This window comes from Acinonyx jubatus, chromosome B4 (genome assembly GCF_027475565.1).
Source record: "Acinonyx jubatus isolate Ajub_Pintada_27869175 chromosome B4, VMU_Ajub_asm_v1.0, whole genome shotgun sequence".
Lineage (NCBI taxonomy): Eukaryota > Metazoa > Chordata > Mammalia > Carnivora > Felidae > Acinonyx > Acinonyx jubatus.
Window position 1 is genome coordinate 87,375,381 of NC_069387.1, and position 452,169 is coordinate 87,827,549.

General features: G+C 40.2%; 3 protein-coding genes and 8 pseudogenes across 10 annotated transcripts; 6 read left to right on the forward strand and 5 right to left on the reverse strand.

Moving 5' to 3' along the window:
- Positions 1–24,600: 24,600 nt before the first annotated feature.
- On the reverse strand, positions 24,601–25,293 carry LOC113597891 (60S ribosomal protein L23a-like; annotated as a pseudogene).
- A 20,505-nt stretch (positions 25,294–45,798) lies between these two features.
- Positions 45,799–46,863, forward strand: LOC106981336 (protein FAM136A-like; annotated as a pseudogene).
- Positions 46,864–78,365: 31,502 nt separating this feature from the next.
- LOC106981342 (protein mago nashi homolog) lies at positions 78,366–78,862 on the forward strand (annotated as a pseudogene).
- Positions 78,863–90,888: 12,026 nt separating this feature from the next.
- Positions 90,889–117,284, forward strand: RXYLT1 (ribitol xylosyltransferase 1). 3 transcript variants are annotated; one of them, XM_027071348.2, is made up of 6 exons: positions 90,894–91,202; positions 91,998–92,153; positions 96,511–96,613; positions 110,947–111,261; positions 113,729–113,899; positions 116,855–117,284. In XM_027071348.2, exons 1-6 carry the CDS (start codon positions 91,034–91,036, stop codon positions 117,270–117,272), a joined length of 1,332 nt encoding a protein of 443 aa, XP_026927149.1. In that variant the 5' UTR covers positions 90,894–91,033; the 3' UTR covers positions 117,273–117,284. The 3 variants fall into 3 exon arrangements, with proteins under 3 accessions (XP_026927150.1, XP_026927149.1, XP_026927151.2); XM_027071350.2 differs by lacking the exon at positions 90,894–91,202 and adding an exon at positions 108,364–108,483 and having other exon boundaries at positions 92,135–92,153; XM_027071349.2 differs by lacking the exon at positions 113,729–113,899 and having other exon boundaries at positions 90,889–91,202.
- A 6,065-nt stretch (positions 117,285–123,349) lies between these two features.
- Positions 123,350–128,130, forward strand: LOC128311025 (transcription elongation factor 1 homolog; annotated as a pseudogene).
- A 16,279-nt stretch (positions 128,131–144,409) lies between these two features.
- On the forward strand, positions 144,410–423,660 carry SRGAP1 (SLIT-ROBO Rho GTPase activating protein 1). Of its 6 annotated transcripts, none has more exons than XM_027071346.2 (22): positions 144,410–145,268; positions 280,930–281,125; positions 285,749–285,911; positions 308,326–308,388; positions 332,457–332,639; positions 333,098–333,226; positions 349,601–349,822; positions 352,078–352,179; positions 363,543–363,740; positions 364,472–364,556; positions 371,613–371,640; positions 378,070–378,103; positions 381,201–381,261; positions 381,542–381,619; positions 383,612–383,746; positions 395,886–395,991; positions 399,883–400,107; positions 402,068–402,147; positions 412,163–412,343; positions 413,798–413,932; positions 414,070–414,409; positions 418,373–423,660. In XM_027071346.2, exons 1-22 carry the CDS (start codon positions 145,202–145,204, stop codon positions 418,748–418,750), a joined length of 3,189 nt encoding a protein of 1,062 aa, XP_026927147.1. In that variant the 5' UTR covers positions 144,410–145,201; the 3' UTR covers positions 418,751–423,660. The 6 variants fall into 6 exon arrangements, 5 of the variants coding, with proteins under 5 accessions (XP_026927147.1, XP_026927146.1, XP_053082426.1 ...); XM_027071345.2 differs by lacking the exon at positions 378,070–378,103 and adding an exon at positions 377,394–377,496 and having other exon boundaries at positions 144,411–145,268; XM_053226451.1 differs by lacking the exons at positions 144,410–145,268; positions 378,070–378,103 and adding exons at positions 187,954–191,478; positions 377,394–377,496.
- On the reverse strand, positions 195,940–211,349 carry LOC106981322 (40S ribosomal protein S15a-like). Its single transcript, XM_053199607.1, has 2 exons — positions 211,215–211,349; positions 195,940–196,550 (listed from the first exon to the last, which is right to left on the reverse strand). Exons 1-2 carry the CDS (start codon positions 211,347–211,349, stop codon positions 196,113–196,115), a joined length of 573 nt encoding a protein of 190 aa, XP_053055582.1. The 3' UTR covers positions 195,940–196,112.
- Positions 210,258–210,373, reverse strand: LOC113602929 (uncharacterized; annotated as a pseudogene).
- Positions 309,513–310,047, reverse strand: LOC106981351 (actin-related protein 2/3 complex subunit 3-like; annotated as a pseudogene).
- LOC113602842 (COMM domain-containing protein 1-like) lies at positions 396,220–399,811 on the forward strand (annotated as a pseudogene).
- Positions 405,367–405,792, reverse strand: LOC106981353 (60S ribosomal protein L26-like; annotated as a pseudogene).
- Positions 423,661–452,169: the final 28,509 nt, after the last annotated feature.

The following is a 452,169-nucleotide window of genomic DNA, read 5'->3' on the forward strand; positions in this document are numbered from 1 at the left end:
ATAACTTCTCCCTGTAGAGGCGGTCAACCGTTTCTGGAGTTTCCATTTCTAAGTAAAAAACCTGCTCAGTGGAACAGAGGAAACAAAAAACTAAACTATCAATATTTTAAATCTCATCTAGTAATAGAAACTATTAAATGATAATGGTTTAAATCCCATCTAGTAATAGAAGTTATACATAGTTTATCAGGAGTAACCCATGTAAGTAAACAGGACCACTCCACTTTGGTAAGTAAATATTACCAAAGAAAACCCTAGAGGGCAGAACACTTCTCAACCTGAGGAGTTGGAATAGGGAGAAAATTTTCAGAACATTGGCTACACAACCATGGATATGAAATACGAAAAGCATATATGAATAAATTCATATTTAGACAATAAAAGAAGGACATGTGATAGGCAGTAATTCTCAGCAAATTCTTAACTGATGTTGAATGATTGGAGAAAAGAACTGGGAATCAGAGATGAGTCAGTGTGTGGAGATGTTCCAGAAACATATGCACATTTTTAACAGAGAAATATGTTGCCATCTGAAAACTGAAGTACAGCCTTAAAGAGGAAACAGGGTGAGAGATGGAAACCACAGATTAAATTACTATTTGCCAATCGTGTGTCAAATGTTGGGATTTTGTCCTGCCAACTTCACCGAATGTTGAGCTGTTCCCTTTATCCAGACAGATGCCCACCAAGCCCTGCTCCTGTATCTATACACTGTCAGTTCCCCAGAGATGTGATATAAGGACTGCTCCAGCCACATGCACACTCTTTACTCCTGGCTAAGGCATCTCTTGAGCATTCATCTGGCTATTCTGATGAGCCAGATTTCACAGCACAGTAACCTCAAGAATATCTTTAACCTTTCTGCCTTAATACCGGATCCTCTGTTTTCTTTCTAGTGGGTTCCAACACAGTTGCACTTAGCCCTCCGAAGCAAATTTTGTATCTGTTCCCACTGCCTAGGATGCTCTTTCCCAAAGACCAGGTGGCTTCTAGTACTTGTCCCTCTCTTCATCCAGCCTCTGCTCCGTGGAGAGGACTACCCTGACCATCTCACTTGAAATTCTTTTTAATTCCCACTCCTAGGCCAGGCCACCGTCTTCCCTCTCCTCTTTCCAGAGACCAGAAAAGGGCTCCCTGCAAATCACACCTGTGCCTTCATCCACACAAACCCCAGTCCCTGCCACCCTGTCCTGCCCAATGCCTAGCATGGCCCAGGAAGGTCGTTCATCCCAGCCCTTCCTTCTCTAGACCCATAACTCTCCAGGACCCAGAGGTGCTGGGTATATGTCAGTCCTGGTGCTTTAGGGAAAGGCTCCCTGCAGCTCTATCTCTACACTCCATAGAGAGGACCTGGTTTGAGGTGAATCAAGGGACTGGGCAGGAATGCCTTGAGGATCTGAGGGGTTTCCTTGCCTGAAATTAACACCACTTTACTCTGTGCAGTCACTCCTCCAATATGGCTTCAATCACCCCATCGTATTTCTCTTCGTAGCATCTATCACCAACCATACCATCCCGTCTATTACCAACAAATATATTTTGTTATATTGTTATGTTAGAGGGTGTGTGTGTGTGTGTGTGTGTTTATTCAGTCTATCTTAATTAAAATGCTAAGTCCACAAAGGCAGGGACCTTATGCTGATCATTATTATGTCCCCAACACTTCTAGGCACATAGCAGACATTAAATGAATACCATATCGGTTGACGGGATGAAGGAATAACCTTGTTTTACCAGGTAAATAGCAAGATATCAAAGAGAAAGGGCACAATTTTTCTCCCACCTCTAAAATCACTAGTCCTAAGAGGATGGCCCTATTATATGTCCTTGACACCTTATGCTTTATTTTATGGGGAAGGGAACTACATCCACTGAAATGGATGTAGTTCCTGAATCATCAGGAATGTTTATCAGAGCAATCAAAATATGAAGAACTCTCTAAAAGATAGGGTCAGATAAATGATATCTGAAATGTGTTTTAATATCAATTTTTAGTTGATGAAACTGACTCTCAAAAACATTGATAATGGGTCGATTTTTTGGTAATATAAGATCAGGAAAAAATATGATCTGACCTATAAATAAAAGGGTACATTAGTGCCAATTTCATGGGGCATAAAAGTAAGGAATCAAGTTTTTCTTTCACTCACTAAAGAGAAACATGGAATTGCCATCATAACAGCAAGAGTCAAATGCAACATTCATTTCTTGGTATTTTTCCTTTTTCATCCCCCATGGTAATCAAAGCAGTGACTTGTGTTACACAGAGTCAGATTACACCCAACGCTTTGTCATTCAGTATCTGTACCTTCCTTAGATGATAGAAGGAATTTGAGCAGTTTTCAGTAATGCACTGAATTCTGCATTATTTACTACCATATGCGAGGATCCTGACAACACAATTTATTATTGTTCAGACCAAGAGAACTTACCAACGTTCACATTCCATTCCACTTTGTTCTTCATTTAAATAAGTACCACCATAATTCCTCTGATGAGCTTTTATCTCCAGAAAGTAGAGGTCCCTGAAATTCTGGGCAAACTGTTTTGGATGTCTGTGATGCTTTTTGTGTATGCTCCTTGTTACCTTTGACTATATGCTATACATTATCCCTGAAAAGTACTATTTGTAGGAATAGTTTGAAGCCTCCAATGAAAGTATATTTCTCCAGGGAAGATCTGGAAGTCTTCTGGGCAGGAGGTACATTAGTCTAGTATCGCTTTGTAATTGTGGCTTGACTTATTTTGGACCTCCCAGGTGATGTAATTTGGTGGCTGCAAAGTTTCTTGAGTTCTGATATACAACTAGTCCCTTCTACTCTGAGAGTATAGTTCTTTGGGCTCCCAATTTATTGTGGGGAGAGCCACTTGTTAGACTTCCTACTTAGAACAATCACTGGGCTTTTATTTGTGTCCACTTTACCTGGGAAGCTGTGAAAGGCAACATCCAAATAGACAAGAATGGACACAAGCCCTCAGGACAGCTTCCCTTCAGTCTTGGTCTGACATCTTTTTACTGTCTTGACAGATTTTTAGTACTTTGTAAGAATGCGGTTTATCTATTTCATCCAGCATTTTTAATCATTTAAAGCAAGAAAGTTTGGCCAACTAAACTAATCTCCATGGAAAAGGAAGTCCCATTATGTACTTTATGTTCTCCTCCATATGTTTTTCATTTCTTAATCTTTAAAGTGCATTCCAAAGTTTGCCTCAGTTATTAGTGTCTAACAGAGCCAGTCTTGGTTGTGTTGCTGCATTTATTTTTTATTTTATTTTGTTAATCTCTTCTTTATGATTATTTCCTTCTAATGTAATTACTTTTCTCGATTTTAATTAGATGCTTAGCTATTTTATTTCCCATTTTTCTTGTTTTCTGGTAATTGCATATGAGGTTATAGACATTTCCCTGAATACATTTAGATTTGAACTCTTACTGTTGTGTTTTCTAGAGGTTCATAATATCAACTTTGATATCCTCTTTAAACAACTAATTTAGAAAAATGTTTTGATTTTTTTTCCAACTGGGATGGATTTTATTCCATCTTTTTCTTATTAATTTCTGTTTTCATGGTTATGTGTTCAGAGAATGTGAACGTCTATTACTTCTGTTGGGAACCCCATACAGGGTCATATACATGTGTGTTTGCAAATAATGTTCATTCTTTGTTCAAGTCCAATTTCTATATTATATTTTAAATCAAACTTTTAAATATTTATTTAAATCCCCTATACTTTTTTTTACTTGATTATTTCTGAGAACAGAATTGTGGTAGGCAAAATACTGGTTCTTCAAAGATGTCTGCATCTTAATCCCACCTCTTAATCCTGCCTCTTAATCCCTGTGAATATGTTGTTACCTGGCAAAGGAATTAAATTACACTTGGAATTAAGGTTTCTAATCAGCTAAACTCAAAAGCAGTGGATTATCCTGGATTATTTTGGTGGGCTCAGAATAATCACAAGGGCCCTTAAAAGCAGAAAGTGGAGGAAGAGGGCCATAATCCAAGAAGTATGGGAGACTCTAAAAGCCAGAAAAGGCAAGGAAATTGGTTCTCCCCTAGAACTGCTAAAAAAAGGAATGCAACCTTGCTAATACCTTGATTTTAGCCCAATAAGACATAATTTAGACTTCTAAACTAGAGAACCTTTATGATAATAAATGCGTGGAGCTCTAAACCCATTAAGCTTTTGGTAATTTGTTACAACAGCCATAGAAAATTAATGCAAGAGTGTTTTTCTTATCTCCTTATATTTCTAACAGCTACGCTCTACAATTTTGAAGCTGTGCTATAAAATGCAAAAATGCTCACGGTGTATTATAATTACTATGATGGCATCATGCCATGTAACTCCTTCACCTCACATGTTTCTTCAAGGGGTGCTTGGCTGGCTCCGTTGGTAGAGCATGCGAGTCCTAATCTCGGAGTCATGAGTTCCAGCCCTATGTGGAGTGTAGAGATTACTAAAAGAAAAAAAAATGTTTCTTCTAATTTTAGTATTGCTAAAATATTCTTTTTATTATCACTGTGCTCCTGCTTCTTTACCTATCTCTTTTCGTCTCCAAGCTTCTTGGGTAACTTAATTACAGCTGTGTTGCATTTTTAAAATTTACTTTACACAGTTTCTATGATTTAATGCTTGTTATCCATTGTAATCCTGTAAGGTTTATCTTTGTCCTATCATTCTGTTTTTTGCTTGGATTGTTTAGACTTTCTTTTTCCTTTTTATTTAATACCAGCTTAATCACTGACTTTAATCAAAGTGAATAATAAGCCATCAGCAGGTTCTGAGGAAGAATTGTTAGTGTTTTGTCTTCTTGTTCCCTGTCATCTCCTTGCCATGTTTTCACAACCACTAAACGAATACCACTTGTCAATAAAACCATGCAAAAGCTCCTGTTACAGGTGCTCCAAGCAGATCCCCTGCCCATCAGACAAAGAAAATCTCTCCCTGGGTCGTTCTTACCCTTGAATTTATACAAAACTGTTTCACCTCTAAGGATTACAATATGAGGGGTGCCTGGGTAGCTCAGTCAGTTAAGTGTCCAACTTCAGCTCAGGTCATGATCTCACAGTTCATGGGTTTGAGCTCCACTTCAGGCTCTGCACTGACAGCTCAGAGCCTGCTTAGGATTCTCTCTCTCCCTCTATCTCTGCCCCTTCGCCGTTTATGCGCTCTCTCCCCCGCCCCCCACTCAAAACAAATAAAAAAATATTTATTTAATTACAATATAAGAATAAACACCAATACAAGAAGTAATCAGCATCTATAACAGCAGTCTAAAAGAGAAAAAGAATCAATCAGGCTTTTCCTTTTCTCTACACTGCCATTTCATGTTTTGCTACGGTAATCTGGATATTTTTGTCTTAAATGTTCTCTCTTTTTGTTTGACACTATATTTTTTGCCTTTTAGAAATTTTCTTAATTTCTGTAAGGTTAAAAGGGAACTTTGGTACAAATTTGAGAGTAAATATTTATACTTAGCTATATATTTTATTGGGTTTTGGTTTTTTGGTTTGTGACTCAACTGTTGTTTGTTTTTTTTTTTTTTTCCAGTGGGTAAGTTGCTTTTTCTTTCTCGAAGATCTTTAAATCTCTTTGTCTTTGGTTTCCAGACATTTTGCCTTACTGTTTCTAGACATGGATGTGTTATTTCCCCACCCTACTTGTACCCAGTATTCAGAGGATCCCTTCAATTTGAGGACCAGAGTCATTATTCTATTTGTTCACTTATTTGTTCACTTTTTCCACATTGTTCTTTCGTATCATCTCCTCATACAAGCATAAGGTCCTCCGGGTCTATCCTCAATGACACTCCTTTGCTCTGGCTTTTTGCATTCAGCTCTGGATATAGCCCTCTGAGCCATCATCTGGTTTAATAATTCAGCCTTCAGTGGTGTCCACCCTCTTCAACTAGCCTGTTCCTCTCTTCTTTTTATCAGAAAGTTTTTAATTTCCATAAAAGTTTCTTCTTTCTCATAACAGCCTTTATAGTGGACAAAATATGCTTCAAATCTCTAAAGATGTTTATCTTATTTATTTTAGGTGTTTTCCCCCCTTTGTTGACTGTGTTTCCTATGGGCATTTTTTTTTCTTTTTATTGAGTCTGAACTTCTCTTTCCTTAAACTACTGGGTTTTTTTTTTTAAGTTTATTTATTTTGAATGAGAGAGAGCAAGCAGGAAGGAACAGAGAGAGAAGGAGAGAGAGAATCCCAAGTAGGCTCCATGTTGTAGCACGGAGCACAACACAGGGCTCCATCTCACAAACCATAAGACCATGACCTGAGCTGAAACCAAGAGTCCCACACTTAACTGACTATGCCACCCGGGTGTCCCAAGTTACTACTATTTTGAAACTGTCTATTCACATGTCTGTGTTTGTAGATAGACATTTAAATGGTATAATATGGTAGGGCACCTGGGCAGCTCAGTCAGTTAAGCAACTGAGTCTGGGTTTCATCTCAGGTGATGATCTCGTGGTTTGTGGGATCGAGTCCCACATCTGGCTCTGTGCTGCAGCACAGAGTCTGCTTGGGATTCTCTCTCTCCCTCTCTCTGCCCCTCTTCTGCATGTGTGTGTACACGCTCTCTCTCTCTCTTTCTCTCTCTCTCTCTCTTGAAATAAATAAACATTTATTTAAAAATAAATAGTACAGTGTGGCTCAAACACTTTTTCTGGAATCTATGGAATCAAAACTCTCACTGTAGAGAAATTTATTAGTGGGCTTTGACCTGAGGGTAGGGGGTAAACATGGCTATTCCCCACTCTTCAGTTAAAATGCTGACTGCCTGTGGCCCACACCTTTATACACACTCAGCTAGAGCTGGAAGTATTCTGGAATTCATCTGGGAAAGTTCACATTTTCCTTTCTTTCATGTGGGTGGGATAATATTTTTCTCTTCTATTCTAGACCTTCCAGAAATTCACTATTGTTGTATTCTGTTGATACTCTTCTTTTCTACTCTTTTAATAGTAGAACAGGTTTGGATCCAATCAGGTAGAACCGTGCTTATATGGTTGATAAAGTAAGCAAATAAAATCAACATTTATTAAGTGTTTCTTATGTGGCCCTCAGTAAGCTAGCTATTTTATGTGGTTTTCTTTTTAATTCCCATGATAACTTAATGAAGTAAGTACATTATTATGCCCACTTTAAAAAGAAGGAAACTAAGAACTGGGAAGTTTAAGGAACCAATCTTCTGACCACACAATAAGAGTGAGATGTAAATATGTGGTTTTTGCTCACTACTATTCAAATATTTCATTCTCTGAAATCAGTTCCAGACAGCATAGTCTTGACAACTTTCACCTACCATTCAGAGTAGGGTTAAAAAAGCTGTATGAGGAGGGCACCTGTTGGGATGAGCACTGGGTGTTGTATGGAAACCAATCTGACAATAAATTTCATATTAAAAAAAGAAAAAGAAAAAAGAAAAGAAAAGCTGTATGCTATTAGGGAACATTGTTGGGAAACTTAAAGTGACCTATAGTCCACAAAGTTCAGGGCAGCTGACCTTTGTTTAGAAATCCAGGAAAAATAAACATCCCAAGTGTCCACCAGGATATGAACTTACGTAACACACAAATATATGTATAGGTTTTTTTCCAAGACTTGAACTAAAAGTGGATAGACTATATTTATAGCTTGAAAAAAAAGCAAGAATTTCTTTCTAGTGGTTTTTAAATATCTATGAATTTGCTAATTTGTTTTCAGTGGGAGTTCTGAAAGTCACTTATGCCATACTTGTGACAAAAGCCAAAAATGTACGGAAATTGATGGTCAGCCTTCTCATGAGAAATTTCAAAGATAGCTTTTGTAATGAATGGACTTCAAAATTAATACGCTCAAAAAAATGCAAACATTTAACAAACCTCTAATCTTTTTCAGTATCATTTTTCTTATATGTATACATTTAATGCTCTTCCTACCAAACATAGTTTTGTATTCTCTATCCTCTCATGTGTCCTTTTCAAGTGGAAATATGGTTTTGTCTAATTATGTCACATATTTGCTTATATCGTATAATGTAATGATTACATAATGTTTTTAATATGGAAATGGCACAATTAGCTGTAAACATAGCAGCCAAAGGCAGTCACTTTTAATATTTATTGGATATTCTGCCAAATGGCTTTCAGTACATGGATGGATGATAGATGAAGCGCAGACAGACAAAACAGCTAGATTTTAAAAAATAATGAACAAGCAGAACAGCACTGTACGTATTGTTTTTGCCAACCATTTCTCGGCTTACGGCATATTTTTAGTGTTTTTCTATGGCATAAATAACAACCCATTTAGCAGTGATTGTACACTATTCCATTTAAAATTATATACTACTATTTAATTAAAATATGACCTCCTAATAATCACTTAGAACAGTTCTAATTTTTTATAATTTTTAAAACAGTGCACTTAACTTTACATATTTATCATAGTTTTTCTGATATATACTTAGAGTAAATGCCTGGCTTGAAGAGGGTGCTTTATTTCAATTAGCTTAAATACTAGAAAAGTTAGTCCAATTTAACTCCCCCCCAAAAAAAGGTATAGAGGACTCTTTCCCTTTCCACTGTACCAAAACAAATGTAATTATTCTTTTTATCCTTTCCCATGTAATGTTATTTCTTTGAAATGAATCTCTCTGTTATATAATTTCTGGTCTGGTTGAGCATCTCTTGATTTATGCACAGATTCTATATCTATTTACATAAAATTCATCTATTGACCTGTACCTATTGTTACGGTTGAATGCTAGCATTTTTATTTGTTGAATATTAAAATTTTCTTTTTATCGCGATTATCAGCCATCTCTCTGTTGCATATTTAACAAGATTTTTTTTCTCAGTCATCTGGCTTTGAATGTTATTCTGATTTGATAATAACATTTATCTACTAAAGGGTTTAGATTTTAGCGAGGCTATCTTACCAATCTTTTCATTTAAAATAACTGTCTTTGGCGTCATTTTTGGAAAAATTATGTCCAATTTTTTTCTAACACTTTTAGCGTATCACTACTTAACTCTTTACTCCATGTGGAATTTGTTCAAGCATAAATTTTAAGGAAGGAACTGAAGTTTAATTTTATTTTGTTTTCTTCCAAATGGCATGGCATTTCATTCATTTGTTTGACAAATAGTTATGGAGCATTACTAAGTGCCAACCAAAATGAAATATGATCATGAATTAGACACGCATAGTCTTGACCCTTGTGGTACTTATTCAACAGCTTTCCTGGACTTTTATCGCCCCAACCCTTCCCATGCAGGGTAATTCCCTCTTTCAAATTCACTCCTGCTTGAAAGACCTCAAGATGTTGCTGTTTTTCTGGCCAAACCATGACTTAACACAATGCCATATTTCACAACTTTTAAAAAGTAAATAAAAAATGAGGGGCAGGGGAAAGAAAAAAAAAGTAAATAAGAAATGAGTTTCCGTGATCTAGTTTAACCTACCAATTATTTAAAGTGGGGAAATTCATTGTTTCTGTAAATGACTTCATGGATAATAATGTTGATTTGCATAATAATTGACAATTTTCAAGATGCCTTCTTTTTTTAACTTAATTCTTTTTTAAATTTTTTTGTTTAAATTTACATCCAAATTAGTTAGCATATAGTGCAACAATGATTTCAGTAGATTCCTTAGTGCCCCTCACTCATTTAGCCCATCCCCCCTCCCACAACCCCTCCAGTAACTCTCAGTTTGTTCTCCATATCTATGATTCTCTTTTGTTTTGTCCCCCTCCCTGTTTTTATATTATTTTTGTTTCCCTTCCTTATGTTCATCTGTTTTGTCTCTTAAAATTCTCATATGAGTTAAATCATATGATTTTTGTCTTTCTCTGACTGACTGATTTCACTTAGCATAATACCCTCCAGTTCCATTCATGTAGTTGCAAATAGCAAGATTTCATTCTTTTTCATTGCTGAGTAATACTGCATTGTATATATATACCACCTCTTCTTTATCCATTCATCCATCGATAGACATTTGGGCTCTTTCCATACTTTGGCTATTGTTGATAGTGCTGCTATAGACATGGGGGTGCATGTGTCCCTTCGAAACAGCACACCTGTATCTCGTGGATAAATGCCTAGTAGTGCAATTGCTGGGTCGTAGGGTAGTTCTATTTTTAGTTTTTTGAGGAACCTCCTCACTGTTTTCCAGAGTGGCTGCACCAGCTTGCATTCCCACCAATAATGCAAAAGAGATCCTCTTTCTCTGCATCCTCGCCAACATCTGTTGTTGCCTGAGTTGTTAATGTTAGCCATTCTGACAGGTATAAGGTGGTATCTCATTGTGGTTTTGATTTGTATTTCCCTGATGATGAGTGATGTGGAGCATTTTTTCATGTGTTGGTTGGCCATCTGGATGTCTTCTTTGGAGAAGTGTCTATTCATGTCTTTTTCCCATTTCTTCACTGGATTCTTTGTTTTTTGGGTGTTGTGTTTGATAAGTTCTTTATAGATTTTGGATACTAACCCTTTATCTGATATGTCATTTGCAAATATCTTCTCCCATTCTGTCGGTTGCCTTTTAGTTTTGTTGATTGTTTCCTTTGCTGTGCAGAAGTTTTTTATTTTGATGAGTTCCCAGTAGGTCATTTTTGCTTTTGTTTCCCTTGCCTCCAGAGACATGTTGAGTAAGAAGTTGCTGCGGCCAAGATCAAAGAGGTTTTTGGCTGCTTTCTCCTCGAGGATTTTGATGGCTTCTTGTTTTACATGTAGGTCTTTCATCCACTTTGAGTTTATTTTTGTGTATGGTGTAAGAAAGTGGTCCAGGTTCATTCTTCTGCGTGTCGCTGTCCAATTTCCCCAGCACCACTTACTGAAGAGACTGCCTTTATTCCATTGGATATTCTTTCCTGCTTTGTCAGAGATTAGTTGGGTATACGTTTGTGGGTCCATTTCTGGGTTCTCTATCCTGTTCCATTGATCTGAGTGTCTGTTCTTGTGCCAGTACCATACTGTCTTGATGATTACAGCTTTGTAATACAGCTTGAAGACTGTGATTGTGATGCCTCCTGCTTTGGTTTTCTTTTTCAAGATTGCTTTGGCTATTCGGGGTCTTTTCTGGTTCCTTACACATTTTAAGATTATTTGTTCTAGCTCTGTGAAGAATGCTGCTGTTATTTTGATAAGGATTGCATTGAATATGTAGATTTCTTTGGGTAGTATCGACATTTTAACAATATTTGTTCTTCCTATCCAGGAGCATGGAATCTTTTTCCATTTTTGTGTGTTTTCTTCAATTTCTTTCATAAGCTTTCTATAGTTTTCAGCGTATATATCTTTCACACTTTGGTTAGATTTATTCCTAGGTATTTTATGGTTTTTTGTGCAACTATAAATGGGATCGATTCCTTGATTTCTCTTTCTGTTGCTTCATTGTTCGTGTATAGGTATGCAACCGATTTCTGTGCATTGATTTTATATCCTGCAACTTTGCTGAATTCATGGATCAGTTCTAGCAGTTTTTTGGTGGAATCTTTTGGGTTTTCCATATACAGTCATATCATGTCATCTGTGAAGAGTGAAAGTTTGACCTCCTCCTTGCTCGTTTGGATGCCTTTTATTTCTTTGTGTTGTCTGATTGCAGAGGGTAAGACTTCCAATACTATGTTGAATAACAGTGGCAAGAGTGGACATCCTGTCTTGTTCCTGCCCTTAGGGGGAAAGCTGTCAGTTTTCCCCATTGAGGATGATATTAGTGTTGGGTTGTTCATTTATGGCTTTTGTGATCTCAAGGTATCCTCCTTCTATCCCTACTTTGTTGAGGGTTTTTATCAAGAAAGGATGCTGTATTTTGTCAAATGCTTTCTCTGCATCTATTGAGAGGATCATATGGTTCTTGTCCTTTCTTTTATTGATGTGATGAATCACGTTAATTGTTTTGCGGATATTGAACCAGCCCTGCATCCCAGGTATAAATCCCACTTAGTCGTGGTGAATAATTTTTTTAATGTATTGTTTGAGCCAGTTGGCTAATAGCTTATTGAGGATTTTTGCATCCATGTTCATCAGGGAAATTGGTCTATAGTTCTCCTTTTCAGTGGGGTCTCTGTCTGGTTTTGGAATCAAGGTAATGCTGGCTTCATAGAAAGAGTTGGAAGTTTTCCTTCTGTTTCTATTTTTTGGAACAGTTTCAAGAGATAGGTGCTAACTCTTCCTTAATTGTTTGGTAGAATTCCCCTGGAAAGCCATCTGGCCCTGGACTCTTGTTTTTCGGCAGATTTTTTATTACTAATTCAATTTCCTTATTGGTTATGGGTCTGTTCAAATTTTCTATTTCTTCCTGTTTCAGTTTTGGTAGTGTATGTGTTTCTAGGAATTTGTCCATTTCTTCCAGATTGCCCATTTTATTGGCATATAATTGTTCATAATATTCTCTTATTATTGTTTTTATTTCTGTTGTGTTGGTTGTAATCTTTACTCTTTCATTCTTGATTTTATTTATTTGGGTCCTCTCCTATTTCTGCTCTACTCTTTATTATTTCCTGTCTTCTGCTGGTTTGGCGTTTTATTTGCTGTTCTTTTTCCAGCTCCTTCAGGCATAAGGTTAGGTTGTATATCTGAGATCTTTCTTCCTTCTTAGGAAGGCCTGGATTGCTATATACTTTCCTTTTATGACCGCCTTTGCTGCGTCCCAGAGGTTTCAGGTTGTGGTGTTATCATTTTCATTGACTTCCATATACTTTTTAATTTCCTCTTTAACTGCTTAGTTAGCCCATTCATCCTTTAGTAGGATGTTCTTCAGTCTCCAAGTATTTGTTACCTTTCCAAATTTTTTCTTGTGGTTGATTTCGAGTTTCATAGCGTTGTGTCTGAAAATATGCACGGTATGATCTCGATCTTTTTGTACTTACTTAGGGATGATTTGTGTCCCAGTATATGGTCTATTCTAGAGAACATTCTGTGTGCACTGGAGAAGAATATATATTCTGCTGCTTTAGGATGAAATGTTCTGAATATATCTGTTAAGTCCATCTGGTCCAGTGTGTCATTCAAAGCCATTGTTTTCTTGTTGATTTTTTGATTAGATTATCTGTCCATTGCTGTGAGTGGGGTGTTGAAGTCTCCTACTATTATGGTATTAGTATTGATGAGTTTCTTTTTGTTTTGTGATTAATTGATTTATATATTTAGGTGCTGTCACATTTGGCACATAAATATTTACAATTGTTAGGTCTTCTTGGTGGATAGACCCCTTGATTATGATATAATGCCCTTCTGCAGCTGTTGATACAGTATTTTCAAGTCTAGATTGTCTGATATAAGTATGGCTACTCCAGCTTTCTTTTGTTGACCATTAGCATGATAGATGGTTCTCCATCCCCTTATTTTCAGTCTGAAGGTGTCTTTAGGTCTAAAGTGGGTCTCTAAAGTCTCTTGTAAACAACATATAGATGGATCTTGTTTTCTTATCCACTCTATTGCCCTGTCTTTTGATTGGAGCATTGTGTTCATTGACATTTAGAGTACTGAAAAATATGAATTTATTGCCATTATGATGCTTGCAGAGTTGGAGTTTCTGGTGGTGTTCTCTGGTCCTTTCTAATCTTTGTTGCTTTTGGTATTAGTGTGTGTGTGTGTGTGTGTGTGTGTGTGTAATTTCAGGAGGTCCCCCTTAAAATTTCTTGCAGGGCTGGTTTAATGGTCACAAACTCCTTTAATTTTTGTTTGTCTGGGAAACTTTTATCTCCCCTTCTATTTGAATGACAGCCTTGCTGGGTAAAGAATTCTTGGCTGCATATTCTTCTGATTCAGCACATGAAACATATCCTGCCACTCCTTTCTGGCTCTGTTTTTCCCTTGCTGCTTTCATGATTCTCTCCTTGCCTGAGTATTTTGTGAATTTGACTATGCTATGCCTTCTTGATGGTCGGTTTTTGTTGAATCTCATGGGGGGTCCTCTCTGCTTCCTGGATTTTGATGTCTGTGTCTTTCCCCAGGTTAGGAAAGTTTTCTGCTATGATTTGCTCATATAACCCTTCTACCCCTATTTCTCTCTCATCCTCTTCTGGGACCCCTGTGATTCTGATGTTGTTCCTTTTTAATGAGTCACTGATTTCACTAATTCTTAAATCATGCTCTTTTGCCTTAATCTCCCTCTTTTTTTCTGCTTCATTATTCTCTATAAGTTTGTCCTCTATATCGCTGATTCTCTGTTCTGCCTCGTCCATCCTTGCCGCCACTGCATCCATCCATGATTGCAGCTCAGTTATAGCATTTTTAATTTCATTCTGGCTGTTTTTTACTTCTTTTATCTCTGCAGAAAGGGATTCTAATCTATTTTCAACTCCAGCTAGTATTCTTATTATGGTGATTCTAAATTCTGATTCAGACATCTTGCTTGTATCTGTGCTGGTTAAATCCCTGGCTGTCATTTCTTCATGTTCTTTCTTTTGGGGTGAATTCCTGCTGAATTCTATGGTTCAGGTTGTGCAGATTGTGTTGTTAATCCTCCAGTCAGTTTTCTAGGTGGGTAGGATGGTTTAGTGTTGGTCTGGCTTTATTTCCTGGATGCAAGACACACAAAAAACTTCCATGCTATTCTGCCATCTTGGCTCCTCCCCACTCAAGATGCTTTCTTATTCATTGCCTCACTGAGGCAGATTTCTTGTTTTTCACAATAATCTTATTTCTAAAAAATGATTGAACCACCCAGGCACCCCAAGCCACTTCCAATTTTTGAAGTGGGATACTTTAAATTTGTTTATTCCAAATTCATTATTCTGGGCCAGTGACAACATTTACAAAAGTATGACTCATCTTTTTTTTAATCTTTATTTATGTGAGAAAGAGAGAGAGAGAGAGAGAGAGAGAGAGAGAGTGCAAGCCAGGGAGGAACAGAGGGAGAGGGAGACACAGAATTCAAAGCAAGCTCCAGGCTCCAAGCTGTCAGCACAGAGCCTGATGTGGGGCTTGAAATCACAGACTGGGAGATCATGACCTGAGTCGAAGTTGGGTGCTCAACCAACTGAGCTACCCAGGCACCCCAAAAGTATAACTCATCTTAATTAATACTAATTAAATCCATCTACATTAATAGGGGGAGAGAGAATAAAAAAAACAAGGGGGGGGAAAGGGTACTTCAGCAGAGAGAAGAATGGTCTGGTATTCATTTTGATATATTATTTGCACATGGATCTCTGTGGTTCTACTGTCAGTTTCTATGCATGAGTCAGATTTTCAGTGCTGGCATGTTGCAAATATAAATGATGACAATGATAAAAGGAACGTAATGATAAAACTGAACACATTCCATTCTAGGTGCTATTCTAAGGATTGTTAAGTCAATCACTTACTATAACCACATGGTGAGGGTTTACTGGGCCCATTTTTACCAATAAAGACGTTGGAACTCATTGAGTTTAAATAAACTTCTCTAGAAAACGGCAGAGCCAGGAGACAAAATCAGGTGGGTTGCACTCCACAGCTAGGAGCTGTTTCTCTGCTACCCCACAGCCTGCCCATTACCATTAAGTGATTTACTTATTGTGTTAGTTACCTGTAGCTGCTGTAACAAATGACTACAAACTACATGACCTTAAACAACAGAAATTTATTCTCTTCCGTTTCTGGAGATCAAAGTCGAAAACTCAGGATTACTGGTTAAATCAAGGTGTCGCTAGGGTGGCACTCCCTCTGGGCACTCTGGGGAAAAATGTATTCCTTACCTTCCCTGCTACTAACTTCCAGATTCTGGTGGTTGCTGGAATTCTTTGATTTGTGGCCTCATCACTCCAATCTCTGTCTCTGTCTTCATATCATCTTCTCGTCAGCATGAGTGTGAGAGTGTGTGTGTGTGTGTGTGTGTGTGTGTGTTTGCGCGCATGTGTGCGCAAATCTCCTTTTATCTCTCTTTTATTAGAGATACATGTGGTGCCACTTAGTGCCCACCTGGATGATCCAGGATAATCTCCCCATCTCAAAACCACTAATTTAATCACATCTGCAAAGAACTTTCTTCAAAATAAAGTCACTTTTACACATCCCAAGAGTAGGACCTGTTATCTCTGGAGGCCATTATTCAGCCTACTGTACCTACTAATGTTCCATCCATTCAAGGAAAAGAGAGACAAGAGTAAAGGTAGAAGCAAATCTTTAAGTCACTTTCATTTTAAATATGAAGAGAGAGACCCCAACCCACGAAAATGTGAGACCAGAGAATTATACAGTCACCAAAAACTCCCAGATGTCAAATATAGGTTTTTGTGCACTAATGATAATAAGTCCCCAGTATTTACCTTAGTACCTTGCATATAGTAGATATTCAAGAAATATTTGTTGAATTAAAATTTGGTGAAACATAAAAATTTTTAAATATAATTGTTGTGCTACTTATTTTCTATTTTTTTATTTTATTCCAATATTGTTAACATATATGTTATATTAGCTGCAGGTATACAATATGCTGATTCATGGGACGCCTGGGTGGCTCAGTCGGTTAAGCGTCCAACTTCGGCTTAGGTCATGATCTCGCAGTCTGTGAGTTCGAGCCCCGCGTCAGGCTCTGTGCTGACAGCTCAGAGCCTGGAGCCTGTTTCAGATTCTGTGTCTCCCTCTCTCTGACCCTCCCCCTTTCATGCTTTGTCTCTGTCTCAAACATAAATGAACGTTAAAAAAAATTAAAAAAAAAAATTCCACATAGGAGTGAAATCATATGGTATTTCTCTTTCTCTGACTTATTTCATTTAGCATTATACTCTCTAGCTCCATCCATGTTATTTAGTTGCACCATTTATTGATAGAAAACATTAATTTTTAAAAAAGGAAAAGAATATTAAGAAATAGGCTAAGTAATAACAAAGGCTTAGGAAGTTAATGACATAAAACTATAAGCATGGTTAAGGTATCCTTGGCAAAAAAAAGTAATAATTTATTTTTAGTAAACAAATTGTTTTTTTAATATTTGAAGAATAAAAGGCCGTAGAATTTTTCTTCTGCAGTGAATACTCAGTAGAGAAACCTTTATATGTCTAAGTTAAATGAGTGTCTTTAAACACCTGATTCATTTTAAAAATTGTTTAAATTGATATGTATAATAGCATAGCTTTGTGCAAATAAAATAGAAACCCAAATAAAAGGTAAATTATCCGGCAAGTATGTAGATTAGATTATAAGGGCTCTTAACAATGAGAAAATATTTATTTTCCTTTATGTGTCATTACTTATCTCTGAGGAAAATTTAAAAGCATATTAATTATAAGAACAAAAACAAAAGGCCACAAAGAAACTTGAGTAGGTGTTTGTATGTCTGAGCTGATAGTTGAGCTCTGTATCACAGATGCTTGCATACATCCAAACTCATCATAATATAAAATATGTGTTGCTTTATGTGTATCAGTTACACCTCAATAAAGTTGTCAAAATTTTTTAAATAATTTTTAAAAGCATATTCATTATGTTGACAGAAGAGTCTATCTTGGGAGATGATGCTTTGTATTAATTAAAGCAAAAACACCACTGTTTTGTCCTAAGAAAACAATAAATACGGAGTGTGATTCAAATAAGGAATGTATGTTAATGTATAATCTCTATTAGCCTGGCAGCAAGATAATATTAGCCAAATAATATGAAAGTTTTAAAAATCATGTTTTCCAATGTGGTGTTGCTTTGAAGACATTATCTCTTTGTACCTTATCAGTATAAATGCAGTAAGAAAAAGAACTACCTACTCTAAATGGCTCTAATGAAGCTTCACAGTAATATTAAATTAAGGTTTGGAAAAATAAGAGGCATCAAAGCCCTGAAAAAAAAATAGCAATTCACAAGCAAGCCTGATCTGAACTTTTCTCCACTACACATTCACAGTTATAAGCAAAACTGTCCATCACCGACTGGTAACTGTAGGAAATCTGGGAGTTAGAATCATTCTGAATGGATTCAGGTAAGAAGAGTAACTACCTCTCAGGTTGTTGTGAATGTTAAGATTTGATTATACCCCAGAAACACTACGCTCATTGTCTCAACATCAGAGAGTGGCAATAAATGTTAACTATTGTAGGAAAGACGTTTTGACTCTTCATTCCTCCTCATTTCCAGGAACTTGATATCCTTGAAAGAGTTCTGCTTGACCAGAAAGCTGAACGTGCAGTCCTGCTGGTTGGCTTCTCGCTTTGGGTAAGTCTGTCACTCTCTTGGGGCTTGAATGGGAGTTACAATAATTTAACAGTGGACTAAACAAGCATTATTAAGGTATCCTCAGCAAATAATTTAACGAATCCTTTCCAGCTGTGATATCTGTAAATCTATACCACAAGGTAGAACTTGAATCATTACCATAACAGTGGTGACAAGTTAGTAGACTACACTTCAATTTCAAAAGAGATGTAATTCAGGATATTATGAAAATGATTACAGAGGCACCTGGGTGGGTCAGTCAGTTAAGTGTCTGACTAGATTTCAGCTCAGGTCATGATCTCATGGTTCATGGGCTCGAGACCCATGTGGGGCTCTGTGCTGAGCAAGAAGCCTGCTAAAGATTCTTTCTCTTTCTGGGTCACCTGGGTGGCTCAGTCGGTTAAGCACTGACTTCAGCTCAGGTCATGATCTTGCGGTCAGTGAGTTTGAGCCCCGCATCAGGCCCTGTGCTGTCAGCTCAGAGCCTGGAGCCTGCTTTGGATTCTATGTCTCCACCTCCCTCTCTACCCCTCCCCACCTCTCATGCTCTGTCTCTCTTAAAAATAAACATTAAAACAAAAAGATTCTCTCTCTCTCTCTCTCTCTCTCTTCCTCCACCCCTCCCCTGCTTGTGCGTGCTCTCTCTCAAAATAAATAACTAAACATTAAAAAAGAAAGAAAGAAAGAAAATAATTATAGAACAAAGTGATGGAGAGATCACTTTTACTCGAGTCGTTTAGAACATTAAGAGCAAGAGGTAGTCTTTAACCATGGGTAGGCTTTCGAAGGAAGAAGATATAACATAGTTGAGAGGAATAGTGTAAGCTGAGAATGGAGACTCATAATTTTAATGGTTTGGATTTTTTTAATTGTTTTTAATTTAATTTTATTTTATTGTGGAAAGAATACCTAATGTGATATCTGCTCTCTTCTTAAATGCTTAAGTGCACAGTGCGTTATTGTTGGCTACAAGTACCGTATTGTATAGCAGATATCTAGAGCTTATTTATCCTGCTTAACTGAAACTTTATGCCCACTGATGAGCAACTTTCCATTTCCCCACTTCCCCGGTCCCTACAACCACCATTACGTGCTTTGATTCCAAAAATTTGACCACTTTAGATACCCCATATAAGTCAAGTCATGTAGTATTTGTCTATGACTAGCTCGTTTTACTTAGCATAATGTCCTCAAGGTTCATCCAGATTGTCACACAGTACAAAATTTCCTTCTTTTTTAAGGCTATATAGTATTCCATTGTGTGTATGTACCCCATTTTCTTTACCCATTCATCTGTCAGTGAGCATTTAGGTTGTTTCCACATTTTTGCTATCGTGAACATTTTTGCTCTGCTGAACAAGAGAGTATTAATATCTCCTCAAGACCCTGATTTCAATTCTTTAAATAAATACCCAGAAATAAGGTTACTAGATTGTATGATAGTTCTATTTTTTAATTTTAGTGTTCCATATGGCTGCACCATTTACATTTCCCCCAGCAGTGTGCAAGGATTCCCTTTTCCCCATGGCTTTACCAACACTTGTTGTCTTTTTTTTTTTTAATAGCCATCCTAACAGATGTGAGATGATAATATTGTGGTTTTGATTTCGATTTCCCTGATGATTAGTGATAGTAAGCAGTTTTTCATATACCTATTGAGCATTTATATAATCTTCTTTGAAGAAATACCCAAGTTCTTAGCCCATTTTTAATCAGGTACAAGGGTTTTTTTATTGAAGTGTAGGGATATCTTATATATTTTGGAGATTAACCCCTTATCATATATATGGTTTATATATTTTTTTCTCCCATTCCATATGTTGGCATTTTTACTCCATTGATTACTTCTTTGCTGTGCAGAAACTTTTTAGTTTGATGTAGTCCCACTTGTTGATTTATGCTTTTGTTGCCTGTGCTTTTGGTATCATATCTATGTAATCATTGCCAAGACCAACGTATGAAGCTTTTCCCCTGTGTTTTCTTCCAGGAGTTTTACAGTTTGAAGTCTTATATTTAACTCTTAAATCCATTTTGAGTTGATTTTTATATATGATGCACGATAAGGATCTAATGTCATTCTTTGCATGTGGATATCCTCTTTTAATCAAGGTAGTTTTACATGGCCCAACAAAAATATTTCTTTGAGAAAATTTTTAGAGAATACGACACCCCCAAAAAAGTATGATCAAATATTTATTGGGGCACTTGGCTTACTATTTGGCAGAGCATGCAATTCTTGGTCTCTGGGTCTTGAGTTCGAGCCCTATGTTGGGCATGGAGCCTACTAAAACAAATAAAATAAATAAAATGTCTTTTCTAAATATATATATTAAATATATATGTATATGTATAAATCTATATGTTTGTATATATATTTATCAATTCACAGACCTCTCTTCAAATAAGTACTGGTCCATACAGAAAGCAATACCTTTGTCCTCATCTAAAGAGAGTACATCCCAAATTTGTGAATTCCTTCAACTTGAGAATGCATTCAGTGACTCTAGTGATCAGAGTCTATTCCACTACTAAAATTTAAACATCACTCGGGGAACCTAGCTGGCTGAGTCAGAAGAGCATGCAACCCTTGATCTTGGAGTTGTGAGTTCGAACCCTACATTAGGTGTAGAGATTATGTAAAAATGAAATGTTCAAAAAAATAAACAACATCACCTAAGATGATCCCATGATCAACACAAAACCAAACATGAAAACTGAAATTGCCACATTTAGTTATAAGGTAGTCATGCAAACAACTCTGAATATGTTTTTTTTAAGATTTTCATCAAAAGAAAATATAAATTTTTTAAAACTCTTATAGAGAATATATCTGCAGATCACAGTGGTCTGGGATTCTAGTTTGAGAAATACTGTAGCAGGCCATGCCAGGAAAGAACTAATCTTAAAATACTTCTGACATCCATAAGCGACACTCTTGCAACCTAACCAAAGCCAAAATGTGAAGAATACTTGAAATAGACTTTGTGGGAATGCTTGTAGGTGCCAGCAGTGTTGGGATGGTGATGTTGAGAGCTAAGTGCTGATTTACCATGGCAATATGAAATCATCCACTCACCAATTTGTTACTCTTTAACATTTAAGAAAAAACATTTCACAAAGATATTAATAACTCTATTTGGGCTCTGTCCATTCCAGACTAAAACAAATATGAAAACTATTGGCACATATAAAAACACAGCGCCTAATGGAGCAGGACCTTTCAAGTAAATTTCCCAAGGGTACTATAATGCAGAATGGAACTGAAATCCATGTAGATATCTTCTTTTGTAAATAAACTTAGTGAAACTGGGTATTACTCCTCCCCCCAAATATTGACCTGCATTGTCTTTTTCTCATTGAACTGAATTTTTATAAGTTAGAGAACAAGAAAACCAAAATGAAGTGATATATTAAAGTTAGGTCTTTACCAGTGGAGTTGCAAATATGTATGATGAGATAAGGAGACGATTAACTTGCCCTCCAGAGCATTTTGTAAATACTGTATATTAAATCAGCTATTTATGGGGCGCCTGGGTGGCTCAGTCGGTTAAGCATCTGACTTAGGCTCAGGTCATGGTCTTATGGTTTGTGGGTTCGAGCCCTGCATCTGGCTCTGTGCCACCAGCTTGGAGCCTGCTTTGGATTCTGTGGCTCCCTCTCTCTCTGCCCCTCCCCTGCTCGTTCTCCCTCTCTCTCTCTCTCTCTCTCTCAAAAATAAATAAAGATTAAAATATTTTCTTAATAATAAAAATAAAAATCAACTATTTATTAAAAACACATGTATATTAGAATAGGTTGAAGTATTATACTGCACATGGTCAGAAATAACTACGGAAGTCCCACTCAAAAAAACATTGAGAGAAGGGGCACCTGGGTGGCTCAGTTGGTTAAGTGTCTGATTCTGGATTTCCATTCAGGCCATGATGTCACAGTTTGTGAGTTTGAGTGCAGAGCCTGCTTGGGATTCGGTCTCTCTCTCTCTCTCTCTGCCTCTCCCCTGCTCATGCACTCTCTCTCAAAATAAATAAATAAACTTTAAAAAAAGAGAAATTGAGAGAAGAATTACAAGAGTTGTGCCAAGACATCTGAAAATTGAACGCATTCTTGCCTTATTCTTTTCCTCTAGCTACCAGATGAGTAAATGTCAGGAGGAGATTGAAAATTATGAAATGCTCACTTTGAAAGAAACCATTTCCACTAAAGAGTGTAAATTTCTCTTTTCCCTTTGATTTTGGGAACGGGACAGAAATAACTATAGTATTCCGACTTTGAAGAGATGAAGAAACAGATACCCAAATGCTTGCATAGGATTATTTGCTTTTCAATGACATGGGACTCAAGGCCTACCTTGGCACCAAAACGTGCAACACCATGAACCAGTTTGTGAACAAGTTCAATGTCCTATTGATCAGCAAGGCATCGGCAGGAGGATGTGGGGGCTCCTTTTCTGAGAGGGTAGTTGAAGGGACGATGCATGGATTGGACAGTGGTCCCACAGGGGAGGAATGTCACCCTCCATTTAGAGAAACTTCTGTCACTAATAAAAGGGGAGCAGCCCCACAGCATCCATTCCAATGAAAAAAACTTCTAACCCTATGTAACCCAGAATGAGGATCAGTATATTTTACTGGAAGACTGTAAGGCTCTCTTTTCTTCCTTCTCCCTCTATTAATAGCTGTAAGAGTGGAAACAAGCAATTTTACTACTCTGGGCCTCAGTTCCTTTAGAAACAAAATAGGAGTAATGGCATCTGTCTAGAGGCTTAGGACAGGAGCAGATGAGATTTTAAGAATGCTCTCAAGGTATTAAATTTTTATTTATAGACTTCCCTAATGAAGTTGGGGTTACTTGCGCCTGTGTAAACACTCTTAAGAAATTGAACTGTTCCACACCCACGTTATCATTGTAACAGGTAATATAGCTTGATTGTTTCAAATTATTTAGAGATTAATTCATGAAGTTCATACAGAATGCTTGCTGTAACAAACCATAGTCTGGATCTAATAGTAATATCTGGAAGATTTCAGAGTGGTAATATGAACATAAGTTAGAAATAGTATAGACACAGTGTTATTGGTTTTTAGTTGCTTGAAAAGACTGAGTGCTTAAGTCTAAAGGTTTCATTTTAGTGTTGTGGTTTGTTTTTCTCTTCTTTCCTTGCATATATTATAACCCAGAGTCAGTGTAGGATTAATTGACTTTGAATATATTCTGCAATTCATAGAGTATATTTGGATAGCACATAAGTGAATTGCTGAATAACTTGCACTTCAAATTGACATTATCAATTTTGTTCTCAAATGTTAGTATCACCATTAAGATATATTTTAAAATGTATCTTTAATTAAAATACAAACTAATAGAAGAGAAACAATGGATTGACAAAGAGTAATAAATCTAGATGAAGGCAGGAAAGGAGACAAGAAAGAAACTAGAATGGGATGGTACACAAAAGAAAGGACAAAAAATATCTGATTTTGAACCCAAATATATCAATATTTACCAAAAATTTTCATTAAAATTTCTTTCTTTGGGTCCCCCCCACTTATCAATGGACCTTTCATTCTGAGGTACAAGCGAGCTTCTAAACTATTTATGGCACCATTTTTTTTTCCGTTTCAGTGTTTAGGTTCATTGCACTTTATTATTTATTCTTCTATTTGCTGACCTTTTCATTCTAGAGATCTTTGGCAATGAGTCCTTTCCAAAATAATAAATCTGTATTGGATTTTATATCTCATTAGTTTTATCCGCAATATCTTAATGGACTTCTTATAACTTTGCTCTGTATCCTTTTTGTAATCTCTTGAATTCCATTTTCGTCAAAATCAAAATGTAATCTACTAACTTGAAGAATATAAAATTGCAGCTTCTCTACAAATGATTTTGCTGAAACACAGATCTTTGGAGTATTAATTCCATGTCAGTAATAGTATGCTTGAAACTGGGTTTCTATTAGGGCACATGAGTGGCTCAGTCTTTTGAGCATCTGACTGTTGATTTCAGCTGAGGTCATTATCCTAAGGTTGTGGGATCAAGCGCCATATCAAGCTCAGCGCTGAGTGTGGAGTCTGCTCAAGATTCTCTCTCACCCTTCGCCCCTCTCCCCTGCTCGTTCTCTCTCTCTCTCTCTCTCTCTCTCTCTCTCTCTCTCTCTCTCCCTCCCTTCCCTCTCTCAAGAATAAATACATAAATAAATAAGTAAATAAGTAAATAAATAAATAAATATAAAAAGAACTGGATTTCTGTTAAACTGAAAAGCAAAAATCTTCATTCTAATCTTATTTCTTCCATCTGTTTGGAGATTTATGATCATTTGCTTCTTTCCTTTATCCTCATGTCCCTTTGTAAAGCGAAGTTAGTAGGTTGCCCTTTGATACATTTACTTTTTAAAAACCTGTTTCAGAGACTTATTCTTTTTTTTTATGGTGGAAAAATGTATACTGATATGTAGCCAACTGGACTTCGTTTAGATGATCCCGATTTTGTTAGCAGCATCCCAAGCATCACAATCAGGAGTCAGTAGAACATACACCTCCTTCTCCCCACGGGGCCTAATCAGGGTGTTGACCTTGGCCACATCCATGTCATAAAGCTTCTTCACAGCCTGTTTGATCTGGTGCTTGTTGGCCTTGACATCCACAGTGAACTCAAGTGTGTTGTTGTCATCTAATTTCTTTACACCTGACTCTGGAGTCAGGGGAATCTGGATGACAGCATGGTGGTCAAGCTTGTTTCGCCTGGGGGCACTCTTTCTCGGATATTTGGGCTGCCTTTGGAGATACAGTGTTGTGGGCCATGGCAAGGTAGGTGACAGGCAGATCTTCTTTTCTTTGTGACTCTGGGACCCCTTTCAGCATTGCTTTCTTGGCCTTCAAAGCCTCTGCTTTTGCTGTGGCTTTGGGAGGGGCAGGGGCTTCCTTCTTTGCTTTTGGCACCGTCTTCTTGAAAGGACTCAGAGACTAATTCCTATAGTTCCTTTATATTCCTCTCTGTTATATCTTTGAAAATAGCTTCCCATTATATAGACAATAGAATAATATCAAAGATATATGTTTTATTTTCAAAACTAGTTACAAATGTTTCATAGGTGTACATGGTTTTCAAAAATCAAATACTACCAAAAGATACATCCGGAAAAAACAGTTCTGCTTACTGCCATTTTCAACTCTTGAGCCGTTTCTTTTTTTTTTTTTTCCTTCTGCATTCCTAAATATGTGTATATATTGCCACCTGAAATTTATCAGTTTTATCATGATTTTTGGATTCTTTGATATGGGCTATCTCACTTTATTCCCCTTCCCCCATCACACCAATGGGGTCATAGTCAGGGCTAACATGGTCACTAGCTATAAATGTTGTTGGGATAAGTAGTGTACTACAACTTTTTTCTTACTCCTAGAACTTCAGTAGAACAGATGTATAGAGATACAGACACAGAGGTAAAAAAAATAATAAAAGAAAAGAAAGAGCAAGAAAAATACCATGAATTCAACTTTTTAACAAAAGGCAGAAGCTGAGATAACTGTTTTGCTTTGTTTGTTGTTTAATTTTTAAATAATCTAAGATTCATTTGTCCTTCTGATGGAACACATATTCTAGCAATTCTTGTAACTGGTTCTTTGAATTACTTAGAATGTCAAAAAGGTTTTGAGGCTAGAAAGTGGGTACAGATCTAGTAACTCACTTAGCAGAGAAAAGGAAGCTACAAATAAGGTCCGCCAAAGGAAACATGTCCTTTTGCTCTCTGGAATGATCGATCATCCCTACATTTATTCTTGAAGATCACTTGTGAGAAAGGCACGGGGGAGAATTTCTCTTAACATTAGCAACTCCTTCCTATTGTTACAGATTTGGGGACTCTGGGTAGAGTCTTATAAAAAAAATGGGTTTTTGGGCTCTAGGGTCTATCAGCCCCAACATGGTAATCCTATAGGCAGATACCCAACGCCAAGAAGCATATGATACCGTGAACCTTAGATCTTCTCTCCAGTCTAGGAATTTGTATTACAGCAGTAGACTTCAGTATTCTGCCATCGCCCTAACTCAACTCTTCCAGTTCCATCTTGACTGCTCATTCAGTACAAGTCTGAAGCGCTGAGTTGAAAACAATATTCCCTTTTCCTCTATCTGTATCCCAGTATTCGTGCATATATTTTTCTTTGCATTAACATGCTTAGAAATGCATCCAGTGAAAATATTAGCTTTATAGATATAGATATAGTGTGAGTGTGTGTATGTATATATGTTCATAGATACAGATATAGATATAGATATATTATATACTTCTGAACATCTTGGCAAAGGAACAGTCCAGAGAGTTTTTATCTACAGAGTGTTTAAAAGAAAAGCAATCACATTTCTATTATACTTATCAAGGGTTCTACCATATTTAGGATGGAACAATATCTTCCAAGTGGCAAAGACACCTGTTTTGTCAGTCATCTACTGACACAAAAATGCCACTCCAAAACAGAGTCTTGAAACAATACTGATTTATTTAGCTCATCAGCCTGCAAATTAGCCAATGAGGCTCAACTCTGTTCAGTGATTTTTCTGGTCTCAGGCAGGCTCATCCTTATGTATGGCTAATCTAGGGTGGCTTCATATGGGATAACTGGGCGAGGTTGGTTCCAGACAATGGCTGCATACAAGAGCACTAAAACAAGGGCCTTTTAATATTCTGCTTGTGTTGTATTCACTAACATCCCATTTGCTGAAGCAAGTCGTGTGACCAAGCCCAGACTCAAGCCATAGATTCAGGGATGAGTAAAGAATCAGGGCCATTTTTGCAGTCTACCATACCTATAAACTCAGAGATCTATATTTTATTCAAAATAAAATACATTTTCAAGCATTGAAGTACTATTTAATACTCATCATTTATCCTTAGGAAAGTTACTAGAAAATGTTTTATGACAAGAAAAATCCCTCTAAGAAGAATAGAATACAACAACCAATGAAGAGGAAAAAATGAGTAAAACATTATTGAGTATCAAAATTCATTGATCTTTTTTAAAAAATCTGTATCTAAAAGTCCAAGTTGTATCAAAATGTAAGTTTGAAGACAGAAAGGAAGTGGAAGTGAAGTACAAAAGGAAGTAAAACATGTTAAACTTTTACTTTGTGATAAGGGTTTTATTCTAAATATTTTGAGAACAAAATGTATGTTTAGTATAATATATATCCAGCAGAGGAAAAAGGAGAACAAGGAAAACTTAATTATCCCATTTAAAGTCAGGATAGAAAAATAGGAAAAGTATACAGTGTAAAACATAAAATAAAATGATTTAAATAGCTAGAAACATAGCAGGAATGAAAATAAATATAAATAGATAAACTTTCTTATTATAACACTGACTATTAGGTAACATTTTTAAAAATCAAGGCAAGTTCTCTTTATAAATAAGAAACCAAATTGGTATAGAAAAGTTAAAAAATAAAAGGACAGGAAAAGAAAGAACATAAAAACGTTAATGTAAAGAAGAATGGCAAAGAATTTTAAAATCAAGTAAGACAGAATCAAAGAAAAAGTACTGGAAATTTACAGTAATAAAATTTTCAAACCTAAGATTAATATATATCATGAATATTTGTACACCTAATAACACAACTTCAATCTAAGCATAGCAAATTGATAGAACTTACAGGAGAATTTGAGAAGTTTACTATTAGTAGAACAGAGCTTAACTTCTCAAAATATCAAGCAGACAAAAACAGAGTTACTATAGAGAAAATTATTAACAACCAATAAACTTGATTTAACAGTCATCCTTTCTTAAACACCAATGAAAGGAACATTTACAACAATTGATAAAATACTAGACCACAAATGAAATCTCAACAACTTCCAACAATTACTATTATTCAGTTTATATTAACCATGGTATGGAAAAAATGAGAAATCAGCCATTTGAAAGACACCATTCATTTGAAAGGACTAACATAATTAAGAAATCTATATACTTTTTAAAACTCCAACGTTTTGATATAAGAAAAAAATTACAAAACACATATTGAATTTTTATGTCAATAACTATTGAAGTACTATTTAAAAATACATTGTTTTTAAAACAGTTGATATATTACGCAAAGTTCACATAGAAGGCAAGTATTTAACAATTAATGTTCAAGTTTTTAAAGTTGATAAAGTTTTAAAGTTGATCAAGTTTATAAAGTCTTAAATAAATCCTCTGAACTCTATTAAATTCTTATAAACATTTACTATGCTCATGCAGACTGTCAGTTATCAACATTTCCAAATTAATGCACACCTCAGTGTTCCCTTCCTGCATCATGTTCCCAGAAATATTATAAAAGATACCATAATATGATAATAAATATATAGCCATGCTCTAAAATGAAAAAAACTCTCAGCAGAACAGAAAATGTATGTGAGGAATTAACAAAATACCTGAAGCATTGAAGAGAGGGCTTGCATACTAGGTGCACAAAATTAGGTACATCTCTGGGACATATGAGCCATATCAAAGGTGCTATATGACTGGAAGTGATGGAAATAGGAAACTGATCCAGGATGTGGACTGGAAGTATTGCTCATTGGCCAAAAAAAAAAAAAAAGCGGGGGGGGGGGGCAATTTTCTAACTTGATAAAGCATGTTTTTTTTTCAAAATGCCTTAATGAAAATCATGCTTAATAATGAGATGTTAGAAGCATTTCAATTAAATGTTCAAGTAAATAAGACAAGTTTGGCTGCTCTTTGCACTACAATACATCACTGTATTAGAGATGCTGGCCCATGACATAAGAGAGAAGAAATAAAAATGAAAGAGATGAAACTATTATTATTTGAAGTGATAATATCAATTTAGAAAATCAACTGAGAAATTTCAGTCTGGCAGAGGTGGTTAGACACAAGATCAACACAGAAGCTTCCATAGTTTTCAAAACACTATCAGTGTCTCGTTGAAAAACTTAATTTTTTTGAGGCGCTTAGGTGGCTCAGTGGGTAAGTGGCCAGTTTCGGCTCAGGTCATGGTCTCACGCTTTGTAAGTCTGAGCCCCACATGGGCTCTCTGCTGTCAGCACATAGCCCACTTCAGATCATCTGTCCTATCTCTGCCCCTCCCCTGCTTGGTGCCTCTCTCTCTCTCTCTCTCTCTCTCTCTCTTAAAAATAAATAAACATTAAAGAAAGAAAAGGGGCACCTGGGTGGCTCAGTCGTTAAGCATCCAACTTCAGCTCAGGTCATGATCTCATGCTTCATGAGTTTGAGCCCTGCTCAGGCTCTGTGCCAACAGCTCAGAGCCTGGACCCTGCTTCAAATTCTGTGTTTCCCTCTCTCTCTGCCCTTCCCCTGCTTTGTCTCTGTCTCTCTCTCTCTCTTAAAAACATATAAACATTTAAAAAACATTTTTGAAAGAAAAAAAGATTTTTTTCAAAAATTTAACTCATAATAGTAATAAAAGGTATAACATACTTAGGCATAAACCCAACAATAAATTTCCAAGACCAGTACAGATAAAATTATAAGTTTACTAGAGACATTAAAGAACGCTTGAATGGGGCGCCTGGGTGGCTCAGTCGGTTAAGCGTCCGACTTCAGCGCAGGTCACGATCTCATGGTCCGTGAGTTCGAGCCCCGCGTCGGGCTCTGGGCTGCTGGCTCAGAGCCTGGAGCCTGCTTCTGATTCTGTGTCTCCCTCTCTTTCTCTGCCCCTCCCCTGTTCATGCTCTGTCTCTCTCTGTCTCAAAAATAAATAAACGTTAGAAAAAAATTGTTTTAAATAAAAAAAATAAATAAAAAAAAGAAGGCTTGAATAAATGGAAATACAGGTTTATGTTAAAGAACGAAAAAACTCAATACATCTTACTAAATGTCTGTATCTTAGTCCTTATAACATGCTTGATTGTCTTTTTACTCTACATAATCCCCATTAGGGAGAGTTATTCTTCAACCCCTGATTCTGTGTCTCCCTCTCTTTCTCTGCCCCTCCCCTGTTCATGCTCTGTCTCTCTCTGTCTCAAAAATAAATAAACGTTAGAAAAAAATTGTTTTAAATAAAAAAAATAAATAAAAAAAAGAAGGCTTGAATAAATGGAAATACAGGTTTATGTTAAAGAATGAGAAAACTCAATACATCTTACTAAATGTCTGTATCTTAGTCCTTATAACATGCTTGATTGTCTTTTTACTCTACATAATCCCCATTAGGGAGAGTTATTCTTCAACCACCACACACTGGCCAATCGTTCAAAAACTTCTTACCTCCAGACCTCTCTCTTCAGCTCATTAAATAAATATTTTTTGAGCACCCACTGTGTCTTGGCACTTGAAGAACCTACCAAGCATGTGTTGACTATACACTTGATATCTACATCTGGGTGTCCTCATATTTAATTTGTTCAAAGGGAAATGCATGAACGAATCCTAAATCAATTAGGATTAGGTTTGGTGGCAAAGAGAAATTTCTAAACAAAATGGAGGTTTACATTTCTTTCACATCAAAGATATCAGGAAGCAAATATGTAGGACACCTCACATACTTTCATCTTTCTGGTCCACCATCATCAGTGAATGGTTTCCATCCTTGTAGTGGCTTTTTTGCCCAAGATGGCTGCTAGACATATAGTCATCACATCCACGTTCCAGGCCAACTAGAAATGAAGGAGAAAGGGAAGAAGGGCAAAAGCTGTTTGAAATAACTTCCTCATAAATCCAATTCAATAGCTTCTACTTAATGTCATTGATCAGAATTTCATCACATAGTCACTTCTATTTGAAAGGAAGTCTAGAAAAATATAATGTTTATGGAGACCTCCAAAAAAATTAAGATTCCATTGATAAGAAAGAGAAAATTGGTGTATGATAAGTAACTGGGATCATAAAAAGTGATGATAGTGGTTGATTGTGGGGAGGGAAATTAAGGCCCTGGAGGCCAAGTATGGAATTGAAACTTACTTTTCACTGTATATTCTTCTATTATGCTTTTAAATTTTTTTCCAGAATTATAGGCTGTTTACTAAAAATAAATATTTTAATTGAATTCATTCTTTCTTCATGATGAGCCCACCTATTCCACCTTATAAAATTTTTCTTTTAGTAAAAGTTATCACTGGGGCACCTGGTTGGCTCAGTCACTTAAGCATCCAACTTCATCTCAGCTCATGACCTCTCTGTCTGTGAGTTTGAACCCCATGCCAGGCTCTGTGCTGACAGCTCAGAGCCTGGAGCCTGCTTCAGATTCTGTGTCTCCCTCTCTCTCTGCCCCTCCCCTGCTTGCGCGCTCGCTCTCTCTCTCTCCCTCTCTCTCTCAAAAATGAATAAACATTAAAACAATTTTTTAATCTGGAAAATAGTAGTATTGTAAAAACACCTTGATCAGTGGAAAAGTGAGTGACCAAATAAACCTCAGCAACCTGCATATGTTACTTTCCTAGACACATAACAAGAATGATAAGTACACTCTAGTTTTCCCGTTGCCGTAGAAGCTATTGGGAAAATATAATTAAAAAAACAAATCTTCTGTCTTCTATCCTCTCTGCAAAGATAATAGAGAAAGAAAGCATTTTTATGGCATTAAACCAGAATGTGATACACATCACAAGCATTCAATTAAGAGATTGCAAACGGGAAGAAATCTCACTCTTTCACAGAGCTAAGCAGATAGAACTCATCATGTACATGTTTTCAAAATAATAACGAGCCCTCAAGTGAGAGAACTTGACAGCACAGTTTTTCATACATAGTTCATCCTAAACTTGCTTGGTAATTGAGGTGACCATCTGTGTTAGCTAATTGGCTTTCTCCAAAGGAGAAACTACTTCTCATATATTTATGACAGGAGGTCATAAATGTTGCAACTTTGAGCCGGACACCCAAAGTTAAGCACCTATCTCCACAGAAACTATAAGAGAGGAGTGATATCTCTCTTGACGTGACATTTCAAAGTTATGGCTCCTTTTCCTAGATCCTTGAAAAAGATCTTCTTGGTTCACAAGGCTGACAAAAGTCCTACCTCGTCCTCCAAAGGATTTATATACATCTCAAAGAGAGGAGAAGGTACTTAATGTTACAATTTTCTAGTCAATACTCTAAGGAAAAGGAACCAAGGGAAATCTCTTCCTTTGTTTTCAACAAGGAGAACTAAGCTTCTTGTTTTTAATTTTCACTTGTCTTCATAGAACCTAGGATCTTTCAAGATTTTTCAACGAAATGCTGCTGGCATTTTGAGTGGAATGATTCTAGCTAACATAGATCTGCCAGATATAACGCAGAATAGGTCTTAGGCAATAAATACTTGGAGACCCCAAGTTATTGAAATAGCATGAGATTTCTCCCAACACCTAGCCAGATGCTTCCATCATGTAAAGTGCCACCCGGTTAGGAACCACTGTTAGGTCCCTTCCCTTCTCTGCCTCTGAGGTCATGTAATATCACTCTTTGGCAAGTATACACAAGCCATCCATCTCGGAGGTACCAGGGACTCTCCCATCAGATTCATCAATGCAAAATTGCTAAATATCCTGAATCCTCAGGAAGACACATTCTATAAATGATGTGTTTAAAACACCCAAAGTGTCTTTTAAAGGAAGTGCTCTTCGACAACGGAGTTGTTCTCAAAAGTACACTAAAGACTCCTTCCCAGGGGAAGTCTATTTTACTAAAAGAAACTCCTCCATAGCCCAGAGCCCAAACCTTAACTCCATTAACTGGAAATAGACCAAAAGGGAGTAACTCTTCCCTGACTGATTGCTAAAGCCAGAGGGCAGAGAATTGTTTGTCTTAGGAGGAAAGACTCCTTTTGGAGCATAAGGTGATGTATAGAAATGGACACTTACATGTGTATAAACAATTCTTGCACGTTGTTAGATAATCTCTCATTTTTGCAGAGTAAATCATATATTCCCCCACAAAAGTCCTTGAGCTCTGTGATTCACCCTGACATATTACAAGTTTATTCAACTAGGCACTTTGTTCACAGGTCTCAGGGTCTCAAGAACATTGGCCTGTTTGGAAAAGCATCCCCCAAACAAACAACTTTTAAAAGATTTAACTGAGGGGCGCCTGGGTGGCGCAGTCGGTTAAGCGTCCGACTTCAGCCAGGTCACGATCTCGCGGTCCGTGAGTTCGAGCCCCGCGTCGGGCTCTGGGCTGATGGCTCAGAGCCTGGAGCCTGTTTCCGATTCTGTGTCTCCCTCTCTCTCTGCCCCTCCCCCGTTCATGCTTTGTCTCTCTCTGTCCCAAAAATAAATAAAAACATTGAAAAAAAAAATTTTTTTTTAAAAAGATTTAACTGAAAACATAAAAGATTTGTGGATAAACATGTAAAAAAATGTTCAAATTGACAGTTTTTTGTGTGTATGAATTACATGAGAGGGTTTTTTGTGTGTGAAAAGTATTTACTGACATGAAAAGATATGTGAGACACACGGTTGACCCATATTACAAAGTCGAATGCATATCATGATGCTTTTTTTTACAATATGTAGAAGTCCAAAAGTCTGAAAGTGTATGTGCTAAAATGAACTTGTCTCCTACCTCCAGTCCCTAAATGTTGTGTGAACTTAAGACAGTCACTTGACTGCCCTAAACTTGTTTTTTCATCTAAAATAGAAGCAAAGAAAGGATAAAATCAGAAAATGTCATAAGGTCATTAGCTTTGAAACCAATTTGTATGCAAGCATGTTGTAACCTTCCACTCCCCTTTTGGTGACCAGCACAGGCCTATTAGGGGAGGCTCAGTGAATGTTGCATTACAGTTAACTACTTTGGATGGAATGAATGCAAGTTGTGTAGGCTATTTTACATTAAACAAGATACTACAGTCAAAGCCCACTGTACAGTACTTGCCACATAGAAAGTAGTCCAAAAACTTTAGTTATTATTGTCATCATTATTATTGATCTTATGATTACATGACCCATAAAAATCAGTAAGATGGAAATTATCACAGAATTTTAATATTGGAAACCATACTGAAAGCAAGATGTCTTAGAATAATCCTTAAAATAAAAGGTAGCTTAGGGGCACCTAGGTGGCTCAGGTAGTTAAGCATCTGACGTCGACTCAGGTCATAATCTCTCATTTCCTTAGTTCATGTCCCCCGTCAGACTCTGTGCTGACAGCTCAGAGCCTGGAGCCTGTTTCAGATTTTGTGTCTCCCTCTCTCTCTGCCCCTCCCCTGCTCATGCTCTGTCTCTTTCTCTCTTTCTCAAAAATGAATAAACATTTAAAAAATAATAAAATAAAAAGCAGCTTAATTAAAATCTAGTAGCTGATGATCTAAAAAGAACAATAACAACAAAAAATTAAACACATTATCTAATGTCATTCTTCCTGAACTCAAGACTTAAATGACTTGACTTGGAGTCAAAGATTTTAATAAGAATTAAAATCTATAATCCTATATATAAGATTTTTTAAGTCACAAAAATAAAAGCAACTAAAATCTATAATCAGAAATAATTCCTGGGCAGGGGTGCTTGGGTGGCTCAGTCAGTTGAGCGTTAAGACTCATGATTTTGGCTCAGGTCATGATCTCGTGATTTGTGAGTTCGAGCCCCATATCTACACTGTTAGTGCAGAGCCTGCTTGGGATTCTCTCTCCCTCTCTCTCTGCCTCTCTCTCTCTCTCTCTCTCTCTCTCTCTCTCTCTCTCTTTCTCTTTAAAAATAAATAAATAAAGTTTAATAAAGAAACGAAGAAATAATTCCTGGGTAAGTACCCCAAGACTGCCATATCCACAGGCCTACCTTCCACACAGCGTTCCTTGGAACAATGAACAGCTTCCCCACAGGCTTTGGAATGATGTGTTTCCAAGATACAGAAGGCACGAGCAATCTGCTAATGAGATTCAGCAGGTTGAATTTTGCTTCCCCTATTTGGACTCTGCTGACGTTCTTAGCTGTTGATCAGTTTCCAGAAGAGGGAAAAAAAAAAAAGTATGATGGATAAATTCGGACAAAATAAAATAATCATAGAATTCAGTAACCCCAGTGAGCAGTGTTCATCTAACAGAACAAGGTAAAAAGTTGAATCTCTAGGCAGAATAAGAAAAGAAGACATAAGCCCAGTGTACCCCAAACAATTGTTAGTAAATGTTGTAAAAAGTGGTCTTTCTCTGTAACTGCCCTAGGGCTTTAATACCACTGCAAATGGAGTCACTGAATTAAGTTTCCAAGGAGAATTAATGCATCATTTTGTGACCCATAAAACCATACCAAAACTCACTTAGAGATTCTATTAAGAAAGAAATAATTACTTGCAGGATATGGAGTTATTTGAAGAATCAAATCACTGTAGCCATCACAAAAATCTCCACTGGCTTTGTCAATAGAGAACCCTTCAAATCCTTTAAAAACCTTATGAATACTGTAACAGCTCTAATGAACAAAAAAGAGGTTTTCCGATTCTGCCAAAAGTGTCACTATGAACAATAGAGAGAGAAGAATGCATTTTTCCAGGGAAGAGGAAAGAATTATAATAAAATGATAAAGATGACAGTGATAATATCTACTGAACGACAGTGATAATAGCTACTGAATAACTACCATATGCAAGGCATTGTGTTCACATTATTTTAATTCCCACAAAAGCCCTAATGTGATAAACATTATTTGTCCCCATTTTTTCTGAAGGAAATGCCAACTCATATATAGCAACCATTTTAGTTAGACTAAGTAATACTATCTGTTTTGATAAATAACCCCCAAATCCCTGTAGCTTAACACAATAAAAGTGATTATCAAACTCATGAGCCAGGAGATCATGACCTGAGCGGAAGTCGGACGCTTAACTGACTGAGCCCCCCGGGCACCCCACATCTTTATCTTTTAAATATCAGGTTAGGTTCCCTTTCTCTCATTCCCCTTCCTCTTTTTATGTAAGAATTTAACATTTTTTATTTCCCTTACATGTAGAAAGTTCATGGAGATCCAAACACATTTTCTGAGTTTACTTAAGAAACAACATTGCATTGTTTGCATCTTAATGTTCTACACACTTAAAATGGAACAGTTTTGTGAATGGAAAATTGGATGGGTGGAAAATTTCTCTAATTTTGTTGTGATTACTGAAAATAAACTTATCGCATGACATGTCTGCCTAAATAAATGCCCTGAAGAACAACATTTTTGTCTTGTCTTAAGAGTGGACATACATTAGTCATTCAGCTCATGGCCATGTGATTCGGAAGTGATCCATATTTTGTTGTACTTTGATATGAACACCCAAACTGCCTAATGATTTTTTATTTTCTAATTATTATTTTTCCCTTTACAAAAGTAATATATGCTTATTAGAGAAAATGTAGAAATGATGAGAAAAAATGGAGAAAATGTATGGTGATGGTCCATGTCGTTTATTTCTAACTTTTGCTTTGATAAACGATGTTGAGACGAGTATCTGTGGAGATAAATATTTGTGTTGCTTCATTGATTAATTTCTTAGATTTCAAGTGATAGAATGATTACATGAGAATCTTTTTATATACTCTCAAATTGCCATCCAGAAAATGTGTGCCAATGTATGTAATAGCGGCAGTATAGAAGAATGGCCCACACTAAAAAGAACTGAATATGGCTTTTGCTTGGTGTCTGCCAATTTGAAACATGAAGAGTGTTATATTTCATTGTTTAAATTTTTATTTCTTTGAGCGCTAATAAATGTTCTCTCTCTATTTGCTCTTTCTTCATGCCACACTAACCTGGAGATTTTTTCTACATTTGTTTGTTTGTTTAAGTAATCTTTACACCCAACATGGGGCTCCAACTCAACAACCCCAAGATCAAGAGTTGGCATGTTCCACTAGCTGAGCCAGGCAGGCTCCCCTAGCCTGGACGTTTTAAATGGGGATCGTATTACTAGTTTGTGTGCCCATTTGCTATTGTGGGACCATTGATCTTTTAAATGGCTCCCAGGGATGTCTCCTGTAGAAGGGATACAGCCTGCTGACTGTCATTGGTCATCTGCCATTCTCTTTTTTTCTCTGACCTGACTTCCTTCAGAAATATCTGCAGCTAAGGTCTCTACTGCTGAGAGACACAGGGCATAAGCCACCAACTCAGGTGTCCACAAACAAGCTTCCTTATGCTAAGCAGTAGCACTACGAATGACTCCACTCAATCCAGGGAAGCGTCTGCCTCCCTAATTACTGCTGGTGATGCTGAAGTACTTCTCCTCTGATCACCAAACATGCCTGAGGGCTTTATCCCCTCACAAAGGCTGCCTGACCTAAAGGGGAAGGGCCAGAATTCAAGGTCAACTTTTCAAAGACCCACAGTCAAGCGTTGGTTCCTCTCTGATTCTTTTTGTTTAAATCTCAGACCAGGAAAAGTCATTATTTCTCATCCTATATCAAAGGAGCAAAAAATATAAACAGACAAGAATTTTTCCAAACTCGTTATTCCTACTAAGAACTTGTGTGGAACTTGCTAAGAACTTAGCAAGGATAAGGGAGTAGTTGAGTAAAATAAGGAATTGAAGGGACCAAAAAAAGCCGACATTTCATAAAACCATCTCTTCTTTACAATAAGGACTTAGATACATTTCTTTATGCATGAATTAAAAACCGGAAGTCCACATACCAAAATACTGACTGTAGTATTTCTGGAGCCATAGGATTTGGGGGGAACAAAGGGAGAGACTTCCATTATTTATACTATACACCTCAAAAAGGGAGAAAAAGGCATATTGAGATTATAGATCATTTTTACAATTTTTTGGTATTTTATGTATTTGCCAAATTTGCCTGCATAAAAAATTATGTACCAAAAATACAATAACCAAAGTTAAGGAACAAAATAAAATCAGTTAAATAAATGCTAATATGCATTATATATATATATGTATATATATATATATATGTATATATATATATATATATATATACACACACACACACATACACACATATATATATGTGTGTGTGTGTATATATGTATATATACATATATATATAATACCTTTTATAATTTATTCACAAACTAGGAACACACACACACAATTTAGTGGTGTAGCAAATTTGACAGCAAATCCAAATGGACAACAGATATATAATAAAAGGCTCAAATTGATAGTAATCAGGGAAATAAAAACTAAAGTGACAATGAGATACCATATTTCACCCATAAGCCCAGGGGGAAAAAGGAGTAGAGCTACAGAACTTTTTACTGGTGGAAATGTGAGAAAAGGTGTGCTTTCATGTATTGCTAGACGTTTGAAATAGTTCAGCCTTTAAGGGGAGCAGTGTAGAGATCTGTTAAAATTAAAAGTACATATACCCTTTAACACAGAAATCTCACTCTTGGAAATCTATCTCATAGACATAAAAACCAGTTGGTGAGAACATGCCTATAGCCATGATTATTGCAAAATTTATCAGAACTTAAGCACAGAAACAAAATGAATGCCCATCAATATATGAATTGCTGGGGCGCCTGGGTGGCGCAGTCGGTTAAGCGTCCGACTTCAGCCAGGTCACGATCTCGCGGTCCATGAGTTCGAGCCCCGCGTCGGGCTCTGGGCTGATGGCTCAGAGCCTGGAGCCTGTTTCTGATTCTGTGTCTCCCTCTCTCTCTGCCCCTCCCCCGTTCATGCTCTGTCTCTCTCTGTCCCAAAAATAAATAAACGTTGAAAAAAAAATTTTTTTTAATTAAAAAAATATATATATATGAATTGCTGAGCGACACATCACAGAACAGAATATTATGGAGCCATCGTAAATAACAAAGTGCTATGTCAGGTGATTTAGACAGATTCCCAAGGGATACTATTGAGTGAGAAAGCAAGAAGCAGAAAAATATACATAAAATCATACTTTTGGAGAAAGAAAGAGAAATCCTGGTATTTAGAAATCCTGTATATGTATACATGTCAGTGTAGTATTCCATGAATGCAAGGCAAAGTGCAGGTTAATTTATTAGAGTGGTTTACACTAAGTTATTATATTGCGGTATCCTGGAGGAAGGTGAAGGAGCTGATATAATGGGTGCAGAGAAAAGAATGATAGGGAAATCTAATCCCAGACAGAAAAGAAAGGAAAAAGAATACTGGCTTTTTAAAAAAATCTATGTAATAATCATATTTATATTTTTAAGCAAAATTATATGAATGTAGGTAACTTTTTACTTTTTAATGTATATCTTATAGATAAGGAAATATACTCCTAAAAATTGAGATATATACATTATAAAAATAGTTAGCTATAAAAATCATATAAAAATATAGACCATAGTCAAGGGGAAATTATACTTTGCTTGATATCAAGGTCAAGAAGTTCAAGTTTCAAAAGTAGTCAATCATAATTTATCATGATGTCAGCTAATACTCTGTTTATGTTAAACATCAGTACAAATTATCCAAAAAATTTTTGATAGTTTTGAAAAAATGGTATACAAAAAAGTTTCCAAAAATAGGTCAAACCTGTGAAATTAAAAATCATTAATAAGTGAGCTTTTACAGCATAAATGGAATGGCATTGATAGTACTAATTCAAGAAATGATTTATAAACTGTTCATAATGATGGGGCGCCTGGGTGGCACAGTCGGTTAAGCGTCCGACTTCAGCCAGGTCACGATCTTACGGTCCATGAGTTCGAGCCCCGCGTCGGGCTCTGGGCTGATGGCTCAGAGCCTGGAGCCTGTTTCCGATTCTGTGTCTCCCTCTCTCTCTGCCCCTCCCCCGTTCATGCTCTGTCTCTCTCTGTCCCAAAAATAAATAAACGTTGAAAAAAAATTTTTTAAATAAATAAATAAACTGTTCATAATGATAAAACTGAAATGGTAACTAGGAATTTCAATAATAAGCTTTAGGATAAACCAGGTTTGGGGTTAACCCCAAATTTCTTGGACAATCAAAAACAAGATGGTTGGTTTGTTTTTTTGGTTTTTTTTAAAGATATAGGGGCACGTGGGTGGCTCATTCAGTTAAGCATCCAACTCTTGATTTCAGCTTAGATCATGATCCCAGGGCAGTGGGATCAAGTCCCACATCAGGCTTTGCACTGAACATGGAGGATGCTTAAGATTCTCATTCTCCCTCTCTCTCTTCTTCTCCCCAGTTTGCACTCTCTCATTCTCTCTCCCTAAAAAAATAAATAAATAAAAATTTAAAAAATTAAAAAATTTAGACTATGTCTGAGTTGTCTGGTAGTTTCAATAAAGATACCATTTGTCAAATAAGGTATGAGAGTAATAAACCTGTGGACAAAACTTGAGCCATAGAATTATTTACCTTTGAATTATCTGTCCCAGTTTAGTGAAAATAACTTTAAAACAAAATGGTACTAAGAACATCAGCAGAGCCTTTTGAAGAGTACAATAGCATGTTCTGGGTGAAGAGAAAGGCAAGATTATTGAGATACAAAGCTAGACTATAATCAAAGGGATGGGATTTAAAAGAATGTAGAACATGTTCAGAAATATCTCATCTCGGGGTGTCTGGGTGGTTCAATCAGTAGAGCATCTGGCTTTGGTTCAGGTCATGATCTCATGGTTTGTGAGTTGGAGCCCCGCATCAGGCTCTCTGCTGTCAGCAGAGTCCTTCAGATCCTCTCTCTCCCTCTCTCCCTGCCCCTCCCTGGCTCATGTCTCTCTCCCTCTCTCAGAAAAAATAAATAAATAAACATTAAAAAAAAAGAAACATCTCATCTCTTAAACTGAAAAAAATTAAAGTTCCATTTCTAAAGTTTGTATTCAACTCTCCTATATTAAATAGTCCCTCTTTTTTGCTATCCCTGCCTCCAGGACTGTATTCAGTTAGCAGTAGTCTGTATAAAGTATGATAGGAGAGTGAAAAACACCACCATGTCTCTATCATGGGACTGCTGTTTTTTCCTGTCTGACGTGAAAGTCTCAAAATTGGAGTCATCAGTGCCACCTCAGAGTCTAGATGCCATATTTATGATGTGATCAAGATCATTTTCTCATATCTGACACTTTCCTAAATTTGCTCACTGTCACCTTGAAATAAAAAGAGAAGATTATTTTAAATTTTTTATTTATTCATTTATTTACTGACAGAGATCTCGAGCAGGGTAGGGGCAGAGAGAGGGAGAGTGAGAGAATCCCAAGCAGGCTCCGTATGGCCAGCACAGAGCTTGATGCTGGGCTTGAACCCACAAACCGTGAGATCGTGACCCGAACCAAAACCAAGAGTTGGATGTTTAACCAACTGAGCCACCAAGGCACCCCAGTATTTTAAATGAACATTCCGGCTTGTATGTTAAGAAAAAGGGAATCGAAATATAGCGGCTACTGTTCACAAATATAGGATGCAATGGGCATGCTCAATTTTGTTCTTTGAAACATAAGTTTGCAGGGGTGCCTTGGTGGCTCAGTCAGTTAAGCGTCTGACTTTGGATCAGGTCATGATCTCAGTTCGTGAGTTGAAGCCCCCTGTTGGGCTCTGTGCTGACAGCTCGGAGCCTGGATCCTGCTTAGGATTCTGTGTCTCCCTCTCTCTCTGCCCCTCCCCTGCTGGCGCTCCGTCTCTCTCTTTCTCTCAAAAATAAACATTAAAAAAAAATTTTTAAGGAAACATAAGTTTGCAAAACTCATTTAGAAACAGCTTGGTGTTAGATTTTAATATTTTCACCAGGACTACCATTTTGGGGACCGTATTCTAAGAAAACAATTCTAAATCTAAGGAAAAAAATACATACACATAGCTCCTCCCACTATTATCTATAATAGAAAAACCAAAAAGAAAGAACAGTTTAAATTTCCATAGAATAATATTAACAATGGTATATCCACCTTCCCAGTATTATGCAGTCACTAAAAATAATGTTTAAAAAGACTATGTCAAGGCAACAAAAGCAGATATAAACAAGTGGGACTATATCAAACTAAAAAGCTTCTATATAGCGGGAAAGCCATCAACAAAATGAGAAGGCAACCTACCAAATGGAAGAAAATATTTGCAAATCATATATCTGATAAGAGGTTAATATCCAAAATATAAAGAACTCATACAAGTCAATAGCTAAAAAGCAAGCAATTCACTTAAAAATAGGCAGAGGATCTGAATAGACATTTTTCCAAAGAAGACATACAGATGGCCAACAGGTATATGAAAAGATGCTCAACATTACTGAACATCAAAGAAATGCAAATCAAACCACAGTGATATATCACCTTACACCTGTTAGAATGGTTATTACCAAAAAGATAAGAAATAACAAGTGTTAGTAAGGACGTAGAGAAAAAGGAAGCCACGTGCACTGTTAGTGGGAATGTAAATTAGGCAGCCACTATGGAAAGCAATATGGCAGTTCCTCACAAAATTAAAAAGGGAACTACCATATGATCCAGCAATTTTACTTCTGGGTATTTATCCAAAGGAAACAAAAGCAATAACTCAAAAAGACATGTGTACCCCCCTGTTCATCGCAGCATTATTTACAGTAGCCAAGACATGGAAATGATCCAAGTTCCATCACTGGATGAATGGATTAAAAAAAAACTGTAGTATCCACACAATCTCACACACATACACACACACACACACACACACACACACACACACACTCACACACACACAGCAGAATATTATTCAGCCATAAAAAAAGAAGGAAACCTTGCCATTTGTGACAACATGAATGGACCTTGAGGATATTATGCTATTATGCTAAGTGAAAAAAGTAAGAAAAAGTTAAATACTATATAATCTCATTTGAAAAAATATTTGAACTCATAAATAGAGAGTAGATTGGTGATTGCCAGGGGTAGAATGGAGGGTGGGCAAAGTGGATTAAGGTGGTTGAAAGGTACAAACTTCCAGTTATAAAGTAAGTCATGGGGATGTAATGTACAGCATGGTGACTGTATTGTGTATTTGAAAGTTGCTAAAAGAGTAGATCTTAAAAGTTCTCGACATCAGGGGAAAAAATTGTAACTATGTGTGGTGATGGATGATAACTAGGCTTGTTATGGCGATCATTTCACAGTGCATACAAATATCAAATCAGTATATTGTATGCCTGAAACCAATGCAATCGTTATATGTCGATTATATCTCAATAAAAATAAATCAGTGACAAATAAATAAGAGACTATACCATACAATGGAACATTTTGAAACCATAAGAAGGAATGAAGTACTGATTCATACTACAACATGATGAATTTTGAAAACGTTATGCTAAGTAAAATAAGGCAGACACATAAGGCCGTATGTTGTATGATTACTTACATGAAGTGTCCAGAACAGGCAAATCCGCAGAGAGAGAACATACATTTGAGGCTTCCAGGAGTTGCAGAGAGAGGGAAAAATGGGGAAAGAAGAGGTAGGAGATTTATTTGGGCGGATAAAACTTCCAGAATTAAACAGTGATGGTTGTACTACCTTTTAAATATGCTAAAAACTGCTGAATCATACCTTTTAATAGGGTATATTTTTTAGTATGTGAATTACAGCTCAATAACTTATTTTTAAAAGACTATACCAATATAGTAAATGTTTACAACATGATGTTGAAAAGTAAGGAATAAAATTATATATGCAATATAGGCTGCTTAAATAGATCTCAGAGAGGATAGCTGACATCATAAAGCTTACTTGTTTTATTCATACCATATCCATGCTCATTTCAGAGGAAAAAAAGAAACTTCTGCTAATTTCTGCCTGTTAGTAGAAAATTAGTTCTTCATCAGAGTAATAATATTCCTAAACTTGCCTAATTTCTAGAGATATTGATACTACCTAAAATTAAAAAACCATGTGTCTGAGGCTTGAGTTTTATTTTAGTCAATAAAACATCTTCAGGGCACTTGGGTCGCTCAGTCGGTTCAGCTCTGGACTCTTGATCTCACGATTCATGAGATCAAGCCTTACATGGGGGCTCAGAGCTGACAGCCTAGGGCCTGCATGGGATTCTGTCTCCCCCTCCCTCTGCCCCTCTCCTGCTAGTGCTCCCTCCCTCTCTGAAAATAAATATATAAACTTAAAAAAACAGAAATTCTAAGGGCACCTGAGTGTCTCAGTCAGTTAAGTGTGCCACTCTTGATTTCCACTCAGGTCATGACCTCACAGTTTGTGGGATCAAGCCTCACATCGGACTCTGTGCTGACAGTACAGAGCCTGCTTAGGATGCTTTCTCTCCCTCTCTCTCTCTGCCCTTCCCCCGTACATGCTCTCTCTCTCTCTCTCTCTCTCTCTCTCTCTTTCAAAATAGATAAACATTAAAGAAAAATTCCTATGTAGACGATCATGTCATTAAATAAATAAAAGCTCTTCATTTTATCTTTTTTAAGTTTTATTTATTTATTTTTGAGAGAGAGACAGAGTGAGTGGGGGAAGGGCAGAGAGAGAGGGAGAGAGAGAGAATCCCAAGCAGGCTCTGCGCTGTCAGCACGGAGCCTAACACAAGTCTGGAACTCACATATCGTGAGATCATGACCTGAGCCGAAACCAAGAGTCGGACTCTTAACCAACTGAGACACCAAGGCACCCCTTCATTTATTTTTTTTTAATTGAAGTGGTAGTCAAAGACTGCTTCTCTTTTTAAAATTATTTACTTATTTTTTATTAAGTAAACTCTACCCACAACATGGGTTTCAAACTCACGATGCTGAGATCAAGAGTTGGATGCTCTGCTGACTGAGCCATCCAGGTGCCAAATACCTTCATTTTAAAAGAACATTTCCATTGAAACAGTTCTTTCAGAAGCTTTCCAATGCATCATAGTTGGTAGCTGCCGACGGAAGAAATATTTGAACAGAGATTTCCAGGAATCACAGAGCAAAACCATTCATGCAGTGACATGAAGAACTGACAAATGAACCAACAGCACGGTTCACGTTACTTCATCAGAGTTTGTTGAGACGTCATTAAACTCCCAGATAGGCTTCAGACTTATCCCCAAGCACTCATTTCCTGGGAGTGAGTTGATAGGTTTAATTTTTCTGTGTGATTTTAAGAATTCAAGATATATCCCAATGGATAAGAAAATGAATTTTAAGTACAAAATGTAAATTTCTCTAGGAACTGTTTTTTCTATGTATTACTCTTTATGTGTGTTTCATTTACTACTTGGTTAGTAAATAAACTTTCATTGTTTAAATCAGTAAGGATAATATTCTTCATCAGAGATGCGCTCTATCTGGATTCAGATCCCAAATTCATCCTTGTGTAGCTGCACTTTGATCATGTACTTAACTTCAAGTTCTCAAGTTTCCTGATCCATAAAATGGGCAGTTATTCCTTTGAAGAATGCACATACACACATAAATATACTCTGTGTGTGTGTGCAGTTTCTTTGCATGGTGTGTATTCTTTTCCTTTGGGGGAGATAGATGTATATATTCACTTCTTTAAACCATTTAAAACTATGACAGGGAAAAGCACTAGTCGAAAAAGGAGACAAAAAATAGACTCTTAAATACAGAGAACAAACTGGTGGTTGTTGGGAGTGGGGGGTGGAGGCAGGGAGGACAATGAGTGAAATAGACAAAGGAGATTAAGAGTACATTTATTTATCTTGAACACTAAGAAATGTATAGAATCGAATCATTCTATTGCCCACTTGAAAGTAATATAACACTGTATGATAACTGTACTTGAATAAAAAAAGGAACAAAACGTTAGTTATAGGTTGGGGGTAAGAGAGTCCCTAGAGAAAATAAGAAGTATATGCAATGCTGAATGAGAACATCTGTCAAGGCAGAAGGCCTAGAGTACGTAGCGAATGAATACAGTAGAGATGTCCTGTGGAGAGAAGAAAAAGAACCTCCAGGTAGAGTAGAACCTCCAGCTAGGAGGACCCAGAGCCCAGTGTTCTGACTATTCCTCTACTTACCAGACACATACAAATAAGAATATTCAAAAACTTGACTCAAACCAGCCCCAAGGTCAAATGTCTTCATGAATACACCCTGAAGTCCTAGGGCTTGTCTCTCTTTCCTTTGGCATCACTAAACCATCCAAGAACCAGTAAAGAGTTTCATAAGGGCTCTTGGGTGGCTCAGTCTGCTAAGCCTCTGACTTCAGCTCAGGTCATGATCTCACGATTTGTAAGTTCAAGCCCCAGTCCAGCTCTATGCTGACAAATCAGAGCCTGGAGCCTGCTTCAGATTCTGAGTCTCCCTCTCTCTCTGCCCCTCCCCAACTCATGCTGTCTCTCTCTCTCTCTCTCTCTCTCTCAAAAATAAAAATAAACGTTAAAAAATTTTTTAAAAGTTTCATAAACTTCCTCTTTTCTCTCCTCTCTCCTTTTGTTTTCCTCTAAATGTGTAGAATATAATGAAACACCTTTTAAGGAAACTCAGAGTCTCTGCCTTTGCATTCTCAATGGTCTTTGTACAGAACTGCCTTTCGAGGTGGAAACAAAAAGGAATCTTAACTAAAGTTTAGTTTTAAAACTTCAAACCCGGTAGCACAGGGTCGCCACTGCACAGCTACAGCAGCTGCGGGTGCAGGAGGTGGTGAACTCCACAGTGCAGGGTCTGGAGAGACAGAACTTCCAGAAGGTGCAGTGTCCACGGTTGTGAGGACTGCCAGGCGGCCATGCAGCAGGTGCACCAGTGCAGTGAGTGCTGCCATATGCCTCCGGCTCAAGCCCAGGCCCTGGTGACCAGTGAGTTGGAGAAGTTCTAGGACTGCCTGGCCTGGTGCACCATGCATTGCATCAACAAAGCCAAAGATTCAATAGATGCGGGAAGTAAAGAGCTTCAGGTGAAGTGGCAGCTGGAGAGTTATGTGGTCAAGTGTGTGGATGACCACATGCACTGAGAAGATGAAGGAGTTTCTCCTGTCCATTTGGAAATAGAAGTCTTTGCAATGGCCATTGGAGTGGACAGCAGGAATCTATTTAAAAAGAGAAATGGCGGGGGGGGGGGGGGCGGTGCGCCTGGGTTGCTCAGTGGGTTGAGCATTGGACTTCAGCTCAAGTCATGATCTTGAGGTTCGTGGGTTTGAGCCCCACGCCAGGCTCTGTGCTGACAGCTCACAGTCTGGATCCTGCTTCAGATTCTGTGTCTCCCTCTCTCTCTGTGCCCCTCCCGCACTCATGCTGTCTCTCTAAACAAACAAACAAACATTAAAAAGAGAAATGGGAGCTTTGGTCCTTCAAGTGAGTTTATGAGGAAATTAGTGATGGCAGCAAGTTTGAGGCATGTGTCACTTTCCTCCAGACACTGGTTCCTTTATGTTTCAACCCTAGAAAGTGAAATGAGAAACACTGGTGCTAACATTTGGGACAAAGATAGCATAGAGAGTTTTTGGTAGCCTAAATTTCACATGCTTGTCCTGAAACTAGGGATCTCAGTCGTGCCAAGCCAGAGCCCTCCAAGGTTCCAGATCTTTCTTAGTATACAGGTACCAACAGGCTGGTGGGTCCCTCTAACCTTCCTATGATCTGGTGGTCTGAGCAGAAGTGCTTCTGTTTGTTGCCAGCCTCCTGTTTATCAGAAGGATCTCTAAATCATTTTCCATAAGCTGATAAAATTCATGGGGTCACTAATGTAGAAGGGAAAAAAGGTTTCTGGGTCTTTGCTTTGCTGGGTTTTGTTTTATATACAAGGACTTGAAGTTGATTTAAGATACAGAGTTGGGAGAGGCAGTTTGGATAAGAACTTTGAACCATTCTTGTGGATATCTGTTTCTGACCATCAACTGTGGATATGCATTTCTTAACATACACATTACACCTTTCAGCTAGGAGACCCTGCAAAACCAAGAGAGGCGATATTACACTGGGTATGGGAAGTCACCTTCCCTCTCTCTGGCTGCCATGGTGGGCCGTGAGGCTATCTACAGCAGAGCGACAGGACAATCTTGCCGTGACACTCCCCCTTAAAGGGAAAGGGGATTTTGGCTGCACTATATACCAGTATCCAAGAACGATCATTGAAGGAGGAACTGTTGCCTTCTTAAGAGAATTATTAAGTACCGGATTTGGGAAAACCTGGTTTTTATAGAACAGAATGGAATGAAAGCCTACACTCAGTATTGCTTATTTTGCCCCCTGAAATAACAAAACCCTGATGAAACAATCTCTTGGCAACAGGAAGGTCAAAGGAGAAACAGTAGGCAACTCAGGGGTGAGCTGTGATTCCTTTAAAGCAAAAGGGGGCAACTCCCCCCTCCATTACCAAATACCACTTTTGCCTGGGGCCTTTGCAGCAAGCAGTGTTCCTGCCCCAGCTCTAGCACCTTTTCATTTTGATAAGCACCTTATTGTCTTTTTACCAACTTATTACTTGAAATGGTAATATAGCCTGTGTTTGGTGATTCAAGGCCTTGATATATTTTCCTAGTGGTTCAGTTTTTAAAAAATGAATAAAGTTTACTTTTTCCTCCAAAAAAAACCAATTCAAAACCAATGCAGTTGTCATGAGTATTGAATGCGATGATTTATTTGAAGTACTTAGCAGGATGTATAAACATCCAACTAATGCTAGTTGTTGTTGTTAGTTTTTGTACTATGCTCAGGGTATTAACTGACCTCCTGGTTCCCTGAAAAAAATAAGTCCCCCATCATACGGAAGTCACTTACTCTCTTTGCATTAGATATATGAGAAAGTGTTTTTCTTTTCCTGTTCAAAACCCTAGGGAAATTAACTCCTTTAGGTGGGTTATGGAAGTCTAGAGTCTCAGATACAAAGACTCCTTCTAGTAGAGATTTAAGGCGTTAATTACCTCTATTGAAAACTTTGTTAGTAATGTAAAATCCATTTATACAAATGCAATTCTTTTGCCTGGACACAGGATGGAAAAAAAATGTCATATTATTATTATGTATTATAAATACGCAAATCTATTTTACTAGCTTTGTGGTTTCTTTGAAGTGATTTTTAAATATACTGAGAAAACTTTTTCCTTTCTATAGACTCATAAATATATAACACTCATGTACTCATATGATGTATTATTTATGGTTAAATTTATGATAGGATTATCCTTTCATTGCTTCCTTGTGAATTAATTTCCATATACTACTGAATAGTATTCTTTTCTATTACAGTCATTTGCTTTAGGCTATGAAATGTATTTTGTAAGGAACAAGATGGTGAAATATGCTTCAAACATACCATACTGTATTTTTCAATTCATAGTTAAGTTATAACATAAAGTCCCTGGTATTAAGACACCAAATGATTTAGTGAGAAAAATCCGAGATTCCTAGTCTGGATTTGAATTTGAACTGAATTACTTAACTTCTGAGTGGCCTAAATCAAATTCCTTGGTCTTGTTTTGCCTCTGTTTTCTCATTCCTTTTTCCTGGATCCGTGCAAAATTGAAAATAATTAACAAGGCGTTTAAAAACAATTCAATTAATCAATTGTAGTGGACTCTGTATGATTTTGAGGGCTGAAAGATTCGCTTCCCAACACCTATTTCTCCTTTCTAACAGCACCCAAATTTCATTCTGAGGAGCTCTAGCCCATTGTACATGGCCTGGTGGGGCTCTATTTAGATTCCCTAGCTTCCCCTAGACAAGGGACATACCGACGCCCCACGATGGGCCAGAGATTCTCTCCCTGAGTGGGTGAAATAGAAACTGGATACGTTTACCATTTGATTTTTCCCCAAGGAACAGGGTCCTGAACACATTTGTTGTGCAATAAGCCCCATGTTGTGCTTTCCACCTCGAGAGGAGCCCTGGATGAACCTGCTTCCTGCTTAGTTTCTCAGCTTCCCATAAATTACGTGAGCATGCGAGAATCTCCGTAGATTCCTTCCTGCTTAGGTTGGCCAGAATCACCTATTTCTGTTGTTTACAACAAAAGAGCCCCCATGAATAGGTCAGTCTAATTCTATTGAAGGTTTTCTCAGAGCAGGCACTAAGCAGGGCATTGTGAGGGCTACAGCAATTCTTCAAGCATAGTGACTATTTCTAACTCACTGGGGAAACAGGTCCACAAAAAGAAAGTACTGTGTAAGGCAATGGATAATAAGCACCAAATGAGTAGGAAAAACAATCCTTGAGAGGTGGTGCTTTATTGTGGTAAAAATATCCTGCTGGAACCAGATATTGTGCATCTGAGCCCCAACTCTGCCACTTTTTACCTGTGATGGGCACATTTCGCAGACTCATCCCTTCTCTCCTGCTGCAGTTAATAAGAAAGCAGATTTTGGGGGGCATCTGGGTGGCTCAGTCAGTTAAGCATCCAACTTCAGCTCAGGTCATGATCTCACAGTTGGTGAGTTGAAGCCCCGCGTCAGGCTCTGTGGTGACAGTTCAGAGCCTGGAGCCTGCTTCAGATTCTGTGTCTCCCTCTCTCTGCCCCTTCCCCACTCTTGCTCTGTCTCTCTCTCTCTGTCTCTCTCTCTCTCTCTGTCTCTCTCTCTCTCTCTCAAATATGAATAAGCATTAAAAATTTTTTAATTAAATTTCAAAACTCTAAGGTTCTTAATAGTTTCCTTTAAAGCAGGTAGTAGACTGGGAATTAAGAACAAAATTCAGAAACACTCCTTTACCAAGAGAATGCTTTATTTCTTCATCTGCCTCCATGTACCGAGAAAAATTTTAAAGAGAGTCAAAGGGAAAGGACAAAGGATCTTTACTTCAGGGTCGTGGCGTGAGAGACAGAACCCCCTCCCCAACCAACAACCCTCCTCAAACACACTCTCCATGCTTCTTCCTGGCTCTCCCAAGCAGCAGCGCAGGTAAGTGAGATGCTCTCAGGATCCAGAATGGAAGGATTGATGAAGCTGCTCCACCTTGAGACAGTTCACACACTGCTTTTGTCCCCTGAAGCTGTTGCAGAGGGACTCCTTTCAAGCTTCATGGGAATGCTTTGCCATAGAGACTGCATCTGCTTTCCTGTGGCCTGGAATACTCTTACCTCAGATTTCCAGATAGCTCAGTCCCTCAGCTCCTCCAAGTCCTTACTTGAATGTCACCATCTTGTCAAGGCCTTTTCTGATCACCCTATTTAAAAATGTCAGTCCCCTATCTATCTATCTATCTATCCATCCATCCATCCACCCACCCATCCATCTATCCATCCTGTTTCTTCCTTATCCCCTTTTCCTGTTTTATTTTTCTCCATAGTACCATCGCCATCTGCTCTGTCATCCAGACCATTCTCCACAGCCACCCCCCAACCTTCTCAGCCCTGCTTTGTCACAAGAAGGCTGACCAGTGGACTCTATCTGCAACTTCCCTTGTCCTCTGGCTTCCTTTGTTGGATTTGACCAATGGGAGACAGCAGGAGGAGGTCTGGGGGAAGAAGAGGTTGGGGATTTATGGTCCCGGCTCCATTCCTGCTAAGTCCCTGTGCATGGGCTGCCTTCCTTAATGAAGATCACAGCTCCTGTCAGGTGGCCCTCTCCATTCAGCTTTCCTCTCTGGGTTCTGGTGTATTCTCCATCACCTTACCTTACAGGTCTCAGGGTGTTAGGACCTCCCCACCGCTGCTAACTCCAAGGCACAATGCATCCTTTGCTCTTGTAACCCTGCTTCATTTTGTTAATTATTAACCTTTACTAAACTCTTTATTAATTATCTATTAATTATATTAATTATTGATTTTTGTTGCACACTTCTGACATCGCCCATTTTGACTGACTTTTTTACTTTCCTAACTGCTGCATCATCTGACATCCTATACATTTTACTTAATTTTTACTGTTTCTCTCCCACTAGAACATAGGATCCATGAGGTCAAGAATATTTGTCTCTTATAGAACAAACCAAGGGTTGTGGGAGGGGAGGTGGGTGGAGGATGGGCTAAATAGGTGATGGGGATCAAGGAGGGCACTTGTTGTGATGAGCACTGGGTGTTGTATGTAAGTGATGAATCGCTAAATCCTACACCTGAAACTAATATGTATGTAAACTGCAGGTTAACTAACTGGAATTTAAATCAAAACTTGGAAGAAAAAAAAAAGAATATTTGCCTCTTTTATATACTTCTATATTCCCAGAACTTACAACAGAACATGGCACATAATCAGAGCAGAATAAATAATTGTTAGGTATGTGATTGAATAATGACTGAATGTATGACCTAGGAAGAGACATGTAAAGTCAAGTCTGTAGATCTTTATCTTCTCTATGTACAGGGTTCCTGCCTTTACAGATGGTGTTCCCTTCCTTCCTTCCTTCCTTCCTTCCTTCCTTCCTTCCTTCCTTCTTTTCGTTCTTTCGTTCTTTATTTCTTTTGGTGTCAAAAGCAAATGTTTTCTCTAGGTGGGTGGGCATTATTTCAGCTCCCAATTTATACTTAACATTTTTACATAACATCATCTAGGAACATCTTAGAGAATACACATAAGCAAACCCATATATTTATAATCTGACATAGCTTTTTTACTTCATAATGTTCATAAACAACATGGCTAAGCCAGAGGTAAAATCATATAAAAACATTTTTTTTAATCTTTACTTATTTTTGAGAGAGAGAGAGAGACAGAGCATGAATCTGAAGCAGGCTCCAGGCTCTGAGCTGTCAACACAGAGCCCAACGCAGGGCTCAAACTCACGGACCACAAGATCCTGACCTGAACCGAAATCAGACACTTAACTAACTGAACCACCCAGGTGCCCCAGAGGTAAAATCATTTGAAAACAAAGAAAAGAATTGGGCTCTGGGCTGTCAGCGTGGAGCCTGCTTGGGATTCTCTCTCTCCCTCTTTGCCCTTTCCCATCTCTTGCTCTCTCTGTCTCTCAAAATAAATAAATAAATAAACTTTTTAAAGAACAAATAAAAATAAAACAAGACAAAGAGCAGTCCAGCAATGAGGAGAAAATTGCCAACCAAACCTGACATCTGGATGGGCAATAACATATAACCCTGAAGCATAGATTCCAGTATTTCGTTTCATTTATTTACTATTTATTTATTTATTTATTTATTTATTTATTTATTTATTTTAGAGAGAAAGAGAGTGTGCAAGAGTGGAGGAGAGGGGGAAAGGGGGAGAGAGAGGATCTTAAGCAGGCTCCCCACTCCATGCAGAACCTGACACAGGCTCAATCCTGCGACCCTGGGATCATGACCAGAGGCAAAATCAAGAGTGGGATGCTCAACTAACTGAGCCACCCAGGTGTCCCTCATTTTAAAAATATTAACTATAATATAAGCCTCATGAGAAAAACACTTACAGCTAGCACATATTAGATGCTCAGTAAGTATTTGCTAATGTCATAAATGATAGTCACTCTGTACTAAGGAAATATTTGGAAATAACAGAAATATTTGTGATTGGATAATTGTTGCAACACTTTGCTCCCTCCTCGTAATGGAATATTATGCCCCCACTCATTGTCATGTGAAGTATATCCTATGGAAGAAACAGTCCTCATCTCATTGATTCTGAGGATAGCGATGTGGTGTTAACATACTTTGGCCTATGAGATGTGAGCAGAAGCAGCATTGTGCAAGTTCTGAATACAACCTTTAAGTGTGATTTCTCGTTTCAGCATGGTTTGCTGTTGCTGTATTCTGCCATGAAAAAAACAGCATGTGCAGGGGCACCTGGCTGACTGAGTCAGGAGAACATGAGACTCTTGATCTCGGGGTTGTGGGTTCAAGCCCTGTGTTGGGTGTAAAGGTTACTTAAAAGTAAAATTTTAAGGGGTGCCTGCGTGGCTCAGTCAGTTGAGCGTCCGACTTCAGCTCAGGTCGTTATCTCGCGGTCCGTGAGTTCGAGCCCCGTGTCAGGCTCTGTGCTGACAGCTCAGAGCCTGGAGCCTGCTTTGGATTCTGTGTCCTCCTCTCTCTCCACCCCAGCCCTGCTTGTGTTCTGTCTCTCTGTCTTTCCAAAATGAATAAACAATTTTAAAAAATCTTTTTAAGTAAAATCTTAAAAGGAAGGAACGAAGGGAGGGAGGGAGGGAGGGAGGGAGGGAGGATGGGAGGAAGGAAGGAAGGAAGGCAGGAAGGAAATTAGAACATGTGCAGATAGAAGAGGCTCACTCAGACTAGTCCCAAACCAAGAAGACACATAGTGCCAATCCTCAGTCTCCTGGCAGCCTAGAACCACAGAGCCACAGCGGATCAAAAGCAACATGTATATGGACAACAGATACATGTAGGATGTTTGTTATGCAGGATTACCACTGCAAATACAGAAACCGGTACCCAGAAATGGGGTGTTGATGGGATAAAACCCTAAACTATATGGATGGAGGAGGGGTAAGGACACAGTTACAGGAAACAGAAAAATGACAACCCATATTATTTAATGACACAGCATTTCATAAAATTATCATGCATATTAGCTTTCTATCCTGAGATGAGCTTTCAAGACAAGTTTGTTGTTGCCATTTTTACACCAGTGAGCCAGCCCTTCCTGACACCATTTCGTAGCAAATTGATTTCCTGTCTCTTAAAGTATTTTCATTTTACTGGTATATACAGAATGGTGATAGTACTGTGTGTTATTTAGGAATCAATCTGTCATTGAGACTGAAAGTGGATATATAATAATTGCCCATCCCATGAAGGCATTTTTAATGTTCACCAAAAAATCCATTTCTGTGCAATATTCTAGAAGTAATGCTGTGTAGTGGGTGTTTCCATCCATTTGAAGATGCTGAATATATAATTGCCTCTTTTTTTTAACTTTAGAGAGACAGTGAGCAGAGGAGAGGGACAGAAGGAGACAGAGAGAATCTTAAGCAGGCTCAACGCTCAGCACAGAGCCCGACATGGGGCTCAATCCCATGAATCCTGGGGTCGTGACCTGAGCCAAAATCCAGTCAGATGCTCAACTGACTGAGCTACACAGGTTCCCCCGTGCATTAATTCATTTAATCCTACACTGAAGTAGAAGGTATTTATTATCTCCATTTCATAGCTGAGAAAACTGAGGCAGAAAAAGATTAAGTTCAGAGAAACAGCAATGGTTGGATCTGGATTTGAACCCAGCCAGACTGGCTTCTGAGCCTGCATCTTACTCACTCATTCCCCACCCTACTGCCTCTGAGGATGAATGAGGCCCCGCTCCTGTCCTCCAGGAGCCTACAGTTCAGTAGTGAATACAGACAACAACTACAGTATAGTGTGATGTGTGCCATATTAGCTATACAAGGAACAGGATTAGAAAGGAGAAATTAAATTTCTAGAATAGTAGGGAAGACTCCGCAAAGAAAGTGACACCAACTTGATTATCATAAATAAAATTCATATTTGAAATTCTGTTTAGGGGCGCCTGGGTGGCTCAGTCGATTAAGCAACCAACTTCGGCTCAGGTCATGATCTCACAGTCTGTGAGTTCGAGTCCCACGTTGGGCTCTGTGCTGACAGCTCAGAGCCTGGGTCCTCCTTTGGATTCTGTGTCTCCCTCTCTCTCTCTCTCTCTGTCCCTTCCCTGCTCACACTCTGTCTCTCTCTCTCTCAAAAATAACATTTAAAAAAATTTTTTTTCATTCTATTTAAACTCATTTCATGTACCTAACTTAATTGGCTTTGGTCACCAAGCAATAATTTATAACACTAAACTATGTATTACTTGATCCCAGGGCACAAAATTCAACTAGTTAAGTAATTATGTTTTCAAAAATACAACAGAAATTAGAAGAATAAACTAAGTCTTTTAAAAATGCATTAACACTCCACCATTCCCATGAACAAAACAGGAATGATGTGAAAATGAGAGACTACAACACAGAGGTTTATGTACCTGAACAAGGTAATAATCCAAATCTGATGCAAAATTGAAATGGGACTGGGTTTTGTTACCTTGATATAATTCTCCATTTGGTGTTGTATATATTCTAACCCAGACTTGGTCACTGTAGATGAAAATGATGTTGAACAAAGTATCTCTGATAGTTATAGAAATAGAAACCTTGGCTTCTAGGCTAAGGAATTCACTTTACACTGAACCTTATGCTACAATAAGCAAATTCAGACATTTTTCTCTAAACGGAGCAAGGAGTGAGCTCCATTTCTTCATAACTGAAGTGACAGGTGAAATAAAGTTAATTTAATAAGAAATAAGTATGATGGGAGAAGAACATAAATAGGGCTCATTAAGGAAAGTATTACCATGCAATTAATTTTAATGGACTTATTCACACTCCAAGGAGTTTATGATTTTTTTTTTCAACGTTTATTTATTTTTGGGACAGAGAGAGACAGAGCACGAACGGGGGAGGGGCAGAGAGAGAGGGAGACACAGAATCGGAAACAGGCTCCAGGCTCCGAGCCATCAGCCCAGAGCCTGACGAGGGGCTCGAACTCCCGGACCGTGAAATCGTGACCTGGCTGAAGTCGGATGCTTAACCGACTGCGCCACCCAGGCGCCCCCACGCTCCAAGGAGTTTAAAGCACTATATTATTTCCTATGAAAAGTTCTGAGAATAGTAAATCAGGTTGAGAATTTAATTTTGGGGCACCTGGCTGGCTCAGTCAGTGGAGCATGCTACTCTTGATCTCAGGGTTGTGAGTTCAAGCCCCACGTTGGGTGTGGAGATTACTTTAAACAATAAAATCCTTTAAAAAAAAAAAAACAAAAGGAAGAGAAAATTTAATTTTTGAAACTACATTGAGCAAAGACCAAATATCCATGTTAATCAATTACAGTGAATTGTATTTGGCTCAGTGGTCAGGCAATAAATTGCTTTGTTTACAACACTAATTCATTTGTGAGAAGATGGCATTAAGTGCAAAGTAATTGATGAAAGCAAATGCAGAAGAAGGAACCAAAAAAAAAAAAAAAGTGGGAAAAGACCCAACTGAATTAGAACAGAAAACATTCTTCCCCAAAAGACACTACTATGGTTCTCTGTCCTGCGGATTGCCCTTACCCCAGATCCACCCAAACAATCCTACTCGTTCACATCCAGCTCCAAAGCCACGAATCTAGTAATTATTTTCTCATGCCTTCCTTCTTCTTTGTGCTCCTTCAGCTACAGATAACATTGTTACCTTGCATTCTCATTAATTTTGTTTGTATTTATCAGCCCAACCTAAAGCACAATGTGATATGCCTTTAGGATATTATCATGCAATCAAGAGCTAGATGGAACCTTAAATATTCGTTGGTCTAATACTTTCGCAACAGGGTTCAGCAGATCCCAGACTAGAAATCAGGATTAGTGTAGGATTATTGGACTCTTGGCACTCAATGGAAAGAGGGTTGTTCTGTAGAGTGAATTAAAAAGAACTGAAACTTTCTTTTTATTATTTTATTTATTTATTTTAAGAAATCTCTACATCCAGTGTGGGGCTGAACTCATGATCCCGAGATCAAGAATCATACACTCTTCAGATTGAGCCAGCCAGGTGCCCCAAGAATTAAAACCTCCAAAATGTGTATTTCTCAGTGACTAGATACAAATTTACATCTATATTGACATGGGGCTATGTCAAGAATCTCTTGTGGGGTGTCTGGGTGGTTCAGTTGGTTAAGTACCAACTTTTTATTTTGGCTCAGGTCATGATCTCCAGGTTTGTGGGTTTGAGCCCCTCTTTGGGCTCTATGCTTGCTATGTGGAGCCTGCTTGGGATTCTCTCTCTCTCTCTCTCTCTCTCCCTCTCTCTGCCCTTCCCACGCTCGCTCTCTCTCTCAAAATAAATAAACTTAAAAAAATTCCCCATTTTCTTGGGGAAATGAAGAAGTAGTATCATTGGTAGCTATTTTAGTTATTGATGGTGAACGTTTTAAAGGTCTGGGATGACTTAGCTTACAGGATTGTTGGGTGCTTTATGATATGACACACATATGACATGAGAGCCCCATAGTGGACTAAAGATAACAGCAATCTTTTATTCTCTTACATATCATAGAAATAACTAGATACGACAAATAAAAATCATTCCTTTACAAACCAGTGTTGACTACATATAGAACCTTGTTACTGAGGAGAGTGTTCGAAATGATCAATTCTTTTTGAATCATCTGTGTTTCCATGAGTTGCTACACAAGAGTTTGGTTTTTGTCTTGAGTGTGGGAGGGTATGGAAGAAGGATGAAAGTTCTGGGGAGAGGTGAGACATGGATGGTGGAAAAGGATGGGATGAGAGCAACTGCCAGTGGCTTGGAGAGCTGAATTTGATCCTTTGTGGGGGTAGATTCTTAAGAAGATAATTTAATGAATGGCTTCATGAATCTCTGAGAGGAAGGAGAGAAGGTTTGGTGATGTGTTGACAAAATGTTGAACAGCACTTATAGAAGGCCATGCCTGATCCTCACTCTACCACGGGCTTCGTGCAGTTTGGGGTACCCTGAGACTCAGACGCTACCGATGGATGATCTGGAAATCACCCTTCTCGAAAAGGCACTGGCAAAAAGAACTGGTGTTGAAGCACGTTGGCAAGAAGAGACCATGGAAAACTGGAGCAGACTCATTGAAGAGAACACCTGAGATGTCTCCCCACTTCACCACTGGGGGATATCAGAAATAATAGGCAGAATAATTATCAGAAATAATAAAAATCAGAGATTTTGCAGGGTTGTGGGTAGGATTCATGGTGAGCAAGGAATAAGAGCCATCGTAATTGGAGCACTTGTGTGGCCTTGTTTGTGCTCATAGGCTGGTAAGAGCATTTGGGTCATGTTCTCATTCAATGGGTAATAAAACTGGTCAAAAGACCTTAAGTGACCTGCCCAGGATTTCATAGCAAGCTAATGACAGTTAGAACCAGCTTCTCCCCTGATCTCCTGGAAAACCATAGCATTCATATGGGGTTGCCAGCTAGAATACAATGATTTTTTTTCCTCTAAAATTGTATATTCATGTAAATCACTAGAGGCTGATAAGTGCTTTGTTTTTCTACTGTGAATAACTAGAAGCCTTTGCTTCAAATGGGTTATTAAAATTAACATAACACTTTATACTTGAGATTCAGAAAACTAAATAGAATTCCCGACCTTACTATCGATACAAATATTTAAATAAACCTACTAATATTTATTGATTCTAATGATGACTCACTAACACACCACTAGGAAAACGAATTTCTTTACCTTAATTTTATATGATATGGCCTCAGTCTTGTGCTTTTGTGTCCTTTGATCTGAATTTACAGTCTTTCCCTCTCCTTTGGCACTTGAGCCATCAGTTACTTGCAGTTTCCAGTGTACCTCCATCTGGTAGCTTTCCTTGAACTGCATTCAAATTTTCCACTTCCTATTTGATAAGAGTTAGGAAATCAGTCGAGAAAGTAGTTGAATTGCACATAAATGGAAAATGAACGGGAAGGCACTCTATCAGAAGAAGGATACAGTTTCTTTAGTGCTTAGATTGAATGGTATCCTCTTTGGCAGCTCAGAAATTTTTATGGAGGCATTCCTACCACTGGGTTGCCTCCAACAAGGTTGAGCTGCCAAGATAAGTGATTTTCACCTAAGAAAAGTACTGGCACATAGACAGAATACTCTAGACAGAGGATAAGAGCCCCGCTGCTAAACATTATACCAATTCTAGGTTAGGAAGCTTGATTATACAAATAGGCCATTATGATGTTATTTAGAACAAAATAAAATTTGGAAATCACTTAAATATCAAAAAATGAGGAACAGTCAGGGTGCCTGGGTGGCTCAGTCCGTTAAGCGTTCGACTTCGGCTCAGGTCCTGATCTCATGGTTCATGAGTTCAAGCCCTGCGACAGGCTCTGTGCTGACAACTCGGAGTGTGGAGCCTGCCTCAGATTCTGTGTCTCCCCATCTCTCTGCCCATCCCCCACTCACTCTCTGTCCCTCTCTCTCTGTCTCTCAAACATAAATAAACATTTAAAAAATTTTAATAAATAAGGAATGGTTAAATAAATTGTTACATCCATGCAACGGATAGCGATAGCTTAAAATCCATTTATAAGGCATTAGTTATAACTTGAGAAAATATTTTTGTTATCAAATAAAGTTAAGAGAATTTAAAATACCATATGACAATAATAATAGCTAACCATTACTGAATGTCTACTACGTATCAAGCACTGTTCCAAGAGCTTTACATGTAGAAGTGTTTCAACTATGGGGGGTAAATGGGACCAGAAATTCACCAAAAGCGTTAAAAAGTGATTGTTTCCAGGTGATACAGTTATGACTAATCTTATTTCTTCTTTTTGCTTTTTAGAATTTTCAAATTCTTCCTAATAGCTTTATTTAATGACCATGCATTACTATATCAATGAGGGAAATATTTGTATTTTAAAGTTCATCATCATGGGGCGCCTGGGTGGCGCAGTCGGTTGGGCGTCCGACTTCAGCCAGGTCACGATCTTGCCAGTCCGTGAGTTCGAGCCCCGCGTCAGGCTCTGGGCTGATGGCTCGGAGCCTGGAGCCTGTTTCCGATTCTGTGTCTCCCTCTCTCTCTCTGCCCCTCCCCCGTTCATGCTCTGTCTCTCTCTGTCCCAAAAATAAATAAACGTTGGGAAAAAAAAATTTTTTTTTTAAATAAAAAAAAAAAGTTCATTATCATTCCAAAAAAACTGGAGTCACACAAACCACAGCAGAACAGATTCTTATCTCATCTCCCCTTAATATAAGGCCAAAAAAACCCAAAGTACACAAGTTTTCAATTACTTACATATATTTTGGTACTCCCAGGGCAGGTAATCAACAAGAGTATGTCCCTATACTGTTTTATTTCCTCTGTAAAACCTGATATAGTAGTAACTCAAAAGACCTATTTCATATTATGACAAACTATATGCCAACAGATTGGGCAATCTAGAAGAAATGGATAAACTCCTGGAAACATATGACCTCCCAAAAGTGGCACTGGTAAATAGAAAATTTGAACAGACCAGCAATGAAACTGAATCAGTAATCAAAAACTCCCAACAAACAAGAGTCCAGGACCAGATGGCTTCATAAATGAATTCTACCAAAGATTTAAAGAGGAATTAATACCTATCCTTCTCAAACTGTTCCAAAAAATTAGAGAGGAAGGAAACCTTCCTAATTCATTCTATGAAGCCAACATTACACTGATGCCAAAACCAGATAAAGACACCATAAATAGAGGAGAACTACAGGGCAATATCTCTGATGAACTTAGAGGAAAAAATCCTCAACAAAATATTGGCAAAAACTATTACTCAGCCATAGACAAGAATGAAATCTTGCCATTTAAGATGATGTGGATGGAGCTAGAGAGTCTTATGCCAAGCCGGAGGAAGACAAGGACCATATGATTTCACTCATATGTGGAATTTAAGAAACAAAACAAGTGAGCAAAGGGAAAAAGAAGAGAGATAGAGGCAAACCAAAAAACAGTCTTAACTATAGAGAACAAACTGATGGTTACCACAGGGGAGGTTGGGGGGGGGGGGTCGTTAAATAGGTGATGGGGATTAAGGAGTGCAATTGTTGTGAGGACACCAAATGTTGTACCAAAAGTGTTAAATCACTGCATCATACACCTGAAACTAATATTACACTGTATGTTAACTAACCGGAATTTAAATAAAAACTTTTAAAAAAGTCATTCACCATGATCAAGTGGGATTTATTCTGGGATGCAAGCATGGCTCAATATGTGTAAATCAATCGACATGATACATTGCATCAACAAAAGAAAGGATAAAAACCATATAATCATTTTAATATGTGCAGAAAAGGCATTGCACAAAATACAACCTCCATTCGTGATAAAAATCCTTAACCAAGTAAGTTTAGAGGGAACATACCTTAAAACAATAAGGGCTATATATGAAAAACCCACAGCTAACGTTATACTCAATGGTGGGAAAACTAAGAACTTTTCTCCTAAGCTCAGGAACAAGACAAGGATATCCACTCTCACAACTTTTATTCAACATAGTGCTGAAAGTCCTAGCTACAGCAATCAGACAAGAGAAAGAAATAAAAGGCATCCAACTTGATAAGGAAGAAGTAAAATTTCCATTATTTGCAGATGACCTGATACTATATATCGAAACCCTAAAGACTCCACTAAAAACTACTAGAATTCATAAATGAATTTAGTAAGGTCACAGGATACAATATCAATATACAGAAATCCCTTGCATTTCTATACACTAATACTGAAGTAACAGAAGGAGAAATTAAGAAAACAGTCCCATTTACAGTTGCATCCAAAATAGTAAAATACCTAAGAATAAACTTAAACAAGGAGGTGAAATACCTATACTCTGAAAACTATAAAACATTGATGAAAGAAATTGAAGATGGCACAAACAAATAGGAAAATATTCCATGTTCATGGATTGGGAGAACAAATATTGTTAAAATGTCCATCTTACCCAAAGCAATCTACAGATGTAATGCAATTTCTGTCAAAAATACCAATAGCATTTTTCACAGAAGTAGAACAAACAGTCCTAAAATTTGTATAGAACCACAAAAGACTCTGAATAGCCAAAGCAATCCTGAAAAAGAAGAACAGAACTGGAGGTAGGTATCACAATCCCAGGTTTCACAATATATTATAAAGCTGTAGTAATCAAAACAGTATGGCACTTGCACAAAAATAGACACATGGATCAATAGAACAGAATAGAAAGCCCAGAAATAAACCCATGATTATGTGGTCAATTAATCTTTGACAAAGGCAGCAAGAATATGCAATGGGAAAAAGACAGTCTCTTGAACAAACGGTGCTGGGAAAACTGGACAGCCACATGCAAAAGAATAAAACTAGACCACTTTGTTACACTATACAGAAAAATAAACTCAAAATGGATTAAAGACCTAGATGTGAGACCTGAAACTATAAAAATCCTAGAAGAGAGCACAGGCAATAATTTCTCTGCCCTGGGCCATAGAAATGTTTTTCTAGATTATGTCTCCTGAGACAAGGGAAACAAAAGCTAAAATAAACTGCTGGGACCAAATTAAAAAGCTTCTGCAAAGCAAAGGAAACAATCAACAAGACTAAAAACCTACTGAGTGGGAGGAGACATTTGCAAATGACACACCTCGCCTGTATCAGAATGGCTAAAATCAAAAACGCAAGAAACAACAAGTGTTGGTATGGAAGTGGAGGAAAAAGGAGCCCTCTTGCACTTTTGGTGGGAATGCCAACTGGTGCACTCACTGTATGGAGGCTCCTCAAAATGTTAAAAATAGAAGTACCATATGATACAGTAATCACACTACTGGGTATTGACCCGAAGAATCCCAAAGCATTAATTTAAAAAGATACATGCACCTATGTTTATTGCAACGTTATTTACTTTTTTTTAGAGAAAAAGCACAAGCAGGGGAGAGGGACAGAGGAGGAGAGAGAGAGTATCTTAGCAGTCTCCACGTTCAGCGTGAAGCACAACACAGGGCTCGATCCCACAACCCTGGGACTGTGACCCGAGCCAATGAGTCAGGAGCTCAACTGACTGAACCACCCAGGTGCCCCTATTGTATCATTATCTACAATAGCCAAACTATGGAAGCAGCCCAAGTGTGCATCGATTGATGAATGGATAAAGAGTGATATATACGCACAAGGTAATATCACTCAACCATAAAAAAAAAGAATGAAATCTAGCCATTTGAAATAACAAGGGTGGATCTAGAGAGTAAAATGCTTTCTTAGCAACTTAAAGTATATAATACAGTATTGTCAACTATAAATTTCTAAGGCAGCTCGCTCATTCTGACATTTGAAGGAAGAGTCACTTACCACAAAGGAAGGGCCACAAGTTCTGAAGCCAAAGAGATGAAGGGAATTGTCTCAGAAAAAAAAAAAAATAATGAACAGACATGAGTCAGTCCCATAAATCCACCCTAGGGTAGCCTTAATTTCCTATTCATGCCATGCCAATATCTAACGCCAACAACGCTACCAGGAGAAAAGCGTCTCGGAACCTCACTCCAGACGGACCAGGCTGATAACACCTGAACCCACTTGATCGATCATGACAGTACAAAAAGAGAAACGTCCCATCATTTTATGCCTCCTGACTTGCTGCGATCAGAAGTACCACCTATATTCTCGCCAAAAATCAAATCGGAATCAGATCTCTCCTTCTGTGTGTTTGAAATTTTCCACAATGAAACATTTGTAAGGAGTATTGGCAAGTTGACTGAAACTTTTAAGAGGACTTGAAGTGAGCCTCAGTGGCTCAGGCGGTTGAGCATCCAACCCTTGATTTCAGTTCTGGTCCTGATCTCACAGTTGTGAGATCAAGCCTGACGTCGGGCTCCATGCTGGACGCGGAGCCTGCTTAAGAGTCTCTCGTTCCCTCTCCTTCTGCCCCACTCCCGCTCTTGTGCACGGGCATGGGAGCGCTCTCTCTCTCAAAAAAAGATTTTTTTTTAATAAAAAAAAAAATGAGAAGACTTGAAGCAAAGCTGCCGACAGCAATGCACAACTTCCACAGAGCTATCTGAGCAGGAACCAGTGCTGCCACCCTGACCCCAAACTGCTACCGTCACACCACTCCAGCCTCTGCACCGGGAGCTCCTTGGCTCTTGGTCCACTGCCACTGCCATTTCTTACAGGTTTGCTGCTGCTCCTGCCGGATGAGAAGGAGCTTCTGACCTTTTCTCTGGCACTGGTTTCTGAGACAAAGCTTCGTGTGGTGTGGTGGAGTCTGGGTCACATAACAGCCTGCACTGTAAGAGAGAAGGAAAAGGCAAATATTTATCACTTGTATGGACTCTAAGTCTTTGCCCTTCCCCAGACCCGTAAGGAAGAGAATTCCCCAGAGGGTAAAGGGTCCAAGTACTAGGCCCAAAATGAAAGACAGTTGCCTGTTACAACTTTTTTTTGTTTTAATTACAACTTGTCAGATTATGTACAAACTCCTCAGTCTTATTCAAGTTCCTCCAAAATGTGAATCCATCAAGTTTTCAAGACTTGCTTCTCCTCTTCCTCCACCCATGCTCTGCAGTTCAACCAAGCTGGCTGATCATGGTTGATTTTAAAAACCCTTTCTCGGGGTGCCTGGGTGGCTCAGTCGGTTAAGCGGCCGACTTCAGCTCAGGTCATGATCTCGCGGTGTGTGAGTTCAAGCCCCGTGTCGGGCTCTGTGCTGACAGCTCAGAGCCTGGAGCCTGTTTCAGATTCTGTGTCTCCCTCTCTCTGACCCTCCCCCGTTCATGCTCTGTCTCTCTCTGTCTCAAAAATAAATAAACGTTAAAAAAAAAATTTTTTTAAATAAAAACCCTTTCTCTCTCCCTCTCTCTCTCTCTCTCTCTCTCCCTCTCCCCTCATGCTTACACTAGATCATTTTCTGCAACATTATACCCCTGGAAATATGGCTCATTCTTGACAGTCTATCTCATTTATTACATCCTCCATAAAAATTTCATGATCTCTGAAATGTGAAGTCCTTTCCTATTGCAAACCCATGTTACTTTATTTGGACTTTCTCCTAATGATCATTACTTTCTATCAGGTATTACATTACATACTTGCTCAAACTTCTCTATTACACTCTAAGCGTCTTTAAAAAGTATTGCATTTTATGATCTCTGTTGCTCTTGTGGTGTTTAGAAGAGAATCTTGGATATAATTATAGTTTTATTAAATGGAATTGAACCATGCTTATGCATAAGAGGTTATTATTATTTTTCATTATTTCAAATATAAGGTCTTGGTAGAATGGATTAAGAATGGCCTGTGGAAGGAAGGAAGGAAGGAAGGAAGGAAGGAAGGAAGGAAGGAAGGAAGAGGGAGGGAGGGAAGGAGGGAGGAAGGAAAGAAAGAATGCCCAGTATACATACATTTTTGTACGTCAGTTATACCTCAACAAAGTAGTTTAAAAACAGGAGAATGTCGGGGTGCCTGGGTGGCCCAGTCAGTTAAGCAACCAACTCTTGATTTGGCTCAGGTCATGATCTCAAGGTTCGGAGGATCAAGCCCCGAGTCAGACTCTGGGCTGACAGCTTGAGATTCTCTCTCCCCTTCTCTCTCTGCCCCTCCCCTGTTCATGTTCTCTCTCTCTCTCTCTCTCTCTCTCTCTCTCTCTCTCTCTCTCTCTCTCAAAATGAATAAACATTTAAAAAATAATGTTAAAAAAATACAAGAGAATACCCAGATGGCATTAAAAATATATCAGACTGGCAGGTTTCAGCCACATAAGCCACACCCGTTCCCATTCTCTTAGCAGCCAGAGTCCTACACCCCAAATGATAAACCTTACTCTGCATCCATACCTCATTTCATTTCCATCTGTTCCACATCTAACCCCATGCCTTCTCCATCCAGCTTTCTACTGGTGGCAGCTTTAGCTTTAAGCTTAGGCATTATTGTTATCTTAGGCATTATCTCTATTATAAAATCCCAGAAGAGAAAACAATTCTATGTATGGAGATAAGGAAGGTTTTCCAGGAAAGATGATATTTTGACTGTTTTCTAGAACTTAACTAGGCATTCACTAAATGGAAAATTGGCAGAGGGAATTTTAGACTGAGAGAGAACTGAACATATATGCCATAATCAAAATGCATTGTTTTCTGTGCTGAGTCATTGGCATATAAGGTGGGACAGGAGAGAATATTTTGGATCCAAGTAGGCTTATGCAGTTGCTTAGACTTTATGTTCTAGCACAGTAGTTCTTACCCTTTCAGCATGCACTGATGGTTTTAAGAATCTGAGGAACCTTGTGGACTCCCTCCCTAGAAAATTATTTGCTATAGACAGATATTTTCACAAAGTTCCAAGAGTTTCAAAAGACGCATTAAGCCCATTTGCGGACATGTGTCCACAGACTGTTGGGTTAATAACGTAATTTTTAGTCACAAAGGAGTTATCAAATAAAAGAAAATTATTGTTTATTTTTTGTTCCAAATTTACATTTCTTGTTTTCTCAGTCTTTCTCAATCTCTGATTTATCAATGCCTAACTGCAAGGACCATCGATCCTTGGGATCATTCTGTGGCAGAGGCTTTTCTTTCTCACAGAAGAGGCTTTTCTTCTTCTGGAAGAAAGCCATGTCCTAATGTGATTTGAAAACGGTCAAAGAAAGTGGGTCCTTGACAACTACATAAAGCTGCCTCACCAGCACTTGAATAACAGTTTCTGGACTTTTTTATACGAAAGAAGAAATACTCATGTGTTTACATCACTATAGTCAGATCTCTATTACCAGAAGCTAAATGCAAATTCTTTCTAGTTCTTACCGTGGTCAACAAAACACTAGGTACTTACCTCCTTAATCCTATTTTATGGCAATGGAGGTGAGTGGGGAGAAATTGTCTTCTTTTAGAAAACCTTATGAGTGACAGACTTAGGATGGCTGTCCAGGTCCGTTACTAGAGGATAGTTCTCAGTCAAGCAAACCAAGAGCATAGAGAAAAGTTCCCCAAGAATTTAAGGCACACGTCCCTCATCAGCTAAAAACTAATGACTTCATAGTCTTCATAGCTCTCAGGGGGGAATGCTGAATATCTCTCTTTGTCCATAACGAGAAAAGGTGTCTGAGGGATGCCTAACAACACTAATCTAATAACCTCTCAAGCCACTGATGATTTGGATATTTATTTTCCTCTCGGGGCTGTCCAGAGCAGAGGCTTTTACAGTCAGAATGTTTCTGGTTCTACTTTTCATCTTCAGTGGCTGGAATCAGGGGTCTACCAACCATTTCCATTCATATCCCACAGGTACTTCCATTGCAATATGTCCAAAAGGCAACCTACCTCCCCTCCCCTCCATGACCGAATGAATGGTACTAGATCCAGAAATCGGGGGATAATCTCACACTCTTTCCTCCACCTCCTTGGTCGCTATGTAGCTGTGAGCCTACGACCTGCATTTTCCTTGTGTCCTCTTACTGTTCCACCCTCTCTTCCTTTCTCATCCAGACAGTATCAGTTCCTAAGCCACTACTGTCTTGCTTGACTCATGTTCCGTGATGTAATTATAAAATGAAATTCCGATCGTTTTTTTTTTCTTTTTGTGATGTTTATTTATTTTTTAGGGCAGTTTATTTACTTATTTTGAGAGGGAAGGGTAGGAGCAGGAAAAGAATCCCAAGCAGTCTCCACAATTCTGTGAGGGAGCCACAACTCTGTCAGTGTGGAGCCGGACGTGGGGCTCAAACACACAAACCGTGATATCATGACCTGAGTCAAAGTCAGACGCTCAACAATCAGAGGCCCATTAGGACCTATTCCACACTTGCCTCAGTAATGCCGTCTTTCACTACTTTATCCCATGCCATACACGGCAGCTGAACCAAACCACCAATAATTCACTGAATGAGTCAGACTCTATAGCTTTCCCTAAAAAGTTTTTTCCTCTCACCTGGAAAATCACCATTCATGCTCAATACTTAACTGAGGCATTACCACCTCCAGGTATCCTACCTTGACTCTGTCTTCAAGAAGCAATAGAACATGGTATCGAAGAACATCACTCATGAATTCAAGCTACTGGTTCTGTGACCCTTGTCTAGTAATTTAAATTCTCTGTGCCTCAGTGTCCTCATCTGTAAATAGGGGATAATTTCTCACAGCGTTATTGAGAAAATTGAACAAGCTACTATATATAAAAGTGGTTTGAAGTATTCATGGAAGATGGTAAGCGCTCCATATATGTGAGCTATTTTTCTAAGATTGAGTTAGATTCCTTGGTTTTGGTCCCAGCCTTCCATGAAGTTGAGAAATGTGTGGAAGTTATGGACCTGCTGACAAAGTCTTATCCACTTGTCTTGTAGTTAGGGAAACCAGAAGGCTAAAACTATTAGTTGGCCTCCCTTAGACTTAAGGCTTGGAGTACAAGCTATGCCAGTGGGCAAGATTTGAAGGGTAGAAACCACCCAGGGTCATCGTCCAATCAATTCTAAGCAGCCTGCTAGCAAATATTACCTTGGAAATGACTGTTCTAGATTGCTGGGTATTGAAAGGCAATTTGGCAGAAGCAGCAACATCTTGAGCTGGATCCCTAAAGGTAGAAGCTACACACAGCTACAAGCATCCATTTTTTGGTTTCGTAGATGTCCAGAGGCGAAAGCACAGTGGCAGTAGAGCTGACAATCTTGACTTCAGCATAGCCTTTTTATGTGGCCTCAGGGCCGTAGCTCCCCTGTAGGTCAGTTCTCTACTATTCTGAAGGCGTTCCTGGAGACCCAGCCTAGTATCTGCTCTTCCTCCCTTCTCAAAAGTTTGTAAGTACCTAACTCCCTGTATTAAATTCCTTACCGCTTCAATTATCTAGGGTGGTTTCTGTTTCCTGCACTGACCCTAACTAACAATCTAACTGCCCCACTATTAGCTTTCATGTCTTTCAACATAAGCTTTGCAACACAGTCAAGGTGCTCCCTACTTCTCCATGTTCTCTTATGCACCTCTACCCTCTTCCCCTCTTCCCTGGAATCATCCCCCAGTAATCCCAAGTCTCCTACTTGAAACTACATTTTTAGAAAGCACCTTAGTCCATATAAACAACTTTTATTTTGCAATTTTTGGCAAAAGCAATCTACAACAGTACAATAAGGATTAGGAAAGTTTACATACATAAACTCATAACCTAGCCAAGATTTTATGAATCATTTCCAGATTTCCATAGAAGTCATAATGTAACTTGGAGATCTTTTTCTCAGGACTTTGTAGGGCTTTTCAATATCTACTTAATGCCTCTTACTTCTGGTGAAAGAAATTTCTATAGCCCCAAGTTCAACATATAAATAGCATTAAGCTAAGTTATATTACCCTTGGGGAATACAAGATTTGGAATCAAAATAAGCCCTTTTAGACCAAAATATGTAATTGCTTCAATATTTAAAAATTTTTAAGTAATGCTGAATTCCAACACCTTTTAATGTAAGTTAGGGCATGGACCCCAATCTATATTCAGGTTATACATTTTAAGGTTTAGAGATATAGATCTTGAAATCATCTTCTTCGCTAACTTTATCTGAGAAAATTATACAACTGAAGTAAAAATCAGCAACACAAAAATACTATAATTCTAAAGCTATTAAGAACTCCGTGGATTCAATGGGAAGTCTAGAAACACGTTCCTCCATTAAGTCTTCTCTGAAGTAGCTTTTTCATCGCCCAGGCCACTGGGTATATGGACACTGGGCATCAGCACGCTTCAGTAGAAACCTTCCTGTAAGGAATATAACCTCAACTCAGTTTTGCTAAATACTGATACCTGTGCTATAAAAACAAAACAGGGGTGCCTGGGTGGCTCAGTCGGTTGAGCTGCCGACTTCAGCTCAGGTCACAATTTCACAGCTTGTGGGTTCAAGCCCCGAGTCGGGCTCTGTGCTGACAGCTCGGAGCCTGGAGCCTGCTTTGGATTCTGTGTCTCCATCTCTCTCTGCCCCTCTCTCACTCATGCTCTGTCTCTGTCTCAAAAATAAATGAACATTAAAAAAAATTTTAAAACAAAACAAAAACACAGCATGTATGACTTCAGTGTCTTATGCAAATTTTTATGAAAAAGCTCAAGTTTTTTTTTTCTTTATGAAAAATTAAGGCTTAAGCATGACTCCAAGGATCTGAACCAGCCAGCGATTTGAGAGTAGATACACAAAGCTGTATGCTCAGAATGTCTCGATCTTCTGACACTGACACACTGCCAAAAGAAAACCCCAAGTATCCCACTCTCTCTTCTCTTAAACCCAGTTCATTCTTAGGGGGCAACTTTGTCATGACCTCTCCAGTGGCCATCTTTCCAACTTCCACACGTGACCAGTGTGTTTGTTTCCCGTTGCTGCTGTAACAAATTGCCACAAGTTTAGTGAACTACAACGCTACCCTTTTATTATCTCACAGTTATGGAGGTCAGAATTCCAGGAGGGCTCAGATGGGTCCCTGGGTTAAAGTCTCACCAAGAGGCTGGCTGGCCTAGACTCTTTTCCGGACACTCTGAGGGATATTCCACGTCCGGGCTCATTCAGGTTGCTGACGCACTTGTCCCCATTTCCTTCCCGGCTGCCAGCTCCTGGAAGGTGCCCACTGTCTTTGGCTTGTGCCTCCTCCTTCAAAGTCATCAGCAGTGCTCCAAATCCTTCCAGAGTTTCAAATCCATCTGACTTCTCTTGCGTCGCTCTAACTTCCTCCTCTGCCTTCTTCTGGATTAAGGGCTCATGTGCTTACATTGGATCTACTAGAAACTCCAAGGATCTCTGTTTCAACATCAAATGATTAGTAACCTTAATTATACCTGCAAAGTTCCCTTTTTACCATATAAGGTAACATATTCATAGTCCTAGGGTTTAGGGACTATGAATCTTCTTAGGGGCCATAATTCTGTCGACCACAATCAGACATGTTTGAAACTGAGTTTTTCCAACTGGAGTACCTACTTCTTATAGCATTCAAAGACCAACGGGAAAAATCTCTTTATTCACAAGTGTCTACTTCAAATCCCTGAAAGACAACACTTATTTGTTAAATCTTATAATCGTTGCCTCGGCCAAATGTATTTATACTCTCCTATCCAATGCCTTTCTTTCATCAAAATGTGTGTAAGCTAGTTTGGTCATATGCAAACTATAATTACAAGGTCATTATTCTGGAGAAAGCATTATGTGTGTTTGACATTGTGTGACTATGCATGACAATCAGAATAATGTGAATTTTTGTGTCTGTGTATGTATGTATGTATATATGTGTGTGTATACATTTTTTTTCCTTTATCCATTTATCTGTTAATGGATGCTTAGGGGTTTTTTTTTCCATGTCTTTACAAATGTAAGTAACGCTACAGCGAACATGGGGATGCAGATATCTCTTTGAGTTAGTGATTTTGTTTCCATAAGTGGAGTTGCTAAGTCATATGGTAGTTCAATTTTTAATTTTTTGAGAGGCCTCCATACTGTTTTCTTTTTTTTTTTTTAACGTTTATTTATTTTTGAGACAGAGAGAGACAGACCATGAACGGGGGAGGGTCAGAGAGAGGGAGACACAGAATCTGAAACAGGCTCCAGGCTCTGAGCTGTCAGCACAGAGCCCAACGCGGGGATCGAACTCACGGACCGCGAGATCATGACCTGAGCTGAAGTCGGCCGCTTAACCGACTGAGCCACCCAGACACCCCATACTGTTTTCTATAGTGGCTATTCTAACTTAAAGTCCCACCAACACTGCACAAGGGTTCTCTCATATGGGTGGTATATATGTATGTGTGTGTGTGTATGTATGTGTGTATATATATATATATATATATGTGTGTGTGTGTGTGTGTGTGTATATATATATATATATATATATATATATATATATATACAGGAATATTATTCCACCATAAAAAAGGAGGAAATCCTGCCATTTGTGACAACATAGATAGACCTTGAAGGCATTACACTAAATGAAATAAGTCAGACAGAGAAAGATAAATACTGTATGATTACTTATATGTGGAATCTCAAAAAAAAAAAAAAAAAAAAAAGGAGCTCCCCGGTATAGAGAACATATTAGTGGTTGCCAGAGACGGTGGCCAAAAGATACAAACTTCCGTTTATAAGATAAATAACACCTAGAGATGTAATGCACACCATGGTAACTATAGTTAACAATACTGTGTTGTATATTTGAAAGCTAAGAGAGTAGATCTTAAAAATTCTCATCACAGGAAAAAAAATGTGTAACCACGTGTAGTGATGAATGTTCACTAAACTGATTCAGGCAATCATTTTGCAATACATGCATATGTCAAATCATTGTGTTGTACACCTAAAACTAATACAATAGTATTTGTCAATTATATCTCAATTTTTTTAAACTTCTATGAAGTATTTTTCCTTTCTTCTTTAGAACAACCACCCATTTTGCTCCTCATGCAAATCATCTCACTGCCAACAGAAGGGAATTTACAAGTTGACAAATCTGCTCCTCAAGACACAAAATAAATTGAACTGTAAAAGCTTTCAACATCTTGGGGCGCCTCGGTGGCTCACTCGGTTGAGCCTCTGACTTCCACTCAGGTCACGATCTCACAGTTCATGGCTTCAAGCCCCGCATCGAACAGCTCAGAGCCTGGAGCCGGCTTGAGTTATGTGTCTCTGACTCTCTCTGCCCCTCCCCTGCTCACACTCTGTCTCTCTCTCCCTCTCTCTCAAAAATAAATAAACTTTAAAAAAAAATTTAAAAGAGCGTTTCTTGGTTTATCTCTCTCTTTCTTTAAAGAAAAAAAGCTTTCAATATCTTTAGATTCGCCTATATCCTCGTGCAAAACAGATGAGTATCAAAATCTCTTCCTATGAAGGCAACACAAGCAGAATAAATCCCACAGAAGAGTTTACCCTTCATTTTTTTCCGGTGAGGAGTCCTGATGCGACTCACTCATCCTCTGACATCTGCAGCGACTTCCCTTTGCTCCAGTGACAGCCTCTATTTTCCCGCACACAAGTGACTGCACAAAACATATTTTTAGTAAAACATACGCAATATGTGTTTTGGGTACAAGAGGTAATGTCAGTTATTACTCATGTACCCAAAGACCACATGATATGGATAATATTTGTTGAATATAGTTGAAAGTATTCATAGTAACAGAATCTCAGATTTTTTTTTTTCCCTGAGAGGGATCATGGCTCAAAAGCCATATAAACCATACAATCTTAAAAGCTTACATTTTCTGTTACTTGCTCTAATTTCAAACTACCTAAATGCAATTATTTTTCTTTCATTGAACTCTTATTATCAATCTCTTAAAAGGTAGTTTGTATTGGGGTGCTTGGCTAACTCAATCAGTACAGCATGTGGCTTTTGATCTTGGGGTTGTAATTTCAAGCCCCAGGTTGGGTATAGAGATTACTTAAAAAATAAAGCATTTTTTTAAAAAGTAATTTGTATTTCCCAATAACTGCTGCTGATATTCAGAGAATTTGTAACTTCATAGGTGAGGCAGAAAAGTATAGTACTTAGAACTTATACTGTCTCTTCTATTTCCATATGACATATGTGTACTATTTCTATTATGATAACTTGAGAGTATTTCAAAAGGCTGACACCATCTCTACTTCTTTTTTTTTTTTTTAATGTTTATTTATTTTTGAAGGAGAGAGAGACAGAGTGTGAGCAGGGGAGGGACAGAGAGAAAGGAAGACACAGAATGGCACGTAGGCTCCAGGCTCTGAGCTGTCAGCACAGAGCCTGATGTGGGGCTTGAACTCATGAGCCATGAGGTCATGACCTAAGCCCAAGTCAGAGGCTTACCTGACTGAGCCACCCAGGTGCTCCTCTATCTACTTCTTATATCACTGATAGCATAGTATCTGCACATGGTGGTTGCCCACTAACGATTTTTGAATAATTTATTAATAAAATTCATAGAACTCAATAGAGCAAATAACAAAGTAGAGAATAGTCCAGTTCTACTAAATACTAATGAGTTATCAACCAATGCATTGTGTTCTGTTCTTTTCCAGTCTATTCTGGGTGCCACATCTTTAAATCAATTTTATTCAGGTACAATTTACATGCAGTTAAATGCATTCATTTTAAGAGTCAATGAGTTTTGACAAATGCATATAACCAGGCATAGTCTACCAGCATAATCAAAATACATGTACCTGTGTGGGGTGGGGGTTGCAAATGGAGGCTGCACACACAGCATGTTTTCATCAAGCACAGAAACCTTTTATAACGGATGGTAAGCCTGCCTCACCTCTTTGCCCCGGATTAAATCGTTATCTCTCTGATAGTGAACAGTGAAAAATCCTGCCTTTTTTTTCCAGGAGAAGACACTGCCCCCATCTTCTAAGACTGTTTGCTATGCAAACATCCTTGAAAGTATACTCCAGAACGAAGATGGCCAATGCCTTAGCTCACAGAACATACAGAAATGTGAGAGACCCATGGACAATTATGTTTTCTTAAATTTATTATTTATGTTTGAGAGAGACAGAGAGAGTGCAAGCAGGGGAGGGGCAGAGAGAGAGGGAGAATCTGTCAGCGCAGAGCCCAGTCGGGGCTCCAACCCAAGAAACCACGAGATCATGACCTGAGCCGAAATCAAGAGTCAGACCCTTAACTGACTGAGCCACCCAGGCACCGTGAGAATTGTTTTATAAAAGAGAAAGAAAGAATTTTATATACATTCCAAAAAGCATAAATTACCTCTAGAGGTAAATGTCGCCTAAATTAAACTTTTTCATACACATCGACTAGAATTGGTCTGAGACCAGAAAACAATATGCACAACTCTGATTATATTTTAGAATGATAGATAGAATAGATAGAATTCTATTCTATTCTATTCTAGCCTATCTAGATAGATAGATAGATAGATAGATAGATAGAATTATAGATAATGGGTTATTTGAGGAATAATTGCTGGAAATATTTGTATCCTTTGCGTCCATGAACAAGTTCAGACTAGATTCTATTGTCTCAGATATACTCACCAATAGGGGCCCCCCTCCCCTACCTCTGACTCTTGCAAAGGATAACAATAAAATTATCCTAAGAGGTTTTGAGATCCAAGCTTGATTTTAAACTGCCTTTATTCTGGGTTGTAAGCAAGGCTGAGCAGATTTTGAGGCCTGATGGAAATAAGAGTAAAGGGATCATTTAGGATGAAACGAGTAGAAGATAAGTGGCATCGGTGACAGCACTTTGTACAGTCAATGGACACCATGCCAGCAGTATGGCAGTGACAAAAGGCTCTTGGCACCGATATCAGTCCACCTGTACGAGTATGGCGGGGCGGTACAGTGTAGGACCGATACCACTGGCCCTCGGCCTTATGTAGGTGCTGCACACAGAAAGCATCATCAGCAAACCAGTGAAAGAAGAAGCAAATAAACATCAGAGCATATCACATGTAAGCCACTATTTGAAGATAAGTGTCCATGCAGAGTGGATGGTGGCAAAGCCAGAGAAATCTTTCTTCTTTTAAAGTGTGATGGGGTGCCTGGGTGGCTCAGTCGGTTAAGCGGCCGACTTCGGCTCAGGTCATGATCTCGCGGTCCGTGAGTTCGAGCCCCGCGTCGGGCTCTGTGCTGACCGCTCAGAGCCTGGAGCCTGTTTCAGATTCTGTGTCTCCCTCTCTCTCTGACCCTCCTCTGACAGACATGCTCTGTCTCTGTGTCTCTAAAATAAATAACGTTAAAAAAAAATTTTTTTTAATTTAAAGTGTGATGATTATTCGATTGTGCCCCCAGATTGGTGTAACCTTGGAAACATGGTTTACTTATGAAAGAAGCGTTACTGAATGCAAATACCTTCAATCACAAACCTAGAATTAACCTTGTGGCCTTCCTTTCCCCCAAGGAAACACTGCCAGTTCACAGATACAGAAATATGTCATTTTTATGTGTAATAAAATTTTTTGAAGAGTGTGATCATTTGTATTAGTATATATCAGAAATCTCTAATATAAAAATAGTTGTGTTCGTACAGTTAAAATTCTGCCTGCAGCTCCCTCCTCTGTTGACTTTCAATAAATGCAGTTTCCCTTCTGCCTTTTATAATAATGCATCTTGACAATATTGTTTGATTCCAAAATTTTCAGGGGATTTTCTTTGGATGATTCCATTTCTATTAACTAATATTTTTTATTCTTTTTGCTAACTGAAGCAGCTACACTGTTAGAATAAGGAACACAAAATCTATTACAAATAATATTTAGGGGCACCTGGGTGGCTCAATCGGTCTAGCGTCTGACTCTTGATTTTGTCTCAGGTCATGTTCTCACAGTTCATGGGATCGAGCCCTGTGTCTGGCTCCCGGAGCCTGCTTGGGATTCTCTCTCTCTCTTCCTCTCTCTCTGCCCCTCCCCCGCTCATGTGCTCTCTCTCTCTCACTCAAAATAAACTTAAAAAAATACATATTATTTAAATTCCTTTCATCAACATTTATTTTAAGCACAAGATACATATCAAGCCTATAATATTTTTAGTTTAAAGTGGAAACTTGGCCCAAATCGTTCAGATGCTGTTTTTTTAGGCTGACTGTGTTACACATCTTGCACATAGTTCCACATGCACATAGTTCCACACATACTTATGGAATGAATGACACCACCAATAGTTGATGCAAACTTTCTCATAGTAAATTTTAAGGCAATTAAAGGACTGTCAGAGACTGTTGGGTTGGCTATGCTCGTATTACCACAGTGTCTGGAACAGAACTTGTCATCTTGCCACAAGGAAGGTCCCTTTGAGCAGGACCTCATTTTGCTCACAGCTGGTGCCATCAGTAAAAGTAGTGAGGAGCACGTAGTCATTGTCCAATACTTTTTCTTGGATAAATAAATGTGTGCTTGAGACCATCACCAGATTCCTGCTGTCTTCAGGATAAGGACAAAACTCTTCATTATTGAATACTTTGTTCTTAAAGTCCTCTCTACCTGTGTCTCTTGAGGAGACTACTAATTGCTGTCCCGATAAGCAGAACTGCTTTGCCTGAGGACGGTTCTTGGATATTCCAGCAGACATTTATTTTTTTTTTAATGTTTATTTTTTTGAGAGAGAGAGAGAGGGACAGAGCATGATCCGGGGAAGGGCAGAGAGAGAGAGGGAGACACAGAATCCAAAGAGGCAAATTCTCTTCATGCCTGATGTCTATCAACAGGCCAAGAACATATATTCTCCTCCGAGGAAGGGATACAAACATTGGTGAACAAGAATACATTCTATCACTGCCATGTACCGAAAAACAGAATGTAGAATGTCACATCAGCCATTTAATGGCATCTGCAACTCAACCCAGTTTATTCTTACAAAAACGAGGAAGCCGTTGAAGAACAAGAAGCCGGAGGCACTGTAAGAATGTCCTGAAGGAAACCCACAGAGCAGCAAGGAACTGAAAGCAGTTTCATTCCCAGGACGGAAGGCTGCCGAGACTGCTCCTTCTCTCCAGAAGGACATCATACGGGCGCCAGGCCTGGGATAAGAATGTTTTGTCTGGCGCCAGATGCATTCATGTCCCAGTATGGAATACACTGCAGGTGCAGGACCCGTCAAGATGCCAAATACTATGTTGTATGTGCGTGGTGTCATCAAGACAATTTGCAAAAATAAAAGAGGCTTGAGGCAGGGGAGCGATGCTTCGGCTCTGGAGAGTCTTAGCCCCCTGCTTTGCAATTCTCTCATCACTGCACCTTTAGGACCTGTCTCTCTACAGGAAGAAATGGAGCAAAATATATCATTTAATTTTTTTACTTGGATAATTTTAGAAATATAGGCTAAAAATTCCTTTCACTAAAAACAAAACCTACAAAAACTGTCACAAAATTAAAACAGTCACAAAATCTCTTCCAAGTCTCTGGAAAAGATAACAGCAAATTAAAGAAAATCTATAGAGCAAAGATAAGACGAAAGAAAGAGCAAGGTTGCACAAAAGATATAAAGCACGATAGCAGAAGATATACAAAGCAGTTACAACCACATGTGCAAAAGGCTTAATGTCCCATAATGAAAGGCAAATACTAGTTAAAAAGTAAAATCCAACTATGTGCTGCTTGAGAGTTAAACCTAAAGTAAATTAAAAAAAAAAAAAAGAAAGGAAAAGTCAAAACTGAGCGATTGAAATTGTAAACACAAAAAGAGGGAACAGAATGACTATGGCCAGTGATTTCTACCTGTGCTGCTGTGTAGGGCACAAGGCAAGCTTGGATATGAGTTTCTGGAGTACGAGGTTCAGCCAGAGAGAAAGCTTACATATGCCAACCACAGCAATTACAAAAATGATGCCATGATCAGAAAGGGGGCTTAAATACACAAGAATGTAAGGGGAGAACGGAAGAGAATTATTGATGGCAGTGAAATTACAAAAGAAGATGCTTTGTGGCCCCCCTCGGACAGAGTTAGCCACCTGGAGCTTAGAATTGTCAATGGAGATGAACACATTTCTTTTACCACATCAAAAATAGGTTCTCTTGTTTATTTTCAAAAAAGTTATTTGTAGACCCTGCAAGAAAAATAAAAAATAGGCTCTCTTATTGACATAAATCAGTCAAAGGATCCTGAAGGCCTTCAAGTATTTTACTATTTGTTATAGGACCTGGAATGTTTAGTTTTTAGTCTTATTGGATTACAATTCAAGATGAAACCAATCTAAGTTGTATGTTTTTAAAGCTGTTTTTATATTTAATTAAGGGATGAGTTTGTCATTTATAATACTGGGATTTTTATAAATGCGGAACTTTTTTATATGCCAATTAAAAATAAGAAAATACATAAACAGGGGCACCTGGGTGGCTCAGTCAGTTGGGCATCCAACTCTTGATTTCGGCTCAGGTCATGATCTCACCTTTCCTGAATTTGAGCCCTGCGTGGGTTCTATGTTGATGGTGGCACAGAGCCTGCTTGGGATTCTCTGTCCTCTCTCTCTACCCCTCTCCCACTCATGCTCAAGCCCTCCTGCGTGCTCTCTCTCAAAAATAAACATTTTAAAATGAATAAAATATGTAAACAGGCTTAATGTCTATTCTCATTTGGGTCCAAGTGGTTTGGACAGTCCCCACACATATTAAATTCTGTAAATAAAAGCAACCTTTTGTTGAAATTATGTTCTAATAAAACATGTCAAAGCCTGAAAAAAAACACACAAACAGACAAAAAGAAAGTGGATAAGGAAATATCAGCTCAGGTAGAGTTTAAATTTTAAAAACTTAAATGTAGGGGCACCTGGGTGGCTCAGTGGGTTAAGTGTCCAACTTTGGCTCAGGTCACGATCTTGCGGTCCGTGAGTTCAAGCCCTGAGTCGGACTCTGTGCTGACAGCTTGGAGCCCAGAGCCTGGAGCCTCTTTCGGATTCTCTGTCTCCCTCTCTCTCTCTGCCCTTCTCCCACTCCTGCTCTGTCTCTGTCTGTCTGTCTCTCAAAAATAAATAAACATTAAAAAGTAAATAAAATAATTTAAAAAATAAAAATAAAACTTAAATGTGGGGGTGCCTGGGTGGCTCAGTCAGTTGACTGTCCAACTGCGGTTCAGGTCATGACCTCACTGTTCATCGGTTCAAGCCCAGCAGCGGGCTCTCTGCTGTCAGCACAGGGCCTGCCTTGGATCGTCTGTCTCCCTCTCTCTCTGCCCCTGCCCTGCTAATGCTCTCTCTCTCCCTCTCTCAAAAATAAATAAATAAAAATTTTAAAAACTTTAAAAACTTAAACGTAATAAAGAGGATAATTTAATAGTGATAACAATTTATGTTGGAAAGAGAGTAGTTATTTATTAACATAAACCACACATGTCCCCTCAGAACAGGAGATAGGACTTCAGGCCTGTGTGAAGCAAGAGAGTAAAATTGAACCCTTGCATAAGGTCCAGAATTTCCTTCTAGCCTATTTATTTTTTAAAAGCTGGGGGGAAGGATTCTGCCCATAGTACTAGGAACTATGAATTAGTTTATTGGCTGCTCAGAAACTTGGAAGAAAAACAAAGTCGCCCGGAAGCATTAAAATCCCAAGACTGCTACACTTACATGTGTGGGATCTTAACATGCAAGACCTGCTTAGAAGAGCCAAAAGCTAACATAATATTAAAATTAGTCCAGGTAAATAAACTGTGGTATCTTCCCACATTGACACACTGTACAACAATGAGAATGATCAATACCACCACACAGAAACATGCATGAAATTCACACATGTATTGTTGAATGAAAGAAGTCATTCAGAAAACTACAGGACGTTTAAGTACAAACAGACCTAACTAACAGTGCTGAAAGGCAGGATGGTGATCACTCTTGTGCAAGATGAGAATGGCACTGTGTGAAAGGGGGCAAAAGGCTGGCTTCTAAGGTGCTTCTGCAGTAATGTTGTTTCCTGATCTTGGTGCAGGTTACAGAACGGGGTTCACTTTGTGAAAGTGCATTAAGCTGTATGCTCATGATCTTGCCCCTTCCTACATGGATTTTGTACTTCGACAAATGTCTGTTCTATGTTAGACTTTCATAAAAAGAAAGGAAAATGGGTCCTGGTCTAATGAAACTCAAAAACACAATCCAGTCTCTAGAGACCCTTTTTGGTTTTTTTACTGTTTATGTATATTTGAGAAAGGGGGGGAGGGGCAGCGACAGAGGGGGACAGAGGATCCAAAGTAGGCTCTGCGCTGACAGCAGAGAGCCTGATACAGGGTTCGAACTCACAAACTGTGAGTTCATGACCTGAGCCGAAGTCAGATGCTTAACTGACTGAGTCACCGAGGCGCCCCTAGAGACACTTTTAAAACTCAAGGTAATCTTCATTTGACCTTTACCCAGGACAGATCCAACTCCCCCCAGGGGAAACTGAGCAACCTTAATCTAAGGAACTAACACGGAAAAACTTACCAACATTCAAATATGACAAATACTGGGGCGCCTGAGTGGCTCAGTTGGTTAAGCATCTGTCTTTGGCTCAGGCCATGATCTCATGGTTCGAGGGTTTAAGCCCTGCATTGGGCTCTGTGCTGACAGCTCAGAGCCTGGAGCCTGCTTCAGATTCTGTCTCCCTCTCACTCTGCCTCTCCCCCACTTGCACTCTGTTTCTCTCTCTCTCTCTCTCTCTCTCTCTCTCTCAAATAAATAAAACATTTAAAAAAATAAGAAATTTATTAATTAAAAAATGATAAATACCAACAGTGGAGTCAACAACAGTATTTTGTAAACAAAAGTTTTCCATTCCCCAAAAGAACACCAGAAAAGCCTGTTAATCAATGAAAACCAAGTTTATTAGAGCCACTGCAGTAAGGAAGGACAGAATCTTGACAGAGTCTGAGTAAAATGTCTCAGAAGAGGAAGATAAAGACAGAGTTCTAGGGCCTGGGCTAGGTGATCGCAAGATAAATCTTGGAGGACAGAGAACTAGCTGGGATCAGAATTTAATACATTGTATCTTTGATTGGATGAACACAGTGAAACTAGGATTTTGAAGCAAGTTCTTGATAAGTAAACTCTTTGAATTGGTTTACAATCTTAACCTCCAGGAGCAAGTATTTCCTGGAGCAAGTAGCAAAGCCAGATTTGCCTGCCCCAGTATTGATTAGTTAAAAATAGGAAAAGTATGATTTGGTCCAGGATTGATCAGCCCAGGGACAAGAATGTATATTGTTTTCGGTGATGTATATTTATACTTTCAAATACAAAAATGGTATGTTTAAATATGAATTTATATGCACAAATACAAAATTATATTTTCAAATGCAAAATGACGTAGACATATATTAAAATACAAATGAACTTGGGGCGCTTGGGTGTCTCAGTCGGTTGAGCGTCCGACTTCAGCTCGGGTCATGATCTCATGCTCCCATGAGTCCGTGCCTTGCATCAGGCTCTGTGCTGACAGCTCAGAGCCTGGAGTCTGCTTCCTATTCTGTGTCTCCCTCTCTCTCTGCCCTTCTGCTGCTCATGCAGAGCAGAGAGAGACAACTCTCTCTCTCTCTCTCTCTCCCTCAAAAAAATAAATAAACATTAAAATACAAATGATCTTTTCAAATACCAAAAAATGATATAAACATTTATATTTTCAAATGCAAAAAACTATAAACATAGTAAAAATGTAAATTAATAAATGGTAAATAAACATTGTTATTAAAATATAAATTATTAACAAATAACATTAATGAAAATATAGTTCTCTAACTATTAAGTACAAATAAAACAAAACGGAGCCTGGGTGGCTCAGTTGATTAAGTGTCCGACTTCAGCTCAGGTCATGATCTCACCATTCATGAGTTCGAGCCCCGTGTCAGGCTTTGTGCTGACAGCTCAGAGCCTGGAGCCTGCTTCGGATTCAGTGTCTCCCTCTCTCTCTGCCCCTCCCCGACTCATGTTCTGTCTGTCTCTCTCTCTCTCTCTCTCAAAAATAAACATTAAAAGTTTTTTCATAAAAACTCGATTATCCCCAAATTATTCTATAAATGCCATAAAATTTCATTTACAATTCAGGAGAGGTTTTTAGTGAAACTTGGCAGGCAAATGCTAAGATGTACAGAGAAAAGCAAAGGGCCGGGAATAGCCAAGACAGTATTAAAAAGAAAAAAACAGGTTAGGGAGACTTGCCATACAAATATGAACACTTAGTATGAAGCTATAGTGACTGAGACAGTGGCATATAGTAACTGAGATGGTTATGGTTGTAGTAAATGACACAAGAAAGTCCGAAAAATCAGAACAAGACCCACATATACAAGAAACCCTGATGTTGCAGAGGAGGTCTTGCAGATCAGTCATTAAAGGATAGTCTATCAATAATTGTTACTGGGATAACTTGTAACACTAGCGGTGGGAATATGCAATATTGTAACATGTCAGCTCTACCCAAATTATTCTATAAATCCAATGCAACTTTTTAAAATTTATTTGAGAGAGAGAGGGTGCACATGCACATGAGGGTGCACAAGTTGGGGAGGAGCAGAGAGAGAGAGAGAATCCCAAGCAGGCTCTGCACTGTCAGCACAGAGCACCATGTGGGACTTGAACTCATGAACTGCTAGATCATGACCTGAGCGGAGATCAAGAGTCAGAAGTTCTACCAACTGAGCCACATACGTGTCCCCAATACAATTTTAAGCAACAGAATTATCCAGAGAACTTTTTCTTAAAGCATACACACACACACACACACACACACACCCCAAACTATAAAAGAAATGATTGATAAATTTAGCTATATTAAAATTTAGAATGTCTTTACAATAACAGACAATATAAATAAAAGTAATAGAACAGCCAAAATTCAGAAGAATACAATATATTTTGGGGATCGAGCCCCATCCATGTCAGGCTCTGTGCCTGCCCCTCTCCTACTCTCTCTCTCTCTTTCAAAATAAATAAATAAACTTAAAAAAACACACAAATGATTGCAATATAAAGTAAAGAAAGAAGCCCCACCATCAAAAGTAAAAGATAAGCAATGAATAGAAAATTGTTCAAAACATACAATTCACAGAAGAGGAAAACAGAAATTAATTAATTACATAAAAGTTACTTAAACTCACTATTAACCAGAGAAATGCTCATTAAAACAACAGAATATCATTTTAGCCACTGCATTGGTAAAATTAAAAAGCCAAATTAAATGTTTACCACTTGGTGATTAAAATACCCCACACTCTTTTATAATCACTACTAGATTTAAAAATACCCAAACAACAAAGAGTAAAAACATTGCACTTTCAGAAAATGACCAGTGTTGTAAAGGTAAATTAATAGGTTTCTATGATTTCATTATTAAGAAAGACTGATAAAAATTTTAAACTTTCCAATTGAGAAAGTTAGGGAAAAGGTCAAACAGGAAAACAGGAGGAAGAAAAAAATAATGCACAATCTAGTAATAGCAAAATAGAAAAAAATCAGAACTGATAAATAAATCTGAAGATGGTTGGAAAGGAAGGGGAAAACAAATAATAAAATAAAATAGAAAATCTGAAATTTTTAATATAAAAGAAAACCCCCCCAAAAGGAAATTAGAAATTAGATAAGGGATATATCTGAGTATTTTTCAATCCCATTGAAGTAAATTATTCTCTTGGAAAATTTAAATTGCCAAAACAGACTCATGAAGTATTACAAACACGAAGGAGCCAATTAAATGTTATTAAAGAACTGTCTCCAAAAATAGTTCTAGGGCCAGTGAATATTAGTGAAAAGTACAATGAAGCTTTCAAGGATCAAGTATTTTCTGTGCTGTATAAACAGTTCTAGGGCCGTAGAAAAACTGGAATGCTATCCAATCCAGGTAGCTAGCAGTAACCCTGGTACAAAATAAACACAACTGAGTTTATAAAAATAAAAGTAAACTTCAGTTACTGATGTGCAGTGTTAGTCTGGGGTATCTTTCTATCAGGGTGAGTTAATAGAAATACAAATGTCTGAAGATTATGGATTAAAGGAACATGTACCAGCCATCAAGACCTAGTGATGGGAAGTCAAAGTTGAGAAATATACCAAATGTGGACATTCTTATAAGCACAAAAATGAGATGAGCAAAAAAACACAGCAAGGTTTAAACAGCTCTAAAAGTGTTAAACACTTGTATCACTCCTAGGGCCCTACAGTAGACTTCTCCAAGTTATTAGAAAACCAGCAAATACCAAATTGATACTAAATTAAAAATGGAGCCACATGGGTCCAGCTGCCTTGAAACACTCTCAGTGGCTGTGACGCCTACCCAGAAAGCTTATAGTAAAATAGAGTCCATGAATATCCATAGCATTTAGGAATATAAAAGTAATAATCTTAAATAGCTTTTGACTAAAGCTAGTGGATTACGTGCAATACGTAAACAAAAACTGTGATGAGACATTAAAGCAGTGATGGAATTGTGTACAGAGCTCAGAGGCTGCTGGGGGCGGGGCATGAGTGAGAGAAAGATTGGCAAAGGAAGCGAAGTTTGCGCAGAACCTATTTCTAGTCATCTGTACCTTCCATGTCACCTTATGGTTCTGCTGTCTCTAACCCTCATATTCTAGTTGTATCTGTTTGGCTTTTATTTGCTGTTTGGTTGGTTGTTGAAAAAAACATTACAATGTGCTCACTATTTCCCAATGTCAATAAATTTCAGTAGATTTTCTTCACTTATTTGTGTCATCATCATACTTACATAGAGAAAAAATGTATCTCAGGGCGCCTGGGTGGCTCAGTCAATTGAGCCTCTGATTTCAGCTCAGGTCATGATCTCGCGGTTTGTGCGTTTGAGGCCCCCATGGGGGCATAGATCCCGCTTTGGATCCTCTGTCTCCCCCTCTCTGCCCCTCCCCTGCTGGTTCTTTCTCTCTCTGTCTCAAAATAAAGAAATAAACTTTTAAAAAATGTATCTTATTGGGATTGATTCTTGTAAATTTAATATAGCTATAGCTAATGACTTAAAGATTTGTTACATGGCCAACCCCTACTAGAAGTATCTATTAAAAACAAAAACAAAAACAAACCACTTTGTTTGAAACAAAGGGTTTTGGCCAAGATATAAAATATCTCTCAAAAGTAGTTAATGCCTTTCTTGAGTATTACTTACACCTTAATAAACTTAGGGGAGAATTTTGTCCAGGTATCACAAGAAATTTGTACTGTGGATTTCTAAGAATAAATGTGTAATATTTCTCAGGCAGTTGGCAGAAGGCATTAGGGCATTAGAACTTCTTTCTTTATATTTTGTTGATTAATAATTCTTCCTTTTGCATACAGAGATGAAAATTTCACCAAACAAAATTTTTAGACTTGCTTTAGTTTAATTTATCTCATGTTCCTTTATGTATTCCCTCCCATGTTTTATCTTCCTTGGGCTGGTTCCCTATCCCTGGAGCTCCAAACTCAGTATTTATTTAGTCCCTTCTTCCACACTGCTCCACTCCCCACCAATTCTCTTTCCCTTTCCTTCTCTCATTCACCCATCCCAGACTAGGGAGATTACAGTGATACACAGAAAGAGGCTCTCAGCCATAGCTCGCACATTAAAAACAAAGAGAAATAAAAATAAATACTGCTATATTTAGATCAATTAGAATATTCCTTCCTTTGTGGGGTGCCTGTGTGGCTCAAACAGTCAAACAATGACTCTCAATCTCAGCTCAGGTCTTGATCTCAAGGTCATGGGTTCCAGCCCCGTGTTGGACCCAGCATTGGACTCCACGTTAGGCATGAAGCCTACTAAAAAAAATAATAAAATAGAAAAGAAAAGAAGATTCCTTCCTTTGTAACCTAAACACATAACCAAAATTTATATTCAAATTATACAGACATTTGTAGTTTGAAGACAACACCTCAATTTGTATGGTCTTCTTCCCTACTTAGGACAACCTCAACCCCATACTTGTTTTATCTTGCATATTATTCTCGATAGTAAAACCATTAGATAGTAGCACTTGAGTGTACATTGATACAGTGGGTGTTTTGTGTACTTATAAAATAAATACTCCCTTTCCCTAAATAATTGTCATTCCCACAGAAAAGATAGGCCAAATAAAAATATACATAAAACAATTGCTATCTCCCCAAGAGACCACCAGAATAACCTGGTGATCAAGGAAAGCCTAATTTATTAAATCTACTACCGTAAGGGAGAACAGTGCTCTTTGACAGAGGCTTAGTAGCCTCAGAAGGAGGAAGATAGCAGGTGATACTTCATAGGCTATGGGAGTCTGAGTACAAATGGTTTAGGACAGCTCTTTTTTTTTTTTTTTTAATGTTTATTTAGTTTGTGTGTGAGAGAGAGAGAGAGAGAGAGGGAGAGAGAGAGAGAAACTGAGGGGCAGGGAGAGAGGAAGACAGAGGATCTGATGCAGGCTCTGCACTGTCATCGCAGAGCCCAATGCAGGGCTTGAACTCACAAACCATGAGATCACCAGCTGAGCTCAAGTTGGACATTTAACCAATGGAGCCATCCAGGTACCCAGGACAGCTCTTTTAAAACAAGGAATTGTTTTGGGTATTGAGCAAAGTTTTTGACATAATAGCTCAGGGCTGGTGGTATAGTGGCCACTTTGTCCTTGGTTTTCCAACACTTTCCCAGATTTAGCACTAAAAACCCTACATCTTGGGGACCCTTCAGTCCTGGACAAATCGAGACAGGTGAACATCCTAATGGGTGAGCACACCAGTACAATGATTTTGAAGCAAGTCCTGATAGCTAAGATGTTTTTTCATATGTAAAGTAATTCATAAGTTTTATACGCCAAGTATTTGCCCAGATAAACCGTGTGTTTCAGCTAAAAGAGATACTTGCCAAGAAGAGCAAGCATTTTTTTAGATCAATTAGTTTGCAGAAATTTTCCTGAAATAAACAGTGAAGTTAGTTATTAGTTTATGGCCTTATGCTCTTGGGCAAGAATTTACTAAAACTGGAGAAAAGTCATGTTAATGTAGATGGCCTGAGTTCTCAGTCCTGACACTTAAGCTACGTGGCTACAGTTGGTCTCAATTTTTTTTTAATTATTTAATGTTTATTTATTTTTAAGGGGGGGTGGTGGTGGAAGGGGCAGAGAGAGAGGGAGACAGAGAATCCAAAGTAGGCTCCAGGCTCTGAGCTGTCAGCATAGAGCCCAAACACAGGGCTCGCACCCATGAATAGTGAGATCATGACCTGAACTGAAGTCTGACACTCAACCAATTCAGACACCCAGTCATCCCCATAAATTCATTTTTTAATACTGATAAGGATTCAACAGAAAATATTTACTGAACACCTAAAATATGCCAGATCCTATACTAGGCACAAGGGACACTATCAAAAGTATATCTGTAGAGTGACCCAAGGCTGGTGATGCGTTATCATCTACAAACACATATTAAGCATCTATTAGCCTTAAGACGATGCACTAAAGATTAGTGACTGAAGACAATGTACTCTTGCTGCCCTAGTCTCATCTAATCCTGATAATAAACATTTCATTTTTGCCTCAATTACTGAGTTTCCTTTAAAATTTACTGGGCACATCGAGGAGGGCTCCTGTTGGGAGGAGCACTGGGTGTTGTAGGGAAACCAATTTGACAATAAATTATATTCAATTAAAAAAATAAAATAAAATAAAATAAAATAAAATAAAATAAAATAAAATAAAATAAAATAAAATAAAAATTTACTGGGCCAAAAACACAGTAAGGCAAATCATCCACCTCTAAAAAAAAAAAAAAATGTCTCTTAATATCATGTTTTCCTTCTATACCAGTAGTAACAGTAGGGGCACCTGGCTGACTCAGTTGGTACAGCATGCAACTCTTGATCTCAGGATCATGAGTTTGAGCCCCTTGTTGGGTGTGGAGCCTACCTAAAAAAAAAAAAAAAAAAAAAAAAAAAAAAGTAGTAACACCATCCTTCCATCTAAAAAACTATGAAGTTTTCTTTGATTCCTCACTATGGCTCAGAGCTGATACTTCCTCAGTACTGTGCCTTAACTGCTTCTAAACAATGATATCTTCAAGTTCACAGTCATTATCAGCATTTATTTCCATTTAAAAATGCTTTGTTTTCTTTTTCAAAATGTCACTCTAAAGATTCTTAACAACAACAACAAAAGCCAAATCTGAAATATTTTATTTGGGCAAAGGAAGTGAGCAGAAGCAAGAAAAGAAATTATTTCTTTTCAAAAATCATATTAACCCCACTTGACAGAAAACTGAAAGATAGCAAGTAACTTGACTTAAGGTTATATAGTTAATATATGCTAAAGCTAATATTAGGCTAAGAAGAATAGCCATAGGAAAGCAAAAAACAAAAACATATATTTTTTTAGGAGAAAAGACCAAAAATGAGAATCTGTAAGCAAAGGAATTTTCACCCCTTCGTTTGATGATAGTTATCTAGTTTTGTATAAATATATTGGTTGGATATACATAATAATTCCACTGATTGTGCTCAGAGTACTTTGAGAGCTTCTTTGGAACTGCCTTTAAAGTTTGTACTACCTTGTTTTATATTCTCAACTATGGCACAGAGTCATCCTTTGATAATGGATTTAATATGGAGGAACAATCAAACATTATGTATTCAAAGTCAAATTGGAAATTGGATCATTAAGATCTATGATTAAACTCAAGCAGCTCATCATTAGGATCTGATGTTGTTAAGCAAAACAAAACAAAACAAAACAAAAAGCAATTAAAAAAAAACAGAATGAGATGAGGGACCAGGACATAGTTACTATAATGTCAAGAACACAGAACTTAAAACAGATGCTGGCTTTTTAGTCCAGCTCGGACACCAAAAAAAGTATAAGATGTTGATCAAGTCACCTCATCCCTCTGGACCCAAATTTCCTTCCAGCCATAAAATTTTCCTTATCAAATTATCTGGATGTCACTAGGGAAGACAGAGACCAGACCCCAAGAACATAAAATTCTGGAAAGGTAAGCTTTTATTTTTGTTTTTAATGTTTATTTATTTTTGAGAGAGAGAGAGAGAGAGAGAGAGAGAGAGAGAGCAAGTAGGGGAAGGGCGGAGAGAGATGGAGACACAGATCTGAAGCAGGCTCCAGGATCTGAGCTGTTAGCGCAGAGCCAGATGCAGGGCTCAAACTCAGGGAGGGCGAGATCATGACCTGAGCCAAAGTCAAACATTTAACCCACTGAGCCACTGAGGCACTCTGAAAGGTGAGTTGTTTTTTGGGTTTTTGTGTGTGTGTGTGTTTGTTTCTTTGTTTGTTTGTTTTTTACTAATGAAGAGATGGAAACTTTATCCAGAAATATTAAGAAAACTGCATCAAGTTGGAGAGTTCAATCAGTCAGGACATAGCCAGTGAGGGCTCTGAGGTCCTATTCCACTTTTGTGTCCTCCAAGCTGTCTGGCTACCAAAGACTACCAAGTTGAACAACAAGTGTTAGACACAGGGGCGCCTAGCTGGCTCTGTTGGTAGAGCCGGTGACCCCTGATCTCAGAGTCATGAGTTCAAGTCTCACATTGGGCATGGAGCTTACTTTAAAAAATAGTGAATCCAATCGACAAAAAATTTCACAAAGGCTTGACAAAGTTTATTGACAAGGTTCAGTTTTACAGCCCCTATTTGACAAAAGACTGTACTCCTGTTTCCACTCAAGTAACAAAACTTAATTTTCTCAAATATGTTTATTACAGTGAGCCATACATAACAAGGTTTGCTATTCTGACCATTTCTAAGTGTACCATTGAGTGGCATTAATTACATTCACAATGTCCTGCCATTCATAACTGGGAGATCCAGAGGGCCGTGCTCCACCAAGCGACAGAGACAGCCAGGAGCGCCACCACTGACCTTTTGTTAATGGACATGTATGTCCCTTCATCTATAAAGTTGCAGGCCCTATACTAAGGACGGAGAACAAAAACTGGCATGGGACCGTGCTTCCACATGGACTTCGTGGATCAAGGTGGGAGCTGTTTCGGTGTTTCGTTTGTTTCCTTTACAGTCAGATAACAGGTACGTTTTTATATACGTAGGGAGGAGGACAGGGTTGAAAGAGGCCGCGGATACACTTCAGAGGTCAGGGAGCAGCTCGCAGGAAGACGTGGTCTCCCAACGCCCAATTCCAAAGACCGAGGCCAACAGGGTACCAAAGGGAAGCGGGTGAAGGTGCCAGGCCTGCGGAGGGCGGGGCGAAAGAGCCCTCGGGGAGGCTTGGGAGGGGCTGAGGGCGGGGCCTGGGCTGGGCGGGCACGGGGGCGGGGCGGAGATGCCGGGGCGGCCCCTGGGCGGGGCTTGAGCGGGGGCGAGGCCGATTCTGGTGAGTCGCTCCGCCCCGGCTTGGGCCTGCACCTGAAGCGGCCGGAGCCCGGGCGCTGAGTGCGGCTTCTTCTCCCGCCCGGCTCCCGGGTGGCGGTGGCCGACGGGAAGCCCGAGTGGGATGCGGCTGACGCGGAAGCGGCTCTGCTCGTTTCTCATCGCCCTGTACTGCCTCTTCTCCCTCTACGCCGCCTACCACGTCTTCTTCGGGCGCCGCCGCCGGGCGCCGGCCGCGTCTTCTCGGGGCCTAAGGAAGGGGGTGGCCCCGGCGCGGGAGAGGCGCGGCCGAGGTAGGACACTGGGTGGCCGCAGACCTGGCGCTCGGGTCCGGGAGTGCCCGCGGGCTCCCGGGTGCCTCTCGCCTCCTCCCGCCCTCGGTTGCCTGCCGTGAGCTCGGGCTTGAGGCGTGTGTGGGTGCCTCAGTCCTCGCCCGAATCTCGCACGCCATCCTCACTGCCCACCCCCAAAGCTGGCAGGGGCGCACTCCTGTATAGCACGTCTGGAGGACGCAAGGCGTGGCCGGTCGCCCAGTTCTTGGAGATGCAGCTGGGTTTAAGACCTCTATTTCCTCATTGAAACAAAGAGCCTTTTCTAATCATGCAGTGACTTGGGAAGGCCTGGGCGTTTTGCCTCCAAATTGTGATCTTCTGTCCTGTGTCTTGACCTATGTCAGATTCTGACTCAGATTTCTCTCTCCCTTTTTCCAGAATTTTGCACAATAGTGTCTAAAACTGTTGGACACTTTACATTCCGAAGTCAAGTTTTTATGTGTAGGGTACGTGTGTATATACAACCTATAAAGAATTGCAAAAGTTAAACTTGTAGCTTGATACGTGCTATCCAGTTATTGTAGGTTTCATTTGGGAGAGAGAAGTTTGTGTCTCCTGTTAACATTCTAAGATCTTTCAGAATAAAGATTTAATGAAAATTAAATTTTGACTTCCTTTTTTTTTTAATTGTATGTGTTTAACCAGTTCAAATTCAGTTGCTTTTAGCACTCCCTAACATCTAATTTAAATGGCTTGAATTTATCTACAAGACTGTTCTACCTTACTGATAACACTGTCACTCTTTTTAAAACACAGAACAATCTACTTTGGGAAGTGAAGAATGGAATCCTTGGGAAGGAGATGAAAAAAATGAGCAACAACACAGATTTAAAACTAGTCTTCAAATATTAAATAAATCCACAAAAGGGAAAACAGACTTCCATGTACAAATCTGGGGCAAAGCTGCCATTGGTAAGTTAATGTATAGAGCTAAGATGTGTGAAAAGAATCCTAAAATGGACTTTATTAATATTAAATTAATTTATCTTAATACATTTAGGATATGTCATCATTTGTTAATTAAGGCATCATGGTGCTTTTTTTTTTTTTTACTTAATATTCCTCCTTTCTGTTAAACAATATCTGTGTAAATATAAACACACGTACACAAATATCCTATTGTTGGTCTTTAGCAGAGTACAGATTTATTTGTGGACACAAAGTAGAATGTAAGCATTATTATGTAGAAATGCCCATGTCCTCTGAATTTTCATGAATCTATGTGTTTATGGGATACTTGATGCACAAGTATAAGATGTGGCCTCTGTACTTGATGGCCAAACAAGTTTGGGAAACACTGAACTGAACAAAGTTAAACAAGGTTCTTTATTGCAGGACAATCTCAGAGCCTTTAATATGTCTGTGTTCATTATACATATGTAAATGGGGATATGGTATATAGTTGATTAAACTTGAATGCCCACAAAAGTATTTTTGCTCTGAGTATCATAAGAGTCTAGTGTTCCAAGTTACATATTACACTCAATTAAAGAATGGGATCCTCAGAGTTACAAGAGTCAGAAAGAATTTAGTGAATTAAAAGAAACTTTACTGGACCTTTAAACATAAGTTGGATTTATGTACAGTAAGGGATATGGATAGAAAGGGCCAGATCGGAAGAAAAGTAATTGGAGAATGATGCTTTTGCCTTTAGTGTTTCATAAATTCATTCGCCCTTGCATCCAAATATACATCCTTGAAGATCACCCCTGACCTCCCAAGCTCCAATCAGATTCTAGCAATTTTTTCTTTATAAAATCTCTAATATTAATTTTTCTGTAAATTACCACTTCCCCATTCTAGTTTTTAATTAAATCTATATCTTAACAGGTTTTCATGTTTTTAGATTTTTCTCTGTTTTTTTTTTTTAAGTTTATTTATTTATTTTGAAAGAGGGAGCAAGAGAGAGAGCAGGGGAAGGGCAGAGAGAGGGAGAGACAGAATCCCAAGCAAGCTTTGTGCTGTCAGTACAGAGCCCCAGTCAGAGCTTGAACTCATGAACCATGAGTTCATGACCTGAGCTGAGATCAAGAGTCATATGCTTACCCTGCTGAGCCACCCAGGCTCACCTCTGGACTTTTCTCTTTTCAATTCAGTAAGCACAAAGTGGCCAGCTGAGTTTTTATCAAACACTACTTTTCATCAACCTATTTCCCAGGCATAAAGGATTGTAATTCCATTCCTATTCAAAAAGGAGGGGGGCACCTGGGCCCCTGGGGGCACCCAACCTGGCAGTTGGGTGTTGAGCGACCAACTTCAGCTCAGGTCATAATCTCACAGTCTGTGAGTTCAAGCCCCATGTCTGGCTGTCTGCTGACAGGTCAGAGCCTGGAGCCAGCTTCAGATTCTGTGTCTTCCTCCGTCTCTGACTGTGCCCCGCTCATACTCTATCTCTCTCACTCTCAAAAATAAGTAAACATTAAAAAAAAAAAAAAAAAAAACTGTTAAAAAAAAAAAAAAAAAGGAGGAAAATGAAGTCATGGTCCAAGCAATTCTTAAATCCAACCAGGCAAATCATTAGGTTTTAAGGCCTGAGAATAATCTGTGGCTCAAAGTTGCTTCTAGTCTTTTGGCTCAAAGTTGCTCTACCTCTGTAGTCATCCTTTCTTTTTCATGAATGGTAGTATATGCTTGCAGCTCAATGGGTTTTTTCAGCCTGCTGATAGGATTTTGGGAGTCCAACACCCTTCTTTCATTTCAACATTTCTGTGTCCCCTCTAATCCAAGCTAGCAGTGTTTCTGCTGATACAGCATTCTCAAGTCTTTGTGGGTCTCCCATGTATGTCACTCCATTACACAAGAGCTCCTCCACAGGTCTTTCCTGGGTAATCCCATCTCTATTTCTGCCTTCTACTGAGATGGCTGAGGAGATCCATAAATGACACACCTAATATCCTCAAAGAGCCCTCTATGTGACTGAATAGTGACTGAATATTTTAACCTTTTTATCCCTTCTGAGGCACTAGCAAAAAAGATATTCACCTACATCCTTGGCCTTTTTTCCAGAGCATGCCTTCCTGACAGTGAATCTCCTAGTTTTCCACCTCTTTTGCAATTGAATAGACTGAGAATTTCCCAAATCATCAAGTCCTGGCTCCTTGCTTTACAGTTTTTCTCTCAATCACTCTTTCCTCTCACATTTACTATAATCAGCGAGAAGAAACCAGGCCACAGCTTCAATACTACTTGGAAATCTTTTCAGCTAAATATCCAAGTTTATCATTTATACATTCCACTTTCCATATAATTTCTGGACACAATTCAGCTAAGCTTTCTGGTGCTAATATAACCAGGATCCCCTTTTCTTCAGTTTCTAATAGCATGTTCTTCATTTCCTTCTGAGCCCTCAGCAGCAGCACTTTTAACATGCATATTTCTACCAACAGTCTGCTCAGATATTTATAAAAACCAACATAGGGGTTCTTTTCTACTATACTTTTTCATGTGATTTCTCACTAGCTGAGTCACTAACACCCATACTTCTACCTATAACCTGTCCAAGGCAATTTTACCTAGCCATTTTTTTTTAATTTATTATTTGAGAGAGAGTGCACAGGCAGGGAAGAGGCAGAGAAAGGAGAGAGAATCCCAAGCAGGCTCCACGCTGTCAGCACAGAGCCTAACGTGGGACTTGAACTCACAAGCCATGAAATCATGACCTGAGATGAAACCAAGAGTTGGATGCTTAACTGAGCCATCCAGGCACCCTTCTCATCTAGGCATTTTTAAGTCCTGCTCCTCAAAATTCTTCCAGCCTCTCCCCATTACCCAATTCCAAACCACTTCCAGATTGTTAAGTATTTGTTATAGTAGCATTCCATTCCCAGGTATCATAATCTGTGGTTTCCTATAGCTGCCATAACCAGTTACCAAAAATTGAGTGGCTTATACAACACAAATTTCTCATTTTTTTTAAATTAAGAAATAATTGACATTTAACATTATATTAGTTTCAGGTGTACGACATAATGATTTGATATATTTACATATTGTGAAGTTATCAACATAAGTCTAGTTAGTATCCATCATCACACGTACGTGTACTTTCTTTTTCTTGCGATGAGAACTTCTAAGACCTACTCTCTTGGAAACTTTCAAATATACAAAACAGTATTATTAACTATAGTCACCGTAAACTTAAAATCTTACATTTTTGAGGGTAGAAGACTAAAATGTGTCCACAAGGCTGTATTCCTCTTAGAGGCTTTCGAGGAGGATCTGTTTCCTTGACTTTTGCAGCTTCTTGAGGTTACCCAAATTCCTTGGCTCATGGCTCCGTATCACTCTGACCTCTACTTCCATTTTCAGACCTCCTTCCCTTCCTCTGACACTCTTGCCTCCTGTTTGTGAGGACCCTTTGCTATATAGGGCCCATCCAAATAACCCGGGATGATCTCCCTGCCTCAGCATCCTTAATCTCATATAGAAAGTCTCTTTTGCCATGTAAGATAACATATTCATAGATTCTAGAGATCACATCTTAGGACATACTGGGTGGACAGGGAGGCATTATTTGGCTACCACTTTTGGAAAGCTGTATCTGATTGGCTAGGTATTGAAACACGGTTATTTTGTGTGTGTCCTCTAGTTCCCCGGGGCATACTTACACATCTGTCAGTGTAAGTAAAACAGGGCTCCCAGGTTACTTCATTGTGTCCCACCGCTTTCCTCTCCTCTCAGAGCTTCCATTCAGGTGAGATCATGGTAAAATACCAGGGGCTGCCATAAGGAGAATGGTACAATGGCATTTGTCTGCAGAGGGCATCATGTGGTGAGGGATGTGTGTTCCAGTGAGGAGGGGTTACTATCTCCTGGATGTAGTGACTGTATACATGCATACCTGAGCCTCCCTGGTTGTGTTTGGCACAAAATCGTGAATCCCCCTAGTTTGTTATGATACAGAAACTAGAAACCGTTCTAATCATATAGTAACTTATATTATAACACATTTCAGGATAAAGCAGGTAGTAAAAGTCCAGTGACAATTAGGGGTTTCTCAAATTTAGAGTAAGCAGATTATTGTCCTCATTATAACCCACATTTTGCCACATGTCACACTGTCAACCTCTGAATTCTGTCTCTCACACATTAACTGCCATATTGATGATTTGGGGCTGTTGCTTGGTAGAACTGCCTACGAAGGGACCAAAGAGGAATAAAATCTGGTTTCTTGCTCAAATTATGTAAATGAGCAGAGCATAAACTCATCTCACACACCAGACTAAACCAGACAGTAAATGGGTTTGTTTTTGTTTTTTTTAATTACCAGGTTTGTATCTCTGGGAGCATATTTTTGAAGGCTTACTTGATCCCACTGATGTGACTGCCCAGTGGAGAGAAGGAAATTCAGTTGTCGGAAGAACATATTACAGGTATTAACTGTGCAACATTAACCTTTGTTGTATTTCTGTGCAATGTTTTATGTAAATACTAGAAGAAGAATAAAATAAGAGGAAAATATATTTAGAGACAGTTTTTGCACTTCAACTTGTTGTGAAGAATAGAGAAGTAAACTCATGACTATATATTTGTAGTTACAGCTTATCTGAACGTTTTACAAAATACTTCCTTTTTAAAATTTTGTCTGTTTCATTTTTATTGAAACATTGCTGATTATATGGGAAAGCTCATGCTCCAAATTTTGTAACATTTGATTGTTGATAAGCATTTAACATTCCATATCTTGAAGGAATAATATGTAAACTTAAAAATATTCTCATTTTTCTCTTTTCATATAATAGTCATGTTCACATATTTTTATAATACTCAATTAGTGGGCGTGCCTGAGTAGCTCAGTCGGTTAAGCATCTGACTTCAGCTCAGGTCATGATCTCATGGTTTATGAGTTTGAGCCCCATGTCCGGCTCTGTGCTGACAGCTCAGAGCCTGGAGCCTGCTTTGGATTCTGTCTCTCCCTCTCTCTCTGCCCCTCCCTGCTTACCTCTGTGTGTGTGTGTGTGTGTCTCTCTCTCTCTCAAAAATAAATAAACATTAAAAAAAATTTATAATGCTCAAGTAGTATCAAAGCTGTTGTTATGAGCTTTGAAAATTTTATAAAAATGTATTTATATATGAGTTCTATCATGATTTAATTTGTATAGATTACCATTTTAATGAAATACTAAGAAATCTTTTTTTAGACTGCATAAAATTTTTATCTATGATTCCATATTCTCTAAAGATTTTTTTAAGTTTATTTATTTATTTTGAGAGAGAGAGAGTGGGAGCATGAGTGGCGGAGGGGCAGAGAGAGAAGGAGAGAGAGAGAATCTCAAACAGGCCCCATACTGTCAACGTGGAGCCCAACACAGGGTTCAAACCCATGAACTGTGAGATCATGACCTGAGCTGAAACCAAGAGTCAGACCCATAACCAATGAGCCACCCAAGCACCCCCTAAAGATTTTTAAACAGGTAGAATTAAGATTGTTTTATTTAGGAAAAATGTGATAATTTTGCTATATGAAAGAGTGCTATTTTCTATTAGATTTTGCTTTCTTATTGAAATAAAAAATAAAAATAATTATTTTTAAATGCTTATTCCATATAAAAATTGTACTATTAGGGGGAAAAATGTCAACCAAAGATTCAGGTTTGTATTAGCATTCCGTTTATTTCCCACAGAAATCAAGAAGAAAAGCTATGGTTAATCTCAATTTCATTTGCATTTTCACTGCTCCTTTCATTCTCTCTTGACTTTATACACACTTGGAAAACAATTTCATTTCATGTATCTTTTCAAAGTAGTCATTCTTGAAAAGTAAAGACGGACTATAAGTAATACCCAATTTATATGAGGGTTGTTTGATTAAATATGGAATCAAGATATGGGGTTTAACTACATGTAGTACTTCAGGTCTCTGTTTCAGAGGGAAGAAATGACTCTGTTCACCATGAATCAATAACACATGTGGTCTGTGCTCAGGATATGAATACACTTATGGTAAACTGAATTTTTGAGTCAGCCTGATGAAATGCTGCACACTGTGGGGGCGCCTGGGTCGCTCAGTCTGTTAAGCATCCGACTCTGATTTCAGTTCAGTTTGTGAGTTTGAGCAACGCCCCCCACCCCCACCCCACCGCAGTGTCCATGGGGCAGAGACTGCCTGGAATTCTGTCTCTCTTCTCTCTCTCTGCCTCACCCCCACTTGTGCACTCTCTCTCTCTCTCTCTCTGAAACAAAACAAAACAAAATGAAAGAAAAAAGAGCATGTACTGCAGCCAAAATATCTGAGTTCAAATTCCAGCTTTACCTCTTTATTTTTTAGTGTTTATTTACTTGTTTTGAGAGAGAGAGAGCATGCTAGCAGGGCAGAGGCAGATAGAGACGGAGAGGGAGAATCCCAAGCAGGCTCCGTACTATCAGCACAGAGCCTGACAAGGCTCGATCCCATGACTGGGATTATGACCTGAGCCAAAATCAAGAGTCAGCTGCTTAACTGAGCCACCCAGGTGCCCCCGCTTTATCTCTTATTAGCTGTCTGAACTTGGGTAAATCTCTTAACCTCTCTGCCTGGATTTCCATAAATTTAAAATATGGCAAATAATAGTTTCTATTTCACAGGATTATTTTGAAGCTTAAACATTAACAGGTATAGAGTGCTTAGAGCAGTATCTGGCACATAGTAATCACTAAAGAAGTCTTGTGTTGTTACTAGTTTTATTATTTTTACTATTACTTAAATAGGTACTGCAACATCTCCCTACCTTTCAGTTCCTTTTCTGTGTTTCCAGTATTGAATATTATCTCACCTTCATGTTCCTTCACAAAAACCTTATTGATACATTCTTTATATTAATACCTTCAATAGGTTACAAGCCAGCCTGGGACTCAATCTGTCTCTTGAAGAAACTTTGCCTGTCTCTACTCATAGCTATCATAGATTGATTTACAGTTTAGTTTCATGAGGCAACTTCATTTTTAATTTCTTAGGAGGAATCTTACCTCTGTTCATCATGGCCTTTGCTCATCCTTAAAAGACTGCATTCAAGACCCTATAATATCCATGTGCAGGCATTATATAAGATATATAAATGACTATCCATTTGATAAAATGAAAGTTAGATGCTAAATTACTTAATTTATTGTCATCAGGGCTCAATTATGGTATTTTCAATGAGCGTCTGCTACTTAGGAAAAAGTTGAAAAAAATGGAGTGCCTGGGTGACTCAGTTGGTTAAGCGTCCGACTCTTGATCTCAGCTCTGATCTTGACGTCAGGGTCGTGAGTTCAAGCCCCACGTTGGGGCTCTGCCCTGGACATGAAGCGTAGTTGAAAAGAAAGGAAAGGAAAGAGAAAGGAAAGGAAAAGTTGGGGAAAAAAAAGAAAAAGTTGAACTTATTTCTAAAGATCATGATAGAATAAATATGCCTGATTCTATTTTTAGAATTTCTAGATATTACTAGTATAAGAAGTTAGGGAGCTCACTACTCATCACAATGAATGAAACCTTCTTTTAAAAGAGGATTTTTAAAACTACTAAGTTTTAATTTGTATTTCATAAAATTCACCCATTTGGGGGCACCTGACTGGCTAAGTCAGAGGAGTGTGGAACTCTTGATCTCAGAGTCGAGTTTGAGTCACATGTTGAGCGTAGAGGTTTCTAAAAAAATAAATAAGATTTAGGGATGCCTGAGTGGCTCAGTCGGTTAATCATCCAACTTCAGCTCAGGTCATGATCTCACAGTTTGTGAGTTCAAGTGCTGTGTTGGGCTCTGTGCTAAGAGCTCAGAGCCTGGAGCCTGCTTCAGATTCTGTGTCTCCCTCTCTCTCTCTCTCTGCCCCTCCCCCACTTGCACTCTGTATCTCTCCCTCAAAAATAAATAAACACTAAAAAAAAATTTTTTTTTACAAAAATAAAAAATAAGATTTTTTAAAAAATCACACATTTTAAGTATATGATTCAGTTTTTTTTTTAGTATGGTCGGCACACAGTGTTACCTTAGTTTCAGGTGTACCACATTGTGATTCAACAACTCTGTATGTTTTGCTGTGCTCACCACAAGTGTAGCTACCATCTACGTAAGTGAAAGCTTTTATACGTAATATTAATGGTTACTGGGACTTACCTTTAAGTCAAACACTGGACCATAGATCAGTGAGGGTTTCAGATAACATTCTCACTGGTAAACAAAGACAATGTAGTTAATCTTTCATAATTCCCATTCTCCCACTCTAGCCATGCGAGAATGAGAGTCGGACTATTCCATCACAGATGTTGAATTGGCAAGGTATGGAGTCATGATGGTAATGCCGACCACAAAAGCAGGGTGAATTGCAGCAGCTATTCAAATGTAAAGGCCGCTCATGAATTCAGTATACCTAGTTCGTAAAACCAAAATTTTAAAAATTGTTTATTAATCAAAATTGATATAAAATTCAGTGCCTAAGAGACGTGTGGACAGTACAGCTTGTGTATTCTTTTTTTTTTTCTAAGATTTTATTTTTTAAGTAATCTCTCCACCTAGTGTGGGGCTCAAACTCACAACCAGGAGATCAAGAGTCACGTGCTCCACTGACTGAGCCAGGCACCGCATCTTGTGCACGTTTTTCTTTTTGTTTTTGTTTTTGTTTTAGAGAGAGTGGGAGTGAGGGGCAGAGGGAGAGAGAGAGAATCCCAGGCAGGCTCCAGCATGGAGCCTGACACAGGACTCAATCCCACGACCCTGGGATCATGACCTGAGCCGAAATCAAGAGTTGAAAGTTAAACCAACTGAGCCACCTAGGTGCCCCAGCACTTACTATTCTTTTAAGTTTATTTATTTATTTTGAGAGAGACAGAGTAGAAGAGAGAGAATCCCAAGCAGCCTCTACACCAGCAGCACAGAGCCTGATGGGGGACTCGAACCCACAGAACTATGAGATCATGACCTGAGGCAAAACCAAGAGGCAGACACTTAACTGACTGAGCCACACAGGCACCCCTGTTCTTTTTTTTTTGTTCTTTTTTTTTTTTTTTTTTTGGTGTTTATCTATTTTGAGAGAGAGAACAAGCAGGGGAGGAACAGAAAGAAAAGAGAGAGAATCCCAAGCAGGCTCTGCACCATCAGCACAGAGTCTGACACGGGGCTCAGGGTCACAAACCGTGAGATCATGACTTGAGCTGAAACCAACACTCAGTCACTTAGCTGACTGAACAACCCAGGGACCCCTGCACTGATTCGTATCTTATTTACTTATTTTACTTAATTTTTTACTTATTCTGGCATTTGCCAGACTCATAGCTGGCAAATTAGTAATCTTATCTATAATTCTATTAATATCATAGTGGTGTGTATATAGTGTTAGTTCAGTAGTACTTGTTGAATTTAGAAAAAATGAAACAATAATAATTACATTGGATTCTAAAAAATATATTCGGTTCATACTCAGCTTAAAACTCAAAATTTGAATGATTTCTCTAGCCTTTCTACATGTTGAAAGTACTTGCTGGGAGGAGATATTTTAACTAAGCCAAGGAGAAGAGAAAAAATATTGGAAATTATAAGTCCTGACTATTAAATATATGCTAAGAAATGCACAAGAGTAAATCACTGTTCTAAAAATTCTGTGTATGAGCTCTTTAAATATGCTTATTCTTCACTTAATGGAATTTTATGATTGTTGCTTGGCTAATAACCTTAGAAAATGAAAATGTACTTTTCATCACGCGTGAATATATGATAATATCTCGTAAATAAGACCTACTTTATATAATAAATGTATAGCTGGAAAGTTATGATTAAATTGAACTTTTGTAACTTGATTCATACTTTACATGCAGCAAGAGAATTTAAATAAATTGGTAGGGCAAATAACTCCCTGAGAGAGAATTATGCTTATTCATCCAGCATCTACCGAAGCCTATACTACTTGTTCATACTAGGCTCTAAGGATTGCAAAGTGAACAAAATACTTTTCTCTGGCCGCAGGGAGTTCACAGACTAGTGGTTGAAACAAATACATAAATAATTTCCATACCCTATATAAAGCATATTGATAAGGATGTGAATACTCTATCGTGTTAGTAGGTAGGGAAATACAGAAGAAGGCAACTAACCCAGTCTAAGTAGAGTTGTAGAGTTGGGGGTATGATGCCTATCAAGAAAGACCTCCCAGAGGAGGTGACTGCTGAGCTGAGTCTTCAGAGATTAGTAGGATTTAGCAAAGCAGTGAGAGGAGAGATTATATTCCCACAGAGGCAACATCAGAGACTAAAAACTGATAAACAGCCATTTTGGTCATGGAATTGTAGACCATTCAGAATCCCTGGGGCATCATGATGGCGTGGGGTGCCTGAGATTGGGAGTGCAGGGCAAGGGGCAGATCACGGTGGACCTCATGTGTGCCACATTAAGACTCTTGAACTTTATTCTTGGGCAGTGAAAGCAACTGAAGATGATTAGACAAGATAGTGGTATTGTCGTGTATGTTTTTGGTGTAGATTTCTCTAGTAGCCATGTGGAAAAATGATTTGAAGGAGACAACTGGGTGCAGGCAGATCAGTTAGGAGACTATAAGTATCCAACAGTCCAACAGATATATAAGGGGTGAAATAAGAATATGCTGGCGCAGTTGGAGCCAGGGACAAGTTTGAGAAATATTTTGGGGCCCAACTATCAGAATTTAGGGATTATTAGATGTGAGGATGAGAGCAAGAAGCAAATCTGACAACCCCCTCGTTTCTAGCCTGCATGACAGGATAGCTGGTTTGCGATCAAAATAGCAAATACAGGAATAGGAGCAGGTCTGTCCACTCCTCTCCAGCTCACTGCACAGCACCTCCTTGACTCCCTGTTTCTCAACAGACAACCCTGCTTCCTATTTCCTCAAGAAAATTGAGTGGATCCATGATTATATTCTCTAACGTTCACCTTCTGATCTCCATCTGACCCCTCACCTAACCTTATGTCTTTCCCTAGCTCTGAGACTTCCTGGTTCAAGGTTAATTCCCTCCGCATGTGCTTTCCTTCTGCTTCTTCCCAGACCTTGCTCTCTCCTTCATCTTTAATCTTTCACTCACTATTGCTTTCCCACCTTCTCATCCAAACTTTCAAGAGTGTCTGCATTCACTATGCCCAATTCCTCACTTCTCATTCGCTCTCAACCCACAGCAATTTGACTAACACACCTCCCAACACACACAAAACTATTTGAATCTTATAGGATTTTTCTTTTACCCCTGAAGTTTCTTTACCCAGGTCTGTGTTTCCAAGACTGTGTACTGAGGCACCCTGCGGCACCATAAAATATATATTTTTAAAGATTTTATTTTTAAATAATCTCAACACCCAACATAGGGCTCAAACTCACAACCCAGAGATCAAGAGTCACATGCTCCACCAACTGAGCCAGCCAGGCACCCCAGCACCACAAAATATTTTAAATATTTGTGGGAAATACTGTTATACTTCATATCTGTCAGACACCATGCAAACTACTGGCTCGAAGTAATTCACAGTCTCAACATTATATCCCCCTACATTTATTTCAGCGATGTCGTATCTTTGTGGAGCTGGGTTTTCCATGGTTGCTGTGCTAAAATTCAAGTACTGTGCAAAAATCACTGTGGGACAGGGAGTGATAGTGGCAGTGTCCACTCTGACTCAAAAGTTTGCAAAGGTGTGTAGTCCTCAACAGGTGCACACATCCATCTCATTATAAGGTATTTGTGGTTCGTTAAGAATGAAATAGGAGTTTTTTTCTTTCAGTGTGTGCCTGTTATTTTTCTCAGTGACTTTTGGGCAGTCAGGACAAAAATACTAAGTAGTTTGGATTTAATGACTTTTTTAAGTGTATTTATTAGAGAGAGAGAGAGAGAGAGAGAAGGGGAGGGACAGAGGGAGAGGGAGAGAGAGAATCCTAAGCAGGCTCCTCGCTGTCAGTGCAGAGCCCAATGTGGGGCTCCATCCCAGGAACCATGAAATCATGACCTGAGCCAAAATCTAAAGTCAGACGCTTAACCAGCCGAGCCACCCAGGCACCCCTGGACTTAATGACTTACCATACTGAACCATTACTCATTTCTTTTGGCTAAAAAAAATTACCGAAACACTGAAGGTGCTGGGAATGAGGAAAGTTTAGGGACCTCAAATTTATACCTCAGCTCCCCATCATTGACCCTGTGGCTCACACCATTACCTAAACATGACCTCGAGGTCTGGAAAGCCGATTAGTCAGAGCATGAGAGCCACATTCCTGCTGCTGGAACATAAGAGCACTCTGCAAAAGAGAGCTGTGGAGATTCCAAGACTAGTCCAATGAGCCCCAAGTGAATCAGACCTCATTTCATTAGTTTATGTGAGTCAATAAAATTAGAAGTATTCCTTTCACATGAAAGTGACATTTGAGCACGGCTTACTGTACTATTTTAACTTACAACTAAAACCCGGTACTAAAACACTTACCGTAAGCTCCCAAATTAATGACATATGAACAAAAGTTTTGCAATGTCCAGCTAAGTTGCTAAGTTAATACTGTACAAAGTTATCTTTTGGTTTCTTCCTATACAGATATGGCATATTTCTAGTTATTGGAGACCTTTGTGATAGAAAGGCCCAAAACATTATGAGTTACTGAAATTTTTATAAGATAGGTAAATATAGTTTACCTTTTCTGGCTAAATTATAAAATGTCTTCTATCTTTATCTGTTTCTGTTTGGCTTAAGGTTTTTAACTTATTTAAAATAGTCAGCACCCGGGGGCACCTTGCTGGCTCAGTCTAAAGAGCGTGCGACTCTTGATCTCAGGGTTCTGCGTTCGAGCCCCATGTTGGGTGTAGAGATTACTTGAAGATAAAAAAAATCAACTTGTGGCAGTGCCAGTGTCACCGCCTCTGCATTGGCTCCACACAGACAAGACAAAAGATGTCCAGCCGTACAGGGACTGAGTGGTGTATCGAGTCTCTTGTTTTCCAGAAGTATGCTAGAAAGGAGCTTATTAACAACTGCACACTCTCCAAGACAGAGTCCCTGAGCTTTCTGAATACAGAACTGGCTGCCTTCACAAAGTACTCAGAGGACCCTAGTGTCCTTGACCTCACGATGAAGAAACTGGACCTCAACTCTGATGGGCAGCTAAATCTCCGAGAATGTGTTAACCTTATTGGCAGCCTGGCCGTAGCTTGTCACGACTCCTTTGCAAGGTCCACCCATTTCTAGAAGTAAATCCAAGGGGCTCTCGGGCCTGACTTCAGACCACCCCCTTTCCTTCAAAGAAGCCTCAATCTTCACCTCCTCCTCACATCCTACACATACCCTGGTCCCAGAGCATCCACCACCCTTTTGCAGGCCAGTCCTGCTGGTAGTTAATAAAGCAACAGCGTTGGGGCGCCTGGGTGGCTCAGCCAGTTAAGCGCCCAACTTTAGCTCAGGTCATGATCTCATGGCTCATAGGTTCAAGGCCCCTGTTGGGCTCTGTGCTGACAGCTCAAAGCCTGGAGCCTGGTTTGGAGTCTGTCTCCCTCTCTCTTTAACCCACCCCCACTCACACTTTGTCTCTCTTTTTCTCTCTCAAAAGTAAATAAACATTAAAAAAAAATTTTTTTTAAGTATTATTTGCAGGTTATGGCTTTGAGGTATAAAGCATTTTTCAATTGATATATATTTATTTCTTCATATAACATTGTAATAGATAAAACACTTGCACAGTGTTTTAGAGTTCAATAAACACTAACATGAGAATACATATTAAATGCTATATTAAGTGATACAGAATAAAATTGCTATGGTAGTTTACATTAAAGGGGAATCAGAAGAGGAAGGTAAAGGTGGAAATGTGTTCCAGGAAATATAAGTAATGAACAAAGGCAGAGAGGCAGATAAGTTTGTGATTTAAGGGTGTATAGGAGAATGAGATTACACGTGGGCAGTGGAACTAATTTAGTCAGAAACAGTGGATTGTAAGGATAAAGGGTAATGGTTGTAAAGCACTTTATACAATATTGGTCATGGAGCTTTCACTCGGTGTATGTTATTAATCTGCGAAACAGCAGGAAACAGTATTATATCTGTACTTCAGTTTTAATGACATAATACTATAAATAGAAAAAAACTGGAAGTAGACATGACAAAATGCTGTCTAACCCTGTTTTTGGAATTATGGGCACAGAATTATGAGTGATGGAAACATCTTTTGAATTTTCCAAGTTATTGTAATAACCGTTTGGTTATTAATAACCAAACTAATAAATGATTTTTTAAATTATAAACCTATCTTAAAAAAGAAAGATGTAATTTTAAAAACAAATGAACTTGCAAAATTTGAATACTGAATTTACTTATTGTGCTTTTAAACAACGCAATTGCTTTTTTTTTTTAACGTTTATTTTTAAGAAAGAGAGAGACAGAGCATGAGTGAGGGAGCGGCAGAGACAGAGGGAGACACAGAATTCAAAACAGGCTCCAGGCTCTGAGCTGTCAGCACAGAGCCTGAGGGGGGCTCGAACCCATGAGTCGTGAGATCATGACCTGAGCTGAAGTTGGACATTTAATCAACTAAGCCACCCAGGCACCCCTGTAACTTATAAATAATACTTTAAAGCAGTTATATCAAGGATGAGCAATGACAGGTAAAGATATTATCTCTCAGGGCATAAAGGCTCCTGGTATTGTTAGATAATCTTATTATAAATTATCCTGACAAAAACATTTTTAGACACAGTCTTATCTAGTTAGAAATTGAAATGAAATATTATTAGATAAGTTCGATACTATCCTTAGTAAAATGTTTTATGTCTTTTTAAAAAAATAGTGCAGAAGTCTGTGTGACATTCTTTAAAATAGTTTGGGCACATGATATATATGTACTTAAATGTCAAATAACTAAGTTTGAGGCCCATCTCTACCATTGCCTATCTAGTGTTACTAGCTTTATATAAGTCATGTAACCTTTCTCAAAATTTCCTTTTCTTCCTTTGTAAAACTGACCTAGGGTAGGAAAGCAAGACTGGAAGACCTCATGTGCTCTAGGAATTAGGCCTCCCTATAAATCTAAAGGAGAAATTAATTGTTCATATACTACCAATAATAAATTTTTAACCCTGTCATAACTATTATCATGATCCCTAAAGTATTCTCTACCTCTCAGATTTTGCAGATTCTCTTAAATTGCTAAAGAATCATTGAATCATTGGCCATCCCAATGCTAGGTACTGTCCAACACAAACAAAACACAGTTCTCATTCTCGTAGGTTACTGTCATTGTGTAATAAAGTCATAGAATCCACACAGTATACATACACACAAACAAAATATATATTTAGGTCTTGGGTTTTTAATATTATCTACTAACTCTAGTATTTATTAACCATAGTGCCATGGAAACAACCTCTGAAGTAGATAGGTCTTAACTTACAACTCAGTGTTGCCATTACAAGTTGTGTAACTTAAGCCTGATTTCCCAAATGCAAAGTGGGGATTAATGTGCTGTGGAGTTGATAAAGGTTAAATGACAACCTATGCAAAATGCCTATCATCTATATAAAAGGCATTTAATAAATGTTAGGGTTTTTTTTTTCAACGTTTTTTATTTATTTTTGGGACAGAGAGAGACAGAGCATGAACGGGGGAGGGGCAGAGAGAGAGGGAGACACAGAATCGGAAACAGGCTCCAGGCTCTGAGCCATCAGCCCAGAGCCCGACGCGGGGCTTGAACTCACGGACCGCGAGATCGTGTCCTGGCTGAAGTCGGATGCTCAACCGACTGCGCCACCCAGGCGCCCCATTAAATGTTAGGTTTTTTGTCCAACAATAGTAAGCAATAAAAGCAGGATTTCAGCATATTTGTACTAAAGACTCTATCAGGTTATGGGGAGCCTGACTGGCTCAGTCAGTAGAGTATGTGACTAATGATCTCAGGGTTGTAAGTTTGAGCCCCATGTTGAGTGTAGAGATTACTTTAAAATAAAACCTTTTTAAAAATAAGATAGGGGCACCTGGATGGCTCAGTCAGTTAAGCTACCGGCTTCAACCCAGGTCATGATCTCACAGTTCGTAGGTTTGAGCTCCGCATCGGGCTCTGTGCTGGCAGCTCAGAGCCTGGAGCCTGCTTCAGATTCTGTCTCCCTCTCTCTGCCCCTTCCCCAGCTCACACTCTGTCTGTCTCTCTCTCAAAAATAAACATTTAAAATTTTTTAATAAAATAGAATAAAATAAAACAACCCAGTCAAGAAATGGGCAGAAGACATGAACAGATACTTTAACAAAGAAGACATCCAGATGGCCAACAGACACATGAAAAGATGCTCAACATCACTCATCATTAGGTAAATACAAATCAAAATCATGATGAGATATCACCTCACACCTGTCAGAATGGCTAAAGTTAGCAACATAAGAAACAACAGGTGTTGGCAAGGATACCAAGAAAGGGGAACCTTCTTAAACTGTTGGTGGGAATGCAAACTGGTGCAACCACTCTGGAGAAGAGTATGGAGGTTCCACAAAAAAACAAAAATAGAACTACCCTACAGTACAGCAATATTCAGTATTTACTCAAAGGATACAAAAAATCATATTCGAAGGGGCACTTGCACCCCAATGTTTACAGCAGCATTATCAACAATAGCCAAACTATGGAGAGAGCCCAAATGTCCATCAACTGATGAATGGATAAAGAGGATGTGGTATATATGTATATATATCATGGCCATCAAAAAAAATGAAGTCTTGCCGTTTGCAACATGGATGGAGCTAGAATGTATTATACTAAATGAAATAAGTCAAAGAAAGACAAATACCATATGATTTCACTCATGTGGAATTTAAGAAAAAAAAACCAGATGAACACATGGGAAGGGGGGAAAAAAGAGAGGGAAACAAACCACAAGAGACTCTTAATGATAGAGAACAAACTGAGGGCTGATGGAGGGAGGAAGGTGGGAGATGGGCTAGATGGGTGATGGTTATTAAGGAGGGCACTTGTGATGATCACCAGGTGTTGTATGTAAGTGATGAATCACTGAATTCTCCTGAAACCAATATTACACTGTATGTTAATTAATTAAAATTTAAATGAATTACCCCCTCAAATGGAAAAAATAAAATAAAAAATGAAATCTTTTTAAAAATAAAGACTCTAGCAGGTTATATGGTTTAGCAGGTTATAAAGAATCCAGGACCACTGTGACTAATTTTAACATAGCTTAAAGCTATTTTTTATATTTAACACTTAGGTTAAAATAATTTAGAGGCAAGGGCACATGGGTGTCTCAGTCAGTTAAGTATCTAACTCTTAATCTCAACTCACATCTTGATCTCAGGGTTGTGAATTCAAGCCCTGCATTGGGCTCCACACCTAGCATGCGGAGCTTGAAAAATAAAAACAAAAACAAAACCCACAGCAGACACATCCTTTAAAAAAATAAATACTTTAAAAGATAAAATAATTCAGTGTTGTTGGTTGTTCTAAAGGAGCACATAATATAAAAATGTAAGTTATGAAACATGTCTGTTCCTTTTATTACTTTTTTATTACGCTAAGGAGCACATTCTCATTTACCCATCACCCAGAACTAAAAAATTCCCATTTGCTTCAGATATTTAACTTCCCTCTTAAAAGAATTAAATATTCCCAGTAAAAGGGAAGCTTTCTTTGTACTGTTCCCATTTCTTTTCTCTTCCTGCTCCGAAGCAACCATTGTAATGAATTTGGTGTGTATCCTCCCATTCAGATTTTTATATTTATACTTATAAAATTTAAGCATAATTTTTGTATTATACTTTCAAATTCGCACACAATTATCATATTCTGTGGGTATTCTGCACCTTGCTTTTTCCCTTAACCTTGTGTTTTTGAGACTTAACCTCCATGGATGTTTACACCAGCATCCGTTTCTCAGTTCATCACTTACAGTTCATTCAGATAAAGGCATAATGGCAACTCACACCCTAAAGAGGATGGGAACTACTGGCCTAAACACCTTTCCAGTGTAAACTACACGGAGTTTCATGCTGTTCAACTGTGTTTCTTTGCTTAACGCCTCAAACTCTAGCCAGTGCTTGTTTTGAATGTGGTTAAAAACAACAAAGCCGCCACATTTTTTTTTCTTTTTTTGTCTTTTTTTTTAAGTAGGCTCCATTCCTGTGGGGCTTGAACTCATGACCCTGAGATCAAGAGTTGCATGTTCTACTGACTGAGCCAGGCAGGCACCCCCAAAGCCACCACATTTCTGATTATCATACGCGATTGATCTGCATACAACCAATCGACAGCCATGCTCTATCATTCAAACATGTTCAAAGAAACTTGTATTAGATAAATTATGTTTCTAGAAAGAATGTAGATTACATCTCATTGTAGATTTTATGTAAAATGATTTAAAACTTCTGATATCAGGGGCACTTGGGTGGCTCAGTTGATGGAGCAGCCAACTCTTGATTTCGGAGCAGGTCATGATCCCAGAGTCATGGTAATGAGTCCCATGTCGGGCCCCACACGGTGCATGGAGCCTGCTTTGGATATTCTCTCCCTCTCTCTCTCTCTCTCTCTCCCTCCCTCCCTCCCTCCCTCCCTCCTTCTTTCCCTCCCCCTCTGCTGCCTCCCCCACTCATGGGCACATGCACACACACAAACACACACACATGCATCTCTGTCTAAAGTAAAAACAAAAAATAGTTAAAAAAATAAAACTTCTGACATCAAATACTTTTGTTCTGTTTTGGTTTTTTTTGGTTTTTTTTTGGGTTTTTTTGTCTCTTGTTTTTGTTTTGTTGTTTGTTTTTAACAGCTTTATCACTGGCCCAGCTGTAGTCCCAGGGTATTTTCCTGTTGATGTGAATAATGTGGTACTCATCCTAAATGGAAGAGAAAAAGCGAAGGTCTTTTATGCCACCCAGTGGTTACTTTATGCACAAAATTTAGTGCAAACTCAGAAACTCCAGCATCTTGCAGTTGTGTTGCTTGGAAACGAACATTGTCATAATGAATGGATAAGCCAGTTCCTCAAAAGAAATGGAGGCTTTGTGGAGCTGCTTTTCATAATATATGACAGCCCCTGGATTAACGACATGGATATCTTTCAGTGGCCTTTAGGAGTGGCAACGTAAGTACAAATATTATTACGTATTTCTAGACCCTAAGACCTGAATTTCTGAATCAGGAAAACGGTGCTTTAAATTTGTAATAAACATAGTTCTGGAATCATCTGGGAAGCCATGTAAAATCTTTTCCATGGGAAAAAATCTGGTTTGGTCCCAGGCTTCAGTAATAATAATAATGTTTTTTAGAGTATTTTAGCATGTTACAAGGAGAGCATATAAGTTATTAGGGGTTTTTTGTGTTTAAAAACTCCAAATGTATAGGATGAATTTTCAAGTTTATCAGTAGTGCCCTAAAGAGATGTTTAACTGGGGCACCTGGGTGGCTCAGTTGGTTGAGTGTCTGACTGTTGATTTCTGCTCAGGACATGATCCCAGGGGCATGGGATCAAGCCCCATGTCGGGCTCCATGCTGTGTGTGTAGAACCTGCTTAAGATTCTCTCCCTCCCTCTCCCTGTGCTCATCTCCCCCTCTCCCCAGTTCACACGTTCTTGCTCTCTCTGAAATTAAAAAAAAAAAAAAAAAAAGAGACGGTGAATTGTTTAACAGAGAACGGCAGGCCTTCTTAAAACAACTTACAGAATCTATATAATTTATAGTAAAAACAAATAAAATTTTACTTGACAAACAATATGAAATCAGGAGCATATGGTATCTTGAGGGTTTGAGAAGATCATAATATGCTCAGATCTGCCACCGAGACTGCTTGAACTGACACAAATTTCTTCTATAATAAGAGGGGCTAATTAAGTAATAGCTAACTAAGGCTTCTGAAGATGTCTATACAGTCTTTATAAAATGGAAAGCTTATTTTTTATCTTTCTGTTAATAGAGGGCTTTTAATCAAGTTGACTTTAAGGTAAGTTAAACTTAGATCAAGCACTGCTGCATAAACTTCCTAAGAGCAGGGGATTTGTCTCTTGTTCATACTACCAGCAGAGCCTGGAACCAACCAAGGCTGCACAGAGTAGACAATAAATACTTGTCAAACGGATGAATTAGGAGAAATCTCACCAACATGCGTTTTGAATTAGATACTCATTGTTCATTACTATCACTTGTTACCAAATGTGACCTTAAACTGCTACTTGGTTGGCTACACAAATATCATCAGATAAGCATATTCACAAGACCTATTTCCTGGCCCATGCTGCAGTATTTCAACTTAGTAAGTTTGTGGTAGAACCAGACCAAAAGATTTATATTAAGTATAGCCGGGTGTAAGACCCTTTGAAAAATCTATCCCTTGAGTAGAACTCATACTTATAAAATGCTTTGAAACAAAATTACCCTTTTGCAGTAACACTACATGGGCTATTCATACGGTTCCCGTACATTGAATGGAAACTCTTTGTAATTCTGTTATTGTTGGACTAGGCCAATACTTTTTTATAGATCAGTGACTTCCAACCCGATGCACCTTTGCCCCCCAGGAAACATTTGGCAATGTCTGGAGATATTTTGACTTGTTACAAGTGGAAGGGGGAGGTGACAGTGGTATCTAGTGGACAGAGGCCAGTAATGGTGTGAAATACCTACGATGTAGAGGACAGTCTCCACAACAAAAAGTGAACTGGCCCAAAATGGCAATATGGTAAGGTTGTAGTGCAGGTGCACAATTTGGTGCCTATTCCAAATGCCCATAAGAATGGGCTGATTGCAACAGGCCTCTCCTGCATGGTTGCAAGGTTTTTTCATTTGTTTGTCTTTGTAATCTACTTTAAAAGCCTTTGGAGTTGGAGCTCTTTGCTACAGCAGTATGTGTTCTGTAATCTTTCCATCACCTGGCTAAAACAGTAATTAAGGGACACCTGGGTGGCTCAGTCAGTTAAGCGACCGACTTCGCACAGGTTGTGATCTTGCGGTTGGTGAGATTGAGCCCCACATCAGGCTCTGCACTGACAGCACAGAGCCTGCTTAGGATTTTCTCTTCCTCTCTCTCCGCCCCTACCCAGCGCTCGCTCGCTCTCTCTCTCAAAATAATAAAAATAAGACAAAAAAATATAACTAAAATAGTCATTAAATCATGATCATTATGAATGTAGATTATACTCTGAAGGTATTTCAACCTTCCTTATAACTACAAGCGTATGGAAGTTGAGGAATATAAAAAACAAAAGCACTTCATGCGCTTAATCTCTATATCAATTTTGTAAAAGGTGCCAGCGTGAGGGTATTTTCTTTTTAAATTTTTTTTAAGATTTTATTTTTAATCTTTTATACCCAATGTGGGGCTTGAACCTGCAACCCCAAGATCAAGAGTCCCACACTCCAATGTGAGGTTATTTTCTTAAGTCAGTAGATTAAGGGACTTTTCCCAAGTAAGCATGGAAAATTACAGTTTGGAGTTTAGAAAATCATATTTGAAATCTCTTCTCTCTGCACCCTCATGCTACCTAAGATGTTAGGTTATGATAATTTGCCAATCTGATCGTCATATGTTGTTAACTCCTATGTACTTATTTTTGTAGATATAGGAATTTTCCTGTTGTGGAGGCAAGCTGGTCAATGCTGCATAATGAAAGGCCCTACTTATGTAATTTCTTAGGAACCATTTATGAAAATTCATCCAGACAAGCACTAATAAACATTTTGAAACAAGATGGGAATGCTAAGCTTTGTTGGGTTTCAGCAAGAGAACAGTAAGTTCTACGTTTACTTGATTCACCCACTTTGTTCTCAAATCTGAGAGTTGCTCTATGTAATAGCACTGGTTTCCCAGGAGACTTTAACTTCATTCATACCAGTCTTTCTGCAGAAGAGATATTGGTAGTTAAAGCTGTGTAGAAACTGGGTTTCTATCATCCATCCTGAAGAGGAATACTAGTAACTGTCCTATGCAGATGTCAATTTTTAAGATTCCGCAACAGTATCTGTTAGCTAGACCTGACACACAAGACATTATGAGTGCCAGTAAGGTCTTGGGTTCATCCCTGAGATATTCAGCAGACCAGATTCAGTGTTCCAAGACTGGCATGAAGTACTCCTATCATCTTCAGAACCTGACACCACCCTGAGGACAGGAGGACAGGACATGCTATTCTTTGAATCTCCAGATCCAACATAGGATCCTACACAAAGTAGGCCAAGGATAAATGGGGAGTGGATGGATGGATGGATGGATGGATGAATTTAATAGGTTAACTTTCTTCCATCTTTTACATGGTAGTCATGAAACACATGTTCATGGAGTGAAGGAAGGAACTTTGGAATTATTCATTTTGTTTTTAAATAAATGCAGTTTTGTGTGTAGAGTAATCAGAGAAGAACTGCCTAAAAAATGTCCTTCCAGATCTAGAAATATATTAATTGTAATAGATACTCTCTTTTTGAAAGCATAACTCCCAATTCTACTGTTAGTGTAACCATGCTATATCCATTCAGTGAACAAATATTTTTCAAGCAACTGCTGTATGCCAGAAACTATCTTAGCCATGAAGGATACAGCAGTGGACAAAACAGTGAGAAGTCCATGCCCCCCTAGAACTCACATGTTTGTTGGAAGAGACAAACCAATAAAATATATTGTGTGTCAGAAGATGATAAATGCCGTGTAAAACGAGTTGAGCAGAGGGGAGATGTAGCAAGGACTGGGAATCAGGAGTAGAGCATCGGATGTTCTAGAATGGCCAAAGAAAGCTCTAGTGTGAAGATTACATGCAAACATGGACCTGAAGAAGGGCGGGGGGGGGGGGGCTCCCATGTCTATTTAGGACAAGGGTAGTGCAGGCAGAGAGAGCACAGATGTAAAGAGCCGCAAGGGACAGCATACCAGGAAAGGAATGAGTGAAGGCAGTGGAAAATATCAGTTTATTGTACGGATAGAATTCTTCTTGTAATTCCTCTCATAGCATTGAGCCAGGAGGTGGAGTGGGTGTCCTTCTTGCTTCTCATTGCTGCCTCCAGACCATTCTCCCTTTTTTCCTCCCTAAAATCTCCCATTTTAAATATCATGCCCGCAGAGAAAACCTTTCATTGCTCTTCCTCTTTGAAATCATTTTCTGATCCTGGGGTTTATCTCCTTCAGTCTCTGAAGAGTTTAGTTCTGGCACACTCCCACTCTCTCTGATGTTACTCTGACATAACTCTTGGTGATGCCCAATCTATACAGATGGCCCTTCCATCACCGTTTTCTTACCCCCTTTATCCACTGATCCGGTTCTCCGTTTGGTTTGGCCATTCGGTGTCATGGTCGTTTCTTAGACCTTGTCATAGCACATACTGTGTCTTCTCTGTGATCTCAAGTCCAAGCATCTCTCTCTGTAACCACCATTTGCTGTTATTCCCTCTCACTCCCTGTAAATATTTGACTCCAACAATTTGGCTGAGATTTATAATTCATTGTTCCTGCTACCTTTTCATTGTCCTTTGCTCACCTCATCTCTGCTTTCTTCTTTTCCCCACTTAAATTTCATAGTCAACTATGACTGGTATACATTCAACTCCCTAGTTCCCTAATGGAGCAAACCCTAACTGGTTAAATCCAGCTCTCCTATCTGCTCTATACCTGTACCAGGCAGCCAAACACACACAACATGCGTGCACACACACACACACACACACACACACACACACAGAATTGTGTCAGTAGACCTAGCTTTAAATACATGACCTTGACTCTCAAGTGCCCTGCAGTCATACATTTCCCTTGTCTGTGTATTCTCCACCTTTCCCACAAGACTGTTTCGTACCTTCTCCCTTCCCAGTCACCATTACCTTCTGACCCTATTGCTTATTTCACTGAGAAGATGGGAGCAGTCAGGAGAGAAGGTCTAGCTTTCTGACAGGTCTCTCAGCTTCTACCCTTGCCCCTGGACAGTCTGTTCTCACCACAAGGGCCGGATTAATTCTGATAAAACATGGGTCAGGTCAGCCACCCCTGATCACAACCCTGCTTGATGGGATGCTCTGACTTCATCTTCTACACCTCTCCCCCTCAGTCACTCTGCTTCAGCCGCCCTGGCCTCCTTGCTGGTCCTTGAACTTGCCAGGCACACACTGTCCCATGGCTTTTATGCTTGCGCTTCACTAGATTCACCCCTTCAACATCTGCGTGGTTTGCTGCCTCACCTCTAGCTCTGTGCTCAGAGGCCCCTGAGATGAGATGCTCCCTGATTACCCATTTAAATCTGCAACGCTGCTGGCTCAGAAACTCACTCCTCACTTCTCTGCTTTATTTTTCTTCATAGTACGTAATTAACACCTAAGTAAGATACTGACCTGACTTGATTACTATCCATTTCCACCACTAGACCTAGAATATGAGCTCCATAAAGGCAGAATTTTGGAGGGGGAGGTAAGGAAAGGAGACCTGGCACACAGAAAATATTGGCGGGATACACGTTCATTCAGAAATTTCAAATTTCTGAATTTGACTACTAGTCAAATCTAGTGACTACTAGATTTTAAACATGACCAGCTATAAACTTTTCACATTCTTAAATATTTTCAATAAATCTATTTGGGCAAGATTTTATCTATTTCTTCTGCCCGTCATCTCTAAAATGTGTTTACCATTTCTTACAACTGACGTTTGCTTTCACAAAAGACTTGCTTTAGTAAAGTGAAAACTACAGTTGCTTTTCTGATTTGTTTAGGTGGCAGCCTCAGGAAACAAATGAAAGCCTTAAGAATTATCAAGATGCTTTGCTTCAGAGTGACCTCACATTGTGCCCAGTAGGAGTAAACACAGAATGTTACAGAATATACGAGGCTTGCTCCTATGGCTCTGTTCCTGTGGTAGAAGACATAATGACAGCTGGCAGCTGTGGAAATATGTCTGTTAACCATAACGCTCCTCTGCAGCTACTCAAGTCCATGGACGCTCCCTTTATCTTTATTAAGAACTGGAACGAACTTCCTGCTATTTTAGAGAAAGAGAAAACTCTAATTTTACAAGAAAAGATTCAGAGAAGAAAAATGTTACTTCACTGGTATCAGCACTTCAAAACAGAGCTAAAAATGAGATTTACTAATATTTTAGAAAGTTCATTTTTAATGAATAATAAAGGGTAACTCTGAATTATCTTTTTGACCAAAGATCCGATTTTTTTAAATCATGTCTAGCCGGGGGGGGGGGGGGGGGGGGTGGTATTTGTGTGTGTGTGTGTGCATATAAATGTCCTTTGAGATACACTTGTAGACCACAGATTATGTCTGTAAGCGCTTCCATAGTAGGCCACTCCCGAAAATGAAATTAAATGTTACTCAAACTCGCTTTTACAAAGTCGGTGATTTAACATTTATCGGCTCTTCTTGCCCATTTAAACCCATCCTAGGGACACAGCATTGTGTGGTAGAAAGACGGCTTTGGAGTCAGACAAAATCTAGGTTAAAACCTTGACTCTGCACCTACTACCTGGGGACCTTGAGCAAGCCATCTGAGTGTTGTCAGTCTCAGTTCCTTTCAATGTAAAATGAAGATCATGGTACCTCATAGGTTAAATTTTAAATATGAGAGGCGCCTGGGTAGCATAGTCAGTTAAGCACACAACTTCAGCTCAGGTCATAATCTCGTGATTCATGAGTCCAAGCTCCGCGTCGGGGTCTGTGCTGACAGCTCAGAGCCTGGAGCCTGCTTCGGATTCTGTGACTCCCTCTCTACCCCTTGCCCACTCATTCTCTCTCTCTCTCTCTCTCTCTCTCTCTCTCTCAAAAATAAATAAACATTAAAAAAAAAGTTTAAAAAAATCTTACAGAGTTATATCTTCAGATTACTCAAGTTTTGTTGGATTGTGTCGAAGTAGGTGCCTGGATGTACAATTTGGTCATAATTCATACAAAACATATACTGGAAACAGAGCCAGAAAATTAGTGCCTAAACTGGACAGAAGTTGTCCTTGAAGTACAGAGTAAAACTAGCCCCCCAGAGGGGAGCGTTGCACGTGAAGCCTGGCTGATAGCCTGAGAGCAGTGGCTCTGTAAGGCCTGTGTGAATAGTCTTATATCTTCAGGTCCTTGGGCTCCTGAATGGATACAAGCAATCTTGAGGTCAGTCTGTTACTACACCTCGCTTTTTATTCTCTCAGGAATCGTATGGCTTAACTCCCATGAAATGAGGGGATTTACGTCATTGTTCCCTTCCAGGAGATTTTTGTCTCCTCATTATATGAATGGCCCTAGAGAGTCAACAAGTCTAAATTTCCCCCACACTTTGTTAGACCTGGAATTCCCACAGGGGTGTCCATATCACCAGGTCTGGCAGCCTGCTCGTGAAGGACCTCATCTTCACATCATCTCCTCATCTTCACGTTGGAGAATCGTGGTGCCTGCCACAACCCTATTCAATTCTAAGGAAACTCATCCACCTGTGTACTGTGTTTTACCACAAGATGGTACCATCTATCTCTTTATGTGGTACTTGGTGCTGCTTGTCAACCTTCCAAAAAATGCTTTCTGCATTGATCCGTTTGTTGCCAGCAAAGCCTTTGGAATGTCAAGACCTTGGCAACAGACAAGTGAATCATATCAAAAGAAATGTTCCAGTGTCTTCCAACATCCTTCCTTACTCTACGGAGTTTGTGAGTTACTTTAACGGGCAACTCCAAGCTGTCAGTTGACTCTAGACTTAGTTGGAAATCTGCCTACATAGTTCTGGCGATTTGCATGACAAAACTGGAGTCCCTAAAGCTTGAAGCTCCAGAACGCATCAAGGTCTGAATTCAAAGTTTCACTAAACCAGAAATACAGGCTTTGAGGCCAATGCTGGGAGGGAACTCCACTATTTCAGGTTGCTTTTCTGTCACTTATACAGAATTTTACACCTCAAGAAGGAGCCAGTCAGCTGAATGCATTCATACATTAAATATTTTGCAACATACCCTATGTACCAGGAATGTACCTATATGTAAGGAATTAAAAAACAAACGACAACAGCAACAAAAACTGTGTCCCGTCCTCAAGAGCTCACAGCCTGCTGGAAGAGAGAATTACACAAATATTACAGAGCATTCGTGCTAAGAATTCCAGTAGACATATTTACAAAGAACTATGGGAATTCAGAGAAAGACCTGTCTGTCCATGGATAAAGCATCCGAACTTGTCTAGAGTGGAATTTAAAGGGTAAATAGATTTCATGGCATCTTTTAGTACCAGCATAGGGACTTTGGGGCAGAATTTCTTCTCCTCTAGGATCAGCTGGAACCAAGACTTTCCTGATGCATTGCTTGAGGAGAAGACAGGTTCCTGTGATGATTATAAGCTACTCAGGTTAACTGCCACTAGGTCTATGGAACCACCCATCAGCGCAGGCAAAGGGTTTCAGTTATCTCCATCCATCAAGTGAATTCATCCCACAGGGCATTCATCCCACAGGGGATCACTGAAAGCTGACTCATTGAGAGGGTAGTTCCCAGAAGGAATTGCACTCCCACTTGATGCAAGTTGTCTGGCCTATTGCCATAGTGTCTTCCATGTGTCACTGGTCCTAAAGTGACTTTTTTGTTTCCATTTAGATGTCTTTCAAACATCTTAAACTACACAATTAGTTGTCTTCCTCTTCCAAAACACACACACACACACACACCCCTGTTTCCTCTCAAACCTTAACCTCAGTAAATGGTGTCACTAACCATGCTGTTTGTCAAGCTAGAATCTGCAAATTCCTATTTATTTCTCCCTAGCCTTCCAATTAATTACCAAGTTCTATACTTTTATGGCTCTTCAAATTTATATTTGGCTCAGGCACATTTTGTAATAAAATAATCTTTTTTCAGGTAGCAAGTATCTGCTTCAGAGATAATATGTTACTGAAATTAATTCCAAATTTCAGAAAACATAATGTAGAAAACCTTACATATAAGATACATTATTTGATCTATAAAATAAGTGAAAGCTATATCTGGCAAATAGAACTTCTGAACTATGAAGTTTATTTATGGTATCAATAATTTCTAATATAGACCTTATAAGAAAAAATTTTTGCAACTATGTATGGGGATGGATGTTGACTTGTTGTGGTGATCATTTACTAATATATACAAATACTGAATCATTATGTTGTACACCTAAGTGTGATGTAATGTTATATGTCAATTATACCTCAATAAAAATAATAATAATTACTTTTTTATGTTTATTTATTGTTGAGAGAGAGAAAGCAGGGGAGGGACAGAGGGGGAGACAGGATCCGAAGCAGGCTCCACACTGACAGCAAAGAGCCCAATGCAGAGCTCGAACTCACCAACCACAAGATCATGACCTGAGCCAAAGTTGGATGCTTAACCAACTGAGCCACCCAGGTGCCCCAAAACTATGTTCTTTTTTTTTTTTAATGTTTATTTATTTTTGAGAGCTGTGGGAGGGGCAGAGAGAGAGGGAGACACAGAATCCAAAGCAGGCTCCAGACTGAGCTGTGAGCAAAAAGCCTGACCCTGGGCTCGAAACCCACGAACCGTGAGATCATGACCTGAGCCAAAGTCAGACATTTAACCAACTGAGCCACCCAGGTGCCCCTGTTCTTTTTTTATTTTTTTCAACTTGCAATCTCAGTCCCTAGGGGTCCTACATTTGTACTGGACGTGAGGCGGCCACCACAGCAGTGTCACAGAGGAAGTTACACTCTGTCAGTACACACCTGTCAGGATGTACTTCTATTGAAATCATTTTATTGCAATGGTTCTTACGTGCCCTCTTTTACAGTTAAAATAACTTTTGCCAAAAGGAGTAAATAGTGCAAGTGAATATAGCATGTTTTACATTCTGATGTGGGACTGACAGTGGCAAAACTAACACAGTCAACAATAACTGTTGAATACCTACTGTGTTGCTAATCAGTGGACCGCAGATTCTGTGAATGAATCTCACTGCCGACCTTCAAATTTTGCGAAGCCAGTAATGCTAAAGAAAATAAATAAATAAAATTACAAATTAAGCACTTGGAAATATTTTCAGATGCTGCTGCATTTGTCTTTTATTTGCTTTCTAGAGCTCACACTTGCCTCTTTCAAATAATAACAGGGATTATGTTTTGTTTTATCAATCTGAATGCAAATGATAGATTCTCAGACTGTTTACTGAAAGAAGTTAGACAAACAAGCTGCACTTAGTCAGAATATCTGGATGGCTAAATCAACTTGTTTAAATTTATCTTAGGTTCAAGCATGGTTTCTACAGCCTGTCTTACTTAAAATGTATTTGAATTGTTTTAAATATATTATCTTATTTACCTTTCTGAAATGAAAATGGAAGCAATCCTTGCAACTTACCTTCCTGGATACACCTACAGTGAAGCCTTGTTTTTGAAAACCACACAGGAATCTCCTGCCAGGCCAGAAGGGGCCTTCTTAATGCAGTCTGACCTCAGTTTCTAAAGTTGGTGTTTTCTCTTTTTGATTTGTTCTTCTTTTCTAGTCTGTTGTTTGAGATACTCGTTTTAATTAAAGCCTTTTAAAACTCACTAAAAACAAAGCAAAAAATGTGATAATGGGTCAATACGTCAAAATCAGTTTTCTAATTGATGTTGACCTTTTATTCATCATGTCCTTCCGATTTTCTATTCCTTACCTGTTGCTAAACTCCAGCTGGGATTTGTTTTAGTTGCATCAAAACCTTTCTTTTTTTTTTTTTTTTTTTTTTTTTTTTTTTAACGTTTATTTATTTTTGAGACAGACAGAGACAGAGCATGAACGGGGGAGGGGCAGAGAGAGAGGGAGACACAGAATCGGAAACAGGCTCCAGGCTCTGAGCTGTCACCACAGAGCCCGATGCGGGGCTCAAACTCAACGGACCGCGAGATCGTGACCTGAGCCAAAGTCGGACGCTCAACCGACTGAGCCACCCAGGCGCCCCAAAACCTTTCTTTAAAAAAAAAAAAAAATAATTCTTGGGGCATCTGGGTGGCTCAGTCAGTTAAGCATCTGACTTCAGCTCAGGTCATGATCTCATAGTTTGTGAGTTCGAACCCCGTGTCAGGCTCTGTGCTGACAGCTCAGAGCCTGGAGCCTGCTTTGGATTCTGTGTGTGTGTGTCTCTCTCTCTGTCCCTCCCCTGCTCATGCTCTGCCTCTTTCTTAAAAATAAATAAACATTAAAATAAATAAATAATAAAATAATTCTTTAGTTCTTTGGTGAGCTTTTGCTAGGTTATACTACCCATCTTGTCTGTATTCAAACTTTTGATATTTTTGTTCATTGTGGGTTCTTTTGCATTTTGACAATTTAAAACAAATATTGAATGAAAATACTCATTTTGAGGGACATGTGGGTGAACCGAGGGACATGTGGGTGACTCAGTCGATTAAACATCCGACTCTTGGTTTTGGCTCAGGTCATGATCTCAGAGTTCATGGGTTCAAGCCCTGCATCAGGCTCTGAGCTGATAGCCCAGAGCCTGCTTCAGATTCTCTTTCTCTTTCTCTCTCTTCCCCTTTTCCTCTCTCACTCTCTCTCTCTAAGTAAATAAATAAACATCAAAAAAAAAAAAGATAGATATAGCCATGTGTGGGCACTGCAAACTCAGTCAGGAGAGCACATAACTCTTAATCTCTGGGTTGTAAGTTTGAGCCCCATGTTGGGTGTAGAGATTACCTAAAAATAAAATCTTAAAAAAAAAAAAAAAAAAAAAAGGATAGGTATATCCAGGTGGTTTACTTAGGCTGATGGAGGATAGTAGGGGTGATGTTTCACTTCCAGGCAGGAACTTTAAGTGACGATGCATAATTAACCTCATTCCCTCTTTGTACATCATCAGTTATGAAAGCCTAGGTCAAGAGGAACCTCAATCAGCCTGTGTCCTGAGTAAACAGACCCCGTAACAACTCACTATGAACATGGAGAACGACATGGATAAACTCGTTATGGTAAGCCACTGGGATATGAGGGTTGTTTGTCGTGCAGCATAACCTAGCGCACCTGACTAGCACATTCCACATCCAGGGACAATGCCCCTTCTTACTGTCTGGCATACGCATTTCTAGGAAGCAAACAATAACTGCTCTCCCCTGATAGGTTAGACCAGTGGTTCTAAAACTAGTGGGTGAAGGTCTGATAAGAAAGAGGAGATTTGCATAGTCTCAAAATATCTCCTCACAAAATACTTATTAATTACAGAGGAAAGAATAGTAAGTTTTACAGGGAAAAAACTGGGACACCTGAATGGCTCAGTCAGGTAAGTATCTGACTCTTGATTTCAGCTTGGGTCATGATCTCACCGTTCATGAGTTCTAGCCCCACACTGTCAGTGCAGAGCCTGCTTGGGACTCTCTCTCTCCTTCTCTCTCTGCCCCTCCCCCTCCCCCTGCCTCCCCCCCCCCCAAAAAAAAATAAATAAATAAACTTAAAAAAAAAAGGAAACCTACGGAGACAAACCTGATAGACACCAACTTAGCCAAATGATAGAATTTATATTATGGGATAAAGAGATAAGTAAGTATCATATGCCTCTTGACAGGATGCATTATGAAGGACATATCATTTCTGTGATATTACTGGTAAAAATGCACACCCTGAAAGTATTCCTGAAGAAACATAGAAAGGACCAAATTGAAGGACATTCTTTAAAATAACAAAGGGTCAGGAGTAGCCAAGAAGACATGAATGAGTAAGAAGGAAAAAGTATGGGGGCATCTGGGTGGCTCAGTCATTTAAGCGTCTGACTTCTGCTCAGGTCATGATCTCGAAGTCTGTGGGTTTGATCCCTGTGTTGGGCTCTGTGCTGACAGCTCAGAACCTGGAGCCTGCTTCAGATTCTGTGCCTCCCTCTCTCTCTGCCCCTCCCCAGCTCATGCTCTATCTCTGTCTCTCTCTCTCTCTCTCTCTCAAAAGTAAACACTAAAAAAAAATTGTTTAAAGAAGTAAAAGATATATGGAAAGTTATGTGACACAGGGACATTGCAGATCAGTAGAAATATGTACTTTTCAGTAAGTAGTTCTGGGCTGACTATCCATGTGGGAAAACATGAACTAAAGCCATGCCTCACAGCACACACAAAAATAAATTCCAGGTGGATTAAATATAAAAGTATGAAAAATGGGCACCTGGCTGGCTCATTTGATAGAACACGCAACTCCTGATCTCAGGGTTGTAAGTTCAAGCCCCATGTTGGGTGAAGAGCTTACTTAAAAATAAAATCTATTTAAAAAACGTATGAGGGGCACCTGGCTGGCTCAGTTGGGTAAGCATCTGACTCTTGATCTCAGATCAGGCCTTAATCTCAGGGTCATGAGTTTAAGCCCCTCACTGGGCTCCACATTGGGTGTGATGCTTACTTAAAAAAAAAAAAATGGTATGAAAAGCAAAATTACAAACTCTTTAAAAATATTTATAGGAAAAATAACTTTATAACTTTGAGATAGGAAAGGACTTTTTTTTTAAGTTACAATGAGCAGAAGCTACAAGGAAAACCGATAAACTTTACAGTAACAAAATGTATCATAAGGAAAGGGGAAAGGGATCAACATAACACTGTATGTTAACTATACTAGAATTTTAATATTTCTTTTTTAATTTTTTTCAATGTTTATTTATTTTTGAGATAGAGAGACAGAGTGTAAGCAGGGAAGGAGCAGAGAGAGAGAGACAGACAGACAGACAGAGAATCTGAAGCAGACTCCAAGCTCTGAGCTGTCAGCACAGAGCCTGACATGGGGCTCGAACTCACGAACCACAAGATCATGACCTGAGCAAAAGTAGGACGCTTAACCGACTGAGCCACCCAGGTGCCCCTGGAATGTAAATTTCTTAACAATTCAAATCATAACTAATATTTTTTTTTTTAATTTTTGAGAGAGAGAGACAGAGACAGAGCACAAGAGAGGGAGGGACAGAGAGAGAGGGAGACACAGAATTCAAAGCAGGCTCCCAGTTCTGTCAGCACAGAGCCTGACACAGGGCTCGAACCCACAAACCACGAGATCATGATCTGAGCCAAAGTTGGATGCTCAACCGACTGAGCCACCCAGGCACCCCAATTATATGGGAATTTTTTTAAATATAGTAACAATAAACGAGTAAGTAGATAAAGAAAAAACAGATCATCAACCAATAGAAGATATAGGTAGTGAATATAACACAAAATATCAGAATTCAGAACATATGAACAACTGTGATTAAAAAAACAAAACAATTAACAGAAAATGGGCAAAAGAAATAAAGGGTAGTAGCTGGGAGTGGCAGCGTGGAAAAGCAGAAAGTGCGCTGACAAAGAATTCCAAGGATATTGGCTTTGAGACCTAGCTCTGCCAATACCCCTTTACTTTTCTGGAATAAGTAACTCAATCTCTTTGAATCTAGTTTTCTTATCTGTAAAATGGGAGCAAAGGGTGGGCATCCAGCATGAAAAGGCAGAGAATGAGAAAGAAAGGTTCGAGGTGGGGTGGGGTTGGGGTTGTCTATCAGGCCAGCCCAGGTTCTTAATGCTATCTGCCCACTAAGATGACCTGAGGAGATTTTTAAACCACCCCGCCTTTGAGATTCTGTTTACTTCTCAGGGTCCTCAAACTCCAGCAAACCTCAGAATCTCCTGAAAAGCTTGTGAAACCACAGACTGTTGGGCCCACTCCCAGAGCTTCGGATTCAGTAAATCTGGGGCAGGACTGATCATTTGCATTTCTAACAGGTTCCCAGGAGATGCTGATGTTGAGGACCTACCCACTTGGAAAACTACTCAAAGTACAGTATGTGCAAAAAGGATTAGGGGGAAACGCCAGGAGGGTATTTGAGAGCATATGCTTTTTTTTCTTTTTGTGAAATGAGGAACATATCTCACCACCTGAAAACCTACTGCATTTTGTTAGCCATATGCATTTAAAATACATGCTTTTAAAATATGCTTTTTTTAAAAAAATATGCTTTCAAAATACATGTGTTAAGGAACTGACTTTAGAGATTGCTCCCAGGAGGGAAGTTGTTGAATGAAAGAGACCTCCACTATATACATTTTGGTACTGCATGAATTTTACACCACATCCATATAAACAAACAAACAAAAAACAAAAAAGAGTAAATCCAACAAAACCTTGGCTCAATTTATGAGTAACCATAGTAATAGAGAAACCCTCTGAATATATTATGTATGACTATCATCTTCCCCATATTTGGTTCCCCAATATTTCTTATGTTATAGTAAAATGCATTCAAACAGTTACAAATGATAAAAAAAAATGAGGGAAGAAAGGAGGATGGGTAAGTGGGAGGGGAGGGAGAAATGGAAAGCAAAGAAATATGGGCAGGTGTAATAAAGTTTGTGATTTCTGCTGAGTCAACTTCACTTTCTTGGAGGGCAGGGAGTTGGGGGTGGGGACAACAAATAGATGAATATCAGGATCAAAATGTACACAACAGAGTATAAGGAAAGACGTCAAGTCAAGGGCAAATTATCAATTGATAACATTTTAAAATACTTTATCGAAGGGATTTCCATATCAACAAAGACTTGGGAGAAAAGGAAGGGGGCGCCTGGGTGTCTCAGTTGGTTGAGCGTCTGACTTCTGCTCAGGTCATGATCTCGCGGTTCATGGGTTTGAGCCCCAATCAGGCTCTGTGCTGACGGCTCAGAGCCTGGAGCCTGCTTCGGATTCTGTGTGTGTGTGTCTCTCTCTCTTCTCCTTCTCTGCTCACACTCTGTCTCTCTCTCCCTCTCTCTCTCTCTCTCTCAAAAATGAATAAACAAAAAAAATTTTTTTAAAGGAAGGAAGACAAAGCAAGCTATCACCTACCTATGTATATCCACCTGTGACACATACATTAGATGCCAGATAGATAAAAGATACTCAGTTTGAATCTTTATGTATATAACATATACATATTATATATTTGGTAAACCTTGGTTACAAAGTAGAAATGCGGAAAAGGAAATTTTTAGTTATAATATGCAGTGGAAAGCTGATGGCTTTCACAGGTGCAAGTTCAGGTTTTGTCCAGAAGAGGGGGGGTGTGAAACTACAAATGTCATTATGGTTTTTTGTAACTTGTTTCTGGCATTTCCCTACTGAGCCGCCAGAGGAAAGTCCGGGTTGGGGCAAGGCGGCTATCGGCATTTGGGCAGACAAGTCTTTGCAGTGAGCCACTGTCTCCCACACCACTGCTTTGGCGCCACCCACCAGAACATCTGGCCACACTGCCAAGGCATGATATTCTGTCAGGCCCCTTTCCTTTACAACCTAGGAATCGAGATGATATTCTCAGTGTTAGTTTTCATTCTTTCCACCTGAACTGGTTAGAATCCAGAATGTGGGACGCCTGGGTGGCTCTGTTAATCTTCCGGCTCTTGGTTTCCCCTGGGCTTCTGGTCTCACGATTTGTGAGTTGGAGCCCTTAAATCGGACGCTGGGCTTGACAGTGTGGAGCCTGCCTGGAATTCTCTCTCTCTCCCTTTCTCTCTCCTCCTACCCACCCCCCCCCCCCCACTCAAAATAAATAAGTAAAACTAAAAATAAATAAAAGACTGTCTCCCAGGTGAATGTGGCAATGAGGGGAGGCAAGTGTTTGTCCTCCTACAGACACGAGGCACAGAAAATCAAAACGGAAGCCACCTCCCAAGAAGAAGATGACAAGCATTCACCTGGCCCTTCTGCAACCACGAGAAGTCTTGGGACGTGAAAATGGACCGTGCCCGCAAGACAGAAGTCATCTCTTAACACCTAGTGCCTGGAGAATTCAGATGCCCGTCTCGCATTCGTCAGAACCAGTGGGCGCGTACGGCGATTGGATAGATGCCTGCGAGACAGCCAATCACTATCGAAGCAGAAGGCCCACCCACTTGGCTGTCCGGCCTGCAGTGCACCTGCCCCACTGGGGCCCGATCCAGAGACGTTCCAGGGTCCAGGAGGGTGTGTATCCAGGGCCTTCACAGGTATATGGAGTGGGTGTGGGGGTGAGCGTGTGCGGCTGCAAGTGTGGCAGTAACAGTGTGCTTGTGGGCACGGACTGGAGTTGAGTGGGGGTTGTTGGGCCCCCTGGGGGCCTGAAGTGCTTCCCTTGGCTCTGAAAGCCTTTAACTCGCTTACTCCTCGGGGCCTGTGTCTCTCGACGACGTTCTGGTCAAGGACAAGCCCAGCAGAGGCTGCCTAGGGACTCTCCAGCCTCCTCACCCACCTTACTGACACTTTGTCCGTTTGAACTGGACCGCCCTTCCTCCCTCCCTGCCTTCCAAGGCCTGTGGCCTGAGATTCAAAGCCACAGTCCCACGGGCCCCTTGGCCGGGTCCTGGCAGAACAGCCCCTTTTCATGTTTAGCTGCTTTTGTAGAGAAGGAAGAGGCTGGGCGGAGGATAGCTGTCGGTCCAAGCCCTTAAATAAAACAGCCGAAGCAAAAAAAAAAAAAAAAAAGAGTTCGGAATGTGTTCAGCATTTAATGAAAAATGGGTTTGTGTTATTGAAGTTTGCGCGATCAGAAATATAAATGCAGGAAATTTTTGTGAAAAGAGCAGTGTTCAAGTTTGCCAGAACTTCAGTAGCTTTTAATTCTTCTTAGTGTAGAAAGACAAAATATGCTTACTCATTTCATTAAATGTAGTATGTTCATTAATTCCTCATGTACATTTCATTTGAAGTTACTTAAATAAATCCTCCTTAAATAACCATCAAGGCCTGTTGGGATACAGTTATGTTTTCATATGTGGCATGTGCTGTGCAAGTAAATCTGTCTGCTATGTTGTTTCTCGTTATGCAGACAATTCAAGGAAGAGGAGAGACAGACGCCAGTAAACACATGTAAACATCTTCCTCCTTGCTAGCAATCAGGGAGATGCAAACTGAAGTAAAAAGGAGATGGCATTTTAGACTCATCATATTGGCAAAAAATGTAAAGTCACATGTGAGTGTGTAGGAACATGGGCACCTTCATGCACGGTTGGTGGGTTTTAAATCAGTGTGGCCCCATCGAGAGCAATTTAGCACAAGTGATAACGTGAACGGTGCATACACCCTGCAATTCTGCCGCCCTTAAGTTGAAAACGGGCTGCATGTTAGGCTTGTTATCCCCGTGGGTTATCAACCCACCACCCGATGAGAGCCTCTTGCACATGTGCGTGGGGAAACAAATTCAAAAATATTCACAACAACATTACTACAGCAAAAAATTGGGAACAACGTAAAGGCTCATCGACAGATAAATAGTGAGATAAAATGTGTGTGGTAGAGTTATTCAATGGAAAACTAAGGAAACTGCAAACCACAGGTGTGTGCAGAATCATGACCACATCTCAGGTGTAAGTGTGAGAAGCAATGCTCAAAGAGCACACGCTGCAGAGAGGCATTGCACACTGCAGTTAACATGAACGATTTAAGCCTACGTGTATTAATCTTGTGTTCGTTTTCTGTGACCGGTATAAAAAAATTACTGAAGATTCCATGGCTTAAAATAGCACATGCTTATTATCTTCCATTTCTGGAAATGAGAACTCTGCAATGGGACTCAGTAGTGTCAGCAGGGCTGGCTTCCTTTCTCCAGCCAGAGGTGCCCTGCCCTCCTCCAGGATCTGGTGCATTGATGCGCCCCTAGTGCATTGGGGCCGAAAAGGGGGGCACTGGAGCACAGGTGCCAGGGCTGAGGAAGCAGATGATGCAAATGACTGGTGAGCAGCTGTTAAATTATCAAATGTCCCGCTGATCACAAAATTGTCATGCAATTTGTAAAGAATACAAAGAAAAACCCATTTCCTTCCTCTACACCTATTTACGTGAAAAAGGTTCTCAGACTTTCCATTTATCATAAACAAAAGAAAAATGGAAAGAGATTCCATGCTAACTCCTGTCTTATTTTAGAAATAAGTAAACATCATCCAAAGAAATATGAACTAATTGAGAAATTAAAGCTCCATTCATTTCCCTAAAAGGTACTTCTCCGGGGGTGCCTGGCTGGTTCAGTTGAGAGAGAGGGCAAATCTTGAGAGGTGTAGAGATTACTTAAAAAAAAAAAAAAAAGATACTTCTCCAATAAATTTTACCTTTATGTTTAATAATTACTTGGCAGGATTTGTAATTTATTGTTGGATTTATTGTGTAGTATTAATAATTTTAATAATAATTCAAGACAATTTTTTTTAGCACTTAAGAGTCCTGTGGTCAAAAGAAAGAAAATAAATTTTAATAAATTAAAACTTATTTTATATATTTTTTATCACATGGATTTATGACAAGAAAACATCTTTAAGGATAAAATATATTCTGTTAAGATAAAATTCTGTGGGGAAAGTAGAATGGGAACATGGATTCAAAGAGATAAAAGAATAATATAAAATTCCTGTGTGTTAAAAAGAGTTCATCCAAGGACACTTTTAATAAAGGTGAATACCAGGGGAGCCTGGGTGGTTCAGTTGGGTAAGCATCTGACTTTGGCTCAGGTCATGATCTTGCGTCATGAGTTTGAGCCCCGCATCAGGCTCTGTGCTGACAGCTCAGAGCCTGGAGTCCACTTCAGAGTCTGTATCTCCCTCTTTCTCTGCCCCTCTCCCACTCGTGCTCTGTCTCTGTCTCTCAAAAATGAATAAACGTTAAAAAACATTTTTTTAATAAAGAAAGGTGAGTACCAAATCACCGATAGATTTCATTGAACACATTTTCTTTCTTTTTTATTGGAGTATAGTCGACAAACAATGCTATATTAGTTTTAACTGTGCAACATAGAGATTTAATCCATTGGCTAGATTTTAAAATATGGAAATGATAGTTTAATTTTAATATGCCAAAACTTAAACTATGATGGAATTTATCTTTTGAACTGTTTACATATAGGACAAAACATTTTAGATATTAATCCAAAAATGTTCGGAGGGGTAGAGAGTTTTACGAAATTACCATAGTGGGCACAAAAGCAAAAATTCCGAAGGCTGCTGCTCTAGGGTAGCATTGCTGCGTCTTAAGGTATTGAGGGTATTGGTCTCTACGGGGATAACGTCAACTTATTTGGCAGGATGGTTGTAGCAGTTTACGCTCTCTCCAGAAATCCATTTTCTTTGCTAATGGGTCACTTGAATTTGCTAATGAATTAGCTAAATTTCCCAGGAGTAGGAAAACATTTCTTTTTGCCAGCACTTTAGCGTTCATGGAGCCCTGCTTCTTGATTAATGCCAAAGGCAAGGTCTCCGTCAATTTTAACCTTCATGTATTTCCCCGAGTGTCTCTCAACCCCCTAGCTTTGTTTTACATCATTCCCTCTCCCTGGGATGCCCCCTCCACCCAACTGCCACCAGCTTATCACCCATGCTTCTGGTCTGAGCTTAAATGTCCTTTCTTCGAAAAGTCTTTCCACAAACAGCCTACCTAAAGTTTCCTAATTCTCCATTGCAGAACCCTGTGGAGCTTATATGAGTTAGGAATGATGTATTTGCTTCTTTGCTCATATATTTGTCTATCTCTGCACTAGATTGTAAGCTCCTTGGGGACTGTATCTGTTTTATTCACCTACATATGCCCCAGCATTTATTATAGCTCCTGAATCATAGTAAAATCTCCATAAATATCTCCAGAATAAACAAATGGATGAATGAATTTTTTTCAGGATGTAACGGACATCATCCTTAATCCAATCATTGATGGATTTGAGCAGGATGTGACAGGCATTTCCTTGAATAAAAAGGTTCTTCAGGCTTTTATGCTTCATTTCCATTTTGGACTGTTGAAAAGAATTCTAAAGCACCCTTCATATGACCCTGCCTCATCCTTTTTTTATTCCTCTTCTCCCTCCTCTTTAAAAGGTCTTCCTTGGGGCGCCTGGGTGGCTCAGTCGGTTAAGCGGCCGACTTCGGCTCAGGTCATGATCTTGCAGTCCGTGAGTTCAAGCCCTGCATCGGGCTCTGTGCTGACAGCTCGGAGCCTGGAGCCTGCTTCCGATTCTGTGTCTCCCTCTCTCTGACTCTCCCCCGTTCATGCTCTGTCTCTCTCTGTCTCAAAAATAAATAAACGTTAAAAAAAATTTTTTTTTAAAAAAAGGTCTTCCTTTTCAGGGCACCTGGGTAGCTCAGTCAGTTAAGCATCTGACTTCAGCTCAGGTCGTGATCTCACGGTTCAAGCCCCATGTCGGGCTTTGTGCTGACAGTTTGGAACCTGGAGCCTGCTTCAGATTCTCTCTCTCTCTCTCTCTCTCTCTCTCTCTCTCTCTCTGTCCTTCCCTGCTCATGTTCTGTCTCTCTCTCTCAAAAATAAAATAAACATTAAGAAAATAAAAGAAAAAAAGGTCTTCCTTTTCTTTACTCAATCAGTAATATATTCAACACTAAGATGATGGATAAATTTGGTAATTTTGCAAATGAAAGAAGAAAAATGCGCTTTACTATTCCCTAGTCTTCAGCTCCAAGTTTACAGGTGAACTTGGACTGTCAGGGATTGTACATGTAACCAACGGTGATGGAGTTCAGGACGTGCTACCCCAAAATATGGCACCTTGGCATACTAAATATTTTAAGCTGAGGGAAGCTGAGAAATGGCAGGGTGCTGGAAGGATTCTCTGATCTTCCCCCTGAAGCAGGTCTTTAGATTTTCATATGAGAGATGCCCTCCCCATACCAGGAGCATCCTTATCCCCAAAGATCTCGGAGAGGAATCTGAAGGAACAGGCCTTGCTAAGTGTCTCCCAGTTTATTACACTTTATCTATCACACTTTCCCATGACTTTCCACTCTTCATCAAACCTATATAAAAATGCCCAGGTCTTATTTTCCTTCTGAAAGCTTCCATGTCACAGAAAACTTATATAAATTTGTAGGCTTTTCTCTTGTTAATCTTTTGGTACAGAACTCCAGCCAAGAACCTAAAGGGAATGGAAGGAGAAGATTCTTTTCCCCGTCCCCTTCAATAGCTAAGATAAATTGTCATCAAATCCTCTGGTACCAGACTACACTTCCCTGTCTATAATACAAGTTTCTTAAGTGTGCAGTGTCATTCTAAGACCACATTTTATTTAATTAATTACTTTAAAGATTTTACTTTTAAGTAATCTCTACATGCAATGCGGGGCTGGAACCCACAACCTTCAGATCAAGAGTTGCTTGTTACCCCAACTGAGCCTACCAGGTGCCCCACTAAGCCCACATTTTATTTTCCTATTTCTTTTTTTTTTTTTTAATTTTTGTAATGTTTATTTTTGAGAGACAGAAAGAGACAGAGCATGAGCAGGGGAGGGGCAGAGAAAGAGGGAGGCACAGAATCCGAAACAGGCTCCAGGCTCCGAGCTGTCAGCACAGAACCCAACGTGGGGCTCGAACTCGGGAACGGCGAGATCATGACCTGAGCCGAAGCCCAACGCTCAACTGACTGAGCCACCCAGGTGCCCCAATTTTCCTATTTCTTTAAAAAAAAAAAATTTAATTTTAGAGAGAGTGCAAGTGTGAAGAGGGGCAGAGAGAGAGAGAAAATCTTAAGTAGACTCCACACTCAGCACAGAGCCCAATGCAGGGTTGATCCCACAACTCTGGGATCATGATCCTAGCAGAAATCAAGAGTTGGACGCTCAACCGACTAAGCTACCCAGGCACCCCTAAGCCCACATTAAAAGAAAAATCGTTAATGAGAATGAAAGAACAAAATTTTAAGCCTGTCTAAATCTAATTTCCAATTGTATTTACATATATGTGCATATATATATATACCATATACATGTATATGTGTGTGTATATATATATATATATATATCCCTGAACCTCCCCTTTATGTTGTTGTGAATCTGTATATTCTAAGCCTTATTTGATGTTGATAGTAACAGTGACAACTTTACGAAGAGTTTCATGTTCATTATCTCATTTAATTTGATTACTCTTCAACAGATGGCTTCTAGACAGGCCCACGTAAGTCCTTGCCGGAAGAGAAGCTGACAGCAGCCTTCCCTGATACTGAGTACATGTCTTCTCTCCAGGGCTCTTGTCCTGCAGTCACCAACCAGCTGCCACCAAGCCAAGGGTCTGTCCACATCTGCTCTCACAGGCAAAGGCTTGCACCCCAGATCTATCCTGGCTGGAAGGGTAAGTTTCCTCTTCCTGTCTGAACTGGGACAACCATCTTCTCCTGTCCTCAGACATCGGTGCTCCTGGTTCTCAGGCCTTTGGGTTTGGAGTAGAACTTCACCGCCGCTGCCATGGGTCTCCAGCTTGCAGATGGCAGGTCGTGAGACTTCTCCGCCTCCATAACAACATGAGCCTTGTCCTCATAGTGTATCTCTTTCTGTATTTATACCCTGTTGGTTCTGTTTCTCTGGAGAACCGTAACTAATGCAGGAACCAAGTATTTCAGAATCCGCCAGATTGAGGGGTGCCTTCCCACACAAAGCCAGACTTTATTTTTTTTCAATTATAATTAGATAGAAATTAAGGGACACAAAAAGGCAGATACTAGCCAAAGGTTTCAGTTTTCCTTTACTTCTTGAAATAAGAGCACTAAGAACCCTGGGTATTACCTGCTCTTCTCCTGCTCTCTGCCTGCCATGGTCCAAGTGGTCCAGCATTCGGACCTGGCTACACTCACATAGTCTTTGGGGGCAGAGGAGAGAGGAGCTGTCTTCCATCTGCCTCTGAGCCACTGTATGCGCATATGGGTGATCCCTCAAAAGAAGGCATAATAGTCTTTGTGGGAAGGGACTGGGAGATTTTCTGGCCTCTTTTTTTGCTTTCTTCAGAGGAGACTGTGGGCTAAATAGTGACATCTATCACGATTCCCTGATCTTACAGGAACCGCTGAGGGGAGGGGTTATTTCCCCCCATTCTTTTTTTTTTTTTTTTTTATGTTTATTTATTTATTTTGAGAGAGAGAAGAGGGAAGGCTGCTGTCAGCTTCTCTTCCCGCAAGGACTTGCATGGGTCTACCCAGAGTCATCTGAATGGGGGAGGAGCAGAGAGAAAGAGGGAGAGAGAATGAGCACTGGGTGTCGTATGGAAACCAATTTGACAATAAATTATATTTAACATAAAAAAAAAAAAGAAGAAGAAGAAAAAAAAGAGGGAGAGAGAGAATCCCAAGCAGGCTCAGCACTGTCAGTGAAGAGCCCGAGGCCAGGCTCCATCTCACAGACCGTGAGATCATGACTTGAGCTGAGAGCATGAGTCAGGTGCTTGAGTGACTGAGCCACCCAGGCACGGCTTCCCCCTATTCTATAACAGTAACATTAAAAAAGTAACACAATTTCTTAAAGTAAAAAACAATTTGTTAATAGGGAAGTGGAAAACTATTGCATATTCTGTTCCATTGCCACAAATATATAGTCAACAGCATAGTGGTTACGTATTAGACTCTCGAACTGGACTGCCCTGGTTCTGATTCCAGCTTCGCTACTTAGTAACTATACATGCTTGGGAAAGAATTGTCACCCTCTAGATCTTGATACTCTCACTATAAAATGGGAATGACAGTGATAGTGCCAAACTCACAGGGTTGTGATGAGGATTAAATAAGTTATTTCGATAAAGTGCTTGGAACTGCACCCGTGCACCTCTGAAGTAGTGTTCCCTGTTATTATTATCATTATTTAAAGATTTCATTTTTAAGTAGTCTCTACACCCAACATGGGGTTCGGACCCACACCCTGAGATCAAGACTGGCATGTTCTACCGACTGAACCAGCCAGGTGCCCGTTATTATTATCGCTGTTGTGGTTCTGGGGAAAAAAACGACAGGAGCCTCAGTTAAGAATAACATACAGGGGCTCCTGAGCGGCTCAGTCGGTTGAGCGTCGGACTTCGGCTCAGGTCATGATCTCGCGGTCTGTGAGTTCGAGCCCCGCGTCGGGCTCTGTGCGGACAGCTCAGAGCCTGGAGCCTGTTTCCGATTCTGTGTCTCCCTCTCTCTCTGACCCTCCCCCACTCATGCTCCGTCTCTCTCCGTCTCAAAAATAAATAAACGTTAAAAAAAATATATATCATTAAAAAGAATAACATGCAGGGGCACCTGGGTGGTTCAGTGGGTTAAGCGTTCGACTTTGGCCCACGTCATGATCCCGAGCTTCATGGGTTCCAGCCCTGAGTCAGGCTCTGTGCTGACAGCTTGGAGCTCAGAGCCTGGAGCCTGCTTCGGATTCTGTGTCTCCCTCTCTTTCTGTCCCTTCCCTGCTTGCACTCTGTCTCCCAAAAATAAATAAATATTTAAAAAATTTTTTTTTAAGAATAACATACAGGAGTCCCTGGGTAGCTCAGCTGGTTAAGCATCTGACTCTTGATCTTGGTTCACGTCATGATCTCATGTTTAGTGGGATTGAGCCCCAGGTCAGACTCTGCGCTGACAGCGTGGAGCCTGCCTGGGATTCTCTCTCTCTCCCTCTCTCTCTCTCTGCCCCTCCCCTGCTTATGCTCTCTCTCTCAAAATAAACATTTTTTTAAAAAAAAGAATAACAGACAGACCTTGTCACAGTTTTATTCCAAACTGGATTCCAGGTCCCATCAAAAAGATTGACTAATGCAGGAATCCCAAGCACTGAGGAAAGAAAGGCCAGTAAGGGATCCTTTTTGGCCAAAAATGCTTCTCAGGGGCCCTTCAGTCCCACCACTTGGGCGGCGACTTGCTCTGCCTCCCTGTACCCCACTGTGATCTCTGGCACTCATCCACAGCTATGGCAGTGCCTAGAGTGGGGAAACAGATGGATCTGGAAACCCTAGTGCCTCCTAGATAGGCTGCCCTGGGTTTATGCAACTGGACTGGAACTTTCAGGAAACCAGCAATTCCAGTTTGCATTTGGTGAGTGCACACCCAGCGTGGGTGGCTGAAGGGTCTGCTGCCTCATCATATACCCTCACAGGAGATGCCCTACTGCCTGGACAGCCTGGAGCCTCTGTCGCTGACTCAGTCTGGCCCTTCCAGGCTGTCTTTCCTGATCACACTTTGTATACAGCTCTGAACCCCATGACGCCATTTCAAACGCATTATCTCTCTCTCTCTACAGCTATGAAGTCTCATATTCTTCCCCCCCCCACCTTTCCTAGCCAAGAAAACAATGGTCAAAGAGTACAGTGACAGAGACGGAACCCAAGCCCAGGTTTCTGCCTCTAAACCCAGGACTCCTTCAAATACACATCAGCTGCTTCAAACCTAACAGCTCTTACTCTCAGAGACCTCAGCTAAGGCAGCTCAGCAAAAAGGTAATCTTCCTCTCTTCTGAGTGTCTAGAGCTCTTTGTCTCTTACTTTCACTGGTCATGCATCATTTTAACAATTTCACCTCATCAAAAATAATTAAGCGAGATTCCTAAATACAAGGAATTCCCTCTGAAAGCAAAACAATTTCCAAATTATGCAATTTGTCAAAGGATGTCATGTGTTTCAACAGGCATTTATTGAGCATCTAGTTTATGTCAGGAACAGTATTAATGCGAGCATAGTCCATCAACTCACAGATAAGTGATCCCACAGGTGGGATCTGACAGATACATGAGAAAGTAGCGTAGCAAGTGCTCTGGCCAAAGGAAGCACACGATGTTAGGGTGCCATGAGAAGGGGGGTAGAGAGGCAGAATTTGTCATCCCCAAATATGTCTCTTTGGCTGGCGGATTATTTTAGATTGGTTATTTTTAAGAAACAGAAGGTTCCGGAAAAACCTTTGTTCTTCCCCCTAACTATCCCAAAAGGAATTTAGATAGAGGACCTGCTCCAGGACGGGAGTTATCCCCATAGATAACTACAGTATAATGTGAACTGGGTGGGGTAGACATGGAGGAATTTAGCTAAACCTGTTAAAATACCTCTCTCTTATTGTTTGTGTATGGCCCAGGAAATATTTGTTTGCCAGGCATTTACTCTTTTTATCTTCCTGTGAATTGTCCTTTTTCCCCTTTGAGGTCCCAGACCCTAGCTTCTCAGCTCTAGACGCATATAACCCTCAATTGCCTGACTATCTGTGGACTTCCTGTTCCCAGATGGTAATCCTTTTTCAAAAATCATCTTTGTTTTTACAAAAGACTATGTACCTTGAGACCCTTTTAAAGGTGAGTGTCTCCATTATATTTAAATAGGATTCTGTTTACCAGCCTTTGGCTTCTCTGGTACCCTCCTGAGAAGCATATATATAGACTTGTTTCTCTGTAAAAGAGGTGATGAAATTAGGCAGCCTTAAAATGTCTGCTGCTAAAGTATAATGGGAAGAAGGGGAGGGGTCTGTTATTCATTTCCTAAAATACAAGCATTAGAGATACATGTATTTCTTGGTATAACAAATCTTTTTGTTAGGGTTTGCTCTACACACGAATCCATCTCTGATTCTGATAACTGAATTGCAGCTGCCATTTCTTGTCTAACTTTGGCTGTTTTCCTCTGAGTAATAATACCATTTTTTTTTGTATAAATGATGGGATTTAATACTTTCATCAGGGTGGGCTCATTGAATATTCATATTCCGCTTACACTGTGCGGCAGCCACATGGGAAGTTGTAGTAGAATTTCAATGCAGAAAATAGTAACTCTGATGAGAAGACTGTTATGTGTGGGTGTTTGGAAGTTATGAAGATGAGATTAAACAAAGCAAATTCTATTTTAATAACGATTTGTGCAAAATGGGAACAGGTGATTTTGAGCAGATAGTTAATATTTTTCTAAGGCAATTTTATTCAAAGAAAATTGAAGGTATTTAAAAGCCCTCATGTATTTAAGCCGTAACGAGTTTTCTTGAAAATCAGAGAGGAGTGTTTTGGGTGGAGAAGAGTTAAATTGCACAACTGAACATTTTAGAAGCTTCATTCGTTTTTGTTGTTCTCTTTTGCTTTTTCTCTCCCTGTGACTTTCAGTTTCTTTCTCTTTCTCTTCTATCCTTTCGCTCCTGCTGTCTCTTTTTAGGATCTCTCGCATTGACCCTTCCAGGGCCTCATCTAAACTCACCTTTATTGGGGCGCCTGGGTGGCGCAGTGGGTTAGGCGTCCGACTTCAGCCAGGTCACGATCTCGCGGTCTGTGAGTTCGAGCCCCGCGTCGGGCTCTGGGCTGATGGCTCAGAGCCTGGAGCCTGTTTCCGATTCTGTGTCTCCCTCTCTCTCTGCCCCTCCCCCGTTCATGCTCTGTCTCTCTCTGTCCCAAAAATAAATAAACGTTGAAAAAAAAAAATTTAAACTCACCTTTATTGTTACATTCTACCCTCTTCTCTACCGGGGAAGTGCATCAGAATGAAATTGGCAAGATCTTCTGACAGCTTGTCTTTACTACTGTGTTGCCAGGGAAGGGAAAAATGGCTATTTATACAGTCCATTTCCACAAGCTGCTGCTAAATTATGGGCCAAGTTTCCTTTAAAACAATGATTAATACTTCTTGATTGAATACCCGGCAAACTCTACTGGACTCCTCCAACTTGCGAATGAGTGAGATTTCCCTAGACGTGGGTAGGGTTCAACTGAGCCTTCACTTGGATATTGGGAAGTGGGTTTTTGTTGTTGAATTTAATTTATGCCAGTTGCAGATTGTGGGGCTCATAGTCATACACGGAATCATATAACATTGCCATCTTTTATGTCAAAAATTGTCAAATATCGGCAATGTCATATGGTTCAACTTAATAGATACTCAATAAATATTTGTTGGTTAGAATTGAAGAGACTGTAGAGACCATTCTATAAAAGATTTGAGGTAATGTATAGGAAATGCAGACACACAGTAAACTAATAAATTACAAAACAATCCCATTAAAACCCAAAAAATTCTCAATTAACATAGGAGATTTAAACAAAGAGGTAAATAGACACACATAAACACACCAAAAGATCCTCCATAACTGCAGTGTTTTTGCTGTAAACTTGGGAGTTAGCTTTTGGTACCAAAATAATAAGGATGATGACGTTTATTTATCACTTATGTGCCCAGCTTGGTGCTAAGTGCTTTATACACACTTTGCATTCATTCCCTACCACAAACCTATTAAGGTAAAAATCAGCCCCATTTTATGGATGAAAAAGTTAAAACAAAATTTTTATTATCTTGGAGGAGAAAAGAGTCTAGTTTCTTAATTTTTTTAACCTTTTTTATTTTTGAGAGACAGAACATGAGTGGGGGAGGGACAGAGAGAGAAAGGGAGAAACACAAAATCCAAAGCAGGCTCTAGGCTCCGAGCTGTCAGCACAGAGACCTTTGTGGGGCTTGAATCCAAGAACTGTGAGATCATGACCTGCGCCACCCAGGTACCCCCAAAATAGTTTCTTAGAGATACATTCAATTGAAAAAACAAAACAAAACCTTGACCATGTTATCAACATTCCTTGAGTAAATGTAGCTAGTGTTTTGTAAGGATATTCTTTTAATGTCCCTTGACCTTGGGCAAAGATTCTAATGCATATGAATTACCAGGGGACTTCCTCCTCACCCAAAACTCGGACCCTATGAGACTTTGCTCTTCAAAGTGTGTCCTTTATGACAGCATTATTGGCATGACTTAGGAGCTTATTAGAAATGGAGGATCTCAAGCCTCACTCCAGAAAGTATTAGGACCTTATTTTCACAAGATTCTCAGGTGATTTGTACGCATATTGAAGTTGAGAAATATGTCTTTAAGTGCAGAATATTTGAATTCTAATAGACTCCTAAGGTGATTCTGATGAAGATGATCAATGGTAAGATCAGATCGTACTTTATAAAACACTGCCCCGGGCATGATATCAACATGTGATTCACTGAAAACACTACTGCAAGCAGTTTGAGAAGCCAAGGGGTCCCAGAGTTGAGACAACATAAGACGTGCATGTCCAACAGTTGCTGTTCTGATGCTCTGGCTGGATCCAAGCCTAAAGCCTAGGATGTTGGCATGGCTTCACCCACTTTTCCATCTCGGCAGGCAGAGGAGAAGGTATCCTTTCCATGAAGGGGAACGGTAGGATGGCCTACTTCAGACATGAAATTCTTAGACACTGAAACTATAGCTAAAAGAATTGTGTGAATTTGGCATTAACTCCTTAATGCATTTGTATTGAACTTTTAAAAATGATTTAAGTTATTTGGGATTGGGCCAAAGTGGTACTGTAGCAAGGTGCATGGTTTATTTTGTGGCTGCAAGGACCCTGTGGCTATTCCTAACTACTCCCAGGATATATGCTCAGATGGTCCATTAACTAGTACTTCAGGATATCTGGAGTGGTTCCGAAAGGCAAATACTAGATGCCAGGGCGGATTAATATGTAGCAGGGATCCTACTATCAGGCACTCTACATTTGTCCTCACGTGCCCCTACAGAAGAGTGTGGCGGGAGAGGAGTGAGCTTTGGGGCCATAGCTGTTGTGTAGCTAAGAAAACAGCTACCGCAAGGTGGAGCAAAGTCACAGAATTAGAATCACAGTTGCTGGTCTCCAAGCCTGGCTCACCCTGGCTTTCTGGATTTTAAGTCCCAGGCAGTCTCCATATCCAGCTTTGTGAACTAAGTGGGCTCTTGAGTATGGGAAAGATAAGGAGAACCTGAAAAAAGAAAACTATGAAAAGAACATTTGATTTGTCAATCACGCTGCATGGCGGGATCAGAAGACATCCACAGAGGGCAAACTGTGAATTAGTCACACGCGTTTCACTGTACGTGAACCTGCTTCATAAGTTTAAAGAACCGTCAGTTCACAGGAAGCAGAGGAAACAATTGGGAAAACCCACTTTGGAGGCAAGCTGATATGGGCTGGAATTCTGGCCCAGCCAGGCCTTCACTGGGCTTTCTAATTTCTCATCTGTAAAATGAGGACAATGGTATCTACCTTATAGGGTTCTTTTAAGAATGTATGCAAAGTGCTTTGTTTAGTGGATGGGATCCAATTTCCAACAACAGTAAGATGGTGATTTACTAATATTAGGGCATTAACACTCAAAACCATTTATTGATGGTTTATTGGACATGATGAAGTCAAAGATATTTAAGAGACTATCTCTGATTTTATTTTTTTAATCTTTTTTTTTTTTAAGTTGTATTTATTTAAATAATCTCTACACCCAACATAGGGCTTGAGCTCACCACCCAGGAATCAAGAGTCACACACTCTTCTGACCTAGCCAGCCAGGTGCCCTGCCCCCTCTGTCTCTGAGTTTTAAATACCTTTCTTTCAAAGAAGATTAAAACTGAGATAATAATCACCAAGATAACTAACAGTCACTGGGTCTGTACAATGGTCTGATGTTGCTATAAGCACTTTAAAGGATGATCTCAGTAAGTCCTTATCAAATCTCCGGGAGCTAGGTATTAACCCATTGTACAGACAGGAAAGTGAGGCCTGGAGAGGTGCAGTAATTTTTATCAGCTCACTCAGGAAAACTGCAGAGCTAGGATTCATCTCTGAGCACTCAGTCTTTGGGGCGTGTGCCTACCACAGTGGTTCAGGTCTACCTCCAGCTAATAATTCATTTCTAGGGGCTGCATTTTGTATTGCCAAGTTGTACTTCCCAAGTGCAAATATAAGATAAATCCAATAGCACCATGGATGGATGATATGAATCACATTTATATTTGCCTGCAATAATCACCAAAGTAAGCTGCTTATCTCTGGTCTCTCTCTTCCTATGCCCAATCCATCCTTCCACACTGCCAACAGTTATCTTTATAGAACACCTATGTGACCATGACACTACTCTACTTAAAAGGTTCACTGTGGTCTGCAGAACTGTGTCTAAAAGCTCAGTATAGGAGGCCTCTCCCAGTTCACCTTGACCTTCCTTCCCAGCCTCTCTGCTTTAGATATTCTGGCTTTTCACCCAACTCTTACATAAGACAGTTAGTTCCACATGAAATTAGGACAGTCAGGGGTTCTGCAGTTAACCTCTTGTTTTGGCACTGTGGAAAAAAACTTACATTTTTTTAAAGATTTTAATTTTTAAGTAATTTCTGCAACCAACTTGGGGCTTGAACCTACAACCCTGAGATCAAGAGTTGCACGCTCCACTGACTGAACCAGCTAGGTGCCTTTTAAAAATTTCTAAAAAAATAAAAACAATTTATTCCTGTATTCTGTTGTTATAGTGTAAAAAGATGTTTAAAAATTAAATTTTAAAAGTTGCACAATTAAAAACAACGTGCACAGACTATCAGTTGGAATATATAAAAATTTTCAAAATGTTTTTCACCTATCAGAGATCTGGTATTTTAGTGGAAGATATCTTGTAACTGTATTTCCAATTGCCCCAAAGTACGATGTTCCTTTTTCCCCGTGGAACGCAACCCCTTCCCTTTCTGAGGCGGCAAACTGCTTACTATTTATCCTTCAAATCCAGTGTAAATATCACTTTTTGCCAAACCTCTTGCAGCCCATTTTTCCTTTTCAGGACTCCCAAAGCCAGGAGTGTTTCTCTTACAGTATTATTATGCATACATACATACATACATACATACATACATACATACAATATACTTTGAGATCCTTTAGAGCAGGGACCTGACCTCGGAGTCCCTAGCTCTTAGCTTGATATTTGGCCCACAGTAAGAACGTGAAAGTTTATCACGGGATACATGAATGAATGATCAAAGTCTAAAAAATCCCTACTCTGTTTAGATCTTGCTGGGAAAACATTTGTATACTGGACACGCCTCTGAACACATCGCTTTGATAAACCAGACCCTCACTATGTACGAGGTGATTGGAAAGGAGAAAGGGAAGGTCCCAAGTGGTAAATGTGTCCGTGAGAAAGCTGGACCACGCCTTTTCCACCACCCTAGCTCCTAGAGCTACTCCCAGGATGGGGAGAATATTGTGTTCCAGATGAGTATTTTTCTCCATCTCCACTGAAAAGCTTCGCCCTCTTTTGATTTTCAGCAGCCAAGTCATTCACAATTCAGTGAGCCTCCAGTTTTCCTACTGGGGTGCAACGTCTTGGAGTCACATCCCCTCCCGTCGTGGAGAGCTCCAACTCTGGATTTCTCCGATGGATTCTGGAAAAAGCCCCTCCAGAACCCCCTGCCTCGACCCCAGGCGGCCCCGGGTGGGGAAGGGGCTTTCCAGCTGCTGAGGCTGCTGTCTGCCCCGCGCGCCGAGAGGAGCCGAGCCCCAGCCCGGCGAGGCGCGGGGGGCGTCGCCTACGGCCGCCAGGGCTCGGCGCGCGGGGCGGGGCCGCGGGGGGCCGAGAGAGGCATCCATCTTCCCGGACGAGCCTGCGCTTCCTTACCGAGCGGGGCGAGGGCGAAGGGCACAGGCCACGGCGCCGCCCCTCCCGCGAGCCCTGCCCCTCTTCGCCAGGCCCCGCGGGACCCGTCCGGCCGCCGCCGCCGCCCGCAGCTTGCTCTCTGGGCGCGGGGAGCCGCGGGCCGTGTGCGCGCCGGCAACTTTGCGGCCGCCGGGGGCGCGGCTCCTCCCGGTGCGCGTGCGAGTGTGCAAGGCAGCGGCGGCCTCCTGGGGGCAGCAGCGGAGAGCGGGACGGGGAGAAAGAGGTAGCGTCGGCGCCCCGCGGCCAAGGAGGCAGAGGCCCCTCGCGGCGCCGGCTGTCGAGATCTAAACTCCGCCGGTGCTGCGCCCAGGACGCGTTCAGACCGCGCAGCGGCCGCCCTCCGGCCCGGCAGCAGGGACTCGCTCTAGGATTACGTTTCCTCTCGTCCGCCCGGGCGCTAGCGGCAGCCTTTGCCGACGGGGGAACGGCGTCCGTGGCGGCAGCATCCCGGCCCGGGCGGGACCCTCGAGCGCCGGAGCCGGCGGCTGGAGCAGGAAGGGAGGGTCGCGGCGTCCGCCCTCCAGAGCCGGCCCTGCCCCCGAGCGCCCGGTGCGGGTTTGTAACAATGGTGCGGAGCGCCGGCGCGAACCCCGCGTCCGCCCAGCGGCCGTAGAGGAAGTGGCCGGCTCCGGGTGGGGTGGGCAGGGAGACGCCCCCCGCCGCTGGCTCGCGGGAGTTTGCCTGCGCGCCGGGCCTCTCCGGCCCCGAGGCCCCCCTCCCCCCCTCCCGGATCACCGACGGCAGCTCGAAGCGGAGAGTATGGTGCCGGCGCCCGGGTTAATCTAGTCCTCGGCTCGCTCCTCTTTTCCGCCTCCTCGCCTTCCTCCTCCTTTACCTCCTGTGGGTGCTGCCTCCGGGTTCCCCGTGTGTGGGAGTACAACTCTCTGCCTCTCCAAGGAGACTGGTTTGTGACGACCGAACAGAACTTGCCCATTGAAAGCGGACCCAGAACAGCTGGATAATGTCCACTCCGAGCAGATTCAAGAAGGACAAAGAGATCATAGCCGAGTATGAAAGTCAAGTCAAAGGTAAGGATGGGAGCGGCTGCCTTGCTCCTTTTGTGTGCCGTCTTGTCATTGTGCTCGAGGAGTTGCATTTCTAACTTGGTGTCTGCGTTGGAGGAAGGCGGTGAGGGACAGCCAGAGCTTCTGGTTGAGCCACCCTGGGCTTCGTGCAAGCCCATCCCCGTCCCAGTCCCGTCAAGCCCACGGGGAGCTGGAAACCGGGTGGCTTTCTCCGACTCCTAGAGCGCACCTCCAGTAGAGAGAGAACTGGCTGTAACTTAACCACCACCTTCAGCCGGGCAACTTAACACGGGAGGCAGGCGGCAGCCGTGGTTCCTGGCCAGTTACCCTCTTCTTCCTCCTCGTTACTCTTTTCAACTGGTAATCTTTGTCACGTTATTTTTAAGGAATCATTTTCCCGAAGTCTGGACACCAAGTGGTCCGGAGCTTCATTGAGTGCAGACGATTTTAGACCTTTACGCTGTTCGCTATTAATTTATTAGGGCGAGTCCGCCGTTTAGAAAACAGCTCCCTGAAAGCCTGGCTGTTAAACCAAGCGGGGACTAGTGGAATCTGACTCCTCCTTTATAATGGGCCAGAATTCAGTGCCATCTTCCACACTCACCCGGGAGTATTGCTTTATCATTTGCTGGAAGCTACTTGCATGTAAAATGAAGGTTTGGATATTTAAGTGATAGTTTCAGTCCATTTACATTGTCAACTAATGAAGGAACCTAATTAAGGTTGATTAGGCATTTTTACTTAATGTGCCTTGGGTTTTTAAAAATGGATTTTCTCTCTGGTACAAGTATTTTGTGTTGCTGTTGAAGTGTTTAATGAACATGTATCTCTGCTGTGTTTGTTTTTTTGTCTTTTTTTGTTTTTTTCATCTTCTGTGGTCTCTCCTGGGTGGATTTTCCCTATTGAGACAATGGATGGAGTGTTGAGGTTGATGCTGTGCTTTGGAATATTCACTGCAAAGTTCATAACAATTGCTATGCAGACACCTGTGTTTTTTCTGATACAGTCTTCTAAAAGGGCTGCTGAGAGAGGCACTCCTTACTTGCCTTGGGAAAGGCAGGAGCAGCCTGGGTGTTCTTTTGTGTGGTCCAGTTGTGGAAATGCCCAGAGTCCTATGCGAGGACCTGGTGGACCCTCCATGCCCTGAGGACGGATTTGGACCCACTCATCTAGGCCACCAACAAAGGCCATGTGGAAGCCCAGGGACTCCTGCTTTCCTTTAGGCTAACCCCTATAAAGGATGTAAGCTAAACACTGTTCAGGGAACCGATTTTTAACTGCTTGTAATTAAGATAATTTCTACTTACAGCAACTGGTTACATTGACATGGAAGTTAGGATAGCAGAGGAGTAATTATTTCCTTAGTGACAGGTAAACTTTTTCATAAGCAGAACCTCTCTTAATGTTACTCCAGCACGGCCTGAACAACCTTTCATTTTAAGGTGGAACTCTTGTTCCTCATCACCATTCCTTGTGCAAGGTTTTGCACATGGCTCTTTGTGGTAGATCATGGAGGGATGGTAGTCTGGCTTTCTTGCTGCCTGGAGCACCGGCTGGCAGAATGCACTTTCAAGTATTGGCTTAGTTATTTCTGTTCTAAGCTCATTTGTCCATGATCAAGTCCTTATATGAAAAATAGTTTCATGGTTAATTTCTTTCAGAGTGTGAATTCTATTGTTACATGATTACTAATGTGCTTGAGATACAGGCCCTCTACACTGATTAAAAATCAATAAAATGGGATGTGTTGCAATGTTTACAATGCGTCTGTCAAATCCAATGCAAGGAAAAATTATGAACACGGTGAAGATTATTTTTGGAACAAATTCAGCCCCATAGAAAGTGATCCCTAGTCCTTTCAACCTTCCTCATTTACACAGACCTACAGCCTGAAAGAGGCTGCTGTATGACTCTTTCTGACACCTGACCTGCCCTTCTCATCAGGACCTGCGTCCAGACTATCTGCTTTCACACATCCTATGTCTAACCCACATCATCCTACCCGTATGCAGTTATGGGAATGGGGTAATACAGTGGAGTTGGATCACGTACACATTTAAGGGCACCAGTACACCTGCACTTCTAGGCAAAATCAAGATCAAGTGGGACAAAAATGACCGTGAAATAGTGCATGAGGCCAAGCTGTCCCATGCAGTGACAGTAGGTTCCTTACTAGGGATGTGAAATGCAGGACTCTGATTTTCTGTTGTATTTCCTGAGTCCCTCTTTAAGGGTGAACATCTTACCCTGGCAGAGTGCTAGTGTGCTGTTTAAAGATACGTGGTTTTGGAACAACTACCTCTTTTAATTCCAGCCAACTATTTCATCTGATGACAAACAAAAGAAATGTGGCCTGTTTGATTGCTAACAGAAAACCAGCTGTGCTGGACCCAGAAGACATAGGTCTGTTCCCTGTGAATAAAGTCATATATATTGGACTCTCTGGGTGACTCTCTGGGTAAGGGTGATTTCAAGAGTCATTTTTTATTATGTGTGATTTTTTTTTTAACCTTCTGACTTAAAACTTAATACTCTGGAGTATTGTTCTTTCTTTCTCTCTCCCGTTTCCCTGATGCCAGTTGCACGTATCTCAGAATTTCTGAGATAATGATTTGATCTCAAGGAGTGACTCCAGATGTGGGATTTTGCCAGTGTGGCTGCCTGCACATGTTTTAGGAACAGACTTCCCGGAGCTGTTCTCAACTGTGGAAAGAACCATCATAGGTGACAGTGTGTAATTTTACGTATAAAACCATAAATACATCTAGTTAGATATGTCATGGTAAGTCACTTAGTTTCTGACTTTTGGTTGTCTTACCTATAAGATAAGGAGTTTGGATTCCCTCATTTCTAAGATGTCATGTCAATTCATATTAATAACTTAGAAAAATTTTCAAGCCTTTTGTGTTTCATTTACTACCTGGTTTGGCGGGGCGGGGGTGGGCATCACCTTTGCTTTCACTTTTTAAGAAAAATAATCAGTTTGCAAACACTGTACATTATTTGAGTTCTCAGAAAATTAAAATGTAATGCAATAGGGAATACAGAAAAATAATAAAACCGTGTTCAGAAAAGCATAGCACACACTTGTAAGAGGGGGTAGAATTGTGAATTATGCACATTATCAAAGAATAGATTGGTTTAAATCAGGGACAAAAGGCGCCGCCCCCCCCCCCCCCCCAATTTAAAAGGAGTGTGTTAGCTAGGAGAAGAAAGACTATTTCATGCATGTTAGTCAACTTCTCAAAGATTTAACATTTATTTATTTTTGAGACAGCATGAACGGGGGAGGGGCAGAGAGAGAGGGAGACACAGAATCGGAAGTAGGCTCCAGGCTCTGGGCCATCAGCCCAGAGCCTGACGCAGGGCTCGAACTCACAGACCGCAAGATCGTGACCTGAGCTGAAGTCGGACGCTCAACCGACTGAGCCACCCAGGCGCCCCAACTTCTCAAAGATTTAGAATCCAGAGAAGTTAATCTCTTGTTTGTGGGGGCTCTTAAAAAGCTACTTGTCTGGAGAAGTGTATGAAACTCCTATCAGTTGACCGTTACTTGTTAGCATCTCTGGCAAAAAGCTTAGCAGTAGAAAACATCATGACAACTGGCTAACAGAAGGTTTGGAGATTATCTGGATTTTAGTATTCTATGCAATTTTTGAATTCTGCAGCAAAAGTATTGTGGCTCACATAAAAAAACTACTAGCTCCCATATGGGAGCCAAAAGAATCAAAAGACACATTTTGTGAGGTGGAACTCATGAACAAGAGGTTGTGTTTGTTTTTAATAATGCATGTTGTTAGTTGCTAAGAATTGACAGCTATTATTTGCAGTATTTTCTCAGGGATAATCTCCTACTCATCTACATGCCATATGTGCAGGAAGTGCCAAGAAAATCTGTTCTTCGACCACTCTGCTGCCTGAACTACAAATAGTGCATTTTGGTAGCAGATGGAACACGAGGAAATGCCAATTCAATTTGATATGACCCCATGTCATGCAGTGGGTTTCAACAGGAAAAAGTGCTGCTGTCACTAATATGGAACCTGTGTCTGCATCTGATGTCCTTTCACGTAACCTGTAATAGAAAACAGCAACAACTTAAATTATGAATTAAAACTTTATAGCTGGGAGGGACATGAAACATTTCCTGTCCAACCCATTCATTTATACGATGCAAGGAAGCATAATGATAGAGTTACACAATTAACATACCTGGGGCTAAAAACCCAGGTCGTTTGTTTTCAGGAACAATGATTTACTTTTAGATTCCTCACAAAGTATAGCAGGAGATAGAACACTTCACTGTTTAGACTTTACATTCATTGAAGGAATCCTAGTTGGACCTAGAAGAGAACAGCAACGCCTCTGGTCTGTTAACAGGAGGAGTTAATTAAATTGATTAGCCATAACTAAGTTGTTTCTTTCACCAAGATCATTTCAAGAAACCACAATGTGCGGGCAGCGGCTTCACATGCTTGCCTTAAGATCAGGGGAAAAAATATGGTGAATATGTACAATTGTAACTTGCTTGAAATTTTGGTCAAACTAATGCCAGCTAGTGTAGTAAGCCCTGTTACATTGCCCGGAAACCCTGATTAGTTTCATGAACTTCAAAATCTATTAAGGAATAGTTTGGGAGATATTTTTGAGCAAAACACGTCCTTCTGAAATACAGATGCAAGTTGGCATGTGCTACAGCATGATAAATCTCAGTTCTAGCAATCGAGATTGGTTTGCTTACTCTTGTGAAGTGTTGACCAATATAGGGGGCACACATTTTCAACTCTGGTTCTGGTTTGCGAGTCTGCTTTGTAGCTTCACCAGACCCTTTTCTGATTTCATTCATGCTACCCGTTTCACTTCGGTTCAGACAATTAAAAATTAAGGTAAAGAGAGTAAACTGTATATCTCCTTGCTCTATTTTTGTTTTCATTTTTTGAGGTAAAAGGTGGGATCAGGGATCGTTATTTGAGAACACTTTTAATCATTTGAAAGTATTTGTTTGTTGGTCTGGAGTTACTTTCTACTTTGTTGACAACATATAAATGCACTCCTGTTGATATTTCACGATGGGAGGAAAGAGAACATCATGTTTAAGAGCACAGATTTTGGTGTTAGTCATCCAGCCCTGCCACTGATCACACGCGTGGTCTCTGAGAGTCCATTTCTTCATCTGTAAAATGGGGCTGATAATAGTACTTACCTTCTTGTTTTTCTAAGGTTTCAATGAGGTGATTTGTGGAAAGCTTTGTCACAGGCTTGCACATAATAAATAGGAAAAATTAGTCCTTGTCTGTTTAATTTTAGTTTTCTTTATATTTCAACTGCTTCTTTGTTACATTGTGACTTAAATGAGCTTTTTGAAATTCAAATAAGTAATCACCAGCCTGCTACCGGAATAAATCCCAAAGTGGGCGAATCTTTAATCATTCTGATAAAGTCCCATGTACTTTTGGAATGGCGTATATAAAAAGGGAAATGTGGTAGGCAAACCAGAGAGATCCCCAGCAACTTATAAGTGGATTTTTTGTTGTCATTTTTCATCCAAGTAACAGAGCCTAAAAGCCTACTTCCTGAGCTGCCGTGTGTTGGCTTGCAACTTTTGTTTTAAATTTTCTTTACCTTTGTTCAGTGACATTTTATGGGAAGTGAAAACTGTGGTCCAGTCAGCAGATTTTATTTACTGGTGGTAAAAAGGATTCTTATGACATCGGATCAAGTCACTGGTTTAATTTCATGGTCTTGAGAAAAATATATTTTTTAAATCAATATGGAAATGAAGAATTAATTTATAAGTGTGAATTTGATTCTTCATGATACAGTACTTTGTTCTTTTCCAGTTTTATTGAAGTATAATTGACATATAACAGAAAGTACTATGACAATAGAATTTATTATTTATGTATTTTTCATACCTTTTAGTACAGGGCTTTATTAAATATTTATTGAGTGGGTAGAGTGATATTTGGATTATCATTCCTTTACAGTATAAGTTAACATGGTGATCATTGAAAATTATGGAGGGTGTCCAATAAAGTATTACCACAGAACTAAACTGAATTCAAGTAGTGTGTAACTTCTTTAGAAAGTCATAAAGTTAAAACCAAACTAAATGTCCAACAGTGGGGAATGGTTAACTAAATTCCACTGGGGATGGTTAACTAACTTATACACACGGAATGTTATGCAGTCATTAACAGTAGTTTTTTTTTTTTTTTCAGTTTATTTATTTTGGGGGGGGGCAGAGAGAGAGAGAGGGAGAGAGAGAATACCAAGTGAGGGGCTCAATCCCACAGGCTGTAAGATCATGCCCTGAGCCAAAATCAAGAGTCAGATACTTAACCGACCGAGCCACCCAGGTGCCCCAACAGTAGTTTTGGAAGAACATTTTGGTATGGAGAAATATTTTATTATTTTTTTTTATTTTTTAGTTTTTGTTAAATATTTATTTTTGAGAGACAGAGAGTGCAAGTGGCGGACGGGCAGCGAGAGGGGGACAGAGGATCCAAAGCAGGCTCTGCATTGACAGCAGTGAACCCGATATGGGGCTCAAACTCACGAACTGGGAGATCATGACCTGAATTGAAGTCAGACACTCAACTGACTGAGCCACCCAGGTGCACCTGGAGAAACATAATAGTTGAAAAAAAAGACTATAAAAGGATGGTGAAATAATAAGAATGAAAAATAATCACACCAGCAGCTACCAGTTAGAGTGCTCGTGGTGTGCAGGTCACTGTTGTGGCTGCTTTGCATGAGTGGGGCTGAGCTTCACATGCACATAGTCGGCTGTAATGCATGGTGGAAGGAATTTCTGGTTCTCTTCCTTCTCGGTATATGTTGTACTTCCTGTGTTTTTGGCAGTATACCTTGGTACGTCAACTGGTTTAATGCCAGAATCTCACCTTGAGCTCCACCCTCTTTCAGGATGGGGATGGGACAAAGTAAATCCGAGCAAAACTTGATCTTTGGCTTGAACCTCTGCTGATCACATTTGTCCACAGCACAGTTTCAAACTTCTGGTTTGCTTACAACTTAGTGATATATTTTGGTTTTGCTTTGCTTTGAGTTCAGCTAGTGTGTGTGTGTGTGTGTGTGTGTGTGTGTGTGTGTGTGTGTCTGTTAGGAATAGCAACTTTTCTTTTTTTGGTGAAATGTATATACAAATAGGTATAGACAATGATTATTCACAACTAAAAAAATAAAATGAATACCTGAGCTGTTACCCATGGGGGATAAGAATTATAACATTTTCAGTGTCTTAGAAATCCCATGTTGCCCTTTTCCTGACAAATCTTCCTTCATCCCATGGACTGCCGCCCCCCAACAATTCTGATGAATTTAGTGTTAAAGTCATTCCCTTATTTTCTTTACAATTTATGACCACTTTATAGTTTCCTTTATAGTTTGTGTGTGTGTGTGTGTGTGTGTGTGTGTGTGTGTGTCAGAAAGGGGGGGAGGGGCAGGGAGAGGAGAGAGAGAATACCAAGCAGGCTCTGCACTTTCAGCTCAGAGCCTGATGTAGGGCTCAAACCCATGAACCTCGAAAAACCATAAAATACCTAGGAATAAATCTAACCAAAGACGTGAAAAATCTATACACTGAAAACTATAGAAACCTTATGAAAGAAATTGAAGAAAACACAAAAAAATGGAAAAAGATTCCATGCTCCTGGATAGGAAGTACAAATATTGTGAAAATGTCGATACTACCTAAAGCAATCTACATATTCAATGCAATCCCTATCAAAGTAACACCAGCATTCTTCACAGAGCTAGAACAAATAATCCTAAAATTTGTATGGAACCAGAAAAGACCCTGAATAGCCAAAGCGATCTTGAAAAAGAAAACCAAAGCAGGAGGCATCACAATCCCAGACTTCAAGCTATACTACAAAACTATAATCATCAAGACAGTATGGTACTGGCACAAGAACAGACACTCCGATCAATGGAACAGAGTAGAGAACCCAGAAATGGACTCACAAACATATGGCCAACTAACCTTTGACAAAGCAGGAAAGAATATCCATTGGAGTAAAGACAGTCTCTTCAGCAAGTGGTGCTGGGAAAACTGGAAAGCAACATGCAGAAGAATGAACCTGGACCACTTTCTTACACCATACACAAAAATAAACTCAAAATGGATAAAAGACCTCAATGTAAGACAGAAAGCCATCAAAATCCTCGAGGAGAAAGCAGGCAAAAACCTCTTTGATCTTGGCCACAGCAACTTCTTACTCAACATGTCTCTGGAGGCAAGGGAAACAAAAGCAAAAATGAACTACTGGGACCTTATCAAAATAAAAAGCTTCTGCACAGCGAGGGAAACAATACACAAAAGTAAAAGGCAACTGACAGAATGGGAGAAGATATTTGCAAACGACATATCAGATAAAGGGTTAGTATCCAAAATCTATAAAGAACTTACCAAACACAACACCCAAAAAACAAATAATCCAGTGATGAAATGGGCAAAAGACATGAATAGACACTTCTCCAAAGAAGACATCCAGATGGCCAACCAACACATGAAAAAATGCTCCACATCACTCATCATCAGGGAAATACAAATCAAAACCACATTGAGATACCACCTTATACCTGTCACAATGACAACTCAGGCAACAACAGATGTTGGAGAGGATGTGGAGAAAGAAGATCTCTTTTGCATTGTTGGTGGGAATGCAAGCTGGTACAGCCACTCTGGAAAACAGTATGGAGGTTCCTCAAAAAACTAAAAATAGAACTACCCTAGGACCCAGCAATTGCACTACTAGGCATTTATCCACAGGATACAGGTGTGCTGATTCGAAGGGACACATGCACCCCCATGTTTATAGCAGCACTATCAACAATAGCCAAAGTATGCAAAGAGCCCAAATGTCCACAGATGGATGAATGGATAAAGAAAATGTGGTGTGTATACACACACACACACACACACACACACACACACACACACAATGGAGTATTACTCAGCAATCAAAAAGATTGAAATCTTGCCATTTGCAACTACATGGATGGAAATGGAGGGTATTATGCTAAGTGAAATTAGTCAGAGAAAGACAAAAATCATATGACTTCACTCATATGAGGACTTTAAGAGACAAAACAGATGAACATAAGGGAAGGGAAGCAAAAATAATATAAAATCAGGGAGGGGGATAAAACAGAAGAGACTCCTAAATATGGAGAACAAACAGAGGGTTGCTGGAGGGGTTGTGGGAGGGGGGATGGGCTAAATGGGTAAGGGGCACTAAGGAATCTACTCCTGAAATCATTGTTTCACTCTATGCTAACTAATTTGGATGTAAATTTTAAAAAATAAAAAACAAAATAAAAATAAAAATAAAATAAATAAACATTAAAAAAACCCAACAAACCCATGAACCTCAAGATCATGACCTGAGCGGAAATCAAGAGTCCAATACTTAACCAAATGAGCCACCCAGGCGCCCCTCCTTTATGGTTTTGTTGTATGTTGTGTTTGTACATTAAGAATACAGAGCTGTTTAGCGGCACCAGTCTTAGTTTAGTCAGTAGAGCATACGATTCTTGATCTTGGGGTTGTGAGTTTGAGCCCCATAACGGGCATAGAGATTATGTAAAAAAAAAAAATACAGAGCAGTTTGAACATGTACCGGATGTTTTCATGGTATTGAGAAATTGATATTACTGAAAAAATTAAAATAATAGTATTTTGGCATGTATAAAAAATCTTTATCTTTTGAGTATACATGCTGATATATTTATGGGTGAAATTATGGTGTCTAGGATATGCTACAGAATAATCTGGGGGAAGGTGAAATAGGTAGGAATACAGATAAAATAAGATTGTCCATGAATTAATAATCATTGAGTATGTGGGGTTCACTATATTATTCTCTTATTTTTGAGAGTGTTTACAACTTCTCCTAATAAAAAATTTTAAGTGTTCTTATGACTTCCATTTTTCACTCAATATTATGATATTAAGATTAATCCACATGAATGTGTGCAGCTGTATTTAATTTATTTTCATTGGTGTATTTATTCCAGTGTGTAAAAATAGTAGTCTATTCACTCGGTATGACCTTTGGGTTATTTGTAGTTTTTTGCTATTATGAATAATAATATCCTATAGGTGTCTCCTGGTGTACGTTTCTCTAGGTATACTTACTGAGTCACAAGGAATGAGCATGTTCAACTTTACTAGGTAATGTGAGACTTTTCTCAAAATCCTGGGTATTTACACTCTTCCCAGGAATGGATCAGAACTCTGCATCCTGAAACACTGTGGAGCAACGGATTATTTAAGGTAAATGCTAAACTGTTATACTAAAGAGAACCCTAGAAGACAATAATGTAAAAACATAGAGATTTTTCTTTTTTCCTTCCTTTCCTTTGTTCCCTATTTCCCTTATTTCCTTTCTTTCCTTTGTCTCTTGTACCACGTTCTGAAGGTGTGTGATCCAGGCCATCAGAATTGCTTTGCTTCATTAAATTATTGGAATTTTCTCCACCTTGTTGCTCTGCTGTCACCTAGGGAACTGAACTTGTCTCCCTGGTTGAAACTGGGTCTTAAGTATATCCGTGTTCTAGCTCATGGGAAGGAAAAGGAGTCTTGAGGAGCACGTGCCCCAGTGTTTTAAAACCCAGGCCACAAGTAGCACACACAATTTTCATTCATTGAACGAGTGAGAATTTAGTCACATGGCCACATCTGCTGTAGGGGAGATTGGCAAACATAGTCTGTCTGGACAGCCTGGTTTCCTGCTATGACTCTGTGACCATGGCAGAAGGAGAGGAAGATTTTAAATAGAACTACACTATGACCCCAGCAATTGCACTACTAGGTATTTATCCAAAGGATACAAAAATACTGATTCAAAGGGACACATGCACCCCAACATTTTTTTAGTAAATCTTTTAAAAACAATTTCTTTTAAGTTTGTTTATGTTGAGAGAGAGAGAAAGAGAGAGCTCAAGTGGGGTAGGGGCGGAGAGAGAGGAGAGAGAGAATCCCAAGTAGGCTCCACACTGTCAGCACAGAGCCTGAAGCAGGGCTTGAAGTCAACTATGAGATCATGACCTGAGCTGAGATCAAGAGTTGGACATGCAACCAGCTGAGCCACCCAGGCACCCCTACGCTCCAGTGTGTATGGCAGCATTATCAATAATAGCCAGACTATGAAGAGATCCCAAATGTCCGTCAGCTGATGAAGAAAGACGATGTTATACATACATAATGGAATATTACTCAGTCATCAAAAAGAATGAAGTCTTGCCATTTGCGACAACATAGATACAACTAGAGTATATTAATCTAAGCATAATAAATCAGTCAGTGAAAGACAAATACCATATTATTTCACTCGTGGAATTTTAGAAACAAAAGAGATGAAGGGAAGGAGAAATAAAATAAGGGGCACCTTGGTGGCTCAGTTGGTTAAGTGGCTGACTTCAGCTCAGGTCATGTTCTCACAGTTTGTGAGTTTGAGCCCCACATCAGGCTCTGTGCTGATAGCTCAGAGCCTGGAGCCTGCTTCAGATTTTGTGTCTTCCTCTCTCTCTGCCCCTTCCCCACTTGTGTGCATGCTCTCTCTCTCTGTCTCTCAAAAAATAAGTAAATAAGTAAGTAAATAAATAAACATTCAAAAAAGATAAAAACAGAGAGGGAAGCATATCATAACACATTTTTAAAAAGAAGTTTATTTATTTATTTTGAGAGAGCAAGAGAGTGTGTGCCTGCAAGTGGGAAAGGGGCAGATAGAGGAAGAGAGAGTATGCCAAGTAGGTTCTGAGCTGTCAGCACAGAGTGCAACATAGGGCTCAAACCCATGAACCATAAGCTCATGACCTGAGCTGAAACCAAGAGTTGGACTGTCAACCAACCGAGCCAGCCAGGTACCCAAGAGACTCTTAATTATAGAGAACAAACTGAGAGTTGCTGGAGGGGAGGTGGGTGGGGATGGGCCAGATGGGTGATGGGCATTAGGGAGGGCACTCGTGATGAGCACTGGGTATTATATACAAGTGACAAATCACTAAATCTCCTGAAACCAATACCATATGTTAACTAGCTTGAATTTAAATACAAATTTGGAAGAAAAAAAAAGATTTTTAAAAAATTTATTTTGAAAAAGAGAGTGTCAGTGGAGGAGGGGCAGAGAGAGGGAGAGAGTGAGAATCCCAAGCAGGGACTGCGTCATCAGTGCAGAGCACGACACAGGGCTTGAATTCACAAACCATGAGATCATGATCCGAGCCAAAGTCTGAAGTTTAACCAAATGAGTTACCCAGGTGCTCCAAGGAGAGGAAGATTTTAGTGGACAATAAGCAGTTAGCAATAAAGATAGGTTTTTTGGAGAGGCAATCTATTTGGGGGCGAAATGGTATTTTGTTTTAATTTGTATGTGTTTCATTGCTAATAAGGTAGAACATCTTCCCTGAATAGCTAAGGCACTCCTGAAAAAACCAAAGCTGGAGGCATCACAGTCCTGGACTTCAAGATATGTTACAAAGCTGTAGTAATCAAGATAGTATGGTACTGGCACAAAACAGACCCTTAGATCAATGGAACAGAATAGAGAACCCAGAAATGGACTCACAAATATATGCCCAACTAAGCTTTGACAAAGCAGTTAAAAATATCCAACGGAATAAAGAAAGTCTCTTCAGCAAATGGTGTTGGGAAAACTGGACAGCAACATGCAGAAAAATGAGCCTGGACCACTTTCTTACACCATACACAAAAATGAACTCAAAATGGATGAAAGATCTAAACATAAGTTAGGAAGCCATCAAAATCGTGGAGGAGAAACCTCTTTGACCTCGGCCACAGCAACTTCTTACTCAGCATGTCTCTGGAGGCAAGGAAAACAAAACCAAAAATGAACTATTGGGACCTCATCAATATAAAAAGCTTCTGCACAGCAAAGGAAACAATCAGCAAAACTAAAATGCAGCCAATGAAATGGGAGAAGATATTTGGAAATGACATCTCAGATAAAGATTAGTGTTCAAAATCTGTAAAGAACTTACCAAACACAACACCCAAAAAAACAAATAATCCAGTGAAGAAATGGGCAAAATACATGAATCGACACTTTTCCAAACAGGGCATCCAGATGGCCAACCGACACATGAAAAAAATGCTCAACATCACTCATCATCAGGGAAATACAAATCAAGACCACAATGAGATACCACCTCATACTTGTCAGAATGGCTAACATTAACAACTCAGGCAGTAACAGATATTGGTGAGGATGTGGGAAAAGAGGAACCCTTTTGCCCTGCTGGTGGGAATGCAAACTGGTGCAGCCACTCTGGAAAACAGTATGGAGGTTCCTCAAAAAATTAGAAATAGAATTACTCTATGACCCAGCAGTTGCACTGCTAGGTGCTTATCTAAAGGATACAAGTGTGCTGTTTTGAAAGGGCATGTGCACCCCAGTGTTTATAGCTGTGCTATCAACAGTAGCCAAAGTATGGAAAGAGCCAAAATGTCCATCAATGGATGAATGGATAAAGAAGATGTGGTGTCTATGTACAATGGAGTATTACTGGGTAATCAAAAAGAATGAAATCTTGCCGTTTGCAATAACATGGATGGAACCAGAGAGTATTATGCTAAGTGAAATTAGAGAAAGACAAATATCATATGACTTCACTTATATGTGGAATTTAAGATATAAAACAGATTAACATAAGGGAAGGGAAGCAAAACTAATATAAAAACAGGGAGGGGGACAAGACAGAAGAGACTCTTAAATACAGAGAACAAACTGAGGGTTGCTGGAGGGGTTGTGGGAGGGGGGATGGACTAAGTGGGTAAGGGGCATTAAGGAAGACACTTGTAGGGATGAGCACTGGGTGTTATACATAGGGGATGAATCACTGAATGCCACTCCTGAAATCATTATTGTGCTATATGCTAATTAACTTAGATGTAAATTAAAAAAAAAAAAAGAGCATCTTTTCACATTTTGGCTGGCTATGTGTTTTTGTCACTAAAATACTTATTCATATCTTTGCCCATTTATCTGTTAGTTTGTCTTCTTGTTGATTTTTTAGTTTTTCTTTTTAGTATGTTCTCAATATTAATTTCTTATCAATTATAACTATTGCAAATATCTTCATCATGGTTGTAGCTTATACTTTCACAATTAGAAAAGATATCTTTTGATAAACAGGTTGTTTAAATTTATTAGATGTATCAATTATTAACCTATGTTTGGTGTTTAAGCAATTCTTTTCCTACTTTGAAGTCAGAAAGTTATCTGTCTACATCCTCTTCTAAATGTTTTAAAATTTTGTTTTTGACAAATTAATGGGGTTTTAATTCATCTGAAGTTTATTTTTCATACTGTGAGCTAGGGATATATTTTCAGTTCTTTTCATATGAATGGCCAAATTTATTTTTTTAGTTTTATTTGCTAAATAGTTTCTTATTTTATTTTACTTTCTTTGATTTTGTTTTGTCTTATTTTGTGTAATTTTTAAAAAAATTTTTTTAACGTTTATTTATTTTTGAAACAGAGAGAGACAGAGCATGAACAGGGGAGGGGCAGAGAGAGAGGGAGACACAGAATCTGAAACAGGCTCTAGGCTCCCAGCTGTCAGCAGAGAGCCCCACGCGGGGCTTGAACTCACGGACCGTGAGATCATGACCTGAGCCGAAGTCGGATGCTTAGCCGACCAAGCCACCCAGGTGCCCCTGTGTAATTTTTCAAGTAAGCTCTGTGCCTATTGTGGGACTTGAACTCAGGACCCTGAGATCAAGAGTTGCATGCTCTACTGACTGAACCACCCAGGTGCCCCCCAGTTCCTTCTGTCCTGATTACAGTTTCATATGTGCATGAATTTATCTCTGGGTACTGTTTTGTTTCATCGGTTAGTTATAGGTTACTGCACCAGTATTACATTCTTTTAATTACAGTAGCTTTATAATAACTCTTTATTTATATCTGATAGACCAAATCCTCCTTACTTATTTTTTCAGAACTACCTTGGGGATCTTGGTCTTTTCTCTTCCATATACATTTTAGCATCAGCTTTTCCTTCCCTGGGAAACCTACAGGCATTTTGATTGAAATTGTGTGACATTGTAAGTCAACTAGAAGGGAGTTAGCATCTATATAATATTAGTTCTTCCTATGCATTAATGTGAGTATTTCTCCATTTACTTAGTTCTTGTTAAAATGTCTTACTATAAAGTTGTATATTTTCTACGTTTTTATTAGATTTATTTCATGATATTTTTATTATTAATGTTCATGAGATCTCTTCTAAAATTGTTTTCTGTTATACAGAAATGCAGTTTATTTTTGCATATTGGTCTCATATCACACCACTTTGCTGGTCTATTACTATGTCTAATTCTTTTTTTTTCTTTTTTGTAAAAAAATTATTTGCAAAGCAAGACAGTTTTATTTCCCACTTTCCAAACTTTATGGCTTTAATTTATTTTTCTTGTATTTTTGCCCTAGACAGAATTTGGAATACAAAGTTAATAAAAGTGGTGACTTTGGCATTCTTTTCTTGTTCTCGATTTAAAGGGATTGGTTTTAAGCTTGTCCTCCCTTAAAGGATGATGATTGTTTTCGGTTTATTATAGGCATTTTTCATCAGGTTAAGTATAATCTCTTATATTTCTTGTTTACTTGAGATTTTAATCATTAATAGGTGGTTGAATGTTATCTTTTTTTCTTTTTGTGTCTATTAATACTTTTGCTTTAATCTGTTAATGTGTTGAGTAATGTTTATAGGTTGCCTAATATTAAACCATCTTTGCATTCTAGAATTAAACTGTCTTCACTGTTGTATTTTATGTATATAAAAACAGTTGGAGGGGCACCTGGGTGGCTCAGTTGGTTAAGCATCAGGCTCTTGATTTCAGCTCATGTCATTATCTTGTGGTTCATGAGATCAAGCCATGTCTTGCTCCGTGCTGACAGCTCAGAGCCTGTTTGAAAGTCTATCTCTTCTTTCTCTCTGCCCCTCCCCCTGCGCTCTCTCTCTCAAAACAAATAAATAAATAAACTTTGAAAACAAAAACAATTGGATTCAGTTGGCCAGTATTAAGGGTTTTTTGCCTCTCAATGCCTGAATGAAACCAGCCCGTGGTTTTCCTTTATGATAATATCCTTGATTGATATTGATATTGATATCCTTGGGTTGATATCTAAGTTATACTAGCCTCACATAATGTGTTGGAGAGTATTACTTCTCTTTGTATTTTGTGGAGGAGTTTGACATTTTGGAATATTCCTTTCCTTGAAAGTTTGGAAGAACTATTATCTGAGTCTAGTTATTTACTTTGAAGAACTTTTTTTAAGTTTATTTATGTATTTAATTTTGAGAGAGAGAGAGAGAGAGCATGAGCAGGGGAGAGCAGCAGAGTGAGAGGAGAGAGATAATCCCAAAGCAGGTTCCATGTCAGCATGGAGCCTGATGCAGGGCTGGGTTCCACGACCTTGGGAATCATGGCCCAAATGGAAATCAAGAGTTGGTTGCCCAACTGACTGAGCCACCCAGGAACCCCATGTGAAGAACTTTTTAACCGCTCATTGGTAGTTAGTCATTTCCTTTATTAGTTATAGGATTATTTATTATCTCTATTTCTTCTGGCATCAGTTCTGATAAGTTATATTTTTCCAGAAATTTGTCTATTTTATGTTTTCAAATATGTTGGTATGTTACTGATAGTATTTTGTTATTTTTTTAAAAAGTGGCTGATCTGTATTGAATATAAAATATCATTGGGGTGTCTGGGTGGCTCAGTCAGTTGAGCGTCCAGCTCTTGATTTCAGCTCAGGTCATGATCTCATGGTTCTTGAGTTCAAGCCCCGCATTGGGCTCTGCACTATCAGTGCACTATCAGCCCACTTGGGATTCTCTCTCACTCCCTCTCTCTCTCTCTGTTCCTCCCCTGCTTGTGTGCACGCTCTCTCTCTCTCAAAATAAATAAACTTAAAAAAATTTTTTTCTCTTCTCTGTTTCTTGCCGAATGTTAAAGGGGGCTTGTCTATTTTTGCTGGTTTTTCTTTTTTATTTTATTGATCATTGCTCTTATCTTTACTATGACCTTTGTGATTTTATTTGGGTTTATTCTGTTCTTTATTGTCTTAAGTTGGATGCTTATTCATTTTTATCCTTTTCTGCTACTGTAAGCATTTAAGACAATAAATTTCTTTTCTAATATAAATGTTATTTCTAACAAGTGTGTTACTCCTAACAAAGGTGTCTGTTCTTCATTCTAATAATTATTTATGATAATTCCCCTTGAAGTATCACCTGTGCTGCATCTCACAAGATTTTATATGTAAAGTTCATTAGAATTAAGTTCTAAGTATTTTCAGTTTCTCAAATTGGTTTCTTTTTAAAATTTTTTTATTTTTATTTTTTTAAAATTTACATCCAAATTAGTTAGCATATAGTGCAACAATGATTTCAGGAGTAGATTCTTTAATGCCTCTTACCCATTTAGCCCATCCCCCCTCCCACAACCCCTCCAGCAACCCTCTGTTTGTTCTCCATATTTAGGAGTCTCTTCTGTTTTGTCCCCCTCCCTGTTTTTATATTATTTTTGCTTCCCTTTCCTTATGTTCATCTGTTTTGTCTCTTAAAGTCCTCAGATGAGTGAAGTCATATGATTTTTGTCTCGCTAATTTCACTTAGCTTAATACCCTCCATTTCCATCCAATCTTGCAAATGGCAAGATTTCATTCTTTTTGATTGACGAGTAATACTCCATTGTATATATATACCACATTTTCTTTATCCATTCATCCATCGGTGGACGTTTGGGCTCTTTCCATACTTTGGCTATTGTTGATAGTGCTGCTATAAACATGGGGGTGCATGTGTCCCTTCCAATCAGCACACCTCTTCCCCATGGATAAATGCCTAGTAGTGCAATTGCTGGGTTGGAGGGTAGTTCTATTTTTAGTTTTTTGAGGAACCTCCATACTGTTTTCCAGAGTGGCTGCTTCAGCTTGCATTGCCACCAACAATGTAAAAGAGATCCTCTCTCTCCCCATCCTCTCCAACATCTGTTGGCCTGAGTTGTTAATGTTAGCCATTCTGACAGGTGTAAGGTGGTATCTCATTGTGGTTTTGATTTGTATCAAATTGGTTTCTTCTTTGACCCATGAGGCATATAGGAATACACTTTCAAATTAAAACAAAAATGGGAATACTTAATTTCTCTTTTTTTTAAAAAATACAATTACATTGTGATCTGAAAGTAATAGCGTTTGAAATTAGGTGAGGATTGTTTCCTGTTTTACTATTCTCTGGAGGATTTCATGTAAGATTGGAATTACCTGACTCTTAAATGTTTAGTAGAACTCATCACTACAGTTATCTAGATGTAGTGCTTTCATCAAGAAAAAGTATCTGTCATTGCTTGCACATTTACATATTTTTTGATTGACTGGCATAACATTGGCTATAATATTCTCATATCTTCTTAATCCCACAGCATCTGCAGTGATGCCTCTTTTCTATGAACAACAATTGTCTGTGTGCCTTTTCCCCTTTTTTCCTTGATTGACTTCACCAGAGTTATTAGTTTTTTAAAAGAGCAATATTTTTGCTTTCTTGATTTATTATATATTTTCTGTTTCACTGGTTTATTCTTCCTATTATTCTCTTCCTTTTTTTTTTTTTTTGGTGAGCATTGTTTTGCCAATTTTTAAAAGTTCTTTCTTACTTATTTTCCAAGTTCTTATTTTTCTTCTTTTCTAATGTAAATATGTAAGCTAATAAAATTTCCTCTAAACACTGCACATCTGCATTCTACACATTTTTATAGGTAGTATTTTTGTCATCTTCCAGTTATCACGTTTTCTAATTTCTATTATGATTTTTGCCTGCCACCCGTGATATGTTTAAAAATGTGTTTAAAATTTTCCAGATATGTAGAGTTATTTCAGTTATCATTTTGTAACTGATTTCTTACTTTAACTGCACAGTTTTCTTTGTTATAAATCTTTTACACTATTGAAGATTATAAGCCACAATCTCTCCTGGCACTTTGCATCTCCCTTCCCCTGCTTTATATCTCTCCATAGCACTTATTATCATTGGTCTATTTTATACTGACTTTATCTTCTTTGGGGGCTTTTTAAATTCCTTACTTATGTCAAAGCTGATGATGTGATTAAAATCATATTTTAAAAATACTTTAGCCTGCATTCTAGTTTCAACTAGATAGCTCATGCAGTGGTATCTCTCTAACTTTACTATGGTATAGGAAATAAAGTCTAATATACATTTTTTTTGAGCCTATCAATATAATTTTTAGTAATGAGATTTAATTGACGTAATATTAGTTTCACGTGTACAACATAATGATTTAATATTTGTAAATATTGCAGAATGTTCACCACTGTAAGTCTAATTAACATCCATCACCATACAATTACAATTTTTTTTCTTGTAATGAGAACTTTTTTTTTTATTTTATTTTTTTAAAGTAAACTCTTTCACATCCTGGGGCTCAAACTCATGACCCTGAGATCAAGAGTCACATGCTCTTCTGACTGAGCCAGCCAGGTGCCCTGTGATGAGAACTTTTAATATCTACTCTCTTAATCCCTTTCAGACAGTTATTTTAGATTTTTCCATTATTGATTTCTATTTTAGTATGACAGTTCTATAGATTATAGAATTGAAGACACTATGAGAAGAATTTAGTCTTGTGTTTTTTCCTAAAAAGTATTACAGGGTCTGGTCCTTACCATCTAGAATAATGTTTATAACCTAAGTTCAGCACCCTGGGGAGGATATACATATAAGAGAGCAAATAATATTACACTAACAGTTATAAATTCTTCTTTTTTTGTTTTTAATGCTTCACCCTCTGGATAACGGCACTTTTTTTTTTTTTAATGTTTCATTTACTTACTTTTAAGTAATCTCTACACCCATCGTGGGGCTCAAACTTAAAACCCCACATCGAGAGTTGTATGCTCCTCTGACTGAGCCAGCCAAGCGCCTTAGTTTTAAATTCTTCATATGTAGGTTTGCATTTGCACCTAGAAAAATCCAGGATGTATGGGTTTCAGGGATGAAAATGTGAACTGAGGTCTCCTATAGTGGGCAGAGCGTGACAGCATCCACATTTTATTGATAATCTGAGATGCTGTTGGAAAGGCTCTGGGGTTTTGCTGTTTCTGATCGTCCAGACTCTGCTTTCATTCTTGCAGTTTGCAGGTGGTAATGTCTCTTTTCTTGTGGAACTGCTTCATTTTATCCTTTGGAGTTCCACTCTAAAGCTGGCTGCAGAGACCTTTATAATTCAGGGCCCCGTGTCAGAGATAGCACCCGCCAGCCTTCCTGGCACCACAGCGGAGTAGCTGACCCGGCATAACCAGAGCATTTACAAAGATTCCAGCATTTCTCAAAGTGCTTGATGTGCTAGTTTCTGATCTGTCATTTCTAACTCCTTTCTCAGTTGGTCTGTGGAAGACCTCTGGACTTTTGCCCTTTGCTTTTATTATTTTGAAGGTGCAGCTTACAAAAACAGCTCTCTCCCTTAGACCTCCCGCAATTAAGATAGAACAATAGGTGTCTGCTTATCTTACTTAAGTCAGCCGATTTTCCCTTCTGAGGAAGTCCACATTTTAGTCTGGCTGTGAAATTAGCATGTTTGAAAAATGGAATTAAGCCTCCAGACATTATTTACCATAGAGAGCACGTGGGAAGAAGTCAGTCTGCTCATCTTGTTTTACATAGGTCATGACAGTATGGCATATTTTGATGTCTTGTCAGTGTAGTTCATGAAAGTTATGTGAGGATTAGGCTCACAAGGCTTTTCCTTGTGCCTAATTTGTTTTTCTTTCTCTTTTCTTTCTTTCTTTTTTTTTTTTGAGAGAGCACGAGTGGGAGAGGGCAGAGGGGGAGAGAGAGAGAGAGAGAGAGAGACTATCTTAAGCAGGTTCCAAACTCAGTGCAGAACTTGACGTGGGGCTCTATCCTATGATCCTGGGATCATGACCTGAGCCAAATCCAAGAGTCAGATGCTCAACTGACTAAGCCACCCAGGTGCCTCTTCTTGTGCCTCATATTAATATTCTACAGTTTGAGCACAGTGCATTCACGTTGTAATCTCCAAGCGTCAAGAGAAAGTTTGGAACTCAAGGCCAAAGGTGTGACCATTGTTGTAGGACTTCTGTTGCCTGTTGCCTGTCCTTCACTGAGGGGAAGGTAAAGAGAGCTAGGTCAGAAGAGCCTCCTTTTTTGGAAGGCACAGGTTGAGCACAAAAGTGGAGGGCTGTTCTCAGGCTGACCTTTGAGCTCCAGTAATTTGCTCTCATTTCTTCCTTGCGCCCACGTTTCCTTTTTCTCTTCATCACTGCAGACAGTTGATGCACTCCTTACTAATAATGGCACAGAAAGCCAGCAAGTTTTGGAACTTTAAAAAAAGGAATTTGTTAGATTTTGTGTCCCTTAGAAAAGAGAGTTTTCCAAGTACACTACTACAAAAAGAGGAGCTGATGAGTGCCTTTTCAAATGACCACAACTTTTTTAAATTGAAATTCTATTGCAGTTGTATTAATAATGTTTACAGGAATTCATACACGTGTCACCGAAAGTCTATGTTGGGAAGATTTCCACACTATTTTTCTAGTGTTTAGGGTTTTAATTATACTCATTTTCCTGCATTCTCCAAATACCTATCTATAAATAGGTATCTCTTGTTTGAAGCTGGGGCCTCGCAGCTTCATACCAGAGTTAAGTTAGACTACAATACTAACTTAACTCTTTTCTGTCAGGCATTGCAATTCCTCAGCGGTCTTGGAATTAAACTGTGCAATAATGTACAAATAGCTCTGTGCACTATGAAATACAATGAAAGTTACTTTTATTGTCTTTGTGGTCAGTCATCTCTCGGGTGTTTCTGACACCCTCATATGGCCATGTTCCCCGTTTTCATTATTTTTCTTTTTAAGTTTATTTATTTTGAGAGAGTGTGCGAGCAAGAGAGGGGCAGAGAGAGAGAGAGGGTGAGAGAGAACCCCAAGCAGGCGCCACACTGTTAGCGCAGAGCCCGACTAGGGGCTTGATCCCATGAAAGCCCATGAACCGGGAGATGATGACCCGAGCCAAAATCAAGAGTTGGACGCTTAACCAGCTGAGCCACCCGGACATCCCTGTTACGTCCCTTTTTCCATTACCACATAATACTCTGAAATGTGCTTGCTTGAATAGATTGATATGTTTCATGTAGCATAGTAGTTTATAGCTTATGGCCTCGGGAATCAGATTGCCAGAGTCTGAATCCTGGCCGGGCCACTCTCCAGCTCTTTCACTATGGGCAAATTACTTACTCCCATTCTGTCTCACTTTCCTTGCCTGTAAAATGGAGATACGATAATAGTGATTGGAGGGGGGCTGGCAGCGAGGCCAGTGAAAGAATTCACCCGAGGCAGAACAAAGGAGATAGAAGTTTATTGAATACACTGCCAGGGAGCAGTGGGCGGGGCAGCAAAGGAGAGACCGACACCAGGAGGTGGTGAGGGCGGTTATAGGGCGGAGTGAAAGAGTACAGGGACATACGGAATTTTCCCTTGTTTTGGTAATCTTAGGAACTGTGCCTGGTTGTAAGTAGCCCATTGGTCAGTTAGGGCCTGTGGCCTAACTGTGATCTGTGGGCCCTTTTGCTTGCTTAAGTTTCCATTGCTCAAGCCTGGTGCCTAAAAGCAGCCTCTACACCTCCCTCAGAGCATTGTTAAGACAAACAGAGTGTTGAACAAATGAGCTGGCACACAGTAAGTGCTCCAAAAATGTTAGTGTATTTATGAACTCTGGCTCAGGAAGCAATAATAATAAACTAAAGGGTACAGAAAACTTAGTAGCTGAAAGGAGACTAAGGAGACATGAGGACTAAATTTAATATGGCATCTTGCATGGGATCCTGGAACAGGAAAAAAACATTTAGGTAAAAACTCCAGAAATCTGAATAATGTATGGGCTTCAGATAATTTTAAAAATATTAAGAGTAGGAAAATAAAACATTTGCTGTTTTATTTAAAAAAAAATCCCACTTACATAACTTGTATGACTATACAGAACTTATTGGCTAAAGTACAGAAATGGTAAGACAAAAAATGGAAATTCTCAAATGGATTGGTGTATATACTTCCTGTGGCATTATTTGTATTTACATTCGTAATATTTACACACCAATCTATTTACTTACTTAATGAACGTGATCATTTGCAGAATAGTTAATACTGCTCAGCAATATATCATCTATACTAGCGCTGTTCAGAGTTGGTCCCTAGACCAGTGCTGGACAGCAAACTAATTGTTACCAGTCCATGAGGAGATAAAGTATATCGTGGTACTGCTTTCTTTATCCCAAAAGTCTTGCTAAAAATGAATGTCAGCTGAAGTAAGCAGTGCTTAGTGATGTGATGATTTAGGTTCTGGCACGAGCTTTTTATCTCATGGACCTGGAATGATTAGTGCATTGACCTTCATTTGAGTGGTTATTGGTCTGCACCATTCCACAGTAATGTATAAAGATCTGCCTAATCCCTTTTTTAAAAAAAAGTTTATGTATTTATTTTTGAGAGAGGGTATAAGCAGGGGAGGGGCAGAGAGAGGGAGAGAGAGAATCCCAAGCAGGCTCCATGCTTTTAGTGTAGAGTTCAACGCAGGGCTTGATCCCACAAACCATGAGGTCATGACATGAGCCAAAATCAAGAGTTGGACGCTTAACAAAGCGTCCTGAACCACCCAGGGCCCCCTGCCTAATTCCTTTAAAGGCTATTACCATTATTTGTTCTTTGTTGATTTAGAAAACAAGATCGTCCTTCAGTGTAAGAGTGGTGGCCATCCTATGGCCACCTCTGTATTTGAATATTCGTCACTGTTAGCGATTGGGCTTCCTTTAAGGAGGCAGCATGGTATACAGGTTAATATCCTAGATAAATACAATTCAAATTGTAGTTCCTCTGGAACATCACTTCTCCAGTTTGAAAATGGGTGTGATGGTTACATCTATTTTATAAGATTATTGTGAGGAATAGGTGAGTTTATACCTGTTAAGAGTTTAGTGCTGCCCTTGGCAAGTGGTAAGGGTTCAGCTAAAGTGAACTGCCATAATAATGATTATTGTTTTTTTAATGTTTCTTTGAGAGAAACAAAGCGCATGCTTGTGCACACACACGGGAAGGAGAGAGGCAGAGAAAGAAGGAGAGAGAGAGAATATTTTTTTTTTTTAATGTTTATTTTTGAAGGAGAGAGAGACAGAGTGTGAGCAGGGGAGGGGCAGAGAGAGGGAGACACAGAATCTGAAGCAGGCTCCAGGCTCTGAGCTCTCAGCACAGAGCCCGACGCCGGGCCCACAAACTATGAGATCGTGATCTGAGCCGAAGTTGGATGCTTAACCAACTGAGCCACCCAGGTGCTGAGAGAGAGAGAGAGAGAATGACAGAGAGAGAGAGAGAATCTTAACAGGCTCCACTCCATGCTCACTGGAGCCTGATGTGGGTCTCGATCTGTGACCCTCGGATCGTGACCTGAGCTGATACCCAAAGTTGGACGCTCAACCGACTAAGCCACTCAGGTGCCCTAATAATAATTTTATACTACTACCTGAAGCTATTGTCTTAATTAGTGGCAATTTTTTCCTGAAATGACTTAAAACTCACTCATCTCCAGAGAGATTAAAATTACTTAACAGACTTAAACTTACAAAGCAAACACTAAAAATGTAAATTTTAATGGTTCTGTAGAAGTGCAATAGGAGATATTTAGCCCATCTCCAGAAAGTATATTGGGTCCAATCTTAAAAGAATTGTATTGATAGACTTCTTACAGTATTTAGCTACAAAGAGGTACTTTGTTATAGTTCTTCCTTTACATCATCATTGTTAGAGAAACTTGAGGGTAATGAATTCCGCTTTTTCCGTGTGTATGATTGCTCTACCATTAACTTGCATTAGTTACTTGTTCATTAAGAGTTGCCAAAAATAAATCATCCATCAAACAGATGAAGAGAACCATAGTTATTCCAGCCGCTGTCAAAGGCCTAATGCACTCCTTTGCTTCCACATAGAATATATCTGTATCGTATCTGGATGTGTCCTGTTTCTTTCTTCCCTTTGAGCATGGCAGCACCCTTCCTAAAGAACACCTGAAATAGATGGCAGCTTACAGGTCTTCCACAATTACACTCTGATTTCTTCTCTGTGTTAACCTGTAGGTATTCACTGTGCCATTAAAGTCCATCACTTGGGGCTCCTGAGTGGCTCGATCAGTTGAGTGTCTGACTCTTGGTTTTGGCCCAGGTCATGATCCCAGGGTCATGGGATCGAGTCCCATGTCGGGCTCTGTGCTGACTGTGGAGCCTGTTTGAGATTCGCATTCTCTCTCTCTCTCTCTTTCTCTCCCCTTCCCTCCCTCTGCCCTTTTCCCACTCGTGTTCTCTCTCTTAAAAAAAAAAAGTCTTTATTATTTGATTGTTTTGAGCTAAGATCTAGTCTCCCCTCATAATGAATCAGAAAAAAAGCTTGGGTCCACCCTTACTCTTGTGATCTGATGCAAAATGCCTGTTTACCATATAAATGTCACCTGCGGTTATTAGTGGCCCTGCTTACAGTACCAGCAGCTGACATTTACAAGTGTTTTTTAAGGGAGGTCATATTGCTGTCACCTTGCAGATGGGGAAATGAAGCGCAAAACTTAGAGACTTAGTTTCCCCAAGATCACACAGCCTACCAAATGTTGGAGTCACCAGAGTTCAAGCCTGTAGGCCATCCATTATGCAGAGCTATGTAAGGACACTGCCTTATGGAAGGTTAAATGCTTAGATTTCTTGTCACCCACTCCTTTTAAACTTCCAGAAAGCTAGAAAGAATGATTACCATTTTTGTCTTGATAGAGTTTATATCAAGTCAGATAAAAGTCTTTTTGTTGTTGAACAATTACGTAGGAATACGAAATTGTCTTATTATCTCAATGGATTACTTGATGAGGAAAGTCATTGTAACGTTGGCTCTTCGTTTGTAACAGAAAGGGCATTTTGGTGGGTAAGTATTAAAAATCGAAAGTGGAATACTCTTGGTTAATGGTCGTGCCTTGTTCCTAGGGGTAAGAATGGTTGCCTCAGCTCCCCTGTTACTTCCAGCAGAAAGCCTTGCAGGTTCTCAAGTGAAGGGGCCCCACCCTGTCTTGATTTCTCCTGGGAAAGAAGTTGTATTTCATTGGCTAGTTCTCTAGATTTTTGCAAGACTTCCCTTTTTGTTAAATTGTTCCTCTTTGAGCAGGTGTTGAGACTTCTGGTAGACCCACGCAGCAAAAGTCAGAATCACCTGCAGGGCTTGTTTAAGCAGTTCGCTGGGCCCCACACCCAGCCTTAGAATTTGCATTTCTAAAGAGTTCTCAGGTGATTCGATGCTGTAGGTCAACGACTAGGAGTTGGGAACCCTTGCTGTTAGAAGCAAAGCAATTTTGTAACTTCCTTAAGTTAGTCAATTTAGATGCTAATTTTACTCCCAATTTCCCTAAGATCTTTAGCTTTCTTACAATTGCTCACAATTCCTGTAAATGGACATCAAATCATGGCAGTTTAAACTAAGAATATACAAAATGTGTGCAGCCCTCTGCTTCTTGCTTTTGCTTCCCACCCTCCCCCAGTTTTCGTAATTTCTTAGTTTCTTAAATTATGAAAACCTTTTCACATCACATCTGGGTAAATTGAAAACTAAAATGGGAACATGATGAGCCCTGAAGGAATAAAGCTTCAGTTTCCTTGCAAATCTGCATGTGCTTTTGAACTAAGGAAGAACACAAGGCAAGTAACCTTTTTAGGACTTCCTGTAGCGCATTTCCTTTTCCCACTGTCACTACCAACTCTTAGGATGGTCCCGAGACTTGAGGCCTAACTCTGGGACTTACTGAAGTGCATATGGTACTGTGAGTTGTGGTTAATTCCAGGCTGGTGTAAGGACAGAGTTTTTCTGTAAACAGGAAAGTTTATTATATTTCATGAGAGCTTTTTTAAAAAATGTTTTAAAATCTTGGATTCACTGATAATTAATGAAATTGCTATAGTTACATGGGAATTTTAATTTATGTGAGGGTTAAGCTCTCAAGTCAAACAATAAGGAGAAAAATTAAACAAAATTACCCCTGAAAATCCCAAAGTTACCATGTTACCAAGAATTAAGTCTATGAAAGCTCAAAAGCCAGAGAACTAACTTATGTGTTACTGGTTTTTTGTTTTGTTTTGTTTTTTGTTTTTAAAGTAATCTCTATATCCAGCGTGGGGCTCAAACTCCTGACCTTGAGTTAGTTACTTGCTCTACCTACTGAGCTAGCCAGGTGCTCCTGTTTGTTTGTTTTTGCTTACAAACTATGGCTTCACCCTTTTGTTTGTTTTTGGTTATAGATTATTGTCTTCACCCTCTCATGTGGCCAAGGTCTAGTTGAAAGAACAAAAGAATGTTGAGGGAAAAAGATTTTCACTTCCTCCCCGGGTCTTTATAAGTAAATACAGATACATAGTTCAATTCCAATAAATTAAATGTGCTTATAATGTGACTCTATTATATTGTTAAGATAGTTTAAACATTTGGGGTGCTTGGGTGGCTCATGGTTAAGTGTCTGACTCTTGATAATCGGCTCAGGTCATGATCACATGGTCAGTGAGATCAAGCCCTGCATGGGACTCTGTGCTGGCAGTGTGGAGCCTGCTTGGGATTCTCTCTCCCTCTCCCCCTGCCTCTCTCCTGCTCACTTGGGTGTATGCACATGCACTTTTTCTCTCAAAATTATTAAACATTAACAAAGAAGATAGTTTAAACATTTGATCTGGGTCATTGGTTTAAATTCTTTTACAGTCATGTTGGAATTAAATATCATTCATTCATTCAACAAACAGCTATTGAATACCTCCTTTATCAAACTGTAGACTCTCCAAGGGTAGAGGTCTTTTTAATCAAGGCACCTGCTTTGCCTTATAGTATTTGCTCAGTCAGTGTTCATTGAATTAATAACTAATGAAACACAGCCTGTGTCTTTTTATGGTTTGTGTTCCAGATTTAGAGATGTGGAAGCAAATGAAGATTTGCTATAATATGTTAGAGGTATTTTAAATTTATGAGAATGTTGTGCAGGAAGAAATTAGTTCTGCCTGGGAGAGAACAATGCGCACTCACGAGAGAGACATTTGAACTAGTCTTGATGGATGAGTAGGAGTTCTCCAGGAAATGAAGGGCATTCCAGGTAAAGGAGAGTCTCTTCAAGTGAGTTATTCTGTGTTTTTCCTTTTTAGGAATCATTAGCTTAGTGTTTTAAATGCTTTGAGCAGAGTAAAGAGATAAGAATAGAAAGCTAATGCTGACAATAGCTTGATAGCTATTGGACATGTATTACCTGCCTGGCAGTGTAACTGTATTTTGCATGCATTATTTTGTTTGAATGTCACAAGAAACACACAAGAAATACGTTCTCCAGATTAGAAAATGAGGAAAGTTTATTTTGCCAGAGGTGACTTGGTGAGAGGATAGCAATTATGCTTTATGTGCTTACATGGCATTAGCAGTTTAGGCTTTGGAGACAGTGGGAAGCCATTGAGGGTGATACCCTGAGATGCTAGGGTACCAGATAGATTGGAACAGCCTAAGTAGAGGGAGGCCAGTTTAAAAGTCTTCTTGTACTCTACTGTGGCATATTGAAGGCCTCAGTTCTGCCCTTGACCTTGAGGGTGGAAACATTGAGAGAGAAGGAGATCTGAGAAGTGGAATCTCAAGTTCTTGATGACCCGTGGGAGGAATAAGTCAGGTTTACAGAGAGAACAAGATGCACAGTGACCTGGTGGAAAACAATGTCATGTATTATTTGTCGCCCTTCAGACCTTGTGTTTTCTCTCTGTATAATTTAAAAATATACTAGCACAATAGTGCACGTACATAATTTGTAAATGCAGAAATGGAAACATACATTGAGATTCTGCTTTTTCTTTATGAGGGTGTACCATCAAGCAAGTTTGGAGGCTGCTGATTCACATGTATCCACGGGATGTGTCCCCATCCGCTGAGACTAAAAAGATTGAATAGGTGAGGTGAAAAGAGGACTTCTGTGCTTTTATTTCTGTAGCTGATTATTTCAAGTTCTTTCTTTTTGAGCCATTTGCCTTTTTTTTTTAATGTTTATTTTTTGAGAGAGCACAAGCAGGGGAGGGGCAGAGAGAGGGGGACAGAGGATCCAAAGTGAGCTCTGCGCTCACAGGCTGAAGGCAGCGATCCTGCTGTGGGGCTCTAACTCACGAATCCCGTGATCATGACCTGAGCTGAAGTCTGAAGCTCAACCTACTGAGCCACCCAGGTGCCCCCAGCCATTTGTCTTTCGTGTGTCAGAATAATCCAAAACATCTCTAAAGTTGGGTTAATGATACTAAAGTACTCCTTTCCTATGGGACTGAGTCTGTTCTAAGCTGGTGTTGGCATTGGAGAATGTTAGAAGTAGAATGGGCATGAAGATCACTTAATCCAACATGTGCCCACCCATCCAGAATCTCAGACAGGTGGCCATCGGGCTCTTGCCTCTTTGAGGTAAGCATCCAGTCCTACACAAGGAGGTTTATTGGTAGAAAGTTCTTCCTTTTTTAAGGCATGGTTTGCTGCCCCATAGGCAGCATCTCTACACTGGTTCTTTTCCTTCCCTTAAAACCATTACAGAGCCAGTAACACCATACATAGTGCCTTACAGTTTACCAGGCACTCATACATGCACAGTCCCATTTGATGCCCACAGTTCTTCTACGAAGGCATATGTTTGTTCCAGAAGTGGAATTGCTGGGTCATATAGTAGTTCTACTTTAATTTTTTGAGGAACTAATGGAAGTTACTTCAGAACTTAATCCTGTCATTTGTCTGTTTAGTTACCTCATAATGATTATTAATATTATCTTGATTTTTTAAAAGTTTATTTGATTATTTCAAAAGTCATAGAAAGACCATTATCAAAGAAATTTAAACGATTTCCATTTTGAGAAAAAAAGTTAAATCTGCATTGACTCTATGAAAAACATTTAATTGTATATGACATCAGCTGGGTTACTTTGCTGCATTGTAGCCAGTTGGGACTAAATAAGAAGGACTAAGAGTAGGTTTTCTTTTTAATTTGAAAATTTTCATTTATGGAGTCATGTGATACATGCATATGTATGTCTTTGGAAATAATATTTGGAAAGAGAGGATCAGTTAGTTCCATTGGACTTTATTTCATCCTGTTTTCATGTTCTGTCTGGAGGGGAAAAATACGATTTTCATCTTCATTCTGAGAACTCTGTCACTTTCAGGGGTTTTAAATCTTGATAGATTCGAAAGCCCTTTGACAACTGCTGGCTCATGTTTAAGTGTATATTTAGCCTGCCAGACTGTGAGCTTTCTGAGGACTGGGATCCTGTGAGAATTCTGTACTCTGTTCCTGGCACACAGCACAGTGCCTAGAACATATAATGACTGAATAGCTGTTTGCTGACTGAAGTGTTACTTATTGTTACGTCTGTTGAAATGTAGTGAGTGAAGATTTATTAATACATCTTGGGAGTTCGCTGCTGTATCTTTTAGTTCAGAAACACGTTCTATAGAAAAAAATAAAAATTCAGAAAAAATATTTTTTCACAAACATGCAGAATTATATTGAATGTCTTTCTCTACATGGAGATAGTATAAATGTGGGAAATGCTTTGTTATTGATGGTAATTTTTCTTTGGACCTCCTTGTAATATTTCCTCTTGAGGAAGGCATATTTTGGTTTTGTCCCGTAACACTTTGGTGATGGGGCCTGGTGCTGTGGACCCTAAGTGAACTTAAGTCCAGGGTACATATCAGATGGCTTGTCCAGAATTCCAGTCCCACTGTCACTACTTTTAGCCAATAATGAAGAGCTTTGGTTCTTTATCCCAAAGGTCTTTTTATGTGTCCTCTTCAAATTTCGTCCATTAGCGCATCTCTGCAAAGATGATATCTATCCCCATTTCTAGTTTTTAAAGTCCAGCTGTGCAAGGAGTCTCTTATCTGTTGTATTCATTTTCTAGCAACTTCCGGGGCCCTTGAGGGCTATTAAGCAGAGAAGAATTCAAGGCCAGACATTGTGGGTGAGGGTATCTCCAGTTAGGACTTTGACTTTTTTCCAAAAATTGTAATGACTCATTTGAGAATGATGCATTACGCATTCTGTTTCTTTTGTCCATAGTGGAGTTGCTTGTATTTCTAATTTTCGTTATGGTCAGTTCTCTGTGGTAATTGCTTTACTCTTCATTTTATTTCATTTTAGTCATTATCTCTAAATCAGTATGTTCTGTATGCCGAATCACAGGTCTCTACGTTTTCTTAACACTACTTTGGAATTTTTGCCTCAACATGAATTTAATCTGAGAAAAAATCCTAATGTCCTGACTTCTGGCAGGAAGTATTTGTGTTAGGGAGCTCGCATAAATGATTTTTCCTTAAGTTCTAAAATATATATATATATATATATATATGTAATGTTTGCCAGTTGAGGTTTTCTAAAGATTAATGCTATTCAATGTGATTAAGTTGTCTTCTTGGAAAAAATATGTTACATATAACCATAGTTAAGGAATGTTTGCTGCATAGGTTGACCACAGAGTGACATGTAATTGTACTTTTCAAGTTGGAAAATGGATAATATTTGATTCAGTGAAGGGTGTGGCATGATAAACACAATTCTTCATGAGGGTATATAAACTGATACACTCTTTGTGGAGTGTAATTGGACCCTGTAATCTCACTTTTAGAAGTCTATCCAAAGGAAATAATCAGAGATGAGGATGAACAAAATGCATAAGAATCGTCATCATAGTTTTCTTTAAAAAATAAATGAGGGGCCCCTGGGTGGCTCAGTCGGTTGTGTCCAACTTTAGCTCAGGTCATGGTCTCACGGTTTATGGATTTGAGCCCCATGTCAGGCTCTGTGCTGACAGCTCAGAGCCTGGAGCCTGCTTCAGATTCTGTCTCTCTCTCTCTCTCTCTCTCTCTCTCTCTCTCTCTCTCTCTCTGTGTCACTCCTCTGATGCACTCTTTATCTCCCAAAATACATAAATAAGCCTTAAAAAATGATAATTAGAAGCCATATAAATCTCTAAGAGTCAGGAAATAAATCAATTATGGTATGTACAGGGATTAGAGTATTATGGAACCACTAAAATTATGAATTTGAAGATTATTTTAAATCCAAAAGAAACCTTTCAAGATACGCTAGTAAGTACGGGAAAAAAATCTATGGTGAATAAAATATGATATACACCAGAATGTCATAGTCATCATTTCTGAGTAAATGGGACTGACAACTTTTTAAAATTTTCTTTGTGTGTTCCTGTATTATCCAAATTTTCCATAGCAAATATGTATTTGTTATATGTATAAACATATATATGAGCACATGTAAAGCACTAAAATGATGCCTGGCACCATAGTGAGCTTTGAAATACTTTTTTTTTGTTTTTTTTACTGTTGTGATATTTATTTTTATTAATAAGAAAAATACTTTTAACCTCCCTCTAATTGTAATTAATTATTTTTATAACAGACAGATGTTTGTTCAACATCTGTTTCCCATAGACTGTGCTCCGTTATCTATCATATATATGCCCCAGCACTTACCTAGTATAGAGTTAAGTGCTCCATAAATAATTGTTTGGACTCTTAAAGATCAGATTTCTAATATTTTCTTTTGTTTCAGTTTCCTAGCAGGAAGGTCTCCAGTGAGAAAGCTGTTAAAATGTTAGCTGTTCCCAACTGAGAATTTTTATGTTCTGATGAGTCTTAAAATGTATGTAAATGAGGAAACTGCACTGTTAAGTAGCATGTTATTGAATCAGAAATATGTGTATTGGTGGGACGCTTGGGTGGCTCAATTGCTTAAGCGTCTGACTTAGGCTCGGGTCATGATCTCATGGTTCGTGGGTTCGAGCCCCATTTAGAGCTGTCTGCTGTCAGCGCTGAGCCGGCTTCAGATCCTCTGTCTCCCCCTCTCTCTGTCCCTCCCCTGCTCTTGCTATCTTTCTCTCTCTCTCTCTCTCAAAAGTAAAGAAACATTAAAAAAAAAAAAAAGAAATGTGTATTGGCATATTTTATGTACAAATTGGCACTGAGATTTCTTTAAATATATTTCTAAAGTTATAGTTTTAAAAGTTTAGAACATGAAGGACTTGAAAAAGATTGTCACAAAGCTTCTATCTCAGACATCCTTTTTGACCTGTCCTAAGGTTACAAGGTTAAGCAAGAAATAGGCACATTTTTCATAGCTTCAAACGTTTTTTGGTGGGATAGGAGTGTGTTTGGTATACAAAGGTCCATTAATTCTATAAAAGGACATAATTTGAATCTCTAGTTGATTACAAGTTTAGAGGTCTCTGTAATATACAAAGTTTCTTAATTGTAAATAGTCACTTCCCAAGGCTTGCTGATCTCTATGAGGAAGTAATGAGACAGCAAGAATAACCAGCTGCTGTTTATGAAACCGAATGATAAAATTCACTTAATGAAAGTAATGTGCTGACAGCAGTGTTTACTGCTTAAAACATAATAATCATGTTTATTGTATCTCTAAGACAGAATATATCTGAAATGTACCAGAGGAAATTGAGAGTAATGTGCTTTTTCAAAAATGTGTGTTTATTTATATGAAACCAACATGAAAAGTTTGAAAAACCTTTTATCAGAGGTCTCGGTTTTATAGACTTAAACTGGAAAGATCACAGAATTCAAAAATAACCATCGTTTATAAAAATATAAGAAATTCAGAAATATGAACTTGGAAGACATAGGCACCTGGGAAAAATATTTTAATATCATGGACTAGAGGCCTTGTGAACTCCAAAAGACCTTGAAATCCACTTGCTGATGATTTTTGGAATCTCAGAAATAGTGTTAAAATACCATAGGATAGAAAAGAATAATTGGGAAGCTTAATGCAATCAGAGCCTCATAGCCTGTTACGGGAAGTAGCATTTGGCAAAGCCTGCTAAGCTACTGTAAATGAATGTTAATTGCATTTTATCAGCCGTTTGTACTATCTTTATTACATAATTTGAATATGTATGACCCTGTAAATATGTTTAACAGTGAAATTACAGTGTTTGTGGAACTCAAATTCCAAAAAGCATATAACCCTTTGATGAAGAATTATGTTTAAAAACTACACAGTTCAAGATGTTTCTACCGTTTAGAAGTAGTCTATATACTATGCAACAAGTATTTCTGACTAAAATACTGTGACAAGCAGAATGGTGTATGTCAAAATCAATTTAGAAGACAGACGTGATTTGGTGAATTTATTGCTTGTGCAAATAGGTAACCAACTAGAGTGTTTTAACTTTTTTAGGATCAAATACAACTTATTTTCTTACTATATATGATTTTGGTTGGCTGTGTCATTTTCTGCTTAGAAATTGTTAGCGAGCCAATGAACCAGACTTAGGAATTGAATGGCACCTCCTCAACTAGCAGTAATGTTGAAAATGAGAATAATGGATGGGAATGCCTCTTTAGTTTTCTAACTGTACTTATTTGGCATATGTATATGTACTTGACTCTCTGCCAGTGCTTTCTTTTTTGCAAACGTAAATCCACTGAAAGGCATTTTTCCCTTCAGAAGGATTTAAATGGCATTGTTCTTCTGGAAAGTATAATCTAATAGGGAAATACCATTCCTATCAGAACCAAAAAAGCCTGTAATTAAGATGTGTCTCTGTCATGGTTTTTTTCTCTTTTTTTGTTAAAACAGAAACTCAGACTCATTTAAGTAAATAAAATTATTGGGTGAAACATTTGTTTTCAAAGGTTAATCGTACTGTTACAAATATCTGGTGACTTCATTTTGATGGTCTATAATATTAACAAATTCTCAGTTTAAAAAATTTGGTTGTATCTTGTTACTTTACATTTTGAGGTAGATTTAGATTAATTTAGATTCTTTTGCGTGTTGCCGTTCTTTGTCAACACAAGGGAGAAATGCCGGGTGAGCTTCAGAGTCTGAGTGAGTGTTGGACCAGATTGTAGATTCAGTACTTATTAGCTTATCAGCCCTGTCCTAATCAGGTTACCAAATCTCACTGGGACCTGGTGGCCTCACCTTCCTGGGGTCATTAGAAGGATTATCTGAAATCCTCACAAATATGTGGAAAGTTGTTAAGAACGTATGCCTGAAGTCCCCTGTGGTTCTTACAACACTGCTGCTACCAGTTGATGACAGAGCCTCTTTATGTTGTAGGTTATTTTAAACACTTCACCTTTCTGCCACCCTCACTTGGGAGAATTTGCTAGTTGGTACATTTTCCTTTAAAAACTTGACCCAGGGCGGGGGCGGGGGCGGGGGGGGGGGGTGGGTGGTGCAACTGGATGGCTAGTCGGTTAAGTGTCTGACTCTTGATTTTGGCCCAGGTCTTGATCTCACCGTCTGGTACTTTGAGTTCGAGCCCCTCATCAGCTTGGGATTCTCTCTCTCCCCCTCTCTCTCTGCCCCTCCCCCCCTCTATCTTTTTCTCTCAAAAATAAACTTCAGCAATAAATAAATAAACAGACAAGTAAATAAATATTTGACAAAGGAAAAAAATATCCAGAATGCAAGTCAGCTCTAAAGCCAACATGAGAGAAGTTTTGTTATGTCAGACACTGAATCCTAATGTCTAAAATGAGATTGGAACTTTCTTTATTGATTCATAATCTGTGCTGTTGCCGGTCTTACTGATACGGAGGAGTTGACAAGCTTTCTCTGTTAAAAGCCAGGAAGTTAACATTATAGGCATTGTAGCTCTTATAGTCACTGTCACAACTACTCTCCTCTGCCATTTGTAGCCAAGACTGGCCATAAATTACAATGTGTAGATTAATGGGCATGGCTGTATTCTGGGAAAGCTGTATTTATAAAAACAGGAGGTAAGCTAGATTTTGCCCATGGACTATAGTTTGCCAAATACTACTGTAGAGAATTAAGAGTTTGTTGGTGGCCTTTTTAAAAACCAGAGACAAATTCTTGTTCTCAAAGTTGCAGTTTGTATGACAGTTGACTTTGGTAGTCAGGTTCCCTCACATCTCTTGGAACAGAGCCAGGGGGAATGGGGAATGCCTTGCTTGCCTGAGAGGTTAGACATTACACCTGTTGATTCATAAGTAAGTAGATGCTGAGTTATCTTAGGATCGTGTTTTGGCTTTGCAGTTCACCTGTTGCTCTACCCCTTACTAGCTTCAAGTTATTGTCTTGTGACGTGGCTTTCTTAGGGCTCAGTTTTCTCACGGGTAAAATAGTGATAATTTTTACTTTGTTGGGTTGCTATGAGGATTGAATGAGCCCATGCATATAAAGTGTAAGGCTCAGGGTGCCTATGTGGCTCAGTTGGTTAAGCGTCTGACTTCGGCTCAGGACATGATCTTGTGGTTTGTGGGTTTGAGCCCCACGTCAGGCTCTGTGCTGACAGCTCAGAGCCTGGAGTCTGCTTTGGATTCTGTGTCTCCCTCTCTCTCTCTCTGCCACTCCCCTGGTCACCCTCTGTGTCTCTCAAATAAATAAATAAATAAATAAATAAATAAAAGTAAATAAAAATTAAAAAATAAAGTGTAAGCCTCAGTGCCTGAAAAAGATAAACCCAATAAATGATAGTTCTTAAAAACTTAGGTGAGAATCTTACCTTGACGGCTACATCAAAGCTTTTTTTGTTTTTAAAAACTTTTTTGTTATTTTACGTCCTTTGGTTTTTTTAAGAGTTGGAAGGAAATACACTTCTGTGTAATTACACACTCAAAATTATTTGGAACTGTGCCTCTCAAACTATCTGTGGTGAAAGGCTATTTTTTTTCCAACCTGTCATGAATCAATGTTTTTATAAAATATACTAAGGTGAATTATTACAAAAATGAAATAAACAAAGGTAAATAGATATATACACAGCCCCATTTTTTTTATGAGATCTAGTAAACACATAAAATTTCTAAATCTAATCTCTCTGCTTGTTTCTTTGGGGACTGGTGATAAAGATATGGCAGACTGGTAGCTCTGACCCACACAGTCATACTTTGAGGGGCACTGGTGTGGGCAGAAGCAAATTCATGGGAATTCTTTTAAAATACCCAGATCAGTCACTCTTGAATAGAATCAGTCACTAAATAGTCAATTTGTCTCTTCTTCTTAAAAAGTAGTGACCAACTGTAAGTGAACGTTATTAACTTACCCAAATCCATGTTTAACCCAGCCCCCACCACCGCCAATGGAAGGTGATCTGGTTTGAGGTAACTGGAGATCCTCTTAGGGGATTAAGCCTTGATGTTGCTCTGGGCCAAGACCCTCAGTTGGAGCATCCCCATCCCCAGGTTCCAACCTGGGGCTCCAGCACTGATACTGAGAGCCCAGACCTCATAGAGTATGGTATCTCAGGTCCCCAGTTTCTCCTCCATCTTCTGAAATCTGAAAGCACCTCCTGTGACCTCTTTTAAACCACACTCTATGTTATATTCTCATTATTTTCTCTGGTTTCTCTCTGTAGAACTGCAGGTTTTATAAGGATAGGGACTCTGATTTTTTTTTTTTTTGGTTTGCCACTCCTGGGAAACCCTGCGTGCACCCTGAAAATGTGTTGACGTGTGAATGAATGAGTGCATGGTGCTGTCCAGGCCTCTCACCAGCCTGACCGACAGACATCCTTTATCTGTATGCTCTTCACTTTGCTAGGGTCCCTCTCAAAAATATAGCCAGATTGGGAGGGGGAGGGGTGGGGAGGGCGTCACTCCAGAGCCACACATTGCTGTCAATGCTTTTTCAGTGCCCATAATCCAAAAGGACAGGTACTGTGTATTTCGGGAAGTTGACTGTTTTCCTATCCTTCATTTTTTTGGTGCCGATTGTGTAATAGCATTGCAGGAGAGCAGCCAACGGCGGTTCTACCACCTACAAAGTCACATTGACTTTCTGGAAACTGTCAGGGTCACACCTTACCTTAGTTGAAATCCAGTGGCATTGAGCTCTTGAGATTACAGATAGTAATTTTCTGCAGTAGACACAATGGTGTGTGAACATATGACTGGGCTGGCATACATCAAAGTGCTTGCATGGGATCTAGATCATTGATACATTACAGTAAACCACTTACGGATATTTTATGATACATGTATGGAATAATATTACCATATCACGGGGATATAAAAGGTTATCAGAATTTCATTTGCATGGTAATAATCATTCGTAAGGAGAAAGAATTTATCATTTTAAGTTGATAGCCTATGGTGATAGATTTTAGCAGTTACATTTTGTTTGGAGGACCAGTAAAGTTTATAGCATATTGACTAGATGCTGGCTTTGGATCACGATGTTTAGATTCCCACCCCAGCTCCATGACCTTGTTCAGGTTAGTTGACCTCTTTACCTCACTTTCCTTACCTGTAATATGCAGGTAATAATAGTACGGAGGCATATGTTATTGTGAGGATTAAACATAATTCATGTAAGTCATTTCATGGTGTTCATCATTTCTTTAGCACTCATTATTACCATTTAATGTGTGTAGAGTCTTTGTTGGTGTAGTAACACTTTTTGAAAGAAACAAGAGGCTTCAGAGTACCCGTAGCAGTTGTATTTGAAAATCAAGTGTATGTCCAGAGTGCTGTTTTAACGTATTTCTGCCTTAAACTATTTTATATACATTAATTTATTCTTCTGGAGTCCTTCTTGAAATAAAAGTTACTTGAAACTTTTTTTAAATGTGGTTTTCTTATTAGCTTACATTTTATTGCCAGTTGACTTTGTCAACTGTCAGAATATTGTTATTTGAATTACCTATGTTTAATATTTGAGATTGTCAGTCTTTCTTTTACCGTATCTTCTGTTGCTTATAAACTGAATGATCACTTCTCCATAGATCTGATAAATACTATATTCTCTCTTTTTTTTTTTTGATGGTTTCTCTATAACTTAATCTTAATTAAATTTTAGAATGATTTTTAGAGTGAGTACTTTTTCATCCATTCAGTTTTTCTGTCTGGTTGGAGCTACTTCTGGTTGCCTATCTTAAATTTTTAACACAATATCGAGAGGTGATATATGGTGTATTAAGAGCTTGTGACTCTTGATCTTAGGGTTGTGAGTTCGAGCCCCACTTTGGGAGTAGAGATTACTAAATAAATAAATAAATAAATAAATAAATAAACTTAAAAAAAAATCAAGTAAAATAAATGATGAAAACCCTAACAAATAATAAGCAAACCATATTTTAAAAAGTTGTAATTTAATGGAATAAAATAGTAGGAAATATTATGAAAGTAAGCAATGTTGAAAACAAATGGAAAATTATAGAGTTGCTTATACAGCATGAATATAATTAAGTTAAATATGCATTTTTAGATGAATAGATAAAAAGTGAAACTGTAGTGTTGAGACCAGGATAACTCTTTTTTTTTTCTCTCCACTTTCCAATATTTATAATGTTGCTATAAGGTTTTTGTAATTAAAAATTTTGGGGTGCCTGGGTGGCTCAGTTGTTAAGTATCTGACTTTGGCTCAGGTCATGATCTCGAAGTTTGAGTTTGAGCCCCACGTCAGGCTCAGCACTGACAGTGTGGAGATTGCTTGGGATTTTCTCTCTCTCCCTCTGTCTCCCTGCCTCCACCACTTGCATTCACTCTCTAAATAAATAAGTAAATAAATAAACAAACTTAAAATTTTTTAAAAGACAAAATGCTATTTAATTGCTCAAAATGATGGATATTAAAAAAATCATACTGAACCTAAATCTTTTATTATAGTTAGCCAATTTATTGAATTTATTTACAAAATGTTTGTTAAAGTCTGTTTTGTAAATCAACTTCTTAGATGTCTAAGTACAAACAGGGTCTCTTAGTTTTATGTTTTGTACCCAAATACTAATTAGTTACCTACAAAGGACCAAGACCGCTCTCTTAAAACTCTTAGTCATGACATTCTGTAGATAGTTCATAAAGTAACTTTTCAAGACCAGTGAGAAGTCAGCAGCGGAAACTTCTGTGACCCAATAAGGGGCTGCCCAGAGATCATTGCTGGTTCCTGAAGCATGTGTGGGGATATCCAGTTCCAGCCCAGACAGAGTGCAGATCTGGTTCATCATGCAGTTGCATCGTTAGCCTTCAGTCTGGGTGACAGGCTGCCAAGCCACCACCTGCCTAGCAGGACATTCAAGCCCACTTGCCAAGGCCATTATTCCCATTTGGGGTCAGGCCAGCAGGGACCTTTCTCATTTAACCCTGGATGTCTTCATTTCCATGAGGTTTTCAAAGGAGAATGAAAGACTCAGCAGGGCAAGTGGTAGTAAGATCGGACACACCCCAGTTTATGGAATTGTAAGACTGTTCCTCAGTCATAGATGGGCCTGCCCTTGTCTCTCTCAGTCTATCCCCAAAGCTTCTCTTTTGAAACAGAACACATTTTTGTAGTAGCAAAGGTAATTTACCAAGGTAAGTCTTTTTCCCTTGAAGTTAGAAGGAAGCCATTTTTCCTTTTTTTGAAGTCCTTTAGGTAGTAGACTCTGAAACATCTCTCATTGCAAGTGCTCTTGTTCTTACGACCAAACATCTTCCTAAATTGAAAATTAAAGAAAAATTATACACACACACACACACACACACACACAGGGGGAGAGAGAGAGAGGGAGGAGAGAGGGAGAGGGAGAGATAGGGAGAGAAAGGCTAAAAGTAGATGACATTGTTGTGTATACAAAATTGTTGAGCTTGTAAAAATGCCTCTAGTATCAGACTGTGTCTTCATGCTGACAGCCCTACCCAGGGCTTATTCATTGTTTAAAACATACCCCTATTTTGACATTTCCTGTAAAGGGAAATCCTTTTGAATGCATACAGTAAGAAGTATGTAGAGCATTAGTCACTGAGATTTTTACATGTAATAGTTGAATATTGTCATTAGTTTTGATTCCCACATTATTGGAGTAGATTTTTAAAATGGAGCCCAACAGGGAGCGTTCCCCTTTTTCCTACAACTGTGTTATGTAGAGCCACTGGCAGGAAGAAAAGCATTTGCTACTTCAAACATCCCTGGGAGCTGAAACTAACTGCTTGTGGATAATGTATTGTTGAGAGAACAGTGGTCTGGCTCATCAGATTCAGATTTGCTGCTTATATTTTCTAGAATATATGATATAATGTAATAATTTGAACTATCTCTTTTCACTAAAAACTGTCTAAAATTTACAGTGAGTTGCAGTTGGGGCACCTGGGTGGCTCAGTAGGTTAAGCGTCTGACTTTGGCTCAGGTCATGATCTCTCATTTGTGGGTTTGAGCCCTGCGTCGGGCTCTGTGTCGACAGCTCAGAGCCTGGAACTTGCTTCAGATTCTGTGTCTCCCTCTCTGTCTGCCCCTCCCCTGCCTGTGCTCTGTCTCTCTGTGTCTCTCAAAAATAAGCAAAAACGTTAAAAAAATAAAAAAAATAATGAGTTGCAGTTTGAGCAAAAGTAAAAACATTTATGTAAATTTTTTAACTAACCATAAATAACTCAAAAATACTTCACAGTAAAAAGTAAGATGCAAAATGACTTAAGGCCCTCCCTGTGTGTGTCAGGATTTTGATCAGGGGATTTGTGTGGAGGCGCAGTGACCACCCCCCCCCCCTCCCCCCCCGCCCCCGCCAAAGGTATCTCACTTCTATTTTCCGCACAGGAGTATACAGGGAAAAACCCAACACATGAGGGAGGATGAGGAAAAGAGACCCTGAATGGATGGCCAGCTGGGGGCGGGGGGGTGGTGTGTGGAGGTGGCAGTTGGGGGTTATGCTTCTCCATGCTTTCTGGAGAAGGGCGAGGAAGAAGAAATCCTCTTGCCATAAACGCCCCATTTAGATCCATTGGAAATATTGGATTTGGCAATAGAGGAGGAAGAAAAAGGTTTGACTCATCAGATGCAGGAGGATCCACTTTAGAAGTTGAGTGTAATTATGGTTGAGCTGTCTCAGGTCTGCAGCTGCCTCTTGTCTGGAGAAGGTTTCTTTCAGCTTCCCATGTTCTCATCCAGTGACCACGAGCTTTCAGTTCAAGGAACAGAGTCTGCTTTGAGAAGAAGAAATGGCTCTTTCCAAATTTTCTTCGAGATTTTTGAATGGCTTCTTAAGGTTTCCAGCTCTTTGTCCTCGTATCTCATCTTGCCATCTGCACCAGAACCTTCCCCCTCTTTTTCCATACCATGATTTGTCTGGAAGGTAATGCCCAAGAAACTCCATTTCTTCTTGACTAAGGACAGTCTTTTTTTTTTTTTTTCATTTATTTATTTTGAGAGAGAGAGCAAATAGGGAAGTAGCAGAGAAAGGGAGAGAGAGGGAGAATACCAAGTAGGCTCCCCACTGTCAGCACAGATCCCAATGCGGTGCTCGAATTCACAAACCGCAAGATCATGACCTGAAACTGAAGTCAGATGCTAAACTGACTGAGCTACCCAGGCACCCACAACAGTCATTTTATTTCCCCTCTCCTACAGCCTGCAAACTGCACTTTGAATTGAGGCTCTCACAGTAGGAAGACTTTTAAGATGCTCTTTCAGGTCTGCTCTGTGTTCTCTCCTTTAGAAATATTGATAGAGGCTGGATGGCTCAATAGTTGAAGCGTCCGACTTCAGCTCAGGTCATGATCTCACTGCTTGTGAGTTCAAGCCCCACGTTGGGTTCTGTGCTGGCCTGCTTCGGCTTCTGTGTTTCTGTCTTTCTCTGCCCCTCCCATGCTTGCTCTTTGTCTCTCAAAAATAAATTAACATTTATAAAAAAACATTATATTCTTTAGATCCACCCATATTGTTGCAGATGGCAAGATTTCATTCATTTTATGACTAACATTCCATTGTATACATATACCACTTCTTTATCCATTCATCTATAGGGGGGCACTTGGACTCTTTCTATGATGTGGTTATTGTAAATAATGCTGCAGTAAATGCACGGGTGCATGTATCCCTTTGAATTAGCATTTTTGTCTTTTTTGGGTAAATACCCAGTAGTACAATTATCGGATTGTATTTTTAATTTTTTAAGGAACCTCCATACTGTTTTCCACAGTGACTGCACCAGTTGGCATTCCTACCAACAGTGCACAAGGGTTCCTTTTTCTCTACAGCCTCACAACATTAGTTATTTCTTGTGTTTTTGATTCTAGCCATTCTGACATGTGTGAAGTGATACCTCATTGTGGTTTTGATGTGCATTTCCCTGATGATGATGTTGAGCATCTTTTTCCTGTGTCTGTTGGCCATCCTTATGTTTTCTTTGGAGAAATGTCTATTCATGTCTTCTGCCCATTTTTAAATTGGATTTTTTGTTTTTTGGGTATTGGGTTGTATCAGTTCTTTATATATTTTGGGTACTAGCCCTTTATTGGATATATCATTTATAAATATCTTCTCCCATTCAGTAGGTTGTCTTTTAGTTTTGTTGATTGTTTCCTTCACTGTGCAGAAGCTTTTTTATTTTGATGTAGTCCCAATAGTTGTTATTGCTTTTGTTTCCCTTGCCTCAGGAGACCTATCTAGAAAAATGTTGCTACGGCTGATGTCAGAGTGATTATTGCCTGTGTTCTCTTCAAGGATTTTTATGGTTTCAGGTCTCACATTTAGGTTGTTAATCCATTTGAGTTTATTTTTGTGTATGGTGTAAGAAAGTGGTGCAGCTTCATTCCTCCATCTTGGGCTGACTTTCCACAGAGACTCTAGAACTCTGTATGGAGTCCAGAGGCTTTTTATCTGTTGCCCTGAGTAGCATTGAGTTTATTGTAGCTATTTAGTTTCTGTATGGAGTCTCTTTTCTTGCAGTATCAGACATTGGGTCTTCTTGTTTAGTACGTGGAGATTTCTCTTTTCTGAGTTGGTTTGCAGTAAAGCACAAGATGGACCAAATCACAAGATTAACATGTCCAAGGCATTGCGTACTCTGGGTTTTCATCTTCTCCCACCACAGGGTAAACGTTGACAGGAGCTTTACATTTTTCTAGAACTGTGAGGAGCTATTAATGCTTCTTGTCTGTATCAAAAAGCTTTTTTTCAGTGACTGAAAATTCTGTTAAAACTAAAAGAATTGGCAACTTCCCAACTATCCAGGCACATGTCACTATCTTCCATTTTTACCCGGGGAGGATGACCGTGGTCTCACATTGTTGGGTAATTCTGCCACAAAACAGTGTAACGTCTACCATCTTGGTCAGAAATACAGCTCATGGCAGAACGAAGCCCCTCCAAGGTAGTCTAAGCTGCCACAGAACCTTCTGCAGCCCTCATGTCCAGCTAGGTCACAGCATACCCTGATGAACACTGGACATGGTTCTGTTCAGAACCAAGCTTGCGCCTGGCACCTGGGATGGATCATGAATGGAGACGGTCAGTGGGGATGGAGGACTGGTCCAAGAAAAACACACCCTCAGCCCTGCCCATGGCTCCTCCTTCTCTTAAATTTTACTTTCTGTGGCCCTAGAGGCCCCCTCCCCACTCCCATTTTGTGCACGTGTGGTTTTTTTCTGCCTTGAAAGTCGTTCTCCTCCCCGTGTGCGTGGGAACGGTATCCATCCTGTAATTTCCTCGTCCCTGTGACCACAGTGCCCAGGGCAGAGCCAGGTGCAGAGTGGATGCTAAGTGCTCCATGCTTGTTTGTGGAAGGAAGGAAGGAGTGAGTGCGTGAATGACAGAGGGGCAAAGCCACACACATAATGCCCTCCTGACTCAGCAGAGGGTTTTAGGAGAGCTTGAAACTCCTTTGAGAATTCTCAACTGGGAGGTGGTGGTGGCATTTCTGGCCTGGGCTCCTGATTTCCTCCTCTCCCCTCCCCTGTCCTCCACTTAAGTAGGTTTTAAAAGAGCATAGCATGTGTGAATTGTCTAGTCAAGTAGTGACACAGGCAGCCACGGCTGCTGCTCTTAGAGGTTTAATGCCACTTGACAACATTTTAGAGATCTGCTCTGTAAAAACAATGGAACGCAAAGCAGGAGAGCCTGTCCTATAAAGAAAATAATAATGGCCTCAGAGTTGGTTTGCTTTTCCCTGTGTAAGATCTTTGTTATTTGGGAGTGAGTGAGTAGTGCCGTAAGAGACAGCTAACAACTGAACTGGCTTTTCCCTCTAAAGATCCTGAGACCTGGTGTGTGTCATACCAAATAGTTATGTCTTTTTCTCCCCCAGAGAGTTAGTCCAAGCATCTAACCTGTGCTGGGCACATGGTAGGTGCATACTGTATATTTGTTGAATGAATGAATATGGTAAATACCAAATGTTTCTTAGTCACAGGGAGTTGAAATAAAAGTGCAAGAATGTCTCATGGTTATTGTGTATTTACCATGAGCGACTCTTTTGTCTGCTTTGTGTAGTTTTTCCATGAAATGCCATTTCTCCCTGACTGACCTGTGGCTTCCCTCCCTTCTTTCACTTTTACAAATGGCTGCAGGTTCACACTGATGACATCTCTCGACCTCGTAGGTACTTCCGGAATACTCCAGGCTCTGATGCCTGCCCTGGATAAGAGTAACAGCATTAATCTTCGTTCACCCCTCTCCTCCCCAACTCCCAAGAAGCCAGTGCTGGGTTTTTTTGTTGTTTTGTTTTGTTTTTTTGTTTTTTTGTTTTTACCAGAAAGGAGTAGCATGGTTTTTTGGAGCCACGCTTACACTTTAGAAACTGAGGCTGACAGGCCAAGAGTTAGGGGAGAGTAAGCTGGTAGGGAGGATGTAGATGAGTGGATGTTGTTCAGGTGTATGTTTTTTCCTCCTTCACGCTGCTGGCTGCAGTGACTACTAACCAACGCTTGAGTTTTGGTTTCAAGGCGGAAAAAATAACCCAAGTTAACGCAAAAGGTTGTGCTTTCTGACTGTGGGAAGTTGAAACTGGGACTATTTAGAGGAACATTGTGTGAGCAGTGTATGTTGAAGCCGGGGGTGTGGCCTCTGCCCCCACACCCCTTCACTCACCGTCCACCTCTGCAGTGCCCAGCCGCACCTGGGGTGAGGAGGGAGCGCCCCAGGCCTAAGTGCTACCGCCTGAACTCCTCAGGCCAGGCCTGCCCGAGCACCCACGGCTGCACAATGAAAGCTGTTCACCTGAACGTATGCAAGGGCTGAATCATGACACGGTTCACCTGAAACTAATAGTACACTGTATTGTTCACTGGGATTTAAATAAAGAAGCTCTTCACCTGGCCTACAGCAGGTCTGCGTGGTTGGTCAGTTTCGTCCTCAGCCAGAAAAGGTAGGAAGCCGACTATTCCTCCGGGCTCTGTTCTGCCCCGTTCCTGTCCTCTTCTACCGGGCCTTGCGGAAAACTGGTTCTGCTGTAAGTCAACACCCCAGCCTTCATAGGCTGCTCCTCCAAAACTTTGCGTTTCTTCCTCTTCATCTCCAAGGAGAAATACATCCCTGGGGGCCTTTCCTAGAGGAAGCTCTACCCCCTGCTCAGCTCCGCTTTGCTGGTTCCAGACACCTTTTCGTTCTTCGTACGGAAGCCCTCCCTCTTGCGTGGGGTCAGGCCACCTGCTGGACCCCACCCTCTCTTGTTCCTTGGGACACTCAGGGACTTGATTCTGGGTCGCTCCTCCACACTGTTGGGAGTCCTTCAGTACCTCTCTCTTAGCATGCTCATGGCCCACGTCCAGTGGCCTTCACTCCCACACCTGAGTTGTTACCAGAGGGAAGTTTTCCGATGACAAATACCTGCTCTCTTGTCCTTGTTTGTCCTTCCTTGTCCTTCCCGTTCTCTTGCTTACATGTTACCAGCATACTTGTGTAAGGGATGGCCCTGCTCAGTCACTTGACCCTCAGTGTTGTTTTCACCACCCCCACACGCCATGGTCTTTGGTTCACCTGCTTCTCAAGGTTATTTTTGACCCCCATCAAAGCTGCTCATTCCCTCCCCTGTACCCCTGGGTTAACATTTGGAGGATATTCGTGCATTCAGAAAATAAACTGGCAAAGGAGGTTGAATCTGTGCCTTCCTCCCCCTCAAAAAAGTATGGTGCAGCGATGAAGATGGTAGGGGAAAAACTACCTGGGGGCGCCTGGGGGGGCCTGGGTGGCTCAGTCGGTTAAGCATCTGCCTTCGGCTCGGGTCATGATCTCACAGCTCCTGAGGCCCCACATCGGTCTCTGCTGTCAGCGCAGAGCCTGCTTTGGATCCTCTGTGCCTTCTCTTTCTGTCCCTCCCCCGCTTGCTATCTCTCAAACTTAAAAAAAAAAAAAAAAAAAAGATGACCAACCTAGTATATGCACTAAATTAAAAACAATAGAATAAACATGCATATAATGAAAAATAGCCTTTCGTTTTTCACTTCCAGCCTTGAACTGCAGCGTCAATCATTTTTAAATGCTTGGTAGTTAGTTTCTCTGGTGGTTACTGCCATATTTCTAAATACTATAGTTAAATCTCAAATAGGGATAGTGAAAAATAGTTTCTGAAATAATGAAGTCATAAGTAACACTGAATTGTTGCTGCCAGTTTCATTTTGAAAGTTTTGAAAACTGTTGTAGATAAATGCCTTTAAGTCATGATGGTAGTGAGGCAAAAACCTTCACCTCCCACCTTCTCTCAGTGTTAGGAATGGAATTTTTAAAATATACTCTGGAGTATATTTTGTGTATTGTTTTTGTATATTTTAATAGCATAAAGTTGATGTTTTCCCAACCCTATTTTTTTTTTTTAACCTTTTGGCTCTTGAGGCCATTTTTTTTTTTTTTCATTGCATGAGGGTCCAGTATGGAAAACTTATGGCACCTCGTTTATAAAACCTTGGTAAGCACTTTGTATAGCTCTTCAAAGGTACAGCTCATTCTTCTTTGAATCTTAGAAGGTGGGCTTAGAATGAGCCTGTGTCTCTACTCTAAGCCACTGTTACAGGAGAGGTGTACTTTTTGAAAAAACTCTACCTACCTCATTTTAGAGTGCAAAATGGCTGCCTGTGGTTGAAAATAAGTTGGTAGGTAGAGACTTTAGTGCACTTAATTAAAGTACTGTGCTGAAAGAAATTGTAGCAATTATATATTATTAACCTAAGAGGTGCCAAGGCTTTGAAGTTATTTGCTGTGGCCCATTATTTTCCTTGATTGCATGCCATCTCAGATGGAGCTGGGCTGTTCGGTTACGTAGGCATTTAGGAGAAGAGCAACATAGTAAACCCCAGTCCAAATTAGGATCTTTGGAACTCTGTGCTGCATACTCAAGCTACTGCAAAGGGAATCCAGTCTTTTGCTGCTATAGTTACTTTGTGATTATGCTACTTTCCCTGCCCAATCCCCAGTCAGACATTATTTAGTTTATTGGAAAATACATGTTGTATGTGTCAACTAAAAACAGGGTGTCATTTTGGGACTTCAGTGGAGGAGGATTTTATTTTAGACTGAAGTGAAAGAATACAGAAATTGAAGATCTGAGCAGAGCAGTGCCGGGTCCATTAATGTAAGAAAACCAGGCTTTGCCAATGTAGGGCTCAGAAGTGCTTACACGTGTGGTAGGCAGGCAGCAGGGCATCTCTGGCTAAGAAGAGATCAAAGTGTACTTTTCTGTATTAATAACTCTGCAAAGTGGCAGAGGGTTTCAGCGAAAAGAATAAAATAAGGTTCTAGATCTGATTTTTATCATTTTAAGCTGTCCTCCGCTACAGCTATTAAACAGAAAAGGTTTCCTGAGTACCCATGACATGCCTGACAGCTAAAATTTGACAGTTGAAAATGGATAGGAATCAAATAGGCCAATCCCTTTATTGTACGGAAGAGAAAACCAACTCGAGAGGCCAAGTGACTTACGTAAGTGACCTTGGACAAATCCTGACATAAGTCTGCTACATTTTAGATTTCTAAAAAAAATGTTTATTTTGAAAGAACATTCACGCGTTCACCCATGTGTGTGAGTGGGGGAGGGGTGGAGAGAGCTCAGGGGAGAGAATCCCAATGCAAGATGATATGACCTGAGCCCAAAGCAAGAGTCAGGCTTCATGGACTGAGCCACCCAGGTACTACATTTTACTTTTATTAGCTCTGAACATTTAAACATTTCAATATTCATTAGAACTTTCTTACTGTAGTTACATCTGATGCTACTGATGAATTTGGGGGGTAATGGCAGGGGGTAGTGCATGGGGTCTGGAGCCAACAACCAAGAAAGAATTCTTCCAGAGGTCTTTGGTGCGAAATGGTGATCTTATTAAAGCACAGGGACGGGACCCATGGGCAGAAGAGCTGCGCTGCAAGTGTGTTGTGGGGGGGCGGGGGGGGGGGTGCAGTGTGTGACTGTTTCACCGGGTTGGGGAGATAACGTCAAGAGGGAGTTTCCAAAGAGAGTTGGCACATGCTAAAGACTTACTGGAGGCCTGACTACTGTCAAACCAAGGTGGCTTTTCAGAGCAAAGCCTTAACATTATGACAGTAGGTTGTTCCTAGTGGCCATTGATGGGATTGCCTTTTCTGATAGACTGGTGGAGACTCTTACCAGTTTAACCATTTGCTCTCTTGTCCTTTGCTGTTTTTGGGTGGCCTGGAGTGTCCAAGGAATATCCTACATGTGCGACCGGGGGTGGGGGGTGGGATGTTGTTAGCCTGCACTTTGCCCTCCGCTTACCCCATGCTCCCTCATCACTACTATAGAGAGTTCTGTTGTGCACTGGGAAGTGAAAGCCTTCATCTGTTTATTGAAAAAACATTTATTGAGCATTTACTGTGTTCAAGGCACTCTGTTGTGACTTTTTAAGATCTGGCCCGATAGGATAGTTTAATATAAAAGTTAATGTTCAAACCAAGACCAGAGTCTGTCTTTGGCTTCTCCGATCTTTTGCTTGTCCCACGTGGAAATTATTAAGCCACTGTAGAAAACGTTTAATGTTGCACATATATAGGAAGTATGTTTGGAAAGGTTTACGGAACTGTCGGCCCTGCATTGCCCAGTTCAGCAGTGCAAGAGAAAATTCTGTTTTTCTTCTTTGCTCTACACTCAACTCAGAATATCTCTGTCCACCAAATGTGTGGTGATTTTTCTGACACCAAGGAATTCTTAGCAGCTAGGTGTCCTACAGTTTAACTCCTTTGTGTCCTAGGATTTAACTCCATTCTGACACTGTCTACCTGGAGATAGATCCCCAGGCTAAGGGCTCAGCCCTACAAGGCTGCCCCCACTTCAGATGTCCATTCCAAGTCCAGGTTGTCACCTTGGCTTCTGACCAACCAGCTATGAATTGTAAGTTCCAATTCCACCCCCCGCCCCACCCCCTCAGGGCAAACAATTGATCCTTTGCTAGAATGGTGCACAGAACTCGGGAAAACCATTTATTTTCTAGATTACTGCTCTATTATGAAAGGACACAACTCAAACAGCCAGTTGGAAGAGCTGCACAGAGCCTGGAATGGGGAGGGGTGTGGAGTTTCCATGCCTTCTCCAGGTACATCATTCCTCCAGCACTTCTGCGTGCTCGCCAGCCTGGGAGCTGGCCAGATGCCTTCCCTAGGAGTGTTTATCGAGGCTTCATCACGTAGGCACCATTGATTGATTCAACCTCCATTCATCTCCCCTCCCTAGAGGTGGGGGTGGGGTGGGGTGCGAATGAAAGTTCCAACCCCCTTGGGGTGCCTGGGTGGCTCAGTCAGTTAAGCATCAGACTCCGTTTAGGCTCAGGGCGTGATCTCACAGCTTTGTGGGTTTTCTCTCTCTCTCAGAAACAAATCAGTGTTTGTCCCCTGTGTAAGTGGTCTAACTCCACTGCTGACCTTCAGCTAGTTATGACCCTACAGCAACAGAGTGTTAGTAAGTCTAGATGTTTTGTGAAATTGCTACATTTTTCTAGCACTGGCTCTTTTTTTTTTTTTCCAATGGAAGCATTTTATTCGCATGTATATATTCCATCCCTAGGAAAAGAATCTCAGGATTTTTCCCCCTCTGTGCATTGATCTTACTCCTTCATGGTCCATGATGCCAGCTGAGGTTGTCAGTCCCATGAAACCAAATTGGCTGGATGGGAGCAGATTATTCTGCCATTTTTCTAGATCTTTGAGTTGTACACGAAATCTGGGGCTGATCGTGCCACACTTGTTTAATCGGCTCATGAGGTTCACAACCATTTTCCCAGCTCTGTGATCAGCAGTGATTTCAAATAAACCAATGTAACCGTGCTTAATCATCACAGTCATAAACCGGATGACAATTTTGGAGAATGGCCTAATAAGTTGGCCTTTGCTTCTCTTTGCAGCGTTGTTAATACTCTTTAGAGCATCTGCCAAAACCTTCATGAGTACCAATATGGTGGCACAGAAAGATGGCTCGTTTTGTTGAACACTCTGTACATACTATGGGGACTGTGTCTGTGCATAGGAATGAGGATCTTTTTTTGAAAGCAACATTTCCCAGTGTCTTCTAAAGAATGCTAACTCTCAGTTAATTTGGAATTATTTGAAAATAAGCTTCTGTAGTCAGACAACTTTGGGGAGCCTTGATTGTTCCAAATACATTCAGAAAATCCTTCACACTGGATTTGATTTGCTTGATCAGAGAACCCTCTTCCCATTGAACACGTATGGACCTCTCTTGTTACCACACAGTGTGGGTGGCCGTATTTTGGGCAATGGTGGTAGGAGCAGACTGATTTGATAGACCTCTTTTTATACAACAGATGTCAATTGAATGTTAATTAACATTGAAGAGATCATTCTAAGTTACTAACTCTTTTGTAATGTAAATGAAACCCTTGAATTGTCCATTTTTGACAGGGTCAGATTTTCTGTTTTTAAATAAAAGATCTGGTCACAGTAAAAGCCTGCTACTAGAACATATGTGCTATTTTGATTTGGTTTCCATAGGAATAAATATTGAGATTACTTTTGTTTGGGGAATTAGGCTAATGTGCTCCGTAACAATATGTGCAGCCAAATTTAGGGGAGATAATAGTGTGAGAACCAAGGCCACTAGAGCTGTACTTAGGAGAATAATGTTTGGGCATGCCAATTGTGGTCTCAAATGTACTACCACTACATTGTTTTAATGGCTTGGTTATGTGGAGCAAAGGGATATTTTCACCCTCATCAATGAAATCTGTGTACAGTCTAGGGAGGAGGTGAAAGAAAATTCCTCTAAAAGGAATTAGCCTTTTATTTAGGCGGCAATGCTTGAACATGCTCTCAAGAATCCTATTGGTCACCCCCTCAGTTTACCTTGCCTGCTCTTTCAGATGTGTCTTAAAATAGCATGATTTGCCACAGTCCTATTGAAATATGGTGCTCTCCACTTAGTAAAATGTTTCTGCATTAGATTGCATTTAATTGCGTTTTCATGTGTCGTTATTCTGAGCCTCAAATTCAATTTGGGAACACCGTTAACTAATAGAAATCTTTCTGCGTATTTCATTTGGGTTAGCATTTAGATTTGGGGGCGGGGAATAGAGTTTTGTCCCTTGATGATTTGCAAAGGTATTTCTACATATTAATATAGAAATCCAAGAACAAGAAGGCACAGAAGGCCCACCCACCTGCCGCTTAATATATTTCAGAGCCTGAGAAAAAGAAAGGTTTGGGTACGTGGGGTGGTGGTGTCTCATCCTCTTCGCAGCTGCTATGCTGTGATAAGAAAGTGGAGCTCAATTTACGCTGACCTTGTGTCTAACCAAAGTGTATCCTACAAACTATTGGAGGAATTAAGGAAGAACTTCCTGTGAAATATGGCTAATGTTGGCCTTTAAAGGGTTGAGAAATGAAAATCTGTGAGCATGACGCATACTCGCGGGGGGGGGGGGGGTGGTGGGGGGGGTGGGCAACAGGATTTCCTGTGCTGGAAAGGAAGCTTGTTTGGAACCCTTTTAATTCATTCAGAAATGTGGAGACCAATATGGCAGTGAAGAGCTTGGTTTTGCAGTTACGGAATCTAATACAGTCAGCCCGGTACATCCCATTGTTAATTTATAAGAATATTCATTCTGTATTCATTCCAAATACTCATAATGTTATCTTGAATGGGAACATTTTCCTTGAACATCTCATGTAATCCTTTTATGATAATTTTAAAATGTAATTCTGCCAGATAAATGGACACCTCATTGGGCACTTTAGTCTCTGTTCCAGTATGGGAAATTTCCTCAAATTAAAATTTAGATTTTGCAGAGTTTTAAGCAGGGTATGTTAAAACTTTTAAAAGATTTATGTCCCATTACATAAATATTATAGAACTGAAATAGGTACCAAAAAATACTCGGTGAGAATCCTTTGTGATAATGTGTACATTAAGACTCAAAGCAACAGTTTTAAGCTAATGTATGTTGGTATTTTAGTTAATCTTTTTGGAATCTTCGTATTTACCATTTTGTTTTAAGTTTATTTTTAGAGAGACCAAAACAGTGTCAGTGGGGGAGGGGTAGAGAGAGGGGAAAGAGAGAATCTCAAGCAGGCTTTGCAGTGTGAGCACAGAACCAGACACAGGGTTTGAACTCCTGAAACCATGAGATCATGACTTGAGCTGACACCGACAGCTTAACTGACTGAGCCACCTGCCCCTATATTTGCCCTTGTTAGATAGTGCTTCAAAACTTTGTTTTAAATTTTTAAAAATTTATTGGAGAAAGAGTGCAAGCAGGGGAGGGACACAGAGAGGGGGAGAGAGCAAGATAATCCCAGGCAGGCTTCACGTTGTCATACGGAACCCAGTTCAGGGCTCAAACCCACAAACTGAGATCATGACCTGAGCCAAAATCGAGTTGGACGCCCAACTCACCGAGCCACCCAGACAACACCTAAAACTTTTTTTTTTTTTTTTTAAGAAAAAAATGTATTGGGGTACCTGGGTGGCTCAGTCGGCTAAGCTTCTGACTTTCGCTCAGATCATGACCTCAGGGTTCATGAGTTTGAGCCCTGCATCGGGCTCTCTATCAGCACAGAGCCCACTTGGGATCCTCTGTCTCTCTGCCCCTACCCTGCTTGTACTCTGTGTCTCAAAAATAATTAACATGAAAAAAATCTGTTTTAAAAAAGAGGCAAATGTATCAAGTAAGATTGAATTGAGGTATACCTTTTGGCAAAAGCAATGCTGAGGAAGCCACACCTACTTGACTTTTTTGCTTCAAATTGGGCCACTTTAGTTGGAAGAGTCTTGAATATATGGATTTCATTTATTGGCCACGTGTCATTGGTTAAGTCTTACTGTAGTTTTTGCTGTTTATTTAGAACCAGTTGAATTACTATGAATACATGAAAATTACTACAGTATATAATGGTCTATACCTTAGAACTTCTTTAGGGATCAAGTTGACTTTCTCAAATGGGACCATGTTTGCTACATAATGAAAATATTATAAGTTGTGTATTTATTGGTGTGTACCCATGATTTTTTTATTAATCTATATTCTGTATGTTAGATTCTAAGTAGCCATGAAGTGTTTCTTTACATTTAAACTATCTTTGCTCTAAACCCCAACCCCCCCCAAACTATCTGTTGCAATGCATCCAACTTTAGAAATAACTGAGGATAAACATGAAGTGCTGAACTTCATACCAAGGGGGTATTAGTGTTAAAGGACTTTCTAGAACTGGTGTAGAAGTTCTTAGCAAGTCTTGTTTATTGTTTTATTGAGGTGTTGGGAGGAAGCTGGGGGGGGGGAAGCTATGTAATAAATGATGGTTCAAGGTGATTTTCCAGATAAACTAAGGAATTCCCCATTACCTCCAGTGGACCATTCTCTCTCCTTTGGTAAATAAATGGTGATGAGAACAGCTCTCCGTCTGTAGTTGTGAACTAAGCAATGCCTCATTATCTCCATTTGCCTTTGGGTTTTTGTTTTGTTTTGTTTTCTAATTAAAAATAAAGTTACAAGGAAGAAATTACGGTTTAGAATTCTGCCCCCATCAAGCTTAAAAAGAAATCATGTAAAAAAAAAAAAACATGCATGCTAAAGAGGCGGCTTAAAAATAACAGGAGAAAGTGATGGAGGTAATGAAACACGTCTGTTTGATATTTACAGAATGTAAACTCTCAATCAGACTTAGGCACTTTTTTTTTGTTGTTAGACAGTCATGACCTGCTGGTTTTGTCTGTTGCCATGTGGCTATTGTTCAGACATTTCCTTGTCAGGCATTTTTGTTTATTTTTTAAAGTTTTATTTTGAGAAAGTACACGTGTGTGAGCGTGGAGGGGCAGACAGAGAGCGCGCATGAGAGAGAATGAATGAATGAATGAATATGAATAACCCAAGCAGGCCCTGTGCTGTCAGCATGGACCCTGATGGAGGCTGGATCTCCCGAAGCATCAGAACCAGGTGATAATGACCTGAGCCAAAATCAAGAGCCAGAACCTTGGGGCACCTTGGTGGCTGAGTCGGTTGAGCACCTGACTTCAGCTCAGGTCGCTGATCTCACAGCTCGTGAGTTTGAGCCCCCAAGTCAGGCTCTGACCTGAGCTTGTTTCAGATTCTGTGTCTCCCTCTCTCTCTGCCCTTCCCCCGACTCCTACTCTGTCTCTCTCAGAACTAAATAAACATTGAAAAAAAAAAAAGTTAACCAGTTGAACCATCCAGGCGCTGCTGTCGGGCATTTTTTAAACACTTAAACTGTGTGCCAGTTCCTGTCCTAGGTGCTAAGAATTTATAGACCAATGCAGATAAGGTCCTTATGCTGGAGAAACTTCCTAGTTCTTCAAAAGCACTATTCCTAATATGGTGTGTTACTTTCTTCTCTACAGTGAGAGAATGAGAACCCTTAGACTAATAATTCTAATAGTGGATTAATCGTTAAAGAAAAAGCCATCCATAGTCTAGTCCCATGTTTAGCCATGCAAGTTTATTTTTCCCAGTCCTTTGTTTTTTCCCAGCAAAAAACAAAGACTTTTTGCTGTGTTATCTTGTCTCGTCTCGTCATGGCCTGTGCTGAGCTCCCCCATCTTTCTGCTTTCACTGTTGATTCTTCCTTTCCCTCTCTATCTGAATTGTACTTGTGCTTTAAGGCGGAGCAAGAGTTTGCTTCATCCATGTACAACACCGTTTTTTTCCTGTTTGTTTTGCCCCACGGTGTGCTCTCCATAATCCTAGACTATCCATAGTTGGCATCACACAGTTTAGCATTTCTCACACGGGTGTGCGCAGTACGTTTTTAGACACCCCCCCCCCCACCAACTCTGAACTTTGGTGGGAGCTCTTTCTAACCATGGCTTGGATTCCCAGCTGCTTTAGGAAGAAAGCTGGACTAGAGCATGGGAGGGGTGACACAGGAGAGCCTGAGATTAAAAATTAACCAGATAATCGTCAAGGAAGGTAACCCATATGAGAAATAATCAGCTGTGTAAGTTAGAAGCATTTGAGCCCTGTAACTTGCCAAAATTCTATTTTCATAACCTCTTATTGCAGCAACTTGCCTAACATGGTTCTCCGTAAAAATTTAAGTTGGGCTTTGGTGGCTCACTAGATTTAGCTTGCAAAGCTGCCTTGTTTGGCCTTCGTGGTGTTGTAACAATCATCAGGATATTTTACAAAAATTCAGGTCTGTAGTTTGTCCAAAATAACCTACCCCACCCCGGTGAACTATAGGGGACACTTGATGAGCTCATATTTCAAGAGCCATGGGTAACAGCAGCAGCAACAAACATGTATTGGATGTTTACTCTGTGCCAGACACTGTTCCAAGAACAGGATGAGCCTCACGGTATTTCTTGTAAGTAGATACTGTCATTATCCAAATATTATAGAGAAGGAAACTGAGGCACAGAAGGGTGAAGCATCATCTATAGCATGATCCCACAGCTTGCAGAGGGTAGACTGGAGATCCAAACATGAGCAGCCTGACTGCAGATGTCCACAATCATTTCGCCTCACTGCCTCCTTCAGAGAGACTGGGGCGCCTGTCTATAAGGCCTCCCTAAAGTGATTGACAAGACTTGGTTATAAAGTAGCAACGTGGATTTTAATATGTCCATGTAGAGCAGCAATTTATTTTTATTTCCACTTCCTCAGATTGTACTTAACTGGATTCTTAACTTTGAGACAAAATGACAGCTGCATGAAGAGACTTGCACAAATCTAATTGCTTAAAATTAGTTTGCATGTTTATTATTTTTATTAACTACTTACTATTTGTGTCACATTTGCTCATTTCCAAGGATAGCAACCTCATTTTCCCTAAACCAAACTGACTTCTCCTTTCTCTGGATTCTGTCTGTACTCATTCTGTCGCTCCATCATAGACTGTATTATTTTAATAGTGATCTCCTTATTAGACAGTAAGCATTTTAAAGATTGCATAGTCCTTTCTTTGACATCCATATAACAAATGCATGGAGGCATGTAACCATGTTTAGGACAGTGCGTTTTACAAAGTAGGTTTTTAATTATTCTGTGTCTGAGAGGGTATTAAGATGAAAGTATACGTGTGTAAGGTGCGCATATAAAACTCTTGTTCTAGGGGCGCCTGGGTGGCTCAGTCGGTTGAGCATCCGACTTCGGCTCAGGTCACGATCTCACGGTCCGTGAGTTCGAGCCCCGCGTCAGGCTCTGGGCTGATGGCTCAGAGCCTGGAGCCTGCTTCCGATTCTGTGTCTCCCTCTCTCTCTGCCCCTCCCCCGTTCATGCTCTGTCTCTCTCTGTCCCAAAAATAAATAAACGTTAAAAAAAAAAAACAAAAACTCTTGTTCTAGAGGTTTGCAAGCATTCTCAAAAGTAGAGGGAATAGCATAATAAATCCCCATGTGCCCATACGCTGCCTTAACAACTTTGATGTTTTCAAGTTGTGAAATACACATAATGAATGTGATGCACACACATACACTCTTAAAGGAATAACAGTGAAAAATGAGACCCTGTGTTGTAATCGCTTAAGAAATGTTATTAATGTACCTGAAGCCCCTGGGTTGTGTTCTGTTGTCTCCCACCACAGACAACTCTTACCCTTAAGTTGTGTGTTAACTCATTTGTGGCTGAAGTTGCCACAGTTATTTGTATCCCAACACCTGTACTACTTTCTCCTTTAGTAATCTCCCAAGTTTTAGCTGGACCTATGCCTTCTAAAGACTATTTTCCACGTTCCCTTGCAGTTACGTATGGCCATGTGACTAAGTTTTGACCAATGTGATGTGAATAGAAATGATCTGTGCAACTTCGTTGTTGTGTCCTTAGAAGGATTGTGCTCTTTTCTTCTTTTTCTCTGGGTTGGAATGTGGATATGATGGCAGGAGCCAAAACAAAGTCTTGGGGACCATCAGACAGAACCCAGATGTTGAGGGTAGAAAGTGAAATAATTTAAGAAGTAGGTTTTGTTCTCCCTGGCCCACAGTGGACTATGCTTGGCCCTTTCCTGATCAGTTGGCTTCTAATATGCCCTGGTAGGCTTTACTTCTGTAATGCAGTTGTTAAAAAGTTTCCATTTTTTTTTTTTTGTCAAAGGAATAGAGCCACATATTCAATATCCAAAAAGTGTTAATGTAGAATGAAAAGTTTCCCCTTGCCATTCTGCTGTCTGACCTTCCTTCCACACAAAGGAAATAGTAGCACCAATTTCATTCCTATCCTTCCAGGGAAATTTACGTAGTATTACGTATTTTAAATTCAGTTAATTAGATTAGCTATTTTCAAATTTTTATATAGTTCCTAATCCTGAAACATCTTTGGACATCTGCTTTTGGCCATGGTTGTGGATTTTACCTGAAGCGACAATTCTGCATTGCCAGGTTCTTGCTAAAGGGTTGTCAGAACTCTGAAGCATGCTATGTTCAAATACAAAAGAAAATGTTCTCCTTTATCAAAGTCTGGGCAGGGGAGGAGGTAGGGGCTGCCTGTGTCCAAGTTAACGGACAACTAAGTTGTCACTGCTTTTGAGTTCCTTAAGAGCTGGGTTGGAGGGGCGCCTGGGTGGCGCAGTCGGTTGAGCGTCCGTCTTCAGCCAGGTCACGATCTCGCGCTCCGTGAGTTCGAGCCCCGCGTCGGGCTCTGGGCTGATGGCTCAGAGCCTGGAGCCTGTTTCCGATTCTGTGTCTCCCTCTGTCTCTGCCCCTCCCCCGTTCATGCTCTGTCTCTCTCTGTCCCCAAAATAAATAAACGTTGAAAAAAAAAATTTTAAAAAAAAGAGCTGGGTTGGAGACGGCTAAGTAGAGGAGTCCCAGCGCGGTAGTATGCGGTGCTCCCAGTTATCTTGGTAAAGCACCAGCATGTTTTTTAAATTTTTTAAAACTGTTTTATTTATTTTTGAGAGAGACAGAGGGTGAATGGGGGGCAGAAAGAGAGGGAGACACAGAATCTGAAGCAGGCCCCAGGCTCTGAGCTGTCAGCACAGAGCCCGACGCGGCGCTCGAACTCACAGACCGCGAGATCTTGACCTGAGCCGAAGTCAGATGCTTAACTGGCTGAGCCACCCAGGTGCCCCACGTCAGCATGTTTTTGAAAAAGCCAAGTGAAGGTACTGGGGCTCCTGCAGTTTACATACTGGGGAATTTAAAACCTCTATTCAGAACCTCAAACCCCAGCTTTGATTTATATACACCTCTAAACCAGCAAGTTAAGTCTGCTTCCTAATCCTAGAACAATGGAGTCAGTACATGGAAAGGAGAAACAGTGCTAGCTGTAAACAGACCCACAGACAGATGTGAGAAATGACAGCAGACAGGATGACAACAGAGGAAGGATTTCGGCCTTGGCAGCCTAGGGCCATTTAATGGGTGACAGACACTCCCACATACCTCAGTAAGCTCTTTTGCTGTGTTGGCACAGTAACACAGCAAAATGGGATACTATGCGTTTGGGAGATGTGCCTGAGTCATCGAGATAGTGTGCTCAGTGCATTGTGTTTTAAAAGATTATAATCAGGCCAATGGAAGAATGATAAGTTGCAGCCTTGAAACTAGAAGATAAACAACCTAGAAAGAAGACTGAAAGATTCAACTGTGTTACAATTAGTAATTTCTACAACAGGGAAAAAAAAAAAAAAAGAAACCAAAATAAAACAAGGAAAAGAACAAACTGGGAAAATCCGTTTTGCTATTTATGATAAGCAAAACTTAATACAACCTAGAGAGGGGTTGCAGAGTTTTTACTGGAAGAGACTGGGGAGTTCCTACAGTTGATAGGCTTAAAAAAAATACAAAGGTGTAGAACTATAGGTTATTTGTGAAAACATGTATTTTTACAGTCTTGTTTTTAATAATAAATGCATATGATGATAAATGAAAATATAACAGAAAGGGCTAGGACTTTGTATAAGTCACTCTAGAAGGATTGTCCTTAAAATGAGTATAAAACATTTCCGATTTGTTTGTTTTGTCTTTTTTGTGCACATGCAAAAGAGGGTAAAAATGTTTAGGTCCCCAGAAAACTTTGCCCAGACTATTGTACACCCTTGGGGCAATTTTTCTTAGCTATGTCGGGATCTATGACTGCATTCTCAGAGGTCCCTGAATTCTCTGTAAATTTGTATTTAAATGCTTTAAAAGTTTTCCCTGTGCTCCCAAAGGGGTGTATCTTGGATTATGATCTCTCAACATAATGTTGCCTTGCGTTTACTCCCCCCCCCAAAAAAAAAGCTTTATTCAACTATAATTCACATACCGTATAATTCACCTGTTGTTACATGTACATTTCAGTGATTTCAGTAAATTTATAGAGTTGTGCAGCCATCACACGGCAGTCTACGGTTTGTGGTTTGGCTCTTCCCAGGCTAACGTGGAGGTTCAGTCTAGATTGAAAACCTTTCCATTACCCCCCACCAAAGGAAATCCCTCCTGTTTTTATTTTGTTCACCCTTGGTCTAGCTGGCCGTTCCAAGTACCCACTGATCTGCAGGCTGGCCCTATAAAGTTGCCCTTTTTCGACATTTCACATAAATGGAATCAAGCACTCTGTGATCTTTTGGATCTGGTCTCTCTTACTTACATGATGTTTGAGGTTTATCAGGTTGTAGCAGGTCAGTAGTTCATTTCACTTCATTGCTGATGAGTGTTCCATTGTTTGGACCTGACATTTTGTTTGTCCATTCACCTGTTGATGGACGTTGAATTGTTTGCAGTACCACTGACTTTGGCTTTTATAATCAAATGGATGTTAATAACCATTATGAAGCTAAAATGGTGATACAAGTTTTCTCAATTTGAGGTTTTTCGATTTTTCCAGGACCTTTTCATATTAAAAAAAAAAAATCCTCTATTATTCAAATTTGAGAAAACACTGTTCAGGTATGTAAAGATTTGTCAGCAGTATCCTAGTGATTGGGTTTACCTTTTTTTAAAGTGTTAAGACATTACATTTGAAACCAAAAAAGTGTTAGATGTAACAGTATTCATATATCTATCTGGTTTCCTTAAAAGCATAGGGAACACTAGGTCACTGAAAAGAATCTCTTGCGTCTCTGCCTAGTGAAGTCAGAACAACAATTTGTTACAGTAACCTATCGGTATCACTAGGTGAATTCCTGAAGGAATGATCTGTGTCAGAAATTCTTCAGAGGAAATTAGTTTAAGTCTCACACTTTGCCTCAGTAAATCTCATGATGCTTGTACATATCCAGTGGCCTTCCCTAAATATTCAAAAATAATCCATCTTTTTCCTAGCAGAAACTGACTCCGGGTAACCGAAGCAAGGAAGACAGAACTTACTGAAATTATAGAACTCTAATTATGGGAGACAGAATTGAAGGAGAATTGAACAACCAGAATCGGGGGGGGGGGGGGGAACCAAGTTATAAGAATCCAAAGACAGGGTCTCTAAGGTGTTAACATTCAAGGAACTCCACTCCAAATGCCTTTAATCCTTGTATGACTGTTCAAAATCCTATTCCTGGGAGGTTGGGCATGGAGTGGTCACAAGCCTCCCCTCCTCCCCTCCCCCACCCCCTTGAGGAAACATCAAAGTCTCACACTTTATTTCTCTCATTTTCTGGTAGCACCTTCCCGTTAACACATCTTCTCTATTTTGAAAAGGTTTTCTGCTTAAGCAAGTTTGGTTATCCAACTGCGTCCTAGCTCCCTGTTTTTACAGCTTTATTGAGATACATTTCACATTCCATGAAATTCACACATTTAAAGTGGTTCAGTGGTTTTTAGTATATTCAGAGTGTGCCACAATCTAAACTCAGAACATTCTCCACACCCCCAAAAGAAAATTCTTATTAGCTATCCTAACCCCACCCCATCTCCAGGCAGTCACTAATCTATCTCTTCCTGTGGATTAGTCTATTCTGGATGTTTCCGATCAATGGAATCCTATAAATATTTGATCTTTTGTGACTGGCTTCATTCACTGAGCATGTGTTTTCAGGGCTCATCTGTGTCGTAGCATGCATCAGTACCTCAGTCCTTTTTATGACTAAGATTCCATTGTATGGCTATACCAGTACTGTTTATCCATCCATAACTTGATGGACATTTTGGTGTTGTTTTGTTTTGTTTGTTTTTTTACTGTTAGGAATGATCCTGTGAACATATGTGTACAGATTTTTTTATGGGCATAAATTTTCTGTTCTCTTGAGCATATACTTGGGAGTGGAGTTGCTGAGTCATATGGTAACTCTGTGTTTAGCATTTTGAGGAATCACCAAATTGTTTTCCACAGTGGCTGTACCATTTTATTTTCCCACCAGAAATATATGAGGGTGCTAATTTTCTTCCATCCTCATCAACACTTGGTATTATCTGACTTTGTGATATTAGCCATCCTGAGTGTGAAGTAGCATCTCTTTGTGGTTTTGATTTGCGTTTCACTGGTGACTAATGATATTGAGCATCTTTTCATGTGCTTAATGGACATTTGTGTGTGTGTGTATATATATATATATACGCATATATATATATTTTTTTTGAGAAATGTCTCTTCAAATTCTTTTGCCTATTTAAAAAAAAATTTAAACGTTTTTATTTTTGAGAGAGTGAGCAAGTGCAAGCATGAGCAGGGAAGGGGAAGAGAGAGAGGGAGACACAGAATCTGAAGGAGGCTTCAGGTTCTAAGCAGAGAGCCCAACGCGGGGCTGTAATTCACAAACTGACACTGTGACCTGAAATGAAGTCAGACACTCAACTGACTTAGCCACTCAGGCACTCCCTTTGCCTATTTTTAAATTGACTTATTTGTCTTACTGGTGAATTGTAAGAACTGTTTATATGTTCTATGTATAGATCCCTTGTAAAATGTATGACTTGCAGATATTTTCTGCCATTCTGAGCATTGTCTTCGTTTTCTTGATGGGTCTCAGTCTAGCTTACCTGTTCTGTTGTCACTTGTGGTTTTAGTGCCATATTTCAGAAACCATTGCCTAAACCAAGGTGCTAAATATTTACTGTGTATTCTAGGAGTTTTATAGTTTTAGTTCCTACATTTAAGTCTTTGATCCTTTTTTTTGTTTTGTGTGAAATGTGAGGTGGAGATCCAAATGCATTCTTTTGCATGTGCATATCTAGTTGTCCATCACCATTGGTTGGACTATTTCAATTGTCTTGTCCCAGTTGAAAATCAATTAGCCACAAATGTGAGGATTTGTATTTGGACTCTGTTCTGTTCCATTGATATATATGTATATCCTTATGCCAGTACCGCACTGTCTTGATTATTATAGCTTTGTTGTAAGTTTGGAAGTGTAAGTCTTCCAACTTGGTTTTTTTGAAGGTTGTTCTTTTTTGTTCATTTCTTGTCCTATCCTGGGTTGCTTTCATTTCCATATGAATTTTAGGACCAACTTACTAGTTTTTGCAAAAAATCAAACTGAGACTTTGATGTGGATTGTGTTGAATCTGTAGTATTTCCTTCTTATAGATAATAAGTCTTAAGATCAATGAACAAGCAATGTTTTCTCATTTGTTTGGATCTTTAACAGCTTTCAACAGTGTTTTACAGTTTTTGGCACAAAAGTGTTAAACTTGTTAAAGTTTTCCTAGAGATTCTTTTAGCTGTGTAATAATGTACATGGGATTTTCTTAATTTTGTTTTCAGATTGCTCACTGTTAGTATATAGAAACAGAATTGATTTTTGTATATTGATCTTGTATCCTGCCACATTGCCGAACTTGTTCTTCCTCTCATTTTAGCTACATCTTTACAGTAACAATTTAATGTAAGCTAACAGCATTCATTTATGCATTTATCAAATCAGAAATTGAACAGCTATGACTTTTTAGGGCTTAGTACACTTTAAGCCTTGTCTTCCATGATCTTATCTTTCTCACATGCAGACATGGCCTTTTGTATGCAACCCACTTTATCTCCTATCCTATCATTTGCTCCGTTCCTTGACCTTCGTTCTGATCTTTTAGTTTATGCTTCAGTACATATACTGTGCATTCTAGCATTTCTTCTCAGTTGCGGGTGCTTTTCCCTTTTCTGTAAGAAATTCTCTTTGTATCCTTTCAAGAAAGGTCTTTTGGACTGTCTGTAACTACCTTAGGCAAATATAAGCCCTTCTATATTCTTACTGTCTTTTGTACTTAGCTCCATGATAGAAATTATCCTATTATACTGGAAATACTTGAGTGTATGCTCTTGGACATGCTTTTATAAGGCATCTTTATAGCAGTTTGTTCTTCCCATTTACTGTTTGCTTCTAATTGTTTATAAGAATGCATATCAGTCCAGGTTCTCCAGGGAAACAGAATCCATAGTGGTGTAGTTTTCTGCAGGTTCAAAATCTATAGGGCAGGAGAGCAGGCTAGAAATTCAGGCAGGAATTGACGCTGTAGCCTTGAGGCAGAATTCCTTCTTCTCTCTGGGAAACCTTTAGTATTTGCCCATTTGGCTTTTCAAATAATTGCAGCCGACACACTATGGAGGCTAATCTCATTTACTTAATGTCAGCTGTTTATAGATGTTAAGCATCTACATAATACCTTCAGAGCAACACCTAGATTAGTGTTTGATTAAGTTACTGAGTACTATATCCTATCCAAGTTGTCAGAAAACTAACCATCAGAGTATAAATTTCTGTAGGAAGGGGGTTTGAATCTTTTATTTACTCCAGGAAGTCAGATGCAGTGTTGCATAATTAAGAGATGTTTTATGAATGCTTGATTGGGTGATCGAATGACTTGAACAAGGTTAAGTTCAAAATCTAACCTGAAGACTTGGAAGTTGTAATTTTGGAAAGATTATTGCTACTTAGTAGGTGATTTCTATAGTCAGATATTAAACTGATAAGAACAGATACTACACTTGATCTTAGCCAGAAGGCCAAGAAGTGATATATAGTCAGATATTATTAGCAGGAAATTGTTTTCCCAATCTCTGGCAGCCTAATCATTTTAACTAAAGCGTCTGTGCCTTCTGTTCTGCATTTATTCCTACCTCCTAGTCACTGGTATGTAACCTACTGTTTTATTTTCTTTAGTTGACTATACTTCTAACTACTTGATTATTAAATTTATCATTCCAGACTAACAGCAGGTAGCCCACTTCCTTCCCTACCCTCTTTGGCCCCATTTTGAACTTGTAAGCATTGAGATGCCACTGTCCGCAGCCTCTCTTCAGGTACAGTAATACTGGGTATTTTGAAACACATTGAAGTCATGGCACATTTTTGAGGGAAAAAAAAATAGACGGAGCCTTACGGTAATGTCTTAGCAATATCTAGGAGACATGGTAGCAAAGCAGAATTAAGAGGTTAAAAACATAATGATAGCAATTATGTGGTGGTGAGGTTGTTGGTCATAGTTATAGATGTCATGATATTTTCTCTTGGGCTTTTGTATTCTCTCTGCAGGTGATGGTAAAACCAGTATGATTTTTTGCCTTTAAGGAACAATGCTTGTATTTACTTCCTGTAGGTCAGCTCTTGGGCAGGTGAGAATGGTGGAGAGGTCAGCCTAAACTGGTCTCAAAGGGCCACATTTGGGGTCAAAGACCTTTTCCATTTGCCCTGACAAATACAGGGTGAAGATGTGGATGTGTTTGGAGAACAGAGGAAAAAGGAATAGGCCCCAGAAACAATACACTTGACAATAATTTGAAGTGTAAAGGGTGGGAGGGGGGAGGGGGAAGCTTAATATTACCCAGGATACTGAAAGCATTTGCAAATTGCCTTTACCATCCTTAAGGTGGCCCAGGGAACTCCCTGGCCTCTGGAGTTCTCCACATTTCTGCTGATTTGCCAGCAACGTCTAAAGTAGCCTTGGCTGTATCTCTGGAATTTGTGCCGATATTGGGGAGCCTCTGTGCCCATCCGGGTAGTGGTGGTGTTTCGTCTAGACGGCTGTGGCCTAAACTGCTCTCCCTGAAAAGGCTTCACTCGATTTGGCTGCTACCAGCTGAACAGCTGCTAAATTAAGATAAACTCTTACATTCCTGACCCAAAACTCCTCCATCCCCTTGCTGAGCTTCTGTGTGAAGTGGCCCCACATTTCTTATTCTGTAGTCCCCAGTTGTTGTCAAACTCTCAGTGAACTCTGGACAACCGTCTCAGACTTTAAAATAGTTACGTGTCGCCTTGATTACTTTGCATTTCGAAGAGGTGCTAAATGTTTCAAATAAAGCCTGCCTAAACAGTCGTGTCTCATTCCGGTTTCCTCTCTCAGAGGAAGTGTCTTTCAATAACCCCAAACTACTGGCTTCTAATTTTAGGGATAACTAAGGTAGGATCAGGATGGAAAATAAGCTCCTCTATTGATTTGCCTTAGTCATTTTACTCCGAAGCCTATAATTAGCTCTATTTTCTCTACCTGTAATACATGTTTAGGTTTACAGTGATGTTGAAGAAATAGCGGATGATGTACAGGGTTAGAATTTGGAGATATTGCTTTTGGGTACTTATATGAATGGCACTGTGGGGCTTGGGGGGGCAGTGAGATATTACACATCCATCTAGTTTATTTTTAGTGCTATTGTGATACTAACTCATTGACACGGATCACTCTTATGAGTGCTTTACTTGTATTAATTTAATCCTCCTAGTACAGTAACCCCTGGGGGCGGAGGGGGGGGGGACTGTCACCATCCCTCTTCTGTAGTTAAGGAAACTGGAGGGGTGAGTAAATTGTCGCAGGTCAGGGAGCAGGTAAAAGTCAGCACTAGACAGAGCCCACATTCTTGTCTGCTTTGTCCATCTGCAAAGAAAGCTGGCGAAGTAAAAATCTAAACCAAAACCTAGACGAGGAATATAAACCCTCTCCCTCCACATCTGAAGACTCCAGGTCTGGCACGATGGTAATTTTTCTCCATTTTAAAGCTGTGACAGAGGTTCCCTATCTGCAACACTCAAGAGGAAGATACATACATGAAAGGTGGTGTTTAATGAGTCCCACCCAAAGGGCTTAACTTCACTTGAGATGGTCACTGGAGCTGTTTCTGTAATAATATTTTAAACACCTGGTAAGGGAAGCAATTGTTTTCTTTTTTCAGTCTTTATGAAATTTCACCAAATGGGGGCCATTCAGCTTCTAATGTTCAAATTCAGCTTATAACCCCTCCTTGACTGGCCTTTCCCTCATTATTCAGTTTAACGGAAATACTTGCTTTTCCTGCCTCTGTGTGTTGCTCCTTCTGCCTGGAGTTTTGTTTCTACCCCTCACTGCATTTTTCTGGGGAATCCTCCATTTTTTTTAAGACCTACTTCGAAGGTCACATCTTCCATAAAGATTTTCCTTAGGTGAAGTTTGTGCCTCTCCTTACAACTGATCATTCATTTCCTTCTATGTGACAGTAGCTTATATACTTTGGTTTTAGCACCATAATCCTTGATTACAGTGCTTGTGCATGGACTGAGATGTTACTGTTCTTCCATGAAATAAATACAAAAATTGAAAATAAGCATTTTGAATTCTTACTACATTTTTTTAGGTATCTTTTTTTTCAAAAGTATCAGTCTGTGAAGGATTCAAATTTTAAGAACCTGGCCCCTCCCCATGATAATTTGAGAATTACTAGTTGTCATTGTTTCTTATCTCTCCTCTATGCTAGACTAGAAGCACCTGGAGAACAGGGTTCATCTTTGCATGAAGAGTACTTTTGTGTCAACAGTAATGAATTTCACATCCACAGCAGCGAAACTGCAAGTTTCATAAAAACGGTTTTTCATATCAGTTATTTGTCCCTTTTTTTAAAAAAAATTGCTTTTTGAGAGTGCAATCGAGGGAGGGGCAGAGGGGGGGCTGTGGAACAGAGGATCTGAAGCAGACTCTGTGCTGACAACAGAAAGCCCAGTGTGGGGCTCGAACTCATGAACTTTGAGGTCATGACCTTAGCTGAGTTGGATGCTTAACTGCCTGAGCCCCCCCAGGAGCCCCAATGCTTGTCCCTTTTCAAACACTGAATTATACTCTGCTTTGTGCCTCAATTATTATACAGTAAAACCTTGGTTTGCAAGCGTGATTTGTTCTAGAAACATGCTTGTAACCCAAAGCACTGGTATTTCAAAGCAGATTTCAAGAACCATGGGCTCAGTTGTGATCACGTGATGTTTGTGGCATCACATACTACTTGTATTGCAAGACAGCACTCGTTGATCAAGTTAAAATCTATTAGAAATGTTTGCTTGTCTTGCAGAACATTCGCAGAACAAGTTCTCACAATCGAAGGTTTTACTTGTACTTTTGTGGTTCTTTTTTACTAAATTCTTGTTTCTTTGTTTTATTTATTTTTGAGAGCGCGAGAGAGACAGCATGAGTGGGGGAGGAACAGAGAGCGGGAGCGAGAGAATCCTAACCAGGCTTCTCTCTGTCAGAGCACAGCCCAACTTAGCACTCAGTCTCGTGAACCGTGAGATGAGGATCTGAACAGAAATCAAGAGTCCGAAGCTTGACTGACTAAGCCACCCAGGTACCCTCTCACTAAATTCTTGAGGGTCATTAACTTTTGCATCCCAAATGCCCACCCTAGTGCTTGGTACAAAATGAATGGTTGATAATTGTTGCTGATTGAGTGAACAAGTGAATGAATTCCAGCTATTTATTTCTTGTGTTTAGCTACCTCACTTGATTCATTAATACAGTCTCCCTAGATCCCTTATGATTTAACCCTATATGCTAAAGAAATGTTTAAAATAGGTTTAGAAGAATTAACTTCTAATGTTTAACTATAAAATTTACATTTTATTAAAAATTTTTAAATGTTTATTATTGAGTGAGAGAGAGCACGAGCAGGGGAGAGGCAGAGAGAGAGGGAGACACAGAATCTGAAGCAGGCTCCAGGCTCCAAGCCGTCAGCACAGAGCCTGATGCAGGGCTTGAACTCACAAACTGTGAGATCATGACCCAAGTTGAAGTCGGACACTTAACTGACTGAGCCACCCAGGTGCCCCTAAAATCTACACTTTAATATTACTAACTATTAAAAATCACTAGCCAAAATTTAGGTGGCACTGGTTTTTTTTTCATATGAAAAGAATATTTCCATTCTCTAACTTATTACCTGTACTAATGCCTTTGTATCCTGTTGTTCACATGATTGTAAATAACCGTGCTCACAGCCATTCCCTCCTTCAAAGACTTGGTCTTTGCCTGTGAGTTGCTTCTCTTTTCAAAAATAGGGTAGCTAAGGGAAACTGCAACTATCTGTCTGTGATCCATTTACCATATATTTTTCTTCTAGATGGGTTCCCTATTTTGCAGACCACCTAATGAGGATTTGGGAAACCCTCTGAATGATCTGTTTTGTAATTTACATTTGAATGCTAGATTTCAGTAAAAGCAGCTAACCTTGCTTGCACAGTGCTAAAACTGTTTTCTGATACTGCATTTTAGCTCTCCCCATTTATTCGGCAGGTTTGTTACAGTTTACTCAGGATTTTGAGGTTTTTTGTCTTTTTTCATATATTTGTAAGAAACAGCCACCAGGAAATAATGCATGTAGAGCCAAATAAAAGTATATTTACATTAACTTAAGTCAAAAGGGGAAATAGAAAAGGTACATACATTTAAAAAAAAAAAAAAACTTGAAATATTCCAAGCCAAGCTTGTTAAATAAGCAACATAATGCAACAGGTCGAGTGTTTTCATTGTTGGTGCTTAGTTTCTTCTAGAGCAAATTAGTATTTTTGCAAAAGAGGTGGACTGTCCTATGAATAATTTTCATTCAGGAGATCAGGAAACCTAAAAGTATAATGATATTCCTAATGGACTGCCAAACATACTCCAAATACGAGCGTTTCCAGAGGAGCCAAAAGAAGTGGGGTATTCTGTTTGGAATATTATGGGATTAAAAAAAAATGAGCAGATTGCATTCATAGAGAAATAAACTATGGGTGAAGGCAAAACAGCTAATAAAGAGGAGCTAAAAGAGCATAAAAGCAGCGATCCACATTTTGAAGATTTTTCATCAGGGACACTGAGTGATCATGGCAACAGTCTCCAAGGAGACCTGTGGAAATGTGAAAAACGCTGAGGTCATACAAGCACCCGGAGAAATTCCGGATTGATTAACAACTTCTAGAGTATCTTTCTCTCTTCACCTTCAATGCCTCTAGCCTTATAAACAGCATTTATTAGAAGGATAAAGGAAAACCAAATGTGATTTACCCCAAAGAGAAAAAGTAACTCTCAGAACAGAAACTCTGCTCAAAACATTGTGAGCAGCCTTTCTTTCACTGAACTTCAAAAGCTATTCAGAAACTTGGATATTCATGAAGTGAGAAGTCCCCAAGGATTAAATGGAAGCTTTGGTCATAGGTGGTAGTGATGGTTATTGTTTCGCTGAACAGGATGCAAGTTTAAATTGCAGGGCTGGAAGCAGAGCTCCCAGAAAGGGTTCTCTTGTTAAGTTCTTCATTACTAACCAGGCAGCTCCCTCTGGTTCAGGGACCCCTCCCTTTCTAATCCTTCCCGGATCCCACGGGTGCTACGAGGGCATTGTTTAGGTGGATGGTGAGAAATGCTGTTGGGGGCAGTGGTTTCCTTAGGTCATTCAGTGAGTAAACATTATTGCTTGTCTGTGGCAGCCCAGTCAGCTCTTTATCAGACATTGGGAAAGCAAATGTTGCCCGTGGTCTCAAGATGCTAAAAGTTCAAAGAGGAGGTGGACAAAATAAAAACCAAGCCAGTAATTGCATGGGATAGGAAACCTGCACAGAGTGTTATAAACATAGGGAGACTAGAGGGAGATGACCAGGAGACATCGGAGACAGGAAGAAGTTTCAAGAGGAAGTTTTGGCTGTGTTAAAGCCCAGAAGGTGTAGGATGCCCTGGATGATAAGTGATGGGATAGAAGATAGGTCTGAGAATTGTGTGCAGGTCGAGAAACTTGATGAGAGGTAGTCCAGGTGTGGGATGTGATGAAATTTAAGTACTCCTTTGCGTTCTTCTGCTTCGTTTATTACTTCTGGGAAATAGCATTTTGGATTGGAAAAGGGGGTGTCCTGGCTGGTCAAATTCAGGAGGTCTGGCCCCTGGGAGTCGCTGACTTACTAGTGGGGACCTTTGGGGATTTCTGCTCTGGTCCTGACCTTGTTGTGCACAGTTTGTACATAGATCTTACATGTTCACCTTTGTAAGTCTCAATTACAGGATTTGGTCAGACTGCAAGCCTAATGTCTACCCCCTGGAGTAATTATGCAGATTAAATGAGTGAATATGTGTAAAACATGGAGAGTAAATGCTGCCTAGTATATAGTAAGAACTGTGTATAAAGGGTCATCATTATGAGTTGGTATTATTGCTCATCTGGGATTCTTTCAAGTCATTGGACCACCTGGACTGTCCTCTGGATCCCTAGCCTATACAGAGCTGGAACAGGTCTCTCAGAAGGACCGAGAGCTCTCCAAGAGGGTGTGACCCTCTGGAGGGAGGGATGCCCTGGGTCCCTAGCTATATAGTCCAGATGGAAAAACATAGGTTAATTCAGTGAAGGGTTCATCTTTATTTTGGGTGTGCTGGGATCATCATGAGCCAGCAGCACTGCAGAGTTTGATCCTTTTGAGTTAGAGGTGTTGCTATAGTAATTTTTAGAAGGGACCACATGGGTTTCACAGCACTAAAGGCCTGGGATTTTTACTGTAAAATCCTCATTTAGAATATGAAAGACAGATTCTGCTTTTTGTGTTTTTGTTTTGTTTTAGAAGGATGTATTACAGCTGGTAGTGCAGTGCAAATCTCCTCTCAAGAATTGCTAATTACTATCTGAATATCATCTCCACAGCAGGACCTGCTCAGGCCCAGAGTTCAAAACAGTTCACAATACAACAGTTGCTTGCTGGAGTTCTTGGCCATGCTGACTCCCCAAGCTAGTTGTGAAGAATCAGCGAGATGATGTGTCTAAGTTGTTTAGCTTAGAGGAAGCTCTCAATAGATGGCAGGGGCTATTTTTACTCTTCTCATCTGGCTGGTCTCCTCTAAGTTGGTGGCTAGGGCCAAGGCAAGATTAAATTGTGCTGTCCTCACTGGAAGTTTGGTGGTTGCAAGATTTTCCTAGCACATCTTTAGTTTGACCAAACTACAGAAATAACTATAGGATTCCAAATTGGTTCATGTTTTAAAATTGGGTGTGGAGGAAACGGGTCATAGAAAAACTGCCTAAGGAATTCCAATTGCTTACAGCCACTGAGATGGACATCTTTTATGGGGGGAAATGATGTTTTTATTGTATAATAATATTGTGACAAAGAGCTCAATTCCTCCTTCCCTCCCTCCTTCCCTCCCTCCTTCCCTCCCTCCTTCCCTCCCTCCTTCCCTCCCTCCTTCCCTCCCTCCTTCCCTCCCTCCTTCCCTCCCTCCTTCCCTCCCTCCTTCCCTCCCTCCTTCCCTCCCTCCTTCCCTCCCTCCTTCCCTCCCTCCTTCCCTCCCTCCTTCCCTCCCTCCTTCCCTCCCTCCTTCCCTCCCTCCTTCCCTCCCTCCTTCCCTCCCTCCTTCCCTCCCTCCTTCCCTCCCTCCTTCCCTCCCTCCTTCAGGTCAGGGCAACATTTCAGAGGTAGAGACTATCCAAGGAGCAGCAGCAAGGACAGTTGTGAAGAGAGAGAAGTGAGCCAGGGGAGAAGAGGTGGGGAAGAAAGGCAGGCACTAGGTCTCCTAGGCCTTGGAGCCCATGGTCAACACTGTTTTAGGCTCTATTCTATGAATTATGGGAGGAAATGGGAGGGCTGTTTTAGACTTCCTTATCAATCACAACCTCGCATTCAGTGTTTACATGAAATCAAGAATAAATTATTTCTGATCTAAGAAAAATTTTCTAATCTAGTCTAAGAAATCTGTGGACACAGCTCTTAACTCAACTGAGAATATTCTGTTCATCATTCCAGGGCAAATGTGCAAATAGAAAGGATGGTAGGAGATCATAAACATTTCAATAGTATTTATAGGTTACAAACTTTTTACATTAGTGATGCCCTAGAATGAATGAAGTCTGTCTTAATGCAGCATGTAACTTGACCAGTAAAATCTTTTAAATATGCTCCTATTATCCACGCAATGAAAAAGTGTTAATTCTTTATCAAAATAGAGTAGGCCTCCCATGATTCTACCCCAACCTACTTTTCCAGCATCATCTCTCAACATTTCTCAAGTTATCCTTCACATTCCGGCAACTCCAAGGTGGTTGCAATCGCCCCAGGTTAGATCAAGTGCCCCTCCTCTGTGCTCCTGAGATACTCTGGGCATATGTTGCCTGGTGTGCATCTGTTTACTTGTCTCTCCAAATGGGCTGTGAGCTCTTTGAGGGAAAGACATGATGTCGTTTTTGATACTCAGCCCCAGTAATACAGAGCCTGCTATAGAGTAGGAACTCAGTGAATGCGTGATGAGTGAGTGAATGAACTTCTAGTCTGCCCTAGGAGTAGGTTCATTTGATTACTAAAAGGGGGCATACATGTTAAGACTTGTCACTTGATCAATACTTCACTGAAGACTTAATAATCAAGAACCTCCTGTATATTCTGTCTGTATCTACTCCTCTCATTTATGTCATTGAAGTTAACCTTTTCTCTGGGCTGTGAGTTCCTTTTAGAAAGGAGATCAAACAGAAAACCCAGAAATAAACCCACAATTAGATGGTCAATTAATCTTTGACAAAGGAGGAATGAATGTACAATGGGAAAAAGATGGTCCCTCCAACAAATGGTGTTGGGAAAACTGCACAGCCACATGTAAAAGTGTGAAACTGGACTACTGTCTTTCACCGTACACAAAAAACAAACTCAAAATGGATTAAAGATGTAAACGTGAGACCTGAAACCATAAAAATCCTTGAAGAGAGCACAGGCAGTAATTTCTCTGACATAGGCCATAGCAACATTTTTCTAGATTATTTCTCCTGAGGCAAGGGAAATAAAAGCAAAAATAAACTGTTGGGACTACATAAAAATAAAAAATTTCTGCACAGCGAAGGGAACGATCAACAAGACTAAAAGAAAACCTACTGAATAGGAGAAGGTATTTGCCAGTGACATGTCCAGTAAGGGTTAGTGTCTGAGATCTATAAAGAATTGATACAACTCAACACATAAAAAACAATCCAATTTAAAAAGGGGCAGAAGACACGAACAGGCATTTCTCCAAAGAAAACCTACAGATGGCCAACAGACACAGGAAAAGATGCTCAACACCACTCATCAGGGAAATGCAAATCAAAACCACAGTGAGATACTACCTCATACTTGTCAGAATGGCTAAAATTAACAATACCAGAAACAAGTTTTGGTGAGGATGTGGAGGAAAAGGAACCCTCCAGCACCGTTGGTGGGAATGCCACCTGGTGCAGTCACTGTGGAAAACCGTATGGAAGTTCCTCAAAATGTTAAAGATAGAAGTACCATATGATCCAGTAACTGCAGTACTATTTACCCCCAAAATACAAAAACACTAATTCAGAGGGATACATCCACCCCTTTGTTTTCTGCAATGTTGTTTGTATTAAACTATGGGAGCAGCTTGTGTCTCCGTGGATAGATGAATGGATAAAGAAGATGGGTGTGTGTGTGTGTGAATATTATTTAGCCATGAAAAATGAAATTTTGCTATTTGCAATGACATGGATAGAGAAAATGTATAATGCTAAGTGAAATAAATGAGTCAGAAAAAGACCAATCCCATATGCGCTCATTCATATGTGGAATTTAAGAAACAAAACAAATGAGCAAAGAAAAAAAAAAAGACAAGCCAAGAAACAGATTCTTAACTATTGAGAACAAACTGATTGCTGTTACCAGAGGAGAGGTGGGGAGGGGGATGGGTGAAATAGGAGATGGGGATTCAAGAGTGCACTTATCATGGTGGAAAAAAAAAATCCCATCAACTGGGGCAACCCACAGAGTAACCGGATAATAGAACATTTTATGGTATCTGCTGCAGGACACCTGCACTGTGTTTGCTACTCTAATTCATGAAGTTGCATCTACTTAAGTGTGAAATCCTATATTGGCTAATCCGTAAATAAAATGTGAATTTCATCGCTCAGAGGTAACACTGTTAATATTTTATAGAACCCCACTAGTTTTTTATTTGTGCCTGTATAATTTTCCTAAAATGAGATCAAACTGTGTCACATTTTTGGTAACATTTTTTTCTATTCATAGGTTTATATACTTGTGGAGAGATATAGATATATTTACATGTATATCTTATCCATGTTACTATATATTCTATGCTTACATTATTTTATAAAGGCTTCTAAATCTTCACACCTTTGTATTTTGGTATTTTTTTTCAAGGGATGATTAGAATATGGAAATAGTTCTCAATATTTTTTACCAGTCATATCAAAAAAATTTTACTTCCTGTAAAGGAGAGAAAAACTTTAGCTTCTTGGGTACATAACTATGATGGTATTTAATAGCTAGCTTCATTCTGTCTCTCTAATCAAAATTATGTACCTCCAAATGCCCATTTTTAAATTCCTTGAATAATATAATCAAGATAATTTCCTCCCTTATTAGGCTAAGACAGTTTGATAAGTCTCCTTTGAGTTTCTTAGTGTTACAGAAAAAGTATACAAGATGGCTGTCAAAAGTTTAATTTCAGGGAAAGTCTCAAGAAAAGGCTACAGTTTGTACCCTTGGCTCTTCAGCTAAACTAATTGGGAACTTGAACTCCCTAACAGTGTGAGACTCCTATTATACAATTTGATATGTGACAAAGTGTGAGCTCCTTTGTCCTCAGATTTTTGTTGCCATGCTAATTTTACCTGTGAGGTGCCTCGATGTATTAGATTCTTCTGATTAAGCCTCGGATAAAGTAGGCATCCTGTTTCTTTTAAGTTGGGTTTCTGTAAGGCACCCTCCATCTCCACCTAGTGCTGCATGTGATCAGGAATTAAGCAGATCACTAATTCTCTATTTTTTCCTGATTATGATGTGTTCGCTGATTAAATATTTTAGTAGATCTTGTAACTTAGGCATCACACACTTTTTTGGAGAAGCTGATATTTTTGTTTTATATTAGTATAATATACATCTATTATATTATTTCATATTATATAAACTTATAAAAATATTTGAAATTGTTTTGGTAACAAAAGTGTATAGGACTGACAAAATCATGCCTTCATGAACTTTGTTGCTTAAATGAGTAGTGGCTTTGTTGACGTTACTCTTTCAGCTGGTGCCACCTGTTACTGAGGATTGAGTAGGGAGCAATTTGGGGAGCTCACAGAGGGGTCATCCCCATTGATGTTATTTGGTTGCTTTGCGGCTTCTTGAGAACCACTCTTTTGAGGATGTGAAACTTGTAACATGTATGAATGCCTCCAAGGGACTTTGCGCTTTTCGGCACTGTCTTGCCACTGCCTGGTGCACAGTACTGAGGCAATAAATATTTGCCAGATGAATGACTGAAATGAGGAATTAATTATTTTTAAACTACTGTTTAAAAAAATCCGATCACAGCTTGAGCCAAGCCATCCCATCTGGTTGAGAGCTATTTATAGCTCTTAAGTGGTATCATTGTGGCATGGGACAGGAGGGATGACTGTCACCGAAGTTGATGTTATCCTGTGTGTCCATAATGCTTGAAAGAACAGATGGTTTAAAGTAGGTGTGACTTTTGCCTGGATCTTGATTTAGCAGCAGAAACTGTTTCAGATTAAGTGGCCTGCCATCTCTTGTCCAGAGTCAAAGATGGGCTGCTTTAGATGCACATCATACCAGCATTCATGTATTCCAGTTGAATCTACTGCTGACATCACTCTCATTCTTTATTATGAATTATTTGCTTCCCACATGAACAACTTCATTTCTCATCAAGGCAGTTGAATGCTAGGCCTTTCCATTTTTATTGCATGATCATTTGGAAAAATAAGTGGATATACAGCATCTTAATTTTGATGGGTTTTAAGTTAAATTAGAGGAAGAAAAATACTGCTAATATTTGCATACCTTGAAAACCTTCATTATTAAAATTGTGCCAATTAGGGTATCCCTGCACTGTGGAAATTAAAATTTATAAGTGACCTCATCATATCATTCTCAGTGACCTAGAATTCAAATTTTCTGGGAAAGTGTTACAGCAAAGAAAAATTAAGGGAAGTGCTAACATTTACTGAGAATTTGTGTTACCCAATTTTCACAGTCGCCAACATGTTATTAACAGAAATAAGAAAGTCCAGCAAGGAAGAAAAGAGAAGGGAGGAAAGTCGAGAGGGGGAAGAAAGGAGTTATTTTTTGTATGAAATACTGCATGTGTTACTAAGATGGTCTGTGTGGCAAGTGAAAATTCCATTTGGATCAAGAACCACAACTTGGCTGAAGTTTCAAAGGATTTCCCTTGCAATCCTTTCCTCCAAATTTAGTTTCATTTCACATGCTAAAAATTGGACAGTGTATATTGACGGTACCTTGGTGTTGTACATGATTCTCTTTCCCTCACACTAATTTAACCACAAGCAAGTGTGGATTTTTCTAAATATAAATAATAATAATAGCTAAGAGTTACTGAGCTGGGATTGTGTGTTAGACACATTGCTTGCTGTTCAGTGTCCTTCAATCTGGATAACATCCCTGGGGAGTATGTGAATATAATCATCCCAGTTTTACACATGAGGAAAGTGAGGCTCAGAGAGCTTAAGTTCCTTCGCCATAGTCACCCAAGTTGCAAGTGGTCCAGCTGAGATTCAGACCAACTTTGTCCACCTCCTGAATCTGAGCTCTGCTTTCTTTCTGGGTTAAGATTTATACTTGTTTTGGTTTACAAATCTAATGTTGTCATGGCTTTCATAGGATTGAAATAGAAGTTGCCAATAATCTTGAAATTATTCCATTTATCATATTGCCTATTAATGAACCCAAACTTTTCATCTAAAGTTTCATTCTTTTTCCTAAGCATATCTACCTGGACATTTAAAATATATATATATTTTAATGTTTATTTCCAGAGGAGAGAGAGACAGAGCATGAATGGAGGAGGAGCAGGCAGACACACACACACACACACACACACACACACACACACACACACACACACACACACACTCTCCGAAGCAGGCTCCAGGCTCTGAGCTGGGCTCAGCACAGAGCCCGACGTGGGGTTCGAACTCACAAACTGCGAGATCATGACCTGAGCCGAAGCCGGATGCTCAACTGACTGAGCCACCAGGCACCACCCCCCCACTTTTTTTTTTAAAGTAGGCTCCACACCCAGTATGGGGCTTGAACTCACAACACCAAGATGAAGAGTTGTGTGCTCTACTGCCTGAACCAGCCAGGTGCCCCCCCTGGATATTTTTCTAACACTTCACACTTCTCTTTTTCACATAACTCCACTCTACCTGCACCCAATATACTTTATAGTAATGAGGGATCATTGACCAAATACATACATATTTCATTTTCATGTCTCTGTTATTTTTTTCTGGAATTCTTGAATAGATTCTGCTTTTATGGCTCAAGAGACTCGATGGTCATCCAATTCTAGAGTTCTAGAACCTGCTCTCTGTAAGCAGCTGCACACCCCTACTGCACTGTAAGATCCACAAGAGCGGGCCTCACCGTTCCGTCATGCCTGGTGTGGTCCCTGGCTGGCCCATAGTTTGTACTTGGTAAACATAGTTTGTTGACTGACTGGATTGCTACTTGTGGTACTGTTGGTGACCAGCAGGCCAACCAGCCGACATGTTTAGAGATCCCGTCCTATTTACAGGGGAAACTGCAGAGTCCCCATATCTGACCTCATTCTTCCTTAACTCACAGTGACCCAGTCCTTTCGGCAGAATGTTCATTTATGCCCAAGACCTTATTGTCCAGCAAGAGCCATATAAAATACTACCTCCTTCATGAACTCCTGCCCAGTCTTCTCAGGCAGAGGTAATTGCTCTCATTCTCTCCCAAACGTTATAATATTGGAAACACCATAACCTGCATTGTATTTCTTTACTTAGAGAACCGGGGGATGGGGACCTGTGAGATCAGCTGGGTTAAACATGGCTAACTAGTTGATTGATTTCCCTACTGTTTCCTTACTATTGGGCTTTCGGCTTTTCAGAGCCTGTATGCATTTAATATGCTAAAATGCATTGTGAGGCCTATACATATGCCTCACTTGAAGATATATAGGTTTTTCCCCTTGTTTTGTTTGCCTTGATGTCTAGCAACACTGGCGTTTTCAAATGCCTACTCTCAGTACGCTCCTGTAGGACAAGTGGTGGTGGTGATGGTGTGTAGGTTGTATTTTCCTTTTCCTTCTCTTTTTTATTTATTTTTTTGTCAAATAGCAAATCATTGTCCAATTCTAAACGACTTCTCCTTCGGGATGCCTTGTGCTATGAAGATAGCAGCATGCTCTTCCCTAAAAGGCACTCTGGGCTGTGCATTGCTGATGGGGGTGTGAAAGGGTACATCCAACTTTGGAAAGTGACTTGACCTTTTCTTATAAAGTGAAATATATACCTACCATATGATTCAGCACTTTCACTCCTGTGCATTTAACCATGAGAAAACATATCCTCAAAAAGATTTGAATCAGAATATTCATAGCCTTTATTCATAATAGCCCCAAATGGAAACAATGGATATAAAATGTTCTTCAACAAATAACTGAATAAACAAATATTGGTGTATCCATACTATCATAGCAGAGAGAGAGAGAGAGAAATACTCCTGTACGGAACAACATGGATGAATCTTGAAACCATGAAAGTGCTTTGTTTTCTTTTTCTTTTTCCCCTTTTCTCTTTTTAAAGTTTGGCTTCAAACCCAACACAGGGCTTGAACTCACAACCCTGAGATCGTGACCTGCGCCGAGATCAAGAGTCGGACACTTAACCAACTAAGCCGCCTAGGCCTCCCAACCATGAAAGTGTTTTAAATACTGTGGTGGTTGGCAGATACATGGGTACATACACCTGTCAAAACTTGTTGAACTGAATGCCTAAGATCTGTGCGATTTTTTGTAGATGAATTCTCTCTGGGAGAAGGAGTCCAGCACAGCATTCAAGAGCTGGGATTTGGAGCCAGATTACCTGGATGCAAATCCTGGTTGTAGTTCATTGCCCCTGGGACCTTTGGTGAATTGTTTAATGTCTACTTTAGTTTCCTCATCAGTCCAGTGGGATTGAAATCTGTGTCTATAAGGTGGTTGTGAGAATTGAGTTAGATTGTTTGGTAGTGGTTTTTAAGTTCTTGTTAAATAAAATTTTAAAATAAAACACTCTGACCTTCACAACAGTACGCCCAGGTTCTTGTCCCTGGCTGCACATGAGAATCATCTGAGAAAAGTTCTAACAATACCTGGGCTCCATTCCAAGGGATTCTGATATGATGGGTCTGGGGTGGGGTTTGGGTATTGCAGGGGTTTTTTTAAGCTCCCCAAATGATTTTAATATGTAGCTGAAGTTGAAAATCACCAATACATCCATCAGTTTTTTAAAAAAACGATGTTTCGATGAGCAATGCTGTATGGTATTATAATATTCTCAATTTCCAGTAATTATGGTGCTGTGTAACAGGTTGGACTTTATTTTCTCCATTTCCAGTAGCACTGGATGCCTTTCCAGAGAAAGCAGAAAAGATCAACTTAGTAGTGAATGTCCATAAAAATTATTGTTCACTTCGTTTTATTTACATGGAGAAGTAACAGAATCCTAACATTCAAGAGGGAGCCCTGAGACTACCTCTTTTTATTCACACATCGTTTTTTTCTTTTTCCGAGTGAAATATTGCATATCTAAAATGCTCCAGGGGGGGAAAGCACTCCTCAAAGTTGAGATGATAAAGAATAGAAATTTCAAAACACCCAAAATGCAAAATTGTGAGGCCTTTCTATTCAGAGCTCTCTAAATGTTAGGTGTCACTTTCCTCCCTTTTTAGTGGTGAACGCAGTCGGGCTGGAAGAACAGGAGTCCCTGATGAATTGTGAGGAAATAGGTTATATCCACTTTTTAGTGTCTCAGAAGAAGGAAATCAAAGTACCTCACTTTTGTTGGGAGTGAGTGAGTGAATTGTTTGCGATTGCATTACTGGAAAGATGATTATATTCATTGAGAGAAGAAGGAAAAAAAGTGTCAAGAGTGTCGCCGATGAGAAAGCAGCACGTGGCACTGGACAGGCACTTTTGAGTATTACGTAATGCCATTTTTGCATTTGAAGATGAATGTAGCCAGATGACTTTTGTTTAAATGTTTTCCAAATATTCTGTAGATTTTTTGGTTTATGTTTGTATACCTTTTTTTTTTTTTAATTTTGAGAGAGAGAGAGAGAGGGCGCAAGAGCGTGCAAATGGGGCAGAAGGGCAGAGAGAGAGACAGAACCTAACGCAGGCTCCACACTCAGCATGGAGCCCAGCACGGGACTCGATCTCACAAACCTGGGATCACCTGAGCCAAAATCAAGAGGCAGAAGCTCAGCTGACTAAGCCCCTCAGGTGCCCCTATATTCATATGCCTCTTACTGTTAATTAGTAGCTAATGTCTGGTTTATGTTTCTAATGTAATTCCAGTGTATTTGTATAGTGCATGTTCCCCCTCCCCCACCTTTTGTTTTTAAGTGAGAAATAACCCAGTTGCGAAAAGGAAATCTTTTATAATTATCACAGTGTGTTTCTTCATCAATAATGAAGTAATGTTGGTAGTTTTATTTTCGTGGTCTTTGGCAGATGATTCACATTTGTACTGTGGGTTGACTGAAAAATTCCACCATTAATGGGCAGGAGGTGATAGAACATATGTAGAATAATATTCTTGAAATGAGACCGGTGGCCCTTCCCTCATCTCATAACTACTCTGGGTGTTGGTTTCTGCATCGTTGAAATGGTTTTCATTTTGAATAAAAGAAGGTAATGGCCAAGGTACCGTTGACCAGTTGGTGAAACCAGTCGCTTTCCTTCTTTTTTTTTTTTCTCTTCAATTAACTGTTGACACTCCTGCTTAAAGATGACTAAAATTACTCATTTATGCAGTGGATGCTGTTGTTCCTACCGTACACAAGACATGATGATGGGTCTTACTAAGGTGAGTAAGGCAAAAATGCTATGAGCGTTCAGAAATTGGAGATCATACTTTATTAAGGAAGGCTCAAGATCAGGGAATGTTTTGCAGAGTAGAAGATGTTTGAGTGATGCCTTAAAGTAGGTAAGATTTTTACATGTACCATGAAAAGTACATTCTAGGAGGAAGGAAAAGCATAAGCAAATGAATGAGGCCTGGAAAGCCAGTTCCTGATCATGAGGTCTAGTTTAGGGTTTAGAGTATACGTAGAACCACGTAGGGTTAGGTCTGAAAATAGGAGAAGGCCAGACTATTGAATACCTTGAATGTTGTCCATCCAAAGCGTTTGGATAAATGTCTCCCTGTGTTTGTGAGATTTAACTTAAGACACTGATACAGGCACTAACAAGTTGTTCAGAAAAGTTCTTAGGTTGTGAGTTTGCAAACAGTTGACTCTGTCAAATCAGACACATGATTTATTCTAACCATACATAGTTCTGAGATTTGTCTTTAGATCCTCTAAACTTATTTTAGGTTTGCAAAAAGTCCCTGCAAAGGATAATATATGCAGGTATGACTATTTTCCAGCCGACCTTAAACAAATTGAAATTAAATTTCAATCTTTTGATGGTCTGAATGGTGGTCATACCAAAAAATACTTACCATGAATTCTTCTAATAAATAACAATTCTTTTAATGAATCTTTTGGATTGTGTTCCACAGTCCTTGAAGAATACTCCTAGGGACCTACCACACTGATGAATTTTAGTAGTGTTCTTGTTAGCAGAGGACCCAGGTAATAACATGATTTTATCATTGGAGTTTAAGATGGCACTTGCACTATGCTTTCTCGGGTGTAGAAGGGAAAATTCTTTGCTCCTATTCACTTTCCCTGTGTTCATTTTTTACTGCATTCTGATCTAATCCTGGATGAACTAGATAATCACTTAGCAGCCAATCATATGCCTGTGTTATTACTAGAAAGCATACTTACTTGTAGACAGTAGTTTGCTTTTCTTGGGAGACTGTATTTTGAAAGAGGGATTCATTGACACACACAGGTTGCACAAGTAGAGGGGTAATACAGGTACAGACCTAGGATGTAAGTATTGGAGAAGGGAAAAGGGTAAGGAAAAGGGGACTATTGTCCATTCAGTAAATTGGCACACAGCAATGTGTGTGAACTCTATCCCCAACCAGGATTAGAACACGTAAAAACAAAAACCTAGTTAACTAGCACTGAGCATATCCTGTCTAGTCAATGCTGTTTAAAAGATGTAGAAAAGGGGCAGCTGGCTGGCTCGGTTGGTAGAGTGTGTGACTTTTTTTTTTTTTTTTTTTAATTATCTTGAGAGAGACAGAGGCAGCGTGAGTAGGGGAAGGGCAGAGAGAGGGGAAGACAGAGAATCTCGAGCAGGCTCCACACAGTCAGTGCAGAACCCAACATGGGGCTCAAAGCCACAAAACCGTGAGATCATGACCGAGCTGAAACCCAAGAGTGGGACACTTAACCGACTGAGTCACCCAGGCGCCCCTAGCATGTGTGACTTTTGATCTTAGAGTTGTGAGTTTGAGCCCCACGTTGGGGTTAGAATTTACTTTAAAAAAAAAAAAAACAGAGGGGCGCCTGGGTGGCTCAGTCAGTTGAGCGTTTGACTTCGGCTCAGGTCATGATCTCGCGGTTCGTGAGTTCGAGCCCCGCGTCGGGCTCTGTGCTGACAGCTCGGAGCCGGGAGCCTGCTTCTGATTCTGTGTCTCCCTCTCTCTCTGCCCCTCCCCCGTTCATGCTCTGTCTCTCTCTGTCTCAAAAATAAATAAACGTTAAAAAAAAAAATTAAAAAAAAAACAAAAGAAGACAACATTCTGCTGCACTTAGGGATTATATAAAAGGCTCTGCAAAACCATCATTTTCTTTCATGCCTTATTGAAAACCATGCACAAGTACACTAACAGTAAACTACTTAGAACAAAAGCTTGAGTAGTTAGAGCTTGAATCTAATGTGAACAAACTCATGGAGCTTATAAAATTTTAATAAGTAGCCCCAGGTTTAACGAGGCAGTCTTGCAATTTTAAGTGAACTAATGGTAATTCACAGGGGTTCTTAGTGTTATGCAGGATAAAATGGAAATGAGTGGTGTCACAGCAATGTTAGCAAAAAGGACAAGCCATCTACTATAAATGTAAGTAATTCTGGCATAGGTGGGAATGCACTTAAGGATAAAACCATCATTACCACTTGAAATAACTTTTACGAAAAAGCAGAACTTAAGGTAGAGAAGTTGTGTCCAAAGCCCTTAGAAATACTGTCTTTCTGCCATCAGATCTGACCCTCATAAGGGTAGAAATTTTCACCTGAAATGAGAGGGAAGAGAGTTTTTTTTTTTTAATTTTTTTTTTAATGTTTTTTACTTATTTTTGAGACAGGGAGAGACAGAACATGAACGGGGGAGGGTCAGAGAGAGGGAGACACAGAATCGGAAGCAGGCTCCAGGCTCCGAGCTGTCAGCACAGAGCCCGACGCGGGGCTCGAACTCACGGACTGCAAGATCATGACCTGAGCCGAAGTCGGCCGTTTAACTGACTGAGCCACCCAGGCGCCCTGGGAAGAGTTTCTACTAAAGTCAGTTAATTACTGCCCACGTGGAAGGCCTGCACTTGACAAGGCGCAAAACACTCAGTGTATATCCGTTGTACTGCTTCAGCTGTCCCCTGTCTATGACGCTTGAGTCTCTAAACCCAGGCCTGACCTCTGGGCTGAGCTCTGTTCTCATGTTGCCTTTTGCTTTTGAGTCTATTCCATTGGGTTAGCCTCCCAGGGACATTCAACCAGCCAGAAGAGGCTTCCCCATCTCTTTTCCTTATTCCACCCATCCTAAGAGACCCGGAGGGTACCCCACCACTTTTTTTCAAAATTTTTTTTCAAGTTTATGTTGAGAGAGACAAAAACAGCATGAGTGGGGGGGGGGGGAGAGAATCTCAAGCAGGCTCCACACTGCCAGCACACAGCCCGATGTGGGGCTCAAACCCATGAAACTGCAAGATCATGACCTGAGCTGAAACTAAGAGTCAGACACTTAACCGACTGAGCCACCCAGATGCGCCCCCCCCCCGCCCCCCGTCACTTTCATTAAGTCCTTGGTATATGCACTGGCTCACTGGAGTCCTTCTTACCTTTGAACTCCTAGAACTCTTCACTGTTCGATTTTTTGCCATGTTCATTACCCACCTTGCAACATTTCTTACATTTTGTCTATTCCTATGCTGCCCGTTACTGCTCTATATAATCTATGATTCTTCTAAGATCTGAGCATAGACCCCCTCCATGTGCTCAATAAGTATCTGTAGGCTGACAGATTCCTTGGATACCTTGAAGATACTGTGGTAAGAATAAAGGTAGAAGGGAATTTGAGGGGTCATCTTGGCCACTGTGTGTCCCTTTCCCCCTGGACTGCCATGTTGTTCTGTGTATTTTCATGCATTTCTTGAGGTGGTTCTACCACATCCTTAAGCATTTTTAACTTATCACTTCACCCCCTACTTTTTCACAGTAAGTGTTTTAATCTGACTTCCTTTGGTGTCACTTCACTCTTTGTTCTGGTTTCATGAGCAGAGATGGAGAATAGAGAGACAAAAAGAAGATGGTGAGAGCAGATGCTTTGACTTTGGAGATTGTTACTGGGACAAAGTCTTCAATTGCTTATGAGCCATCTCAGCAGTGTCTTTGGGTCCTCGCCTGTCCTGTGAACACCAAGAGAGCAGAATATGGCTTTGTTTTTACATACCACTCAATCACCAGTGACTTGCATATGACCTGGCACATGGTAGATATTAAGTAAATAAATACTTGTTAAATAATAACAAGCCCAGGATTTGAGCAATGGAGGGTTTATCATTTGGGTTTTATGCCACAGAGAATTGTGCCTTAATTTAAGAAAACCTTGTCAGTAAAATCAGAGACCAAAACCCAGATAAGTTATTAGATTATTTTTTACAATATTTATGCCATACTTCCTTCAAATAGCTACTTCAGTTCTTTGAAAATGTGATTTAGGTGTTTAGAAACATTGCTTTACACAAACATGTTGGTGAACTTATCTCTTAGGAAGGGAATTATCTGAGAATCATGTTTTCTGAATTTATATTTATCCTACCTAGTTTGGGGTCATATTTTGAAATGGAGGACTAGCTTAATTATAAGTATAAAGGAAATTGCTAAACATCAGGGAAATTACACAATACTTTCTTGTCCGAAAACAACACTTACTCACAAAAAGCAGTATATCTTCTTGCCAGGAAGTTTAATAAGCTTTCTGAAAAGTCTTGGTAAAAAAGAACATCTGAAAAGATTAGTGGACATGTTTTGGAATGTTGTTTTATTAAGTCTTCTTTCTTAATCCCCCAAAGAAAAAGAATAGCTTGTTTAAACTTTCTTTGTGTGACCTACAGAGTATGAATCAACATATATTTTTTAAGGTCCTATAATTCTATGGAGGATGAGAGGACACACAGGGAATCCCCACCATCCGTGAGTTTGAATTTTAGTTGGGGAAGCCAGGAACATTTATACCAAAAAAGACATTACTCTCATACATAAACACACATAAATAGAATAAAGGAAGAAGGTGGAAGAAAGTATTCTGAAATACTAATAACCATTTTCTCTCAACTGACAACTAGGAGTGATCTTTGTATATTTCTGAATTTTCTTCCATGAACATGTATTACTGGTAAAATTTTTAGAAATTATCTTAAAAAGAAACTGCTTAACACTGCAGTGAGTACGTAATGAGAGGTATGAATAGAAAGGGCTAGAATAATCCAGGGCAGCTTGAACTCACTTGGGCCTGCATTGTGAGGATACACAGAAGAGTTGGGGCCTGTGTGAGGTCGTAAAGACTAGAAGGACCGTAATAGTCATGGTATCTTGAACGTATATGTTACCTCTGCATCAGACTGGTCGCCTCCTCAGTGAACATCCTCCCTTTCTTTGTTGGAAGAATCTCAGTTTTGTTTCCAGATATCAGGGATTGTTTAGTTCACGGTTGGACATGTGACCCAGTCTTGGCCAATGTGATGGTAAAGGGAAGTGGGCTCAGGTGCTTCTGAGAACATTTTTTAGGACACTGAAAGAGATGACCCTTTATTACCTGTGGACTTGATCTGGTCTGGTATAATAGCTGGAGCTGCAGCATGAGGGAAACCTCTTTCTAATCATAAAAAGAACCACTCAGACTCCAGACAGTGGAATGTAGAGGTCAAAGGAACCAGAGTCATGAACACCATTATTCTGTGCCTTGGGCAAACTAGTTTTTATTCTCCACTTATAAATTTTATGATTGAACGAACTTTCTTATTGCCTAAAACCTTTTTCGATTGGGCCAAAAGCATTGTCACTGATATATCAGTTCTACAATTTGCTGTCCTGTGCATGTCTCATATTGACTGTAATCTGAACAACTCTGTGAAGTGTATAAGACAACCTATTCATCAGGGTTCTCTGGAGAAACAGAACCCACAGGGTGTGTGTGCGCATGCGCGTACATGTGTGCATGTACATAGATTGATTGATTGTAAGGAACTGGCTCATGGGATTATGGAGGTCTAGTGAGCCCAAGATCTGATGGGAAAGGCCGCTGGCTGGCTCAGGACATAGTTGCATTTTGTGTCCAAAGGCAGTCTAGTCTGATGGCAGAATTTCTTCTTGCTTGGCAGGCAGGGATAAGGGGGTTGGGAGACGTGGGAGGTGGGTCAGGCTTTGTTCTTTTAGGACCTTCAGCTGATCGGACGAGACCCACCAACGCTATGCCTTACTCAGAATCCACCAATATAACTGATTACACCCAAAAAACACTTTCACACAAACCTCCAGAACAATATTTGACCATGGTCCAGCCAAGTTGACACATAAAATTGACAATAATTATTCCCATATACTGATGACGAAAGTTAAGAGGTTACACTTGCCTAAGTGTTCAAATCCAGGTTTACTAAGTTTAAACCTTCCTGTGAATGAAGAGACATGGTGGTTATGCTCCATCGGTTTTGGATTTAATGCTTGCTCTATGCCAAGCGGCATCCTAGAAGTCCAGGATCCAAAGTGTGGAGGAGGGGGAGGAAGAGACAGCCAGTAAAGCATGAGAATGTGCGCAGTATCTGGCTAAAGAATCTTCTACTGGCTTTAGTGGATGTTGCTCTTGGTGGTTGGTGAATCAAAAAGTTAAGTTGGGACCAGATTGTGGGGACCTGGGAATTCAAGGCTAAAGAGTTAATTCTTCTCTAAAGTTCATTTTTGCTTTATTTATGTAGACAAATACTTAGAAACCATACCCATCATAATGACAAAAATAATCTCTATTTTAGAGAGAGGTAGTTCTGTGATTGGATACAGTGGACAAGAAGGAGTTTAGCTTTATCCATATGTGCTTTTTTAAAATGACTGTAAAACATGTTTATGTTAATTATGATTTGGAATAAAATTCTTTTTTAATTTATTTTTGAGAGAGAATGAGAGAGAGCACAAGCAGGGAAGGGGCAGAGAGAGAGGGAGACCCAAAATCTGAAGCAGGCTCCAGGCTCTGAGCTGTCAGCGTGGAGCCTGATGCAGGGCTCGAACTCATGAACCGTGAGATCATGACCTGAGCCGAAGTCGAATACTTAACTGACTGAGCCACCCAGGCAACCCCTGGTTGGAATAGAATTCTAATTGATCATTCTTTATATAGTGGGAAAGCTGTGCTGTGGATGACAATGTTCTAGAATCCTATAGGACAGAAAAAAAAAATTTTAAAGCCTTTCATCTTGGTGACAGGTTCTAATTTGTCACATACAATTTTATATATAGTCTACCGTAGAACTTGAAGTAAAGGAGATCCAAAAAACCATCAAGAACATCTCTTTTTAGATGTGGATAATGTAGCATTATCCACACCTCAAAAGAAATTTATCGTTTTATGCATTACTTAGTTCAAATCAAACTTGTCTATGACATCTGGGCCCCATATGGTTGATTAATTAAAGCAGAGATCCTGAATGGGGATAGTTTGATATTCTGTTCAAAGACTGATCTCCCTTAGGACTAAGACAGGAAAATCCTGACATTTTGATTTCTCTGTGTACAGGGACCTTTAGCATGAGAACAATAAACAGCCTTTTGTAGCTTCTTAATGAGACATGTAGCATGTTATATTGACAATGGGAGCTTGCCTAAAACTGTTCTCCCTCCCTAATCACTAATAAAACGAGTGCATTCTTTTTCTTTATTCTGTTCGGCCACGTCTGCAGCCTTAGTTTTTCCCAGTATTAAGCACACCCCCCCCCCCAAGGGTGTGGAAACAGCACCCCTTGGTATGCTTAGCCTTGAGTCTCTAGGGATATCCCCACACAGCCATGGACAGCCCCAGGTTACCAGGTCAGCCAAAAAGTAAGTTGAGTGTTTTGCACATGAGTACACGACACCCGTGGACCAAGTGATGTGTGATAGTCTCCAGAAAGGGATGCTGAGTGCTTTCTACTGAGGTTAGTGCACCAAGAGGGTGGCAGATGGGCCACTTGTCCTGAGAACACCTCCTTCAAGGAGACAGAACAGTGGGGATGCCCAGGAGATTGGAGGTGGGAGCCGCACGGCCTCATGACAACCTGCCCTGTAACAATTTATGGGAAATAGAGCAGAAAAGAATACTTGGTTGCTTTTTCTCTTTCTTTCTGTCTTCTTTTATTCCTTTCTGTGTAATATTGTCCAAGTAAAAATGAAATCTTGGGCCGTTGAACAGCTGGAAGTTGCTGTAAATTATGATGCTATTTGAAAATGTATGGAAATACACTGAAACAGTACTTTTCACCACATTGGCACCTTCTGCTGCTGTTTATGAAATTCCTTTAGAATGTGTTTAATTTTTTCTTTGTCTGAAATGCCTTTATCTGAATGAAAAGGTGCCTTAAAGGCTTAAGATTTGCTAATGTACTTCTCAATTTAATCTGAACAAAATATACTTTTTATATATAGAAGTCTGACTTGAGTTTTTAAATTTTTTAAGTTTTATTTATTTACTTAGAGCATGAGCAGGGGAGGGGCAGAGAGAGGGGGAGAGAGAGAATTCTAAGCAGGCTGTGCACTGTTAGTGCAGAGCCTAATGTGGGGCTCGAACTCCCAAACCGTGAGATCATGCATGACCTGAGCTGAAGCCAGACGCCTAACCTACTGAGGTGCCCCGAGTTTTTACCAAGAATTCTTGCTCGGGAGGAAGTATATTCCACAGCAAGAAGGACATGTGCCAATCTCAAGACTGGTTTCAGGCTCCTGCTGCGACCATGTCAAGTAGAACACTGATGCTTGACCTCTGCTCAGGGCAGCACAGAGTTGTTGGGCAGAAGTTATAGAAGGTATTTGTAATGTGTTTTTTTTTTTTTTGTTCCAGAAGAGCTTTCGGGGATTTGCAAAAATCCATAAAATACAAGAGAACAAAGACATGAAATGGAAGTCCTGGAAGAAAGGCTGAAAAAAGGCATAAAAGGGAGCTAGAGAGGAGTTGAGAAAAGGACACCAGCACAGCTCAGAATGCTTAGCTAACTAGCAGGCCCCAGGCTTCGCAGGAAGGTTTGTTTCTTCCAGTGAAAAGGGAAACCTGGTCTGTTAAATACCTCACAGCAACCATGAAGTGAAAAACACGTGTTTTTCTCAGGGGAAGAGTAATTATTCATCCTTGTTAAGGTAGCATTTTCTCCCAAGGGTGCTCATAGTTAGAGAAGCTGCAATTAATTAACTGCCTGTGACATTATGACCCTGGGAAGGTAGCTTAATGGCTCTAAACTTTTATTTCCTTTCTATAACACAAAGAGATTGAACTAAAAGATCTTCGAAGTCCCTGCAACGCTCAAGTTGAGTGATGTGCTCTCTTCAGTCCGAATCCTTTTTTCTTCTAGAAAGTGAAACATTCTTTTTTCTTTATGTCTCCCATTTCTTGTGACTGAACGTAGGTACACTCCTTCTACCTTCTCTCTACCCCTCCTTTCGCCGTTGCCCAACCTGGTAGTCTATCAAATGTCTTTCTCAGATGGCTGCTTATCTATTTTCCCTACTTAAAGAAAAGAGAAAGAAAGGAAAAGCTTAGCAGAAGAGCTGTGAGCCTGGAGTGTTCTGCCTCCAGGGAGGAGGGGCCCTGGAAGGGATGGCCGTGTGTCCCTGGGGCCGCGGAGCACTGTCTGGAATGGAGGTCTGCCAGGAAACAGGAAGCCGTTTTTAGACTTCCTTCACTTGCAGGGTGGCTGAGCATTCCGCCTGGAAGCTTGGCTTTTTGTTTAAAATATAGGCCACAAGGAGAACTGTCTCTGGTAATGCCACTGAATGGCTAATTGTTCTTAATTGTATTCCTCTGTGTTCAGCAGACCACTAACTACAGTATCAGCTTAAAAACAGTGTTTAGGGAAATTGTTTGTGACTCGTTTGTTTCTAACATTCCAGTGTTTTCATGGTTGGAGGCAGCATGCCTCAGGGTGTCACCAGAAAGGCTCACAAGGGCACCTGCTTTCGTCAGCATGTGGCACATCCCCCATGAATTATGCACATTTGACATATGGAGAATGGAGCCTGCCTAAGGAAGCACTAGACCCATTGTCATTGCCATCATTGTGCCTTACCTTCTCAGACCTGATAAGCGGCAGTTTCCCTCTGGATTGGGGCTGTGATTATTTCTTCAGAGTGCTCCCGAGAGACTGTCAGAGCTTAATGGCTTCTGAATGGCAGTGATGCTTTTGTACCATTTAGTGTTGCTGGTCTATGAAAGATAACTTTATTGTGCAAAGTAAGATACTTGAGGCAGAGTTAATGCCTGATAAATACATATTAAATTACAAGACTTTCTTTCCCTCAAACATCTTTTTCTCCCACTTTTTGCACTTTTGCAGTTTGGTACCTCTGCTGAGATTAACTATAATCCCTTGTCCTTCTGTTTGAATAAAACAGAATGGCTGTCACCATGCCAAAAGATGAAGTACTTATTTTTTTAAATCAGAGTCCTGCATGATAGGGCTTTCGTGCTTAAAAAAAAAAACAAAAAACAAAAAACTAGTCGGGTCCATTGGATTTGGATGTCAGCTCAACTAGTGACTTATCTTGACAATGTCTGTGCTGATCTGTAGCTAATACAATAAGCTAAGTACATGAAGGATGAAGCTCATGATGTTCTCTAAAATCATAATTAAGATTTTATTTCAGAATTTTACCTAGATTTCATCAAATCTGGCCTTTAACGGTAAAATATGTTGGACATTCTTTGCTAATAAATCTTCAATGTCGTCCCGTGTTCTCAGAGACAAGGATATACAGCTCCTTTTCCCAATACACCAAAAAAAAAAAAAAAAACAAAAAAAACTCACTCCTTTGCGTGAAAGCCCTTTCTAGCATATTAGTCGTTTTCTTGCCTAATATCTTAAGTTTTGCTGAAAATAATGCTATTCTCTGATATAGTGATGCTATTGAGCCTGGATTCCATTGAATAGAATGACCCTACATGGCTCTGATTTCTGAGCTTTTCTGTTTGCTTTTCTTAGGAAATGTATTATTGTGTTACCTTTACTTATTGGCAGTTCTTGACTCTTTCTGCCTTTAACCTGTTGCCTCCATTGTAGGTTTGTACATCAGATCTCTGAGTGTATTAAAATTCTCTGTAAAATAAGAGTACATGTTAATAACCTGAATAAGGAACCTAAAATTCTGTGCATTTACAACCATACCATCGATTCTGCAAATCTCTCCCCTTCTCAACTCCCTTTATGTGCAACTCAAGTAAGAAAAAATTGAAGGTAATCTTGTTGAAAAGATTCTCTATGGGCATCAAAGTGATGGTCAGATAATTCTCACGGTCCTTGAGACTGTCATTTATACTATAAGGAAAACACCTTCTGATGTTTGGTTTTTTTTAATGTTTTTATTTTCGATAGAGACAGAGTGCGAGTGGGGGAGGGGCAGAGAGAGAGGGAGACACAGAATCCGAAGCAGGCTCCAGGCTCTGTGCTGTCAGCACAGAGTCCGATGCGGGTCTCAAACTCAGGAGCTGGGAGATCATGACCTGAGCTGAAGTCGGTCAGTCGCTTAAGTGACTCAGCCACCCAGGCGCCCTTGATAGTTCTTTAATTAAATAGAAAGAACATACTTGAGAATAACCATACACAATATGACTTATATAGACTTTCCAAGCAATTAAGTTAGTGACATCTCTAAATAAAGCATACAGTTATGAATTAAAATTTGATTGCCTTTTATTCCAGGCCATCTCAAAGTATATGGAAGATTGGCAATAGTTTGTTAAGTATGATGTTAGTCTTGTTCATTTCTTCTGATTCCTGGTCAGATGCTGTTGTTCGTTTCCAGTCCTAGTGGGGCCATGGTGATTTTGCTGGTTGCCTCAACTGGGCTGGATCTTCAGAAGAATTTTCCACACTTTGTGATACATGTCATAGTTCCTCACTGGCTGCTTCATTGACTATTTTAATGAGCCATCGTTGCCATCACTGAAACTTGCCACCGAGCGCTATTAGTGCATGTTACTTTTGCTTGTTTCTTGGCCCCTGAACTTATCCTGTCTCCTCTCTGCGCTGTTCCACACCGCCTTCCATCTGTCTCTTCTCCCCGTGCCGGCTCCCAGCAGGCACTCATTCCATTGTTCATCGTTGGTCATTGTTTTTAGCACAATGCCTGACGTATAAAAGTGCTCATTAGATAGATATTTTTAATGAATGGATACGTCGAAAAATTATTTTAGCTATTTTCCAGTAAAAACATTAAAATTAGAAACAAAAAAGGAGGAGCCCTTCAAAGTAACTGAGGGCTGGGGGGGGGGGACCATAGGTACCAGAAAATCTAGACTAAGTCTGGTTACAACAAATTAGTTCCAAATTTAACTTTGTGTTTCTTGAAGGTTTCAGAAAAGAAAGCACAATGAGCTGTGCATCACTCAGTGACTGGTGAAAGGAAGCATGCCAATGCACCAGGAGAAACGATTCTTTTCTTAGCGCTCGTTTCTGTATGTATGGTTGTTCCTTCAACAAAGTTAATAGTAAAAATTAGCATTCATTGAACTGTTAGCTGTCTCAGGCCACTATCTAAGCATATTTATGTATTAGCATGTTAGTTCTTATAACATTTGTACTATTTCTGCATTTTATACTTGCAGAAACTGAGGTGTAAAGTAAGGTCAAACGCTTTGTCTAAGATTCAATAGCCTGTAAGTGGTAAGAGTCAAGATTTGAACCCAAGTCACCCTGACTGGCTCCCAAGCCCTCCCTTTTAACAACTGTTCTTTTCTAGGGCTGTAAGAAAAGGAAGAAGAATGGATTTATAGGGGCTGGAGGTGGGTAGAGATGATTTATTTGGAATACATTGACTTTGAATTGCCTGAAAGTATCCACAATAGAGATGCTCATTAGGCTAGGGGATATACAGATCTGCAGTGGGGCAGAGCTGAACCAACATTAGGTGATTCTTGGGTGTCAGCAGCACATGGTTGGTATATGAAGCCATAAGGAGAGTCTATGAAATATAAAATGAATAAGTTTAAAAAATCTCTCAGGAAAAAGGTCCAGGAAAAAAAATATATACACACACGCACAAAATAGTTCAGTAAAGATATCACCACAGGGAGTTCACGTAATGTTGCAGTGGAAGTGTATGTGCATGCTAGGTGCCGGGATTGAATGCAGCTGATAAGGAGGATTGGGCAGCAGGCATTTCTCTCATTGGGTAGTAGCCAGCCACGTGCTGGGGCATATTCTACCTCAGCTCTCACAGCTCTGTGCAGGAAGGTGTTGTTATCTTCCCATTTTACAGTGGAGGAAACGGAGGGCCAGAAAATGAGGCAACGTGCCCAGGTTTACACAGTTACGAGTGGTAGAGTTTCAAGCCAGAGCTTTGTGACTGCCCTGTGCTTCTGTTCCTGCTTCCACACGTTGGGTATAGGGCCAGTGGTGGTGGTGAAAGCTTTGCTGGGGAAGTCAATCTGGCTCTCCTTACCATCATGCATACATACAGTTGAAGGTCCATAGTTGCCTTTGACAGTGCTTAGAAGAAATAATCCAGTCTGGAAAGATGTTGGGGACTAGGGTTACCGGCGTTTCCTCGTTCTCCCAAAAGACCCCTAGAACAGCAGCAGTAATGGGAGAGTTGCTTTGGAGCAGGGTGGGAACCCAGGTGCAAGCTGCATGAGTGAGCAGCAGTGGACCCCCACCTCCTTCACCTGTCCCCCAGCGACTGCCCTCCTATTCAGGCAGCAAGCACCGTTTCCTAGGTAAGCTGCCTCTAGGTGTACCCTGCCCTCCAACCCCAAGACTGTGCAGTGACGTGGACAGGTCACTGATCCACTTCTCAGTGATTGAGGCAGAAACGATGACTTCCTGGCAGAGCCCTCAGGAAGCACCCCCACCCCAGCCCCAGGAAACAAAACAAACAGAACTCTTCCTATTCCCCCGTTTTGACATCCTCTTTCTGCCTGCCCCTCCCCCACCAAGAAAGAGCAGAGATTAGGAATCAGCACTTTTACTTTTAACTCTTTATTGCCATTAATATTAATGGGTGATTCTTCTTGGGGGAGGAGAGCTTCTGTGTCTCTCCCTCCCTCTCCCTGCCCCTCTTCCTTTCCCTCTTCCTTCCTTCCCCTTCCCCCACCATTTTTTTTTAATCATTTCTGGTATTTAAATTTTTTTTAAATGTTTATTTTTGAGAGAGAGAGAGAGGGAGAGACAGAGCACAAGTTTGGGAGGGGCAGAGAGAGAGAGGGAGACCCAGAACCTGAAGCAGGCTCCAGGCTCTGAGCTGTCAGGACGAAACATGAGATCTTGACCTAAGCTGAAGTCGGTCGCTTAACTGACTGAGCTACCCAGGCGCCCCTCATTTCTGGTGTTTAAATAGCCATCTTCTCCCCAGTACTTTTACTGCTTCACAACTCAGGTGAGTCAGCTTATAGACCCTACACCTTCAAAATGTTATCATCATTATTACTCTAGGGACGTCTAAATGTTGTAGGATGATGTCACTGGTATGTACACGCTTACTTTTGTGGGCTTTGTTGTTGTCTGTCCATTATAATCCTCTGTTTTCTCTGTGGAAAATGATGCTTTCTGGAATGCTGTTCCTTTTCCCTAGCCAACTTAGAAATTTTCTTCCTTTCAATCTAGAATGCTTCCAGAGCCCTGGCCCATATTTCAGCTTTCTCTGTTCTGCTTTGAGGAGGTGTCTTAGGGTCTGGTCCTCAGGGAAACAGATGGAGATTTGAGTGCAGGCTGTTTATTGGGCAGTGCTTTGAGAGTAGCACGTCTTCTGAAGGTTGTGCTGATCCCATAGGGAGCTCTGGAGTTGGGGTGGCCCTAGGGATGGGGACAGAATCTTGGGTGAGGTGGCTCCCTTTAGCCAAGGACATTGACTGGGGAGGAGAGGAGCCGTGAGCCATTCCCAGCCAGCATTCCTGGCAAGAGTGAGCACTTAAGTTTCAGAGCAGAGATCTGGGCAGAATCCCAGGATCCTCTGCAACAGCTTTTCTGTCCAGTCACCGCACCCTGATCTCTTCAGGCTCTGACGTCTCTTTTGCAGAAATCATCTTGGCAACATACGGAGCCTTTTCAACTAAAAATACCTCCTATCTTCCTTTGCCCTAAACTGTATCATGAACTGAAATTCTTTGTGATGAACAATAGAAAGAAGCCAACATAATAATGAGGAAGTTCTGTTTTCCATTTTCTCCTTTACACTACTTTTGTCACCATCCTAATTTTGGCCTTAATTACCTCTGTTTGGATTCATGGTATGGCTTCTTTTTTCCTCCCATCTTTAAAAAAATTTTTTTTACAGTTTTATTTTGATGTAATTGACGTACAATAAACTGCACATATTTAAAATGTACAATTTGGTAAGTTTTGACATACGCATATGCCTATGAAATCATTAAAATAGTAAACATTTCACCACCATCTCCCATAAATTTTGTCATACTTTCTTATTCTTCCTTGAATGCCTTTCAGCCCCACCACTGCAGGCAACCACTGATCTGCTTTCTGTCGCTAGTTTGTATTTTCTAGAGTTTAATATAAATGGAATCATGTAGTCTTTTTTTTTTTTTTTTTTTTTTTTGAGGGCAGGTCTGGCCTCTTTAACTTGACCCAATTATTTTGAGATTCATCCATGTTGTCATGTATATGAGTAGTTTCCTTCTCTTGTTGAATAGTATTCCATTGTATAGATAGATATATCACAAGTTGTTTTTCCATTGATCTAGTTGATGGACATTTGAATTGTTTCCATTGTTGACTACAGACAAAGGTGCCATGAACATTTGTGTACAAGTCTTTATGTGGACATCCATTTTTGCCTTCGGGTACTTAGCTGGATCACACGGTAGGGCTGCGTTTAACTTGATAAGAAACTGCCGAACTCTTTTCCAAAGTGGTAGTACCATTTTACGATGTCTCTGGTAGTAAGAGAGCTAAATTTGCTGTGCACCATCACTAACACCTGCTTGTGGGTCTTCTGAAGTTTAGTCAGATAGTGTGTAGTGATATCACATTGTGGTTTTTATTTTGCATTTCCTTAGCTCAAAGGTCACTAAAAATTTTCTCTTTTCTTTTACAAGTTGTATATTTTTAGCTCTTGTATTTAGGTCAGTGCCCATTTTGAGTTGATTTGGTTTATGGTGTTCCGTAAGGGCTTAATTTTTTTATACGTGGATACCAGTTGTTCCAGCACCATTTGTTGCAAAGATTTTCCTTTACCCACTGAACTTTACAGCACTTCAGCTGACCATATACGTGTGGCTCTATTTCTGGACTCTGCCGTTCTTCTCCTGATCTGTGTGTCTGTATGCTGATAACGCACTACAGATGACTAGAACTTTATAAGAAGTCTTGAGATTACATAGTATAGAACTTCGACTTATTTTTCCCAAAATCATTTTGGCTATTCTAGGTCCTTTATCTTTTCCCATTAGTTTTAGAATCAGCTTATTGCACCAGCTAGAACCTCTAGTTCGATGTTGAATAGAAGCAGTGAGAACAGCAAGAGGTCCTAATCTTACAGAAAAAGCATGCAGTCTTTTACTGTTAAGTACATAGCGTTAGCTTGGGGTGCCTGGGTGGCTCGGTGTGTTGAGTCTGATTCTTGGTTTCAGTTCGGGTCACGATTCCAGGGTCGTGAGATGGAGCCCCACGTTGAGCTCTATGCTAAATGTGGAGCCTACTTGAGATTCCCTTTCTCTCTCTCCCTCTCTCCCTCTGTCCTATCTCTCAAATAAAATTTAAATTTAAACTACATGAAAAACTTAAAAAAAAGTGTAGTATTAGCCATAACTTATTCATACATGCCCTTCATCAGGATGAAGTTTCCTCTTATTTCTAGTTTGCTGAGAGTTTTTACCATGAATGGATTTGAATGTTGTCAGATTTTCTGCATCTATTTTTTTAAATATTTATTTATTTATTTTGAGAGAGAGCGAGCATGTGAGCAGGGGAGGGGCAGAAAGAGAGGGGGAGAGGGAATCCCAACCAGGCTCCTCACCGTCAGCACAGAGCCTGATGCAGGGCTTGATCTCACAAACTGTGAGCTCATGACCTGAGCCAAAATCAAGAATCAGACCCTTAACTGACTGAGCCATCCAGGTGCCCCTCTTTTCTGCATCTATTAAGATGATTGTATGTCTTTTCTACTTTATTGTGCAGATATCACTTTAGCAGTCCAAGGAATCATTTCAACTGAGAATACCACTTGGTTTCTTTTGTCCTAAACTGAATAATGAAATGAAAGTCTCCATAATGTAAAACCAAGAATAACTAACTAAATGGAGAAAACCTAGATTCTATTTTCTCCTTTAGTTACCATTGTCCTAATTTTGGCCTGAATTACCTCTACTTTGGATTAGTAGACTAGTTCTTAACTGCTCTTTCTACCCAATCTCTCTCCCTTCCTGTCTTGGTCTGAGAAAAATTTTCCTGAAGAACACTTCTGGGTCATTTTGTTAGTTGCTCTCATGACAAAAATCATCACTGGCCCCTCATTACCCTTAGGATAAGGTTCATCTGCTCAGTGGGGGGGTGGGGGTGGGGTCAGTATCTTCCACAATCCATCTTTTCCTACCCTTGAATTTAGTCTATATATCTCATTAGACACAGTCTATATATATAGACTATATATGTGTGTATATAGTCTATATATATATTACAGTCTATATATATAGACTATATATATATATATATATATATATATGTATATATATAGTCTAGTCTATATATCTCATTTGATCTAGTCTATAGATCTCATTTCCCATGGCTGTGTTCTTATACCTTAGGACACTTAACACCTTGTATGTTTTACTTTTTTCTAGATCTGTTTATTTCATATTTCCTCCAAGATAATAGGTAGCTGAGGATATAAGCTGTGTTATGTTTATTTTTGTATACCTATACATGCCTCCCTTATATAATGCCTTGTGTATGGCACTGTACTTTATTATGCTTATTGAATGAATGGATGAACATAACATATTATTTCCACAAATGAATATTTAATATCAAATAAGAGAATATATCTTTGGTACAAATGGAGAATATTTTCTCACCTCCACTTCTGTAAGTCCTCTTTAACTGTGATACCTCCTGAGTGAGTGCTTTTTTTTTTTACCACTGGTTTTTGGGAAACATGGAGTCTTGGATCAGATGTTTTCACTTGAAAGGATATAACATATTTTAGAAATGTGGTGGATCCCATACATGGGATATTATGACTTCGAAGCACTTTTTCAGTTTGCAAAGTGCTTCTAGTTATAATTTATATTTTTGACCATTACCAGAGTAATCCAATTATTCTTTGGGGGGGGGGTGGGCAGGAAGAAGAAGAAAGGAATCCTAACTAATACACACACAAAAATTCCCTTCACTTTGATACTGATTGAACCTAATAGCTCTTGTTTTGAATTTCATAATTCTAGAAGAGTTAAGCTTGAAAATGTATCTCTAAACAATGGAGCCTCTGTTTTCCACCAAAAGGCAGTGATTGTGTTGAGCATTTTAACTGGTTATCAAACCTCAGGCTGCCGGTTTGAAGAGTGAACTTTGGCAAAAGGAACTTGGCTCTCAGCACTGTTTTGCAGCTGGTTAGAATGTGAATAAACTTCCTATTGAAAGAGAGACATATCTTCTCAAAGGAGGAGAATAAAGCCCTCAACCTACTAACCTTTCTCCTTTCTGTCTGCCTGCCCCAGCCTCTACTTACCTTTTTTGAAAGCATCTTCAAGTATCAGAGAGAAACTCAGAAAAGAACTAGACAGTTCTTGCTCCCTTGTAATCCTCATCCTAGAGATTTATTCTTTGTGAAATCCCTACATCAAGAGTATGGTTTTCTTTCAGATCTCTCCCTGATTAAGGAGTTGTGCAAATCCTACAAGCCTTGTGTTCTGTGGACCTCAGCTCTTTCTCTTTGACTTGACAAGGACTCTCGTTCCATCTGATTCCTTGCAGGATAATGGCTTTAATGTTCACTGTATGCTTCCTTAGGTGGCCCCATATCATCAGCTCTGGACCTGCATGAGGCTTTCTCCCACACCACTACTTTGGGACAGCATCCTGTTGGTCTCAAAAAAGGTTTACTCCTTCCTGAATCTCTCCATGCCCTCCCTTCACCCCAGAGTTCATCTTAACCAAAGTCTTTGAGTTTTCAAGTGAGGTGGTGATAAAAGCTGTACAAGCCTTCACATTCTATAGAATTTTTTTAAGTTCTATGAATGTAGCAGAAACATCTGAGATCTGTTGGAAGCCTTGCCTGGGATTTATCATTTCAAACAGTGAGCTGTTCTTGAATGTTCCCTTACAGTGTTCTCTCCTCTAGAATGACCTACCCATCTATCTGTCATCCCCTGTACCCCTTCTCTGCATTAGGTGTCCTGCGTCTGTGTTTTCTTACCCTTCCCTGCTTGTTGCTGTGGTGGCACTTACCCTCTTGTATGACAGTTATCTGACTGATGGCTTCTTTAATTAGGTGAGCTCCCGTTGGTCAGAGAAGAACCCATTCACAATTCCTCCTTTTTTTTTTTTTTTTTAATCTCAGGTGTCTTATCTGAGTATCTGACACATGCTAGGCATTTAATTCATGTTTCTGAATGGACCATTTCATACCTTTTATAACTCATTTAACTATTGCCCTTATTTTGTATGCTGGGTTAAAAATCTTTTCCAGCAGGAATGCCTGGCTGGCTCAGTTGGTGGAGTGTGCGACTCTTGGCATTGGGTTTGTGAGTTCAAAACCACATGTTGAGTATAGAGATTACTTAAAAATAAAATCTTTAAAAAAAATTTATATAATATAATATATATGTGTAATATATACACACATATATGTTATATATATGATATTTTATATAATATATATTCTAGCAGCCACAGCAGTGAACCTAATCTGAAAAACATAATTTTGTTTATCAAATTAGTATAGTATTCTTGCCCCAATTTTGGCAGATATTTTTAAGAGTGCACATCTGATTCACAAAAATAGATTAAACTTGAAAAGCTCCTTTAACCATTGCTCTTCATTTTATCAGAAATTTATTTATTTATAAAAAAACTTTTTTAATGTTTATTTTTGAGAGAGAGACAGCATGAGAAGGGGAGGGGGAGAGAGAGAGAGAGAGAGACGCAGACTCTGAAGCAGGCTCCAAGCTGTTAGCACAGAGCCTGATGCAGGGCTCGAACTCACAAAGCATGAGATCATGACCTGAGGTGAAGTCAGACACTTAACCGACTGAGCCACCCAGGTACCCCCAGAATTTTTTTGTCTTGACTTTTAGAATGTTTATGTTGATGGTATGAAGATTAATTTTCTTCACTTCATTTTGGTTCCTAGGCATGCTCCTAATTTTCTCATTTAAAGGCTCTTGCTATTGGGGGAAGGAGGATCTGTTTTTTGAACTTAGTGACTTGTTAACTATTGGTAGAAATGATTAACATTTTATCTCCTAGAGAACATACCTTTACTCAGTGGATCCGGCATTTTTGCTTTTTAAGTTATGTGGGATTTAGGCAACTTTTCTCTACGTACCTGGGAGTATGCAGGGGACAAGTTGCTAACCTACAACTCATGCTGAACATGACTTGTTGGCCTAGATATTTTAGCATCTTTATCACCTGGGACATGTTACCACCTTTAGGGTTTGTGTTCTCTTCATTTTAAGCAGACTTTCTCCTCTCTCTTAAGCGCGCGCACACACACGTATGTACACGTGCTTGCGCACGCACGCGCGCACACACACTAATGCTTTCTGTTGCCCTGGTAACCAAAATTGGTGAATCAAGATGGAGAAGTAAAACCCATACTGCTGAGCCTGCCTTCTGATTTCTGTATGAGAAAAAGAAGCATAATGCATTTGGAACACTAAATGGAAGTTAGTCACCCAGAGTGATCAACTTAGGGGACTACAAACACAATTTGTTATTTGACTTCAGGGACGGAAATGTATCGATGAAGGCTTTACAAACAGCCCCAATATGGAGTATTAGAGTATCGAGTAATGCTAAATTAAATGTTCAGTGGAGGAGGAGGCAGGAAAAGGAGAGTAAAGCTGCTAACATTTTGAAAACAGTTTGCATATATCATCTCATTTAATCTTTATAACCTTGATGGCAGGTATTGTTCCCATTTTACAGAAGAAAAACCCAGGCACTAAGAGGATAAGTCAGCCAACTAGTTAGTGGCAGGGTGGGATACAGACCTGTGGATGCAAAGCCAGTACTCCTTGCATTACCCCAGACTGCCAGGTTCATAGTGGCGGTTTATAGTGTGGTCAGACCATCTTTGGAAGTGGAGGAAAGAATGCCCAGTGATGTTTGCCACAGGGCTAAGGGAGACCAAGAGTGAGCCACATGTGGAGACTTTGACATTTTATACTTTCTCTCTAAACTTCAATTTCTTGGGGTGCCTGGGGGACTCAGTCAGTTAAGCATCCAACTCTTAATTTCACCTCAGGTCATGATCCTGGGGTTGAGGGATTGAGCCCCACATCAGACTCCATGCTTAGCATGGAGCCTGCTTAAGATTCTCTTCCTCTGTCCCTCTCCCCTGCTTGTGTTTTCTCTCTCTCTCTCTCTCTCTCTCAAATTAAATAAAAAATAAATAAAATAAACTTCAGTTTCTCTATGTTTGTAGAGAGGAAGAAGATGCCTTATCACTTTGTGAAGACTTTGCCTCATTCTTGCGCTGGCCTTCATGTAAATTTTTGAGTTAGTTTATACCCTTCATCTGGGAGATGATAAACTATAAAGCTAAAGAGAACCTGGTCCTTCCAGAGCATAATCTTTTCATTATCTAAAATTTTTTTCTTTTATAAGACATTTCACTAATTTTTTTTTAAGATTTTATTTTTAAAGAATCTCTATACCCAAGTGTGGGCTCAAACTTACAACCCCGAGATGAGGAGTCACATGTTCTACCAACTAAACTAGCCAGGTGCCTCTCACTAATTGTTTTTAATATATTGCTGACATAGCCTCTTGCTAGCACAGGCCCTCACATACTTTAGTTTCAGTGTTCTATAAAATTTTGCAAAAATATTTTCTCCTGTCTTTTATCAATAAGCTGTGGTTTGAGAGTAGCACCATATTAAGTGGTCCCCCCCCAACCTCAGAAAAAAAGAAGGTAGTTCTATATACTTTTATCAGGAAGATGCCTTAAAGCATCAGTATGTTAGTGTCATAGGATATTTAACATTTTAGCATTTATTTACTTAATTACTTTTCCTGAAAAGCTTTTCTTGCCTAGCAGTCGTTAGACTGATTTTCTTTTATCCTTTGCTCTATTTTGATGAGATTTCCACCACCACCCCCCCCTGCCATTTTTCATTAAAAAGAAAAAAAGCAATATGCAGTTAGTAGAGACAATTTGGTATAATGGAGAGATTTTCAAGCTCTACAGATGGAGATTCAAACCTTAGCTCTGCTACTACCTAGTTTGTGGGGCATTTGAGTAATTTATATCTTCTTGGAGCCTTGATTTTTTTTCATCAAAATGATTATAGTAACTACTTTCATAGTTGTTTTAAGTGAGGTGATATATATCGTGTCAGTAACCATTAGTACTGTTTCCTCCTTCCTCTTTCCCTTCTGTCTAAGTACTTGATTTAGCTAGACGTCTACTAACCCCCCATAGCCAGTTCTGTGCAAGGGGCTAAATAAGTACCTACTAAATCGAGTCCTTTAAAGTGTAACTTTTCGAGAAACTCCATCAAGGTACAAGAGAAAAGCTGCTCATAGAAAGAGCGACAGTCCTGAACGTTGGTTTTCTTTTCTTGAAGTGGTGCCTGAAACCGAGTTGTCTTTGAAGCAAAATAATGAGCTGCTTACGGACATTTGAGTTGAGGGTAAGAGAAAAAAAAAAAAAAAAAAAAACGAAGAATACTAGCAAATGCATTTCTTTTGGTGACTATTAAATAAGTGGATGCGTGTATTTAAAATCATTTGAAGATGTACAGTTCTGATTATAAATCACTGCCCTAAGAGAACTTCTTCTCTATTCAATGAAGGCAGATGATGAGCTGAGATAGTGGCCTCTTTAAAAAGACGCCGTCCAGAAGTGAACATGTGCTTCGGCGTTTGTTATGACTGAGCCACTGATTGTGTAATGTGACTTGGACAAGTTACTGATGCCTCTTAGCTCCATTTGCATGACATAGAAATGATTCACACTCTTAGGCAACCTAAGCCTGTAAGAAATGGAAACCACTGAAAAGGGTATGATATTTTGCAAACGTGTAATAAGGTTTGAAAAATTTTGATACTAGTGTTTAGCTATAGACCAGGAGATTAATCCCAAATCTCTTTTGACTACTGGAACACTTTAGTTGTTGAAATTCCTTATAAAATGTAGTTTTCAACTACTCAGATATTTGAGGGCCTACTATGTGGCAGGCAGTGTTCTTGGCTCTGAGGAGAGAACTTGGAATAAAATAGGCACATGATTGGGGCAGCTGGCTAGCTCAGTCAGAAGAGTATGCAACCCCTGATCTTGGACTCAGAAGTTTGAGCCCCACATTGGGTATAGAGATTACTTAAAAATAAAATCTTGGGGTGCCTGGGTGGCTCAGTTTGTTGAGCATCTGACTCTTGATTTTGGCTCAGGTCATGATCTCGCGCTTTGTGAGATGGAGCCCCACGTCCTGCTCTCACTGTCGGCGCAGAGCCTGCTTGGGATTCTCTCTCTCCCTTTCTCTGCCCTGCCCCCACTCTTTTACTCTCTGCCTCCCAATCTCACTCTCTCAAAATGAACTTTTTTAAAAAGTAAAAAGAAAAAACAAAAATAAAATCTTAACTGAAAAACAAAATTGGGGCTGGCTTATTCAGAAAAGTATGGGACTCTTGATCTTGGGGTTATGAGTTCAAGCCCCACTTTGGGTGTAGAGATTACTTAAAAAAAAAATTAAAAATCCCTAAATAAAAATAGATACATAATCCTGCCTTCGTTGGATTATATTCCAGAGGAAATAAGTAAATAAACAGTAAATAAATAACTATGTAAATTGTATGGTGTGTCAGCGGGTGGTAAGTGCTACAGAGAAAAATGAAGTGGGAGCATTGGTGCACTTATAGCTATGATAATCAGTAAAGACCTCAGTAAGAAGGTAAAGTTTGGGCTGAGACGTCAAGGAGGTAAGGAGGCAAGCTTGGGGACATCTGAGGGAGGAGGCTTCCAGATGAGGGAATAGCTGGTAGAAAGGCCTGGAGTCAGAGCTTCTCTGGCAATGCTGGCGTAGGGACCAACGATGGAGAAAGAACACCTACAAAAGTGTATGTTAGGACCGTGGATGAGACAGGTGTTGGCTTTTCACCTGGGTAGTATAGATTTTGAGTAGAGAAGGGACATGATTTTATTTTCTGTTTGAAATCATCACTCTGGCTTTGTATTTAAAGTAGGTTCTGTGGAGCAAGGACACTTTTCTGCTTTACTAAGTACAATTTTAGTAAAAACAGTTTTTTTAGTGAAGCATCTTTCAGGATAGGTAAATGAATTTCTTTAAAAAACTTGCAGTGCCTTGTAATGATCAGTCTGAAACCCAGTTTTCATCAAGCATCTGTTTGTTCAAGTTTTTTGTTTTTATTTATTTTGTGAGAGCATGAGCAGGGGAGGGGCAGCGAAAAAGGGAGAGAGAGAGTCCCAAGCAGGCTCTGCTCTGTCAGTGCAGAGTCTGACATGGGGCTCAGTCTTACAAACTGTGAGATCATGGCCTGAGCCGAAACCAGGAGTCAGATTCTCAACTGACTAAGCCACCTGGGCTCCCCTGTTTGTTCAATTTTTATGTCAGCTCTGGAGATAGTCATGGATATGGCATAGGGAGAAGATGTAAGAGTTGAGTCTGACCTCAAGACTTCCTGGAAGGTTTTTTTTAAAGAACTAAATTCTGCCAGTTTTTGAAATTCAGATTTACCATTTCTAAAAGTGAAGTCCAGGAAATAATAAAATGAAATCAAAGGTCTTTGTTTATTAGGTTTGGTCAGTCAAGATTCCATGATTTACTTGTGGATTAAAAGAGCTTATTTTTCAGTTTTTTTAAAAACTTAAAAAGTTAAAAAAAAATTTTTTTTAACATTTATTTATTTTTGAGACAGAGACAGAGCATGAATGGGGGAGGGGCAGAGAGAGAGGGAGACACAGAATCAGAAGCAGGCTCCAGGCTCTGAGCCATCAGCCCAGAGCCAGACGCGGGGCTGGAACTCACGGACTGTGAGATCGTGACCTGAGCTGAAGTCGGACGCTTAACCGACTGAGTCACCCAGGCGCCCCAAAAACTTAAAAAGTTTTTAAACAGAATGTGCATTCTACATGAACAGCAGTGACACAGCCATATCAATGTAACAAGCATTTACTGAATTATCGCTTTGTCAGAGACGGTGCTCAATATGGAAGACATCCGGATAATTGAGATATAGTTGCTGTCTGTAGAGCTCAGAATGCAGGAGTAGAGACACATGCACATTAATTTGAACCCACAGTGGCTTTACTATGGACCCCCATAGAGATCCAAAGGAAGGTTAATGGGAATATCAGACAGAGACAGTATTCCAATTGGGAAGATCTCAGATGACAAAAATATACTATAGTGTCACGTTTGTTGATTTTCATGGTCCAAAACGTATTTATATTTATTTTATTTTTTATACTTTATTAAATTTATGTTTATAACTTACATTTTTCACAATATAAATTATCCTTAAACATCTGATCCATTATATAAGATAGAGCTTCCATCAGACTTCTAAAGATGCAGGTCCATAAACTGTTTAAGGAGTCATCAGTGTCAGTCAAAAGCAAGGCTATGAAAATCCAGTTCTCACTGTCATGAACTCATTTTAAAAAAAAAAAAAAAAGGATAACTCGAGATATCAGGTGCTTAATAGTAGAGAAGCTTATGCACAAGATACACTGAAAAAGAAATAGGAAAATTACAAAAAATTAAAACACGATGCTTAGAGCAGCTCTATTCATAATTGCCAAAACTTGGAAGCAGAGATGTTCTTCAGTAGGTGAATGGATAAATAAACTCCGGTGCCTGCAGACAATGGGGCATTATTCAGCAGTAAAAAGAGATGAGTTCTATCCAGCCATAAAAAGATACAGAGGAACCTTAAGTGCATATTTCTGAGTGAAGATTCTGAAAAGGCTACATATTGTATGATCCTAACTATATGACCTCTGGAAAAGGCAAAACTATAGACAGTGAAAAGATGAGTGGTTGCAGGTTGAGTTGGGGAAGAAATGAACAGGCTGAGCAAAAAGGATTTTTAGGGCAATGAAAATACTGTGTATGATTCTATAATGATGGATACGTGTCACTATTCATTTGTCCAGACTCATAGACTGTACAGCACTGAACAAATGCTATTATAAACTATAGATTTACGACGCTTATGATATGTCACTCTAGGTTCACGGATTATAACAAATGTATCATTCTGGTGAGTGATGTTGACAGTAGGGGGAAGCTACACCTATTTGGGGATAGAAGGATATGGGAAATCACTGTACTTTCTGCTCAGTTTTCCTATGAACCTAAAACTTCTCTAAAAAACTAGAGTCTTTAAAAAAAAATTATTTACCGATACAACAAAAATATAAGGAGAGCTTCCACCATCTGGCCCAAGGTTATGGGCACACTCCTTCAGTTGATAGAATATGTTTACCTTTTGAAGATCAATAAGGGACAGCATTTTTTTTGGTATGAGCTTTAATATTTGTCCTTTTGTGACTGGCTTCTCTCATTTCGCATGATATTTTCAGAGTTCATGCACGTTGTAGTATATGTCAGTACTTCATTCCTTTTGTACTTCCAAATATTCCATTATGTTGGATACACAACATTTTATCCCTGCATCAGTTGGTAGACATTGGGGTGGTTTTCCCTTTATAACTAGTATGAATAATGCTGCTGTCAACATTGGAGGTCACAGTATTTTGCCAGGTCGTGTAATCACTGAGGATAATGAACGCAGGGCCCCACTTTGCTGGAAGGATACAGGTCACGGGTCCTCACTGCTACCCTGACTGGTCCAGGTGAGGAGCTGATCATCAGGCACGTTGGCGCTGATGACCTTTTTCGGCCTCTTGCTCCATGGCAAACTCCACTTGTTCAATCTGCTGCTTAGGTTCAGGCCTCAGGCAGGAGACCACCATGAACCCGAACAAATGCCCACAGCTGGACCAGAGAGCCATTGCTTATGCCAGTGATAGAACATCTGTTATTGCCTGACCTTGGAGCAAAGACGGAGAGGCAAGACAAGAGTCCGGGCGTATTGCAGCCTGCCGGGGGCCTCTCTGTAACTCCGCTTGCCTGTCTGTGATGTCCTAGGGTACTTGGTGTCTCTGGTAACTTTTATACCAAGTAGATGTGTGCTCATTCCTGCCCCCACCCACCTCTAGTTTCGTAATGAGAAAAAGAAACCATATGGGAACTGAGAGTGAGCATATGGGTGTGAGGAAAAACATACGGGCGGATGGAGATGGGGCTGTAGTACCCGTCTGCCTGTCTTTGTCTGCCGGCTTCTTAACGTGTTCTCCCTCTCATCAATTTTCTTCTTGGAAGGCTTACCTTTTTTTTTTTTTTTTTTTGCCTATGCATGATTTAATCTTGAATGAGCCATGGTGTAAAAAGTCTCCAGAAATGGTTCCTTGGTTGGTTGGAACTGCATCTCATTCTGTGTGACTCAGTGGGCACTGAGTTGGGGATAATTAATAAATACTGTGGCCAGTGTGAATCCCCAAGTGGACGAAGGGAATGCCGCCACCAGAGGAATGAAGAGCAGTCTCCAAGGATCTATTTGAAGTGTTTTGAGCCTAGCTCCTTTTCTGGCTCAAAACTTGTGCCGGGACAATGCAGGCAGTGAGTTTTCCCAAAATATCACCAAATGGGTTCAGAACACGCTTGGTAGGGGATAAGGTGAGTGGCAGGTAAAACACCTTGGCACTCAGTGGTATTATGGCCCTTGGATTCCTTCTCAGAAGCTTTGAAGACACCCAAAAAGCTAAGCTTGTCTAGTCATCAGTGCTGTGCCCCCTCCCACGCATGCAGAGAGGCTCAGCTGTTTTCAGCCATGCATTGGTCTAAACCTCATCACTCCTCGGAAGACTTAGGAATTAGGGCTCTCCTCCCACAGGAGAGCATGCGGCCTCCACTTCTAATTACGAAGTTGTCTAGTAAGCATGCAAGGCCAGCTTTTATAGTGACCATTAACTATGATTGATTGTCCTTGTTGAATGACTTGACTTTATGAGCAACCTCACGGAGTGTTTAATAAGGTGAAGTAGAGTCCACAGGATATCATTTAAAAATATTGTTTGTAGACAGCGAAGATTAGTGTTTAATTTGCTGTCCTTTGGTAATTAGGGTTTGCAGGTAGGATGCTGGTTGGACAAATTGTGTTACTTGGGCAGTCTGTATCTTCAGTTGTCTACCTGCTTTCTGTGGTGTCTTCTTAAAAAAAAAAAAACCAAAAAACCCAACAACTATGAATTTGAATCCTGTCCTAAAAATCATCTACCATACCTTACTACAGCCCTTATCAACAGAATGCTTGTTTTTAGTGATTTCTTGTGTTGAATCTCCAGTTTCCCCTCCCTAGCCTTCTTTTTCACTCTGTGTCAGATTAATGGTATGTCTGTTCACGAAGCTGTCCCATTTATCTAAAGCATTTATTGAAGGTGGGTAATTGCTCTCTTGAATGTATATGAAATGTCTTGCCCCAGGAAGGTAATACTGTGTGTTGTACTTTACACAGTCTATCTTGCACTCTGTCATTTACAGGACGGGATGTATTTTTCATTACCAGACGATGGGGATTACTTTGCCACTTCAATCAAAACATGACCTTAGCAAGATCCAAAATTTAATATGGAGAATCTGTTTAATTTCACCCCTGCCAAAATGCCAAATACCATCCATCCTAATCCTATGGCCACTTCCTAAAAAATAAAAAGTTACTGCATTTTTCTAGCAAAACAAGTTTCTGAAATTGTCATTGGGAAAATAAATTCTGATTACCAAAATCTAATAACGTACATATTCCTTCAGGGACAGAGCTTGTCCATAAATTGAGGACACCTGTATATTTAATCTTTAAAAAATTTGTTTTCTTTAATTTTTTTTGAGTTCAGTACTGGTACCAGGATAGTTGGTTAAGCTGGGAGTATTTTACTCTGTTCCTTAAAACGGTAGTGAAGCCTGATGGATCCTCTAAAGCTGGGATAGAAGCTGAGGAAATTCAGTTCATCTGGTATGTGTCCTGAAGATTCAAATCCATGTGATTAGATTATCCACAGTTATTCTCCAAAGATTTGCTGATGTGCTTCTTTCCATGTTTGAAATTCCTATTTGTGTGGGTTTTTTTAAAAAAAAAATCTGTTTGGAGACCTTATTAGATTTATTAATAATAAACAGTATGTTTTTCTGATTATGATTCTTCCAAACAAGACTTTCAGTCAACAATAATTGCCTTTATTGATCACCTACACTGTACTGAACATGAAGTAGGATATCATTTAACCTTTGTAGCAACCCTATAATCTGCATTATTATCTCTCCTGTGAAGATGATGAAGCTGGTGTTCAGAGAGCTAAGTTCCTCAAATGTCGCAAAGCTAGTATTATGGATGAGGTAGTATTTGAACACAGGTCTTTGAGATATCAAACCCCTGACATACAGGCTTTAATTACCATACTACATTGAGAAGAATCCACCAGATTTATCTTTTGGTTTTGAAACTTGCAAGCTCCCTACACTATACCTTTAAAAAAAAAAAAAATTCTGAGCCCTAATGTATATGCCTTGGTGCTAAGCTGAAATGACCAAAAAAAAAAACCACCTGGAGGCCAGACTGACCAATGTTATGCATCCGCATCTTTGAACAGCTGTTGAAAATTCTTCATGGTGTCTGCATGATGGACCAACTTTTTATAACACTTCATATTGTGAAAAATACCCTTGTGTTTTGGTTCATGAGTAGAATCATTTAAGGTAACATTGATAGGACAATGACACAAATACTCTAAATCACCACCTGGAATTCTGAGAGATTAAATATTCAGATTCTCCCTTGTCCTTCCCACCAGCCAAGGTTCCCTTCTGGAACTTGTGTGGATTCTATATTCTTACTACTTCTCAGCCTCGTATTTTCTTCTCTTTGCCCACCTCCACTGACTAGTTTTAGGCATCTTCTCGTCTCACCTGTACTCTAGCCTTTCATTAAGTAGCTTCATTGGTCTCCCTGCCCCACCATGACTTTCCTCCAATTATTCTGCTATCCGAGTGATCTTTTCAGTCACTTTCCTGATGAAAGTACTCCTATGGCTCTTTATTTTGGTCTCCTTATCTCCTGTATCACTCAGTAACCTGTGGTAGGCTGAATAATCTGTCAAAGATAACTTTATTTCCAGAACATGTGAATGTTACCCCATGTGATGATAAGGACTTTGCAGATGTGATTAAGTTAAGGATCTTGAAATGGGACGGTTATCCTCAGTTGTTCAGATGGGGTCATTGCAATCACAAGGGTCCTTCTAAGAGGGAATCAGGAGGGATAACAAGAGAGAAGATGGTCGTGTAACAATAGAAGCGGCTATTGGAGTATGCTTACAGTCCAGGGCCAAGGAATGCAGGCAGGATGTAGAAACCGGAGGAGGCAGTGAACAGAGTCTCCCCTAGAGCCTCTAAAAGGAACTAGCCGTCTTGACACTGTGATATTAGCCCCTAAAGATTTTTTTGGACCTCTGACCTCCCTCTGAACTTTAACAGAATAAATTTGTATTGGTTTAAATAATTGAGTTTGTGGTAATTTGTTACATCAGCAATAGGAAACTAGTACAAACCTGTTCTTTAATCATTGACTTTCTTTTCTACTAGACTTGTGCTTGCCAATATGGTGGCTATTTAAATTTAACTTTAAAATGAGAAAAAGTAAGCATTTCAGTTCCTCAGTCACACCACATTCTAAGTGCTAATTAGCCACATGTGGCCAGAGGCTACTACACTGGACAGTGTAGGTCTAGAACCTTTCCATAGGTGCAGCGCATCCTGTTGGACAGAGCTGCTTAGGACAAGAATTGTGCCTACGTACCTAGGTATAATCCCATCTGTTCTCACCCCTCAATTCTGTCTCTCACTGCAAAAGCCCTTGGGTGGATCTGGAGCAGACACTGGGCAGGCCCAGGAAGCAGGTTCAGGCTGTATTGGATAGGGAATTTAGAGCATATCTGCATGTGGAGCAGGACTTGTGTGAAGGCATTGCCTTGCCCCCAGGACTTCTTACCAGCACAGGGGCGCCACTGCCCGAGTCTAAGGGTGTCTTCTTTGCACCTGTCAGAATGGATGGTAGGTGCATAGCATTGTTGAATAAACAAATTTGTTGAAAACCTAATGCCCTGTTTTGTGTGAGTACTGGGATGTCACAATGAATAAAACAACTTTCTTGTCCTCATGGAGCTTCCATTTTAGGGGAAGAAAGAGCCAATAATTGTATACTCTAATATCAGGGAATAATGAGTGCTATGAAGAAAAATACCTATAGTAATGGGATACATTGGTGGGGCTAGGAGCTGGTGGGTATATTTAAAATTTTTTTTAATTTTTTTATTTTTTGAGAGAGAGGGAGACACAGAATTGGAAGCAGGCTCCAGACTCCAAGCTGTCAGCACAGAGCCAGGCGTGGGGCTTGAACTCAGGGACCATGAGATCATAACCTGAGTCAAAGTCGGACGCTTAACCGACTGAGCCACCCAAGCGTCCCTGGTGGGTATATTTTAGATACTTGGATAAAACCTTTCAGGAGTAGTGACATCTGAGGATAAACTTCAGTGAAGACAGACAGGGGAGATGAGAAGAAAGGAAAGGGGGAAATTAGTTGATATGGTGTTCAGTTTTAATCACTGTCGTTCAGAACCCCATGTGCCCCAGCAGTGCACTTGCCACGTTGTCTCCCATGCTTCCCTTTGTATGGTCACACTGGGTGTCCATACTGGCCAAGATTGTGTTATCTTACTGATCATTGTTTAGGTATTGAGCATTGTGTGTTTCTGTACACAGACACACACACACATTTACAATCGGAGCTGTTATTTAAGTGCTAGTTGAAGAGGACCTTTACACTAAAACACTGTGTGCTTTTCAAAACGGTGTGGAATTACCAACCTGTTGTAACTTTTCTCCTTGACCTATGCTTTGCTGTTTGAGAGTAGGAAACTGGCTGATTGTCTAATCCCATTGTACTCCCAAAACCACTCTTTAGCTGCACCTGGGTAGCTGAGTCAGGCATCTGACTCTTGGTTTCAGCTCAGGTCATGATCTGTTTGGTCATGAGCTCCATCAAGCCTCACATCACGCCCTATGTGCTAACCCTGGAACCTGCTTGGGATTCTTTCTCACCCTCTCTCTATGCCCCTCCCTGCCCTCTCTCAAATGAATAAATAAACTTTAAAAAAAAAAAAAAAAACAAAGAAAACCCCACTACATAGAACTGTGCAGCCTGGTAAGGCAGCTACTAGGCATATGTGGCTGTTCAGCACCTGAAAAGTGGCTGGTCCAAGTTGCAATGTGCTGTAAGGGTGAATACACACCAGATTTTGAAGACTTAATACAAAAAATTGCCAAATATCTCAATGTTTGTATATTGATTACACATTGAAACTATAATATTTTATATTAAATATAATTTATTGTCAGATTGGTTTCCATACAACACCCAGTGCTCGCCCCAGAAGCTACAATATTTTAATATTATGACTTAATAAAATATATTTTAAATTAATTTCATCTGCTTCTCTTTAATATAGATTTATAGATTTTATAAATTTAAAATCACATACAGAGCCTGCATTTGTGGCTCATATTCTATTCCCACTTGCTTATTTTCTGAGGTTTCCTGTCTACACAGAAGACAAGGGTTTATCATTCGGATGTGTAAGAATGCTGGGGTGGGGGACCGTCAGCCACGGACTAATGTCTATATCATATAATATTTAACCCCACAGGAACCACTAGTTAAGAGGGAGGAATCAACAGATAATGTACTGTTCAGTAGATTCTGAAATATGACTGTTATATACTTTAGAATTTTATCTCCATTGCATAGTTTTCTTCATTTTAGGTTGAGAACCATCTTTGAAAGAATTGTAAACCCTTAAATTATTTTCTTATGAAGTTACCTGATATGACTGAAGATAACATTGCCGAAATAGACAAAACCATTGTTTTTTTTAATCAACAGATTTGTCAGAATAACTTCAAAATTATTTTCTTTTTTAATTGGTTTTGTAAAGAAAATCGTATAATTAGAAACAGCAAAAGTAGAATATATTTCAATGCTTTTCCCTTGGAAGGAGTGTGGCACAGAAGCTGTTGGAGGTGGGAGAAGTAGTAAAGGATTTTTAGGAACCTCCCTGTCACGTAGTTAAAAGCATGGGCTCAAGTCAGATCTCCTGGATTCAGAACCTAGCTCCACCTACTAGCCAAGTGACCATGGGCAAGTTCTTAACCTGTTTTTGTCAGTTTAATCATCTGTAAAATTGAGGTAATGATAACACGAAAATTGAATGAGTTAATTCATATAAAAGAGAACAATGCCTGGGGCACCTGGGTGGCTCAGTCACTTAAGCGTCTGACTTCAGTTCAAGGTCATGATCTCACGGTTGCTGAGTTTGAGTCCTGAGTCAGGCTCAGTGGTGAGAGTGCAAAGCCCACTTTGGATTTCTGTCTCCCTCTCTCTCTTCCCCTCCTGCACGCACGCTCATTCTTTCCCTATTTCTCCGTCTCTCAAAAATAAGCGAACATTTAAACAAAACAGAGGAGCCTGGGTGGCCCAGTCCGTGAAGCGTCTGACTTCAGCTCAGCTCATGATCTTGCAGTTTGTGGGTTCGAGCCTCACATCGAGCTCTGTGCTGATAGCTTGGAGCCTGGAGCCTGCTTCAGATTCTTTGTCTTCCTATGTCTTTGCCTCTCCCTTGTTCACACTCTGTCTCTGTCTCTCTCAAAAGTAAACAAACATTAAAATTTTAAAAACCAGCAAAACCTGACATAATTTGCACTCAGCCAAAATGTAGCTATAGTAATACATTATTATTGCAGTTGTCATTACTTTTATTAGAGATCTTATACAGTAATGGAAAATTTGAATTTTCTAAATCCTTTATCATTCATAACCTTTATCCTTCTGGCAGCAGTGTGTCCATGGAGAGGGGGTGGGTATGTATTCTACCTGTTTTCATGATGGAGTCATTGAGCCCAGAAGAGAGTCAGTAACTTGCCCAAGGTCATACAGGTATTTAGTGACAGAGCTGGGAGTCTCAGCCAGGTCTCTAAATACCCGTTTGTCCTTCCCAGCAGCCTGATAAGCAGGACTTTGAAACCTCAGGGGTAAGTTTTGTTGTGGTATACGTTAACACTGTGTAACTCCCTAATTAATGTTGGGTTTTCCCTCCTTGAATTATACCCCAGGAACAGCTCACCAATGAGTACTTATGGGTGGCTCGAGAGTATGTTTATTTTATGCAAAATCCGAGCAAACTCTAAGTTTAAACATCACAAAGAAGAGAGTTATCTTGTATTGAAATGATGGTGTCCTCATCTAACTGGTATTTAAAGTCCTGCTCTATCCGACTTCACTGTGTCACTTTGAGTCACTGTTGTCTTTTTGTAAAATGAGAGTCATACTACTTTGCTCCCCAAATAAGGATCGGGATTTTTTGTGTTCCTTTAACTATTTTCCCATAGAGAATCTAGCTGTCCCTCCCTTTAGGCTGGGGCTAGGGGAGAACTTACAGGCTTTGAAGTCTGACAAAGATGGATTGAAACCTAGCTCTGTCACTTAATGCTTTGAGGCCTTGGGCTGACCACCTAATCTCTATGGGTCTTAGTTTTCTTATCTGCAAAACAGGGATATTGGAATGTATTTGGCAGGACTGTTGTAAGGATTAGTGGTAATCTGATAGAGTGTGGCCTTTAGGAAGGGACCAGTGATGGTGGTTATTGATGCTCTGGAAAATCTACCTGTGTACAGGCATTGAATAAACCATTAAAGGTTGAAAGGTCAAAATGGATATAACCTAAAGCTTTCCGTATTAGAAAAATATTTAGAATATATAGCAAAATGTTATCAAAATTAATCTCATGATAGAAAATCAAGTGGGTTTTTTAAGTTACATTTTCTAACATTTTACAGCATGTATGTCTGCTTTTGTAGCAAATTATTCTTTTTTAAATTAAAAGAACTATTCATACTTAAAAAAAAAACACAAAAAATAATTGTACCATATTAACAGGTGTGGTTCCCCAAGATGGGCGATTCCCCCTCTTCCTTCTACTCTAATTTTCTAAAATGAATATGTTTGCATGAATGAGGGAAAAAATAAGAGTGCCTTTTTTTAAGTTTATTTATTTATTTTGTGAGAGTGCACGGGAGGGGCAGAGAGAGAGAGAAGGAGAGAGAGAATCCCAAGCAGACTCCGTGTTGTTGGTGCAGAGCCCAGCGCCGGGCTCAATCACACAAACTGAGAGAGATCATGACCTGAGCCCAAAGCCCAAATCAAGAGTCAGACACTTAACTGACTGAGCCACCCAGATGTCTCCAAAATACCGATTCTTAAGAAATATGTCAACATGTTTTAGGACCAGTAGATGTAAAAATGATACTAATAACAATAGATACCATTTGTTGGGAATTATCTGTGTGAGGATCTATTTGAATTCTTTATGTGTATTATCTAATTTAATCCTCATAACAATTAAATGAGATTGGTTCTAGTGGAGGTTGAAGTTTACATAAATTACCCAAGGTCAGGACTCAGAACTTCAAAGGAAAGAAAATTTCACTTATACTAACAGAGGGGATTTTCCCTTACACTCAGCTGAGGAAACAAAGCTTTCTATAAAATTTATGACTAAGTTCTCATTGGACCCAGTCTTCTCAGCTGTAAGGTGTCATGCAAACCTTAACCTACCATATAGTGAATTCTTCTTAAGCTTCTCTTAACTGGGCAGGTCAGGAGTGGATGGGGAATGGAGATGGAATTGATTGAATATCTTTTTCCTGAATTAGGCTTAAGGGACAGCATAGCAGAAAAAGGGTACAAGTATCAAAAAGGGAAGTAGTGATACGGAAACCTGCTTTTGTAGTGCTCCCAAGTATGGGAGGTTATGGGTGAGTAAATTTTCTTATAGTGGACAATGAACGTGGTAACAGTCTTCTATTTAGCCTTTTGTTCCCTGAGTGATTAGGAAAAGATGTTAGGTTAATTTTGAAGGAAGTTTCATATCTGAGTAGTCATACCTATTTCCTTATTAACCTTTAAACCTTTTCTTTTAGGTATTTCTGTATTCACTTCTCATGACTTGTCTTATTACATTCTAGACTTTCTAATTGGTTGGCTTTATTTTGTCTCTTGAGTGCACTTGTACAGAGTACCCTTTTGGACGTTTGAAATTTAATTTGAAAAGTATTTTTGTGAATTCTTTGCAGAGGGGGAGGGATGTCCCAGCTTATTCATCTTTATATAAAAGCAGCTAGTGTGAGTCATATCATTGGCATTTTGATACATATTTGTGCAACCAATGGATGAGTTCTTGTTTTAGTTCAAGGAGACTTCTCTAAGGGTTAGAGTTGCCAGATAGTAGCACGGGCTGCTCTGGGGAGACAGTGAATTCCAGGCAGGCATGAACTTGGGAGAATTTGATCACCAGACACCAGATAGGGCTAAACGATTTTTTTTTTTTAATGTTTCTTTATTTTTGAAAGGCAAAGCATGAGCTGGGGAGGGGCAGAGAGAGGGAGACACAGAAGCTGAAGCACGCTCCAGGCTCTGAGCTGTCAGCACAGAGTCCGACGTGGGGCTCGAACCCACAAACTGTGAGATCATGACCTGAGCTGAAGTTGGACACTTAACCAACTAAGCCACCCAGGCGCCCCAGGACTAAATGATTCCTAAGCTTATTGTAAATTTGCGATTCTGTGATTGTTTTATTTCTCTAATGTGTCCAAAGAAGAGAGACACAAAAAGTAAATGGGAACACAGATTATTCAGGAAAGCCTTTGATAGCAGTGATGGCTAATGGGATTTGTACCAGCACTGGGAGGAGTGCTTTTCTCAGATTTCTTGAGTCAGCAAGAACCGTTCTTGAGAAAGAGTTCCAATAAGATTGGACTTCAGATCATCTTCCAGTTTTAGGCTGAGCACCAGGAGAGAATGGTGAGAAGGAGAAACTGTTCTAGTATTTTCAATTCCCAGAAAACTAGTGTGAGTTGTAGAGTAAGTCAAGCCATTGGCATCCAGGTTACAAATAAATTCACTTAAAAGCTGGGAAATAATATTAGCGTCACCTTGTTTTGATTGATTTTCCACACACCGTTTACATTGCTGCCTCATTTCTGAGGTCCCTCAAATTGTCATTAATCTGCATTTTGTTTCTGTTATATTTATGACAGTTGAGAGTATAATCTTGTCCAAAAAGCTTAGAATTTCTGTCCGTCAGAGAGCACACAGTGGTAGTCTGGAGGCAAAATCTGGCACAGAGATGGGTTTTGCTTGGCCTGTACACTGTTTTAATTTAATTAGTTGCTGATACTAAAAAATTTGGATATTTTGCCCAAAAATCCGGATTTCAGGCTTCTCTCAAAAACACAAAATCAGATTTGGCATAACTGCATCAAGCTTCCTATGTAGCAACTGTTACCTGGAGCTTGGTGGCTAGATGAGGCGTGTGTTCCCACTCAGCACAGTCATTACCTTCCCTTGGTATTTTACACCCTGTCACTTCACTCATTTATGGGACTTATCCTGCCTCTGAGGGCATTTGAGTTTTTGACCCTTCCTCTGTTAATGCTCCCATGCACATCTCAAGACTCTAAGTAGCTATTATTTATTTCAGTCTCAGGGAGGGACTGCTGAACAATGCAAAGTGTTTCATTGGATTTGGGCAGAGTGCTCTGCCTTTGGGATGATCCCAGCTAGTCAACCCTATAACCAGAGTGAAGAAGAAAAAGTGTATTCATCCTGTGCTGCACTGCTGGCATTCAGGAGAGCCCTGACTAGGAGACGGAGCCTGGAGTGTCCTGTGGTCTGTCGCTTGCCCGAACTCAGGACTCCTTGGCACCTGCACTGGGGAACAATCCAGTGGATGGCAGAAGGCTCAGTGCCATCCATTCAGACGGCTTTCTGAATGCCGGCAGGCAAGAGAACATCAGCTGTGCCTGTGAAGTAGTGTGAGTTCTCACCAGAAACATCTAAACTTAAAAGGAAGGGGAAAAATGTGCTGTGGGTCAATGTGGAAAGCTCTTGGTTTTATTGAAGTGGTCTCATTTTTACTGAGAAGGAAGATGGTACAAGAATTCTGAGAGATTCTACCTGCTTTTAGTGGCCTTTCCACTCTACCCCTGAGGTGCCAGATAATTAAAATGCTCCAGGAGCTTCATAATTGAACCATCACAATAGAGTGAATACAAAGAACTTCTACTGCTTGGTCTCAGAGCTACAATTAGTATTAGGGTACTGTGAAAGAAGAGCATGGATTAGTCACATGCTCAACCACGGAACTTGAAGTTCCATCACACGTGAACTTCCACGTTCATGACCATTCATGACCAACTTTGCTTTCACCTAGGTTTCTAAAGGTTCAAAAGGGGAAGATCTTATGACTCTGACCAACTTACACTTTAAAAAAAGAAAAAAAACACACTTATTTATCTTGAGAGAGAGGGAGCAAGAGGAGGGGAGGAACGGAGAGAGGGAGAGAGAGAGAGAGAGACAGAGAATCCCAACTAGTCTCCATGCTGTCAGCACAGAGCCTAACTTGGAGCTTGATCTCATGAACCATGAGATCATGACCTAAGCCAAAATCAAGAGTTGGACACTTAACCAACTTAGCCACCCAGGGGCCCCTACACTTTGGTTTTAATACGAAAAAGAAGTTATGCTTGACCTTGAGATTTTATTCTCATGCTGGCCTAAGACTGCAGCCTGGTAATCTGATATCTGGGATTTGTTAGAAGCAGATGTACTCTTCAGAAATCTAAGGGCCCTCTGGTGCCCAAGACTGGTTCAGTGACTTCCTGAACACCTTTGTCACTTCATATTTTTTTTAAAATTTATTTTGAGAGACAGTGTATGTACCGGGGAGGGGCAGAGAGAGGGAGAGAGAGAGAATCCCAAGTAGGTTCCAAGCCACCAGCCTGGAGCCCAACACCCCATGCAGGGCTCAATCTCATAAACCTCCAGATCATGACCTGAGCTGAAATCAAGAGTCGGATGCTTAACTGACAAAGCCAGCCAGGTGCCTTCACATTTATTTCATTTTTCCACCAGCCCTCTTTCCTCAAATACCCCTCATTTTTCCTCTTATTTCTCTCCCTCTTCTCAATTCTTTTCTCCTTAAGCTGTTTCCCTTTATCCTTCTCCTGCTCCAACCTTCCCTCTTTTCCAAACTCAGTCTATCAGCTCATCGTTTTTCACCTTCATCTTTTGATGACTTCTGCATCTTACATAAGACACGGGTATTAGAAAGTGGAGGAGGGACGGTATAGTATCCCCCAAACTGAGAAGGCACTTAGAGATAAGAAAACGAAGCAGGCCACTCCACATAGTTGACACAGAGTTTTATTCAGGGTAACTTAACTGATGGAGGATCGGGCAGACAACAGTCCAGCTGCACCGTGATTCTCTGCAAAGTCTGGACCTTAGTCCGCACAGTTTAGAGAGCAAGCAAGGGGTCATCTGGAAGGACACTGTAGTGAGATCAGAGCGTTCACATGCACCTCGAGCGTTTGTATACACCTAATTGACAGCTAACCTATAATTAGATCTTGTAGCACTACCACCTGTGCATCCGGAAGGGGAAAGACTATGTTCTCTCTCACAGATTCGCGGGAGGCCAAAACATGCCTCCTCCCATCCTGGCCCTGGTGAACATTTCTAAAGTGCGTATGGTAATCTCCAAGGGTCCTGGAACACGTACTTCCAAGGAAAGTCATCTAGCAAACATGAACAAGATGCAGGGCCAAAGAGAGAGTCACTGCTGTCAGCAACCCCACGACAGTGCTATTTAACAGAGTCAGATTTAACAGAGGAAGTGCACAGTGTGGGTAGAGACCTGGGGAGCAAAGGTTCAAGTAAAAGGCAATGTCTAGATTGTGGATGCATAACATCGGGGGAGAGGTGGAGAGAAGCTCACTGGTGCTGAGGATTTGGAGGAAGGACAGCATTTCACAACAGTGCACTGGCCTATTCATCTATCTGATCATATTTAAAAATCAGTGTCTTCCAGATAAGAGTAGCTATGTAAACGAGTGGACATGGCAGGGTGCCTGGGTTGACTCAGTCGGTTGAGCGACCAACTTCGGCTTTGGTCATGATCTCACAGTTTGTGGGTTCGAGCCCTGCGTCGGGCTCTGTGCTGACAGCTGGGAGCCTGGAGCCTGCTTCAGATTCTATGTCTCCTTCCCTCTCTGCCCTTCCCCCACTTGTGCGTGCACTCATGCGCGCGCGCTCTCTCTCTCTCTCACACACACACACACACACAGAAATAAATAATCATTAAAAAATTTTGAGGGGCGCCTGGGTGGCTCAGTCGGTTAAGCATCCAACTTCAGCTCAGGTCACGATCTCGCGGTCCGTGAGTTTGAGCCCCGCGTCAGGCTCTGGGCTGATGGCTCAGAGCCTGGAGCCTGCTTCCGATTCTGTGTCTCCCTCTCTTTCTGCCCCTCCCCCATTCATGCTCTGTCTCTCTCTGTCTCAAAAATAAATAAACGTTAAAAAAAAAATTAAAAATTTTTTTGAAAAAAGTGGACATGGCAGAGGTCATAAAGCTAATATTGTATTTGAGATCTTATAAAGAGGTATAAAGTTAGAAGATGCTAGGATTTTTACATTAGTATTTCTGAACTGCTTTTTAGTGTGAAGATGAAATGATACAGTATCTTTTAAAAAGTGTACCTTTTCAAGGTAAATTATAAAATGGATGGGCCACAAAAGAGCTAAGAAAGGTAGAAGATAGGTATTTTGAGTAATCTGTCATTTTAAGCTACTTTAATTTGAAAGTTATATCTAATTAAAGTGCAGTAGAAATGGGGCACCTGGGTGGCTCAGTCGGTTCAGCATCTGACTCTTGATTTGGGCTCAGGTCATGATCTCGCAGTTCATGAGTTTGAGCCCCACATCAGGCCCCAGGCATGGAGCCTGTTTGGGATCCTCTCTTTCCCTCTTTTTCTGCCCCTCCCCTGCTGATGCTTGGGTGCACACATACACACTGTCTCTCAAAATATAATAAACTTTTAAAAAGGTGAAGTAGAAGGCAACTCTGATCATATATGGTATTTATAAATCCTTCCATTCCGTATCAGTAGTCTATTGAATATAGTCAACGCTGTTCTCCCTTGTCTAAATTAGCATAAAATAATTTTAAGAAATCTGTTGTCAGTAATTTGGCAGGAGATGTCATTTTCCAGTAATTTCATCAGTTAGAACATCATCCTACAGCTATCTTTTCTAAAAGTGATTAATCAGCATTTGTTTCTAACTTATTCAACAAATTGAAACATTCGCTATAGTAAGTGAATAGGAACTGAATAAAAAAAAAAGCGTCCCTTACCTTTTTAGAGTGTTTCCTTTAAAATTCCCCTAATAACTAACTGGCCCAGCCCCTGCTTACCTTATCCCCCCACAAAATGGAACAGACTGCAATCCGTGTAATGCCCTGGACTCTCCAGGTAGTCTTATGCCTGTGCTTTTGTCCATAATACCCTTCCCCTCGCTGCTCCCAGCTCAGCACTTGCCTGTTTATCTGCTAACTCTGGTGTCCCCTCAGAGCTCTCCCCGATTTCCCTGGGCACTTTGTTGTTCCTTCCTGTGTGTTTTCACAGCACTTTTTTCGTGCTTCCGTGATAGGACTTAGTGCGCTGCATTGTAAATGATGATCGTTATAAAAATAACAGTTGCTTGTTTTCATGTCTGTAGACTTGGAGCTACCTTGAGAGGCCCTGAGGGCACAAAGCAGTTTGGTTTATCTTAGTTTCCCCAGAGCTCAGCACCTGGCACACGCTTGGTTTGTCAGATGAGTAGTTAAAAGCATTTCTTTCCTCACTTGTTTGAGTGGACATTGTCGAGGTGAACATTGTTGAATTCAAGTTTTGCAGATTATGTGGGTAAAAGTTGGATATTTGTGCAGGACTAGAAATACTGTTTTATTGTAGAGTTTGGCTCCAATCTGAGGATAAAATAAAAGAATGTTATTTTTAATACATAGGTTGTCAATCAAATTGGACATTTTCTTTGGTACTTTGAAGAGATAAAATAATGAAGAAAATTAATGTTTCTGATGTTTTAACAAGCTGATGTTCAGTATTTGCTTAGGCCTGAAAAATCTTGAAAGATAAATATAAATAGATATGAATGTATGTATTTTAATATGATCTCTTTTAAGGATTTTGTAGCCTAAACCCTCAAAGGCATTGATTCCATATTCCAGAACTGTGACTGTCAGTAAATGGAAAATGAATGTTGAGGAAGCATAAGTACTTGACCACGTTCTGCTTTCTTTTGTATCAGCTCCTGAACCAGAGTTGCAGTTCACTTTGGAGCCAGACGTTATTGGAGCTCTCACTTATTGAACTGTAGTTAAATCAAAGTAAGATGGAAATTTGCCAATAGCGATCCATTCAAAGTCTCTAATAGAGACCTAAAGATAACTAAGGGAAATGATTAGGGTTTCCTTTGTCATTTTCCTAGACTAAGGTATTGTCTGTAGTAGAAGTAGACGTAGAAAATATCTTTAATTGAGAGATGAGATGTGTAGAACACAACAGTCCGTGGATTTAACGGGAGTCTTTTTCCACCGTTGACCAAATAGAACATGGTAATGGGAAAGACCTTGTAGGGCTGGATGCCAGAAGGACCACATGGAGCAAAGAAAGAAGGGGTAGTGATGGGACTGTGGGTTGTGGGGAGAGGGAAATGGAAAACCATTTTATGATTTAGCAAAATGTGGGTCCTGGGTCCATATGTACATAACTAAGCCCTCTGATACCTTGTTATTTTTACTGAAGCAAACGTATATCAGAGATGGTTATTGAGCATCTATTATGTGTTGTATGGAAATTTAGAGACATGATATTTGTATTAAAGGGATTTATAATCTGTATAGTTCAAAGCTTTACAATAATTTTAACACAGTACCAATTTCTAACAATTTACAACTTAAAAACAATTAAAAAACAGCAATAGTTGACCTAAATACATAATTTCCCATAAAGCCACAACATTCAGAAAATACTAGGGAGTTAGTCACTTAGCTAGTTTTTATAAAATATTTGAATTTTGTGGGGAAGAGGAAGTTCTTTTGGCTTTCTTGATTTAAGTAAGTATAGAAATGTAATCATTGCTTTTCTAAACGATGCTAGATACTTGGCAGTTAAACTTTATTTGCTACATTAAGTTATATACATTATCTATATACATTCTTTCAGATTATCTAGAAGGTCAGGTCTGGATCACTTGGGCTTGCTTTGTTTGATTATATACTATGTGTAATTGTTGAACGTTATCATTTTGTAGCATGCTGGAATTCAAGCTTTAGTACTTAATAATTGTAGACTTTCGACAAAATAACCTCTCTCTGCTTTGATATCCACATCTATGTAGTGGAGTCACTAAATAATAGGATTGTTGTCAGAATTAAATGAGCCAAACTGTATCAAGTAACTTTCACAGAATCAGGAATTTAGTAGGAATTCAGTATTCTCTCATATTTACCGTGTAAATAGTAAATTGCTTGGGAGGTTGAACTGTGCACTTTAAAATTGTAATTACTGCAATAAAGAGAAGAGCCTTAATTTGAAAAAGCCTCAATTTGGTATGCCTGACTGGCTCAGAGCATGCAACCTCATCTTGGGGTTGTGAGTTCGAGCCCCACGTTGAGTGTACAGATTACTATAAAATCTTGAAAAAGAAAAGAAAAAGCCTCAATTTGCAAGTGATTCAGTACAAAAGATTAAACTACTTTAAATGTTTTTCATTCTTAAAACTTACTCCACAAAAATGTGTAGGCTTTTCTGTTTACTCCATGAGGCTTCATGTTGAATTATATCAGGGAAGAAAGTCAACGTTTAGAAAATGCCTTGAACCTTTGAAAGATCACCAACATAGGCCATTCCAAAGTAAATCCTTGTGCTTTCTACAGACCAGTGTTTTCCACACATGGTCTTTTTCTGGTAGTAAAAATCAATCTAATACTGGCTGAAATGTCCTTGCTTAATTATGGAGAAGTTAATTAAATCTTACCTCTTCTGCATTCCAAATACAGGCACGATAGTGAATCACTTAGATCTGTACTTCCTTAAACTGGTGTTTCTTGCAGTGTATTAAACAGCAATAATTGATCACCTTAATTTACTGCCTTTTATCCTGGCTAGCTGGCTTTCATCTGGGGGGAAAAAAGGTGCAAATTTGTTTTCCATACTTCACCTGAAGATGTTATCTAGGCCAAAATACAATGTTTAGCTTTCAAATGCTATGAAAATGGATGCTTTTGTACTAAGCTTTTATTCTAAAATGATACTGACATTAATGTCCTTTCAAATGGAGATGTTGTGATGAAAACTTAAGAATGTAGATATGGCCTCTCTTTAAGTGTCAGAAATGTTGTGAAATTGACTTTACTTTTATATGCAAAACAGTGAGGCATAACTGTACTGAGAGGAGTTTCTTACCTTGTTTTATTCCAAAAGGTTTTATCATAATTCTACTCCCCTCAAATTATTCTAACCATCTCTAGAGTTCTAGGATCAGGCCATGGTTTTCAGCTTAGAATGGAAGCAACCTGATGTCATATATGTCTGTGCTATTTAATTTGCTTAAATTGTTGGTGATATCCTAATTTAAAAGTAGGAAAAAGGGGCGCCTGGATAGTGTAGTCAGTTAAGCATCTGACTCTTGATTTCAGCTCAGATCATGATCTCACAGTTCATGAATTCAAGCCCCGCTTTGGGCTCCCCCCTGACAATGCAGAACCTGCTTGAGATTTTCCTTCTCTCCCTCCCTCTCTGCCCCTTTCCTGCTCATGCTCTCTCTCAAACTAAATAAACTTAAAAAAAGAAAATAAGTTGAGGCACCTGGGTGGCTCAGTCGGTTGAGCGTCCAACTTCGGCTCTGGTCATGATCTCACAGTTCACAAGTTTGAGCCCCGTGTCTGGCTAAACAGCCAGCTCAGAGCCTGGAGCCTGCTTCCTATTCTGTGTCCCCTCCTCTCTCTGCCCCTCCTCCGTTCATGCTCTGTCTCTCTCTGTCTCTCAAAAATAAATAAATGTAATAAGTAAATAAAAATAGGAAGTAGAAAAAGACTAGGTTTGGTCCAGCCACCCTAAACCTCCTTCCCTAGAACCTAACTCTTCTGGGCCACGATATCAAAAATAACATTTTTAGTTCAAGGAACTGTGTTTCCATCCCCCCAATTTGCACAGCCTTCCAAATTCTGCATATTCTTTAAAGGCAGTGCAGGCCAGTGCCTGCCCTCTAAAGGGATCACTGATGATAACCCGTTAGTCCATGAGCTTTCCTTTTCTGAAAGTCCTTTAGCCCTGTGTAGTCAGCATGATCAAATCTAGAACTTTTTTTATTTTTCATTACATATTTTATGATATGATACAGTGTTTTACAAGATGAGAAAGTCTTTTCTCTTTAAAGCCTTTCATCGTCTTTGAAAGGGGGGATATAACATCTATAATTAGTAACCATTTTGCAGTTGAGGAAAGGTGAGTTCCAAGAGATAGTTACTCCTCCAAGGTCACACTTCTCACTGCAACTAGTGTCTTGCTACTCTGTATTCTATCCTATATTTGCCTTATGCTTAAGTTTTGTCTTCTAATCAAGCCTGCTAATTCTTCAAAAGCCTTTTCTGATGAGACCTCCACATTTCAGATTCTACTTATGAGAAAGTTGGTTGCTAATTTACTCATATCCTACAGGAGCTTTGGCCCATATATGGCCAGTATATACCAGTATATGGTCATATACATGAACAAGATTTCTTTAAAATTTTTTTTAATGTTTATTTTTGAGAGAAGAGACAGAGCATGAGCGGGGGACAGAGAGAGAAGGAAACACAGAATATGAAGCAGGCTCTAGGCTCTGAGCTGTCAGCACAGAGCCCAACACAGGGCTTGAACCCACAAACCACGAGATCGTGACCTGAGCTGAAGACGGACGTTTGACTGAGCTTTCCAGGTGCCCTGAACCATATTTTTAATTTTAGATTTTTTAATAATCGTTTTGAAAAGTGGAAAGAAACATGAACAGGTGAAGTGAATTTTAATAGTCTTTTATGTAACCCAATGTCTAAATTTTTTAACTTCAACATTCGTAGTTATCAGTGAGACGTTTTACATTCTTTCTTTTTTCGTACTGAGATTTTGAAATCTGGGATTCCTGGGAGGCTCAGTTGGTTGAGTGTCTGACTCTTGATTTTGGCTCAGGTCATGATCCCAGGGTTGTGGGATCAAGCCCTGGGTTGGGCTCCACATTGAGCGTGGAGCCTGCTTGGGACTTTTCTCTCTCCCTCTGCCCCTCCCCCTCTAACACACACACACATGTGCAAGCTGTCTCTGAAACAAAGAAAAAAAAATCTTGCCTCTATTTTACACTTACAGCACATCTCAGTTTGGGCTAGCCACATTGGAAGGGCTTAGTGTGACTAATGGCTACCTATCAGGCAGCATAGCTCAAAAGGTTCTCTACAATGTGTTTGAAAATCAGCTTCTCCTTTCTGATAACAGATTAAATGGAAATTCTCATTAGTTCCACACCAGATGACAGAAATGAGGGATTCATAACCGATTAAAATAATAGGCTTAGGGGAGAACGTGGATACCATTCAACCTTGTGAGTGTTTTTATTGTTGTTAGTTCGTTTTGCCCAGAAATTCATAGTTCAGACAGGGAACCATACGGTTTACAAAGCCAGCTCTTATTTCGTGAAGTGTAGGATGCTTAGCGTTTCACTTATTTAGTTATTTGTGTGGTTTTTATGGAATGCACGTCTGATTATGTATCTTCCTTGTTCAGAATTGTTGAGTTCTTCTTCACTTGTGTCTCCTGGAGTTGCCCACTGGAAAGATTCACCTGGGCATATAATTAAAGTCTCCTCCATTCCAGGTCCTGCCAGACCAACAAGATAAAAATAGCCAGCTGAGCTCAGGGGACTGGACATGGTATTTTTAGTAAGCACCCCGAGTGGTTCTTGTCTTGAAACCAGTTTGGGAAACTGGCTATTAAGATATATAAAATCTTACTTCTTGTAAGTAAGATTCTTACTTCTTACTTCTTGTAAGTAAGCCACAGGGCTGCCCTAGGAACCTAACTGGACCCCCCTAGCCATCCTGGGTTGGGTTGCCGCAGCAGAGAGGCCCTGCGTGTGCGTGTGCTAGTCCTTGGGCCCGGAGGACCCTTCCCTCTGCCCATGTCAACAAGCTGCCAAGTCAACCTCGGGATCACCTCCTCAGGGCCCACCCCTTTGCCCAACCGTGGAAACTTGTGCACACCTCCCCTTACTCCTTGACATTCATACGTTAAGGCCCTAAAGGTCAGCAGCTCTCACTATGTGCATTGCCTGTCTTCTCACAGGAGGGGGCTCCTGACTTTCAGTCTGTTACTTGTAGCCCCTGAAGGAGCCTTGCCCACAGGAATAGTCAGTGACCGTAACGAGGGCCTGCTGATGCGAGTCGTAGCATCTTCACCTGTTTCGTGGTGGTTTGCAGGCGGTGGTGTGCCTGGCATTCCCATCTTCCCATTTAATCCTCACCGGTCTCTGGAGGTGGGACTGTTGTTTCACAGGGTGAAATTTGAGAGGTTAAGTGACTTGCCCCACGTCCAATGACTTGTGATTGATAATGCCGTAACTCCATTCTGGGTCCGTATTGATGTCACCTAATTTCCTTGCAAAGCGTAAGAGAAGCACAGGTCTTGGATTCAGGTTTCTGGTGAAATGGAGAAGTGACCTTTGTTTACTTTTGTGGATTTCTCTTTTTTGCTCCAAATTTCTAACTAAACAACATATTTCACCCAAGTTTGCAGCTGGTGTTTAATCAGCAGCTGCAAGGTTGTACGGATACTCACATGAACAGCGAGCCCGTGAGCAATTGACAGAACCTGTCAGAGTCCCATTGAGTTCTCTGAGACGTTCCAACCGCTCTCCCCTATCATTTGAGGGAAATACCTTATATCCATTGGGTGAAGGAACTGATAAAGCCTAACAGCCTTATTATCATAAGGAAAATCTGAGCAAACAAGACTATGAAAAAATTGAGATGGTTTGTGATAACTTAGAAATGTTGCTGGACGATTATGACTGTTACACCCCATCCATCAATTCTGTGCACTAACCCTAGTCATTTAGTAACATACCAGAGAAGCAAGCCAGTCTCATAGACTCAGTCTTTCCACGAAATATGCATCAGCCTGTGGTCTCACACAAATTTATTTTAAGAATTAGGACTTCCTTTTTAGCAGAGCAATAGGAAGAAATGCCTGTTTCCTCCTTTCCTAGCCAATTCCATTTTCTTTAGTATTAGCGTATTTTTATAGCTTAGAGGAACTATTTCAATTCTTTTTACAAATTAATTGAGTAGTTTGAAAGCACACTTTTCTGTGTCTTGTTGTTGGATTATTAATGTTGGTTCCTTCTGTGGTAATGCTCTGGCAGGACAGAAATGAAATAAGAGTCGTTTTTTAAAACACAGCAAATGTTAGCCTTGTGAAAATGGCCATTATTATTATTTAGGAGGTCCTGACCCAGATTTAAATAATGACTGCTTAGAGCCTCCTCAGAGGTGGCATTTTTCTGCCTAAAAAAGATTGCAGTGTTTCATGCAGTTGTTGGGGAGTCATGGTAATAAGTCCCTCCTAATGTTGTTAGGTAAATCTTTTCTATACCATTAGAAATTACAGCAATTAATAAGGTACCAGTGATCCTAGCCAGTTAGTTCATTTACTGTTCTGGCTTATAGAAAATGAAGTAAAAATACTGAAGCAAGAGCCACCATGAAAACATCATTTTAAAGTGGTTGCCCTTATGTTGTCAGATTTGATTAACTACCAGAAAGTACTAGACATGGAAATACGAGGATTTATTTTGTTGCTATTACTATTACCATCATTCTTAGAAATGTCTCAGCAACTGAAATTTCATGAAATTGTGATGCAATAGTTTATCTTTCTCTTTTAAGTTTATTTATTTATTTTGAGTTACAGCAAGAGCATGAGCCAGGGAGAGAGGGAGGGAGAGGGAGAGGGGGAAGAAGGAGGGGAGGGAGGGGGGGAGGGAGAGAGAAGGAGAGAGAGGGAGGGAGAGGGAGAGGGGTAAAAAGGGGGGAGGGAGGGGGAGAGAAGTAGGGAGAGGGAGAGTGGGAGAGAAAAAGAATCTTAAGCAGGCTCCACACTCAGCACAGAGCCTGTCAGGGGGCTCAGTCCCACAACCCTGGGATCATGACCTGAGCCGAAATCAAGACTTGGACACTCAACTGACTCAGCCACCCAGGCGTCCCTGTCTTTGTTTAATATAACAGCTATAAATGACTCATCATTTAACTCACCCACTAAATGTGTACAATTCACTGTTTTTCAGTACGTTCACAGCTTTGTAACCATCACCACAGTCACTTTTAGAACATTTTCATCGTCCCAAAAAGAAACCCGCATACCCCTTAGCAATTCCCTCCCATTTCTCCCAACTCCTCCAGCCGTAGTAACAACTCATCTGCTTTCTATGCATTACTCTGTTCTGGACATGTCATAATGCAGTTTCCCTTCATGACTAGTTTCATTCACTAAGGTTATATTTTCAAGGCTCATCTATGTTGTAGTGTGAATCGCTACTCCATTCCTTTGTATGGCTGAGTAACCTTCTATACCTAGACCACATTTTGTTCATCTGTTGTTCAACAGCTGCTGGACATGTAGGTTGTTCCACTTTTCAGCTATTATAAACATTTGTATATAAGTTTTTGTGTTCTCATTTTTTCTTGGGTATGTACCTAGGTAGGAGTGGGTTTGCTACATGTGTGTTAACTCTGTGTTTAACCTTAGGAGGACCTGCCAGATTGTTTTCCAAAGTAGCTGTGCTGTTTTGCATTCCTCCCAGCAGTGAATGAGGGTTCTGTTTTCTCCACATCCTTGTCAACACTTATTATCTGTCTTTTTTATTATAACTATCCAAGCAGGTATGAAGTGGTGTTTGCCTCTTCTTGACAGCTGATGATGTTGAGCCACTTTTCATCTGCTGCTGGCCATTCGTAGATCATCTGTGGAGAAAATGTCTGTTGAGATCCTTTGCCCATTTTAAAAATTGGATTATTTGTGTTTTTATGAACGACTTTAAGAGTTCTTTATTCTAGATACAGGTTCCTTCTTAGATACATAATTTGCAAATATTTCTCCATTCTATGTGTTGTCCTCCCACTTTCTTAGTGGTTATAGCTGTATACCTTGTAATGTACGTATCCTTCAGGGCATTATGTCTTGTAGGCTCTTCCATCGTCTGGGTCAGCTCCTCTTTCCATAGCTTCATGGTGCGTTTCTCCATTATAGCACAGAGCATAGTGTGTTCATACTATCAACTTAGGATCTGTATTTCCTACTGGAATGAGTTGTGTCTTAGAAATCCTCCTAACTCCAGTTAGACCCTGCCTAACACAAAATAGGAGCTTGATGAACTAAATTAAAATGGAGCTTGAATCTCAAAAAAAAAAAAAAAGGATCCAGATCAATACTAATATAAAAAAAAACTAATAGAAGGAGTTTTGAAAGATTGTCTTTAAAGCATCTGCAGGTGGGTAGGAAGCTGTAATCCCTCCTACAGAAATAAGACTCAAACTTTTTCTAGAAATCAGTCTTTAATGTGATACTTTCACTGGTTCCAGCCCTAATGATTCTTTGGTACCTCCAATGACAGCTACATCCTATGGGTATGGGACCTGTGGTCCCATTGCAAGGATTGATATAGTATGGGGCACAGTGCATCAGTGGCTTCTTTGATATGTTCTGAGCTGTGGACCAAAATGTATAGGACTATTTTATTCATTTATTTAAAATTCTTTTAAATTCATCAGTGCCATGTAATGTTAGATCACATCTAGTGAGGTCACGTGAATAAAGCCATACCACATGTACTGGGAAGTGACCTACTCTAACATTGTGCTACATTGTGGCTCGGGTATGGTGTAAGGAACCCAAAGGTTTTCCCTTTCTAATAAGACATGTCTTATGGTAGTACTTGTATATGATCTTTTTTTGTGATCTTTTCCTCATTTGTCTCCACCTTGTCTAAAGGAAAGAGGTAATCAAACAAATTCTCCTCCAGATTTTAGAGCATATTTTATTTTCTCAAAACCATACCCTAGGTTCTGTCCCTTCACATTTTCCTTATTGAAAATGCTGCTAGTGTCCTGTTTTGAAGGGGAAATTACTGATGATACGAAATAACTGTTACTCCCAGCAAAAAGAGGATGAGGTTTTTAACTGTTTAAATACAGTCCTCCTTCTCAAAATTCCCTGGCCCTTGATTTTAAACCCTGAAAGAAGCAAGCAAGAGAAAATCTAAGAATGGGGCTGAAGAAGGAACCCCTGAGAATATTTGTGTAGTTCTCTTGAGATCTGTACTCTCAGCCACTTTTCTTTCTTTTTGTTTGGCACCAAAGCAGCTTAAAGGGGGAGGGGGGGAACCCTAGTTGACAGCCTAAGACGATTGATTTATTTTCTCTTAGCACAGCAAGATGTGCTAAAATTACCAAATCTTAAAAAGGCTTACTGAGATTCCTGAATGAGAAATCCCCCCACCCTTGATTTCTTTTTTCTTCATGAGACAAAAATAGTTCTATATTTGTGGGGGAAAGAGCTTGGCAGACACAGTGATTATAATACTGTATTGAAAAACACTTACTTTGATTGACTAAAAAAAAGATGCTGTTCATGGTAGTTAAAAGCCTGTGATAATGTTTTCACTCTGGTGTTCACCGCACTTCTATGAGATTAATAACAGGATCCTCCAATCTAGAGGTGGAGAAACCAAGGAAGGACACTTAAGAAATGCTTCCTATGGGACACCTGGGTAGCCTAGTCGGTTAAGCATCAGACTCTTGATTTCAGCTCAGGTCATGGTCTCACAGTTTGTGAGTTCAAGCCCTGTGTCAGGCTCTGTGCTGATGGTGTAGAGCCTGCTTGGGATTCCCTCCCTCCCTGTCTCTGCTTTGTCTCTCATAATAAAAAAGAAACTTAAAAAAAGAAAAAAAGAAATGCTTCCTGTGCTTTCCCAGTCCTCCCCCTAAAGCCTCGTGGCCTAGAACATGACATTATTGAGGGCCTTGTTTCATAGTTATTGTATCTTTTTTGCCAGGATAAAGTATTTAATCTCCTTAAACCTCAGTTTCTTCTTTGTAAAATGAGGATAATATTCGTACCTACTTTAATAGGGTGTATAATAGTGTTTGATTATTGGTAGCCATTATTGAGTTGAGCAAGTTTCCTGACTCCCCATTCAGAACTTGACCGGCCTGCTGATTAAACTTGAGCTTGATTAAACATGGCCAAATGTATGTACACATATTGGGAGCTCAGTTTCTCGCTGTTGAAGAAGGATAAATTAGAAAGGGATTGAGGAGGTGTTATTTGGATCTTCCTTCCTTCCTTCCTTCCTTCCTTCCTTCCTTCCTTCCTTCCTTCCTTCCTTCCTTCCTTCCTTCTTCCTTCCTTCCTTCCTTCCTTCCTTCCTTCCTTCCTTCCTTCCTTCCTTCCTTCCTTCCTTCCTCCCTTTCTTCCCTTTCTTCCCTTTCTTTCTTTCTTTCTTTCTTGTAATCTCTACACCCGGTGTGTGGCTCAGACTCCCAACCCCATGATCAAGAGCTGCATGCTCCGCCAACTGGGCCAGCCAGGCGCCCCGGACATGTTTCTATATCCTACTACATTTATCTTTCCCAAAGAGAGGGCTTTTAGGGAATACTCACTGACTCTGGGAAAGATGAAATAAAGTTTTCCAGTATGAGTTTTCTTGTCTGGAGGTTAGCGCTGGGTCTCTCAGACAAAAGCAAGTCAGAGTTACTGCTGTATCTCATTTTCCAAAACACACAGGTTCCTTTGTTACAGTCATTTACCGATAGTTTTGCATGACACACGTTTGCTTTTGTGTGTGTGGTTTATTTCCCCTAAATCAGTAAAAGACTAACCTTCACCTTCCTAATGTATTCAAAATCATCAAAGGATTCTTTTCAGGATTATATGTGTCAATAGAACTGTTAGTTTGAACAATGTGTAAAAACTGAAGGCCAAGTGAAGAGCTTTTGATGTTGGAACAGAATAATAAAGTGGAATCTGAGGATCCCATTTATGAACGGATTATTTGAATATAGAAAGAAATTATTTTTAGGCAGGGCATCCCTATAAACCCAGAAGCTGTGAGTTTCACAAACTAGAAATTCATGCACTAAATAAAAATTACCAGATGACAGTGTCTGTATGTGTCTAGCAGCTGGCACATATGTGGTGGTTCAGAAGTCTGGAAGGAATGATGCTCACATCTTTGCCATTCAAACTTGAAAGGGATAGTTGAGGTAAAGTGCTGTCGAAAAAATTACAATGTACTTAGCTACCCAAAGATGTCACAGGTTACGAATTGTTGTCTTAAAAGCCTTAATTTATTTGCCCTCATGACTCCATGCATGTTTGTGGCATTGCAGATGTAACCCATATTTGCACCCTCATTTATTACATTCTTTCCTGGGACTTGGCTCATTCTTTTAAAGGGTCAACAGATTGTGTAAAGAACCGATCTGGACCCAGCAGTCTCCTAAAGGTCCGATACAGAGCTAAACATAAAATAGGATTTGTTACTTTTGTCTTGCACGTACCTGCACACCTCAGTAGTTTTCACAAAATCGCCAAATGGATTCTCTTCTTTCCTTAGAAATCCGAGCTCAGCTGGTAGAACAGCAAAAATGCCTGGAGCAGCAAACAGAGATGCGGGTTCAGCTTCTCCAGGACCTGCAGGATTTCTTCCGGAAAAAAGCTGAAATTGAGACGGAATATTCCCGGAACTTAGAGAAGTTAGCTGAAAGGTTCATGGCAAAAACAAGAAGCACCAAGGATCATCAGCAGTACAAGTAAGAGAGACTTGACTCAAATGCATTTTTCCAAGGTGATAGCCTACCATCTTACCACCTTTCTTGGTTTTGGAATGTTCCATGTTTGGTGGATAAGCTGTTGATTGGCGTATCCCCACCGATGAAAGCAACTCTCCGCATTTATAATTTGTGGGCACCAGTGTATCGCATTTTTAAAGTATTCTCTTGACATTTTCTTCTTTGCAGTAAATATATATTTGTGGATAACTTTATATATAGGAAGAAAAGGTGTGTGTTTATAAAATTCCTGCTTACAGAAGAGTGGGAGTTGGTCTCTACCCCAGGAAGATATTTCAGTGGGCACATTTACAATGGCTGCTTCTTCAAGCAAAGACCTCAAGATTTCTGTAGTGATTTTGTATGAAAATAAGCAATAAGGGCTGCTTACGTTTAGCTCCCCACACCTCAGTCGCATTTGTGATCACTACAGTTGAGACTGACTTAAAGGAAGCGTTTTTAGTAAACTGCTTAGGACCAAGTGTAATTAAACCTTGAATTAATTGTACTTCATTTGTTTAAAAAATGCCTACACATTTTATGATGATGAAATTTACTCTGTAATTTAGCTCCTAGAGACAGAGAAAGAGCAGTAGGCAACTTTACGAGAGTATATAAGTACTGTGACAGCGTAAGTGCAGGATGCCATGGACAGACCCGATGGAAATCCATTTATAGTGGAGGTGGGGAAGGGAAGGCCAAAGAAAGATCCTGGCAGAAGTGATATGTAAGTGAAGACATGCAGGACTAGTTGGCAAATCGAGGGGACCAGAGCAAGGTGTTCCAGGCAAGGGGAATATCCTGTATCAGGGAGCAGAAGGGAAGGGGGCGTGTAGGGCAGTTTTGTCGAACAGAAGGAGTTCAGTGGGAGTGAGTAGTGAGGTGGTGAGCTCTGTGGCTACAGGTGTAAATTTCACCAGCTCCAGGAGGCCTGTAGGTCACACTGGACAGTTTGAACTTTGTCCTGAGTGCATGAGAAGCATTTGGAGAGTTTTAGTTAGAAGGGTGAACCAACTCAGACCTCATTTTTAAATGATGACTAAGACCACGGATAGAACTGTGGACTGGAAGAAGCCATCGTAGAGGGAGGGAGACCACGTAGGGGGCACTCACAGTAATGGAGTGAACTAGCAATGCGGCAGGGAGAAAGAAATAGGCTTTTGTCTCGGAGATATTTAAAAGGGAGCACAGTCTGTCTTTCCTGGAAAAATAGTAGACTAGGCAATCTGAAAAGTATTTCTGCTGTAAAACTCCCAGAAATGCTGATTAAAATATAATGGGCATCACTGTAAATGTGTAACTGAACTCATAGGGAAGGAAGGGAAATTTCTAGGGGCCAAAAAAGGAAGAGGGGACTGTAAACTCAAGGGAACAGTTATAGCTGCCCTTAAGTCCCATGTGGGGCAGAGGATGAAGCATGCGCAAGGTAAAGAGGTGGAATGGAAGACCTCCCATCACCAACCCTATCGTATTGCCCCCAGCCTAAAATCCAGACCAGCAGAACTGTCTCTGTACATTGGTGAAACAGAAAATCTCCTATCCCCTTGCAGAAACACGGAGTGCAGTCTGCTCAGGCTGAGCTCCAGACTGGAGGGGGATGTAGAGAAGCCTCTCTTTGTCTTCACTGTTGGCTTTGCAGCACAATCTTGAAAGGGAATGCTTTTATTTTTTTAAATTTTTTAATATTTTTGATGGCTAACCTCTAGTGTTGGCCCGGTGTAGAAATAAATCTTAGGATTCCCAGGGTGGACAAACGTCAAATGTACTTGACCGAGACTAGAGTTGGAAAGGAGGCTGGAGCCAGTACTGAATTCACATGTATAGTAACTGTCCCTTTGTAAAGTGATTACAAATAAGAAGACAGCCCATTCATCCATTCAGTAAATATTTTTGAATGTCTTCTGTGTTCCGCACTTGGTAATCGGTTGTGAACTGAAAACCGGTATGGGCCCATGCGCCTCAGTCTGATCTCTTAGTGGTTCAGCTGCCCCTTTTTTCTTTCTCTTGGTTTGTTCAGATGGTTTTTTGTCAAGAGGTAAACAGTGTGGAATTTTCTTTGACTTGAGCTTATTGAATTTGGGACTGAAGATAAGTCTACAGAAGGGCCAAACCAGGAGTAGGAAGAAAATCGAAGACAGACTTTATGAAAGCCTTGGACAGACCTGGTTTGAATACTGGCTTTCCTGTGTGACTTGGGTCAAGTTGTTTAGCCTTTCTGAGCCTTGGCTTCCTAACTTGTGAAATGAGATTTTATGAACATTAAATGAGAAACATGACGAAGTCCTTGATGAGATTCATAGCCCTCATGAGTTATGCACTCAGTGTCCCTTCTCCTCCTCACCAAACAAATGTTAAATCTTTGGCAGTTCTCAGCTTTGGGATGCTCATTGAGTAGAACAGCCCTTCACTTAAATTTACCACTGACAGATGACCAAGGCTTAGTTAGATCAGCCTTCTTGAACTCAGAGACTCTGATACTAGTTATGGTCTTCAGAAAATCAGCGTGCCTCACTAAGCTTCACCTCTCTCACTGATAGAGTAGATACAAAGAATTTCTGCCTTAAATTGTAGTGGTAAGGATTACGTAGAGTTAATGTGTGTAAAATCTTTAGACCAGCCACTAGATAAAAATAGCTAACTTTGTATAGCACTTACTATGGATCTAAGGCATTATAGTAAGCATTAAAAGCTATATATTAACTGAAATCAACCCCATAATAATCTTACTAGTACTGTTATTTTACCCACTCTACAAATGAAGTTACAGAGGCGTAGAGAAGTTTAGATAATTTGGCCAAGATCACATAGCTAGTAAGTAGTTCTGGGACTTGAACTTGGACAGTATAGATCCATATTCGATGCTCTTGTGTAGTATTTCTTATAGGAGGTACTCAGTAAAGGACAGCTGCTATTATTGTTATTGTATATTATTGTCACTTACTATTAAGGCAATAATATATGCTTATTCAGCGAGTGAAATAACATTTATTTGATGCTTACCTGGGCAGGGCACTCAGGATGCAAAAATGTAGGAAATATTCTCAAAGTAGGAAATGTTCTCAGAGAATGTATGGGTTACTTCAGCATAAAGGATATACATAAAAGTTAATGTATTAATGTAACATGTATCTCTTAGGCTGACTAGATAGAGAATGTCAGTAGAAGGGCTCCTGTTGTCTGCCATAGAAGCAATGCCCCTTGCTTGATGGCTTTGATTTAAAAAAAAAAAAAAGGTTCTCTAGGTTGGGGGTGTAATTCTAGTGTGACAGGAGGCTTTTCTAGTTGGTACCAATGCTAGGGCCCTAGAACAGAGGATTTTTCCCCCTACAACTGTTCCTACTTCCGTCTGAGACTTCCCCTTCCTTCCAGAGAGGATTTTGATTTGATTCAGTGTCAAATCTTGAATTGGAGGAACTTGGAGGCGGAAAGAGTTGACTTTATGATTTCTTTCCTAATTTAATGAATATTCAGAGTCATAAGTGAGTGTGAATAAGATAACATGTCCATTACAAATGGCACCAGTGCCCCTGAGTGGGATAAGCATTCTTGTGCCTTTTTTGTCATTTTTCAGTTAGACTTAAAATAGAAAGGAAGAAAGAAAAGCATTGTCCTTTTTTTCAAGGCCAGTTGGTTACTGTTTTGTTTGGAGGTTTCCTTTAAGATTTTTTTTTACAAGTAGGGGCGCCTGGGTGGCGCAGTCGGTTAAGCGTCCGACTTCAGCCAGGTCACGATCTCGTGGTCTGTGAGTTCGAGCCCCGCGTCGGGCTCTGGGCTGATGGCTCAGAGCCTGGAGCCTGTTTCCGATTCTGTGTCTCCCTCTCTCTCTGCCCCTCCCCCGTTCATGCTCTGTCTCTCTCTGTCCCAAAAATAAATAAACGTTGAAAAAAAAATTTTTTTTTAAAAAGATTGTTTTTACAAGTCATATTTTGTCGTTTATAGTCACGTTTAGCTTTATTCTCTAGAATAAAACAAGGTGTAGTTACAAATCTGAACTAGTTTAATGACAGGTCACAAGGCAGTAAACCTCTTGGTTCTGTTCATGGGCCTTCAGACAATGCTATAAAGCTGTGATTCCCAGGAACACTTTTTGGGAAGCTGGAGTTTATAGATCAGGGGATTAATAACTAATCCTCAAACGTGTGTCCCATGGAAAGTGTACCTAGCCAGCTCTCTTTTCTAGCAGCAGACTGAACATTCAAGGCAGACTTTGTAAGCAGTGGCAAACCACAGTCTGTCTGTGAGACAGTAGTCAATAGATTTTTATGTAAATATCAACTACTTTCTTCAATGGGGGTGTTTAAGGCTGAAAGCCTGCCTGAGTACTGTGTGTATTAGGGTCCCTGGCCCTTGTCAGGAGTGTGGGTTTTGACTGGTGTTCTGGTCCAAGGTTTTCTTTCCAAGCCTAGGCAATTGCTGGCTTTCTGCCATCACGGCCTGGAAGGCTGATACGCTGGCTCTTGAGTAGCTGCTATGAGCAATGCCCGGAGTAGGAAGAATAGCGACAATACCCATCTGTTGGGGTTCCTGGTTTGCCTTGCTGACTTCCCTCAGCTGGTTGGGGCAGCTTTGAAATTGATGGTAATTCTGTTTTTCTTCACTTCTCAGGAAAGACCAGAACTTGTTGTCTCCAGTGAACTGCTGGTATTTGCTTCTGAACCAAGTGAGAAGAGAAAGCAAGGACCATGCCACTCTGAGTGACATCTATCTGAACAACGTGATTATGCGATTCATGCAAATAAGTGAGGATTCCACCAGGATGTTTAAAAAGGTACATTCCGTCACTCCTGCGTAATGTGCTTTCTCGTGAGCGCGACTGAGAAGGAGTCTAGTGTCTTCATTACTTCATGGTGCTCTGTTAAGTTTTAGCTACAAAAATAAAAGAAAATGTTAAAGACACAGAACCAAAAGTTTAACCTGAGCAGGCCTGCTCGTCGAGTTGTAAATCACTGAATCTGTGACCTGCACGATGTGAGCAAAATTTTGAAATGAGATGTACGTGCAGACTGTAAACTGTACCTCTGTCCTTAGGAACGCATCGCCTGCAGTTAGGAAAAAAATAGACCAGAAAGGACAAGCCTTCAATTCTGTGTTTTGGGCTCACACATGATCAGACACTTGTGAAGAACAAGATAACCAGATGTGCTGCTCTCTTGGAAAAATGTTACTGTGATTTTTTTTTTTTTTTCTTGCTCTCACCAGACTAGCAGCCGAGGCTGTGAGAGGGTGACAATGAAGAAAATTCCACTGGGCACAAAAAATGCAGTCTCTTACATGCCAGAGCGCTTCCTCCATCCCGAATCCATTTTAAAAATAGGAGTTGGGCTTTTACACCTTCTTCTCGTTGTTGCTCCTCTCAGCTAGCTCTCGGTAATTTTATTTTTGTTGAGAACAATAACAAAATTGGACCATATCCTGTGTAGAGAACGCAGCTACTGTCCCAACAAGAGTAGCTTTTAGTGTTTATATTTATAGGACATTGGTTCTCCCCACCGCTCCTCAGCTTTGTGCCAGTGGTATTTGATGCCTATACCAATATCGGTACTCTATTCGGCAGGCAAGTATTAGTTTCAGAAAGCGGGGGGAAAGAACCCCCTTGTAGATTAATGACATATTTATGTTTCAAAGGGACCCTTGAAAACAAAGATGTAGTGTTAGGCAGGCCAGCTGGAAAACCTCTTAGCCATGTTTGATGTATCCACATTAGGTTCCATTTCTGACCTGGAAATGGAATTTAGCAGACCCCGGGTCCTCTTCTGCTCTGTGAAATAGGGGGAAGAAAATGTTTCAAACAAAGGAGGACCTTAAAAAAATCTTGGAAGAACATATTAAGAAGAGAACAGGGAGAGAAATACCCGATGTGTCTTAAAAAAAAAAAAAAAAAATAGAGATCGGAAAAATAGTTTAGATGGAGCCATGAAAGTAAAATAATTTTCTCAGATGTCAGCCGTTTCAGCCGAGGCCTCATTTAGTTCACTGGGTTGTTGTTGTTTTGTTTGGTTTTGGTTTTGTTTTGGTTTGGTTTTTTTGAGCATCTTCTCTGGGGAGGAGATGGTGTTAGGTCTTGGAAAGGCTGCATAGAGGAAGAAAAAACAGTCCTCCTGCTCAAGAAGGTCCCATTCTATCCAGATTTAGATGGTGCTGTATGATGTTTCCAGTCACAGGAAGGCTGGCAACCATTCAGCTAGGGTGTCTGGGGCCAGCACCCCAGCTGAATTCATTTATCTGTCTATTTGACAAAATATCTTTCAAAGGCCTAAGGAAGCAAAGTTAAAAGACACATCCTTGCCTGCATGGAACTCATTACAGTAATTAACAGTCATCCCGCTAGAGGGACGCACAACCTGCTGTGAGAGCTTGAAGCTGGAGATCTTCACCTTACTGGGGGGTCAGGAAATTCTCCACAGAGGAGGGAGTACTTGGAGTGAGACCTGTTGGGGAAGGAGGTGTCCATCGAGCAGGCAAAGACAGGTGTCCCACGGAAAGCAGTCACGTGACACGTTCAGGGAAAGGAAAGAGTTCGATGTCACTGGGCCGGGTTGTAGGTAACTGTTAACCGTCGTTACTATTACAGGTATCCAGTGCTGCCTTTCTCAACCAAATGTAGCACACTACCCACCCCACCTTTCCAAGCATATTATTACTAGAGAAAGAAAGTGCAAGAGGCAGAGAGCAAAAGGGAGAGATTGGAACTTACTGAGAAGCCAGATCAGCCCGCTGGGACACATTTGTCAGCTAAAGGAACAGGAAGCTTAAACCCTACCTATCAAGTCCAGAGAACTTTAGGTCCCTTTAGATTAGAAAGCAAGACTAGTCTTTTCTGCACCCTCCCCCACCTGTTTTTTCTTTTTTGATGATCAAACCTTTCTCTTCGGTCCAGCTCTTCTTCCATTATTGTGGTACCAGAAGCATATTTTCTATCAGAATGGAAAGAAATCATCAGAGCCAGCCTGAAGTGACCTTTAGAACTATTATGGAGTCTTTAGTGAGCACAATGCTTGTCTTTCTTGGGAGAAGATTTTGAGACTTCTTCATTTTTCAAAAATACCCCCAAGTCTGTATGGGGATCCCGAGAGATACCGGGTGCCTGACAGGTTCAGCCTCTTACAAAGCTGTATTGTATTCAGTTTAGCCAGTGGTAGAAAATCCTTGTACCTAGAGCTGGGAGCTGGTAATTCTAGGAATGTTTTTGTGCCCAACTGAACATAATAATCATGAAGACACTTATAAGAATATCTAATTCCATACATGGGTATAGGCAACAACTTTAAAACTTAAATTTTAGATCAGAACTAGTAGTAGTTTTCTACAGGTAGAAAAAGTGAAGCTTTTTTAAAACAACAGTACCAAATTATTCAAATATTGATTATTTAGATTTAGGCCTTAGAACTATAAACGAATCCTGTTGGTGAGAATAACAGTGATTCATCTTTTAGGCTCTGGAATCTGGTATTTTGGGTATGAGTCTTGGCTTTGTCACGGTCGGTAGCTGTGTGGACTTGGGAATAATTGTAAACCTTTTAGGCCTCACTTTCTGCATCTGTAAAGTCAATATGTAACATTTTATTTTAGATAATTGTATGGAAGATTCATGAGTCATCCATGAAAAGCCACTTAGCCCAGTTGTCTGGACTTAAGAAGTCCTAGGTAATTTTTAGCTATTATCTTTATTATTGTCTGTATTGTAAACACTTATTCTGTACCGTTGTACTAAATGTTTCCTCAAGCCAGTGTACTAAGTATGTCCTTATTTAAGGGGAGTACATATATGGCACAACTGTGATAAACACATCCAAACCATTGGATTGGCATATCACTTATTATGAAGTTCTAAACCATATTTGTAAGCACACTCCGGGGAAATGTCCTCCCAGTGTCCTTGCTTGTAGTCAAATTAAAATTTTGGTTCTCACATTTCAACGGTTAGTGGGAAATCAGGGAATAACCCAAGGAATACCTGTGTCAGCCAACCCCCCCCCCCCCCCCGTGCCTCTGAGGTCCCTCACAGCTATTTCACATGGAAAGTCATAACTTAGAGGCTTCACTGATTTCTTCATTCATTCATTCAACAATAAAAGGTACTCAATTCCAGACCCTCTGTTAGATATGGACAGGGTAGGACTCTGCTTTTATTCTGTGAGCTCCTGCTTTACCTAGATCAGGAATTGGAGCCTCCTCGTACACATGGGTTTGTTTCATTATCAGTCCTTATTTCTTTCCCAAAGAACAAGAGGTGGTCAGGTATTTCTTGCCCCGTTCTGGAGCTCTGCCTCCCGAAGTGATTGAGACCTTGCCTTCTTCTTGCCATTATTCGTGCCGAAAGAGAGTGTCCTGCATCGGGCTTCAGGCTGCAGCCAGAAAATGTGCAGTTCATATGCTACACATAAAAATGTAATTAACATCAGCAGTCATAATTTCAGGAAACAACAAAGCCAGCTTGCCGCAATCACTTTATTTAAGTACCTTATCACATGATCTAATTTCCCAATTTTAAGAATGTTAATAGAAGTGTGTCGTTTAGAGGGAGCACAGCAAAATGGTAGCAGTTGCATATGCTGAATTATCTTTGTGTGTTTTAAATTATCTTCAAGGCTATCATTTCCCCTTGGATTATTTTCAGATTATTAATGTTTTTATCCTCCCTTGCTTTGCATAAATATGCATTCAGGTTTGTTTATTTCTTCACCAATAAATGACATTCGTACACTACCACTTAGGGAACTTTGTGCACCGAGCATGGTGCTCGGTGTTTTTCACACATTAGCTCATGCATCATTGCAGCTGCCCAGTTAACAGGTATTATAATCCACATTTCAGGGAAGAGGAAATAAAACACTCAGAGATATAAATTTTACAGCCAGGCTAGCGGAGACGTATTTTGTCTTTGCCTGTATGTCTTAGCTCATAGTTACAATGACTCTGTTGGTGTTCTTCCTTGGTAACTGGAGATGTTACTCGTTGCATAGGTCAGACACTTCTTAGAATGGGACATTGTGGTCTTGGCTCTCCATTTCTTCTGAAAATCCTGAAGAATGACAGTTCTGGATGAGGCAGCAAAATCTGTCAGTCATCCAGCTATAGGTGGGGATTCAAAGCAGCAGAGACTAGTCGGAGGCCAATGAGAATTACTCCACTTTGGCATAAATGCCAGAGGTTATCAGATTCAGACTGGGAATTATCCCAGTTTTGACATTATTGATTGTGTGGCCCAATCTGAAAGGAATCAGAAAAATTTCACATTCTTAGTGAAATTTGGAATCATTTTTGTTTGTGATTAATTAAGGCCAGTCATACTCTACTTACATACCCCAGCATGAAAAGAGAGAAAACAAAATCATTTCTTAGGAGAAAAAAATGTGTTTTCATTTAGACCATTGAAAACATTCAGAGGCTTTAATGTAAATTAAGAAAAGATACTAGTCTACTACAGATCTCTAACACTCTAACCTTGTTTTAAAAAATCTGAAAACAACCAATCTATGAAAGAGAAAGAATCTATTCCTTTTTGAATATAAAAATACATATTCATTGTAAAAATTCAGAAAACATTAAAAAACAGAACTAATTCGCCATGTGAACACCACCTGTGGTTAGTATCTTGGGCTGTATCTTTTCAGTATTTGTATGTATAAACATATTTATGTAATATACAAACATACGTAAATGTTATTTTACAAAATTGAGATTTTGTTGCATGTAGCTTGTGAACCTGCCCTTTTCATGTAAAATTTGTTAGCATTTCCCATGTGTGGAAATAATCTTTTAAAACAGGATACTTCGTGCCCACATCATGTTTTCACCATCTGCATGGACATGTTCTTTTCCTGTTGTTGGACATTTAAAGCTTTCACGCATCTATTTTTTCCTTATGCTATATTCCTTGAAGTAGAATGTTTAGGTCAGAGAGTGGTATTAGAATGTCATGCTTTGGGTGAAATTTTTATCTTTTGCCTTTCTGGAGCAAAGATGGTCATGGTTGTGATTTACCGATGAGTAATTCATTTTCTGAAAAATAAATTGCCTATTTTATTAACAGAGAGCCACCACATGTAATTTAGTATGCTGATGCAATAGTAGTAAATAATATAACAAGAGGAACTTTTTCCAGAGCCTTTCAGTGCAGTGTAGCAGAAGAATTAAATGGTATGCTGGTGGCATCAGGGGACAGTTTAATTATTGATGGGACCTGGATAAGTAAGTAGAATAGTTCAAGCTAACACTACTATCTGGTTCTCTTGAGTTTTATTGACCCTATGGCTAGCTGATTTTTCTGGAAATAAGTCAACATTAAAACCTTTTCAATGATGCGATTTTCTGAAATATTTTAGAAAATGCTTTGGATTTGTATTTATAAGTTGCTGATCAGTGTGGCTAGTGCTGAATAAATAGCGGTTGATGGTACTGCTGTTACTGACGTTTTGCCTTAATTACTTGGTGACAAAAGGACATGTGTCCTGGCTGTAAACTTAGCAGGTGAGTTACTAGATAAGAGTATTCACCATCAGTTCAGAAGCTTTCTTAAAGATTGTTAAAGAGGACACTAACCAAGTGTATATGTGTATCTCCTTGGAAAATGATGTAATTAGAAACCTGATGGGAGCTAAGTTGGGACATTTTGTCATGCAGCATGGTGTGGTGGTACTGACACTCTCATGTTAGCGGTTGAACCCATAATTACATTCAAAACAGTTGTTGACAACACTTGAAACTTACTCGTGGTTAAAAAAACTGGCTGACTCAGTTGGTTGAGCACACGGCTCTTGATCTCAGGATTGTGAGTTTGAGCTCCACATAGGATGTAGAGATTACTTCAAACTTAAAAAAATGGAAGTGTATGAACCAAAATTATTTTAAATGAACATCTCTAAGTTACTTTTTTCCCTTCTGTTTGCTTATCTGTGATTTCTGATTTTTGTACGATGAACATATTTTGTAAGACACAGAAGAAAAGAATTATTTGTTATAAACTAAAACCTTAAAGAAACTTGGCCCAGAGTATACCAGTGTCCATAGTAAAAAAAAAAAAAAAGGTGGGGGGGGACTACAAACAGTAACTAATTCTGCTCCAAATGCTGTTTGTTAATGGAGAATTGGCCTGTGCTCCAGGTACACTTGAAAACTGTGCTTTGAACATAAAAATTCGGATGGTTAAGATGAAAAGACAGGAACTCAGAGAATTTCTGAGCAAGATAGCAGCTTGCACATGGGTTCTAAGTGTCTTCCCTGCCAAGTTCTCTTTGAAATGACTAATCATATATATAAAGAGGAAAAACTGGAACAATCCTTTTAACTTCAAGCAGATCTCATTACTCCTTCCCTCACTCTCTCATCTCCCATGTTACTCTGAGTAAAAGTCTGCACGCCCACCTCTTTTCTCTTGCCATATTTTTCTCTGTAGCACTTCTCTTTCTGACATACTCTATATTTACTTAATATGTATTCACTTTGTTTCCCCTCAGTTAAAATTAAAAAAAAAATCTTTTTAATGTTTATTAATTTTTGAGACAGAGTGTGAGTGGGGGAGGAGCAGAGAGGGGGCGCCGAGGGAAACAAGGATCTGAAGCAGGCTCTAAGCTGTCAGCACAGAGCCCGACGCAGGACTTGAACTCACGACCTGAATCAAAGTTGGACGCTTAACCAACCGAGCCACCCAGGCACCCCTCCCCTCAATTTAAATGTAAGTTCCTGAGGGAAGTGTCCTTGTATCATTCATTGAAATACTAACACGTACTAGATGCTCAGTTAATGTTTATTGAGGGAGTAGATAATGAATATTTACATTTATGTTAGAAACCAGAGGTGAATGTCCCCTACATAACAGAAATTTCAAGACATTTCAAAAAGATCCAGTATTGACAGCTGGATTTAAGTAGCACTATTATGTGCAATCTACTTCCCAGGAGTGAGAACTCAGAGGAAAATCAGTCATGGGAAGTTTGTGGCAGAGTGGAAATAAGTAAAGTACCAGCTTTCTGGTTAGATGACTGAAAAGGGTTTCCCAAAGAACCAAAAAGGACCAGGGAGATTATAGACGGGTGAAGATTAAAAAAAACTCATAAAGTTTTCTCTTTTTGTTTTTTAAGATTTTATTTTTAAATAATCTCTACACCAAACATGGGGCTCGAACTCACAACCCCACTGTCAAGAGGTCCCATGCTTCACCAACTGGGCCAGCCAGGTGCCCCCTATAAAGTTCTTTATCAACTCCTCAGTTCATCTCTGAGCTGAATAGGCTTGAGTCTGATTTTGAGGAGTATACCTACCAAAGAGTTTGAAAACTGAGCTAAGGGATAGAACACTGCCTGGATTCCAGACTGAACTTTGGATGATGAATGTACAGGACAGATCCAAATAGTGTTACAAAGATGTTTGAAAAAGACCTGATGTTGAAACCACAACCATGAAGGCTGGTCAGAATTTGCATCCTGAATTGAACCAGGTTGATGTCTTGATAAAACAACAATATCAATATTTTGCATGTGGTTTAAACAAGACTCCAAATCTCATAATATCATATTCAAAATATCCAGAATACAATCCAAAATTACTCAGCATATAAAGAACCATGAAAACTTCAATTCACATGGGAAAAGACCATCAACAGATGATTCTGAATTGATGCAAATGTTGGAATTACCTACCAAACATTTTTAAAGCAACCATGATAAAAATGTGCCAAGAAGTAAGAACAAACACTCTTGAAGTGAAGGGAAAGATAGGAAGTAACCAAAATAAAAAAAACTCACTGAATGGGTTCAATAGCAGAATGGAAATAACATAGGGAAAAGTCAGATTAATTTCTGTTAATCTTGAAGACTGATTTATAGAAGTTGTCCAATCTGAACAACAAAGAAAAATTTGAAATAGAAAATGATCATTGCCTCATGGACCTTTGGGACAATACCAAAAGTCTGACAGCTGTATCAGTAGACAGCACAGTCCCTGAAGGAGAGGAGAAAAGAATTTGTGCAGAGAAAATATTTGAAAAAACAATTGCAAGAAAACTTCCCAAACATGGCAAATGAGATAAACCTACATATTCAAGAAGCTTAGCAAAATCCAAACTGGATGAATCTTTTGTTTGTTTGTTTGTTTGTTTTGGTTTTGGAGGAGGGGGAGAGAGGGAGGGGCAGAGAGAGAGGGAGGCACAGAATCCAAAGCAGGCTCCAGGCCCTGAGCTGTCAGCACAGAGCCCAACGGGGTGCTTGAACCCACAAGCCGCGAGATCATGACCTGAGCTGAAGTCGGACACTTAAACAACTGAGCCCCGCAAGTGCCCCAAAACTGGATGAATCTTTAGAAGTCAATACACAGATGCATCATAATCAGATTGAAAACCAGCAAAATTCTAGGAAGCAGCCAGGGTAAAAATGATACCTTACTTATTGGAGAACAAGAATTGGATGATTGGATTTCTTTCTGCATTAAATGCCAGTAGCACCTTACCAGTTGTGACAACCAAAAATGTATTCGGATATTAACAGATGTCCCTGGTCAGAGAGAATTGGCCCAAGTTGAGAACACTTGATTCTTACTGAGTCCTCCATTCTCCCAAACACTTTTTTTGTTGTTGTTTAAAGAAATGTGTAATTTGATTTTTCAATTACAGGGTTTACAACTCTTAATTAAATTAACACGGAGTAAGTCAAAAGACACCCAGCCTCTCACCTGCCATAAAGAAGGATAAAAAATACCATTCAGTACCAGGTTTGTTTAGGTTCATTTATTTATAAAAGATCAGCACTTAATAAAACCCATCTTCAAAGAGCTGTAGACACTGAATCCATACCATTCTCCTCATCCAAGGAGGAAATTGCAGCCTTAAGAAAAGAACTGATGAGGAGAGAACATTCCTACCATATGTCGAGGTGTCTGCAGTTGAGATCAACGAAGTCTAAAGCAACCTGAAAACCGTATTCTGGTTGCTAGCCAGGCCTTCTTACCATTTGAAGACTGTATTTAATTTCACATGGTAGGATTCTAAAAGATTTCTAGCAGCTGCAAGAAATGCCATATTGGGGGGTATTGCACATAGAGTAAATATTTGAATTAAGAAACACTTGTGATACCTTGAATTATAGCAACCCAAAAATACGCACTTGCAAACAGATACTGACTGTGGCTGTCAGATCGATTTCATTGCTTTTAAAATCTGAATCAAAGGGAGTGCCTGGGTGGCTCAGTCAGTTAAGCAGCCTACTTCAACTCAGGTCATGATCCCATGGTTCATGAGTTCAAGCCCCGTGTCGGGCTCTGTGCTGACAGCTCAAAGCCTGGAGCCTGCCTCAGATTCTGTGTCTCCCTCCTTCTCTGCCCCTCCCCTGCTTGTGCTCTCTCTCTCTGTCCCTCTCTCCCTCCCTCTCCCTCTCTCTCTCTCTCTCTCTCTCTCTCTCTCTCTCTCAAAAATAAACACTAAAAAATATTTAAAATCTGAAAGGAAAAAATTATTAGAAAAGTAGTTAGAGACAAGCAGATATTTTACCAACTTAAATACATTGTCAGATGAACCTTAGAAAGTTATGAAAATAATAAATTTTGCAACTGAATATATGAACTATTTACATTGAAAAAAACAGTAATGGTTAATAATTGATAGTAAATAAATACGTGCGCCATTTTACTTTTTAAACTTTGATAGTTTTAAGTGAACAAGACTCCTATTTGGCTTCGTGCACTGGCTTGAATAAACATGCCCACAAAAATTTCATCTCTTTAGCTCTTAAGATGGAGATTGCAGGGGTCTAATAAAATAATATTTTATTATGTGTCAAGGTCTTATAATTCCACTGAAAATAATCATAACAAATCCATTGTAACTTTCACGTTTCTTTCTCTTCATTTTTTCTGAAACTTTACTGAAATCAGCTTCCTTTTCAAAACAAAGTGGGCATTCTGTTATTCATTCAACAAACATGTATTATCATTATGTGACAGGCACAAGGGTGCATTTTGAGATTACAAAAGGGAATAAGGCCCAAATCCTCAGTACCCCAAAGGAGCTTATAACCTAATAAGGAAAGGAAGTGTAGAGATAAAAATTACGTTACAAACCAGTAACTGCTCTTACAGAGAAAGAACCTAAAACTACCATAGCACAGGGGGGATTGTAAGACATACTGCCTAGGAAAATGGGAGCGCCTGGGTGGCTCAGTTGGTTGAGCATCCAACTTCGGCTCAGGTCATGATCTCCTAGTCCATGAGTTCGAGCCCCACGTCGGGCTCTGTGCTGACAGCTCAGAGCCTGGAGCCTGCTTCAGATTCTGTGTCTGCCTCTCTTTCTGCCCCTCGCCCGCTCACGCTCTGTCTCTGTCAAAAATAAATAAACATTAAAAACAGATTAAAAGAAAATGGAGAAAGGCTCCACAGAGTCTTTGAAGTGGCATTTGATCATCGTCTTAAACTTGGGTTTTACAGAAGAATTAGGGGAAGTGTATTCTTTTATACAGAGAGAACAGTAAAGGACAAGGTCCTGGGATTCTGATCAAGCCTAGCATGTATCTAGGAAATGGCTGTAGGGGAAGATGATGGTAGGTGGGATTCCTGGTGGCCCTGTCTACCTGTCTAACAGCAGTGAGCTGTGAAGATAGGTTAGGACCTCCTTTTTGCCTCGACCTAAAACTCCCATCAGTTATACAGATGGCCAAGGTCAGGAATGTAGTCTGTAGGATGGTGAAGCATACATAATGGGGTAACAGCTGGCTGAGATTTAGAAAGGCATATTTGGTGGGGGTGCAGGGGTGGGAGTGCAAGAATTTTCTGTTTGAGGAATTGGTAGGTGGTCATTTAAGCAACTAAAGAAGCCAAGAGAGCTTTTTAATCAGGGATATGACATAGTCAGCTTTGTTTGTTGAAAGCACTACGAAGAGTCAATTGAAATGAGAACAAACTGGTCTTAAGGAAACTAGTGAGAAAGCTATTGCATAGTAATCTGGCTGGTAATTTTTTCTGTTTCGTGAATTATGACCAGAGAGTAGTTCCATATTTCTACTGTCTTCATAAAGCTTGCATTTATATAGATTGAGAATTAACTAAATGCTTTGTGGTGGTGGTGGTTTTACAAAAGATCTGTCCTAGTCAGATTTTCTTAAGGCTTCTACTCTTTTAACTGATGCCTCTTTACCCTGTTGGAAAAGAAAAAGAATCTAACAATGATTCCAGGATTCCTGGGCTTATTGTAACCACGTAGACATGGGTTTGGACTGTCTCCACAGAACGGGGTGATTGCAAGTCACTGGGAGGTGTGTGTTACTTCTTGATAATCCTTTCAGTATTTTAGCCTCCACTCCTTGAAATATAAAGAAAGAATCTCTATGGTACTACTAGCTGCAAGGCAACGATGGGGGCGTGGCAAGGAGAATGTGCTCTCATATCCTTAAACTGTGTCATGTAAGGAATAAAGACACTGGGGATACTTAGTACAAAGAAAGTCAGCTTTCCCTAGGAGAGTAGCTGTCTTCACATATTTGAAGACCTGTCGTATAGAAGTTGGTTTGCATTGTCTAGCTCTCTAAGTCTACAGGAGTTAAGACCAATTGATAGAACGTAGGTGGAGACAGGTTCCTTAATCTAAGGAGGACTATCTAGCAGTTACTACAGTCTGAAGTCAGCAAGGGGGAGCTTACAGTTAAGAGTTTTGCTTTGTTGTGGCTTTGGAATGGACTTTATCCTTCCTGCTGTAGTACCTCAAACAAAATTGAAGTATTCTAGAAAGTCTTGAAATATGTTGAAGGGACCATCTGAGACATACGGAGTTGAAAGTCAGTATGAATACACTGTTGCATCAGCATTTCAGAAAATGGAGGATGACTTCATGAAATGAAACAAGGAATGACCTTGAGCTGATAATAGCATCATGACAGAGCCTATATTCATGGAGTTCTTAGAATGTGCCAGATACTCTGTTACGCACCTAACAATTTAATCCTTGTAATAACCCTAAGGAGTACACAGTTGACCGTTGAACAATGTGAGGGTTGGGGTGCCAACCTCCTGCACAGTTGCAAATCTGCTTATACCTTCTGACTCCCCTAAAACTTAACTACTAACAGGGGCACCTGGCTCTGACTCTTGATTTTGGCTCAGGTCATGATCTCACAGTTTGGGAATTCAAGCCCCGCATAGGGCTCTGCGGTGATGTTGTGGAGCCTGCTTTGGGATTCTCTGGCTCTGTCTCTGGCTCTGCCCCTCCCTCCCTCTCTCTATCTCTCTCTCTCTCAAATAAGAAATTAAAAAAAAAAAAAAAACTTAACTATTGTCTACTGTTGACCAGAAGCCTTACTGATAACATAAACAGTCAATTAATACATATGTTATATGTATTATATAGTGTATTCTTACAATAAAGTGAGCTAGAGAAAAGAAAATATTACTTAAAAAGTCATAAGGGGTGCCTGGGTGGTTCAGTTGGTTGAGCTTCCGACTTTGGCTCAAGTCATGACCTCGTGATTTCGAGCCCCACATCAGGTTCACTGCTGTCAGCACAGAGCCTGCTTCAGTTCCTCCTTTGCCCATTTTATTCTTTCAAAAATAAATATTTTAAGAAATATTTTAAAAAATAAGTCACGTGGAAAAGAAAATGCACTTGCTGTACCATACTTATTTTTAACAAACCCTGCGTGTAGGTGGACCCGGGTAGCTCAAACCCATGTTGTTCAAGAGTCAACTGGATATTGTAATATTCTCCATTGTACAGATGAGCAAACAGTTCAGAGAAGTGAAAGGTATTAATAGGGGAGAGAGAGAATCCCAAGAAGGCTTCCGCACTTAGTGCGGAACCTGGCCCACGGCTCAGTCCCACAACCCTGGAATCATGACCTGATCTGAAATCAGGAAGCAGACACTCAACCGACTAAGCCACCCAAGCAGCCCTGATTTATGATTTAGGTTAAATTCTTGAAGATTGATTAGTTTATTAAATTTTGAGTTTGCTTCAAGAGCTGTATATAGAGATTTTACTTGGTTTAGATTGTTTGACTAAGCATAAGTCAGATTGGATTGAAATTGTGTTTATCTGTCTCGCTAAACTGTAAGGCTGTGTTTCTAACCTTGGCACTTAGAAGGCACTCATAAAAACTCATAGAATGAATGAGTGAGTACAAGAATGATTGAACTTTTTATTAGTATCAGAGAATCTCGACCTTTTGCTTACTAATTCAATAGATTACTTATAAATGAGCAAATCTACTTAATTGATTTATTTTTGTAAATAGTCTGGATTTTTCTTACCACAGTGCTATTAAGACTAAGATCATGGGTTCTCTACACAGTGTGGTCTAGTTTTCTTCACCACAGAATATGCTCATAACCTGGCCAACTGTGTCATAGACATAAGCTTTTGGTCACACAGAGAGGCAGTGTGGCTTAGGATCCCTGCACACCACATTTGCCATAGGAGAGAAAGACAGTTGGCTTCAGTGAGAAATTTGTAGACTCAGGTTCATGTACTATAGGATATCTGTTATTATGCTAACAATAAGAAATGTTAATAAAGTTTGAGTTAGTAAATTTTTGTAAAGCAGCATATTGAAAAATGGTCTGGAGGGGCACCTAGGTGGTTTAGTCAGTTGAGCGTCCAGCTTGGGCTCAGGTCATGATCCTGTGGTTCCTGAGTTCAAGCCCCACCCACATCGGGCTCTGTGCTGACAGCTCAGAGCCTGGAGCCTGCTTTCGGATTGTATGTCTCCCTCTCTCTCTGCCCCTCTCCCCGCTCATTCTGTCTGTCTGTCTGTCTGTCTGTCTCTCTCTCTCTCTCTGTCTCTCTGTCTCTCTGTCCCTGTCTCTCTCTCAAAGATAAACATTTTTAAAAAGAAAAAATGGTCTGGAAGTACATTTCTTACATTTTAAAAAAGTTAATTATATTACAGTCTGAACCAAACTTTCATAACACATTCTGATTTTAATTGGGTGGGTTTGTTTATATCAGCTACTGAGGACTTATGCCTGAGTGATTATTCATTTAGTGACACTGAAAAGGTGTGTCTAATTTATCACCATTTTGAGTAGAGAAATAACCCTAGCACGAAAAACTGTGTTTCTTGAAGAGTTAAGGAAATGCAAGCTGAAAATGAAAATAGTTGTCACATCTCTTTTATTCCCTGTAGGATTTTAAATTTCAGTCTTGGGTTACTTCACATGTCTGTTCTGGTGCGTTTATACCTGGGAGGTTATAAGTGACTTTGGCATACATGACTTGGCATCTTCCAATTTTTTTTAATGTTTTTATTTATTTTTGAGAGAACGCAAGCAGGGGAGGAGCAGAGAGAGGGGGGACAGAGGATTCGAAGTGGGCTCTGGGTAGAAAGCAGCAAGCCCGATGTGGGGCCCAAATCCACGAATCATGAGATCATGACCTGAACCAAAGTTGAACCTCAACCGACTGAGCCTTCCAGGCGCCCCAACTTTGCACCTTTCAAGTTATCAGCATATGGGCTCAACATAGCAATAGCAGGCCTTTTTCACCTGGATGGCAAATGCCACATTTGCCTAGCAATTTGTTAGTATTTTGGGAGATGTTCCAGATACTTCCTTTAAGATTCAGTTTTGTCATGTTCCACGATGAAGTTCTTTCTCCTATACGTCTATGATTCTTATTTTCCCACATTTTCTAATGGCATGGAGTTTTGTCTCAGAGAACACTGATTGATTTTCTCAGGAATGAGGCTGATTCCATGCACTCATACTTAGTTGTGCATTGTCATAAATACAAAACCATGTTGCTTAATGGATAGAAGGGAATGTAGAGAAACACCATAAATGTTATCCAGAAGCTTGGTTCAGGACATTAAGACCATCCCAACTTTCTGCATTAGGTGTTTCACAGGATGCTGTTGCCTCTGTCTTCAGAGTTTTCGTGACTCAAGAGAATCTATTATTGTAAATACATATGAACATGAGCTTTGGAAACTTAAAAGCACACATATTGTGGAAATATGGCTTGACCCTTTTAACCAAAATTTATATCTAAAACTCACCAAGCATGAGACACTAAAAACATTTAAAACCTTCTTATTAAATATTTAATCTGGTTTTCCTCTTTCTCTCTTATTCCCACTCTGACTCAGCATAAGGTCAGGATTCTGGTCATCACAATAGATTTACTTTAAAAATACCTCTGTGTGAGCCCAGAAGCCCTCTGAATTGGTCATTTAATCCAACCACATAGATCACTTGATAGATCGCTCAGTGTATTCACCTGTGGTTGTATTAATTATGCTCTTTGTGCTGCCCTTCTCTCTCTCATTTCTGGGAGTTTCCAGGGAGCAAGGCTGCAGGCCTCCAGGAATAGAGATCCTGGCCAGGGACCACACAGTGTAGTGCTGATTACAGTGCTCTGCATAGAAAGCTGTTTGGGCATGTCTGGCTCTTCCGTGAGATTTTAAGCTGTGGAGGGCAGAAGTCGTGCTTTATTCACTCAGGTCTGGGCCCATTCAAAAAATGCGTATCTAGAACCTATGGAGTGCCAGGCACCCAAGCATGTCCTGGAGCACATAGTCTCTGTTCTCAAAGAAACTCTGAGGAGAGAAAGAAATGTGATAGGTGTAATATTAGTTGGGTAGCATCAGCTTACCACTCACCGTATGCCGCGTTTTGTGTTAAGTATTAATAAGGACCATTGCAATAAAACTCTTAACATAGAGAGTACTTGTGTCTCCATTTTGTCATTGGAAAAACTGAGGTCTCACAAAATTACTTTATTTACACACAGACTATAACACATTTGAAAATAGGCAGTTTGATTTTAGAGTATGAACTCTTAACCACTAAATTATACTGCCTGGGAGTGGTGAAAAATGTATTCTGAAATAACAGAGAAGGCGGGACATAATTTCTTTCTTTGGGAGACAAGACAAAGTTACAAGAAAGTTTTCAAAGTAGCAGATAGGACTCTATCAGGTACAAAAAGGAAGGAGAGTCCTGGCAGAGGGGCCAGCCTGGGAAAAGTACGGGGACGTGATTGAAAGCAGGACACGTGAGGTGGCAGTTTATGGCCAGGCTGAAGGATGTAGTTTGAAATTTGTGGAAGGCGAAGTAGACTAGTTAGGCAGAGGAGGTTATGAGAAATTGAAGAATTTTGAACTCTATCCTGCAAGTACATAGCAAGCCTTTGGAAGGCTTTAATCAGAGAAAGGACATAACTAGTTTTTTTTTTTTTTTTAATTCTGATGGCATGCAGAAGAATAGATCAGCCAGGATAGATAGGATTGGTGACTTCTCCTTTAGAGAGATGAAATGAATCCTGGATGAACCCCAGATTCTGACTTGAGTGACACTGTTGCCCTGAAAGAACTATTAATTCATCAGAACCTTTTTAGAAAATAATATTCTCGTATGTATCAAGAGGCTTAGAAGTGTCAATACTTTTATCCTACTAATTTCATGTCTGGGAATTGATCTTAAGGAAACAATGTAAAATGCAAGCTATGCCCTTAGACCAGCATTTGTGATAATAGTTCAGAGTGCTTAAAGCAGATTGGTGAAATTGAATGAATAAGTAAATAAATGATGGAATGATTAGTGAAAAATAGTGGAAATATTGGCAACCATAATAGAAGAATGGTTAATATATATTCACTGGGTAGTTATTATGAATCCAATAATGATGGTTCTCAAGTATGTAAGTACATGGTGAAGTGTATGGTAATTGGAAAAAAGAGTAGAAAAAGATACTTCATTATTACAGAACGATTACACTGCAGACCTATGTTTAGAGAAATAAACTTGAAGGAAATGAAATTATGGTGGTAGGTGTGTACCTCTGTTGTCTATTTTTTAATATTCTTCAGTATACTCAATTTTTATATGGAAAAAGGTAACCACTTTGGGATGGTTTGAACTTATGTTTGATGTATCTGAAACATCAAAGTGACAAACAGAAAAGAAATAGGCTTGATATTCTACTCACAGAGACACACATCAGAGACATTCAGGTATTCTACTCAGAGACAGTCAGTAAATGTCAACTGTATTGAAGCTGTAACCATTTTCCATCCCCTTGGGTAAGAATATCAGGGTTTCGTTGTAATGTATGGGAAGTTTTACCATCACTGGAACTTACATAGACTCGTATTAATGGGGGGGGTGGGGTGGGGGGTGGGAACCAATTCTTCATGTTCCCAACTTCGTACCTGAAGCAGATGAAGCGACTCCCCTGCCCTGTGCAAAAGTAATTTTAATCCACCAATCTCAAGTAACGTAGAAAATACGTGATTTCAAATGTATATCCTTTTATATAAAGTCATTCTTTCCTCTTGTAAGGGAACACTGGTTGCTTTTCTTAATACTGAGGTATCATTTTTCCTAGTAGTTCTTGTTCAAGGATCAAGGGTCTGCTTCATTGTTTTCACATTTCTAATGAAAAAGAAACCAGAGGCATATTTAACCTATTGAATTTTTATGGGCTTTGAAAATCCAGGTATTTTCTAATTGGAGGGTTTCAGTTCATTAGTCTAACATTGCCACTGCACTAACTGTGTGCCGCAGCAGGCGGCTTAAGATTATTTCTTTTGGGGTCCAGGGTAGTATTTTGAAGAAAGGATTGTTATTCACTGTTTGTATAATAATTTGGAGACATGCTTAAAGTTGAAGTGGGGCTAACATGAGGTGATCCAATCACTGTTAACATGCCACAAGCACAAGCACCATGACCCCAGCACTCAAGACAAGGACTTGATGTTGCATCCAGCCCATGTATCCATGCTGCACTCATTAGTCACATGAACTCGGGCTTCGGAGCACAGTCCAGTTCTTTAACCATCTTTGCTGACTAAAGAAGTCACGGTGGGAAGACAGTAGTTAATTTTGAAGTTATTTACTAGACCGTGAAGATTTAAAACCAACAGGTAGCAACTTTAGTGATGTGTCATGGGTATAGCCAGGGGTTTACCGACCTGAAAGACACTCCCCGCCAACTTTTGATAAAAATCTAAAATTCCCCATGGGAACCAGGATCCTTAAGGGCCTCTTTCATGATTTGTATATATCTTTTCATGTTAGCTTGAGGAAATGTCCATTTGCCAGTGGATGTTTTATTTTGGGGGAAGGGGTGGTACCTAGCACACATTACATTTTTTTAAGTTTAATTATTTTGAGAGAGACAGGACATGAGTGGGTGAGGGGCAGAAAGAGAGAGAGAATCCCAAGTAGTCTCTGCGCTGTCAGCACAGAGCCCGACACGGGGCTCAGACTCACAAACTGCAAGATCATGACCTGAGCTGAAGTCAAGAGTCAGATACTTAATCACCTGCGCCACCCAGACACCCCATTAGCAGATGTTTTATTAATTCATCGCGTATTACTAGTAGTAGGACTTCCATGAAAATGGAATACGGAAAGGTAAGGTTACTTAACGTACGTATGGGGAAGGGAGTATGGCTGGAGCACAATACTTGGGACCCTTCCAAATGAGGTGCCATTTGGAGGGATCTAATAACCACGGCAGAGGGACATCAAAATCAAATCAACCAGTGTCTGCCCAGCTCTTTCTACATGAAAGTCAATGCAGCAAGTCTCCTTAGAGACCAAAAGAAGGAGAAATATGACGTGGCCTTTACGCTTAAGGAAGTTGCCATTACAAATAGTGTCTGGGAAAGAAATAATTGTAATATTTAAGGAGTGTTTACTGTGTGTTAGATATCGTTCTTAATGCAATGTGTGTGCCATCTGATTAATGCTCTCATCAACCCTATGAGATAGGTGCAATGACTATATTCCTTTTACAGATCTGGAAACTGAGGCTCAAGGGAATCCAAAGTCTTTGAAACTTAAGACCCAGGTGTTCTGACTCCAGAGCCCTTGCTTTTAAGTGTTATGCAATACTACCTCTCGGACAAATTTTTCATATTTCAGGGCCTCTGGGAAAAGGTGAAAGAGAAATGTAAGAGTATGCTTGGGAGAGCACATCTTGTGATGCCAGATTTCTTCCACCTCACCACCTGAAATCTTGTAAAATGTGAAATACACAAAGAACCTTCTTGCTTGTTCTAAGATACATGACCTAGGATAGCTTGGGAGGACTCCTATCACCCCAAATTTCAGTCTTTAATCTGATTCTAAATATTCTTGTTCAGGGCCAATCAGACCGAAGGGACTTTCTGTTGTTATTGTCCTGAGCCTTTGCCAAGAAATACTTTATTTTTTGGACCTCCTACCTGAAATGTGGTCAGCTGAGCAGAGTCTGTTGGTGGCCTTTGATCCCATTAGAGGGTTCTGAATCAGTGACCCAGATTCTCGAGTGAAATTTGATATTAAAATAATACCAAACTGAAGTCCTAGGAGATTCCACTGTAATGTATACAAGTCAGAATAACCAAGACTTGGGGAAAATAAAACGAGTTTCAGGTGGCTTCATTTGCTCACTTGTGGCTTGCCTTTCACTCTTGAGTGACTCTTAACCCACCTCTTCACATATCAGGGACACAGCAAAACATAAAGTCTCTAACTCCAATTTAAAGATTTTAGAAGCTGGCAGAGCTCGATAAACAGCAGTACTGTATCACGTAAAAAGACCTAGTGACAAAGGCTGCTAATGAATTTGCATTTCTCCAAGTTCAGGTACTGCTCTGATGTCATCTTCCCACACTGTTTTATCTTTTGGAGATTTTGCTTCATCACATTTGGCCTTTTTTGAGGGAAGCCTGACCCAGTGACCTTGCATTTGCAGATGGGCTGTATTTCATCTAAGTCCTAATATTTCCTTACAAGTGGCCTGTGGGCCTTTCCTTTCCATCCTCTCCTCAGTGGCCAACCTTCAGCAGATGTGGTAACTAATTCAGCTCTTACTCAGACGCAGTATTTCAGCTTCTTTACAGATTTATTTAGCAAGCGTGCATTGGAAGCTTCCCATGTGCCCCAGCAGGACCTGGTCTAGTGGGGGAGGGAGTGTCACCTTAAATACCAAACCGTTGGTGCCTCCTCTGCCTCCCCCTAGTTCTAGCCTGGTTGCCAAGCACCGTGCAGGACAGCAGAGTCACAGAGCTGATAAAGATGTGGCCCTTACCCCTGATGCTAGCACTCCAGTGGGAGACACATAAATGATCCAGTGGGTGTGGTCGTTCTTGATTCAAACTGTAGGTTAAGCCACACTACGTTTTTTTCCATTCTCTGTAGCAGACTACATAATGAACTCAAAACAGGAAGAAAAGTAATTTGGATACATGAATGCCTTTAAAATAGCTTGTAGATTTTGCTGGGGAAAAAAAAGATTCAAAAACTCCTATATCAAACTCTTAGAATTAGCCTAGGGAAGACTATTTTAAATGCTGATTATTTACCAATTGAGTGGAAAAGGAGAACTCTTTTTCATTGTCATGAAAATAATAAATGCAGATGAGCACAGGGTGATGTATGGAAGTGTTGAATCATTCACTGAATTGTACACCTGAAACTAATATTACACTGTATGTTAACTAACTAGAATTCAAATAAAAACCTAAAAAATGCAGAAGCAAAGGTATATGGACTGTAAGTGGCCTTACCATTGCACTGCTTTGAAAATGCTTTCTTTTATTTTTTTTTTAATTTTTTAATATTTATTTTTGAGAGAGAGAGAGAGAGCATGAGCAGGGGAGGGGCAGAGAGAGAAGGAGACAGAGAATCCAAAGCAGGCTCCAGGCTCTGAGCTGTCCACAAAGCCTGATGCAGGGCTTGAACCCACCAACTGACAGACATGACTTGACACAGTCGGACGCTCAACCAACTGAGCCACTTAGGCACCCCCTGAAAATGCTTTCTTAACGCTAAAACTGTAGTTAGTCACATAGTTCCCTTGGAAAGGGAGAGTTAATTTCTGTTTTGATTTCTAACTTAGCTTTTTGGGACTCACACTGCAAGATTTCTCTGTGACATCTCCGTCAGATAGGATGCTGGAACTCATCTTTTTTAGTGATGTTAGTTTTGCAACTCAACTTCTGAGCAAGCACGATGCTTCACCCGGCTTACTTTTTCCTCTCTCGTCTTGATAAAGTCTGATTCAGATGGTTTACAAGAGCCATTCAGACTCTCTACTTATTTGCCTCTGTCCAGCCTATGGTGACAATTGGTGCACACACCCAGTACTTAGAAAGGCCATTTAACTAGAATCAAAAAGACAATAACAACTGTTAACAAGATGTGGAAGAAGGTGTGCACTGTTGGTGGAAATACTAATTGGTGTAGCTAATGAGGAAAGCAATGTGGAGGTTCCTCAAAATATTAAAAGTGGAGGGGCACCTGGCTGACTCAGTAGGTGGTGCATGCAACTCTTGATCTTGGGGTCATGAGTTAGAGCCCCACGTGGCATGTAGAGATTACTTAAAACTAAAACCTTACAAAAAATTAAAAATAGAATTATCATATGATCTGGTAATTCCACTACTGGTTATTTGCCCAAAGAAAATGAAAACACTCATTTGAAAAGACATACGCACCTCTGTGTTTATCGTAGCATCATTTACAGTAGCCAAGATGCGGAAGCAACCCAAGTGTCCATTGATAGATGAATGGGTAAAGATGTGGGGTGTGTGTGTGTGTGTGTGTGTGTGTGTGTGTGTGTGTGTGTGTGTGCGTGCGTGCTGGAATATTACTAAACCATAAAAAGGATCAGATCTTGCTATTTGCAACAATATGGATGGACCAAGAGAGTGTTATGCGAAGTAAATTAAGTCAGACAAAGAAAGACACGTACCTTATGATTTCACTTGTATCTGGAATCTAAGAAGCAAAAGAATCAAACAAAAAGCAGAAATGGACCCATAAATACAGAGAACAAACTGGTGGTTGCCACCTGGGAGACAGGAAGGAGATGGGCAAAATGGGTGAAGGTGAGTGGGAGATACCGGCTTCCAGTTATGGAATGAATAAGTTGTGGGGAATGAAAGATACAAATAGGGAATGTAGTCAGTGGTGTTGTAATAGCATTGTGAGGTGACAGATGGCGGCTGCACTTGTGGTGAGCATAGCATAACCTTTAGAGGTGTTGAATCACTATATTGTACACCTAAAAGTAATGTAACATTGTGTGTCAACTATACTTTAATTGAAAAGAAAGGGCAGTTTGGTCAAAACTGTTTCTTATATTAGGGCTATGCTGGCCTTCTCTTGTATTATATACATTGTTTTATTTTCAGTCAGTAGACTTTTTAAGATGTAAATAATTTGGAAACAAGTTTCTGTTACATTTTTAAAGATTCTTAATTTTTTCTTAATTGTAGAGCAAAGAGATTGCATTCCAGCTTCATGAGGATTTGATGAAGGTTCTTAATGAACTCTATACGGTAAGCACATAATCTTTCTTCTTTTGAAAGAATCTTTGCTTGGGAATTTTGGTTTGCGGAAACAGTGCTCTGATTCGAATTCATTCCAAGCTAGGGTGTTGATGGATGCTTCTCTGGTTGAAATGTTGATCCAAGTGGATAGATGCACACTACTACGGTCTTATGCTACTCTCTCCATTGGGGAGACTGTGTTCAAGTAAATATGCATATGCAGTTAGCACACTTTAAGAAACTAGAGTTTAGATGTCCCTGTAAGATTATGTTTGTAACTAGTTGGATTATATGTGATCTATACGTATATTTAATGCCAGAATATTTTGATTTAAATTGTTGCCATTTTTTTAAAATGCCCATTTATTTATTTTGAGAGAGAACTCGTGAGTGTGAGTGGAGGAGGGGCAGAGAGAGAGGGAAGGAGAATCCCAAGCAGGCTGCATGCTGTCAGCACAGAATCCAACATAGGGCTTTCTCCCAAGAACGATGAGATCATGACTTGAGTCGAACGCTTCACCGACCGAGCCCCTGAGGCATCCCAAATTGTTACCATTCTTGCATTAGCCATTCCAGGATTTGAGCAATTTAGAGTTGCTTTTATTCTGTTACTTTAATTTTTATTCCCATTTCAGTTAAATTGTTTGGTTAATGACCTAATATATTAAAATTACTTTTGGGGAGGTATCGGTTTTCCTTCTTGGCAATAATTTCCTTTTTTGAATTTAAATTTTATTCAGGTTACTGTATATAATCATAAGAAATTAAATAATTTAAAGCTATTTTATTTAAAAAAAAAACAATGAGGTTGCAAGTTGGAGTTAGTCCTATGTCTGTGTAAAATTTTTTACGCTTAATGATCATTTTTTCTTACATGGAATATTAGAAGTTCCTTTATTATTACCTGTTCTTATTAAGCACCAGCTTAATACCACAGAAAATTTCAAATCACCCTTTGGCAATTCATTCTTCCCTCCCCTACCCAAATTCTTGATAAAGAGCTCTTCGAGTGAAGACATGCTCTCTTCTGTCTTCTGTATAAAACTTTATGAAATAAAGGCAAATTACCGTGTACCTCTTGCTGTAAAATGCTGCCCAAGGCTGTGGAAAAACTGGGTCTTCCCAGGCTCCTTTTACTCTTCAGGTCCTGAAAGACTCTTGTTCATAAATTGTCTCTTCACAAAGCAAGTCCACCACGTGCTGAGGATCAAAAACTTTCTCACAAAGTCTCAGCCCAGTCTCTTGTCTCGGCTGCTATAAGTAGGCCCCTCATCACCTCATCTTCCTGTTTGTTTGCAGATTTGGCATAAATTGCATTAAGTGGAAAATCGGGCTCTCCAAGAATGGGGAAATTAGTGATTCCCAGCAGATACATTACTTTCTCATCTTGGCCTTTGGAGTTGCATTTTTGGAGTTTCTTTAGACACTCAGAAATGTAGAGATTGTATATATCAAGGTTCTATCAGCTTCATTCTTAATGAATTCATTCATTCATTCATTCTTGAGAAACACCTTGGCCTTGAAGTCATAGATGGCTTCATCCACAAATTCTGTATCATTTGTGTCTCCAGGGGCAGGTCATTTGAACTGACTTCTAACAGGCAACAGTGCCGTGTTCCCAATGAGTTTGGTGTCAGGGTCCATGAGGGAAGAGTGGTAAGCCAGCATCTTGGCGGTGCTGGGCTTCAAGCTAGATGAGGAGATTGGGTTTAGAACGCAAAGCTGCTGGTCCGGTGGCCCACATGGGCAATGATCTTTCATTATTAAATAAAAATTCCTTCTGGAGGAAGTCGATGAGTTTTTATTTTATAAGAGAGAATCACATAATGAGAAGTGAATAATATTTGTTCTAGCTATAGATATTTGCATTTTTGCACAAGATTATTTGAATTTTTATTTATAGGCAAATCAAACCTGAAACATTATTAACATGTTTCTTGATTTACAGGTTCCATTTGTTCTTAAAAAGCCATGTGTGTGAAATACAATTTTGTAAATTGTTTTTAATGCTCCATTGATACTTGCTAATTGAAAGACACTGTAGTTTCAAGCTTTTATAAAGTAAGTGATAGTCTTATAAAATTCGCTTTCCAATTTTTTTGTACATGTGTGATAAATTTGTATTTTTAATAGCACATTTGCTACCCCTGTACTTAGGAATTAAATTGACAATTTCTATTTGTTAGTTCCTCCTTAAGGAACATTTAACTTTGCTTGCCAAAGCCTCTTTATAAGGTCATATCCTCTAACAAATTCCTAATTAAAGGGAGTTTTTGATGATAAAGGCCATTTATTAGCCCACGCTTTGTGTGATTTGTTAATTTCTGGTAACCTAAGTTAGCCAACCATTTCTAGATTTAGAATTCAGAATTTAGATTTAGAGTTTAAAAGGTTTGTGAGCATCATGCCTCTGAACTATCCAAAGAAGAAACTCTGTATCATCTTTCATTGAACTGTTTTAAGATGAGAGCTTTATGACACTTTCCTTGTGGTTCCCATTGCTTGGATGTTGTTTTACCTAGAAATATAAATCATTCTCTAATACTTTAAAAAATAAATCTGCTGGTTGTCACATCATAGACAGGTGCCTGCTGATGATGGTGTGAAACTAGTAGTACTAATCAAAGCAACCATGGCAAAGACAAGCTTAATTGTTGAATAGGAGGAAAACCAGTAGAATGCTGTGAAAATTTTTTTCTCCGTGAAGGATGTGTATGGTGAAATTTCTCCTGGGCTCAGACTGTCAAATGTACTTAGACATTTATCAGACTCTGTGTAGATGAATCAAGTAAGCTGACTCCTCAAAACTCTCATCATTGTCAGTCTGAAAGCCTGAAGGAGCCAGGTTCTAGAAAAGACCATTGGAGTTTGAATGACCCTGTCAGGGTCGTTTAACCTCTCAAAGTCAGTTAAGGACCTAAGGGGTAGAGGAGATGAGGTTTTAATTAGGTAGTCTGTAGATCACTTTGAACTCTTGTGAAAAAATTTTATCTTAAGCCGAGAGCATGCTCATCCAAGATCAGAGGTCTTGTTCCATAGGAAAAGACCTTCACATTACTTACACACGCGCACACACACACATACACACCCACAGTGTTTACTATAAAAGAAGAAGGATGTTTGGTCTCTCCTGCACTTTAAATTCAGATACACAATTTCTGTCTTGTTCTGATAAAATCTATTCATTATACATCCTCAGTTTACATTGATAAAGAAAAGGTGAGGAGTGTTTGTACAGTGGGCCAGGAATTGGGGAGAATGTGGTTGAGGGTCCTTGTGCAGCCACTGACTGGTCATGCACAGATGACCTTCTGAGTTGCATCGTGCATGGAATTTTGTACAACTGATGGTATAATAATGATTAGTGAAGCGACAAGTATAAAATACATAGCCTTAAGAAACTGAGGTTGCTGTTTAAGTGCCTTTTCAGACAAATCTTCACTCCTCCCTTTTTTTCATTTCTTGATATTCCCTGGGCGTCAAAAAAATTTTGAGAAGTACCTTAACCTCTTTATACCAGCTTAACTTGAAATTACAGTCAACCTTAGTGGTGAGCTGCAGCCTTGTTTGTGGACTTTGATTCCCAACAATATTTCTCCCAGAGGCCTCTTGGTTATTCCAAACATCCTGTGGGAAGAGTTTGTCTTAAATAAAATACGGACACCCAGAAAGAGTAGAAAGAGATGCCTTATGATCATTTATAGCTTAGAATGAACCATGTTTTATCAGATTCTTTGAGTACAGGTTGTGTGCATCGGGCATGAATGCCTGGACTTCTGAGCAGGGAGGGGGCAGAGCGATGGTGCTTTCTGGAAGGGGAGCAAAGGCTTTGAGGACATGCATCTCCTTTTCCATATTTTTTCCTCAACCTTGCCTTTATTTGCAGAAACATGGCTTCAAAATGGCTTTGAGCCTCCATTTGGATTCTTACACCACCACAAGGGCCAGCCAAAGCAGTCAGGATTAGTTTGGCCTTGAGGAACAGAGATACTCAAAATAATGGTGGAAGCAAATTAGAAGTTTATAATCTCTCTCACATAAAAGAAGTCAGTCCCGAGGTTGGCAGCCTTGTGTTGGCATGGAGGTTACATAAAGCCATCCAAGAATCCGGCTTCTCCTAACCCACTGTTCTGAGAAATCTGATTGTAACCTTAGTCCTTATATTTACAGTAGTTGCTGGAGCCCCAGCCGTTGCATAGGTGTTCCTGAAATGGAGAAAGGAAACACGAACAGAATGGAGAAAGGAAAAGAGGGCAGGCAGGCCTCCTGTCTCTTAAGGAGAGTTAATGAAAGTCCCATGTGAAATTTTCACGTAATGTTTCATTGGCCAGAACTTAGAACAGGATTCCAGCGGCTGTAGGGAAATCAGGGAGTTACAGCCTTGTAGGTGGCCAGCTCATTGCTAACCAGTTACAGATCAGAGGTTCTGTTTCTTTGAGAGAGGGGGGGAGAGATTTATAGGTAACTAGCCACGCCTGTCAGAGTAGCTAACATTTACCTCATGCTCAGTAAGAATGTGCTGGTTATTGTGCTAATAAGCACATTACTTGCATTAAGTAATGTGATCCTTATAGCATCTGTCTGAGGTAATTACTATCATTTCCCCCCTTTTACAGATAAGGAAACTAAGGCTCAGAGAGGCTTGACCCAGGTTGTGCAATAAGTAATGGAGTAGAATGTCAAGTCCAGGTCTGGCCTTCCGGTCATTTTATCTCTATTTTTGTAGTTTGGGGACAACCATTTTCTAACAAAGATCTCTAAATGTTAACACCTCCCTAACAACACACAGCACTAAGCAGTTTATTACTTGCTCATTTGTACTTTTAGAGTCAGTGGCATTAATGTTGCTTCAACAAAAAGATAGGTAAAAAATTGAACATGTGCCTCAATGGCAACCTGTACTTCTTAGAAGTATTAATTTTAAAAAAATCTTTTTTTAACATTTATTTATTTTTGAGAGACAGAGAGAGACAAAGCATGAGCAGGGGAGGGGCAGAGAGAGAGAAATACACAGAATCAATCTGAAGCAGGCTCCAGGCTCTGAGCCTGTGGGCACAGAGCCCGATGCGAGGCTCGAACCCACGAACCGTGAGACCATGACCTGAGCCAAAGTCGGACGCTTAACCAGCTGAGCCACCAAGGCACCCCTAGAAGTGTTCATTTAAATGATCTAACAGATGGATTCATTGGGCTAAAAAGTGAAAGGGTGAACCAAGATCCTCAGACTCCCTGAGTCTAATCCACTAACTTCCCTTTGCATTTCACATTTGAAAGAGAACTAAGTAGGTTCTAAAAGCAGGGAGAAATGGGTATTGAGGAGGGCACCTTTTGGGATGAGCACTGGGTGTTGTATGGAAACCAATTTGACAATAAATTTCATATATTGAAAAAATAAATAAATAAAAAAATAAAAAAAAACAAATAGAAAAAAAATAAAATAAAAGCAGGGAGAAGGCTGTGCTAGAACAAAGCAAAAGTGGATTGTACCAGTAGTCAGCAAACATCTGTTTGAATCCAAGCTCACTTAGTCAATCTGGGAATCTGTATTAGCGTGGGTTCTTCAGAGAAAGACCTGGTAGAAGATTTAGAGAGAGAGGAGAGAGACTGAAAGACTGATTATAAGGAATTGACTCATGCGGTACAGAGGCTGAGAAGTCCCATGGTTTGCAGACATGAAACAGCAAGCCAGAGAGCGAGGGTATAGTTCTAGTCCAACTCTGAAAGTCTGAGAATCAGAAGACCCAATGATAGTGTAAGTTCTAGCCCAAGTTCAAGTCCAAAGAGGAGGATTGTGTCTCATCTTGAAGACAGGCAGAGAGAGCAAATTCTCTTTCTCAGCCCTCCTGTAGTATTCAGGTCCTCACCAGATTGGATGAGGCTCACCCACATTGTTATGAAGACTGATTGATTTATTCAGTAAACATTTTTAAAATGCCTACTACATGGGGCTTAACTGGGTGACTCAGTTAAGCATCCAACTTCAGCTCCGGTCATGATCTCATGGTTCGTGAGTTCAAGCCCTGCCTCAGGCTTTGTGCTGACAGCTCAGAGCCTGGAGCCTGCTTCGGTTTCTGTGTCTCTCTCTTTCTCAAAAATAAACATTAAAATTTTTTTTAAATAAAGTGCCTATTCCAGTGCCAGGCTCTTTGGGATATACTGGGGATATACAGGTGAGAATAAAAATAAACCACATGCTTCCTATCAAAGCACTTATATTCTGGTGAGGAGAAACAGACAGTAAACAAATGTATAGTATGGCAGGTGTAAGTGCTACGAGGAAAAGTAAGGCTGGGATACACATAAGGCGTTCAGAACAACACCTGGAACATAGTGAACACTTAATAAAGGTTCCTTATTAGTGTCACCTGGTGGTGTCATCCCCCCTTCATCGTCAGTGGAGTAGGGATGGAGAGGGGATGGTCCGCCTCTCAGAGTAAATGTGGAGATGGGGGCTGATATCAATGGTAATTAGAGATGGTTGTTACAGCTGTATGTATATGCACATATGTATGGTTCTTCCTTATAATATATATTGCTTTGTAGAAGAAAAGAAAAAGGAAGGTAACTTCCCCTAAGAAAACCAGATCAACAGTAGATGTGAACAGGGCTGCCATTGGATTAGTGGAGAGGTGGAAATGCAAAAAGAGAAGAAAGATGGTGACCGAGAGAGTCAGAGGGAGCACTCAAACCAAAGTCAACCTTCACCAGTCTGCTAAAGGGCTCACCATAAAACAGTGGGTTAAAGTGTTAGGCCTGTCCCCTAATACCAAATTCACAAAAGGTTATGCTGCAGTTTTCTGTCCTATATTAATCCTATATTAATATCTCTTTGCTTTGCAGCATTATGCTCAGCATTTTAGAAAACAAAGAGCTAACCGTCTTCAGTAAGCAGATTCTAACAAAGATGAACACAGACGGTCATGATAAATCCACATGAAATTGATTCTTAATTATGTGTAATTGATTATCACACTCCCTATACATCAGTGACACACATGGCTAACCAGAGTCAAGAGGTAATCCATCCTGAGGTTCCGTTAACATTATGAGGCAAGAACTGAGAAAATGAAGATTTATCCAACCCTTCTTAGGAGGCAAGCACGTTACCCCATTCATTTCTTACAGCAGCCCTGTGAGGCAGGTATTCCTAATCCCAGTGTAACAAATGGGAACTGGGGCTCAGAATGATTAGCTGAGGATCACACAGTTAATGAATGCTCCAAAATCTAAACCCAGCTTCAGTCCCCAGGGCCCATCATTTCCCCACCTGACAGCTCCTGTAGGGAAAGATGTGCAGAGCAGGTGGGGGAAGGAAGGGCCAAATGTGATCTAGTAGATAAAACTCATAGGTAGAAGTCACACTGCATGTTCTCATGGACACTGGTAAAAACTCATTTGAGCTTTCCAGACTGTCCATATGGGTTGCAGAATGGGAAACCCAAATGGCTTTGTGCCTTAAGCTTTAATGTTGGGATATGTTCCTTTGGGCGTGCCTCTTTAAGGTCTGATCTTTCATTTAGCTTTAATGTTATATGTGTCAACACCACCTGTTCAGCTGTGTGTTCATACCAAGTGATTACTGCTAAGTATTCATTAGCTGATACTCCATTCACCTTTGTTTCTTCCTTCCGAACTGTAGTTCCGGTTTGCCTAACAAATTTAAGTAGAGAATGGAAGCTGCGCTAGCACAAACCCAGAGGCCACCAAGCATCTCGTGTGGGATTTGGAAAATGGAGTTGCACATGCACACAGATATCCACCCCGGCCTTTGCATATCTTCGAACCACTTCTCTCTTTAAAATGTTAAAATACACAACTAATTATTTTTTAGAGCCGATGAGAGGGAAGACACTGTTTATTATTTCAAGCCCTTCCTTGAAAACTCCACCTCAGAGGACTGCTGAGCAAAGCTTTCTTGGCTGGCTTGTGAGCCTCCCACGAACCAGGAGCTAATGCATTCTTCTGTAACAAAGAAACATGCCCAAGGCAAGGTTGAAAAGTCATTCCGAAAGAGCCCAAGATATTTGCCACCATATATCAGAAGATTTTTCTCTGAGCCTCAAAGAGGATATTTATTTATTTATTTATTTATTTATTTATTTATTTATTTATTTATGGCTAAGTATTTATTTTAGCTTGTAGGCATTTTAAGTATTTGAATTATATATATCCCTGTAGTGAAAATGAAAATTCATTCTTTTGAGACAGACCACAAAGAGGTCTGGGTCTCTGAACAAAACATTGAACAAAGAGAAATAAGGCAGAAAAGATATGTAAAAAGCTCCCAAATTGAAAACCTCTTGGGAGTGCCACATTCTCCATGATGCCACCTGGAATACTTTTTAAAAAAGCAATCTATTTAGAGATCTTGGGTTGACAAAGTGTGTGTGTACATCCTTCTGCTGGCATTATTAACAGACACTTTGATGGAAGGAAAGAGGGGTGTTGGGATCAAGATGACTGCCAGCTTCTGAATTCTAATCTTGGGGTGGACATAGATTGACTTTGGAGACTAAGTTAGCTAATTTAGCCTGGTTTCATGTTCCTCCCAAAATGATTGGGATTAATAAAATTTCCATTGCATGGATCCCTGAGGACGGCTGTTTGATAAGAACTTTATGTGTAGATGCCTTTAAGGACACCCTGCTAATTAATGAAGCCAAATGCTCCCAGGCGCCTGCTTGGAATTTTCATTTTCTCTCTGAGATTTGAGATTTAGTTATGCTTGGCACTTATGAACTACAAATAAGACTGTCTTCTAAAAGCAGTAAGTGTTATGAAGTGGCCAAAAAAAAAGAAGAATGTGTTATACCAGGGTGCCTAGGTGGCTCAATCGGTTAAGCGCTGACTTTGGCTCAGGTCATGATCTTGCAGTTCGTGGGTTCCGGCCCCACATTGCGCTTTGTGCTAATGGCAGGAGCCTGCTTTGGATTCTTTATCTCCCTCTCTGCCCCTCCCCCTTCTCATGCTCTGTCATTCTATCAAAAATAAAATAAAAACATTAAAAAAAATTTTTTAAAGAATGTGTTATACTGAGAATCCTTCTGAAAGAGTGTTTTATTTAAACAATTACATTCTGAGATACAGTATTACAACTTCTAAGCAGTTACAGTGCTTAGTAACTAACATCTTAATCAGACTGTCAGAAAGCTTCCTTGCACAGATTAAGGCCTCTCACCTTCCTTTGTTCTTCCCCCTACCCGGCACCTTTTTTTTTTTTTTTTTTTTAATAAATGCAATGAGAATAAATTTTTTTTTTAATAAATGCATATTAGATTTGAGGCACAGGGTATGTGTCAAATTTCAACCCATTTTTCATTGAAAGAAAAGGATTCTACATCAGTCTTTTCCATTTTAGTTGATGCTGGAATTCTCAAGATTATAGGGCTTTCATTTTATGATTCCAAGTGTCTTGTGTCCTCAGTTTAAATATTTAACGTACTAAACCTTATAACTTAAATGTCTAACACACACGTGTAATGTTGTAGCCGCGGTGTTGGGGTGCAAGAGCTTCTGGCTCTGGGGGTCCGAGAAGACCAGGGTCAGCCACTTGCCACTAACAAAATCAAAAGACTGAGAGACTGAGAGGTGGTGAAACAAGAAAGGAATTTATTTCAGTGCGGCCAACACCTGGAAGATGGCGGACTGACCTCTCAAAGCCTGTTTCCAAAGTGCCCAGGGTTTACATAAGGTTTACATAAGGAAAATGTGGGGCAGAGGTGGGTGGGTATGTGCAGTGGGCAGTGAGGGTCAAATCCATCCTTGCCTTGGGGTCAATCACAGGTAGGGTCTTGCTGGCTCAGGGCAGCCCTTATTGCTTGAGGGGATAGTTTCACTTCCCATCAGGGAATGCTGTGCTCTTAGGGCCTTCCACCTGAGCCAAGAGGCTGGTTGGAAAGAAGAACCCAGCTAGCAAGTTTGAGGTCAAAATGAAAGCAGCTGAAGTCCTCTTGCAATGTTGAAGACCTGTGAAACATTTTCCTGAAAAGAATTAAGTATCTAATATTGCAGGAGACTTTGAAATTCTCATAAATTCTTTGGCCTTTCATTTTACACCTGCTTTCCCCCTCATCATTGCCAACTACTTTAAACTTCCCCTTTTTCACTTCTGCCACTGTGCCCAGGGTGGCCCTGGTTAATAAGTATTCCAGTGCCAACTCTTGGGTATTTTTTTCAGGAGATTGAACTTGTATTTCACTCCCTCTAAAGACTGTATGAAAACCCCTTTTGAAACAAGGGCTTTCTGCATGACCTTCTCCATCACTGACTCTCTCTGTTGACTTACTGGGCAAGGATTAAGTCTCTTTGCAGCTCCATTTCTTTGATCCATAAAACAAAGACCATCCCTCTGCACTCAGCCTCTCAGGTATGAGAATAAACAAGTGAGCCTCAGTGGGGCTGAGGCCATTGTGGACTTAAAGGATGTGAAAGAAAGGTGTTTCATTAATTGTAATAGCATCCATTAAGCACTCACTGTGTGTCACTTATCACTGCAAGTGTTTGACGTGTACTCATTCATTTTATCTCCACGATAGCCTTACAGGTCCTATTCTTATTTCCAATTAGAGGCAAGGAAACATGCTAAAAGGCAAAATGTAGATTTGAACCCAGGCGTTCTGGTGCCTGAGTTTAACCATTTATACTGGTGAGAGATGGAATGGGCGGTCTTTTAAGACCACACTCTCCTTCCTCAGACAGTGGCATGGATGCCTAGCAAATATGTGGAGGAGGGCTGTGACCTGTAACGTCCTAGGATTTATGGAGTTATTCGACATTTGTCCCAAGTCTTAGGGCCTATTCCCTGTCTCTAAATCCGTTAAAGGGAAGGCGCTAAAAGCGTTGTTGCCTTTTGCTCTAAAGTTATTATATAGGATCATCTCTACGGGGCCTTTCAACAAATACAGAGGTCCTGGAAATGCATTGATGATAAGCATGCCGCCCTGTCACCGATGAGCTAGACTAGGGAGATAGTTCCATATATGGCGTTGGACGCTGGACTAGATAGAGCCGGGTCTTCACAGCTCTGTGCAAAGCCCAGAGTCACTCTGGGAGCTTCCTGGAGACCATGACACCTGTTTTTAGTGATAAGGGAAGGGTGGGAAGGGTGTTCCAAAAAGCATTTAGCACATAAGTGAAGCACAGATGTGTGAAGCCACAGTTACCTGTGCAGAGAACTCCATGCACTTGAATATTACCAGAGTATTAGCAATCATCGAGGTAAAAATAAAAGGAGTTAGTAAGTTGGACTTCTTAAAAAATCCCCTGCCCTTACCACACTCCTTTTACCCCACTACACATGAAGTACTTGAGAGATAAGAAAGGAAAATATCCTTAGTAAAATCAGAATTTCTTAAATAAAGTGACATTCATTTCGTGGTAGAAATCTCTGATAATTGTGAGGTAGGCAGATACTATACCACATTAATTGCTCTCATGAAAAATTACTCTTAGGCAGTAATGAACCGGTATCAATCAATAGAGAATAAAATGTAATTGGATTTCTAGTAATAGAATGTAAGGGAATCAAATAGGACAAGGCCTATTTGTGGTACATAGTAGGAGGCTCAAGAAATGTTTGCTGAACGTGACTGTTCATCGAGAGTTCATAAACAAAACCAATAACCCCTGTCTATGACTCAAAGACTTAAATTAGAAACTGCCTCTAGTGACTGCTACAGCGGAGCTAGGCGAGATTAAGATTAATAAATACAGGTCACTCTTGTTACAAATAGAAACATTTTCTTTTTAATAAGGCATAAAATAATTTATCTTCTTTAGGATAAATTTGTCATTTTTTATTAAAAGTTTTTATTAAAGCAGCACAATCTTGTGAAAATAATCACTTATATTGCCACTTTAAGATTACCGTTAAATTTAGCATTTTGAAAAAGATGACTAATGCTCTGCTTTAACTTAAAAATTATAATCAAAAATGAAAGCTTGTGGCAAATCTGTGTATTACCCCCACACCTATCAAAGAGTTCTCGGGTCTTCCTCCTTGGTGAGCACTTGATGATTGATCACGAATCAGCTTGGGAGCTAATTAAAGTCACTAGAGTGATAGATATCCTGGTATAAGGTTCATCAGTATAATGGTGTGTTAGACTATGTGGGCATTGTTCATTTCTAGATGTTTTCTGTGCAACAGAGCAGATGACTTACAGCCTCAGAGCCCAGGAGGAATCTTACATTCGCAGCATAGCATGATATACTGCTTGCCTCAGATCAACAGAAGCAGAAGAAAATAATTAGTGTAATTTGTTGTCACACCGGCTTTTCCTTTTGGTTCAAATGTATCTGCCATTTACCTGGACACTGAAAAAAGTCAATTCCTCTAGCTGCTGAGAAGTATTTTATATACATACACACACACTCAAATCATAAATTCTTATGATATTTAGTTGTCACAGGTTAATACCCGAAATCGTGAACTCACAGAATTTTTGAGTTGGAGAAGGCTTGGGGGATCCTGTGGTCCAGTCGCCCCTTTCACAAAAGGTGAGAAAGCTGTAGGCCAGCGGAGATGAGTGGTCTTGCCAGCGGGTCACGCTGGTGGGCATGGCAGCTTGAGGGCTCACCCCCTTGGAAATCTAAGACATGAGTGCCCCTTCCCCTAACAGGGGCTCTGGAAGCTAGAGAGGAAAACAGTTTCCAACAGAAAACAAAAACATGAATGACAGTATGGATTCTGTTTTCATCTAGACTGCTAAATGCCATCCTGTATCATTCCTCTGACCTTCATCAAATACTCTCCTTTTACAGGGATATATTAAAATCCTTTTGGAAAGAAGACTTCTAGTTACATGATCAGTTTTTCCTTCTGTGATTTGGACTCCAGTGTGCACTTTTTCTCTCATTCCACACTTATCAAGGTGTTGGAGAGGTTCAGTTTGATCATCCCCCTAATTTTGGTTACGTAGGGAGACCTCATGTTGTCAGCTCTAATAGGTGAGACCTGCACTGATGGTCAGAAGGGCTGAGGTCACAGAGCTGTTTTGTAGCAAAGCTAAGACCAAAAGCCAGATGTTTTGGATTTCATAGACCTAAGCTCTTCATTGAAATAGTGCTCTATATAATTACTCCTGAAACAAAATCTTTAACATGACACTGAACGTAATAGAATTATTTTTTAAACATTTTCATTAGCCATAGTTCCTCCCTTTGCATATATGTATTCTCTGTTCTTCCTTTTGTTTATCCTCTGCATTTCTCTTGCCCTGTCTTTTGGTTGGTTGGCAGTCCCTAGTCCGCAGGGTCCAGAGTCCCAGACAATGCCTTTTGTTCAAAGAATTTGTTTGGATTATAAGTATAATTTGATGATAAATTCAGACTGGTGTACTGATTTCATTTCACTGGAGCCACAGCATACCCAAGTTTTCCTTGATAAAAAAAAAAAACAGCATCTCGGGGCGCCTGGGTGGCTCAGTCGGTTAAGTGTCCAACTCTTAATTTCAGCTTAGGTCATGATCTCATGGTTGTGCAGTCGAGACCTGCATGGTGCACTGAGCATAGAGCCTGCTTAAGATTCTTCCCCTCTCCCTCCACCCCTCCCCACCTCACGCATGAACACTCTCCCTCTCTCTCAGAAAAAAAACACAGCATCTCATACTATTTAATTGTTGATCTTGATTTATTTGCTCATTCTAGAGTTTTGCTAAAATTCTTAACATATACATACATAAATGGAAATATCGTCAATTTCCTTCCCTTTACCTCTATCAGAATGATAATCTTTCCAGTCTGGAGAAATAATTACATGTTTTTACGATAGTCTGTGATGGGGCGCCTGGGTGGCTCAGTCAGTTAAGCGTCTGACTTCAGCTCACGTCATGATCTCATGGTTAATGGGTTGGAGCTCCCGCGTCGGGCTCTGTGCTGACAGCTCAGAGCCTGGAGCCTGCTTTGGATTCTGTGTCTCCTTCTCCTTCTGCCCCTCCCCCCCATCTATCTGTCTGTCTGTCTCTCTCCCTCTCTTTCTCTTTCTCTCTTTCTCTCTTTCTCTCAAAACTACATTTAAAAAAACATGAAAATAACCTGTGATAATTTTTTTCAAGCATCAGTAACTGATATTTACTACGCACTTATTATAAGTCATGCTTTTTGTGCTCTTTGCATGTGTAAACATGTTTAATACTTCCAACTACCCTACACGTGCAGTGAGTAAGAATGTTAGGCTGGTTTTACAGTGAGGAAGTTGAGGCACAGAAGGGTTAAGTTACTTCCCCAAGATCATGTAGTAAATTAAGTGCAGGAGCAGGATTCAAACCCAGGCAGTCTGTTCTGTGAGTCTGAGCTCTAACCATCAGTATACTCTGTCTCAAAGTGAGTTCTCCCTGTTATTTTGCAAATATAATTGAATTTTGTAAATTCTGCTTTCATAGACCCATGGAGAAGCATATCAGCCTAGAAAGAGGAGATGATTTGTAAGAGTTCATCATCATGACCATCTTACAGATCACTCAGTACCTCAGAGATCAGCAACTTTTCTAGCCCTGATGCCACGAATAAGAAGAAAAACACAGTGACAAAGAGCTCAGTCAGTTCAGTGTCTGACTCTTGATTTTGGCTTGGGTCATGATCTCATGGTTCCTGAGTTCAAGCCCCACATTGGGCTCCATGCTGACAGTGCAGAGCCTTCTTGGGATATTCATTCATTCTCATTCTCATTCTCTCTCTCTCTCTCTCTCTCTCTCTCTCTCTCTCCACCCTCTCCCCACCCCCCTTCTCTCTCTGCCCCTCCCCACTCACACTCTTTCTCTAAATAAATAAATAAATAAACTTTAAAAAAAAAGTGACAAGTGTCACTCATAGGACTTAAGTGAGAGGTAGAGTTTGAGGGTAGGAACTAAGAGATCCATTGTAGGTATTGACTGAGTAGCATTAATGTAGAGGTTTGGCTTCAACTGTCTTTACATTCTTCTTTTCTTTGTTTTTTTTTTTAATTAAAAAACATTTTTTTAAGGTTTATTCATTTTTCAGAGACAGAGTGTGAGTGGGGGAGGGGCAGAGAGAGAGGGAGACACAGAATCTGAAACAGGCTCCAGGCTCTGAGCTGTCAGCACAGAGCCGGATGCGGGGCCTGAACTCACGGACAGCAAGATCATGACCTGAGCTGAAGTCAGACACTTAACCAACTGAGCCACCCAGGTGCCCCTGTTTTTGTTTTTTGTTTTTTGTTTTTTTTTTTAAGTAAACTGTTTGCCCAAAATGGGGCTGAAACTCATGACCCTGAGACTGAGTCGCATACTCTACCAATGGAGCCAGCCAGGCACCCCCATCCTTACATTCTTTATGTAAATAAAATATGTACATCCCCCTCTACTTTTCCCCTTACAGTAGCTCTCAGACTTAAATGTAAACTGATTAAAAAGAAGCCTAGGTGGGAATGCAAACTGGCGTAGCTACTTTAGAAAACAATATGGAGGTTCCTCAACCCAGCAATTGTCGTACCTGACGACCCAGCAATTGCACAGCTAGGTATTTATTCAAAGAATATAGGAATGCTGATTTGAAGGGGCACATGCACCCCAATGTTTATAACAACACTATCAACAGTAGCCAAAGTATGGAAAGAGCCCAAATGTCCATTGACTGATAAATGGATGAAGAAGATGTGGTATATACATGCAATGGAATAATACTAGGCAATCAAAAAGACTGAAATCTTGCCATTTGCAACAACGTGGATGGAACTAGAGGGTATTATGCCAAGCAAAAGTAGAGAAAGACTTCATTTGTGTGGAATTTAAGATACAGAACAGATGAACATAAGGGAAAGAAAGCAAAAATAATATAAAAACAGGGAGGGGGACAAAACACAAGAGACTCTTATATAGAGAGAACAAACTGAAAGTTGCTGGAGGGGTTGTGAGTGGGGGGATGGGCTAAATGGGCAAGGGGCATTAAGGAGGACACTTGTTGGGATGAGCCCTAAGTGTTATATGTAGGGGATGAATCACTGCATTCTACTCCTGAAATCATTATTGCATTCTGTGCTAACTAACTTGAATGTAAAGTAAAAAACAAAACAAAACAAAACAAAAACAGTTAACCAGCTTGTGGCCAACCTGGTTTCCTTTCTATCTGTCCATCCACTTCCCTACTCCTAAATTCCTTTAAAGCAAATTCCAGGCATCTATTTCATGTGTAAATATTTCGGTATGTGTATCTAAAACACCATACCATTATCACCCCTAAATTTTTATAATTCTTTAATAGCTGTAGATATGTAGTCAATGTTCTGATGTCCAGTTGTCATAGAAATCCGTATTTTAAAAAGTTTGTTTGTATCAGGGCTCAAGATCTCCACGTTGCAATTGGTGGATAGACCTTTAAATCACCTTTACCCTCAAGGGGGTCCCTGTAGAGAATAGGGACCCCATCTCTCTCTCTCTCTTTTTTTTTTCCTTGAAATGTTTTTGTTAAGCTGGATTTTTAATCCTTTAGAGTTTTCCAGAGTCTGCATTTTGCTGATTGCAGCTTCCACTGTGGTTTAACATGTTCCTCTGTTCTCTCAATCTCCAGAGTAGCTCTTTTTTTCTTTTTCCTATTCCTTACTGTTTGTTTGCTGCACATTGTACAAAAGTAGAAAAATAAACATTTCTTATGGTTATGTATGGATATGGGGGGGAGGGAGGAAGAAGCCTAGGAATCTTTCTCCCCCCTACTGCCCATTCGTCTACCCTGAAGTCACAACTTTGTCTTCCCACTGAGTAGAGATTGTGTCTCATCTCTGGTCTGAAAGCCTAGCACAGTGCCTGACTTACGATACTCAATAGCTGTTCAGAGGATTAATAAATGCAGATCAATATACTTTGCTTCCTGAAACCTGGACTAATATCCATGCAGTTTTATAGTAACTGTCAGCATACGTTGAAAGGGTGCTAATTATGGGATGTACGTTATAGAAAGGCTAGAAGCCTTTTCAAAGTGTGAATTCATGTCATGAGTGTTACGAACATGTGAGTGTCTATGCCGGCAACTCGTAGGCACTCCTTATTGGTATGTTAGTTTTTAAGAGGTTTTGATTAGCCTAGGTCTCCACAATGAAATACCAGGAAAGGCCTCCATCTGGTCTGCTTTGCCTTTTCGAGGCGATGGCCTGTATCTCTTTGCTTAGAGCCTGAATATGAAGCAAGGCAATCTGGCCCCAGAGCCTGCACACTCACTTCTATGTCAGAACATAGAAACCATCAAGAATGAGAACTGTCCACTCTGGGCTGCCTGGATGGCTCAGTAGGTTGAGCGTCTGACTTCAGCTCAGGTCATGATGTCACAGTTCATGAGTTCGAGCCCCACATCAGGCTTGCTGATGTCAGCCTGTCAGCGCAGAGCCAGTGTCCTATCTTCTGTTCCCTTCTCTCTGCCCCTCTCCTGCTTGCATTCTCTCAAAAAATAAGTATTTAGAAAACAAAACAAAAAAACTATCCACTCTGTTATGTGCTTCCCTGCATTCTATCATTTAATCCCCATTTTACCTCAGGGGGGAACTAGGGCCCAAGGAAGTTAAGAAACTTGCTGGCTAGTAAATGGTAGCACAGGAGCTTGGATCCAGTGGGGCCTGGCTCCAGAGACTATTCAACACCAAGGTTGGCTCAGTATTCTAAGGAGCAAGAGGACTTGAAGTTGCAGGTGGAAGGATCCTGGCATGCACCGTTAATGAGTGCTCTCTTAAAGGTACTTCCTGCCCACTGCCCCTGTCTGAAATAAGCCCCCAGAGACACAGCTTGGCCAAGCAGAGGCCATAACCTCCACTGAGGTTGTGCAGCCCCCGGAAGGGCCAGATTCCTTGCAACACAGCCGCTGGGGCTCAGCAGAGGGTGGCCCGGGGGTCCTTCATTCCCGATGCACTCAAGAACTTGCTGGGAAACAACAGGAATGGGCTTCCAGGGCTGTGGCCCTAACTTGGTGGTTTTGTTGGTCTGGCACTTGCAGAAGCTCCGTTACAATTAGAGCCTTCTTGTATATTGATTGTAGAAAAGAGACCTTTATCTTAGTATGTCAAGGAAACTCCAAAAACGTAGTTTCTCAGAAGAGAAACTAATCGTCCATTAGTAATTGATGGATTTAGTAAACCAGCAGGCTATGTATGGAATTAGGAAATATTGTCACTAACATACTGCTTTTCATTTCCTCTCACCCCAGCCACCATGCCTGTCTTTTTTCAGGGGCCATGAACCCCAAACGCTCACTATATTTCACAGTGATTTGGAGCTATTTATCATCTCGTTAGTCCAATCCCAGGGATTTTATTGGCAGTGCCATTTAGGATGCTGGAGATGGAGAAGAATAATGCCGGGTACATACTAGGTATTTGGTAAATATTTGTTAAGTGAACAAATGAATGGACAAGCTGACTATAAAATGGCTTTCTGCCCTTCATTTGTTTCTCACCAAATGCCTATTTTACTCTCACTGTATAAAAGCAATATTAAGAATCCAAAAGTGCCTAGGACACTGTTGGTGCCCTAGCTAAAGTTAGGTCCATGATACTGGATGGGTACATAGATGTCTATGACACATGGCAGAGGGTCAGAAGTGCTATCAGTAAGAAGGTCCTGGCAGTTGGAAGAACAAGATGGCCATGGCTGGGGAACCAGGGAACACATAGCAGTAGGTGAAATCTGAGCTTGCCTTAGAGGATGAGTCAAAAGGTTAGGTTGAGGTGCTGGGGGAGGATATGGCAGGCAGTGGGATTGGCTTGGGAGGAGACCACAGTGGCAGGAAAGTGTGCACATTCTGAGGAGGGAGCTTTAAGTGATTGACTCAGAATAGTATACAGAGTGGTACTTGGGCTGGTGTTACGACTACACTGGGAGGCCCTCCATGTGGAAGGAGACATGACAAGTCTGAGAAAAGGTCAGAGAGAGTGAGAAAAGAGAAAAGGCCCTATAACTGTTATCCTAGATTCTCTTTCTTTCCATTCCTCCTGTTTAATGCTAAATGAGGTTACTTCACACCCCACACCATCTTGCATATCTTCATGAGATTATTGCTAAAATACTGCTTTGATCATGCTATTTACAGCTCTGTGGATTCATGAACCCCTAGAGTCCATTTAAAACTTTTTGGTTGAGGTTTCAAGGCTCTCCTAATCTGGCCTGTGACAACTTCTGCATTCTTATCCTCTGGCTCCCTCACCGAATCATCCACTTTTCAAGCCCTTCCCTAAATCCCCTCCTCGAAGTCATAGTTTACTTATGTCCACCTTACCTACATACCTTTACCCTTACCCCACATACCTTTGCTGGTACTACCCTTCCAGCTTGAATGTCCTCTCCTTTCATCCATGTCCATCAGAATCTCCAAGCCCCATTTTTTAATCTCCAAAAATTTAAACTCTTAGAGGGAGGAAACCAAGGGACGCCTGGGTGGCTTAGTTGGTTGAGCATCCAACCTTGGTTCAGGTCATGATCTCACGGTTCATGAATTTGAGCCCCACGTTAGGCTCTCTGCTGTCAGCACAGAGCCCACTTTGGACCCTCTGTCCACCTCTCTCTGCCTCTACTCCATGTGCATGCATGCACTGTCTCTCAAAAATAAATAAACATTAAAAAAAAAAAGAAGTAGGAAACCAGATCTTTAAAGTTACATGCATCGTTGCCTTATGGATAATAAGCACCAAGCAAATAGTGAATGAAATAATTGATCTGTCAGCCCTTCTTTTCCACTATTCCTAAATATAACCAAGAATAGCTCTATCCCCCAGGTAAAGAGGACTTCCATTTGTACAGTGTTTTAGAGTTACCAAAGTTTATGACATAGCAGTCTAGAACACCAAATCTGGAATCAGACTGTCAAGGTCTCAACTGTTGCTGCCACTTGCCAGCTGTGTGACCTTGGGCAAGTTAATTAACCTCTCTCTGCCTTTCTTGTGTCTTCTGTATAACAGAGAGAATAAAGGTACATACCTCCTAAGTGTTTTTAGAAAGACTAAATAAGCTATTATTTATAAAATGCTCAGAATGGTGTCTGGCACATCGGAAGCATTACATAATGCTTCTTCCCTAAATATATACATTGTACACATATATGTTAATGGTGTATATTATATATGTACACAGACATATTGTAAGTACTCAGCAAAGTTTGTTACACACACACACACACACACACACACCTAGGGACACACAATTGAGTGTCCACAATGACCTTGTAAGGTGAGCAGAAGTGTAAAATAAATTCCCTATACCTGGTAACTGGTAGATCCATTCCCGGAACCATGTCTCCTCACTTCTGTGCCACAAGTCGGAAAGTAATAAAGCCTTAATCCACTGATCCTCTCCAAACACATGGATACTTTTCAGATACATAATGACTTCATGACCCTAAATATTAAAATTTACCATAGATATTTTAATTATTTTGACTTAAAGTACAAGAAGAGTGTAGGATACATTATATGACTCTGTCAATAAGGAAAAAAAATGTTAATAGCTTCTGTGCAAAAGTTTTTGCATAGGATTTCACAAGTGCAAAGAAATCCATGATATGGTCACTTTCTGTGTGACAATACTCTTCTACAGTTAAGAAAAGATGGATTAGGAAAGATAAATTGAGTGTGTTCAAAGGAGAATTATGCAGGAGGTTTTAGTAGAGAAGAATTCAAAGAGGAAAATATGTTATTGGAGTACATTTAAATGTATATATGACTATCATGTCATTTGGTATGCAAATACTTGTGTTTGCATGAAGCTTATGGAGAAGCTATTATTTTCTTTGCAGTATGTGTAAAAAAAAGGCACCTTTGAAAAATAAAAGCTTTCTTCTACTTCTTTGAAAAAGAGAAAACTGTCTTATTTTATTTTAAATACAAAACACATTTAACTGCTGTCAACAGCTTACATTTTAAATAATGCAGTTTGTACTTGCATTCATTATCTGCAATTAGAGTTCTAAAAAGCTTTTAGTGTTTTTCTCCCCAACTTTTAAAAGTCATTCATTGTCATTGCTAACATTTTAGAAAATAGTGGAAACCCTAAGTCACATTGGAAAACTGAACAAAGAAATTTCCTTCTGGAAATTACCATCAAACTAGGTAGAAAACCCTCAGCTATTGTGCTGAACCATGTTATGATGGGATATTTACACCCTTTTCTTGCTAGTATTAGGTCAAGAATGTTTTCCTTTTTGGGGCTTCTTGGTGGCTCACTCAGTTAAGCCTCTGACTCTTCATTTCGGCACAGGTCACGATCTTATGCTTTGTCTGATCAAGTCCCACATCAGGCTCCATGCTGACCTTGGGGAGCCTGCTTGGGATTCTTGGTCTCTCGGTCTCTCTCTCTCTCCCCACCCCCTCAAAGTAAATAAATAAACATTTTTTAAAAAAAGAGAATGTTTTTCTTTTAACCCAGGCTAGTTTATAAGTATCACCATGCTGGCAGCCAGCTCAGTGTCCTTAGTTCATAAGGCTTAGTTTCTGCAAATCACTTGGTTACACTGGTCCTCAGCATCTAAATAAAGCAAGAGTTCAAGTCTTTTCTTCAGGGTGTTTTTAAAATAAATAATTCTCAGATACCCGGGGCTGTCTGGAATGCCTTTTCATCTATCTATGATGGAAGTCATATGTTCTCATTTCTTCCTGGATATTAGCAAGAAGAATACAGTCAGCTAAGCAACTGTGTGTGTGTGTGTGTGTGTGTGTGTGTGTTTGTGTGTGTGTGAGAGAGAGAGAGAGAGAGAGAGGTTTTTTTTTTTCACCCTCTCTTTAAAGATGTAATTGGAACCAGGACCCAAATGGTGTGCGGGTTTGCTTCAGGCAGGGTATACAAACAGAGCCAAGCCTCGAAATACAAGGTGTGTAGTAAATTCATTGACCTCGCTGTTTGCCCAGCTGTAGGGTCACTCCCTTTTCATTCCCCAGCTGCCCAGCTGCTTCTTAATGCTATTTTATTTTTCTTTTAAACTGGAGTAACCAACGAAACTTTTCCTGGACAGGTTTGGTAATTACTAAAAACAGACAACTTTGCAATTACACACAGCTCAGAAAAAGCTGCCATGCTTTGTACTTTAGCCCTTACTTTGTTCTTGTTCAAAATGCCTGTAATGTGATTTGCTAGCTTACCTTTTTAAGGAAAGACATTATCAGATTTTATGAAAATAAGTAAAAACTCTTCATTTACCCCATGTTTTCCTTTTCAAAAAGTCACCTTGGAAGTATGTATTAAGTTGAACCATAAGAAAGTGCTGACTTCCTACCTTCTATATAACCTACCAAAACAGCAATTTCATGTGCTTCAACCTAAGTAAATATATTGCGGTGATGCTTCCGGTTCCCAAACTATTTTAAGATTCATCTTTTGAGATGAAAAAAATATCAAGTTCCTTACTTCAAAATGTGACATTAAATCTCTTCTTAACAACTACATTTTAGTTATAAAGGTGGCTCTGAATAACTTCTGGTTATTTACGAATGAAATAAAATCTGTTTTATGTGGATGCAAATTTGACATAATTTATGGAAAAGTGCCACCACGGATAATTGGGTGCTAAATTCTGGTATGTTCCTTGATACGTCCATGGCATTGTAGTCCTACTGTGATATGTTGTTTCTTTTAAGGAGTATAAATGTGCTTAAAGTCAACAGGTTTCAGAATTGGCCCAGACGTCTGACTCTACTTATAAATAGCAGATTGAAATTATATTGGAAAACTGTGATTTTTAGGTAAAATCTTTGAAAATCTGTGACTTTTATCCTGTATCTAAAAAAACAAGGATTATATACAGATATAGTACATACTGTAAGAGTAAATATACTTATTACTCGAGAAAATGTTTGTTAAGCATCTCTGTTTTCTAAATGCTTTGGAAAATAACTATACAGATCACTTTTTTTTAGATTAGCAGAGTATTAACTAGGAAGTTTGTGTCAAAACTTCCAAAATGTGCAGATTGTCTAACTGTAATTCTCTGAAAATGTACCATAGGAAATATAATTTTGTGCATAAATATTTCTGTAACTAATATAATCAAAATGTTTAAAGATTCAAATTTTATTTTAACAAAAATTTTAGTTGAGAATTGTTTGTGTAAGTTTACAACATACATGGAAAGGATACATTAAAAACTTTATTTTCTATATATTCCTAAAGTTATTAAAATGCAACTTAGGTGTGTCATTTATAAAACAAGAAATAGGATACATATAAAGGGTTTCAGCACAGCTTTCTTTATAAAGCAAAAAGTTGAAATATCCTAAAATGTTCAACAATTGGAAATTAGTCAAGCTGTGTCCCAGTCATATAAAAAAATATTATACAGTCCTTAAAAATATTTTTAGAAAAACATTTAGTGTTATAGAAAAGTGTTCTGATCTGTCAAATGAAAAGAGGATATAGAAGATTAAAAATTGTTAACACAGTATGGCACAAATGTTTTAAAAGGAGAAACGTGTCATTTTCAAGTAAAGAAGTGTGTGTGTCTGTGTGTTTTCATAGGAAAAAGACCCAAGTGGCTGGACCAAAAATCTTAACAGTGGTTATCTCTGTGTGCTTTTTATATTTTCTTTTTTGTGTCATATGTTTTCTGCATTGAACATAAAGTATTGCTTTGTGGTCAGAAAAACAATTATTTTTAACTATGTATGTACGAACTTTAATATTTCCATTTTGTATTTTGACAAAAATACAATACAATACAGATACAATGTAGATTTTATACAAAAAAACTGTTTAGTAAAATCTGTACTAATTTGGAGTTTTTTATAATTCCAAGGTTGGGGTAAAATTTATCCATGAATAATGGTTTATTCTGCAGATTAATAATGCAGAGATTTTAGAGAACACTTTTAAGCTTCAGGGAACTTTTCAAGTGCACTGAAAGCATGCGTAAGACTCTGTAAATCACTTTTTCATCAAAGCCTATCCCCTAAGTGCCTCTTCCTGGCAGGTGAATTTGCATATTTCTCCTTGCTTTATGTAGACGCAATCGTCCATAATTCATCTGTTTGGCTAGCAATCTGGCTCTCCCCCTGCCAGTTGGAAGGTGATATTTTTAACATATTCCTCATATAATGGCTTCCATTCACTCTCTGAGTTATAGACAGGCATCTTGTAACAATTTGGGTCACATTTTCACAGGTGATGAAAACATACCATATGTATCATGCAGAGAGCATCAGTGCAGAGAGCAAACTGAAAGAGGCTGAGAAACAAGAAGAAAAGCAAATTGGAAGATCCGGTGACCCGGTCTTTCATATTAGACTGGAAGAGAGACATCAGCGGCGAAGCTCTGTAAAGAAAATTGAGAAAATGAAAGAAAAAGTAAGTAAAAACATTACAGAGCCTTTCTATCCTCACTTGAGGTGACAGCACTAAGAACCTCACTTGAGGTCACAGTTGCAATAACTGATAGACACACATTATAAATTGTGAAATGACACACATTTCCTCCAACAGGAATGAAAAATGTTTAAAAAATATAAAAATCATGTAATAACAGCTGGACATCATTTAGTATTGAATGCCAAGTATTCAGTACACAATGTGGAGAACTTGAATATTAACAAAGAGATTTCATTGCAAATGGGCCTGAAGCTCAAATACATACTTGGGTACTTTTAGTTCTTTAAATCAGTTTCAAAATGTACTTTTCTCAGAGGACTTCAAAGTTCATTTGTATATGTAGAATACATTGTTCAAATTAGTAGAAAGTCATGTATGTTTCTGTGACTAAGTGACTTTGTTCTCTTTCCCAATACCTGGACCTTCTTCATTTCCAGAGACAAGCAAAGTATTCGGAAAATAAGCTAAAATCAATTAAGGCACGGAATGAGTATCTCTTAACCCTTGAAGCAACCAATGCCTCGGTTTTCAAGTATTATATTCATGATCTTTCAGATTTAATTGACGTAAGTACTTGAAATTTTTATGTTTTCCATATTTTTTTTAACTTTTTTGAACTTATTTATTTTTTTTAGTGATCTCTACACCCGTACGCCCAATGTGGGACTTGATCACTAACGAGAGTGATCACTCACTCTTTCAGGGCGCCTGGATGGCTCAGTTGGTTAAGTGTCTGACTCTCGAGTTTGCCTCGGGTCATGATCTCATGGTTTGTGAGTTTGAGTCCAGCATCAGGCTCTGCATCAACACAGAGCCTGCTTGGGATTTTCTCTCTCCATCTCTCTCTCTGTCAAAATAAATAAATAAACTAAAAAAAAAAAAGAGTCATTCACTCTTCCAACTGAGCCAACCAGGCACCCCTATGTTTTCCATATTGAGATGTAATTAGCAATAACTGTATTTTATTGATTCTGGAATACTGTCATTTCTGAAACCGGTGTTATTTTATGCAATCCTTAGAAGGAAAAAATGCTGCCAGTTAAACTGTACATGTCGATTCTAAGATGCATGTGAAAAAGTGTGCATCCCAAAACCAATAGAAAGCAAATTATTAAGTTCCGTGAAGCTATGAATGCCTGGTAAATTCAGCTGGGAAGGGGACCTACTCATCTTTAAATTATGTGATGGTACAACCCTAAATGCATTCGTTGATTCCAAATACATTTCTTGGTTATTAGGGCGCCTGGGTGGGTCAGTTGGTTAAGCGTCCAACTTCGGCTCAAGTCATGATCTCATGGTTCATGGGTTCGAGCCCCGCATCGGGCTCTGTGCTGACAGCTCAGAGCCTGGAGCCTGCTTCAGGTTCTGTGTCTCCCTCCCTCTCTGTCCTTTACTCGCTCACACTCTCTCTCTCTCCTCCTGAAAAATAAATAAACATTAAAAAAAAATACATTTCTTGGGCCCCACTATTGTGAGATGCTGAGGCTTTGACAAACATATACACTTGTTTTTCCTTTTTTAAGTTTTTATTTTAATTCAAGTCAACGTACAATATTCTATTGATTTAAAGTGTATGGTATTATGATTTAACAGTTCCGTACACCACTCTGTGCTCATTACAACAGGTGCCTTCCTTAATTTCCATCACCTATTTTACCCATCCCCACCCCCAAGCATATACACTTCTTCAGGAATGGAAAGTGGAAAATACAGATGCTAAGCAAATGACGACACGCATGATAGCTTTGTTACTAGTTGTGGTAAATACTGTAAGCAAAATAGAGTGGACAGAAACCACGTTTATAAATTTATCTAACGCTATACTTTCCATCTGAGGATATACTATGAAAAGCGGTAATGGGGCTCATTCCGAACCCTCTAAGTCTATATGCACTGTTAGGTTCATGCGGTGATTACTGCTGTGACTTCCCATCTGCATCATGCTTTCATTCAGAAAATCTGCGCTGAGTAGCACGGTCACTGTGCCAACACTGTAGGAGACCACAGAGGTGACACAGACAGAAATCCCAGTCTAAAAACACACATATCTGCAAATAAAAGAAAAAAAGCAATGTTGTAAGAAAAGCACAGATGAAGTGATAGAGGTTCACAGAGTTTACTGCTGGGAACTTTATTCATGTGCTGCTTTGTATTGATTGAATTCAACAATTTAAAGATGATAAAATTTTTTCCTATGGCTCCTAGTAGATCTACAATAGGTTAAAGCAACTTTATTTATTTCAATTTAAATCTCATGGAGTTAACTATTTTAGAGCCACAGTTTGGGACTTCTGCAAAAGAATTGCTAAGTAAGGGAATTATTTTTTTTAGTTTATTAACACTGATGTACTTTTTTTATATATATATGAAGTTTGTTTATTTTGGGGAGTGAGCAAGCAGGAGAGGGGCAGACACCTTCGAGAGAGGGAGAGAAAGAGAATCCCAGGCGAGCTGTGCACTGTCAGATGCTTAACTGACTGAGCCACCCAGGCACCCCTGATGTGCCTTTTCTTTTTTTAATTTGAGTCTAAAAACAGTTTTATCTCCTACTGTCATAATTTCTTTATACAGAACCCTTTAGTAATAAAACCAGGAAAAACTTTTTTCTCTTCCTTTCTTACAAGTATTTTAATCAAGTAATCAATTTTCTTAAGGCACTCTGATGAAAGGAATTTTTTTTCTTCTAGACTTCTAGGTTTTCTGAATAAAAATGAATGATTTTATGGCCCCTGTTTTCAAACTTAGATTTGTAAGAATTCTGCAAAGTATATAGAATATAGAGCTAATTCTTTGTAACTACTCCACTTGCTTATTTTTTTGGTTTAGGGCTTATTTTTGAGGTACTTGGCTAGGCCCAAATGAGTTTAACGCAAGGAAAGGTCTCCATGTATTGAAAAGTATTTCTTTAACACCTGCAGGGTACCAAGCACTCTTCTTGACAGCGGGGATCCAGCAATGAACAAAACAAAAGTCCCTGTCTTCATGGAGTTTATGTAGTCGTTAAGGAGTCAGCTCATAAACATATTTACATGCACACACACATTATATAGTAGTGACAGTGCCATTAATAAAACCACCATCAGTCTACTTCTTTTGATGGTATTCAGGAAAAGCCTGGTATTTGAGCAGAGAAGTGAGCTGGAGAGCCCTATGCCTCTATGGGGAAGGAATCCCTCATACAGAAGGACTGGTAAGGCTCAAGGTATAGAGGCAGTGACTTGTTTGGCAAGCTGAAGATGCTCAAGGAATAGCAAACAACGGAGTAAGTGAGGAGGAAGGTTCTGGAAGAGAATGTAGACAGAAACCCAATTACTTAGGGTCTTTTGGACAGGAAAAGGAGTTTAGATTGTGTTCTAAGTGTGGCGGGAAGCCATTGAAGGGTTTTACTCAGGGAAGTGACATCACGTAGTTGACATTTTAAAGACTCATTCTGGCATCTGGGTGGAAAGCAGACTGAGGCGGGTGAGGAAGACAAGAGTGAAAACAGCGAGCTGTATCTAGTCTTTTGCCATTGTCCAGGCTAGAGATGGTGCTGACTTGGACTGGCATAGTAGCAATAAACCTGTGAGAAGTAGTTGGTTGGATTCAAAATATATTGAAAGTAGAGCTAATAGGAATTTGATATAGTAGTTGGAAAGAAGGATAAACATGACTCCAGGTTCAGGTCCTGAGTAACTAGGTTAACAATGGTGCTTTTTACTGAGTTGGGGACCCTGGAGAGAAGTGGGTTGAAGGGCAGGGAGCCCTAGTTCTGTTACATATAGTAAGATTGAGATAGCCATTGGCCATCTGTGTGGCGATGTGTGGTAGCATTCTCAGTACTATTGGCATGTATAGGACAGGATTAACATTTCAGGAAAGTCACATTCACTTGTGGGGAAATAGATTCTACTTACATAAATGGGTTAGAAAAAAGCTTAGGGTGGAAAGCTGCCACCACGGGGTGAAAAACGCCCAAGGTTAGCTACTGAGATATTGTAACAGGATCATGAGTACTTTCCATCTGACACCAATATACTATTGTACTTTGATCACAAACCCCACTTGCCCCCCAGACCCTTTGCTTCTTACACAAGTTAATGATTACTGTCTGATTGTTTTCTCCATGTCAACGTGTGTAAGGTCTTGTTTTCTTCATGTTCACCATGTGGGTAATATCTTGTGAGCTCAGTAAATACAGAGCCGAAACCCCTGTTCAGGGCTCTTGTCCCCAACCGGACATTAGCCTCTCATATTCAATTCTGCATCCGCTCTCTTGAGGGACAGGAGAGAACTCCAGATTCAGTCTGCGACCGTCACTGTCGTGGATATTTATAGAGCTCTTAGTCTGTGACAGGCAGGTTTCTACACATAATCTCACCAATTCATCACAAACCTCATGAGGTAAATACTATTTTCTACATTTTATAGATTAAAGCATTGAGGCTTAGGCCAGATAGCTTATCGAAGGTTACACAGTTAGGAGGTCTGATAGGCTTCAAACTCAGACATTTAACCTCCAAACTAATTAACTCTGATGTAAATAAGTAATGGTTAAATATATCAGGTAATTTTCAATTTTAAGAAAGGATGGACTTTTAAAAGATCAGCCTTAAATTTAAAATGTGAGTAATTCTCAGGGTGCCTGGCTTGCTCAGTTGGTTAAAGCATCCAACTTCAACTCAGGTCATAATCTCACAGATCTTGGGTTTGAGCCCCACATTGGGCTCTGCACTGACAGTGCGGACAGAGCCTGCTTGGGATTCTATCTCTCTCTCTCTCTCTCTCTCTCTCTCTCTGTCCCTCCCCCCCCCCCCACTTTCAAAAAAATAATAAATTGTGAGTAATTCTCAAATAATACAACTTCATTATGAATTTTGAAAGAAATAAGAAATGGGTTTGTTGTCATATTCAATTGAAGTTGAATCCTCTCAGTAAAAATTATGCATTCATTGACTCATCTTTGAGGCAGAGTGTGAATGTGTATGTTCCAAAATGGCTGCTTATTTTGTAGGAATGCAATTTGCATATATAGTGGTGATCCTAAAAACCATTAAGCTTGACCCTTACTGATGAAAAAGAAACAGAATGATTATTATGCAGAGGCATCTAGAATCCTTTATGCTTTGTGAGCTTATGTAGCAAAATCACTTTTATAGTGAGCTATCTAATAATTATTGGAAGAGTTGTGAATACCTCTAGTGAGGAAAAAGTCAAGACGTTTTTAATGCATAACATTTTATATATGAAATGACATGGAAGATGCTAAATGTATCTTTACTGAATCAAAGCATTGTAAATAATTAAGAATTCAAGTTGAGACCTTTTTTATATATTCCTCCCTTCGTTCTATTTGTGTCAATAATATGTCTCTTCTCTTATTAATTTCCTATGCTAGACCATGATGAATGGATCTATTGGTATAAAACAGTCATACACATTTCCCATAGAATTTGTATTTTGAAACAGTCTCTTATTATTACAGAATTAGTACATGTACTTTGTAGAAAATTAGAAGAAATTACATGCAAAAATAGCATGATCACATTCTTACCACCCCAGATCATCACTGCTAAAATGTAGACTTTTTTTGTGTCCACATACACACTTTTATACCAGAAGAGTATGAAAGCATATTTTATATACGGCTTTTTAACCTACTTTTTTCAGTAATCTCCATCTTTCCATTTCAGAAAATTTTCCGTTTAGGAAAATTTTAACTCCTCTAATGGCCAGACCATATTCCTAATTATGACCCCCCCCAAAAAACATTTTATAGCTAGTGTGTCTAGCCTAGACCAAATTTAGGATCACACATTGCATCTGGGTGATGTGTTCCTTTGGTTTGTTGGTTTTTTTTAATCTAACAAAGCCCCTATTGAGACATGGACAGCTGTTCCTCAGAACATCTCAGCTTCTGGATTTGTGTCCATTCGTTATGGTGTCAGTTAACCTGTTTCTCTATTCCCTGCATTTCCTACAAAGTAAATGTTATATAAAGTCTTGATAAATTCAAGTTAAGCACTTTGCAGCAGTTACACCATAGGTTATGTTGCTGTGTCTTATGTAGATACGTAACAACATCTGATTAAACCACCAGTAATGATGCTAAAATTGATCACTGGCTTGGGGTAATGTGACTCTGATGGCTCCATCAGAGTTAAGTGTTTTCCCCTTGCAACAAACAGGGTATTCTAAAACTTCTTGAATTTAGAGCCTATTAATTTGGAAGTATACTTATTTTTGGTTAGCAAAATGCTTTTTTTTTTATTTTGAGAGAGAGTGCACAGAGGAAGTGGAGGGACAGAGAGAGAGACTCCCAAGCAGGCTCTGTGCTGCCAGTGCAGAGCCAAATCTTGGAACTCTGTCCCACAAGCTGTGAGATCACGACTTGAGCCAAGATCAAGAGTTATGCCCAGCCAACCGACTGAGCCAGCCAGGTGCCCCCAAAATGCTTTTTTAGAGTTCAAATTAATTATGTAAATGAAAGGGCCGCCTGGCTGGCTCAGTCGGAGGAGCATGCGATTCTTGACCTCATGGTTGTGCATTCGAGCCCCACATTCAATGTAGAGATTACTTAAGTAAATAAAACTTTAAAAAAATGTTGTAAATTAAAGAATAACATATTTTTAGGCACTTCAGATTAATCACTTTACACATGTACTGTTTGAAACCCTATTCAATGGAATCCTCTTTTGTTAATTACTACAGTTCTAAAAAATCTAATGTAACACTTTGATAGACTAGTTCAAGTCTTTTCTGTGTATTTGAAGGTAATCTAATGTTTTTTTTACAAATATATTTAATAATTCCAATTTGTCTATTTTTTTATAAACTTCACCTTTACCTATCACTGTTAGTTTGAATTAATATACCTTTGTCTCTGTCTCTCTGAGAAGTGGCTATCGATCTGGAAGCATTGTATTTCTAAGTAATAGCTATTGGATTTCTTCTGGAATTTATTTTTAATAAATCTTAAATTCTCCATTGTGCTTTGTTGCAATTATTAACTTAATTTTGTGATGAACTCTACCCTGCAAACAACACTTCTATAAATTTAGTATGTAAATGAACTTGATCAAATTCAAACTAACAATGTAAGCTATCAGACCTCTAAAGTTTATCGAAGGTAATATAATGAAGAAAATGATGGCTCAGTTGTTAACCAAGTATTAGTTCAACTGGAAATATTTGAATATAGTATACCAAACAAGGTTTAGACATTTTTGGGTACTGCAAATACAGTTATCTCTAGGGAGAAGGGATGAGGTGATTTAGGAGAGGAATTTGGGGACTTTAAAAGCAGTATATATGTTTCACACTTTTCCGTAAGTATGGCACATTTTATATCTAAAAAAAGAAAAAAGTAAAATATGATGAAAGCATGCCTTAAGTATTAATGTAAAGCATACCAATGTACTTGTACTTTCCAGTCTTACAATATTATGATTTTTCTTTTCATAGAGCTCTGAGTAGTCTTCTTTTGTACAAACCTTATCTACTGGGTAGTTGTGGTTTCTATTTCTGAGATCTTTAATGTGGAACAAAAATGCTGTAGATATTTAGTGTTTTCACAATGTTGCATTTGGCACAACTTTTGCCTAATTTGGTATCAATTTTGTTTACTCTTAAGTCTTTTTTTTTTAATTTTGTTAATGTTTATTATTTATTTTTGAAAGAGACAGAGCACGAGTAGGGGAGGGACTGAGAGAGACAGACAGACAGACAGGCAGAATCCAAGGCAGGCTCCAGGCTCTGAGCTATCAGCGTGGAGCTCGATGTGAGGCTCAAACCCATGAACCGTGAGATCATGACCAGAGCCAAAGTCGAACCCTTAGGTGCCACCCAGCCACCTATTATACCACCCAGGCTCCTTTAATACCTATTTTAGTAGATTTATAATATTTAATAAATTTATAATAAATACAAATTGCACATATTTTACAATCAGCTGGGAAACATATAGATGAATTGTTGGAGAAAAAATGTACAAGAGTATTAAAGAGCACCTACTGGCTGTGTGTGTTCACAGTGGCCTTGGTCTTGGTCACTGTGTTTTAGAGCAGAAGTAGACAAGCTTTTTCTGAAAGGGACTAAATAGTAAATACTTAAGGCCTTGTGAGTCATATGGTCTCTGTCGCAATTACCGTAGTGCAAAAGCAGCCATAGATAAGTAAGCAATTGGGTGTGGTTATGTTGCAATCAAATTTTATTTACCACATCCAGCCCTTGGGCTAGATTTAATCCACTGGCCATAGCTTGCTGACCTATGATTGAGAGAATGAACTGTTAGTTAATCCAGAGTGTCACTTAAGCAGAAGACTGTTTAAGGTGGTTTCTCCCCTGAAAGTCCTAAGTAAATTTTCGTTTGTAGAGTAACAATCTCTTAGCTTGAAATCAGGTAGCAAATGGAATATAGTTAATTTCACAACAATAAAGGGTGTTTATTATGTTACTTTAAGCATAAATGTAAATTATAAGAAATATATTATAAATATTGTTATAAGGAATATATTGTAAATATTGGCCAAAGGAAATTTAATTGGCTTGGGAGAATAAAGGCATAATTATAAAGGAAAATAGATTGTAGTTTTATAAATAAAAGATTTCACATTTATGTGAAAGATTTCACATAATGATCATTAGTATCCCCAACAATAAGTGCAAAAAAGACTGTAACTGGGGCACCTGGGTGGCTTATTCGGTTAAGCTTCCCACACTTGGTTTCAGCTCCGGTCATGATCTTGTTTGTGGTCGTGGGATCAAGCCCCATGTCAGGCTTTGCTCTGGGTGTGGACTGTGCATGGGATTCTCTCCCTCTCCCTCTGCTCCTCCCCTGCTTGCTCTTGTGCACACACATGCACACACTCTCCTCTCTCTCTCTTTCTCTCTCAAAAAAAAAAAAAAAAAAAAAAACCAAGAAAACAAGACTGTAAGTAATTCTGTTATAATTGGGATGCATTGCAACCCAGAAGTAAAATCCTGCAGGCAACAAATATTTGTAATTGAATGTGGAGATTTTCAAGTGATTATAATTTGCTAAGAGAAAAGAATTAGAGGAGAGCACAAGTCTCATTTCCCATAATACCTAGATCTGTAATCAAATTCAGCCTTCTATATATCTGGAATTCTTAAAAATTTTTTTAATGTTTGTTTATTTTTGAGAGAGAGAGAGAGAGAGAGAGAGAGCATGAGCGTGGGAGGGGCAGAGAGGGAGGGAGACCTGGAATCTGAAACAGGCTCCAGGCTCTGAGCTGTCAGCACAGAGCCTGAGGCAGAGCTGGAACCCATAGGCCGTGAGATCATGACCTGAGCGGAAGTCGGACGCTTAACCAACTGAGCCACCCAGGTGCCCCTATATCTGGAATTCTTAAAACAACTGGTGATGTGGCCTCTTTCAGTCCATCCTCAAAAGGTATTCAGAGGAACACAGTCCTCAACAGTAGAATTCCATTGGTACTTTGTCCCATGGCTCCTGCCCGGTAATAATAAAGTATTTGTCATCTTTTGATATAGTTTCACAGTTTCAAATTACTCCCTGTAAAAGTTTGCAGGTCACCTTGTCATATGAAGGATAAATCTTTGTTACTCTTATGGAATACTGCAACAGAATAATCCCCTCCTGCAACTAATTTTCCTGGTAAAGATATCTGTCATGTATTTTATTAGCCATTTATACAGAATGAAATTGAAATTAGATTACATCATATACTGCATGTCATGTTTACTTTATCATTTTTAAGTAATCCTCTGTGCTAAAGCTTTTAGCCTTATCCTTTTGTCTCTAGAGACATGTGTTTAATTAAAAAGCAGCTTATTCAGAGTTCAGATTTTTCTTAGTTTGACGTATGCCCATACATAATAGTATTAAGATTTATCCATGAAAACCTGCCAAATTGGAATACTGCAGCCCCCATTTGACCTGAACTCCTATTAGGAAGATGATACAGAGATCATGGTAAATGGGTTAGGATAGTGTAGTTATCATGTAAACTGATTTGTGTGTTTTTATCCTTTTGTGATTGAAAGGGGATTTAAAAACTGAAATGGGTTAGATGACGAAGGTAGATGGCTTTAAAAGTTCCTTCCGATGGAGATGCCATGGGCTTTGTTAAAGGAAACTGCACCCGCCTGTTTTCCACCTGCAGCACAGGCTGCTCTAAGTCTCTAGGGCTGGTTGTTCCATCTTGGCTGTGAATGTTGAAAGTCGCCTAAGGCATGGTCCTTGGCTTTCTACCTCTTGGTCCCTTGCCTTGATGGCTGCTGGATTTCTGTCACCAGTCCTGATCATCTTGCAGGGCTTCAGATTTGTATCCAACTGCCTTCTGGACATCTCTGACCAGATGCCTAATGGGCATCTTGAACATGTCATATGCTCAGCTTTTTATCTCCATTTCCCCTTTCATCATCCTCATTCTCCATGCACATAACAACTTTTTCTCATCCATTTTTTACACCTTAGCAAGTGGCACGCCTTTCCACCCATTTGCGTAAACCAAAAACCCAGTTCTCTCATTTCTCACATATAAATGCATCAGCAAATCCTGTCATCTGTACCTCCTAAATATCCCACATCTTGCTATTTCTTGCTGCTTGTGCTGTCTCCTAGACAAAGCTCTTCGTCTCCTGCCTACACTTAGCTTTCTAAGATGTTACCCATCTTCCACTTAAGACCTTCTAATCAGTAATCCATTCCCCTCCCAAGCAGCCAGAGTATTAAATATAAACCAGACCTGTTGATACCTATTTAAAATTCTCCAAAGGCTTCCCATTGTCTTTAGAATAAAATCTAAACTATTCACCAAGACCTTATGTGAACTGGTGCCCACCTGCCACTCCGTGTCATCTTTTGCAACTTCCTCTTTAGTCACCATATGCTTTGGGTACATTGGCGTCTCTGTTCCCCAGACTCCTGTAAACTTTTTCCTGCCTGGGCCCTTTCTACTCATTGTCTAGGACACTCTTCCAGAGCTTTGCAGATCCCTTCTTTTCATTCATGTTGCACCCAGCTGCCCTATATAAAAGACCCACACCCTTTCCCCCAGCACTCCCTAGTCCTCTGTCTTCTCCATAGCATTTACCACCTGACCTATTTATCTGGGCTTGCTTTGTTCTCTCTCCTTCTTTGTGATTTGATTCAGGGTGGTTACAGAGATTTGTCCCGGAGATAAAATGCGTCTGGTGGCAGCTCCTCTGAGAAAAATAAGTGCCCATGGAGCGGGACATGTATTAGGCCACAAAGGATTATTGGTCCTACTCATTGGCTCAAGCATATGCAACCTCCATTCTCCTCCTGTTTCCTACTTTGTATCCATTTCGATGTACCATTTTGACATTTTTGTTGCACAGAAGAAACTCAAAACAAGTTTTGCTAAATGCTTGGCTGTGGTTATTAAAGCAGCAGCAAGAATTAAATTGTCAGCTCTTTATGGACCATCAGGAACCCAGACATGAGAGCAGGTGTGCAAAAGTTGCCTGTAGAATTTTAAACATCCAGTTCAGTCCCACAAGATGCCCATCTCTCACAAAACAAGTTAGTGGTTTCTGAGGTGAAGTACTGAATAGCTAGAGAGGAAAATAGTGAGGGACAAAGATAATTTATTCAGAAGAAATCAACTTTCTTCATTTGAGATCTGAAAAAGCTGTGAACTTACCTATTTCTGGTCCTGGGTTATGTGAAAACCATTTTTGCAATTGTTTGCTCAGGTTGCACTACTGTAGAAAGACTCAAAGTAAGGGGTAGACCAAGTCGTTACCCAATACCCAGGACTCTGGAATGGTCAAAGCCAAAGCTTATTAATTAAAAAGCCAGAGACGGGACCCAGGACAAAAGATCAAGGAAACCTCTCTGGTGGAGGCAAGAATGATGAAGTTAAGGTAGAATACTTCTGCAGAAGAGTTCCTTCTCTCTCCATTCTCATGACACCTGCAGTCACCTCGGAGCTTGGGGCTGCCCTGCGAATGATATTGGCTATTACTATTCCGAAAACATGTGTAGGACTCGTTTCCTTTGGAGTGCCATTATCTTCACTCCCATCTAGGACCAAACTTCTGCCCAGTAGGGCTTCTCATGTCCTAAGAGTTTATACAAACAAATTCTCTCCCTGACTAGCTGGGATCCATTTATACCTGACTGTATAACCACCAAGTATATATATCAGCCAACCTCTCAGCCTTTGGAGCAAGATGAAGTGTTTGTCACAGTTCTCAAAACCTGGATTTCATCTTTACTTCTGATACTATTTGCAACCCTTTTGCCTAAAGAAGCTAGCTTACTGTGGTGATTTAGACTAATACCTAGTGGGATATATCTTGACAGCTCTTAGGATATTAGAAAACGAATTCTCTTCTACTTCCAACACTCTTTCCTTCCCCAATTTTAATCCATAATTTTATGTGTCCATTCAGGTTTCCACCCATCAGAACAACACTGTTTTGTTTTCATGAAATATCTTACTGGTTTCTTATGTATTTTCATCATGAAAGGCATTTGGGTTATAACTCAACTCTTTGTGCAGAAGCTGGCTTTTCTTATCGTCATTAATAATTCATAAGCTCCATGGAATTACTTGAGGCCTTTTAACCAAGTATCGTGAATCTTAACATATCCAGTGTCATTTAGCTTCCAGTTTAGAAAAGAGACGATTCTGTGGCTGGCTTTGCTGTCTCGGGAGACCTTGAAAGAGAATTTTATTGTTTCTTTTAAAGTCCAGGATGCGTGAAAAACCTAGAGCATAGACAGTGCTGCATATCAGAAGTAACAGAAGCATGCTAATTAAGTGATCTTCTAGACTGATAAGCTCCCTAGGGATCAGAGAAGGCTATTGTCCACCAAGTTCATCACAGAAGCCTCCATGGTGAGGTATAGCATTCAAAATCCAGAAGACACCTGGGGAGTCCTTCTGGGTTGGGTGTGAAGTCACACGCATACTTCTCCCCAGCCTCTTAGGAAACCGCAGCCGAAAGCCAGGCTGCCTAACTAGGTCCAGACCTACCAAATCCACCTGGCCCCAGTTGGATGCCGAAGCATGCACCGTGCTTTCCTAACTTTGACATTTACTCCCCCAAAGAAGCAACTCTTAGAAATTTGAGTTTGCATCTGGGACTAATACAAACTTAACATGTATTTTTCAGAACTCTACCTCAATTAGGTAGTTGGTGGTTGAATTTCTTTATTTTTTCTCTTTTCCCCTTGCTCTTCCTTTCTCTGTTGAAAAGACACTTGGTTTGTGTGGAGGGTGCTTTTCTCTAAGTTGTTTCTTCCTCTTAATGTCAATTTTCCATGAACTCCCACTGAGATCAGTACTCCTAAAATAAAGCAGCTTCATTATAATCAAGCTGAATCTGTCTTCTTTCAGAATAGTGGTATGTTTTGAAGCACAAGTACATTTCAAAGAAACGAGGCCGTTTCCTTTCCCAATTCCTGTTTTCACAAGATGAGGTATTACTGAAAGGTGGAATAATTTTTTGGTCCCTCTGATGTGTATAAAACGGCTATGCAGAACCTTTATGGATTTTGAGGCGCAAAAGGAATAAAAGAGGACTTTGTTCATCTGAAACTAGAATTTTTTAATTAACTAAAGATCATTCTCTGTATTTGAGTGCAGCCGATTCCGCTAGAAATGTATCAATGATGAGACTGCTTCATTTCACAACTGTATTCTGCTTGCATTTGTAAATGTGACATAGCCTTTTTCTGATTTTGTAAATCAAATAATATTTAATCAAGGATATTCTCTTGCCCACTAGTAGAAATAACCACCAATGGACAGGGTTACAGTCCCTTTTATTTATTTATTTTTTTGAGAGGGAGAGAGAGAGAGATAGAGGGCACAAGTGAGCAAGGGGCAGAGAGGCACAGGGAGAGAGAAAGAAGGGGGGCTCAACTGAAGCGGGGTTTGTGTTCATCAAAAGTGGGGCTCATGCTCACCCCAAACGGCTCAACCCCAAGCTTGAGCTTACCTGATGTGGGACTCGCGCTCACGAACTGTGAGATCATGACCTGAGCCAAAGTCAGATGCTCAACCGACTGAGCCACCCAGGTGCCCTACAGGACCTTTTTTAAATCAGTGTTTTAGTGTAGTGCTTCTCAAAACTTCTAATGTACGTATAAATCCCCTGTGGATTTTTTTTTTTTAACTTCAGATTATAATTCAGCAGATCAGGGGTGGGGCCTTAGATTCTGCATTTTTGATCAGCTTCAGGTGATGCTGATGGTCTATAGACCACACTCTGAACAGCAAGATTTTATAATGTCTTCATAGAAAAATCCCAAATTTAATAGTTCTAAAATTGGAGTGTGAGGGTAGAAGTAAATATGTTGACATTTCAAAGGACAGGTCAGTGATTGAATCTGTAGCTTCATAAAAACAGATGTGATGGGGGCGCCTGGGTGGCTCAGTCCACCGAGTGTCCGACTTCGGTTCAGGTCATGATCTTGTGGTTCGTGGGTTTGAGCCCTGCATCAGGCTCTGTGCTGACAGCTCAGAGCCTGGAGCCTGCTTCGGGTTCTGTGTCTCCCTCTCTCTGCCCCTCCCATGCTCATGCTCTGTCTCAAAAATAAATAAACATTAAAAAATTAAAAAAAAAAAAACAGATCTGATGGTTCATATCCTGGTGGATGTTACTTCGTTTGTGCCCCTCTAGTGTTCTTTTAGTAGCAAAGTAATGGACAACTTATATTCGAATTCCTTGAGAATGGAAATTACATTTTACTGTATTCCAGTCTTCGTATTCCTGGAGCCTAGCAAATTCCCAGGCACCTAATAGACATCTAATTACTAGGTTAAACTGAATCAAATGGAATTGATTGGATTGCATTAGAACAATATAGGGATGGCCTGGTTTTGTACCTTTTAAAACCACTCCCTCTTCAGGAGATTTATATTGCTTTTATGTACAAATTTAAAATTCTTTCAGTAATTTATAGCTGACCAATATCCAGAGTTATATTTTTTTTTATTTTTTTTAAGTTTATTTTATTTTTGAGAGAGAAAGAGAGCATTAATGGAGGAGAGCAGAGAGAGAGGAAGACACAGAATCTGAAGCAGGCTCCAGGTTCTGAGCTGTCAGCACAGAGCCCGACGTGAAGCTCAAACTCACGAACTGCGAGATGACCTGAGCCGAAGTCAGACACTTAACCGACTGAGACACACAGGCACCCACATCCACAGTTATGTTTTTAAAATTGTATTCTCTTAAAATGCAACATGAAGAAAATAAATGCAAATACAAATTAAAGATAGTGAAGATTTAAGAATCCCCAAATTCTCTCTCTGATAAAAGGACTTTGTCAGTCATTTCTTATTTACAAATTTTGTTCTGGGGATAAGAAAGAAGGCATTCCTGAACTTTTTTGGCAGATTCAAAGCTGTTTTCTCACTTCTGAAAGAGTACAGATTATTATTGAGTCCTCAGTAAATTATGCAGATCCAAAACATTACAGTTAGTATGTTTGCATCCTACATGGATTTCAAAAAAATCGTAGGATCAGTATGCACAAATAACCTTAAATGCTATCTTTTATTATTTCCTTTCAGTATTTGCTTTTGCTTTTATTTTTTAACAGCTTTCTTTAGATATTATTCACATACCTATAGTTCACTTATTAAAAGGCTACAATTGGCTTGTAGTATATTCAGAGTTGTGTAGCTGTCACCACAGTCCTTTATAGAATATTTTCATTACTCCAAAGAGAAATCCTATACCCCTTAGCCACCACCATCACCCCAGTTTTTACATCCCCTAGCACCATTAATCTACCTTCTGTCTCTACAGATTTACCTATTGTGGACATTTCATATAAATGGAATCCTACAAGGTGTGGTCTCTTATGGCTGGTTTCATTCACTTAAAATAATGTTTCAAGGTTGATCTATGATGTAGCATGTTATCAGTACCTCGTTCTTTTGTATGACTGGATAATGTTTAGTTTTGTCAATTAGTTGGACATTTTTAGGTTGTTTCCACTTTTCAGCCATTATTTATAATACTGGTTTAGGGGCACCTAGGTGGCTTTGTCAGTTAAGCGTCCAACTTTTGGCTCAGGTCATGATCTCACGACTTTTGGATCAGGTCATGATCCCACTCATGACCTCGTGAGTTCAAGCCCTACATCAGGCTCTCTGCTGTCAGTACAAAGCCCACCGTGGATCCCCTATCCCTTCTCTCTCTGCCCCTCCCCCACTCATTCTCTCTCTTTCTCTCAAATATAAACAAACACTTTAAAAAATAATGCTGCTTTAAACATTGATGTACCAGTTTTTTTGGATTTTTTTTTTTACTTTTCTTGTGTGTATTACTAGAAGTGGAATTGCCAAGTCATATGTTAACTGTGTGTTTAACTCTTCGATGAACTGTCAGACCCTTCCAAAGAGGCTACAATATATCACATTCCCATTAGCAGTGTATAAAAATTCCAGTTTCTCTACATCCTCCCCAATGCCCATTATTTGTCTTTTTCATTATAATCATACTTGTGGGTGTGATGTGGTATCTCTTTGTGGTTTTGATTTGCATTTCCCTGATGACTAATGATGTTGAGCATCATTTCATGTGCTTGTTGACCATTTGTATGTGTTTTTGAGAAATGTCTGTCCAATTCCATTGCCCATTGTTTAGTTGGGCTGTATGTCTTTTTATTATTGAGTTGTAGGATTTCTTTATATATTCTGGATACAAAGTTTTTAGATCAGATATGATTTGCAAAAAAATTTCCCATCCTGTGGGTTATCTTTTTACTTGATAGTGCCCTTTGAAGCACAAAAGTCTTCAAACAATTTATTTTTTCTTTTGGTGCTTGTGCTTTTGATGCTGTATCCAAGAAACCAATGCCTAATGCAAGGTCATCAAGGATTACTCCTGTGTTTTCTTTTAAGTATTTTATAGTTGTAGTTGTCACGTGTAGGTCTTTGATCCATTTTGAGTTAATTTTCATATATGGTGTTCTTTTATTTTTTAAGTGCTGTGATCTTGGCTACCATGCAAGTCTGAACAGAGCCCTGAGAACATACCTCTCTGCAGAGTATAATCTTGAAACTTCCAGACATGAAGGCTTAGACATTATTGAGAATGCAGTTGACAGTTTGGAGCCCCGGAGTGATAAACAGAGATTCATGGAGATGTACCCTGCAGCATTCTGTCCACCGATGAAGTTTGAGTTTCAGTCTCACATGGGTGATGAGGTCAGTGGTTGACATATATATATATATATATATATATATATATATATATATTTTTTTTGTAATGTTTATTTATTTTTGAGAGAGAGAGAGCGTACGAGTGGGGAAGGGACAGAGAGAGGAGACAGAGGATTCAAAGTGGGCTCTGCACTGAGAGCTGGGAGCCCAATGCATGACTTGAACTCAGGAAGCATGAGATCATGACCTGAGCGGAAGTCAGATGCTTAACCAACTGAGCCACCCAGGTGCCCCAGTAATTGATTGTTTTAAAATTAATGAACTGTCTTTTGACTTATGTTACTCTTCACATGCTGTACCCCACCAGTTGTCAGAATTCTCAGTTGTTTTCTCTCTCCTGCCTTTGCATGGGATCTTAGCATAGTTATATGCTAATATCAGCCATTACCACCTTTGGGTGAAATGCCTACAAAGGCCAAACCTACGTGCAAACTCAGTTTTTTGTAAGCACTAACCCATCTCAGAGTTCGTCCTACCTCTACCTCTAGACATTCCAATTTAAATTCAGAACGAACTATTTTGCTGGCCCAGTAGAATCTACCTGAAGACTCCCTGTGATCTTGATTTAAAGATTTTCACAAAGAAAAATAATTGTAAATGGCAGGAAAATGGGAGAGAGGGGGAAAAAATGCAGAACATTTATTTAAGACTGTAGTTGTCTCCAAACTGGTAAAATGAACATTAGACATGATATATTGTATCTTGGGTTCTGTATATGAATTTAGCTTTCTGTCCTATTTTACCCAAGGGGAAAAAAAATCCACCTAATCCGTTCATGGGTTACAGTGGTATATTTTATTGTCTGCGGCTGGGAAAACAAGAAGACCCAATTAATGAGCACGCTATACAGCACTTGGTATCCCAGCTGTGCAAAACAATACTCAAAGATTAAGAACTCAATTTTAGCTCATTGTGGTGACAGTATGGTTTTAAAAATAGATATAATAGCCATGACAGATTTCTTCAGCGTCATCTTTTTTTTTTCTGAGACACCTCGTGTTAATACTTATAAGTTATATGTGCGCATGCTGCATTTCTAACCTAATATTATATTTGCTCGGTTTGATAGAGTAAAATACTCGATTAGAAATGGTGAGCAGTTTTTCTGCCAATAGCACGTGTATTTGACAGGCAAGTGGCTTATCCTACCCAGAGTTGTGTTTCCAAAACCAAATGATTACCGTTATATTTTTTAGTTATGGATATGTCAAATATACACAATGATAAAATATCACAAATAAGTGACTTCAGTTGGGTTAGTACTTTTTCCTTTTTTTTTTTTTTTTTACTATTATTATTTTTAATAAAATGAGTCAGTTGCCCTTTTTTTTTATGGCCTGTTCTGCCAGGGAACAATAATTTCTGTGATGTTTTGGAGACTCCATTAAAGGAAACCCCCATCTGCTGGAGCATTTCTATGACAAGGAAGATGAAAAGAAACGATTTGGCTTCTGGTGCAATTTTAATGAACTAAATATAATAAAATTAAAAGGCTCTAATTGTGACCTTAACCGTAATTGAGACCATAGCCAAAATATCTTTCTGCCAAAGACTACAAGGGGCCTCTTCACGTTCATGATGAATCACGTGATGTGGCCGATGTTGGTAAAGCAAGCCATGGTTAAAAGATGATAATAGTTACGTCTTCTGAGTTTTTACTGTGTGCCAGACAGTGTTCTAAGTGCTTTGTGTACATTAACTCATTCCATCCCCACCACAACCCCGTGGTGTAGGAACTCCTGTTATCCCCATTTTACAGATGAGGAAGCTGAGGGTTAGTAACGTTACACAGGTACCTGTCTGACTGTCGCTAGGAGGCTCTGTGGCCTCCCCTCCTTTTGCCTGTGTGGTTCGTTTGGATCATCCCTTGCACTCTGCCCTCTGCCCTCTGCCCCCTGCCCCCTGCCCCCTGCCCCATAGTCATTCAGAATTCCCACAAGTGAGACCTCAAGATCAGAGCTCACTCTCCAGCAAGTGCCCCATTTTCAGAGCGAAGCTTCCTGCAGCTGCTGTCTTCCCCATCATCCATCCCCAGGCCCCACAGCTGCGTTCTGCCCTTGCCCCTGACATAGCAAGTCCGTGTTTAAAACTGAAGTGTGGAAGCGCCTCTTGGAAGGAAATACGTAATTGGAATCATGAGCGGGTCAGCGTGACTCGTGCAGCATCTGAGCAGGAGAACCCTGCCGCTGGAGGGTGGCTTGCTGGCCCTGTTATAACTGCGGTTTCTGATTCCCCATCAGGTGTGTCAGGTCAGCGCTCAGCAACCAGTCCAGGCAGAGCTCATGCTCAGGTACCAGCAGCTGCAGTCCCGGCTGGCCACGCTGAAAATCGAGAATGAGGAGGTGAGTATACTCTCTGCCCCGCAGGGAATCCGAATTCTAATGGGACTGGAAGGCATGTGCTCGTGACCTAGGCATATTTAGTATTCCAAATGCGTCTCTTCACCAGGCATTTTTAGCTAAATCGTGGTTCCTAGAATACTCTCTTTGTAGAGGATGAATGCAAAGATTCTGTAGTCTACCAGAGATGAATTCTTCACCAGGGATCCATGGCATACTCATGAAAAAACACACATTTTATTCTTAAATTCATAGTTCATGTGGAAAACAGTTCCCATAAATGATTAAACTCAACGTGGGTCCAAGAATATACAATAGTGTGTGAAATAAAACTTTTGACTGACGTGTTAATTTAATCCTAACTTTTTTGGAAGTTAGTACTTTGCTTTTATGTGTTCTCTAAATTTTTGGTACTGAACATGGCAGTACTTATACAATTAGTACAGAAATCCTATTTTAAAATAGCACTTGAGTGAGAATAAGAAACTATTTATTTGCTGACATTACTGGATTTAAATGGATAGAACGTAAAATGTGAATTATAAATATATGTCGAACCAGAAAGCAGTCATACAATTTAGCTGCTGGTTTCTGAAATTAATTTAATTGGATCCACATTCTTGTTAAATAAAATATGAACTGCATATGTTTCTAAGGCTCTCAGTTATCATTTACAGGAATCCAAATCAAACTTACTCAAGTCAGAAAGTTTATTTAGTGGTCAATGTTTGCATAGCCTTGGGAATGATTGGATCTGTGTTCCGATGATATTATCAGGAATCTCTCTTTTCATTACTTTGAAGTTGTATTTTTTTTTTCAACTTAAATCCAAGTTAGTGAACATATAATAATGATTTCGGGAATAGAAGTTAGTGATTCATCACTTACATATAATACCCAGTGCTGATCCCAACAAGTGTCCTCCTTAATGCCCCTTGCCCATTTAGCCCTTACCCCCATCCAACACCCCACCAGAAAACCTCAGTTCGTTCTCTGTATTTAAGAGTCTCTTATGGTTTGTCTCCCCCTCTGTTTTTATATTATTTTTGCTTCTCTTCCCTTATGTGCATCTGTTTTGTTTTTTAAATTCCCCATGTGGGTGAAATCATATATTTGTGTCTTTCTCTGACTAATTTTGCTTAGCCTAAGTGATAGGTATTTGATAGGGATTGCATTGAATATGTACATTGCTTTGGGTAGTATCGACATTTTAGCAATATTTGTTCTTCCAGTCCATAAGCATGGAATTCCATTATTTTGTGTCTTCTTCAATTTCTTTCATAAGCATTCTAGTTTTCTGAAGTTGTATTTTCATATGTGTCAGTAGTTGTTTTCCCTCAAATTGGGATAGCCAAAGCTACATGGTCCTATAGCTTGCCATCTCACCTCATCCCACTGCCCTTATCCCTGAACTAGGATCCTTTATTGTCCTGAGTTAAGTCATGCATACTTCTGGACCAGCCAATACACGCAAGAAATGGGATTCTGTCATTGATCACCTTATATATTGTGCTCATTCATAGAGCCCTTTGGCTGACAGCTCCAACAGAAACATGTTTTTCTAGAGACAGTTCCTGAAAGGAAGGAATGTGAGATAGAAAAAGAAAACAATAATAATTCACCTTGATGAAATGAATTACCAAAATTCACTTTGGTGTACCCTCTTTTATTTTAATCCCACTGGGATGTTTTTAGCTACATGAACACGTTACTTGTTTCTGTTCAGAAAGAGTGATGTGTTTCTAGACCAGTATAGTTTGGTCAAAATGCGTTGCAGCTTTCTGGCTTCCATTCTTTCTAGAAGAACCAAACCACCCCTTATTCAAACTTGTGTGTTTAAGATGCAGCCATGTGATGAAGTCTTCAGTTGCTGTGTAAAGTCCCACAAATGAGCCTTTATTGCTCTTCTTGAAGTGCTTAGAGTTTTGTGGAGGTATCACAAAATACTTGCCTAATGCAGTTTATTGGATCCTGATAGACCTACAGTTTGTATGTCTAATGACTTCCTGTTGTGGTGGTGTTTTTGTTTTTGTTTTTGCATATCCTCCTGCTGTTTTATTTGGAAACAGCCTCTAAACTCTAGGAAAAGAATGTGTTGTGCCCAGGGTCAAAACTGGCGGCCCAGAGACCTGTTTTGTTTGCCTGCCACAGTTTTTGCCTATTAAAAATAAGAGTCTGGTGACTGACCCCGGATTGCCTCACAAAGGGAAGAGCTGGGGTACTTGAATTCCACTTTGCCATTAGCCGTTCAGCTCCCAGTTTTCTTCCATTGGACTGTTCGTTTCTGTCGCCCGTTTGGCTTCTGCAGGCCTTTGAGTTTTTGACCCTTCACGTATGCCCTTTTGGGCACAACGTAGAAAAGCAGTGTCCTGCTGATAATGGCAGGCAGTGCTTTCTGAGAATTAAAAGATTTACTGTAGTAACAAATGAATTAGGTTGTCTTGAGGTTTCTGATGAGCATGACTAGTGGTTTATGATCTGTTGGATATGGAACAAATTCATTGTCATGGAATGGGATTCCCATTGAAAGGAAGATTTAAATTGAATTTTTGACAATCGATAGATTTCCATTGGTATAGAAGGAGGAAACAATGTTTCACTATATTTCAAGATGCCCTGGAGGAACCTTGGTTTCCCAGAGCAATTTGGTCATCGTCCAGCTCCTCCCTGAGGAAGAGCCAAAGGTGAAGCTCAAGTCAGATGATGAGAGACCTTGAGAGCTGACTTGAGGGGTTTTGTTACTGTGGGTCCGTTCATTTCAGTACAATAAATATTTGTTCAACAACTTCTACGTTCCCCGTATTTTGCCAGGTGCGGAGAGTACAGAGATGAATGTCACAGCATCTATCTAGCATGAGAGCCAAACCATAACAAGTCATTTGTATCATGTAAAAAATAAGAGCCGGGACGTGGGAACAAAATTGCAATCGTTGCCGATTTTGGAGTCCTGTATAGCACTTTTCTCTACCAGAAATAGAGAATCTGCCTCTGATGGAGGCAGACCTCCACTGATAGAGGTCAGAAAAGTGACCTGTCACTATCAGATCAAAGTATACAAGTAAAGAAACATGTATAATTCTGTATAATTCTCTGCCTCTGCACAAACAGCTATACACAAAGTCCAGAATTCACTGGAGAGAGTTTGGCTAACTAAAAATAATAATGACTGCCCAGCGAAGAGATAAAAGTTGAAAGGGAATTTCATCCAAGTTTACAAAAGCATGGACAGTGTAGCTAAATAGAACACGAACCTTTTCACCAAATTTTAAACAGCTACAAATAATGGGCACCATTCAAAACTGTAGGAAGCCTTCTTAGAAGGGAATTTACATGCTAAGAGCCTACAGGCCATGGATACATTTTGTTTGCTCCACAGCATTTGATTTTTAAAACTTAGTTGCTGTCATTTAAAAATTAGAAGTTGGGGGCACCTGGGTGGCTCAGTCAGCTAAGCATCTGACTTTGGCTCAGGTCATGATCTCACAGTCCGTGAGTTCAAGCCCCGTGTTGGGCTCTGTGCTGACAGCTCAGAGCCTGGAGCCTGCTTTGGATTCTTTGTCTCCCTCTCTGCCCCTCCCTGCTCACTCTCTCATTCTCTCTCTCTCTCTCTCTCTCTCTCTCTCTCTCTCTCTCAAAAATAAATAAACATTAAAAAAATTTTAAATTAGAAGTTGGGAGTAAAAATATCTATTTCCAGCTTCTTAACAATTAGAAAGTCTGATCACACTAGACCTGCATTTCTGCGAGGTGATGACTGGCTTGAGCAAAGATGCTCCGCTTAGACACAGAGCATGTGCTTCCTGTTTGCCATGCTCCCCACTCAGCCCGCTTGCCTCATTTTCATCACTTCCTTGGCCCTTGAAGATATCTGAGCTTACAGCACAGGCCTTAGAACAAAGAGAAGCATTTGTGAAATGACCTCAGGATACTCGCACATAGTAAAAGCTGAATAAGTTTTGAGAAGGGCTTGACTGAATTTGGGGTGGATACCCATTTATAATTTGTCACTTCACAACTTTACAGGGCAAGCCTTTTAAAATGAGCCTTCAGTCTCATTATGCTACACTCTCATATCCCTGGTACCTCAATCTTCACGATTTCAAGTTCCAGGCGGCTGGCCGACAAATATTTATTAGTGCCACTGTGGGTTGTGCACATGGAATTAACAAAGAGCCTGCTGCCCACGCTTTATTCCCATTTTTGTTTTGTTTTTTTTTTTAGTTGTTATTAGAGTGTGTGTGTGTGTGTGTGTGCGCACACGTGCACATGCACACAAGCAAAGGAGGGTCAGAGAAAGAGAGAAAATCCCAAGCAGGCTTCGTGCTGTCAATGCAGAGCCCTACTTAGGGCTCCATCCCACAAACTGACATGACCTGAGCTGACATCAAGAGTTGGCTGCTTAGCTGAGTCAGCCACCCAGGTGTCCCTTGTTTTCTTTTTCTTTAAGTTTTTTATTTGAAACATTAGTAAACATTACTTTTAAACACAACACTTTCAAAGCAACTTACATCTGAATAATCATCTGTACCTTTGTCACTATAAATATTCTCCAGACATGTTCCAATCTAATGTCACACCCTCTCACACATGTTCTTAAAGTTCTTTTTTAACATCTGTTACAGGGATTTCAGCTTAGGGGACATTCTCTTTGCTCCTTTCTTTCAAAGCTAGCTCTGGAGTAATTCCCCATACAACTACATCTCCCTTTTCTTAGAGTTCCTCTTTCCGTCCTTTACCTACACACAGCCAAAGAAAAGGAGAATGAATTGTAGAACTAGAGCGATTATACCTTTCGTATTTTTAGTACAGCCTTAGTTTTAAGTAGTTTGCCCGATTTTCAGACCAGTTGTCCCAATATTTGTCCAGAAAATAGTTTCCATAAGCATTTTACTTCAGTGCTATGACTAAAATCTCACGTATAAAATGAGTTTCTTCTAAGTTATAGTACGTTTACCCCCTTGAAGGGAATGGAAAAGAGAGAAAGCTGTGATTCCTCAATTAATTTGCAACACTGTGTAATGAACTGACAGCCCCATATAAATTTTCCTAGCTTTATTTAAAATCTTTCACTGACAGTTTACTAGGGAATAATTCACAGACTATTCTAAAAATATATTCCTCACACAGGATATTTTCAACTGTAATGAACAAGATTTTACGTAAACCTTGAAACAGTTTTCATGGCCTGGGTAATTGAGGGAAGTAAGAGATGTTTTGGTTATCTACCTCAGGGTTGAAAAGTCATATTTCCCTCAAGAATCACATTCCCATAATATCATTGACTACAGCAGAATCCCAAGTCATGTAAATCTGTGATCAAACCATTATGGACAATTATCAGCTGTGGAGCTTGATAACTACTTAATCATAGTTACTATTTCTGATCTTCTCTGTGGCTTTAACTTCATTTTTGCTTAAGTATTTTTTAATTTATTTAAATGTTTCTAACTTACCTGCAACCTTCTGTTGATGAAGTTAACAGTAGAAGCCTAAGAAAAGATAACTGCCATTTATCCATTAAACGATAGCATCATCTTGGGCCAAAATTGAAAACAGGGATCATTTGTCTTTCACTGAAAACACATATTTTTAGAAGCAGTGTGTGTGCGTGTGCGTGTGTGTGTGTGTGTGTGTGTGGTTTCAGATAAGCTTTAACTCCCCACAGGAAGCAACTTGATCCAGAAGAATACCAAGCAGAGTGAGGACAGTTTCTAGAAAGGGTCTAGAAGTGAGTCATGGGCTAGGGCACCCTAGAAAGGATGGCGAGCTCAGGATGGCTGATATTCACGAAAGTGCGTGTTGCTGGCTTGTGCTGAGTGTTGCTTTGATGACTGTGGATTTGCAAAGAGGATGACTTCAACCTCTACCGTTCATTTAGTGAAGCTTTGGATGATCTGTTCTGTCCCAGGCACTGTGCTAGTGACTAGAGATACAAAGATTAATAAGCTGGCTCTAAACTCAAGTTGCTTCCCCTGTAGATGGCCAACATCGCCCTCTAAACAGTGAGGTCGGTGCTTGTGAGAAATGGGTTTGGCATCGCGCTCCTCATTATCCAGCACAGGCGAGGTCACTGGCATCTCTCTGTACCAGGAGTGAGGGGTGTCATGGCAAGATGCTTTGCTTCTGCTCCTGCCTTCTGTGCCTTGTGCTGGCAGTATGGCGCTATACCCTTGGCTAGTTAACTCTGGCACTGATCCGGTCTCTCTGCGTGTGCACATGCGTGTGTGGTCTCTGTGCAGTAATATTTCACACATCTGAAATGCTACAGTGCTGTAAGTGAAATGCATCTGAGGTCAGTGATGGCAAGAAGTAAGTAGGTAGGTGGGGAAGGGAAGGCAGAGCTGGGAGCCATCTTCACACATGGATTGATGAGTCTTAAAGGTTGAATGGGCCTGAGGAAGGTGCAAGGCACGGTGTCATAAAATAATGTTTGTGTTAGAGGTTGGACCGTGTTCCCCCAAAATGTATATGTTGAAGTCCTGACCCCCCACTACTTCAGAATATGACTTTGAAGACAGGGTCTTCACAGAGGTAATTAAAGTGAGGTCAGTAGGGTGGACCCTCATCCAGCGTGATTGGTGTCCTTATAAAAAGAGAAAATTTGCGCGCAGAAACAGAGAAGGCCATGTGAAGAGACACAGAAGATGATCATCTTCAAGCTAGACCTTCCCTCGTGGTGCCCACAAGGAACCAAGCCTGCCAGAACCTTGACCTCAGACTTGTAGCCGCCAGACCCGTGGGACGATAAACTGCTGTTGTTTAAAGCTCCCCAGCATGCGGGACTTGTTCACAGCAGCCCTAGGAAACGAATAGTGTGTTTAGAGAATGAAACCAAAACAACTGTTTTGTCTTCTCCGATGATTGTAAGGTCCTGTGAGTAAAAAGGCAAAAGAGCCAGTCTGCAGAAGCCTGCCACAGTCCCCTCATCTCCACGGTTCATTTGGATTGTCATCTCAGAGTCCAAGCCACCTGGGCACTCCTCCACTGCGGTACATTCTTCAGGTTTTTCTTCATTCCTTGTCACGTTGTTGGCCTCTCCTGCCAAAGCTCACTGCGTTTTCCTGCTGCTGATGGGGAGTCATTACAAGCCTCGTATCAGCTATTTCATATTTGCCTCATTATATTCCCTCCTGTGACTTATTAACATGACTAGTGTGTCAGAAGCTGGTGTTCTTCTTTGTCGAGAACATCCCATGAGATAATATGTAGTCCCAGCCATCGTGTTTGGTGTTTTCTGTCACGTCCTTTATTTTTTATGACAATTCCAAATTTAACCGTGACACTCTTGCTTCCGAAAAGAAAGTTCAGAAAAAGAAAAAAAAAAAAAAAAAGCGATGTTGTTAACAATGGCAGGGAATCACGAGGCTGCCGCCGGGTCCACGGTTTGTGGGCCTGTTGCCATGGGCCCTGGTGGGTGTGGATCCTGTCTAGCCCCAGGGCGGATGGTACTGCCTCCAAGACCTGGGTCAGTAAGTCTGGAGCTGGGACAACGGTTCACTCCAAGACCCACGGTTGGTCCACAGTGTGTCTGTTACCAAGTGCTTGAATGGGTGTGGCACCCTTCAATTACCTGGACAGGTTCTTGGCCGGCGGGACTGGCCCTGTGCCACAGATGAATGCAGCTGGCACAGAGTCACAGGTCCACTTCAGGGTCCATAGCCAGGCCCAAGGTAGGCAAGCCTGCCTCCAGAAGCACAGACAGACACGTCTCCCACCTGGAGCCAGGTTACAGGGCCACTTCAAGATCTGCAGATGGACTGAGGTCAGCAGGTCTGCCTCCAGGAGCACTGAGAAACATGAACATGCGTGACGGCTCCATGACCAGTGCTGAGAGGGACTGGAACTGCATCATGGGTTTCTACACAGTTCACAGCTAGGACCAACGTCAGCAGGCCTGTTACCTGAGGCGCAGGTAAGTGTGACTCCTCATGGGTCCCCTGGCAGGTACTTCTGATGGCAGGACCAAAGCCAAACAAGACTGTTATGAAGCCCACAGTGGGACTTGGCTGTTTCTGGCTCAGTAGCCAGGACTATGGTTGGCAAGCCTCCCACCTGGGCCCATGCCTACTTTCTCAAATTGGTCCTCCTCAGTCCTGGGCTCCACCAAGGTTTTACACGTTCCTACCTGGATCCCAAAGCTCCCACAAATGCACTTTTGTCCACAGATGGCTGCCAGATCATTGTTGTGGTGGGGCAAGAGGGAATAGGAGCAGGGGATCTCCCATTTTCTCGTCTTGCTGATGTCACCTCTAGGGTGGTGAGTGTTTTCATTCAGGCTATAAATATGTAATCATGACTTCTTAAAGCAACCACTTACAGTATTGGTTTTTTTTAAAGTAACCATTAATCTGTTCTTTTCGAGTAATATCTCTCCTTTGCATTATGCGTATCCCCAGCAATAATGACCACGTCTGTTAAATTTCTTTGTGTTTTTTGTTTTATTTTATCACATGCCCTCTTTAAGCATCGGAACTAACACTGGTTGCCATTATTCTCTAAACGGTATTTTCTTGTTTAATAGACAAGAGTAATTGAAACTATTTCTCCCTCCTGTAATAGTAAACCAAGTCGCTCTGCTGATTATTTCACATTTCACTGTCCTGGACAAGGTGCCTGGCCAAGCCTGAAGCCCATGGCACAGGGAACCATATGTTCCCAAAAGGAAGAGCATCAAATGTTTTTGAACAGGAATAAAACCCACTGATTCTGAACTATTAGTGCCCAGATTATTTTGGAAAAATAAACAGACATTCTCTCTAGAAGATGGTAGCTTCACCCTGGGCTTCAAGTAACTCTACCAAAACGTCCAGCAGACAGATATCACAGAGAGATACCTGCAGGAGCTCCAAATATTGAGGGTATCAGAAACAAACTGTAAAAGAGCTACTTACTGTGTTCAAGGAGATAAAAGCCAAGCTTAGATTTTGGCAGAGAACTATAACCTATTAACAGTGAAAGAACAGATTTCAAAATGTACTGGATAGAAATTCTAAAAATGAGAACTATAGTGGCCCAAGTTAACAAATCAGTGGATGATTTTCACATCAGATTCAACACAGCTGAAGAGCGGATTATCAAAGTGGAGGACAAATCAGAAGAAAATAATTAAAATGCAGCATGGAAAAACAAAAGGGTAGAAAATGCAAAGAGAAGGGTAAGAGATATAGAGAACACAGTCATGTGTTATGTACTAATTAAATTCCCAGAAAGGAAGATGATAGAAAAGAAAGACAATATTTACAAAGATAAAGGCTGAAAATTTATTAGAGTTTATGAAAAATATCACACAATTCAAGAAGCCCAAAGAAATCCAGGTAGAATGTATTTTTTAAAATCCTTATGTAAACACATCATGGTAAAACTGTAAGATACTTTAAAAGCACCTGTAGAAGCAAGCAAAGTAACAATAGACTCACAGCAAACTTCTCATTCAACAGGAACATAGAAGCCGTAAGAAAATACAGTGGTATCTTCAATGTATTGAAAGAAAATAAACTGCCAACAAGTTTCATAAGTGAAAGTGAAATAAAAGACATTTTCTAGTCTACAGAAACAGTTCACCACCCGCAGACTCATGCTAAAAGCAATTTCTAAAGATGGGGGATTACTCTTAAAAATATAAGGAATAGGGGTACCTGGGTGGCTCAGTCGGTTAAGCATCCAGCTCTGATTTCAGCTCAGATCATGATCTCATGATTGTGTGATCAAGCCCTGCCTTGGGCTCTACACAGCGTGGAGGCTGCTTGAGATTCTCTTCCACCCTCTCCCTCTGCCCCTCACCCCACATGCATTCTCCCTCTCAAAAAATAAAAATGCTCATCAAAATAAAAAGCTTCTGCACAGCGAAGGAAACAACCAGCAAAACTAAAAGGCAAATTAAAAAGCTCCTAGAAGAGGGGCACCTGGGTGGCTCAGTTGGTTACGTTTCTGACTCTTGATTTCATTCAGCTCCCGTCATGATCTCAGGTCAGATTCATGAGTTTAAGCCCTGCTTCAGGCTCTCCACTGACTGTGTGGAGCCTGCCTGCAATTCTGCCCCTCTGTCTCTAACCCTCCCCTGCTCACGCTCTCTCCCCCTCTCAAAATAAATAAATAAATATTAAAAAAAAAAAAAAAAACTCCGAGAAGATAACATAGAATAATATCTTTATGGCTCTGAGATAGGAAAATGTTCTTAAATAGGACACAAAAACCATTAATCATAAAGGAGGAGATCGGTAAATTGATTACATTAATGGTTCATCTAGATACTATAGAAAGTGAAAAACCAGAGCACAGTGTGATAAGATATTTGCAACACATATAACTAACAAAAGACTCATAACCATATCTACAAATAAGTAAAAGACTCATAACCCAGTAGAAAATTGAGCAATAGATTTGAGCAAAGTATTTCTAAAAGAGGAAATCCAAATTGCCTTAAACACATTATAATGAGCTCAGTCTCAGTCATCAGAGAAATGCATATGAAAACCACAATAAGATACTCAACACCGTGGTTTAAATTTAAAAACTGATAATACCAATTCTTGAGGATGTGGAGTAACAGGAATTCTCTGTGTTGGTAGGAATACAGATCAAAACAGTTCTGGAAAACAGTCTGACAATCTCTTTAAGCAGCACTTCTGCTCATGGATGCTATGGCATGAATTCATAGCAGTCGTACTTTCAGTGGCCCAAAACTAGAAATAAGTCATCTATCAACAGTGAAAGGGATGAATTACGAGGTATTCCTACAATGAACAGCCAGCATTCCGCAATGAAACACTGTACTCCCAAGAAATGAATAAATTTTACTACATAAAGTTGCACAAAATAAGACAAAAATCATACATGCTATAGGATTCCATGCATATGAAGTACAAAAAGGCTAAAACTAATATACAGTGTTAGAAATCAGGATAATGACTACCTTCGGGGAGGAAGAAGAGGTGTGTGGTAGTTGGGAGAAATGAGAGGATCTTCACAATGTACTATATTTCTTGATCTAAGTGGTGGTCACACAAGTGTTCACTCTGGTAATTTATCAAGCAATACACTTATGCATATTTTTCTGTGTGTATTTTCACTTCCAATTGGAAAGGTTATTTGAAAAAAAAAAAATGTAACTGAGAGAGTACCCAGTGATACATGAGTTTTCTAAGGATTCACATACAAAGTAATAACCTCTTTAGGATAATGGAGAAGAGAGCCTGTCTTTGTATTGGTGACAGCGGGTGTTATTTACCTGTCTGTCTTTCCTAGTAGACTCTGAACTTCTTGGGGCAGGACTTGTGTCCTCATCTCTGCCTGACAGAGTAGATTCTCACTGAGCGTGTGATTCACGAAGCAATGTCGTAACGTGCGAAATGTGTTCCTGTTCCCAGGTTAAGAAAACAACTGAAGCCACCTTGCAGACCATACAAGATATGGTCACCATTGAGGACTATGATGTTTCTGAATGCTTCCAGCACAGTCGGTCCACAGAGTCTGTGAAGTCTACTGTCTCTGAGACCTACCTGAGTAAGCCCAGTATCGCCAAGAGAAGAGCAAACCAGCAGGAGACTGAGCAGTTCTACTTCATGGTGCGCCTGTTACTTCCCAAGCTACTCTTGGGGCTCAGATCTGGGGTCTCCAGACACAGCCTCTAGAGTTGACCAGATCACCTGGGATCCTTTATTAAAATATGGACCCTCGTCTGCCCTCAGAGTTCTGATTCTGTTGGTCTGAGATAGGATTTAGGAGTTAGTACTTTTCTTTTTTTTTTTTAATGTTTTTATTTTATTTTTGAGAGAGAGATAGAGTGAGAGCAGGGGAGGGGCAGAGAGAGAGGGAGACACAGAATCGGAAGCAGGCTCCAGGCCCTGAGCTGTCAGCACACAGCCCAACATGGGGCTCGAACTCACAAACTGTGAGATCATGGCCTCAGCCGAAGTCGGTCACTCAGCTGACTGAGCCACCCAGGTGCTCCAGGAGTTAGCACTTTTTTAAAAGTTCCTTGGATAATTCTGAGAGGCCAACAGATTTAAAGAGGCCTGCTATAAAACTACTTTTAAATTTTAATGTATATAGTCACCAGGAGAGCTTGTTAAAATGCGGGTTTTGATTTTAGTAGGTCTGGGGAAGGAGGGCCCTGAGACTCCGCTCTCTGATGGGCCCCCACGTGATGGCTGGTGCTGCTGTTCTGTTCAGACTACACTCCAAGGAGCAAGGTTCTAGGATCTAGAAGATAAAAGAGTTGGATTATAGGTATCCTATGGGAAGTTCCTTGAGAAATATATAGTTTTAAGTTAAAAACGAATCTTTCCTCTTGCAGAAACTCCGGGAGTATTTGGAAGGTAGTAATCTCATCACAAAACTTCAAGCCAAACATGACTTGTTGCAGAGGACCCTTGGAGAAGGTCAGTTATCTGAAACAGATGGGAAGGTGACATGGACCACGTACTGTGTCACGTATCTGCTCCATAAAGACTGTGAGCTGTGGATTTGTGTTTGAAGAAGCAGAGAACACTGTTTAGATTGGGCTTTTGCTGTATCTGTAAAAATCAAGTTCTCCCTGGAACTGTCTTCTTTATAAGCTTGGTGCTGACCTGGAGGAAGAGTAGGGAAGTCTAGCGAGGGCGGAAAAGCCAACACAGAGCTCCAGAGGAAGGATCGGCAGAGCGTGATGCTCCCAGCTGCCCCTGCACCCAGACACTTCTTCCTTACCCTCTGGGACTTCTCCACCCTTCCAGCTCCACCCCAGTCATTTCAGTGGGCCAGTATTTGTTGTCACATCTCATGCCTTGTTGGACTCTAGAAACTGGTTAAACCAGTTTGGGAAACTTCTTTGTTTGTTTGTTTTCCTTCCCAGAGACATTGATTTTACTTGAGAAATAACCTAATGAAGTATAATGCTATGGCTAATAATAATAACAAAACAGCAATAGCTACCACTTCTATAGGGCTCTCTCTGTGCTAGGCATTGTTCTAAACTATGTATTGAACTGGGCTATTACTTTCCCCATTTTTACAGATGAGGAAACTGATGGGGGAAAAAAGGGATGCTAGGCAAAAGGGACAGTGTAAATGTTATTGTTTCCCTTTTCATCTTCTTGAAATTTAAAAGGAAAAGATAAATATAGGCAAAGTCCCTTTTTTAAGTGCCTCATAGTCTGTAATTTTATCTTGTATTCACACTAGATCTTGTTACAAGTTATAAAAAGTGAGAGAATATGGATGGGAGTAGGAAATGAGGGGACTGAGTTGTGTAACTCAGACCAAAAAGAAGTTGCTGCTCTTTGACCTAAACTCTTGTCTCCTACCATTCTAGAACCTTCCTACCAACCAAGTTTTTTTCATCACCTTATCTCCTGGTTTCCTCCAGGGAATGACCACTTGGAGAAAGGTCATCATGACTTAAGTCTCCCATGTATTACAGTAAGGATGCCAGATTCTAAGATGAAAGGCTGATTGCACTTAGGGAAAAAAAATTCACATTTAAACTACTAGACAGTGTCTTAAAAAAGAAAATAACCAAATACAGTATGTGAACTGTCATTAGATACTAAATCAAAAAAGCAAAGGTTAACAAAAGGCATTTTAAGGGCAGTTGGGGAAATTTAAATATAGACTGTATATTAAATGACATTATTGAATTAATGTTAATTTTCTTAGATATGACAGCGGTGTTAAGATTATAAAGGAAGATTCTCATTCTTAAGAAATGCTTGCTAAGTATCATAACATTTGCAAGTTACTTTCAAATGATTCAGGAAAAAAAAAGATAAGAAGAGAGAAGGAAATAAGGCCAATGTGGCAAAATGGGAAATCTAAGTGAAGGGAATATGAATGTTCCCTGTACAAGGCTTTCGACTCTTCTATAATAGAGGCTTGAACTTTTTATAAAAAGCCTTTTTTCTTCTTTGAATCATGTCCTGAGTTGTTTTTTTTTTTCCTTCAGAGTATCCTATAAGATCATTTTTTCCATCTGCCACAAAATGCCTGATATTTCAGTGATGCCCCCAAGGTCAGTTGCCAGTCCCAAAGCATCAATTATCGTAAGTGTAGATGAACGCTTACAGGCACAGAGTCCTTCCCTACAGGACTTGGTACCACTTTAGAAATCGTGAGTTGGAGGGAATTAAGTAGTGGGTGAATTCATTCTTGGCACTTCACATGGACACATGTGTTAATTCACTTGGGATCACATTCCGAAACTTTTATGATACTCATTCTACATAGATTCCCCTATGTCTCCCGGAGAGAAAGCCCCAACGGTTCATATTATTTTACATGCCATTATTGGATAGGGCTATATTTTAACCAATTTGCTGAATCCACATGCCAGAGTCCGTCATTAGCTGCTGTAATGCATAAAGCCGTTTTGTACCCTGTGAACTCGAAGCCAGGATTTCTTTATCTTGGAATTTCTCTCAATGGGTTCCGGTATCATAGTGACATTCATGTGTGGGTGTACCAGGCCGTCCCCAGATTGGATTGATTCAGGAACTGGATGGTTCTCCTCCAGTGGCATCAGACACACCAGCCTCTGCCCACTTGTCGAAGACCTTTATGCTCCCCGGCCCTACCCCACGTGCGGGCTTGGCAGCCTTCCACACCACTTGTTGGTCACTGCCTTGCCACGATGCTGGCAGCTTTGCCCAGAGAAAAGCTGGGCCTGGAGAATGTGCCCGCCTTTAGCTGGACCATTGTGAGCCCCCTGACTCTCTCTGCAAGCCCCGTTCGAGTTAATAGGCTGATACCAAAGGAGACTGGGAGAGTTAATGGCGCCTGTCCCACAATGAGATAATCCAACGGTGAGCCCTTACGAAGGAATCCAAGTCTGGGTTTGGCTAAATAAGGTTAGTAGCACAGGATTCAACGGTGTGTTTGGGGACAGTCCTGACTTTTTTATATAAAACTCACATCCCTGAATTATGCTAGACTCACTGCTGCAAAAACTGCCTTCATAGTAAAACAAATAGAGCCTAACCCAGGGATTTAGCAGTTGATCGTACACAGCTGAAACTGTAACTACAGACATGTGTTTGGCCTGTCTTACTGCTTGCTTTTGGCAGCCTACCAGCGGCCCAGTAAGTCCTTTGATTTACAACATTGCAAAACAACTAGACTGGGCTCTTAAAGGGGTACTGTCAAAATTGAGAATTCCAAATCTTTGAAAACTATTGAAATGAAAGCAAACACATAATGAGTCGTTAAGACCAAAGTCATCACCTTCTTCAGCATCCTTCAGCAATACTATTATATCCTTTTGTGATGTCCTTTGTTTTTAAATCGGAGAAGTTATGCCAATACAGTAAATGAGGTATACATCTGCAAAACTGAGGCACTGAAATTGTTTCTTTTTCTTCTTATAGTGAGCCTTCGTGTTCACACTGGCTTCTTTGTGTGCAACCTTGGAGTCGGGGGCGGGGGGGGGTGGGGAGGGGTGTAAGTATCAGTGCAGTTGTCCCTTAAACACAGAAAACTTGACTCTGGAAGCTGAGTTCCATGTTAGATTGTTTGTAGACCTGGGCACAAGGTGTCTTGATCAAGGAATTAAATGGGTTATCCTCATCCAATCCATTTCCTGTCTTTGAGTAGGAGTACAAACATACTTTCAAACGAGAAGCTGATTGTGAATAATTACATTTTTTCGAAAAGCAATGTATTCTTTTAAAAAATTTTTTTCTTTTTTTAACGTTTATTTATTTTTGAGACAGAGAGACAGAGCATGAACGGGGGAGGGTCAGAGAGAGGGAGACACAGAATCTGAAACAGGCTCCAGGCTCTGAGCTGTGAGCACAGAGCCTGACACGGGGCTCGAACTCACGGACCGTGAGATCATGACCTAAGCTGAAGTTGGCCGCTTAACCGACTGAGCCACCCAGGCGCCCCGAAAAGCAATGTATTCTTAAGAAAGAAAAAGGACTGAAAACTCCAGGAGTCCTCGTCAGTCATTCATTAGGGACCCAATCCTGGGTGCCTCCATTCAGTTTGAGCTGTGCACATTTTAAATATTTCATCTAGTTGGGGTTTTTTTGTTTGTTTTTAATCTCAGATCGCCACCAAACAATATTTTGGTTTTCCATTTTGGTCTGTGATGATAAAATACACTTGAGTGTGAAAAATAATTCACGTCTTAATTCCCAAGTGAAATGGTCAGAATAGTCAACGTAGGTGTTTCAGCAAGAACAAGATAATCCTGGGTCATGGGTCACTTTTTTTTTCCCCTCCAAATGGCTTAGAGTGTGGGATGGGGTGGGGGTGGAGAAAGAAGTTGTCTGTTGTTTTTAATAATTAAATAGTCTTCCAAACAAAGTGATTGAAATCTAATCCTCAAACCACTGGAAGCTTTCACATTTCTCTGGGAAGCAGTTTCTTCTAAGCTTGTGTGTTATTGATCTATTAATGATGATACTGATTAAAAAATAAAACCTCATTCATCAGTTGAGGCACACTCAGTACTATTAGCTGAACAAAACAACGGAAGTGGTGGGCAGTTACAATATGAATGATAGTTTTTGTGAAGCTTGCTCTTGGTTCATTAATCGAAATGTGTCTTTTATAGGTTTTTAATTTTTTATATCATACTATTAACCATGGAAGGGTGGAGCAAAATGTTTTTAAGCCATTTAATATGTGATCTTTTTCTAAATCTAGAGAATATTTGGTTGGAATATTTTAACAAAAGTAGCACAATTTTTCAGTTATACAAAACATTTCATTTCTAAGGAATTATTAGTGTTTTCATCACCGAATCACTTAAAAGTGATTAGCCTCTGTTATCCAGTTTAATTTTATAGATACTTTAAAATTTTAATATATATTATATACTTTAGTAAATCTTTTTAGTGCTTTGTATATGACTTTAGCCCTGTGGGACAGAGCATAGGCCATAATCTGTACCTTTCTTTTAGGATCTTTCAAAGTATTTGCTAGGGAATAAAACTTACATTTTTATTTTATTATGTATTGTTATTATTTTAGAGAGAGCAAACACACGCACGTGGGAGAGAAGGGCAGAGGTGGAGAGAGAGAGGGAGTAAGAGAGAAAATCTAAGGGGCCCAACACAGGGCTTGATCCCACAACCCTGGGATCACGACCTGAGCAAAATCAAAAGTTCAACACTCAGCCAACTGAGCCACCCAGGCGTCCCAAGACTTGTATTTTTACAATATATTACTTGGGAGCTTAGGTCTAGATTTAAAACAAACCTGGACCCTCAGGCCAGACCCATCACATACTAGCAGTGGGACCCTGAACAAGTCACTTACCTACTGTGTGCTCAGTCTCTCCCATAAAATAAAAAGAGCCAGTACCTACTTCCTAAGGTTGTTGTTAAAATTGTGAGTTAGTGTATAGGAAGTGCTTAGAACAGTGTCTAATAAGTATTGGACATCATTGCTGTTTTTACTGTTGTTAGTAATACACTTTATGTCATACTTGTGTGATAATAAAGTATGCAACATGACTACAGCACAGGCCAGCTAGTTTCTCTGCCTTCAGCCATTTGCTCATTATTTTTTTATTGTTTATTTATTTTTTGTGAGAGAGAACACACAAGTGGGGCAGGGGCAGAGAGACAGAAGGAGACCCAGAATCCGAAGCAGGCTCTGGCTCCAAGCTGTCAGCACAGAGCCACCACAGGGCTCAAACCCATGAACTGTGAGATCATGACCTGAGCTGAAGTCGGACACTTGACCGACTGAGCCACCATGGAGCTTAACCAAATGGTGCCCCCCACCCCCCACCGTTTGCTTATTCTACCGACTCATCCTGGGTGATCTCAGCTAGCTCCTGTGGCCCCACAACAACCTAGATTGTGGGGACTCTCAAATCTTCATCTCCAGCCCTGTCTTCTGTCTGTGCTTTAACCCTGTGCTAAAGGATAGCCAGTAAGACATCACGTGCCACACTCAGCTCACTGCCCTCCCCACTTTCTAGTAGACTGTCTCTCCCACTTAGGAGTAGCTACCAATTACTCTGGAGATCTCTGTCCACCTTCTCCTTTTGCTTGTCCCCCAAAGTAGCAAAAGGGAAGGGGCTTAGAGTTAAAAGATAGAGTTGAGTAGTGGGGAGAAAATCAGATTGTTCTCCTTTCCTCCCACCCTGACTCCAAGTCATGGCGCACAATTCTACTAGACCTACAGTGGCCTGAGTCTGCTTTGAGGAAGGTATTTTCAGATATTAACTGTTGCCCCCCATTTAGTAAATAGATATTAATCAAATACTTTGGTTTCTTTTTTTCCCCCATGTTTATTTCTGAGAGAGAAAGAGAGAGAACCAGCGGGGAGGGGCAGAGAGTTGGGTGGGGTGACAAAGGATCTGAAGCGGGTTCTCGCACTTACAGCAGAGACCCCTGTGTGAGACTTGAACTCACGAGCCATGAGATCATGACCTGAGCCAAGGTCAGACACTCAACTGACTGAGCCACCCAGGCGCCCCTCAAATACTTCGTCGCTTGTTCTTCAAAAGTAGATAATAGAGCAAAAGACTGTCGCCTGTGAGTGTTCATTCACCATTTCCAACAAGCCGGGTTTCTCTACAATTGTTATATTGGCCTCGCCCCGCAAGTCTGAATCATTCTGTTATGATATGATGGGTGGGGCCTACCTGTGAGTGCCGCAACGTGACCTCTCTCTGTTAGCTCTAACTTCAGGCTGTTTCAAGACCATATCATCATTCGGCAAACAAACCGGTGGAATGGGTCACTCCTCCACACCCCTTCCACAGCTGCACCCCACATGTGAGAAAGAGCAGACAACAACCACAGGCACATTCACACTTGGAGTTAGCACAGATTGTAGAAGCACTACAAAAATACAGATCCGATGTTTAAATCGAGTCAGGAAGCCAGAGTAGAGAAGAAGAGCCTCGTGTTTCACATGACAGGGAACTCTGTGAAATGCTATTAGCGTATAGGTTGTAGAATGTAGCATAATATAATATCTTTGTACTTAGTATCTGCAAATGTCATTTCTGATTATAAAATGCAGCTTCGCACCTGATGGTGTAATATAGAAAGAACCCCAACTTAATATAAAGAAAATTGAGTTTTCCCAACCCTATTTGACCACCTTCTTTTCCCCAGGTATCAGTCACGACACAGGAAATAACTAACATTCGAATCTTGGGTGTGTTTTATTTGTGTATTTCATCGTTAAACTTACACTGAAGATCCAACAGCTATTTCATGTTTTCTAAATAATAAATAAATAAATACCCTTGCCTCAAATTGCCAAGTGAAACATATTTCTCCAATCTATAGGATTTATTAAATTTTAGGTATAGATTTTATGAAATACTGTATTGACTTTACTTGTCTATCATATGCTATCCTAATGCTTTCCACTATAAAATTTGTAATTATTATAAACTAAGCATCTTAAAATAAGGGACAGGTGATTCAAAAGATTACCAAATGCATTCCACTGATTCCATTCAATTTACTTATTTTAATTTTTTTCTGCAGGTCATAAAGCTGAATATATGACTACAAGGTAGGCAAATGTTTTATCATAACTCATTGTGTGTCACCTTTTTTTTTTCCTTTACAACAAGCAACCATTTCAGCACTGTGAGAATGAACATACTTTGCCAATGAACATGGAAGATCATTTTGACTCGACCAAACCTAGTAACATGACATGTTTGGGGTTCTCACAAAACCAAATTTGCTCTGGCCGATCGGAGGGGTTTCCCAGTGTGATTGTAAGACTCTTTAAGAAAGACCTAAATCAGATGGGTTTGGTTTATTTAATCCAAAACACTTTAAGTTTCTGGAAATAGTCTGATTTGAGAATTCAATTAAGAAGCAACATTATGTACACATCTAGTGTGTTAGCAAATGAAAAGCATGATGAGTTACTTTTTGCTCCTACTTTTCCTTATGTCCTATAAAACTTAGAACTCTACTGAATACTCAGGATTTTAGCTTCTTACCCCTTTCACTTAAAAGATGAAAATTTAATACTATAGCTGTGTTGCACATTTTTTTCTTTCTTCCCCCCCCCCCCCCCCCACTTTTTTTCATTCATGAAGGGATTTTGAAGCCACTGCTGAGAAAAGCCTTTTTGGAAGCAGATTCTGATCTGGGTTGGGGAAAATGTACAACTTTTATTTTTCTGTGCCAGCATTTGTATAACAGCCAGAAATTATTCTAATTGGCCTATCTAGACTTTGTACTCTTGAAGCTGAGTTCTCTTTAAGGTGAGCAGAATTTAGAACACTGGGAGGGTGTGGGGGGGGGCAGTAATTGGCAAGTTGATTTTCAAGGCTCTGTATGTTTCTACTGGGCAATTTATTCAAAAGGAAGCTTCTCTTCTTGGTGAACCAACTAGGAAGATACAGCTAGTGACTTGTCTGAACTTCACAAAAATACTGAGGTTTTTTTTCTTCCTTGCGTCAGTGACAAAGAGGAATGTTACTTCTGCAGTTTATGGAGCTTTTTTCATATATATTATCTCTTTGTACTATCAACTGTTTTACCTGTTGTCTCTATGTTATAAGAAATGTAAGGCTCTTCAAAAAAAGATTTTTTAGGGGTGCCTGGATGGCTCAGTCCATTAAGCCTCTGACTCTTGATTTCAGCTCAGGTCTTGATCTCACGGTTCTTGGGATCCAGCCCCACATTGGGAAATGTTCTGGCAGCATGGAGCCTGCTTGGCATTCTCTGTCTGTGTCTCTCTCTGTCTATAAATAAATAAATGAGTGAATGAATGAATGTAAGTAAGTAAATAAATGTTTTTTTAATATAGTTTATTGTCAACTTGGTTTCCATACAACACCCAATGCTCATCCCAACAAGTGTCTTCCTCAGTGCCCATCACCTACTTTCCCCTCTCTCCCACCTGCCATCAACCTTCAGTTCTCTGTATTTAAGAGTGTCTTATAGTTTGCCTTCCTCCCTCTGTAACTTTTTTCCCCCCTTCCCCTCCCCAATGGTCTTCTGTTAAGTTTGTCGGGATCCACATATGAGTGAAAACATGGTGGTATCTGTCCTTCTCTGACTGACTTATTCCACTTAGGATAATACCCTCCAGTTCCATCCACGTTGCAGCAAATGGCCAGATTTCATTCTTTCTCATTGCCAAGTAGTATTCCATTGTATACGTAAACCATATCTTCTTTATCCATTCATCCATTGATGGACATGTAGGCTCTTTCCATAATTTGGTTATTGTTGAAAGCGCTGCTTATAAACATTGGGGTACATGTGCCCCTATGCATCAGCACTCCTGTATCCCTTGGGTAAATTCCTAGCAGTGCTATTGCTGGGTCATAGGGTAGATCTATTTTTAATATTTTGAGGAACCTCCACACTGTTTTCCAGAGCAGCTGTACCAGTGTGCATTCCCACCAACAGTGCAAGAGGGTTTCCGTTTCTCCACATCCTCGCCAGCATCTATAGTTTCCTGGTTTGTTCATTTTAGCCAATCTGACCGGCGTGAGGTAGTATCTCAGTGTCTTTGATTACTATTTCCCTGATGAGGAGTGACGTTGAGCATTGTTTCATGTGTCTGTTGGCCATCTGGATGTCTTTTTTGGAGAAGTGTCTATTCATGTCTTTTGCCCATTTCTTCAGTGGATTATTTAGTTTTTTTAGGTGTGGAGTTTGGTGACTTCTTTATAGATTTTAGGTACTAGCCTTTTATCCAATATGTCATTTGCAAATATCTTTTCCCATTCTATTGGTTGCCTTTTAGTTTTGTTGATTGTTTCCTTTGCAGTGCAGAAGCTTTTTATCTTCATGAGGTCCCAATAGTTCATTTTTGCTTTTAATTCCCTTGCCTTTGGAGATGTGTCGAGTAAGAAATTGCTGTGGCTGAGGTCACAGAGGTTGTTTCCTACTTTCTCCTCTAGTGTTTTGATGGTTTCCTGCCTCACATTCAGGTCTTTCATCCATTTTGAGTTTATTTTTGTGAATGGTGTAAGAAAGTGGTCTAGTTTCATTCTTCTGCATGTTGCTTCCAGTTCTCCCAGCACCATTTGCTAAAGAGACAGTCTTTTTTCCAGTGGATACACTTTCCTGCTTTGTCAAAGATTAGTTGGCCATACATTTGTGGGTCCAATTCTGGGTTCTCTGTTCTATTCCATTGGTCTGTGTGTCTGTTTTTGTGCCAATACCATACTGTCTTGATGATTACAGCTTTGTAGAAGAGGCTAAAGTCTGGGATTGTGAAGCCTCCTGCTTTGGTTTTCTTCTTCAATATTACTTTGGCTATTCGGGGCCTTTTGTATTTTGTGTTTATGGAGTTTTTTACATATATATTATCTCTTTGTACTATCAACTCTTTTACCTGTTGTCTCTATGTTATAACTAATGTAAGGCACTTCACAAAAAGATGTTTTAGGGGCACCTGGGTGGTTCAGTCGATTAAGCCTCTGACTGTAGATTTCAGCTCAGGTTTTGATCTCATGGTTCATGGGATCAAGCCATGCATCAGGCTCTGTTCTGGCAGCATGGAGCCTGCTTGGAATTACCTCCCTCCCTCTTTCTCTCTCTCTCCCTCTCTCTCTCTCTCTCTCTCTCTGTAAATAAATAAATAAGCTTTTAAAAAACACTTAAATTTTTTTTAAATGTGAAGAAATGCAAATATATCAATTTGCATTGAGAACTGTCATTGCCAAACAGACTAGATACGTACATTAACCTCACTCGTGCTTTCTCTCATTCACGTGGGCATCCTCCATAGGAGGCCAGATTAAGGAAGCTATGTGGTAGGCACCAAACCAGAACTGGTTAGATAATCCAAATGTTGAATGGCCTGGTCCTGATTCTCTTCACCTGATGTGTACATGGTGAAGCAGAGCCATTGTGTGCCGGCTTCCTGATGAGCCACGTTGCCACAGAAGTTACTTTGAGAACCCTTCGGGCAGTTTGTTTTCATCTCAGGTTTCTCACAACAGTAGTGTCTTCACATTTGCCTCATAACTGAGAATCATCAAGAGAGGCCATCTTCAGGCCTGTGGGAGACAACTCAAAAGACATGTCTTCATTTGCCCCAACCAGGAGCCACTCTTCATGTCTCAGTCATGCAGGAATGACTGTCTAGCCCTACAAGGGGGCTTTGGTTCGAGCTACAAGATTTGCTTGTCCTATGAATCTGCGACCAAACAGAATGAGCCTGTGCTCTTACCCCTTCAGTGTCATCAGCTGCTCCAGATATTACCAAATGTGCATCTCTGTTGGACCCTGTAGTAACCATTTTTTCCAGTTTCAGTAGTTGATGCTCTGATATCTCGGGGCCTTGCTCACCTTGGAGGAACTGCCACTCCCAAGGTTAGCCAATTTGTAGGAATAGTAAAGGTGATGCTTGCACGTCTGCCTTTTGTATGCTGAGCCGACTCGTCCAGACCCGTAACCCCAACCGCATCCTTTACGGGGCTTTCACGTTCAGGGTGACTCTTCCCCTTCCCTAGTGACAGCCAGGTGCCAGACAACTGTTCCCCAGAGCCCGCCAAACTTATTCAAACTAGCCAGTCCTAACCCGTTTACCCTGCCTTGCCCTTTCCTTCCCGTGGAAACCTATACCATTGCACGTACTTCCTCTCACTCCCTCTGCCTCCTCACTGACTGCAGTGCTTCCCCACGGACCCCACCCCACCCCACCCCATGTAGTAGCATGGCCCCCTCCTCTTGGGAAGTGTGGGAAACACACTATCTTTTCAGTAACAGTTAACCTCTGATCTGTTGGCCTCACCACAACAGAATAAAAATAGTCCATATTTAAAACACTTGTAAAAATAATGAAAAGAGTGGATGAAACCAGGCACATAAGGTTAAGCTCCTTGACGGGTAGTTGTTTTGGTTTTTATACCTACGTGATGCTTTCCCCCACGAATGACACAATTCGGTGTGCAGATGAGATTTCAGAAGAGCCAACTGGGGCAGGACATGACGTGCTGCCTGATAGAAGTTTCCATATTTGTTTCTAGACGCTTGCAAAGACTCCTTGTAACCTGTCAAGCACATGGGGCTTCAGGTGCTGTTTGCTGCACACCCCATCAGTCCTCTGAGCCCGCCTGCTAGTCGAGTCTTAGAATTTGGCTGTGGAAGGCTGTCAAATTTGCTCCCCTACCTCTCTCTTTTTTTTATATATATATGAAATTTATTGTCAAATTGGTTTCCATACAACACCCAGTGCTCATCTTTTTTTTTTTTTTAAATGAAATTTATACCCCCACCTCTCTTGATAGATTGGCGTAATGTCTTACAAATCTAGTCAGGCTTCCTCATATTCTTAGGATTTTGTTTCTAAACTGGCCTTTCTGAACTTTAATGAACCAAAAAGGTAATTCTTCCCAGACAGTTGGCAGCATAATGAAGGACTTGACCTGATTTTCAAGTGCAATGTACACCCTCATATAAGCCTTCCAATTAGGGAGTTAAAATAGGAATGTCTGAAGAAAATTCTTGGGACTGTTTTTCCCTGTATTCCATTCAGCACAGCTGAAGAAGCTGAGTCAGGCACTTCTGGCTCTCTTTGCTCTTAAGGAAGAGGAACAGAAGAAGTTCCCTGTCTGCACTACAGGGCAAGACGAGGCAGGGTCTAAATATAGCATGCAGAACACTGCATGTGTGTGTTAGAGACCCTAACTTAGCCACCAAGGCAAACAGACTGGAGATGGAGAGAGTCCAGAACAGAATAAGGGGTGCATCCTAATGCTCTACAAATACTTAAGTGATGAGACAGTTTGTTATAAAGAACTAATAATTCATATGAGCCTCTATCTACTGCCCTGAAAGAGCATTGAAACCAAACTCATTTTTTCACTTGTGACTCTGTTGATAGTTAACTTTTGCATAAACTAAAACCCCATTAATATCTGAGGAATATTGAAAAGATGCGATATTTTAGTTGTAAATAAAAATAATTATATTTACTTTCTCATACTGGGATTTGTCAAGAGCCCTAATTTTTATGACTCATTGTGTCTTCTGTGTGACCCGTAAGCAAGTGGAGTTTGTAACACTTGGCCAGATAGCTCACAATTTCATTTTTAAACAATCTAGCAAACAAATATCAAATACAGCATATAAGAAAAGAGTACTCTGAATGAATAGTTTGTATGGCTTTTGATCACATAAGTAAAAGTAAGTAAATGGGAAATGGGAAGAACTGTTTTCCCCATGGGTAGGGGTGGGGAGGGAACACAAGAATTCCTGTTTTGTAATTTTGATGTCACCTGTGGGGGTTTCATTCATTGTTTGATTTCTGCCATGCTCAGTAATTATATTCCCTTCCCTTAGGCCTCCAAATGTTCCCCCTAAGCCCCAGAAACACAGGAAGTCCAGACCCCGCTCACAGTATAATGCTAAGTTGTTTAATGGGGATTTGGAAACATTCGTCAAGGTACTGGCACCAGCCGTTTGGGTGGCTGATCTCCACGCTTCTTGCCTATAATGGTCTCAGCCTCTCGTAAGAAGAGGCAGGTCATTATGTCCAAGTCTGTCCTGGGGCTCTTTGCTTTCCCAGAAAATCAATATAATATTTCCTGAAGTCAGAGAGGAAAGAATATTTGGTTTGAGTGCCTTCAGAAGAGGAAATAAATGTGGGTAGTATTATGCTGGCAAAAGAGAAAGCCCTCTTTATTAAAATAAAAAAAAAAAAAGCCATAATTTGTGCAAAAAGGAAAAGAGCTACCTGATAAAATATTTTGGTCTTGTGTGTTTTTTATTTAATTTATTTAAATTCGACTTAGTTAACAGACAGTGTAAAATATTTACTCGCACAAATTAGATGGCACAAAATATATTTTTAAAGTACATCGTTAGGGTAGCTCTGAACAGCAAGAGTCTTGATTTCCCATGACTTGAGGAATTCATTATATTGGATAAATTGTAAGGCCCTGTGGTCTAGATCTTGTATCTCTGCTGTGTTTACTCTGTCTTCTTTTTCATCCTGTATTTCTGATAATGCTTCTAGCCGAGGACGAAGGAACTCGCACGCGAGACATCAGGTATAGTGCAAAGGGAGGCGAGGGCACAGCCTCTTTTGCTCTTGGTATCATTTTCAAACCATCATCATGCTTGGCTTTAATTAGATTTTTAAGGTCTTTAAAAGAACAATGTTTGCAGTTGGAAATTAGGTTTAAAAACAGGCTTCACTCTTTATAGATTCCTACCTATTTACTATCAAAAGGGATTACAGAAATCAAACACTGATTGAGGAAGAATTGTCTTCTCTAGCAAAACTGGATAAATAGTCTTTACATTACACACTTGTCAGTTGTACCAAATTCAAGTCAAGGGCTCTTGTTAAGGCAAACCAGTGTTAAATACCAAATGCACAGCAATACTGGATTGTGGACCCTCATGTAAATTAGACAAAAAAGAGAAGAGCTTTCTTTTTCGTGGCTAACATTTTACGACAGTTTCAGAAGACTAAACTTACATAGGAAACTACATCATTACTAACCTCCCCGATAATATGTTACAGATGGCTTAGTTTCTTTAAGACAGATCTTGTATCAAATATGTGCACTAATGGCTAAAAAAATGTGTGCATATGGCATGTACACATGGACAGATACATACATACATACATACACACACGTACACACAGAGATTAGAAACCTCTGGCTGCCTTAAAACTGGGCCCTTCACCTTGGCATTGAGAAGCCACCGGACAACCTAAATCACAATCACAAACCCACTGCCATAAGCCTCCAAAGAGCCTGATTGGCTCTAATGTAATATCAAATTCTTGTCACACTTGATTAGCTAGTTTCCCAGCCCGTGGCCTGTAAGCGGGGGCAAATGACATGGAGAGAAGGGCAGATGAGATGAGAGCGCTGAGATGTGCAGAGGAAGGATAGAGGAAAGCTCAAAGAGACAAGTGTGTGATCCCATGGCACTGGATAACACAGTCCAAGAATGACTGCTTAAGGTGATAGGACAACTCCCGTTACCTTTTTAAAGAGATTTTTTATTAAGAACAGTTAATAGAACCCGAATTTAGGTACTAAAGAAAGAGCAAACCATCTATTATGGGAAATTCACTTATGTGAGCCCCTTGGTGTCCCAGATGGCATGTAAAGAATCTTAGGTCTTAGCAGTAAAACAATGGATACAGAGATCTCTGTGCTTCTGGGACTTGCTCGATCAGTTGACGTCCCCACGATACCACCGTGAGACAACAAGAGCAAACCACTTTTCCTTTTTCCCATGGGAAAATTTGAGGCACAAAGGGATTTATTTGAATGATAGATGGAGCACAGCCCATTGTTTCACTTCTTATAAAATATTTTCTACCAACACGTTTGGCATCCATGAAATTAAATTAATACACACAGTTATCTTTTGACCACAAAATTCATTATATCAGAATACAGATGATCAGCACAAGATTAGCAATTACCTGAGTAAATGTGAAGGTGGAAATATTTTTGAATCATATAAAAACTTAAGACATTTTATGGAGAACTCTCTTTGTGCAAACATTTTTCTTTTAATAACATTTTATTCTTTGTTTATGCTTTTAATACTAAGTTCAGCAGAGGTGCAAACTAATGTTCTCCTTTTATCACTTGCCTTTAAATATTTGTTGTTCTTCTAGAGTACAGTGTTAAATGAATTGTTCATATAAGGGTTACTTCCCTTAAAGCACACATACCTTAAAGAAAAGTCCCCTCACATATTCAGTAAGTTTTGATGTAATTACATTGCTATTCTTGCGCCAACTAGTCACACTAAAAAGAGTTTTTATCCTTAAGGACCTTCTCTAAGAAATTAATAGAGTTTACATCCCTAAAACAATTTAACTAATCAGAGAAACTTAATGCAGGCTCCAGAAGTAATTGAAGCATTAACTGGTTTACACACTGATTAGATGGTCTTAAAACCTAAAATAAAACTATTCCTCGAGAAGTGTGTTACCCGTTTTAGGAATAATAGTTTAAATTGCTCAGCTGCATTGTCCCCAAGCCTTCCCCTTCTGGTTAGTGGGTTCTGAATTGTTCTAATGTATTAAGACAACCAAATTCTTCTTGTGTTTCAGAATAAAATTCCTCATGAATTAGTACCTGATGTCTGCTAATCATTTTGAATCTCCATGTTTCCTATAAAGATCTCATTCGTAAAAGAGCATAGTCTTTAAAAGTACACAGAAAATAACTCCACAGCCCGTAACCTTCTTTAACTACATGGAGTGCATGGCATTGATACATGTTTAACTGTGACCTCAGCAGCTCCTTGATCTCCTCTGTCATCCTGTACATGTTTTTAAAAAGTTCCAGGGTTCACATTTGTTCACTGACTGTAGAGTGAAGAATGCACTGACTGGATTACAAGAAGTGGGGAAAGAAGGCCAAAAAACTGCCCCTTCCTAAGAAAGCAAGATTTAATGGGATGTGCATTTGTGCAGTTTTTTCATAGTCCTTAAAACATGTAAAAATAACGATGAAAAATCGATGAGTAAGTTCTGATGCAGACCAAATAAATATATGACACATTATAATCATCTATAAAGCCATCCTCATATCCTGCATCTGGAAACATATAAGCTTTTTTTTTTTTTTTTTTAAATAACTGTTGTCATCCAAATGGTGGTGTACTCTCAGGGATGTCACAGAGAGGATCCCAAAATGGCTGAATGTTTGTGTTTGGTGACCAAGATGGCTGTAAGATGGCCACCTAAGATAGTCCTAAGATGCTATGGTTAGAATACAGAGAGTTGTTCTTAGGTCCATTAGATTAATTACTTCTAATAACCTTTAAAAAAAATGAATGATTCACATATTCACTTTGATGTGTGAGCCTAAATATAAGGAAAAGAGATGAATTAGCATTGACATCTCCAGATACAACAGAGTAGATTGAAACAGAATTACCTTAAATGCATTTAATTTGGTTTGCTCCAGAACTGAAATCTACCTTTGGTTAAATATAATTTGATTTTTGGCCTTTGTTGAGTATTTTAGAGGGGGGTATATTTGGAAATGATCATCTAAAAAGAGTAAAAATCACTCTTTAAGTAGGGTCAAACTGCGAGCTTTATTACTGTATGTGATTTATGCCTCTCTTTTGTGGTTAAGTGGTTTCCATCTCTTTACCCAGGACTCAGGACAGATTATCCCCCTCATTGTGGAAAGCTGTATTCGGTTCATCAATCTCTATGGTAAGCCCTAAACTATGGAATTCTTTTTTTTTTTTTAAGGTTTATTTAAGTGATCTCTACACCCAATGTGGGGCTCAACCTTACAACCCCCAGGTTAAGAGTCACGTGCTCCATCAACTGAGCCAGCCAAGCACCTCTGAAATTCTTATTTAAAAAAAAAATAATCACTGGAAATATTTCAGTGAATGTGCTTTCCGTTAAACATTTGATTACTGGGGAAAGGGGAACCTGGAGGCTGTGATGGAAATTTTTCATCCCCTTCCTCTTCTTTTCTCTTTAGGTCTTCAGCATCAGGGGATTTTCAGAGTGTCTGGTTCCCAGGTGGAAGTCAATGATATTAAAAATTCATTTGAGAGAGGTAATTGCCTGTGTATACCTACAAAGAAACCATGTTAAAAAAGCCATCATTTGCCGCAGAGTGAAGTGGCATGCTCATTCTGCGTATCTCCGGAACCTCTCATTTCATTTTGGATGTTGAGATAGGAAGCTTTTTGGAATAGCCGAGAAATGAAGGCAAAATCATAAAATTTTGTAATCAAGTATACAAAAACTTATGAGCTTTATATCCCAGTTTAGGACTGGCATTGGTAATCCTCAGCATGTGTCAAAGGTGGCACGTGAGAGGGTTCTAGAAGAATAGCCCGATAGCCCTGGGCCTACTTGGCAGGCGTTGGAGGTGACTCATCCCAGCTACATGTCTGTGTCCTTTGTCAGAAATGCTTTCCTCCCTCTTATTACCACCCCCAGACTCCTTCCCTGTGACCTTACGTTTGTTCATAATTGGCTTCAAATAAATCCTACTGAACTGTTAATCCACACATTATAATTAGCAAAGCCGTAGACGTTAGTGTTAGGCAGACCCAGAATCAAATCAGACTCTTTGATTTACTAATCATTTGATTTTGGTCAAGCTACTCATCTCTTCTTTAGGTCTCAGGTTCCTCATCTGCAAGATTCCAACTTGGTGTGGGGATGTGGTATAATCACTGCAAATGCCTAACTCGTTAGTGATGGCTCTTAGTTACTGATGCTCCCCAATTATGATGATTTGTGTCCTTGGACTCCTGGGTAAATCTGTACCTTCCTTCATCAGGCTAAACATGCAGAGTGGGGGTTATCATGGCCTGGAGACGAGGCTTCTCTCTCTCAGTCTCATTTCCTTTGTCACAGAGCCCTTGAAAGTTTGAAATCTTGGTGGAAGAGATCAACTTGGCTCCAGATTGTCTTTTCTGTTTTAAGTTCTCTGATACGATGTGTGGAGCAGAACAGCCTTCTCTCTCAGCAGCCACATGCTCCCAGGCTCTTCTATGAACCATGTTCAGCATAAGCTGAAGTGTCTAAAGCGTCACTTTCTGTGCCAGTTACCACAGGCAAAATGCTTTATTATTTTTCCTTGGAAATCCCCCTGGTATTTTGTTACTTGTTTGTGATCTCTTTGGGTGAGGCTTTCTCTCTGTGGGAAAGAAAAAAAAAATTGTGAATTTGTGTTCAATCATTTCCCAGAGAAAAAGGAATCCCAGGTCCCTGAAAATAAACTGCCCCAAGAGGCAAAAAAAAAAAAAAAAAAAAAAAAAAAGTTAAAACGCAGTGTACAATTTTTGTGAACTTCAGAACAGACCTGTGAATAAAAAATGGAGTTTGACTTAAGGCTGCATGTTATGTTGAGCTTCTCAAGAATTTTATCTCAGTTTAATTCTCAGGGACGTGGAATAGCCAGGCCAGTTATATAAATTTTAAAACTGCTTACCATAAAGAATGATATAATTTCGTATTTGGGATATATTTTTTAAATTTGTACTTTTTATACAAATCCCTCAGTACTAGTAAGGGTACATTTTCAAATTCCTCTATCAGATTTCAGAATCTCCCACTGCTGAAGGCAGCTTTCAAATGTGCCGTGAACAGCACCGTGCCACTGGGAAATGTTTATATAATTGTAGGCATTCACAATTAGGTGCATCCTATAATATTTCTGATATTGTATCTATATTGTGTCTTTTCCCAGTAGGATAAAAAACACAGAGTGTAGTATTTGAATTCATGCCAAGCTAAGATTAGATTTTAACTATAAGTCCCACAATATTTTATTTTAAGATATGGGTAACTTGTAAGGGATTATTTGGTAGCCTGAGATTTTTTAAAAAGCTTTATTTTAACCAACTATTTTTAGGTTAATCATGGGTTGGGATATCTAAACCAATTAGTTTAATTTTAGTACTATATAATCTTTCATAAAGTGAAATTAAAAGATACATGTATATATAGAAACATGTGTGAGTACAGAAATATATCTTTATTCAGAGGAAGAAAAAGAAGCACTGTGCATGTAACTGATTTTTTTTTTATATAGGTGAAAACCCTTTGGCTGATGACCAGAGTAACCATGATATTAACTCCGTTGCTGGCGTTCTAAAGCTGTATTTCCGTGGGCTGGAAAACCCCCTCTTTCCTAAGGAAAGATTCAACGATCTGATTTCTTGTATCAGTAAGTGGATTTTTTTTTTTTAAGTCTTTTTGCACCAGAATTGTTTCACTCACCAATTTCCTGGAAAGGCAGCGGCCCCTCTCCGCATATCCTCCCCTAACCACTACCCCTTGACCACCAGATTTTTGAGACCGTTTGTTTTCTTTCTGGATACGATGTGAGTCATCCTCCAGCTGTGGCCTCGCCCTGAGCTGAGTGGGTTTTGCTCCCGAACACCCACCCACAAGTTCCATACAGCCCGAGAGCGTCCCACTTAGTGACTGGAATAAAGCAGAAAGGCAGGTGCCAACCGACAGCTAAGGGAGAGGGGGAAGTTGTAACATGGAATGTAACTTCTTTTTGGCTCTTGGTTCTTGGTTTTCTCCACCAATCTTAAGAGTGGAGTAATTTACCCATCTTGGAACATTACGTCGAGGACTAAAGTAAAATGAGGTAAATGACCATCAGTACAGTGCAGAGACACCAGGTGGTAATTATCTGTCCGTGGGCATCCCCAGCTAATAGGCGAAGGTGCTGTGGGACTATGAATGATGTATCATACAACTGAGAATCATCAGCAGGTAAACAGCATTACTGTGTTACTCGGGCGGCAGAGGCGGGGTTGGGGGGGTGGGTTGACACTACAGGAAAGGTGAAAATAATGATGCCGGGAATTAAGTGTTAACCATACCGAGTTCTGTACATCTAAAAATGCATGTGGGGGCGCCTGGGTGGCTCAGTTGGTTAAGCGGCCGACTTCAGCTCAGGTCATGATCTCGCGGTCTGTGAGTTTGAGCTCCACGTCGGGCTCTGTGCTCACAGCTCAGAGCCTGGAGCCTGTTTCAGATTCTGTGTCTCCCTCTCTCTCTGCCCCTCCCCTGTTCATGCTCTGTCTCTCCCTGTCTCAAAAAGAAAACGTTAAAAAAAAATTTAATAAAAATAAAAATGCATGTGGCTTTTAATGTTTATCTCTTTTTGAGAGAGTGTGTGTGAGTGGAGAAGGAGCAGAGAGAGAGGGAGGATCCAAAGATGGGGGGCTCGAACTCATGAAACATGAGATCGTGACCTGAGCCCAAGTTGGAGGCTTAACCAACTGAGCCACCCAGGCGCCCCACAGGATGCCTTTTTAAAGCCCCAGTTCCCAGGCAAGGGTCTAGAGCTGATTCAAATCCCACAGTGAGGGCCTGCATAAGAATCAAGCTTGCCTCGGGGCGCCTGGGGTGGGAGGCTCAGTTAAATGTCCAACTCTTGGTTTGGCCTCAGGTCATGATCTCACAGTTCGTAGTTCAAGTTCAAGCCCAGCATCTGGGCTGTCAGCACGGAGGCTGCTTGGGATTCTCCTTCTCCGTCTCTCTCTGCCCCTCCCCTCCTCATGCGTGTGCTCGCTCGCGCGCTCTCTCTCTCTCTCTCTCAAAATTAATTAATTAAAAAAAAAATCAAGAAACCTTCTTACCCCACCTGCCCAACCCACCCTTTAGTTCGCCCCCCAGTCCTCAAGTCCTCCTACCATCAGAAACTCTCCCAGCTCATCCCTCCTTCCCCACTCCAGTGCCAGTGACTTGGCTTCCACTGGGACTGCTGGTAACAGTCTGCCAAGTGGAGTCAGTCCCTACTTCTAGATCCTGCCAACTCTTCCCTCCTACCCACCCCCTCCCCGTGTCATTCTGTCCTTCACACCATGGCTAGACCCCACAGGGCAGATTTGGTCGTATTGTTCCCACCACTCTCGTTTAAAACCTCTTTCAATATTTCCCACCAGAAGATGAGCTCCTTGGTGTGACCATTTCCTAGAACGGAGTCATTTCTCTATCTGGTCCCTTTCTGCTTGTCCACACTTCCCTCTGCCACCCCTGGGCTGTGTACTTCGTTTATCAACAGCAGCACACCACAAGCTGCAGCATTCTGGGCCATCGCCCATCTCCGTGCCTTTGCCCACGCCGTGTGGTCTGCTGTCCCTGGTAGCCATGTGACATCTGCTTGAAGGATTGCTGGCCCGGCACCCTTTCAGCATGTCGTCGTTCCCATACCCCCTCGCAGAAAATTAGTCCCTGTCTCCTCTACTAACGTTCCACTGTGTACATAGGTCTGTCGTTTTTCTTAATGCCCCACATTAACGTTTTTAACCCCTCCTTCTCTGTGCTACAGAGAAAATTCAGGGAAGAGGTTAAGAATGTAGGCTTTCAACTCAAATAGCCTGGGTTCAAATTGCTCACCAGCTATGTGACCTTAGGCAAGTTTCTTAAGCTCTCTGCATCCCAGATTCATGAGCTATAAAATAGGGAGAATAAGGGTGCCTGGGTGGCTCAGTCAGTTGAGCGCCTAACTCTTGATTTCAGCTCAGGTCACGATCTCACCGTATGTGAGATCGAGCCCCGTGTCAGACTCTGTGCTGACGGTGCGAAGCCTGCTTGGGATTCTCTCTCTGCTCCTCCCCAACTTGTGTGCTCGTGCTCTCTCTCTCTCTCTCAAAATAAGTAAACATTTCACAAAAATAAAACAGGGAGAACAGCAGACCACATATCACAGGGCTGAGAAGTAAATGAGCTTATCCATGTGAGATACCAGGAGGAGTGCCTAGCAAAGAGTATGTTCACTGAAATGCCTACAGTGAGCTGCACAGGCCTGCGAGGTCTTGACAGATTATTCAGTTTTGTAGCCCTAATGCTTGGCATCATTAATTCCAGGTACACAGTAAGTACATCACTCATAGTCGTTGAATGCCACCAAAATTTCACCGGAATTCTTCTGTCGGTATTCAGGCCTAAAATCCTGGCTCTTGTTGAGGATGAACTCACCAGGCGTAATTCTGTCTCCACCCCCACCTCACACAGCCTGATGTCTTGTGTGGGGTTCAGAACTGTGCCTTGTGTGTCCATTCCAAGGCCCTTACATAGCCTGAGTCACCACAGTAGGCCTATGACCCAGCTGGAAAGAACTCAAAAGGAAGTGTCACACTTCTGGAATTCTCCTTTGGCCTTGTTCAGAGACTTTCCTAATATCCTAGCCAGAAAGTTAAATCTGGAAAAATAATAAGCACTCTACAAGGCTCAGTGGTTTTCTAGGTACATACATCTTATCAACATACGTGTTTACATGTACCAGTGGGATAAAGTGCGTTGGACTGCCCTGTCAGTTAGTGTTGTAAAATCACTTCATACTTTCATTGAACAAAAAATATTATTGTGGTTATGAAAATCTGAACTGGGGCACCTGGGTGGCTCAGTCAGTTAAGCATCCAACTTCAGCTCAGGTCATGATCTCATGGTTTGTGGGTTCAAGCCCCGCGTTGGGCTCTGTGCTGACAGCTCGAAATCTGGAGCCTGCTTTGGATTCTATGTCTCCCTCTTTCTCTGCCCTTCTCTCTCTCCTCTCTCTCAAAAGTAAACATTAAAAAAAAAAAAAAAAAAAAAAAGGCAGGAGTCCCGGGTTTGAAGGTTGCTAAGGACGCTAGAGAGTGGCGATGCTGGTTAGTTACAGATTTAACTGTGCTAGTCATTTAGGTAGTACTGTCAATGTTACTTACTGTTAGTGCTAGAGTTACAAAGTTGCATAGGTATTGAGCAGTGTGTCCCAACCCTACTTTTCCCCAGAAGTCCTGTTATTTTTAGTGCACATTTTTGCAGAATAGGAGGTTTTTCAAGAACGTACAGTGGCACTGTTTGTAACAACCCCTTTTCTTCCAACATCTAATCTCTTAAAAAGGAGAGGATTTCTAGCTATTATTGATTTATCTCTAGGCAAGCATTTTTCTCATACCAGTGTGACCCTGATGTATATACCATGTTTTTTTTCTAGATTTTCAATCAGTTCTTTCAGAGTGGTATAATATGTCATTCATCATTATATCCTTTCACTGACATTACAGTTCTTGATCATCTGAACCATTGATTAATTGCCTGCAGTGTGCAAAACTTTCTAGGGATTCAAAGACTTGATTTTTGCCTTCAAGAGGTTTAAAAAAGTAGTAAGAGAGCTAAGGTATTTACAAATAAATGCAATCTAAGTTAGTATGTAATAGAAGCACAGAGAGAGAGAGAGAGATCTCATGTAGGTTGATCGTTTATATCCGTGTCATCTTCTCCTGGCATTGCTATAATTGGACTGATTTTTCCTACTAAAGTAATTTCATGTGGTATTTACTTTGTATAGAAAAATCTTCACTTTTCATCTTTTTTAAGAGTTTACATAGCTGTCTGGTTACCTACTACTTTTTGCTTATTTTTTGGAGAATTTGGGGGAAGATTTTTTTTTTTTTAATGGTGAGTTGTTATTGTGCCATTTCCATGTCCGTAAATACTACATTCCTTGGAAGCTTGCAAATATACGCGGTAAAAGAAAATTGGCATTAGCACACATGCACGCGCTCTTTTTAATGTGCACTATTCATTCCCCAATTCGCTGCATATTTCTTTTTAAAAATTACTTACCTGGATGAACACCTGGTAGACTCCAGTGCAATCTAAATTTGAAGTGACGTCCTTGGTAGTGTCTCAGTTTCTCACCGAGGATTGTTTTTGTTTGTTTTTTTTTTAAACCATGCACTTTGTGAATGGTTTTGTAAATGCTCCAGAGTGTGCCCACACATTCTGGGCAGCTCCTAGAATGGCCATAAACCATGGCCTTGAGATTCCCTAGGGCAGAAGTCCACAGGACTTGCCCTACAAGAGCTATTCAAGCAATTTGTGGTCTTTCCTGGCTGCCTCGGAGCTGGGAAACCAGAGGACACATTTGCACTTCATTTTACGTTATGTGTTGTTATCCAGGTGACTCCTTGAGCATGAGGAAACCTTTTTAAGGGGGTCTTTTACCTACCACAATACCAACATGTAGTCTTTGAGACTACTTGACAAGTACACAAAAAGCGTGTGAAACAAAATATTGTCCCACGTAATGCCACTACTCAGAGACTCAATGGTATGTACACATTTTCTTGCATTTCCTTCTGCTCTTTCTGTATTCGTGGGCACATACAACTTTTTTTTTTTTAAGCCAAAGTGGAACTGAATGATCCATTCTGTTCATAGTCAACCTTCTTTTTGACCCTTTTTTTTTTTTAAACGCTTATTTATTTTTGAGAGAGTGTGTGTGTGCAAGGCAGGGGAGAGGCAGAGAGAGAGGGAGACAGAGGATCTAAAGCAGGCTCTGAGCTGTCAGCACAGAGACCGACATGGGGCTCCAACTCACAATCCATGAGATCATGACCTGAGCTGAAGTCAGACATGGAACCAACCAAGCCGTCCAAACACCCCTTGACTCTTTTATCATACATAATTTCACCTATAAAGCTATAAAAAGATGCAGAAAATTATAATGAACTCCAGTATAAATAATCACCCAACTTGAACAGTTTTCATTTCTTGAACAAAATTACCCCACCTCTACCCCTTCCATCATCCCTCTGACATTACATCACTTCCTCTGTGTGTATGATTATCTGGGAGGTGAACACTCTTCTCTTTTTTTTTTTTTTTTAAATATAGCATAGCCATAATACCATTATCATACCTTCAAAAAATAACAGTAATTTCTTAAAATCGTCAAATAACCAGCCAGTACATTTTTAAAATAACTGTATTATGCAATTAATATGTGATCACTGTAGAAAAATTAGAAAATAATCTAGGAAAATAAACCAGCTGTGACTCCTCTATGTATAGATAATGTAAACCTTTTTGGTATGTTCCCAGTTTTTTTCCTATACGTATACCTATGTACTTTTTTCTTTAAGTTTTTTTTATACCTATCTACTTTAACAAAATTTTTTTTAACGTTTATTTATTTTTGAGACAGAGAGCATGAACGGGGAGGGTCAGAGAGAGGGAGACACAGAATCCGAAACAAGCTCCAGGCTCTGAGCTGTCCGCACAGAGCCCGACGCGGGGCTCGAACTCATGAACTGAGAGATCATGACCTGAGCTGAAGTCGGCCACTAAACCGACTGAGCCACCCAGGCGCCCCACCTATCTACTTTTAAAAGCAGCTTACTGAGATATAATTCTCATACCATACAATTCCTTCATTAAGGTATACAAATCAATGTTTTTTAGTATATTCACAGGATTATACAACCATAACCACAATTTCAAAACATATTTATGACTCCAAAAAGAAACCAGAATTAGCAAACATACCCCATTTACTCATTCCACCCCCAGGACCAGACATCCATGAATCTACCTGCTATAAACATACCTATTCTGGCCATTTCATATATAAATGGAATTATACAATCTACGGTCTTTGGTGATGGGTTTCATTTACCTAGCTATGTTTTCGAGGTTCACCCATGTTGTAGCATGTATCAGCACTTTATGTTATCACCAAATACAATCGTCCATTGTATGGATGTTTTAATAAAATAACAGACTTTTAATAAAAGGGGATCATACTAAATGACTGCTAATGGATGTGAGATTTCTTTTTGAGATGATGAAAATGTTCTAAAACGGACTGAGATCATGATTGATGAACTGTGAATATACTAAAAACCATTGAACTGTATACCTTGCATATATGAATTATACATGAATTATATCTCAATATATCTACTTAAAATGGTACTATATCATTTGCTCTTTAAAAGCCATTTTTCAAATTTAATGATGTTATTAACGTTTTCCTGTGTCAGTAGGTATTTTACAAAGTAAGATTTTAGTGACCATATAATGGCTTTTATTTAACACATCCTAGTTTTAGAAATTTAGGTTGTTTCCAGTGATTTTGCAATTAAACAAAATACTATGATGAGCCTTTTAGTACATAAATCTATTTGCCCATTTCTAATTGTTTCATGGAAAAAAATCTCTTGTTTTGTCTTCCTCGTTCTCCAGTGTGTGTTTTTGTTGCTGAAAATTCTTTCAGCTTTGTAGCATATGTGATGGTTTCTGTCTGAATTCTAAATTTCTGTTTGATGCCTTATTAGGGGTTCCTTTTACCCTTAAAAATACGGAACAGGCTTAGTATCCGAACTGAATAAGTGAAGCTTCCTAATCTAAGACTGTTTCTTTACTAACCTTGATCATTCAGCAGGAGGAGAAACATTATGTATTTATTTATTTCTACAGTTGTTGCTATTTAGGAGAGAACGTTATGGTTTAATTCACAGAACTCAATCTATTAATGATTAATTAGGAAGATTTGCAAGCCATTTCGTTTCTCACCCAGAAGAGCAGCCAGTAACTCATCTCAAGGCTAGGCTAAGATTCATCTAAATGTACTAGAACATCTCTCTGTTTTTCTCTTTCGCTTTCATTCACACACATACACTATTACATGCACACAATTGATTGGTACCTTGACAATTTTCAGGACCTGACAGTGAACCTAAAAATGGCATTGGGCTGGGAATTTCACCTTGAATACTGCCTGTTGAGCTGTGGAGCTCAGAAATATTTGTGTACCTGCTCTTCAATAAACCATTTCTGAATATGGCCGTTAATTTCCTTCCCTCTTGTCATACTTGGGGATAAGCTTGCATCTTGTGATTTATTATTTGTTTTCGGACAAACAAATACTTTTGCGCATAGCGCACAGAGAACTGGTGTGTTCAGAGTAATGGCCATTTGAGCTTTTTGCCATTTTGTCAAGTAACTTGTGTTTTGTGGTGAGTTTTTCACACACATTTACACAGAGCTGTCAAAGCCCCATGCTGTGAAGTTGGGATGCTGACATGGGAACCGTGCAGTGCCAGGAAAAAAACATAAATAAGCCTAGGGAGCTCTGAGCCTGTGACCAAGATTGGACGAATGCCACTTTTACCTAATTACATGAGATTCCGAATTGTGGAAGCAAAGGCCAGCTTAAAAGAGACCCACACGAAATACTGGTTTTCCTTTCTGACAACTCTTCTGAGGGGACGAAAAGATCCGTCTTTTCACGCAGCAGAAAACGGTGAGAGATCATGAGTCGCTGCGCTCAGAGCCAGCTGGGAACGCACATTAATCAGAGCGTCCGCAGCAACCATAAATTTTGACCTGCTAACTGGACTCAGGAGAGTAAATGAGTCATTTGTGCCAGAGTGAGACTCCTGTAGGATGTGTGCCGTAGGCCTGTTGAGCAACCAGCCAGGTAGTATCTGAGTCCTGCTCACAACCATCACGCTCCGAGGCCTTTGGGACAGATCGATCTGCTGCCACTTCAGGGATGCCAGCGATTCCGCTTTGCTTTGATTTACGTTTCCTGTAGTTGCAGAGGACGTACGCCTGCCTCCCGTGATCTTATCTGGCCTTTTTGGTGTCACTTTTTTACATGCCTGTGGCTTCTCTCTCCTGAAATCCTTCGTTTGCATCTCATGGTGCCCTCCCCTGATCTATTTTGTTAATTGCGGTGAAATATACATAGCACAAAATGCACCATCTTCTCCGTTTGAAGCGTACGGTTCGGTCGTATTAAATACATGTTCCGCAGCCATCACCACCGTCCATCTCCAGAACTTTTTCATCCTCCCGAACTGAAGCTCTATACCCGGAAAGCAGTAACTACCCTGCTCCTCCCCCCCAGCCCCTGACAACCACTGTTCTACCTTCTGTCTCTGTGAATCTGACTATTCCAGGTACCTTATGTAAGTAGAACCCTACAGTCTTTGTCTTTTTGTGTCTGGCTTATTTCACTTAAGTTGTCTTCAAGGTTCATCCATGTTGTATCAGAATGTCATTTCTTTTTTTAAGGCTGAGTAATGGTTCGTTGTGTATATGTACCACATTTGTTGATCCGGTAATCCATCAATGAACATTTGGGTTATTTCTACCTCTTGGCTATTATGAATAATGCTGCTGTGAGATTGCTCTCTAAATACCTGTTCTGTGGAACTGTGGAATTGCTGAATTATACACCTGAAACTAATATTACACTGTATGTTAACTAACTGGCATGTAAATAACAACTTCTTTAAAAATTAACAAATTAAAAGAAAATTAACCACTCAATGAACAAATACCTGTTTCCCCAGATGTGGTTGGGTTTTTTTGTTTGTTTGTTTGTTTGTTTTTAATAAAGCTTTGAAACTACCTTTAAAGGGTACGGGAACTAACTTTAGAACCGAGAGATAGAAACCAGAGGATCGTGAATTAAAATTAGCCCTCTTGGAAGTAATTGCCTGTGTCCTCTTCCAGCCTGGAAACAACTTGCCCCCTATGGGATTTGGCAAAGATTAAAGAATAATGCATTAAGAATAGTTCCTTTCATTGGGAATGCAAGCTGGTACAGCCACTCTGGAAAACAGTATGGAGGTTCCTCAAAAAACTAAAAATAGAATTACCCTCCGACCGAGCAATTGCACTACTAGGCATTTATCCACGGGATACAGGTGTGCTGTTTTGAAGGGACAAGTGCACCCCCATGTTTATAGCAGCACTATCAACAATAGCCAAGGTATGGAAAGAGCCCAAATGTGCATCGAGGGATGAATGGATAAAGAAAATGTGGTATATATATACAATGGAGTATTACTCGGCAATCAAAAAGAATGAAATCTTGCCATTTGCAACTACGTGGATGGAACTGAAAGGTATTATGCTAAGTGAAATTAGTCAGAGCAAGACAAAAATCATATGGCTTCACTCATATGAGGACTTTAAGAGACAAAACAGATGAACGTAAGGGAAGGGAAACAAAAATAATATAAAAACAGGGAGGGGGACAAAACAGAAGAGACTCATAATTATGGAGAACAAACTGAGGGTTACTGGAGGGGTTGTGGCAGGGGGGATGGGCTAAATGGGTAAGGGGCACTAAGGAATCTACTCCTGAAATTGTTGTTGCACTAGATGCTAACTAATTTGGATGTAAATTTTAAAAAAAATTTTTAAGAAAAAAAAAATAGTTCTTTCACATTCTTTTTTTGCCTCTAAGACCCCAAAACTAGCTCTCCCTGACAGTTGACCTTAACCTTATACTGAGGATTGGCCTAGAGAATCAGTAGACTTAACTCTTGAAACAACCCAGATCCTCAGTAAACAATGGCAGAAGTGTTTGTTGTTGTTTTGTTTTTAATAATAACCATTATATGGCTGGAAAAGAGGGGATGGTATTGCCAGTCAGAAGACCGTTAACAGAATAAGTCATCATTTCAATTTATAATTTGCATAAATATGTTAAACTTTGTTTGGTTTCAGGCATGAATCGAAAGTCACTTATGCATGCAATTTTTTAAGGACCTGAGAATAAATGCTAGGAAATCTCAATATTTAGTTTTAAGATTAGGTCATAAGTGATTTCAAGTCAAGGTTGAGAACCACTGGTTTTAAAGGAATTGGAATGGGAAACTGAATTAGGAAAGTATTATCATGGTCCCAGTTAGAAATAATGAAGACTTGAGTTAGGAAATCAGCAGTGAGATATCCAGAGATAGAAGCAGCAGAACTTATGTCCCACAGAAAATTGAAAAATGAAGTGAAAATGCCACCTTCCTAGAAGGGATGGTCCTAACCTCGAGACCAGACACGTTTGCCATTGAAGAGAACCAAGTAGAGGGTCAACCACATTTGTGGGTGGGAGAAGGTCAAAGGTCAAAAACCTAGTAGAAGGAGAGTCTTTTGGCTCTCGTGTCAGAAATTAAGGCCTGAAAAAAAAAAAAAAAACAGTCTGACATTTTTGAGTAGGATATGTGAATACCTCAAGCATAATTAAGAGTAAATGTAGTAATATGAAATTAGAGTAAACTTCAAAAATGTTTCTGAAATATTCCTTGAGATATTTTTCTCATGGGTGCCTGGCTGGCTCTGTTGGTAGAGATTGTGATGCTTGATCTTGGGGTCTTGAGTTCAAGCCCCACTTTGGGCATAGAGTGTACTTAATTTAAAAAATAAAAAATAAATACTTTTCTCAAACATATGCTTATTGGATGTGTTCAAAGTTGTACTTTATAAAGAGGCACCTGGCTCAGTTGGTGGTGTGTACAGCTCTTGATCTCAGGGTTGTGGGTTCGAGCCCCACATTAGGTATAGAGATGACTTAAAAACAAAATCTTAAAAAAATATATTGTACTTTAAAGTATGTCAAAATCCAAGAAAGACAACCAGACTTAAACAGAAAATAGGTTTTAGTCCCAGCTCCACCCTTCCAGCCAGGTAACCTGGGGTAAGCCACTTACCCAGTTCTCATTTTCCTAATCCGTTAAGTGGGGATGACATTACATGGCTTACCTACTCCCTAGTATTGTCATCTGCATTAAACTGGGTAACAAATGTGAAAATGTAAAATATAGACCATTATGAAAATACTGGATTATTAGTATTGTTTTGCTGCTGTTCACAAGCACTTTAGTATTAAGAAGCTTTAGGCAATTTGTATTCCTAGTAAAGAGGTATATGATAATACTGGGAAGTCCCAGGTACCCCTGTCTTCAGGGAGCTCTCTCAGGGAAAACAGGATAAGGAAATAAATAACTGCAAACACCATGGTATAAGTTCTGTGAGAGCCAGAATGAAATCACTAATGTATTTTTTTTCTATTTATTTTTAAGATTTTATTTTATTTTAAGATTTAATATAAAATGTAATTTTAAGTAATCTCTACACCTAACATGAGGCTCGAACTCACAACCCTGAGATTAAGAGTTGCACATCCCACCAACTAAGCCAGCCGGTCACCCCTCAAATCACTAACATATTTCTAATGCCTGACTCAGTACCTGAAACCTAGTAGGCTCTGCTAAAATACATGTTTGAAAAACTGATGACATATTATAACACAAGGTAAAAAGTCATATCATTAAAATACTACAATAATTTTGAGGAAGGAGAGATTCAAAGCCTGGTACATTGCCTGAATCATAGTAATAGACAAATAAATATAGGATGAATTATTAAATCATAAGGGAGATATCCCCAAAAGCTACTTTAGTTGACATGAAGCAAAAAGGAGCTGAAACCATATCAGATGCAAAATCTAGAAATAACAGCAAGTGAAAAATTATTTTTAAACCTAGAAGACGCCAAGTTGCTCGAGACCATGGAAATCAGAAAAAACAGTGATGGGTCAAAGGAGACACTCAGAAATGGTGTTACACCCAAGCTGATCGTAGATTCGCTGTCTTGATTACAGTTACGTCCCACCTAGGGCCAAAGGATTGCTTATGGTTGGATATGAAATTTGGTACTCAGTGTTCTGCTTTAAATGTAGCAGATGAAAGGATCCTGACCATGTTCTCTTCTGTCTGTAGGAATAGATAATCTCTATGAGAGGGCGCTTCACATCCGCAAACTCCTCCTGACCTTGCCTAGGTCCGTCCTTATCGTGATGAGGTACCTCTTTGCCTTCCTCAATCAGTAAGTACCCTAATGCTCTGCCAAAATGCCTGTCTTCCATTCCGTTTGCACTGCTCTGAATTCTGTTTTTGTTCTTGGATTCTGTAAAATGTACATTAGGTCCCATTTATCAGCAGAGTCGAAGAGGAGATGATTAAATGTAGACCAAAGTTATGTTTTTCCTCAGCAGATCAAGGTCATTGCAGGATAGATGAAAGATGCAGAAACTGTGGCCTTACATGCAAAAATACACAAATATTACTAAAAAGAACACTTGTTCAGTGAAATACATGTTTTTCCAACTTCCATCCAAAGCTAATGTCATGAATGTTTTTGTCAAAATGATGCAACCCACCTGCTCACTGCAGAAAATTTCTGTGATTTTTGATGTTGTAGTCAAGGGAGGAGTGCAACTCTAGGTGCAAATTATATACAGATCCAAGAAAGAGTGTCTGCAATTCAATATAATGAGACCTCGTCAAGAAGAAGATACTTCTAAAAGTCTCTAAAACAATGTCACAGAACCCTTAAGATAATCACTGCCTTATTTTCAAAGAAACTTTATTGTTATAATTTAGGCAACTGGATTTTCATTTGCATTACTTTATAATAACAAAAATGGGGCCCATTATAAGACTATCTTCCTCAAGTCATATCTGAGAGTCCCCTTGGTATTCGATGATCGAAGGGGAGTAAGCTCAGGGAAATGCCTTCTCCATGTGGCACGGATTCTCCCTTCCTAAAATTAGGATATGTTCTCTTCTCTACTTCATTAGACGTTTAAAGTTCTCAGAAGCCATGAGGACTTACTACAATCCTGCTAACCATTTCTGAAATCATACCCAGTCAGATTGACCCTGGAAACCAAGTATCATGGGGAAATGTTTGCAAGGAAGTAAAATATGCACAAGTGACAGTCGGAACCCATTTGTACAGAAGTCGCCACTGGAAATAAGCAGTATCTAGAGAGATAGATATACACTATGTGTAGGTTAAATAGATGGCTATAAATTTTGCCTTTAAATAAGCCTAGTTACCCAGGCAGCTTTAAAAATCCGAAGGCTTGCTGACTATGGCAGGCAAGCTCGAGGGCTCCAAACCTCTGAGCGGGCTGCTGAGCAGCCTTGCCTAGGAAGCTTTCCACGGGCACCAGGACATCACGGAGTTGCTGCTGCGGAACCGGCTCTATGTGGAGGCATCACCTGAAGAGCTCTGCCCCTTTCTGGCGAAGATGAGGGGGATTCGTAGGTCTGTTGCGTCTGTAGACAACCAACTGGAGGCATTCTTGACTGCTTGAACCAAAAAGCAAGGTGGGGTCACATCTCAACAAGCTGCTGTCGTTTACAAGCTCTGGAAGAGCCCAAGACAAAAATTCAAGAGAGCTTCATGAACCAGAGCCTGTTGGACAGTGGGCTTCGGGGCCTGAACGAGAAAGTTGACAGCAAATCACATCCAAAGCACTCAGCTCAAATACGCACCCCTGTTGCTATAATGAAGCTGGAAATAGGGAAACGTGGACAGGAGCCTGACTTTCTATGAATTCAGGAATTTGACCTGCTTTGCTGAAAATGGAATTGTTGAAGCAAAGGTGTTCATGATCCATCCACAGTGACCTTGGGTTGGGTGTGTGTGTGTGTGTGTGTGTGTGTGTGTGTGTAAATCTTACTCCCTCATTAGTATTAAATCCTCAAATTCATAAAAAACAAAAATCTGGAGGCTTGTTGTCTTCACCTTTAATTGCTTCACTTCCCCCAGTATGAAGTGCCTTTTGCATTGCTGCTGGCCCTCTGCATGCTGTCCGCACCGAATTTTCCAGACACACCTGAGCAAAACCCACCATGAACCAAAAAACCACAGTAGACTAGGAAAGCAGACCATAAATCAAGAAAGTTCTCAAAACCAGGGGTGCCTGGGTGGTTCATTTGGTTAAGCATCCAACTCTTGTTTTCGGCTTAGGTCACGATCTCATGGTTCACGAGTTCGAGCCCCTGCAGTGATGACAGTGCAGAGCCTGCCTGGGATTCTCTCTCTCTCTCTCTCTCTCTCTCTCTCTCTCTCTCTCTCCCCTTCTCTCTCTGCCCCTCCCCACTCGCTCTCTCGGTCTCTTTCTCAAAAATAAATAAGTAAACTTTAAAAAAACTTTTTTAAAAGAAAGTTCTCAAAACCCGACTCGAACTCACCGTGTATCTCAACAGAAGAGCAAATGTGCCAGGAGTCAGCCGGCTGGCATTGCTTTCAGCATGTCTGCCCAAAGATGCCCCCGGCTTGCTACACCTGCCTTCATGCAGAGACCAGCCTCAGCCTCTAGGATAGGATGCGTGGGACAGGAATTTTGAGAAAAGAAATAACCTATTCTCTTTTAATTGTAAAGTTGAAACCTGGATAGCACATTTTTATATGAAGATTTTGCTCTTCAAGCCAGCACTAAATGAAAGACCCAGAAAGATGAATTGTGACTCCCTGTTGAGCTTATGTGTGTCTTTTGAAAATTAGACCATTCTTACTCTGAATCTCACTTGTCCTCTGTGCATCCGTTTTCCAGATGATCTGTAACATGACCGTCCCCTTTATTGTGAACTTTTTTTTAAAGACTGTCTGCTTGAGAAATGGCAGAAGGGAAAGACATATGTTAGCTGAGGAGATAATGCTTTTGTATTTTCGACTTTCTAGGCTATCAGTTCCAAAAAAGGGTAAAGTATCAGGTCATGTGGTATTTCAGTGTCTTTTTGTCTGTCACCATCCCACAAATGTGGCTGAGTCTCTTTTTTCCTTCTTGCATTTGTCATCTGTTCACCTGGATTTTATATGTCCTTTCAAGATTGACATTTTCTTCACAAAAAGATCATGTCTCTAGCTTCTCCCTAGAGCAACACTTTGTGCACATGTTAGAGTAAAAAAGAGCAGACTTATTTTGAGGCCCTTGTGGAAAATACCTCACAGATACCCATGAGGTTGAATTTAGAAATTAGTTTGAGGCGACCAGAAATCTCCCCCAAAGTTTGTCGTTTGCCAGCTTTAAAAGGAATGAGAGAACTGGGGATTCTTTTCCCCTTCTCTTGCACTTAACAGTGTCTCTTCTGACATTGACAGGGTAGTGTTGGTGGTCTTACCCAAAAACACATCATAAAGCCCAGAGTTGTTTGCCTTCTTTCAGTGGTTACAAAGAAAAGGTGCTTTGTTTTCCTCAAGGCTTTCCTCAAGATTTATGGGAAAAAAACTGAAATCTGAGATGTTTTTGATTAGTGGGAGGACAATTTTGACGACATCCATCAAGTTTTATGGAGCTCACTACTGACCTTCCCGGATTTACTTGAGTAGCATTTGGAGCCTGACCATAGTATTTACAAATGAAACTCATTTACTTGATCCTGGTCTCCATTGGAAGAGAAATTATCTTAAACTCTTGTGGCTTTGAAAAATGCCACCTAATTAAGTAAGTAGGATTTATATTCCCCTTTCAGTTTCTTTCTAGTTGAACGTTTATAAGTTGCTTTACTTCCTTTGGAATTTGTTGAGCCAACTTAAAGTAGTATGGAACATCATCTTATTCTAATAACAAAAACCAAATAAAATTCTTTGGATCCCTATTTTCAAAATATAAAGTGTTTTATTAAACATCAGTTTTCAGGGCACCTGGGTGGCTCAGTCAGTTAAGCATCCGACTTTGGCTCAGGTCAAGGTCTTGGGGTTCATGAGTTCAAACTCCTCGTTGGGCTCTGCACTTACAGCCTGGAGCCTGCTTTGGATTCTGTGTCTGCATCTCTCTCTGCCCCTCCCCTGCTCATTCTCTCTCTCTCTCTCTCCCTCCCTCTCTCTCTCTCTTTCTCTTTCTCAAAAATAAACAAACATTAAAAAAAAAAACCAGTTTTGTTTTTTCTCTCTCGCCTTTTATAACTTTTCTTTTTTTCATAGCCTTTCACAGTACAGCGATGAGAACATGATGGACCCTTATAACCTGGCCATTTGTTTTGGCCCGACATTGATGCCCGTCCCAGAAATACAGGATCAAGTGTCTTGTCAGGCGCATGTGAATGAAATTGTCAAAACCATCATCATCCACCATGAAACTATTTTCCCGGATGCTAAAGAGCTGGATGGCCCTGTTTATGAGAAATGTATGGCTGGGGATGACTACTGGTAAGTCCAAGCATTTTAGTCTTTCCCCTGCCCTGGAAACATCATGGAAGTATACATATCAATTTAATTAAGAAAAAGAATTGACTGTAAGTTGCCAAAGATTCCAATTTTTAAAAAAAAGAAGAAGCAGGAACGCTTCTTTAGATTAGATGAGAATACTAAGACCCATGACAGCGTGGCCTCTCACTAGGGAAATTCCTATTCATCCCTTCCCTTTTCCCTCAAGGATGACATCCTTTAAGATCTATCCACCCTATTGTAACTTCTGTAGAGAATAGTGGTTTTGAAACGTATCATATAGAGCTGTGCTAATTTTACTTTTATATCAAAGATAACTGATTGAACTGACAGATTTCAGTTTCATTCTGAAATAGTTTGGGCTGTAAGTATTTCAAGTTTATCATTTTAAAGGAGCCCTCTCAACCAAATATGTTTTCATTTTTATTTCCATTCTTACTAATAAATATTATCCTAACCAATTATAGTAGTAATGGTCGTTTTAAGCAAATTTATTTTAATCCTTGAACCCCTACTGTGTGCCAGCTCCTTGGTGCATGTGATCACTTTATACACTAACCACTCTACCAAGTAAAGTGAGGCCAAGAAGCCTGTCCAATGACTAATTGTAACTGGAGGCAGCCCAGGTCTGTCTGATTCCAAAGCCCACATGACCCTTCCCACTCAACAGCTGCCTCCCAGCCCACTTCAGAAACTGTTCTGTGCAGCTCAGATCCAGGAGCGGCTGGAAAGAGACCTATGTAAACCCATTCTGGACGCTCCTCAGGACACATCCCATTGCCTCACCGGGGATTAAGTAGAAGGTAGCTGAAAGAGCCTAAGTACCTGAAAGTACACCTAAACCATAATAATGGGCTTAAAACACATTACGATTGGCTTATGCCTTAAGAAAAATGAAGATTAACTATTTCCAGAAGCACTTCTTTCTAAATTAACAACAAACCATGATAGATTCCAGTTCTGTGGTGTAGCCAGCAATTTTACACGTGAAATTCGAGTTTAAAAATATTCACTTGAGCACTTACTATGTGCAAGGTACTGATTGATCTTGGCTCTAGGAAGATAAATGTATAAAACTCAGCCCTGGCGAGATGCATAATTTTATCTTCAGAGTCATACTTACTGCAAAGCCAGTATCTTAGCACTTGCAAATATTCAGGGCCATATCAGTAAGTTTTGCTCTTACTCCTTTTATCAAAGAGCGATATGTGGAGGTCTGGTCAATATTATCTGATGTGTTGTATCCTACAACTTTTGTGGTCACCACTTTTCCACAAACAGGGTAAAGTCCCTAATAAGGAGGCTTGCAGCCAGTCACCTGTGCTTGATTGTGTCCTTTTCCCATTCCTAGTGTTTCCATGGGCAATCGCTCATTTTAAACAGAAAGTCAGTGATAAAGCAATTACTCTTTCTCGCCAACACCAGCAACTTAAGTGGGCTTTTACAGCAATGTCAGGTTTCTCTTTGTGGTAGATGCATCCCATTCACCAGCACATATTTGAGGAGTGTGGTAGTGTTAAAGGGTAAGTTTTTAAAAAGAATAAAATTGTGAGTCTCACGAATCTAAAATGAACACGTGTCAGAAGGTGGGAAAGATACTACGGTTGATTCAAAGCAGAAATCAAAGAGCCATCAATTTATATGCAGTAAGGAATAGTGACACGAATTTACAAAAACTGGTGTAGCCATAGCACAATAATCGCACTCTGCTAGAATTCAGCCAACTTTAACTTCTGTGGATACGAATGACCAGTCAAAGATGAAGGACCTAGACTCCCATAAGACCAGATAATCCTTGGAGGCTCCAGCGTCTAATGGAAAGGCTCTCCAGTAACTGACTCTTTTGCCATTCCAAAGTCCTACATCTTTACGTAGAGTAGCACTTGTTCATTTTTGAAATTCTTCCTTTGGCTTTACGTGAATTTCTGTTTGCACTTGGCAGTGACAGCCCATACAGTGAGCACGGTACACTGGAGGAAGTGGATCAGGATGCTGGTACGGAGCCCCACACCAGTGAAGACGGTATGCCCTTGGACCCACACCGTTATAAAACTAATCTTAATACCCACTTTTTTGGGAAGTGTTTATATTAAGAATTCAGTAGCTACAAAAGAATATTTACAAAATGTATGTAAGATATGAAAAATAATAATATTACAGTGAGCACCACAGACCACCACCAAGTTTAAGAAAAAAGACAGCATCATCTTTGTGCTTCTCCATTACCATTGCCTTCCTTACTCCCTCAGGGGTAACCACTATATGTTTGTTTTTAAATGGTTTATTGTTTCATTTTCTATTTTCTTTTTTTATTCAATGTTTATTTTTTTTTAAGTAAAAAAATTTTTGTAATGTTTAGAGAGAGAGACAGAGAGTGAGTGGGGGAGGGGCAGAAAGAGAGGGAGACACAGAATCCGAAGCAGGCTCCAGGCTTCGAGCTGACAGCACAGAGACCGATGCAGGGCTTGAACCCATGAACCGCAAGATCATGACCTGAGCCTACGTTGGATGCTTAGCCAACTGAGCCACCCAGGCGCCCCCTTTAATGTTTATTTTTGAGAACGAGAGACAGAGCGTGGGAGAGGGGCAGAGAAGGAGTGAGAGAATCCCAAGCAGGCTCTGCACTGTGAGCTATCAGCAGGGCTCAAACCCTCAAACCTTGAGATCGTGACCTAAGCCAAAATCAAGAGTTAGACTTTCAACAGACTGAGCTACCCAGGGGCCCCTCATTTTCTATTTTCCTGAACTTTCTGTAAATAGAATCCTACTGTAAAGACTTGTCATGATTATTTTCCACTCAGTATTACACTCCTGTGACTCACCCACATTGTTGCATGCAGTTATAATCATTTTATTTTACAGCTGTATAATATCCCATTGTATTTCCTTTGTTATTGGTGAATATGTGAGGTGTCTCTATTTTTTGCCCTTAAAAACAGTGCTGCTGTGAGTATTTTGAACGTGTATGCTTTCGCAGTACTGCAAACAAACAGGAGTTTCTCCAGGATATATGCACCTAGGAGTAAGCATGTTTTCAACTTGACTGGATAAAGCCACACTATTTTTGAAAAGAGTTCTAGGGGCGCCTGGGTGGCTCGGTCGGTAGGTGTCTGACTTCGGCTCAGGTCATGATCTTGCGGTTTGTGAGTTCGAGCCCCGCTTTGGACTCTGTGCTGACAGCTCAGAGCCTGGAGCCTGTCTTCGGATTCTGTGTCTCCCTCTCTCTCTGCCCCTCCCCTGCTCATGCTGTCTCCCTCTCTTTGTCTCAAAAAGAAATAAAACATTAAAAGAAAAAAAAAGAGTTCTAATTATATACACCACACCAGCAATGTGTTGGTCTTCCGGTTGGATGTATCCATCCACACTTTATTGTATCAATATCAAACATTATAATCTTTGCCAGTATTGTCAGTGTGATGGTATCTTGTGATTTTAATTTGCATTTCTCTGATTACTGATGGTGTTATTTTGCGATATAGAGTATTAATAGAAAATTTGACGTATAGTAACTGCCACAGATCAGGAGGTGATTACCACTGAAAAGATACTTTGTTACAGTACACAAGAGAAAAGGTACATCATGCCTCACGCGGCCACAGGGAAATGCACCAGGGTCGGTCAGAAGGCAGCCGTAGAAAGAGCAGGTAGGCAGGAGTCTTTGCTGTGGTTTCCATGGGAAGCAACAGGCAGGGCAAGGTAAGCGGGTTTCGGATTGGCTAGTTTGAATAATTTCAGCAGGCTCTGGGTTATAGGTGTTGTCTCTTGTCAGGTGATTACCTGGTGCAGGAGATTAGGACAGGTGGATAGTGACCCCAAGGAGGTGGTTGGGGTGTTGGGGCTCTGGATTGGCGGGTTTGTATTTGAAAAGCACACCAGGCGAGTGATTTACACTATCTGTAGGAATTGGTAAACCTTGGGAGGGATAGTCCCTCCCAAGGCCCTGGATGTCAGAATACAGAAAATAAAAAATACAGTTCATATAGCTAGCTATACTTTACTAACTTTTACATGCTTCACTTTTTTTGTGAAATTTCTGTCAAGTCTTTTGCCCATTTAGGTCCCATTTGCCCACTGTTAGTTTTTCTGGGCTTTTTTTTTGCTTGTCTTAGTTTGATTGGGCTTTGGTTTTTTTCTTATTTCTAAGAGTTCTTTGTGGGTCTGGATCGGGTCTGGTATTGTGTATATGTTTTGCAAATATCTTGTGCTCTGTAATTTGTCTTTCATGTGCTTATTATTACATCTTTTGCTAAACAAGGAGATTTTAAAGAAGTTACCAATCTTTTCCTTCATGGCTGCTTCCCTTTGTGTCTCCTTTAAGAAATCCTTCTGTGCCCAGAGGTAATGAAGATAATTCCTCCATATTCTTTTTTAAATCCTTTCAGGTTTTGTTTTTCACACAAAGGTCTTTAATCTACCAGGAATTTCTTTGGGGGTATGGTGTGAGGTTGGGGTCCATTCCTTTTTCTCCATGTGGATGCACTATTGTCCCAACATTAATTGTTCTTTCTCCACAGCTCTGCACAAATCACATGTCCTCTCTGAACAAGTCTGTTTCTGGGCTCTCTCCTTTCCACTGGTCTACTTGTCTATCCCTCCTCTCTTAATTTTGATACTTTTTAATAAATCTTAATATTTGGCAAATCAAGACCTTTGACTGTTCTCCTTAGCAATTCTTGATCTTTACAACTTCACTTAAATTTTAGACTCAGTTTTTCAAGTTCTTAAACAAAAATTGAAAACCTCTTGGGTTTTGATTGCAGTTGGACTGATTCTATGTATGTTAATGTGGAGAGAATAGATATTTTTATAATATTCAATCTCCCAGTCGACAAACATATTGAATGTCTCTCAATACACGTTTATACTTTTCTCTTTAGAGATCATTTTTTTTCCTTTTTCTAACAAGTTTAATCTTTAACATAACTTTTCAACACTTTTTTTCATTTTTTTTTAATTTTTTTTTTTAACATTTATTTTTGAGACAGAGAGAGATAGCATGAACAGGGGAGGGGCAGAGAGAGAGGGAGACACAGAATCTGAAACAGGCTCCAGGCTCTGAGCTGTCAGCACAGAGCCCGATGCGGGGCTCGAACTCACAGACCGTGAGATCATGACCTGAGCCGAAGTCGGACGCTTAACCGACCAAGCCACCCAGGCGCCCCAACACTTTTTTTCATTTTAACAGGTTTTTTTTTTTAATTTTTTTAACAGTATTTATTTAAAGTCATATATAAGATTACTTTATTCCTTCATTTTCTCATTAGTTTCTTCCTTATATTTGCCCTTTTCCTTTCCTACTTGGCAAGATTTGGCTTTCTGTTCAAGGTCCTTGTCCAGGTTGAGTCTAGTGATAACCACCTGGCCGGGGTGAACGCCCACGTGGACAGTTGTGCCGTGCGCCCTCTCCCTCTGTACTTGTTCAGCGTAGATGACGTATTTCTTTCCGTAAACCTGGGCTACTTTGCCAATTTGCCTTTGTAGTGTCCTCCTACAACCTGAACTTCATCATCCTTTTGGATGGACATGGATCAAACATCAAACATACTTCTCTCTCAGCTCTGTGGAAAGAGGGGAAGACATAATCTTCCCGCAAATGTGGAAAGATGCATTGGAATGCCTTTTGTGGTTCTTGCTCCATTCAGAAGTCACCAAAAGATTGAACATCATTTTGGCCACTGGTGCTTCAGCCGTGGCCATACAAGACTTTTTTTAATATGAACATATAAAGCTGTCAGTTTTTCTCTTAGTACTTCCTTAGCTATATGCATGATCCTTTTATTTTCTCTTCAGCTGTGACTAATCTGCTTTAAAGCCATCCATTGCATTTATATTTTTTGGTTTTTTCTGCAAGTTGTTTGGTTCACTTTCCTATCTGCTGCTTAATCATTCTTTGTAGTTGTTTGCTCTTTCCTCATATTAATCCTTTCCATCGTTATAAATTGTGATTCTGATCATTCTAATATCTGCATTCTTCCTGGATTTGTTTTTGTTGTCTCTTGCTCATTGAGTCTGATTTTCCAGAGTGTTTTGTACATTTTTATGTGTTCCTCCGGAGAATCTTCTCATTTACTTCTGCCTGGGGCATAACCAACTTGGGACCATATTGAATTTTTAGCTTCAGGTTTTCCAGGCCACCCAAGTTGTGTGATTTTTAACTGCAAACCTGCCTGAGGACTGGAATGTGGTTGGGGTTCTTGGAGATGATTTGTTCCAAGGTTTGAGATAGATTCTTTTTTTTTAAGTCTGGGAGGGGACAGTGGTGATGTATACAGTCTATGGAGAAGTATGGAGGGCAGGAAGGGAGGATGATTTCTAGCCCTTGGAATTCACGGTGACACTGCGAGCGTGATCTTTTGTGGAGGGGGCTTACATTGTCCAAACTGAGTAGACCCTTGATTTCGTTTTTTGTCCAAAATGAAAGCTTATGTTAACCCGGCAGGGAAAGTGCCCTCAAGGCAAACTCTGACTCACATTTTCTAGTGTTCTGTTTACCTCACTGCGTTCCCATTTCGTTGAGTTTTTTGTCTTTGATATTCCCTACTACGGTGGTAGCTTCTTAATGCAATTACAAAGATTTCTTTTTAATCCCAAGATTTTTCATTCATTTCAGCAAGAGGGTAATCAGGATGTCTCATGTCCACCCTCTGCTTTAAAAAAAAAAAAAAGTTTGTTTCTAAAAGTAGGATGAACTGACATTTTCAGAACTTCATTTAGAAGAAATTCTTCACAGTGAGAGCTTCTACTTCTGTGATGTTGCTTTTGAAAGTCTCTGAGCCCTACCCTTGCCACCATGCCTTCTTTTTACTCGAGTTTCTTTCTTTCTCCGTGTGATTTATTCCTTTCTCACCGATGACTTCTCTGTCTCCTTCAGAGTGTTTCCCTAGTGGCAGGAAAAGCTAAGACAAAGCCCCAGCCGTCTCTCTTCCTAAACATCAGTCTCCCCACCATGCCATCTGTTAGTTGTTCTTACCTCTTGACTACAAAAGAGAAGCTTTGCTGAGAGCTCTGTGTTTTCGATAATGTTTTAACCATGTTCACCTGATTTTGCTGGAAAAGAAAGCATTGCGTACAAAGGACAGATATCCTTGCCCACAGCCAACCTGTAAAGTTCTGTAACTAAATTAACTAGCGTATTGATTATCTTTGTGATCCCCCGGGTATTGTATTTTCTTTTGTCCGTCATGATATCACTAGAGAAGGATAGTTTTTGTTTCTGAAAGAGAGGCTGTCATAGAACGAAACCAGCACCTACAAGGGCAGTGGGTAACAGATCTAGAAGGGACAGTGCCAGGGACAGCAGGTGCCCAAGAGAAAATGTGAGGTACTAGCATTTTGTATAAAATGACAAGAAATGGAAATCTAACACTTGATAGTTCTGGGCAGTCAGAAAAATCAGCTGCACTGAATTGTCCCCTCATTGCACAGTTATAATAGCCATGCAGGAAAATGAAGTTATCGTGTTCACTCTTACTGTTACTGATAACAGCAGCATTCTGTAGAGTCTCTGCAGGACCTTAGAGGACCATGTGACTCTCTGTGAAAGGACCATGTGACTCTGCCATGCCCTAAGATTGATTTGCTCTGCAGTGAGTAGACTGAGATGTGTAGAAGTAGCTTATTGATGGACACTTGCCTCTGGAATGACTCCCTGAGGAGTAGAAAGAGTCAAAATAATGAAATTGCTCAGAATTACTAGTTGATATGGAATTACCAATAAAAATGTACTTCTGATTCATCTGGTCATTCTTTCATAATCTCTCCACATTTGAATTAAATAAACAGTCTGATAATCCTGTTGCTAGTTGTTTCAAGAAATAAAAATAGATAACAAGCATTAGAGTGCATGATTATGAAATTAGGATAAAATACATAAGTATCTGTTAAATAGTCTTAAATAGCCCTTGGCCAGCATTGACAGTGTATGACTAAATGTCTAATTAATGTCTAATTAATGTCTAAAGAACCTTAATGGTTCTTTCTTCATTTCCCTCTGACAAGTACGTAAACTGTACACTATTTTGTGGGCTGGTATCTTCCCATTGTTTTTTTCAGTAAAATGAAATTCAACTTTACATGGGCATGTTCACATAGGAATTTGAGAACTGCATGTCATAAATTTCTTTTTAACAAATGGGCATGTCTTCTTTCCTCCCTGGATATGTTTATTCATGTCCCCTGTACCATGGACATGTTTATTTCTGTTCCTAAAGGAGAACTGGCATTTAAAAAAAATTGGCATCAGTCATCTCTGACTTATTCTTTATCTGCAATTTGAGAACAAACTATACAGTCATTCTCTTTAAATATGAAGTTATAGTCCCTCCTCTATGGAGCAGGTTTGTAGATATTTAATAAAGCTGTTACTCATATTGTTTTAATAATATAATTTTAGGAGGGAATACTAGCATGCTAACATGCAATCTAAAAGTTATAGTCAGTTGTTAAAGGACTTAAACTGTTGTTTTAAAATTATTCTTCACCTACTTTGCTGAGAAGTATACTATATGTAAATCATAGCATTGTGATTCTGCCATATGAAATATTCCCCTTAAACATTAACCACTAGCAAAAAGATGGAGCGATTTTTTGTCTTTATTTTTAATGCATAGCTGAAATTCATCTAGGCTCTTTCATAGAAGGTAAACCCTAAGCTTTTTTAATGTGTTTTTTGATTTTTATGCTTTTGCCTTATGTGGCCCAGAGAACATTTGAATTTTTTTTTAATTCTTTTTTTTTTTAATTTTTTCAATTTACATCCAAGTTACTTAGCATATAGTGCAACAGTAATTTCAGGAGTAGATTCCTTAATGCCCCTTACCCATTTAACCCATCCCCCTTCCCACAACCCCTCCAGTAACCCTCTGTTTGTTCTCCATATTTAAGTCTCTTATGTTTTGTCCCCCTCCCTGTTTTTATATTATTTTTGCTTCCCTTCCCTTGTGTTCATCTGTTCTGTGTCTTAAAGTCTTCATAGGAGTGAAGACATAAGATATTTGTCTTTCTGTGACTAATTTCGCTTAGCATAATACCCTCCAGTTCCATCCACGTAGTTGCAAATGGCAAGATTTCATTCTTTTTGATTGCCGAGTAATACTCCATTGTATACAAATACCGTATCCTTTTTATCTGTTCATCTGCCAGTGGACATCTGGGCTCTTTCCATACTTTGGCTATTGTTGATAGTGCTGCTATAAACATGGGGGTGCACGTGTCCCTTCGAAACAGCACACCAGTATCCCGTGGATAAATGCCTAGTAGTGCAATTGCTGGGTCGTAGGGTAGTTCTATTTTTAGTTTTTTGAGGAACCTCCATATTGTTTTCCAGAATGGCTGCACCAGTTTGCATTCCCACCAACAATGCAAAAGAGATCCTCTCTCTCCGCATCCTCGCCAACATCTGTTGTTGCCTGAGTTGCTAATGTTAGCCATCCTGACAGGTGTGAGGTGGTACCTCATTGTGGTTTTGATTTGTATTCCCCTGATGATGAGTGATGTGGAGCATTTTTTCATGTGTTGGTTGGCCATCTGGATGTCTTCTTTGGAGAAGTGTCTATTCATGTCTTTTGCCCATTTCTTCACTGGATTATTTGTTTTTTAGGTGTTGAGTTTGAGAAGTTCTTTATAGATTTTGGATACTAACCCTTTATCTGATATGTCGTTTGCAAATATCTTCTCCCATTCTGTTGGTTGCCTTTTAGTTTTGCTGATTGTTTCCTTCGCTGTGCAGAAGGTTTTATCTTGATGAGGTCCCAGTAGTTCATTTATGCTTCTGTTTCCCTTGCCTCTGGAGACGTGTTGAGTAAGAAGTTGCACAGCCAAGATCAAAGAGGTTTTTGCCTGCCTTCTCCTCAAGGATTTTGATGGCTTCCTGTCTTACATTGAGGTCTTTCATCCACTTTGAGTTTATTTTTGTGTATGGTGTAAGAAAGTGGTCCACGTTCATTCTTCTGCATGTCGCTGTCCAGTTTTTCCAGCACCATTTGCTGAAGAGACTGTCTTCATTCCAATGGATATTCTTTCCTGCTTTGTCAAAGGTTAGTTGGCCGTATGTTTGTGGGTCCATTTCTGGGTTCTCTATTCTGTTCCATTGATCTGAGTATCTGTTCTTGTTCCAGTACCATACTGTCTTGACGATTACAGCTTTGAATACAGCTTGAAGTCCGGGATTTGAATTTATTAAGTGAGAAAGAAGCTTAGTTGACTATCCAAGGATTTCTTATGCAGTTATTCCATACAAGATATTAAAGATACTTTAGGAATCTTTTGGGAAAAATTAACTGTTTTAAATGGGAATGTACATTACCAAGCAAAATAGAAGACAATTTCCTGAGAAAATATTTGACAGATGGACAGGTTTTAATCTATTACATGTGCATGTATTCTAGAGTATTTAGAAAGTAATACACTCTCAGTTTATAGTAAATTGAGGTATTGCTCATTGCTTATACATTTCTCTAAACATTTAGCTCTTGTATTGGCCCTTTCTGTGTATAATTGATTAGAAGTTTACTTATCTGTTGTTGATAGCAGGGATGAAGGACGGGGCGGGGGGGGGGGATAGTAGAAGATGGGAGGAAAGATCATAAGCCCCAGAATCAAAGGGCTTTTTGCAAAAGCTCAATGACAAAAAGCATCTCTTATAGTTGTTTTGTTTAGTTTGTCCTCTTAATTGCCTTCAACTGTTGTGATCAGAATTAGATCAGCACTGAAATTCCATTTCTAGTTCAATAACTTTAATTTTTAATTTTGAAATCATTGTAGGTTCACATCTAGTTGTGAGAAATACTACAGAGAGATCCCACATACTCTCCTCCCAGCTTCCCTCCATGGTAAAATCTTACATAACTGTAGCATAATACCACAGCCAGGAAATTGACATTGACACAACCCATCAGCCATATTCACGTTTCACCAGGTTTTCATGCACTCATCTGTGCACTTCCCTTTTATAGCCATGGCCATTTCTTTCCAACCTCTGGCAACCACTAATCCGTTCTGCATCTTGATTATTATGTCATTTCAAACATGCTGTATAAGTGGCATCATACAGTATATAACCTTTTGAGACTGGTTTTTTTTTTTCACTCACCATAATTCCCTTGAATATCTTTTGATCTCTGGATAATTGGGGCACCTGAATGGCTCAGTCAGTTAAGCGATTCTTGGTTTCAGCTCAGGTCATGATCTCACAGTTTCGTGAGTTCGAGCCCCATGTCAGGCTCTGTGCTGATAGTGTGGAGTCTGCTTGGGATTCTGTCTCCTCTGTCTCTGCCCCTCCCCCACTTGTGCTGTCTCTGTTTCTCTCAAAATAAATGAACTTAAAAAACATTTTTTTGATCTCTGGATAATATAATTTTTGAATCTGGTCTCTTAATTTGGGTACAGGACAGTCTAAGTTGTGCTTTTTTCATAGGTAACTAGAATTTGTTACTGATACTGGAGGAAACAAAGTTATTTTACTGTTGGTGGTAGTTTGGAAGATTTGATAATGCCGGAAAAGTACAGGAAGAAATTAAATGTACTCACATAATATTTAATGTGCTGATTTTTATAAACCTCATTTTTCTTTGAATAAGCAAATAAAGCCTAAACTCCCTTGTGTTCTGGGATACTGACTTTCCCATGTTATCCATGGTTATTAACATGTTACACAGGAACTCCATCATTGTCAAAATACTATTGGAGCTATTGTGGAAGATATTACAGCCCAAGGAGAGATCTCATATATCATGTTGCAAAGTGTTAAATATTTTTTATTAAACTGTCATTATACCTCTGGTAAGAGGCTGTGGAAATTAAGGTCCAATGTTCAATTTTTCTTTGCCTGAAAAACTGACCACAGCAAGAGACTGTTTTTCTGTATCTCTTTTAACAGCCCTATTTTGTCCTGCATCGATGATTTGTTCATTACCTTGTTCAGTCTGGATATTTAAATGGCCGTGTTTATTGCCAAGGCCTCATACGGAACTTTCACATAGTGTTTCATGCTCTTCTAACAGCTCTGGTCCCTCTTTGTTTTCTGGTGTGTTCTTTGTAGAATGTGAGCCAATAGAAGCGATAGCCAAGTTTGACTACGTTGGGCGATCCGCCAGAGAACTGTCCTTCAAGAAGGGCGCCTCCCTGCTGCTGTATCACCGCGCGTCTGAGGACTGGTGGGAAGGAAGACACAACGGCATTGATGGGCTCGTGCCTCATCAGTACATAGTGGTGCAGGATATGTGAGTAGTGCCAGCTTCTATCGCCAAGTGCTCCCATCAGAAGATTCCAGCCACTGTCCTTAAACTGACCTTGGTCTTTCAGGAACAGAGCAGAAGGGATCGCAGAGCCCAGACCTCTGAGCTGGCAACAGTTCTTTGCCTTGCTATTGGGTCTTTGCTAACGGTCCTTCAGGACCAGCAGGTTTTCATTTTGCAAACACCACCAGGAGGTTTGGAGCAAAGGCTAGGGAGAGATGCCTTTTGAAACTTTCAGGCTCTTAGAAGAATAATCCTTGCAGAGAATAGCTTTAAGAGCTGTAGTAACCACTGCTGGTTCCAAAACCAGAGGTTATCATCTCTTGCTGTCTGACCACTGTTTCAATTCAGATTCCCCAGAGGGAAGATACTGACCTAAAGTCTAAAGAGAATCATCTCCAGCCTTCTTCTTTTTTTTTATTTCAATATTGCTGTAATTTTTTTAATGTTTATTTATTTATTTTGAAAGAGAAAAGAGAAAGAGTGCAAGCAGAGGAGAGGCAGAGAGAGAGGGAGAGAATCCCAAGCGGGCTTCAGGCTGTCAGCACAGAGCCTGACATGGGGCTTGATCTTGGGAACCATGAGATCATGACCTGAGCTGACCAACTGAGCCACTGCTGCACCCCTGCTATAATTTTTGGGGAGGTTTATTTATTTATTTTGGGGGTGGGGGACAGAAGGAGAGGGAGAGAGAGCCAAGCAGGCTCTGCACAGAGCCCAGTAGTGCAAGGCTTGAACTCACAAACCATGAGATCATTGCCTGAACCAAAATCCAGAGTCAGATGCTTAACCACCTGAGCCACCCAGGCACCCCTTAATATTGCTATAATTTAAAAATATTTAAAGAGATGAGAAGATGCTTATAACGTATTAAGTAAAAGAAACAGGTTGCAAAATTATACGTACAATATAATTCCTATTTTGTGAATATATTTCCTAGTACAGCAATTTAAGAGCAGTTTTTCAAGGGAAAGAGAAATATACCACATGAAATGCCTATTATGATTAAATCATTCAACCTAATTTTAGAGATGTTAAAATGTGTCTCGGAATCCAAGAAATGTTATGTGCATTTTATACAGACATGCAGTGATATATATCTAAGCCACATAAATATATAAGTAACTATAGTATAAATACCATACATATATATGCAGACATCATAGATATGTACTCAGGCATAGATAAAAAGTATAGAAGGATATTTTCTAAAGTTCTAGCAGTAGTTGTGTCTGGTTGTTACGTCCTATTATGGGTGATTGTGATACTGCTCTTTTTTGTATATCTGAATCTTCCAGTTTACCAATGAAACTGTATTATTTTTATAATGAAAAAGTCGTGTTGGTAAGAAAGACTTATAATACGTAAATGCCATCACTTATTTTTTTGTTCCCATTCGTCTAGCAAAAGACCCTCACTCTTGCTTCTCATTGTTTCAGGGATGATACGTTTTCAGACACTCTGAGCCAGAAAGCTGACAGTGAGGCCAGCAGTGGGCCAGTCACTGAAGACAAGTCTTCATCCAAGGACATGAACTCCCCAACAGACCGTCACCCTGACGGCTATTTAGCCAGGTAGGTGGAATCTGATCATCAAGCTGCTGAACCTCCACTTTTCCAAGGACTTTGAGCAGCCACAGGACCCGAAGCTTTGTGGTATTACCCAGTGTGATAAGCTCTCCTATTTTCTCTCTCTCTTTGTGTATGTCTAGACAGAGAAAAAGAGGAGAACCACCCCCTCCAGTAAGGCGTCCTGGCAGGACCAGTGATGGCCATTGTCCCCTCCACCCCCCACATCCTCTTTCCAACTCTTCCGTTGACCTGGGGTCCCCAAACTTGGGCAGTCACCCCCGGGGCCTGCTGCAGAACCGTGGCCTCAACAATGACAGTCCTGAGAGGAGACGCCGGCCCGGGCATGGGAGCTTGACCAATATCAGCCGACACGACTCCCTCAAGAAGATCGACAGTCCTCCTATTAGAAGGTCCACATCATCAGGGCAATACACAGGCTTCAATGACCATAAGCCATTGGACCCAGAGACGATCGCTCAGGTAGGATGCATTTAATGGAATGTTGCATGCTGTGTACCTGGAGTATGATGAAGGAGGTATGCAGGATTTCCTTTTTGTAGCCATGTTGTTTTGTACAGAACCAGCTAAAGAAAACAAAAGAAATGAGCTCCTTCTTTAAAGCCTGACTAAGGGTCTCTTTAGAAGAACCATTTGTTACTGGAAGGACCCAAGTGATCAGGTTCATATTGATTTAAATAGAAACATGGCAGAAATGTAGGACCCATGGCATTTAAACACATCATTGCTAAGGAGTTAGAAAAGTCTGGAAAAGAATAATAATGAAGAAGGACCAGCCCTACTGGATCCTGAATGCGTGCCAAAGATAATAAAATAGACAAATTGATAGAAAGAATGGAGAGCCCAGAAATAAATAAATGTTAGTGTATGATAAATATGACCCTTTCAACTTAAGACAAACAATGGATTAGTCAATAAATAAATGGAGAAATAATGGTTAGCTGTTTGAAGAACATCAAGTCTGAATCCTATGTCATTGTTTACTTCTCAACAGTTAGTACAGAGGACTTTGTAGTTTTTTTTAATGATTAAAATTGACAGAGTGAGGGTGAAACAAAATTAATGGCTTTTCCATCATTCTGCCATTTTTCCTCTAGTGTTTTTTTTTTCCCCCAGCATAGGCCATCAGAAAATACGGTTAACACCAATGACAAAAGAGGTGAATAGATTCAGGGTTTGCCATTTTAATCTAAAGCATCTTCTATCTATCTGAAGCTTAAAGGTGAACTAAATTAATCAAAAAAGAGAGTGAATGAGAAAAAAATGAAACAAACATGGGGAAGTATTTAAAATGGATTATTTTTAATAAAGAGTATCCAAGGAGACCTGCACTGATGTGACAAATTTCCAAGCTATTTTCACTGTCCTAACTAAAGAAAATTTTGGATGTAAATTAGATTGTGAGGGGTTTAATGTGTTTTTTCAAAATTAAACCAATTTTAAATGTACAACAGTTTCTCGGTAAAAATAAAAAAGACTTGACCTTTTGGTTTTTCTCTGTTTGAAGTACCATACAGGGCCCGTTGAGATCTATACAGAACCAGCGATATTTGATTACAGCGATATTTAACGATTTGAGAAATCTGTAACTTCACTGCTTATAATAAGCAGGTGAAACAGGATGTAGGGAGTTAGGAGCTTGGGGGTGGGAAGGCATAACAACATCTATTTAACCCTTTTGCTTCTAGAACCAAGGAATCCTTTTATTGTAAATCATCAAAACAGAACTCAACAGATAAACCAGGCTATCTGCGATCTCTCTTGGGCAATTACTTGTGTAAAAAAAAAAAAAAAAAATCCATATGTTTAGCATCAAATAGAAATCACATATGAAAATAATCACTTGGAAAGTGATGTCATCCTCACAAAATGGCCTCCAGCTGTGTCCTTTATTTCTCTTTCCATCTCATCTTCAGATTTTCCCATGAGAACAAGTAAGCCCGCCATCACGCGTTCATACCAAAAACATGCAGATTCTCTTATTAAACAAATCAGTGGAGTCCCTGATGGGGCTTGTTTTAAAACGACAATATCCATATGTGGTCACTGTATCTTGGTTTATTCATTAAGCAAACCTTTATTGAGCACTTACTGTGCGCCAAGTCCTGTGCTAGGCTTTATGAAGCAACGTTAAATCAATAGCCAGCTGCTTTCCAAAGGTGCTGACAAGCCTGTGAGGGAGATGGGTATGGAAATCAATTACCATTACGCAGCGCCGTAAGGGTTATGCTCCAGGTGAGCGAAAGAAGCCTTGGGAGGGGCGCCTGGGTGACTCAGTCGGTTGAGTGTCCAACAGATCTCTTGGTTCGTGAGTTTGAGCCCCGCATTGGGCTCTGTGCTGACAACTCAGAGCTTGGAGCCTTCTTCAGTTTCTCTCTCTCTCTCTCTCTTTCAAAAATAAATAAACATTAAAAAATTAAGCAAACAAAAAAAGCCCTGGGAGAGTAGAGAATAGACATGTCAGTCAGACTAGGGCAGTGGTTCTTCACCCCATCTGTCTCACACAACACTCCGCCTTTGGGGTTTGCGTATACGAAAAATCACATGATGTAAAATTGTCCATCTTAACCATTTTTAACTCTAGAGTTCAGTAAACTATATTCACATTTTATGAAACAGATCTCCAGAACTTTTTCATCTTGGAAACCTGAAAACCTATACCCACTGAAGAACAACTCTCCTCTCTCCCCTCCCCCTCAACCTCTGGACACCGCCATTCTACTTTCTGCTTCTATGAGTGGGGGACTACCTCATATAAATGAATCAGGCAGTATTTGTCTTTTTGTGACTGGCCTCTTATTTCACTTAAGATAACATCCTCAAGCGTTATCCGTATCATACCGTGTGGCAAGATGTCCTTCTTCTTTAAGGCTGAATGATATTCCATTGACGTATATACCACATTTGGCTTCTCTATTCATCCATCAGTGGAGCACAGTCTACTTTTTTGAAACATATATTTTGTAATTCCCTCTTTACCATCTGAAATACATTGATAGATGATATACCTAATTTGAAAAAAACATATGAAGCTCTAAATATAATATAAAAAAAAAAGGAAATAAATATTAAAACAATTAAATGTATTTCAGTTAATGCTTGACTACACCGGAAAACAATGGACGTAGTAAGGTGCTTTCATCTACATATATAATCCATATAAATCTCATATAAATACAACAATTAAAAATGTGTTTTGATCAGGGCACCGGGGAGGCTCAGGAGGTTAACATCCAACTCTTGATTTTGGCTCAGGTCATGATCTCACAGTTCATGGGATCGAGCCCCGCATTGGGCTCTCTACTAACAACGTGGAGCCTGCTTGGGATTCTCTCTGTCTCCCTAGCTTGCACTCCTTCTCTCCGCCTCAAAATAAATAAGTAAACATTTTAAAAATGCATATTGATGTAAGAGACGGGGCCTGGGCTCAGGTTATCGTAAACAGAATTTTCACCTACATGAATGTCTGAAGGACATTCAAAAGTTGAAGAAGGGGTGCCTGGGTGGCCCAGTTGATTGAGTGTCCAACTCTTGATTTCAGCTCAGGTCACGATCCCAGGGTTGTGGGATCGAGCCCCGCGTCGGGCTCTGTGCTGATCGTGGAGCCTTCTTAGGATTCTCTCTCTCTCGCCCCGCCCCTCTCCCCTGCTCATCCTCTCTCTTCCAAATTTAAAAAAAACAAAAACCAAAAAAAAAAAATGGCAAACAAGATGCGGGATAATTCATCGCATATAAACTATCCAGGACACTGCAAGATATCTAGTATACACGACCTCTGCCCACCAAGTGCCAATAATGCCACCCCTTTATTGTGACGTTTAAACACACACACACACACACACACACCATATCACAAAAATGCCCTCCTGCAGGGCGGGACCTCTTCCAGTGAGACCATCGGACAGGAGCATCAGGGGAAAGCCTAAACTGAATTTTGAAGAACTGCTAGGAATTAGCCAAGTACATAGTAAGTGCCCAAAACTATTTGTTAAATCAGTGAAAGAAGCCCGGTTTTCAATCCCATTCCCATTTATTTCTTGAGAAACTGTAGCAGTTGTCAACTGAAGTTGACAGCAGCAGTTGACTGTAGCAGACAACTGAAGTTGTCTTTTGCCATAAGCTGGAATAGAATTCTGTATAATCAGTCAGCACGTAAGGTGGAAATCACCAGAAGGCTACCTAGCACCTTAGAACGACAGATGTCTGATACACGGCTGCAGGCACCGTGGCATCTTGGTCTCCTGAACATGCAGAGCCTAAACAGTCGTGTGAGATGCCATCATCATGCGTATACGTTCCACAGACTGTGAACTGAACACACGATTGCTTTTGCTGGCCTGTCTGCTTTGAGCTGAAGTGTGTGTGCTTCTTTACGTTAGTGCGAATTTATCAGTCTGTTCTGCCTCTCTGGTGATTTGTCAACAGGATATTGAAGAGACGATGAACACTGCTTTGAACGAACTCCGAGAACTGGAGAGACAGAGTACCGCAAAGCACGCCCCCGATGTGGTGCTGGACACCTTGGAACAAGTGAAGAATGCGCCCACCCCCGCCACGTCCACAGAGTCTCTCAGCCCTTTGCACAACGTTGCCTTCAGGAGCTCCGAGCCTCAGATCCGACGCAGCACGAGCTCCTCCAGCGACACAATGAGTACTTTCAAGCCTATGGTGGCACCCAGGATGGGTGTGCAGCTAAAGCCCCCAGCCCTTCGGCCAAAACCTGCCGTTCTTCCAAAAACAAACCCTACCGTGGGACCGGCCCCACCTTCCCAAGGTCCAACAGACAAGTCTTGCACGATGTAAACTCCAGATGAGCAAGGTCCTGTGGGGCGGTGATTTAAGAAACAAAACAAAACAAAAAACGGATCATTGACAAAAGGCAGTGATCCTTAACTTTCCTTAGTTTTGTGCTTATAACTGGAGATTTTTGGCTTTTCTATGTTCTTGAATGTAATGTCGGAGACTAGCTAAATTAACACGGGCATTTGTATTTTGTAATTTTCTTCCTTTTTTCTTAGTAACTGGACATATGTCATTTTAAAGACAATAGAAACACTTAGATTTACTTGAAAATCCAATGCTGCACCATTTGTCACGAAGGCCACACCACTCTGCTCTCCGCGTCGTTCGGCGCTTCAGGTTTAGTGTAGCCTGGGTGAGTCGGAAATGTCTGGATCCAAAGGCACAAGCGTCTGAAGTCCCAGGCCGTGGAGTATAACCAGTGTTGGTCTGTGGCGCTTGGGGGGAATGGCTGGAAAGGGGTAATGGCATTGTTGGGTAGCTGACAGCGAGTACCTCTGAGTCCGTGCAGTGGGACGAGGTCCCACTCGTGCCCAGGCTTGCAGTTGTCACGGTGGGACGTGCCCGGTGGGTCTCTCAGCCCACTGCCTGAATGAGTTGCATGGTTGCCTCTTTCATACGAGTCACTTCCCTGGGTCCGGATTAAAAGCTCAGAGGAAGGGGTCGGACCCTCTGCAGTTACTTCTTGAGCGGAACCTAGAAAAGGGGAAAGCTAATCCTCCAGAGCTATCGATGTGACTCCTTCCTCAAGCCTGGTCAGGCCCCCGAAGACTTCCAGGTCCGTCCCCTGCATTCACAAAGGACTAGAACAGTCTAATTGTAAAGACTTCCTGGTTACACTCCTCCACAAGTTCCTTCAGAGGTCTGTTACAAACTGCCTAGAAAATACTTCCAGCTCCCCTAAACCCCTGTGTTCTCCTGTGGAAATGGAGAACGCGGGCAGCACACAAGTCCTTGGTTCGCTCAGCCTTCTCTCCCGACTAAATGACCTCGGTTCCTTTAAACCCGATACAGAGGCTTGATGATCCTAAGGTGACTCCCCAGCTCTCCTCTCCCATTGGCCTCTTTGAGCCAACCAAGAACTGGCTGTGGTACTGGAGTAAGAGCCATGCTGGCCAAGGTCGGCGGGGGGGGGGGTGGGGGGGGGTGGGGGGGGGAGAGGGGGGTCACATGGTTCCAGGAGGAGTTCCTTCCCATTTTGCACCCTGGAACCATGACTTTTTTCTTTTCTTTCCAGGTGGTCTCAACATAACCCAGATAGTCAGGTGAGCTCCGTAAGGTACCCTCTTTCTCTGACATCCTGGCACAGAAACCATTTTCTCTGTGTTTTCCCACTGTCTTAAAAAGGTTGCTTTGAATTCAGCTGTTTTTACTAAGGTACAAATCACCACTCCTGCCAGCAGCGGCTTATATCGTGTGTAAACCTATGAGCATGTTTTCTGCTCTGACCTTGAACGTAATGATAAAGAGAATTTTTTTTTTAGATAAATGGGTGGCCCAGAACTAACCCCTCTCGACCACCATTGATTTCCTTCTAGCTTTGGTTTCAAACTGGAAGCCATTTGCCTGCCCACCTAAGAGTTGCACAGTATGGACTTGAATCTGTTAGCCCGCTGGTGAATGCCTCAGGCAGGAAAGAATGAGGATCTGTACTAAAAAATCAAGATCATTCCTGGGATCTCTCCCTCAGTTTGCCAGTCTAATCGTTGTAATGCAGAGAGAGATTAAATTAATGACATAGGGTTACCTTTCAAAGTCACACTTCTGATTGCCAGCCAGTGGCCTAATTTCACAAATGGATTGAATCGAGATTTTTTTCCCAAGTATCCAGGTATGGTAAGCTTTTAACTCTTTGAGGTTTCTGAAGCATCCGTTTTGCCCATTGTGATAACGATGCCCAGTTCAGCATCTTCTCTACCCCGCTGCCATTTCCCTTGAGCTTTAGTGGTCCTTCATCAACTTTAGACACCATGGAGACTCAGCCAGGATTGAGCTCTGAGTAGCACTAACCGTTTTAAACAATCTTCCCAAATTCCTAGGAAATTGAAACCTTGCTGAATAACCTCCCAGTTCTTTCCAGAGTCCACTTGGGTTTCTAGTTCTCTGCTGCTAGATGGGGAAACAGAAGCCGAGAATAAAGGTGGAAGTAATGGAGGAGGAGACTTTAAATCTTTTAGAAATTGAAATGAAAAGGATTGTTAAAAACGTTTTTTCCATCGATGGTGCAAGAGTAAGATGTAAACAGAGGGTTTCAAAAGGGCAGAGGGGTGTCTTCTACAAGTTTTAACTTAGATCTTACTCCTACAAGTTCATGTCTTCAGATTTCTCCCTGGCAGTCCTGCCCAGACTCTCCCCTCTTCAGTGTTTACACCGCTGATGAAATGAGGGTTGCCTTTCCAACCACCAAATTAGGATTCTGCTCCCTTAGGTGGCTGCTCTGGGGCCTCAGAGGCTGTGCCTTCTGGCAGGAAATTTCTAATGCTCCCCCATCACTGCCTTACCCATCTCTCTCTCTTCTCCCTATACCCCTGTGACACCTTGAGGCCTTCTTTCTTTTTTTTTTTTTCCAGTCTTTTTTATTTGTTCCAATTCCCATAGAAGGACATGACCTCACAGGGAACAAGGATTCACCTATTCTTTCTTTGTTTTGGTAAAAGTCTTCGGATTCCAGGGAGAAGACAAGGTGGCCACTTCACAGAGGATCCAAAATAACACCCTGAAAGCTCATTAAAAGCTTCTGGTGCATTTGCCTAGTGCATGGCCTTCTCTACAGCCACACATCTAGTGGGGAGGAGGAAGCATGCAAAGGGTGGGGAGGAAAAGAAGAATCCTTGAGATGTTACACCCCCAGTTTCAAGGATCATATTGTTCTTCGTGCACAGTTTGGCAAGGGGGTCATTTTGATGATGGGCAGACGATGGTTCTACAAAGATGATCAGACCCCACTTACGCAAGAATATATATTCACAGCTGATAAAACTCTGTTCATGTCCCATCCATAGAACTCACTAAGTAGGCTTACAAGTTGACCTTTTGGTTTGGGTCAGGGGTATTGGGAAAGGACTGATTGATAAGAGAGAGAAAAGGTACTCCATACACATTTTCTGATGCGTGTTCTGTAAATTATTTGAACCAGTCCAGTGGCCCTTTGCAGAGCTCTGTATTCATGTTCAGGGTCAGCGCTATCGGTCAACCGTTTTGCACGTTTTCACACAACATAATCTGACTTTGGTGCCCCTTGAGCCATCCATAGAATAATTTAGAGCAGGCTCCCACTTAATCTACTGCAGGAAGCATGAATAGCTCTCAGCGGATGTAGAGCGAACGAGTCACATTGTATTAACCGAGTTTTCTTTGTACTCTTGCCATTCCCAAAATGGGCTTATAATTTAAGGAAAAGATAAGAGTGGGAAGGATTGTGGTCTCCCCAGCATTTGGGAATGACACGAGGTCTACAAAATGAAGAAACTTTAATGTGATAAGTACAGCCTCTAAAATTCAAAAAGCCCACACTGTATGTTAAGCAACTGGAATTTAAAAACTTAAAAAAAAAAAAAAAGTAAAGAGCCCATAGGTCTATTGAGGATTTAGAAGACTTCAGATTTGGGATCGCATTCATTCTCGTCCTGACCACAGTAGTGAGACACCGTAAAAGCAGGAAAAGCACTCGGATGAACCTTGCTCTGAGTTGCCCATCGCTGAGGCCACAGTCCCGGAGCAACTTAGATGCAAAGGCTCATCCGTGTGTACAATAGAGCTCCCTACTCCAGACAGTCCCCTGAGCTGAAAACCAAACCTCCAGCTGGGCTGAGGTGTCAGGCTTGGTGCAGGGTGACTTTGGCACCCCTTTATTCAGATCAGTAAAACAAACTGGAAATTGAGATTTCACTTACCCTAGTATACTTTCTTTAAAAAAAATAGTCTATGTGGTATAATCGAGATGGGTACCTGTATCTTTAAATTACATAGGGACTTTTGTATGTTTAAATAAGTGTACCGGGTTCCATAATGCTTATCTTAGAAACTGTTTAGTAAAAGAAAATATATAAACCGTGCATTTGTGAATGCCCCCTTTAGAGCATTCATCCAAGTTCAGTGTGTAGTGTGATGGTTATTATAGATGTTTAAAGTATAGTAAGTGGCTGTGTAACAGGAGAGACTGCTAAAATTTACCTACGGAATTAAGGGTAACTCCTGCCCACGTAATTAAATCAGTATTGTCCTTTCCTGTCGGTTTGATCAATTGCAGTACTGGTAGCTTCCTGCTTGTGACTGTTACTAATCGTGTCAATGTACATCTGTAGTATGTACATGTGAAAGTGCCTTTCTATTTTAGAGGAGTTTTAGCCTTGCTCTTTACTGTCACCCCATCCACCCCTCCACTCTTGCGTCTGGCCCCCCTGCCCCAATTCCTATCGCCCCGTCGAGCGCCCCGTCCACCCTTCCACTCCTGCTCCCGGCCCCCCTGCCCCAATTCCTACTACCTATCTGAGCGGAAACTTCCTCCACTCTCTCCCTGCTTCTCTGTGTCCCGTCCTGTGCCTCGGTGCTCAGTATCGTCCGTCTTGCATCCTTGTCCGTCATCAGACTGTCTCGTTTTGCTGGTAGCCGTGACTGTGCCTTTCCCGTCCACAGTGTCCCTGTGTCCTCCCTCCCGCTGTCTCTCTAGCTGCTGCAGCCCACGTGTCACCTGTGATCTGTGCTGCCTCCGTTACAGTTCCTCGGCTCTGAGGCGGAAATTTGGGGGGATGCTTTTACAGTTCTGGAAGAAAAGAAATGTTTTGTTAATCTGTTGTGACAATGCACTTTTATGTATAGTACTGTACATTTTGGCATGTACCATTCCAGGCTTCAATATACAGTCAGGTCTGTTCTTCATGGTGTATCTTTATAATAAATAAGATAGTTCTGGCTGCCTTTGTCTTCTCAGTGATTCTCCGTGGTGTTTCATTCCTTTCCTTTCTTTTTCTAACCACTGTTAACCCCCTGGAGAGCTGAGTTGCATTAGATGGTGGGAAACTAACTTTTAAAAAAAAAAAAATGTTTCTATCTCACTTGCATTTTTATTTGTGCACTTGGAAATGAGACTTCGTGGACAGGGCCTTGATCATGAAGCCAGAGTTTTTCAGAGGATGGCTTGGAGACCCCTGTGCAGTAAGGAAAGGGAGAGCAAGCAAGCCTCCTAAACACTAGCCAGATTGAAACCTTTCCCTGGAAGAGGGTTCTTTGGAATAGTAGACCTTGTCAAGGCGATCTTTGGTTTCATTCGAATATCCTGAAATGCAATCCTTACGTAGAGATTCTGTTTAGAATGCCCCGTGTGTTGGTATTTTTTTCCTTCAAACATTTTTTTTTTAAACTAACCCTTGAGGTCTGTCAGTACATAATAAAGAGTTTTACAAAATCATTCGCAATGTACAGGATTGAATATTGGTAAGAGATGTGGAATTTTTTTTTAATGACACATAAATCCAGGGGGAAAAAAGATTTTATTGGAGTATAAAATACACACAGAAAAAGTGCACAAGTCATTAGTGTAAGAGTTTGCACAGAGTACTACTCTCCTGCATCTACCACCTACCCAGATCAAGATCTCCAGTATCCACTGCCTACCCAGGAGATCTGGCCAACCTTGTGCCTCTCCAGTGTAATATCTTCATGAATAACACCATGGTTTGCTTTGGCCTGTAGTTTTCACTTTCTATAAACGGCCTCAGAGTATATACACTTTGTGCCTGGTTCCTTCTGTTGAAATGTTTGTGAGAGTTGTCCATGTTGTTACATATAACTAGTTTCTTCCATTTTGACTGGTGTATTGAATTCTGTTTCATGAATTTGCTCAGTTTCCTGATTAAACTTTGGGTGTTGGATGCAGAAATCTTTAAACATGGACAGAACAAATGAGGGGCGCCTGGATGGCTCAGTTAAGGGTCTGACATCGGCTCAGGTCATGATCTTGTGGTTCGTGAGTTCGAGCCCAGCATCGTGCTCTGTGCTGACAGTTCAGAGCCTGGAGCCTGCTTCAGATTCTGTGTCTCCCTCTTTCTCTGCCCCTCCCCCGCTCACACTCTGTCTCTGTCTCTCTCTCAAAAATATATTTAAAAAAAAATTTTTTTTAAACATGGACAAATGAATGGGGGGAAAGCCACCTGTTAAAGGAAATATTTTCCCACAACGTTGTGGAATGATGTTGAACTAAGCCCTTGATTGGAAGGGCCTACCTGAAAGCAGGTAGAACCATTTTAGGACCAGAGTTGGATTTAGAGGCTTCCCCACAGGAATGAATGGGCAAATCAGACTATAGGATTATTCCAGGAGAGACCCCATTATCCTGCATCACCCTCTGATCCAAAGGCCTCCACCTGCCACAACCCTCTCCATGTCCGCCTGCCTCCTCACATCCCTCACTCCAGAGTTAGAGTCCCAAAATGTGGCTGCGCCTGGTTGTCAGCTCCCACTGTTCATAAGCCAGCACCTGTAAGAATATTAGCAAGGCAGAAAAAGGACATTTTCTGGCTTTTGCCTTAGGTAGTTGGGATTCCTAATGTGGAAAATTCCCTAACCATGATCTAAAGTGCCAAAAAAAAGTCCTGGAAAGCCAAAAACAATGGCAAATTCCGTTGGCAAGTTCCATTTTACTGGCCATATGTCTCCATTTGGCTTTGGGGAAATATGGTCAATATACCTTTGAAATAATCATAGTGACGTTCACGTGTTTCTACCTAGTAGAAAGCTTGCCTTTTATTAAAACAGTCATTTCATCAAGGTTAGTCTTCAACAAAAGAAGCTGGAGATCTAGGACAAGGCTGGATATCAAAATGTCCATGTGCGTGTGTGTATGTATGAGAAAGAGAGCACAAGTGACCACTACTCCTGGAGTCCTGAAACAACATGCTTTGTTCAGCGTTAGTATCTTGAAGGAAGTTATGACATGATCCACAACATCCCCAGCTCTAGGATATTTGCAACCTAATTCTGGTGGCTAGCAGGCACATTCTTCATATTCATCAGCTCTCTATCGGGTGTGCCCCTGGGGGTGAATGCCTTTCTTTTGCTGCTTGGGTGTTCGGCTAATGTGAGAACTATCGATGAATTACCCTCTCAGCGATAATGCATCGTGTTAATCTTTTGTCCTTGACATACCCAGGGACTATCTTGCGTAAGAATCATGTCCCTCTAAATGAAAGTGGATGGTCATGTCTATAAGCTAGAGGAGAGGAAAGCGTCATCGATGGTCTCGTGGCATATTTGAAATTGTACAATGATGTGACACTAACTAGAAAATGAGATCTGGGGTTCTAGGCCTTTGATGGACTACATCCATTAAAAAAAAAAAAAGGCAACATGATCAGGATTTGTAATAGAAGGTGTGGTCTTTGAGCCAAAGATGATTATTGCATTAGTAACTGAATATCAGCAGATGCGTTTGAAGAGGGAAAGAAATTTTAAGTAAGACAAAATTGTTATCTTGTCCTAATTCAAACTCACTTATTGGACCTCATCAAATCAGCGACCCATGCCTCAGTTTCCCAAAGAGAAATAATCCACAGTGACATTTAACACATTATCTTCTAATCTTAAACGATGCCTATTTTTAGCACAGTTGAATTCATATTCTATATATACTTGTGTACCCCTGTTCGGTTTTTCTCCCTCACGTCAGTTCACATTAGCAGTGTCAGCGAATGTGATTTTTCTTAATGGCTGTAAAATTTTCTAACATATGAACATACCGTGATGTACTTCGTCATTTTCTTATCCTTGAGTGAGCCTATTTGCAGGTTTCATTTTTTCTGTTGAATATTACGTTGTAGTGAGCAGCTCCATACACAGTCATTGTCTGCATTTTTGAACCATAAATTTAGCATGGACTCCAAAAGGTGAAAGCATTGATCCAGAGGTTGTAAGCATTCCCTTAGACTCATGACAAATGCTGCCAGAAAGACTGCACACGTTCACACTACTGCCAGCAACATGAAAGGATATGCGAGTTTAAAATAGCGTCGTGTGTCCCTTTGCCGATGTAACAGGTAAATGATAGGTTCGACCTACATTCTTCGGGGTATTTGTTACGTGCACACTCACACTTCCAGAGTGAAAAGCTCCCGGTTTTACTCACTTCTCTGTCTTAAGTGTCAGATGTATCACTGTTGTGTCAGCTGAACATCAGCCAACGAGGCTTTCCTCGGGTACCTTTGACCTAAAAACTAAAGCCACTTGCTTTAATTCCAAAATACACGCTGCTCCTCTGATTTCTGATCTGTTTTACTGACTTTTGCTCCGTGTTAACCTCATTCTGTGTCCACTCCCTTTTGCCTCAACTCTTGCAGTAGCCTCCTGCATAGTTTTTGGGGGTCTGTTGTCTCCCCTTTGCAACAACTGTCTACACTCTTGCTAAGCAGCTTTCTACAAAACAAAACAAACTAACGATCATTGGACAAGCAAACATGTACTACTTACCAGGCATTGTTTTCAACATGTTAATAGGTGTGGCTGGATGGCCCAGTTGGTTAAGCCTCTGACTCTTGATCGTAGCTCAGGTCTTGATCTCAGGGTTGTGAGTTCGAGCCCCATGTTGGGCTCCACACTGGATGTGAAAGCTGCTTAAGAAAATACGTTGAGAGGTGCCTGGATGGCCCAGTCAGTTAAGCATCCGACTTCAGCTCAGGGCATGATCTGCCCCTCCCTTGTTTGTGCTCTGTCTCTTTTTTTTTTTTTCCTTTTATTTTTTTTTAATGTTTTTTATTATTTATTTTTGAGCCAGAGAGAGACAGAGCATGAGCGGGGAAGGGGCAGAGAGAGAGGGAGACACAGAATCCAAAGCAGGCTCCAGGCTCTGAGCTGTCAGCACACAGCCCGACACGGGGCTCGAACCCACGAACTGTGAGAGCATGACCTGAGCCGAAGTCTGGTGCTTAACTGACAGCCACCCAGGCGCCCCTCTGTCTCTTTCTCAAAAATTAATAAACAGTAAAAAAATTTTCAATACATTTTTAAAAATTTATTAGAATTCATGTAGAAATAAACATGTTAATAACGGCTAACATGTATTGAGTGCCAGACGCCATTCTACAAATACTAAATATTAGTTCAGCCCTCACAGGAAAGCCAAGAGAAAGAGCTACAGAGGGGTTCCTGTCATCACAGACGCTAGCCACGGGCAGGGCCAGGGTTTAGTTCTGAGCTGCCTGCTTCCCCGGGGGCTGTGCCTGTAACACTGCTGCATCCTGCCCCCTGGATGATGCTCCTGTCCTTCCCCTCCTCAAAGCCACCCGCGACTCCCCACCGCAGGCCCCGAACTTTGTCTTCTTCCCTTTCTATCTTCTCACCTAACGCGTAGCTGACTAGTAAATCGGTGAAACCACAGTGACGATGAATTCCTTGTCTGCCGTCCTCTGTGGCCTGCCGTGTCAACCCCACTGCCCACCACTTCCTCTCAAGAACCTTTACTTTTTGGCCCAGTCACGGCACCTTCCCCTGAACGCGCCAGGCCTCATTCTCCCTCAGCCTACCTCACGTCATTCCTTACTCTAACGTGTCCCCGACCTTGCTCGAATACCTGCCTGTTGACTTAATGTTTATCCTTGAAAACCCAACTAAAATGTTACGTCTTTCATGACACATGCCCCAAATCTCTGGGCGGCCGTCCCTTTCTCCTCCATGCTTCCTCCCATCAGGTCCTCTCCACAGGCCGTGACTGAACAAGATGCGCAGACTTCCTGGACTCGTGAGGTATATTTCCTGGTCGGAACACAGACACTGAATAAGCAAGCCGACAACTATGTCAGCAAAATAATTTCAGGTGCCAACACCTACTGTAGAAAGCAAAGGTGAGGCGGACAAGGGTGATAGGATTGAGGGCATCTGGGAGGGGAACTTCAGATTGGACGGCTGGGAGGTCCCCCCTGAGGTGGTAAAAATCTGAGCTCAGGTCGGAATGATGGGAAGAAAGTAGCCACGTGAAAAGAAAGATCTGGCACCAGAGGGAGCTGCTCGTGCACATGCCCTCCACCTCTGCCGGGTCACAGCGCTTAGGGAGAGAAGGTCACCACGACTGGAGCCCGGCAACGAGAGGAACCGGTGATGGAGATGGATGGTGGGCAGAGACCAGGATGTGGAGGCCCTTGGAGCCAAAGTAAGTAACAGACTTAGATGTCATTCCAAGTGCAAGGAAAGCCATCGGAAGGATCTAAGGAATGCAACATCACCCACCGCTTTCCACCCACTCTCCAAAACCACAAGGACAGATCACCTCACACTTATTAGGATGGCCATGGAAAGAAAGGGAGGGAGGGAGGAAAGAAGGAAGAAAGGGAGAGAGGGAAGGAGGGAGAGGAGGGAAGGAAGGACGAAAAAAGAAAATAACAAGTGTTGTCAAGGACGTGGAGAAACCGGGATCCTTATACACTGTTGGTGGGAATGCCGAGTGGTGCGGCCACTGTGGAAAACAGTGTGGAGGTTTCTCAAAAAATTAAAAATAGAACTCCTGTGTGATCCAGCAATCCCACCTCTGGGTATACATCCAAAAGAACTGATAACAGAATTGTGAAGCGCTATTTGTGTATTCATGTTATTGCAGTGTTGTTCACAACAGCCAAGACGTGAGAGCAATCTGTCAATCAGCAAATGGATGGATAAAGAAGATGTGTCAGGGGTGCCTGGCTGTCTCAGTCGGAAAAGCATGCAACTCTTGATCTCGGGGTTGTGAGTTCGAGTCCCACGTTGGGTGTAGAGATTACTAAAACAGTAATAATAAATAAATTTGAAAAAAAAAAAAAAGATGTGGCATATACATGCAATGGAATGTTATTCAGCCTTACAAAGGAAGGGAGGAAGTCCTGTCACCTGCTACAGCACGGATTTTGAGGACATGATGTTAAGTGAAGTAAGCCAGTTACAAAAAGACAAATACTGAGGTGCCTGGGTGGCTCAGTCGGCTCAGCGTCCGACTTCAGCTCAGGTCATGATCTCACGGTCCGTGAGTTCGAGCCCTGCATTGGGCTCCGTGCTGACAGCTCACAGCCTGGAGCCCGCTTCTGATTCTGTGTCTCCCTCTCTGTCTGCCCTTCCCTTCCCCTGCTCACACTCTGTCTCTCTCTCTCTCTGTCAAAAATAAATAAACATAAAAAAAAAAAGACAAATACTGTACAAGTCCACTTAGGTGAGGTACCTAGAGTAGTCAAAGTCTTAGCATGTAGAGTGGTGGTGGCCAGGGGCTTGGGGGAGAAGATTGGGGGAGCTGTTCAGTGGGTGTAGAGTTTCAGTTTTGCAAGATGAAAACACAACAGTGTACAGATAGTTAATGCTACTGTAGTGTACGTGCAAAATTGGTATGATGGTGATTTTTATGTGATGTGTTTTGTGCAACAGTAAGAAAAAAGATCACTCTGGATGCTGTAGGAATCAGTTGGTGGTGGGGACGTAGGAAGGAGATGGCAAGAGTGAGGTAGGATAGCATGGTTAAGCACGAGAGTGAGAAATGGCAGTGGCGTGGACCAGGTAGCCTTGCAGATGGAGAAGGAGGGATGCATTGGGAGTACATTTTAGAGTTAAATCAACAGGGTTTGCAGACAACTTGGATGTGGGGATAAAGAAAAGGGAAGAAGCAAGAATGACTCCCGGGTTTTTGTTTCAGAGCAACTGGGTGGGCGATAGGGACCTTTACTTAGGAAAAATCAGGGAGAGGAAGAGGTCAGCAAGAAGCGCGCAACCAAGAATTCAGGATCGGACATGTGTAAGATGGCTGTTAGACTTCCAAGGGGAGACATCTAGGAGGGCAGCGGATCTGACTCAGGGCAGATATTTCTGGCCAGAAGATGCTAGTTTGGTATTTAAAGGTGTGAGACTGGAGGAGATCTCCTAGAAATAGGGAAGAGGGCAAGATCCCAGAATCAGGCCGCAGTAGAGCCCCAACTTGCCAAGCTTTGGTGGAACGAGGGGTGAGCTGAGGAAACTGGGAGGAGCAGCCGACGAGGAAGGGGAAGACCGGGAGGGTATAATAGTATGTTATGTAATGTTATCGGGGCCAGAAGCACTGTCCTCTCTGCTTAGGAAATTCATAAAACTTTCTGGGATGTCAGGGTGCTTTATCTTCTCACCTCGCGGAGATCACTTCTTCAAAGAGCCTTCTCCTGATCCCCCGACCTAAAGACATGCCCCTTGCCACCTGCCCTAGTCTCAGACATGACACTGACTCTGGCTATTATTAGACAATAAAAATCCTTAGGATCATTTTAAGTTATAAATAGTCTTAATTCACTCGTTTATGATGTTTGATCCCATGTAAATCTTGCATTGAATTTGAACGAACACTCTCTTCCCCAACTCCAGCTGGGGTCAGCCACAGAGGGGGAGCCAAGACCTAGGAGAGAAGAGGGGGCAGGAAAGTTCTTACTTGATCGGTACCATCTGCTTCAACTGGCCTTGTGCTTACACCAGAGCCAAACATGGGCTCTTTCCTTAAAGAAGTGCTTTGGTGAGTTTTTGGAGAAGCCCGACCCCATGGGTCTCTGCGGGATCTCCCCCCACAAGTCCCCTGATGTATCTCTCTTCTGGCTGTTTGCTTATTGCTTCCTCAACAGGCGGGAATCCAGCTCAGGTCTGCTAGGTTCTCTTCTCACCTCCAGACAGTCCTTTGACCAAGACCTAAAGTGACACTAACTCAGCCTTCTTTTGCATAGAGCTTGGCCCACTTCATGCATTCTATGCCCTGCAGCCCCTGGAAGCGCAGAGAGCCCACACTGCCACTTCATCAGCACCTTACCCGAGAGATCTCAAAAAGAAAGTCAGACTCCGCTCCACGGTGTCCCTCAACTGTAGGGGATATGTACCAAACTTTTGGGGGGTTGCCCATAGATGCCCTTCTCACTAAAGTAGAAGTGAGCACCAGGCACCCCAATCTTCTCCTTTGAGGGGTGCTCACAGCACACCCACGCTTCTCTGTAAAAGCCTCTTCGTAAATCAATCTCCTAATATCCAGAGTCTGTATACCACTAGAGGAGAGAGGCTTTCACAGGCTTTTAGTGAAATTGTTTGAAAATGTGCATGTTGATTTGGTCTCATACGTTGGAATATGATGTTTTGGTCCCTTGATGGAGCTTCCATTTTTATATCCTGTTACATAGTAGTAAATCCTATATGAAGAAAATAAAGCAGGATAACAGAGTAAAGGGAGATTGGGAAGTGCTGTTTTATTTTATTGCAGAATAAAACCATTTAAAATGGGTTTACTTTAGAAAAGGTAATACAGCCACATGAACCCGAGACAAAAATATATTAAAAGATAGTCAGCGAAAGTCTCCTTCCCATCCCTGTCCCCCCCCCCATTCACCTGTATCTCCCCACTCATCCTGCCTAAGTAACCTGTCTAAATGCTTTTTTGTGTGTCATTACTGTCTCTTTATATAAGCAAGCAAACACAAGCATGAATTATTCTTATTTTAGCCCCTCCTTGCACAAATGGTAGGATGCCACCCATGCTGTTTCGCACTTTGTTTTTTTTTTTAACCTCATTGTATATCTTGGACATTTCCCATATCAGGACTTGGAGATCTTCCTCACTCTCCTTTAAGGCTGCGAAGTTAAGTAAGTAGTCCATTGTATGAATGTTCTGTAATTTATTTAACCTGTCCCCTATTGAGGAACATTTAGTTTGCAATCTTTTGTTACTTCAGATAATGTTGCAACAAATAACTTTATACTTATGTCATTTCCCATGCATGTAAATGTATCGGTAGGATACTTTTCTAGGGGTGGGATTACTGGGCCAAAGGGAATGTGTGTTTGTGATGGGGGTCACTATTGCCAAATTGCCCTGCTAAGGGGCAGTACCAATTTATCTTCCCATCAGCCTGTATCCAGGATGCTTATTTAGCAGGTTGTTGGGGCAGCCTCTCCGTAGAGTTCACATTTGAGCAGCAATCTGAATATCAAAAAGGAGCCATCCATGTAAAAATCTAAGGGAAGATCATTCCAGGTAGAAGGAGCTGGGGGAAAGGTCTGAGGCGGAAATAAGTTCCTCATGTTGGAGGACCAGCAAAACTGCCAGTGTGGTGGGTATGTCACGAATGGGGGGGGGGGGGCCATGAACAAGACAGGTTGACGGATGTAACGGGAGCTGGATCGTGCAGACCCAGGTTGGGAGTCTGGATTTTATTCCACATGGCATGGGAAGTCATCATAGGCGGTTGAGTGGAGAAGTGAAGTGATGGGTTTCCATGTTAGAAGATTATTGACTGCTTTTTAAAAATGTCTGTAACTGTCTTGCTCATCAGAGCAGACCAAATTCCTAATAAATGCAATGTAAACATCCATCCTAAAAGCCTCTTCTCAGCAGAGATCCAATAAAACTGTGGCTACACAGGGATTAACGACCAGCCAACTTGAGTGAGGCATGAAGACCTAAGTCACACGATAGGTCCATACTAGGTACGTTTACAAGTAAGAAAAGGGAAAGGACGCCCATGTAAATCACAAAGGCCTAGAACCATTAGGAACTCAGTCTTGCCTCCAGCTGCATGCAGAAAGTTGACATTCCTGTTTTTCTTATGCATTCCCTGGTCCTAGATTCCTTAAGTCAGGAAGAAGACCAGAATTCTCTAGTTCATGGGAATGCTTCTCCTGACCTGGGCTTATCCTGCCCTGAGCTTACATCGTTCTCCCTTTCGGGTTCCGTATCCACGATATAATGGCAAAAGGACAAACAGAAAAGTTACATGTTGACAAGTCGATATATCTTGGACAGTTTAAAATAACTGAATTTTTAAGCCAGCTCTCTAGGGCTTTCCTTAGAATAGCCAGAAGCGAGACAATGATTTCATCTGTCCTAACAGTTGGACAGGGTGGCAAATGCCCCCAGACAGACGCTGAGTTCGGGAAAGGTATTTCCTTCACCCATTAGGCCGGCGATGGAATAGATATATCGCAGTATATTGCCTTTAGCATCTGTTTTTGCTGAAATGCTCCTTTACTCCTTCACTGACACTGTTGGGACATCGGAGTCCTGTGCCAACGTGGACCTTTGTTTGCTTGTGTCAGCTGTGACCATTTTCGATTTGCTCCTTCAGAGGACGCTGCTGCCTTAGAGCCCACGTCTGGTTCGACGGCAGAGCCTCGGTCCGGCACTGCGCTTGGGCACAGCTCTCTCTGAGGCCGGCGACTGCTCAGCTGTTACGGCCTGCCTGCCACGCTCAGCATGTGAACACTGGAAGGAGCCAGACAACTTCTACATCCCGTACGTACTCAGAAGCCAGAAGGAGCTCTATCGAGGGGGAGGAATGAGAGCCTGGAAAGGAATAGATCCACTTTTGGAAATCCTGCTGTGTCTGGTGGCTGGGGGTTGGGGCTCAGGCAAGTGAACTGGAAAAAGGACGTATCCCACCTTCTAACTGGGCGGCTTAACAGTAACCTTCTCTCTTCACTGTGACCCATAGTTCCGTGTCGAGAAGTTCCTGGTGATTGTCTTAGAGAAACATCCCCCCCTCATCCTGACTTGTCAAGACTCAATTATAAACATTCTAAATGTATTTCTCAATTCCACTAGACTTTTTTAACTCATGACCTGCATTTGCCCTACATATGAATTCCTATTTTGAAATTTTCTCTATTTAATGTGAATTATTCCCAGAGCCCATAGGTGGTTTTTCTCATAATCAGATACATTTGAACCTCCTTTTACCCACCTGTATCCCTGGGATACTTGGTTCTCTGGCCATAAAACTTACTCTTCATGAGCATATTTCTATCCTAAACAAGCTATATTATTGCTTTTCTTTTTCTAAGTGGGAATTCATGAGCTATTATGAGTGGTAATTTTCCTTGTTTGGGTCAGTGTTTTATCTCTTTAGTCAGCTATTTGTGGTTGTGTATTTTAATTTTTTTTAACGTTTTATTTATTTTTGAGACAGAGAGAGACAGAGCATAAACAGGGGAGGAACAGAGAAAAAGGAGACACAGAATCTGAAACAGGCTCCAGGCTCTGAGCTGTCAGCACAGAGCCCGATGCGGGGCTCGAACTCACGGACCACGAGATCATGACCTGAGCCGAAGTCGGCCGCTTAACCGACTGAGCCACCCAGGCACCCCGTGGTTGTGTATTTTGCTTCACACCATGGTAAACAAGTTTTCCTAATTTCTGAGCATATTAATTTTTTTCCTTGAACGTTTTTGTTGCTGGTGTGCAAATAAGAAAAACCGGGAGCACTGAGTGGCTCATTCAGTTGAGCATCCGACTCTCGATTTCAGCTCAGGTCATGATCCCAGGGTCATGGGATTGAGCCCCTTGTCAGGCTTCATGCTAAATGTGGAGCCTGCTTAAGATTCTCCCTCTCCCTCTCCCACTCCCTTCCCCTCTCCCTCTCCCTCTGCCCCTCTACCCTGCTCATGCTCGTTCTCTCTCTCTCTCTCTCTCTCTCTCTCACTAAAATAAAAGAATAAATTAAAAATAAGGAAAACTAAAATACTTTTAAGAGAAAATGAAACACTGTCTCCTATTTTTCCCCTAAAGACTGAAGTGATTAAACCACCATGGTTAAGTTCTAGCTGTGTCTTTTCCAAGCCATTTTTTCTTGAGGTGGCAAATGTGATGTTCCCATCCCTCTGATATAAATAGGCAACTGTTGTGGTCTGCAGAATTTGGGGAATTCTCCCTGGTTAAATAGTAACTTGGTCTAGAGCATCGCTCACTTCTTTAACATTCATGGTTTTGGGTGCCTGGCTAGCTCAGTCAATACAGCACACAACTCTTGATCTTGGGGTTGTGAGTTCGAGACCCACATTGGGTATAGAGATTATAAATAAATAAACTCAAGAAAAAACCATTTGGCAGGGGGTGCTTGGGTGGCTCAGTCACTTAAGCGTCCAACCTTTGGTTTCGGTTCAGGTCATGATCTCGTGATTCATGAGTTCAAGACCCACATCAGTTCTGCGCTGATGGTGCAGAGACTGCTTGGGATTCTCTCCCTCCCCTTCTCTCTCTGCCCCTCCCCCACTCATGCTCTAAATAAATAAATGAATGAGTAAACAAACAAACAAAAAAAACCATTCAGGGTTCTGTTTACCCTCAAGAACAACTCTTTTACCTTTGTGAGGAAGAATATTCTTTCTGAATACATGTATCAGTCAGGGCCTTCAGTTGAAAGCCACAAAACCCAACTCGGGGTGATTTAAGCAGAAAGGATTTTAAGACACTCAAGGATGTTTCTGTTTAAAGGTGGTGATTCGAAGACAGACATTTACCTCTGCTACCTCCTAACACCTCTCTAATAAAGGGTATTTCTTTAAGTAGGCTGCACACCCAATGTGGGGCTCGAACTCACAACCCGGAGATCAAGAGTTGCATGCTCTACTGACTGAGCCAACCACGTGCCCCTAGGGCATTTTTATATTTAAAAAAAAGACAAAGTCAAGGGTTAAAGAGAGTCAGGGAGTTGTAACATAGCAACATAGCAACGAAGTCAAGGGAGGCAACATAGCAACAAAGTATTGGATGATAGAAAGAAGACAAAGAGGAATTTATTTAGCATCTGGAGAAAGTTGACTTCTAGCGGGGAAAATTCATATGCACTAAAGAACTTCTCCAAGGCCCAGAAATTGACTGCACTGTGCGGTGAGGCTGACAGAGGGAGATCTGCAGACCTGCAGATGAAATGTTAGAGAACCAGCAAGAGCCCAGAGTGAGACAGAAAAGAGGGCAGAACGGAAGCAGGAAAGTGAGCCAAGGGCGAGATGATGGAGGGCCTTCAGAGCACAGTGAGGCACTTGGATGTTCTTTTATGGAGGTTGGAAGATTTATAGAGAAGGTAGAGAGTCCATACGACAGGTTGAAAGTGTAGATGGAACAGGACCTAATCCTGCCCCTCTCACAGGATTAAATGATTTGAGGGTAGGTACGTGGCCCAAAGTGGGCCAAATTGGGATTGATCCTGGGACTTGGGTGTTACTTTTGGAAAATCATTTCTCTCTTTTCCCTGAAGTTGCTAAATCAATAGGATATAGATCTGGAACTGTGGGGGCCATCCTCCAGCCTGCCTGAGAACGATGCCAATACAAAGGAAACGGACATCAGGAGAGAAATAAAGAGTGACAGTGGAACCAAATCTTGAAGCAATTGTGTGAGCCCTTGAATGCAGATGAGCCTAAGATGGAATACAACCCTGGGTTGACCGGCTCTGTAAGCCAATACATTTCCTTTTTTTAACTCAACATAGTCTGAGTTGGGTTTCTGTCACTAGCAAGCGTTCGGATCAATACAGACACCAGGGGTGCCTGGGTGGCTCAGTCAGTTAAGCGTCCGACTTCAACTCAGGTCACGATCTCGCGGTCCGTGAGTTCGAGCCCTGCGTCAGGCTCTGGGCTGATGGCTCAGAGCCTGGAGCCTGTTTCCGATTCTGTGTCTCCCTCTCTCTCTGCCCCTCGCCCGTTCATGCTCTGTCTCTCTCTGTCCCAAAAATAAATAAACGTTGAAAAAAAAAAATACACCAAATCATTAACAGTGATTATCTTCACTAGTGAGATTCAGGTGATTGTTTGTTTTCCCTTTCTGCTTATATGTGTTTTGTTTTGTTTGTTTTTAGTAATGATGACAAATTTACTAATTTTGCAATAAAAGAGAAATTAAAGTATTATTTTAATATATGGATGGGAGAGAGAGAATGTCACTGACGCTTGATCAATCTAAGAAAGGGCTTCAGACACTTCTTGGAAATCTCCAATTTCTGCTTTGCTTCCTGGGTTCTTTTGTGCCTCTTTTGTCCCTCATGTTACTTGCATGATCCATTTTAAAAATCCAGGAATAGAGAAATGGCATTAATGGTTTCTGAAATTATCTACCAAGCCTGTGGTTTTCAGAGTGATCTCTATTCCTACATGGGCCATGATTGTACTCTAATCGAAGCTAATGTTGGTGCTGTATTTTTCTTTGCAAGAGAAAAGGATAGAACATGAGAAATTCCTTTCTTCTTTCCAGTAAATGCTTTCGTACTTCCTTACAGAAAAAGAAGAAGATGCTGTTGATGAGACTTTGCTGATAGCTGGAAACTCCATTAAAGTTAGCTTAAACATGGCGAGCATATTCCATTTCTAAAGAACAAATGAAATGGGCTTAATTTGCTGCTGAAGGGAGCTGTTCGCCTTAAGGAAACTTCTAGCTCCTCAGTCCAGCAAGTGGTAACCATAACCAAGGGGAATGATGGATCGAATCTTGGGTCCGACTCCTCTGGGGCTTCTTGAAGTAGGCTCTGGATCTCCCTGGAAATTTGGATATCAATTTGCCTGGGCCTGTGACCCATCCCCCTCCTTAAGGTTCTTCTTGTCAGTGATCAGTAAGTCCGTACAAAGCACAAAGAGTACTGAAGTTCATGATCCCAAGAAAGAAAATGACTCTGAATAACAAGCAAAAGTGGGATTTTCTTAAAAACTAAATAGTTAGCTCAGAGAACCTGCCAGAGAGTTAGGCTTGATGGCTGTCTAGCTAGGAGTCTCCTCGCGGTAACGCCACAGAAATGACGTGGTGAAGACACCCGCCTCTCCCCTATTCCTGAGCCCAGATTTCACAGCCCATACCTACGACCCCCCAAAACTGCACTTGAAGAAAAGAAGGTGGGAGGGAGGGAGGGAGGGAGGGAGGGAGGGAGGGAAGGAAGGAAGGAAGGAAGGAAGGAAGGAAGGAAGGAAGGAAAGAAGGACTGTGAATCTTTAGATCCTAATGTGAAAGCCACGTATTGAGGATAGCAGAGCAACCAGGTAGGAAGAGCCATTTCTATCTGACTGGAGTACTATTATTTTTTGTCTCTGTTAGAGGAGATGAATCTGTATCCTAAGTAATGTCATTGGGCTTTATATAAAGAGCTTCTTTTGCCTCCAAAAAAGCTATGGCAAATGGCTTCAGCCAAAAGAGGTGAAACCAGTGATGGCCGTATGATGCCAGGCTGGAAGGTTCCAGCAGGAAGTGAAAAGGCACTAAAGAGGTGAAAGCTACTCATCTTGGTGGGGCAGGCTTGGTGTGTTTAGGGCTTCCAGTCAACCTATAAGAAAAAAAAAATCTGTCAGGGAAAAAAGTATCACCGGCAACATCCACTGAAGGAAGACCTAATGGTACCACTTCCATCCATTATCTGGAGTAAAGATCCCAGTGGGTGTTCACGAAAGCTCAGGTGCTCTCCTCAGGCTAGATTAAACGATGCTCTCACCTTCCTGGGTGGACTGATGGAGGAAACAACAAAGGAAGGATGATTCCCTCCACATTCTTCACCCGAGAGAGTCTTCTTCCCACTGCAGTTAATTAATGGCCATTTGGGCCACAGACTGCCTCAAAACCATCTGGGTTATTTGTGTAAATACACACTCCTAGAGGCGCCTGGGTGGCTCAGTCGGTTAAGTGCCCAACTCTTGATTTCGGCTCAGGTCATGATCTCGCACTTTGTGAGATTGAGCCCTGCGTCGGGCCCTGCGCTGAGCCTGGAGCCCGCTTGGGATTCTCTCTCTCCCAGCCTCTCTGCCTCTCCCCAGCTTGCTTGCATGCTCTCTCTCTCTCTCTCTCTCTCAAAATAAATCAATAAACATTTAAAACAAAAATTCCTAGGCTCCACCCAAAAAATCTGAATCAATAGGTCTGGAATGCTTATTGTGGTGATCATTTTACAATATATGTAAATATCAAATTATTCTCATCTATACCTGAACCTGATGTAATGTCGTATGTCAACTATACCTCAATTTAAGAAAAAAAAAAAAAAGGTCTGGAATAGGGTCCAGCAACCTACCTTTTACACACTCACCAGGAGATTTTCCTGCACAACAGAGTTGAGGATAGCATGTAAAATTTTTATAGTAGCAAACTCAAATAAAAATACACCAAAAAGCTTTTTCCACACAGAGTTCTTATTTATACATCAGAGTAATATCAGAAAATGGAAACGTCCATGAATTCAGATTTTTTTCCAGTATGTTTTCTCTAAATTCTCTGAGCCCCAACTTGTGCCAAACCATTAATCTGACTACTTTTTCTTTTCCAGAAATCCAAAATGACCATCTAAATTAGTTCCTCAGAAGCATTCAAGAAAAAGGTCAATCATATCTATGTAACAGAAGAACAACACATATTTCCCATTGATGATCCCGTACAGTAGACTAAACAAAGAAGAACGAAACCTCTGTCTGCACCAGGAGAGAAAAAGAGCCAGGCTCCTCCTGGCTGCTTCTCAAATGGATTTGCTTCAAAGTGTGATTATTTTTTTTTTTTTGGTAAATATTTTATGTTTAAGTAATCTCTACACCCAACATAGGACTCAAACCTCTGACCCTGAAATCAACAGTCACACGTTCCACCAACTGAGCCAGCGGTCGCTTCTCAAAGTATGACTCTAATAGATACGTCAATGAGGAGTAGGTGATTGGACTGAACTGGTAAGTCTCCTTCTGGATTTATATTACCACTGGTAAGTCTTATTGCCTCCAAAAGTATATTTACTTACCACTGGTAAGTCTTATTATGTGGAATCTGAAAAACATCAAACTCGGGAAGAGACTAGAATGGGGGTTGCCTGGGCATGGGGGAAATGGGGAGATGTTGGTCAAAGGGTATAAATTTTTCAGTTGGAAGATGAGTAAGCTCATCCATACCTAATGTACAGAATGATGACAAGAGTTACTAATCATGTATGACATACTTGAAATTTGCCAAGAGAATCGATCTTAAGTGTTCCCACCGCGCATGTACGGAAAACAACTATGTGAGCAGATGAAAGTGTTAATCACCGTGGATATCCATAACGAATCATCACACCGTACACCTAATTTTTATGTCAATCATACATCAGTGAGGCTAGGAAAAAAATGTCCTTTATCATTTACAGTCCGTTATATTTATTTTGACTTTATACCATTTCATACCAGATTAACTTTTGAGGAATCCAATGGAGTTTGGCAGAAACACTTTTGGAGTGATGAAAAGAAACCTAGCTTCTGCAATGTCATTCTTTGATACAAGCCATAGAAGACTAGGGGTGGGGGTGGGAAGGGTGTCTATTCTCATCAGAGTTGAAAAGACTTAAGCCATGTGACCCAAGAATAAGAAAAGGTAATATAAATCCTGAAATGCATGCACAGAGTTTGAAATTGTACCCCCTTTGAAAGTACTACGCAATATGGTCCAGTTTTAAGGAGAGAAGGAAAGACAGGGCTTAATGAGTCCTCCTTCTCTAAAGAAATTGGTCCCCCAAATTTCCATTTCATCGCCATGACAACTAGTACTCCATCATTGCCATAGTAACGAGTTGAATAGCGTAGTCTAAAGACAAGCCCTCTGATTGGGTGACCAACGGGAGCCATGAGAAGCCGCACAGCAATGCTGAAAGGGCTGTTCTGCAATCACGTTGACCTATTTCCAGCCTTCCAGTATGTTTCAGTTCTCCACTGTGCTTCCCCGAACCAAATACTGTTTTTGGAATGAGATGATTTCAAGAAGTGTATAATAATTACCCTCCCACGTGTCAGTGATAAATTCGAGAGCATTTATTTTCTAGTTTTCCAGAAGTGTGGCAATATCTGACAGCCACGCCCTTCACCATGCCTTGCACTTTAATTGTGACATCCCCTCTGTTACAATCACAAGGCACGCTAGCCACAGCTAAAACCAGATGTTGGTCGCTGATGACGACAAGCTGCCTTCTCTGCGGAGGCCACTGAGAAGCTGAACTGGGAGGAAACTCTGAGGGTGGGGAGTGGCCCTCCTGGAAAATAACAGAGGGAGAAAAAGATCTGTGCGCGTGGCAGCGCTCTTATTTATAATCCCGCGTAAACTGGGATTTTCAGTGCAGCGATGGTTTCGAAGAAATGCTGTCCTTTTCAAAATGCGGTGGAGCTTTGGAAAGAAAAACATTTTCCAGCTCGTATTCTTGCTTGGTTACTTGCTCAAAGCAAACTGCTTATGTATTCATAAACCATTCCTAGTTCCTGCTCTTAGAAGCAAAGTTACCTTGGGAAACCCATTCCACTCCCAGCCTCCCTCCTCTCTATAGTTTGGAGCACGCCGTTACCACGTGTGTACTGTCAGGAAACTTTCTTGATATTTTCGAGCCCTGGGATCTCATAAAATATACATGGAGACCCACGCGTGGGCAACACCGGAAGTTTCTAAAGGTGAGGGCTTGAAAAGCGTAGTGTAGTGTAGTTAGGTGAGGCGTTGGGAGGGAAGGGAAGGGACTTGTCTCCAGAGCACCCACAACTGAATATCACAGAGCAATGAAAATGCAGTTTTCTTAAGATGCCTCTGTTAGTTCAACAGATGTTTCAGAGCACCTACCACCTGGAAGACACCCTTCCAGGTGCTCGAGGTGCGTGAGTGAGGAGACAACAAGCCCTGCCCTCGTGGAGCTTACGTTCGGTTTTACCCGAGATTGAGAAATGGCATGCATCTGTATCCAAAAATAGACTTCTTTTGTGTGGGATGATGGAAATTATAGTGGTGGGGGTGGGGGGCCACCTCGAGCATTCTCAGACACTGCCATGGTGCTTGTTATATCCCAGCGTGTTATATCCCAGGAAATACAAAGGTAAACAAAACAAGGCTTGCCCCTGGCCTCAGGAAGTTGAAAGAGCGGAGAAGGGCAGAGGCACTTAGAAATGGATGGCCACCCATTTATAAGAGAGATCAGGGCACCAAAGGAAAGGAACTGAAGAGCCCACAGCCAAAGGAAACTGAGCAGGGCAGGGCATGAGAAGGGCTGGGGAGCCAGAGGACGTGCTGAGTGAAATGAGGGTGAGGACAAAGGTTCATGTGGGGGTGACACGGTGCAGGGTAAGGAAGGGCATTCAGGATGCTGGAAAAGGCATGGGCTGTGCCAGGGCAGGGTGTCTGAGATGCCGCTGGGGACGGGGGGTAGGGGGCTGTGCACCCCTGACAACACTCGACCTAAGGGAGTTACTAAAAACTAAATCCTGGGGCGCCTGGGTGGCTTGGTCGGTTAAGCATCTGACTTCGGCTCAGGTCATGATCTCGCGGTTCGTGGGTTCGAGCCCCTGTCGGGCTCTGTGCTGGCAGGTCCGAGCCTGGAGCCTGCCTCGCATGCAGTGTCTGCCTCTCTCTCTCTGCCCCTCCCCTTCTCGTGCTCTGTCTCTCTCACTCTCAAAAATGAATAAACTTAAAAAAAAGTTTTTAATGCATACATGAGAATAGATACTGATGTAGAGCTAGGACCGAGAGAACATTATGTAACCCAGAAATGCTGAGTAAAATGTGTAAGACTATGCCTCACAGGGAAAAAGAAATTTGATAACTAATAAAATGAGCCCTTTCCCACAGCAAGAACAGAGTTTACTGTCCAAGGGAAACCCTCTGACGCAAGATAAGGAATAATACAGGCAAAATGGCTAAAATTAACAGGCTGCATTCTGTCTTCTCAAAGCCATTTAGGACTAAAAAGCACTACCTGAAATGTTTATCATATTGCCGTTCATAAGTACTATCTTCATAGTCATGACTCGAATGCAACAGAGTAAGCTTTCGTAATTCACACAAACATAGCAAGATAGACACAGAAAACCTGAGCTGGGTTCTCAGAACATGATTCTGCTTCACAAAGGCATCGTCTATGCCAAATAAATGAAATTTGAAGCATAGGAACCATTAACACCACAAACACAATTTCTTCCCTGCAAGGGAGGATGCCTCTTGTGGATCTGTTTTATAGAGTCTCAGGCTTTTCAATTTGGAAGGAACCTTACAAGCCCCTGTAGATCAACCTCCAGCCTACATGATCACTGTCCTAGGCACTGGTTTAAAAAAGGGGAAAGGGGGGTGCCTGGGTGGCTCAGTTGGTTGAGCGTTCGACTTAAGCTCAGGTCATGATCTCGCATTCCGTGAGTTCGAGCCCCACGTCGGGCTCTGTGCTGACAGCTCGGAGCCCGGAGCCTGTTTCAGATTCTGTGTCTCCCTCTCTCTCTGACCCTCCCCTGTTCATGCTCTGTCTCTCTCTGTCTCAAAAATAAATAAACATTAAAAAAAAATTTTAAAAGGGGAAAGGAAAGAAAGAGAGAGGGAGGAAAAAGAGGAGAAAGGAGAGAGAGAATGTGAAAAACTAAACAGTAGACGGGTGAAATCAGAATCCTGCGACTCATCACTTAGCCAAACAACTCTGTGTCTCCTCCTAGGCTGATTTTAAACAAGTGATACTCATTGGATAGGAGGTTTGATCAGGTATAGATAACTGTAGTAAAGGCCCCGATAGGCTCACCCTGTCGTCAATAGTAACTCCAGAATACTACACTGCAGCTGTTGTAGAAAAATATCAGACCCACACCCATAGCGCTGATTTACGTAACAGTCTTATTTTTACCGGCGGCCCAGGTGAGGCCTTATACTGTGTGATTACCACCGGCCAGTGGATATCTTTTTGAAATTTTGCTGGAGAGCCCCAGATGTCATAACTTTTTTTTTTTTTTAAGTTTATTTTTGAGACAGAGACAGAGCATGAACGGGGAAGGGTCAGAGAGAGAGGGAGACACAGAATCGGAAGCAGGCTCCAGGTTCCAAGCCATCAGCCCAGAGCCCAACGCGGGGCTCGAACTCACGGACCGCGAGATCGTGACCTGAGCTGAAGTCGGCGCTCAACTGACTGAGCCACCCAGGCGCCCCCAGATGTCATAACTTTTAAAGTCAGGATAAAGGATATTTCAACATATGGCACCCAGAGAGGGTATTATGTGAGTAAACTAGGGTGTTTCTTCCATTAGTAACTTCTATGCTGCTAGATAGATTTCCCCAATGAAGAATTCTCCATTACAGTTTCCCTCCTTCCCTTCCTTCCACAAATTATAGGACACATGTCATACCCTAGAAGAGCTCACCGTCTAATGAGTGCAAGAAGGAACCTTCGTGGCGTTTTGAAATACAGCATTTCCAGTAACACAAATAGTTCAGGAGACTGGAGCTGTCGGTGGGGGCCAGCCACATTGTACCCCAAGTGGCCGTAAAGCAAAGCAGAAAGCCAGATGCCACGAGAGTGGTATGAATGAATTGGGCAAGGGTCCTTGAAGGGGAAGAGATCTCTTCTGATAGGGGTGACAAGGGAAACAATACAGAAGGTGGCCTTTTCCTGGGTTCAAAGAGGCATGGGATTTGGGTAGGTAAAGAGGGCAGAAAGTAATAATCTAGTCTGGGGCAAAGGGTTTCAAAATGTAGAACCTGGGCCTGCAACCCCAGCAACACCTGGGGATGTGTTAGTGCACATTCTACGGTCTACCCTTGACCTGGTGAATCGGAAACAAGTCCTAGCAGTTCGTGTTAAGAGCCAGCTGATTCTGAGGAGTTACTCCAGTTTGAAAACCAGTTATCTAAGTTTGAGATTTTCAAGCCGGGGTCTACGACATTGGGTGGGGAAAGAAATACATCTTTATTTTCATTAATCTCTAACTAAAAGTTAGCATCTTCTTCCATTGCAGATGTGAGCAGTGAACGACCATGGTAATTATCAGGACCAGTGTTAGATGCTGTTACCGTTGACTCTTGAACAACACAGGTTTGAATGGTGTGGTTCCCCTTATATGTGAGCTTTTTACAGGACCGTCTTATAAATGTATTCCCTCTTCCTTATGATTTTCTTAGTAACATTTTTTTTCCTTTTAGCTTGCTTTGTTGTAAAGATTCAGTATATAATACATCATACAAAATATGTCTTGATTGACTGTTTATGTTATTGGCAAGGTTTCTGGTTAACAGTAAGCTATAGCAATTAAGATTTGGGGGAGTCAAAAGTCATATGTGGATTTTTGACTGTGCAGGGGGTTGGGGTCCCTAACCCCCACATTGTTCAAGGGTCACCTGTATTTAGAAATGCCTTAATAAATAAGAACACATATAATATCACAGATTACAAAGTATTTTATAACTATACTTCAGTACAATAGGTTTCCTTTGTGACTCTGAATATATAATTTTATGCATTGAAAACATTCTGAGAAAGTGCCCATTAGCGTCACAGACTGCCAGAGAGATCCCATTGTACACAAATGTTAAGAACCCCTAACTTAGAAGGATTCTAGACAAAGTGAACTCTGAGCAAAGGCTAAAGGGTAAGAAAATACAGGACAACACAAGTACTTCATTTTGCCTGCAACTTGAGGAAACAATGGAAGAGAAAAAAGAAGAAAGGCTGAACTTGATTATCAGAACTTAACTTTTTTTCAGCAGATTCTGGGAAGCTACTTAGGATTTTTTAGAAGAGATGGGGGGCAAGAATCAGAGCTGGAGAAACCCGATCAAACCAGAATTTTAAAATAATAGCCCAGAGTTCCTGGGTGGCTCAGTTGGTTGAGCATACGACTTCGACTCAGGTCATGATCTCACGGTTCATGGGTTTGAGCCCCGCATGGGGCTCTGCACTGACAGCTCAGAGCCTGGAGCCTGCTTTGAATTCTCCCTCTCTCTCTCTCTGCCTCTTCCCCACTCACACTCTGTCTCTGTCTCTCTCAAAAATGAATAAACTTAATAAAATAAAAGAATAGCCTAGTAAAAGTAAGAAGGATAGACTGGAATACAAAGAAACGGGAGGTGAGAGATGAAATTTCTAATCCAGGATTGACTAATAAAAGCCCAAAGTGACGAGGGTGAAAATGAAAACATCAAGAAGGAGTTGAATAAGACTGACATTGAGTACCGCAGAGAAAGCAATCAAAGGTGACTCTGAAGTTTTAAGTGAGGGTCACTGGAACAGGAATCATACCAAGAAAAGATCAAGGGGTGCCAGGTAGAGCAAGTTGGGACAAGGAAAGTGCTGAGTTGCCTGTAGGATGTCTAGGTGAAGACATTGGGTAATTATTTAGAGCATGGTCCTAACCTTCAAGACTTATTATAGCTCGTTTGGATTCCAGCAAGAGCTTTTCCCCAACTGAGATTTTTATGGACACAAGGGGTTTCCATGAACCCTTGACATTATGGAAGCAAATTTTGTTTGTGGTCATGGGCATTTTTGTGGGAGAAAGTATGTATTGTCCCTACACACTCAGGGGGTATGTGACCCTCTTTCCCCTCCAGAAATGTGAAGAAGTACTCCTTATTCATCCTTCTAAACACTCCAAGCAAGGTAAATACTCTTGTCTGATGATTTGGGGAAGAGGCATGAGTCTCAGAACAAACAAAAGTCTCAGCAAGGAAGCAGCAGCGAGATTACAGTCATTTGTGAATGGCTCTGAGTCAGGAGAAGCTCATCGCACAGTCACCGGATGAGGAAAGAGTTTGGAATTTCTTGGTCAAAATTCAATGGAGATGACAGTAGAGACTCATCTCTTCAACCAGATCCTTCCTGCATACCTGTCTCTACAAGAGCAGTCATTAAGAACCCAACTTTTAAGACTAAAAATGGTCATTTTTACAAGAACTCCTGCACTGCTCAGCTTTCCACTGTCCAGAGAAGCAAACTGCACTGACTGTGCCAGGATGGGAAGGGAGCCACAACTCAGGAGTCCTGTCTTGCTTCGGTACTGCCCTCTACTGGCCAGTTCCAGTTACTCTCCCTCCCGATCTTTGGTCGGCCAGATGGAAGATTCTGCAATTACGCTGCTTCTGGTAGAGCCTCTCCAGAGACTTCAGACCCCAAAGAGGTCAAAAAATTTTTAACACATATCTGTCAGCTCCAAAACAAAAATAAAACAAGATCAAAATGTCAGTAACATTGTTAGCATTTTCTAATAGAGGGCATTTTTTTTTTAATTTAAACAAGGTTGTTTTATTTATTTGTTTTGTTTAGTTTCAGGAGTAGAATTTAGTAATTCATCACTTACACAGAACACCCTGTCCTCATAACAACAAGTACCCTCCTTAATATCTATCATCCATTTAGGCCATCCCCTGCCCATCTCCCCTCCATCAACCCTCAGTTTGTTCTCTATAGTTAAGAATCTGTTTTATGGTTTGCCTCCCTCTCTCCCCACCCCCATATTCATCTATTTTTTTCTCTTCTTCTTCTTCTTCTTCTTCCTCTTCTTCTTCTTCTTTTGAGATAGAAAGAGAGAGAGAGAGAGAGAGAGAGAGAGAGAGAGCATCCCAAGCAAGCTCCACACTGTCGGCACAGAACCTGACATGGGGCTTGAACTCATGACATCATGACCTGAGCTGAAATCAAGAGTCAGAGCTTAACTGAGTGACCCAGGTGCCCCCCCCCCCGTTTCATTTCTTGTATTCTACATATGAGTGAAATCATATGGTATTTGTCTCTGACTGACTGATTTCGCTTAGCATAATACACTCTGGTTCCATCCAGGTCATTGCAAATGGCACCAATAAAATGCATTTTTGACCCTCGCTAAATGTTTGTTAACTCCAGATAATTAAGACAAAGAATACTTTCAATGTGATATATGTAAAGTGATAATAAATAATCAGAAGAGGCCAAGATATTAGGAACTTTAGAAGTTGTAGCCACAGATTGAATAGGGAAGTAAAAGCCTTGAAAATAGCTGCTTTTTTCTTTTTTATTAAAACAAATTACCTTTGTTAGGTAGTATGTGGAAAGTGGTTTCCAAGTAAGCTTAATTAGCATATGTTTGTCAACTATAGCTCCATAGGGCTGGGAAATAATAGAAGACCTATTACATTTTGCCTTTCTCTCTCTCTATTATCACCTTCCAATGTAATCCATATATAGGGATGATAAATGTGAGTCACCATCACCATCTGATGAGTCAGCAAGCCCTGATTAGATGTACAATTCAAGAGGTCTTTATTGATAATGAAAGAACATGTCACTGTTCCTTTCTTATTATACCTTCAGGAACAAAAGGTAGAAGAAAGAAAATATTGCCGATACTAACGTGTAACTTAGACATCACCTGTCCTTTTTCCTTCCTTTGAAGTCCTTCCCCTTCCTGACCTCTCAAAAAAGTCTGTATAAGGAGTTACTAACAATTTCATAGGGAAGGGAGAGGTTTTCACTGAAGCCTCTCAACTAGTCCCCTGAAAGACCTCTCCTTAGGCATTTCTGGCCTGCTCTGCAGGGGTGCATCTAAGGGTCTGTTTCATTCTACTGGGCAGGGCACAGCCTCCTGCCTTCTCTCTGTTACACCCGGTGAACCTCTCTCTCCCCTCTCCCATCCACCCCAGTTCTTCCTCCAGGGAAGCCAAAGGAAAACCCTATAGATAACCAGACCAGTTCTACTCCACGGACCTTCTCAAAGTTGTCCTGCCAAACATTTAGTAACTTCCCCCAAGAAGAACTTTTTTTAATTTTTTTTTTTAACGCTTATTTATTATTGAGAGACAGACACAGAGCATGAGCAGGGGAGGGTAGAGAGAGGGGGAGATACAGACTCTGAAGTAGGCTCCAGGCTCTGAGCTCACAGAGCCCAATGCGGGGCTTGAACTCACAAACTGAGACTATGACCTGAGCTAAAGTCGGTCACTTAACCAACTGAGCCACCCAGGCGCCCCTCCCCCAAGAAGAATTTTATCGGCATCTAAGTGGTTGACAATTGTCCCATATTGTTACGATTCTTACTTGTGGGTAGTTGAAGTTTGACAAATGTACACAACTTGTTGAAGCTAGGTATCTCTTTAGCTGCTGCACATCCCATTTCATTGGAGTTAATTCCTTGCCAGAGACAAGAAACTTCTCTTTTCCTCAATATCTTCATCCTTCTGAAAAGTAAGCAAGACTGCAGAGGCTCGGCTTTGATAAAATGAAACAGTATTGCTCCTGGAGATTGGCGCTGGTGTTAAAACTAAAAATAACATGAAAAAATATGTAGAGAATAACCTTCTCCAGCTGTGCAAGGTCACCTGTACTTGCTAAGCGGGATGATTACAGACAGGCATCTCAGAAAGTGGCCTTGTTGTTGACAGCAGAGTTTTAAAACTTATGCAAATAAGTCACTGTGTCTGCATTAATGATTTACTGTGGAACTGTATGATTCCGCATCAGTCTAGCCATCTACAATTTGGTCGAAAAGTTTAACTAGCACGTCCAGACCTTGTCAATGGGAGCATAAAATGAAGTCACACGTATTTATTATTAACTCCTGGGGTGTCTGGGAGGCTCAGTCAGTTAAGCATCCAGCTCTTGATTTGGGCTTAGGTCATGATCTCACGATTTGTGGGTTCAAGCCCCGCAACCGGCTCTGTGCTGACAGTGTGGAGCCTGCTTAGAATTCTCTCTCCTTCTCTCTCTGCCCCTACCCCACTTGTGCTCTCTCTCTCTCAAAATAAATAAATAAACTTAAAAAAAAAGAAAAGGAAAGGAAGGAAGAAATCCCTGCTTAACTGCAGGGATTCCAGAGTCTTGACAAATTCCTCTCCCCACAATTTCTGGGAGTCAGGACCTCACCCCACTTGTCTGCTGCCTCAGCCACAGCTCTGTCTCCTCATCAGTCCATGCACAGGATGTGCACAGGCTGTCCATCACTCTGCTGTAAACTACCTCCTATACTTTCTGGATGAAATCTTTGCCCCCAGCTACTGTTTGTTGCCCCCTCCTATTCTGCTTCGAAGCAGAAGCGGAGACCCTTCTTTTAATTCTCTGATAAACCTGCTCAACCCAACTGCAACCTTCAGGAAAGACTTCTCTGAAGAGTTCAAGAAAATGGAAGGGACATTGTAACACCAACACCGACTTCAAGCTGTTCTTGGATATGGCTACCAGCAGCCCAGATACACATGCCACTCTCTTGTAATAGTGATCTTCGGATGAGGATTATAGTACCTGGGGTGCAGTAGTGACTATTTCTCAAGATATGCACGCTCAGGGATCACTTTTAGGAAATCATTTTTAGGTCCTCAACTTTCGTATGAATTCCTTCCCAGAATGAGGCTCTGAAGAAGCCTTTACTAGGTTAAGGTACTTCTTTCTTCCTTCTTCATAACTGCTATCCTCCCACATAAAAACAAACTCACTCCTCACCCAGAAGTTTATATTCGGAGTCAGCTTTCCATGTGGTTTTCATGTTTCCGCAGGTCTTGAGAGCGAGGCGCTAACTGTCCTTAATTCTGGGTTGTCTTTCAGGGAGGTTTGTGTCCTCAAGAACATCTTTGGAACAGAGTGTCTCCCTTTATTGAGACCAAAGAGCAGACATGGTGACCGTTGCAGGCTGAATTATGTCCCCTCCCCACCAAAAGATGTGAACGTTCTAATCCCCAGTACCTTGGGTTGTGACTTTATTTGGAAATATGGTCGTTGCAAATGTAATTAGTTAAGGTCATCCTGGAGTAGGGTGGGCCCCTAGTCCAATATGACTGGTGTCCTCATAAGAAGACAGCCATGTGAAGACAGAGACAGAGGGAATCGCCATGTGGTGACAAAGCAGAGATGGGAGTTATGCAGTTGTAAACCAAGGAACACCAAAATGGCCAGCAAACCGCTAGGAAAGCAAGAAAAGATTTCCCTGCAGGCTTCAGAATGAAGACGGCCCTACCGACACCTTGGTTTTACACATTTAGACTTCAGGACTGAGATATAATACATTTCTGTCATTTATGCCACCCAATTGGTGGTACTTTGAGATGGCAACCCTAGCAAACGAATATACTGACTATGCAGAATAATAATGTTTCCCTCAAGTAAATGGAAGGCATGCTTACTGACTGTTACATAAGATTTGGTCTCCTAAGATCAGAATTCTTCTCCTGAAATGCAACCTATTGCATGAGCAGGCATCCATCTGGGCCCATCCCCATTGACCCTGAGGAAACTGGGGCCCAGGGAACCAATGCAAAAATGGTCATATTCTGGCTATTGCTACTGCTGTGAGTCATGGTCTCTTGTCTTCTGCCAGCACCCATGAAACTGTGGCAGGCTGACTTATAAAATCTCAAACCCTGCACAGCTCTCAACATGGGATATTACGGCAGAGTGTAAAAATCACTGCCCACCAAACAAAGGAACATTTAGACGATCGGTTTCCTTAACCAGGTCATCACAAACACACACTCATTTAATTGAAAGAGATAGTTTAACTAAAATGTTCAAATAAAGTCTCTAGTACCTATGTCATTTGGTCATCAAACTCCGAGAGCCCTGTGGTAACAGAAAGAACATTTACATATGTAATCTGCTGAGACAGTGTTTAACAGGGTGATCGATAATACTTTTATTTTTTTAATTTTTTTTAATGTTTATTTATTTTTGAGACAGAGAGAGACAGAGCATGAACGGGGGAGGGTCACAGAGAAGGGGAGACACAGAATCCGAAGCAGGCTCCAGGCTCTGAGCTGTCAGCACAGAGCCCGACGCAGGGCTCGAACTCACGGACTGTGAGATCATGACCTGAGCCGAAGTTGGACACTTAACCAACTAAGCCACCCAGGAGCCCCATACTTTTAAGAAAATAAAATTCATATTAGGATAAAATTCTATGGGAGAAGTAGAATGGAGTTGAAGGAGCAAAAAGAGTGATATAATATTACAAAGCTTGTTAAGATATTTTCAAATCGGGAAAATGGT

What these genes read in the sequence shown, in the direction of transcription:
- RXYLT1 (XM_027071348.2), top strand. Translation starts at nt 91,034, where the DNA reads ATGCGGCTGACGCGGAAGCGGCTCTGCTCGTTTCTCATCGCCCTGTAC. An exon ending in GTCGGAAGAACATATTACAG is followed by an intron (nt 96,614 to 110,946) that starts GTATTAACTGTG and finishes TGTTTTTAACAG; the next exon opens with CTTTATCACTGGCCCAGCTG. An exon ending in TGGCCTTTAGGAGTGGCAAC is followed by an intron (nt 111,262 to 113,728) that starts GTAAGTACAAAT and finishes TTATTTTTGTAG; the next exon opens with ATATAGGAATTTTCCTGTTG.
- SRGAP1 (XM_027071345.2), top strand. Translation starts at nt 145,202, where the DNA reads ATGTCCACTCCGAGCAGATTCAAGAAGGACAAAGAGATCATAGCCGAG. An exon ending in ATCTTTCAGATTTAATTGAC is followed by an intron (nt 333,227 to 349,600) that starts GTAAGTACTTGA and finishes TTATTTTTTAAG; the next exon opens with TGCTGTGATCTTGGCTACCA. An exon ending in ACCCAGAGACGATCGCTCAG is followed by an intron (nt 414,410 to 418,372) that starts GTAGGATGCATT and finishes ATTTGTCAACAG; the next exon opens with GATATTGAAGAGACGATGAA.
- LOC106981322 (XM_053199607.1), bottom strand. Translation starts at nt 211,349, where the DNA reads ATGGGCACAGAGGCTCCCCAATATCGGCACAAATTCCAGAGATACAGC. An exon ending in CCTGGGCCACCTTAAGGATG is followed by an intron (nt 196,551 to 211,214) that starts GTAAAGGCAATT and finishes CAGTCCCCATAG; the next exon opens with TATGTACAGAGTGTTCAACA.